This window comes from Rhinoderma darwinii, chromosome 2 (genome assembly GCF_050947455.1).
Source record: "Rhinoderma darwinii isolate aRhiDar2 chromosome 2, aRhiDar2.hap1, whole genome shotgun sequence".
Classification (NCBI taxonomy): domain Eukaryota; kingdom Metazoa; phylum Chordata; class Amphibia; order Anura; family Rhinodermatidae; genus Rhinoderma; species Rhinoderma darwinii.
The window spans coordinates 238,145,651-238,708,035 of record NC_134688.1 but is presented as its reverse complement, the minus strand read 5'-3'; the positions used below and the strand labels follow the sequence as shown (position 1 = coordinate 238,708,035).

The 562,385-nt window shown below is 41.1% G+C and overlaps 1 protein-coding gene across 4 annotated transcripts; it reads left to right on the top strand.

Moving 5' to 3' along the window:
- The first annotated feature begins 188,487 nt into the window (after nucleotides 1-188,487).
- SRRM3 (serine/arginine repetitive matrix 3) lies at nucleotides 188,488-559,563 on the top strand. Of its 4 annotated transcripts, none has more exons than XM_075852984.1 (15): nucleotides 188,488-188,713; nucleotides 303,122-303,210; nucleotides 343,023-343,285; nucleotides 441,210-441,311; nucleotides 451,158-451,292; nucleotides 472,881-472,961; nucleotides 488,723-488,791; nucleotides 491,234-491,269; nucleotides 521,925-521,975; nucleotides 524,623-524,727; nucleotides 530,966-531,149; nucleotides 550,597-550,928; nucleotides 551,162-551,383; nucleotides 555,086-555,223; nucleotides 558,454-559,563. In XM_075852984.1, exons 3-15 carry the CDS (start codon nucleotides 343,053-343,055, stop codon nucleotides 558,647-558,649), a joined length of 1,884 nt encoding a protein of 627 aa, XP_075709099.1. In that variant the 5' UTR covers nucleotides 188,488-188,713; nucleotides 303,122-303,210; nucleotides 343,023-343,052; the 3' UTR covers nucleotides 558,650-559,563. The 4 variants fall into 4 exon arrangements, with proteins under 4 accessions (XP_075709099.1, XP_075709098.1, XP_075709101.1 ...); XM_075852983.1 differs by having other exon boundaries at nucleotides 188,488-188,801; XM_075852986.1 differs by lacking the exon at nucleotides 451,158-451,292 and having other exon boundaries at nucleotides 188,488-188,801.
- Nucleotides 559,564-562,385: the final 2,822 nt, after the last annotated feature.

Below are 562,385 nucleotides of genomic sequence, written 5' to 3'. Positions count from 1 at the left end.
TGAAATGGGTCCACCAAAGTGGTAACTTGCTTTGAGCATTACGCTTTCTTTGTAGTCTCTTGTAGCATTCCTGCAATATCTTAGATATTTATAAACTGGAAACACTTATACAATAAATCACGTGCATTTATTTTAATCTTAAACCTCAATTTTATCCTTTATTTTATGCAACATGAAGACCTCATAAATCATCTGTTGCTCAGTAAATACATAGGAAATCGGATAGATTTGAATACTGGGAGTATGTCTCTTTGATAGGAATTTAAAAGTCTAGAAAACAATTTTTAATATAGGAGGCTTTAATTAAATACCAAAAAGGCCTAAAGATGTCAATTTATATCTGAATTTCACCTGAGACTTTAACTATAAGTCTTTATTTACTAAGTACTGACTTATCAGTCATAAACATTTAGTTTTCCTTACTACAGTAAGTTGTATTTTATTGTATGGTTTATTATGACCAATAGATAGAAGAATCCTTTATTAATTTATACTGATATTCATACATGTCAACCCTATTATAATTAAGGTATTAATATAAACACTTCTGGTTACACTGGGCTTGTACCCTGAATCTCAGCCTTAGAACTCAATATTCAGAACCAGGACAAAGCAGGTGCTTAGGATGCAGCAGGCTTGTCTAGATTAGTGATCCTGCCAGTTATTTGACAATTGCTCTGTTTCCCCTCCATCATTGCATGAAGAGAAAGCTGAACATATGAATCTACAATTTGAGTTCTTATCAGGGGGCTGGTCATTGCTTTACCAGGGATGGCCACTATGCCACTGATGATCATGGATTCTATTAGAACACAATTGTTAGAGGGTAAACCACTGACATGCAGTGCCAGGGATGGAGACCAAAAGCTAGAAGTGACTTTATTTACTGTACCTATCTATTTACCTTATTTTTACTAGATATATTCTATTAAGTCACTGCATATGTCAGGGGGATATTTTTATTTTTATACAACAATTTTAATAGTTCATCTAGTGTGTAGGATTCATCATAGCATGAGGTTCACTTTAGTTCACGGTTTAACATACTTTATATACAGTTAGGTCCAGCATTATTTGAACAGTGACACAAGTTTTGGCATTTTAGCTGTTTACCAAAACATATTGAATATACAGTTATATATACAATATGGGCTTAAAGTGCAGACTCTCAGCTTTAATTTCAGGGTATTTACATCCTAATTTGAGGAAGGGTTTAGGAATTACAGCTCTTTAATATGTAGCTGCCTCTTTTTCAACGGACCAAAGGTAATTGGACAATTATCTCAAAAGCTGTTTAATGGGCAGCATGCGCTATTCTCTCATTAATCCATCATCAATTAAAGGGAATGTGTTGCCAGAAAAACATGTTTTTTTTAAAAAAATTAAACATTTAGTGTGTGGGTGATTAAACATTGTTCAAATTTTTTTTATTTTTTTCACGAGTCAGGAAATAGTCAGGAAATATTATAAATTAATTCTAATTTATAATACTACCCATTTTTGGTCACTAGATGGAGCTATTCCCAAAATTGCAGCATTGCAACAATGGGTTAAAAGCCCTCGCTCTAGTGAGCTCTCAGCATCCCCCCCTCCTTTATCCTGGCTAGTGCCGGGATAAACGAGGGGTTTGAACGGTGTAACCTCCTACGCTGTGTGTCGCCATTTTTTGAGCTAACACACAGTGTAGTAGGTTTACATACAGTAGTAAACACACACAAACACGAACATACATTGAAATCTCTTACCTGCTCCTGCCGCCGCGGCTCCCTCCGGCCCGTCCGCTCCGTTTGCTGCCGCTGGTCCAAGTGCACAAATCCGGAAGCCGCGACCGGAAGTAGTAATATTACTGTCCGGCCGCGACTTCCGGTCCACAGGAAAATGGCGCCGGACGGCGCCAATTTCGAATTGGACTGTGTGGGAGCGGCGCATGCGCAGTTCCCACACAGACGCCGTACACTGAAGTCAATGGGACGGGAGCCGTTCGCAGTCCCTATGGGACTGTGGCTGCCGTATTCCATGTCTGTATGTGTCGTTAATCGACACAGACAGAAATGGAACAAAAAATGGCAGCCCCCATAGGGAAGAAAAAGTGTAAAAATAAGAAAAAGTAAAACACAAACACACAAATGAATATAAACGTTTTTAATAAAGCACTAACATCTTTAACATATAAAAAAATAATTTGTGATGACACTGTTCCTTTAAGCAGGTAAAGGGTCTGGAGGTGATTCCAGGTGTGGCATTTGCATTTGGAAGCAGTTGCTGTGAACCTACAACATGAGGTCAAAGGAGCTCTTAATGCAAGTGAAGAAGACCACCGTTAGGCTGAAAAAAATGAAGAAATCGATCAGAGATATACTTTCTGCTCAGATTCAAGTGCATGCAGCAAGGTTGATTGGACGTCGCTTCACAGTACAGATGGACAGTGACCAGAATCATACTACGAAAGCAACCCAGTAGTTTTTTAAGGGAAATAAGTGGAATATTCTGCAATGGTCAAGTCAATGACCAGATCTCAACCCGATCGAGCATGCATTTCACTTACTTAAGACAAAACTTAAGGCAGGAAGACCCACAAACAAGCAACAACTGAAGACAGCTGCAGTAAAGGCCTGGCAAAGCATCACAAAGGAGGAAACCCAGCGTTATGTGATGTCCATGGGTACCAGACTTCAGGCAGTCATTGCCTGCAAAGGAGTCTCTACAAAGTTTTAAAAAAAACTATTAAAATAAAAATAAACTATTTTAATTATGGTAATGTTAATTTGTCCAATTACTTTTGAGCCCCTGAAATGAGGGGGCTGGGTAGAATAATGGTTGCAATTCCTAAACGTTTCTCAGGATATTTTTGTTCAACCCCTTGAATTAAACCTGAAAGTCTACACTTCAATTGCATCTCAGTTGTTTAATTTCAAATCAAATGTAGTGGCATGCAGAGCCCAAATCATGAAGATTGTGTCACTGTCCAAATAATTCTGGACCTAACTGTATTAAAGCCTTAAAGCAGTTGTACCTGATAAGAAAAACTGGGCCTGTTTTCTTTCAGAAACATCACCACGCCTGTCCATGGGGGAATTAAGATGAGCTTCAATACCACTCACAACATGTGGACATCAGTGGCAATGTTTTTAGAAGAAAGAAGCCATATTTTTCTAAACATTTACAACCCCTTTAACTTCTTAAGGACACAGCCTGTTTTGGCCTTATGGACCAGGCCAATTATTTCAAATCTGACATGTACCATTTTAAGTGGTAATAACTTTGGAATGCTTTTTTTTTTTTTCAAGCGATTCTGATATTTTCTCATGACACATTATACTTTATGTTAGTGATAAAATTTAGTCGATACATTCAGTGTTTATTTTTGAGAAACACCAAACGTTAGAGAATTTTTTTTTTAATATAAATTTAAGTGTATCTGCTTGTAAGACAGATAGTAATACCACACAAAATAGTTACTAGTTAAGATTTCCAATATGTCTACTTTATGTTGACATCGTTTTTTGAACGTCCTTTTATTTTTCTAGGACGTTACAAGGCTTAGAACTATTTCAAGAAAATGTAAAAAGTCTTTTTTTAGGGGCCAGTTCAGTTCTGAAGTGGTTTACAGGGCCTTATATATTGGAAAGTCCCCATAAATCACCCATTTTTAAAACTGCACCCCGTCAAAGTATTAAAAACAGCATTCACAACGTTTCTTAACTCTTGAGGCGTTTCACAGGAATTAAAGTAATCTGAAGGTGAAATTTACAAATGTAATTTTTTTTTTGCAGAAAATCTGTTTTAATCCATTTTTTTTCTGTACCACAGAAGCTTTTTTACGAGGGAAACACAACTCAATATTTATCGCCCAGATTCTGCAGTTTCTAGAAATATCCAACATGTGGCCCTAGTGTGCTAATAGCCTGAAACACAGGCCTCAGAAGCAAAGGAGCACCAAAACAGTGGAAATACCCCCAAAAAGACACCATTTGGCAAACTACACCCCTCAAGGAATTTATTAAGGGGTATAGTGAGCATTTTCATCCTCAGGTTTTTTGCTGAATTTAGTGGAATTATGCTGTGAAAAGGAAAATCGAAATTTTTTCCAATAAAACGTAAAATGTTTTAAAACATTTGTAAACCAATTTCTCTCGATTATGGCAATACTCCATATGTGGTAATAAACTGCTATTTGGACACATGGCAGGGCTCAGAAGAGAAGGAGCACCATTTGGCTTTTGTAGCTCAAGTTTTGCTGGAATGGTTTGCGGGTGCCATGTCACATTTGCAAAGCCCTTGAGGGACCAAAACAGTAGACCCCCCCCAAAATTGACCCAATTTGGGAAACAACATTTCTCAAGGACTTTATTGTGGGATATAGTGAGCATTTTGACCCCACAGGTTTTATGCTGAATTTAATGGAATTAGGCCGTGAAAATGAAAATCAATGTTTTTTCTAATAAAATTTAGTTTTAGCTCAGATTTTTTCATTTTTACAATAGATATAGGAGAAAAAGCACCCCACGGGTCTTTTGCATAATTTATTGGAGTTAGACCGTGAAAAGGAATATCAACATTTTTTCCACTAAAATGTTGAAATTTTTCATTTTCACAATGGATAAAGGAGAAAAAGCATCCCAACATTTGTAAAGCAATTTGTCACAAATACGGCAATACTCCACATGTGATCATAAACGGCTGTTTAGACACACGACAGGGCTCAGAAAGGCAGGAGCGCTATATGGCATGCAGATTTTGGTGGATTGGTTTTTGGGCGCCATGTCGGGTTTGCAAAAACCCTCAGATACCAGAGTACAGTGGAAGCCCCCAAGAAGTGAGCGGATTTTAGAAACTACACTCCTCAAGGCATTTATAATTTGTCTGGACATATCACAGGGCTCAGAAGTGAAGAGCAACATGCGCATATTTGAGGCCTATTTTGGTGATTTTCACAACATTGGCTCATAAATGCAGGGCTCTGAGGTCAAATAGTAAAACAGACCCCCAAGTAGTGACCACTATTTTGGAAACTACATCTCTTAGGGCAATTTAAGGGGTGTAGAGAGCATTTTGACTCCTAGAAGTAGCCAGAATGCTGGCAAAATGCACGTCGGGCACATAGTTTTAATAATATTCAGGGTGCAGCAGTAGGGTCCACTATCTACAGTTAAGAGCCCAGTCCAGTGACTCACACAGTCTCCCGGATGTAAGCTGCCTAGTACTTAGCCTCTCATGGTATCACACCAAGCCGCGCAGGGCTTAGCAGAGTGGCATAGAGCGAACACTTCGCCTCTGCTACACTTTAGCCTCCCGTCCCTGCACTAGAGAGGAGGCTCTTTCTTACTAGTGTCTGACACCGGACACTGCCCCACCACAACTGCCTCAGGTAGTGGGGCGCCGCTGGAGATGGCTGCGTCCTTTTGTTTGATGGCCTAGCAACATGACAGCTGAGCAGGTGCACACACTCTCCCTATTGCACTCTGGTTTGGGTAACGGCTCCCTGCACCGCTGCCCTCTCTGGCCCCGCTGGAGATGGCTGGGTCCTCTCATCAAGTGCCACAGCTTCATTCTGTGATCAAGTGTTTGAATGTAATCAATAGAACCATTGTGCCTGTCCTTAACCTGACACACAGTAGATACTGCAGACATCCTTGCCCACCTTTGGGGTGTGAGTATAGAGGACACACACACCTGCATCAACAGAATTTTTTTTTTACTTATTTTGCTATTTTAGGAATTACTAATAAAAGTTATATGTTATTTCTACTTAGAGAGACCACATCCTTCCCTCTCTTCACTCCCCCTCAAAATATATACAGTACATTCAATTTAGGTGGTGTACACTGGTGTGGTCTACTCATTCACATAACTTTGTGTGTGATTGGTGGCTACCTTTTCATCACTAAGCATTTTGACCCCACAGGTGCTTTTTCATAAGAAATTAATGCGCAGCAGATGGTGCAAAGTGAAAATTGCAAGTTTTCACTGATATGCCATTTTAGTGCATAATATGTTGTGTCCAGTTTGTGCCACTGAAGACAAGCATCTCATAAACTGTTAAATGAGTTCTCCCAGGTACGGTAATAACATACATGTGGACTGCTGTTTGGGCACGCTGTAGGAATCTGAAAAGTGGGAGCGCCATTTGGCTTTTGGAGCGCGGATTTTGCTTGATAGTAGTTCTGTTTGGGGTTTTGCTGGTATTTCAGTTTATAATGAGGGGGTATATGTAAGCTCTGCGGAGTACAACAGGGCATTATAAAATGGTATAATAATGCGGTAAATAAATAATAATCCACAGATGTGTGGCCAGTGTCTCACTGATTAACGGTGCCCTAACTTTTTTCTTCAACAGAGCTGTGTGGGGGCTTATTTGTTGCGGGACAAACTGTAGTTTTCATTGGTACCATTTTGGGGTAAATGCTTTGTTTGATCGCTTTTTTCCATTTTTTGGCATGCAAGGTGACCAAAAATCAGCAATTCTGACAATGTTTTTATTCTTTTTTTTTTATAGTATTCACTGTAGGCCACGCATGTAAAACACAAGGCCCGCGGGCCACATAAAATGAGGTGGCAGGCCGGATTTGGCCCGTGGGCCTTGTGTTTGACATGTGTGGCCTACAGTGAACACTGTAAAAAAAAAAAGAATAAAAACATTGTCAGAATTGCTGCTTGTAAAAACCTGAATCAGGTCTTTACATACAGCACCACAACCGCAGGACTTTTAAGTCCGTAGTGTCCGGCAGACAATCTCAATCTGAAAATATGCAGGCCACGGCCAAGTGAGTAAGTCTAAGGGAGGTCAGGTTTCTACACTATACCTGGTTAGGCGCTTTCCATATGCATACAGTCATGTATTTTCATGTAGTAACTGAAGTATATAGAAAGTTAGACAATCCTTTATTGTGACATGTCAGCATGATTTTCAGTCCTGCGTTTAAATATTAATGATTTTTTACTTTAATCATGTTTATCTAATAAAAGAATCCTGTATTTATATTAATAACCTTAACCCTGATCGCAATAAGAAGTTAATTCTGAATATAAATCACGCACATGTAATACCATAATAGTATTGTACTTACTGCAGTCTGGTACCCTGTTTAACACTCGCCTAGAAGGCACCAGTATCACCAAAGGCAGACTACGGCATATGGTTGGCATTGTAGTGCAGCTCAGGGCAGAGTATTCCAAGTGAGATGTCTTCAGAGGAAATTTGAATGCAGCATACCGCTAGAGCGTCATTGCTGGATAGTTTGGGGGGCAAGAATGGATAAGTATGACTTTTTGGGTTTATTTATTTCCTTTCCAGGCCCTAAGAAAACATTTTCACATCCCGGATAACCCTTTTAAGCGGCATGGTACTCTAAAATATGTAATTTCTGGGATTGGTTTTGAAATTTTCAGAAATGTCTATTTCACTCACTTCTGCTTCTACATGGGCCATTTAGAGGTACATTTTTTTATTTTTTTTTCCCCCTAGAATAGTATATGCTCTTTGATTTTAAAGTAATTCTTTTTTTTGCTCCAAATTTCCTCACATTGCACTTATAAAATAAAAAATTATGCCAGATGCGTTCAGGACTTTCCCTGTTAAACACAGTTGTTTTCAAAGCCGTGTATCTGTTCATTCAAATATGCAGATTGGCTTCTTTATTGTTTTATAAAAATGGTAATATTGAGCAATGTAATTGAGTTAAAAATTCAGTAAAGGCAAATTAAATACATTCTCGAATGATCCAATCTGCAAGATAATTCAACTGTCAAAAGCAGTACATTTGACTATAAATCTTAGGCATTGTATTTCAAAAGTTTGGACTACACAGTTGGAAAGAGTTTATATACAGAACCCTGAGAGATTATTATCAGAGAGGAAATAGCTATTATAATATCTTTGCAGTTAAATGTTTTCATATACTCGCACATGAAGTGTTCTAACTTTCTAATGTACTTTCTCATGCAATTCTATTCTCAAGCACTGATCTTGGGGACTGTTGCTGCCTAGGGTGGCACAGTTTTAGTCCACTATATGGATGTAGTATATCTGAATTTGTCAATGCAGCAGAACTAAACTTGTCCTCTGAGTTAGCAGGGGGTTATGTATAAAGACTGCCGTACTGGCTATGTGGTACACTAGCCTAAAAGACCAGAGAATGCTGGTCTCATCTGGTTTTGTCCACCATCTTTTTTTTAAACTCGCTGGCACAAGGCTATGCCCCATGTCAGGTAAAGTAGTGGAGACCATTATACATATGGTATTCATGCTAAAACCATTTCTCCTATGCAATTACACTAGATAACTTAAATTGAAACATAATCACAGCAAATAGCAAATCTGTGCACAACGCTGTTGCCACATTTGTAGAACATTGGCATTAAAAACAAATAGTCAGTGGCGTATCTACCATAGTGCAGGTCACTCAACTCTTATGATGCCTTTGGTGAGGGGATACCAAGCCCTAAACTTCTCATTTGCCTTCACACGGTCATCGCGACTACCTAGCTCACTGCATCCATATATAGCTATAGCTGTATTCAGCCAGACTTTTATTATTTATCAAGTTACAATAACAGAGCTTCCCAATACAGATATATTATAAAATGAATCAGCACAGAATTTCTAAATGTTAAGGCAGAATAATGGACATTCACTGTAATAAAGGCATTGTATATTTGGTGGAGCTCTCAATGGGTATTGGAGCCCATGTTGAATTTTACTATGTGGCCCTATAATTTTTGTGTATAGGACTACATAGAGTACCAAGTGATACAAACATTTAATCGAATGTACCTTGCAAGCTATTAAAGCAGTAAATCCCCATCCTTTTTGGTTTCCGTTAATGAATAATTCGGAGATATATTCAAGGTCCTTTATGTAGACAATGACTACCCAAGATACTAATGCAGTAACATGCTATTATTTATCCGAAGACCGATATGAAAGTTTTGAGACACGGTGATGCTGAAACAAAATTGTACAAGAGATCTAGGTGCCATGGAAACTGTAATGGATTTCCTAGCTACAATGCTGTTTGTAGAGTCAAATAAAAAATTAAAGCACATTTAGCAAAAAAAATAAGTCTGAAGTGGTTACAAGGTGGTTACTATGCATGTTTGAAAAAGATGTATCAGCACGTAGCATAGATAGATATAAATGTATTTGGAACCTCTGGAACAGAACTTTATAGCATTGTTCATCCATCCATGAATCTTGCAAAACTATTTTCTGGAACATCATGGTAAATGCTTATCAACAGTGAATGGATTGCTGAAATTTCCTTTATTTCTATTTTAAGCCCATAATACCTAAGATATTTTAAACCTTAATGACCGAGCAATTAAGATTTTCCATCGTCGCATTCAAAGATCTATAACTTTTTTATTTTTGCGACGACATAGCTGTATAAGAACTTTTTTTGCGGGACAAGTTGTATTTTATAATAGCACCATTTTAGGATACATATAATTTATTGATTAACTTTTTAATAACTTTTTTAGTGGGGTACTACTGGTCCGATTTTATTCTTGCCCATTCAAGTCCATGGGTCAATGAAAAAATCGGGCGCTATCCAAGTGCAGTCCATTTTTCATGGATAGGTTGATAGGTGACGCTTAAAATAAATCAGAAACAGACGTAAAACACTGATGATCACTGATGCTGAATGATGGACATGAAAAACGGAAAATACTAGAACACAATGCTGATTCAAGTCGGATGTAAAATCTTACGTTTTTTCCTATTTTAGAAAACAACTGTTACTCTTAACCTGGGTTCATCCACCGCAGTGAGGAAGAATATAGCCTAGGAATAATAAGCAGATTAGATCAGTTGCCTCCAAGCCAAACCACACCGGTTTCCTAAACTAAAATGCCTCCTTTATTAAAGAAAAAGCATATAGGCGGGCATGAGGAATAAACTTGAGACCAATCACAGGATGTTAAAATCAATGTTTAATATACTCACAAACATCAGATCAAAAAGCATCTATAACAATTTATATCCAGGCTGTCTGCAGCTATTTCTCGCCCTACTCGAGTTTCGACTACACTGGCTTCTTCTGAGGCATGACCTTTGACATGTAAGGAGCTCCTTTATAGTCAGTGGAACAGAGGTAGTACATGCTTAACACCATAATAGCATAAATACATGCTAAAATATACATAATCATTATAAAAAGACACGGCACATAATATGTCGTTCATACATATTAGCCTGCTCATGAAACACATTAAAATTCAGATTAGAAAAAAAATGCAAATGTATACAGATGCTTGGATTTCATATCTTCAAAAGAGAAACAAGCACTATTAGGCTGTCATCATTCGTAGGTTATTAAATGTTATTCCCATTCCAATTTTCTTACTTATTTGTCATATAAGGAAGGGATATATAAATCTACATACGGAACTCATATTTTCTTTTTTTTTCCTAAAGAAAGGAGTGAAATAGACATTTCAGAGAATTTCAAAACCAATCCCAGAAAAAGGTAGCCACCAATCACACACAAAGTTATGTGAATGAGTAGACCACACCAGTGTACACCACCTAAATTGAATGTACTGTATATATTTTGAGGTGGAGTGAAGAGAGGGAAGGATGTGGTCTCTCTAAGTAGAAATAACATATAACTTTTATTAGTAATTCCTAAAATAGCAAAATAAGTAAAAAAATAATTGTGTTGATGCAGGTGTGTGTGTCCTCTATACTCACACCCCCAAGGTGGGCAAGGATGTCTGCAGTATCTACTGTGTGTCAGGTTAAGGACAGGCACAATGGTTCTATTGATTACATTCAAACACTTGATCACAGAATAAAGCTGTGGCACTTGATGAGAGGACCCAGCCATCTCCAGCGGGGCCAGAGAGGGCAGCGGTGCAGGGAGCCATTACCCAAACCAGAGTGCAATAGGGAGAGTGTGTGCACCTGCTCAGCTGTCATGTTGCTAGGCCATCAAACAAAAGGACGCAGCCGTCTCCAGCTGCGAATCCGAACTTCAGCCTGTTTTTAGCTGCAGAGGCCTCTGCAGCTTGTGATTAGCTGCAGCGGTCACATGGGCTGTAACGTCACCCAGGAACGTCGGGCCGGATGTCGAGAGGGACGCGTCACCAAGGCAACGGCCAGGAGACCGGACTGGAGGAAGCAGAAAGTTTGCGGTAAGTATGAACGTCTTTTTTTTTTGACAGGTTACTCTATATTCTGATCGGAATTCACTGTCCAGGGTGCTGAAACAGTTACTGCCGATCAGTTAACTCTTTCAGCACCCTGGACAGTGACTATTTACTGACGTCGCCTAGCAACTCTGCCGTAATGACGGGTGCACACACGTAGTCACCCGTCATTACGGGGCCTCATGCACACGACCGTAAAAACACCCGTTATTACGGGTCGTAATTATGACCCGAAATAGCGGGCCCATAGACTTCTGTTAGCCACGGGTACCTTCCCGTTTTCTCACGGGAAGGTGCCCATGCCGTTAAAAAGATAGAAGATGTTCTATTTTTTTATTTTACGGGCCGTGCTCCTATACTTTATAATGGGAGCACGGCTTGGAAAAACGACCGGCTGCCCGTGGCCGGCCGTGCTCATCTCCTGAAATACTCTGTGCTGCCTTAAACTCTGTGGACAGGTCAGGATCCTATTTCTTTTAAATGCTGCTGGGGAGCCCGCTCGATCCACTATTTAAGGCAGCACAGAGTATTTCAGGAGATGAGCGTGCAGATTCAGTGCTGCTGTGAACTCTGCTCTTACGATTACGTAGCTCTCAGTCTGTTACCTCCTGTCCTCAATAAGACCTTCACATGATTGGCAAGTCACCACCCCGCACAAGATCCGCACGCTCATCTCCTGAAATACTCTGTGCTGCTGTGAACTCTGAAATTACCTTTACGTGGTGACTTGCCAATCATGTGAAGGTGTTATTGAGGACAGGAGTGGAGGAGAGGTAACAGACTGAGAGCTACGTAATGGTAAGAGCAGAGTTCACAGCAGCACTGAATCTGCATGCTCGTCTCCTGAAATACTCTGTGCTGCCTTAAACTCTGTGGACAGGTCAGGATCCTGTTTCTTTTAAATGCTGCACTGTAGCGCAGCCTTATATAGTGGATCGAGCGGGTTCCCCAGCAGCATTTAAAAGAAACAGGATCCTGACCTGTCCACAGAGTTTAAGGCAACGCAGCACAGAGTATTTCAGGAGAGGAGCGTGTGATTGGCTGCAGAGGCCGGTGCAGCCTGTGATTGGCTGCAGAGGCCGCTGCAGCCTGTGATTGGCTGCAGAGGCGGTCACGTGGGATGAAGCGTCATCCCTGGAGGCCGGCCTTCTGACGTCATCCTGACGTGCGTGACTGCCACTACAGTCTGTGATTGGCTGCAGCGGCGACATGGATGAAACGTCATAGCTGGAGGCCGGACAGGAGGAATGTAAGTATGAACGTATTTTTTTAATTTTTTTATTACATTAAAATTGTATTTTCCGTGCGCCGAGCATGTACTGTCAAGGTTGCTGAAAGAGTTAGTGCAGCCCATTAACTCTTTCAGCACCCTGGACAGTACCATGCTCGGCGCACGGAAATTACAGGTTCGGTCAGAACTAGTTCGGTCCGAATCTAACTTTTTCGTGAAATTCGGCGAACTAGCCGAACCGAACTTTTCATAAGTTCGCTCATCTCTACTTGAGACCACATGACGTCATCTGCCATATCCATTATTATGGCTTGAAGGAGAATATTATTCAGAAAGCAGAACGAGATTGATTTTGATGGACCAAAATTACTCCTGTTTCGAGATTTGGCGAGACGTACGCTTCGGCAACGAGCGTTGATACGACCCCTCTTATCCATCTTGCAACAGCGTGGTATACCATATAGATGGGGCTTTCCCTTCGCCCTACATGTGCGAGTGGAGGACAAGGTTGTTTTGTAGTCTACTCATGCTGATTTTTTCAGATTTTCCAGTTTTCTTACGGGCTCTGGGTTTGCCTAACATCTCATTGCCGGACTGGGACTCCTTCCAAGTGGATCGTTTGCCTTTGCCTGGTACTGCACCCATCGGGTTGACCAGGTCTGGAAGGAGGGATAGATCCAGATCGCCGTTGCCGCAGAGACCACGTTGGAGACAAAGAGCGTCTCCTCCAGGGCATCGGGAGCATTGATTATTTCTTCTTCCCTCTTAATCCATTTATGCAACAGGTATTCATCAAGAAGGGGACTTTCTGTGTTTTCTTTCCCTAGAGTTTGTAGGTGAGTCACTTGCTGATCATTACTGGGTTGGAGTATGGGCCCTGTTTGTACTAAGTGCTGGACTCTTCATTGATAGCATGTGAAGGCTTTGATAAGGGCTTCTGCTAGGTTCATATTCTTCCCCTATATAGATAATCTCACTGTAATGAAGGTTTGTCCCTATGATTGTATTTTTATATCCCTTTTTTAGGTTGAGGTGATTAGATAGGCCAAGGAGTGTAGACCCATACACTTATCCTACTGTTATTGGTGGATTTTTTCTGTTTGACAGTAGTCTTCCTTGTTCCCCACATAGGAACTTCACTGAGAATTGTTTGGTTCTCAATAGTGATACAGGTGCTTAGTGGCATGAAATAGTAGCCTTTTCTCAACAGGATGTTTTGCTTGTCTTTATGGTTTTTTTTTTCATTTTCGTTATGCTGTTCTCTTTATCTGCAATGTATACATGGAGTATTCTGGGGAGAATTTATGTCATTTGTTTTTTTGTGGGCACCGCAGCGACAGATGTGAACTTATCTTGCTGTACAGCTAGTAGCTTCATTGGTTTTATCACGTTCTTGGATAATGGCTGATTTTACTATTACATCCCTGAACGTGAAGGGATTTAATGTTTCAGAGAAGAGGTCGCAGATCTTGTATTCCTCTCATAAACATAAAACCTAGGTTCTCTGTTTACAAGAAACCCATTTTCATACGGATCATGTCCCGCTGATTAAAAATAAATATTACCCTATAGGCTATCATTGTAGTAATCCGGGGTTTCTATATTTCTGCATAAATCATTCCAAGGTAGGGTGGTGGATTCCTTCCTGGATTCCGAGGCACAGTATATTTTTCTTAAATGTGAATTGGGTGATCGTACGATCGCAGTGGCCAACGTATATGCTCCTAATACTAACCAAGTCCCTTTTTTCCTCAAAATGTTGCATGATTTGGGCTCCTTTTCGTCGGGCACTCCTATTTTGTGTGGGGATTTTAATTTGGCCATTAACCCCTTAATTGATACATCTTCCGGTCGGACATCATTAGTATATAATAAGTTGAATAAACTGAGGAAGAGGCTCAGAGATATGCAACTCTGTGACGCGTGGCGATTAGCTCATCCAGATGATAGGGATTTCTCTTTTTTTTCTTTTGCACATAACTCATATAGTGGAATAGATTATATCTTGGTTCATCATAGCTTACTATCCTCTGTGGTTGATACCTCCATAGGTAAAGTGTTTCTCTCGGATCACGCTCCGGTGTATTGCACATTACGCTTATCCCCACAGCTGCGTAGAGAATTTACCTGGCGTCTCAACGAATCTTTATTGAAGGATTCCTTGTGTATGTTGGAGTTGAAGGGGACAGTTGAGAACTTTCATGCGGATCATGCACGGGATACGACTGCCCCAGCCATGAAATGGGAGGCCCTCAAGTGTGTTCTTAGGGGGTTCTTATTAAACATGGTTCTTGTATCAAGAGGCAGCAGGGTGAGCAGCTTAATACTCTTCTAGCACAGTTGCAGGCTCTAGAATCGCAACATAAACAGACGTTGTAAGAGCATACGCTGAGGGAACTTACTAGAACACGTCATGACATTCAGCTTCTCTTGGATAAGAAAAGCGCTCGGCTTCGTCTGGTCTGCTCTCGCTTTTATTATGAATGGGGTAATAAGGCTGGGAAGGTGTTGGCTAGGGTGATGCGGGATAGTGCTCCCCCTTTTTTTACCCTCCATAAGAACTGAGTCGTGGGAGTTAGCGTACAAGACGGCGGATATAGAATCATCCTTTTGCGCGTATTATTCCTCGCTTTACAATTTTCCCCCCTACAATTTCAGGTAACATCCCTCCCGAGCCGTTGCTATCCCTATCGGAGTATATTCAGGATACTGCGCTGCCTACACTGTCCCGGGATGAGGCTCTGTGTCTGGATTCGCCGTTCACTAAGGAGGAGATAGTTTGGGTTATTAAAGCCTTGCCAGCTGGGAAGAGTCCAGGGCCTGATGGGTATACGGCGGGTTTTTACAAGTCATTAGTGGAGGAGTTGGTGCCATCATTCCTGGAGTCGTTTAATTCGATATCTGAACATACTAAATTTCCTGATTCATTTTGCAGGCTCATATCACGGTCATACCAAAGGAGGGTAGGGATCCGCAACACTGTGCTAATTATCGATTGATCTCTCTCATCAATACTAATGCTAAGATGTATGCTAAGCTGATAGTAAATAGACTGGCCGGGTTATTGGGCTCGCTGGTTCACTCAGATCAAGTGGGTTTTGTACCAAGTCGTGAAGCAAGAGATAATACTCTAAAGACCTTCTCCTTGATTTACCATGTGAAGCAGCATAACATTCCTTGTATGCTCTTGTCTTTGGATGCTGAGAAGGCCTTTGATCGGGTGGACTGGGGGTTCCTGGAGGCGGCCTTAAGTCAGATGGGTGTTGGTCAGTTGATAAAGAAGCGTATACTGTCTCTTTATAATAGGCCTCAGGCGCGACTTAGGATCAATGGTTCACTGTCTACTCCATTTATGGTTGGAAATGGCACTAGGCAGGGATGCCCACTCTCACCCTTGTTATTTGCTGTGGTTATAGAACATCTCTTGGTAGCGGTGAGGAACAATGGTGACATACATGACATGACATTGTTGTTTTATATTACACAACCCCATTTATCTTTGCCGTCTCTGCTGACATCCATACGCACATATAGTTATTTTAGTAATTATAAGATGAATATCTCTAAGAGTGAGGCTATGAACATATCTTTGCCGGCTTCTGAAGTTGGACAGTTGCGCAGTAATTATTCTTTCTCATGGAAAGTTGGGTCTCTGAAATATCTGGGGGTAAAGATACCTGTTGACTTTGCAGATTCCTACTCCCTCAATTTCCTGCCTATTCTTCAAGCTCTTAGAGCTGATTTGGCCAAGGATTTTTCTTGGTTGGGAAGAATAAGTGCTGTAAAAATGAATGTCCCTCCTCGGCTGATGTATTTATTTCAGACGGTACTGTGTACACTCCCTAGACAGTTTTTTCTTTTGTTAAATAAAGCTCTGAACAAGTTCATTTGGCGATCTAGGCCACCCAGAATTGCGAAAGCTACGCTTGTTAAGAGAAAGCGATATGGGGGATTGGGTGTCCCTGACTTTCAAGCCTATTACTTTGCGACGTGAGTGCTAGAATATTGGACTGATTCCATCATAAAACCTCTAAGTTATGGGTGAAGCTGGAGGATTCTTTGGCGCCGGTTCCCCTTACTGCCCTTCCGTGGCTTGGAATGCGGTGTTACACAGCTAGTTACAACACTCAACTCCCTTTTGTAGCAGGACAGGTAGTTCTCACGTATAAATGGTTCCCTTCACCTAGCGATAGTGATACCTTCAGATGGTCCGCTGGTGTCGATATCCCACAATGTTGATTTTCCCCCGGGGTTGCGCCACAATTTTCTTTCTTATTCCTCTAGGCCTTCTCCTTTGACTTTCCATCATGTTTTGACGACTCAGGGTCTTAGGTATTTTGATGTACTTGTCCGGGAAATGGAGAGATCTATAACAAGACGCTGGGACTTTCTACGGGTACAACATTCTATAATGATAATAAGACGAAGCTGCGTCTGCATAGGGACCTGACACCGCTGGAGCAATTGTGTGTTGCATCTGTTCCTCCAGTTAAAACTATCTCTATCATGTACAATTTTCGCAGGATTTAAGTAATGATACACTTCCGTCCATAAATTCTCTATCTCTTGTAAAGCCCAGGAAACTAACTATAAGATATTATCTAGGTGGTATAGGGTCCCGACGTTGCTCCACTTATTTTATCCAGCTCTACCAGATGAATGTTGGCGGTGCAAAAGCACAGGTGGCACTATGTTGCATATTTGGTGGGGGTGACCATTAATACACACATTCTGGTCTACAGTAGTGGACCTGATTCACAAGATCAAAGGTAAGGTGCTTCCCAATACTCCGGAAGTGTTGCTTCTCTCCATGCTTCGTGGTGCGATTAAAAGATATATGAAAACCCTGATTAGTTTCCTATTAATTGCAGCTCGTACTGTTATCCCACGTCTTTGGAAGACCATTAGCGTTCCTACGATTACTGACTGGTTTCAGGAGATACTACATCTGCAGAGAATGGAGGAAGCAACACAGACCCATCATATGTCATCTGGGAATGTGAGTTTGGTTTGGCAGGAGTAGAGAGTGTTCTGTGAGTCTGACGACTACTTGTCGTATGCATAGGATTCATATGGGGCGGGAGAGGGGGGGTTCCTTGGAGTCCGAGTAATGTTTCCGTTAGCTGGGGGAATTTGGAGAGCGTGCCTTACACTGACATGTTCTCGGGGGTTGAGATGTAGGATCCGTTAGAGTTCTCTGGGTTTTCTTGTTTTGCTTCCATTTAATTTCCTCTCTCTGAGAAAGGCTGTGTATATTGGTGAACTGCGCTGCTGAGTGGTTTTGGTTCTGGTCGCCGTGGTGCCTACATTCTAGCCTACATTTCTATTAGTTCTGCTCATTTTGTAATGACATGTATCTGCTTTCTAATATCCATGCTTTCTGTTTCCATTATAACTTCTTCTTCTGCTGGGTCAGAGGACTGCTATACATTGTGTATTGGAACTTTGTATGCATAATAATATTCTATTATTTTGTTTTATTTTCTATGTACACTTTGTGCGAATATTTTATGTTTTGCTGTATACTTATTCAGACAAAAATATAAATAAAGGAATGTAAAAAAATAAAAATTAACATTTACTTCCAGTAACTTACATGTGACATCTTCACTGATTGGAGTCATCCTCTTTCAATTTTTCCTCCATTCAGCCAAGACCTCCATGATGACTTCTTCCAGTTACGTTTCAACACTGCAGAGTTTGCCACCTAGATGTCTTTGACTCCTCACTTTTGAAGCACATCTTCACCTTCTATAGTAACACAAACTCCTCATATTGTCACACACTGTGCCTATGAGTATAATTATGCCCCCTAAAAATAAAGTACCACATACACAGTGCATCCTAAAAAAAGTGCCACATAACATGCCCCTTGAATATAAAGCCTCCCCTCCCACGCACACACACACTGGGCCATGTGTAGATAGTGCCATACACTGTGCCCACTGTAACTTGTGCTATACATTGTGCCCTCTATACACCCAGTGCTCCCTAAAGATAGTGCCACTCCCTAAAGAGTATTTATAACTGCGGAGGGGGCACTGAGCTATGGGGTAGTAAGAGAATCTCCTCTTAGGTTAAGTGCTTTTATTGACTCAGAGGTCTGGAGGGCCGAAACACTGTGAGGGCTCCTCCAAGAGACATAATGTATGAAGTTGGATACATCCTGTATATATATTTTTTTTTTTCATTTCTCCTGTACTTTTTGTATATGTCAAATAAATAAATAAAAAAAGAAAAAAAAAAAAGTGTTATGGAATCACCAGTTGAGCAATTACCAGGGTAGAAGTTTAGCGAATTGCTGGGTAAGTGATACCCCAAAGGCTGCTGGAGACTGTTAGGAATGAGCATGCAAATAAATCCACAACCCCAAATCCGTCACAACTCTGATCAACACAATCTAAAGCTACGCTATGTTTTTCATTGGAGCCCACCGCAAGGCAGGTTGGACTTTGCAGCATAGCACCCAGGTTGTTTTAACAGAGTTCGGTGTTGGATAAGTGGTGCAATGCAGGCAATACCAGAGCAGATAACAAGACAGCCCGAGGATAAACAGAAAGTCCAAATCAAAAAGCTAGTGGATATCAGGGATTACAAAGGTCAAAACCAGCCGGGAGCAGAAAGTCCAAAACAGTAAGCAAAGGGTAATTCAGAGACAAGCTGAGGTCCAGTTCCAAAAAGTGCAAATAGTCAAAAGTACAGGGTATAGTCAGTAGCTTAATCAAACACATAGAGACAAGGAAAATCACAAGCAAAGAAGACAGAACCAAACCAGATTTAACCCCTTCCCGACATCCGCCGTATATATACGGCGCTGTCGGGAAGGTGTTCCCACAAACCGCAGTACAGTTACGTCGCAGTGATGGTGCGGGCTCAGAAGCAGAGCCGGCACCATCACCGTGGGGTGACAGCTGTATTATACAGCTGGCACCCTCCTGTAACTGCCAGGAACGGAGCTATTCTCTGATCCGGCTGATTAACCCCTCAGATGCTGCGCTCAATAGAGCACAGCATCTGATGGGTTTTAACCGGACCGGCAACCCAGCGACGCAATCGCTGGTTTGCTATGGCAATCGGAGGCCAAATAATGGCGTCTGAGTCTGCCTTGTACGGGAGCCGGCGGCGTGTCCTCATAGGCTTGCTGCCAGTGAATAACTGACAGCGCTAATACACTGCACTACATATGTAGTGCAGTGTATTAGAGTAGCGATCGGGGCATCAGGCCCTCAAGTGCCCTAGTGGGACAAGTCAAAAAACGCAATAAAAATGTCGTAAAACAATAAAAACACACAAGTTTCAAGTAAAAAACAATTTCAACTGCCTTTTATTTTTATTATGGGAAAAAACGTAAAAAATTATAAAAAACTATACATAATTGGTATCGCCGCGTCCGTAACAACCCAAACTACAAAACTCATATGTAATTTATCCCGCACGGTGAACGCCGTAACAAAAACATGAAAAACAACGCCAGAATTGTTGTTTTTAGGTCACATCTCCTCCCAAAAGATGCTATAAAAAGTGATCAAAAAGTCACATTTACTCCAAAATAGTACCAATAAAAATGACAATCCGTCCCGCACAAAATAATCCCTGACACCGCTTTGTCCACGCAAAAATAAAAACGTTATGGGTCTTAGAATATGGCGACACAGAAAACAAATGATTTTTATAAAAAAAAAAGTGATTTTATTGTGCAAAAGCTGCAATACATAAAAAAACTATATAAATTTGGTATCGTCGTAATCGTATCGACCCACAGAATAAAGTTAACATGTAATTTATGGCGCACTGTGGATGCCGAAAAAAAAATAAAAAATTCTTCCAGAATTGCTTGTTTTTGGTAATTTCCTTTACCAAAAAATGAAATAAAAAGTGATCAAAAAGTCATGTGTGTTCCAAAATGGTACCAATAAAATCTACAGCCCGTCTCGAAAAAAGCAAGACCGTACACCGCTCAATCAACTGAAAAATAAAAAAGTTATGGCACTAGTAATGCGGTGATGAAAAAACATCTCAATGCGCAGGCCGGAGGGGAACATTCCTTCAGTTTCAGGGCCCTAATATTTAGGAACTAGGAAAGGGAAGGGACATAGCACATCCGCTGGAAGCAATGGTGCCCGTATTATACCAGCACAAAACTTTCCAAGCAAAATTTCCCAAACTACAAAGGAGAAAAGTCCCTAAAAGGTGCAGAGTGTTACAAAAGGGGGATAAGAAAGAAAACTGTTTATCATTGCGACACCGGTCTGTGCATAACAGATTGCTTCACAGCGTACCACACATCTATGGATAATTGTATTATTCACCCCATTATTATACCCTCTTATTATGCCCTGATGTACTTGTCACAGATTACATATGCCCCCACATTATAAACTGAAATACCAGCAAAACTCAAACAAAACTACCAAGCAAAATCCATGCTCAAAATGGCGGTCTTTCCCTTCTTAGCCCTACAGCGTGCCCAAACAGCAATTTATGTCCACAAGTAAGGCATTACAATTCCCGGGAGAACCCGCTTAACAATTTATGGGGTAAGATTCTCTAGGGGCACAACATATTGTGCGATGAATAGGCAGATCAGTGGAAAAATTGCAATTTTCACTTTGCACCATCCACTGCGTATTCATTTCTGAAAAACACCTGTGGAGTCTAAATTCTCACTACACCCCTTGATAAATACCTTTAGGGGTGTAGTTTATAAAACGGGTCACTTTTGTTTGGTACATCAGGGGTTTTGCAAGTGCAACATGCTGTCCGCAAACCATTCCAGAAAAATCTACGCTCCAAAAAGATAAATACCACTCTTTTTCTTCTGAATGCTCCCATATATGTAAACAGCTGTTTATAACCACATAAGGGGTGTTACTGAACTTGGGAGAAATTGCTTTACAAATTTTGGGGTGCTTTTTCTTCTCTATTCCTTGTAAAAATGAAAAAATGTTGATCTAAAACTACATCTTATTGGAAAAAAATGTAATTTTTCATTTTCATGGCTTAATTCTAATTAATTCACCTTTGGGATCAAAATTTTCACTATACCCCTAAATGATTACTCAGAGGGTGCAGTTTCCAAATGGAGTCACTTTTGGGGTGTTTCCACTGTACTAGTACTATTGGGGCTCAGCAAATGTGACATGGCGCCCAGAAAACATTCCAAAATCCAAATGGTGCTCCTTCCGTTCTGAGCCCTACCGTGTGTCCAAACAGCTGTTTATGACCACTTGTGGGGTATTGTTTTACTCGGGAGAAATTGCTTTACAAATGTTGCGGTGCTTTTTCTCCTTCAGTCCTTGTGGAAATGAAAAAAAATTAGCTAAACCTATATTTTCTTTGAAAAAATGTAGATTTACATTTTTACAGCCTACTTCCAATAAGTTCTGTAAAACACCTGTGGGGTCAAAATGCTCACTGTACCTCTAGATAAAAAAAAGGGTCACTTGTTGGGGATTTCCACTGTTTTGTCCCCTCAGGGGCTTTGCAAATGCGACATGGCCTCTGCAAATCATTCCTGCTAAATTTGAGTTCCAAAAGCCAAACGGCGCTCTTTCTCTTCTCAGCCTCGCCGTGTGTCCAAACAGCCGTTTATTACCACATGTGGGGTACTGTTTTACTCGGGAGAAATTTCTTTACAAATATTATGGTGCTTTTTCTCTTTTAGTCCTTGTGGAAATGAAAAATTTGCTAAACCTACATTTTGTTTGAAAAAAATTAGATTTTCATTTTCACAGCCTACTTTCAAAAATGTCTACAAAAAACCTGTGGGGTCAAAATGCTCACTATACCCCTAGATAATTTCCTCAAGGGGTATAGTTTCCAATATGGGGTCACTTGTTGGGGGTTTCCACTGTCTTGTCAGGGGCTTTGCAAATGCGACATGGTCACCGCAAACCATTCCTGCTAAATTTGAGCTCCAAGAGCCAAATAGAGCTTTTTCCTTCTAAGCTCTGTCGTGTGTCCAAACAGCCGTTCATGACCACATGTGGGGTATTGTTTTACTCGGGAGAAATTGCTCTACAAATGTTGTAGTGCTTTTTCTACCTTAGTACTTTTGGAAAAAATGTCGATTTCAATTTTCATGGCCTAGTTCCAAACATTTTTTGCAAAAAAAAAACGGCACGTCAAATTGCTTGCTACACCCCTTAATAAATTCCTAGAGGGGTGTCGTTTTTTGCACTTTTGGGGGGGTTTCCACTGTTTTAGTACCACAAGACCTCTTCAAAGCTGACATGGTGCCTAAAATATATTCTAATAAAAAGGAGGACAAAAATCCACTAGGTGCTCCTTTGCTTCAGAGGCCTGTGTTTCAGTCCAGTAGCGCACTAGAGCCACATGTGGGTTATTTCCTAAAACTGCAGAACCTGGGCAAGTTGCATTTCTCTGGTAAAACCTTCTGTGGTACAAAAAAATTTGATTCAAAATGAATTTCTGGAGAAAAAAAAATGAACTTTATAAATTTCACCTATACTTTGCTTTAATTCCTGCGAAATGTCTAAAGGGTTAAGAAACTTTCTATATGCTGTTTTGAATACTTTGAGGGGTGCAGTTTTTAAAATGGGGTGACTTATTGGGGGTTTCTAATATCTAAGGACCTCAAAGCCACTTCGGAACTGAACTGGCCCCTGTAAAAATAGCCTTTTGAAATTTTCTTGAAAATGTGAGAAATTGCTGCTAAAGTTCTGAGCCTTGTAACGTCCTAGAAAAATAAAAGGATGTTCAAAAAATGGGGGATGTTAATTAGCAACAATTTTGTGTGGTATAACTGTCTGTCTTACAAGCAGATACGTTTAAATTGAGAAAAATGCTAATTTTTGCAATTTTTCGTTACATTTTGGTGTTTTTCACAATTAAATACTGAATGTATCTAGCAAATTTTGTCAGTAACATAAAGTCCAATGTGTCATGAGAAAACAATCTCAGAATGGCTTGGATAGGTACAAGCATTCCGAAGTTATTACCACATAAAGTGAAACATGTCAGATTTGAAAAATGAGGCTCTGTCAGGAAGGTCAAAAGTGGCCAAAGAGGGAAGGGGTTAAATACTCCATCCTTCAATCTGATAGGAAGAAAGACAGAGAAGTGGAATAGGCTCAACAACTAAAACCAGAACTGCCAAGAAGCTAGACTAGTAGTCATGGTCATAGTCATCTTAAAGGGATGGATGTTTCTTAACAAAGATAGTGCCACCCACTGAGCCCCTGAACATATTAGCACACACAGTACCCCCTGAAAATACAGCACCATGCACACAGTGCCACACACAGTACCCCTTGAAAATAAAGCTCTACACATAGTGCCCCTAAAAATGAAGTGCCACACAAACAGTCCCTCAAAAACAAGTAAAATATACTCACCTGTCCCCGTTCCCATGCTGTCATCCTGCAATTCAGACCTGGCCTCTTCTGGTCAGGCCTATCCCCGGCAGAACGACGCAAGTGGCACAATAATGTCATTGCGCAACCTGTATTATGGAAAAAGCACTGAATTGCATTGCAGAGAACCGATGGATCCCTTTGTCTCTCCAGTGCCAGTTATGCTGTCTAATTGAAGCCTAATGACGTGGAGACAAATTGAGTGCAAGGGGGACCAGATGGGAATTCCTCATCTCCCTGGTTCTGCGAACCGGATGTCATTTTAACAACCAGTTCAGAAGAACCATGAAGAATTGGCCGGATCTCACCCCTGGCTTTTCAATGATGGTTCCATTTTTAGTATAGACCAGTGTTTGCTCAATACAGATCTCATTATGTCCTACTGATAGAAATTAATCTAATTCTATTATCTCCTCCTGTATTAAATGTTGTTGGTGTTAAAAAAATGTAATAATAATAATACCAACCTAGCTTCTTTTCTTTCACAGCTCTTCTTCCAGTCTGCTGCTTCCAAATGGAGGGGGCAGGCCTATAATCTACCTGATTCATTTATTGACACTGTGCTGATGTCTATTACAGGTGTCACTGTCCTAGATTTCTGTTTCACCCCAGATTGCCATTGGAGAAATGCGGTAGTCTGAAAGTGGCAGCAACATCATTTTAGTATGAATATCACCACGATTGTGCTAGCAGCTCAAAGCCACCAATCCTAGCGATTCTAAAGAAAGTATGTCAGGGCAGAATGTATCTAATATCTATATTCATATCTAAAGTGACTGTCACACTAGACAGTTGCTGTCTCAGCTTCAGTGATTGCCCTGACTCTTACCTTTCCTGAGTACAGAACCACTGCCTGCATCAGTTTTGATTCCAATCATATTCTGGCACCCACCACTCAAACAAGATGAGTGTACAGATATGATAAAAAATGAATGAAATCTGGTTACAAAGAAAATTGTAAGTGTATGGCCAGTGGCGTAGCTATAGGGGTCGCAGCGGTCGGAGTTGCGGCTGGGCCCACAAGCCTGGGGGGCCACTGTGGAAGAGCCGATGCGGAAGAGCATGGTAGACTGCAGGTGAGGTGCAGAGGGGGCCCGTAATGTATGTGTGTTGTATTGTATTGTATTGTACTGTCTGTGTTTGCGGTGGAGAGAGGGGCTTTAAATTACAGGGGCTTTAAATCGCCACCGCAAACACAAACTGCACGACACAATATATTACAAACTGTGGGTCGCACTCCCCCTGGGGTGTCGTGTGAAGACCTCTGGGGGGTCTCGAACCACTCACCGTGGTCCTGCTTCCAAGTGTATTTGCGTCCTCAGGACGCAGATCCAGTTGAATTTAATCCTGGAGCAAGGAGCTGACGGCTCCTTCCTCCAGCATTCACTGCCGTGAGCTATTAGCGGCTCCGCGCAGACAGGCGCGATTTAGTGACGTCATCACGCCTGTCTGTGCCGAGTCACTCATAACACAGAGCAAAGGAGGAGAAGGATCTCCTCCACCCGTCGTGGGAACGGGGATAGATAAGTAACTTTATTATTTTTCTATTATGAACATATGGAGGAATTATACTGTATAAGGAGGGGGGCTGATATGGTGGCAGCTATGAGGGACATTACTGTATGGGAGGCTGATATGGTGGCAGCTATGAGGGACATTATACCGTATGGGGCATTATACTGTCGGGGGGGCTGATATGGTGGCAGCTATGGGGGCATTACACTGTAGGGAGACAGCTATGGGGGATTTATACTGTGTGGGTGTAAAGGATCTGCCAGGCACTACGTCTGGGTATACTCCCAGGATTAATCAGTCGACACCTGAGGCCAGACCTCTGAGACTGACACCTGCTCCCACCAATCAGGGTGGCAGGCTCAGGAGTGGGAGAGCCTATCGCGGCCTGGTCAGTCAGAGTTAGCTCCGCCCCCTGTCCATTTATACCTGCCGTTTTCTCTTCCTCCTTGCTTGTTATTCTTCTTGGATTCCTGGCCCCACTGCTGCCTTGCTCCAGCCTGCTTCTGCCGTGCTTCTGCCTTGCTTCAGTTCCGTTTATCCTGCGTTGCTCTGCCCCTGGCTTGCTTCTGCTCCATGCTCCCGTTTGTATACTCCACTACTGTATTCCCTTGCGTGTTCCCTGTTTGTACTCCCTTGCACTTAGACAGCGTAGGGACCGCCGCCAAGTTGTACCCCGTCGCCTAGGGCGGGTCGTTGCAAGTAGGCAGGGACAGGGCGGTGGGTAGATTAGGGGTCACTTGTTCCCTTCACCTCCTTCCTGACATTACATAATAACAAGCCCTTACCTAGTCTACCATTTCTTCTACGCTGACGCTATCATGGACCCCCTTGAGACCCTGACCCAGCAGATGCAGGGCCTCTCCCTACAGGTCCAGGCCCTGGCTCAGAGGGTCAATCAGTCTGACGCTGCCTTTGTAGTACCCCTCACCTCACCTTTAGAACCCAACCTCAAGTTACCTGACCGGTTCTCAGGGGACCGTAAGACTTTTCTCTCCTTCCGGGAGAGTTGCAGACTTTATTTCCGCCTAAGACCTCACTCCTCAGGTTCCGAGAACCAGCGGGTGGGTATCATTATATCCCGACTCCAGGAAGGGCCCCAAGAGTAGGCCTTCTCCTTGGCTCCTGACGCCCCTGAACTTTCCTCCGTTGATCGGTTTTTCTCTGCCCTCGGTCTCATTTACGACGAGACTGACAGGACTGCCTTAGCCGAGAGTCAGCTGGTGACCTTACGTCAGGGTAGGAGACCGGTTGAGGAATACTGTTCTGATTTTAGAAAGTGGTGCGTAGCTTCTCGGTGGAACGACCCGGCCCTAAAGTGCCAGTTTAGGTTAGGATTATCTGACGCCCTGAAGGATCTGCTGGTTAGCTACCCCCCTTCTGACTCCCTAGACCAGGTTATGGCCCTAGCAGTACGACTTGACCGACGTCTCAGGGAACGTCAGCTTGAACGTTTCAATGTTTTCCCCTCTGACTGCCCTGCGATTCCGCCCAAGGTCCCGTCTCCTCGCTCTTCCACGGAGGACTCGGAGGTACCTATGCAACTCGGGGCCTCCATGTCCCCTCGACAACGTAGAGAGTTTCGCAGGAAGAATGGTCTCTGCTTCTATTGTGGGGACGACAAGCATCTACTGAACACCTGTCCCAGGCGCAAGAATAAGCAGCCGGAAAACTTCCGCGCCTAAGTGATCATCGGGGAGGTCACTTGGGCGCACAGGTATTTCCCGTTAATACTAAACGCAATAAGATTTTGCTTCCCTTTCAGGTCTCGTTTGCTGGCCGGTCTGCCACTGGCAGTGCCTTCGTGGATTCGGGCTCATCTGCTAATATCATGTCTGTGGAATTTGCTATGTCTCTAAAAATGCCTTTTATTGATTTACCTTATCCTATCCCGGTAGTGGGTATCGACTCCACTCCTCTTGCTAATGGTTATTTTACTCAGCATACTCCTGTTTTTGAACTCCGTGTTGGCTCCATGCATTTGGAGCAGTGCTCTGTACTGGTGATGCAGGGATTATCGTCCGATCTGGTATTAGGTCTTCCCTGGTTGCAGCTGCATAATCCCACGTTTGATTGGAATACTGGGGATCTCACCAAATGGGGTAGTGATTGCCTGATGTCATGTCTTTCGGTTAACTCTATTTCTCCCCGGGAGGAGGTAAACACGCTTCCTGAGTTTGTTCAGGACTTCGCTGATGTGTTTTCTAAGGAGGCCTCCGAGGTGTTGCCCCCTCATAGAGATTACGATTGCGCCATCGATTTGGTGCCTGGTGCCAAGCTTCCTAAGGGGAGGATATTTAATCTTTCATGTCCTGAACGTAAAGCTATGAGGGAGTATATCCAAGAATGCCTGGCCAAGGGTTTCATTCGCCCCTCGACTTCTCCTGTAGGTGCTGGCTTCTTCTTCGTGGGGAAGAAGGATGGTGGTCTTAGGCCGTGCATTGATTATCGGAACTTGAATAAGGTCACAGTGAGGAACCAGTATCCCCTTCCTTTGATTCCGGATCTTTTTAATCAGGTTCAGGGGGCCCAATGGTTCTCTAAGTTCGATCTACGGGGGGCATATAACCTTATCCGCATCAAAGAGGGGGATGAGTGGAAAACTGCGTTCAACACGCCCGAAGGTCATTTCGAATACCTAGTCATGCCCTTTGGGTTGTGTAATGCCCCTGCCATCTTCCAGAATTTTATTAATGAAATTCTGAGAGATTACCTGGGTAATTTTCTTGTAGTGTACCTTGATGACATACTGGTGTTTTCCAAGCACTGGTCCTCGCACGTGGAGCATGTTAGGAAGGTGCTCCAGGTCCTTCGGGAAAATAATCTGTTTGCGAAGACCGAAAAATGTGTGTTTGGGGTACAGGAGATACCATTTTTAGGTCAAATCCTCACTCCTCATGAATTCCGCATGGACCCTGCCAAGGTTCAGGCTGTGGCGGAATGGGTCCAACCTGCCTCCCTGAAGGCGCTACAGTGTTTTTTGGGGTTCGCTAACTATTACAGGAGATTTATTGCCAACTTCTCGGTCGTCGCTAAGCCTCTTACGGACCTCACTCGCAAGGGTGCTGATGTCCTCCATTGGCCCCCTGAGGCCGTCCAGGCTTTTGAGACCCTCAAGAAGTGCTTTATCTCGGCCCCCGTGCTGGTTCAGCCCAACCAAAGGGAGCCATTTATTGTGGAGGTTGACGCGTCCGAGGTGGGAGTGAGGGCCGTCTTGTCCCAGGGTACCAGCTCCCTCACCCATCTCCGCCCCTGTGCTTACTTCTCTAGGAAGTTTTCGCCCACGGAGTGTAACTATGATATTGGCAACCGCAAACTTTTAGCCATTAAATGGGCTTTTGAAGAGTGGCGTCACTTCTTGGAGGGGGCCAGACACCAGGTAATGGTCCTTACTGACCACAAGAATCTGGTTTTCCTAGAATCTGCCCGGAGGCTTAATCCTAGACAAGCTCGTTGGGCACTATTCTTTACCAGATTTAATTTCTTGGTTACCTATAGGGCTGGGTCCAAAAATATTAAGGCTGATGCACTGTCACGTAGTTTCATGGCTAATCCTCCTTCTGAGAAGGATCCTGCTTGTATTTTACCCCCTGGTATAATTGTTTCTGCTACTGATTCTGACTTAGCCTCTGACATCGCGGCCGATCAAGGTTCAGCTCCCGGGAACCTCCCTGGGGACAAACTGTTTGTCCCCCTGCAATACCGGCTAAGGGTACTCAGGGAAAACCATGACTCCGCTCTATCTGGTCATCCTGGCATCTTGGGTACCAAACTCCTCATTACCAGAAACTATTGGTGGCCTGGGTTGCCTAAAGACGTTAGGGCTTACGTCGCCGCTTGTGAGGTCTGTGCTAGGTTCAAGACCCCTAGGTCCCGACCTGCGGGCTTACTACGTTCCTTGCCCATTCCCCAGAGACCTTGGACCCATATCTCCATGGATTTTATCACCGATTTTCCTCCATCTCAGGGCAAGTCGGTGGTGTGGGTGGTAGTAGACCGCTTCAGCAAGATGTGCCACTTTGTGCCCCTTAAGAAACTACCTAACGCCAAGACGTTAGCTTCTTTGTTTGTGAAACACATTCTGCGTCTCCATGGGGCCCCAGTCAATATTGTTTCGGACAGAGGGGTACAATTTGTTTCCTTATTTTGGAGAGCTTTTTGTAAAAAGTTGGAGATTGATCTATCCTTCTCCGCCTTCCATCCCGAAACTAATGGCCAAACGGAAAGGACTAACCAATCCCTGGAACAATATTTAAGGAGTTTCATTTCTGACTGTCAATTTGATTGGGTCTCATTCCTTCCCCTCGCCGAATTTTCCCTGAATAACCGGGTCAGTAACTCGTCAGGGGTCTCCCCGTTTTTCTGTAATTTCGGGTTTAATCCTAGGTTCTCCTCCGTTTCCCCTGGTTGTTCCAATAATCCCGAGGTAGAGGACGTTCATCGGGAACTGTGCACAGTCTGGGCCCAGGTTCAGAAAAACCTAGAGGCGTCCCAGAGCGTACAAAAGATTCAGGCTGATTGTAGACGTTCTGCTAACCCCCGGTTTGTCGTCGGGGATCTGGTGTGGTTGTCGTCGAGGAACTTGCGCCTTAAGGTCCCGTCCAGGAAGTTTGCTCCCCGATTTATTGCACCTTATAAGGTCATTGAAGTCCTCAACCCTGTATCCTTCCGTCTGAAGCTGCCCCCATCCTTTCGCATACACGACGTCTTCCATGCCTCCCTCCTGAAACGCTGCTCCCCGTCCTGGTCCCCCTCGAGGAAACCTCCTGTTCCCGTTCTCACCCCTGAGGGGGTGGAATTCGAGGTGGCCAAGATTGTGGACAGTAGGATGATCCAGGGCTCCCTCCAGTACCTGGTCCATTGGAGAGGATACGGGCCGGAGGAGAGGACTTGGGTACCTGCTCGAGATGTTCACGCTGGGGTATTGATCAGGAGGTTTCACCTTCTCTTCCCCACTAAATCAGGTCCTCTTAGTAAGGGTCCGGTGGCCCCTCATAAAAGGGGGAGTACTGTAAAGGATCTGCCAGGCACTACGTCTGGGTATACTCCCAGGATTAATCAGTCGACACCTGAGGCCAGACCTCTGAGACTGACACCTGCTCCCACCAATCAGGGTGGCAGGCTCAGGAGTGGGAGAGCCTATCGCGGCCTGGTCAGTCAGAGTTAGCTCCGCCCCCTGTCCATTTATACCTGCCGTTTTCTCTTCCTCCTTGCTTGTTATTCTTCTTGGATTCCTGGCCCCACTGCTGCCTTGCTCCAGCCTGCTTCTGCCGTGCTTCTGCCTTGCTTCAGTTCCGTTTATCCTGCGTTGCTCTGCCCCTGGCTTGCTTCTGCTCCGTGCTCCCGTTTGTATACTCCACTACTTCCTGATCCTGACTGGCTCATTCACCGCTCCGTTTCCTCGCGGCGTTCCGTGGGCTACTGTATTCCCTTGCGTGTTCCCTGTTTGTACTCCCTTGCACTTAGACAGCGTAGGGACCGCTGCCAAGTTGTACCCCGTCGCCTAGGGCGGGTCGTTGCAAGTAGGCAGGGACAGGGCGGTGGGTAGATTAGGGCTCACTTGTTCCCTTCACCTCCTTCCTGCCATTACAGTGGGGGCAGCTAAAGGGGGCATTATACTGTATGGGGCATTATACTGTGTGGGGCAGCTAAGGAGGGTATTATACTGTGTGGGGCAGCTATGAGGGACATTATGTTGTATGGGGCTGCTATGGGGGCATTATACTGTATGAGGGCATTTATTGGGGGCATTATACTGTATGGGGCATTATACTGTGTGAGGCAGCTAAGGAGGGCATTATACTGTGTGGGGGCAGCTATGAGGGGCATTATATTGTATGGGGCTGCTATGGGGGCATTATAATGTATGAGGGCATTTATGGGCAGCATTATACTGTATGGGGCAGTTACAGGGAGCATTATACTGTAGGGGGCAGCTACGGGGAGCATTATACTGTATGGGGCAGCTACGGGGGGCATTATACTGTGTGGGGGCGGCTATGGAGGGAAATATACTGGGGGGGCTGTTGGGCAAGGCAGCTGGCCATAGGCGCGGCTGGTGGGGCCCAAGCTGAATTCTTGCACCAGGGCCCATGAGCCTTTAGCTACGCCCCTGGGTATGGCTACACGTAGCAGCTGCCGTTCGGCTGAGATGCAGCCGATAACCACGCCAACATGCGGTTTTACCAGAAATGAGCACAGTTTTTAAATGCTTTTTAATGTCTGCACAGCTTTTGTGGGTAAAACTGCTACTTGCCCAAAAAAAAAAGTGCAGTCATTAATAGGCAATTGAAAACCGCAACGATTTGTGGTGAAACAAAATGTCTGCATGGTTTACGGTCACATATCGATCCAATGGTGTCTGCTACACTTTGTTTTATCTTAGTTTTAAGTGTGCAAATTGGTTCCTTAAAGAATACCTGTCAGCTCTACTTAAAGAGGCTCTGTCACCAGATTTTGCAACCCCTATCTGCTATTGCAGCAGATAGGCGCTGCAATGTAGATTACAGTAATGTTTTTATTTTTTAAAAACGAGCATTTTTGGCCAAGTTATGACCATTTTTGTATTTATGCAAATGAGGTTTGCAAAAGTACAACTGGGCGTGTTTAAAAGTAAAAGTACAACTGGGCGTGTATTATGTGTGTTACATCGGGGCGTTTTTACTACTTTTACTAGCTGGGCGTTCTGACGAGAAGTATCATCCACTTCTCTTCAGAACGCCCAGCTTCTGGCAGTGCAGACACAGCGTGTTCTCGAAAGATCACGCTGTGTCGTCACTCACAGGTCCTGCATCGTGTCAGACGAGCGAGGACACATCGGCACCAGAGGCTACAGTTGATTCTGCAGCAGCATCAGCGTTTGCAGGTAAGTAGCTACATCGACTTACCTGCAAATGCCGATGCTGCTGCAGAATCAAATGTAGCCTCTGGTGCCGATGTGTCCTCGCTCGTCTGACACGATGCAGGACCTGTGAGTGACGACACAGCGTGATCTCTCGAGAACATGGCTGTGTCTGCACTGCCAGAAGCTGGGCGTTCTGAAGAGAAGTGTATGATACTTCTCGTCAGAACGCCCAGCTAGTAAAAGTAGTAAAAACGCCCCGATGTACGCACATAATACATGCCCAGTTGTACTTTTACTTTTAAACACGCCCAGTTGTACTTTTGCAAACCTCATTTGCATAAATACAAAAATGGTCATAACTTGGCCAAAAATGCTCGTTTTTTAAAAATAAAAACGTTACTGTAATCTACATTGCAGCGCCGATCTGCTGCAATAGCAGATAGGGGTTGCAAAATCTGGTGACAGAGCCTCTTTAAGCGCCTGTCAATGGGGCATGACAAGGGAAATGGCAACACCCAGTTGTCAATTTACTGTATTTATAGATTTCCAGGAGCAATAATAGAAGAATGGTACAACACACTGTTCTAAGATAAACTTCTCTATGGGGAACACAAGAACTTCCTGAAATAGAGAAGTTCCCTTTAAATCTTGCATGTACTGGCATTAAAGATATAATACTGTATCTGTTTATTTTGTTAACATGAAATATATCTTGACTATTACAGTATCCCCAGGGAAAGGTAATTGCATTTTTAAAGTCATCAGTTTTAAATATAATTATATGCTCCTGGGTTAGATTTCATTCTATATTACATGTCAATGACACTATAAATTGAGTGTTTCTGTTATTTGTTTGTTTAAGCCAAAGGAAAAAAAATCGGTGTATTTTTGCATTATCATTAATGCATAACACATATCTGCATAACACTTGGTAAAAAATGCACTCTGACAAAGTATTACTGCACATTACAAGTCCCTTAGACATTAAATCATGTCTGAGAGATGTATTATGTTCCCCTGATATGATTTTATAATCCATTTTTAACCAGTATAAAGTTTTTTTGTCTATGTGCTTTCCCATAGGACGATTACCAAAATGTTTATAATATAATTGGGAAAAAATGTTTACATTTTAATTCTTCAAGCGGCCAAAACATCTCATCTGTAAGGGGTCTCGCCGTTTAGGAGGGGCAATCCCTGACTCTAGAGAAATGTTAGAAAGGGGTTAAAGTTGAGGGACAGGCCCATAGTTATGGTAGTCAGGTGCACCAGAGGTGCAAAATGGGGACATTTTCCTTTTTACTGAGGCGGAAGCTTTTTACGGGGTTCGGGCTAATTTAGGTTCCCATTTTTGTGCTAAGGCATGGTCCCACCTGGGGCAAGGGAGTAGTATCCTGATCATCGTTTGCAGGTTACTTTAGACTATTTGTTGTGCTTAAGCAGGTCGAGTGTATCTGGGGTTGTGGTGCAGCATCACATGTTAGGGGTAGCTTTCCATTTTCAGTTGAGGGGATGATTGGATGTTAGTAATCAATTCCTGGTCCAGATGGAAAAAAGAGTAAACCTGGACAGAATGTATGTCTCCTATTTCAGTTGACTTACTTATCAGCCTGCTTAGTGTGTTGCCAGCGATAGGTTCTTTCCCATTTGAAGTGGCTTTGCTTGGTGCAGCTTTTGGCCTGTCCTTTTTTGGGGCATTGCGGGTAGGCAAATTAGTTCCTCCCTTAAAAAATCAGCCCGGCGGTCTCTAGAGTGATGATCTAGTAGTGGGTAATGATTTTGCCAAACTTCATCTCCACTATTCTAAGACAGAGCAATTTGGGAGGAGTTCATTAATCTTGCTGCACTTAGTACAGAGAGTGGAATTCCCTTTTCGCTTTGTGTCCAAATTCTCTCGGCTACGGGCTGCTGGTCCCCAATTCTTGGCACATGGTGAAGGTTTCAGTTTTCTTCCATTTTTAAGAAATGTTTAGGTCTTGCCGGTGACCCTTCAGGAGAGTATGGGACATATTTGTTCCACAGTGGCATGGCTACAGAAACTGGTAGGGCAGGGGTACCAGAGGCAGATATAATGCGGTTTGGGTACAATAGTATGCTGGCTATGTACGTCCTGATTTGGTGGACTGATGATGTATGTTTTTGTTCTTCTTTACAGGAAGACCAGCAGTTTGGCTAGTTGGCCATTCTCTTTTGGGCAGGTCAATGGGCAGAATGTTGTCCCGGAGGAAGGGGTTTAGGCTTCCAAACGGCAGTCGTGCATTGGAGAGGCATAATATGTGGGAGACAAATTAAGAATGTACAATGCACACCAATAGGAGTGATTTTCAAAATTTAGATATTTATTTAGCCAGAATCAGTGAAACATTTCGGTCATATTCTTGACCTTCCTCAGGCACTATAAATTCATGAATGAACATACGTTAAGCTCTATGTACATTAAATCATGTTCAAAAATCATCAATTGAACAGTTTGTAATGTGAAATAACACAGTATATAATAAATCTCACATAACGAGGTAATATGTACACTGTAAAAGAGAGGTATGAACAGGTATGAAAAGGCAGTTTAAATTTCTCAATAGAAGGGTATACTTCCTGGAGGAGTGACCAGTGTTTTCTAATGATATGATGCACCTTGTATGAGCAGGGATGGAAGGTGTGGACAAACGGAATACGTTTTTCCTTTTCAATCCTAGTTCTATCTATATCTCTGGCCTGTGCTTCTTTTATGGCCCTATCAGGGTAGCCCCTATCTCTAAATTTAGTAGCCATTTCCTTTGTTCTAATTTTTCTGTTTTTAGGGTTGTCAACTATCCTGCAAAAGACTATTTCTGTCTGTCTTCTTGGTGTATAGATCTGTACTAAGGTTCCCTCCCTCGTCTTTGATGACCATGGTGTCAAGGAAATTGATAGATGTCAGACTATAGTTCAGAGAGAACTGTAGTTCCGGCCAGGTGGAGTTGATGTGGTTAGAGAATTCCTATAATGTGCTCAAAGGGCCGTTCCATAGACAGAAGACGTTGTCTATGTAGTGTTTCCATAGTAGTGAGTGTGTTTTAAAAAGCATAGCCTTCTATTGAGGAATTTAGCCTTTTTTACCCTGTGTAAAGAAACCCCTAAACTTAAAGGATAGATTAGTGCGGGCTGACATAGGATCTGCTAAAAAAATATCTAGGCAACAATTTCTAAGTACACCTAAGAAAGGAACTTTCCCCTGTCTTGCTTGACTCCAATGTTCACATATAACCAAGGGAGACAAGATCCACCACCCGCACATGGGATGAGGTATTCCGATACGTGATTTTTTTTACGTGTAACAGCAATTATGTAGTTTACGTCATCAGATGCCCGTGTGGACTAGTATATGTAGGAGAAACGACCCAAAGGATCAAACAACATAAGTCCACCATACGATGTGGCAATACCCTCCTCCCTATCCCCACCCATTTTTTGGAGAAAAAGCATAACATATCGCAATTACGTTTCCAAGTAATAGAGCATGTAGCGGCCTCAAGAAGAGGTGGCAATAGTATCCAAACACTAAAACGCAGAGAGGCTCATTGGATCCACACATTACAGACACTCCATCCAAAGGGTCTGAACAAAGAATATGAAATTAGCAGTTTCCTGTAATTATAGGATGCCATCTACATTGGAATCACATATAAAGTGATACATTGTAGCAATTTCCAGCACAAATACAATGAATATCTTTATGCCACTATATGCTGTTACTCTATTCTAATTATAGACTTTTTCATCAGGTTAATTTTGCTATTTTTCGTTACAGATATGATTTCCATATCTTTACTATGCTGGAACTGCGAATGGTTGGATTTACTACTATGTATCCTTCATTGGTATGGTCATCTAAGTAGGTTGTTTCTATATTTTCCTACTTTTATTCCCCTTTTCCTATAACACCCCACACATACATCCCCTTATGTAATACATTTCCCTGTCGTATCCCTGGACCACCTGGTAATAGGCACTATCCATTCTGCCACACACTCTGGTTAGCCCCCGACATGACGAAATACACAACAGTTAGTCATCCCTGACACTGACGATGTTAATGCATCTCTACAAATAATACCTTCATGTATGCCTACAACCCATATGCTAATTAGCCATGCTTTCAGGCATATATATTTACATTACGATGCTCCGTATAGTGACCACATCCGGTTCACTGTTGCATCCGGTCACGTGTTTCCTACACCTCTTTTGACTTCTTCCCATTCATTGTGTATCATTGTGCCACTCGCGGCGCTGTTGAGACACACCTCCTACTACGCATTGACGTCAGTATGCCATACGTGAACTACGCCCACAGTGATGTTTATAATGGCGGTAACCACAGACAAGCGGTCCCCGCCTCTCATTGCGGCCAGCCGTGTCTACTTAAAGAGGCTCTGTCACCAGATTATAAGTGCCCTATCTCCTACATAGTCTGATCAGCGCTGTAATGTAGATAACAACAGTGGTTTTTATTTTGAAAAAGGATAATTTTTGACCAAGTTATAAACAATTTTAGATTTATGCTAATTAGTTCTTAATGACCAACTGGGCGTGTTTTTACTTGTTACCAACTGGGCGCTGTGAAGAGAAGTGTATGACGCTGACGAATCAGTGACCAATCAGCGTCATACACTTTTCATTGTTCCAGCCCAGCTTCTTTCACGGCACAATCACGCTGTGCACAATCACGCTGTGCGGTGAAAGAAGTTGGGCTGGAACGATGAGAAGTGTATAACGCTGATTGGTCACTGATTGGACGGCGTCATACACTCCTCTTCACAACGCCCAGTTGGTAAAAAGTAAAAACACTTGCTGCTAAAGTTCTAAGCCTTGTGAGGTCATAGAAAAATAAAAGGATGTTCAAAAAACGATGCCAATCTAAAGTAGACATATGGGGGATGTTAATTAGCAACAATTTTGTGTGGTATTACTGCCTGTCTTACAAGCAGATACATTTAAATTGAGAAAAATGCTAATTTTTGCAATTTTTCACTATATTTTCGTGTTTTTCACAATTAAATACTGAATGTATCGACCAAATTTTACCACTATCTTAAAGTCCAATGTGTCACGAGAAAACAATCTCAGAATCGCCCGGATAGGTGAAAGCATTTCAACGTTATTACCACATAAAGTGAAACATGTCAGATTTGAAAAATGAGGCTCTGTCAGGAAGGTCAAAAGTGGCTAAAGAGGGAAGGGGTTAAGGAACTAATTAGCATACATCTAAAATTGTTCATAACTTTGTAAAAAATGATCGTTTTTCAAAATAAAAAACACTGCTATTATCTACATTACAGCGCCGATGAGATTATGTAGGAGATAGGGCACGTATAATGTGGTGAAAGAGCCTCTTTAACCCATTAATGACCAGCCTATTTTAAACATTAATCACCAAGCTATTTTTTAAGTTTTTCCATCGTTGCATTCCAAGAGCTATAACTTTTTTATTTTTGCGTCGACTTAACTGTATAAGTTCTTGTTTTTTGCAGGACAAGTTGTATTTTTTAATAGCGCAATTTTGGGGTACATGTCATTTATTGATTAACTTTTATTAACTTTTTTTGGTTGGGCGGAATAGAAAAAACCCAGAAATGTTGCCACTCTTTTTTATGTTCTAAATCTACGCCGTTTACCATGTGGTATAAATAAGACAATAACTTTATTCAGCGGGTCGTTACGATTGCAACGATACCAAATTTGTATAGCTTTTGTATGTTTTATTACTTTTACACAGTAAAAAATCTTTTTTCTAAATTATTTGTTTTTGTGTCTCCATATTTGAAGAGCCATAACTTTTTATTGTTCCACCGATGCAGTTGCATGAGGGTTTTTTTTTGCGGGACGACTTGTAGTTTTTTTTTGTACTATTTTGGAGTAGATGCAACTTTTTGATCACTTTTTATCACTGCGCCTCATGACCTCATGACCTACACACTATCCCTCCATGTTTCACACACTTTTAGATTTATGCTAATTAGTTCTTAATGACCAACTGGGCGTGTTTTTACTTGTTACCAACTGGGCGCTGTGAAGAGAAGTGTATGACGCTGACGAATCAGTGACCAATCAGCGTCATACACTTTTCATTGTTCCAGCCCAGCTTCTTTCACGGCACAATCACGCTGTGCACAATCACGCTGTGCGGTGAAAGAAGTTGGGCTGGAACGATGAGAAGTGTATAACGCTGATTGGTCACTGATTGGACGGCGTCATACACTCCTCTTCACAACGCCCAGTTGGTAAAAAGTAAAAACACGCCCAGTTGTCTATTAACCCCTTCCCGACATTTGACGTACATGTACGTCATGGAAAGCATTGACTTCCCGCAAAATGCCGTACATGTACGTCAAATGTTTGGCACCGGCTCAGAAACTGAGTCGGTGCCATCATCACCGGATCTCAGCTGTATCTTACAGCTGACATCCGACTGTAACGGCGGGGACCGAAATTAGCTTCGATCCCCGCCATTAACCCCTTAAGTGCAGCGCTCAAACGCGATCGCTGCACTTAAGGTGTTTGCAGCTCATCGGAGCCCCAGCAATGAAATTGCCGGGGTTCCGGTGGCTGCAATGACAACCGGAGGCCTAATACTGGCCTCCCGGTCTGCCTAGCACCGAAGCCGGTCAAGATCCGCCCGGCGGCGGAGCCTGATCGGCTTCCGTAGCTGCCGGCAAGATGGCGCCGGGTCAGGAGCTGATCCGGCGTCATCAGCGGTGGATGTCAGCTGTACTGTACAGCTGACATCTACCTGTAACGGCAGGAACCGGAGCTAGCTCCGATCCCTGCCATTAACCCCTTCGATGCAGCAATCGAAAGCGATTGCTGCATCGTAGCGGTTACTAGCAGATCGCCAGCCCTGACAGGCAATCGGGACTGGCGACTGCTGTTATGGCAACAGGAGACACAATGGTCTCCTGCTCTGCCATTATGGAAGCCTATTAGGGCCCGCCGGGAGGCGAAGCCTAATTGGCTTGCTGTCAGTGAATGACTGACAGATCTAATACATTGCACTACATAGGTAGTGCAATGCATTAGAAAAAAAAAAATCTGACCGTTGGACCTTCAAGTCCCCTAGTGGGACTTGAAGAAAAGTGTAAAAAAAGTATAAAAAAGTGTAAAAAAAAGTGCAAAAAATAAAAGTTTGAAAACAATAAAAGTTTCAAGTAATCAAATAAAACACAATCCCCCTTTTACTCTTATCAAGTCCTTTATTATTGAAAAATAATAATAAACCATATGTATTTGGTATCGCCACGACCGTAACGACCTGAGGTATCAAAATATTGTATTATTTATTGCACGCGGTGAACAGCGTAAAAAAAAACGTAAAAAACGTTACCAGAGTTTCTGTTTTTTAGTCACTTTGCCCTACAAATATTAGAATAAAAAGTGATCAAAAAGTCGCACGTATCCAAAAATGGTACCTATAAAAACTATAGCTCGTCCCGCAAAAAACAAGCCCTCATACAGCTCCGTCGACAAAAAAATTAAAACGTTATGGTTCTCACAACTTTGCGACAGAAAAAAAATACATTCTTTTTACAAAAGTAATTTTATTGTGAAAAAAGTTGTAAAACATAAAAAAATGCTATAAATTAGGTATCGCCGGAATCGTACTGACCCACAGAATAAAGTTAACATGTAGTTTATAACGCATGGTGAACGCTGTATAAAAAAACCGAAAAAAGCTGTGCCAGAATTGCATTTTTTTGTTTACCTGGCATCCCAAAAAATAGGATAAAAGGTGATCAAAAAGTCACATGTACCCCAAAATGGTACCAATAATAACTACAGCTCATCCCGCAACAAACCAGCCCTCATACCGCTACGTCTATGAAAAATAAAATTAGTTATGGCTCCAATAAGTCAGGAAATAAAAAAATATGCAGTTGTGCCCGAGGGGAACATTTCTTCTGTTTGAAGAGGCGATTTATCAAGGACCTAAAATTAGGGAACCAGGAAAGGGAGAGCCCAAACATATCCGCTGGAAGGGACGGTGCCCGTATTATACCAGGACAACACTTCCCAGCAAAATTCCTCAAACTACAAAGGTGCAGAGTGTGGACCAAAAGGGGGATAAGAAATTACACCATTTATCAGTGCGACACTGGCCTGTGCGGAAAGGATTGCTTCACAGCGTAACACACATCTATGGATTATTATTATTTTTTCATACCACCTGACTATGCCCCTTATATACTCCGCCCCGCTTACATGTACCCCCACATTATAAAACACCAGCAATACTCAAACAAATTTAGTACCAAGCAAAATCCGCTCTCCAAAAGCCAAATGGTGCTCCCTCGGCTCTGAACCCTACAGCGTGCCCAAACAGCAGTTTCCTTCAACATATATGGCATCGTCATACCCGGGAGAACCCTTTTAACAATTTTTGGGGTGTGTGTCTCCAGTGTCATAAGCTTGGCATGACATATTTGCCACTGAATGGCATATCTAGGGAAAAATATAAATTTTTAATTTGCACCATCCGCAGTGCATTCATTTATGGAAAAGACCTGTTGGGTGAAAATCCTCACTACACCTCTTAATAAATGCCTTGAGGGGTGCAGTTTCCATAATGGGGTCACTTCTCAGGGGTTTCTTTTTATTATTTCACATCTGAGCCTCTGCAGTTGTGAACCAATACTTTGCAAATCGCCAAATTAGGCCTCCTCTCCGCATGGTACTCTTCACTCCTGAGCCCTGTCATATGTCCAGGCAAAAGATTAGGGCCACATGTAGGGTGTTTCTAAAACCGGGAAACACCGCATAATAATTAGAGGGCTGTCTTGTTATGGTGGCACGAGCCGGGCACCACATATTGGCATATCTATGGAAGAAAATCCCATTTTCACTCTGCAACATCGAGTGAACACTAATTTCTACAAAACACTTGCAGGGTTAAAATGCTTACTACACCCCTTGGTAAATGCATTGAGGGGTGTCGTTTCCAAAATGGGGTCACTTCTGGGGGGTTTCCACTGTTTTGGGCCCACAGGCGCCCAGAAACCAATCCAGCAACATCTGCACTCCAAATGGCGGTCCTTTCCTTCTGAGCCCTGCCGTTTGCCCAAACAGCAGTTTATGACCACATATGGGGTATTGCCGTACTCGGGAGAAATTGCTTTACAAATTTTGGGTTCTTTTTTTCCTTTATTTGTTGAGAAAATGAAAAAATTTGCGCTAAAGCTACGTCTTATTGAAGAAAAAGGACTGTTTTTATTTTCACTACCTAATTCTAATAAATTCTATGAAACGTCTGTGGGGTCAAAATGCTTACTACACCCCTAGATGAATTCCTCAAGAGGTGTAGTTTCCTAAATGGAGTCCCTTTTTGGGCGTTTTCATTGTTTTGTCCCCTCAGGGGCTTTGCAAAAGTGACATGGCCTCCGCAAACCATTCCTGCTAAATGTGATCTCAAAAAGCCAAATAGTGCTGTTTCCCTTCTAAGCCCTGCCGTGTGTCCAAACAGCCGTTTATTACCACATGTGGGGTATTGTTTTACTCGGGAGAAATTGCTTTACAAATTTTGTGGTGCTTTTTCTCCTTCAGTCCTTCTGGAAATGAGAAAAAATTAGCTAAACCTAGATTTTTTTTGAAAAAATGTAGATTATTATTTTCAGGGCCTACTTCCAATATTTTCTGCAAAAAAACTGTGGGGTCAAATCGCTCACTATACCCCTAGATAATTTCCTCAATGGGTGTAGTCTCCAAAATTGGGTCACTTGTGGGGGGTTTCCACTGTTTTGTCCCCTCAGGGGCTTCGTAAATGTGACATGGCCTCCGCAAACCATTCCTGCTAAATGTGGACTCCAAAAGCCAAATGGCGCTCTTTCCCTTCTAAGCCCTGCCGTGTGTCCAAACAACCGTTTATTACCACATGTGGGGTATTGTTTTACTCGGGAGAAATTGCTTTACAAATTTTGTGGTGCTTTTTCTCCTTCAGTCCTTGTGGAAATGAGAATAAATTAGCTAAACCTACATTTTCTTTGAAAAAATTTAGATTATCATTTTCACAGCCTACTTCCAATAATTTATGCAAAAAACCTGTGGGGTCAAAACGCTCACTATACCCCTAGATAATTTCCTCAATGGGTGTAGTTTCCGAAATGGGGTCACTTGTGGGGGGTTTCCACTGTTTTGTCCCCTCAGGGGCTTTGTAAATGTGACATCGCCTCTCAAACCATTCCTGCTAAATTTGAGCTCCAAAAGCCAAACGGCGCTCTTTCCCTTCTAAGCCCTGCCGTGTGTCCAAATATCCATTTATTACCACATGTGGGGTAGTGTTTTACTCGGGAGAAATTGCTTTACAAATTTTGCGAGCTTTTTCTCCTTTAGTCCTTGTGGAAATGAGAAAAAAAATCGCTAAACCTACATTTTCTTTGAAGAAATGTTGATTTTAATTTTCACGGCCTACTTCCAATAATTTCTGTAAAAAACCTGTGCGGTCAAAATGCTCACTACACCCCTAGATAATTTCCTTGAGGTGTCTAGTTTCCCAGATGGGGTCACTTTTGGGGGATTTTCACTGTTTTGGCACCGCAAGAGCCCTTCAAACCTGACATGGTGCCTAAAATATATTCTAACAAAAATAAGGCCCCAAAATCCACTAGGTGCTCCTTTGCTTCTGAGGCCGGTGCTTCAGTCCAGTAGCACGCTACGACCATATGTCGGATATTTCCTAAAACTGCAGAAACTGGGCAACAAATATTGAGTTGCATTTCTCTGGTAAAACCTTCTGTGTTATAAAAAAAATTGTATTAAAAATGTATTTCTGCAAAAAAATATGAAATTTGTAAATTTCACCTCTACTTTGCTTTAATTCCTGTGAAATGTGTAAAGGGGTAAGACATTTTCTAAATGCTGTTTTGAATACTTTGAGGGGTGAAGTTTTTAAAATGGGGTGACTTTTTGGGGGTTTCTAATATGTAAGGCCCTCAAAACCACTTCACAACTGAACTGGCCCCTGTAAAAATAGCCTTTTGAAATTTTCTTGAAAATGTGAGAAATTGCTGCTAAAGTTCTAAGCCTTGTGAGGTCATAGAAAAATAAAAGGATGTTCAAAAAACGATGCCAATCTAAAGTAGACATATGGGGGATGTTAATTAGCAACAATTTTGTGTGGTATTACTGCCTGTCTTACAAGCAGATACATTTAAATTGAGAAAAATGCTAATTTTTGCAATTTTTCACTATATTTTCGTGTTTTTCACAATTAAATACTGAATGTATCGACCAAATTTTACCACTATCTTAAAGTCCAATGTGTCACGAGAAAACAATCTCAGAATCGCCCGGATAGGTGAAAGCATTTCAACGTTATTACCACATAAAGTGAAACATGTCAGATTTGAAAAATGAGGCTCTGTCAGGAAGGTCAAAAGTGGCTAAAGAGGGAAGGGGTTAAGGAACTAATTAGCATAAATCTAAAATTGTTCATAACTTTGTAAAAAATGATCGTTTTTCAAAATAAAAAACACTGCTATTATCTACATTACAGCGCCGATGAGATTATGTAGGAGATAGGGCACGTATAATGTGGTGAAAGAGCCTCTTTAACCCATTAATGACCAGCCTATTTTAAACATTAATCACCAAGCTATTTTTTAAGTTTTTCCATCGTTGCATTCCAAGAGCTATAACTTTTTTATTTTTGCGTCGACTTAACTGTATAAGTTCTTGTTTTTTGCAGGACAAGTTGTATTTTTTAATAGCGCAATTTTGGGGTACATGTCATTTATTGATTAACTTTTATTAACTTTTTTTGGTTGGGCGGAATAGAAAAAACCCAGAAATGTTGCCACTCTTTTTTATGTTCTAAATCTACGCCGTTTACCATGTGGTATAAATAAGACAATAACTTTATTCAGCGGGTCGTTACGATTGCAACGATACCAAATTTGTATAGCTTTTGTATGTTTTATTACTTTTACACAGTAAAAAATCTTTTTTCTAAATTATTTGTTTTTGTGTCTCCATATTTGAAGAGCCATAACTTTTTATTGTTCCACCGATGCAGTTGCATGAGGGTTTTTTTTTGCGGGACGACTTGTAGTTTTTTTTTGTACTATTTTGGAGTAGATGCAACTTTTTGATCACTTTTTATCACTGCGCCTCATGACCTCATGACCTACACACTATCCCTCCATGTTTCACACACTAGCACCCCATTATTCATCTATCTTTATTTATGCACTTTACTCATTACTGCCCCCTATATTTCACCCCTATTATCACTTGCACATACACTATTCATTTATTATTTTTTAGTACACATCCCATGCACCACACGCCACTCCCCTCAAGACTAGTGGGAGTGGTTACTATTATTTAAAGCACCTGCTCACTCCCCTTCATCAGCGTTTCTGACCTGGCTGTGTCCATTTGTAAGTATGTCCTTTTTTCTGTGTTTTTGTGTGATATTTCCCCTTGTTTTTATCTGTTTTGTTTGTGCATCAGGAACATTTAGTTCCATTTAGGGAGTTAGGGACTCGCAAGACTGGGGATCCTTGTCGTGGATTGCGAGCTTGCGTCCTTTTGGCCAAAATGATTACTAATACCCCAGGTATTTTTCATTATTACTTATATTTGCTTCTTTTGGACACATCCGGGTCTTTGATGCTGGGAGAGTATGGTGTGCTGTTGTTTGGCATAGTAAGCAGTGTAGCCCACTCTATGAATTATCAAGGCATCACAAATAGGCTTCTACCTGGATATACACGCTGCGCCTCATGACCTACACACTATCCCTCCATGTTTCACACACTGGCCCCCCATTATTCATTTATCTTTATTTATGCACTTTGCTCATTACTGCCCCCTATATTTCACCCCTATTATCACTTGCACATACACTATTCATTTATTATTTTTTACTACACATCCCATGCACCACACGCCACTCCCCTCAAGACTAGTGGGAGTGGTTACTATTATTTAAAGCACCTGCTCACTCCCCTTCATCAGCATTTCTGACCTGGCTGTGTCCATTTGTAAGTAAGGCCTTTTTTCTGTGTTTTTGTGTGATATGTCCCCTTGTTTTTAACTTTTTTTTAAGGCAAGATTCACAGAAAACAGCAATTTTTCCATTGTTTTTTATTTTATTTTTTACGATGTTCACCATGCGGGTTAAATAATGTAATAGCTTTATAGTTGGGGTCGTTACGGACGCGGCGATACCAAATATGTGTAACTTTTTTACTTTATTTAGGTTTTTTTTAATAATAAAGCATTTTGTAAGGGGAAAAAGTGGGTTTTTGATTTTTGTGTCACTTTTTTTTATTAACTTTATTAAACTATTTTTTACTTTTTTACTAGTCCCACTAGGGGACTTTACTATGCGATCATCCGATCGCTTTTATTATACGCTGCAATACTTTTGTATTGCAGTGTATTACTGTCTGTCCGTGTAAAACGGACAGGCATCTGCTAGGCCATGCCTCTGGCATGCAGCGTTCTTATTGAGCGCCGCATCTCAGGGGTTAAACGGGTGAGATCGATACGGATATCGACCTCACACGTTCGAGCCGGGATGCCCCCAGCCCTCAGCTACCTCTGGTAGCTGAGAGCAGGGAGATTTAACGGCTCCCTGCTCTGTTTATTTATTCTGATGCAGCGCCGTGAAAAGGCGTATGCATCAGAATGAAGCCCATTAGTGGCCGCCGTGAAAAGGCGTATTGGCGGTCACTAACAGGTTAAGCGCCATCTTACAGGAACCAGCATAATACAGGTAAGTAGTAGACTCCTCTTTCTACTACATCTTACTGCTAAATGACAGAAAACGTATTTTTATATTGAAATCTGAACTTCTATTGCAGTCCTTTTACTTAGACTAATAGGTCAGTCAGGTAATGCTAATAATTCTCCAACGTATTACTATACCTTTAGACATCTATCCATATATATACCCACTATTACACATGTATACATTTTAATGTATTTTTTCTACATGTTCCTCAACAATTATCTATAGATGTGACTAGAGATGAGCGAACCGGGACAACCAAACCCGGTTTCGGTCCGAACGTCCGGAAAAGTTCGGTTCGCAGCGAATCCGAACTTCACCGGGTTCGGCCGAACCCGTTTTGACCGAACCCGGTCAAAAATATTATACAAATCGGCAGCCACTTATCTCTATCAATCACTGATAGAGAAAAGAGGCTGCTGATTAAAAATAAAATAAAAAGTATTTCATACGTACCCGGTCGTTGTCTTGGTGACATGTGACCATTAGTCGATCGAAGGGTGATGTATCGCAATAGGGACATAATTACAGACTGTTGCTATTTTTTCTGTTGCTGTTTTTTCTGTTGTTGGGATCTTCCTCTGTACTGCGTATACTTTAGTATATATTGTTTTCTTGTTCATATGTATATATATATATATAGAAGAAAGAAAAACTTTGCGGCACTCCAATTTGAAAAAATGGTATTTTATTCAATCCAAATATAACAGCAACGTTTCAATCCTACATTAGGATCTTTCTCAAGCCTAGTGACACATCTAATACTCAAAATATATATAGGGTAGAGCCCATTTAACTTAATTGGTCTCATTATCATGAGTTACAGTGATACGTGTCTGAAAACATGTATTATAAATAATTTAAGGTATCAAAAATAAACAGTAAAATGATACATAAAGTGTATTAGTGCATATACAATAATGTGCATTAAAATAAATAATATAACCCTGGTTAAAAACAACTGATTAGGCCATAATCATTTATGCAAACAGAAGTGTTGAAATATATCGTCATATATCCACTCACCAATCAAAACTTCAGGAGTAACAATGGTATATAGAACCTTAGAGATACAGCGTGTTGTTCAGCTGTATCACTCGTGGCAATCAGGATGTAATGCCCAGAGGCGGAAGTGAAAAGTTGCTAAGCAGCAGGACGCATATGGAGCGCAATGATGATGTATTGCGTTCCAGTGCGTTCCACTGCTATGGTCATGTGAACGGCAGTATCTTAGGTTGCCAAGCAACCTATCCACAAATCCATGATCACAGAAACCAGTGACATTATCGTATTAATACCAAAGCTAGATATAGCCCAAAGAGGTCCAAGATATACCAGAAGCATATAAATGATATGCAACTAAGTGCTCCTACTAGTGGTAATGGAGATATCATATACTGGTAAAGTGTAACGTTTAAAACATTTTTCAACTTTATGGTGGCAGTTTAAAGATCCACACGTGGGTACAAAGGCCCCTGTCCACAATTACGTGTTCAGAGCGACCTTGTTCCCAAGGATTTCAGAACCCACTGGCAACGTTTTCACGTGCACAGGCAATCCCGATAACCCCTAACGTGTAACGGACCAATAATACCATATTAACGACATTAAATCTTCATAGTATAAATAATGTAATAATATCTCAACATCACCTGAAGCTAGAAAGGAGACTAGAAATAATTCATTTAGAATAATATTTATATATAAGTACTTTATTAGTACATCTCAGGACCAAAGAAGACACAATATAGCGATGAAAATTTTTTTTTTATTATATATTATTATTATTGGAAGCAAATATCCAAGATCCTGAAGTTCCGTTGGAAGTGGTGTTCTGATCTAAAGAAATACAAAAAAGGAATGAGAATCATAAAATTCATCAAACATTTCTTTACACAAAAAAGAATATTTAAAATAATGAACATACATGTGTCATTAGTATTGTCAGAGAAGAGAATGTCAGAGAAACTAAAAGTATAGAGCGGAGAATGTGTGTATCTCAGGTTACAATTCTATCTATACCAAATTCTATATTGAGACCAAACGGTCTCAGTGTGTTCAATAAGAATATCCATCTCAACTCTTTTTTATGTAGAACCCTATGTCGATCACCACCATATTGTAATGGCGGGATATGATCCAAGATCATGAATGTTAAATCCCTTTCATTATGGCCATGTTCTGAAAAATGTTTAGCGACTGGCAAATCCAGTTTCTTTTTACGAATTGAAAAGCGATGATTGTTTAAACGGGTTTTAAAAGCACAGGTAGTCTCCCCCACGTATAAAAGGCCACAGGGACACCATAGGGCATAAATGACCCAATCTGAGTCACAAGTGAGATTGTATCTAATCTTAAACTGTTGTCCAGTTAATGGATGGGTGAAAGTGTTACCCCTGCACATCAGGGAACAATTGACACACCTATGACAAGGGACATTACCAGGTTTCAATGGTTTAAGCATGGATTGTGATCCTTTTCTTCCACCTGACACCCTAGTTTTTACCAATCTGTCACGTAGATTCTGTGAGCGTCTATAGGACATTAAAGGATTGTTGTTTAATACGTCAATGTGACCAAAACTATTCCTAATAATTGGCCAATGTTTGTTCATAATCCTTGAAAGATCTCCACTTACATCATTATATGTCGAGATAAAAGGAATACGTTTCTGTTTTTTTATGTGACAGAGATTTGGTTGATTGAAACAAACTATCTCTTGCAGTATTTTGAATCTTATTCTTATGTGTCAACAATAATGATTTGGGGTAACCCCTTTGTAAAAAATTCCTAGTCATGATATCTAAGGATATGTCCAAATCTTCTTGTTTGTCAGTGTTTCGCTTAGCTCTGATCATTTGACTATATGGTAAAGATCTGACCATATTTTTTGGATGACAACTATCAAACCTTAATAAAGTGTTACGATCAGTCTCCTTGGTATACATTTTAGATATTAGTGTATTATTGTCTATCAATACTGTGACATCCAAAAATTGGATATTATCCATTGAATATGTCATGGTAAATTGGATATCAGCGTCCAATGAATTAAGGAATTGGTGAAATTCAGTCAATGCAGTACTGGAACCAGTCCAAATGAGGAAAATGTCGTCAATGTATCGCCACCACCTCAACACATGTGAGAAGTGGTGGGATACATATATCGACATCTCCTCAATGGTGTCCATAAAAATATTGGCGTAGGTTGGAGCCATGTTGGACCCCATGGCTGTTCCTTTTAATTGGATATAATAACTATCATTGAATAAAAAATAATTGGAAGTCAAAATAAGTTCCACCAGGGACATAATGAATTCACATGAAGTAGTGTCATAATTTGAAGTGATTAATTTGCGTCTTATAGCATCAAGCCCATTGTTATGACTGATTGATGTATAGAGAGAGGTAACATCGAAGGAGACCAAAATGGCTCCCTCTGGTAAAGTAATTGCTTTAATTTTTTGTAAAAAATCAGTGGTGTCTCTGATATAGGATTTAGCATTGATAGCAAAATCTCTCAAAACCTTATCAACAAAGATGGAAATGTTGCTCATCAATGAACCTCTACCGGAAACGATAGGGCGACCCGGAGGGTTAGTAAGATTTTTGTGTATCTTAGGCAATAAATACAAGCAAGGAGTGACAGGAAATTCTACAATAAGGAATTTATGTAGCATCTGATCTATAATGCCTTCATTCAATGCTGTATTAATGAGTGAAGTAATCCTGTTGTTGATATCCTGTCTAGGGTCACATTTTAACATTCTATACACATTGCTATCTGATAGTTGTCTGTTACATTCTGTCATATATAAGTCTGTATCCATAACCACGATTGCTCCGCCTTTATCAGCCGGTTTTATCGTGAGATCGTGGTTATGGATCAACTCATCTAATGCTGTAATGTCCGAAGTGGTCATATTAGGCTGCTTAAACGTATGTTCACCTGTCTGAGTCCTAAGTGTGTTAATGTCTTTCTGTACCAATTCTCTAAAAGTTTCTATTGCATGAGAAGTTATAGGTGGTTGAAACAAACTTTTATTAAATAAACCCAATTTTTTCAATGACAGCTCTGGACGAGTATCTTGATCTACCGTATTAGTTGGTTGTATCTCAAACCAAACCTTCAATTTGATGGCTCTAATGAACCTAAATACATCCAATTCTATCTGGAACCAATCAACATGTTGATTAGGGCAGAAAGATAACCCTTTGGACAATAATTGTAATTGCATATCAGACAATGGATAACTGGAAATATTTACCACTATTTGGGTAGTGTCCTTTTGTTGCTGTCCTGTACCGGTTTCTGTCCCTTCTGGTATGTCAATTTCTGGAAGCGGGTTCTTCCTTCCTCTGTTTCTCCTGCGCCCTGCTCGTCTGGTTTTCTTCTTTTTGACGCTTCCATCAGATTGCCATCTAAAAAATCTTGATCATTTCTTGATGAGTATTTTCTAGAATTCTCTTGAGTGTGTATATCGACCTTCTTATAACCTGGTTCTCGCGTATTTTTGTCACGCTTTAGAGCACCATCTGTATACGTAAAGGAATTGTCCCATGAATAGACACGACCTGATTGGTAGTCTGCTTGATCACGGAACCATTTCTTCTTTTTAGTCTCCTCAATATCCATCCTTACTTTGCTGAGTGTTGTACGTAACTTCTCCATATGTGTGTTGAAATCCTCCAACTGTATGAGCGTTTTTAGAGTGCTCTCTAGGTCATGTACCTTCTTTTTTAGACCTCCCAGGTCTCTAGATAGAAAGTCCATGTTGAGCAAAATAGTCTCCAAAGCGTAATTGCTGGCAAGTTGTTCATTCTTACTCCTGAACTCTTCGTGTTGCATATGCATAGTAGGTTTCAATTGTATTCTCATCCCACGTGGGATCATGTTGTTTCGATAATATTGTCCCAATGTAAGTAAATGGAGTTCCACATTGATCAATCGTCTTGATTCAAATTCCAAATTTCTTTTAATGTCGGTTACAGAAGGAACACTCAGAAATGACACATCACCCTCCGCTCCACTTAAGATTCTCGTAACATCCTCTTCAGTAAAAACAGTAGTATTGGCTGGAATAATCCCAACAGGTATATTCACCTGCTCCATGTTAAAACAATTTCAAGGTTGAAGCTGGTGGTGCAAGCTAATGGGATCCAAATATACAAAAGAGAAGACAGCAGCACTCACAGAATAAATGTGAATCGGGTGCCAGCAAAAAACGTCCCAATCCTCGGACGTGATGTGTATAGAAGAAAGAAAAACTTTGCGGCACTCCAATTTGAAAAAATGGTGGTTTATTCAATCCAAATATAACAGCAACGTTTCAATCCTACATTAGGATCTTTCTCAAGCCTAGTGACACATCTAATACTCAAAATATATATAGGGTAGAGCCCATTTAACTTAATTGGTCTCATTATCATGAGTTACAGTGATACGTGTCTGAAAACATGTATTATAAATAATTTAAGGTATCAAAAATAAACAGTAAAATGATACATAAAGTGTATTAGTGCATATACAATAATGTGCATCAAAATAAATAATATAACCCTGGTTAAAAACAACTGATTAGGCCATAATCATTTATGCAAACAGAAGTGTTGAAATATATCGTCATATATCCACTCACCAATCAAAACTTCAGGAGTAACAATGGTATATAGAACCTTAGAGATACAGCGTGTTGTTCAGCTGTATCACTCGTGGCAATCAGGATGTAATGCCCAGAGGCGGAAGTGAAAAGTTGCTAAGCAGCAGGACGCATATGGAGCGCAATGATGATGTATTGCGTTCCAGTGCGTTCCACTGCTATGGTCATGTGAACGGCAGTATCTTAGGTTGCCAAGCAACCTATCCACAAATCCATGATCACAGAAACCAGTGACATTATCGTATTAATACCAAAGCTAGATATAGCCCAAAGAGGTCCAAGATATACCAGAAGCATATAAATGATATGCAACTAAGTGCTCCTACTAGTGGTAATGGAGATATCATATACTGGTAAAGTGTAACGTTTAAAACATTTTTCAACTTTATGGTGGCAGTTTAAAGATCCACACGTGGGTACAAAGGCCCCTGTCCACAATTACGTGTTCAGAGCGACCTTGTTCCCAAGGATTTCAGAACCCACTGGCAACGTTTTCACGCGCACAGGCAATCCCGATAAGCCCTAACGTGTAACGGACCAATAATACCATATTAACGACATTAAATCTTCATAGTATAAATAATGTAATAATATCTCAACATCACCTGAAGCTAGAAAGGAGACTAGAAATAATTCATTTAGAATAATATTTATATATAAGTACTTTATTAGTACATCTCAGGACCAAAGAAGACACAATATAGCGATGAAAATTTTTTTTTTATTATATATTATTATTATTGGAAGCAAATATCCAAGATCCTGAAGTTCCGTTGGAAGTGGTGTTCTGATCTAAAGAAATACAAAAAAGGAATGAGAATCATAAAATTCATCAAACATTTCTTTACACAAAAAAGAATATTTAAAATAATGAACATACATGTGTCATTAGTATTGTCAGAGAAGAGAATGTCAGAGAAACTAAAAGTATAGAGCGGAGAATGTGTGTATCTCAGGTTACAATTCTATCTATACCAAATTCTATATTGAGACCAAACGGTCTCAGTGTGTTCAATAAGAATATCCATCTCAACTCTTTTTTATGTAGAACCCTATGTCGATCACCACCATATTGTAATGGCGGGATATGATCCAAGATCATGAATGTTAAATCCCTTTCATTATGGCCATGTTCTGAAAAATGTTTAGCGACTGGCAAATCCAGTTTCTTTTTACGAATTGAAAAGCGATGATTGTTTAAACGGGTTTTAAAAGCACAGGTAGTCTCCCCCACGTATAAAAGGCCACAGGGACACCATAGGGCATAAATGACCCAATCTGAGTCACAAGTGAGATTGTATCTAATCTTAAACTGTTGTCCAGTTAATGGATGGGTGAAAGTGTTACCCCTGCACATCAGGGAACAATTGACACACCTATGACAAGGGACATTACCAGGTTTCAATGGTTTAAGCATGGATTGTGATCCTTTTCTTCCACCTGACACCCTAGTTTTTACCAATCTGTCACGTAGATTCTGTGAGCGTCTATAGGACATTAAAGGATTGTTGTTTAATACGTCAATGTGACCAAAACTATTCCTAATAATTGGCCAATGTTTGTTCATAATCCTTGAAAGATCTCCACTTACATCATTATATGTCGAGATAAAAGGAATACGTTTCTGTTTTTTTATGTGACAGAGATTTGGTTGATTGAAACAAACTATCTCTTGCAGTATTTTGAATCTTATTCTTATGTGTCAACAATAATGATTTGGGGTAACCCCTTTGTAAAAAATTCCTAGTCATGATATCTAAGGATATGTCCAAATCTTCTTGTTTGTCAGTGTTTCGCTTAGCTCTGATCATTTGACTATATGGTAAAGATCTGACCATATTTTTTGGATGACAACTATCAAACCTTAATAAAGTGTTACGATCAGTCTCCTTGGTATACATTTTAGATATTAGTGTATTATTGTCTATCAATACTGTGACATCCAAAAATTGGATATTATCCATTGAATATGTCATGGTAAATTGGATATCAGCGTCCAATGAATTAAGGAATTGGTGAAATTCAGTCAATGCAGTACTGGAACCAGTCCAAATGAGGAAAATGTCGTCAATGTATCGCCACCACCTCAACACATGTGAGAAGTGGTGGGATACATATATCGACATCTCCTCAATGGTGTCCATAAAAATATTGGCGTAGGTTGGAGCCATGTTGGACCCCATGGCTGTTCCTTTTAATTGGATATAATAACTATCATTGAATAAAAAATAATTGGAAGTCAAAATAAGTTCCACCAGGGACATAATGAATTCACATGAAGTAGTGTCATAATTTGAAGTGATTAATTTGCGTCTTATAGCATCAAGCCCATTGTTATGACTGATTGATGTATAGAGAGAGGTAACATCGAAGGAGACCAAAATGGCTCCCTCTGGTAAAGTAATTGCTTTAATTTTTTGTAAAAAATCAGTGGTGTCTCTGATATAGGATTTAGCATTGATAGCAAAATCTCTCAAAACCTTATCAACAAAGATGGAAATGTTGCTCATCAATGAACCTCTACCGGAAACGATAGGGCGACCCGGAGGGTTAGTAAGATTTTTGTGTATCTTAGGCAATAAATACAAGCAAGGAGTGACAGGAAATTCTACAATAAGGAATTTATGTAGCATCTGATCTATAATGCCTTCATTCAATGCTGTATTAATGAGTGAAGTAATCCTGTTGTTGATATCCTGTCTAGGGTCACATTTTAACATTCTATACACATTGCTATCTGATAGTTGTCTGTTACATTCTGTCATATATAAGTCTGTATCCATAACCACGATTGCTCCGCCTTTATCAGCCGGTTTTATCGTGAGATCGTGGTTATGGATCAACTCATCTAATGCTGTAATGTCCGAAGTGGTCATATTAGGCTGCTTAAACGTATGTTCACCTGTCTGAGTCCTAAGTGTGTTAATGTCTTTCTGTACCAATTCTCTAAAAGTTTCTATTGCATGAGAAGTTATAGGTGGTTGAAACAAACTTTTATTAAATAAACCCAATTTTTTCAATGACAGCTCTGGACGAGTATCTTGATCTACCGTATTAGTTGGTTGTATCTCAAACCAAACCTTCAATTTGATGGCTCTAATGAACCTAAATACATCCAATTCTATCTGGAACCAATCAACATGTTGATTAGGGCAGAAAGATAACCCTTTGGACAATAATTGTAATTGCATATCAGACAATGGATAACTGGAAATATTTACCACTATTTGGGTAGTGTCCTTTTGTTGCTGTCCTGTACCGGTTTCTGTCCCTTCTGGTATGTCAATTTCTGGAAGCGGGTTCTTCCTTCCTCTGTTTCTCCTGCGCCCTGCTCGTCTGGTTTTCTTCTTTTTGACGCTTCCATCAGATTGCCATCTAAAAAATCTTGATCATTTCTTGATGAGTATTTTCTAGAATTCTCTTGAGTGTGTATATCGACCTTCTTATAACCTGGTTCTCGCGTATTTTTGTCACGCTTTAGAGCACCATCTGTATACGTAAAGGAATTGTCCCATGAATAGACACGACCTGATTGGTAGTCTGCTTGATCACGGAACCATTTCTTCTTTTTAGTCTCCTCAATATCCATCCTTACTTTGCTGAGTGTTGTACGTAACTTCTCCATATGTGTGTTGAAATCCTCCAACTGTATGAGCGTTTTTAGAGTGCTCTCTAGGTCATGTACCTTCTTTTTTAGACCTCCCAGGTCTCTAGATAGAAAGTCCATGTTGAGCAAAATAGTCTCCAAAGCGTAATTGCTGGCAAGTTGTTCATTCTTACTCCTGAACTCTTCGTGTTGCATATGCATAGTAGGTTTCAATTGTATTCTCATCCCACGTGGGATCATGTTGTTTCGATAATATTGTCCCAATGTAAGTAAATGGAGTTCCACATTGATCAATCGTCTTGATTCAAATTCCAAATTTCTTTTAATGTCGGTTACAGAAGGAACACTCAGAAATGACACATCACCCTCCGCTCCACTTAAGATTCTCGTAACATCTTCTTCAGTAAAAACAGTAGTATTGGCTGGAATAATCCCAACAGGTATATTCACCTGCTCCATGTTAAAACAATTTCAAGGTTGAAGCTGGTGGTGCAAGCTAATGGGATCCAAATATACAAAAGAGAAGACAGCAGCACTCACAGAATAAATGTGAATCGGGTGCCAGCAAAAAACGTCCCAATCCTCGGACGTGATGTGTATAGAAGAAAGAAAAACTTTGCGGCACTCCAATTTGAAAAAATGGTGGTTTATTCAATCCAAATATAACAGCAACGTTTCAATCCTACATTAGGATCTTTCTCAAGCCTAGTGACACATCTAATACTCAAAATATATATAGGGTAGAGCCCATTTAACTTAATTGGTCTCATTATCATGAGTTACAGTGATACGTGTCTGAAAACATGTATTATAAATAATTTAAGGTATCAAAAATAAACAGTAAAATGATACATAAAGTGTATTAGTGCATATACAATAATGTGCATCAAAATAAATAATATAACCCTGGTTAAAAACAACTGATTAGGCCATAATCATTTATGCAAACAGAAGTGTTGAAATATATCGTCATATATCCACTCACCAATCAAAACTTCAGGAGTAACAATGGTATATAGAACCTTAGAGATACAGCGTGTTGTTCAGCTGTATCACTCGTGGCAATCAGGATGTAATGCCCAGAGGCGGAAGTGAAAAGTTGCTAAGCAGCAGGACGCATATGGAGCGCAATGATGATGTATTGCGTTCCAGTGCGTTCCACTGCTATGGTCATGTGAACGGCAGTATCTTAGGTTGCCAAGCAACCTATCCACAAATCCATGATCACAGAAACCAGTGACATTATCGTATTAATACCAAAGCTAGATATAGCCCAAAGAGGTCCAAGATATACCAGAAGCATATAAATGATATGCAACTAAGTGCTCCTACTAGTGGTAATGGAGATATCATATACTGGTAAAGTGTAACGTTTAAAACATTTTTCAACTTTATGGTGGCAGTTTAAAGATCCACACGTGGGTACAAAGGCCCCTGTCCACAATTACGTGTTCAGAGCGACCTTGTTCCCAAGGATTTCAGAACCCACTGGCAACGTTTTCACGTGCACAGGCAATCCCGATAAGCCCTAACGTGTAACGGACCAATAATACCATATTAACGACATTAAATCTTCATAGTATAAATAATGTAATAATATCTCAACATCACCTGAAGCTAGAAAGGAGACTAGAAATAATTCATTTAGAATAATATTTATATATAAGTACTTTATTAGTACATCTCAGGACCAAAGAAGACACAATATAGCGATGAAAATTTTTTTTTTATTATATATTATTATTATTGGAAGCAAATATCCAAGATCCTGAAGTTCCGTTGGAAGTGGTGTTCTGATCTAAAGAAATACAAAATGTATGAAGATTTAATGTCGTTAATATGGTATTATTGGTCCGTTACACGTTAGGGGTTATCGGGATTGCCTGTGCACGTGAAAACGTTGCCAGTGGGTTCTGAAATCCTTGGGAACAAGGTCGCTCTGAACACGTAATTGTGGACAGGGGCCTTTGTACCCACGTGTGGATCTTTAAACTGCCACCATAAAGTTGAAAAATGTTTTAAACGTTACACTTTACCAGTATATGATATCTCCATTACCACTAGTAGGAGCACTTAGTTGCATATCATTTATATGCTTCTGGTATATCTTGGACCTCTTTGGGCTATATCTAGCTTTGGTATTAATACGATAATGTCACTGGTTTCTGTGATCATGGATTTGTGGATAGGTTGCTTGGCAACCTAAGATACTGCCGTTCACATGACCATAGCAGTGGAACGCACTGGAACGCAATACATCATCATTGCGCTCCATATGCGTCCTGCTGCTTAGCAACTTTTCACTTCCGCCTCTGGGCATTACATCCTGATTGCCACGAGTGATACAGCTGAACAACACGCTGTATCTCTAAGGTTCTATATACCATTGTTACTCCTGAAGTTTTGATTGGTGAGTGGATATATGACGATATATTTCAACACTTCTGTTTGCATAAATGATTATGGCCTAATCAGTTGTTTTTAACCAGGGTTATATTATTTATTTTGATGCACATTATTGTATATGCACTAATACACTTTATGTATCATTTTACTGTTTATTTTTGATACCTTAAATTATTTATAATACATGTTTTCAGACACGTATCACTGTAACTCATGATAATGAGACCAATTAAGTTAAATGGGCTCTACCCTATATATATTTTGAGTATTAGATGTGTCACTAGGCTTGAGAAAGATCCTAATGTAGGATTGAAACGTTGCTGTTATATTTGGATTGAATAAACCACCATTTTTTCAAATTGGAGTGCCGCAAAGTTTTTCTTTCTTCTATACACATCACGTCCGAGGATTGGGACGTTTTTTGCTGGCACCCGATTCACATTTATTCTGTGAGTGCTGCTGTCTTCTCTTTTGTATATTTGGATCCCATTAGCTTGCACCACCAGCTTCAACCTTGAAATTGTTTTAACATGGAGCAGGTGAATATACCTGTTGGGATTATTCCAGCCAATACTACTGTTTTTACTGAAGAGGATGTTACGAGAATCTTAAGTGGAGCGGAGGGTGATGTGTCATTTCTGAGTGTTCCTTCTGTAACCGACATTAAAAGAAATTTGGAATTTGAATCAAGACGATTGATCAATGTGGAACTCCATTTACTTACATTGGGACAATATTATCGAAACAACATGATCCCACGTGGGATGAGAATACAATTGAAACCTACTATGCATATGCAACACGAAGAGTTCAGGAGTAAGAATGAACAACTTGCCAGCAATTACGCTTTGGAGACTATTTTGCTCAACATGGACTTTCTATCTAGAGACCTGGGAGGTCTAAAAAAGAAGGTACATGACCTAGAGAGCACTCTAAAAACGCTCATACAGTTGGAGGATTTCAACACACATATGGAGAAGTTACGTACAACACTCAGCAAAGTAAGGATGGATATTGAGGAGACTAAAAAGAAGAAATGGTTCCGTGATCAAGCAGACTACCAATCAGGTCGTGTCTATTCATGGGACAATTCCTTTACGTATACAGATGGTGCTCTAAGGCGTGACAAAAATACGCGAGAACCAGGTTATAAGAAGGTCGATATACACACTCAAGAGAATTCTAGAAAATACTCATCAAGAAATGATCAAGATTTTTTAGATGGCAATCTGATGGGAGCGTCAAAAAGAAGAAAACCAGACGAGCAGGGCGCAGGAGAAACAGAGGAAGGAAGAACCCGCTTCCAGAAATTGACATACCAGAATGGACAGAAACCGGTACAGGACAGCAACAAAAGGACACTACCCAAATAGTGGTAAATATTTCCAGTTATCCATTGTCTGATATGCAATTACAATTATTGTCCAAAGGGTTATCTTTCTGCCCTAATCAACATGTTGATTGGTTCCAGATAGAATTGGATGTATTTAGGTTCATTAGAGCCATCAAATTGAAGGTTTGGTTTGAGATACAACCAACTAATACGGTAGATCAAGATACTCGTCCAGAGCTGTCATTGAAAAAATTGGGTTTATTTAATAAAAGTTTGTTTCAACCACCTATAACTTCTCATGCAATAGAAACTTTTAGAGAATTGGTACAGAAAGACATTAACACACTTAGGACTCAGACAGGTGAACATACGTTTAAGCAGCCTAATATGACCACTTCGGACATTACAGCATTAGATGAGTTGATCCATAACCACGATCTCACGATAAAACCGGCTGATAAAGGCGGAGCAATCGTGGTTATGGATACAGACTTATATATGACAGAATGTAACAGACAACTATCAGATAGCAATGTGTATAGAATGTTAAAATGTGACCCTAGACAGGATATCAACAACAGGATTACTTCACTCATTAATACAGCATTGAATGAAGGCATTATAGATCAGATGCTACATAAATTCCTTATTGTAGAATTTCCTGTCACTCCTTGCTTGTATTTATTGCCTAAGATACACAAAAATCTTACTAACCCTCCGGGTCGCCCTATCATTTCCGGTAGAGGTTCATTGATGAGCAACATTTCCATCTTTGTTGATAAGGTTTTGAGAGATTTTGCTATCAATGCTAAATCCTATATCAGAGACACCACTGATTTTTTACAAAAAATTAAAGCAATTACTTTACCAGAGGGAGCCATTTTGGTCTCCTTCGATGTTACCTCTCTCTATACATCAATCAGTCATAACAATGGGCTTGATGCTATAAGACGCAAATTAATCACTTCAAATTATGACACTACTTCATGTGAATTCATTATGTCCCTGGTGGAACTTATTTTGACTTCCAATTATTTTTTATTCAATGATAGTTATTATATCCAATTAAAAGGAACAGCCATGGGGTCCAACATGGCTCCAACCTACGCCAATATTTTTATGGACACCATTGAGGAGATGTCGATATATGTATCCCACCACTTCTCACATGTGTTGAGGTGGTGGCGATACATTGACAACATTTTCCTCATTTGGACTGGTTCCAGTACTGCATTGACTGAATTTCACCAATTCCTTAATTCATTGGACGCTGATATCCAATTTACCATGACATATTCAATGGATAATATCCAATTTTTGGATGTCACAGTATTGATAGACAATAATACACTAATATCTAAAATGTATACCAAGGAGACTGATCGTAACACTTTATTAAGGTTTGATAGTTGTCATCCAAAAAATATGGTCAGATCTTTACCATATAGTCAAATGATCAGAGCTAAGCGAAACACTGACAAACAAGAAGATTTGGACATATCCTTAGATATCATGACTAGGAATTTTTTACAAAGGGGTTACCCCAAATCATTATTGTTGACACATAAGAATAAGATTCAAAATACTGCAAGAGATAGTTTGTTTCAATCAACCAAATCTCTGTCACATAAAAAACAGAAACGTATTCCTTTTATCTCGACATATAATGATGTAAGTGGAGATCTTTCAAGGATTATGAACAAACATTGGCCAATTATTAGGAATAGTTTTGGTCACATTGACGTATTAAACAACAATCCTTTAATGTCCTATAGACGCTCACAGAATCTACGTGACAGATTGGTAAAAACTAGGGTGTCAGGTGGAAGAAAAGGATCACAATCAAACCATTGAAACCTGGTAATGTCCCTTGTCATAGGTGTGTCAATTGTTCCCTGATGTGCAGGGGTAACACTTTCACCCATCCATTAACTGGACAACAGTTTAAGATTAGATACAATCTCACTTGTGACTCAGATTGGGTCATTTATGCCCTATGGTGTCCCTGTGGCCTTTTATACGTGGGGGAGACTACCTGTGCTTTTAAAACCCGTTTAAACAATCATCGCTTTTCAATTCGTAAAAAGAAACTGGATTTGCCAGTCGCTAAACATTTTTCAGAACATGGCCATAATGAAAGGGATTTAACATTCATGATCTTGGATCATATCCCGCCATTACAATATGGTGGTGATCGACATAGGGTTCTACATAAAAAAGAGTTGAGATGGATATTCTTATTGAACACACTGAGACCGTTTGGTCTCAATATAGAATTTGGTATAGATAGAATTGTAACCTGAGATACCCACATTCTCCGCTCTATACTTTTAGTTTCTCTGACATTCTCTTCTCTGACAATACTAATGACACATGTATGTTCATTATTTTAAATATTCTTTTTTGTGTAAAGAAATGTTTGATGAATTTTATGATTCTCATTCCTTTTTTGTATTTCTTTAGATCAGAACACCACTTCCAACGGAACTTCAGGATCTTGGATATTTGCTTCCAATAATAATAATCTATAATAAAAAAAAATTTTTCATCGCTATATTGTGTCTTCTTTGGTCCTGAGATGTACTAATAAAGTACTTATATATAAATATTATTCTAAATGAATTATTTCTAGTCTCCTTTCTAGCTTCAGGTGATGTTGAGATATTATTACATTATTTATACTATGAAGATTTAATGTCGTTAATATGGTATTATTGGTCCGTTACACGTTAGGGGTTATCGGGATTGCCTGTGCACGTGAAAACGTTGCCAGTGGGTTCTGAAATCCTTGGGAACAAGGTCGCTCTGAACACGTAATTGTGGACAGGGGCCTTTGTACCCACGTGTGGATCTTTAAACTGCCACCATAAAGTTGAAAAATGTTTTAAACGTTACACTTTACCAGTATATGATATCTCCATTACCACTAGTAGGAGCACTTAGTTGCATATCATTTATATGCTTCTGGTATATCTTGGACCTCTTTGGGCTATATCTAGCTTTGGTATTAATACGATAATGTCACTGGTTTCTGTGATCATGGATTTGTGGATAGGTTGCTTGGCAACCTAAGATACTGCCGTTCACATGACCATAGCAGTGGAACGCACTGGAACGCAATACATCATCATTGCGCTCCATATGCGTCCTGCTGCTTAGCAACTTTTCACTTCCGCCTCTGGGCATTACATCCTGATTGCCACGAGTGATACAGCTGAACAGCACGCTGTATCTCTAAGGTTCTATATACCATTGTTACTCCTGAAGTTTTGATTGGTGAGTGGATATATGACGATATATTTCAACACTTCTGTTTGCATAAATGATTATGGCCTAATCAGTTGTTTTTAACCAGGGTTATATTATTTATTTTGATGCACATTATTGTATATGCACTAATACACTTTATCTATAATTTTACTGTTTATTTTTGATACCTTAAATTATTTATAATACATGTTTTCAGACACGTATCACTGTAACTCATGATAATGAGACCAATTAAGTTAAATGGGCTCTACCCTATATATATTTTGAGTATTAGATGTGTCACTAGGCTTGAGAAAGATCCTAATGTAGGATTGAAACGTTGCTGTTATATTTGGATTGAATAAACCACCATTTTTTCAAATTGGAGTGCCGCAAAGTTTTTCTTTCTTCTATACACATCACGTCCGAGGATTGGGACGTTTTTTGCTGGCACCCGATTCACATTTATTCTGTGAGTGCTGCTGTCTTCTCTTTTGTATATATATATATATATATATATATATATATATATATATATATATACTGTATATATTGTGAAAGGTGTATCTGTTCATACCTCTCTTTTACAGTGTACATATTACCTTGTTATGTGAGATTTATTATATACTGTGTTATTTCACATTGCAAACTGTTCAATTGATGATTTTTTTTTACATGATTTATTGTACATGGAGCTTAATGTATGTTTATTCATGAATTTATAGTGCTTGAGGAAGGTCAAGGATATGACCGAAATGTTGCACTAATACTGGCTAAATAAATATCAAAATTTTAAAAATCACTCCCATTGGTGTGCATTGTACATTCTTCATATCTTACTGGGTTGCGCCCCTACACATGCACCCACCTGAGGACTTGGTGTCAGCCAAACCTGGATAAACTATATATGTGGGAGACTAGTACTATAAATAATGCGTGATGGAGAGTCCAAGGAGCTTCAATTTACTCCTATGGTACAAAACAATTGATGAGTCCTAAAAACATATTTAAGAAGGGAAAATTGAAGAAATCTTTTCCAAACAAAAACGCTAAGCATAAAAACATACAAACTTTGTCCTTTTGTGTCGGTGTAGAGCAGCATCATAGGGATTAAAAACCAATGAGTTTTTAAAGTAATCCATAATTTTAGGATTTAGCTTTACAGCGAATCCTCTTTAGCCTATTGAATCAGATCATATATTGTATAAAAGGCATGCCAAGCAGAAACCATTATAACATACACTGCCTGAATTATCTCTAGATGTTTTCATATAAGATTCAATACATAATGAAATTAAAGTAAAATTAGGTCTACATTTGTATGAATTGCTATAAATGTCTTTGTAATGTTGCAATAATATAATGAATTCTCAAAATCCTTTCAAGCTGATAAAGTCAATGTGTGTAATGGCTTATAATAAATTTAACTCTACCCAACTATGACCTCAGTCTTTAATCCCTTTGATTTTTATGATATTTTGGAGATCATTGAATCATCAAAGGTTTTTTTTTGGGACTATACCTGTAATCCAATTATCAGCTCTTGAAGTTGCGGCTGGCCACACATTCCCCCTGCAGAGGCCAATGCAAGGGAAAAGTGATATTACATGCGCCCAAATTTGAGGATTTATTTTTTATTAAGTCAACTAGCTTTTCTAGGGGACTGGGAAAACAATGATTTTGCTGTATTTCTATTGATTTTTTTTCTCAATTCCAAGACGTATTTGAAATATTGAAATCTGAACAATTAACGAAAAATTCATTTTGGGCATATCCAATGACCATTCTTTTTAATAAAATCTGGAACAAAGCCGAAAATGTAGTCAGTGTGAGTGGTATAACAATTTAAAATTCTGATGTGGTATAATATGCATTATGTCTTTCCACTAGACTTTCACAGCAGGAGATATTGGATTAATGGATTCACCTGGTGTTTAAAATATTTGTAGATGTAAAGTTGAAAGAGTACAAAAATTTGAAAGAGGAATGTAATCTGGTGAGTTTTTATTGCACTGTTAGAAAATAAGAAGACGGGTTTTAACGGATATGGATGTAAACACGTTTTTGGTTAAACAATATCAGTTCATTCATTTACTGATTTCTAATTTACTGATTTCTAATACATCTATCCAACATGGCCTATGATCAAAACGGTATATATTTATGGTAGTGAAGCTCTTAAATGGCAGACCACTGCCAAGAGAGACAAATGAAGTGCAGACTTGGGGCATTTAGGGGGATATTCAATGGAAAATAATATACAAAATGGTTAAACAAGGATCAATGAATACGTCCGTCACAGAGAACCTCCCAATGGTATATCATAAACAGACTACATCTCTCTCCTATAAGTTTGTAAAGAATGGGTTTAAGGAACTCCTCTAACTGTCCAAAATGTTAGGAGGCTCAGCATTGAAGTGGCCTTAGGATTGCCTATTTTGACAACGGGTTATTTTGGATATTCAGGTGAATTCAGGTATTCAGGTACCATTAAATCTTGATCTAAGTTTGTTGGGAGATAAAAAAAAAAAAGACGTCCGTTTGAAGACTCCTGATATTAGCTAGATTACCATTAACGTCATCTTCTTCCCCTAGAATTTTGAATTTCACGTTTGGAAGGACAAAGTGAGCCATAATATACTTTTTGAACAAGGTTGGTACTGGTATAAAAAAGTTCTAAGGAGATAGGATAACATAGATGTTTGTCTCCGGTGTTTTTTGTTTTTCTCCACACCTTCTCTGGAGGGTGGGGGGAGGCAGAGGGAGATTTTTTATATACACTACCGTTCAAAAGTTTAGGGTCGCTTAGAAATTTCCTTATTTTTTAAAGAAAAGCACAGTTTTTTTCAATGAAGATAACATTAAATTAATCAGAAATACACTCAATACATTGTTAATGTGCTAAATGACTATTCTAGCTGCAAACGTCTGGTTTTTAATGCAATATCTACATACGTGTATAGAGGCCCATTTCCAGCAACCATCACTCCAGTGTTCTAATGGTACATTGTGTTTGCTAACTGTGTTAGAAGGCTAATGGATGATTAGAAAACACTTGAAAACCCTTGTACAATTATGTTAGCACCGCTGTAAACAGTTTGCTGTTTAGAGGAGCTATAAAACTGACCTTCCTTTGAGCTAGTTGAGAATCTGGAGTATTACATTTGTGGGTTCGATTAAACTCTCAAAATGGCTAGAAAAAGAGAGCTTTCATGTGAAACTCGACAGTCTATTCTTGTTCTTAGAAATTAAGGCTTTTCCATGCGAGAAATTGCTAAGAAACTGAAGATTTCCTACAACGGTGTGTACTACTCCCTTCAGAGGACAGCACAAACAGGCTCTAACCAGAGTAGAAAGAGAAGTGGGAGGCCCCACTGCACAACTGAGCAACAAGACATTAGAGTCTCTAGTTTGAGAAATAGAAGCCTCACAGGTCCTCAACTGGCAGCTTCATTAAATAGTACCCGCAAAACGCCAGTGTCAACGTCTACAGTGAAGAGGTGACTCCGGGATGCTGGCCTTCAGGGCAGAGTGGCAAAGAAAAAGCCATATCTGAGACTGGCTAATAAAAGGAAAAGATTAAATATGGGCAAAAGCACACAGACATTGGACAGAGGAAGATTGGAAAAAAGTGTTATGGACAGACAAATCGAAGTTTGAGGTGTTTGGATCACACAGAAAACATTTGTGAGGCGCAGAACAACTGAAAAGATGCTGGAAGAGTGCCTGACACCATCTGTCAAGCATGGTGGAGGTAATGTGATGGTCTGGGGTTGCTTTGGTGCTGGTAAAGTGGGAGATTTGTACAAGGTAAAAGGGATTTTGAATAAGGAAGGCTATCACTCCATTTTGCAACGCCATGCCATACCCTGTGGACAGCGCTTGATTGGAGCCAATTTCATCCTACAACAGGACAATGACCCAAAGCACAACTCCAAATTATGCAAGAACTATTTAGGGAAGAAGCAGGCAGCTGGTATTCTATCTGTAATGGAGTGGCCAGCGCAGTCACCAGATCTCAACCCCATAGAGCTGTTGTGGGAGCAGCTTGACCGTATGGTACGCAAGAAGTGCCCATCAAGCCAATCCAACTTGTGGGAGGGGCTTCTGGAAGCATGGGGTGAAATTTCTCCCGATTACCTCAGCAAATTAACAGCTAGAATTGCAAAGGTCTGCAATGCTGTAATTGCTGCAAATGGAGCATTCTTTCACGAAAGCAAAGTTTGAAGGAGAAAATTATTATTTCAAATAAAAATCATTATTTCTAACCTTGTCAATGTCTAGTTTACATTTTCTAGTCATTTTGCAACTCATTTGATAAATATAAGTGTGAGTTTTCATGGAAAACACAAAATTGTCTGGGTGACCCCAAACTTTTGAATGGTAATATATATATATATATATATTTATATAATATATAATTATATATTTATTTACATAAAAAGAATGTAATTTCTTGGTAGAGTGTATTTCTTTGTTATGATACTACACCGATATAAAGATAATGTCCATGCTGGTAAGGGGGGATTCACACGAGCGTGCATTCGGTCCGTGCGGGCCGCGTGGTTTTCACGCGGCACACATGGACCAATACAAGTCTATGGGGCAGTACAGACAGTCCGTGCTTTTTGCGCAGCGTTTGTCTGCTGCGCAAAAAGCGCGACAGGTTCAATAACTCTGCGTATTTCGCGCATCACGCACCCTTTGAAGTCAATGGGTGCGTGAAAACCACGCAGGTTGCACGGAAGCACTTCCGTGCGAACCGACTGAAACAGCGCACCAGCTGTCAAAAGGATGAATGTAAACAGAAAAGCACCACGTGCTTTTCTGTTTCCGACCATCCAAACGGAGTGTCTTTGCGATGAGCGAAGCCGGACAAGCGAACCGAACTTCACCGGGTTCGGCCGAACTCGTTTTGGCCGAACCCGGCAAAAAAATTATCGATACGCGACGTCAGGAGATAGTCACTGTCCATGGTGCTGAAAGAGTTAAACTGTTTCAGCACCATGGACAGTGACTTCCGATCCCAATATACATGAACCTGTAGAAAAAAAACCGAAGTTCTGACTTACCGCTAACTCCCGGCTTCTTCCTCCAGTCTGACCTCCCGGGATGACAATTCAGTCCAAGTGACAGCTCCAGCCAATCACAGGCCAAGCACAGGCTGCAGCAGTCACATGGACTGGCGCGTCATCCAGGGAGGTGGGGCACGATGTCGAGAGGCGCGTCACCAAGGACGCGTCACCAAGGACGCGTCACCAAGGCAACGGCCGGGAAGTTCTCGGTAAGTACGAACTTTTTCTTTTTTTTCAACAGGTTTTTCGATAGGATGTGTTCAGCATTCACTGTCGAGGGTGCTGAAAGAGTTAGCTCTTTCAGCACCTTGGACAGTGACGGCCGTCGACTAGCCTCATCTCTATGATGGCGGCTGCGCGAAAATCACGCAGCCGCGCATCAGACACGGATGACACACGCAGCTGTCAAATGGTTTTTGCGCGCGCAAAACGCAGTGTTGTTTGCGCGCGCAAAAACGCAACGTTCGTCTGTATCTCCCCTAACTGTAACGGCTCAGCTAACAATGCTCCAGTTAATTTTTTATTTTTTAATTACAATATATTCTGCAGGTTTTCTGCTTTTTTTATGTCTCTTTTTTTCTCCTCCTCTGGAGGTGGCCAGGAAATTATTTTTAAGGGCAATAATAGAGAGAAAAATACACGGTACAGTATAAAAGTAAAAAGTAAAAATGAGATTGGTTACGATGGAATAATATATTTTATAACTCTTGTGCTCATTTGTCATTAAAGCAGTGTTCTACTTTCCGCATCCCAATGAAATTAGCATTTTTCTACATTTAAACGTATCTGCTTGTAAAACAGATAGTAATACCACGCAAAATAACTACTAGTTAACATTTCCCATATGTCTACTTTATGTTTGCATCGTTTTTTGAACGTCCTTTTATTTTTCTAGGACGTTACAAGGCTTAGAACTTTAGCAGCAATTCCTCATATTTTAAAGAAAATTTCAAAAGGACATTTTTTCAGGGACCAGTTCAGTTCTGAAGTGGCTTTGAGGGCCTTATTTATTAGAAAATCCCCAGAAGTCACCCCATTTTGAAAACTGCACCCCTCAAGGTATTTGAATCAGCATTCACAAAGTGTTTTAACCCTTTAGGCGTTTCACAGGAATTAAAGCAAAGTAGAGGTGAAATTTCCACATTTTATTTTAATATTTACCTGAGAAATGCAACTCAATATTTTATTGCCCAGATTCTGCAGTTTTTAGAAATATCCCACATGTGGCCCTAGTGCGCTAATGGAATGAAACACAGGCCTCAGAAGCAAAGGAGCACCCAGTGGATTTTGGCCCTCCTTTTTTTTAGGCGCCTTGTCAGGTTTGAAGTGGTCTTGTGGTGCCAAAACAGTGGAAACACCCCAAAAGTTACCCCATTTTGGAAACGACACCCCTCAAGGAATTCATCTAGGGGTATAGTTAGCATTTTGACCACACAAGTTTTTCGCTAAATATATTGGAATTAGTGTGTAAAAATGAAAATCTACTTTTATTCTGAAAAAAAAAAGAAATGTTTAATATTTACAAGGTATAACGAAGTAAATGCACCCCAACATTTGTAAAGCAATGTCTCCCGATTACGACAATACCCCATATGTGGTAATAAACTGCTGATTGGACCCACAGCAGGGCTCAGAAGGGAAGGAGCGCCATTTGGATTTTGGAGCACAGATTTTGCTGGAATGGTTTTCGGTGCCATGACGCATTTGCAACGCCCTGGAGGGACCAAAGCAGTGGAAACACCACAAAAGTTACCCCATTTTGGAACTACACCTCTCAAGGAATTTATCTGGGGGTTTAGTTAGCATTTTGACCACACAGGTTTTCTACAGAATTTAGTGGAATTAGGCCGTGAAAATTAAAATCTACTTTTTTCTCAAATAACATAGAAATTTTAAATTTTTACAAGGAATAAAGAAAAAAAAGAACCACAAAATTTGTAAAGAATTTTCTCCTGATTGCGTCAATACCCCATATGTGATAATAAACTGCTGATTGGACCCACAGCAGGGCTCAGAAGGGAAGGAGCGCCATTTGGATTTTGGAGCACGGATTCTGCTGGATTGGTTTTCGGTGCCATGTCGCGTTTGCAACGCCCTGGAGGGACCAAAACAGTGGAAACCTCCCAAGTTACCCCATTTTGTAAACAGCCCTCAAGGAATTTTTCTAGGGGTATAGTAAGCATTTAGACCCCACGGGTCTTTTCCAGAATGTATTAGAATTAGGCCACGAAAATGAATATCACAATTTTTTGTCCACTAAAATGTCAAATTTTCTCATTTTCACAAGGGATAAAGGAGAAAAAAACAACCAATTTTTGTAAAGCAATTTCTCCCGAGTACGGAAATACCCCACATGGGGTCATACATTATTTTTTTTTCATTAGAAATGAATTAACCCTTTCAGGACTGATCAATTTTTTTGCTTTCTCATTTTCATTTTTCTCTCCCTGCTTTCCAAGAGCCATAACTTTTTTCTTTTTCCGTCAATAGAGTGATGTGAGGGCTTATTTCTTGCGGGAGGAATTGTAGTTTCTATTGACACTGATTAAAGTGCCATAAAATGTACTGGGAAACTGAAAAAAAATTATTTGCGGGCTGATATAGGAAAAAAATCTGATTCCATTTTTTTGGATTTTCATTTTTACAGCTTTCGCCGTGCGGTAAAAACGAAAACGTTACTTTATTCTGCGGCTCAATACAATTATGGTGATACCAAATTTATATTGTTTTTTTTTATATATTTTACTACTTTTACAAAAAAAAATCTGTTGGTCAAAATAAAAATTGTTTTCTTTCACCATATTCTGAGAGCCGTAACATTTTTCATTTTTCAGTTGATTGAGCGGTGGGAGGTTTTATTTTTTGCGGGACGAGCTGTAGTTTTTATTGGTACAATTCTTTAGTACATTAAAAAGTGATCAAAAAGTTGTACTACATTTTTTTTGAGAGCTAAGGTGACAAAAAAACAGCGATTTTGGCAGTTTAAATTATTTACGTTTTTTACGGTGTTCACCGTGCGAGTTAAATAATGGTATATTGTAATAGTTCGGCCTTTTTTTACGGACGTAGCGATACCAATTTTGTTAATTTTTTTACATTACTTTAGAAGAAAAATGCTAAAAGGTTTTATTTTAACTTTAAACTTTTTTCTTTCTCACTACTAATAACTTTAATTCTTCTACACATTTTATTAGTCCCCTTAGGGGACTTGAACCAGCGATCATTGGAGCTCTGGTGCAATATACTGCAATACTAATGTATTGCAGTATATTGTTATTTTTACAGGCTTCTGTAACCGCACAAGCGCTGTTCCTGTCGTTAGTCCTGGGTGTCAGCTGTAATACACAGCCGACACCCGCAGCGTATGGATCGGGCTCAGCACGTGAGGCGGCTCCATACATCAACCCCCGCACCATGACATGCTATTAAGTCATAGTGTGCAAAGGGGTTAATGCACAGCGGATCGTGTGAATATTGCAATTTTCCACTGGTATGCCATTTTAGTGCATAATATGTTGTGCCCAGTTTGTGCCACTGAAGACAAATACCTTATAAAACGTTAAGCGGGTTCTCTCGGGTATGGCGAGGCCATATATGTGGGTGCAAACTGCTGTTTGGGTACGCTGCAGGGGTCATAAGGGAGGGACGCCATTTGGGTTTTGGAGCGCAGATTTTGCTTGGTAGTAGTTCTGTTTGGGGTTTTGCTGGTATTTCAGTTTATAATGTGGAGGCATATATAAGCTGGGCAGAGTACATGAGGGCATAATAAGAGGGTATAATAATGCGGTAAATAAATAATAATTCATAGATATGTGGCCGATCTTATCCGATTTTGGAACACACTGCACATTTTGCATCGCCATATTCTAAGAGCCAGAACTTTTTAATTTTTTTTTACCACCGGAGCTGTGTGAGGGCTTATTTGTTGCGGGACAATCTGTACTTTTCATTGGTACCTTTCATTGGTACCTTTGTGGTACATGCGATTTTTTTGATCACTTCTTATTACATTTTTTTGCAAACCGGGTGACAAAAAACAAGCAATTCTGACAATGTTTTTTAGTTTATTTTTTGCGGCGTTCACCATGTACTATAGATGACAGTTTTATTTTATTTTGCGGGTCGGTACGATTACGGTGATACCATATGTATATAGGTTTTTTTATGTTTTGCAGCGTTTGCACTATAAAATCACTTTTTTTATAAAATAATTTATTTTCTGTGTCACCATATTCTGAGAGCCATAACCTTTTATTTTTTAGTCAAAAAAGCTGTGTAAGGGCTGTATAATGCCGTTATACCAAATATGTGTACTTTTTTTAACGTGCTAATTTTTTCCCTATAATGAAAGTCTTATTATAGGAAAAAATAACTTTTATTTTGACACTTTTTTTAAACCATTTTTATTACACTTTTTTTACATATCCCACTAGGGGACATTTAGACTTGCAGCTTTGATCGCTGCTAGAGTACATTAAACTACGTAAGTAGTGTAATGTATTCTAACTGTCATTGTGACGTCACAGTCACACTGACAGGAAGCACCGGAGGACCGGCCGGAGGCTGCTCCTCCGAGGCTTCCAAATATGCCACGACAAGCATCGGCAGCCCCCACAATCACTTCGTGGGGGCAGCCAATGTGCTTCAAACCCCTTAAATCGCATTTATGGGGTTAATTGCCGAAATCAGCGGTGATGGTCCGCTGACCAGCAAGACTGGAGTGTCAGCTGTCGGGGACAGCTGACCTCACGGTTCCCGGACACAGTCCGCTAACAGTGAGCGCCGGCAGCCGCTCCACAACTGTACGTCCTAGTGCGGCAAGCAAGCCTTCTGCAGGACGTACAGTTGCGGCGCAGCACGTGAAGACGTTAATGAGGTTATCCAGGGACCAAAAATTGCATTGCAATAATATATTCTTGTGAAACTAAGTAACTTACTAATATATTTTAATTTAAAATTCTGTACTAAATGGTGCAGTACAAACCTCGTGAATTGTTCCTGGAAGTGCTGGAGCTTTTCTAACAATGATGACGCTCCGACATGGCCCCACATAACTGAGGGCTTTCTTAATGTGCTGTTCATGAACATGACGACAAGGGGCTGTCGCATTGCCTATTGCTTGAGTCCCGAGCAGAGCATCAGTTAGCGCTTTTCTCGGGACTCCAGCACTGCTCCCGACATCCATATTTGGTCAGTTCATGGGTTTCCTATCGCTGGAGTTCCTGAGCAGAGCATCAGCTGATGCTCTGCCTGGGGACTACAGGACTTCTGCCAACGTCACTGTTGAGCAGTATTGCTATCTGTATTTGAGGCCATCTAGCTCTTCTTTATTCTATAGAAGTCTACATATACCATATTGCATTAAACATTGTTCTATTGTGTGGCTATGTGGACATGCGTAGCAGATAAAATGTGGGCTCATCATTATGTAATTATGAATACATGGAGACCTATTACCAATTAGGCATTTGTAGACGTTCCTGACGTAGCAAGGGCTGCATTGTAGTGGGACTACATCATTGCTAACTTTCTTTTGAATATATGCGGGAAACCCCACCCTTTTTTCTGGGTTTGGTTGTCGAAGACCGATGGTTTACTATGTTATGTATGGGAAGGTGACTGTCCTTGTAGGTGAGCCTATATAATGTTCTTTTTTCTTTAAATTTGTATTGGTGTGTAATTAGGTGTGCACTCTCTTTTTAAATTAAAGTTATTTTGTATTGTATAGTCTGATATGTTGGATGATGCCATAAAAAGAGCTAAGACTCCTTTCACACCACATTTATGGACATACAGTTGAGGCATACATTATGAAAACGTAGAATCAATGTATGGAAAAAAAAATGGAATTCTATGGCACTTCAGCAACTTTGTCCATGTTTCTGGTGTAGTCTTCTATTGAAGTCCAACAATGTACAGTTGGCAAGAAGTACAGTGGAACATTAGTTTCATGGTCCTAACTTCTGTTTACAGCTTAGTGCCATGACTTGGCATCCCTAATTAAAAAAAACCCTAAATGCTCATTCCTTTAGGCTTACACAATTGTAGTGCCTACTTGTTGTTTTAAGTTTTCCTGGTCATGATATTCTGATTAAATTGCTGTCAACTGCATTGTACAAATTACCTATTTACAGACTGGTGTATATCAATAGGCATTCTGTGGATACCGTTACTCTATGTGAATCAATTTCACTGACTTTGGTGTGAGTGAAAGTGACAACAGCTGCATTGGAGTTATCAGCAAAACAACCCCCAAAAACTGAATGGTTTTGAGGGGTGGCCAGAGACAATTCCTCTCCCTTTATTCTTCCTGACTGCTTGTTCTTTGTTTTACTAGTGTCCTTGTCACTACTGGTAGCATGAGGCTGTACCAGCAGCTCATTCAGGTTGCACAGGTAGTCCACCTCCTCCAGGATGGCATATCCATACTGGCCTTCGTAAAAAGGTTTTCTGTATCTCCCAGCACAGTCTCAAGTGCATAGAGCAGGTCAGTGATGGTCTGGAGAGACATATCCTTGTAGGATTGCACACACCTGCCATGTGCTAGCCAACGGTACCCTGAGTTAGGTACTGGCATATAATCCTCAGAGCCATTGTCAGAACTTGGTGCAACCTGGGTTCCTACTGGTGCAGCAAACTTCACGGCCCCATGTGGCCAGAGTGTGTAGGCAGTTCATGGATGACATGTCATTGCTGCCATTCTGGACCTCACGTTCTTCAGACCTAACTCCAATTGAGAACCTCTAAGACATTATGAATCAGTGCATTCAACGACGCCAAGTAGCGCCACAGACTGTCCAGGAGATCACTGATGCCCTGATCTAGGTCTGGGAGGAGATGCCCAGGACACCATCATCCGTCTCATTAGGTGCAAGCCCTGATGTTGTCGGAAATGCATACATGCATGTGGAGGCCATACACACTACTGAGTCACATTATAGGTTGCCATTATAAAATTCCGGCAAATACAATATGCTTGTGATTTTAATTTTTTTATTCCATTTGTGGGGTGATTTAGAATCCAGCCCTCAATTGGTTGATGATTTTGGCTTCCATTGACTGTTGATACGTCATTTTGTTTTCAACTAGTTACACAATTTCTATCAGTAAAGATTTTCAACTTGAATCTTTCATCGGGATATGATTTGTGATTTTATATATATATATATATATATATATATATATATATATATATATATATATATATATATATATATATATATATATATATATATATATATATACACACACACACAGATGTAGCTGTCTTTACCTTAACCTTTAACGCATTAAATAAACAGTGGCTAGATCTCTTAGGGTATGTGCACACGCTAGCTTCCTTTTACGTCTGAAAAGACAGACTGTTTTCAGGAGAAAACAGCTGCGTCATTTCAGACGTAAAAGCTCCTCCTCGCATTATGCGAGGCGTCAAATTACGTTGCAAAAAGTGTCCTGCACTTCTTTGCCGAGGCTGTCAAACGACGACGCGTAAATGACAGGTCGTCGGCACAGTACGTCGGCAAACCCATTCAAATGAATGGGCAGATGTTTGCCGACGTATTGTAGCCCTATTTTCAGGCGTAAATCGAGGCATAATACGCCTCGTTTACGCCTGAAAATAGGTTGTGTGAACCTAGCCTTATCTTTACTTTTTCAATGACTTTTCAATGGCTTTTGTTGTGTGATGTCACGCTGCAGCAAGTTATCAGAATCAGGTTAAGGATGGCTACATCCGTGTGAGTGTATATATATATATATATATATATATATATATATATATATATATACATTTATACTCATTATAAAATTATGATTGTTTGTTTTAAATGATAAATAAATATTTGGAAGCGTTCTCTTACATTCTTGCCTGTAGGTGAATTTAGGTGAAGGTGGCTGCTTCCACGCTCACGTTAACTCACATCTGTCAGGTTTTCCTAGGAGAATTCTGTGTGCTTTTGTGGGTGATTTTGAATATTATGTGTTTATGTGTTTAATTATGTCATTATTACATGTCAATATATTTTTTTGCAGATGTGATTATTCTTACCATTTGTGCGCTGTGCCAGTGAGATCACCTACCATAAACGAGGGAAATCATACAGCAGCACCTGCTTATTTTTGAGAAAATATAAAGGATGTGTAAATTAGGCTTCGTTCACATCTGCATTGGAGGCTCCGTTAGGGGCCTCCGTTGCAGATCCGGAAGGAATTACCAGAGATTGCCGGAGACAATAGCACAGCATGCTGCGCTATTGTATCCTGTAAAATCACAGACACCCCAAAATGAAAGCCGACGGAACCCATTAAAGTCAATGGGTTCTGTCGGCCGCCGACGGTGTCTGTGGTGCAACGGAATTATTGCTTCCATTACTCCCTTGTTCTGCTTCTCTGATGGAGCAGAACAATAGAATGTCACAACGCAGATGTGAACGTAGCCTTAACTGGTCAAGCAAGCTGAACAGAATCTAAACATAGAAGTTCTATTGTCCATGTAACATAAAGCAGGGTATGTATTATCACATATTTTGACATGATACAATGAAGAGGCTAATAACTGCACTAATATTGGAAAGTGAGCTGATGTTAGGTACTCTATTTTACTAAATCTTCTAACTACTATGCAAGTTTTTGTTTTTATCTAAAATAAAATGGAAAGGTTCAGACCCATGCTGTTTGAATTAGACATCTTTACAAGAGCTCATGTATAGCACAGTTATAATTAACTACGCATCTTGGAAATGTTAATTAAACTTGAGGTACATTTACGCAAGCATATGTTCGTATTAGCGATCTTTGATACAATTGCTGTAAGTGATCGAATAGTGATTACAGACAAGTATTTACACACAACAATATTGTCTTCATAAGGGTATGTTCACACGCTGAGCCAAAAACGTCTGAAAATACGGAGCTGTTTTCAAGGGAAAACAGCACCTGATTTTCAGACGTTTTTTGAGCAACTCACGTTTTTCACGGCGTTTTTCGCGCCGTTTTCGTGCCGTTTTTTCGGCCGTTTTTGGAGCTGTTTTCAATAGAGTCTATGAGAAAACGGCTCCAAAAACGTCCCAAGTAGTGTCCTGCACTTCTTTTGACGAGGCTGTAATTTTATGCGTCGTCTTTTGACAGCTGTCAAACGACGACGCGTAAATTACAGGTTGTCTGCACAGTACGTCGGCAAACCCATTCAAATGAATGGGCAGATGTTTGCCAACGTATTGAAGCCGTATTTTCAGACGTAAAACGAGGCATAATACGCCTCGTTTACGTCTGAAAATAGGTTGTGTAAACCCAGCCTCATAGTTAAAAATTTATAATTTGATCGCCTCTTTAATACCTTCTGGACGTATGACGTATACCTACGTCATAGAAGGGTAGGGGAATTATGGAGCGGGCTCACGGGCTCTTCCTATCCTCCTTTGAACTCTTTTAGTGAATTCACCATAAAAACTTCCTCTGGCACAGAGTTTCATAGTCTCACTGCTTTGACACTAAAGAATCCCCTTCTATGTTTGTTTAGAGACCTTATTTCCTCTAGATGTAGAGGATGTCCCCTTGTTACATAGTTATATAGTTAGTACGGTTGAAAAAAGACACATGTCCATCAAGTTCAACCAAGGGATGGGAAAAGGGAAGGGAAAAATGTCTACACATTGACATAGGAGCTGATATTTTTTCATTCTAGGAAATTATCTAAGCCTTTTTTAAAGCCATCCACTGTCCCTGCTGTGACCAGCTCCTGCGGTGTCTATTCCATAGATTCACAGTTCACACAGTATAGAAGGCTTGTCGCCTCTTCAGATTGAACCGTTTTTTTCTCCAGACGGAGGGAGTGCCCCCTTGTTTTTTAAGGGGGTTTTACATGGAACAGGATTTCACCATATGTTTTGTATGTGCCATTCATATATTTATATAAGTTAATCATGTCCCCCTTAGTCGTATCTTTTCAAGACTAAATAGGTTTAATTCTATAAATCTTTCCTCATAACTTAGATTCTCCATGCCCCTTATTAGTTTTGTTGCTTTTCTTTGTATTTTTTCCAACTCCAGGTTATCCTTTCTATGACCTGGAGCCCAAAATTGAACTGCATATTCTAGATGAGACTGCACTAATGCTTTGTAAAGTGGTAATATTATATCCCTGTCCCGCAAATCCATGCCTCTTTTAATACACGACAATATCTTGCTAGACTTTGAAGCAGCTGATTGACATTGCATGCTGTTATTTAGTTTATGATCTACAAGTACACCCAGATGCTTCTCAACAAGTGACTCTCCCAGTGTAGCTTCCTCTAGGACATATTATGCATGCAGATTGTTGGTACCCAGATGCATAACTTTACATTTATCTACATTAAACCTCATTTGCCAAGTGGATGGCCAAACACTCAGTGAGTCCAAATCAGCTTGCAATTTACTAACATCTTCTATAGACTGAACAATACTACATAGCTTGGTGTCATCTGCAAGAATAGAAATAGTTCTATTAATCCCATCTTCTATATCATTAATAAATAAGTGGAATAATAGTGGTCCCAGCACGGAACCCTCTGGTACACCACTTATAACCAGGGACCATTCATAATAGGAATCATTGACCACAACTCTCTGGATACGGTCCTTGAGCTAATTCTCAATCCAATTACAAACTGAACCTATAGTCTTTAATTTACCCATTAAACGTCTATGAGTGACAGTGTCAAATGCCTTTGCAAAGTCCAAAAATACTATAACCACAGTGGCCCCTCTGTCTAGGGTTCTACTCACCTCTTCATAAAAACAAATCAGGTTGGTTTGACAACTTCTGTCCTTAGTAAAACCGTGCTGGCTGCCGCTTATAATATAATTTTTTTGTCATATAATCCTGTATATAGTCCCTCAATAGCCCCTCAAACGTTTTTGTTTTGTTAAGCTAACTGGTCTATAGTTACCCGGGGAAGACCTAGAGCCCCGTTTTGAAATTAGGAACCACATTTGCCCTGCGCCAGTCCCTTGGCACTATACCAGTCACTAGAGAATCTCTAAATATTATGAAGAGGGGACAGAAATAACTGAACTAAGCGCTTTAAAAACTCTAGGGTGTAACCCATCTGGTCCCGGGGCCTTGTGCACATCTATTGTATTTAATTTAGCTTGGACCATATCTACATTCAGCCAATTTAGTATATTAATTGATGTAATAAAAGCACTGTCATTGGCTACATCAGCTGCTCTTTCTTCTGTTGTATATACAGAGCTAAAGAACCCATTTAGTAACTCTGCCTTCTCTTGATCCCCTGTGACCATCTCCCCATTACCAATATTTAGCGGTCATACATGATTAGACCTTGGGTTCTTTGCATTTACATACTTGGAGAATTTTTGGGGATTTGTTTTGTTATCTTTAGCCACCTGCCTTTCATTTTGTATTTTTAGTGATTTTATTACTTTTTTGCAGATTTTATTAAGCTCTATAGAACTTACAAAGGCTAGAGCTGTACCCTCAGATTTGTATTTTTCAAATGCCCCTTTTTTGTTCTATATTGCCCTTTTTACAGGCAATGTGGGGTTTGTGGGGTTTAATATTAGTAGTTTATACTTGTTACGTATAGGATCAAATATTGTACTTTGATTGAACAAAGTGGATTTTAAGATTTCCCATTTATAATTTGTACCATTATTTGACATAAGTTCTTCCCAGTCTGTGTCCTGAATTGCAGCCCTCATCCTGGGGAAATTGGCCTTCTTAAAATTAAGTGTTTTTTGCCCTCCCAGCCTGTGTTTGTTTTTTACAGTATAGGTAAAATATAACTATACTGTGATCACTGTTACCGAGGTTTTCACGAACATTGACATTCCCAACAAGCTCTGCATTATTAGAAATTACTAGATCCAACAGAGCTCCACTCTAGTCGGGTCTTCCACAAACAGGCTCATAAAAGTTTCCTGCAACAGGTTGAGGAAATTTCTCCCCTTCGCAGTTGAAGCCGAACCATGACACCAATTAATGTCCCGGTAATTAAAGTCTCCCATTATCACTACAGTACCCCCCTGTGCTGTCTGCTCCATCTGTTTATATAGCTGGCCTTCCATCTCTTCAGTTATATTCGGGGGTCTAAAGATTACACCAAAAGTAATTTTTTTCAGTGCTCACCTCTTTTTGTAATTCCACCCACAATGTTTCAACCTCCTCACAATCTTCACCCACTATTGTCTCTTTCACACTCACCTTCATATCACTTCTCACATACAGACATACACCATCGCCTTTCCTATTTGCTCTGTCTTTCCGAAATATTGTAAAACCCTGTAGAGTTGCAGCCCAGTCATGTGAATTTACAGCCCAGTCATGGTAAATTACAGTCCTGGGCATAAATAGATTTTGAGAGAGATCTCTGTATTGACTTTTGATATATTTATACATAGTTATTGGGTCACTCCTCAGCCGTCTTTTTTCTAAATTATATAACCCTAATTTTGATAATCTTTTTGGGTACTGTCGTCCACTCATTCCATGTATCAATTTAGTGGCACTCCCTTTGAACTCGTTCAAGTTCTACTATGTCTTTCCTGTGCACTGGTGCCCAAAATTGTACAAAATATTCTATGTGCGGTCTTACTAGAGATTTATAAAGTGGATGAAACATGTTCTCCTCATGTGCATATATGCCGCTTTTGATGCTCCCCCTGATCTTAGTTGCCTTGGCAGCAGCTGCCTGACACTGGTTGCTACAGTTAAAGGGGTTTTCCCACGAGAGACATTTATGGCACATCCACAGGATATGTGATAAATGTCAGATAGATGCGGGTCCCAGCTCTCAGGTTCTATCTCCAGAACGGGGCCCCCTAAACCCCATTCAGCCGATGTGTGTTGCGGCTGAATGAGGTGTTTTCCGACCATGAAAAACATTATATGGTCGTGAGTTACGTAAACAGTGTAACTCGCGGAGCTACGCTGTTTACGTAAGTCTCATAGAACTTAATGGTAGTTACGGAAACAATGTAGCTGGCATGCTACGCTGCTTCTGTAACTGCCATTCACTACTATTGGAGTTACGGTGGTTGAGTAGAATGTAAAAAATAAAAAAGTTTTATTGATAATTGTAATATTATTAAAAAAGGCTATGTTGAATAATTAATAATCAGTGTCAATGTCCCCTCACTCGGCACTGGAGACAAATTCATGTCTTATAATTAGCATACTAATTATTAAGATATTATTATACACCCGGCGTGCGTTTCACCGGCAATTCAGTTTTTTTCCAGGGGAAGTGCCGGCGAAAAGCGTGTCGGGTGTTTAATACTATCTTAGCAATGTTAATGTTCTAACACATACTCCATACATTGGCTAACAAGCCTGTATTCACTACTATATTAGTTAGTGGCAGAATGCTACATTCTGGTACATACCATCGCTTTCCTAATTCGAGCTGCACATGGCGTGTTCATCCCACAGCGGGATGTGATCATTGGTAGAAGAGCAACAGGAGCCGCACTGAGTTGCACTGAGAACACACTCAGTCAGTTAGTTACGGCTCATTTAGTTGTTACTCCCTATGCACATTTGATTCTATACGGCGTTGTTCACGATCACGCCGTGTTTGTTATCCATGACGGGTTGCTCCACTGCTGGGCTACATACAGTATTACAGCCCGGTGAAGGAACCCCAATGTAGGGAGGGAAACATAGGATTATGCCCTGTTGCACGAATATATTGGGCACAGTGCTTAATCCTCGATTGGTAATATAGGTATACTAACAGCCCACTTGGCATCAAAGGGATCATATTGACCCTTAACTATAAGGCATATACCTGATACGTGTAGTATCAATAGACATTATGTCAACAATTTCTTCCTGATCTGATTGTCTAGTACAATCATAGGTGGTCAGGATTTATCTACCGAGGACCTTTAGAAATTGTGCTCAGGAATTACCTACCGAGGACATTTAGAATTTGCAATACATCAGTTACAGGCATCCAATAATTATATATACAGAGTATGCTAATTCTAAGACATTAAATTGCCTCCAGTGCTGAGTGAGGGGACATTGGCACTGATTATTAATCATTGAACATTGCCTTTTTTAATAATATTAAAATTATCAATAAAACGTTTTTATTTTTACATTCTACTCAACCACACGACTTTCCTACTGTCCCTTCCCTACTGTCACGTTAGGTATGTGAACCCACTGGGCCGTACCACCTTGACGGTATGACAGCTGGCCAACAGGACACAGGTCACAGTCTATAGATCGTATAGTGTACCTGTGGTAGCTCAGACAGTAGCAAGACAGGCTCGGCTGGGATTAGGCAGCAGGCAGGCGCCAGGCATGGCACAGCAGTACAGGCGTGGTACACAGCACAGCAAGACTTCAGCTCAACACGGCACTTGACCAGGATAGCATGGGATACTGGTTACAGGTAGCAGGAACGGGGAACACTGGGAACTGGAAAACACTAGGAGACCATTTACATAGACATACTAGGATAACGACAACAAGGCTCCGGCAAGATAGGAAGGGGCAGAGCCCTTCTTATAGTCCAGGGTGCTCTGGAAGCAATCAGCTCAATCTCACACCAGTGTGCACTCCAAGGCTGACTGAGCTCGCGAGCGCACATTGTTGGTCACTGTGGAACAGGATTTGCTGCATGTGCAGACATCTCTGGAGAGAAGGGCGTCGACTGTATGGAAGGAATTCGTGGTCAGCGACCACAGACATTACACCTACTTTCTATATAGTGGCATACACTGGAGCCTTCTGTCGAAAATATATTTTGGAAAATACTACCAATGTATACCTCCAATGGAAGGCTCCAACACAATGTGAACAGAGCCTTAGAGATAAAGTTTCTGAACATGAACTAATAATAAGAAGTTATTTAAATATTGTTTGTCCAAGCGCAGTTCTAATTTAAATTCTAATTTAAAACAACTCGCTATTGAATGTGTCCTAAATCTGGAAAGCTTTTCATCTTTTAAATGGAATTTTCAAAAAAAATTCTCTATTTGCACATTGGTATTTATGGCCTAAGCATTTATGTTTTGTTAGTGAGATATACATTTTTTTCAATGCCACATTTGCTTTATCCTTTTTTCTGTCTTTGCTTCTCAGGTAAAATTTATCAAGGAGTGCTTTGTGGAAGACCACCTGATATGTTATGTCTCTATAACTTACAAATATTAGAACATTCCCAGTAGTGGTTCTCCTAAATGTTCAATGTAGACATTGTGTACCTGAAGTACAGAGAAGAGAACAAAACCTAAGGGGTAAAGATGCCTTTGAAGGGATGGCACAATTCTATCAGCACTGCTGTGTCTAACTTCAAATATAACCTTGTTCTTTGTAAGTAAGGTGTATTCATTTCAGAGATGACTTTAGTAAAAAAAAATACATCAACGAAGCAGATCTCAGAAAGGCTGATCTAAAATTACTGGAATCTGCAGTATGATGCAGTCTATACAATATATATTTTTTTATAATAAAGTTGTTGTTTTTTTTACTCTTTTTAGGTGTTCAAATATATGACAAGTAAATAATAAAATTAAAGTGTTCCACTGTATAGAGGTTGTCCATATTGGGGGTCACCATCTAAATTTCAAACTAATCTATCAGTATGTTTTTGGGAATGTGGGAGGAAACCCCCACAAACATAGTAAGAACGTACAAACTCCATGCAGATGTCCTTGCTCAGGTTCAAACCAAGGACCCCAGTACTGTAAGGCAACAGTGCTAACCACTGAGGCACTGCGCTGCGATGTATGGGATTTTGTTTATTAACAATATATCATATACCATACCTACTGAGAGAATGATTTTGTCTTCCGTCATATTATTCTTATGGTATGGATGATATATATAATATAGAAATATAGCACACAATGATTAATAAATACCTTTATGGCCAGATACCCTAGGCAGATAATTTCTGTCATTTATTGATCAATTAAATGAGCATTAAAATGTTCAATTTGTAATGACGGGGTAGGGAGACAGACAGGTGAGCCCTAATCTACCCGCCACTCAGTCCCTACCTACTTGCAACGACCCATCCTAGGTGACGGGGTTCAACTGGGCGACGGTCCCTACGCTCAGTAAGTGCACGACAGACAAACAGACAAGGGTACACAGAAGCTAGGGAAACGGGGCAGCTGCCCACGGAGACACCGTGAGCAACGAGAGTAGTGAACAAGCCGAGTCAAACCAGGCGTGCACGTGGTACAAAACGCTGAGCAGGAGCGTGGTCAGTAAGCCAAGGTCAATAACAAGCAGAGGATCAGTAGTTCAAGCAGCAGCAGCAGAGCCAGGAAACAAGCAAAGCAGAATCACAGGCAAAGGAGGAACAGGAAAGGCAGGTATAAATAGACAGTGGGAGGGAGCTAGCTCCGTCTGGCCAGGCTGTGATAGGCTCTCCCACTCCTAAGCCTGCCATCCTGAGTGGTGGAAGATGAAGTCAGTCTCACAGACATAGGAGCACGTGCAGACTGATTACACACGGGCGTCGACACAGAAGCTGTGTCTGGAAGATCCTTTACAAAATTAATGTAAGTTTCCTTTATGGCCCAAGATCTCAGAAGCCAAGAAGATATGACCATGGCATGTTTATTTGCACATGCAGACAGATAAAACAGACATTTTAACAAAACGTACCTTACAAAGGTTTGTCAATTTCCCTGTTTAGATAGTTGAACAATATTTAGTAATTATAGAACCCCTTTGAATTAGCTGTATATTTTTATTTAGTTTGATAATAATACCCCTTTAAATTAACTACCCCTTTTTTTAGTTGGACATTAGAATCCATTTAGATTAGCTGTACCCCTTTTTATGTTTTACATCAGAACCCCTTTACATAAGCTGTACCCCTTTATTTCGTTGTACATTAGAACCCCTTTACATTAGATGTACCCTTTTATTTCGTTTTACATTAGACTTTCTTTACATTAGCTGTACCCCTTAGTTTTACAATAGAACCCCATTACAATAGATGTACCCCTTTTTATGTTTTACATTAGAACCCCTTTACATAAGCTGTACCCCTTTATTTAGTTGTACATTAGAACCCATTTACATTAGATGTACCCTTTTATTTAGTTTTGCATTGGAACTTCTTTAAATGAACTGTACCTGTAATGATAGGGGTAGGGAAACAGACAAGTGAGCCCTAATCTACCCGCCACTCAGTCCCTGCCTACTTGCAACGACCCGCACTAGGCGACGGGGTACAACTGGGCGACGGTCCCTAGGCTCAATAAGTGCACGACAGAGAAACAGACAAGGGTACACAGAAGCTAAGGGAAATGGGGCAGTTGCCCACGGCAACACCGTGAGCAACAAGAGTGGTGAACGAGCCGAGTCAAACCAGGAGTGTACGAGGCACCAAACGCAGAGCAGGAGAGTAGTGAACAAGCCAAGTCAAACCAGGAGTGTACGAGGTACCAAACGCAGAGCAGGAGAGTAGTCAGTAAGCCAGAGTCAATATGAAGCAGGGTCAAATAGTTCAAAAGCTGCAGCAGGGCCAGGAAACCAAACGAGAAGAATCACAAGCAAGGAGGAACAGGAAAGGCAGGTATAAATAGACAGAGGGCGGGAGCTAGCTCCGTCTGGCCAGTCTGTGATAGGCTCTCCCACTCCTAAGCCTGCCATCCTGAGTGGTGGAAGATGGAGTCAGTCTCACAGACATAGAAGCAGGTGCAGACTGATTACCTATGGGCGTTGACACAGAAGCTGTGCCTGGCAGATCCTTTACAGTACCGCTTTATTTAGTTATACATTAGAAACCCTTTACATTAAATGTACCCTTTTAGTAGTTTAGTTTTAAAATAGAACCCCTTCACAATAGATGTACCCCTTATTTGTTTTACATTAGAACCCCTTGCTACATTAACTGTACCCCTTTTATTTAGTTTTGCATTAGAACCTCTTTACATTAGCTGTACCCCTTTATTTAGTTTTTTAAAAATTTTAAATAAATCCTATACCCTCCTAACTTGAGAAAACAAACACATGCATGCACAGGGAGAGAAACAGGCTCTACACACAGAGAGCAGAGGACAACTGTGCATGCTCATCTTTTGATCTAAAAAAACTACCGGAGGATGTGTCCATTAGCAAGAAGGCAAAAATAATCAATTAGCATGGGGTACTTGGAGGTTCCTGCCAGAAAAACTGTATATTTAGGCAAATTGATTATATTTGCTAATATTGTTTATTTTTCAAACAAGGGACAATGAGCCATGTTTTTAAGTCTGGGAATACCTTTTTAAATAATAGAGCACAAGTCCTCTTATGAGCAAATATACAGTATATAATCTTGGGGACTTCAGCTAAAGGAGCAGGGGCGTAGCTAAAGGCTCATGGGCCCAAGTGCAACATTTCAGCTTGGGCCCCCCCTGCGTGCAACTTCTCTTTACACAGCAGACCATAGCACGTACGTAACTTTCAGCTGCATCGCTGGGTATCTTAAGTGACCCAGCAATGCAGCACTAGCAGCACTTAAAAGGTTTTGCCCCCCACAAAAAAAAAAATATACACATCGGAGCTGGCATATATAGATGACATACATACTTTAATAACACTTAGTTACAGAGGCTCTGCTCTATGCATGAATGTATACATAAATAATGTAGCCACTTAATAACAGATACCAGTTCTACATAGAGAAAAGTGATTGGTTACATCCAGTGACTCACAGGTGACATCTAGCTGTTTACTTGCCCTTTACTTCTCTGGGCTAGACCACCAAGATGTATTTTTCCAGCCCCGACTCCTCTGCACACAAGCTACCTCCAATGCCCCTATGAGTGCCACCTACAAAGAAATGGTGCCTCTCTTTGTGCCCCACATACTTGTTCCCCTTTTGTGTCCCACGGTAATAGTGCCCCCCCCCCCAGTAATAATACCCTCTTTGTGCCGCCACAAACGGATAGATGCCATCTATGTGATCCTACACAGTACAAATTCCCTCTGGGTAGTTGATTATTTTATTAATTGCAAGCTATTCAAGAAAATGCTTCTGATAATAAATAATGTCTAATAAACCTGTAGGCCGCCTGTTTTATTTCTAGCTTGACATGGATATGTCCTCCAGCAGTGCTTCATATACACTGACACCTGGGACGTCCTGGTCCCCTGCAGTTTCCCTCCACCTTGCTGAGTAGGGCTGGGTCACATACTCTAGTCAGTGCTGGTCAGAAGTCGTCCTGTAATGTGCCATGTAATGACCCTCAGTGACCTCTAGCCCCTTATCAGTATGTTGTCCCTACCTTGCCGAGAGCTGTAAATGATGACACCTGTTATCACAGAGTCCGGTCTGCACCGCTAGTTCTATCTTGTAAGTAAACTCTCGTTTACTTACAGAACTAGGAGATGATTTATGGCAGCTACTACCTTGCTGTGGATACTTGGGGGAGAAGCTCTGCCTGCAGTCACATGGAAGCAGGATGTAAGACTTCCTCCCCCCCCAGAAATATAGAGAAAGCAAGCTGTAAAGCCAGGCTAGATAAGAGCGAAAAACAACATTTAACTGTGTGAAACAGGCTCGTCCGGCACTTACACCTAGGGGAAAATAAGCTGTGACGTGCTCGAGCTCCTACGTTACACAGCGCGATGTGCTGCAGCGTGTGTATCTAGCATCCTCCTCCCCTGCCTCCTCCAATCAAGTGCCTCAGAGAACAAGAGGGGAGGAGACAGGAGAGGATTCTAGATACACACGCTGCAGCACATCGCGCTGTTTAAAGAAGGAGTTCATTAAAGGAAGGGTGTCGCAAATTATTTTTTTTTATATCAATTTGCTTTTAGTGTTTTATTAAAATAAATGTTATTTATTTGTGTGTTTGTGTTTTACTTTTTTTTTTTTTCTAACCTTTTCTTCACTATGAGGGCTGCCATTTTTTTTCTCATCTCTGTATGTGTCGATTAACGACACATACAGAGATGGAATATGGCAAATACATCCCCATAGAGAATGCGAACAGGAGCCGTTCCATTCACTATAGCATACGCCGTCTGTTTGGGAACGGCGCATGCGCCGCTCCCACACAGTCCAAATGGAAGGTCTTCGGCCGAGCGACATCCGGCGCCATTTTCTTGTGAACCGGAAGCCGCGGCTGGACAGTAAGATGACTACTTCCGGTCGCGGCTTCCGGACATGTGATTAGAAACAAGCACTAGGAGCGGATGGATCGGAGGGAGCGGCGGCAGCGGCGGCGGCAGGAGCAGGTAAGTTATGTTTGTATATGTTCCTGTTTTAGTGTGTGATTACCACTGTATGTAAGCCTACTACACTGTGTGTTAGCTCAAAAAATGGCGGCACACAGTGTAGGAGGTTTGAACATTCAATCCCCTCCTTTCTCCTGGCACTAGCCAGGATAAAGGAGGGGGGATTGTTTGAGGACGCTAGAGCGAGTGTGTCTTCTCAAATTTTGCAGCATAAAGCAATGTGGTTGCTTTACCACATGCCAATGCTGCAATTTTGGGAATTGCTCCCTCTAGTGACCAGCACAGGGAAATGTTATAAATTAGAATCTAATTTATAATATTTCCTGACTTGTGAAAAAATTAAAAAAATTAAAACAATGTCTAATCATGTATATAATAACTGTTTAACTAAAAAAAAAAATAATAATTTTCTAGTGACACATTCCCTTTAAAGAATTAATTGTATGGCTAGTCTTAGAGTGGTGACGGGGGCCTGTGGGCCCCTTGGCTTACGGGCCCGGTCGCAATTGCGACCGCTGCGACCCCTATAGCTACGCCACTGTAAAGGAGTATTGTATACATGTATGTAATCTTGTCAGTTATGGCAGCTATATGGATGTGCTGCAATTATAACCAGAATAATAATGTAACTTTTTTTGAAATGTAAAAATTATACAGTTATTTAAACACAAAGTATAAATATATAATTATATAGTATAAAGTGATATAATGTATTGAAAACTCAAACATTACTGCAGTTTTCTCTAGTTATTCCAACTTCGGACAATTAGGTCATATCAACAAGATATGCCATAAATATCCAATAGTCGGGTCTCCTGACCTTTGTTTTGTGAATCAAGGCTGGTGGCGGTTACTGTATGTAAGGGATGTGGCTCCCTATTAAAGTCTAAGGGGGGAATTTATTAAACCTTTATACGTCAGTGTTCTATCATAGAAAAGTCGCAAAAAGCCCAAAAGTCGCAATTTACATTGAAAATTTTAACTTTGGGGTCATTTATGCTGCCCTTGCAACTTTTTGAAAAAGGGCTTAGAAAAAAGCTTACAAAGGGGGCAGGGCCACCATGGGTAGACAAGTTTATTATAATTTATACCAGGAAACTGGCATAGATTATAACGGCTCCTAGTTGGCGTAGATTTAACTCTGTGGGGAATAAAAAAGGTAGGGGCCCACGACGGGCCCCATACCTTACCCCCCCAGATCGGACTACACCCTCCATCGGACAATAAAAAAATATGTATACCAAGCACTTCTTAGGCTCTCACTACCGGTCGTGACTGATACAAAGTACTGATGCCAGGCAGCATCAGAACGTGGTATCTGATGCAGCACTGATGACGTTGATTACTGCATTGCATATAAGGCCCCGATACTGCTTGGCATCAGGACCTTATGAGAGCAGCATACATGGATCCGGAGGGGAGAAGCGAAGAGGAGCAGTGAGATGAGCATCCATTTATTATCTTGTGTCCGATAAAGGGGGAATGGATGGATTCCCTTGAATGGGAAAGTGATGCAATACCGTGCACGGCCACAACAAATGTAACAGTGCGTGCAAATACGAACGAGAAGGAGAACCATGTAAACAATGAAGAGGATGCAACACTCATAGGAGCGCCGCAGCCCCTTCAAACAGCTGATTGGCGGGGGTGACGAGAGTCGGATCCCAGTCGATCTAATATTGATGGCGTATCCTAAGGATAGGCCGTCAAATTTAAAAAACCTGGATAACCCCTTTAACTTGCTAGAAGAGCTTTTAATTGCATCATAAACTTTGTTGTTATCATTGAACACACAGAACATATCATCAATAAGGTCTAATAAGTTAAAAGGTTTTTAAGCGCATCACTGAAGGTACACCTCACATATCAGATAATACGCTGGAGACATCTAGAGGTTTAGTTTACTTTTGGTATGGCTTTACACTGTAGTTGATTTGCAACTTTGTTTGTGTGGAGACATCAAATTTTGGTGGCATAGCCAGACATCAATGCATGATCTTGCTCCTAATTTCTCCTGTTTTTATGGTTCATCATATTGTTTTATGTGTGTGTCTTTTCAAATTTATTGTACAGTTTATACAATAAAAATCAGACAAACCTCCAGACTAAGGGAGCGCCGATCAACGATACAGCTCATTGATTGGCGTTACTATGATCAGTAATGTATGGGGACGAGCGGTCGTTACTATGATCGCTCATCCTCATACATTTCTATCATATCGGCAGCACATCTCCCAGTTTACACAGGGAGATGTGCTGCTGACAAAAATAATATTTCATGCTGCATAAACGATACAATCAGCTGATGAATGACCGTATTCTCGTACATTGACTGATTGTTGCCCTGTTTACACAGGGCAATGATTGGGTACGCTCGTTTGTCCGATAATTGGCCCGTGTGAAAGGGCCTTAAGTGAAACACATTGAAAAGTTTTGAGCATTTTTGCAATAATTTTGTTGCACCAAGTGCATTAAAATTAAATAATAAAGCAACTTAGCAAATATCCTTGGCTACAAATATCCTATGTTTTTATGTATACAGCTCCTACGCAGACTTATGCGTCTTCGTGCTTACATACTACAAACAAACCCTGTGTCATCTGATCCTGTAGTAGTCATGTGTTGCTCTACTCCCTCTGCTGCTTCTTCTTCTTGCTAACTTACAGACCAAAGTTCCATGTAACACATTTTGCTAGAATACAGCTTCTTCGGGGACATATAAAAATGCTGTCACTTGTAGCTGTTATTTATTCTGACAATAATATGTCAATTTAGGTAAAATTACATTAATGTATTTTACTATTACGGTTATGATTTTCAAAATAAGAGATTATTACGTCTATCTGCACAACTTATGTGAATTATATTGATTACTTGGAGCATAAATACACTCACTGCAATACTTTATAACTGTAAATTAGGAGAAAATCTTATTAGACTGACTTACATATCTCAATAGAAGTCAAACCAGACTTAAAACAATGATTTATATGATTGCTTTAGCTCTCCCTTGGCGTGCTTATTAAAGGAAGCAGAGTACATGAAAAATCACCGTTGGAAGGAGATATACTCAGATCCAGGTTTAACAAGCTTTATATTTACTATTATTAAAAGGAATAAATGACAAACACATTATTAAAATAAAATAAAATGAAATAGCTGCAATAAACATAGATTTCATGATATTCCTTATTTGGTGAATCAAGCAGAATGGTAATGTTAAATGATTGCTATTAATTCTGTGTGTATATAATATATATGTATATATACAATATGGACAATAGTATTGGGACACCTACACATTACACCTACAGGAGCTTTCATGACATCCCATTCTAAATCCATAGGCATTATTATAGAGTTGTTCCCCCCATTTGTAATTAAAACACCTTCCACTCTTTTGGGAAGGCTTTCTACAAGATTTTGAAGTGTCTGCGGGATTTTTTTTGCCCATTCATCCAGAAAAGCATGTGTGAGCTCAGACACTGATGTTGGATGAGGACCTGGCTCACAAACTTCATTCTAGTTCATCCCAACGGTGTTTGATGGGGTTGAGGTCAGGGCTCTGTGCGGGCCAGTCCAGTTCTACCACACCAAACTCACCCAGCCGGGCAGTTATGTACCTTGCTTTGTGCACTGGGGTACAGTCTTGCTAGAACAGAAAAAGGCCTTCCCCAAACTGTTCCCACAATGTTATAAGCATACAGTTGTCCAAATGTCTTGGTATGCTGAAGGATTAAGATTTTCCTCCACTGGAACTAAGGGGCCCAAGCTAACCCCAGAAAAACAACCTCACAACATTATATTCTTTACCAAACTTTACAGTTGACACAATGCAGTCAGGCAGGTAACGTTCTCTTGGCATTTGTCAAACCTAGACTCGTCCATCAGACTGCCAGATAAAGAAGGGTGATTTCTCACTCCACAGAACACGTTTCCATTGCTCCAGATTCCAGTGGCGGTGTGCTGTATACCACTCCATCCTACGCTTGGCATTGTGGTTGGTGATGTAAGCCTGACATGCATCTGCTCGGCCATGGAAAACCCATGCCATGAAGCTACCGGCGCACAGTTTTTGTGCTGATGTTAATGACAGAGGAGGTTCGTAGCTCTTCAGTTATTGAGTCATCAGAGAGTTGGCGACTTTTATGTACTATGCGCCTCAGCACTCGGCGACTCAGCTCTGTAACTTTAAGTGTCTGCCCCATCGTGATTGAGTGGCTGTGGTTCCTAAACGCTTCTACTTTGCAATAATAGCACTCACAGTTGACAGTGGAATATCTAGGAAGGAAGAAATATCACAAACTGACTTGTTCATCCTAAGGGCATGACCACACGTGGTGGATTTCGTCCGCAACTGTCCGCATCAATGCCGCACAGAATCTGCGTTGCAGATTCTGCTGCGGATCTGCACAAAATGTGCAGAAAATTGATGCGGACTAGCTGCTGCGGACTGCGGGAAAAGTGCTTCCCTTCTCTCTATCAGTGCAGGATAGAGAGAAGGGACAGCACTTTCCCTAGTGAAAGTAAACGATTTTCATACTTACCGGCCGTTGTCTTGGTGACGCGTCCCTCTTTCGGCATCCAGCCCGACCTCCCTGGATGACGCGCCAGTCCATGTGACCGCTGCAGCCTGTGCTTGGCCTGTGATTGGCTGCAGCCGTCACTTAGCCTGAAACGTCATCCTGGGAGGCCGGACTGGAGACAGAAGCAGGGAGTTCTCGGTAAGTATGAACTTCTATTTTTTTGACAGGTTGCTCTATATTGTGATCGGTAGTCACTGTCCCGGGTGCAGAAACAGTTACTGCCGATCGCTTAACTCTTTCAGCACCCTGGACAGTGACTATTTACAGACGTCTCCTAGCAACGCTCCCGTCATTACGGGAGCCCCATTGACTTCCTCAGTCTGGCTGTAGACCTAGAAATACATAGGTCCAGCCAGAATGAAGAAATGTCAAGTTAAAAAAGCAAGACGCATCCGCAGCACACATAACATGTGCATGACAGCTGCGGACTTCATTGCGGAAATTAGAATCTCCATTGAAGTCAATGGAGAAATTCCGCCATGAGTCCGCCACTGCTCCGCAACAGACAGAGCATGCTGCGGACACCAAATTCCGCTCCGCAGCCTATGCTCCGCAGCGGAATTGTACGCATCGTCTAAACGAACACTGCTAAATTAAAGTGAAAGTCAATGGACAAATGGCTCCGCTGCGGATTACAGTACCACACTGGAATTCAGTGAGCTCTTTAGAGTGACCCATTCTTTCACAAATATTTGTAGAGGAAGACTGCATGGCTAGGTGCTGGATTTTATACACCTGTGGCAATGGGACTGAATGAAACACCTAAATTCAATGATTAAGAATTGTGTCACAATACTTTTGTCCATGTAGGCTATATATTTTCATGGTAATAGCTTTAAATCTGTGTTTAGACCGTTACCTAAAAAATATACAGATATTAAATGCGGTCGAGGTAAGCAGTTGGAAAAATTGTCTACTTTATAAAGTAAATCTACTAGGACAATCTATTCCATAGTCTGAACACCAGTCACAGAAACTATACCATTGTAATTAGCAGCCTATACTCTGTAAGTAGATGGTAAGAAAAACCACTGGAACTATGAATCTCTACAGCAACCCTCGGCCATTTTAATTTCAAGTGTAACCTCAAGGCTGAATAACATTTATTGTTCAGGCCCGACATTCTTTGCTGATTATTTTCATAATTTATCTTTATATCTATAACTGATTTAAAGTATCAGTAGAAATCCCTTACATCCCTACGACCATAGAGTTAAGTGAAACATTTCTCTGCATTAGGCTTCTAAGCTACACCACTGCCTTGTGATGGCTGAAGGCAATCAGAATTCTATTATTTAGCTCTAACTTTGTCATTTCACTTTTAGGTATTCTGCATCGATTAATTATATAATATACCTTTACAGTGCTCACAGCACAGTTTCTCTGTTACAAAGCTCCAATTCTACAATTTTTGTTTAAACAGTCATAAACTTAAAAACTAAAATTCTTGTGGCCTGCAGTCACCACTAGGTGGAGCTTAGTATTCATAGATTTATACAGCCGATATTAAAATCCAAATGTAGTAAGCTTCTAAGCTCACCCTGGTGTGAAGGGAAGCAGATGATTGGTAGTTATGTATCAGCGCTATTGCCCTGTAAATATATATTCTGAAATTATTCAGTACAGAATTTTGGCCCTAAGAACAGATGGATATTTAAAATTAGCGATTTGTTGATCCAAAATGAGTTTTTCCTGGCGCGGCTTTTGAGCCCCTCCCAGTTTTCCAAACACAGTATTATGGGTCAGAAATGCATTTTTAAATATTCACAAGAAAAAACAGAAATACATTGATTCATCTTCAGGTAATATCTGAAATACAAAATCTTAGTTTATAACTACCTCAATTCACATCGTCTTAAAAAGTCCTTTAAACGTTATAAGCAAAAAGAGAAACAAAATGCCAGAAAGACATTAAAAGTCCAGTCTTGTACTAAAATAGACATGTTAGATTTATTTCTTGTGTTCCACAATAGCCTCTAATTAAATATCACTCTTCACAAATTTCCCAATACAAGTCTTAAAGGTCATGTCACCACTCATCTGAGCAAAGTTCTTATTCATGAGAAGTATCTGCTTTCCACATTTTACAAAAGCACAATCTTTATAAACGTTTCGATTGATATAAGTTTTTCTTAAAATGCAGTTCTGAACTGCAATGTGATTCTCTAGAACACATAAATTTTTCCAAGGTTATTAATTTCATTAAATGATGATCCTTGTATTGTAACATACATGTAGACGTTTCATTTTTTTCAGCTACTGGGCTTTTTCCCCTTCATTATTATAGTTTAGCAGCACTTAAAGTCAAGCTCCAGTTTTAGATAAAATTTATCTTGCCGGTGTATATCTGCCATACACTCATAAGCTTTTTGTTCCCACAGTTTATCACAAAGATCCTCCTGGCCTCGTCCTGCAGTCTGTATAAATCTTTACACAGCATCCTTTCTGGCTCCTGTGTTGTTGTTTTTTACTTACTGCGACCACTTTCCACAACGGTCAACCTATTAGAGTTAATAGGTGACATAAATCTAGTAACTGTGAATACTGATACTAGAGGATTTGCTAACTATCCAAACAGCAGTGCATAGATTAAAGTAGTTGCCCTATTAGGGTACATCGACATGATAGTGGTGGGTCATCTGTCCAGGGCTCCCCTCTCTATAAGCAAGAGTGGAAAGACGTTAAATAAGAGCAGCCCCACTAAGACGGACACAGAAACTGGAGTATGGCAGCATTGTTTAAATACACTCCTCTCCTGGAGAAGCCCCTGATGTCACTGTCCATATATGGACAGTGATGTCAGGGGCCACCTCTAGGAGTGGAGCCCCCAGCCAGAGCGTCAGCAATGCTCTCGCCGGGGATTCCTCGCCTGGAGGAGCCCTTGATGTCACTGTCCATATATGGACAGTGACGTCAGGAGCCATCTCTAGGAGCGGGAACTCCCAGCCAGGGTATTGGAAGAGCCTGGAAGAGCCTGTGATGTCACTGTTCTGTCAGGGGCTCGTCCTAGACTGGTATTTCCGGCTAGAGCAGTGCCGACGCTCTGGCCGGGGATTCCGCTCCTAGAGATGGCCCCTGACATCACAGTCCATATATGGACAGTGACGTCAGGGGCTCCTCCAGGAGAGGAATCCCTGGCCAGAGCGCTGGCGCTGTGTGTGTGTGTGTGTGTGCCCCGCTCTATCTATCTATCTATCTATCTATCTATCTATCTATCTATCTATCTATCTATCTATCTATCTATCTATCTATCTAGTAGAAAAAAAGATCAGCACATATAAATGCAAAGTATGCGTAGTTGTGTGTGCACAAGCCTCAGGACCTCAGACTCCAGTCCCACATATGTATTTCCAAACGAATAGGCAGCACAACACAGGATAGATAGATGATAGATAGATAGATAGATAGATAGATAGATAGATAGATAGATAGATAGATAGATAGATAGATAGATAGATAGATAGATAGATAGATGATAGATTTATATATCTATAAGGTAATATGGTATATATTTAGATGTGTGGTATATTCGCTGCTGGTATATATTTATATGTGTGATATATTCACTGCTGGTATATATTTATATGTGTGGTATATTCGCTGCTGGTATATATTTATATGTGCGATATATTCACTGCTGGTATATATTTATATGTGCGGTATATTCACTGCTGGTATATATTTATATGTGCGTTACTATACTGACTGTAAAGTGCAGCATGCGTTACTATACTGACTGTAAAGTTCAACGTGCGTTACTATACTGACTGTAAAGTGCAGCGTGAGTTACTATACTGACTGTAAAGAGCAGCGTGCGTTACTATACTGACTGTAAAGTGCCGCATGCGTTACTATACTGACTGTAAAGTGCAGCATGCGTTACTATACTGACTGTAAGGTGCAGCATGCGTTACTATACTGACTGTAAAGTGCAGCATGTGTCACTATTGTGACTGTAAAGTGCAGTATGCGTTACTATACTGACTGTAAAGTGCAGCATGCGTTACTATACTGACTGTAAAGTGCAGCATGCGTTACTATACTGACTGTAAAGTGCAGTATGCGTTACTATACTGACTGTAAAGTGCAGCATGCGTTACTATACTGACTGTAAAGTGCAGTATGCGTTACTATACTGACTGTAAAGTGCAGCATGCGTTACTATACTGAATGTAAAGTGCAGTATGCGTTACTATACTGACTGTAAAGTGCAGCATGCGTTACTATACTGACTGTAAAGAGCCATTAAAGGGGCCCTGACACAAGTTTGAACGCTGACATTGTTGTTTCATTTTTGTGTTTACATTTTGTATATACTTTGCCCTGGTTATTTTACTAGTACTTATAGCTGGGGTAACATAGGGATATTTACTACACAATTGCCCGTAGCATCATGAGACCTTGCAGCTTAAAGGAATGTTCAATAATGTATTTTTAAAAAATAGTTTTCATTTTTAGTTTTAAGTTGTTTCTTACTTATGATAATTTTTTTTTTGCGAATGGGGGGGGGGGGGCGCCATTTCAATTTTCGCCTCAGGCAGCAGAAAAGCTAGAATCGGCCCTGCTTCCCGGTATCCCTGGTGGCAGTGGGTACTGAGATAATAATCCGGGGTTAATGTTAGGGTATGTTCACACTCAGTATTTTCGGGCGTTTCATGGCTCGAATTATGCCTGAAAAAATGCCCCTAATACGCCTACAAGCATCTGCCCATTGGGTTTTATGGTGTTCTGTTCCCACGAGCCTTAATTTTACGTGTCGCTGTCAAAATACGGCGCGTAAAAAGACGCCCGTGAAAAAGAAGTGCATGTCACTTCTTGGGAAGTTTCTGGAGCCGTTTTTCATTGACTCCATTGAAAAACAGCTCCAATAACGGTCGTAAAATATGCCGCGAAAAACGCGAGTTGCTACAAAAACGTCTGAAAATCAGGAGCTGTTTTGCCTGAAAACAGCTCCATATTTTAAGACGTTTTTGGTTACTGCGTGTGAACATACCCTTAGCCTTTCACCTGCTAACATTATGCCTTCCCCCAGTAATGGATGCTGTCAATCAGACAGCGGCCTTTACTAAGGCAGTAGTAATAAAGCTAAAAAAAAAAAGAGACATAGAAAAAATATTTAATTGAAATAAAAAACCCTCACAGCACCCTTGCTAACCATTATATTGAAAATAAAAAAAAACGCCGTCATCAAAGTAGTCCTCGATTCCAAAGTAGTCCAGCAACCAAACCTGTAAAAAAACAAACACAATTAAAAACATTAGTAACACAAAAAAGCATAGCAATTGTAATACTTAGTTTCCTGGATCCAGCGCTGGAGCCGCAATGTCAGCGAACTATGCTCTTTCCGTTACTTCAGCAGTTATAGGCGCCATCAGCACTAAAAGTGCCTAGGGCAGCTTCAACTCTAAGGGTATGTGCACACGAGAACTGTCTTTTACGTCTGAAAAGACAGACTGTTTTCAGGAGAAAACAGCTGCGTCGTTTCAGACGTAAAAGCTCCTCCTCGGATTATGCGAGGCGTCTTTGACGCCCGTAATCTTGAGCTGCTCTTCATTGACTTCAATGAAGAACGGATCAAATTACGTTGCAAAGAAGTGTCCTGCACTTCTTTGCCGAGGCAGTCAATTTACGCGTCGTCGTTTGACAGCTGTCAAACGACGACCCGTAAATGACAGGTCGTCGGCACAGTACGTCGGCAAACCCATTCAAATGAATGGGCAGATGTTTGCCGACGTATTGGAACCCTATTTTCATAATAAGCCTCGTTTACGTCTGAAAATAGGTCGTGTGAACCCAGCCTCAAAAATGCCTGAAAATCAGATGCTGTTTTCTCTGAAATCAGCTCCGTATTTTCAGAAGTTTTTTGTTAAGCGTGTGAACATACCCTAACAAGAAAACTCCCTCAAGTGTGTTACTTCCTTGTCAGGCTACAGATGGTGGCCCTGCTGGATCTAGCTGCGGCTCTCCTCTTCACCACGGCTAGTAGCAGCGGTTTGCTGTCGCAACCAGCACCCACTGGTGATTTCAGGCCCGGTGGCCTATTTAAAGATGAATCAACCTGCCATGCCTTGCCTGCAGATCAAGGTGCAACTTTTGTTTAGCTATTGTTCCTATTGCTCTGTTTCTGACTGATCCTGACCCTGACTTTGACCTCTGACTTGTGCTTGAATTGCACTCCTGTCTGCAGGGCCATATTAAGGCTGGGTTCACACTACCTATTTTAAGACGCAAACGAGGCTTATTATGCCTCGTTTTACGTCTGAAAATAGGGCTACAATACGTCGGCAAACATCTGCCCATTCATTTGAATGGGTTTGCCAACGTACTGTGCAGACGACCTGTCATTTACGCGTCGTCGTTTGACAGCTGTCAAACGACGACGCGTAAAAATACAGCCTCGTCAAAAGAAGTGCAGGACACTTCTTTGGACGTTTTTGGAGCTGTTTTCTCATAGACTCCAATGAAAACAGCTCCAAAAACGGACGTAAAAAACGCAGCGAAAACGCCGCGAAAAACGCGAGTTGCTCAAAAAACTTCTGAAAATCAGGGGCTGTTTTCCCTTGAAAACAGCTCTGTATTTTCAGACGTTTTTGGTCGCTACGTGTGCACATACCCTCAGGCGTTTTTTGAGGCTTTTTTGGAGCTGTTTTCAATAGAGTCAATGAAAAACGGCCCCAATTACGTCCCAAGAAGTGTCCTGCACTTCTTTTGACGAGGCTGTATTTTTACGTGCCGTCTTTTGACAGCGACGCGTAAAATGACAGGTCGTCGGCACAGTACATCGTAAAGCCCATTGAAAGTAATGGGCAGATGTTTGCCGACGTATTGGAGCCGTTTTTTCAGACGTAATTCGAGGCGTAAAACGCCTTCATTACGTCTGAAAATAGGTTGTGTGAACCCAGCTTAAGGGGTACTGTGGTGCAAATCAAGCTGTTACATGCAACATAGTGCAAGTGGTAATTAACAAATTTAAAAAAAGACATGGTCGGCACATACAATTTTTACAGTTGTCTATTGCTGCTAAACAAAGCTATCAAAAATATTAAAAGGAGGTATAAGCCCACTTGCAACTTCATGGCGTTATCTTTTAAGTGTGTCCCTACTTTATTAAGTGCAGTACTGCATAACATCCAATGCCGCCACAATACAGCACCTGCAGGGGGAGCAGCCGATCGGCCCAACAGAACTTCTGCTGTCAGGCCAAGTCATATCTCTACAAGAACAGCATCACAGCAACAGAGACCACGACAAAGCACAACAATCATGTAAGCAGATCTAAAAATAAAAATGTTACCTTTCCATGTGGTTTGAGTGGACAAACGGAGAGCAAATAGGTAGAAACTTTTTGCTAAATTGTGGCAAAAAACACAAATTGACTGCAACATGTAAATCCAGCCATTTGCAGTCTCCTGCAAATGAAAAACACTGGGGTTAAATAGGTGGAGTGCTGGTAGCTAGGCAAAACAAAAAAAGAGACAGGCTAAGCCCCTTTGACTCTGGGCAACATCCCCAGACAGCAACGGTCCCCAACTTTTTATACCTTGTGAACCATATTTAATTTTGAGGTATGGCCAGGAGCCACATTTAAGTAGAATATGAAATTTCAAGTTGCAGGAAAATATTTCAGTTTGAAATTTAACACACTAGTATTTCAGCGCCCAAATTGCCACTTTTCTGGGGAAAGGATATGTCTGTAACATTGTTAATGTGGATATCATATAGTAGCAAGAGCATATCGTTATAACTCAGGATTCCTATGGAGAGCCACATGTGGCTCCCGAGCCACTTGTTGAGGACCAGTGCCCTGCAGGTATAGCACAACAGCCAGGGGCGTAACTAGGAAAGACTGGGCCCCATAGCAAACTTTTGACTGGGGCCCCCCCCCTCTGCTGGGTATCACACAACCCCCCCCCCTTGTAGATAGTGCCTCCCTATAGATTCCACCACACAGCGCCCCCCTATAGATAGCACCATACACAGCCCCCTGTAGATAACGCCATACAGACCCCCTCTGTAGATAACGCCATACAGCCCCCTCTGTAGATTACGCCATACAGACCCCCCCCCCCCAAAAAAAAAACGGCCTATAGTTTGTCCTACAAAAGACATGCATCCCCTATCCACAGGATAGGGGATACATGTGTGATCGCTGGGAGCGATAAGGAGAACGGGGGACAGAAAGTCCCCCGAAGATCTCCATGACTAACCTCGGACTTCCGGCGTCTGCGCAGTTCAATAAAAATGAAAGGAGCGCTGGTCACGCATGCGCACAAGCGCGACCGGTGCGCAAGTCATTTCCATGGAGCTGCAGACAGACTACGGAAGTCCGAGGTTTGTCATGGAGAACTTAGGGGGGACTTTCGGTCCCCCGTTCTCCTCATCGCTGGGCGTCCCAGCGATCCCACATGTATCCCCTATCCTGTGGTTAGGGGATGCATGTCTTTTGTAGGAACAACCCCTTCAGTGGCGTCGCGCTGTAGCAGCCATAGCGGCTGCTAGCGGAGCCTGCGGCCATGGGAGGGGCCGTGCCGGCGGGTGGCACGGGCCCCCTCATGCTGCAGGCCCCGTAGAAGTCGCTACGGCTGCTATAGCGGTAGTTACGCCACTGCGCATAGGTTTGTACGGCGTAAAACTACAGCTCCCAGCATGGCCGAAACAATGATAAGGATATGCTGGGAGATGTGGTTTCACAAAAAAAAAATCATACCACCAACATCTCGCTGCAGATCATACAGTGACTACAATACTGATTAGAGGCAGAATAAACATTTACATTAAGTGACTCACCGGTGACGTCTCAGATTCTAGTTCTTTTCTTCTCCCTCCGGTTCAGACATCTATGATGGATTTCTCCCGACCATGACCCATTTCTGCAGTTTTCCGTTTAGATGTCTTCAGCTTCTCACTTTTAAAACATTTCTGCACCTGTAAACAAAGTTAAAATTCTCAACACATCTAAATATAACTGTCACACACACACACACACACACACACACACACACACACACACACACACACACACACACACACACACACACACACCGTGCCCCCTGTAGATAGTGCCCCCTGTAGATAGTGACCTACATAGAAGCCCCTGTAGATAGTGCCCACATATGGACTCCAGAGCTGCAAGGCAATAGTGCTAACCACTGAGCCACCGTGCTGCCCTACATATAGCTTCCCCTATAGTTAGTGCTCCACGTATAGCCCACCTCTGTAGATATTGTCCCACATATAGCCCACCCCTGTAGACTGTGCACTACATATAGCCACCCTGTTGCTAGTGCCCCACAGGTAACCCACCCCTGTATATAGTGTCCCACACATAGCCCACCCCTATAGAAAGTACCCTAAAAAATAGCTCCCCTATAGATAGTGCTCTACATATAGCCCACCCCTGTATAGTGTCTCACATATACTGCCCCACATATAGACCCCCCTGTAGATAGTGGCCCACATACAGACCTCCCCTGTAGCTAGTGCCCCACATATAGACCCCCCCTGTATATAGTGGCCCACATATAGACCCCCCTGTAGCTACTGCCCCACATATAGACCCCCCTGTAGCTACTGCCCCACATATAGACCCCTCCTATATATAATAGCCCACATAAAGATGACCCCCCCCTGTAGATAGACCCCCCACTATAGATAATGCCATTCACATTTTTATGAGGAAAAAAATAAATAAAGTTGACATACTCACATTCTCCGGTTCCCACGCTGTTCACTGGCGATGAAGACATGCTCTCTTCTGAGCATGTCTGCAGGAGCTGAATGAGCGTCCTTCAATGACGCTGATTGGCGGGGCAGAATGACTTGCCCCGCCAATCAGCACCTTCCAAGCATGGAAGCGGCGCGATGATGTCATCGCGCCGCTAGCCAATCAGTGTCATTGTAAGGCACTGGATGGTCAGGCACGGAACATGCCCGGCCATTCTGTGCTAATACATGTATTTGGCTGCCGCTAGCACCGGGGCCCCCTCCGGTGCTAGCGACACCTACAGGCATGAGAGTGCCTGTGTAAGGCTCGGTGGCGCGGGCCCCACAGTAGCGGTGCTACCCCTGTAAGTAGCGGTGCTACCCCTGTAGCAGCCATAACGGCTGATAGCGGCGCCACCGGGCATTTGGGAGGGCGTGTCGGCTGGCGGCACGGTCCCCCTCAAGCCCCGGGCCCCGTAGCAGCCGCTACTACTGCTACCGCGGTAGTTACGCCACTGACAACAGCAACAGCACCACAGCCATGTGATCAGATCAAAAAAGCTCATCTTGTCATGTGGTTTCAGTGGACAAACCGAGAGCAAATAGGTAGAAACCCTCAGGGTATGTTCACACGGCCTATTTTCAGCCATTTTTCAGGCGGTAAGCTTCCCGAAAAACGGCTTAAAATACGGGGGTTGAACGCCTCCAAACATCTGCCCATTAATTTCAATGGAAAAATCAGCGTTTCATTCCCACAGGACAGTATTTTACGCGACCGTTTGTAAAAACGGAGCGTAAAAAAACACCCGTCAAAAAGAAGTGCATGTTAGTTCTTGAGCAGTTTTTGGAGCCGAAAAACGGCCATAAAAAACACATAAAAAAACGCTTGATGCATAAAAAACGGCTGAAAATCAGGCTGTTTGCCCTTGAAAACAGCTCCGTATTTTACAGTCGTTTTCTGTTAAGCGTGTGAACATAGCCTAAGGCTGGGTGATTGTTAATGACTATGCAGAACTGTGGGTAAAACTGCTGTTTACTTGCAAAACCATGCTTTCCTCCAGATCCAGTGACATTTAAACCCTCAGCACCTCTTTTGCCGGGGCCAGTGATTAAGGGTCCCGATACCTCGCCCTCAGGAGTCATTGGCATTTTTTTAACAGCAGCTGTTCTGCCTTTGGCCAGATAATAGCCTGGCAGTCCCAGCTAAATGTCCTAGTTGTTCACAATTGTTTAGCCGTTTGAGTGGAGGACGTGCTGGAGTGTGGTCTGTTGGAAGCAGCTGATGTCACACAACTTAGTTGAGGAATTTCTTTCTGTAGCTCACGTATGGACTCCAGTATATCCCTGGAAAAGCTCTTGAGTCCTGACCCAGCTTTTCCACTGGCAGTGAAGGGGTTTCCTTTATGGTGGGAGACCGACCTGGGAGGCCACACAAGCATGGTTTTCATCCTCCCTTATATCTTGATGGCTTCTCGTAGAATGTCAAAGAGGGAAGGCTCTATCTCCATTTTTACTTAGTCCCACATTGTACGTTTCAGTGAGCGTCTGTGAAAGCCCAATATGAATAAATCCCTTAACATCTTTGCAGGTTTCATTACCACAGCACATCCCTCTCTGTCCTACTTGGATAGCCTTTTCCATAGACTCTGCAGACCAATCACAACCGCTGTACTGTCTCATGCGGGTGTAGAGCTTCTTTCTAAAAGTTCAATAACAGAGGTGGTGTCTCCAAACAGGACCTCTGGATGGGCAATAATATCAGCTAGTGTGGCTATCTGTGTCTGTGTTATCACCAGCACTGCCTGCCATGCATCACCCTCCGGGAGTGGAGAGCAAGGTCTGCTTGGTAGGAAGCTGGCACCTGGTACAATCGTTCTACTGTGTTTAGTCGCTCAACCCAGTCCGTCAGTGTCATTGACTAGCTATCAAATTTAGGGACATTAGTCATAATGACACCTTTGCCTAGGACTGGTACTGGGAAAGGCATTTTGATAGATGAATCTATTGTGGACCTGCCAAAACTTATCCTGCCGACTACGCCAAGATGTAGGGTGTACTTTGGTGCAAATCAAGCAGATCCGGGGCAAAGTAGTGCAAATGGTTTCAACTTTATTTAAATAATACTACCTTTCATTCGATTCTATTCCGAGGTTGGTGACCTCAACCGCTGTGGGAGGAGCTGGCTTGCGCTACTGCACCTTCGCGGCTCCTAGTGGCTGCTACAACATTACATGCAAAGACTAGTAAAAGGTTCCACCTTATGCTTCCCTGAGGGCGGCAATTTATCAATTTACATAATGCCCAGTCCTGTATACAATAAACGTAGTCCTTGTGGCCTAGTGTATTTGATTGGTTAAGGTACACCGTACCGTTTGGCATCTGTGGGTGAGCACAAGCGGGTGGCATGCCTCATTAAAGAGGCTCTGTCACCAGATTTTGCAACCCCTATCTGCTATTGCAGCAGATAGGCGCTGCAATGTAGCTTACAGTAACGTTTTTATTTTTAAAAAACGAGCATTTTTGGCCAAGTTATGACTATTTTTGTAGTTATGCAAATGAGGCTTGCAAAAGTCCAAGTGGGTGTGTTTAAAAGTAAAAGTCCAAGTGGGCGTGTATTATGTGCGTACATCGGGGCGTTTTTAATACTTTTACTAGCTGGGCATTGTGTATAGAAGTATCATCCACTTCTCTTCAGAACGCCCAGCTTCTGGCAGTGCAGACACAGCGTGTTCTCGAGAGATCACGCTGTGTCGTCACTCACAGGTCCTGCATCGTGTCAGACGAGCGAGGACACCGGCACCAGAGGCTTCAGTTGATTCTGCAGCAGCATCGGCGTTAGCAGGTAAGTCGATGTAGCTACTTACCTGCAAACGCTGATGCTGCTGCAGAATCAACTGTAGCCTCTGGTGCCGGTGTCCTCGCTCGTCTGACACGATGCAGGACCTGTGAGTGACGTCACAGCGTGATCTCTCGAGAACACGCTGTGTCTGCACAGCCAGAAGCTGGGCGTTGTGAAGAGAAGTGGATGATACTTCTCATCAGAGCGCCCAGCTAGTAAAAGTATTAAAAACGCCCCGATGTACGCACCTAATACACGCCCACTTGGACTTTTACTTTTAAACACACCCACTTGGACTTTTGCAAGCCTCATTTGCATAAATACAAAAATGGTCATAACTTGGCCAAAAATGCTCGTTTTTTTAAAATAAAAACGTTACTGTAATCTACATTGCAGCGCCGATCTGCTGCAATAGCAGATAGGGGTTGCAAAATCTGGTGACAGAGCCTCTTTAAAGTCAGTAGAAACTGTATGAATACATATGCAGTGAGTTTATCTATTGACAGCTGTAATCACATAAAGGTGTGACTGAGGAGTGAAGGAGTTTAACCCTGTAAACCCCCCTTTGTGTACACAGTTAGACTTCACTGAAAATTACACACCATACAGTATATTAATGGTCAACGTCTGGTTACACTTTGTGGTTACATGTTTTTATTAATTTCCTCTACCTGTTGTAATTGCGTACACTTGAAACACAACAAAACCTAAAACACTTCCTTTTTTTTTTTATTACCAATTCATGTGTAACATATGCTAATAAATACATTGTACTGTACTCCATTTTACTATGCAGAGATTTTTGGGGTATTTGCTTGCACATGATTTGACACACAGTAACAGCCATGAATGATAGAGATGTCCACTTAATCCAGCTACTCAAGCCTTCTGCACTGCATGTACAGCAACAAGAAAATATTTGGGACATCTTGGAAAAAATATCAAAGCTGTTTACCACAAAAACAATCATTGTTAACCATAGCAACCAATCAGAGTGCAGCTTTATTTTATCCAGAGTTAAAGCTGAACTCTAAATGGTTACTATGGGCAACAAGGCCATTATTTCTATTACAGAGTTTTGATGAATAAGGCCCAAATTGTCTCTAAAATTAGCAGTGAATGAAATATCTAAACATCTTAACACCTTTATTTGGAAAATCGGTGCAATTCAGAGATGACGGCCTATTTGACTTGTCATAAAATGAGAAGGGAAAGAATTTTATAGAGACAGTCATTACTCTTGGCAATAATGTGCTCATTACAGTAGTAAAAACTATTAGCATCACACTAAGGGTAATAAACTGGGCAATAGTCTTTGAAAAATGAAGGCACAACAATAAAACACTTTTTTTTTAATTGCTCCGTGTAGCAATTACAGCAAACTCAGGAAAGAAAAGTGTTTTCAGTGGATCTCAGAATTAATTAAAGCAGAAGAAAGCCTTGCTTGGCAAACCCATGCTGCTCCCTCTTCTGTTTTATGAAGCCCAACGGGTGTCTTTCAATGCAAACATTGGCTTTGGTTGTCCTGGCTGTTTTAAAAGCCCACTTCAGTAAGCCTGTCTATTAAAGCCCTGTTTATTCTACTTTGTTTACTTACTGTAGTCTACGGACAGCGAGAATTTGAATGAGTTTTTTTTTTAGGTGGCACAGCTTTAATTGGACCTGCTTGTCTTGTATTGTGCTTTCTTAATGGGGACAGAGAGCACGTCAAAGAAGAAGGACGCTGTGAAACTGTGAAACATCATGGAGCAAAAGGCTTCTAAAACTCTTTTTTGCTAAATAGTTTACAGCAAGTGCCTACAGAAAATATGTTTTAGCTTATAAAATAGTAGCAAAAGCTATGAAATGGTGTAGAATATGCAGGAGATAGTACTAGATAAAATCTATGTGAAGAAATGGAATTTCCTTAAGGTGAAGATTATAATTTGGTATACTATGGACCCCTAGGCAATCTATGTGCCACCTTATGGTGGCTCTTAACTGTACCACATTCGTCCTAAAGTATACCGCTATAATAAAGAATATGTGTAGCCCTACAGGTTAACAAGTCTGGAATTCAAGCACGCAGCCATGCAATCTTCATATAGAAACATTAGTAGTAGTATGGTCACTGTGAAAGCTAATATTGTGAAGTACAGTAGAAGCCTATGATCCCCATGCGCAATAGCAATCGTTGACTGAAGTGTAAGGCACGCCACCACTGGACTCTGGAGTAGTGGAAATGTGTTCTCTATAGTGTTGAACCATGTTTCACTATATGGTGGCTCAAAGTGGACTATCCGGTCTGATAGACAATGAATGATAATGGTCTTAGGCTGTTTTTCAAGGTTTGGCTATGTCTCTTATTTTTAGTGAAGGTTAATGTTAATGCTACAGCATACAAAAAAACATTTTAGACAATTGTATGTTTAAAACTTTGTAGCAACACTTTGGGAAGGGCTATTTTTGTTCCAGTATGACTGTGCTGCCGTTCACGAAGCGAGGTCCATTAAAACATTGTTTGGTGTGGTGGAACTTGAGCAGTCCGCACAGAGCCATGACCTCAACTCCATCAAACATCTTTTGGATGAATAGGAATACTAATTGGAAGTCAGATCTTCTCATCCAACACCAGTGCCTGACCTCACAAATGCTCTTTTGCCTGATTGGGCACAAATTCCCATGGACACACTCCAAAATCTTCTGGAAAGCCTTCCCAGAAGAGTGGAGGCTGTAATAGTCGCGAAAGGGGGCCCAACTCCAGATTAATGCCAATAGTTTTGGATTGGTATATCCAGCATGAAATAGGTGTGATGGTCAGGCGTCCAGATAGTGTATATACCCACAGATTGAAATATATGAAGTTTATCAAAGCCTATATAATGGTAAGCCAATGACAATTGTTCTTCTTATTCTGTTTGTTGGCTAGGCAGCACATTTGATATAAAATGATTTTCGAGCCATTGCCTAGAAATATGTGTAGCAGGAATAACATGACTACTTGACTCCAATGAACCATCGTTGTCACCCTTTAGCCTGCAGAAGTGTTGGTAGCATATATTGATGATGCACAATCAGCACTTTCGTTACCAGGATTTCTCCAGGAAAGATAATTCCAAGTATCCAGCAATAAAGTGAATAATGAAAGGTAGGCAGAGAACATTTTGTCTTGCTGCAGGAACTTTATCTTAAGTGGGTTGTCCAGGTTTTGAAAAAAGGTAGCAAATAAGTTCTGTATGGCGGTATTGATTTGATTGGCGCTGTTATTTGGACATTTTTTCTTTCCAGTATTACATGGTGCTGCATGTCACTGTTATTGGCGCACTCTGTAACACTATTAAGTGCATTATGGTGGCATTGATCACTGTATGACTCAATGTGTTGACATTGTATGGGCGGTGTTATTTTGCATTGAAAGGAATCTGTGTATGCATGCACGCCATGATTATGGGCCTTGTATGAAAGAGTGTTATCTTCTAGTCCGCATGTATCCATACCTTTAATGCACAATGTATAAACAAATTTTTTTGGTAGCTGTATGTTCTTTTTATCTGTCTACCATATGAACTATTTATCTAAAATGCTCTTTGACACTATTTCTGTCATTGCTCTATATACTATGCAGATGTAATGAATTATAAAATTCTTCGCTTGCTCTGAAAGCCCTTACTAAAATGGGTTCTTCTTGGCAGGTAGATTCCACATGGTATCAGATACCCAGCGGCAAAATTATGCTGCGTATTCATCAACAGAGCGTTTTTCTTTGCTGCAGATTATGCAATTTGCACAACAATTAGGATAAAAAATTTGATTTATAGCAGCGATAAAGTCATCTAATTTATTCCGATTACTATTCTTTTTTAAATAAGGAGAGGCCCACATAAGAGCTTTATCTGTCAGAAGATTGATAATAAAAAATAACTTTTCTTTTCACTGGTAAAATGGAGCAGGTTGCATTTGAAATTATATATGGCATTGATTAAGGAAACCTCGGTAAATGTGATGATCACCGTTAAACTTTGAGGCTAGTGGCATATGTGATCTTGAATCTGCAGAAGAGCCATACAATTTAATAAACTCTCTATGTGGATTTTCTTGTTGTTTCTTAGGCATATAAGTGGCATTAAGATGTAGCGTGATGCAGAGACGTAAATCAGGAAATAATCGGTGTCTGGTACACTAATAGGCAGCAACTGGTTTTAGCATAAGGCAGAGACGTGGTTAGGAAACAGTCCAAGTTGAGTACACAAATGAGCAGCAACAGTTTCTAGAGTAAGGCAGACTTGTAGACAGCAGTAGTATATACTCAGCATGTTTATCATTACCTGTATATAAATTTACTGTACAGGGTGGGCCATTTATATGGATACACCTAAATAAAATGGGAATGGTTGGTGATATTAACTTCCTGTTTGTGGCACATTAGTATATGGGAGGGGGGAAACTTTTCAAGCTGGGTGTTGACCATGGTGGCCATTTTGAATCCAACTTTAGTTTTTTCAATGGGAAGAGGGTCATGTGACACATCAAACTTATCGAGAATTTCACAAGAAAAACAATGGTGTGCTTGGTTTTAACGTTACTTTATTCTTGCATGAGTTATTTACAAGTTTCTGACCACTTATAAAATGTGTTCAAAGTGCTGCCCATTGTGTTGGATTGTCAATGCAACCCTCTTCTCCCACTCTTCACACACTGATAGCAACACCAGAGAAGAAATGCTAGCACCGGCTTCCAGTATCCGTAGTTTCAGTTGCTGCACATCTCGTATCTTCACAGCATAGACAATTGCCTTCAGATGACCCCAAAGATAAAAGTCTAAGGGGGTCAGATCGGGAGACGTAGGGGGAGGAGGAGGAGTTTAGGAGAAGGGATAACGGCAATTAACTTTTTATAGCAGCGGCCAGTGAGGGATAAGTAAAGCTCAATAGGTGAAATGCTGGTGACAGGTTCCCTTTAAATGCAAAAGCATCTATATCAAGAAGCACGGTGCCTCATTGGTTAGAATTGTTGCCTTGTAGCACTGTGGTCCTGGGTCCTATTTTTTTTATTTTTTTTAGTAATGTCGGAGTATAAAAAGGGAAACTTTTACACCATATTTTTAAATGTTTAGGATAAAGAAACTACTTTTCCCATATATTGTTCTGTCAGGTATGTGCAACATGTACTCTATAGACCAGAGGTCTCCAACCTTTTATAGCTGGTGAGTCACTTTCAAATATTAGAGGTAGTATTGAGCCACACTTGATAAAGATATGACGTAAGGATGCTATGACATCTCAGGTAGCACAAGGCACAATAGTACCATCAGCTGCCCAGAGAGCACTATGCAGAGGTTCTCAGAGCTTTATGTGGCTCCCACAACCAGTTGGGAAACACTGATATAGTCTGTTGTATCTTAAATTATCTAAGCTAGTAATTTCAGCTATGATTCCCAAAGCTGCCATAAATCAAAATTACTCAGCTGACAGTATATTTTACTTTCATTTTATCTAATATTGCTGTGCTGCTTATATTTTATGTATTAAGTGATGCCATTGACTTTATAATTGTTTAAAAATGCTTAGCCACAACAAAAAAAGTTGTGAGGGTAAGAGGGAATGAGTGCACAGCTAACAACTTTTAAAGATTAGAATGATAAATATATACAGTATGCAGTGAACAGACTTTTCAGGTGCCGCAGTGCCTCTGTAACAGCGCTTTAGCGTTTATTGGGTGCCTATAAGATTGTCAGCTGCAGTAACCTCATAACAGTGCCAGCAGCAAAGCCTAATCATTTTGACAATCTTAGTACTCCATAGCATCATGTGCTCCCATAACAATTAAAATTCACAGTGCCTCCATAACTTGTAGCCATAATGCCTCCATAGGAAGGCTAGCCATTATGTCCCCATAGCAGTGACAAGCAATGTTTTCCCATAGTAGTTTCAGACAAGGTAATATAAACTACCGTGGCAACCATACTTCTCCAATGACATTGTCAGTCATTGTTTCCTCATAACTTTACCAGCCACAAGCCCTTATAGAAATGCCAACTACAGAGCCCTCATAGCTAAATGAAACAGTTCCCCAATTACAGTGCCAGCTACAGTGCTAACCATCAACCCCCGATAACAGTCAGCCATTGTATGTCAATAGCAGTGCCCCAGTTCTTATACTGTAGTGCCATTTATTGTGCTAGCATTCGCCCAGAGTTGTAATTCCCTCTTGTAGTTCAAGAGATTATCACAAAAAGAAGTCTGGACAGAATGGGCAATCTGACATTCCTCCCAGTGTAGTATGTGATGTGTTAGGAACCATTTGTACAGACTAGTATTCATTCTGCCTACTAGTATATTTACTGTCTGTTCAAGAAGAAATGAAACAAGAAATCTTTTTGCAAAATGTTTTCTGGGTTAGGAGTAAGAATTAACCTATGAAACAATATAGAGCAGATCTGCGAAAGAGAATGTTCAGAACAAGAATTTACATCAATGTCTTTTCATGATTTTCATCAAGGGACTTATTTTTTTTCTGAAACCCCGTAATGATAGCTTGAGGGTATCGGTATGTTCATACATACAAAAAGAAATGGCTCACAATTACGAGCCTCTTTTCAAGGGAAAACAGCCTCTGATTTCAAGGCATTTTTTCCACTAAAAAAAGTCCTTTATTATTTGAAGAAAAAACCAAACTTCACATACTTGGTATCTCCGCACCCATATAAACCAATACTATAAAGCAAATGCATTATTTATCCCACGCGGTGTAAGCCATAAAAAAAATAATATTTTCAAACAAAGCCAGAATTGCTGTTATGTGGTCACCTCGTCTCCAAAATAAAAGTCTTCAAAATGTTGTATGTACCAATAAAAACTACAACACGCCCTGAAAGGAACAAGTCCTCACACAGCTGTGTTGATGGAAAAATAAAAAAGTTAAGACTCAGAATATGACATAAAAACATGAGTAGCATAGTATAAAAATAACTATATAAATTTGGTATCTCTGTAATCATACTGACCCACAGAATTAAGTTTAAATGTCATTTATCTCATACGGCAAATGGCGAAAAAAACAAAACCCCAAAAAATAAAACCCAAAAATTGAAGAATTAATTATTTTTTTTCCATTGCTCCCTTAAAAAAAATTCAATACACAGACTTTTCTACAGTATATGTACCCTAAAATGGTGCCATTAAAAAAAAATACAGCTTGTCTATCAAAGAACAAATCCTTATGTCTTGAACAAATACACAGTAAACAGTGAGGTCCATGTTCTTCCCAAACCTCTGTCCCTACCTACTTGCACGACCCGTCCTAAACGACAGCGCACAACTGGGCAGCGTTCCCTATACTGGTACAAGTGCAACTGACAAACGGATAAGACATAGACAGTACGAAATAACAAAGGGTCACCTGGGAAGTACACGGGGGGAGAGGCAGGGCAATTGCGCCGCAGACAAGTTCGGGTGCAAAAGGCGGAGTCAGGCAGGCAGGGTCAAACTGGGAGAGTGCGGAAAAAACAAAAATCAGAAGGCAAAGAAAAGTCAGGAGTCCAGCCGAGGTCAGGTCACAAGAAGTCAAAAAGCAAGTCGCTCAGGGGAGTCTGAAACAAGGGAAAGCACCAGGCAAGGAAACTCTAATTACAGACAAAGGCCAACTATCCCAGGCTGAACTAAATTAGGAGAGGGCGGGAGCTCAGGAACATCAGCCAGGCTTTCATTGGCCTGATGCTCCTGAGCTCCTATTGGCTGCAGACTGCCTCACTCTGCCAGGCCGGGCAATGCCCGAGCGAGTAACTCTCGATATCCTGGAGACCGAGGGAGCCGCAGGCAGAGAGTACGTGACAGTACCCCCTTTTACGAGGGGCCACTGGACCCTCAACCCCCGAACCAGGTTTATTCTGAAACTTTTTATGAACGTTTTTTATAACGATCCAAGCGTGGATATCTCGGAATGGGACCCAAGTCCTCTCCTCTGGGCCATATCCTTTCCAATGGACCAGGTACTGTATAAACCCCTGAACCTTTCTACTGTCCAGAAACCTGGCCACCTCAAACTCCTGTCCCTCGGGTGTCAATACTGGGACGGGGGGTTTCCCTATTGGAAGGATGGGGGGAACAAATATTTTCAGAAGGGAGGAATGAAACACATCGTGGATGCGGAAGCAGGGGTGCAATTTTAAGCAGAAGGAGACAGGGTTGATCCCCTCCATGATTTCATAAGGACCGATGTACCTGGGGGCGAGCTTTCTGGAGGGTACCCTCAGGCGGAGGTTCTTGGAAGATAACCAAACCCGATCTCCCACCAAGAAATCAGGATTAGCCGATCGCCTTTTATTGACTTGAAGCCGCTGGTGGTCTTGGGCTGCCCTGAGATGACTCCGGACCTGGTCCCAGATGACCTTAAAATTCCCAGTGAGAAGCTCCACTTCAGGGAAAATGAATAAAACCGGGGACTAAAACCATAATTAGCAAAGAATTGAGACACTCCTGACGATGTGCTGATGTGATTATTGAGGGCAAATTCCGCAAGCGCCAAAAACCTGAACCATTTATCCTGAAATTCGGCCACGAAACATCTGAGATACTGTTCCAGAGACTGATTGGTCCTCTCAGTCTGGCCATTAGTTTCTGGATGGAAGGCCGATGAAAAGGACAAGTCTAATCCTAACTGCTTGCAGAACACCCCCCAAAACAACGATACAAATTGGACCCCCTGTCAGAGACGATGTTAACAGGTACCCCATGCAAACGTAAAATATGTTTAATAATAAGGTTAACTAGCTCTTTAGCTTGGGCAATTTCTTCAGGGGAATGAAGTGGGCCATTTTACTAAACCGGTCTACCACCACCCAGATCACTGACCTGCCCTGGGAAGAAGGGAGATCGGTGATAAAATCCATGGCTAGATGGGTCCAGGTTCCTTGGGGCACCGGCAAAGGACACAGCAAGCCTGCAGGTAGGGATCTGGGAGTTTTAGACCGGGCGCAGGTCTCACATGAGACCACGTAGGCTCGGACATCCCGTAGCAACCCTGGCCACCAGAAACCACGGATGACATGGTCCCTGGTACCAGAGATGCCTGGGTGACCTGACAGGACTGAGTCATTACACTTCTGGGGGAGCCTCAGCCGGAGGTGTAGGGGTACAAACAATCTGCCCTCTGGAAGGGCTTGAGGGGCCGAGTCCTGGCTGGCTGTGATCTCTGTTGTCAGGTCAGAGTCTACGGTTGCCACTACCGCACAAGGAAGCAATACTCCTTCGGGCTTGGTCTCAGGCGGAGGGGTGGCCAAAAAACTGCATCCGCTTTAATATTCTTTGAACCAGGCCTGTAGGTAACAACAAAATTGAACCTGGTAAAAAATAGAGCCCATCTAGCCTGTCTAGGGTTGAGTCTCTTGGCTGATTCTAGAAATACCAAATTTTTATGGTCAGTGAGGACCGTGACCCGATGTCTTGCCCCTTCGAGAAAATGGCGCCGTTCCTCCAAAGGGCATTTGATGGCCAGCAGTTCCCAATTACCCACATTGTAATTTTGCTTTGTGGGACAGAACTTATGGGCAAAGAAGGCACAGGGTCGGAGGTGAGTGTGAGAAGTAGGACCCTGATACAATACTGCTCCCACACCCACCTCGGAAGTATCCACCTCCACAATAAAGGGTTGAGTTTGATCCGGTTGGATTAGTACCGGGGCGGAGGAAAAGCACCCCTTAAGGAACTCGAAGACTCGGACCGCCACTAGAGACCAGTGGAGGAGATCCGCACCTTTACGGGTGAGGTCGGTAAGGGGTTTGGCGATTACTGAAAAATTTTGGATAAAACGTCTGTAATAATTTGCAACCCTAAAAACCTTTGGAGGGCTTTCAGGGAAGCAGGCCGAACCCAGTCAGATACCGCCTGGACCTTGGCAGGATCCATGCGGAAATCTTCAGGGGTAAGGATGTGTTCCAAGAAGGGCATCTCTTGAGTACCAAAACTACATTTTTCAAATTTAGCGAAGAAATTATTCTCCCTGAGAATGTGGAGGACAGTCCTGACATGTTTGACGTGCGAGTCTCAGTCTTTGGAAAACACCAAAATGTCATCTAAGTATACCACCAAGAAGAAAAATATAATTTATGAAAGTCTGGAACACAGCTGGCGCATTATATAGACAGAAGGGCATCACCAGGTACTCAAAGTGCCCTTCGGGGGTGTTAAAGGCAGTCTTCCACTCATCCCCCTTACGAACTCTAATCAGGTTATAGGCCCCACGCAGGTCAAACTTAGAGAAACATTGGGCCCCCTGAACCTGATTAAAGAGATCGGAGGTGGGTGTTGGTTCTTTATGGTAATATTGTTAAGCTAACAGTAGTCGATACAGGAAAAACAACCTAAACAACAACCTCACACCAAAGATGGCGTGTACTGGGGTCCCTTATAATGTATAGACCTAAAACCGAACCAAAATGGGACATTAACCCTAAAGCAAGTAAAGCAAGTAATTTACTCCAAAAATAAAAGTACAAAAAATTCTTTATTAAATATAATAACAATGACAAGTAATGAGAAAAGAGATATGATACAATTAACACGGAGAAATATGCAACAGGGTCAGATGGAATCGACCAAAACCAACAGAATCAACCGTCCACTAGAGACCTAACACACGCTCAAGTATAGATCAATAATTAATAAGCCCGGGAGAATGGGGTGGTGAGTCCCATACATAGTGTCATATAATCAGCTAGATTTAACAGCGTGTAAAGTATGTCAATATGCGTAGCCTGCACAGTATAAAGTGCATGTAGTAGTAAGTGCAAAATCTATACAGTATAAAAGTACATGAAAAGTATAACTGAAAACGTATGCAGATAGTATAAAGGCTCAAATAGCCAAGAGGAATAAGACTGCCATGAATAACTAAAATAGCACAATGTTGTGGAGGCTACAAAAAGCTGAAAAAAACTATGCACATACCCAGAGACATGGTAGTCGATACAGGGTCAGAGCCTGTCTTTCTTCCCCACAAAGAAGAATCCAGCACCTACAGGTGATGAGGAGGGGTGGATGTACTCCTGGCCAGGCTCTTCTGAATATACTCCCTCATCGCTTCATGTTCAGGGCAAGATAGATTAAAGATTCTACCTTTGGGGAGATTGGCTCCAGGTACCAGGTCGATTGCGCAATCATGTACTCTATGAGGAGGTAACTCTTCAGAGGCTTTTTTGGAAAAGACGTCACTGAAGTCCTGAATAAATTCAGGAAGAGTGTTACCCTCCTCAACGAGGACATACAAGATGACAAACACTTCTTACCCCAAGTAACAAGTTCCCCCGTCACCCAATCTTAGATGGGGTTATGCTTTCGCAACCAGGGGAGACCTAATAAAATCTCGGTGGATAGCTCCTTAAGGAAAAACATAGTACATTCCTCCAAGTGAATTTAACCAATCTTTAAATAAAACACTGGGGTAGCGGGAAAACGTGCCCGCAAGCTAACGGGGAGGAGTATACTCCTACCAGGGGAATAGAAACAGACAAATCAATAAGGGGTAAACCCATTGACAAAGCAAAACTGTGGGAAATAAAATTGGCAACGGACCCTGAGTCTACAAACGCAGAACCTATCCCAGTCTTGCCCAAAAATGACACCTGGGCTGGCAACAAGACCTTATTAAAACAAATGGGAGATACCTGTGCGCCCAAATGACCTCCCCGATTACCAATTAGGCTCGGAAGTTTTCCAGAGTCTTCTTTTTTGCGTTTGGGACTGGTGCTGAGTAGATGGTCCGCGTCTCCACAGTAGAAGCATAAGGCATTTTTGCGGCGGAACTCCCTGCGAACTTTTGGATCCCCTGTGATCCCTATCTCCATCTGTTCCTCCTGGTAGTCAGCTGAAGAAGAAAGCACTGGGACAGCTTGAGACCTAGGAGGATCGACTGGAGTAGGAGGACCGGACCGTTCCTGCCGACGCTTCCGGATGCATCGGTCGAGATGGACAGTGAGATTCATGAGCTGATCTAGGGAGTTGGGGTGGGTAACCTACTAGCAGGTCTTTCAGGGCGTCAGTCAGTCCTAGCCTAAAGTGGTACTTCAGGGCTGAGACACCACAGGTGGATTCCACAGACCACTTCCTAAACTCAGAATAGAACTCCTCTACTGGCCTCTTACCCTGACGATGTCCCCCTAACTGAGTTTCAGCAAACGCTGTCCTGTCGGGTTCATCATAGAGATGTCCCAGGGTGGAAAAGAAAGCATCGACAGAGGAGCGTTGGGGACTAGTGGGAGATAAGGAAAATGCCCAATCCTGGGGGTTCCCCAGTAGACAGGATATGATGATCCCCACACGTTGAGACTCAGAGCCAGAAGAATGGGGCCATATCTGAAAATAAAGCATGCAGCTCACATGAAAAGATGAAAAAAATATTTTATCGCCAGAGAAACGATCGGGTAACTGGATTTGGGGTTCCAGCACAGGTGCGAGAGGGTAGGCTGCCACGGATAACACAGTGGCGATCACCTCCGGGGCATGCTCCTGCTGGTAGACTCTCTGGGCCAATCCTGCACCAATTGGGTGAAACCCTGCATTTGCTCTGTTAACACTACCAAAGGGTCCATGGCAAACAAAGCCAGACAAACAGGGAAGAGCAGGTAAAAGGTCTGTAATTCTGTCATGAACAAATACACAGTAAACAGTGAGGTCCCTGTTCTTCCCAAACCTCTGTTCCTACCTACTTGTACGACCCGACCTAAACGACGGCGCACAACTGGGCGGCGTTCCCTATACTGGTACAAGTAAAACGGACAAACGGATAAGACAGAGACAGTATGAAATAACAAAGGGTCACCTGGGAAGTACACGGAGGGAGAGGCAGGGCAATTGCGCAGCGGACAAGTCCGGGCACAAAAGGCGGAGTCAGGCAGGCAGGGTCAAACCGAGAGAGTGCGGAAAAAACAAAAGTGAGAAGGCAAAGAGAAGTCAGGAGTGCAGCCGAGGTCAAGTCACAAGAAGTCAAAAAGCAAGTTTCTCAGGGGAGTCTGAAACAAGGGAAAGCACCAGTCAAGGAAACTCTAATTACAGACAAAGGCCAACTATTCCAGGCTGAACTAAATAAGGAGAGGGGGCGGGAGCTCAGGGACATCAGCCAGGCTTTGATTGGCCTGACGCTCCTGAACTCCTATTGGCTGCAGACTGCCTCACTCTGCCAGGCCGGGCAATGCCCGAGCGAGTAACTCTTGATGTCCTGGAGACAGAGGGAGCCGCAGGCACAGAGTACGTGACACCTTATATGGCTATGTTGACAGAAAAATATCTAATAAATTTATGGCTCTCTGTACACAGTAATGCAAAAAATAATAATTGATGCATCCTTAATGGGGATTCTAAAAAATATGCTAAAATATCGGGTGGAAACTGGGAACACCGTCTTAGAAATTCCAAATTGAATTGAACAATTTTCAACATGAGTACAGTATGTGCAGATCCTAGTATTATAGGGTCTGAAACCCAGGGAGTTAAAATTGCAACCAAACCCTTTATTCCCCACAATCAAATTAATGACATTGTAAAGGATCTGCCAGGCACAGCTTCAGGGTTAACTTCCTTAGGTAATCAGTCTTCACCTGAGTCTATCTCTCTGAGACTGACTCCAGCTTCCACCACTCAGGATCGCAGCCTGGCCAGACTCAGCTAGCTCCCGCCCTCTGTCTATTTATACCTGCCTTTCCTTTTCCTCCTTGCTTGTGATTCTTTCCGTGTGGTTTCCTGGCCCAGCTACAGCTCCTAACAATTTGATCCTGCTGCATTCTGACCCTGGCTTTCTGACTACTCTTCTGCTCTGCGTTTGGTACCTCATGCTCTCCTGGTTTGACTTGGCTCGTTCACCACTCTGTTGCTCACGGGGCCGTGGGCAACTGCCCCTTTCCCTTTGCTTTATATTCCCTTGTATGTTTTGTCTCGTGCACTTACTGAGCGTAGGGACCGCCGCCCAGTTGTACCCCGTCGCCTAGGGCGGGTCGTTGCAAGTAGGCAGGGACAGAGTGGCGGGTAGATTAGGGCTCACTTGTCCGTTTCCCTACCCCTATCATTACATAATCACAAGCCCATATACCTAGTCTACCCTGGTCCCTGACACTACTATGGACCCCCTTGAGACCCTGGCTCAGCAAATGCAGGGTCTCTCCCTACAGGTCCAGGCCCTGGCTCAGAAGGTCAACCAGCCTGAGGCTACCTTGGTGGTTCCCCTCACCTCAACTCCTGAACCCCACCTCAAGTTGCCCGACCGGTTCTCAGGGGACCGCAGGGCTTTTCTCTCCTTTCGGGAGAGTTGTAGGCTTTACTTTCGCTTAAAGCCTCACTCCTCAGGTTCTGAGAACCAGCGAGTGGGTATAATTATGTCCCGGCTCCAGGACGGCCCCCAAGAATGGGCCTTCTCCTTGGCTCCTGACGCCCCTGAACTTTCCTCCGTTGATCTTTTCTTTTCTGCTCTCGGACTCATTTATGACGAGACTGACAAGACTGCCTTTGCCGAGAGTCAGCTGGTGACCTTACGTCAGGGTAAGAGACCTGTTGAGGAGTATTGTTCTGACTTTAGGAAGTGGTGCGTAGCTTCTCGGTGGAATGACCCTGCCTTAAGGTGCCAGTTTAGGTTGGGTCTGTCGAATGCCCTGAAAGACCTGCTAGTTAGCTATCCCTCTTCTGACTCCCTAGACCAGGTTATAGCTTTAGCGGTACGACTTGACCGACGTCTCAGGGAACGACAACGCGAACGTTTATGTGTTTTCTCCTCCGACTCCCCCATGATGCCTCCCGAGGTTCCGTTGCTTCGTTCTTCCCCGGAAGACTCAGAAGTACCTATGCAACTCGGGGCCTTCCTGTCCCCCCAACAACGTAGAGATTTCCGCAGGAAGAATGGTCTCTGCTTCTACTGTGGGGATGACAAGCATCAAGTGAACAACTGTCCTAAGCTTAAGAATGCAGCCGGAGAACTTCTGCGCCTAAGTGATCATCGGGGAGGTCACTTGGGCGCACAGGTATTTCCCGTAAATATGAAACGTAATAAGATCGTGCTTCCCTTTCAGGTCTCTTTTGGTGGTAAGTCTGCTACCGGCAGCGCCTTCGTGGATTCAGGGTCCTCTGCTAATATCATGTCTGTGGAATTTGCTATGTCTCTTGCTATGCCTTTGATTGATTTGCCTAAACCTGTCCCAGTAGTGGGTATCGACTCCACTCCTCTTGCTAATGGTTATTTTACACAGCATACCCCTGTTTTTGAACCCTTGTTGGCTCCATGCATTTGGAGCAGTGCTCTGTACTGTTGATGCAGGGATTATCGTCCGATTTGGTTTTAGGCCTTCCCTGGTTGCAGTTGCATAATCCCACGTTTGACTGGAATACTGGGGAGCTTACCAAATGGGGTAATGAATGTTTGACGTCATGTTTTTCTGTTAATTCTATTTCTCCCCCTGAGGAGGTGAACACGCTACCTGAGTTTGTTCGGGACTTCGCTGATGTTTTCTCTAAGGAGGTCTCCGAAGTGTTACCTCCTCATAGAGAATACGATTACGCTATCAATTGGTACCAGGAGCTAAGCTTCCTAAGGGTAGGATATTTAATCTTTCTTGTCCCGAACGTGAAGCCATGAGAGAGTATATCCAGGAATGCCTGGCCAAGGGTTACATTCGCCCCTCTACTTCTCCGGTAGGTGCTGGCTTCTTCTTCGTAGGGAAGAAGGATGGTGGTCTTAGGCCATGCATTGACTACCGTAACCTGAATAAGGTCACTGTAAGGAACCAGTATCCCCTTCCTTTGATTCCTGATCTCTTTAATCAGGTTCAGGGGGCCCAATGGTTCTCTAAGTTTGATCTACGGGGGGCGTATAAAGAGGGGGATGAGTGGAAGACTGCGTTTAACACGCCCGAAGGTCATTTAGAATACCTCGTCATGCCCTTTGGGTTGTGTAATGCGCCGGCGGTCTTCCAGAATTTCATAAATTAGATTTTGAGAGATTACCTGGGGATATTTCTTGTAGTGTACCTTGATGACATACTGGTGTTTTCCAAGGACTGGCCCTCCCACATTGAGCATGTCAGGAAGGTGCTCCAGGTCCTTCGGGAAAACAAACTGTTTGCAAAAACCGAAAAATGTGTGTTTGGGGTACAGGAGATACCATTTTTGGGTCAAATCCTCACTCCTCATGAATTCCGCATGGACCCCGCCAAGGTTCAGGCTGTGGCAGAATGGGTCCAACCTGCCTCCCTGAAGGCGTTACAGTGTTTTTTGGGGTTCGCTAATTATTACAGGAGATTCATTGCTAACTTCTCGGTCATCGCTAAGCCTCTTACTGACCTCACTCGCAAAGGTGCTGATCTCCTCCACTGGTCTCCAGAGGCTGTCCAGGCTTTTGAGGTCCTTAAGAAGTGCTTTATCTCGGCCCCGGTGCTGGTTCAGCCCAACCAAATGGAGCCATTTATCGTGGAAGTTGACGCATCCGAGGTGGGAGTGGGGGCTGTCTTGTCCCAGGGTACCAGGTCCCTCACCCATCTCCGCCCCAGTGCCTACTTCTCCAGGAAGTTTTCACCCACTGAGAGTAACTATGATATTGGCAACCGCGAACTCTTAGCCATTAAATGGGCATTTGAAGAGTGGCGCCACTTCCTGGAGGGGGCTAGGCACCAGGTAACGGTCCTTACCGACCACAAGAATCTGGTTTTCCTAGAATCTGCCCGGAGGCTAAACCCGAGACAAGCTCGATGGGCGCTATTTTTTACCAGATTCAACTTTTTGGTTACCTATAGGGCTGGGTCTAAAAATATTAAGGCCGATGCACTGTCGCGTAGCTTCATGGCCAGCCCTCCTTCGGAGGAAGATCCTGCTTGTATTTTGCCTCCCGGTATAATCATTTCTTCTATTGATTCTGATTTAGTCTCTGAAATTGCAGCTGATCAAGGTTCAGCCCCCGGGAGCCTTCCTCAGGACAAGCTGTTTGTTCCCCTGCAATACCGGCTAAGGGTACTTAGGGAAAATCATGACTCCGCACTATCTGGTCATCCAGGCATCCTGGGTACCAAACACCTCATTGCCAGAAACTATTGGTGGCCTGGCTTGCCTAAAGACATTAAGGCCTACGTCGCCGCTTGTGAGGTTTGTGCTAGGTCCAAGACTCCCAGGTCCCGACCAGCGGGCTTACTACGTTCGTTGCCCATTCCCCAGAGACCTTGGACACATATCTCCATGGATTTTATCACCGATTTGCCTCCATCCCAGGGCAAGTCGGTGGTGTGGGTGGTAGTAGACCGCTTCAGTAAGATGTGCCACTTTGTGCCCCTCAAGAAACTACCCAACGCCAAGACGTTAGCTACCTTGTTTGTCAAACACATCCTGCGTCTCCATGGGGTCCCTGTCAATATTGTTTCGGACAGAGGGGTACAATTTGTTTCTTTGTTTTGGAGAGCCTTCTGTAAGAAGTTGGAGATTGATCTGTCCTTCTCCTCTGCTTTCCATCCTGAAACCAATGGCCAAACTGAGAGGACTAATCAATCTCTAGAACAATATTTAAGGTGTTTTATCTCTGACTGTCAATATGATTGGGTCTCATTCATTCCCCTCGCTGAATTTTCCCTTAATAACCGTGTCAGTAACTCGTCAGGGGTCTCCCCCTTTTTCTGTAATTTTGGGTTTAATCCACGGTTCTCCTCCGTTTCACCTGGTAGTTCCAACAATCCCGAGGTAGAGGTTGTTCATCGGGAACTGTGCACAGTCTGGGTCCAGGTTCCGAAGAACCTAGAGGCGTCCCAGAGCGTACAAAAAACTCAGGCTGATAGAAAACGTTCTGCTAACCCCTTGTTTATGGTCGGGGATCTGGTGTGGTTATCATCTAGGAACTTGCGTCTTAAGGTCCCGTCCAAGAAGTTTGCTCCCCGGTTTATTGGGCCGTATAAGGTCATTGAAGTCCTCAATCCTGTCTCCTTCCGGCTGGAGTTACCCCCATCTTTTCGTATACACGACGTGTTTCATGCCTCCCTCCTTAAACGCTGCTCCCCGTCCTTGGCTCCCTCAAAGAATCCTCCTGTTCCCGTTCTCACCCCTGAGGGGGTGGAATTCGAGGTGGCCAAGATTGTGGACAGCAAGATGGTCCAAGGCTCCCCCCAGTACCTGGTCCATTGGAGAGGATACGGGCCTGAGGAGAGGACTTGGGTACCTGCCCGGGATGTTCACGCTGGGGTATTGGTCAGGAAGTTCCACCTTCGTTTCCCCAGTAAACCAGGTCCGCTTAGAAAGGGTCCGGTGGCCCCTCATAAAAGGGGGGGTACTGTAAAGGATCTGCCAGGCACAGCTTCAGGGTTAACTTCCTTAGGTAATCAGTCTTCACCTGAGTCTATCTCTCTGAGACTGACTCCAGCTTCCACCACTCAGGCTGGCAGGCTTAGGAGTGGGAGAGCCTATCGCAGCCTGGCCAGACTCAGCTAGCTCCCGTCCTCTGTCTATTTATACCTGCCTTTCCTTTTCCTCCTTGCTTGTGATTCTTTCCGTGTGGTTTCCTGGCCCAGCTACAGCTCCTAACAATTTGATCCTGCTCCATTCTGACCCTGGCTTTCTGACTACTCTTCTGCTCTGCGTTTGGTACCTCGTGCTCTCCTGGTTTGACTTGGCTCGTTCACCACTCTGTTGCTCACGGTGTTGCCGTGGGCAACTGCCCCTTTCCCTTTGCTTTATATTCCCTTGTATGTTTTGTCTCGTGCACTTACTGAGCGTAGGGACCGCCGCCCAGTTGTACCCCGTCGCCTAGGGCGGGTCGTTGCAAGTAGGCAGGGACAGAGTTTCCCTACCCCTATCATTACAGACATGTACAACAATTAAAAATATGAATCTTTAAAGACATAAAGACAAAATACAAAATTCAAAATGTATTTCCAACAGCAACCCACATGCAAAAGGTTAACACTAAATAACAATAAAAATGAACAACAAATTTCAAGTGAGAAAAATTCAGCACATACCACTGCACTATATGCTTGACTCCCTTTGGGACAGACCACACTAATCTAGAGACGCAAAAGTGACAACTAAGGTTCCAACCACTGTATAGCGGCCGCTCGTGTCTACTGTAGCTCTGCTCCTATTCACTTGAATAGGAGTAGAGTTGCAGTACTGCAGCACGGCCGCTATACAGTGGTCGGAGTCATCTGCTTCCGGCACCGACCCCTGCATAGCTTCTGGTGCCCGGAGGCAGCCAGAGCAGCTGATCAGTGCAGGGTCTGGGTGTTGGAGCCCCATGAATCATATACTGATGACCTATCCTGTGGATATGTTATCAGTATAAAAAAACAGCCCCCCAAACTGGACAACCCCTTTAAGCACTACATGGTGGTATTTGCATTGTATGACAGTATGGTATGGTGGTATTGGCAGTGTATAAAACTGTTATTTAGGCAACTGTATAGAATTATAGACATTATTTGGCCATATATGGCGCTTTTATACATAATGTATGTTGCATATAATTAGATACTGTTTTTACATCTGCGACAAAATGGCATTAGGACACTTTTTTATTTTAGTCTTTATGCTGTATTTATTTGTTTTTTCATCCTATAAATACCATTTAAAATAAATGCTCCATGATTGCTACCTTGGAATTGTGCCAGTGCATGTCCAAAATGGAAATACAGATTACATATTTTTTTTTTAAAACATAAGCACTAAATATAGATAAATTCATAAATAATAAATGAGTTCTGATTTGGGGACAATAGCATTGGGACATATTTATCATTTAGCCCGAGTGCTGGATTTATATTATTTTTTGCACACTATAAATACTTTTTGGATATAAATGCTCCTTGTTGGCTTCCTTTGAAATGGAGCCACAATGTCCCCAAAATAGAAAAACAGATTGAAATCCACTGAATAAATACCAGTTACTAAATAGTCACAATTGAAACTTCCAAAAGAATGAATCAATATAGAATAAAGAGAGAAAGGGTGAAAAATGTATGTAGCTGTAAAGATAAAATGTAACTTTTTTATTTACTTAAAAAAGGATCATAAAATAGAGTATCAATAGTCTGGTCTTAATGTCTTAAAGGCTATGTAAACCATTGAAAGGCAAAACAAATTTTTCATAAAAAGTTGTTTCAGTGTGTTTTGTGTAACTGTGTAAATACTTTTTATTAAAAATTTGTTTTACTTTTTTAGATACAGCTGCTCTGTATTCTCTATACAGAGCTGCTATTCACTGAATCCATCAGTCCCGCGAACCTGACATGTATAACTTACATGTGATAGTTTACAGGTGGATCCTGCGTGTCTCCCGCCGACACTCAGGGCCGTATTTGCCACTAGGCACTGGGGGTGCAGCGCCTAGAGCGTCCAGCAGGGGGAGGGGGGCGGATGCAGAATCGTGTTTTTTTGTTTTTTGTTCCTGAGTTGAACTTGTGGTTACTTACAGGGCAGGGGGAGGGTTGTGCTTCACCAGCACTCCTCAGACTGTAATACATGCTCTCTGTTATTGGATTGGCCAGAGCTGCTCACGTGAGCAGCTGTGGCCAATCCGGGAACAGTGGGCGTGTCTTAGACTCATAGTCTAAGAAGCGCTGTGGAGAACGGATGGAAGAGCAGGAGGGCGCCGCACCAGGTCCAGGGCAGCTATGTATAAATCATGTACTGCCTAATGCAGTGGTTCCCAACCGGGGTGCCGTGAGAACCATAAATTAAATTTTGGTGTTTTTCACAAATAAGCTATGAATTTATTGGCAAATTTTTCCACTAACATAAAGTACAATATGTCATGAGAAAACAATCTCTGAATCGCTTGGATAGGCAAAAGCATTCCAGAGTTATTACCACATAAAATGACACGTCAGATTTGAAAAAAATGGGGCTGGTCATTGAGGCATCGATGACCCTTGGGCCTGAAAGGGTTAACTATAAATTAGTGGTCTGCATATTACTAAATTATATATTATATAAGGATACAATCTGATTTGCATTAGCAAAACAGTTTAAAATTATTATTAAGACTTCAGTGTGTCAAGGCTTGGCAAGAATCATAAATACATCTAAAAAGCTTTTACACTATTTCCATATTTTCTAAGCATTTAAAATCTGACCCCTACTGTTAAATGACATAAGGAACAGCAAGTAGGGTTATAATTACGGCTATATCGCTTTTTGGCTACTATTTGAAATTAATACTTTGTGGCTACAATTTATTCTAATTTACTGATTTTTTTGAGTAATCTTCTAGCATAACATTTGGGATTATTATTTTATTGTGTGGTCATTATCTGATTAAACTAATAACAGAAACTCTATAACTAATGAACTGATAGGTCAGTCCTATCAGAACTTAGTGTACCTATCGTTTTCATCTTCATGCTATTTGGACATGCATATTTTTCTTTCTCTGTGCCTGCCTAGGGTGCAGACTAATCCTGGTGTGAGGAAGAGCCAATCAGATGCCCCCCTGCTGCTCCCCTCCCTTCTGCCCCTTGTACTATTTTATTTAAAAACCTTTGCGCAGATTCATGCTTACCGGGCTGCATGAAATACAGACAGGCTCTCTCATTACAAAAAACTAAGTTTTACTCTGAAATGCTGCGGTATTTATGGAAAAAAAACATAGTGAATATTTTATTATTCCTTCTATGCCAGTTTTCTGGCGTAGAAATGTCGCAAGTGGCTCAAAAGTTGCAATTTGCGCAAAATTCTTTTTACTTTAAAGGCATTTGGACCACAATTTTACTAAAAGATGGGTGGGGCTTAGAGGAAAGGCATGTCCTACCACGGCCCAACAAATTTACTATACTTTATGCTATTGGCGTAATTTATAGTGCAAAGCTACTCCAGCTTGAAGCTGGAATAAATTTGACTTTCTGTCGAATTGATGCCCAGAGATGCACCTAATTTATTAAGAGTCATGTGCCTTTTAATAAATTAGGTACATCTTACTCCAGTGCTCTTCAGATTACGAATGGTGCAGTTTTAAAAAGAGTTGGGCATGGAAAGAAGTGTCCACTGGGCACCTCCACTATGGCTTCTTCCTGCCTGGCTCAGCTTTATTGACAGGTCTCTCGTTTGGACCTCTAGGGATCAACTGTAATCTGTAGGGTAACCTGGCAGTAAGCATTTTATTTTCCTGCATCGCTTCCACAGGGGAAATGAAGCATTACACAGTTCTCATTTAAATCAATGGGCTATCTGTGTAATGCAGGACATGTTGGATCCTTTAGAGAGAGAGAGAGAGAGAGAAAGAGAGAGAGGAACTCTCTTCGTAGATACTTTCCGCTATGGTTAATATATAAGAGTTCTGAACACATCCCCTTAACATCATTTTAAATAGATTTTTACTACCACTGCTAATCTTTATGCCCCCACTGTTAGAAAGTCCAAAGACCAGCTGAGCCTCAATGTTTATGAATATTTTCTCAGGGAAACAGAGCATGGAGCACATTAGTACAGTTGTATGAAATTTGTCTGTGAAAGGACAGCAAAAGTGAAAAATGTATCTACCTACCTACCGACTCTCATTATATTAAACTCACCCATTACGTATAGACCTATATGTGCACATTCAATATCCTAAGTGTGCTCAGCCCATTTAGGTAGGCTGTGGACTGTGAGAAGGATGAAGAACAGTGTGGCGTGCACAGTAAGCCGCGACAACTCTCCCGGCTAATGCACAGATATGGTGCAGGAGCAAGCTCAGTACATATATACAGCCCCAGAACAAAGCCAAGTACATACATACAACACCAGACCCAAGCTCATGCATATATACAGCACCAGAACCAACCTCAGGACATATATACAGCACCAGAACCAAGCCAAGTACATAAATACAACACCAGAGCCAAGCCCATACATATATACATCACCAGAACAAAGCTCAGTATAAATATACGGCCCCAAAACCAAGGTCAGTACATATATACAACACCAGAACCAAGGTCAGTACATATATACAGTCCCAGAACCAAGCTCAGTACATATATACAACACCAGGACAAAGCTCAGTACATATAAAGTGCACCAGAACCAAGCTCAGCATATAAATACTGCACCAGAACCAAGCTCAGTACATATATACAGCCCCAGAACCAAGCTCAGTACATATGTACAGTAGCATAACAAAGCTCAGCATATAAATTCGGCACAAGAACTAAGCTCAGTACATATATACAGTACCCGAGCCAAGTTCAGCATATAAATAAAGCACCAGAACTAAGCTTAGTACATATATAGAGCACAACAACAAAGCTCAGTGCATATATACAGCACCAGAACCAAGCCAAGTACATAAATACAACACCAGAACCAAGCTGCTAGCTTGGTTCTGGTGTTTTATATATGTATTGAGCTTTGTTCTGGTGTTGTATATATGTACTGAGCTTGGTTCTGGGGCTGTATTTATGTACTGAGCTTGGTTCTGATTATGTATATATGCACTGAGCTTGGTTCTAATGCTGTATATATGTACTGAGCTTAGTTCTGATGCTGTATATGTCAGATCATATATGTACTGAGCTTAGTTGTGGTGTTGTATATATGTATGAGCTTGGTTCTGGTGTTGTATATATATATATATATATATATATATATACTGAGCTTTGTTCTGGTGACATATATGTATGAGCTTAGTTCTGGTGTTGCATTTATGTAATGAGCTTTGTTCTGGTGATGTATATGTACTGAGCTTTGTTCTGATGCTATATTTATGTACTGAGCTTGGTTCTGGTGCTGCAGATCTTAGCTCTGGTGTTGTATTTATGTACTGAGCTTTGCTCTGGTACTGTATATATGCTTAGTTCTGGTGTTGTATTTATGTACTGAGCTTTGTTCTGGTACTGTATATATGTACTGAGCTTGGTTCTGGTGTTGTATATATGTACTGAGCTTGGTTCTGATGCTGTATATATTGACTGAGCTTGGTTCTTGTGTTGTATATATGTAATGAGCTTGCTTCTGATGCTGTATATATGTATTGAGCTTTGTTCTGGTGCTGTATTTATGTACTGAGCTTTGTTCTGGTGCTGTATATATGTACTGAGCTTTGTTCTGGTGCTGTATATATGTACTGATCTTGGTTCTGGAGTTGTATATATGTTCTGAGCTTCTCTTTGGTGCTGTATATATGTATTGAGCTTGGTTGTTATGATGTATAAAACTCCAGAACCAAGCTCAGTACATATATACAGCAGCAGAAGAAAGTTCAGTACATAAATATAGCACAAGCACAAATGCAGCTCAGTACAGAGATCATTTGCAAATTCAGTTTAATCCCTGCCATATAAGTTTGTACAGCATAAAACTACAGCTCGCAGTATAGCCAGAACGATAAGTTATGGTAAGGATATGCTGGGAGTTGTTGTTTTCCAAAAAAAGAACGACACACCCATAATCTCGCTGCAGATCATACAGTGACTATAGTACTGATCAGTCACAGGGAGAATAAATATTTATATTTAGTGACTCACCGGTGACAACTTGAGATTGAAGTCTTTCTTTTTCGCTTTTTTTTTGTTCTCTATTATGACTTCTCCTGGCCACGACCCATTTCTGCAGAGTTTGCCGCTTAGATGTCTTCAGCTCCTCACTTTTACAACATTTCGGCACCTATAAATGAAGATAAAATTCTAATGGTGCCGCACGTCTATGCTCCTAAATATAATAGTATCATACACTCTGCCCCCGAATTTAACAGTATCATACACTGTGCCCCCAAATATAATAGTACCATACACTGTGCCCCCGAACATAATAATGCCACACACTGTGCTGAATATAATAGTACTATACACTGAGCTCCTGAATATAATAGTACCATACACTATGTCCATGAATAAAATTGTGTCAAACTCTGTAAAGTAATGCACCACACACAGTACCCCTTGTAGTTAGTGCCCCTCATAGAGCCCCCTGTATATAAGGGCCTTTTACACTTGCCGATATTCGGCCAGTGCAGCGAGCACCGATCAACGATAATATCTTAATTTTTTAAAATTATACGACCAGCAGATGATCGTTTGCTCGTTCATCTGCTGATCGCTAACCTTTTTACACAGGTCATTTATCCGCAACGAGCGTTCTTTGAACGCTTGTCTGCACAATAGTTGCCCCTTGTTAAACCCACTATAGTGCCTCTCATATAGCCCCCTGTATATAGTGCTCCCCATAGAGCCCTTTGTAGATAGTGCTCTCTATAGTGCCCTCTGAAGATTGTAGCGTTGCCTGTAGACAGGACCCCCTGTGGCGTTATAATTATTAATGTTCCCTTTAGAATATATAGATAGTGCCCCCTGTGGCATCCCCTGTAGATAGTGCCCCATGTGGCGTCCCCTGTAGATAGCGCCCCCTGTGGCGTTACCTGTAGATAGTGCCCCCTGATGCGTTCCCTGCAGATAGGGGCCCCTATATAGTCCTCCCCTGTAGTTACTTAGTATGGGAGAACAGTCCGAAAATGCAGGCTGCGGCCCGCGGCCGTGCCCGCATTCGCGGGCTGTGATTACGGGCATGGCTGTGTGCATGAGGCCTTATGCTCAATGCACACGATGCGTATTACATGCGGTTTTGTCGTACGGATTTTTGTGCGCAAATCCGCAGCATAATAAGTACCGTATAGTCAATGACATTTCAGGAAATCTCATGTACACGCTGCAGTATTTTTCTGGACGGAAATTGACCTGCAGTGCATATTATAGAATCCGCAGCATGTCAATTTATCTTTCCGCTTGCGAATCGTATCTGCCTAGTGCTGTGAAAAATCGCACTAAAACCCGCAGCCTGAAAACGCCCCAAAAAACGCATCAAACCGTAAAAATGCACCAAAAAACGCATTAAAAAAATGCATGATTAGGTGTGTTTTTTACCTGAGAATTTCATGCTTATTGCTGCGGTTTTGGTGCATATTTTCTGCAGCAAAATACGCAGCGTGTGCATGTAGCCTAATGGTTTTGATAAATCTCCCCATTACTATTATTAGCATGAGCTATTCACAAGCAACCTAAGCAGATTCGAAGGGCCCTGAATGTTAGAGTGGCTTTATATACAGTACCCACCAAAAGTTCTAGAACACCCTCATAACTTTTGAACGGCTTGAGGTAGAGGATTGAAATTTGGTGGGATTTAATGGGGGTCATAAAATCTACCAGTCAACACCTTGGGGTGGGCGGGAGCAGCACATGATTTCATGTGTACACATTTCGGTAGTCGCTTGTTGTGCTCCACTCGAGACAGATGTATGAGGATTATCATGTACAGTGAGCAGAACATCTAAATCTTTTTCATCATTACTAGCATGTTTGGGTCTTTTGGATCTTTGTGTGTCTTTAATTGAACCGGTTATTTCAAAACAATGAACAGTTCTTTTAACAGTTGACAATGAAATTGGATCACGGATAGGATAAGTGGCGTTGAATAAAGCCGCTACTTCTCGATAGGATCTTATTTTTTTTTCTTCGCCATACCCTATCATCATCAATAAAGTGATCCTTTCGGTTTTGGTCAAATTCATTTTGTGATATGACAATAGAAATGTACAAAAATGAAAATTACTCTTCGAATTAGCGGTCTCTGAAATTCACAAGCATCATGTTACAATCGTAGACAAGGTCCATTTTGTATCGCCGAGGCCGATTGTAATAATACGTAATTTAAAGTCACCTTGATGTGACATTCCCAAGCTCACACACACATGCCCACGCGCCCACACACATTTAGGATTTTACCTCCGCGGTACATTTTGGGTAATGCTAACACCGGCGGTAGCCGATAACGAAGATGATAACTTTAAAGTTACATTTCTCAGCGAAAAAATCGATTTCGGCATTGTTTTCATATTGAAAAGAGCTTTCAAATGAGACCCCACTCGACCCCCCGTGCCATTTAAGATTTTGTTGCTCGTGCCCACCCCACTGCCCCCAAGGGGGTGGGGGTGGTTTTTTTTTGGCGTTATCTGGTAGATTTTATGACCCCATTACATCCCACCAAATTTCAACCCTCTACCTTAAGCCATTCAAAAGTTATGAGGGTGTTCCGGAACTTTTGGTGTGCACTGTATAACACTGAGTACATACTTTCTGAAATCATAGGTAGAATAACCCTAGTGAGATTTCAGAAATCCTCCCCACAATGAAAGGAGAATGTTAGGCCAACTCTGTGGAGTAATGTTGCTCCTGTGGCATAATGGATCATCAATGCTCTTTGTTTTCTAATTTAAACAGAAACCACAATGCAAGTGTAATGAAGGGGGTAAGGAAACAGACAAGTGAGCCCTAATCTACCCGCCACTCAGTCCCTGCCTACTTGCAACGACCCGCCCTAGGCGACGGGGTACAACTGGGCGATGGTCCCTACGCTCAATAAGTGCACGACAGACAAACAGACAAGGGTACACAGAAGCTAAGGGAAAAGGGGCAGTTGCCCACGGCAATACCGTAAGCAACAAGAGTGGTGAACGAGCCGAGTCAAACCAGGAGTGTACGAGGTACCAAACGCAGAGCAGGAGAGTAGTGAACAAGCCGAGTCAAACCAGGAGTGTACGAGGTACCAAACCCAGAGCAGGAGAGTAGTCAGTAAGCCAGGGTCAATATGAAACAGGGTTAAATGGTACAAGAAGCTGCAGCAGGGCCAGGAAACAAAACGAGAAGAATCACAAGCAAGGAGGAACATGAAAGGCAGGTATAAATAGACAGAGGGCGGGAGCTAGCTCCGTCTGGCCAGGCTGTGATAGGCTCTCCCACTCCTAAGCCTGCCATCCTGAGTGGTGGAAGATGGAGTCAGTCTCACAGACATAGAAGCAGGTGGAGACTGATTACCTATGGGCGTGGATACAGAAGCTGTGCCTGGCAGATCCTTAACAGCAAGTGTGAACAGAGCCTTAAGGGGGTTTTATACAGGATGATTATCGGGCAGATGAGCGTTCATAGAACACTCGTTGCTGACAATTGCCCTGTGTAAACAGGGAAACGATCAGCAGATGAACGCGCAAACGCTCGATCATCTGCTGGTCGTATAGTTTAAAAAAAGTTAAATATTATCATTGTCGGCAGCACATCTCCCTGTGTAAACAAGAAGAGTAACGACCGCTCGTCCCCATCCATAGCTCTGTCTGACAGGAGCAAACAAACGCCGACCAACGATGTCTCGTTGATCGGCACTCGCTGCACCAGCCGAGTGGCTGCTGGTGTAAAAGGGCCTTAACCCATTCACTTACATAAACCACCAGAGATGTTCCCTTAATCCCTTCACTACAAAGGACCCAATCACTACCTTTGTGTATTAATTCTATGGCGGTGTTGTGGGTGGGTGCAATTTGCCTTATTTTCCTAGGGCACCAAAATCCTTTGTCTTGGTCCGGATATGAATGGATGGAAAAAGAGTATTGTAAGATCAAGTATAAATCTGTTTTGCGGTCTATAATTTACTTTTAATATAATATATATCTGTCAGTTCTCAAAGTATTACATTGAGATCTGCACAACAATATAGTCACTAACCCCATGAAATGAAGAAGCCATAAATATACTCAAGCTATTTAAAGAAAGGAACATCATCTAAAAAGTAGCTGCTTTCCATAATACTCATTCCAAGTCATGAAATACAAAAGTGATTTTCTCAGTATATCTGTAAGGAGTCCAGATCTTCTTCCCACTGTCTTATCCACATTCTTAATTAGGCTCCATCAGACATTAAGTGCAGTAGTTGGCAGCTCCAGGGAATTAAACTGAAATATTGGTTGAAAGAGCTAAATCTCAAGTTTTAGACTGAACTTTTCTGTTGCCTATCATGAAATTCAGTGTCAAATAATGGTAATTTAGAGCCTGGGGCGTAGTAAAAAAAAAAAAGCTGAGTTATTTTTATGGGATGCTTGTAGAGCTGTCCGCTGACTGACAGATAGTGCCATAAATACATTGCCTCCCTCATTCCCTGTGTCCCCTGAGATGCTGTGTGCAGCTTATTGCTGTAATGCTCTAAGCTGCTTTTCCTGGTCTTTACACAGAAATAAATGGTGGATTCCCAGGACCAGTATAACCTTTTCACATCAGAAAACAAATGTGACCCATTCTAAATGAAGGGACTCATCTAATTAGTTAAACACTTTATACAATATTATTTATCACAGTGTACACATAGACTTAAAAAAAAGAGTAACTTTGTAATTGTATTGCATTACGTACCTTGTACTGAGTTACAATCTGTTTTGTAGCTACAGCTGCATTCACAATTATGTAGGCTTTAGAGCTGAAATCTGCCAGCTTTTCATTGTTCGCTCAATGTCTGCACAAAACTTGATTTGCATTCTAGGAGGTGTAATTTTTAATCTTGCACTATACATTATTTTGATGAAGAAAACAATTTAATCTTTAATTGCATTGTAGGAACTCAGCTAAGCTATTAGGAATATATTTGTTAACAAACTTTAAACAGTTTTCAATGACAACCAGTAGAATTGTGAATGCGAGTTTGGGGCATTATATAGGCTGTAACTCAGGATCAGTGCAATGTGTTTATAAAGTTTCTCAACTTTTTATGGATTACATTTAATTCTAAACCGTAAAAGGGTGTTCAAAGGTAAATATACCCTTGAAGGTTCCCTTGGTGTTTTTCCATTTTCTTGAATTTAACTACTTGGTAGAAAGTGTACACAAATTCACCAAGACTTCAGTGAAAATGTTCTTGTTTTATATATTCTATTGGATACAGTATACAAATGATAAAATATTGCATTTTGGCCATGGGGTCTTCTCAAGCCAATGTACTGTACAGTGAGGCATTAAATGTAGACTTCTATGACCTGCGCGTCAATCTTTGTATGAAAAATGTATTTCTCTTGCTTGACTTTGTTAATGCTGTCTTATTTTTGGAATATTAATAAAAACTATTTTTTTTAAAATGTATACTTTTATTGAGCTAACCATAAAGCATAGGCCTTTCCTGGGTGCAGATGATATCAACTGTTTCCCTGAGCTATTTGTTTGTACACGGATTCTCATAGGGCCACACAGCACACAGAAGAGATTTTGTTAGAGGTCTCCCATGCATTCTCCTGGTGAAGTCAATGGGTTCCTTAACAATTAACATATAAATGAAAAAGTTGATAAAGAATGTGATAATTCTATTTTCCAGTCTATTGTTGGCATTGTCAAGAAGTTATCAATTACATTTAAAAAGTTGCTATGTAAAATACATGACAATGTCTATAAGTGACATTTCTATAGATGCCAACTGTTAGAACAGTCCCTCCTGAAAAATGCAAAAGCAGTTAATAACTGTATCTGCGTTATCCATAATAATGGTTAAAAAAAAAAGGTTATGAATATTCAAATCTATCACGCAAAAACAAAATTACCTTGACATCCAGATAAAGAAAAGTAAATGTATCTATTAAACCATTGCATTCCTACAATAGGTTTACAGTGTATTGTCATTGAAATCCAAAAATACCCCAGTCATGAGGTGTTTAGAGTTGTTTTTCCGTATGGACTACATTGGAACAATTGCTGTTGGACTAAGAAGAAGAAGAAGATATTCTGTATTTGGTGTCATTAATATCCTTTGAGTTATAAGGTTACATTTTAAGTTTTCTTTTATGGAGCTCATAAATGTCAGTTGTCAGTAAATGCAGAGCAAACCTGCATATGAGGAAAAACTCATATAAGCAATTTTTGAAACTGTCACTCATGAGTCCTAGTCATAATCACTGTGCAAGGAATTGGGCACATTGCTAAATATTGGCTTACAGCAGTCTATTAAAAGAACGTATACTTATATTTAACATCCCTTAGGAAATACTCCTACAATGGCAAATTGGAAAAGAAGTGTTTTGGGCAGTAGCTCAAAGCCATTTGCAATTATCGGCCTGCAATCAGTGAAGAGTCAGTAACTTAAAATGAAAGGATGTGTACAACTTTAAAACGTTTTTTTGTTTTTTTTTTAATAAAAATGTCTATCAGTGTGTTTGGTGCAACTTCCTAATTAGTTTTTATTAAAAAATATTTTTACTTTTTGAGATACCGCTGCATTGTATCCTGTATAAAGAGCAGCTGTATCTAGAGCTGAGAACTGTATCCGTCAGGTTAGTGACACTGACACGCAGGATCGAGCTGTTAGCAATCACATCTAAGTTCAGTGACCTGCTTTCACTGAACCCGTCAGTCCCATGGACCTTAGCGCACGATTCAGCTGCTCTGTATACAGAATGCAAAGCAGCTGTATCTCAAAAAGTTAAAATAATTTTTAATGATAACTAATTAGAAAGTTGCAGCAACCACACTGATAAACATTTTTATTTAAAATAAAAACAAGTTTTCAAAGGTGCACATAGCAAAAAATGTAAATAAACCTAGTCTCAATTCCATAACGCAGAGTTTCCCAACCTTTTCAGGCTCGAGGCACCCCAGGAAAAAATAAATTCTCAGGGCACCCCTACCAAAAATTGTTTACAAAACGACAAAAAATTGCTAAAAACAAGCACTACACTCTTGGGGTATGTTCACACAATGTTTTTTTGTAAGGCAGAAACTAAAAATCTGCCTCCAAATTCATTTAGGAATTTTGAGGCAGATTTTGAATTGACAGCATTGTTTGACTTTTTTTCTCTCTGTGTTTTTTGCCCACATTTTTTTTAAGCCGTTGAAGCGAATGCAAAAACTGCAGACAAAAAAGCACCAAAGTTTTTTCTGCCTCCAATTAATTTCAATGGGACGTCAAAGGCGGAAACCACTCAAAGACCATCAGCCCCCCACTCACAGTAATGACCATCAGCCCCCCACTCACAGTAAAATGACCATCAGCCCCCAACTCACAGTAAAATGACCATCAGACCCCCACTTACAGTAATGACCATCAGCCCCCCACTCACAGTAATGACCATTAGCCCCCCCACTCACAGTAAAATGACCATCAGCCCCCAACTCACAGTAATATGACCATCAGCCCCCCACTCACTGTAATGACAATCAGCCCCCCACTCACAGTAAAATGACCATCAGCCCCCAACTCACAGTAAAATGACCATCAGCCCCCCACTCACAGTAATGACCATCAGCCCCCCACTCACAGTAATGACCATTAGCCCCCCACTCACAGTAAAATTACCATCAGCCCCCCACTCACAGTATAATGAGCCCTCAGTAAAGAGACCATAAGCCCCCTCCAGTAAAGTGACCATCAGCCTCAGCCCCCCCAGTAAAGTCACCATCAGCCTCTGACCCCGCCAGTAAAATGACCATCAGCCCCCTCCAGTAAAGCCACCATCAGCCTCAGCCGTCGTCCCCCCCCCCCCCCCCCCCGCCGATAAAATTACCATCTGCCCCTCTAGTAAAGTGACCATCACAGAGAGAAAGTGTGCTTACTCCTGGGGAAGGAGGTATAAGAACTACAACTCCCATCATGTCCATGCTATTATTATGTGATATCAATGGACATTACAGGGAGGAGATATAAGAGGAGAGAACTACAACTCCCAGCATGTCCAGGATGTTATGTGATATCAGAGAAAGTTTACAGGAGGAGGAGGTAGAAGAGGAGAGAACTACAACTTCCAGCATGTCCAGGCTGTTATGAGATATCAGAGGACAATACAGGGAGGAGGTATAAGAGGCGAGAACTACAATTCCCAGCATGTCCAGACTGTTATTATGGGATATCAGAGGACATTACAGGGAGGAAGTATAAGAGGAGAGGACTACAACTACCAGCATGTCCAGACTGTTATTATGGGATATCAGAGGTCATTACAGGGAGGAGGTATAAGAGGAGAGAACTACAACTTCCAGCATGCCCAGGCTGTTATGAGATATCAGAGGACAATACAGGGAGGAGGTATAAGAGGCGAGAACTACAACTCCCAGCATGTCCAGACTGTTATTATGGGATATCAGAGGACATTACAGGGAGGAAGTATAAGAGGAGAGGACTACAACTACCAGCATGTCCAGACTGTTATTATGGGATATCAGAGGACATTACAGGGAGGAGGTATAAGAGGAGAGAACTATAACTTCCAGCATGTCCAGGCTGTTATGAGATATCAGAGGACATTACAGGGAGGAGGTATAAGAGGAGAGAACTACAACTACCAGCATGTCCAGGACGTTATTATGGGATATCAGAGGACATTACAGGGAGGAGGTATAAGAGGAGAGAACTACAACTCCCAGCATGTCCAGGACATTATTATGGGATATCAGAGGACATTACAGGGAGGAGGTATAAGAGGAGAGAACTAAAACTACCAGCATGTCCAGGCTGTTATTATGGGATATCAGAGGACATTACAGGGAGGAGGTATAAGAGGAGAGAACTAAAAGTACCAGCATTTCCAGGCTGTTATTATGGGATATCAGAGGACATTACAGAGAGGAGGTATAAGAGGAGAGGACTACAACTACCAGCATGTCCAGGCTGTTATTATGGGATATCAGAGGAAATTACAGAGAGGAGGTATAAGAGGAGAGAACTACAACTACCAGCATGTCCAGGCTGTTATTATGGGATATCAGAGGACATTACAGAGAGGAGGTATAAGAGGAGAAGACTACAACTCCCAGCATGTCCAGGATGTTATTATGGGATATCAGAGGACATTACAGAGAGGAGGTTTAAGAGGAGAGTACTACAACTACCAGCATGTCCAGGATATTATTATGGGATATCAGAGGACATTACAGAGAGGAGGTATAAGAGGAGAGGACTACAACTTCTGGCATTCCCCTGGCTCCATTTCTCGCACAACTGCTAACAAACGAAAGAAAAAAAATACTTACCCTGCCCAGTGTTAATGGCTCCTGTCCCTCCATCAGGCTTCTAGTGGGAAGTGGTGGGCGGTACTCGTAACAGACGTCCGCGCGTCACGTCTGCTACAACGTCGGGGGCGGAGCTTGTAGCAGTGGATGAGTAGAGTGCCACGGCACCCCGGAACCACTGCCATAATGTCTAACCGCACCTCAACCGCAACGTCTGAATTCACCCTTGGTGAACACAAATGATCTGTAAATGAAGGAAAAAGTTATCCAACACTTATATCAATCATGTAAAAATGTATGCACCCCCTTAACTTAAAGGGGTTTCCCCATAAGAGATATTTATGACATATCCATATCCGCAGGATATGTCATAAATGTCAGATAGATGCTGGTCCCCCCTCTGGGACCCACACCTATCTCTAGAATGGGGCCCCCTAAAACCTGTTCTACTTCTCTTTGTAGCAGCTGAAGCAGGAGATTTCCAACCATGAAGAAGAAATCAGCGTAGCTCGCTGAGCTACACTGTTTCTGTAAGTCCCATAGAACTGAATGGTAGTTACGGAAACAATGTAGCTTGCATCCTACTCTACTTCCGTAACTGCCATTCACTACTATAGGAGTTACGTAAACAGCATAGCTCAGCGAGCTATGCTGTTTCTGTAATTCATGGTTGGGTATCACACTCATCAGCCTGATTTGTGCTCTGCGATTGTCACATACACCGTTCAGTTGTAACATTAAGCCCTTTAGGACGCAGCCCGTTTTGGCCCTGTGGCACAGCTGATTTTTTCAAATCTGACATGTGTCACTTTATGTGGTAATAACTCCAGAATGCTTTTACCTATCCAAGCGATTCTGAGATTGTTTTCTCGTGACATATTGTACTTTATGAAAAATTTGGTCGATAAATTCAATATTTATTCGTGAAAAACACCAACATTTTGAGAAAATTTGCAAAAATGTGCATTTATCTAAATTTAAATGTATCTGCTTGTAAAACAGATAGTAATACCACACAAAATAGTCACTAGTTACCATTTTCCATATGTGTACTTTATATTTGCATCGTTTTTTGAACATCCTTTTATTTTTCTAGGACGTTACAAGGCTTAGAACTTTAGCAGCGATTTCTCACATTTTCAAGAAAAATTCAAAAGGCTATTTTTACAGGGACCAGTTTAGATCTGAAGTGCTTTTGAGGGCCTTATATATTAGAATCCCCCAATAAATCACCCCATTTTAAAAACTGCACCCCTCAAAGTATTCAAAACAGCATTCAGAAAGTGTCAACTCTTTAGGCGTTTCACAGGAAATAAAGCAAAGTAGAGGGGAAATTTACAAATTTCTCTTTTTTTTGCCGAAATTCATTTGTAATAAAAAAAATTGTGTAACACAGAAGGTTTTACCAGAGAAATACAACTCTATACTTATTGCCCAGATTCTGCAGTTTTCAGGAATATCCTACATGTGGCCGGAGTGCCCTAATAGACTGAAACACCGGCCTCAGAAGCAAATGAGCACCTAGTGGATTTAGGCACCATGTCGGGTTTGAAGAGGTCTTGTGGTGCCAAAACAGTGGAAACTCCCCAAAAGTGACCCCATTTTGGAAACTAGACCCCTAAAGGAATTTATCTAGGGGTATAGTTAGCACTTTGACCCCACAGGTATTTTGCTATATTTATTGGAGATAGTCTGTGAAAATGAAAATCTACATTTTTTTTTAAAATAACATAGACATTTTTAATATTTACAAGGAATAAAGAAGAAAATGCACCCCAACATTTGTAAAGCATCTTCTCCCGATTACGGAAATACCCAATATGTTGTAATAAACTGCTGTTTGGACCCACGGTAGCGCTCAGAAGGGAAGAAGCGCCATTTGGATTTTGGAGCGCAGATTTTGCTGGATTGGTTTTTAGTGCCATGTCGCGATTGCAACGCCCTGGAGGGAACAAAACAGTGGAAACACCCCAAAAGTGACCCCATTTAGGAAACTACACCCCTCAAGGAATTTTTCTAGGGGTATAGTGAGCATTTATACGACACAGGTTTTTTGCAGAATTTAGTAGAATTAGGCCGTGAAAATGAATATAAACATTTTTGTCCACTAAAATGTAGAATATTTTCATTTTCACAAGGGATAAAGGAGAAAAAGTCGCCCTAAATTTGTAACGCAATCTCTCCCGAGTATGACAATACCCCACATGTGGTAATAATTTTTTTTTTTAATAGAAATGAATTAACCTTTGCAGGACTGATGCTTTTTTGATTTTCCATTTTCGTTTTTCACTCCCCGCCTTCCAAACGCCATAACTTTTTTAATTTTCCATGAATTGAGCGGTGTGAGGGCTTATTTTTGGCGGGACGAGCTGTGGTTTTTATTGGTACCATTTTTTGGTACATGCAACTTTTTGATCACTTTTTATTACATTTTATTTAGAGCTTTGGTGGCCAAAAACTGTGATTTTGGTGTTTTAAATTCTTTATTTCTTACGGCGTTCATAATGCGCTATAAATTACAATTTTAATTTATTCTGCGGGTCAGTACAATTACGGCGATACCATATGTATATAGTTTTTTTTATCTTTTGCAGCGTTTGCACAATAAAATCACTTCTTTAGAAAATAATTTATTTTCTGTGTCACCATATTCTGAGAGCCGTAACTTTTTTATTTTTCAGTCAAAAAAGCTGTGTAAGGGCTTGTTTTTTTGCGGGAGGGGTTGTAGTTTTTATTGGTACTATTTTCGGGTACATGCGACTCTTTGATCCCTTTTTATTCTATATTTTGGGAGGCGTGGTGACCAAAAAATAGTGATTCTGGCATTGTTTTTAGTTTGTTTTTTTTGCGGAGTTCACCATGCGGTAAAAATAACATTATAGTTTTATAGATTGGGTCGTTCCGAACGCGGTGATACCAAATATGTGTACTGTTTTTTAACGGTTTCATTATTTCCCTATTATAAGTGACTTATTATAGGAAAAAAAAATCTTTTATTTTTACACTTGTGTAAAACATTTTTATTAACTTTTTTTTACTTTTTCTTTACTTTTTACACTTTCTTGTTTACCTGCAGCTTTGATCGCTGCTAGAATACATTACACAGACAGACAAACAGACAAGGGTACACAAAGCTAAGGGAAATGGGGCAGTTGCCCACGGCAACACCGTGAGCAACAAGAGTAGTGAACAAGCCGAGTCAAACCAGGAGTATACGAGGTACCAAATGCAGAGCAGGAGAGTAGTCAGTAAGCCAGGGTCAGTATGAAGCAGGGTCAAATAGTTCAGAAGCTGCAGAAGGGCCAGGAAACCAAATGAGAAGAATCACAAGCAAGGAGGAACAGGAAAGGCAGGTATAAATAGACAGAGGGCGGGAGCTAGCTCCGTCTGGCCAGGCTGTGATAGGCTCTCCCACTCCTAAGCCTGCCATCCTGAGTGGTGGAAGATGGAGTCAGTCTCACAGACATAGAAGCAGGTGCAGACTGATTACCTATGGGCGTTGACACAGAAGCTGTGCCTGGCAGATCCTTTACACCAACTGTCAGTGTGACGTCACAGTCACTCTGGCAGTTAGTCTACGAGGACCAACCAGAGGCTGGTCCTCATAGGCTTCCATACATGGCAGACCCGGAGGCCGTTGTCTGGCCCCATCACAAGCATCAGCAGCCCTCACAATTGCAAGGGGGCTGCTGATGTACTACAAACCCCCTACATGCGGAGATCGCAATCGTGCACCCGCATGTAAGGGGTTAATTACCGAAATCAGTGGCAATGATCCACTGATCGGAAACAGTGGAGTGTCAGCTGTCAGGGACAGCTGACCTCCCAGTTCCCGATGCACACTGTCGCCGACACTGTCACAGAATGGCAGTGACGTCCTGTCACTCTGACATGAAGTCTATCAGGAGGCTGGTCCTGATAGGCTTCCGTACATGGAAGACACGGAGGCCATTACTTGGCCTCCGATCTCCATGCTAGCCATCTGCAAACCTCACGATTTCATTGTGAGGTCTGCCGATGTGCTAGAAACCCCTGAATGCGGTGATTGCAATTGATCACCGCAATTAAGGGGTTAATTGCCGAAATCAGCGGAAATAAGCCGCTGATCGGCATACAGGGACAGCTGGCCACCTGGTTCCCGGTGCACACTGTCGCTGACAGTGTGCACCGGGAACCACGCAGTAACTGTACGTCCCTGTGCGCTAAGACACTGGCCACATGGACGTACAATTGCGTCGTGGTGCACCTAGGGGTTAAAACCCCTAAAAATTGTGTAGGTCCTCTTGAGCAACCAAAACAGTTCTGATCCATCGAGATATGGACTCCACGAGAACTCGAAAGGTGTTCTGTGGTATCTGGCACCAAGACGTTAGCAGCAAATCCTTTAAGTCCTATAAGTTGCAAAGTGAGGCCTCCATGGACTTGTTTTTCCAGAACATCCCACAGATGCTCGATCAGATTGAGATCTGGGGAATTTTAAGGCAAAATCTACACCTTAAACTCTTTTTTATGTTCCTCAAACCATTCCTGAACAATGTTTGCTGTGTAATAGAGTGCATTATACTGCTGAAAGAGGCCACTGCCATTAAAGAATACTGTTGCCATGGGTGTACTTTGTCTGCAACAGTGTTTATGTAGATGGAACATGTCAAAGCAGCATTTACATGAATGTTAGTACCCAAGATTTCCGAGCAGAACATTGCCCAAAGCATCACACTGCCTCCGCCGGCTTGCCTTCCTCCCAAAGTGCATCCTGGTGTCATCTCAACCACAGTCAAGCAGCGCACATGCACCCCGGCCGTCCACATGATGTAATAGAAAATGTGAATTATCACACTAGGCCACCTTCTTACATTGCTCCAGGGCCGAGTTTTGATGCTAATATGCTTATTGTAAGTGCTTTGGTATCAGCATGGGTTTTCTTACAGAACAATAAATCAAGTATATCAGAATGTAATCTAATATGAATGGAATCACTTTATTGTGACATTACATAATACAAAAAAGACACAGACAGAATGAAGAACATTTAAAAATGAACAACCATGTGCTGGAGCCTAGTCCTGCACACCGGTCAGGCACAAAGACAAATTACTCATGTGAAAAACAGGTTATAGCAAGTCATGCACCATGGACCACAAAAAGTATGGATACATTTATTTGAATGATATAGATATCTGAAAGCTATCCCCTTGAATAAACCAACCTATAAGGTCAAAACAATATGAATATCCCTACAATACAAGCAGAGCATATAGAGATGAATATGACAATGTATGTAATCTTAAAAAGGTCATCAAGAAACAGTGGATTGGGTTTACCTATGGCTTCTTGAGGGAACAAAGACCTCATGCGTATAACCGTGTTAACTCCTTCCTCACTAACCTTTTCTCTTTTTTTTTTTCTAAGTTTACATAGTTAGTATGGTTGAAAAAAAGACACAAGTCCATCAAGTTCAACCAGGGAATGGGAAAAGGGAAGGGAAACATTTCTACACATTGACATAGGAGCTGATATTTTTTCATTCTAGGAAATTATCTAAGCCTTTTTTAAAACCATTTACTGTCCCTGCTGTGACCAGCTCCTGCGGTAGGCTATTCCATAGATCAGTTCTCACAGTAAGGAAGGCTTGTCGTCTCTGGAGATTGAACCTTTTTTTCTCCAGATGGAGGGAGTGCCCCCTTGTTTTTTGAGGGGGTTTTACATGGAACAGGATTTCGCCATATTTTTTGTATGTGCCATTAATATATTTATATAAGTTAATCATGTCCCCCCTTAGTCGTCTCTTTTCAAGGCTAAATAGGTTTAATCTTTTAATCTTTCCTCATAACTTAGATGCTCCATGTCCCTTATTAGCTTCGTTGCTCTTCTTTTATTTTTTCCAACTCCAGGGCATCCTTCCAATGAACAGGAGCCCAGAACTGAACTGCATATTCTAGATGAGGCCGCACTAATGCTTTGTAAAGTGGTAATATTATATCCCTGTCCCGGGAGTCCATGCCTCTTTTAATACACGACAATATCATGCTGGCCTTAGAAATAGCTGATTGACACTGCATGCTGTTATTTAGTTTATGATCTACAAGTACAACCAGATCCTTCTCAACAAGTGACTCTCCTAGTAAGCCACCCCCTAAGACATATGATGCATGCAGGTTGTTGGCACCCAGATGCATAACTTTTATCTACATTAAACCTCATTTGCCAAGTGGATGCCCAAACACATAGTGTGTTCAAATCAGCTTGCAATTTACGAACATCTTCCATAGATTGAACAATACTGCATAGCTTGGTGTCATCTGCAAAAATAGAAATAGTGCTATTAATCCCACCCTCTATATCATTAATAAATAAGTTGAATACTAGTGGTCTGAGCACGGAACCCTGGGGTACTCCACTTATAAACGGGGATCATTCAGAGTAGGAATCATTGACCACAACTCTCTGGATACGGTCCTTGAGCCAATTCTCAATCCAATTACAAACTATACTTTCTAAACCTATAGTCCTTAATTTACCCATTGGATGTTTATGAGGGACAGTGTTAAATGCTGTTGCAAAGTCCAAAAACACTATATCCACAGCGGCCCCTCTGTCTAGGCTTATGCTCACCTCTTGATAAAAATAAATCAGGTTGGTTTGACAACTTCTGTCCTTAGTAAAACCGTGCTGGTTGTCACTTATAATACAATTCTGTGTCACATAATCCTGTATATAGTCCCTCAATAGCCCTCAAACATTTTCCCCACGATGGATGTTAAGCTTACTGGTCTATAATTACCCAGGGAAGACCTAGAGCTGTTTTTAAAATAGGCACCACATTTGCCCGGCACCAGTCCTTGGAACTATATCAGTCACTAGAGAATCACTGAATATTATGAAGAGGGGGACATAAATAACTGAACTAAAGTCTTTAAGAACTCTAGGGTGTAACCCATCTGGTCCCAGGGCCTTGTGCACATGTATTTTATTTAACTTAGCTTGGACCATATCTACATTTAGCCAATTCAATATATTAATTGATGTATTAACAGCAATGGCTCCGGCTACATCAGCTGCTCTTTCCTCTGTTGTATATACAGAGCTAAAGAACCCATTTAGTAACTGCCTTCGCTTGATCCCCTGTGACCAACTCCCCATTACCACTACCTAGGGGTCCTACATGTTCAGACCTTGGGTTTTTTTGCATTTACATGCTTAAAGAATTTTTGGGGATTTGTTTTACTATCCTTGGACACCTGTATTTCATTTTGTATTTTTGCTGATTTTATTACTTTTTTACAGAATTTATTAAGCTCTTTATAATTGACAAAGGCTAGAGCTGTCCCCTCAGATTTGTATCTTTCAAATGCTCTTTTTTTTGTCATGTATTGTTCTTTTTACAGAAGGTGTAAGCCATGTGGGGATTAATTTTAGTCGTTTATACTTGTTACCCATAGGAATAAATTTTGCACTATAATTATACAAAGTAGATTTTAAGATCTCCCATTTATCATTTGTACCATTATTTGACATTAGTTCTTCCTAGTCTACGTCCTGAATTGTAGCCCTCATCCTGGGGAAATTGGCCCTCTTAAAATTAAGTGTTTTACCCTCCCAGCCTATATTTGTTTTTAACAGTATAGGTAAAATATAACTATATTGTGATCAATGTTACCGAGGTTTTCACGAACATTGAGATTGCCAACAAGCTCTGCATTATTAGAAATGACCAGATCCAACAGAGCTTCACCTCTAGTCGGGTCTTCCACAAACTGGCCCATAAAATTTTCCTGCAACAGGTTGAGGAAATTTCTCCCCTTCGCAGTTGAATCCGAACCATGACACCAATTAATATCCCGGTAATTCAGATCTCCTATTATCACTACTGTACCCCCTTGTGCTGCCCGCTCCATCTGTTTATATAGTTGATCTTCCCTCTCCTCAGTTATATTGGGGGGGTCTATAGATTACACTAAAAGTAATTTTTTTCAGTGTTTACCTCCCTTTGTAATTCCACCCACATGTTTCAACCTCCTCACAATCTTCACCCTCTATTGTCTCTTTCACACTCACCTTCATATCACTTCTCACATACAGACATACACCACTGCCTTTCCTATTTGTCCTGTCTTTCCAAAACAGTGTAAAACCCTGTAGATTTACAGCCTAGTCATGTGAAGAGTCTAGCCATGTTTCAGCAACACCAACTATTTCTATATGTTCCTCCAGTACCAAGGCCTCCAGCTCCCCCATTTTGCTTGCTAGACTTCTGGCATTTGTGAAGATACACTTTAAGTTTCATTTCAAATTGCCACGTTTGGTATCAGAAATGTGATTATTTGACATTATTTGTTTTTGGTTTTTTTTCATTGCTTTTGTAACAAAAGGATATCTCTTATCCTGTTGTGTAGTCCTCTCCCCACAGACTTTTTCGCCCTCCACCAATATAGTCTGACCTCTCTCTAACCTAACTACCCCTTTATTTTCTACATTGACCTCCCTCCTCAGCCCTAATTTAAATACTCTGCCACCCCAGATAGAATTCTCTCCCCCAGCACAGCGGACCCCCTTCCATTTAGGTACAAATCATCTGCAGAATACAGTTTGTACCCCAATGAGAAGTCAGCCCAGTGCTCTAGGAACCCAAAGCCTTCTCCTCTATACCAAGACTTAAGCCATGCATTTAACTCCGTGCTCCCGCTGTCTTTCCTGTGATGCGCATGGCACAGGCAGTATTCCTGAGAATACTACCTTGGAGGTCCTTCCCTTCAGCTTGTAGCCTAGTTCTTTAAAATTATTCTTAAGGCTCCTCCACTTACCATGTATTCTTTCGGTGGTACCCACATGGACCACGACAGCTGGATCATTGCCAGCCCCTCCCAGTAATTTATTCACCCGTTTCACCACATGCCGAACCCTGGCACGAGAGCAAACTGTTCGGTTAAGGCGATCTTGGCGACAATTTTTTTTTATCTGTCTTCCTGATTATAGAATCGCCTACAACTACTAATTGTCTAGCCTTATCTGTATTACCATCCCACCAACTACTAGCTGGGCTGTTCTCCTGGCTGTTAGGGAGGTCAGTATCCACTAGGGCTGCCATTTCTGAGAAGGACACCTTGCATCATCACCCAAATTTTGATTGGAATAGCAGAAACAGGATTGGCAGTCATTTTCTTGGACCCCTTTCTACTGATTCTAACTACATTAACCAAGCTACTTGCCTGGTCCTGCTGACCCATGTCTTCACCCTCCAGGTCTACCCCACTAACTGCTTGCTCAGTAAGCTGCATGCTCCACTCAAGATTGTCTATTGCCCTCAGTGTTGCATTTTGCTCCTCCAGATCTCTAATGTGAGCTTCTAGGTGAACAACATGCTCATATCTGCCACAGAGGTATTCACCCTGAAACTCCTGCTCCAGTTGTGCATACATACTGTAATGCCCAAGGTCGCTGACCACGAACTCCTTCCATCCAGTTGACGCCCTTCTCTAAAGAGATGTCTGCATATACAGCCGTCCTGCTCCACAGTGACCACCAGGGTTGCGCTCACGAGCTCAGTCCAGACTTAAGAAGCCAGAGCGCACGCATGTTGGAGATTGAGCTAATTGCTACCAGAGCACCCTGGGCTATAAGAAGGTCCCAGCCCCATCCTCCCACGCCTGAGCGTTGTTGTCATATTCCAAGTTTGTTTTGCAAATGGTCCCCTAGCGTTCCCTGCTCCCAGTGTTCCCTGTTCCTGTATCCTGTAACCATTATTCTGATCTAGTGCCGTGCTGAGCTGTAGCCGTGCTGTATAACACGCCTGTCCTGCTTCTCAACGCCTGACGTCTACCTGCTGCCTAGTTCCTGCCTAGCCTGCCTTGCTACTTTCCGAGCTGCCACAGGTACCCTATTTGAACTATAGACTCTGACCTGTGCCCTGTTGGCCAGTTGCCATACCGCCAAGGTGGTTCGGCCCAGTGGGTCCATGAACCTTTCGTGACAGTATGCTCAGGCCATGGACCCCGCTGGTCTATCCAAGACCATGACGACGTCACAAGAGATGCAGGCGGATATGCTAGACCTCCGGTCTCGACAGGATCAACTCCTACAGGCCTTGAACATTCTCGCACGTCGGCAGGAGGCTACTACATCTCCTGGCTGTGTTGATCCTCAGACTACACCACCTAGCAGTGTTGACCTGCGTTTTTCTTTGCCACTTCCGGACCGCTATGATGGAGACGCAGGTACCTGTCGTGGATTTTTGAATCAGTGCCAGATCCACTTCAGCCTGTATACTAAGACATTTTTGTCTGACGGTGCAAGGGTCGCTTTAACCTCTTCCCACGCTGCTCCGCAATAGTACGTCCTGCAGAGGGGTTAGTTCCCGCATCCAGACGTACTATTGCGGAGTAGTTCCCGGTAGACACTCCAGCCTTGCCGGTCAGCGGACCATCGCCGCTGATTTCGGAAATTTACCCCATAAATGCGGCAACGGATTGCCGTCGCCGCATTTAAGTGGTTTGAAGCACATCGGCAGCCCCCACGAAGTGATCGTGGGGGCTACCGATGCTTGTCGTGGCAATCGGAGGTCAGACAATGACCTCCGGGTTGCCATGTACGGAAGCCTCGGAGGAGCAGCCTCCTGCCGCTCCTCCGAGACTAACTGTCAGTGTGACTGTCACGTCACAATGACAGTTGGAGTGCATTACACTACGTGTGTAGTGTAATGTACTCTAGCAGCGATCAAAGCTGCAAGTCTAAGTGTCCCCTAGTAGGACAAGTGAAAAAAATAAAAAAAAAATAATAAAATGTTTACAAAATGTTTAAAAGTGTAAAGATAAAAGTTATAAGTTATATAAACAAACACGTTAAAAAAAGTACACATATCTGGTATCACCGCGTTTGTAACGACCCCAACTATAAAACTATAATGTTATTTTTCCCGCACGATGAACACCCCAAAAAAAATCAATAAAAACGACACCAGAATCGTTATTTTTGGTTAACACCCCTCCCAAAATAGAGAATAAAAAGTGATCAAAAAGTCGCATGTACCCGAGAATAATACCGATAAAAACTACAACTCGTCCCGCAAAAAACAAGCCCTTAGGCTGGATTCACACGAGTGTTGCGTTTTTGCGCGCGCAAACAACGCGGCGTTTTGCGCGCGCAAACACCATTTGACAGCTGCGTGTGTCATCCGTGTCTGATGCGCGGCTGCGTGATTTTCGCGCAGCCGCCATCATAGAGATGAGTCTAGTCGACGCCCGTCACTGTCCAAGGTGCTGAAAGAGCTAACTCTTTCAGCACCCTCGACAGTGAATGCCGTGAAAAAAAGAAAAAGTTCGTACTTACCGAGAACTTCCCGGCCGTTGCCTTGGTGACGCGTCCTTGGTGACGCGCCTCTCGACATCGGGCCCCACCTCCCTGGATGACGCGCCAGTCCATGTGACCGCTGCAGGCTGTGCTTGGCCTGTGATTGGCTGGAGCTGTCACTTGGCCTGAATTGTCATCCCGGGAGGTCAGACTGGAGGAAGACGCCGGGAGTTATCGGTAAGTCAGAACTTCTTTTTTTTTTTTTACAGGTTCATGTTTATTGGGATCGGTAGTCACTGTCCATGGTGCTGAAACAGTTTAACTCTTTCTGCACCATGGACAGTGACTATCTCCTGACGTCGCGTACCGATAGTTTTTTTGCCGGGTTCGGCCAAATCGAGTTTGGCCGAACCCGGTGAAGTTCGGTTCGCTTGTCCGGCTTCGCTAATCGCAAAGACACTCCGTTTGGATGTTCGGAAACAGAAAAGCACGTGGTGCTTTTCTGTTTACATTCATCCTTTTGACAGCTGTTGCGCAAACACGCAGTTCGCACGGAAGTGCTTCCGTGCGACATGCGTGGTTTTCACGCACCCATTGACTTCAATGGGTGCGTGATGCGTTGAAAACGCTGAATCAACGGACATGTCGTGAGTTTTTTGCAACGGAGCAACGCTGCGCAAAAAACGCTGCCATGTCTGCATGGCCCCATTGACTAATATAGCTACGGGCAACGCACGTGAAAATCACGCGCGTTGCACGTGCGTATTTTACGTTCGTCTGAATAAGCCCTTACACCGCTTTTTTAACTGAAAAATAAAAAAGTTACGGCTCTCAGAATATGGTGACAGAAAATAAATTATTTTATAAAAAAAGAGATTTTATTGCGCAAACGCTAGAAAACATAAAAAAAACCTATATACATATGGTATCGCCGTAATCGTACCGACCTGCAGAATAAAATATAATGGTCATTTATAGTGCACGGTGAACGCCGCAAAAAATAAACTAAAAAACATTGTCAGAATTGCTTGTTTTTGGTCACCCGGCTTGCAAAAAACTTTAATAAAAAGTGATAAAAAAAATCGCATGTATCCCAAAATGGTACCAATGAAAAGTACAGATTGTCCCGCAACAAATAAGCCCTCACGCAGCTCCGGTGGTGAAAAAATAAAGACGTTCTGGCTCCCAGGAATATGGCGATGCAAAATGTGCATTGTTTTCTAAAAGCGGATAACATCCGACACCATTTATCAGTGCGACGCTGGCCACACATCTATGAGTTATTATTTATTTACCGCATTATTATACCCTCTTATTATGCCCTGATGTTCTCCGCACAGATTACACATGCCCCCCACATTATAAACTGAAATACCAGCGAAACCCAAAACAGAAAAACTACCAAGCAAAATCTGCCCTCCAAAAGCAAAATGGCGCTCCCTCCCTTCTGAGCCTTGCAGCGTCCCCAAACAGCAGTTTGCGCCCACATATATGGCATCGCCATAACCAGGAGAACCCGCTTAACGTTTTATGAGGTATTTGTCTTCAGTGGCACAAACTGGGCACAACATATTATGCACTAAAATGACACATCAGTGCAAAATTTCAATATTCACACCATCCGCTGTGCATTAACCCCTTTGAGCACTAGGACTTAATAGCACATCATGGTGCGGGGGTGATGTATGGAGCGGGCTCACGTGCTGAGCCCGCTCCATATGCTGCGGGTGTCAGCTGTGTATTACAGCTGACACCCGGGACTAACGGACAGGAACAGCGATCGTACGGTTACAGAAGCCTGTAAGAATAACAATATACTGCAATACATTAGTATTGCAGCATATTGTACCCGCGATCCAATGATCGCTGGTACAAGTCCCCTAAGGGGACTAATAAAATGTGTAGAAGAATTAAAGTTATTAGTAGTGAGAAAGAAAAAAAAAGTTAAATACAAACCTTTTCCCATTTTTCTTCAAAAGTCAAAAAATAAACAGAATTGATATCGCTACGTCCGTAAAAGGCCGAACTATTACAATATACCATTATTTAACTCGCACGGTGAACACCGTAAAAAACGTAAATAATTTAAACCGCCAAAATCGCTGTAGTTTTTGTTTTTACCGCACGGCGAAAGCTGTAAAAACTAAAACCCCAAAAAATGGAATCAGATTTTTTTCCTATATTACTATATTTTCCTATTTTTTTTCAGTTTCCTAGTACTTTTTATGGCTCTTTAAATGGTATCAATAGAAACTACAATTCCTCCCACAAGAAATAAGCCCTCACATCACTCTACTGACGGAAAAAGAAAAAAGTTATGGCTCTTGAAAGGCGGGTAGTGAAAAACGAAAATAAGAAAGCAAAAAATGGATCAGTCCTGAAAGGGTTAATTCATTTCTAATGAAAAAAAATTATGACCCCATGTGGGGTATTTCCGTACTCGGGAGAAATTGCTTTATAAAAATTGGTTGTTTATTTCTCCTTTATCCCTTGTGAAAATGAGAAAATTAAACATATTAGTGGAAAAAAATTGTGATATTAATTTTCTCTGCCTAATTCTAATAAATTCTGCAAAAGACCCGTGGAGTCTAAATGCTCACTATACCCCTAGAAAAATTCCTTTAGGGGGGTTTCCAAAATGGGGTAACTTTGCGTTGCAAAGGCGGCATGGCACCGAAAAACAATCCATCAAAATTCGTGCTCCAAAATCCAAATGGCGCTACTTCCCTTCTGAGCGGTGCCATGGGTCCAATCAGCAGTTTATTACCACATATGGGATAGTGCCGTAATCAGGAGAAAATGCTTTACAAATGTTGTGGTTCTTTTTTTCCTTTATTCCTTGTAAAAATTAAAAATTTCTATGCTTTTTCTGAAAAAAAGTTGATTTTCATTTTCACTGCCTAATTCCACTAAATTCTGCAAAAAACCTGTGTGGTCAAAATGCTAACTATACCCCTAGATAAATTCCTTGAGAGGTGTCGTTTCCAAAATGGGGTCACTTTTGGGGGGTTTCCCCTGTTTTGGTCTCTCCATGGCGTTGCAAACGCAACATGGAACCGAAAACCAATCCAGCAAAATCCATGCTCCAAAATCCAAATGGCGCTCCTTCCCTTCTGAGGCTTGATGTGGGTCCAATCAGTAGTTTATTACCACATATGGGATATTACCGTAATCGGGAGACATTGCTTTACATATGTTGGGGTGCATTTTCTTTTTTTTTATTATTTCTTGTAAATATTAAAAATTTCTATGTTTTTTCAGAAAAAAGTAGATTTTCATTTTTACAGACTAATTCTAATAAATTTAGCGAAAAACCTGTGCGGTCAAAATGCTAACTATACACCTAGATAAATTCCTTGAGGGGTGTAGTTTCCAAAATGGGGTAACTTTTGGGGTGTTTCCACTATTTTGACACCACAAGACCTCTTCAAACCTGACAAGGTGCCTAAAATATATTTAAAAAAAAACGGAGGCCCAAAATCCACTAGGTGCTCCTTTGCTTCTGAGGCCGGTGCTTCAGTCCATTACCGCACTAGGGCCACATGTCGGATATTTCTAAAAACTGCAGTATCTGGGCAATAAATATTGAGTTGCATTTCTCTGGTAAAACCTTCTGTGTTACAAAAAAAAAATGTATTAGAAATTAATTTCTGCAAAAAAAATAAAATTTGTACATTTCACCTCTACTTTGCTTTAATTCCTGTGAAACGCCTAAAGGGTTAAAACACTTTGTGAATACTGATTCGAATACCTTGAGGGGTGCAGTTTTCAAAATGGGGTGACTTCTGGGGATTTTCTAATATATAAGGCCCTCAAAGCCACCTCAGACTGAACTGGTCCCTGAAAAAATAGCCTTTTGAAATTTTCTTTAAAATAAGAGAAATTGCTGCTAAAGTTCTAAGCCTTGTAACGTCCTAGAAAAATAAAAGGACGTTCAAAAAACGATGCAAACATAAAGTAGACCTATGGGAAATGTTAACTAGTAACTATTTTGTGTGGTATTACTATCTGTTTTACAAGCAGATACGTTTACATTTAGAAAAATGCTAATTTTTGCTAATTTTTTCTAAATTGTGGTGTTTTTCAGAAATAAATACCAAAATTATCGACAACATTTTTTCACTAACATAAAGTACAATATGTCACGAGAAAACAATCTCAGAATCGCTTGGATTGGTAAAAGCATTGCAACGTTATTACGACATAAAGTAACACATGTCAGATTTTAAAAAATCGGCTGGGTCCTGAAGGCCAAAACAGGCTGGGTCCTGAAGGGGTTAATCATCTCTCTCCTCACTGGCAAGGCTCTTGCATGGGCGAACCCTATCTGGGAGAGACAAGGACCAGAGACCCGTGACTTCCAGGGCTTCCTCCGGACATTTCACATGGTGTTTGAGGAGCCTGGACGGGTCTCATCTGCAGCGGCTTCCTTGATTAACCTACGCCAAGGAGACACCTCCGTGAGCGAGTATGCCATCCACTTCCGCACCCTGGCGAGAGAACTGTTATGGAACAATGAGGCCCTGGTGTCTGCATTCTGGCATGGACTGTCTCCTAAAATTAAGGACGAACTTGCCGCTCGAGACCTGCCATCTACCCTGGATTACCTCATCCTTCTGTCCATCCGGATTAATATGTGGATCCGAGAACGCCTCCAAGAGGTTCGTCGGGAGGGAGGGAGGCCTTCCTAGTCTGGTCCCTACTTTGCAGCAACCCCTGCTGTCCTCAGATGTCGATCCTCCTAAGGAGTCTCTGCCTAGTTCCTGCCAAGCCTGCCTTGCTACTGTCCGAGCTGCCACAGGTACCCTCTATTAACTATAGACTCTGACCTGCGCCCTGTTGGCCAGCTGCCATACCGCCAAGGCGGTACGGCCCAGTGCGTCCACGAACCCTACACGACACATACGTCAAACTGTGCACTGAAGAAAACCTCCAATCTTGCTATCCATTATGCCAGTTACAAAAAACAGCGAACAATTCAAACAGTAAAGTGCGGGTATGTGCACACGGCTTATTTTAGGTCGTTTTTCGGGCCGTAAATGGCCGAAAAATGGCCGACGAATTGGAAGCAGAACACCTCCAATCTACAAACATCTACTCACTGATTTCGATCGGAAAAACGGCGTTCTGTTTCGACGGGCCATTTCTTTACGTGCCCATTTTGAAAAACGGCCGTGTAAAAAAACACCCGCGAAAAAAGTGTATGTCACTTTCAGCCGTTTTTGGAGCCATTTTTCATTGACTCTATAGAAAAACAGCTCCAAAACGGCCGAATAAAACGCTGTGAAAAACAAGAGTTTGCTTAAAAACGTCTGAAAATCAGGAGCTGTTTTCCCTTGAAAACAGCTCCGTATTTTCAGACGTTTTTTGCTAAGCGTGTGAACTTACCCTAAAGAAGAAGAGTACTTACAGGGACTTTAACTCTTCTTTTCAATTCCGGTTTAATAACTCCACTTGTTACACAATCCACCAAGCCCAAATGAGAGCAAGCCTCTCTTCTTGTCTATCCATCCCTGGAGAGGGGGGTTGGTTTAGGGGTAGAAAGTAGAGATATTTATTCGTTTTTTGGGGATTCTATATTGCACTTTTGTTTGACGTCAATTTTTTACTGGGGCAGTATTAGATTTGGCCATCTTGGGAATCTTAACTTAAAACGTCTTTCATGGGGGTATGAACTTTATGCAGAGAATTCCCCAGTCGCGTCCCTGGAGTAGTCTCCAATAGCAACCGTGACGGCGTGCAGATATTATTTCCAAAGTGAGGTACCAAAATTCATAAACAGAAACACAGGTCAGGCAGACAGCAGTTCCAAGGCAGAGCCAGAAAATAATCCGGGTCAAATTCAAAATAGCAAACAACAAACACTTTCACAAATGGACAGGATCCAAAAGGTCTTGTTGCTCAGGCGAGGTGTGACAGTTCTGGGAAGATTTAAATAATCAGGAAATCATTCCCAGTCTGAGCACTGACCAGCTTATATAGGCCCTTGAAGATGTCGCACAGTTTGCCCGCACACCTCTATGCAGAGACCAGCGCCGGCGGTGAGACTAGGAAAGTATCGTCGGCTGCACAGGTATGCACAGATCCCGGTGAACCATTATTATATTTTTTGCATAAGGGGTCTGCCTGAATAAGCATTTTTTTCCAGATTTTAATTTTCCAGGACTTTTTAGTTGCAGGAAAGTGGTCATAAGTTTGAACTATTGAAACAATGTTCATAGGGTCTGTTTTTAGCGGACACCATACCGATTAAGGAAGGTGCCTTGGACTGTAGGAAATGGGTGGGGGGATAGAAAGGGCTAAGGTTGATAGGCCCAGGGCGTAAGGAATAGCTTCACCACTCCTCCTTCCTTTTTTTGTATTTATTTTCCCCTTACTCTCTTTTTTCTTATAGCTTTGTACTTGTACATGCTGTTATTTTGTGCATAGATTTGTGATGTCACAGCTGGCGGGTAAGTGCTTGCCCAGCAAGTCGGTCAGCTGTCATTAAGGAAGCACTACCACAAAATTTTTTATTTTCTAGTTCATTGGAAAGGCACATTATATAAATTGTGGTGAAGGTAATCTGCTTACCAGTGGCTGTATTTGTGGGTTATCTACGCCCTTCTGGCCCTCAGCTATGTCATGTGACCAGCAATAGGACTCTCCAACTACCGCAGCGTCTCGTGTGGACAGGATGTCAGTTTCTCCATTCATTCCTATAAGACTGACATGGAGGCTGTGATAGTAATGAATAGAAAAACGGACTTCCTGTCCACACATGAGACGCTGTGGCAGCTGGAGAATCCTATTGCTGGTCACATGACACAGCTGAGGACCAGAAGGGAGTGGATAACTCCGAAATACAGTCATCGGTAAGAAGATTACCTTCACTACAATTTACATAATGTGCCTCTCTAATGGGCCAGAGAATCCAAAAAATGTTGTGGGATTGCTCCTGTAAGGAAGTTTGTGTTTGCCAATGTTAAGTTATCGATTAAAGCTGTGGCCTTCCACTTTAACCAAGAAGAGCATCTCGTGTCTTATTCCATATATTTAATGCTATAATTATATTATACAGGTTAACATTGAAGGTAGATGAAAACTTAATTTGTCTGTAATCATTCATTTTCCTGCAGTCCAAAAAATATGTTGGTTATGTTTCACATTGCTAACTACTGTCTGAAGTGATTACAGCGCAATAATGTGACATAACAGGATCTAAGAGCAGAGCTGTCAATCACACTGCAGCAGTCCCACCCATATTCAGCTGATCAGCTTGTAAATACTGGGCAAAACACAGTGGCGGCCAGTAAAGAAAATTTATGGAGTTTTTGTTTGCAAAGTTGTCTTGTAGCTGCTATTATACTGTAGTAATAAGGGTATGTTCACATGCAGTGAGCAAAAACGTCTGAAAATACGGAGCTGTTTTCAGGCGAAAACAGCTCCTGATTTTCAGATGTTTTTTTAACAACTTGCGTTTTTCGTGGCGTTTTTTACGGCCGTTTTTGGAGCTGTTTTACAATGGAGTCAATGAAAAACGCCTCCAAAAACGTCCCAAGAAGTGTCCTTCACTTCTTTTGACAAGCCGTCATTTTACGCGCCATATTTTGACAGCGTCGCGTAAAATAAAGGCTCGTGGGAACAGAACATCGGAATTCCCATTGAAAGCAATGGGCAGATGTTTGTAGGCGTACTAGGGGCGTTTTTTCATGGGCGTAATTCGAGGTGTAAAACGCCCGAATTACATCTGAAAACACTGCATGTGAACATACCCTAATAATAGTTGTAGTAATAATTTTAACAATAGTTATTGTTTATTAATCTCTTTAATTATTTTTGTTGCTTATATTCTTTTCAGCATCTAATGGTATTTTCCAAGTAGAATAGAAGAAATCCACATCATAGGACCAAGTTGCCAGGACCCCAAATTTCATTGTATATGAGTCCACAATATTTGTTATAAAGCCCTGTCCACTCTATAGCCCAAGGCACATTAGCCATAAATTCATGCAAAACTCTTATGAAGGTAGTTTTTTTAAGTGATAGAAATTTGTGTTTTACAAAGTTCATGTAAAATAGCAAATACATGTTCTTGAAGCAGCAGACACTTCATATTAGAGTTAATGAAATATTTTATGCTTTTTTTTCAGACTGTTGTAATAGGAAATTAGATTCATTTTATGAATATCACAGAAAGTTCTGCACTATTGATGGGTTTCTTTTAAATCCATGAAGAATACTTAAAGTCATATAGAAGTCACAAATGCTATCACAGAATAGGCCCCTAATCAGGGTGACAAATTGCTGTGACTAGGAGCACCCGGCAGGCCGATGTGTTTCAATAAGATTATTCTGATTGATTTCATTTGTCCACTACAACCTTGAACAAAGTTGATCTGTAGATTGCAATACAAATAAGACTTTTTGGAATGACACCTGAGAGTACAAAATTATTCTGCAAAGTAGTCTGACAAACAAAGATGGTTATCAGTATACAGCTAAATAAGATGCAGGACACATTGATTTGTTCAGAATTAGAGACACAATGAACACGCTACATATTCTAATAAGTGACAAGCTGGATAATTGATTGCTGGATATGAATGATTCTTGTAAGGAAGCCTATTGTCACTTGTACAGAGATGGCAGACTCTTATCTTGAGTGAGCAAAGCAAGTAGAACTCCTAGAGTTTCCTATATTAATTTACTTTTGCATTTGGACCTTTACCCATCGCATTCACAAGATCTGTTCTCCCTTGCCGTCTTTTCTGATCAATATGAGGTCTGGATACACAGATACAAAATCAAAATGACTACATTTTTGGACGATCCCATCGCCCAAAAATGTAGTCAACTTGATTTTGTATCTGTGAACATGACCAAGTTCTGAGAAGAACAAAAAGCTGCTAGGTTGTGTGTCTCACAGACATTGATGGCACAGGACCAGAGAAATGGGGTCTGTGCTCTGGGGTTCTCTTCACCGGTGGCGGAGTATCATATGGGCGAACCGCACATAGCCTTATAAAACTTTGCAGCGCGCTAGCGCTGCTAACTGCCGCTGCAGAGATGGAGAGAAGGAGCAGGGAATTCAAGGCGGGCTTGGCCAGGATAGTGAAAGCTAGAAGACGCTAAGCACGTCTGCTAGTGTTTAGGACAGGCCTCTCTGACACTGCGGGCACCGCCAGAGAGGAACAGCAGAAAGAGAAGAGCAGGGCGGTCACCGGCGGTGAGGTTAGTGGTACTGGCTGCCAGTTTCTCCTCCTGCCCCAACTAACATTAAAGTCATTGGCCGACGCTAGGTGGGGGATTATGCAGTAAGGGGGGGGGTCTAACCATCTAACTGACTGCAGCTGGCTATATGGGAGGATAATAATTTCAACGTCATCCCAGGAGGCCGGACTGCAGGAAGAAGAAGAGCGTTCTGTGTAAGTATGTTTGTTTGTTTTCCAGACGTTGCGATTTTTGCGGGATAAACGCTGCGAATACGCCGCAAAAGTCACAACACTTGGCTTTATGTTGCGGGTTTTGCATCCCCATTGAATTCAATGGAGAAAACCCACAGCAGTAAATCAATGAAAACGCAGCATAAATGGACATGCTGTGGAAATAAATTCTGCACCGCAGGTAAATTTATTAACGTTTACACTGCGGGTTTATTTCTGTGGCGTGGGCATGAGATTTACTAAATCTCACCTACTTTGCTGCTACTGTAAAAGCTGCGGAATTTCCCCACAGAATTCCATTGTGGAAATTCCGCAGTGTTCACGCTACGCGGGAACCCGTCCTAATAGTTCTTTTTTCTTACGTTTCTAGGTGTGGCTTTTCAATTTTGTTGTGGAAATAGGTGCAGGTTTTATGCTGTAGATTTATTTTTATTTTTTTAAACTAGTCAGAAACCATTTGCAAGCGGAAACGCAAGGTAAATTGACATGTAGAATATTTTCAAATACGCACTGCAGGTAAATTTATGTGGTACTGTATTACACTGCGGATTTGCTGCATGAAAATACCCGTGTCAAATTCGCACGTAATAAGCATTGTGTGCGTTTGGCCTAACAGAGTTTTTTGTTTAACTCCCCCTAAGGCCTCGTTCACACATGTTGGATTTGATACAGATTCCGATGATATGCCGATGATTCTGCATCCCATGCATATGAGGTTTCCGCAACCCAGTTCACATGCTACGAAAAATTTTCCACGTGTATTTTTGTCCACCACAGCAATAAGTAGCATGCTACTCATATTACATGGAAAAGCAGAGGATAAACCTCTTTGAATGACAATGGGACTAATTCTCGTGCGGATCTGCTACACGCTTGTGGCACATCTGCGGCAGAAATCCAAGGGTAAGCCTCAGATTTTTGCCGTGGAAAAACACATTGATCTTTAATGGCAACGTAAGAACGGAGCATTAGTGCTCCTTACATCCTCACAAGCACTCCCCCCTCCCTTAAGGCTCCCTTTACATCGTGTTGTTGCCCTAAGTTTATCATGTACGTCAGGAAATCTCCTAAACAAAGTAGACGATCATTCATAGGTCTCCATTATATCCTTTTAGCATACATCGGGCTGGTATACGTCGGTATACCTTATTTTTGAAGGATGGAATAGCGTAGTAGACTTTGCTATTCCATACTGAGAAATACCACAAAAAAAGTATACTGCTCCTGACATCACTATATAGACAGTGATGTCAAAAGCTTCCCAATGCTGGAGTCCCCAGACAGAGCATCACAAGCGCTCTGCGCAGGGACTTTGTCTCTGGGAAAGCTCCTGACATTATCAGAGGCGTAGCTAGGTTCTCCAGCACCCGGGGTAAAGATTCAGTTTGGCGCCCACCCAACCCCCACCTCTTTCCCGACATCTCCTTCCCCCTCGCCGTGTTTGTTTTCTCTACCAATCAATGACGTGTCATTTCGGCTGGGTTCACACGAGCATGTTACGTCCGTAAAGGACGGAACGTATTTCGACCGCAAGTCCCGCACCGAACACACTGCAGGGAGCCGGGCTCCTAGCATCATAGTTATGTGCGATGCTAGGAGTCCCTGCCTCGCTGCAGGACAACTGTCCCGTACTGTAATCATGTTTTCCGTACGGGACAGTAGTTCCACGCAGAGGCAGGGACTCCTAGCGTCGTACAAAACTATGATGCTAGGAGCTCGGCTCCCCTGCAGTGTGTTCGGTCCGGGACTTGCGGCCGAAATACGTTCCGTCCTTTACGGACGTGACATGCTCTTGTGAACCCAGCCTTCTTTTCCACATTTCTTTTTATGTAACTCTAGCATAAAAACATTTGTACATTTTTACAAGCAATATAGTTCTATAAACAACACCAAAACCAAACTCAGTACATAAATACAACACCAGCACAAATACAACTCAATTTAGTGCAACCCCTTCCAGCATGGCCCGAACAATGATAAGGATATGCTGGGAGTTGCTGTTTCACAAAAAATAAATCATATCATAATCATCTCGCTGCAGATCATACAGTGACTACAGTGCTGATTAGAGACAGAATAAACATTTACATTAAGTGACTCACCGGTGACGTTTGAGATTCTAGTTATTTTTCTCCATCCGGTCCAGACCTCTATGACGACTTCTCCCGGTCACAGCCCATTTCTGCAGTTTGCCACTCAGATGTCTTCAGCTTCTCACTTTTCCAACACACTACGCTCCTAAATATAATAGCGCCATACACTGCACCTCTAATTATAATAGCACCATACACCGTGTCACACACACACACACACACACACACACACACGCACACACACACACACACACACACACACTGTGCCCCCTATAGATAGTGCCCCCATAGAGCCTCCTGTAGATAGTGCCCCCCCCATCGATAGTGCCCCCATATAGCCCACCCCTGTATATAGTGTCCCACAAATAGCTCCCCCTATAGTGCTCCACAGATAGCCCACCCTTTTATATAGCCCCCCTGTAGATATAGCCCACCCCTGTATATAGTGCTCCACATATAGTCCACCCTTGTATGTAGTGCTCCACAGATAGCCCACCCCTGTATATAGCCCCCCGGTAGATATAGCCCACCCCTGTATATAGTGCTCCATAGAGAGCGCACCCCTGTATATAGCCCCCCTATAGATATAGCCCACCCTTGTATATAGTGCTCCATAGATAGCCCACCCCTGTATATAACCCCCCTGTAGATATAGCCCACCCCTGTATATGGTGCTCCATAGATAGCCCTCCCCAGTATATAGCCCCCCTGTAGATAGAGCCACCCCCGTAGATAAAGCCCCCATGTAGATAAAGCCCCCCCGTAGATAAAGCCCCCCCCGTAGATAAAGCCCCCCTGTAGATAAAGCTCCCCCTGTAGATAAAGCCCACCTGTAGATAAAGCCACCCCCATAGATAAAGTCACACACTTTTTTATTACAATAAAATAACAAACAATTCAAACTCACCTTAATCCCGCTCCCACGCTGGCCGGCAGCAATGGAGACCTGCTCTCTTCTGCGCAGGTCTCCTGGGGGTTGAACGAGGCGTCTATGAAAGGCGCTGATTGGCTGGGCAGGATGACTTTCCCTGTCAGTCAGTCAGCGCCTTTCATCGACGGAAGCTTCACTGGTACAAAAGGTACAAGTCGCTTCACTGGTACAAAAGCGCTGAATAGCCGGGCACGGAACGTACCCGGCCATTCATTGCTTCTAATTGTATTTGTGTCCTATAGACACAGGTACAATTATAGTGCAGGAGGTGGCGCTGGCGCCCCCCTCTAAGTTGCGCCCGGGGCACATGCCCCGCCTGCCCCCCCTAGCTACGCCCCTGGACATTACTGTCCATATATGTAAAGTGACGTCAGGGGATTCTCCAAGGCCTGGAATTTCCGGCCAGAGCGTTGCCGAAGCTCTGGCTGTGGACTCAGGCTTTGCAAAGCTTCGGACGTCACTTTACGTTTATGGACATCAGGAACAGCGCCATAGTCCCTGGGCAGAGCGCTAGTAGAAGGCTCCAGCCCTGTTCATGGACAGTGACTTCAGGAGTTTCCCCTGGGCCATTCCCCCGGGCAATGTATCCTACTTTATGCCATAGAGTGGGATAAGTTTTGGCTAAATAGATCAAAATCCAGAGCATTAACTGGTCACTGCCTGCTCCATGGTTTCATTCACTGTAATTTGCATCAGCACCAAAATCAGTTAATGCGTATAACGTACAAACATGAGTGCCACTTTCCATTGCCCACCTCCGGTAATGAAGGGGAGAGGGTCCAGACATCTTGGCTGTATGGGGCCCAGAAATTCCTGATGGCGTGCCAGTACGCAGTGGATTATTTACTATTTTTCTTTACATACTGCACAATAGTGGCACTTTTCATTCCATTTGCTTTGCATATGCCTGTAATCTGATATATCCATGACCTATAGTTTTTCTAGATTCATTGGGGTTATTCTGTTTTTCTTTTTAACTGCATTTATATAGTTCAAAATATTAAGTAAGGTGAAATTCTTTCCATTAAATAATTGTGCTACCTTTCAAATCCCATTTTGCTTCCATTTGAAAAAAACTTGCAGTAAAAGAATATGTGAATAATTCAAATTACTACACAGTGGTGTCATATCCAAAAATATTTACAAAATGCAGGTAAGAGGGTTGGCAGAATGTCCGAACTGTAGGATGAATGAAGCAGATCTAATATATCTACTATGGGATGCCCAGAACGGCAAATTTTTGTCAAAAAAAGTAGTTGTAAAGTGCATGAAAATAGGTGAACATACCGCTGGGACACAGGATTTGTATCCTGGGTGACTTGATGCTACAGTAACTCCCGTACATAATGCTCAAATGTTAGTTTTGCCCAGAGGATTATTAATAGCAAGACGAATCATAACAAACCTATTTATGAAGCATGGTGGGCATCAATTAATATAAATATTCAATATGAAAAAATAATATATTACAGAAGAGGTGATTCATAAGAAAAGAAAACAGGAATCTCCACAATCTGCATTATTTTTTAATGCCAGTAGTTACCCAGAAGTAGAGCAAATGGTTAGCTGCAATCTATGTAAGTATAATGGAGTCACGTAAAGGAGGAGTTTTCAAGATCTCTGCTTGTTGTTATTCAATAGGAACATTACCTGGCGTTTAAATAAACAACATAGACCCATGATTATGGCTACTGTGAACATTATGTGAGTACTACACTACTCCATTACATTCTTATCAGGTAACTAACCAAAATTTAGGGCAATTTAATGCAAAGGTATATGTGAGAAATTTTCAAGATGACCCTAAAAAATAAACTATGTAAGCATATAACACAAGATTACATTTTATTTTCAAAACTCAGACTACTCTTTCTAAATAAAAACCTGTTTCATTTTATTGTACAATTGACACATGTAAGACCAGGATCACACACACAGTTTTGATGCAGTTTTTGCTGCAGCTTTTTGCTATTTTTTTTTAACCAAAGTCAGAAGTGTATCCAAAAGGAAGGAAGAGAATACAGAAAAGACTGATGCATCTCCTTTCTTTTGTCTCCAATCCTGTATTTGACTAAAAAAAACTATACCAAAAACTACATAAAAAAGGGTGTGTGATCCTGAGGCCTATATAAAATGCACACAGATCGAGAGTAAGGGCACGGCCAGACGTGGCAGAGTTTTTCCGCTGCAAATGTTGGTGCAGATTTGGGGCATTTACGCAACGAATCTGCACCAACATTTGCATATTTGACAGGTAATTCAGACATTGCAGAAAAGACAGCGGACTTGCCACAGATTTCAGTTTTTGCATTGCAAAGGCTGAAATACGCAGTGAAATTCTGCTTCTTCTCCGCAATGTAATGGGCATGCTGCGGAGGGAAAATTCCGCACCGCAGCCTATGGTCCGCAGCGGAGTTTTCCGCAACGTCTGAACTAACTTGCATAAAAATGTATTGAAACAACTGTAAAAAACAGCCGCTGGAGAATTCCACTGCGGACTGTCCGCAGCGGAATTCCACAGCAATTCCGCCACATCTGGCCGTGCCCTAAATGTTACCCATAAGTACATGTTCAGATGTGTCAAGACAATTTCCGCCGCAAGATCATGGAAAATCCACAACTAATCTGCGGCAAAGTCTGTATATGTTACCTGTAGGTTTTCTTAAAAATTTAGCAGTGGATTTGAGACAGGCTTCATCCTATGTATTCCAAAGGCGGAAATCCGCAGTGAAAATCTGCTGCTTCTCTGCTACAGAAAGGACATGCTGCGGATTTAAAAATAAGCTGTTTTTTCCCGCTACATGTGGATGGGGTTTTGAAAACTCATTCCACCTGTATTGTACTGTAAATTGCTGTGGATTTGCTATGTGGAATCCGCACAGCAAATCCGCAGCAAATCTGCCACATCTGAAAGAATGGAATCATACATGCAGTTTTTTGCCAAAAATTGTGCCAAAAATGACATTAAAAAAAATGGGCCAAAACTGCACCAAAAGGATCAGTTTTGTGTGCGTCATCCCGGCTTTTTGTGGCATATTTTGTCCTGGTGGTTTTTTTTTTCCTGTGTTTTTTTGGCCAAAAACACTTCAGCTGAAAGTTTATATTGAAATATAAAATCCGTAGTGTGAAATATAAAATCCGTAGATGCTCAACAAACTTTTTTATCTTATTGTTTCTCAATAAAAAATCGGTATAATTTATTCTGGGTCTGTGTGTTTTTTAGGTTTTGCTTCCTGTTGCTTGACTGCACAGTGCTTATGTAGTGGTTCAGAGCGCACAAGATCCGGTAGGTGCACGAATAGGGTCCTAACCAAATTACGTAGTAAAGAAATATTCGCCACACAAGGTGATGATTTTAGCGAATCTTTCGGTTTTATTTTATCAAAAATTGATGCCAGAGGTTTAGTGCGACGTTTCGTTGGTATATTAGACCTTTATCAGGCACTTGTACCTCCTGGTGTCTGGTTCATCCAGTCGTTGGCGCTGCGTATATTAGTAAAGCGCCATAACAAAGCGGTAAACCGCTACTAATATACGCAGCGCCAATGCCTGCATGAACCAGACACCAGGAGGTACAAGTGCCTGATGAAGGTCTAATATACGACCGAAACATTGCACTAAACCTCTGGCATCAATTTTTGATAAATTAAAACCGAAAGATTTGCTAAAATCATCACCTTATGTGCCGAATATTTCTTTACTGCACAGTGCTTATATCTGCATCGTCCATTTTTAGGGTGTGTTACCACGGGCCAGATACGCTGCGAAATTTCCCATTTCCAGAGCAAATCTCATCCACTCACTGCGTTAAAATTCCACATGAAATACGTGCATAAACTGACCTGCGGTGCAGATTATAAATCTGCAGCATGTCAATTTATATTGCAGAAAGGCTGCGCATTTGTTGCAGAATTCCACCATTGAATTCAATGGGGGCATTCTGCAACAAATATCAATAGGAATTTGCTGTGATGATGCTGCGTATTCGCAGCAAATTACACAGGTTAAAAAAAAAAAAAAAAGCCTATACTCACCTTTCCTGGCGCTCCAAAGGCAATTCTTAGGGTATGTTCACACGGCGGGGGTCCGTAACGGCTGAAATTACGGGGATGTTTCAGCCTGAAAACATCCCCGTAATTTCAGCCGTACCGGCATGTGCAGGCGCTTGAACGCCGCGTCAATTACGGCCGTAATTAGCGCTGCTATTCATTGGAGTCAATGAATAGCGGCTCCAATTACGGCCAAAGAAGTGACAGGTCACTTCTTCTACGCGGGCGTCTATTTACGCGCCGTTATTTGACAGCGGCGCGTAAATATACGCCTCGTGTGAACAGACAAACGTCATTGCTTTCAATGGGCAGATGTTTGTCAGCGCTATTGAGGCGCTATTTTCAGACGTAATTCGGGGCAAAAACGCCCGAATTACGTCCGTAAATAGGCCGTGTGAACATACCCTTACATGCTTATACAGCTGCTCGTGTACATTTAGCCTCCTGTGACGACATTTCATTATCTATGACTCCTGCAGGCAGCCACAGGCTGTCCCATGTGATATAACATCATCACAGGAGGCCAGCTGTTCGTGTTGCTATTGCAGTCGGCAGTTTTCTGCAGCGTTCAATCTGGCCAAATGTCAGCACTAAATTAAAACACTATTTGGTGCAAATATTCAACCAGATTTCCCTGAATTCTGGATAGGCTGGGTCGGATACGCTGCAGACATTTCCATGGCGTATCCGACCCATCAGAATATACCCTTATAAGTTAATTAAAAAATTCATGCATGGGACTGAAATGATGTATAGGGTTAGTTCAGTCATTTCTGTATACCTCTTGAATACAAATTAAATCTTTCAGATTGATTTTTGTTGACTTTAACAATTACCAGAATTTGTGCTTTTGCAAAGCTTCTGTCCTAAAGTTACCATCTACAATCGCCAACAAACCACACTGTCCCAGTACTGTCTACAGCTTCAGTAATTGGCTTATTAAAGGGATGATTGATGAACTGAAGGCCAGCAGAATCTTACAGATTTTATCTCAGATGCTCACTGAGGATGAAAAGCCGGAAACTAGACCAAAAAAAGCCAAACAACATAGACAGTACAGACCATCTGGACAGGAAAGTCATTTATTGGTGATTTCAATTAGGGTCACGTACATAGATATTGGGGTGGAGTGCAGTACATACTATATAGAGTATATGTGATATCTAAATGAAAATGTCATAATATATTTGGAGAAGAGGTGCTTCATTGCACGGCTGCCAAATATTTTGGAATTTATATCTGTATATTTTAATTAGTCAGTAGAAGGCAATCTGCAGGGAGTATCATGTCCAGAATGCTCAGTGTATTATGTATGTTCTTTGTATTGGGAATCTGTTAATAGAATGCTGGTGAATATTTTATTGAAAGCCAGAAGAGGGATAACTGGGATCCATAGCAATTAGAGATGAGCAGCTCAGATTCAGAATAATCATCCGAGTTGGGACTTGGATATAGTTGGATCATTACAATTTTACTTTATAACCCAAGTCGATGTGGGACTGTCTGGATATTTGTTCCAGAAGCATGTGAGCAATACTTCTAGCTAGATAAGAAAGCAGAAATGTCTGATGGGGTCAGAAAACATGTGCTACCAAGGAAGGCTGGGAGCAATGTGAACCACAAAGGAAGGGAACCAGTGTTACCTGAAAAGGGGTGGATTTGGGTGGAATGTCCTGCAAGAGATGGAATAGGAGAAGGTAAAGAAGAAGGGGGTTAAGAGAGTAAAAATGTGCACTAGAGTGTATAAGGAGAGAGGGAGAGAGCGTGCAACAGCGGCATCCAACTGGGCCTCTTCGAGGAAAGAGCGCAGTTTTGTGACTATAAATTGATGGGCCCCATAGCAAATGTCCCCCCTAAACATTTACCCGATCCGTGTGAAAGTTAGGGTGAGAACACACTTGCCAGCCGAGTCGCAGTAAAAAGAAATACAATTCCCAGCACAATCTGATAATTGATCATCATCAGACTACTGTGTCCCAGAGATACACTGTACCACACATGTGCCCTCGGAGATGTACTGTGCCAATATATGTTGCCCCAAAGTTATAGTATATTACCATATGTGGCCAAATTATTGTGCAGACAAGACCCCAAAATAAATTAAGACCCCTAAATAAATTTAAACTCAAGAACAGACGCCAAAATTAATTAAGATCCCTAAATAAATTTAGATCCCAGAAAAGACCGCAACATTATTCCAGACCACAGACCAGAACCCAAAAATATTCCAGACCCTATTGCAGATCCCTAAATAAATTCAGATCAGATGCCAAAATTTATCAATACCTAAGACCAGATGGCAAAATTAATTCAGACCCTTCTTTCTAAAGAAATCCTTATTCACCATTCTGTCCTTTTTCTCTTGTCTATTTACTTCACTTAAAGGAGTTGTCTCCCTAAAATAACCCCTTTTTAAATTGAAGGCGACTTACCTTAACTGTCGGCGATCAACTGTTAGCGTGGAGTTATATTATATTATATTACATGCCGGCCTTTCAAAAAAAATGGCTAAACATGTATTGCATGGATAGGCTAGGTATGCAAGAGCAGCTCTCTGTTTTGGCCTAACAGGTCATATGGACATGGGTTTCTTCTAAAAGTGAAAAATGTAGAAGTCAATGCATAGCAGTATCTCTCATAAATACTGTTATCTTTCCAGTAGGAAAGTATAATTTGTATGGTTAGAAATAAATAAAACACAAATTCAAGCACCAACGGAAAACAAGGTGATTCAATGAGTTAAGTCACATGATGAAGGACATTAGCATAACTGCAAATGATATATGTAGAGATACCTTGTGATATTTATAAGTGTTATATTGTGTCACACTCTTTTAGATAATGAATAAAATATGTGGCATTTATCACTATTATTCGTACCATACACTTCATCATTTTGTCATGGTAGCTTCCAGCGATGAATATTGAATTTATGTTTTGCTGTTCACCATGACATTGAGTTTATCGCATGTGTTCTCTGTATGAAAAAAAACCTTTTTTTTTTTTCCAGAATTGTCATCATCCTCATCATTATCACATCCAGCATATAAACTGTAGATACAGGTTAAAAATTTATATTTTCTCTTCTTTCTCCCTCCTTCCTAGACTTTCCTGTCTATCTCTCTACTTTCCTTCTTTCCTCCTTGCCTCTTTCTATCCTTTTTTCGGTATTGTTGTCTTGATTTTTTGCTTATTATTTCTCAGTGGCATTATTTTTTGCTCGCCTTCCTTGTTCTCCTTTTGAGTTTCGACCTTCCTACTGCTGAGCATGAGGGCCGTTTATCTTATCCTTAGATTTTTTTTTCCACCTTTGAACCGCCCTCTTTTGGTTTCGCTACGGGATATCATAGGCTTCAGGGATCCTATATTGTTGTAGACTTTCTCCAGAAGTTGGATTTGCTACACTGTTTTACCACTCTTTTATTGAATAATATATCCAGAGTTATGTACTGTATCACTAATTTATTGATTGAAATCCCTGCTAGCTCTGGGCTTAGGAGTCCAGTGGGTGGTCCCACTCAGTGACACAATTACTGAATAAGGCCACCCACTGGACTCACCCAGAGTGTGCATGGATTTAAAGGCTAAGGACACCTTTTTTATATATATTATTAGATGTATGTTTTAGGTGTTAAGCGTTTTTAAAAGGTTATGTACACCTTTGAGTTGTTGTTTTTTTTATAAGAAGGTCAATCAGTGTGTTTAGTGCAACTTTCAAATGAGCTTTTATTAAAAATTATTTTTACTTTTTGAGATACAGCTGCTTTGTATCCTGTATATAGAGCAGCTGTATCTATCTCTGAAACCTGTATCCGTCAGGTCAGTTATTAACTTAGATGTGATCGGTAACATGCAGGACCCGCTGACACTGAACTTGTCACTCACGTTGACCAGATGGATGCAGGATTCAGCGCTAGATACAGCTGTATACAGGATACAAAGCAGCTGTATCTCAAAAAGTTAAAATAATTTTTAATAAAAACTAATTAGAATGTTGCACCAAACACATTGATACACATTTTAATAAAAACAAAACCCCAAAAAATGTTATCAAAGGTGTACATAGCCTTTAAATTGACTTTTATTAGAAATGCACAACTGTTTTTCAGATGCAGCTTCTATGTATTCTCTATACATAGAAGCTGCATCAAGTGCTATCAGCCGAATCCATCACTCAGCTGAACTGATGGCTCAGCTGAGAGTGGGTCTTGTGTGTCACGAGAGGCCCCTTTACAAGGGCCAATTATCGGGCAAATGCTCGTTCATAGAACACTCGCTGCTGATAATTGTCCTGTGAAAACAGGGTAGCATTCAGCAGATGAACGAGCAAATGGCTGTTAATCTGCTGATCGTATTGTTTTTAAAATATTATCTTTGTTGGCAGCACATCTCCCTGTGTCGAGTGATCATCCCCATACATTGCTCCTTGTGAAAGGAGTAAACGAGCGCCAATCAACAAGCTGTCTCGTTAATCGGCGCTCGTTTACACGGCCCAGGACGGGCTGTGTAAGAGGACCTTAACACATAGCATCGCCATAGTATCGATCACATCTAATCAACTTGGATGTTATTGATATTGTGGTGATCCTGTGTATCAGAGACACAAAGGACCCGCTCTCAGCCAGGCCATCAGTTCAGTTCACTCATGGAATTGACTGAAAGCAAATGTTGCAGCTTCTATGTATGAAGTATACATAGAAGCTGCATCTCCAAAACGACTGAAAATGTTTAATAAAAGTCAATTTAAAAAAACGTTTAATAACACCTAAAAAATATATTTAACCCGTTAGTGACCGGCCCATAGTCTTTTTACGTCAGTCACTAACGGGCCTTTTCCGATGCCATCGACTTTTTACGTCGCGGCATCGGAATAAGTAAACAGAGCAGGGAGCTGTCAAATCTCCCTGCTCTCAGCTGCCAGAGGCAGCTGAGGGCTGGGAGCGTCCCTGCTCTGCCGGGTGAGATCGATATCAGTATCGATCTCACCCGTTTAACCCCTCAGATGCGGTGCTCAATAGCGAGCACCGCATCTGAGTGGTTTTGGAGAGAGGGAGGGAGCTCCCTCTCATCCCACTGACACCCGGCGATAAGATCGCCGAGTGTCTGTGTCTCCCATGGCAGCCGGGGGCCTAATAAAGGCCCCCAGGTCTGCCAGTAATGAATGCCTGCTAGATCATGCCGCAGGCATGACCTAGCAGATGCCTGTCCGTTTTAAACGGCAGGCAGTAATACACTGCAAGACAAAAGTATTGCAGTGTATTATAATAGCGATCGGAGAATCGCATAGTGAAGTCCCCTAGTGGGACTAGTAAAAAAGTAAAAAAAAAAGTTTAATAAAGTTAATAGAAAAAAAATGTGAAAAAAATGAAAAACCCACTTTTTCCCCTTACAAACTGCTTTACTATTAAAAAAACAAAATACAGTTAAAAAGTTACACATATTTGGTATCGCCGCGTCCGTAACAACCCCGACTATAAATCTATTATATTACTTAACCCGCACGGTGTACGTCGTAAAAAATTAAATAAAAAACGACGGAAAAATAGCTGTTTTCCATGAATCCTGACTTTAAAAAAAAGTGATTAAAAAGTGATCAAAAAGTCGCATCTACTCCAAAATGGTACAAATAAAAACTACAAGTCTTCCCGCAAAAAAAAAGCCCTCATACAACTGCATCAGCGAAAAAATAAAAACGTTACGGCTCTTCAAATATGGAGGCACAAAAACAAATAATTTTGAAAAAAAAGCGTTTTTACTGTGTAAAAGTAGTAAAACATACAAAAACTATACAAATTTGGTATCGTTGCAATCGTAACAACCCGCTGAATAAACGTATTGTGTTATTTATACTACACGGTAAACGGCGTAGATTTAGGATGCAAAAAAGGGTGGCGACATTTCAGATTTTTTTCTATTCCCCCCCCAAAAAAAGTCAATAAAAGTTAATCAATAAATAATATGTCCCCCAAAATGGTGCTATTAAAAAATACAACTTGTCCCGCAAAAAACAAGACCTTATACAGCTATGTCGACGCAAAAATAAAAACGTTATAGCTCTTGGAATGCGACGATTCAAAAACTTAAAAAATAGCTTGGTCATTAAGGTCTAAAATAGGTTGGTCATTAAGGGGTTAATAGCAAAAAAAAACAAAAAACTGCAAAGTTGTTTACAGCCTTCAAGTCAATATATGATAAGTTATACTGAATCTTAACTATATATCAATCTGCTCAGCTCATTCAGTTTCATACCATGATAGGATTCAGTCATGCTATCAATGGCAGATAGGGCTTTTTTACTCTGCTACTAAATTACAACTGCGCCAATTTTTATAAATGTGCCCCAATGTCTTTTATTCTCACTTTAAACAGTGACATTGAGCTCCTATTAATTATCCCCTAAAGCAGGGGTCAGGAACCTTTTTGGCTAAGAGAGCCGTAAACGCCACATATTTTGAAATATAATTCCGCGAGAGCCGTACAATATGTTTAAAGGGCCATTGACAGATCAATCGCTCCAATGTTCACTTAGTACAGCAAGGAATGCTCCTCCCTGCTGTATAAAGCCACAACTGGACTGAAACAATGGTAATTAGCAGTAAAAAAATTAAATAAATAACTTACATTGTGAGCTTGCGATGCATGACATCAGTCCAGCAGTCTGGCTTCTTCTTTTTCCTGCGCATGACTGGAAGCTGGCATTCTTCCCACCTGATGTTGAGAGAATGCCAGCTTTGAGGCATTCGCAGAAGAAAGAAGCTGGAATGTTGGACATGTCACACAACGCATTGTCAGTTATGTCAATTATCTATTTTATTATTTTACAGCGAATTATTGTTTAGGTCCAGCGGTGGCTTAGTGCAGCAGAGAGGAACACTCCTTTGTGTACTAAGTGACCGCTGGAGCAATTGTATCTGTCAGTGGCCCTTTTAAAAGTGTTGGTCTTACAGAAAATGAACAAAAAAAGAGAGGCTCAGACCCATCTGGGAGACCTCCAGAGCTGTAATAAAGCGCTCAGAACAGATTTTTGCCCTGATAGTGGTCCTTTAAATCAGTTTCTTATGCCCACAAGAGATTAATTTAAAGCCCCCAAGAGTGTAATATGGGTGGCAGATGTTTTTTAAGGCCATATTTTTATTTTTTTTGGGGGGGGGGGGGCTATATTATGGATTATGTGGGATTATTTTCAGGGGTGAAGTGGGAAGGGGGGGTTGGTGGGACACACTGTATTACACAGCCCCTTTATTGATGCAGCTCACTGCTGCTGACCATGAGGCTGTGTAACAATTTCCATGTTATAATGTTCACCTTCAAAGCAGCAGCACAGCCAGGGGTTTCTGGAACGTCCAAGGGAGACACAAGGGAGGAGGCAGATGCCGCTTCACTAGGGGACGCAGGTGCGTGCTTGCAGACGGCGCGGCTATGCAGGGAGTTATGGGAAATGTAGTCCATGCTCCCTGCCGCTCACCACTGCCGCCAATGCTTATCAGGCCATCAAAGAACTACCGTATATGTCGGCGTATAAGACGACTGGGCGTATAAGACGACCCCCAACTTTTACCCTTAAAATATAGAATTTAAGATATACTCACCATTTCGTGCAGGAGCGCTTCACTATGGCCATCGGCGGCAGGACCCAGGACTCTCTGTCTCTTTGAACTCGCGCATGCGCAGATAGGCGAGGTACATGATGGGGTTAATTACTATTAATGTGAGGAACATGGAGGGTAAATTCATCGCACCTCGCGCCTCACATTAATAAGTGAATGAAAGCCGTGTTTATTTCATTTTTTTACAGCGTACACATCATAAATGATGCAAAAACATTGTTGTCCGCGCCATTACTGAATGTGTGTATTTTATGTATTATGTAAGACTTATTTTAATGTTTATTGTAAAAAAGGTGAAGGTGTATATTTTTTTAAAAATGTAACCATACTTTGTTTTTACTTTATTTTTAAACTTTAATGTACTGACATATATCAGATATGTGCCAGTACATTAGCCTGTGGACAGAGAGCACACAGGCTGTTGTTAGGACATACTTGGGTATATCCTAACAACAAGAGATATGGTCAGACAGCCCTGGGGTCCGTCAATAGACCCTGGGCTGTCTGCCCATATATGGTATGGCCCTCGATCGCGTCACAGGAATTCCCTGTGACGCGATCCAGGGGCATCCCCCCTTCTCACTTTCCCCTGAATGCTGCAGTCAGCTGTGATCGCAGCATTCACGGGAATAACGGCGGAGATGAGAGGTTCTCTGATCTCCGGCGTTATAGAGCGGGGCTGCGGCTGTGTAATACAGCCATTGCCCCGCTCCTGACAGGAAGTGCGCGCGCGGTCAGCATGAGGAGATGCGGCCGGCGCTGCACTAATGAGCGGCAGTTCAGGCACTGAAGACAACATGGGGGTGCTTTGTAGCGCGCCCGCCATGTTCTGTCTTCAATGCCGCAGATCATTAGTGCAGCGCCGGCCGCATCACATGATGCTGACCCCGCGCGCATATGTCAGGACTCAGGAGCGGGGCTGTGGCTGAATTACACAGCCGCAGCCCCGCTCTCATAGTCATGTGTACTATACTGAGCTGTGCGGCTGCAACGTGCATCCCTCCCATAGACAGGTAGGCGCCCTGTCTGCGAGCCAGATACGGCCATCAAAAGAGCCATATCTGGCTCGCGAGCCATAGGTTCCCGACCCCTGCCCTAAAGGCATGTTTTTGTTAAATTTAAGTCTGAAAGAATTACCGTACTTTAGATGAACATGTAAAAAACAATTGCCTGCAGATTCTATAGAGCATAGACATATATAAAGATGTGTTCCTGGAGTCTAGATGAGTGAAAATATCTTCATCTGTCATCAAATTGACTTCTCTGTAAGGTCTTGTTCACACAGGGCGGATACGCCCTGGACGCTGCAGGATATTCCAGCCGAAAAAGCGCACCAAATTGTGGTGCAGTTTTTTCGTCTGGAATGCTCGCTGCGGAAAATAGCAGGTAAAATAAAAAAGCTCATACTTACCCGTAGCCATGGCTGCAGCAGTCGCATGGAATTAAATGTCATCCCTAGAGGCCGGGCTGGACGCAGGAGCAGAGAGATCTGGGTAAGTATAAGATTTGTTGCAGATTTTACTTCAACATTAAATTCAATGGGGAAAACAGAAAAGCAACAATTCTGCAACATAAATTGACATGATGAAGATTGAAAAACCACACTGCAGGTAAATTTATGAACGATTTTTTTGGCATGTAGTGTGTGGCTGAGATTTGTTCAAACCTCATTCACTTTGCTGCTACTGCAATACGCTGCAGATTTTCTGCAATGAAATATGTTGTAGAAAATCTGCAGTATTTACGCTACGTGTTGACTGCGTGAGCATATGATCCTTTTTGAAGCTATTAGGTTGGTGTAATATTATATTCTAATAGAGGGGATGATTAAAGGGGTTGTGTCATCACAGACATTTATGGCATGTTCTCTGGAACCTGCACTAATTTTCCAAACGGAGGTCCCCGTGGAAACACCGCATTCAGGTGTACTCGCTGGGCTACGCTGTTTCCATAATGCCCAAGTTTTCAGAAACCTGTTATTCTGTGCACTGACACCCCTCAAGAATGCGGTGGCCGCCTCACCAAGCGAGACAGGGAACCCCAGTTCAGGAGAAGGGTTTAGGTCCCAGAGCTGGGACTTGCATCTATCAGACATTTATGGATGTGCCATAAATGTCTGTGATGCCATAATCCCTTTAAGCTAAAGACTATTGAATGTTAGTGGGCACCCTAACATGAGTAATAGGGATAACATTGTAGATATGAAGAATAGTGTCTTCCTCCAGACCACAATGCCAACAGAGAGAGGACAACTCTGGGAACATTTTTCCTAACACGTGGGGCATGTGGTACTATCGCAACAGGATCTTCTAAGTTGTTTCATATTAACAGATGCCTTATGAGCACATAAGAGCGTTTTATCTCTCTGTTGGAAAGAAAGAGACAGGGTAAGAGTTCTCTCCTACTTAAGAAGTAACGGTGGTGCCTCATCTTCGGTGTGGGGTAAAATGGTTTTATAAATTATGGAGAGAGTATTTCTGCTATGGCCAGAGCCTACACAAAGCGACTAAGAAAAATGGCGGGGATGGCGAAGTTCCTTAGTTTGAGGCAACATACATACCAAATTGGATAACTGTTGTGTTTGGCCACTAAGAGCGGTAAGCCGCCATTACTAATACAGCGCCAGCAAAATCGCTAAACCAGTCCCCAGTTCGGCTCAGTGCCTGACGAAGGTCTCACGACCGAAATGCTGCACATGTAGCCACTGGCATTACGAAAAAAAATTAAAAAAATTGAAATAAATTTACGTTAAATATTCCAAGAGTGTGCCGAATACAATTCTTTCTATCTACAACTGGGTTGGGACCCTATTTCAAGCACCTGAGAAAAACTAGTGCTTTCTGAACAAAACCACATGTGTTTGGCAACATGTCAGGGATGGAAGGTCAACAGGGTTTGAGAGGGTTTGTACCCTTGTCCACTCCATGCCCTCCAGGAAATGATAAGTTCTAAAGCGGTTACCTCAGAGCTAAGGTAAGGACTGTTCAATGGATTGGTAAAAAAGTTTTTGTACCATTTAAAAGGTAGGGCACTGGGTCAGGATTGCTCACCTCTGATATTTTAATGCTTCCACTGCCAGATATACATTGCGTTAAATTTTTGTTCCCATGCAGTAATCTTATTATACAATCCAGATTTGAATAAGCAGTTGGGACGTAAACACTTCTAAAGAAGATTTTTGACTCAACATAATCAGGGGTGGACAATTGCAGGCCTCTGTGCAAAAACAGTGTGTTGGCCCTTTTCTGCCAGCATACCCACATAATTTCATATTTAAAATAAATGACTGTAAAAATGGCCAAATGTCTAAATTTCCTCTACAATAGTGGGTAACATTCCTGGCGGGCTAGGGCTCTGAACTAATGGTAATATCCATGGTAGCCTAGGGAAGTGTAGGGGTTATTAAAAACATCCATGGGGGGCTAGGGCAGTGAATAGGGTTAATGGTAACATCTTTGGTAGGCTAAGGCAGTTAATGGCTTAATAAAAACATCCCTGGTGGGATAAGATAGTATAGTATATTTTCCACTACCAGACACACGGACCTTGCACCGATCAGCTGCTTCAGCTGCCTGCGGGCACCAGATGTCATTACACACTATGCAGTATACGGTTGCAGTTGGCTCCGTACATTGCATAGAGGCTGTGCTGCAGCTCTGCTCTTATTCATTTGAATAGGAGCAGAGCTGCAGTACTGCAGCTCGGCCGCTATTCTGTGAATGGAGCCAACTGCTTCCGGCATGGACGTCCGGTGCCCCGAGGCAGCCAGAGCAGCTGATCGGTACAGGGTCCGGGTGTCGGACCCCCACCAATCATATACTGATGATCTATCCGGTGGATAGGTCATCAGTTGTCCAGTAGTGGAAAACCCCTTTAACTCTATGAAAGGTTTAATAGACTGTACTGAAGGCTGCAAGACTCCCACCTCTCGGTTTGCCATCTGTGGCTCAAGACTGCTCAAACATACAGATACAGCACCATCAGCTATCAGCCAATCATAGAGCAGCTCAGACAACCATAGGGGCTCTGTGAGTGATATGATGCAATGTCTATGTAATCTATGAGAGAGCCGTAGAGAATGTGAGCTGGGGACAAGAGAAGGAGGATACTGTGGTCAGATTGGGCTACCCCCCCCCCCTTAGCCCCTATGCAGCTGAACAGGCTGCACAGGTGATACGTCCACCCCTGCACATAACGTGAACAACCCTGTGAAAACACAAAACCATCAGATCAATTTATAGCTTGCTCCACAGAAAGAAGGGTCTACATAGATTTTCTTTATTGCAACCTTAAAGGGGTTTTACATCTAGAAAACCCCTTATTCAATCCTAATCAGCTGATCACCAAGGTTGCGGATTCTGTGACTGGCCCCACGTTTCTTCTGCAGTGGTCACTGCAGGGGAAATGTATTATTTCATGATGGCCATGTAACACATGGACGTGCTGGATCCACCAGAGCGAAAGTGAGCTTCTCCTTGTTGGATGCTCTCTGCTCTGGGTAAGAGAGGATATGTTCCAAGCTGCCCCACCCCCATAATGCCCATATAACCTTGTAGGGTATGTAGAAAGAGGTTCTCATTGAAATACCTCCTTTAATATCTCCCCTATAACAAAAATGTAAGAAATTGACCACAAAGTCACTAGCACTGTAGTTCAAATCTGGTAATGTGTACGCACAGGATTGTCCTGCGAAAGGCCTGCAATAGCAGAAAAACAGAAACATTTTGTAAGTATTTGTTCCACACTATTGAACCATAGATTGCAATACTTTTTGTGAAAGTTCTCAATGTACATATATACTGTGATTCAATACATCCAGATCTACACACATCGGCTACAAGCCTATAATGCTGTTATTAATCACTATATTAATGTCATGACAGCAGCACACATTTCTTAAGAACAGAGGCAGTAGCAGCGAGGGGAGTGACAAGTCCTTATTAAGATCCATTCATCAAAGTCTCCCTTCTGTAAAAGTAGAGGCAACATTACAATGAGTTTCAGTAAAATTGACTTACTTTGTGATCTTGGAACTCACATACAAAACCACCAAACATAGTACTGATTCCTGCAATGCCTATCATTTGTCATAATAAAATGTTGTCATTCTCTAAGTTATTTATTCATATATATGTATATACACACTATATCGTGAAAAGTATGTGCATACCCCTTTAATTCTTGAGTTAAGGTGTTTATTGCAAGTAGGGTGCATAAAGAGTGCAGAATGATGGTGGAAAATGTGACTTTTTTTATTTTAGCACAAGGCCTCAACATAACAAAATGTGAAAAAAGTAAAAGGGTCGGAACACTTTCCAAATGTACTGTATATAGGTTTACAAAGGCAATCTTCTTTATACCTGAGTTTATATGCACGGGATAGGTGATGAATTACTTATCATCTTTTGGATGCATTTTTATTTTTACCAATTTATCCATGGAGAAAGTGTGTCTGTCTATGATGTTTGGCTAAGAAAAGAAAAAAAGGAGACTGACAACAGAGATCAAGAATATTTTTTATGTTTTGTATGACTGATGAAGGAGAAGGAATGCTATGTATGAGGTGACTGATGTGTGGAAGGATGGTCTATATGAGGAGGACTGATGTTATGGGGTTATATATGGAGGAACTAATGTAGGATTGGTGAGGTTTACTGTTGTTGATGGACATTATTATGTATGAGGGGGCTGAGGTGGTAGGTTTTATGCATGAATATACTTTTTTGGGGGCTTAAGGATGAGGGAATTGACATGGGTATGAGGGGACAGTTGAGAGGGGTGTTATATATGAGATGACTAATGTTGAGGGTGATCTGTATGAGGTGGACTGATATAGAGAGATTTTATGTATCAAAAGGATTGATATCAGGAGGTGTTTTACATAAGGGAACTAATAGGGGCAATGCTATTTATAGGAGACTGATGCTATGATATTGTGTTTGAAGGTCTAATGTGTATGAAGGCATTTGAGGTGGGAGGATGTTCTGTAGAAGACTAATAAGAAGGGGATTTTTGTAAAAGGGCTGGTATACTGGCCGGGTTCCACCTACTTGTGTCAACCACCATTACTACCGCCTTTATAATCAGGGTCACTAGGGTTATGCCTAGTTCCCCTACCTTTTCCGTATACTAACGCTTTGCTGCTACGTAAGTGTATACTACTCAGTAAATACAATTGTATAGTAAATAAAGGGTAATATTTATTACTACCGTGTTTCCCCGAAAGTAAGACAGTGTCTTACTTTCTTTTTATCCCCAAAAGCCCCACTATGTCTTACTTTCGGAGTATGTCTTACATTGGCAAAAAAATTATTTTTTTATTTTTTTATTTTTTTCACAAACTTTATTTAACTGTTTTACATTTTTTTTTTTAGTCCCACCAGGGGACTTCACTATGCGATGTGCCGATCGCATATATAATGCTTTGGTATACTTAGTATACCGAAGCATTATTGCCTGTCAGTGTAAAACTGACAGGCAACCTATTAGGTCATGCCTCCGGCATCGCCTAACAGGCAGATGCTGAAGGCAGACCTGGGGGTCTTTGTTAGACCCCCGGCTGTCATGGAAACCCGACGGCGACCCGCGATTTGTTTGCGGGGGCGCCGATCGGGTGACAGAGGGAGCTCCCCCCTCTGTCAAACACATTAAATGCCGCTGTCACTATTGACAGCGGCATTTAATGGGTTAAACTGCCGGAATCGGCGCGCGCTTCGATTCCGGCAGTTGCAGCAGGAGCCAGGCTGTGTATAACAGCCGTGCTCCTGCCGCTGATCGCGTGGGTACAGTCTCAGTACCCGCGCTATCACAGGACGGATATATCCGTCCTCCGGCGCGAACTAGCAGCTGCTGAGGACGGATATATCCGTCCTTCGGCGTTAAGTGGGAGTGGAAGTGGGCAGGAGGCGGCAATACCCCCGTGTTTCCCCGAAAGTAAGACATATGTCTTACTTTCGGGGTACGGCTTATATTAGCCGACCCCCCTGAAACCCCCGATACGTCTTACAATCGGGGGTGTCTTACTATCGGGGAAACACGGTAGCAATAATGACACTTACATATCAAATACACCAAACACAGAACACAATAACTGATCACAGTATAGTATCAGTATACCCCAATACATATAACAAGTTAATATATACTGAGTATACTCACACTATATGTAGTACAGTACAAACACGGTATCACAATCCTACGTGATACCACCACCCACTTACCTAAACATACATATGAATACAGTTACATTTCAATACAATACACATGCACATGCTCACTGTTTCTGTCCCACTCCCACCTAGCAATAAGTATCCCTGTACACTACGGGTTAATCAGGTAACAGGGACAGCAAGGGTTAACTTAGGAACTCAGGAGGAAAAAGGGTTAACAAGGGGAATGGGTTGATGTATGCCAGGGGATAGCAGGTAAATGGTAGGAAAGGGTTAAACAGGTACCAGGGGATGTATAGGTACCAGGGGATATGCAGGTAAAGGGTTGAAGTAAGGAGGGGGGTGAGCATAACTTGTAGCTGCTGCTGCACGTGGATACTTAGCGGTTCATGTGGTCCAAGTTGGTGAGTTGGTGTGTCTTGAAAGAGGCAGGAAACAAGAGGCAAGAGACAGAACTGTGGGACAGTTTGTCCTTTTAAACCCTCCCGTGCACATCTGTGTGACATCAGATGCTCATGCACGTGCAAGCAGTGGAGGGCATGGGCTTATGGCTCCCTCATAGAATCTCATTACCTGACGAGGGGGGGCAAGCAGTTGGAACTTCCTGCTTCCTGGAAATACAGGATTTGTGCTTATGGCTTTCACCTCCCAGGGTGTCTCATTACCTGGTGAGGCGGATGGAAGGTCAGGCAGTGTGAATGCATTGGATGTGTCCAATGTCTTCTCCCTTCTCTCTCTACACCTTTCTGGATGGACAAATATATATATCTACACTCACATGTACATAGATAGAAATATATAAAACACTTTCCTTTACAATTTTGTTTGAGGAGACTAAAGTAGGATGGAATATTCTAACTCTGATACAGTGAATCGCAAGGAGAAAATTCAAGTACACATTCATATATTTGTGTTTGGCCTCGTTCACATGAGTGCCGGGTTCCGTTCGTGGGTTCCGTTAGACCTTTCTATCAAAGGAACCCATGAACAGAAAGGCAAACGGAAACCACAGCTTCAGTTTGCATTACCATTGATTTCAATGGTAATGCTTCCGTTGCTAATGGTTTCCGTTTGTCTCCATTCCATAAGGTTTCTGTTTTTATGGTGGAATCAATAGTGCAGTCGACTAAGCTATTATTTCCGCTAAAGAAATGGAAATCTTATGTGCCAAATTTGCCAGAACTGTCCCAAATTTACAGAGACGGTGACGGCAAATTTACTGCCCCGGTACTTGTCCCAGCAACTGCTACATTCAATTGTATCTGCATCCTCAGGATGGCAGAAACTATCCACTTCCTGCTCTGTCATTCCCTCCTCCTGGAGCGGAATTCCCTGGTCGTGGATTCCACTCATAAAGGGTGACCCACTGACATCACTGTCCATATAAGTACAGTGACATCAGGGGCACCTCATGCAGCGGAATCCTGCCGACATCACTGTCCATATATGGACAGTGATGTCAGGGGCTCCTCCTAGAGCACCTGAATCCCCAGCGATTCCGCCCATAGAGGGATCCCCTGCTTTCACTGTCCATATAAGGGCAGTGACGTTAGGGGTACCTCGTGCAGCGGAATCCCCGGCCAGAGCATTGCCGACACTCTGGCCAGGGATTCCGCTCATAGAGGAAGCCACTGACTATGTCACTGACCATATATGGACAGTGAAGTCAGGGGCTCCTCCAGGAGTGCCGGAATCCCTAGTCAGACTTTTGCCGATGCTCTGGCTGGAGATTTCGCTACTGGAGGAGACGTTACCGTCACTGTCCCTTTATGGACAGTGTTATCAGGGACTCCTCCAGGACAGGAATCCCCGACCAGAGCATCGGTAATGCTCTGGCTTGGAATTCCCCTCCGAGAGGGAGCCACAATGGCTCTATCTACAGGGAGAGGGGTGGGTGTGGCGCTATCTACAATGGTGTGTGTGGCACAATCTACAGGGGGAGTGTGTGGCACAATCTACAGGGGGAGTGTGTGGCACTATCTATAAGGGTGTGTGTGTGTGGCATCATCTACAAGGGGGCTGTGTGGCATCATCTGCAGGGGGCGTGGCATTATCTACAGGGGGCTGTGTGGCTATATCTACAGGGGGGCTGTGTGGCATTATCTACAAGGGGCTGTGTGGCACTATCTACAGGGGTGGTGTGTGGCACTATCTACAGGGGGCTGTGTAGCACTATCTACAGGGGGGCTGTGTGGCACTATCTAAAGAGGCCATTGTGTCATAAGCTAAAAAGGGGATGTTTGGCATTATCTACAGGGGGGCCATGTGGAACTATCTACAAGGGGCACTGTGGCATTATCTACAGGAAACGGTGCATGGCAATATCTACAGTGAGCAGTGTGTGGCAATATCTACCGGGAGCAGTGTGTGGCAATATCTACAGGGGGGCTGTGTGGCAATATCTACAGGGAGCAGTGCGTGGCAATATCTACTGGGGGCAGTGTGGTGCACCATCTACAAGGGGCACTCAGTGTAGCACTACCTACAGGGAGCAGTGTGGAGCACCATCTACAAGGGGCACTGAGTGTGGCACTATCTACGTTGGTTTTTATGCTACCAGTAGTGGTCAGCACATATCGCCTAGCCCTAGTCATAAAGTGAGACATCACCTGCCTGTAAACAATCAGATAACCAGAGAGATATTGTCCACCATAGTAGTTGTCAGACAAACTAGTGCAGATATTTTTGTTTGTTTATTTGTATGCAGAAATTCTGGAAAGAAAGCCATGCCCACTAGTCACACCCACCATATAAGCCTCGCCCTATAAGACACCCCCACCAAAGATGCCACACCCTAAGTGTCCCTGGAATAAAATTCAATTGTTGGTATCTATGGACACCCTGATGGAAAGGCAATGAAACCTATTAAAGTCAATAGGTTCCGTCGGCAACAGGTGGTGTGCATTGTGCAATGGAACCGTTGGTTCCGTTACTCCCTTGTTCTGCTCCTGACTGAGCAGAACAACAGATCAACATAACGCATGTATCACCATAGCCTAAATCAGATTTGTAGCACTTAACTTCAAAGCTTATATACAGTAAAGAGCACATATTAATAATTTCTAGAGATAAATGATCATGTATACTTGTTTGTAATATAGTTCTATTGCATTTTGCTTGACTATGTAATTTATACGCAATTTGAAAAACATCAGATATTGACAGCTACTGTACCATATCCTTCACAGCAGATCAGTTCTTCAGTTATTAATTCAACTTTGTTTATACCTTCCAAAAGAATGAACTTAAAATAATACTTTGTGTACAAATCAGGCAAAAAAGATCAAAAGGACACTGGGTTATGTAAAAAAAAAAAACATTTATATGTGCTAAATAGTAGGTGTTTTCTGCTTGTTCAGCTCTAAAATGAAATAAATAAATAAAATCAGGATTGGTAACGTGTATAAATACACTTGTTAAATCACCATGCTGTGCATGTCAGTAGATATCTTTATTGTGCTCCATTTCATACAGCAGTCACTACTTCATTCTGTATGTACAGGTCCTTCTCAATTAATTAGAATATCATAAAGAAGTTCATTTATTTCAGTAATTCAATTCAAAAAGTGAAACTCATATATTATATAGATTCATTACACACAGAGTGATCTATATCCAGTAATTGTTTTCTTTTAATGTTGATGATTATGGCTAACAGTTAATGAAAACCCAAAATTTAGTCTCTCAGAAAATGTGAATATTATATAAGCCCAATTTGAAAAATTATTTTTAATACAGAAATGTTGGCCTACTGAAAAGTATGTACAGTATATGCACTGAATACTTGGTCGGGGCTCTGACTCTGCATGAATTACTGCATCAATGCGGCGTGGCATGAAGGCGATGAGCCTGTGGCACTGCTGAGGTGCTATGGAAGCCCAAGTTGCATTGTTGGGTCTGGCGTCTCTCATCTTCCTGTTGACAATACCCCATAGATTCTCTATGGGGTTTAGGTCAGGCGAGTTTGCTGGCCAATCTAGCAGTGATACTGTGGTTATTAAACCAGGTATTGGTACTTTTAGCAGTGTGGGCAGGTGCCAAGTACCGCTGGAAAATGAAGTCAGCGTCTCCATAAAGCTTGTCAGCAGAGGTATGCATAAAGTGCTATAAAATTTCCTGGTAGATGGCTGCGTTGACTCTGGACTTGATATAACACAGTGGAGCAACACCAGCAGATGACATGTCTCCCCAAACCATCACTGACTGTGGAAACTTCACACTGGACCGCAAGCAACTTGGATTGAGCCTCTCCACTCTTCCTCCAGACTCTGGGACCTTGAATTCCAAATGAAATGCAAAATTTACTTTCATCTGAAAACAGGACTTTGGACACTGAGCAACAGACCAGTTCTTTTTCTCCATAGCCCAGATAAGACGCTTCTGACGTTGTCTCTGGGTCATGAGTGGCTTGACAGGAGGAATGAGACACTTGTAGCCCATGTCCTGGATACTTCTGCGTGTGGTGGCTCTTGAAGCACTGACTCCATCCGCTGTCCACGCCTAGTGAATCGCCTCCAGATTCTTGAATGGCTTTTTCTGGACAATCCTTTCAAGGCTGCGGTTATCCCTGTTGCTTGTGCACCTTTTTCTGCCACACTTTTTCCTTCCGCTCAACCTTCCATTCATATGCTTGGATAAAGCACTCTGTGAACAGCCAGCTTCTTTAGCAATGTCCCTTTGGGGCTTACCCTCCTTGTGGAGGGTGTTAATGACTGTCTTCTGGACAACTGTCAAGTCAGTAGTATTCTCCATGATTGTGTAGCCTACTGAACAAGACTGTTCGATCATTTAAAGGTTTCAGAAACCTTTGCAGGTGTTTTGTGTTGATTAACTGATTAGAGTGTGACACCCTGAATATACAATCTTGAACTTTTACCCAATATTCTAATTTTCTGAGAGACTAAATTTTGGGTTTTCATTAATTGTTAATTAAATAGTGTGATGTCATAATAATGCCATAATTATCAACATTAAAAGAAAAAAATTCTGGAAATAGATCACTCTGTGTGTAATGAATCTATACTATATATGAGTTTCACTTTTTGAATTGAATTACTGAAATAAATTAACTTTTTGATGATATTCTAATTAATTGAGAAGAACCTGTACACGTATAGCCAAATAGGGGATTAATCCATTTCCTTGAAATGAGGGCCTGTGTTAGTGAAAGTTTTACCCAGAAAGGGTGGCACTTATGCTTAGTTAAAACTAGCGCTGGTCTTTTTTATAACATATACAAAAATACAACATAGAACCTCAGCAACAGGATCCCAAAGCCTGGCTGAAAAATGTGCTCAAGCTGGTATCAATTTATGTAAATTCTTATGGTTTGATTTAATTTACTTATTGCTAGTTGGATTTCTGCAAGGAGAATCAGTACCTTCAAAGACAGGCAGGAGCTAAAACACCAGGAGCATGGCTATGTGACTACATGTTAGACTGGTTTACAGAGGCATTTCAGCTACAGACAGTTCATTAGTAAGTTATAGATCATGCTGCTGTTAAATCATCTGCACACAATTTTTAAAGATCAGAAAATACCTTTAATGAAAGTTGGTTGCCTGAAACTACAATGAACAACCAGAGATCATTCAATATAAGTATTAGGGTATGTTCACACGCAGTTTCAGACGTTTTTGTAGCAACTCGCGTTTTCGCTGCGTATTTTACGGACGTTATTGGAGCTGTTTTTGAATGGAGTCAATGAAAAACAGCTCCAAAAACGTCCCAAGAAGTGACATGCACTTCTTTTTTGTGGGCGTCTTTTTACGCCCCGTATTTTGACAGTGACGCGTAAAATAACACCTCATGGGAACAGAACATCGTAAAACCCATTGAAAGCAATGGGGAGATGTTTGTAGGCATAATGGAGCCGTTTTTTCAGGCGTAATTCGAGGCGTAAAATGCTGTTTTGCAGTCATTGAAACAAAACTGTGTTAGGGCGGATTTACATGAACGTGATTTTCTGTTTACAAACATCCAAACGGAGTGTCATAATGATGGCGGCTGCGTGAAAAGCACGCAGCCGCGCACCATATGAACATGACACACAGAGCTGTCACTTCTTGAGCCATTTTTGGAGCCTTTTTTCATTGACTCTATAGAAAAACAGCTCCAAAAACGGCTGTTAAAAACGCTGCAAAAAACGCTAGTTAATTAAAAAACATCTGAAAATCAGGAGCTGTTTTCCCTTGAAAACAGCTCCGTATTTTCCGACATTTTTTGCTAAGCGTGTGAACATACCCTTATACACACTGCTGCTGCTGCTGAAGAACTATATTTTAGCCAATCAGTGGTTGACAAAAGGAGAAGTACCTTTGTGTAACAAACTCCTTCTGGAGGAAGCTTAGGTAGCGCATCTCAGTATTATGGTCAGGTTCTGACATCAGAATGTAATGATTATACAATCATTGTCCGTTGTTTTAAAGGAATCAACAGCGCAGTCAACTGCGCAATTGATTACGTCAAAAACAACGGAACCCTATCACAATGGTGACAAACGGACTTTTGCAAGCCTCATTTGCATAACTACAAAAATGGTCATAACTTGGCCAAAAATGCTAGTTTTTTAAAAATAAAAACGTTACTGTAATCTACATTGCAGCGCCTATCTGCTGCAATAGCAGATAGGGGTTGCAGAATCTGGTGACAGAGCCTCTTTAAGGGGCTTTGTATAGGATGCTGCTCTCATGGACAAAGGGAGGGGGCTGCAAAATCAAGGCAACGGTGATGTATTTACTGAAATAATAAAGTTTGTGTCATTTTGGATAGTTAATAATGTTAAAATGATACAAATACTAATGGCTGTTATTAGATAATACAAAAAAACAACAAAAAACAAATCAGTTGAATTGTATTTATCAACAGGACTAAATCTCGATGGTGATCCATAGCCCATATCTAATCTACACATCCTATATCTTCTCAGTAAGATGCATGTCTCATTTTGCAAGATTTGAGAACTAATATCCATTTGTGTCATTTCATAAAGAGTAATCTAGAAACAGTCCACCTTTTACCACAATGTCCTAACTGCAGGGCACCTGTGTAGAACTATATGGTCACAGTATGGTTTCATTCAGTAACAGAATGGTGGTATAATTCAGTCACTGTGGTGGTGATATGCGGTCATGGTGTAATGGTTTTACTGGTAATATTGCTCTTTGTATAGGGTGTTTTGTTCAGCAACCGTATAGTGGTAATATTTATTCACTATATGGCGGTATTATTTGACACATGTATAGCGGTATTACTGGTAATATTGTCCTTTATATAGTGGGTTTTGTTCAGTAACAGTATATTGGTAATATTTAATCACTGTATAGTGGTAATATTTGGACCTGGTGTAGTATATTATTTAGTAACTGTATCATTTAGAAGTATACTATCACACGTAGACTAGTGCTTTCGAATAGGCAAATTATGTGGAGGCAAAGCATTTATGGATATAGGTATATAGGTACCAGGCTTCAAAGATTTTCGTTATAAAGCATACTTCTAGATTGGTGTATGTAAGTTTATATTTTGCAGTTTGCATGCCTCTGTACATCGCTCATTTCACCAGTATACAGTATTTGTGGCGATGAAATGCAGTACTCGGCTGCTTGGCCACTCCTTCATTCTAGGTGGCGCTGTGGGGAAGAGAAATGCTTGAGGCGCTCGGTTTCGCTCGAGTGTGTCTATGGTAATGAGCTGTCCAGCACTTCAGCAGCGACAAGGGCTTTTCTAGAGCTTTGGAGAAGACGGGTCCAGTTATAGCTGCACATTGACTTCCATACTTTCCCATCCTCGAAGCGCTGACCTGCACCTGCGCCGTAACACCAATAGCAGCACAGCCAGCAGCCGGCAGCCAGAGCAGCAGCGCTGACAATAACACTGCTGAGCATCCTGAGGCTGCAGCCAAGACACGGGATCCTGATCCGAGGTGAGACCCAAGAGCCTAATGGCCCTCTGAAGACATGGGAAGGGGAGGGCTGCCACTGTTTACATAACGTTAAACGCTGCAATCACCGGTGAGTACCCAGGCTATTGTACCCCGACTGCTGCAGCCTTAACACAAAGGGCTGGGGAGAAGACATAGCGGATGGATGGGCAGGGTGTTCGCCTCACCTCCTGGGGAGATTCCAAGTGCTGTATACCCACATGCCAGTGTCATCTCTTACATGAGGGGAGTGGGCTTCTTGACCTTATGGATGTAGGGGGAGAACAGATGGCTGGAGCCGCGGAGGGGATCATATATCATCCTAAATAATTTACACATTTATTTTACTGGGAGGTGAAGGATGGGGGCTGGTAAATAATAATGCTGCGAATGCAGGAAAACTTCCGTCTCACAATGACATGAAGAAGTGGGGTCCACAGTGTTGTACTACTGACTCATATAGTACTTTATACTTTACTGCCCAGCTCTGAGCCCACAGAGGGCACTGGTCTAAGGAGGGGCTGCGCCATGGGTCACTCAAGTAGTCACTGCTGGCTGCTGCTCATCGAGAGGGACAATATATATTACATCTATCTATCTATCTATCTATCTATCTATCTATCTATCTATCTATCTATCTATCTATCTATCTATCTATCTATCTATCTATCTATCTATCTATCTAATATCTATCTATCTCATATCTATCTATCTATCTCATATCTATCTATCTATCTATCTATCTATCTATCTATCTATCTATCTATCTATCTATCTATCTATCTATCTATCTATCTATCTATCTATCTATCTATCTATCTATCTATCCTATAATCTTATATCTAATTTAGCATTACATTATTAACCCTTGGTCATATCAACCAGTAGCACCAATTCATAAACAATTAGTGAATACATATTAGGGTTATATATTAAACTCTTTTCTGGACATCTTTATCTGGTGAAAATGTCTTTGCTGTATGACATGTAGCACAATATTGGAGGAACATACAGCTATATATTGTTGTACACAAATGAACGTACTTGAACAGGCCAGAAAGCGTTACCTGCCTATATCGCACAATGGCCGTCACGTCATGAAAAGTTTTCATCACAAGTGTAAGAGCAGCAGAAATGTCTCAGCAGCGTCTATGCATATGGTGCCGGCATCTGCTCCATTTTGTAAGGCTTCATTCACCGGTGACCTTTCTATACATAAGCCCCAATGCGTTTTGGAATCTAGTGAATCGCAGGTAGGAATTGCTATTAGCAGCACAGTATTCGTTTAGCTATAATTAGAATGAGAGATTAATACAGTCCATCATAGTGTTAATCTTAACCCCTGGCAAACCTACACGCCAGATATTGCTTATTTACCGCATAGATACATGTTATTATGGATGTTTAGTGACCATGTAAATAACATATAATGTCCTATCCCTGGTTTAATATCTCAGTAAGAACAGTCAGTGTTTGGAACAATATATTAAACCATCATTATTTATAGGATTATTCACTTTTGGGAAAATGGTCATATTGTTTATGATTTTCATGTTAGGAATCTGTGCATTTTAAGTGATTCCTATGTGGCTTGTCAGTGTAGCAAAGATGAGTTTCACACTTGGCACAACTCAGTGGGATATTATCTGTTATGGTGGTTTTCTATCATCTGTCTTCACTCGGTGAACATTCCTATGGTGCTCAAAATAATGGTGATATTACAAATTCAGCTCTGCTACACCCGTTCACATGCTATTTATGTACATCGCAAGGATTTCATGGTGCAGTTTTGTTTGTGGATGTGACTATTGTCTTTATTCTGTATAACGACATTTCTACAATCATGATGGTTGGTACTGTGTAGTAAACGGATATAGAAACTCCACTTTCATTGCCCACATAAATGTTTATTAGAAAAAAAATCTCTGTCTTTCCATATCTGGCTGAGTGGGAAAATGACTCTTTATTGTGACTAATACAGACACATAGCAACTAAATGCTTTCTATCAACAGATTCACATATGTCTACACAGGGCTGCATGTCTTTATTTTACTGAGATCTAGAGGTTGTTCTGAGGAACATTCTGCGGTGTCCAGGTGTGCGGCAGGAGGTAATAGCAGCTGAAGATACTGCACTTGTACAACGGCCATTTAATACTGGCTATAGATATGTGACAGGTCAACAATTATTAATTATAATTCATATCATCACAATTTCCCTATGCATTTTTATTCATTATAATAATATCAAATTTATCTTTCTTTCTTTTTTCTTTCACAATTTCCCTATGCATTAAGAATGAGCTCTACATTAGTCTATCTATCTATCTATCTCTCTCTCTCTCTCTCTCTCTCTCTCTCTCTCTCTATCTATCTCTCTCTCTATCTCTCTATCACTGTCTGTTTAAATCCAGTTTAGTTTTTCCTATCTGCTTCCTTTTGTCATAAAAATGAAGCATTTTGCATGTTTAATGATCTTATAAATAATAAAAGACAGGTATTGCGAGGTGTAGTGGTTTTCACCCTCAATGTTTGTCCTTCATATTTTTGCAGATATTGAGCTTGATATTAGTTTACAATTAAAGTGAATCTGTCAGCAGACTTATTTGCTTTGTTTACAGGGTATTATGCATTGCAAACAATGGGGTTCAGTGCCAGGAGAGAGTATTCTGTCTAGAGCATATTACTCCCCTCTGCTTGTCCTTGCAGCTGCCTGGGATTGAGCATAACTAATAGTTGCTTTACCACACACTTGGTGACACATCTCCATAAATAAAACATCAGCATTGTCTGTAGGTCCATCAGTAATCACATGTTCTCCACCTCCATATGTTATCACAGTGAATAGGGATGAGGGCACATTTTTTAAAATCCCCAGGAAATTTAAGAAAACAGTCATGGATTTTTTTGTTTTACCCAACATCATGATAAAAGAGGCGACACACAAAATATAGAGCAGTTACTCATAGCTACCAATCAGATCAAATATTTCATTTTCTAACCTGCAATGGCAAAAAGCTGGGTTTTTATTGGTTGCTATGGGTAGCTGTTCCAGTATTTGCCTGCTTTCGTTATTGCATGATGCCCGATATAGTTTGTCTGCCACTTAGACTTTTAACTTGATCCTCAGTGATGTATAAAGTGATGTATATCTGGCATAAAGGCCACATGCACACAGAATACCTCCGTAATAAGGCATACGGCGGAACATGGCACTATTTCTTTTTCTCATGGATTCCATATTAATCTGTAAGAAAAAAACCCTCTGTTAAAACATCAGAGACAAGTATTTGCCCATGTGCATAAGCCCTTAAGCTTATAAAGCAGCTAAACAACCTTTGAGCTGGGGTAACCATATGTTTCTGTCCTAAAAGTGCAAAAAGTATTCAATGAAATCTGTGATACATTACAAAACCCTGAACTGCTTTGTTATTATTATATACCACATATCTGGAGTATTATTATAGCTCAGTTGTGTGGTGCTGATATAGTTCACATCCATATTATAAATGTATCTGGAGGGGCTAGAACTGGATGTACGTGAGACAATAAAAAAAATACAAGCAAAAAAAGTGATATGTATCCACATGTCACTGTACCAGGAGGCATGGACTTATGGCTCCAGACCTTGTAGGACAATCTGGCAGATAACCCTGAGCAGCACTTCTGCTTTGCCTTGTGATCTACAATGAAGCGGGCACCATTCCATCATGGCTGCCAATAGTCATAGGGCCCCCGCGCCTAGAGGAACTCCAGATCCGCTTCAGAATGATATGACGGCTTGCAGAGAATAATAGCTGCATTTCACTGCATAGCAAGTGTAGATAAGATTCGACTTTAGGGTAGACCAGGGTTAGAGCCTTATTAAAAAAAAAAACACTAGGATTTTTTTCCTCTTAAATAATGATCGTTGACCTGCTTACTATATGTTTCATTTTATGTCACATATTAAATATTGTCGCAGGATACAGAGAATTTAGCTAAAACGGAAGCTGAGAGATTCACTATTCATATCTTCAATTGTCTTCCAGTTGTATGAATTGACAGATTTGCATAATGTAATGTAATGATGGTTTATTTCTGCTCCTCGTAAAACGTGAATGTCCATATCTGTTTTTTACTGCCCGAGGTAGTAGACAAGGTACAAATTGTTAATGAAATAAAAGGCTTATTACTGATTCAGTTACAGGTAAGGAGATGTGTGTGCAGATGAATGGGAAATAAGACTTTGACTTTGTTCAGGGCTGAATTAGCTGTGACAGGCAATTTGACAGTAGGTTGTTATGATTATGGAGAATTGGCAGAACCTTTTTCTGATCTATTAAGGTGATACAGTTAGACTATTGTGGATTTGCAAAACTTCATATACCTTCATAACTTCTACTACCAGGACATCTAGAACTTACATGTTCTGTATTAAAGGTTTATATATATATATATATATATATATATATATATACACTACCGTTCAAAAGTTTAGGGTCACTTAGAAATTTCCTTATTTTTGAAAGAAAAGCACAGTTCTTTTCAATGAAGATAACATTAAATTAATCAGAAATGCACTCTATACATTGTTAATGTGCTAAATGACTATTCTAGCTGCAAACGTCTGGTTTTTAATGCAATATCTACATAGGTGTATAGAGGCCCATTTCCAGCAACCATCACTCCAGTGTTCTAATGGTACATTGTGTTTGCTAACTGTGTTAGAAGGCTAATGGATGATTAGAAAACACTTGAAAACCCTTGTGCAATTATGTTAGCACCGCTGTAAACAGTTTTGCTGTTTAGAGGAACTATAAAACTGACCTTCCTTTGAGCTAGTTAAGAATCTGGAGCATTACATTTGTGGGTTCGATTAAACTCTCAAAATGGCTAGAAAAAGACAGCTTTCATGTGAAACTCGACAATCTATTCTTGTTCTTAGAAATGAAGGCTATTCCATGTGAGAAATTGCCAAGAAACTGAAGATTTCCTACAACGGTGTCTACTACTCCCTTCAGAGGACAGCACAAACAGGCTCTAACCAGAGTAGAAAGAGAAGTGGGAGGCCCCGCTGCACAACTGAGCAACAAGACAAGTACATTAGAGCCTCTAGTTTGAGAGATAGACGCCTCACAGGTCCTCAACTGGCAGCTTCATTAAATAGTACCAGCAAAACGCCAGTGTTAACGTCTACAGTGAAGAGGCGACTCCGGGATGCTGGCCTTCAGGGCAGAGTGGCAAAGAAAAAGCCATATCTGAGACTGGCTAATAAAAGGAAAAGATTAATATGGGCAAAAGCACACAGACATTGGACAGAGGAAGATTGGAAAAAAGTGTTATTGACAGACGAATCGAAGTTTGAGGTGTTTGGATCACACAGAAGAACATTTGTGAGACGCAGAACAACTGAAAAGATGCTGGAAGAGTGCCTGACGCCATCTGTCAAGCATGGTGGAGGTAATGTTATGGTCTGGGGTTGCTTTGGTGCTGGTAAAGTGGGAGATTTGTACAAGGTAAAAGGGATTTTGACTAAGGAAGGCTATCACTCCATTTTGCAACGCCATGCCATACCCTGTGGACAGCGCTTGATTGGAGCCAATTTCATCCAACAACAAGACAATGACAAAAAGCACACCTCCAAATTATGCAAAAACTATTTAGGGAAGAAGCAGGCAGCTGGTATTCTATCTGTAATGGAGTGGCCAGCGCAGTCACCAGATCTCAACCCCATAGAGCTGTTGTGGGAGCAGCTTGACCGTATGGTACGCTAGAAGTGCCCATCAAGCCAATCCTACTTGTGGGAGGGGCTTCTGGAAGCATGGGGTGAAAGTTTTCCCGATTACCTCAGCAAATTAACAGCTAGAATGCCAAAGGTCTGCAATGCTGTAATTGCTGCAAATGGAGAATTCTTTGATGAAAGCAAAGTTTGAAGGAGAAAATTATTATTTGAAATAAAAATCATTATTTCTAACCTTGTCAATGTCTTGACTATATTTTCTAGTCATTTTGCAACTCATTTGATAAATATAAGTGTGAGTTTTTATGGAAAACACAAAATTGTCCGGTGGACCCCAAACTTTTGAACGGTAGTGTGTGTATATATATATATATATATATATATATACTTTCTGTGCAGGATATATATTATTTACATGTTCTACCGAGAGTGTAGAGGTTACAGCTGTCATCTACAGTAGACCTTTGGTATAGTAGATTCTCTACAGTATACATCTGGTACAGTATAGTATCTACAGTATATATTAAGTCTCTAAAGTATATATCTGGTGCAGTATAGTATCTATAGTATTTATCTAGTCTCTACAGTATGTATCTGGTACAGTATAGTATCTACAGTATATATCTAGTCTCCGCAGTATATATCTGGTGCAGTACATTCTCTACAGTATATATTTGATATAGTACAGTCTCCAAAGTATATATCTAGTCTCTAGAGCAGTGGTTCCCAAACTTTCTGAGGCCGGAACCCACTTTTGGCTGAGACTTTTGTTTGGGACTCCACACTACCGTAATTAACCCCATTTTGTCTGATGTATGTCATCATCATTCGTAGTTAGATGCTGGTACTTAGCTCAATTCGAAAAATAAGTTCCTACAACATTGAAAACAACATGCGGGCAGGGAATGGGGTGAGTTCAAGTTATCCTACTGCTGTTCGTCGCTGAGGCCCAGCTATCCCTGCTGATTTTAGGTCATGTGACCAGACCTGTTCATCAGTGGCCATCATATACGAAGCTTGGGGTTTTGCACTTGGGGGTGAAACACTCTGAGTGAGCCCCAACCCAACGGGCCCCCCACACAGTATAATGACCTCTTATTTTACCCCACACAGTATAATACCTTTATAGTGCCTACCTACACAGAATATTGCCCCTAAAGCTGCCCCCATAGCTGCCTTTATTCAGTATATTGCCCCATAGCTGTCCGCCATACTCAGTATAATGCCTCCATACTGCCTAATAAAAAATAATCAAATAATTACTCACCTATTCCCGTTCCCACGACAAGTGGTGGAGATCCTTCTGCTCCTCTGGAATGTGCAGTGTGTGGCTTGGCACAGACAGGCGTGATGACGTCACTACATCACACCTGTCTGTGGCGAGCCGCTCTCGGCATAGTGAATGCTGGAGCAGTGAGCCGTCTGCTCCTTGCTCCAACATTGAATTCAACTGTAACTGACGCAGATACAGTAGAAACCAGGACATTGGTTCGTGGCTCGCAAACTCCCAGAGGTCTTCGTCTTCACACGACCTCCGCAGAGGGTCGCGACCCACAGTTTGGGAATTGCTGCTCTAGTGTATATATCTGGTACGGTATATTCTTTACAGCATACATCAAAATACGAGACAGCACTCCTCAACTAGTGAAAAAAGTGGGTTTATTCACCACATGTGACATTTTAGCCCTACTCCATGGGGCCTTTCTCAAGACTGAGGGAGTGCTGTCTTGTATTTTGGAGTTTTTGACTAAGTATCTAGGGACACTGGTAATGTGTCCACACAGGAATATTGCACCCTGATTACACGGATTTTAGAAAAGGAGCTTCTTTTTTACTTCTTTTTTATATATTTTTATATATATATATATATATATATATATATATATATACCAGTCCTTCTCAATAAATTAGAATATCATAAAAAAGTTAATTTATTTCAGTAATTCGATTCAAAAAGTGAAACTCATATATTATATAGATTCATTACACCCAGTGTGATCTATTTCCAGCAGTTTTTTCTTTTACTGTTGATGATTATGGCTAACAGTTAGGGCCATTTCAGATGTTGCGTAAATACTGCGGATTTTCCGCGACGGAATCCGTTGCGGAAAATCCGCAGCAAATACAGTAGCAGCAAAGTGGATGAGATTGAACATTGACCAGTACCGCTCAGAAATTGACCTGTGACGCGGAAATTCATTTCGCAGCATGTCAATTGTCTTTACGTAAAAGCTGAATTCAATGGGGATGTAAATCAATATTAAATAGCAGTTGTTCCATTTTTTGCAGCGGATTCGCGGAACTCAGAAAAAAACCTATTAAACTTACCTTGTAATCTGTATTTCATCCTCCTGGGATAACGCTTCATCTCATGTGACTGCCGCTGCAGCCAATCACAGGCTGTAGCGGTGGTCACATGGATGAAACGTCATCCCAGGAGGCTGGCCTGGATGACGTCAGAGCGCCGGCCTCCTGGGATGACGCTTCATCCCAATCACAGGCTGCAGCGGTCTCCTGGGATGAGACATCATCTCAGGAGGCCGGTCTGCTAGCTTGCCGGTTAAGTGCTGCAGTTTTTCGCAGCGGATAGGTGTCAGCATGGGCAGTCTCACCAGCGCTGCGGCTACGCAGCCCCAAACGCAGCAAGCTGAGATGCACTGTGCATTCTGACAAATTTCTATCATCGCGTTAACATTTTCAGCAATTAATGAGCATTAATGAGCCTTGAGCACCCATCACCTAATTGCTGGTTCACTGTTTGTCCTTCCTTGGACCACTTTTGTTAGGTATTAATCACTGCATACTAGGAATACCCCACCAGACCTGCCATTTGGAGATACTCTGACGTAGTCGTCTAGCCATCATAATTTGGTCCCTGTCAAAGTGGCTCAGATCCTTTTGCTTGTCCAATTTTCCTGCTTCCAACACATCAACTTCAAGAATTGACTGTTTACTTGTTGCCTAATATATCCCACACCTTGTCAGGCGCCATTGTAACAAGATAATCAATGTTATTCACTTCACCTGTTAGTGGTGGTAATCTTTTGGCTAATCGGTGTATATCTCGTCGAATACAGTATAATATCGTATATATTTGGTACATTAGAGTCCCTACATTACGTATCTGAGAACTGGGTGACATTGAATTCGAGCCTTGGGAGTAGATTTATTGTTTATTTAATTAGAACCAGTGATAAAGGAACTTAGTCTATGTATTGTTTTATATTTATATACATCTAGAAAAATTACCCAGCGCTGCCTGGGTATAAAGTGTGGGTCTGACTGTTTGTTCACTGGATTGGTTCCAAGGGTTCCCAAGAAGCCAATTCATGTCCCAATTTTTTTGTTTATGGGGAAATCGCTAGTAGCCCTATACACCCTGGCAATTACACACTGTTCACTTCATTTTACCCTCCTAAATACCTAACAGCTAAACTGGTAGGAGATGGACTTATAAGACATTATGACAGTGCCTGTTGATAAACATTGGCAGTTTTAATGCCAGGTGCATAGACATTAAGATTTTTACCTGATCGAACTCCGGAGCAGGCAACATACAATTGTCCATGCGAGAAACATGCAGAGTCCATATTTATGCCAGCCAACTGCAATGATTGGCCTTGGACCTTATTTATCGGGATTTCAAACGATAGCTTAACTGGAAACTGTAATAGTTTAAAAGGCATTGTGTCATCTGAGTTATTCTGTGGAATTCATGAAATAAAAACTTCTGCTCCAGCAGCACATCCAGTGGATGGTTACTTCAAGCGCGTGGGGATGGCAAGTTTTAATGCAAATCCTGCTTCCATTACAGTCTTGGTGCATCCAGATTTCTCAAGAGAATAACTGGAACACCAACCTTTAGATCCAAGTGATGAGGAGGCATGCCAGTTGGATCTTTAAAAACTCAACTGGGTACAGCACTATCTGTTCTGAATCTATTGTGGTGTCAATGAAGTTGCAAGAATAAACTAATCCTGGCAACTCATTAAGAATTTGCAAGTTGATTGTGTTTACCGCATCATTACTTGGAGCCAAAATACCTCTCTTACATATCCAATCATGGTAAAGAGTCCCTCCTTTGTTAAACTGAATGCCAATGTTAGGAAACACTGCTCTTTTGAGGTGCTCTGGTGACTTTACAGTCCTGCAGAAATCAGTAATAAGTGGTATATTGCCACCTGCATCTTGTTGGAATACACCATTGCCAAGCATGAGAAGAAATTGGGAGAATTGATGAGCAGATTCATCTCCAAAAATATTTGATCTCATGTTGGTTGTCAGAGTAGGCCTCTAAACCTGATGTCAGAGCGCAGATGCCTTAAGGCATGCATTCAGCTAATCAGCCATGGTTCCCTTTGGTATTATAGGCAAGGTCTGCCTGAAGTCACCTGCAAGCGAGAACAAAGCCCCACCCATTAGTTGGATTTTATCTCTTAAGTCTCTCAGTTTTCGGTCTAAGGGTATGTGCACACGATAGCAGGCATTTACGTCTGAAAAGACAGATTGTTTTCAGGAGAAAACAGCTGCCCCGTTTCAGCCGTAAAAGCTCTTCCTCGTATTTTGCGAGGCTTGTCTGACAGCCTTAAATTTTGAGCTGTGCTTCATTGAGTTCAATGAAGTACGGCTCAAATTACGTCTGAAAGAAGTGTCCTGCACTTCTTTTTACGAGGCTGTATTTTTACGCGTCGCCGTTTGACAGCTGTCAAACGACGACGCGTAAATGACAGGTCGTCTGCACAGTACGTCGGCAAACCCATTCAAATGATTGGGCAGATGTTTGCCGACGTATTGTAGCCCTATTTTCAGACGTAAAACGAGGCATAATACGCCTCGTTTACGTCTGAAAATAGGTCGTGTGAACCCAGCCTTATGGTTCCATAGCACGTAAAGTGAACAAAACCTCTATTTTGCCAATCACAACCAATCTATGTTGGCCATAGGATATGGTTGGATCATAATTGAAGGCAGCATCATGCATGAAAGCCCATTCATTAGCACGCTGAACATGATGTGCTCTATCAGTTTGCTTTCTGGCCTGGGTTTGGGCAGGAGTCTCTGCGCTTCTGAGAGCCACCTGTCTGATCTGTTTCTGAGAGAAAGCCGGGTCTGAGTTTGCTGAGGAGTTTCAGCAGCTCGAGCAGCTAGGATTATCTAGTAAAGTGCACTAATTCAGTGCTTATCTTTTCAAGGTCCCTTTTTGAAAATGAAAGTAGTAACCTGATTGGTTGCTATGGGCAACCGTTCCACTGTACCTCCCCATCTAGGATAATCTAGTAAAGTGCACTACCTGCTACTGCCAGATAAAAATATCTATACTATAAAAGAGAATGTCTGCATTCGCTTTTATAGTATTGGATCGTGATCCTGTGATAATAGCTCATAACAGAGAACAACCATAAGGTCGGGACCTTTACGAAAAACTTCCTGGACACCCAATGTACCTACTTGCCAAATTTGGCGTCAAATGATTCAGGCATTTTGTTGCCTATAGAGTACAGACAAACAGACATGACTGATAACAGATAACAACGGCAAGGTTGAGACCTTTACGAAAACCTTCCTGGACATCAGATGTACCTATATGCCAAATTTGAGGTCAAATGATTCAGGTGTTTGGATGCCTATAGAGGACAGACAAATAGACATTTCACTTTTATAGTATAGATAGGTTGAAAAGAGGGAGACAAAGGTAAACTTCATACTGAACAAGGTCATATGGATGACTAGTGTGCGTAGATGTTACACTTACTCTAAAATAAAGGTTGGGTTACACCTCGGTATCAATTGCGCATACCATACATCCTTAGAATTACATTGCGTGGCACCTTTCTGTAAACAGTTACAGTGCAGAAGGACATTGACAAGCGGTTGTCCTTTTTAGGATAGGAAGCTGATGTAGCCATAACCTGAAGGTCACCAGGACTTCTGTAGCCACAGGTGTGTTGCAAATGGACAAGTAACAGAATTGTATGGTAGATAATTCCTTACATAGCAAGCAAACAAACACAGTTTTGAGTATAGATTTCATGTCTTCAGCACAGTTTAAAAAGGTCCAAACACATAGAATTGATTACAATCAAATTTGCATATTTTTATAATCAAATATTGTAAGTTTTTATATTCATTTTATATATTGTAAACTTCATACCCAGCTGAATCTTATATTACCTTAATCATGTTAATGCCTTAGCTGACCGCCATGTATAGATCTGTCCGTCCGTCCGCCTGCCTGTCTGTCTATCTGATCGGTTTATATCCCTCACGATACAATGGATGGAAAATCTAGACAAAAAATCTGCTACAATAGATAGAGCGCATGCACTGAAATCCACACAGTTTTTTTCTACTACATGTGAATAGGGTTTTACAAAACTTTCAATGTACTGTGCTTTGTTGGGGAATATCAGTGCAGAATTCACACCAAAAATTTGCTCCATCCGCGTGTGGATCCACTGGCCAATCTGCCGCAGATATCCAAGATTTTCAGCTGTGGATTACTGCCGCTAATTTTCGAAACAATGTGTAAACATAGTCCAAATGTGAACAAGTCATATTACCTTCTTAAATGCCTTAAAATACTCCTATAATTTACAGCATGCTATGCTATACTACCAGTTTGATATGTATAATCGGGGTCACTAATTTTCAGTTTTTGGGACACTGCTTTTGCTACGGTTTTTGTCTTTTGTTGATGTTTTTTTAAATCAGTATTTATTGTATGCTTCAGTAAGAGAGTGAATAGCATTTCTGTACTGGCATTGGTAGTTTTGTTGCACGGTGCTCTGTGCTCTCCACATGCAGTCCTTTTTGTTTAGTACAAGTTCTTCTTGTACTAAATCCACTTATATCAGTCATATGAAAAACAAGAATAAGAATATTTTAGCTGAGCGTTTATTTCTTTATCAAAGCTAAAATGTACCCTTAGCATGCGTTATGTGAAGAATATTCACATATATTTACATTGGCATTGAGAACAAATGTCACTGGTATTGTTGTCCCTATACTATCATGATAGGGTGGACCTTACAGTAAACATTGTCTCACTGTGCAAATTGTTTCTGCGAGTTCCTTATAGTTGTTTTTTATATGAACTCTTCTTATCCATACCTGAGTATTACAGTACAGTCAATAAATCCCGTTATGGGGCTATGTAAGTATAGATGTCCCTTTCTTAAAGGGTAACTAAACGTTCAACAAACTTCTGACATGTCATAGTGACATGTCAGAAGTTTTGATTGGTGGGGGTCCGAGCACTGAGACCAAGACCGATCGCTAAAACGAAGCTGCAGAAAAGCTCGTAAGAGCGCTGAGCCGCTTCGTTTCTGATTGGCTTTTTCCGTAAAGCCGATGCACCGGTGTACGGGCTCATAGAGTCCGTACACCGCTACATCGATTTACAGAAAAAGCCAAACAGAAACGTAGCCACTCAGTGCTCACCCGAGCGCTCACTGCCGCTTCATTTTAGCGATCGGTCTGGGTCTCAGTGCTCGGACCCCCACCAATCAAAACTTCTGACATGTCACTATGACATATCAGAAGTTTGTTGAACTTTTAGTTAAACGAGCCTGTCCTGATGACATAAGAAGAACTACCAGCATTTATTCATGCACTGTGTTATACATAGTATGCATTAGCCACAATGCCTGGAGCCTCCCTTGAAGATGTTTTTTTAGTTAGAGACAATACTAACACATTACATAAGTGTAGTGCTAACTTTTTTTTTATACAGCAGCCCCATTTGGAACTGTTTGTGCCCATGTCATCCCCGGCAAACAAACATGTTCAGTTGTCTTTGGTCTTTACTGGCTAGAGATCCAGCAGGATCCGTTGCAAGACCTTTCCATCATATTTGCCATGGCTTGTTTTAAAATAGACAGAGCCTTAGGGTTCACGCACACGGAAAAGTATTGTGCATAGAGTTTTGGGGTCCCTATGGTTATATTTTAGAGAGACATAGATACTTGATGTGCTGCTGTATGGAGCCTCCGTGATTCACCGTCTTCTCTACTAGAAGCGATGTGCCTAGGGGAGAATACCTTCAGAATACTGCATGCATTGGAGCATGCCACGATTTGTTTTCTCACAGATTTTGTATCAATTTGTAAGAAAAAAAACCATCTGTGTACCAGACCATGGTATAAAATTGGAGGCACACAGAGTTACAATATAGTCTCATCGCAGTCTATAGGTGCGAGTATGAGTATTACGAGTTCATACATGTTTGTGTGTGTGAGGCCTTAGTCGGTTACCCCATGCTATTAAAAGAATAGCATGTATGTATAACTTATGTTTATAAATCTTCTTTAAGAAAAGTATTATGAATTTCAGGTGCCTATATTTGGCTTCCTGTCTTTTCTTATAAATAGGAGTTTATTTATAATGACATTTAATGTGTGGATACAGTTTGCAATAAATCATATTACAATTAACTCCCCAGCGTGTAATAGTTGACAGTTTAACCTTTAGTTGATGTTTCATCAGTAATTTTCCAGCAAAAATGACATTTTTCTTGTTGTTCGATAGAACTTTTAGACATACAATGCTCGGAGCTGATAGTACTGGTAGTCAAGATGCAGAATGAGAGCAGCACAGTGAATCCTTTCCCTGCATCAATGCATTGGTCACATATGAAACGTGGCAAATAGCAGGGAGTTCATAATGATACTGAGCGATCCTTCTCAAGCTTTATGATGTATCTGTGAAATTGCGTTTTTGATAGAGGACTTTATGATCCAAAGCAGAGCACATATTTGCCTCCTTTTGTTGCACAGCAGTTCTGTCATTTTCCCTGCCTTAGATGTGTGTTGTTCCTGCAGTAGTAATTGGTGGAAGAACAGATGGTGAATGTTAAGCCTCTGACGGTGTTTCTATTAAAGAAGCAGCACAGAATTTTTAAGGAGGCTGCAAGAGATGATAATATAGCGATCTCTCAACTGTAATATATTGCCAGTCAAAGCCACTGCCATATTATGCACTTTTTATTGTAGAAGTAATTAAAACTATGGGGCTATGAATTACCTGCAGCATTGTCCTATTTGTCATTTTTCTATGGTGTCTATTATTTATACAGTGATTCAGTGCAGCAGCTGGTTCCGGGACTCGAATGGTAGAAGAACAACTTTCCAGTGCCATTGTTAGCTGCTGTATCTTGTTCCATCTATACTAATAAGTAAGAATAGGAGTAAAAGAGATATTACTAGACTTTACACAAGAGGACAATTCTAATATATAGGGACAATTTTGTTATATATAGTAATTATATATAGGGTTAATAGTAATTCAAAGAACTATGAGAGGATGAAACAAGCTACAGTTCTAAACAAGTATCAAAACTGCTTGGTTAGGGGTCTGTAATGTTCTCCTAAAACATCATGACTGATCTGAATGATTTTAGACATGTAGAAGCATTAACGTTATCAATGGGCAAGTAAAAGAGGTCCAACAGGATTTTATATTTGCGGATAATAGAGCTGAAACCTTGTAATATCCACTCAGCCGAGAATTGGTTAGGTACACCATTCTAGTTGTGGATAGAACCTCCTTTGCCTTCAGAACAACCTGAATTGACGTGGATTCTACAATGTGTTAGAATCATTCATTAGAGATTTTGGTCTATGTTGATATGCTGCACTTGTTTGCCGTAAATCACCCATTCCATCACATCCTAGAGGTGCTCTGTTATCTTGAGATATGGTGACTCTGCAGGCCACTAGAATACTGAACTTTTTGTCATGTTAATAGTACTAACTTGAGATGATGTGCGCTCTGTAACAAGGTGCATTATAATGCTGGAAGCTATTAGAAGATGGATAGACTTTGGCCAAAAAAAGAGTCTACATGGCTTTTGCTTTTAATTCAGATTTGTATTAAGCGGTCTAATGTCTGCCAAGAATACATTCCCCATGCCACTGCACCACCACCAGCCGTTACTGTTAACTTAGGGCAAAGCATGAGGGATCCATGAATTTATGTTGTCTACTCTAAATTATAACACTTTTGTCCACATGGACAGAAACTGAGATTCAATATACCTCAACATCTTCTGTAAATCTTTAACTTTCTATTTTTTGCAAAACCGTGCCCGCTGTAGCCAAGGTTTGACATGCCGTGTGTTTGCTGATATTCTTCTGTATACCATTATTGTAATGCTTGTCGTCGTGAACCAGTCTGGCCATTCTCTATTCCCCGAATCCGCATTTACAGCCCATCAAATTGGAATTTATTGGAGTATTTGTTTTTTTCTTTGTAATTATACTTTTGTTCATGAAAGTCCCAGGACATCAGCCATGGTCAAAGTCACTGACATCACTTTATCTTCTTACTATCATTTAATTGTCTGATTAGATATATATCCTGGTGGATACAGCAGTGTACCTAACAGGAAAGTGGCCCCTAAGTGAACATGCTTCTGCAGCTCGGTCTTAGAACTCATAACATATTATTTGTACATATAATTGATGGAAAATGCCTTTAAAGCCCCTTGTATGCAAAGTACCTTGTAGGCCTACTTTCAGATACCCCTATAATATCAGAAGTCTGGCTTTTGTTACTTTTCGTACTGTATATACACTGAAAATTTACCAACAAAATGTAGATGGGCAATACAGAGTAGCTAGGCAATTAGCTTTCACCTAGAAGTAAGGGCATGAAAATAAATGTCTGATTATCTTGTTTTCTATGGGCTGCTGAACATTTGTTTTCTAAGTAAATAGCCCCCAGAGACTTTTGTAGCTGTCAAGAAACCCTGATGCTTAAAAGAAAAAAAAGAAAGAAATTTCGAACAAACTATTTATTTTCCAAAAAGAATCTCTAGAGAAGAAGACTGAACAAATTAGAAATCCTCAAAGCTGGAGGAATATCCGAGAAGAAAGCAATGTACAGGAACATATAATTTCTCTTAGACTCTATTCAGATGACAGGGAAACTCGGGTGTGTGACGGCCGTCACGCGGCTGCATTGAAATCAATGCATATCTATGGGGTTATTCACACGGCCAGTTCTTTAACAGACCATGTAAACGGGCCGGGAAAAATTTATAACGTGCTATTTTTGCCTGTTTTCCCTGATCCCTCAATAGACTCAAGTCTATGAGGGATCCGTGAAAATGGGTCCCGCACTGGTGCAGATCGGTCATGAAAAACGTATGTTTTTCACGGCCGAATTGACACCCGATCGTATGAATAAAGCCTTAGCCACTTTACGATTTTGCAGTTAATTTGTAAATAATTCAGCAGGAGGCACATGAATGACCATGTTCTGGTTGGTGAGCCCAAGTAGAAAAAGATTGAATAGATCCTTTGGATAGGTGATAAGGTTCAATCTGGGTTAAAACCCATGTATATAAAAACATCCATTTGAAATATTCGATGCAGTATCTAATGCAGTATCTTTGTATCCATCTTGTTTTTTGTTATTATTTGTTTCTGATTTATACATATAAAAATATTCTGCCAACATGATACTACATATCTAATGGCAGGTTTGTGTCCTCCTCTAATTTTGATGTATAGCCAAATGAAACGTCAGTGACAAAGCACACAAAGTTACACCTGCTTAAAAATTCATACTGACTCATGTTAACGAATTCAGAAGAAAATTGTAACCAAATGGAAAACAAATCCGCTTGCTTAGATGTGAATTACATATATTAGGTTGGTTTCACAGCTCTGATACAGCCTCATCTAAGTTCTGTTTAGTAAAACCGTGGTAGGTGAAGGAGTTGCACCACAGTAGGAACGTTGAAATTCGGCCGTATTATGGCTGTATGAAGCCAGTATTTCTCCGCAAACATTTATAATAAAAGCCAATTTGTGGACTACTATTAGGAATCTGTGTAAGTGATGACCATACATATTATTGCCCAATTTAAGGGTCTAACTGGAATACTAGAGTACTAGGGTCTCCTCTTGTGGGCCCAGGCTCTGACACAATAATGGGCCCCAAAGGTCCAGCATTGTTATCCAGTATCAACATTCATTGTTTACTTCCAGTGGATACAATTCTGTCCAAGGTCATGTGATGGACACACAGGTGCCGGGATAGTTAGAAGACACAGTTCTAAAACACATACTGTAACTAACAAGCCGTGCACCTGTGAGTTCATCACATGACCATGGACATAATCTTATTCACTGGAAGTAAAAAGTGAATGTTCCCACTGAATGACGACCGTGAGGAATAAATACATAAAGTATATTTGAAAATTGCATAACTTTTAATTATACAAAAAAATTAGAAACCGGACAACTCCTTTAATATTGTTATGTAGGCTCTAGGAATGTATAATCTGTGTTTTCTGTTTAAAATCTTCCCTTCTACGGTTCTGGGTTTCTTTTAAAGAGTTTATGAAACATGTTCAACCTTTTTTTTTTTTATCCGTGGTGATTTCCTATTTACTAAAGGGACACTAAAACTCAGCCGCATCAGTGTAATGCTTGACTTGGCAACAAAGAGTGTAGCTTTCTTACAAGGCATCTGAGGGCACATTAAAGCCTCATTAGGTTGGCTAAAAACATTTGTTGGAATGATCTCATTGGCATAGTCCTTGGTATAGTCCCCTGGCGTGGTCATAGCTATACAACTACTTTCAATTGAGCAGCACGAGGAAGGGGGGGGGGGGGGGGGAGTTGTCTATATAAATAAAATCAAAGAAATGTAAAATAGTGTGTTTTTTCTTATAGGATTTTGAACCATTTGAATATGTTTCCAGATAAACATGAAATGACTGTATATAATATAATTGCTTCTTTTTTTTAATATGATTTACGGAAAAAACTTGTGGTATCTAACTAGTTACTGTTAGAAGCGTTAAATTTTCAGTGTTCACATAAATATATGAGAGAGAATCTGTGGCAAAGGTGTTTCATTTCACCATCTGTCTTTTGCAGGTTGTTCTATCACTTAAAGGGAATGTGCCATCAGAAAATAAACTATTTAAATAACATTTTTATGTTAACTATATATTTTAAGAATTTTTGGTGATTTGTTTTTAATTGTTTTTATTTGTCATTATCTATATTTATAAATAATCCAAAAATCTTGCAGTTTTCATTCTGGCCACTGAGCCTTACAATAGATTGACACTTCCTGTTCTGTAGAGATCACTTCTCAGGAGCCCTCTCATTATCATCACAGGCAGGATTACAATGAAATAAAACATCTATATCTCTATATATAACACACGATCCACCATTGACAATAGGTGGTGGACACATCTCCCCTCCGATCCCTTATTGTACTATGACCTCTGCACAGGTCACAAAGCATGTCTAGGAAACTCTCCCACAGAAGTCATTGGGTCAGCTTCAGACTATTTGTTTCCTATGGTCTATCTGACATTCCCTTTATATATTATAAAGTCTCAACCTACGGGCTCAAACACATTACCGTATTATGAACCTGTACTAGTCCAGTGCTAGTCCGCGCTAATGTTATTCCAGGGAGGTTTCTACCACTGCATGAAAAACAAGCTGTGGCATGCTCCATTGAATGCCATGCTGTTTTTCCACTCTACAAGTTAATAGAGACTAAAAAAATCTACCGTGCGAAAAGAGTGTACGATTTCGATCCCTACAATAATTGTAGTCGAAGTGTAATAAGTGCATCGATGGGTCAAACAGCTAGGGAAAAAATAGTTTTATATTTTGTTACAGTACCGATGTGGAACTCATACCAAACCCATACACATCCATACAGAGTGCGGTATGGCACCATATTTTTTATGTCTACTATGCACAGTAGTTGCTATATTATAAAAGAGGTATAAATATTTTTAGTTTTGACATTTCACACATCCTAATAAAATTCACATAATAAACATAGCTATTAGAAAAGGGAAGAGGCAAAATAAAAATAGATATACTGAATACTTGAATTGAAATTCATGTTGATGTTATTTGCAGAAATCAATAGGTTTTTTTGTTCGGATAAACACTAGGTTGGAGGTCAAATAAGGAATAGTATACTGAATTTCATATAGCAGACATGTGTAGTAAAGCTTTTGTCAATCATCAGAGCATAAATAATGTAACCTGTGAAAACATTGCAGAAGATGAGTGGCTTCTACAGTTCTCAGATATAGTAAATAAACGGGACGTATGTGACATTGAGATTTGTTGAGTGCTTTGTGGAATTTTTATTTGCAGCTTGTTTCAGTGCTGCTCCAGTATATAGATTGTAAAGAATATTTACTGAGAGATGGGTTTTAGTAAACCCGCCTTAAAATATTACAAGTATAGGAGACAAGTGTACATATATTACCAGCGTTCTACCAACAAAGTGTTCACCTCCATTGTGAGTTTCTGTCGGAGGTTTCATGACTTTTGATGGCAAGAATAGCACAGCATGCAGTGCTATTCTTGCCATCAAAATTACGGAAACCTTGACGGAACCTCAGACTGACCCCATTATAAGTCAATAGGGTCTGTCAGGCAGCACTTAGATCCTTTTTATGACGAATCTGGCACATTGTCATGGCTTCCATTATAAACGATAGCCATGATACCTGTATTATCAGAGCCATAAGGTTAATAAACAGGAAAACATAAAATCAGTATACAGGAATACAGAGTGATGCAGGAATTATTATATATTGCTAGAAAAAGTACCAGGCGCTGCCCGGGCATAACGTGTCTGTCTGTCTGTTTGTGTGTTCATTGGATTTGTTCCGAGGGTGCCCAGGAGGCCAATCCATGCCCTCATATATTCTTGGTTTACGGGGAAATTGCTAGTAGCCCTATATACCACGACAGTTACACACTGTTTATTTCAATTTTAACTTAATGCATCAGCCGGGCTCATATTTAGGACAACCGCTACACCAACGCCTCTAATCTTTGCCAGTCACTGCACTGGTTTCCCATCCCCTTCAGAATAAAATTCAAACGTATTACTCTTACCCACAAAGCTCTCCACAGTGCTGCACCTCCTTACATCTCCTCCATCATCTCTGTCTACCACCCTACTCGGGCTCTACGTTATGCTAACGACCTTAGATTAAAATCCTCCATAATCCGAACCTCCCACTCCCATCTCCAAGATTTTTCTCGTGCTGCACCAGTCCTCTGGAATGTGCTACCCCAGACAATAAGATTAATTCCCAATATCCCCAGTTTTAAACGTGCCCTGAAAAAACATCTTTATAGACAGGCATATAACATTCCCTAATCTGACTCCTTTCCATGGGCCCCCTTTTAGATTAGTAATCAGAATAAGATTCCCTCACACTCCTTCATTTCATGTCCGTCATACAAGGATACTGGCTAGTGACCGGCTCATTCAGCTTTGTGTACCACCCCATGTGTATATAAAATGGCTGGACTATTGTACAGAGCAAACACTGTTACACTTTGTGTCTCCCTTATTTCCTCATAGATTGTAAACTCTTGCGGGCAGGGTCCTCATTCCTCAGGTTTGAATTGTAAATTAACTTTGTCACTATGTAATGTCTGATATTGTCTGCTTCATGTTCCCTCTAAATTGTAAAGGGCTGCATAATATGTTGACACTATATTAATAAAGATTATTATTATTAACTTCCTAAATACCTAACCGCTAAACTGGTAGGAAATAGTCATAACTATGACAGAGCCTGTTGATTAACAACATTGGCAGTTTTATTACCAGTTGGCCATAGACTATGGTTGGATCATAATTGAAAACAGCTTCATGCCCACTCATTAGCACGCTGAACATGATGTGCTGACTGGCCTGGGTTCGGGCAGGAGTCTGAGTCTGTTGCTGAGAGAGCCTGAGTTTGCTGAGACGTTTCAGCAGCTCGAGCAGCAGTATGACGCATTTGATCAGCTTGCAGTTTTGCAAGAGGAGTCTCTACGCTAGTAAGGCTATGTTCACACTGAGTATTTTGCCGAGTTTTTTGACGCGGAAACCGCGTCGCAAAACTCGGCAAAAACGGCCCGAGAACGCCTCCCATTGATTTCAATGGGAGGCGTCGGCGTCTTTTTCCCGCGAGCAGTAAAACTGCCTTGCGGGAAAAAGAAGCGACATGCCCTATCTTCGGGCGCTTCCGCCTCTGACCTCCCATTGACTTCAATGGGAGGCAGAGAAAGCGTATTTCGCGCTGTTTTATGCCCGCGGCGCTCAATGGCCGCGGGTGAAAAACGGCGCGAAAATCGGCGTGCAGGGAGAGGAAAATCTGCCTCAAAGTTCCAAACTGAATTTTGAGGCAGATATTCCTCCCCCAAAATACTCCGTGTGAACATAGCCTAATGCAGCTTTCCTCCTGGCCATCAGTAATCTGGTTGGTTGCTTTGGGTAACCGCTCCCCTGTACCTTCCCATCTGGGATTATCTTGTAAAGTGCACTACCTGCTACTGCCAGATAAAAACATATTTGCTATAAAAGCGAATGTCTGTATTCGCTTTTATAGTATTGGATCATTATCATGTGATAATGGCTGATAACAGAGAACAACAGCAAGGTCGGGACTTTTACGAAAATCTTCCTGAACACCTGATGTACCTATGCGCCAAATTTGGGGTCAAATAGTTCAGGTGTTTGGATGCCTATAGAGGACGACAAACAGACATTCGCTATAATGGCTCGTAACAGAAAACAAATGCAAGGTTGGGACATTTACGAAGACCTTCCCAGACACCCGATGTACCTATGTGCCAAATTTGTGGTCAAATGGTTGAGGCGTTTGGATGCCTATAGAGGACAGACGAACAGACATTCACTTTTATAATATAGAAAAGCAGAGTTCCCCAGCTTCACACTGGTCCATTTGTTTGTTGTTTGTGTGTGTGGTTAACTACTTGCCTACACAGGACGAGCATTCTCATCCTGTGTGACAGCTGTGTCCGTGCACGATCAGGGGTGGGGCAACGACTGTAATACCCAGCCCTGCTCTAATGGCGGAGAGAAGAGAAACCTCTCTCCACCGTTAACCCCTTGAATGCCACAATCAAAACTGATTGCGGCATTTCAAAGTAAAGAGGAGGGGGGACTTCCCTTTGATCGCGTCACTGAATATCCCTGTGACGCAATCAAAGCCCATAACTTGTATGGCCAGACAAACTAGGGTCCTTTTGGAGGACCCCAGGGCTGTCTGACCATATTTCCTGTTAGGCCATACTGAGGTATGCCCTAACAACTGCCTGTGTAGAATCAGTACACAAGCTAATGTACTGGCATATAGATATATGCCAGTACAATACAGTTAAAAAACTGGCCTTAAGGGATTAAAAACTTAATTTCCTCCTTATATGAAGCCAACATTGCCAATAAAGTCCAAGTTCACGGTTGCTTTTTGGAGGCATGACTGGTCTGAAAGGGGCTCAATTTATGAGAATGCTGAAATCCACGTTCTTGGTTCTGTTGAGAGATTTCAGAAGCTCGGGCAGCAGCCTTGCGCTTTGCCACAGGAGTCTTTCGTCTAAGTGCAGGGTTTTTGGAGGCATGACTGGTATGAAAGGGTTTCAATTCATGAGAATGCTCAAATCCAGTATAGGTACATTTCGTCTACGTCGATTAAAGAAAAATTGCTTGGTTGTTATGGAAACCTGGTCTAAAACTGTGTATGTGAGTGAGGCTAATAATAAAGGACCTGCAAGCTTTTATTGGCTAGTTCGGGTCATGTATACAAATATATATATATATATATATATATATATATATATATAGGGATATATGTTCATATGTGTAGTGCTTTTCACAGACTCATAACTTTTTAATATATTTTTTTTAGGGCACTGATATGTGGATGTACCCTGTATGGGGTCCTGTATGGTGCCTCTAGGGTAGAATCAAGCCCTTCTGCTGCCTGAGGTGAACAGTGAAACGGCACACCACATGCCCTATAGGGTGATAGTGGACAGATAGCAAAGAAAAAAAAACAATCTAAGTTTTATGTTCACATGTTATGGAAATCATCTTAATACAAGTATATGGAATTTATAAAAATCCTGATCACATGCTGCACAAAATCTGCAGTGTATACATTTAGATAAATGATATACCTATATACCTGCACTCACTATATTGCACTCATCCATTGTGCACATTCATCATCATAGGCATGACTATTGACCAAGAAGCACAGTAATATATAGGGTACCAGAACCCAGCTCAGTACATAAATACAGCACCAGAACCAAGCTCAGTACATATATACAGCACAAAAACCAAGGTCAGTACATATATACAACAACAGGACCAAGCTCAGTTCATAAATACAATACCATAACCAAGCTCAGTTCATAAATACAATACCAGAACCAAGCTCAGTACATAAATACAATACCAGAACCAAGCTCAGTACACAAATACAGCACCAGAACCAAGCTCAGTACATATATGGAGTACCAGAACCAAGCTCAGTACATACATACAGTACCCGAACCAAACTCAGTACATAAATACAGCACCAGAACAAAGCTTAGTGCAAATATACAGTACCAGAACCAAGATCAGTACATAAATACAGCACCAGAACTAAGCTAATTACATATATACAATATCACATCCAAAATCAGTACATATATACAGTACTAGAACCAAGCTCAGTACATATATACAGTACCAGAACCACGCTCGTACATATATAAACTATCAGAACCAAGCTCAGTACATAAATACAGCGCCAGAACTACGAATACAGCTCGGTACAGAGATAATTTGCAAATTCAGTGTAACCGCTGCCATATAGGTTCGTACGTCGTAAAACTGCAGCTTCCAGCATGGCCTGAACAATGGTAAGGATATGCTGGGAGTTGCAGTTTCTCCAAAAAATCATACCACCTATCTTCTCGCTGCAGATCATACAGTAACTACTCATTAATTAGTTAGAGGCAGAATAAACATTTACATTGAGTGACACACAAGTGACGTCTTCTCAGATTCTAGTCGCTCTTTTTCTCTTTTCTTCTCCATCCAGTCCAGACCTATATGATGACTTCTCCTAGCCACGGCCCATTTCTGCAGTTTGCCACTCAGATGTCTTCAGCTTCTCACTTTTCAAACATTTCAGCACCTATAAACGAAGATAAAAATTTCATGGTGCCATGCACTATGCCACTAAATATAATAACACCATACACTGCACCTCTAATTTTAATCGCACCATACACTATCTACACACCGACACACACACAATTCCCCTTACAGTTTGTGCCCCATAGAGCCCCCTTTAGATAGTGCCCCTCATAGACTCGCCTGTAGATAGTGCCAATCATAGAGTGTCCTGTAGATAGTGCCCCTCAAAGAGCCCCTGTAGATAGTGCCACCCATACATACAGCTCATCATAGAGTCCCCTGTAGATAGGGCCCCTCAAAGAGCCCCCTGTAGATAGTTTCCGGTATAGAACCTCCTGTAGTTTGTGTCCCCCATAGAGCTTCCTGTAGATATTGCTCCCCATAGAGCCTCTTTGAGATAGTGCCCCCATAGAGGCCACCTAATGTTCCTTGCTCTGCCAGTGCTAGTGATTCATTGAATTGTATCTGCGTCCTATAGATGCAGATACAATTGTAACGCAGGTTGGAGGCTCACCTCACCTCATGGATGGTGTGGCCCTGGCTAGAATACCTCCATAATATGACATGCAATACTGCATTCCATGATTTTTTTTTTCTCATGGATGTGCGTGAAATCTTTGAGAAAAGAAAAATCTGTTTCTCTCTATATAAAATTCAGAGGCACCCAGAGGTACAGCAAGATCCCATTGCAGACTATGAGACAATTCAGGATCTGTCAACAGATGTGTGCACATCATGAGGCTAAATTAATTATGTTCCCCCTGTGACTAAAGGTCCTGCTCCCACCGCTGATATTGATGCTTTGGATTCAGACCTATTTTCACAAGGAATATACAAATGAATGACCTCTTATGTCAGTACTGTAAGATGCTATTCAGATACTTGAGGGCACATTCCTGCAGGCTTGTTTACAGCCACATTGGATCCAATGAACTGACAATTTACAAGGACTTAGGATATTCTAAGTTAATAGAGCGGCTAAAAAAAATAGTTCTCGCTCTTGGAGACAAGTCATGTCCATGCATTACATAGATAGCCCATTGATTTTAATAAGCGCTATGTAATGCTTCATTTCCCCTGTGGCGGCACTGCAGAAGAATTAAACATTTACTGAATGTTCCATAGCAAATTATAGATGTCCCAGCAGCAGGCCACTCTGTAATCAGTTTATTGTTGGAAGACCCTCCTAACAAAAAGTCATTGTTAAAAGCAGATTACCCCTTACACGGAGAAAGAATAGGGACGTTTCCTGAACCCTTCCATCGGGACGTTTCTCCTTTTTCTCATTAAAAAGGAACTAAAAAATAAGTGAAAAGAGCAAAAAAGTTATAAAGTTTTATTACTAAGATACTAATCAAAGTTTATCAAAGGTAGAAAGAACTTCACTTTAAAGAGAACAGGTTTATTTGTCCCGCTAGGGGAATGATATTGTGATGCGATGAGACCTTTTAGTATTACAATCTACAGCATTATAGTGCAGAATTTAATTTCCCTGTTCTATTTAAGAGTGCTTATTATCTGAGGCGTCATCATTTCCAAAACAGGCATATTGTATGTGGGTTGTACATCACTAAAACTGTGTCGGAATTCTGCTTTGTCAGACAATTGATATTGCCAGTGACATTAAATACCAAAACTTTTAAAGCACATATGATTTCCAGCCATGCATACAGCATCTGCTAAGTAATTGTTCCCTCTAGTTTGTAATAAAATTGATCTCATATCTTGTAAAGCTTCTGCAGACTCATTTTACATGGTCTTTACAAATCATTTCTATGAAATGCTCTCAGTGGGTAAATATGGAAGAAAAACTTCCATTGACCTTTATAGAGAAATCCATGAAATTGAAAGATGGATGAATGAGTATAACTAGTGTAGAATTTTACACAAAGTTTAAGATCAGTAATGTTTAGAGTAAAGAGTTAAAAGGTCAGTATAATAAAGACTCCAATCTAATAGGCTACTTTGGCAGTATCCAGGATTTTACTTCCACTTTGCTGCGTTTACTGGTGTCAATAATCTTTACGGTAACATAAACGAAGGAATACATATGTATGTCAGAAAATATGGTCTCTCTGCAGAATCAGTGGGAACCTCACAAGCACATATCCAATAGCTTGGGGTAGCCAAAACCGGTGGTGCAACTAGGGGTTGTAGCCTAAACTTATCTTCCTGGTCATAGTATCTTCCTCAGTGATTCCGTTTGTCAGGACAGTTTTCCCTTGTTCATATGTATGATTTGTTGGTCTAAGACTGCCCTGGGCTCTCAGGCCAAGACTTGTGACATCACCGCTCAACAGCACATTGACATCTCTTAATATGAGAGGACCATTAAAATTAGTGACAACAGCTCTATAGACTATAACATCCACAGCACTGATAGCTTACGGTAGGGGTCCACCATTGGGCACCGCAGTCTTCATTATGTGGTAGGAGGGATTTGGTTCCCATCAACCATTGAGCACTGCATAGTGTCCCGACCTCTCACTCCACCGCACTGTCAGGTATACACGGTATAATTCTATATCAATACAGTGATGTTTTTTCTTTTAAATTATAGAAAAGTGTTGGTTGATATGCTGGCAGACGTTGTGTGGGCAGCTGTTGAATAAGTTTCTCTTCTCCTACACATGTGAAGCTATCAGTAGTATTTTCATAGTATGTTGGTATGCCAGAAATAATAATGGATACCAAATTTAAGGATTAAATCATTTACATTTATTAAGTTAAATATCACAACTGAAACTAAGTAACTATGACTCAACTTGTTCATTTTTATCATAACATGCTATGCTGTGGTGCAAAAGTCGCAATCAAACTAGTTGTTGATGGGGAAAAAATCAAATATGTATTCATGTAAATTAAATCAATAAATGTGTCTAAAAGTGACCTATTGTTTGGAGCATATAAGAGGAGAGGCTTTGCTTAATTTGGGCCCTATGTTTTAGTTGGAAAATTAGAAAGAATAATCACAGGAAAGTTCTGATACAGAACTTCTAAGTATACTTCTACAAAGTATGATGCATCCATATTGCCCACACAAAGTATGATGCTCCTATAGTGCCCCCACACGATATGATGCCCCCATAGAGCCGTTCACACACAGTATTATACCCCCACACTGTCTCGACACACAGTATCAAGCACGCACATTGCCCCCACACAGTGTCATGCCCCAATTTTGCCCCACACACAGTATAATGCCTACTTTGGCCCACACACAGTATAATGCCCCAATAGTGCCCCCACACAATTATGCCCCTTTAGTGCCCCCACATTATCATGCCCCCATAGTGCCCCCACAATGTATCATGCCCCTATAGTCTCCTCCACACAGTATCATGCCCCCATAGTGCCCCACACAACAGAAATAGTTCACCTAAAATTAACAAAAACAATACTCACCCAGCCCTGTTCCCACAACGAATAAAGGAGATCTCTCTCTGTAGGTTTCCTCCAGTCTCTGCTGTATGTTGCTTGACACAGGCATCCAATCTGCCTGTGTTAAGCTGCTTACAGCAGATGTCACAGTGTAAATGGGGGAGCAGGGAGCTGACTACTCCCTGCTCCACCATGGCTTTAAACTGTATCTGGTGAAAATCTGCAGCATTTACATAAAATGAGTATGCTCCAGATTTGAAAATTTGCAGAGTGCTTATATTTCCGTGCAGAATTTTTCCACTGCGTGTAAATTGGGTTTTGAAGACCACATCTTGATATATTGTACTTTACATTACTGCGGATTTGCTGCCTGCTGCTACCACTAGGGGAAGCTTGATGCACATGAATTTATACAGCTATAATTTAACACAATGAAGCTGTAAAAATCATCATGGGCCCATAGCAGTGGTGTGGTTGGCTTCTATTTGAGTACACCACTGCTAGAGCATTACCCTCTGCAAGCCATGGCCACCTGTCCTTATCCTATGTTTAGAATGGCGGCAGAGGTCTAGCTTTGGGCATAATATAGAGAATTATGCCATACTTTTGACCCTTCTGAAAATCTGTGAAAAATCAATAAACCGCTCCATCGCCAGACATTATCTGTTTCTGTTTTCTGCTAAATCTTTGACCAGAGACATGGGCAAGGGGATGTCCTAGTGAAAACGTAGCAATATATATTTATTTTTTACAATGCAGCATTGGAGCTGTGAAGTTTTGCGTTCTGAATGCTGTCTATTCTTATTACCTTTTCATCAGGGAAATAATCTAGTAAAAATAAAAGGTAACGTATTTTACCTGGGGAACACACTAAAATAGTCCTTGAAGTTGCTAGTAGAGTTTTAAATACATCAGCCTTCATGCTATTTCTAACCTTCCCGTATGTAATTGTCTAGATACAAAACACAAGTCTCCAAGGCTTTGCAGCCTCCTCCGTCTGCACGTAGCTTTCCACCTCGCACGTGGTATGAGCGTTCACCGTACCTCATGCTGTGTTTCTCAAATTAAAATCTGCTCGCGTTTACAATTAACACGATAGCAGCAAAAAGACAAAATGGATAATTTAAAGAAAAGCGACCTGTAAGAACAGTGTTATATGTATCTGACAAACACCACAATCGTCTGTAGGAGAACCTAGGGTGGAAACTTACAGAATTAATGAATGGCGCACATGGGCATTGTCAGTGTTGGAAGCATTTCATTTATTTTATAAAGCAAACAATGCCTTTATATCATTTATTATCCATACTATTTCTGAGATATAGATCACTCACATACACATAGCTGCATATTGCCTTTATTCATTTGTAACTACATAGTTTGTTTTTTTTCCTACATTTGGACCCGACATATGCAACGGTATGCCATACGTCACCCCATGATTCCCATTATATAAAAATGGATACCTCGCAGTATACAGTTTTTTGTTTTTTTGTAAAAAACACCTCTATTGAAGAATGTTGGGTGTTTCCCTTCAACCCCTTACCAAGACTTTTTTTTCTTTTTTAGTTTTTCCCTCCCCGTCTTTCAAGAGCCATAACTTTTTTATTTTTCCATTGAACTTAGCCATCTGAGGGCTTGTTTTTGTGCAGGATGGGTTTTATTTTCTAATGGCACCATTTAACGTACAACGTACCATGTAATGTACTGAGAAATTGAAGAAAAAAAAATTTGGGGTGGAATTTTTTTTTTTTTTGGGGGGGGGGGGGGTTCTGATTTTACAGTGTTCACCGTACACCAATAATGACAGGTTAGGTTTATTTTCCACATCAATACAAATACGACAATAACAAATTCATATATTTTTTTATGTTTTACTACTTTTACAATGAAAAACAATTTGTTATAAAACGTTGTAAAAAAATTGTTTTATGTTGCCATCATTTTATGTCGATAGAGCTGTGTGAGGGCTTATTATTTGCAGGGTGACATTTTGATCACTTTTTTTCAATTTTTTTGTGGGATGTGAGGTGACCAAAAAACATCAGTTCTGATGTTTTTAGTTTTTATTGTTTACAGCATTCACCATGTTGGATAAATTATGTTATATTTTGATAGTTTAGACTTTCACAGAAGCCGCGATACCACTTATGTTTATTTCATTTTTTTGTTTACATTATTTTATTAAAAAAAATAATTATTTCTAACTTTTTTTTTATACCATTCAAAACTTTATACAAATGTATTTTTTTTAGTCACCCTATTGGGCTTAAACATGCGATTGTTATATTGCTGGTACCATACACTGCAATTCTTATGTATTGCAGTATATGGAACTGTTAATGGTCTCCTATGAGCAGGAGAAACAAGGCAGACCTGGGGGCCTTCATTAGGCCATGACAACCCATCGACTACCCAGGATTGCATCACGGGGGGGGGGGGAGGGGGAGTTGATGGGATGACAAAGAGGACACCTATTTCTAAAAGCATTAGATGGATCGGTCGCTATTGACCTCAGCATCTGAGTGGTTAAACATCCAGGAATGGAGTTCTCTAATCCCGGGCCTTAGATCATGGTGTCAGGTGTCAGCCTATGAGCCCTCTCCTGATGTACAGTATATACAGCTAACTATATTGACTTGTATATGTACTTTTTAACTTTAGCTTTGTACTTCACCTTGAATTTTATTTCTTTTTTTCGTTCTGTACATTTCATCCATTTATTTGTATTTATTTGACTTATAATGGGGTCAGTCCGGGCTCTAAGTATAGTGTGCATGCTGCTCTATTCTTGCCATCCACAGAGAAGCTGGCCATATTGTCTGATGATATAAATAAATGCCTGAGTTCCCGCATAAAGCTCCACTCTACAGCTCCACTGCATACACAAGTATGACATACTTTTGCAGAATCAATGTCTATTTATCTTTTTGCATTTTCCCTTTAGTAAATTCCATTTGATACTTCAGGTTGTCTAGCAACCCAATGACTTTATTCTGCATGACTGCCACTTCAATACACGTTTCCACATGTACAGAAGTAGTCACTAGAAGTTCTAGATCTATTACAATATGCAGTTACTTTCTGATAAACCGGCCTGTTAAGGCTCTTCTCAGACAACAGTAAGGCTATGTTCACAGGTGTCGGATTTGCATATTGAAGATCCGACATGAATTTCTACATTTCTGCTGCCGATGTCTAGCAGATCTGTACGAGGATCAGCCACATTGTCATTCAATGGAGCTAATCCTCTGATTTTCTGTTCGGAATCTTTTCCGTGGTTGTTTTTTCCCCGCATTGTAGAATGGGACCTAAAGGGAGCATTATAAAACGTGTAGCTTTAGAATGAAAACGTACAAGGAAAGGTGGAAAATGTGCAAGAAAACGTCAAATTGACGAGATCTCTGTATACTTAGAGGGGGACTGGGGAAAATAGAAAGCTTTTAATAATGTTTATCTTAAATTAGGTTCATTAACTAATGTAAAGTTAGGAGAGTCTGAGTCCCTTGCTTGTAACCGTCAATAGACATGTTTGAATATATGCTAAATAGTTATCATAGAACTAATAAAGCATATCAAGCATCTGTGAGGTGTTTTTTTTTTAAGAATTTGCAGCCTGATTAATCCCATAGGGAGGGGTATTGGAAATGGCTAATTATATGGTTGAAACTCAAGTTTCACACCACAACAAGGGTGTCCTTTACTTTCTAGATGAGCATATTATACGCTCAATTTCCTATGACTGAAGAATTTATTGGCTTATTCCATCTTAGTTACTTAGTGCAAATCAGTCAATGACAGGAAACTATAAGGCCCCATGCATTTTCGGGCCGTTCTCTCATACAAAGTATGGGAGCACAGCCCGTAAAATGCAAAAAAACTGACATGTTCCATAATTTTCTGAACATTTTTACGTCACAGACACCCATCCGTAGCGATACGGAAAGGTGTCCACGGCCAATAGAACTGAATGGATCCGTAATTGCGGACCGTATTACCGTCCGCAATTACGGAGAGTTTTTGCGGTCGTGTGTATGGGGCCTAAGATGTTATTCTAGTTTACAGGCTGTTGACTGGCACTGGTAACAGGTTCTGCTTTTCCTATTATTTTCAAAGTCTAGAAATTAATGGAAGTGCCTCATTTTAAATTACATTTTCTTTATTAAGTTTTCTTTAAATACAATCATTCTTATAAGTTATAATATATATCCAACAACATTTATCAGAACTTTCATTTCCCTTACTCTAAGTCCATTTCGAGAGGGGAGAGGAGGAGAGGGAAAATAAGGTTTACTATTTTAGTTTTTTTAATAATGAAATTCTAGATTGTGAGATCCTTATATCCTCTATGGCAGATATACCCTTGCATGCATACACATATACAATGACTATACAAAACACCAATGCCCGTAGTGAATGTAACCTCATTTCTTATACGCTCCATTCATTAAAGGGGTATTCCCTTCTCAGACATTTATGGCATATTCACAGGATATGCCATAAATGTCTAATAGATGCGGGTGACAGCTCTGAGACTGGCACCTATATTAGGAATGGGGATTCTACGATCCCTGTCCTGCCAGTTAAGGTGACTGGTGGCCGCTGATTTCAAGCAGAGACTAAGTGGAGAGGTGGTCCAGGAGAGGTGCGTGTGTAACGGGGGCCTTGGGACGAGCGCCTGTCCCAGGGCAACAGGGGACCAGGCCACACACAGGGGAGTGCTTGGTTAGCAGCAGTTATAGTAGTCCACAACTGGAGAACTTTTCAACTCCTGTTTACCAAGCTATAAATGTCGCAACAAATCTCGGGTGATGCAACAAAACTAATCTTTGCTCGAAATTGACAGCTCTTGGAGAGGCAAAATTCTTACAATGTTACACATGCATTAACACAGTCTTTGTCAACTGAAACTTTTGACTCTGGTTGGCGGTGATGACTTCCTCGTTTCTAACTCTTGCATACATAGAAGACCTGGCAGCGCCTCCCGCTCCGCAGCTTTGGCTTTCTGGATAACAGTAGTGGTCTCACAAACACAAATCCTTTTTGAAATGAAGCCAGCCTGGTAATCAGTTGGTCTCTGTGGGTCCGGCTTCTGTAACCTGCGACTGTCTGTTGTTATTGCTGGGGAAAGTTGCGGCCAAATGTGGCTGGTGCAAGGGAAATCTAGTACTACATGGCAGCCGTCTGAATGAATGGCTAACAATGTAATACATGGACAGGGCAGGTCCTCCATAGTGGGATCCACTGATACTTAGGGCATATGGCATGTGAGAGGGGTTGTCTTAGTAAGCCAGCCACTTTAATTCCGTGAGTTCATTGACCGTAAATGCTGAAATCTATTGACGCTGAATTTGATCTAAGTAGACAAGGAAAAACGACAGTGTTCGGAAATAAAATGAACGGTATTTTATTGAAATGATGTTTTATAAAATTGTACTTTATTCATGTATTTATTCTAAATTCTTTATGTACTTGGCTACAAGAAGAGTCTATTTTTCCTCAGGGGTCCATAGCTCTGGTATAAATCCCTGTGGAGGGTGATCATTGCTGTATTGCAATATGTCTTTATTGTTACGTTAGAGAAAGCCGAGCATTTCCCAGCATAGAGTCGGCTGTTGCTACCGCCGCTGAGAATGCCCTTTCAGAAGTTGCGGCTCACAGCTTGTCTGCAGGATATCTTTGTACCTTGAAAATCCAGGTGCAGGGACCAGTCATGCTGTTTCAATCATGGCAGGGCCTGGGAATTCAACGCCATCATAAATAATCTTGAAAAGAAAATATCTGAGATTTCTTTGTTGAGAGTTGGCCCAGTGCTGATTTTCCATGGTAACTTACAAATCAGATGTACGGTATTTCTTCAGATTTCTAAAAGACTTTCAATAAGGGATTAAAACATTTTCATTTCATATTTGTTTTTAAGCTTGTTGTTAGCATTTCATACATTTCTTTCCTCTGTGGTATTATCCCACCGGTCATTTCAGTCTTCTTGTCAGTGCTTTATTGATCCTTGCATTTTTATTTGGCATTTCTACTGTTTGAATTCTGATAAGTCTCCGATTCCTGGTGCCAATCAATGATTTCTTCAATGGGTACAATGAGAGCCCTACATTTATTATTCCGGCACATCATAACAAAGAATAAGTTAATGGCTGAATGTTAATGTCATAAAATAGATGTAAGCTTATAAAAAGAGTGATTAATCATCTCGGGCCCGAGTCTATGGATTTGTTCAAGTGCAGCTTCTAAGAACAGCAATCCGGAGACCCTTATCTTTCTGATTGTCCTTTCTACTGTCTAGCAAAATGTGTGTTACCTTTTTTTCTTGTGATCATCGAGGTTCCAAGACCTGTCTCATGTTTACAAAGCTTTAGTTGAAAAGAATCTGAATATATTATCTACAGTAAATCTGGTAATATATGTCTCACTGAGGATGGAAAGACTACATAATTGCCTGGAGATGTTGGGAAAATACCCTAATTTAATATTAAGTACTTCTGTCTGACCATGACATCAGGCGATAATACCACTGTGTATGGGGAGCTTTATATTGGCCACCACACTGCAGCAGAAGAGGGCTTGTCCACACGTTACAGAATTGCTGCAGAAAATGTCTGTCGTATTTCCGTTAAAACTAGCGGAAAAACCGCAGCATTTCCTGTGTTTTTTACTGCAGAAAATGGTGCGTATTTTGCTGCGTTTTTTTCAATGCTGGGAGTTGGTGACATCATCTCCTCTGAAAACGCAGCAATTCAGTTCACTTTCCGCAGCAGGAATTGACATGCTGCGGTAGGAAAAATACGCACCGCAGGTGAATTTCTGGTCGGAATTTTTACGCAGCGTGTGGATGAGATTTATTATGCTACTGTTTACTGCTGCGTATTTTCCGTACATTTTAAATATTCATATTGTCATCGGAGTAGGGTGGACACATTAGTTGGACATTCTGTGAAGGGAACCAAAATATCAACAGGGGTTCCATGTAACAGGAATATCTAGACGGGAACATTTAAAAAAAAGTATTCCAATTCTAATTTAAAAATTGTTGTTTTGCGTGATCTAACAGACAAATGTCATATTTAATTATGGGATAACTCCTTTAAGAAAATAATATTATATTAGGCATTTGTTCATAATACAAACATTTTTATATAGTGATCTAAAACTCTGAACTGGACCTTTACATTTAAGGGGAAAATATATGTACGGGTCCTTTGACATGCGAATATAACTTTGTAAAAACAAGCACAGATCAGCAGAATAGCGAGCTGGAAGGTTTGGAAGACATTAATTTATATGTTACAATAATCTTATATATTTTTGTAATTTCGATCGCTAGTGTTTCCTCCTTTGAGCATTCACCTTTTCATTTCCACACCTGGTTTTCACTGGCTACAACTCGCAGGTGCATGTTTACATCAGAGGATATACACCCAACAAGCGATCATTTTTGGGTCATCATAAAGGATTGGATCAATGACAAACAAAGAATTTCTTGCTGATCGTGCAATCGCTGCACATCTTTTACAATGATTTTGAACGTTTGCTCGATATTACGATATTTTTACACGATAATCGCTCTGTATAAAAGACCTTTAAAAAGAGGACTTTACCAATTTGGAGAATGAACGATAACCTTCGGAAACTGGACAAAAGTACAACATTCTCTAAAAAGAAATACATACGTTGTAGTACTTTCGTCCAGCTTTCAACGGTCAAGGTTCATTATTTAAGCTCGCTGGCATCAACACTCTGTCTTTTCAGCCGCAGCTTTTATTTATATTGTTTTCTAGCAGTCAGGTATAATTGCTAGCAACAGTCTTCCCTTTGTTCCAATTAGGTTTCTATCCTGTGTTCTTTCTGCTCAATGATGATGGCTCAGCCAAAAGTCACCTGACCAAAGTGAATGGGGAATTGAAAAGTAGTAAAATCAAGAATGCATTCTTCCTATTTTTGTTAGAGCACCAATGAGCGAGTTCATAGATATTTGTATGCTTTCTTCTGCTTTACCCATTTGTTTTAATACAGCTGCAGCAGAAGACAAAACAATATTTATCTATCAGGGAATTATATTGGATTGATGTTCTTCGTCTTCCTACCGATCTATGTGGGATATAATAGAACATGCCATTTAGAAAAAAGCTTTGTAGAGTGTATTGGTAAGTCTCTTAAAGGAGATCTGAAATTCTTTTGTTACACAGGCCAAATACTAATGGTATGCTACATATTATACCTTAATAATAATAATAATAATAATAATAAAAACAGTAGCATATTGCTATTTATTTCCAGCATAGTGTAAGCATATTCTGCAGCATTATACAGAGGTTGTGATTACTCACAGCCTGCATTGACTTCATCACTGGAGACATGCCTCTCCCAAGTGCCAATAGATTCCAAAAACAGCAATCGTGTTTATGTTGGATGCCACTGCTGCCTCCATCCCAAGATGGGCAGCACTGCATGTTTTTGTACATACATTTTAAATTTCGTCAAATTTGAAATGATGGAAAATGACACAGAATTGTTTTAATTTTGGGCAGTATTGCATAAGCAATATGTTGCATATGACAGATTTGCTGTGACTAAATGTCCTAGCCATACATGTGAGTGAGTTTTTTTGCATGGATTTTTACAAACCCCATTCAGATCTTTGGGACAGTCAAAGAAATTTCTGTCTGCAAAAAATTTGCCGGATGTGAACATACCCTATGGCAAAGTTCACACTATTGTTGTCTCCCATTTAGGTCTCTTCTGTCAGAGGAAGAAATGAGCCAAAATTCAAATGGAAAGCATCACTTCCGTTTGAATTACCATTGATTTCAATGATAATTCTTTTGTTTCAGTTGGATTCTGTTTGCCGAAGTTTTCTAGGTTTCCATTTTTTTTCATGGAAGCAAAAGTGCGTCAGACTGCAAAAAACAAAAGCCTAGCAAACGAAGGCAAAAGGAATCCAACTGAAACAAAATAATTACTATTGAAATCAATGGTAATTCAAATGGAACTGCTGCTTTCCATTTCGATTTTCTGGAATCTCTTCCCTTGAAGGAAGAGACCTAAACGGGAGACAACAGTAGTGTGAACTTAGCCTAAGAATTGCTGATTGAGTTCATTGCCTACATTTGTACCACTTTTATTCTTCAAAATGTTTGTGTCCCTGTTTGTACATATAAGAAGTGTTGTTTGCGTTTGAATCAGCTTAAAATTGTTGGTTATTCACCCTATAAAATTGATGCACCTCTTGGCTCCATTTTTACAGTTTACATGCTGCCCATTCACATCAGTGGTAACTTTATACCCCACTACAGTGAAATATCTTGACATTACATTAAAGGCAATGAATACAAACGTATGATTTACACTTCTTCCACAAACTGAAAATATCAGTTTATTTATGATCTTATTCGAAGCGTTATTTTTGGTGATGTTCATCTGATTGAAAAGCCAGCTTTTACTGCCAATTATTTCACGGATAATTTATGTTTATGTGAATGAAAAGAAAAATGTTAAAAATTGATGGCGAGCTGCAAAATTATCGTGCATTTTTTGTGTATTACAGTTCATTGAATTTAAAGTGCTGGAAGTAGACTCAAAATATTAACTCTTTGTATTGAGAATGTGCTGCTTACTTATCCTTTTGCATGTGTAATCGTGTCCAATAATTTCTTCTTTGCTCTAGTTATATTTCATCATTTATTATGACATCATACAGAGACAGTCTGGCTAGACACTCTATTCCATTATTGGAGCCTCAAAGAGATTTTGGAAAAACTCCTTAACTGCTTCTGTTTGATAAATTACCCCTTAAATCAAAAGACAGATTCAGTCTGATTCCTTCCTTTAACCAGGAGGGATTAAGGGTATGTGCACACACACTAATTACGTCCGTAATCGACGGACGTATTTCGGCCGCAAGTCCCGGACCGAACACCGTGCAGGGAGCCGGGCTCCTAGCATCATACTTATGTACGATGCTAGGAGTCCCTGCCTCGCTGCAGGACAACTGTCCCGTACTGAAAACATGATTACAGTACGGGACAGTTGTCCTGCAGCGAGGTAGGGACTCCTAGCATCGTACATAAGTATGATGCTAGGAGCCCGGCTCCCTGCACGGTGTTCGGTCCGGGACTTGCGGCCAAATTACGTCCGTCAATTACGGACGTAATTAGTGTGTGTGCACATACCCTAATGGTAACAGATATGGCAGTCAGCAGTTTTCCCAGTGCTCAATTATCTTGAAAAAATTGGATCATATCAATAGTATCTATGTTAGGGCACATTCATATACTTTAGGTCCATGCAATGTATGTCGATTTCTTGCCAAATATGGATTGGATCCCATGAGTCGAAAGAAGGAATACCTTGGATGAAATCTAACCCTGTTTCTGACACAAAATATATGGCCATAACGGGGAGGTTTTCCTGCTTTCTTTTAAGGGATCTGCTCACGGATGTGTCACAGACCTAAAATATGACCATATGAATAATGATAAGACAGAAGCGCTCCTGTACATTGAGTACTATGCACAGACATGTGAAAAGTTAAGCTGTTATCCTCTGTTTTCTCATCTGTTATGGGAGCACGGTCGCATCTTACCCATCTTGTACCCGTTAGTAACCGGCCCATCTTGTTTCTACGTCGGTCACTAACGTGCCTTATTCTGATGCCATAGACTTTTTACGTCGCCGCATCGGAATAAGTAAACAGAGCAGGGAGCTGTCAAATCTCCCTGCTCTCAGCTGCTAGAGGCAGCTGAGGGCTGGGAGCGTCCCTGCTCTGCCGTGTGAGATCGATATTAGTATCGATCTCACACGTTTAACCCCTCAGATGCGGTGCTCAATAGCGAGCACCGCATCTGAGTGGTTTTGGAGAGAGGGAGGGAGCTCCCTCTCTCCCCCACCAACACCCGGCGAGACGATCGCTGAGTGTCTGTGTCTCTAATGGCAGCCGGGGGTCTAATAAAGGCCCCCAGGTCTGCCTGGAGTGAATGCCTGCTAGATCATGCCGCAGGCATGACCTAGCAGATGCCTGTCCGTGTTAAACGGACAGGCAGTAATACACTGCAATACAAAAGTATTGCAGTGTATTAGAAATGCGATCTCAGAATCGCATATTATAGTCCCCTAATGGGACTAGTAAAAAAGTGAAAAAAAAGTTTAATAAAGTTAATTAAAAAAAAAATTTGAAAAAAATGAAAAACCCAGCTTTTCCCCTTACAAAATGCTTTACTATTAAAAAAACAAAATAAAGTTAAAAAGTTACACATATTTGGTATCGCCGCGTCCGTAACGACCCCGACTATAAATCTATTACATTATTTAACCCGCACGGTGAACGCCGTAAAAAATTTAATAAAAAACTATGGAAAAATTGCTGTTTTCTGTGAATACTGACTTTAAAAAAATGTGATAAAAAGTGATCAAAAAGTCGCATCTACTCCAAAATGGTACCAATAAAAACTACAAGTCTTCCCGCAAAAAAAAAGCCCTCATACGACCGCATCGGCGAAAAAATAAAAACGTTACGGCTCTTCAAATATGGAGACACAAAAACAAGTCATTTTGAAAAAAAACGTTTTTACTGTGTAAAAGTAGTAAAACATACAAAAACGATACAAATTTGGTATCGTTGCAATCGTAACAACCCGCTGAATAAAGTTATAGTGTTATTTATACCACACGGTAAACGGCGTAGATTTAGGACGCAAAAAAGAGTGGCGAAATTTCAGATTTTTTTCTATCCCCCCCAAAAAAAAGTTAATAAAAGTTAATCAATAAATAATATGTACCTAAAAATGGTGCTATTAAAAAAAAAAACTTGTCCCGCAAAAAACAAGACCTTATACAGCTATGTCGACGCAAAAATAAAAAGGTTATAGCTCTTGGAATGCGACGATTGAAAAACGTAAAAAATAGCTTGGTCATTAAGGTCCAAAATAGGCTGGTCATTAAGGGGTTAAAAGTTCCAATATTTGTGTATATTTATTACGCATGTTAATGCTTATGTATGTCGATCTACAATGACTTGTGAAAATATACACCCCCTTGGGGATCTTCCTGTTTTGTTGCATTACAATCTTGAATCAAAATGGATTTTTGGGGGTTTTGTACCATTTGACTTAGGGCTTATTCAGACGAACGGGATATACGTCCGTGCAACGCGCGTGATTTTCACGCGCGTCGCGCGGACCTATATTAGTCTATGGGGCAGTGCAGACAGTTGCTTGATTTTTACGCAGCGTGAGTCCGCTGAAAAAAAGTCACGACATGTCCGTTCTTTGGGCGTATTTCGCGCATCACGCACCCATTGTCTATGGGTGTGTGAAAATCACGTGCACCACACGGAAGCACTTCCGTGGGACGCGCGTGATTCGCGCAACAGCTGTCAAACTATAAATGAAAACAGAAGAGCACCACGTGCTTTTCTGTTTACAAACATCCAAACAGAGTGTCATAATGATGGCGGCTGCGCGAAAATCACGCAGCCGCACATCATACGGGGCTGACACACGGAGGTGTTAAGTGCCTTTTGCGCACGCAAAACACCGCGTTTTTTGCATGCGCAAAACACACACGCTCGTGTGAATCTGGCCTCAGTCTGAGATTTGAGACTAGGATGGAGGTTCACCTTCCAGTAGGACAATGACCCTAAACATATTGCTAAAGCTACACTGGAGGGGTTTAACCTCTTAACGCCGAAGGACGGATATATCCGTCCTCTGCAGCTGCTAGTTCGCGCAGGAGGACGGATTTATCCGTCCTGTGATGGCGCGGGTACTGTCACTGTACCCACACGATCAGTGGCAGGAGCACGGCTGTTATACACAGCCTGGCTCCTGCTGCAACTGCCAGAATCGAAGCGCGCTCCGATTCCGGCAGTTTAACCCATTAAATGCTGCTGTCAATAGTGACAGCGACATCTAATGTGTTTGACAGAGGGAGGGAGCTCCCTCTGTCACCCGATCGGCGCTCCCGCAAACAAATCGCGGGTCGCCGTCGGGTTTCCATGACAGCCGGGGGCCTAATAAAGACCCCCAGGTCTGTCATCAGCAAATGCCTGTTAGGCGATGCCAGAGGCATGACCTAACAGGTTGCCTGTCAGTTTTAGGCCTCATTTACACGAGCGTGTGCGTTTTGCGCACGCCAAAAAACGCAGCGTTTGGCGTGCGCAAAAGGAACTTGACAGCTCCATGTGTCATCCGTGTATGATGCGCGGCTGCGTGATTTTCGCGCAGCCGCCATCATAGAGATGAGGCTAGTCGACGTCCGTCACTGTCCAGGGTGCTGAAAGAGCTAACTTATCGGCAGTAACTCTTTCAGCACCCTCGACAGTGAATTCCGATCACAATATACACCAACCTGTGAATAAAAAAAAGACGTTCATACTTACCATGAACTTCCTGCTTTCTCCAGTCCGGTCTCCCGGCCGTTGCCTTGGTGACGCATCCCTCTCTTGTCATCCGGCCCCACCTCCCAGGATGACGCGGCAGTCCATGTGACCGCTGCAGCCTGTGATTGGCTGCAGCCTGTGCTTGGCCTGTGATTGGCTGCAGCTGTCACTTGGACTGAATTGTCATCCTGGGAGGTCAGACTGGAGGAAGAAGCCGGGAGTTATCGGTAAGTCAGAACTTCTGTTTTTTTTTTACACGTACATGTATATTGTGATCGGAAGTCACTGTTCAGGGTGCTGAACCAGTTTAACTCTTTCAGCACCGTGGACAGTGACTGTCTCCTGACGTGGCGTACCGAAAAATTTTTTGCCGGGTTCGGTCAAAACGAGTTCGGCCGAACCCGGTGAAGTTCGGTGCGCTCATCTCTAATTTGACACTCCGTTTGGATGTTTGTAAACAGAAAAGCACGTGGTGCTTTTCTGTTTACATTCATCCTTTTGACAGCTCTTGCGCGAATCACGCAGTTCGCACGGAAGTGCTTCCATGCGGCATGCGTGGTTTTCACGCACCCATTGACTTCAATGGGTGCGTGATGCGCGAAAAACGCACGATTATAGAACATGTCGTGAGTTTTACGCAACGCACTCGCGCTGCGCAAAATTCACGCATTGTATGCACTGCCCCATAGAGTAATATAGGTGCGTACGACACGCGTGAAAAGCACGCGCGTCGCACGCGCGTATATTACGCTCGTGTAAATGAGGCCTTACACTGACAGGCAATAATGCTTTGGTATACTAAGTATACCAAAGCATTATATATGCGATCAACAGATCGCATAGTGAAGTCCCCTGGTGGGACTAAAAAAAAAATGTAAATCAGTTAGGCCTCATGCACACGACCGTGTTTTTGCGTCCGCAATTCAACCGCAAATCCACGGGTAAATTGCGGACCCATTCATTTCTATGGGCCCATACACACTATCCGTGTTTTCACGGCTCTCCGCATGTCCGCACATCCGTGCCGCAGAAACTACGGACATGTCCTATTATGGGCCGCAAATGCGGTGCGGACATGCCAATAGAAGTCAATGGGCCCGTGGAAATTGCGGATACACCGCCGTGTGTCATCCGCAGTTTTGCGGATTTGCGGAAGTGTTGCTAGGCGACGACCGGGAATGAGTTCTGTCGTCATCATGTTTTACCTAGGCTTTTTATTTTTCATCCGCATTTTGCGGATTACATACGGATGAACTGCGGAGGACATACGGATGAACTGCGGATGACATTTCACGGAACACGGTCCTGGAATTTGCGGACCAGAAAAACACTACGGTCGTGTGCATGAGGCCTAAAATAAAGTTTGTGAAAAAAATAAATAAAATTACAGTCAAAATCAAATAAAACTTTTTTTTGCCCAAAAAGTGGTTTTATTTAGTAAAAGTGTCAAAACAAATAACACATACACATATATGGTATCCCCGCGATCGTAACGACTTGACCAATAAAATGAACACATTAATTAAACCGCCGGATGAACAGCGTCCAAAAAAAACGCTAAAAACAGCGGAAAAATTCTCTCTTTTCTCCCATTCCCCCATAAAAAATAAAATAAAAGTTAATCTATAAGTCCTATGTACCCCAAAATAGTACTAATGAAAACTACACATTGGCCCGCAAAAATCTAGCCCACATACGGCCACATCGACGGAAAAATAAAAATATTACGGCTCTTGGAATGCGGCGATGCAAAAACATGTAATTTTTTTCTAAAAGGCTTTTTATTGTGCAATCGTAGGAAAATATATAAGGCTGGGTTCACACAACCATGTTACGTCCGTAATGTACATCACTATGATGCTAGGAGCCCGGCTCCCTGCACTGTGTTCGGTCCGGGTCTTCCGGCCGAAATACGTTCCGTACTTTACGGACGTAACATGGTCGTGTGAACCCAGCCTAAAACCTTTACATATTTGGTATCCCCGTAATCGTGCCGACCCATAGAATAAAGATAACATGTTATTTACGCTGCATAGTAAACGGCGTAAATTTATAACGTGAAAATTAATGCTGGAATAGCTGCTTATTTTCAATTCTCTCCTAAAATAAAGTTAATAAAACTTAATCAATATATTATAAGCGTCTAAAAATGGTACAATTACAAAATACAACTCGTCCCGCAATAAACAAGCCCTTATATGGCTATGTCGACGGAATAAAAAAAAAGTTACGACTCTTGGAAAAAGTAATAATCCTTGGTCATTAACGTGCAAAATGGCCCGGTCATTAAGGGGTTAAGGGGAAACTTTTATATTTCTTGAAATGTCCCAGTGAAAGCCCAGACGTCAATACCATTGAGAATCTGTGGCATGACTTGTAGACTGCTGTTCACCAACATAACCCTTTTAACCCGTTAGTGACCGGACCGCCCCATAGTGTTTTTACGGCGGCCACTAACGGGCTTTATTCTGATGCATAAGCCTTTTTACAGCACTGCATCGGAATAAATAAACAGAGCAGGGAGCCGTTAAATCTTCCTTCTCTCAGCTACCAGAGGTAGCTGAGGGCAGCCCTGCTGTAACGGGTGAGATCGATATCAGTATCGATCTCACCCGTTTAACCCCTCAGATGCGGCACTCAATAGCAAGCGCCGCATCAGAGTGGTTTTGGAGAGAGGGAGGGAGCTCCCTCTCTCTCCCACCGGCACCCGGTGATCTTATCGCTGTGTGTCTGTGTCTCCGATTGCAGCCGGGGGCCTAATAAAGGCCCCCAGGTCTGCCTGTAGTGTTTGCCTGCTAGGTCATGCCAGAGGCAGTAATACACTGCAATACAGAAGTATTGCAGTGTATTATAAATGCGATCAGATAATCGCATAGTGAAGTCCCCTGTTGGGACTAGTAAAAACGTAAAAAAAAAAAGTTTAATAAAAAGTGAAAAAAAAAAATGAAAAACCCACTTTTTCCCCTTACAAAATGCTTTATTATTATAAAACAAAATAAAGTAAAAAAGTTACACATATTTTGTATCGCCGCGTCTGTAAGTACCCCAACTATAAAGGTATTACATAATTTAACCTGCACGGTGAACGTCATAAAAAAATAAAATAAAAAACAATGCATTAAATTGCTGTTTTCTTTGAATCCTGCCTTTAATTTTTTTTGCATCTACTCCAAAATGGTACCAACAAAAACTACAAGACGTCCTGCAAATAAAAAGCCCTCATACAACCGCATAGGCGGTTCAAATATGGAGACACAAAAACAAGTCATTTAAAAAAAAATAAAAGTGTTTTTACTGTGTAAGGCCCCATGCCCACTTCAGTTTTTTCCTTCAGGGTGCTAGCCGTTTTTCTGACGGCTAGCACACTGACCCATTCATTTCAATGGGGCCATGCACAGTTCAGTTTTTCTGACGGTCCCGTTGCTCCGTTCCGTTCCAAAGTAGAGCATGTCCTACTTTGGTCCGGGATTCAGTGACCGTGAGGCCCATGCAAGTCAATGGGGCCGTCAAAAAAACTGAAGGCACACGAAAGGCATCCATGTGTCATCCTTGTGCCGTCCGTATGTGACGGAGCCGTTGCCTAGCAACGGCCGGGCGGGCAGAAAAACATAACAGAAATATTACACTAATCGGCAGCCACTTGTCTATATCAATCACTGATTGAGAAAAGAGGCTGCTGATTAAAAATAAAATAAAAATCAGTTCATACGTACCCGGTCGTTGTCTTGTTGACGAGTCCCTCTTCTTCCTCCAGTCCGGCCTTCCTTTCTGACGTGGCAGCCTGTAATTGGCTGCAGAGGCCACTGCAGCCTGTGATTGGCTGCAGAGGCCACTGCAGCCTGTGATTGGCTGCAGAGGCGGTCACGTGGGATGAAGCGTCATCCCTGGAGGCCGACCTTCTGACGTCATCCTGACGTGCGTGACCGCCACTACAGCCTGTGATTGGCTGCAGCGGCGACATGGATGAAACGTCATCGCTGGAGGCCGGACAGGAGGAAAGTAAGTATGAAATATATATTTTTTTTATTACATTAAAATTGTATTTTCCGAGCGCCGAGCATGGTACTGTCCAGGGTGCTGAAAGAGTTACCGCCGATCAGTGCAGCCCATTAACTCTTTCAGCACCCTGGACAGTACCATGCTCGGCGCACGGAAACACGGAGTGCACACGGGAGTGCACACGGCCGCTAAAACGGACACACGGATCCATCAAAAACGGCCGTGAAAACCGTGTCGGAAGTGTGCACGAAGCCTAAAAGTAGTAAAACATACAAAATCTATATAAATTTGGTATCGTTGCAATCGCAACAACCCGCTGAATAAAGTTATTGTGTTATTCATATCACATGGTAAATGGCGTAAATTTAGGACGCAAAAAAGTGTGGCGAAATTGCCGTTTTTTTTTCTATTCCCCCCCCAAAAAGTTAATAAAAGTTAATCAATAAATTCTATGTACCCCAAAATGGTGCTATTAAAAATTACAACTTGTCCCGCAATAAAACAAGACCTTATACAGCTATGTCGACGCAAAAATGAAAAAGTTATAGCTCTTGAATGAGACGATGGAAAAACGTAACAAATGGCTTGGTCATTAAGGGGTTAAATTGAAGGAGTTGGAGCAGTTTTGCCTGGAAGAATGGGCACAGATCCAGTGTCTAGATGTGGTAAGCTAATAGAGACAAACCTCAAGAGACTGACATCTGTAATTGCAGCAAAAGGTGGCGCCACTAAGTAAGAACTTTCAGGGGGTGAATACTTATGCACATTAAAGTTCAGTTTTTTATCTTAATTATTGTTTGTGTCACTGTAAAAAATATTTTGCACCTTCAAAGCGGTAGACATATTGGGCAAATCAAGAGGTACAAATACCCAAAAATCCATTTTAATTCAAGGTTGTAATGCAACAAAACTGTAAAAACAATAAGTGGGTGAACGCTTTCACAATACACTACATACAGGCTTGTTAATATGAAAGTATTTCTGGCCTATGGTCACTGCAATGACCGTATAGTTTGACAAACAATAGTTCTTAGAAGATACATTTTTGAAAAGGCTTTGTTTTTTTATTTCTGCTAAGCCCAAATCCTTTTTTTTTAATAAAAAATAAATATATGTGAAAAATGGAGGCCATACATGCAATGTGAGTGAGCTTTGTGTGCATACAGGTCCGGCACCGTTGTATACTATCCCAAAAGAACACTCTTTTGGCATACGTTTGGCTAATATTTTTGGCAATATTAGACATATACTTTCGGAAAATGTCCTGGAATATATGCCAGACAGAGCCCAAACGTGGTGCGAACCTAGTCTAACATAAATGTAGAGATTGTTGGCAGCAGTCGCCATGTACATAAGGATCGGTAGAAATCTTCACACCTCCAAAAGTGAAGCACTGTTGTTTTGTAAGGTGTGTGAGGTCTGAAATAAAATTTTTGTATTTGGTTGAAAAGAAATGTTGCTGTATGAATGACTGTAGGGCTACGTCTTTGGCTGGGTTCACACGACCTATTTTCAGACGTAAACAAGGCGTATTATGCCTCGTTTTACGTCTGAAAATACGGCTCCAATACGTCGGCAAACATCTGTCCATTCATTTGAATGGGTTTGCCGACGTACTGTGCAGACGACCTGTCATTTACGCGTCGTCGTTTGACAGCTGTCAAACGACGACGCGTAAATTGACTGCCTCGTCAAAAGAAGTGCAGGGCACTTCTTTGCAACGTAATTTGAGCTGTTCTTCATTCAAGTCAATGAAGAGCAGCTCAAGATTTACGAGCGTCACACACGCCTTGCATAATACGAGGAGCAGCATTTACGTCTGAAACGACGCAGCTGTTTTCTCCTGAAAACAGTCTGTCTTTTCAGACGTAAAAGCAAGCTAGCGTGTGCACATACCCTTTAAAAGGTTTTCATTAGGTATCACCATGGTAAGTTTGACTACATATTTCTAACCTATATCTGTGCCTGCATAGTCCTTGTAATAATAGTAGAGTAGGGATGTGGAAGTGTTCTTAGCATAATCACATGTATTGTAATGTATAGTGTAGTCTTATTATATGTATGGTGCACAAACTCAAAAACAAAATTGCCAATATTCCCTGCATCCCTGTATAATTTCTTAAAGGGTTGAAACTCTCTTTAAAGGAGTCGTTGAGGATTAGAAAATCATGGCTCCATGGGGCTCTCGATTTTCTTGAGCGGCAGCTAGCCCCACCTACTTGCTGCTAGCCTCGCCCAGCCAACACTGATTGAGAGCCTTCTCCCTATCACAGTATGGGAATAAAGCTGTCAATCAGCAGTCGGTGGGTGGAGCTAACCTCCGTTTATGAATATGCGCTGCATGAGAAAAAGTGTTTTTTTTAAAAAAAAAAACGACTTCATTGATAAGCGAGTAATACAGCGTTGGAATCAGGGCACTACTTTATGCCGCCCTCAGCTAGGACAGCATAAACCTGGCGACAGATTACCCTTAAGAACAGCATTAACACGATTGTTCGCTGCATCTTTTAATTGACACTTCTACCTGTTGCCACTGCCATTTATAAAGCTGCAAACAATGTAATGTGAACATAAAGGCGACAAGAAATGAGTGTTGATGGTAAAGTGAGAAAAGCTGCAGGTGATCAGATAAAGTATATGTTGATTTACAGCAAAAGCTGAAAATGAATCTATATTTTTATGGTACAAGGTGTGATATGTAAAGTAAAAAGAGAGAGCGAGAAAACTTAGATTAATTACTGCCATTTTACAGTCACTAACAGAAACATTTTGTGACACTTTCACCTTCAAATGACCTTCATGTGCATTTTGCTAGCACAGGAGAACATTCATATCCCAAGTGGTATCATCCTGCTATCCAAACTAATGCATTGATATCAATAATTTGGCCAATATGACAAATGACAAACATTCGTGACAATAATTTATAATTCCATGACAACAAAACATTATCGCTGTAGCCTTACAATATGAAGGCAGAAAATGTTCTGTGTGAGTAGCTAGGGTGCAGTCACGTGCGGCAGGTTTTGGCGCAGAAATGTATGTGAATGCTGCAGAAACAACTGAATTCAAATGAATGGAACTGATTTTCAGTTGCAAAAATTTCTGCAACAAAATCTGCCGCATGTGAATCCACCCTTAAAACAATAGATTAGGTTACATGCTAATTGTCATTACTTGTCCATTTTTCCACTCCATTGCGGAAGAAAGAAGGGACATGCCCTATCTTCGGGCGTTTACGCCTCTGACCTCCCATTGACATCAATGGGAGGCAGAGAAAGCGTATTTCGCAGAGTTTTATGCCCGCAGCGCTCAATGGCCGTGGGCGAAAAATGCAGCGAAAATCGGCGTGCAGGCAGAAGAAAATCTGGCTCAAACTTCCAAACGGGATTTTGAGGCAGAAATTCCGCCTGCAAAATACTCTGTGTGAACATAGCCTAAGGAATTCTGCTAAATGACTAGAAAAAAATACTTCTCTGCTCTAGATATTACGCAACTAACCTAAATTACGAAGTTATTCACAAAAAAACATTGATAGTGTAAGCAAAGTTCATACGTTTAGTATTCCGTTTGACCTGATGATATGTATGTTTGGAGATACTGTTAGTCAAGTAAACCGTTTTTTTTATGGTGACTAAAATAGCGATTCTCACGAAGGCCCATATTTATATGCCTCGTGTAGGAAAATTTTTCAGACAACTACATTTGATTGGTTTATTACAATAGGAAGCTAAAGTCTAAGGGTGTATACACATGGTGCGGTTTTGGCGCTTGGTTCAAAATCATGCATTTTTACCGTGAGCAGTTTTGCAGTTAGCATGGAAACTGCTGCAAATTGCGGCAATACCCGCACCATGTGAATACACCCTTAGGGCATGGCCAGATGTGGCGTATTTCTGCCGACACTGTCCGCATCAATGCCGCACATAATCTGCGTTGCAGATTCTGTTGCGGTTTTGCCTAAAATGTGCAGTAAATTGCTGCGGATTAGTCGTTGCGTATTCAGGTGAAGAGTACATCCTGCTCTCTTTGAAAACATTCCATCTCAGTCTGGCTATAGACCTCGAAACACATAGGTCCAGCCAGAATGAAGAAATATCCTGTTCACGAAAGCAATCCGCAACGCAACACACATAACATCTGCGGGTTTCATTGCGTAATTTTGCAACTCCATTGAAGTCAATGGAGAAATTCCGCCACAAGTACGCATCAAGTCCGCAACAGCCAGTGTATGCTGCGGACACCAAATTCCTCACCGCAGCCTATGTTCCGCATGCGGAGTTGTCCACAATGTCTGCACGAAGATACCTAAAAAGGTGTGGAAACCAATGGACAGTCTGCTGCGGATTTCCAGTGCGGACTGTCCGCAGCGGAATTCCACAGCAATTCCGCCACATGTGAACATGCCCTAAATCTCATGGTATGGGAAACCTCATTGAATGAATTTCTTATTTATTTAACCCCTTAGTGACCAGCAATTTTTTTTGTTTTTCCATCGTCGCATTTAAAGAGCTATAACTATTTTATTTTTGCGGGATTAGTTGTATTTTTTAATGCCACCACTTTGTGATATATATATATAATATTTTGACTAACTTTTATAAAAAAAAAATTGCAGGGAATAGAAAAAAAAAACAATTCCGCCATTGCTCCATGCATTTTAAATTTACGCCGTTCACCGTAAATAACATGTTACTTTATTCTATGGGTTGGGTTCGATTACGACAATACCACATATGTATAGGATTTTTATGTTTTACGACTTTTGCACGATAAAAACACATTTGAACTGGAATTATTTGTTTTTGCATCGTTGCTTTCGAAGAGCCGTAACTTGGTTATTTTTTCGTCATTTTAGTTATATCTGGGCTTGTTTTTTTGTGGGAGGAGACGTATTTCATTGGTACTCTTTGGGGGAGCATAGAACTTATTGATTAACTTTTATTATTACTTTTTTTGAGGGCAATAGAAAAAAATAGCAATTCTACCGTTGTTTTTTTGCATTTTTTTTTTAGGGTGATCACCTTGCGGTTTAAATTACATGTTAACTTTATTCTTTGGGTCATTATGGTTGCAGCGATAACATATGGGTGTACTTTTATTTTTCTTTCAGACTTTTACTAAATAAAATCACTTTTTAATGGAAAAAATGTTGTTTTTCTTTGTTTTTTTTACCGTAATCTTTCTTAATAATTTTTATTTAACAGTAATAACTTATTTTTTCAGTCCCACTAAGGGACTTCACTGTGCGATCTTTTGATTGTTGATATAATGCTTTGGTATACTTAGTATACAAAAGCATTATTGCCTGTTAGTGTAAATCTGACAGGCAATCTATTAGGCCATGCTTCTGGCACGGCCTAATAGTTATATAGCCAGAGCAGGCCTGGGGACCTAGGCCCCCGGCTGCCATGGCACCCATCGGAGGCCCACGATTGCATTTACGGGCCACTCATGGGTGAGAGGGGGAGCTCCCTCCCTCTGTAAACAAATTAAATGTCGCGGTCGCTATTCACTGCAGCATTTAACGTCTTAAACGGCCACGATCGAGGTAATCTTCGATTGCTACCATTGGAGCAGGAGTCCAGCTGTCATCAGACAGCCGAGCACCCGCTCCAGCCTGCACGGGACACCCGTACAGGACTTAGTCTAGACTTATACTAGGCTGCCGTGAAGAGGCGGTGGCCTAGCCTAAAGCCCCTTAGTGACCACCGTATTGGTGGTCACTAAGGGGTTAAAGTGCAGTTTGGTCTTCAAAATATAATAATTGTATAATGTAAGAAAACTGTATTTATAAGACATTTTCAACCCAAGTTTTAGATTGTGCGTTGCTTTTCCTCTTTAGCTTATAAATACAAACTCAATAAGGCGTAAAGCTGAAATATATGTTTGATGGACTTTTATGCTTTGTAAGCAATTCCGCCTGAATGTCCTCCAACCCATTGTGTCACTGTCTTGGAGAAAATATTACTAGACTGACTTAGTTGTGCAGTCAGAATTCATTTACTGTGTATTGATTTTAGCTGCTGATAGGTAAGGATCAAGCTGTTCACTTGCTGTCACCCTGAATGAAGATACTGATCATTAGTGGAGGCACAGCGGTGAATACACATTATATTCACACCTATTTATATTGTTTGCTATATGCTGAAATTCAATGTTATATATTTACTGAGGTTAAAGCAATCCTCCGGTCCCAGGACAAAATTATAAATGTGATGGGGTATATGGAGTAATTTTACCTGGTGCCCTCCAGTTGTGCCCCTCTTCTGTGGATTCGTGGTTTTAGGATACCCTCTATGTTGTCTCAAAATGGTCACAGTGCTTCTCAGACTGAGTCTAAGACACTACATCTGTTCACGGATTGGACAGAACTGCACACGTGAGCAGCTCTGGCCAATCCGAGAACAGTGGGAGTGTTTCAGACTCATAAGAACCACTGCATGTAATTTGGGACAGCACAGAGGGGACCCTGAAGTGTTGGATCCAAAGCAGAGGGGCACAACTGATGGGCACCAGGTAATATTACTCCATATACACCATCATATTTAAAATGTTATCCCGGGACCGGAAGGTCGCTTTAAATAACCCTGCAGTCCTATGCAAGCATAGATAACACATTATCATATGCTGAAGCCTTGTGCCACTGTACATCTGTACAGTGCTGTTAAAGACTAATTCTGAACGGTAGCCTTATACATGTATTTAATATAATCCTCCGTGAACAAAGCAGAGCTGTGTGAATGAAGTGTATGGCTCAGTACTGCCATACTGGTGCCTACGTATGGCACGGTATTAGGGTGGATTCACACACAGTGTTTTGCTGTGTCTTGCAGCGTTTTTGATGCCGTTTTCAATGGTGTTTTTAGTGGTGCTTTTTTCGTGTGGCCAGCTGCCAATTTTAGTTTTTTCATTTTCGTTCTTTGGCTGTCAGCCATTTTGAGTTTTTTCATTGTCGTTCTTTACTCCCCGGATTCCAAAAGCCATAACTTTTTTTATTTCTTCGTCGACAAAGCCATATGAGAGCTTGTTTTTTGCGGGTTAAGTTGTAGTTTTTCATGGCGCCATTTATTGTACCGCATAATGCAGGGGCGGATTAAAGAGGCTCTGTCACCACATTATAAGTGCCCTGTCTCCTACATAAGGAGATCGGTGCTATAATGTAGGTGACAGCAGTGCTTTTTATTTAATAAAACGATCTATTTTCACCACTTTATTAGCGATTTTAGATTTATGCTAATGAGTTGCTTAATGCCCAAGTGGTCGTATTTTTACTTTAGACCAAGTGGGCGTTGTACAGAGGAGTGTATAATGCTGACCAATCAGCGTCATGCACTCCTCTCCATTCATTTACTCAGCGCATAGGGATCCTGCTAGATCCTTATGTGCTATCTTATACTAACACATTAACAATACTGAAGTGTTTAGAGAGTGAATAGACATTCCACGGGATGTCTATTCACAATCTCTGCCATTCCCCGTTGCGGAAAGCCACTTCCCCCCTCGCACTAAGCTGCATCCCCCCGCTCGTTGCAACACTTCCCCCCCTCCACTTGTAATAAGTGTAGTCGCGGCACAGGTCCGGCATCAGCACCTGGCGAACCATAAAAATAATTAAAAAAAACTCACCTAACACGTTCCCACGAAGAGCTGAACGGTCTCGTTACTTTCCTTCTTACTGCTACTTGGCGCCGCATGTCTAACATGCAGTACCTGGAGCCGACCGCTGATGTGTCCTCACGAATGGTGGCCGGTCCGGCATCTGATGTGCATGCGCCGATATGTGCGTTTATGAGAGAAATTACATCCTCTCCTAAGACACCGCTAAAGGTAAATAGTGGTGGCCGGATCCCTAAACAACAAGCTACAAACAAAGAGGGACTGAAAGAGACAAGAAGAACGAATATCAAGAAAACGGCATCACTGGGATAAAGGAAGGTAATTACAAAAATTTATATCTTTAGAAGGGTGAGCTTAATAGCTATATTTATGTAGATGGGAATAACCCTTTAACATTGCTTTAGGGGGAAAAAGTTTTTTTGACATTTAAATGTTTTTTTTTGGAACATTCTAAAACATGTTATTTAACAGTTTTTACCTTTTTTTTTATTAGCGCCCCTAGGGGACTTGAACCAGCGATCGTTGGATCGCTTGCATGATGTACTGCAATTCTAATGTATTGCAGTATATCATGATACTGACAGCCTCCTTTGATGCCCTGCCAGAGACAGGGATTCAAAGGAGTACAAAGATGGCAGACCTGGGGGCCTTCATTAGGACCCCAGGCTGCCGTAATTAGCATTGTCACCCACCGATCGCATTGTGGGGGGTGATGGCGTGTTGCAAGGGGATGCCCCCCTGATTCTAACAATTTTACTGCGGCATTTAAGGTGTTAAACGGGCGGAATCAAAGTGATCCTGGATTCCGCCGATTACAGTGAGGTGACAGCTGTATAACACAGCTGTCACCCGCCGAGTATGGAGCGCGCTCAGCCCGTGAGCCCGCTCCATACTTCCCCTTAACGGCTGTCATGTACTAACTAGTACGTGACATGTGGTTAAGGGGTTAAAGTCTTTAGTAAAATATCAAATGCACTACATACAACTGGTTGTGGTTTGTGGCGTTTTTGAAGCAATTTTGTGGTCAGTAGCATTTCTTTCCAAAGGCAGGATGTGCTCTGGATGTGGTGTTTTTTGCAGGCGTTTTTCCCATATATTTGAAAACTGCTAGCGTTTTTTTGGAAGCGGTTTTTGATGCAGTCCCAGGCTATGTTCACACAGAGTATTTTGGGGGAGGAATATCTGCCTCAAAATTCCGTTTGGAACTTTGAGGCAGATATTCCTCTCCCTGCACGCCGATTTTCGCGGCAATTATCGCACCGTTTTTCGCCCGCGGCCATTGAGCGCCGCGGGCATAAGGCTATGTTCACACGGGGTATTTTGCCGAGTTTTTTGACGCGGAAACCGCGTCGCAAAACTCGGCAAAAACGGCCCGAGAACGCCTCCCATTGATTTCAATGGGAGGCGTCGGCGTCTTTTTCCCGCGAGCAGTAAAACTGCCTCGCGGGAAAAAGAAGCGACATGCCCTATCTTCGGGCGCTTCCGCCTCTGACCTCCCATTGACTTCAATGGGAGGCAGGAGAAAGCGTATTTCTCGCTGTTTTATGCCCGCGGCGCTCAATGGCCGCGGGCGAAAAACGGCGCGATAATTGCCGCGAAAATCGGCATGCAGCGAGAGGAATATCTGCCTCAAAGTTCCAAACGGAATTTTGAGGCAAATATTCCTCCCCCAAAATACTCTGTGTGAACATAGCCTAAGGGTAGGAACACACACAGCATATTCAGGGAGGATACATTACGTCAAGCTGCGCAGCGTATCCACCCTGAACACCGCAAGGAATGCCGTCTGAAAACCCGCACCGCACTGTGATTGGCTGCAGCGGTCACATGGTCTGCAACGTCATCCAGGGAGGCCGGACTGGAGAAGAAGCAGGTAAATCTAGGTAAGTATAACTTTATTTTCATTTTCTCTTACTTGTGATTTTTGCGGCGGAATCACCGCAAATATTGCAACACACACCACTCTGTTACGGGTTTCAGCACCCCATTGAATTCAATGGGAAAACCCGCAACAGAAGAGCTGCGATTCCGCAGCATTAATTGACATGGCATTTCTCCACAGTGTGGGGACGAGATTTGTTGAAATCCCACCCACACTTCTGCTATTGTAAAGCGCTGCGAATTTTCTGCAATTACTCCGTTGCGGAACATCCGCAATTATTTTTCTGCCAGATTCATACAGAATCAAACAGAAAGAAACCCTCAGAAAGAGGTGCAGTACTGCGCCATAGAATGCTGCCATAAATATGTAGGCGTACATGAATTCTACATTTATAGGCGTAATCATCAATAGAAATGTAATATATATAGCACACTCATTTCATAAACATAATACCCAATAATATGCAATATAGAATGTAGTGAAATACTGTTACTACATGAAAGGAAATGCTATGCTTTTAATCTTTGTTTTTCCACTGAGACTGGTAGCTTATTTCTGCATTTGCTGATAATTTGAAGGAGTTTTCAAATCTGTTTCAAAGAGATACAATTTCTAGAAAACTTAATTGAACAAAGCATTTATAAATTATTTCTAGTCATGCACTTTTATAGAAAAGTAATAAACCAAGCTCAACCCCAAAATATAGTTAGAATAGGATGTCATGAGTAAATGAAAATACAGACGTTTACAGAGAAAGCCTTCCTATTCGTCCTCAACATGTCAGTTTATCTTGCGTTTCCGTATTACGCAACGTATGCATGTAGCCTCAGAGTAAGGGGTAGTCTAGTTACTTTAAGATGTGATCTAAGCATCTAACTCTTGGAAGTCAACACAGGTCACCATATGTAGGCCACTCTGTCTTCTACATTATATTCACAAAGTTGTTCGTTCTTTCAATAGGATTGCAAAGATGTTTCATGTAGCCATAAATTATTAAGATCATAATTGCTGGAGAAAGTACGCCATCATATATTAAAGCAAAGGGAACCAGCACTTCACTGACTGGCAATTCATGGTTAACAGCATGCGTTTTTTGTCTCAGGGTTCTTGGCTGCACCAGCACCAGTACTACCTGTAGGAGCAGTTGTACATCAAAGCATTATTTGGCATGGTAGGGAGAAGATGTTGGCGGTTAATCAGGCATAACCGGAGTGTTTTTTGTTTTACTTCTGCCATAAATCAACATTAGTAAGAATTGTTGGAGGAATTCTTAGGGCTCGTCCACACGTACCGAAATTGCTGCGTATTTTCCGTCCGGAAACAAATCTCATCCACACGCTGCTTATTTAGAGAAGAAATTGACCCGCGGTGCGTATTTTTCAGACCACAGCATGTCAATTCCTGCTGTGGAACGGTCAAGTCATCGAATTTCTCCTCCTATGAAAGTGGACAGTCTTGCCTAAACATTTTCAGAGTGCAGTTCCAAACACAGTCACTGGCACAGGTACTGCCTCTAATTCTTAGCCTCAGAAAAATAACAAGCAGTGAAACAATCCATTTCTAAAAATGAGTTATAATTTCATCCTTACAAAATGAGTAAAAAACCTGCTCATGACACCATTGTCGTAAAGTCATAGGCATGGTTATATTGTCATTACAATTTAATGTATTCTAGGACAGTGGCCAAACTATTGCCATAAACTGGAGCTAAGCATTAAAACAATTAGGTGGCAGGGAATGGAAATTTTGTAGGATTTTCTTTGGAGGAGATCAGATCACTCTATTAGAATAAATAATTCAGACAGATCGCTCTATATCTCCCCTCCCATTTCGTTAGCTAATGGCAATCATACATGTCAGCTGAGCCATCTGCCCGCTGGATTCATTTTAACTATTTGTCACCCTGTGTACTTTATATGATTATAATAGGCTTACACTGAAACGTAATCTGGGGTGACCTGCTGCTGCGTAATATTACAATATATTAAAAAGCAAACACTGTGTTTCATTAACATACTTACAATAGCACTTCAGCGTATTTCAGCATAATCTGACCACAGTGCTGTTAAACCGTGCCAAGCCTCAGGGCATTCGGAGTGGAACACGACTGACAGACCTCAGCCCCCCCCTCCCTGTTAATGCTTGGCAACCTATGCCAGGGCTGGACCGATCCCAGGAGCCAGGTGGCCAATGCACCTAGAAATTGGCAGCTGGCGCCTAACATTTATTGATGTCTATGTGAGTTCTTATTATCTATCTACTAAAAAAAATAAAAAATTAAACTGGCTCCAGAAGTCTCCAATAATTTGTCCACTCCCGGCAATGCACCACATTATCTAGCAATGTCAGGAGGGCGTTCTTGGATCTGGCAGAACATCTTTCCTCATTCCCTTTAAAAGTTACGAAGAGGGGTGAAGATCACTAAATATTCATAAAAAAATATTACTTTTTTCACATGTTGGGTTAGACTACTTTAAATTTAGAAAATAATTTGTGAGTAAAATGCTTTTATGGTTAAGTATAAATGATTTATTTTTAATAATCGGATGTTTATGCCAAAGCATTCTAGAATTCCTATATTATAATCATGCGCCAAAATACCTCTTTTCAAATTGTGAATCCAAGAATCTTTCAATTTTGGTGAATTGTATAGAGACAGCAGCTACGAATAACATTTACAGCCATGGGAAATCAGCTGTTTGTGTGAATGCCGGGTCAATGATCTTTATGGCAGCGACATTTTGTGGTTTTCGTAAGATGTTTATGAGTCATACTGAGTCATAGTAACATAGTTAGTATAATTGATAAAGGAGATATTCCAATAAAGTACAACCATGAGAAGGGAGGGTGGCATGGGGAATAATAAGGAACCCTGGTTTACCCAACTTAAGTCAGCAGAAGATGAAAAACTCCTGTGGGGCCAATCTACGCTAAAATGGGAATTTTTTTTTTTTAGCTGAGCCCATGTGAGATTCAGACTAGATTAACCGTTAAGCAGTACATAAGTATTGCCTAAGTATTTATGTTATTTTGCTTTAGAAAAGCATCTAAGCCCCTCTTAGGCTGGAATAACACACAATGTTTTTAGTGCAATTTGAGGCGCAGATTTTTATTCCGTTTTTTTAGCTATGGCCAAGAGTGGATTCAATAAGAAGGGCAAGTACTTTTCCTTCCTGTTAAATTCATTTCGGGGCTTTGGCTCAAAAAACTGCATCAAAAACTGCACCACAAACTGTGTGATTCCAGCTTTAAATTGAACAACACTTCAAGAACAAGTCGAAATCAAAGTGTTTTTGCCGCGACCGAGAGCAATGTTGGCAAAAGCTGTTTTATGAGCATCTGTAAGAACCACTCCTATGGGAAACAGTGGTATAGCACAGAATTGAGTTTTACATGTGTTTTCTAATGCTGCAGTTTTCCCCATTTAGGGCAAAAAACCATGGCAAACCTGTGACGAAACTGCACCAGATAGAGCACGTGTTGTGTGAACGAGATTGTTAAATTCAAATTTACTATGATCAAATATTTGGCTTCGGCAGTAAATTACAATGGTGGCCAATAATAATAAAATGTACGTCTAAATGCACTGCATTTTAAGCGCTCACATAAACTATTAGGTGTTTGTGAACAGGCTTATCAATTATTTGCTGTACAAAATTGCTGCAGAAGCATAAACGCACCAAATCCTGTATATTTGATTGTAATCTACGAGTCCTTTTCTTTGTTTACATATAGTTCTCTAGATACTTTATTTGGTTGCAGTTTTTATGAGTTTTTATATCACTTGATTTTTTACCTTACATTGTGTTTTAGGTATTTATGCCATTACCAGTTATACCAGAATAGACTGTTTCAGAGTAAAATACAATAAGCAGCACATACTCATACCCTCTAAGCAATTTTTTTTCTTCACAATCTTCCTTTATTGCTTGCGCTACCCAGATCATATGTTACTTGTTGGTATTTCTTCACAGAAAGCTGACGCCAGCAACTTGCATTGTGATTAATACTTTATATCTGAAATTTTTGGGCACGTAAAGGACATTTAAAAAAAAAAAAGGAAGAAAAACCTAACAAATATGTGATTGTTAAGAGACTGATCAAATATGTATGAGCTTGATATTGGAAATGTGTACTGCATTTCAACATTTGTTAAACAGAATATAATATTTCCTTAATTATTTAAATGCCTATTTTTTTTTTTTCAAAGGCAGTGGCAGAGGGGGAAAAAGAAGAAGGTAATAGCAGAACAGCTGTACAATATTCAGTTTAGGGATTTATAAGGTAATATGGTATAGTATTTACATTTATTCCTTATTTTAGGTAATTCTAAGGGAAGATTCGCTTATACTTTAATATTTACTTTAATAAAAAATATGTGTGCTGTGTGCAAGAGTGTTATTACAGCTTAAAAATAAGAAATACTTTGAATTTGTGTAGAGATTAACAGAACGAAGGGTCCACAGCAATCCAGTTGGCATCAGGATTTCAACCCAGAAACTCCTGTTTCCCAGGCAGCAGCTCTTCTCACTGAGCTAACAGGTACTGCTGGACAGCTCCAATGACAAATCTGTTCTCTAGTTTGTCGCAACTTTTGACTCTCTGGGTTCCTTGCATTGATTGCCTGATGGGGTTCATCCTTTTGGCATTCTATAAAGGTGTGGTCTGATTGCCAGATTTTTGAGCTTCCTGCTTGCAGTCTGGTTCCTCTCTCCCTCACGCTACAACCTATTGCTGTTCATCTGTTGACCAAACTTGGATAATTTCCTTACCACGTCTCTGCCTCACGCTACAATCTGTTGCTGCTTATCTGTGTGCCGAACTCGATTGTTTTCTGACAACATTTCTGCCTTACGCTTTAATCTATTGATGCTTATCCGTGTACTGAACTTGGATCGGTTCCTTACCACGTCTCAGCCACACACTACAACCTGTTGCCATTAATCTGTGTACCGAACCTGGACTGTTACTTGACTACCCTTGCTATTTTCACCCCCCGGCCAATCATTTCAGCCACTGGACTCCGAATCTGTCGTAGACCATGAGACTCATTCAGTGTTTACGAAGGCAATGTGGCTCGTCTGTACATGTGGCTGTGCTGGATTGTATAGTGTTCACAGTCCAATGAAAGTGAGCAAAATAAATGTTTCTTTTTGTCCTTTATTTTGCTCCCAATTTTATCAATCTGTGTTAGCGTACTCTGGAATTTATTGTCAAATTCTGGACTGCTTTTATGTTCCTCCAATGTGGCAACTGTCTTTTTCATGTCTTGTTCGATATTATCTAGAATATAATCTTCATCATCTATTAGAATGTTCATTAGAGTTTTAGAACACTCTGTCAAACTGTTTTCCCATTTTTCCTTGAGACCGGGTTTCGTCAATGCATTGGTAGGAAAAAGAGTAATTCTCAGGCCTATTGTTATCAAGTTTTGCGCTAGATATTGTTGTAATTTAACTTTTGTTCACCACGCTTGTGATTGTTTAACCGTCAAAATCTTGAATTGTCACAATAATATTGTCATTCCTATAATGGAATCTGCATTGGTTGTTTCTCCTTCCTTCTCATGTGAAAAAAGGGATGACACTTCTTTCTTTTGGTTTTTGTGTCTTTCTTTTAATTTCTCGGTTATGCTACAATTTGCCATTTATATCGTCTTTGTTTTTCTTTGTTTATGCTTCTCTACTAAAAGATACAGAAATGTGTCCAAGCAGGACACTATGATAACTTAGATGGAATTATATCCACAGAGATATTTTTAACTTTTACATCATGTGTACACCACCACAAGAATCAATATTAGTTATAAGGGGAAATGGAATAGTAAATAGGGAATAACGATGTAATATAAAACTTTACTTTTATTGAATACACTTAAAATGTTTGCATCTTCATTCTTTTTAAGCTTTGTTTTTGTGTTTTAAATACATTTAGAGTATGTTTCATTGTATGTACCGGATAAAAAGATTGAGTCAACCTCGAAACATGTATTACAGTTTCCATGAAACTTTTAACATATATTTTTTGTTTTGACAATCCTATTTTTATCTAGGGTGGCATTGCCCTGCAAATCTCGTTTGTTTTTTAATTGCTTTCTGATGTGATATTGTACTAGTTCCCTGTTTTGAATATACATGAGGGTTAGAGCAGCAGCCACGTGTTCTAAAGAAAACAGCAGGTAAAAAAAATAAGAAAAAAATTCCCATAGTTTTTTGTTGTGCCTGCTCTTTGCACGAATACTATAATTCTGGTGAGCATATTGATCCACTTGTATATCATTTGTGATATTTAACATACTGTAAAGCACCTCTTGTGAATTCTTTGTCATTGGAAACCAAGACATTTCTCTATAACAATGTCATATGTTGCTTCATGGAGTATATTTGCACTGTGTATAAGGGTATGTTCACACGAGGGCGTCCGTTACGGCTGAAATTACGGGGATGTTTCAGCCTGAAAACATCCCCGTAATTTCAGCCGTAACGGCATGTGTAGGCGCTTGAATGCCGCGTCAATTACGGACGTAATTGGCGCTGCTATTCATTGGAGTCAATGAATAACGGCTCCAATTACGGCCAAAGAAGTGACAGGTCACTTCTTTGACGTGGGCGTCTATTTACGCGCCGTAATTTGACAGCGGCACGTAAATTACGCCTCGTGTGAACAGACAAACGTCTGCCCATTGCTTTCAATGGGCAGATGTTTGCCAGCGCTATTGAGGCGCTATTTTCGGACATAATTCGTGGCAAAAACGCCCGAATTACGTCCGTAAATAAGCCGTGTGAACATACCCTAAGAGGTAGGAGTTTGCTTAAATATATGTCTGGCTACAGCTACTGTCTGGTTTTAATAAAGTAAGTGTTGTAAATGGCTTCAAATGAAAAACTTACGTCCACTGATTTGGACAAGACGATGATTCAGATAATTTCATCTTCTGGACCAGTAAGACTTAACGGTTCAGACTTTAATAGGTAAAATTTTGAGTTGAAAAACTTGAACACATGAATATTTCATAAAACTTGTAGCATTAAAAAAGGGCATCTGTGTTCTTTGCACCCTTCTGTGGGTTTCTTTCCGTAACTATACTTTTCCAATCTCCAGAAAGATACTAAAAGGATATTTGGCTTGCTATGAATTTGTCCCTAGACTATATACATCATATATAGATACACATATCTTATATCATATATCATACACAAATATACATTGGCATGTGAGTACACCTCAGATTGTAAAGTCCACAGATGGGTATTTTCACCTGAATTAAACTATATTAGGGACATTAGAAAGTAGAGCCACTCGTAACATGTCGTTGTATTGTGGCCAACTAATATTTGCCTATAGGCGTCAGTGAATACATTCTGTGCACAGAATATGTTCGTTGATAGCAGAGAATAAATAGTGTTTTATATATACGGTATATATTTCTGTATGGTTTTTTTTAATTTTCTAATCCTCTTAGTTCCTACTCAATCAGTTTTATATTACAGGTTATAAATATATTTTCCTTTTACAACTACATTAAATACAAATCACAGTCTCGCAGGAAACATTTCACAGAGAGATTGACCAAGATAAATACAGAACCATCTCTGAAGGTTTGTAACTGTAGGGAATCAACCTGTAAACACTGTGAATTTGCCTTTGCGTACTGGATTTCATTGAAAGAAATGACCTGAAACTACGTGTACTTGTCTACCCTGTTGTCGTTGTTCTTTTTTCCTATGTACTTTAGAATGTCATGTCCCTTAATAAAATATTAATAGAAAGTCAATTATAATGTGCGACTATGTTCCTATTAATAAGTAAATCAAATGGGACAAGACTGGAATTAGCAGTTTCAACTTCTGTAGCTAAATCTATTCTCGCACATTTTAGGAATTGTTAAAAGCTATGGACACTTATGTGCATTTATTTTGCGTTTAAATACCTTTGTAATTTACTTTTATTAAGAAAAAAAATGAACCGTTTCACTTCTGCAGCTTCTATGTGTCACATGTGTACATAGAAGCTGCAGAATCCCGTTCACAGCCGAATTCGACAGTGAGCTGCCCTCACGGCTCGGTCTTCTGTATGCTCCTGATCGTTTTTATTTGATCAGTTCTGATCAAGTCAAAGTGGATCAACTTTGATCAGAACTGAGCTTAAAAGACACAAAAAATGTGTAAAGGCTTTGTTGGTAGCCTGCAATGTTAGTAGTGGTAACCATAGTTTGCAGACAATAGGCTGCTTTCTTATCTGTATCTATCTTTTGATACCTTCACTGTTTCTGAAGGGAAAACCAGTATCTGCTGTATATTAACTATTAGCAAGAAAGATAGACAGGCAAGGAAAGATAATGAACATATGTTGCCGACAGACTGTGGTGCAAGACCACAAATTCCCAGATGTACGTGTGGATTAAGTAATTTTAGAAAACCTATCAATCATAAATTATCGAACTTTTTAATAACTATATAAACTACGTTCCTTGATTCCTTCTTTCCAATGTAATAGTGCAGTACTGTCCCAATCTGTGGGTGAGTGGACCCACTGGGCCGCACCACCATAGCGGGATGGCAGCTGGCCAAACTACAGTGTGCCAAGTTTATATGTATATAGTCCAAGCACAAGGGTACCTGTGATAGTCCAGACAGTATCAACGGCTATGCATGGGATGGGATGTTGACGGCAGGTGATTCATGCGAAACAGATGACACCAGACATAGTGTAACACAGTAGACTTTGCCGAACTTGTCTTCAAACACTATAGCGGGCACAGGAACATCTACAACACGGGATACAGGTAGCGGGGCATGGGAACAACTGGAACAGGATAACACTAAGGGACCATTTGCAAGACTAACAGAGGAATACGAACAATGCTCAGGCAATGAGCAAAGGGGCAGGGTCCTTCATATAGTCCAGAGTGATCATGGACTAATCAATGCTGTTTTACATGTGTGCGCACTGGCCCTTTAAGGCCAAGTGCGAGCGTGCGCACGCACTCTACGGGACACAGCAGGGAGAAGATGCGGGCCAGCGCTCACCAGACCATGGCTGCAGCCGTCGAGGGGTGAGTAATCCCGACGGTCCGCGGTCATGGACGTTACAAGTACTTTCTATGTTGTGAGGACATTGTCTGACAGTTAGCTTCAGCCTATAGAGCAAGGGTTTCCAACCTGTGGCTCTTCAGTTGTTGTAAAAACTACACATACACTGTGCAAAAATAAGATCTCTAATTTAGATAATTTGAATTAGGGCTCACACACTTGGCCGTATTATGTCTCCATTTTGTATAAGGCAGTAGAGGAGCATTAGCTTTCTACTGTGCCTCCATTTTCCTCTGATTTCATACGGAGGCACACAGAGGTTTTTTTCTGGATTTCAAACAAATCCAACAGAAAAGAAAATGCGGCATGCTCCATCGAACTCCGTACGTGTGGTGGTATTCTCCCCTAGAAGCTCTACTTCAAGGGGAGAATACCTCTGTACATACAGGGGCAGATTTACTAATACTGGTGTTCATACTACAGTCTTAGTATATAGCAAACAGGAGTAAGAGGCAGACCATTTATTAACAGGTGCGCGGCTCTTAATTCATTTGTTGCTGGCGTAGATCTCTCCTTTTTTGTATGCCAGATTCTGACGTAAATTATAGTAAATGGGTCGGCCCATGGGTGGCAATGCCCCTTCCGCTAAGCTTTGCCCTCTTTTTTGATAAAGTAGCGCGAGTGCCATAAATCCAACAAAAGTCGCAAGTTTTTTGCGCTGACTTCTGTGACTTTCTACGCCAGAAAATTGACGTAGAACATTTCATAAATTCCTCGCATAGAGATCAACAGAGCCTGTACAGGAGTCCACAGAAGATGTATGGCTCCATAATATAGTAGCCATACAGCCGTACAAGTAAACACTATGTGTGAATCCAACCTTTTGGCTGAAAAAAAACCACATAAAAAACTGCCTTATGTGCACAAGGCATGAGTGTCCGGTTTGGTAACTGATGGCATAACTATAGGACTTAGACATTGCAATTACACTTATACGAAAGGGACGCTGGTATAGCGTTGCACCCATACTTAGAAGCTTTAAGCTTCTTGGAATGCTCCATCTGAAACAAGAATTAACTGAAGGAAACAAAATGAGTAAGTACTGCTGATATAATATACATTAGAATATTGCTGTTTAGAAGGAAACTTCGTAAAGGCATTGTCTCATCAAGAAAAACTATTGGAAAAACCATATTTAAAAAAAGTTACATACAATGCATTCGGAAAGTCTTCACATTTTGTTATGTTGAGGCCTTGTGCTAAAATAAAAAAATAAAACGTTTTTCCCAATCATTCTGCACTCAATAACCCATAATGACAAAGTGAAAACAGAAATGTAGAAATTTTTGGAAATTTATTAAAAACGATTTAGACCCTTTACTCAGTTTGCACACCTGGATTTTGGGATTTTCTGCCATTCTTCTCTGCAGATTCTCTCAAGCTCTGTCAGGTTGGATGGGTACCATTGGTGGACAGCCGTTTTCAGGTCTCTCCAGAGATGTTCGATTGGGTTAAATTTAGGGTTATGGCTGGGCCACTCAAGGACAAGGACAGAGTTGTCCCTAAGCCACTCCTGTGTTGTCTTGGCTGTGTGCTGTCTTGTTAGAAGGTGAACCTTCGTCTCAGTCTGAGGTACAGAGCACCCTGGATCAGGATTTAATTAAGAATATCTCTGTACTTTACTCCATTCATCTTTCCCTCAAACCTGAGCAGTCTCCCTGTCCCAGCCGCTGAAAAACACTGTATACAGTACTTTTATAATATACTTGTATTTTTGGAACTTTTCTATTTGTGAGCAGGATTGAGCAGACAAAAGAGCAAGAAAACACTGAGTTTATGTTCACATATGGAATATTTCAGTTGCGGAAAATTCCCCATACATCTACATGGGGTTTGTAGAAATCCCATTCACATGTTGTAGAAACAATCCCATTCATATGTATTAGAACAAATTTCTGCCACAGAAATTTCTGCCAGTTGTGAACACACCCTAACACCACTTTCACACGGCAGTATTTCGGCCAGGTGTTCGATGGGGTTGAGGTCAGGGCCAGTCAAGGTCTTCCACACCAAACTCACCCAACAATGCCATTATGGACCTTGCTTTGTGCATTGGGGCTCAATCATGATGGAACAGAAAAGGATCTTCCCCGAACTATTCCGACAAAGTTGGAAGCATACAATTATCCAAAATGTCTTGGTATGCTGAAGCAGGAAGATTTCTCTTCACTGGAACTAAGGGGATTAGGCCAACCTCTGAAATGCCAACCCATAGCATTATCCCTCCTCTACCAAACTTTACAGTTGGCACACTGCAGTCAGGCAAGTAACGTTCTCCTGGCACGTTACCAGTCCAGTGGCGGCGTGTTTAACATCACACCATAAAACGCTTGGCATTGTGCTTGGTGTTGTACGCCTTGCATGCATCTTCTTGGCCATGAAAACTCTTGCCATCAACATCCTGGGGCACAGTATTTGTTCTAAAGTTAATGCCAGAGGAGGTTTGAAACTCTGCAGTTAATGAGTCAGCAGAGCGTTTGCGACTTTTATGCACTATGCGCCTCAGCACTCGGCGACCCTGCTCTGTAACTTTACGTGGTCTGCGACTTTGTGGCTGAGTTGCTGGGGAATATCTGGGAGGGAAGAAATATCACAATCTGACTTGTTGCAATGGTGGCATCCTATTACAGTACCCTGCTCAAAATCAGTGATCTCTGTAGAACGACCCATTCTTTCACTAATGTTTGTAAAGGCAACTGCATGGCTAGGGCTTGTTTTTTTACATCTGTGGCAAAGGGACTGAACAAAACACCTGAATTCAGTGATTAAGGCCCCATGTACACGACCGTGCCCATAATCATGGGCCGCGATTGCAGGCAGGGCCGGCCGACGATGGCCGCGGACAGCTGCCCGCATTTTCGGCCCATGCTCCCATACCAAGTATGGGATCACGACCCGTAGAAAGCAAAAGATAAGACATGTCCTATCTTTTGCGGTACACTTCTACGGCCCGGACACCTTCCCATAAATAAACAGGTAGATGTCTGTGGACAATAGAAGTGAAGGGGTACGTAATTGCGGACAGTAATTGCAGTCCGCAATTACGGACGATTTTTACGGTCGTGTGCATGGGGCCTAAGAGGTGTGTCCCAATATTTTTGTCTAAATATTGCATATTGTGCAATTTGCTTTACCTTAATGTGCAGTATATTCTTTTTTTTTTTAATGACTAAATTAGATGTCGTATGTGTGCAGGAAATATCACACCCTTATTTAAAACATCCTCAAATATTGACATATATGTTTTAGTTTTATTTTTAAATAATTATGGTTTCTCATATCCTAAGTTAGGTTTAAGTTTAGTGATTTTTTTTAAGATATTTGTATTTCTATATTTTTATGGTTAATTTTCCTGTTTTCTCTATGCAGTTTATGTTGTGAAATTGGTTAAGTACATGCTTATTCTCACAGTTTAGGAAGGAAATGGCCTTGTCTAAGGAGCACCTCCCTCCTCCTTTTTAATGTTCTGACTCCTTCCCTTTTCCGCAGAGTAGAAAAAAATCAATAGATTAGACTCTTCACTTTTCTGAAGATGCTGGGCAGGTGTAATTAATCTCTAAACATCAGATTAGACATGTCTGAAGCACTCAGGATGTGGAAAAGAGGCTCCAGAGAAACTGTGTACTGAAGTAGTCAAGGAGAGGTCACTGATGACAGTTTGGGTCTGAATTAGATATAGTCTAGGTTGCTTCTCTTGAAGTTGTTAAGGAAGGCTTAGTGTTTGGCGGTTGACACGTCAAGTATTTTTTAAACGAGGTTAAGACATTCATATGTGTATCCAGGAACGTATGCAGGATTTTTCCAAAAGGGGGAGTGGGGGTTACAGCTATGAGCATGGACACACCGGCATAGTAGATGTATCCATACAGAAAAACAACCACATATATTCATACACACCTATACGCTGTATACAGTATACACACCGATAGGCTAAAACGTTGAAACCACTAACAGGTGATGTGAATAACATTGATTATATAATAACAATGGTGCCTGTCAAAGGGTGGCATATATTAGGCAGCAAGTGAACGGTCAGTTCTTGAAATTGATTTGTTGGAAGAAGGAAAAATGGTAAGCGTAAAGAACTGAGAGATTTTGACAACAGCCAAATTGTGATGGCTAGATGACTGGGTCAGATTCATTTCCAAAATGCAGGTATTTCCGGTATGCAGTGATTAGTACCTTCCAATAGTGGTTCAAGGAAGGACAACTGGTGAACCAGTGACAGGGTCATGGATGCCCAAACTTTATTGATGTGCATGGGAGCAAAGGCTAGCCCGTCTAGTCACAAAATAGCTATTGTATCACAAAATTGATGCAAAAGTTAATGCAGAACATACAATACTGTGCAAAAGTTTTAGGCAGTTGTGGAAAAATGCTGTAGAATATGAATTCTTTCAAAAATGGAAGTGTTAATAGCTTTTTTTTTTTAATTAGCAAAATGCAAAGTGAATGAACAGAAGAGAAATCTAAATTTAAATCAATATTTGGTGTGACCACCCATTGCCTTCAAATTTTACTGCCAATTTGTTGCATGTCCCTGTTTGCGACCGTGTTCATGCCATAAACTGGTATAAACTGCTTTGCGAATATGGGCCAAATTTATATCTCTATATCAACAAATTGGCTTTCAGAAAACAAAATAACATGTATATTATTAAGAGTTTTAATGCCACACTACTATGAAACATAGTTTCCTCTAGAAGCTTTAATACTCTGAAATATGAAAGGTTTGCATTCCATTATTCATGTATATAATTTTTTCGAACAAGGCCAGTATATATCCAATGGGGTCCATCAGGCGTCACTGGTATCCGTCGTGCAGCTAAGCTGCCACTGCGTCTTGGCTTCCGTTATAAATGAAAGCCACGACCCAGATGTGAATAGAGCCTAATTTTCTAGCGTTCCACTTCCTTTCTTCCATTTGATCAAGTGATTAAATTAATTGTACAACATAACAAAATAAAGCGCAGAGAGGAGAGAGCAGGATTTGCATTTCTATAAAGCCTGGGTGTCTCTGTGACAAAAATATTGATTCATAGCAAATTAAAATGGCTACTGTAACTTAGCTTTCCCTGACCAAGCTATAAGAGAAATCAGGTTTATGAGGAATAACTATCACAGAAAGAAAAACAAAATGTTTTCTGCACACGGATACATTTTGAGTAAAGAATCGGTTCAATTATATTTTAAAATGCAATCGCTTCATATTTGTGTAGATGATAGACAGAGCCCATGTTGGTTTTGATCTTTTAGGAGAGTGTAAAGTCTTGAGAATTGATTAAATAATCAACAGTTTCAAGTACAGGAAATATGTTCAAGGTCACAAATGTCTGAAGGTTTTATTTTATGGGAGATAAATGGGACTATGGTTTGAATTACCTGCCTTGCTTCTATAAGAAACATCATAGTGTGTCGTTTATTTACCGGTAGATGCAGCCATGTTGCAGCCATTTATAAAAAGGATCAGGCATTGATATCCATAAAGCTGATTTTATTATAGAATCACCGTTGATATTACCTATAGTAGAACATTCTCATTCTTGCACATTTAATGAAAGTTAAACCTCAAAATAAAACCATAAGTCTACACCGTAGAAATTTTCACTATAGAAATAGATTGCAATCTGCAGCCAAATCTTCATACGTATGTTGCATATGGATTTTGCGGCAGATTTTGCTTTGAATTTCACCCTATGCATTGCAATAGGTTAAATCCACTGTGAATATCAGAAGTAATCATGATAAATAGAGCATTTCCATATCCACAGGGTGCTCATAAATCTGCATGGACTTTTTTCGCATTGCATGAATGGGGTTTTGTAAAACTCAATTTACAAGCATTGTACTGTATAGGGTGTCGGAAAATCTGCAGCAATGACGACTTGAATGTGACGACGTGAATGTGACCTTACTTTTCCCGGTGTCTGCACAGAGCATGCTCTGCATTCTAGGAGATGTCATTTTTACGCTGGGCACTGCACAGTAATATGATGTTGGAAAAAACGAATTCCCAAAATTCAGACAGCTATGTGAGTCTGTCAACAAGATGACTGGTTTCACTAATAACCAGAAGAATTGTGAATGAAGCTCTGGGCTATGATACAGGTTGTAACTCAGGATCAGTACAAGTAAAGCTAAGGCTCAAATCACACCATGTTTGTCCACGTAAAATATATGACATATGCAACGATGTGTCCATTAACTTTAATAGGTAAATGAATGCAAAAAAAGTTAGGCATATAATTGTCCACAATATGTCGGGATGCTAATTGTATTGAGAAACGCAACTGACTGCCCTTTTCAATGCAACTATATATATATATATATATATATATATATATATATATATATATATAAAAGCATTGTAAAGTAATGGTGAATCAATGCTAAAAAGTTAAGATATTAATATCTATTCGTAGCTATCATATATATATGCTAATTCTCTAAACCAACCAAGCAATTCCTCTCCTTGTATATGGCTTGTGACACATTGAACTGTTGTATGGCTTATTAGTAAAACGTACCCTATTATTGAGAGCCAGTCTGCCCCATTGAACAATACCCATGTACAGATGTAGCAATCTTTAGAGAGTTTGTCCAGGCACGGGGTGGCTTTTCATACCGATGATCCACAGGATAGGTCTTCAGTATATGATCAGTGGGGGTCAGACACCCAGACTTCTCACCGATCAGCTGTTTCGGCTTCCTGTGGGCACGGATTTCCGTGCCGGTAGCAGATGGCTTTGTTCATAGTTTAGTGGCCTTGTTGCATCCTGTGAATAGGTCATCAGTATGAAAAACCACCTTGTGCCCGGACAACCCCTTTAACTTGACTTTTTAACGCGTTAAATACACAGTGCCAAGAAACTTTTACTTGACTTTTTCAATGGCTTAAGTTATCACACTGCAACAAGTTATCAGAGTCAAAATAAGGATTGCTATATCTGTATAGTGGGAAACAAATACAGCTGAATTTCTATGAAAGCATTACTCAGAAAATAGGATTGTGCTTCTATAAAAGCAAAAATCAACATTATAGTTCTACAATATACGCTGAATAAAGTTTTAAGAAGAAAAAAGTTTAACAATGAATTGAATGCAATGATTCAAATCAGTGAACGTAGATAGATCTCCATGGTTTTTTTAAGGTTAAGGTTTTCTTTTTTTCATTACATTCAACAATTTGACTATAAATGTGGATATATGATGGCAAAATAACAAAGGGTTGCGTATAGTTTTTTATTATTATCATTATTATTATTATTATTTTTATCATTATTAGTATTTTGTATATTTATGCTGTTGGTTTTGGAGTATATAGATAAATGCAAATCTTTGTGTCCATATCGGATTATGAACTGTGGAGGCCTCTTGGAAAACATTCATATAGTAGAATCTACATTGTTTTGGGAAGGAATGGCAGGGATTCTTAAGGCAATGTTCACACAGAGTTTTTTGCAGGTGGAATTTCTGCCTCAAAATTCCGTTTGGAAGTTTGAGGCAGATTTTCCTCTCCCTGCACGCCGATTTTCGTGGCATTTTTCGCCCATGGCCATTGAGCGCCGCAGGCATAAAACGCCTCGAAATACAATTTCTCTGCCTCCCATTGATGTCAATGGGAGGTCAGAGGCGTAAACGCCCGAAGATAGGGCATGACGCTTCTTTTTCCCACGAGGCGGTTTTACCACTCGCAGGAGAAAACCTCCCCCGCCTCCCATTGAAATCAATGGAAGGCATTTTAGGGCCGTTTTTGACGAGTTTTGCAGGGCGATTTCCGCGTCAAAAAACTCGTAAAAAAACTCCATAGCCTAACTGAGAATAAAAACAAGAGAAACATTTTAATTATACAGCTAAAATATATTAAAAGATTACAAAAAGTAGCAGAATCCCAACAATAATATTTAAAAAAACTTAGAGCACATAAATTAAGCAGTGCCCAAATAATAATTTTCTATAGGACGGTGGTGGAGACCTGTAGAGGATGGAAGCCTCGTTTCCCGTTTGCTATCACAATGGCTTTTACTTGTGGAGTTAGATAATCCTATGGTCCGTGGTGAAGAACTGAATGCTAAATAATGATTCTGTGACTTGTGTATTAGCAGTTTATACTCCATTAAGAACTGATAGTATTTCGAGATAATTTATAATATGTCTATTGAGGCAATATATTTCATCATTACTTTACTTACTATATGTGTAATTTAATAAACTAAATGTTAATACAGAATTGAGTTTAAGCATGGAAATGAAAGCGGGAATATGTCAACCTCTAGAATTCCTCTTATTTATCAACCAAAACCAGCAGATAATATGTGGAATAAACTATTATATTCTGCATTGGAGATAATAAAGTTATTTCATTTACCATGGATCTCCGAGAAGATGTTACACATACATATATAATTGTTATATTTTGTATGGTCGTCTACATTCTTGCCATGGTATAAAACATTCTCAACAGCCTCATTAAAACAACCTAGTGAGAGAAAATCATGTAAAGGTCTCTATGACCTTCATTGATGAGCTGTACTTCTGCTGGTGACCATGACAAATGTGGGTGAGATAGCCGACCATAGAAATATACTGTATACTTTGTCTTCCTCATAGTACAGTGAAGGAAAGCGACAACTTAACTCATTCAGCTTAGATGCAAATATACTGTACAACTTAGAAGATTGCAAGGTTCTTCTCTTCCCTTGTGGTCTTAGTGGATATGTAAAATGGTCCAAGAACTCTTTATAATGGTGAAAACACATGCGGGGTGGAATGGCTGAAACATGATACTGGTAAAACTGAGTTATTACCGGCAAAACCGCCATTTGCCACCGCGTGTGCGCACGGTTTTGTCCATACTAGACAAAATAAGTCACATTTAGCATTGTACATAACAATTTTATATAAATGCTATAAATCCAGCAATGTGTTCTGTCTACATGTCTTCTGTATCAATCTCGCCCTGCTTATGGAGTGTAGACCTCTTTCCACGTTAAGTTCAGTGCTGTTGTAGTGATGATGAATGGGCATTATAATACAGTGGGTCATGTGGAAAGAACGAGTAATGTTGCCTATGACGAATAATTACGTGCCTGTTTTATACATTTACATAGTTGTACTTTAACAGGTTGCCATAAGCAAGTGCACAGTTTTTATTCACATTTCTCTTCCATACATGCATACCCAATTCATTTGTCATCTTCTCTACTTTAGGTGTTCCTGTTCTAATAAGGCTCACAGTCAATTGTCATATGTTCTATTAGGGCATTCTTATCATATAGCAAAGGGGTCGGCAACCTTCGGGCACTCCTGCTGTTATGTAACTACAATTCCCAGAATGCCCTGACAATAATACAGCCTTTGGCTGTCAGAGCATCCTGGGAGTTGTAGTTTACACACACACCATGTGTGATCCTGTCTGATGGGCCCTGTATCTAAGCATACCACATGTTAGGCTTAGATACAGAGCCCCAGCAGAGAGTAATCTTATACAGTATAAGATTACTGTATGCTGGTGCCCTGTATCTAAGCCTACTATGCGGTAGGCTTAGATACAGGGCTCATTGGACAGTATCATACACGGTCATGTATCTAAGTCTACGATGTGATAGGCTTAGATACAGGGCCCATGTGTGATACTGTCTGTTAGACCCTGTATCTAAGGCCTCATTCACACGGCAGGGTTTCCCTGCCGGGTGCCGGCCGTTCATAAATCGGCCGGCACCCGGCTGCATTAGGAATGATAGACCCCTAATGGGGCTATTCACACGACCGATTTCTTGACGGCCGGGAAATCCGGCCGTCAAAAAATAGGACATGCTCTATCTTCGCCCGGGCACCCGGCCGCCCGGCTCCCATAGAAGCCTATGGGGCCGGGTATTACACGGCCATCACCGGAATGTGTTCCCCGGCGCTTGCGCTCTATCTCCTCCTCCTCACAGTGCAGAGTGCATGTGAGGAGGAGGAGTTGATGCCATTCTGACGAATGGCATCGCTGTACACTGTGTTGCAGGGCTGGGGTGTACAGCAGGTGGAGGGAGCGCTGCGCTGGCTCCCTTCCCCTGCTTGTTAAAAGCACCCTGGCTCGGCGACACCTTCGATGGCGCCACTAGTAGCAGCAGCTGCGGCTGCGGCTGCTACTACTGTAGCGACGCCACTATAGCAGAGCGGGGAGGTATCTCCCCGCTCTGCTATGTGCTAGCCGCACTTTAGCTCCTTGAAGGAGCGGAATCCCCGTGTTTTCGGGGATTCCGCTCCTGGACAGAGCGCTTGATGTCTCTGTCCATATCTGGGCAGTGACATCAGGGGAAACTCCTGAAGCGGAATCCCCGAACACATGGGGATTCCCCTTCAAGAGCTGCCGCTGATGTCACTGTCCGGATCTGCCCGGCCCGGCACGGATGCATAACTTTATGCAAACCGGCCGGGCAAAATGGCCGATTTTACCGGCCGACACTCGGGCTCGGGAACGACCCGGTCGTGTGAATCCCGCCTAAGCCTAAGGTAGGCTTATATAATTTAACAAATCAATTGAAGAGCGTAGCTATGCAGGTCATAGGTTTTGACTAGGTTTCTTCCAAGTGCTTATGAAATCCTAGCTGTATCAATGATTATTTTATTTTTTATTATTTTTGTTTTTTTTGCATATAGGGTCTCTCCTTAGTTCCACAGAGTGCATGAATAGCTATTTGTAAGCCTTCTCTGCGGTTGGAGAAAGATGTACCCAGCTAAATAGCATTATATTAATACTGGATTCAAGAATCTGGAGATAAACTTATTATTTTCTGTATATATCAATCTGGCTTTGTTTAAAATACATGTGCTTGAAGAATAATAGTAAACCCTAGGACTGAAATATAGCAAAGAACATTTTAATAATATTTCTGAATTCTGAAATATTACATTATAATGTAATTGCTGAAGCCACATTTTCTACATGTATATACAATGTACACATTGCTTTGTGATTCCACATGAACCACCAGTATAGGAAGAAAAATCTATTTAACTCTACCTGTACTCGATTTTCTTTGGCTACTGTAATGTTTATACTGTATGGATATTGGCGGCTGCATAGCTGCTCATCGCGGCATTCCGCCAATAACAAAAAATAAAGTAAAACGCATAAGCCATGCTATGCCTCTTAATTAAAACAAAAAAGAAGGCACTAACGTATTAGGAAAAGGCTTTATAATGAAACTGACTTTCTTTGTAATTTGCTTTATTGTTAAAGACCGCTATTAAGGTTAAAGTGGGAATAGAAGATAATTATTGGTGCCTTCTTCCCGCTGAGATCCGAGAGGATTTTCTGAGCTATTTTGTGACCCTTCTCAGCAGCAGATCGTACTGGTGGTAGCAAATGCCAGGGAACGATAATAACTGTGGTTGATGCAGATTAGCTAAAGAGGTCAATCACAAATGCACAAAGAGAGTAAGAACTTTCCTAGCAGAATAATCTCATGCACTCACACATGCATGCTTAGGTACTTTTAGGAGATTTTACATTTTCAGCTGGGAGCAAGATGGATTTATGCTCCTCACATAGATACTTTGTTTTTGAGCAGCCTTTCAAATAAGATGTTCTGAAAGGCTGCGCCATTTGTGTTTTTATTCTTAGATAACTATAAATGAAAAAAAAAAAAATCAATGATTTCATTTCTTCTTGTTTGCATTGGGATATCTTTTAAAAGTTCTTATAAATTTAGAATTTTAGAATTCTCTATATGTAAATAACCATCTTTAACCATGTACACAACCATCTCTAATGTACAAAAATATGCAAAAAAAGATAAAACTAAAATTGTATTTTACTTGTATGATCAACCCCAAAAAAAGTTCAATGCAGAACTTTTATAAAGGATATGCTGCCACTGACTGATAGCCTTTCCTAAATGAGTGTACATACTATATGTAGGATTCTGTACATGGGAGACTGGGATTGTATTCTTTTATGGAGAAAAGAGAACTATAACGCTGGAATCACACATGCGTTTTTGGTGCAGTCTTTAAGGCAGTTTGCTTTTAGCCAAAGCCAGGAGTGGATCAGGAACTAATAGTATAAGTCCTTCTTTTATACTTGTTTCACCACTTAAATCCATTACTGGCTTTGACTCAAAAAAACTGCACCAAAAACTGTATGTGATGCCAGCCTTAAAAAGTAAAGTTTTTCTTACATCCTACTGATAAGAATTAGTGTTGAACAATATACTGTATATGAAGGGAATACAGACCTTACTTCTGAGTAAACAAATACATACACAAATACATGTACGCACACGCATATGTGTACATAAACACATATCTGAACACACACCACAAATAGCCAGACAGACAGATTAGATAGATAGATAGATAGATAGATAGATAGATAGTTAGATACAGTAGATAGATGGATAGATAGACATGGGACAGGGGGATAGGTATATACAACCACATTTTTCACATGTCACGGTTCCCCTATAAGCCTTTATAAAGTAAAGTTTTTCTTAAATCCTTCTGACAACAATTAATGTTGGACGATATTCTGTATAGGAGAGAAATACAGACCACACACAAATACACGTACTCATTCATAAGCACATATCTACCACATAGCACCAGGGTGCGTTCACGAGCTCAGTCCAAACTTAAGAAGCCAGAGCGCACGCATGTTGGTGATTGAGCTAATTGCTCCAGAGCACTGTGGGCTATAAGAAGGTCCCAGGCCCATCCAACGCCTGAGCTTTGTTGTTGTCTTTCAAGTCTGTCTTGCAAATGGTCACCTAGTGTTTCCTGCTCCCAGTGTTTCCTGTATCCTGTAACTTGTATCCTGATCTAGTGCCGTGCTTAGCTGTAGCTGTGCTGTATACCACGCCTGTCCTGCTTCTCTACGCCTGACGTCTACCTGCTGCCTAGTTCCTGCCAAGCCTGCCTTGCTACTGTCCGAGCTGCCACAGGTACCCTATATAAACTATAGACTCTGACCTGCGCCCTGTTGGCCTACTGCCATACCGCCAAGGCGGTACGGCCCAGTGGGTCCACGAACCCTATGTGACACATATGCGATGGTTAGATAGATAGATATGAGATGGTTAGAGAGATAGAAAGATATGAGATGGTTAGAGAGACAGATATGAGATGGTTAGAGAGATAAATATGAGATGGTTAGAGAGATAGAAAGATATTAGGTGGTTAGAGAGATAGACATGAGATGGTTAGATAGATAGATAGATAGATAGATAGATAGATAGATAGATAGATAGATAGATAGATATGAGATGGTTAGAGAGATAGAAAGATATGTGATGGTTAGAGAGATAGATAGATAGATAGATAGATAGATAGATAGATAGATAGATAGATAGATAGATAGATAGATATGAAATAGATAGAAAGATAGATACATATTTCATAGATATGGTAGATAGATAGATAGATAGATAGATAGATAGATAGATAGATATGAGATGGTTAGAGAGATAGAAAGATATGAGATGGTTAGATAGATAGATAGATAGATATGAGATGGTTAGATAGATAGATAGATAGATATGAGATAGATAGATAGATAGATAGATAGATAGATAGATAGATAGATAGATATGAGATAGATAGATAGATAGATAGATAGATATGAGATAGATAGATAGATAGATAGATAGATAGATAGATAGATAGATAGATAGATAGATAGATAGATAGATAGATAGATAGATAGATAGATAGATAGATAGATAGATAGATAGATATGGTAGACACATGTAACCACTATAGCAGAGGTTCAGCTGACGGCTGTCGTTCAGTGCTATTCTGTACAATCAAGCCCAGATGAATAGTGAATATTGATAGGACGAGTAACATCATTTTTTTCTAGAAATGTGTCCAACACAAATGATTCTCGAAGGGAAGGATAACATAACTAACATCATTATAGCTAACAGACTTATAAAATATTGTGTATGAGGAGGCGTAATGTTCACTTAGATTTGCCTAATCCTCTTTGCAGCTCATCCTTGGATGCCTGTGCTCAGTTTTGCTGCATTTGCTTCTTGTTATATTACCTAAATTCCATTTAGACTTAGACAGCATTTCCTGCAGGAAGGGTCATTAAATACACTGTCCAATATGGGTTATTGCTGTGATAAGCTAAACTGTGTTTGTTTAAGGAGGTTTTTTTCTATCATTACAAGTTCTACAATATATATCTCCTTGGGGAGGTGGATATTATTTGGGAAATCAATGGCCACAATTTAAGGTGTTTTGTGCAATAGTGTAAAAGACTTTCACTTAGGCTACATCTATTTGTAATTCCGTGATAGCTGTACTAAGTGCAAAGCACTGTAGATTGTTGTTAATCTTTACTCAGAAATTTAGAAAAGGTACAGATTTTTCTAGCTGACATTTACTTTTCATTGAAATAATGTATTTTAATCGTCAATGTGTAGCTCCAATTTGAAATAAAGAAAAATGATTGCCTGTCAATAGCGGCCTATTTTTGCCCTATTTTCAGGGAGGATAAGCTAAATAATTCTATATAAGTCAGTATCTATAGGTACTGTGATTTACTTTTCTCAGTGCTTGGCTTCTATTTAGCTTAAAGAGGCTCTGTCACCACATTATAAGTGTCCTATCTCCTACATAAGGAGATGGGCGCTATAATGTAGGTGACAGTAATGCTTTTTATTTAAAAAAACGATCTTTTTTCACAACGTTAGGAGCGATTTTGGTTTATGCTAATGAGTTTCTTAATGCCCAAGTGGGTGTATTTTTACTTTCGACCAAGTGGGCGTTGTACAGAGGAGTGTATGACGCTGACCAGTCGGCATCATGCACTCCTCTCCATTCATTTACACAGCAGAATCGCGTTCTTACTAGAACATGATCTGCAGCCACATACACAGCGATTCTGCTTGATTAACGTTAATCCAGTGTCCTGATAATAAATACACATGATCTCCAGACTGGACGTCATGTGTATTCAGAATCCTGACACTTCTGAATCTTTTCTGTGAGATTTACAGCAAGGGAAACGAAATCTCGTTTACCTCCGTAATCTCGCGAGATTTCGTTTCCGTTGCTGGAATCTCACAGAAAAGAGTCAAGTGTCAAGATTCTGAATACACATGACGTCCAGGCTGGATGGTCATGTGTATTCATTATCAGGACACTAGCTTAACGTTAATCAAGCAGAATCGCTGTGTATGTGGCTGCAGATCATGTTCTAGTAAGAACGCATTTATGGTGTGTAAATGAATGGAGAGGAGTGCATGATGCCGATTGGTCAGCATCATACACTCCTCTGTACAACGCCCATTTGGTCGAAAGTAAAAATACGCCCACTTGGGCATTAAGAAACTCATTAGCATAAACCAAAATCGCTCCTAACGTTGTGAAAATAGATCGTTTTTTTAAATAAAAAGCATTACTTTCACCTACATTATAGCGCCCATCTCCTTATGTAGGAGATAGGACACTTATAATGTGGTGACAGAGCCTCTTTAACTTCATTAGGGAAGAGCTGTCATCATTGACTACAGTTTATTTACAATGCCTAAAGGGAGTCTGAGGCAGTCTGAGACACACCTCCTGCCTCATCATTGGTCTCTCTACTACTCTCTTCCTCCTTGCTACAGCCCTGCCTCTTCAGATTGGCTGCTGTGTATAAACATAAGTCGATCACAGGCTCACCAGGAACCAAGTGAGTATAGAGCTGATTTCCATTACATTAAGGGCAGAATTTATAACATACGGCTTACTAATCCTGTAAAAGTCTGGCAGAAACCACACTCAGGCTTTAATAAATAAACAGCTTTATTAAATAACAGTAACAGTATTTGGCACCAACCACAGATGCTGTATGAACCAAGGATGGGGACCCGGCTCCACAGGAGCACTCCTTGTATTAAAGTCCCACGTATGACTGGGTGGTCATTTTGATGTCGCCCAATAGCAGAGTGGTTTCTCAGGAAAAGTACCAAAGTCTGTATAATTCTCACGGGGGAACACTTTCAGGGCTGTACTTTTAGCCCACCTCCTCCTTTTCTACAGGACATGGTATAAAATAACTCTGAGCATGTGTCTCAAGGCTCTCTGCTCAGGGCCACATTATGCAGGATGTCGGTAGGTCTATCCTCCCTGCTCCAAACTCTCATTCTTCTCGCCAAACTGCCGTTCCCCCCTTACTCAGCCCACCTGTCTCTTATCCTCTGACTGAGTCTTGACGCCCTATTAGTCATCAGCTCAGCCCTCCTCTTCTCTATGTATCTATTGGTGCATAGCTTTATCCAGAGCCTTTGCCCAGCAACGGTGACGCCTGCAGCTCGGAGCAACAGAGGTTCCCTTCTACTGTCCGTGTATTCCTTGGCAGCAAGCATACGCCACTTCTCCACCAACGTCCAGTGCTCAGCAGAGGGGGGATTTGCCTAAGACAAACCCTCCTTACAAACCACCAGTGAAAATAAGATGAACATCATGTAATTGCCATAAATACTAAGGCAAATGTATCTTTGAATTGGGCTACAAAGCCAACCAATAACTGTTCCTCTTTCTATATCCATAGTCATCAGCACTTTTTGATGATTATTTCTGTTTAAGAACCAGCCAATTGTGGTTTTCAGTCACAAGATCGAAGGGTGCTGACAGCTAAACATAATAAAGGAATTTTTGAAATACATATATATTGCAGATGTGTTCATTTTTATGTGCCAATAAATGGACAATATGTGCCCAAAAGCAGAGCTTCAATTTATGTTCAGTTTGTATACCAGAAGCAGGAAATCCCAAACTTTATAACATGTAGGAATCTCTGAAAAAAGTTTCACTCCTGGGAACCCCTACAACTACCCGATGCCTAACTAAGAGTGACAACTGTTGTCTCCTGACTTGGAACCCTGGTTTGGCTTAGAGGAATAAATAAATTTAGGTGTTTTACCGCACCCTTATATTTGCTTTTTTTTAAACTTTCATTTTTATTTGCCTTTTTCCAATTTTACATCATAACAATTCAATACAGCATTCAACACTGAACATTGAACATTGAAAAACAAATGAACATTTGCCAAAATGTATCTACATTATCATTCACAAAATAGCACACAAAAGAACGCCTATACAGGTAAGATTTTACAGTTAGTTCCGTCACATAGCCAACCATCCAATTCCACCTGGGGTATTCCGTCCCATTCAACCCTTCTAACCTAATCCAGAGTAATCTAGAGAGCAGCCCGAGGTTACTTGTCCATATCCTTTCTTGACTTTGCACACCCTCTCCCTATTCCCTCTATTTCCCCCCATACCATAAAGAACCTGTTCAAGTAGTCTAACAACACCTGGTATGGTCCTGATATCTTTCTCCCTGATATATCTAGGATATATCTAATGCTCCCAAGGAACCACTAAGATGTTCTTTTGCGTACCACGCTGTATGTCTAAACGAGGACATCAATTCTCTGATCATCGAATTGAGTAACAATAAATCTTTTCCATTTGGCGAAAAAGTGGGTTGTTTCCTTTTCTTTATGTCTTTCTGTTTCTAGGCCTCAAAAGCTTCTTCAGCTGTATAATCACCTCCGATAGTGTTGGGGCTTCCCTAATCAACCAGTTCTGCAATAGACATCTTTTTGCTATCATGAGAACAGTATGTATTATTGAGGGCACCCGTCCAGAAATCGCCGTATCCTCCTCCTCAGGAGAACTCACCTGATGGAATAGCAAACATTGTGGAGACATTGGTAGGGATGTTGCCCAGAATGTTGTTGCAAACCTGCACATTTCCCCCCAAAAGTCTTGGGTAGCTTGACATCTCCAAATCCCGTGGTACATATCAGATTTGGCCAATTGGCATTTAGGACACGCAGTTATCCTATCAGGATTAGAGGCAGAAGCTGGGATGATGAAACCATAAATAGCATTATGCATAATTTTGAAATATGACTCCCTCCATCTCTCATTTATAATTTCCTTTCGGACTGTCTTCCACCCTTTCATTATAACTTCAGCTATATCCGATTCTCCTGTCACTCTCTCCCACATTTTATAGCAATCCTTAGGATTCTGATTAATGATATATTTGCTTTTGAAGGCACCAACATGTAGGCGTAAACTTGGGTCTGGAAGTATCCTGTGAAAAATTATTGATGTTTGCCATGAGCCTTGTCGCGGGAAGCACAACTTAAAGAGGCTCTGTCACCTGATTTTCAAACCCCTATCTCCTATTGCAGCAGTTCGGCGCTGCAATGTAGATAACAAAAACGAGCATTTTTGGCCAAGTTATGACCATTTTTATATTTATGCAAATGAGCCTTTCTTAAGTACAACTGGGCGTGTTTAAAGTTAAGTCCAAGTGGGCGTGTATTGTGTTTATACATCTGGGCGTTTTTACTTGTTTTACTAGCTGGGCGTTGTGAATGGAAGTGTATGATGCTGACGAATCAGCATCATCCACTTCTCTTCGTTACCACCCAGCTTCTGGCAGTTCAGACACACAGCGTGTCCTCGCTCATCCGACACGATGAAGTTCCTGTGGGAGGAAGTTAGCAGAGTTGACAGAATAGAATGACAGCCCCAGTGAGAAAATGATATGACATTTTCTAACTTTGGGGAAATAATAAATATGTTTGGATCTAATTTTTAATATCTTATCTACTGAGAGGTTGAAAATAATTTCTTTCCAAAATCCTCTTGTTTATCCTTAGGCAATGCACTTGGCTGGGCTTTGAGCTGGCTGTTATTGCTATTTTAGAAATAAAATAAAGGTAGTCTTTTAGACTCATCGGCTTTATTTTGTTCTGTATTGTCTAGAAAAAGAAGAGCATGAAAAATAAGGCTTTATCAATCTATTGTATTAAAAATATAAGCTGTTTAGTGACTTCACTGTGTGTGATGCTCTGGAATAATGGGGCATCACATTGTCAACCCTTTTAGATTCTTTATCATATATCATACTGGACCACGGCATTAATAAATTCACCAATATGCTTATTGTCTGGCTCTCAAAGGAAGTTTTTATCCAAATCTGAATGTCCAGTTAAGGTTGGATGTTAAAATGGGCAGCATGGTGGTCCTGGGTACAAATCCAATCAAGAACAACATCTGAATGGAGTTTATATGTTCTCCAGTTTTCTTCCACACTACCAAAGCATACAAATAGACATTTTAGATTGTGAGCCCCACTGAGTACAGTGAGTGATGACCATTTCTGTACAGCGCTGTGTATTATGTTGGCACTATATAAATTAAATAAATTAATAAAATAATTAACTGGGCATTGGTATAACTCTCAGTATTAGAGCTTGGCACCCAAAGTCTATAGGGCCATACTGTGCTGCTAAATACCTATGATTTCATTTGGAAGCATACTGAGTTTATTTGTCAGATTCATTCTGAATCCCTTTCATTTCTGCAATCTTTGCCTATCAGGCCAAGATAGAATTGGGGATTTAATTGGGGTGCCAATAGTGTGGCACTATTTACAGGAAAGCTTTGCCGGGTCCATTTTATGAAAATAACTGACTGGGCTAAGTGCCCTGATTTGGAGTGCTGGCTATTCACATTCTGCAAATATCAATCACGGTCTGTGGCAGCTGACGCTAGTTTACTTTTAAATATCAGAATAAAAGTGAGTTTTTGTATATTTACTGTCCACAATTGCCCGTGATAAGTTATATTGCCATGTAGCCTTAGGGCACGTTCAGACGTGGCGGAATTGTTGTGGAATTACGCTGCGGACAATCCGCAGTGGAATTCTGCTGCGGCCATTTTTTTCATTTAGTTCTATACATTTTTAGGAAACTTAGTTCAGACGTTGCAGAAAATTACTTTGCGGAAATTAGGCTGTGGTGCAGATTTTTCCCTCTGCAGCATGCACTTTCCATTACGGAGAAGAAGCGGAATTTCACTGCGGATTTCAGCCTTTGCAATGCAAAAACAGAAATCTATGGCAAGTCCGCTGTGATATCTGCAACGTCTGAATTACCTGTCAAATATGCAAATGTTGGTGCAGAGTCGTTGCGTAATTGCCACAAATTTGCACCAATATTTGCAGCGGAACAATTCCGCCACGTCTGAACGTGCCCTTATGCTAACATTAGTCTCTGTTTGCCAAGTTGCAGGATCCAGTAGCCTCTGCAGAGCTATGTATACTTATTTCCAATGGGTGTAATTTCTGGATGTAATATAAGATTATTGTCCAATATTATTACAATTATTAATATTAATACAAGCTTCATCCTCAGACAGTAACATTGGAGTCACATTGACTATACAAGAAGAGTCCAAGGCACCTGCTTTATTTGGACACATAAGCCAGTCCCATTGAGTCACACTTAGATAAAAGACAATACCTCAGCATGTGTTGGTTGCCATGTAGTACTATTTCTATTGTTAAATAAACAAATTAGTCAAGTAGAACCTTTTATTTTAATTAGAAATCTTTTATCTCTATCAAGGATCTTTTTTTTCTTTTTTTTTTTCTTTTCATTTGTACCATGTGACGATAAAATGTCCATTTCCTGGTAAAAAGGAGAATCACAAGTCCGTCTGTGGCTACACAATGCTGTTCATTTGCAGTGGACCAGGTTTATTTCACAGTTTTTCTTCTTTTTTTTTTTTCCTTTTTTGTAAGGTCTTTTTTTATGAGACATTTTTGGCCCTCTGAAGTTGGTATTGTGCCAGCCGCTGACAGCTTGCCGACACATTTAGCTTAAACTACTACCATTGCAGAGAGAAGACGATAGCTCTCTGCAAACAAATTGTTTCTCTTCATGTCTAAAAATTAGGACTCAGGCGCATCAACTAAATTAGTTTCTGGAAAACAACTTCATGTACAAAGCAATAATGTAGAGATAGATTCTGCTTTATTCCTTTATTTGTGACAGGCTTATCAGTATATCCAAATACATTGGGCTAGTCCACTGGTCATCTATCTTCAGATTGGCGGAATAAAAATAGTGATTGTAATTGACGATTCTGTGACCCTTTTTGCTTAAAGGCTATGCACACCATTCTGCAACTATTTTCTTTATTCTTTCAATACAGCAGAGGAGGGGTCGGATAGAGAGGAGTAACGTCCGGATGCAGGACCAGACTGCAGAGGGTTTGTTTGTGGTCTGTAACTATAAAAAGACATAGGTCTGCAGTCCGCATAGGACCTGTGGACACGAAAGCAGGGCCGTGGCTTCAGAGACGTGAAGTCACGTATGGAAGAGTTACATATAGAAAGTTAGTTGCAAAAGTGTACATACCCAAGATGGTAGGTTTACACTTTCATTAGACACTTTTTTTATTAACATATCCATATGGATTAAACAAATAACACAAAAACATTTATTTATTTTTCAATACATTTTTCACTCCATATAAAAAGCTTGTAGCTGTTTTGTAATTCTAAAATAACAGTACTACCTATCAAAACATAAAAAAACACATATACAGGGTGGGCCATTTATATGGATACACCTAAATAAAATGGGAATGGTTGGTGATATTAACTTCCTGTTTGTGGCACATTAGTATATGGGAGGGGGGAAACTTTTCAAGCTGGGTGTTGACCATGGTGGCCTTTTTGAAGTCGGCCATTTTGTATCCAACTTTAGTTTTTTCAATGAGAAGAGGGTCATGTGACACATCAAACTTATCGAGAATTTCACAAGAAAAACAATGGTGTGCTTGGTTTTAACGTTACTTTATTCTTTCATGAGTTATTTACAAGTTTCTGACCACTTATAAAATGTGTTCAAAGTGCTGCCCATTGTGTTGGATTGTCAATGCAACCCTCTTCTCCCACTCTTCACACACTGATAGCAACACCGCAGAAGAAATGCTAGCACAGGCTTCCAGTATACGTAGTTTCAGTTGCTGCACATCTCGTATCTTCACAGCATAGACAATTGCCTTCAGATGACCCCAAAGATAAAAGTCTAAGGGGGTCAGATCGGGAGGCATTCATGATGTGTCACATGACCCTCTTCCCATTGAAAAAACTAAAGTTGGATACAAAATGGCCGACTTCAAAATGGCCACCATGGTCAACACCCAGCTTGAAAAGTTTCCCCCCTCCCATATACTAATGTGCCACAAACAGGAAGTTAATATCACCAACCATTCCCATTTTATTTAGGTGTATCCATATAAATGGCCCACCCTGTATATATTTCAAAAAGTTTCTTCTTAAAACTTGATAAATGAGAATCTGCTACCAGGACAAGCAACTTTAGCTATCCCCCAGTATCACTAAATTGCCAGTTTGGCAAATTATCATAGGTGATGGCTTCTGTTAAGCCTACTGTTTAACATATCATGAGAATCTTCTCAGCACCTCTAAATGGGCAAGAGAGATCAGTAAGAAGGGAGAAGCCACCAGATATTTTCATTCAAGTGTCTAACAGATGCCCTAATATATAGGGTCCTGGTCCCAATGACTAGTCTACTTTAACATTTTAATCCAAGGGCTAGTTCCCTGGATTTCTTTGTGGCCTGGAATACAGAGATTCACATGATCGCTTGTTATGTCATGGATTTTCAGAACATCTGATTCCTAAAGGAAAGCCCAGTGTCCTCCGAGCTCTTTCCCCTGCTATCCTACTTGGAGTAAAAACGTGATTACGTGTCCAAACCAATTACAGAGCAGTTATGCAATTGCTGCTGTTCTAATCTTGCTAGGGCTAATACGGTATGACTCGTAGACTAATATATGGAAATATTCTGGCAGCTGGACTTTGGAGCATGTTAGGTAATATATCTTCTGTCACGCAAGAGGTTGTGACCTTATGGTTCTATTACTGCTTGCATCAGAAAAAATGACCTACTACATTATAGTAGTATGTTTTTTGTTTGTTTGTTTTTTTGTCTTTTACGGAAAACTCATATTCCGTGCAGAAGTCTCCATTAGAGGTATTGCTTTAATTAGTATAGTAAATTAGTCCCTTGTTACCCCTATGTATCCCATTATGTCAAAGCAGTTGTCTAGGAAATGTCATTAAACCTTTCAAGAGTGAGCTAAGACCTGCTCTCCGTAAGCACAGGGGGCTGTTCATCAAAGATTACCGCCTTCGACTTTCTTTCACATGTCCTAAATGATTCCATAATGACTTCTTAATCATTACGGATTCGGTTTGTAAGGGAAAGAAGGGTGATTTACATGCACGCTCCATGTACGTAGTGTGGTTCCCTTCTCATTACTCATTCTGACGTCTCAGTGAACTGATTGAAATGAGATTCTAGCTCTACATCTTTTACTTTTAATACCTCATAAAGGAATTGGAGGTGAATGCTCACAAATTCCTGCTACATTATTACATCTTATAAGAAATATTAAAAACAGTAAGTAATCCAGAATTAAACACAATTATTATACATGGGATGAAAACATGGGGTTGCTGACTAAGCAGGTTGTAAAAGATGTATGAGCTATCCACACCTAGGTGTGACTAGTTATACAGCAGTAGTACTTGCATTATAGCCAGAGCTGTGCTCACAATTCTGCTGATTGTTGTTGGAAGAACTTACCGTAAACTCTACACTATATAGCCAAAAGTAAGTGGACACCCTTCCTAAGTATTGAGTTGAGGTATTTCAGCCACACCCATTGCAAACCGGTATACAAAATGTCTCTGATGTGCATTTGCTGTTGTATTGTCCTGGAATGCTCCTTGTTTCCCCTTATCTGTATATACATGTTCTTAATTACAGTAGGATCCTGTAATTTTCCCTTTCCTTCTCCTCTGTATATCATTGCTCTTGGTATTTAAGACAGTGATCAGTGGCTTGTTCTGCATCCTCTTCTCTTTATACATGACTTGGACATTATTCATTTTGTCCATGCCATTAGCATGTCAAGAAGCAAGTCTAGCATATTATGTGAGATGAGCTAAAAATACTTGTGCTGGCCAGGGACGCATGAAGACGTCACTATTCTGCTCAAAGCAGCGGTTTGCACTGACCTTTAAAATAAGAAATTGAGTCTAGGTTCTCAAGAGTTGTGAGCAAATGATTAGAGTAAACCCTTTTGGAGACGAGCTCATGTATCGGATCACAGCAAAGTGCAGGGAAGGTTGATTCCTACCATCAGTTATTGCAGCAGCACACACTCTACTGAGCCTCACTCCTCCTCTGGGTACTAAGCTGCTCCTTGTACACTTACTTAGCTCCATTTTAACTGTTGTGTTTATACAAAACATAAACATATGGCAAAGTGTGAACATACCCTTAGAGTAGTGGTGAATCTTCTCAGGAGTAACTCAGGATAAAACAAAAGTAAAAAAACATCGAAAAAACTATAGGTCTCTAATCTCTACTAAAGTTATCGTTCACTCCACAAGAAGAAAACACTGCACAAAAATAGGATTATTGGCAAATAAGCAACACGTAAACTACTCCTATCTAGGATAACAAGCCATTACTGATAAGGGCATGGCCCCACATGGCGGTTTTCCTCCGCAGCTGACCGCATCAATGCCGCACAGAATCTGCGTTGCAGATTCTGCGGCGGATCTGCCCAAAATGTGCAGTAAATTGATGCGGACTAGCTGCTGCGTACTGCGGTAAAAGTGCTTCCCTTCTCTCTATCAGTGCAGGATAGAGAGAAGGGACAGCACTTTCCCTAGTGAAAGTAAACGAATTTCATACTTACCGGCCGTTGTCTTGGTGACGCTTCCCTCTTTCGGCATCCAGCCCGACCTCCCTAGATGACGCGGCAGTCCATGTGACCGCTGCAGCCTGTGATTGGCTGCAGCCGTCACTTAGACTGAAACGTCATCCTGGGAAGCCGGACTGGAGACAGAAGCAGGGAGTTCTCGGTAAGTATGAACTTCTATTTTTTTTACAGGTTGCTGTATATTGTGATCGGTAGTCACTGTCCAGGGTGCAGAAACAGTTACTGCCGATCGCTTAACTCTTTCAGCACCCTGGACAGTGACTATTTACTGACGTCTCCTAGCAACGCTCCCGTAATTACGGGAGCCCCATTGACTTCCTAAGTCTGGCTGTAGACCTAGAAATACATAGGTCCAGCCAGAATGAAGAAATGTCATGTCAAAAAAGCAAGACGTATCCGCAGCACACATAACATGTGCATGACAGCTGCGGACTTCATTGCGGAATTTAGAATCTCCATTGAAGTCAATGGAGAACTTCCGCAATGAGTCTGCAACCAGTCCGCCACTGGTCCGCAACATCCATTGTATGCTGCGGACACCAAATTCCGCACCGCAGCCTATGCTCCGCAGCGGAATTTTCAGCCTCGTCTAAAGGAAGCCTACTAAAAAGAAGTGGAAGGCAATGGAGAAACGGCTCCGCTGCGGATTAACGCTGCGGAGTGTCTGCAGCGGAATTCAAGAGCAATTCCGCCACGTGTGGCTTTGCCCTTACAGGGACATAGTTATATGGGGTGCAGAGGTGGCAGATGCACCTGGGTCCTGGTGCCCAAGTGGGCCCACAAAAGTAGACAGCACTATTATAAATGCTGTATAATAGGTGGGGGGCCCTGTTACAGAATTTGCATTGGGGACAAGCAGCTTCATGTTACACCTCTGTACAAAATGTTACTATTTAGAGACACAACACTTTGGGCCTCATGAATTTACCACTACCAAGTTTGACTGTTGAGATGATGTTTTTATTGTGGCACCCTGTATTTCTTTACACCAGAATGAGCCTCATACATAAAAACTGTTTTCCACAGCAACCTATCATATCAGCATGTCGACTGTTTCCATAATTTCCATAGAACATAATGGAGAGAGACGTGCGCATGCGTGGCCACCTCTCCACATAGTCCTCGTCTGGAATCAGCGGCCAGTGGCCGCCTCACCAGGTGGTTCGTGAGTTCTGTGACCCTCGTACTTTATATAGATGCTGGGGATATGCCGATGGACGTACGTCTTTTTTCGACCGTACTAACTATGTAACTAAGTGTTTTCCTATGTGTAAAGTTAGCCAATGATCATGTACACAAGATAATATAAAAAAGATTAAAAAGAGAATATCTAGTAACAAATCTCAACAATAAAACCAAAATAGGATTCCTATTAATATAACAATGTATCAATATCTAAGATCACAAAAAAATATATATAATTTCCACAAGAGACGATAAACAATGTCTACAGAAGGGCCCTCGTGGTAAAGACTTAAATTGCGACTAGGAGTCACTGACTTTATTGAATTGTCTTCGGTAGTTATTTATAAATGTTTAAAATAGAACACATGTTGAATAGCCTCACTAATGCATTAAAGTCACTGACAAAATTAAGATCTCCACATACAGATAGATATCATCACATGGTTAATAGTATATTGATACGGTTTCGTGTATTAGAGCTTCTCACCACTCCTGGAGATCTTGCATAGTACTCCAGATGAAGTGGCTGAAGGTTAAAAGGATAACACCACTTTGTTAAACAGTAGAGCAGTGTCACATTGGCACGACTGCGCAGTGTGAGTTACAGGATGCCAAGTGTCTCGCTCAGCTGGTGTGTTGCTCGGATACAATTTGGACGCTTAGTCTCCCGCACAGCTGGTGTGTTGCTCGGATACAATTTGGACGCTTAGTCTCCCGCACAGCTGGTGTGTTGCTGAGATACAATTTGGACGCTTAGTCTCCCGCACAGCTGGTGTGTTGCTCGGATACAATTTGGACGCTTAGTCTCCCGCACAGCTGGTGTGTTGCTCGGATACAATTTGAACGCTTAGTCTCCCGCACAGCTGGTGTGTTGCTGAGATACAATTTGGACGCTTAGTCTCCCGCACAGCTGGTGTGTTGCTCGGATACAATTTGAACGCTTAGTCTCCCGCACAGCTGGTGTGTTGCTGAGATACAATTTGGACGCTTAGTCTCCCGCACAGCTGGTGTGTTGCTGAGATACAATTTGGACGCTTAGTCTCCCGCACAGCTGGTGTGTTGCTGAGATACAATTTGGACGCTTAGTCTCCCGCACAGCTGGTGTGTTGCTGAGATACAATTTGGACGCTTAGTCTCCCGCACATCTAGTGTGTTGCTGAGATACAATTTGGACGCTTAGTCTCCTGCACATCTAGTGTGTTGCTGAGATACAATTTGGACGCTTAGTCTCCCGCACAGCTGGTGTGTTGCTGAGATACAATTTGGACGCTTAGTCTCCCGCACATCTAGTGTGTTGCTGAGATACAATTTGGACGCTTAGTCTCCTGCACATCTAGTGTGTTGCTGAGATACAATTTGGACGCTTAGTCTCCCGCACAGCTGGTGTGTTGCTTGGCAATAGTTTGGTAGCTACTTGGTAGGCAGAACAATGTAATATCAGTGTGTCTGAGCGGTAGTACTTTCGGACAAGATTTCTCACTCAGCTAGTAGCTGTATGAGGGCTTGTCTTTGCAATACTATTTTTAAATGAGCGAGAGGATCCCAACAATTCCACCATTGTTTGTGGGAATTGTTTTTACAGTGTTTACCATGCGGTATAAATAATGTTTTTTTTTTGTATTTTATTACTTTTCCACAATAAAAACACTATATATTTTTTTGTGTCAATTTAGTCCGAGAGCCATAACATTGTTTATTTCTCTGTCTCCGTCAACGTAGCTTTATTGGTACCATTTTGGGGTACACTCAAAATTTTATGACTTTTTATTCCTTTTTTGGGAGGCAAGATGAACAAAAGGCATCTATTCTGGCATTATTTTTTAAAGGGTTTTTAAACGTGTTCACTTTGCGTAATAATTTTATAGTACGGGTCATCATGGATGCATAATTTTTGTATAGTTTAAAGAAAAAAATAAATAAATAAAAAATAAAAATAAATATATATATATATATATATATATATATATATATATATATATATATTTCACACACTAAAGCCTTATGTAAGGTTTTTTTAATATATATTTTATTTTAGTCACATAACTAGGGGGTTGGAAAATGAAATCATTTGATTGGTCACATAATACACTGCACTTTTTTTTTTGTATTCCAGTGTACTATGCCTGACAGTGTTATTTATACTGGCATTCAGCCTATTAGAGCCTAGTAGGCACACATCCATGGAACAGTAGACCTCGGGCCTTTGTTAGGCCCCCGGCTGCCATGGCAACTCATCGGCACCCCACATTTACATTGTGGGGTACCGATAGATTTACTGAGGGAGCCCCTTCCCTTTGTAAAACCACTTAGGTGTTGCGGTCACTATTGATTGTGGCAACTAAGGGGTTTAATAGCCAAGATCGGCATTAGCTCCAATTCCGGCCATTGCAGCAGTGTGTCAGCTGTATGTTATGTGGCGTACATTTATGGTGCTGTGTGGGAACTACCCTCTATGAGTGCCGTAAATGTATGGAGCAGTGTGTGAAGTGGTTAGGGTGTTTTGCTATTTTTCTCCTTCGTAAGGAACAATATTCTGGAAGCATGTTGGTGTTATGTCATGCAGACATGTCATCAATAATTACAAGGGAGATTTATGAATAAGGGACACAGTCGTAGTTGTGGCAGAAAGAAGGTTATAGTTGTCTTGTTACCAGCACCTGACTGTGAGAATTACAATGAAAAAGAATTATAAGCAATAACATATAGCATGTAATAAATAATATGTAATAAGCAATATATTTGAAATAAATATTTTGTCTACATAACACATACAACGTATATTTTCATGGGGAAATAAGTAAAACGCAAAGAACGGGAAAAGTTCTCTGTATACTGTCAAGGAAGATGATAGGGAACCTTTTTTGGTTTCTCCTGATCAGCGAGTAGGCGAGTATATGCAGCAATAACAAGACTAAACTTGGAAAAGGGTAATGGATAGGATAAGTGGGCTGATCCAGTGCTGACTGTGGGAAGTCACATTAATTAGGGTCAGGAAGTTCATGGATGACTGCAAGCTGCTGTAATTGAAAACAGAGTGACGGTACTGTACAGAGAAGAGATGAATGCTCACCGATATCTGGACCGTCAGCCATCAAGACTAAACATCGTAATAATTGCTGATTTCCTATTTCTGACTGGAAAATCGATGGATAAGATTTAAAGTTTTTGAATTATCTACGTTTAGGATTTTTTTTTTTTTACTTTTCTTATTTATTCCACTGTCCAGGAATGTTTAACCCTGTTTATTGGTTTCCATATTTTCCGCAGTTCAGGACAATAGCTATATCTGTATACAGTCCAACCTCTACAAAAGACCACCTCTTTGAGTTGACCACCCCTTTATCTAGACCAGATTTCCTGTAACAGATTTCTCTTCTATCATATACTTATGTATACTGGTCATCTTCTTTGAGAAGACCACCCCTCTAAAAGACTATTTATCAATGTAATCTTGAGCGGTCGTCTGAAACATCTGTTTTATTATTATTTAGTCTCAAGCTCAGGCCACTCCACCTTTATGAACTGGCATAATAAAAAGCTATTTTATTTTTACATATATGCCCCATTTAATTTTTTTTACATTCAAACTAAGTTTTGTATATAACAAAGACAATCTGAGTAAACACAAAATACAGTTTTCAATTAAATAGTCGTTCATTGAAAGGAAAAAGTTATGCAACAACAATAGGCTGTGTGAAAATGAATTGTCCAGGATTTAAAAAAAAAAAAAAGTTCTGCTGTATACGCCATTCTTGCCTGTGTATGATATTGCATCTCATTCGTATTCCATTGCGTGGTTTGCTGGTAGACAGCAAAATGAATGATTTTGGCAAGTCGGCAAGCTTTTCTTTGTGATTTACTTACATTTTTGGAATACCTGAAACAATTAGGCTAGGGATACATGGCAACTTTTGGCTGCCTATAACGGAAAAGTATCTGGCGGCTTGTGGTCATGTAAGAATTCTTACCACTGTTGTGCAACCTTTTTGCCGCACCGCCATTGTCACATGACCAAAAGATGCCATGGAGCCGTAGCCTAAAGTGTGATATATATATATATATACAGTATATACACCGCGTTCCAAATTATTATGTAAATGCTATTTTTCGCTGATTTTCCTAAATAGTCGATGCAAATGACAGTAAGTATAATCTTCAAGCCATCAACCGTTGGAGTATAATGCAAATTTTATTAAACAAATCTCCTAATGATAACAGATTATTTTTTAGAAGTAAAAAACTCAAAATGCACTGTTTCAAATTATTATGCACAACAGAGATGAAATCATTTTAAAGCTTGTAAAGAGAACTAAAATGGTAATTTGTTGAATTTGCAGCATCAGGAGGTCATAGTTACAGAAATCAAAAGCTCTTTCAATCAAAAAAAACTTAGCAGGCAAAGTTACATGTTAACATAGGACCCCTTCTTTGATATCACTTTCACAATTCTTGCATCCATTGAATTTGTGAGTATTTGGACAGTTTCTGCTTTGCAGGATGTCAGAATAGCCTCCCAGAGCTTCTGTTTTGATGTGAACTGCCTCCCACCCTCATAGATATTTTGCTTGAGGATGCTCCAAAGGTTCTCAATAGGGTTGAGGTCAGGGGAACATGGGGGTCACACCATGAGTTTCTCTCCCTTTATGCCCATAGCAGCCAATCACACAGAGGTATTCTTTGCAGCATGAGATTGTGCATTGTCATGCATGAAGATAATTTTGCTGCGGAAGGCACGGTTCTTCTTTTTGTACCACGGAAGAAAGTAGTCAGTCATAAACTCTACGTACTTTGCAGAGGTCATTTTCACACTGTCAGGGACCCTAAAGGGGCCTACCAGCTCTCTCCCCATGATTCCAGCCCAAAACATGGCTCCGCCACCTCCTTGCTGACATCGCAGCCTTGTTGGGACATGGTGGCCATTCACCAACCATCCACTACTCCATCCATCTGGACCATCCAGGGTTGCACGGCACTCATCAGTAAACAACACAGTTTGAAAATTAGTCTTCATGTATTTCTGAGCCCACTGCAACCATTTCTGCTTGTGAGCATTGTTTAGAGGTGGCCGAATAATAGCTTTATGCACACTTGCAAACCTCTGGCGGATCCTACACCTTGAGGTTCGCGGGACTCCAGAGGCACCAACGGCTTCAAATACCTGTTTGTTGCTTTGCAATGGCATTTTGTCAGCTGCTCTCCTAATCCTATTAATTTGTCTGGCAGAAACCTTCCTCATTATGCCTTTATCTGAACGAACCCGTCTGTGCTCTGAATCAGCCACAAATCTTTTCACAGTACGATGATCACGCTTACGTTTCTTGAAATATCCAATGTTTTCATACCTTGTCCAAGGTATTGCACTATTTCACGCTTTTCGGCAGCAGAGAGATCCTTTTTCTTTCCCATATTGCTTGAAACCTGTGGCCTGCTTAATAATGTGGAATGTCCTTCTTAAGTAGTTTTACTTTGATTGGGCACACCTGGCAAACTAATTATCACAGGTGTCTGAGATTGATTACAATGATCCAAAGAGCCCTAAGACACAATACCATCCATGAGTTTCATTGAAAAACTAATAATTAAATGTTTATGACACTTAAATCCAAGGTGCATAATAATTTGGAACACGGTGTATATATAATTAAATATGCATTGCTGCTGTTATATATAAATTCAGAAAGGTGTATACTTTTTTAAAGTGTCTGTTGTCTCTCATTTTTTTGCACCAAAATTGCAAAGGACGCAGAGGAGCACATATATGTGCTGCTCAAGGACAAGTTCCTATCCTTAACCCTGCTAGTTAAATTGTTAGGGCACATTCAGACGTGGCGGAATTTTTCTACTGCAAATGTTGGTGCAGATTTGGGGCAATTACGCAACGAATCTGCAGCAACATTTTCATATTTGACAGGTAATTCAGACGTTGCAGAAAAGAAAGCGGACTTGCCACAGATTTCAGTTTTTGCAATGCAAAGGCTGAAATCTGCAGTGAAATTCCGCCTCTTCTCCGCAATGGCAAGAGCATGCTGCGGAGGGAAAATTCTGCACCTCAGCCTAATTTCCGCACAGTTATTTTCTGCAACGTCTGAACTAAGTTTCCTCAAAATGTTTAGAAAGAAATGGAAAAAAACGGCTGCTGCAGAATTCCACTGCGGACTGTCCGCAGCGGAATTCAACAGCAATTCCGCCACGTGTGAATGTGCCCTTAGAGATCATACATTTGAGTGTAGCAGGTTTAAAAGGGGTTCTCCAGGATATATATTTATTTAATTTTGTAACTAATGTATTATTAAAAAAAACCTGCTTTCCTCTCTTCTTACGGCGCCCAATAAACTGAGTGTCACTGCATGTAAAAATTGCAGCTACGTTCAATTCCAATGTATGAAAACAGAGAGGCTTTCCCCGCTATGTGACACAGCTGCTACAGGGAAGGCCTCGTCTAAATAAAAAATATATATATCTTGGCGAAACCCTTTAAGGGGCTGCTTCATCATGTAATGACGGGCCTACTTTCACTTCTCAAATTATAGCTACAAGTGGTGTGGCCAGATAATATTACATATGACTCTTTACATTTCACCCTTAGGGCTCGTTCACATGCTGCGGAATTGCGGCGTTTTTTCCAGCCGGAATTTCGGACTGGAAAAAACGTAGCAGAATACAGTAGCAGCATAGTGGATGAGATTTAACAAATCTCATCCACATGCTGCGTAAAAATTCCGGGCAGAAATTGACCGGCGGTGCTTATTTTTCGGACCGCAGCATGTCAATTCCTTCTGCGGAAAGTGGACAGAATTGCTGCGTTTTTCAGAGGAGATGTCTCCATCTCCTAACATTGTGAAAAACGCCGCAAAATACGCACCATTTTCTGCCGTATACACTGTATACATTTCCATTGCATTTCCGTTGTGTGTGGACAAGCCCTTAGAATTATTAAACTAAATATTGTAGAAAATTTTAAATCAGTGAATACATTAATTTGTGTTAGAAATTTGTGTTATTTAGCATAGAATTTATGCAATTTTATTTATTTTCAAAATAATTGACCAACTGGGCACAAACTGTCACACCCACATACCGCACAGCAGCAGATCTGAGGATTTATCAACTACATTGATTTTTGCTGCAGCAAGAGAAAGCCGAAGAACAAAACTATGATACATCACCACACCAAGTGCCAAATACTTTGCTGCAGTGACAAAAGTTGGCTAGTTAGTTCATGCCAAAGTATAAATACTAGTTTCTCACAACTCTGCCATTCCTCTCCATTTGCGTGAAGTTCTGTAAACGTAATTTCACAACAAGGCGGATTTGATGTTAATATGTACAAACATATTGTGAAGAAATCGACATAGTATGAAGCAGTCATTTTTGTTGGCATTCAGACGTAGAAGAAGTTATGGCCTTCTCCATACTTGCAGAAGCTTGCTGATAATTTAGCCTCTACTTCTAAAGTTCAAAATGTCACATTAGGCCAGGTAAGACAGAGCTCCCAACTCAAGTATTGTAAAGAGGGACAACTCAAGCAATTGTTTTTTACATTAAGCCTTTAACCCAGCCCAAATCCCAGGACTGTCCCACTGGATCCTGGACGATTCGGAGGTATGGGTAAAGAGTGAATTGAATAGGCTTATTTTAGGGAAAGAATATGATTGTGGTCTTTACTAAACTATACTAAGTTAAGGGCAGCATGGTGGCTCATCGTTTAGCATGCACCGTTGCTTTGTAGCACTGTTGCTTTGTAGTCTTTTTTTATATTCATATTGCTTTTTCCACTAAAAGTCACGTGTTGAGACTACATCAGAATAGTCAAAACACATATATTTCCAGGTAGTGTAATCTTCAATATGACATTTATATGTGTGGATCCTCTACAACTAATAGATAAGAACAGACTCCATTGAGACACAAGATTATGCGGATAGAGGAATTGACAATAGTTTTCTGCCATCTGTAGATACGGGTCCTCAGATTCACCTACTGATTGAGGAGGCAAAATGGACACTCGGGTAGCTAGTAACCCATTACAAAGTCAACATTACCTTTCCAATAATTAAATAAGGCAATTATATATTTACAGTCTAAACCCATCGTATAAAATCCATAAAATAGTTAAAAAAGTTTATTAGGAGCAGTTTATATGTAGGCGTTATGAGGCCATACCATTGTCTTCATCAGGATTATACACAACGATAACCAATGTACACTGGTAAGTATAAATTGTCTTAAAGGCAGAAAAAAACATTCTTGAAACAATTTACAAATGGACCTTCTGGTCCAGTGAAGGCAGGATGCTGCTGAACCACTCTACATGCCCTAAAATATGTTGTGCCCTTAACAAAGCCCAGGTCCCCCTAGAGCAAGAGACGCTCTTTTTGACTCCTCTCCACTTTGGCTAAGAGATGAGGATCCAGAAAATAGGATCCCCTCTATTAACTCCCTAATTAATTAATTCCCTAATATTGTATATGAAAATGAGTTTTCTAAATTATAAAATCCATTTTCTGCATGTTCTGAAGCCTACTGTACTTCTGTCAATGACTTATAGTACTGGTGACCACACTGTCTATACATATAATAAACTGAAGCATCAGAACCAGCAGTGATTCTCTGCAACTCTACTAATATTGCGGACAAGCAATAGCAAGTTGGTCTCCTGTCAATGGAAGGTTCAGGTGGAATTATAATACAGGTATGTGGAATATAGCAAGGGCATGTTTTATCAAGGTCATTTTGAATTAATATCTAAAACACAGAAGGAGATTTACTAAGCGAAATTAGTACTTTACTAAGTAAAATTATGCCAGTATTGGTGTCCACATTTATTATGCGTTTAAGACACTTTTTGAACCTTCCTAGCCAGTTTTGAAAAGTGTCTAGAAAAAGGGGAATGGCTAAGAGGAGTCATAAAATGCACCAAATTTATTTACAGAATGAGCTATTTTTTTTACATAAAATACTGTGGTGAAGTATGTCATCCATAAGGTTGTGTAAGAAGAAGAAAAGGGTCGAAGGGTCTGTTCACATCAGCATTGGCTTTCCGTTCCGGGGTTCTGTCTGAGATTTCCATCGGATGAACCCCGCAACGGAAAGTAAAACTGAAACCACAGCTCCGTTCCACGGAGAGGCAGGGACTCCTAGTGTCGTACATAACTATGATGCTAGGAGCCCGGCTCCCTGCAGTGTGTTCGGTCCGGGACTTGCGGCCGAAATACGTTCCATCCATTACGGACCGAACATGCTCGTGTGAATCCAGCCTCATGGTTTCCGTTCGTCACCATTCCGGAAGGTTTCAATTTTAATGACAGAATCAATAGCGCAGTCGATGGTCGACCGCCATCGCGCCACCTTCGAACATTCCGTGAAGACGAGAGACCGCACCTGAATAAGACGGCGCTGCATCGGTGAGTGTGTAGGGCATTCAGCCGAAAGTTAAATGTCGGGCTTTGTGGCATCATATAAAGGGTGGCTGTGTGGCATCATCTATAGTGAGGCTGTGTGGCATCATCTACAGTGAGGCTGTGTGGCATCATCTACATCGAGGCTGTGTGGCATAATCTACAGGGAGGCTTTGTGGCATCATCTACAGGGAGGCTGTGTGGCATCATCTACAGGGAGGCTGTGTGGCATCATCTACAGGGAGGTGTGTGGCATCATCTACAGGGAGGTGTGCGGCATCATCTACAGGGAGGCAGTGTGGCATTTACAGGGAGGTGTGGCATCATCTACAGGGAGGCTTTGTGGCATCATCTACAGGGAAGTGTTTGGCATCATCTACAGGGAGGTGTGTGGCATCATCTACAGGGAGGCTGTGTGGCATCATCTACAGGGAGGCTGTGTGGCATTATCTACAGGGGGGCTGTGTGGCTTCATCTACAGGCAGGCTGTGTGGCATCATCTACAGGGAGGCTGTGTAGCATCATTTAGGGCACGTTCAGACGTGGCGGAATTTTTCCGCTGCAAATGTTGCTGCAGATTTGGGGCAATTACGCAACGAATCTGCACCAACATTTGCATATTTGACAGGTAATTCAGACGTTGCAGATATCACAGTGGACTTGCCACATATTTCAGTTTTTGCATTGCAAAGGCTGAAATACGCAGTGAAATTCCGCTTCTTCTCAGCAACAGACAGTGCATGCTGCGGACTGAAAATTCCGCACCATAGCCTATGGTCCGCAGCAGAGTTTTCTGCAACGTCTAAACTAACTTGCCTAAAAATGTATTGAAACAAATGTAAAAAACGGTCGCCACAGCAATTCCGCCACGTCTGAAAGTGCCCTTAGAGTGGGGCTGTAAATAGTTTCCAGGTGAACATGTGACCTTCCTTTGGTTATTTTTAGGGGGTTGGGACATTCACTGTCGTGTGAATGTAGCCTAATTCTATGTTTTCTCTGAGCTAGTGGGGGAGCCTAAATGCTATCATGTCTTCTATACACTGCACACAGAGAAGAGGAGAATCCTGTTCTCATTATCTCTATGAGAGAGAGAGAGAAACTGGAGCAGTATGGAGGAGATTTTACAGCAGTACAGAGCAGTGTAGCTGAGAATCCAGCACTGGGGTGAGGTATAAATCTTACCAGAAGCTTCAGCACGTGTGTTTGTCTTTCTTACCCTGCTCCTGCACCCCCTCCTCTCCGTAGAGTTGTATGGGTAGCGTGTCTATGTCTCTCTCTCTCTCACTTCTCCTGTTCCCCTCCCCTCACCACACTCCTTAGCTTGTTTTTATAAGTTTATATGTTTTTGAAAAACAGCAGCATTTTTCCACCACAATATTGAAAAAGTAGCAGCAAAGAAAAACTGCAACAAAACCGGCACATGTGACACCTTTCAACAGATTAATTAATCTATTAACTTGATTATAGGCTCCTGCTGTTTTTTTTTTTTTTCCTTACTACTACATATTATGCATTACATACAGGCATCTGGATTTAAAAAGAATGTCAAAATTGTGAGTCTGAATCCTTTATATGGGATGATTTTCTCATGGAGGCTCTATTTTCCATTTTAGTTGTACAATATGCGTTAGGCTGAACAGGATCTATCCATGTATTGCAGTACTGAGATAATTTAATAGATGTTCCTGGCCTCACTTGGCACATAGTGTGCTTCTTTGCTGCAGCATCAGCGTACACCTTGATGGTTATTCAAAGTTGTCCATCTGACAGAAATAATTTAATGTCCTGCAGCCTGGCACATAACATTTCCATCTGCAAATCCATCAATGTCAAGAAAACATTGCTAGCAAAACAAACAGTTGGAAAATGCAAGATATTCCTTATAGGAATTTTAGAAGCAATTTTAGTTACTTTTCCAAACCATTAGGATAGGATTTTTATGCAGAGATTGCTTGAAGGTAAATGCAGGATCTAGCGACTGTAGGTGGATTAATAAAACGCGTAGAGAATTGAAGCACTCAGTGGCAGATCACTTTGCTGGGACTCCATAGCTATTTCAGCTAACATATGACCATGTACAGATCCCCTTTTATAAGGCCAAGGCTGCTATTTCAATCAGGTACAAAAGTAGTTAGTTCCCATAGATAACACCTATACAAATATGCAGGTCAACGCAGCTGCTCGTCATACTATAGAAGACCACTGGAAGAAGCCGGAAATGCCGGAGAAACGTGTCAGCTATTTTTGTTTTAATAAGTCTAATGTCAGGGTTCTAGTTCTACCCCTAACAGTACAATTACCAATTGTAAAAAACTTCCCTTAGGTTTGTGCACTGCAGCACTGTCTCTTCCCGCATACTGCACGAGCGGAGTGAGCGTTCAGCAGGAGAGCAGTGCTTGCCGCTTTGTTACGGCTGAGAGTGGTCACACAGCCAGGAGCGGATCACACAAATCAGAGCGGCTCTCTGGCCAGTGCTGCAAATAGTGTCATTCTCATTTGAGATTGCAGGCACCGTACATATACTGTCATTGTCATTTATTGATACAGAGAACGCACGCATCATAGACAGATGCACTGATTGATGCTGGTGCTTGCAGCGTTGTCTCACCGCAAGGCTTTTCAAATTGTAGCTAGGTGGGCGTAGGCTGTAGGCACAGCCCATAAATTCCAAGGAGCGCATAGATCTTTGTTATTTATTTTTAGCCATTACAGGCAATATTTCTCTGAGCTAACAGCACACTTTCATTGCTGCCCAGTGATCAATACGTTACGGAGTAGGGATTGTGAAATTACGTTTAAGCCAGTCATAATTATAGCGCTCTCATTCAAACTACGTATTACCTCCTGCATATGCTCCTAGACTAAATGGCAGATATATCAATATAGGTGCAATTGCAGATATCAGTGATTTCATGACCTCACTGTAACTTATATTTACAATTGTAATGTTAGATTATAGAGAGTTGGCTGTATTTTAGTACAGTTAGGATCAAATTATTCATTATGGCTCATTTCTTGTTTGAAAGGGTGCAGAACAAGGGGTCTTCTGCACTCATTCCAGATTTACCTACATTAGACATTTATTTTTTGTTATATTAATTCATAAAATAAAGGTTATTTTTTATTTAATCACATCAGAAAACCACACGCTAGCCTCCTTTACTCTTCCCCATTATCACTTATTGCATATTAGACTGGTGGTGTACACCATGTGTGGTTCTTTCTTTCTTGACTGAATTTTAAAATTGAGGGGGCAATTGCAAACCCCCATTGTACGTCATACTATATACACACATAGATTAGCCAACAACTCCATAGATCTTACCTGTACCCTGAAAAGTCATGTTCTTGGCAGGTGGAATAAAATAATGCCCTATAGAATTCTTAATTTAAAGAGGTTCTATACTGTGATAAAAATAATTCTCAAGGGCACATATATTGCTCACATTCTGTTAATATTCAATACCTAAACCTGACCTTAGGAACTGAAATGACAGCATTGTTAGAGAAGTATTACCAACTCACACATTTATGGCAAAGCCATAGGATATGCTATATATGTGTGATATAGATGCGTTCTCTCTTAACTTATCAATAAACCCGCCATATCGCGAGATGTGTGCTGTGCGATGTTAAACAAACATTTTAAAAAAACTTAAACCCCTGATGGATGCCTCTGATGAATACCACCAATTAGCCATCTGTCGCCTATAGACTCCCATGCTAAAAAAAAAAACTATACTTTTAACATATACAGCTGTGGAGAGCTGTAGAAATTCCATTGACCGGCCATCCCTCGACCATAGACTACCATGTTTAAAAAAGTATACTTTGACGTATATGGTATTTTTACTGGATGGGGCAAGATTGTATTGAATTGCTATCATGAAAAGTTAAAGGTGGACATATCTGTAGGTGTGGGACCTACACCTCTGTGGAGAACGCACATCTTTATTCAGTACTATGAAAGTTATTGAAATAGTTATAGGTAGGCAGGTCCACGGCTCTAACATATCTTGTCTATAGCAACTACCTATATGTCTGCGTGGAATTTAAATTTAAAATCATTCCCCTCATCATAAAATCATAGTATCATACTAGCAACTGTAAGCGCTGCATTTGCCTTTTGTATTTGGGCTGTGTTTAAGAAAACTTAGAACCTTTTTGTTGTTCATAAAAAATTTAGCAAACATGCAGATAACTCTAAGCATTTCATTATTTAATTACTTGTGATATCTAGTATTGTTGCTGTCTGTATTGCTTAATTATTCAGTATTTTTGCCTCATGGATTCTCATAGAGATTGTTAGTTAAAGGGGTTTTCCGGGCACGGACAACTGTCCACAGGATAGGTCATCAGTATATGATCGTGGGAGTCCGTCACCCGGACCCCGCACCGATCAGCTGCCTCCAGGCAGCGGATGTCCATGCCGAAACCTAATGGCTCCGTACACAGAATAGCGGCCGAGGTGCAGTACTGGGAATAGGAGCAGTGTTGCAATTCTGCAGCACAGCCGTTATTCTGTGTACGGAGCCATCTGCTTCTGTCTCCAAACAGTGCATAACCTGCATGACATCCGGCGCCCGGATGTAGCTGTAGCAGCTGATTTAGCAGCCGGGTGTCGGACCCCCACCAATCACATACTGATGACCTATCTTATGGATAGGTCTTCAGTTGTCTGTGCCCGGCCAACCTCTTTAATTAATGATAATGAAATAGAGAAAAATAATTGACCACTATCTGATCCAAGTATTGTTTATTGGGGTTATTAACACAGTTATCTCCTGGATGAAAAGGCCAGAAAGAGCTAATGGTTAAATTGTACTATAATTTGTATAATAAATTGTGGAATTTTGTAAATACAATATTTATGAATTTTGTGCTGATCCAGAGTTACAGCCTCTACTATAGTCTAGAGCTGCATCCACGGTTCTGCTGGTTGCTACTTGAACCAGTCAACAGTTGTTTGAAAGAAACAGCATAGCTGAGCTCCTATAATGCAGTGCAGCTTGTGGACCTCTTTGGTGCAGCTCCTGACTCCCCAATCCCATGACAAACAACATCTTAGGATTCAGTGGGACAATCCTGGATGTCCCTGGACATTATGCAACTGCTCTGAAAGAAGAGTTAAGTCATTGGTCTCTTCTACCCAATGGGATTCTTCAGTGCTGATCTGACAAAATGAGCTACATTCGAGTGGCTCCTGATTTACCGCTCAAATGTAAGTACCTGTAAGAGCGGACAAGGAGGAGACAAATATGTTATTACAGTAAATGTTATAAATCAAAAACAAGGACCTGGACTGCCCAGGATAAACGTGATGAATTAGGGCAATGTTGATCCAACTTCACTACTCAACTCCTCCAATCTCACTTTAATTCCACTAAAGCACTTTGCACATCATAAATCACAATTGCTATGCGTTGCCGCACTATGGTATTTGGCAATTCTGAGTGTATGTGGAAATTAAGTTTAATATAAAGTAAAAGGTTATATAATTAGTTCAGGGACTTGGAAAGGACTTAGGGGCATTAGTGGATTGCATAATTTACTTTAAAATAAGCATCAGGCAGCTGCTGACAAGGCAACTAAAATAATAGAATGCATCAAAAGGGATTTTCACGCACATGATGAGAACATAGTTTACTCTTTTACAATGACTGGTCAGAACACAGATGGAATACTTTGTACAGTTTTTAACACCTGTGTATAAGAAAGATATAACAGTGCTGGAGATGGTTCAGAGGCAGGCGATAAAAGTAATATAGGAAATGGGCGGATTATGTTTAGTTTGTAGAAAATTTTGGCTTAATGATGACTTAATTACTATGTACAAATATATAAATGCCAATCCAGAGATTTATCTAATGATCTTCTCATACCTGGGTTTTTAATCATGACAATGGGACATACATTTTAATGGAATTTCCTTACTGACAAGTTGCATTGGTTGATTCATTAAATTAATATAAATAAGGCCTGAATATCTTTCTTGAAAGATATAATACCACTAACAAATCTTTGAGCTCTACACCCTGGACACTCATTTATAGCAGCAGCTAGCAAATGTGTAAAACACCCAGTTACCCACAATACCCCACATATAGGGCTTGCAATAAACTGAAATATATACCAATTTGTATCCAAAATCAAGGACAATTTATTATATTTAAACACTTATCAAATATACTATATAATATATAAAATGACAACAAAACAATAAAAAAAATTGTTTTCAATAATTTTTCTTTTTTTGGGGGGTAATGTTTAACAAAGTCCCTACTATGTAGCGTTAGTGCAGAGTATGGAGTGTCTGCTTATGAACACCAGAGTTTTAATTAATTTAGGGGGCATCATTGGCATCGCTAGGTCTGGATGGATACAAATGAAAGCATAACAGACCCTCTTGGATCTCATTAAGAAATAGGATCCATTTGATTTTTTGTTGGGGGGGGGGGGGGGTAAAATAGTGTGATAGCCTAGAGAACAACCAAAACAGTATCTGTTGTCAGAAAAAGCCCCTCTAAATTAATGGGGATGATAACAGAAATGTTTTTCTACATCTGTCTGTAAAACTGATTAAACAGAATAACATAGGGAAAAACACCAGTGCGAATAGCGTATTTGTAAACATGCGTAATACGGATCTGCAATATGGATGTGTTATGGATCATATTGCATTATTATGTCATTAATATTGATTTAGTATTACAGTAATACTGATGGGCTGTCATCTAGGGAGGAAATTGAATAGCACAGGAGAGCTCCTTTGAAAAATAGATGCAATACAGATGATATACAGTTGCATTTATATTTTGAACACTCTCCACAGACTTTAAGGGCATGGCCAGACGTGGCAGAATTGCTCTGGAATTCCGCTGCGGACAGTCTGCAGCGGAAATCCGCAGCGGACCCGTTTCTCCATTGCCTTCCACAGCTTTTTAGTAGGGTTCGTTTGCACGTTGCAAACAATTCCGCTGCGGAGCATAGGCTGCGGTGCGGAATTTGGTGTCCGCAGCATACAATGGTTGTTGCGGACTCATTGCGGAATTTCTCCATTGACTTCAATGGAGATTCAAAATTCCGCAATGAAGTCCGCAGATGTAATGTAGATGTTATGTGTGCTGCGGAGCATATTGGTTTTTTAACATGACATTTCTTCATTCTGGCTGGACCTATGTGTATTTCTAGGTCTACAGCCAGACTGAGGAAGTCAATGGGGCTCCCATAATTACGGGTGACTACGTGTGTTGATTACGGGAGCGTTGCTAGGCGACGTCAGTAAATAGTCACTGTCCAGGGCGCTGAAAGAGTTAAGCGATCGGCAGTAACTGTTTCTGCACCCTGGACAGTGACTACCGATCACAATATACATCAACCTGTAAAAAAAATAGAAGTTCATACTTACCGAGAACTCCCTGCTTCTTCCTCCAGTCCGGTTTCCCAGGATGACGTTTCAGTCTAAGTGACGGCTGCAGCCAATCACAGGCTGCAGCGGTCACATGGACTGCCGCGTCATCCAGGGAGGTCGGGCTGGATGCCGAAAGAGGGAAGCGTCACCAAGACAACGGCCGGTAAGTATGAAATTCTTTTACTTTCACTAGGGAAAGTGCTGTCCCTTCTCTCTATCCTGCACTGATAGAGAGAAGGGAAGTACTTTCACCTCAATACGCAACGGCTAGTCCGCATCAATTTAATGCCCATTTTGGGCAGATCCGCAACAGAATCTGCAACGCAGATTCTGTGCGGCATTGATGCGGACAGTTGTGGAAGAATTCCGCCACGTCTGGGCATGCCCTAATGGGTGTTTTTCATCCACAAAATGGATTAAACTAGCGCACCCTGTGTTTTTAAAACATGCATAATGTGTTTTTTTTTTCACTTATATTAATATCCCCATAGATTAACATTAGCTCAGTTTTTCGGACGTGATACTGATGATAAATAAGCTTGTGTGAGAGCAGAAGGCCAGTTTCAAACTAACATAATCCAAAAATAGGTCTCTGGATCTGTATTATGCCCATCTGAAGCCATCCTCACTCATATTTGCTAATAAACATGTGGCATCCAGTGCTGGGGCCCCCACACAAGCATTTTCCAGCTGAGGTTAGGGCACACTTGCCGGCCGAGTAGCAGTCAAAGACAACTTCTGTGGTAACTCCGAGCATAACCAGACAAATCATCAGAGGATGTTTGGACAATGGTACCACATACATTATCAGCCACATACGTAGAAAATACAGCATGGGACAGGGGAGGAAACAAACCCTAGACCAAACACCAAAATGTATTCAGACCCAGCACATCAGACACTACAATTAATTCAGACCCCAAAACGGATCCCAAAATATATTCAGACCGTAGAGCAGACCCCTAAATTAATTAGACCCCAGCCCAGCCAACTAATTATATTCAGACCCTTAAATGAATCAGTCAGAGCCTTGTTTGCACTGGGGGCCCCCTGGGTTAGAATGGCAAGTCGCAACTGCGAACTCTACGATCCGTGTATCTAAGCTACTGGTGGTATCTTTTGTTACGTTCTAATATTATACATGCCTGCACAAGCCTAGCTATTCTCTATTGAAGTGAACGGGAGATATGGAAACCTTTCCATAACAACTATTCACGTTCGTAGAGAGCGACAGCGCATATAGGAGAAGAGCATCTCCCTTCTCTTGATCACTAGGGACCCCACTGCCCATATTTATTTAATCATGCTTTTATGAAATTTCTGGCTAATGTTAATTTATGGAAACCTGCCTCTAACAAATATACATTTAATCTAATAAATCTCTAAATGAACTATATGCATCCACTACAGCAGAAAAATATGGCTTTTGACTGCACAGGCCATACGCTGTCTGCTTTATGCTTCTTTTTAGCAGTGTGTTGCATATCCACATTTGATTGACATGTAAGTAGTCATGCATATGAATTGCTACCAGACATCTGAAAGTGCGATCACATCTTACACCCCTTTATCTGCAAAGCTCAGTGGCGAAATCAGAAATCAGTCAAAGTAGACAAGGCATTTAGAAAAGCTGTAGTGTTCCTTCTGTCATCAGTATACTGGTGTCATACTAGAGGAAATAGATTGAAGAAGAACACTGCAAACTTTCTGAGATTAGACAGCAACCTGCTGAACTCATTTTTAGAATCTGACAACCCTAGACACATATAACATGCTGGTAATGATGAGCAGAATCTGGGATGTTCGCCAGCTCATATCTAAATTCCTTGTCACGAAAATATGTTTTCTAAATATATTCCAGCTTATCAATTCTAACATTTAGTTAATATGCAATTACATTGATCCTGACAACTCACACACAACAATCCACCCAAATAATTACTGTACAAAGTTTGTTAAAGCTGAACAATAACTATTTCAGTAGTTATTTACAATGGTTTTTTAATGGTCTCTCCGTCACAGAATCGTTGGATGTATATAGATAGATAGATAGATAGATAGATAGATAGATAGATAGATAGATAGATAGATAGATAGATAGATAGATATTTCCAAAAAACAGGCAGCACTCCAGTAGTTATAGCAAAAGTAGAAAAGGTGCTTTATTCCATCAATCCAAATAGCAACGTTTCAGCTCTTCAATAAAGCCTTTCTCAAGCTAGTGATCACATACTCCAACAGAATATATAAAGGGGAAATGCAAATGGGAGGTGCTTGCATTAAATGGTAATTTACCATAAAAACACAAATATAATAAATAACAAATGAGCACTCAAAGCGGAGTTACAAAAGACACATGCAATGTTATGACCTGCATATATGCAGGTTTCAATTCATAAACAGCACAGTGGTATTCAGTGAATCATTGTGACTATACATAATTAATTACAAACATCACCTGTGGAGACAGTACATAATTACATAAGGAAAACACTCACCATAATGATACCGGCCATAATGATTCAAAAGCTGCCGCGCTAATCACGGCACCCCTCGTGCGCTACTGCACATGTCCGGGAAATAAAATATGTCAGGAGTGTATCATCCCAATGCGCATGTCCGCGCATGCGCGGTCACACTGACTGCGTCAAGATCGCCGTCCATATCATTAGATATTAGCCAGTAAAGAGCCACAAAGGTACATCAGGCAAAAATGTGGCATAAAATATATTTGCATAGTGTATACAACACTTTAGACTGAGGTTCCTGTATTGGACCAAGATAATAGTGCCACTACCCCCAATGCTAAACCCATGTATATATAATTATATAATGTAGGAAGACAACCTATCCTTTTGTTATGCGTACACGCAACCAAGGTTATACCTCTTGGGAACAGAGTAAATAAGAGAACCCACAGGAGCGCACTCAAGGCTCAACCACCAATTAAGGTGGAAAGATCAATAAATGCACGGGTATGGAAAACGCAAACTAACCGCATTTGTAGTGCGAATAGGTGTCGTTATACACATCAATCCAACATGAGCGTGGCCTGAGAGCAGTTGAGATGATGCTGACCAAATCGGAATACACGACTGATTGTAATTTGTTGTTGCTATCATTACTGAGAGTTCTATTAACTAACAATTACTTTTTATTTCGTGATCAATTTTATGTCCAGTGTCAGGGGACCGCAATGGGCTCGCATATGGCACCAACGTATGCAAACATTTACATGCGTAATCTTGAGGAGGGCCTTATCTATGTATCCCACCACTTCAAGCATGTACTGAGGTGGTAGCGGTACATAGATGATGTCTTCCTCATCTGGACTGGGGGGTCATCAGAACTGATTGATTTTCATAACTTTTTAAATACTATAGACCAAACCGTGAAATTAACTTTAGTTAGCTCACGGACGACACTACAATTTTTGGATGTCCTGGTGGAGTTTGATGGTACAGCCTTCACAACAGACCTTTTTGTAAAACCGACTGACCGGAACAACTTGTTACGATACGAGAGCTCTCACTCAAGGGGTCTAATTAAATCTTTACCAGTCAGCCAATTTTTGCGAACAAAAAGGATTGTAGATAAACCAGATAGACTAGCCTCTGGTCTTGATAAAATGGCTGAGAAGTTTAAAGATAGGGGCTATCCCAGTAGATTATTGGACCAGCATAGACAAAGGGTAGAACTGACTCCTAGAATAGATCTTTTAAGAAATAAAAATGACAAGCCTCATGCTAAACGCATTCCTTTCATCTCAACATTTTCTGAGATGAGTTGTCAGGTTAATAACATAGTTCGTAGACACTGGCCTATGTTGGGCAAGTGCCTACAAATGGTGGCAGAGTTTCAAAATATGCCTATGTTCTCCTATCGGAGACCGCCGAACCTCAAAGATAGACTAGTGAAATTGGATATGGGTCCCACTAGAGCTGGTCAACAAATGTACATGCACCCCCCCCCCCCCAAAAGGTTGTTTTCCATGTCTTAACAGCATGAATTGTACACTTATCCTGAAGGGCCACTCTTTCAAGCATCCAGATACGGGTCGAGAATTTCTGATTAAACATTTCCTTACATGTGATACGACCGTTGTTATTTACGTACTCCAATGTCCATGTCACCTGCTATATGTGGGGGAAACATCGTTGGATGTTAAAATCCGTCTAAATCAACACAGGTACACAATACATAAAAAGAGACTGGATCTCCCGGTTTCAAAGCACTTCACGGAATTGAGACACAATGAACGAGACCTTAAATTTTATATTATAGATCACATTCCCCCGCATAGACGGGGTGGTAATCGTATCAAACTATTGAAGACGCGGGAATTACAGTGGATACATAGACTTAAGACCTTAAAACCATTTGGGCTGAATATTGACTTCCCTTTGGGTAATGCTATATGAATTGCCTTTTCCTCTTATAACACTCTGAAACCGTACTGGTGTCAGCCTCTTTGGAAGTATCTTGATTTTATAGTGTTTGTCTGATTTGAATGCACTTTTCTACTTATTCACAGATCATGCTTTTTTGTGAAATGGAAGAACTCACCAGAAGTGTAACCGGCTATTAATTTGCTACTAATTAATTTTTTGTACTTACAATAAAAGTTACTATTTACTGTATCATATTCTTGTCTATATGTCAGTAATGTATGCACCAAGCATTACCAGTACTGTGTCTATCCCAGGATTATGTGGGTGGAGCTTATAAATCTTCAGCAGGAATACATAGTGTCCCTTACTTTTCCCGTAAGTAATTTGTGACTATCTTTGTCCAATATTAAGTGTAGAGTGACAACCATTTCCTAGAATAATCACTATTTATAGTGTGGGACTGAATAATTAGTCCTTTTGAGATACCCTATACAGGATTGAGTGGGGAGGCTTGTAGGCACCTATTCACACTACAAATGCGGTTAGTGTGCGTTTTCCATACCCGTGCATTTATTGATCTTTCCGCCTTAATTGGTGGTTGATCCTTGAGTGCGCGCCTGTGGGTGCTCTTATTTACTCTGTTCCGAAGAGGTATAACTTTGGTTGCATGTACGCATAACAAAAGGATAGGTTGTCTTCCTACATTATATAATTATATATACATGGGTTTAGCATTGGGGGTAGTGGCACTATTATCTTGGTCCAATAGTGGACCCTCAGTCTAAAGTGTTGTATACACATTCTTGCCTGCTGTACCATTGTGGCTCTTTGCTGGCTAATATCTAATGATATGGACGGCGATCTCCTGTTTCCCACAACTAATATGGCGATCTTGACGCAGTCAGTGTGACCGCGCATGCGCGGACATGCGCATTGGGATGATACACTCCTGACATATTTTATTTCCCGGACATGCGCAGTAGCGCACGAGGGGTGCCGTGATTAGCGCGGCAGCTTTTGAATCATTATGGCCGGTATCATTATGGTGAGTGTTTTCCTTATGTAATTATGTACTGTCTCCACAGGTGATGTTTGTAATTAATTATGTATAGTCACAATGATTCACTGAATACCACTGTGCTGTTTATGAATTGAAACCTGCATATATGCAGGTCATAACATTGCATGTGTCTTTTGTAACTCCGTTTTGAGTGCTCATTTGTTATTTATTATATTTGTGTTTTTTATGGTAAATTACCATTTAATGCAAGCACCTCCCATTTGCATTTCCCCTTTATATATTCTGTTGGAGTATGTGATCACTAGCTTGAGAAAGGCTTTATTGAAGAGCTGAAACGTTGCTATTTGGATTGATGGAATAAAGCACCTTTTCTACTTCTGCTATAACTACTGGAGTGCTGCCTGTTTTTTGGAAATATATATTTTGGGAGACCTTGGCCGTATCCCTGGCGGGCTTGCACCTTCATTTTTATGAAACCTGGACTGTGCGGTTGACATTTTCTTGTGTAGATAGATAGATAGATAGATAGATAGATAGATAGATAGATAGATAGATAGATAGATAGATAGATAGATAGATAGATAGATCAGAAAATCACTAGTAAGTTTATGTCCTGGAGTGGTCAAATTGTAAAAAAAAAAAATTGTTTAGCTGCTTTATAGTTACTGTATATCTGTTTCTGGGAAAGTTGGGTGACAATCGATGTACCATACTTTTCATCTCCCGATAGCGATAGATTCCCTGCTCATATTCTGCTGCATAGCTAGACACAATGACTGTTCTAAGAAAGCTGGTGTAGTTTTAGTGACACAAACTTCGTTGTCACCCAGCTTTTCCCAGGAACTAATAAACTGTTACAGCTGATAAGGCTTTTTAACAAGATTACAGAAGCCAACAACTCAAGGATGTGTATTTACTGGTGACTTTTTGTATCCTAGCGTACAAGGTCCTTTATGTCGGCTTTTGCTCTCTTGGTTATTTTGCAGAGGAGCTCATTTATCCTTTTTGCAGTCATAGCTTTGGGGTTATGCTACAATCTTTCTTTGCTATGTCCTCTTTACTTTACTTTTCACTAATGTTTCTGGCAGTAGCAGAAGTAGTAACTTGGTGATAGTATTTACAAATGGGCAGCAATGAGATTATGACAATTGTAATTTGAGTCTGAGGCCTAACTCACACGACCGTGTTTGGTCCGTAATATACGGTCCGTTTGTCGGCCGCATTTCCCGGACCGAATACACTGCAGGGAGCCGGGCTCCTAGCATCATAGTTATGTACGATGCTAGGTGTCACTGTCCAGTACTGTAATCATGTTTTCAGTACGGGACAGTAGTTCAAGAGGGAGGCAGGGACTCCTAGCATCGTACATAAGTATGATGCTAGGAGCCCGGCTCCCTACAGTGTGTTCGGTCCGGGAAATGCGGTCGACACACGGACCGTATATCACGGACCGAACACGCTCGTGTGAATTAGGCCTAACTGATGTAAATGAGAATTCTCTGCCGCCCCATCAGTTCCTGTACATAGAAGAATAAATATAATACAACACAACCTAGCATTCCGCAATTCAGTCCTGGGGCCTCCTTCCTTTTACTGCCAGTCAGGATGGGAACAGTTGTAGGCCGAGCTTCCAGCTCTTCCCTCTGTTGGTGACACTAAACATGCATATTCGGGGTTGTCACTTGGTGGCTGCATTCTTAGTTGCTAAGCGATGGGCTTTTTTGGCTTCTGCTTATTAAACTGCGTTACCCAGAGATTATTCTTTACTGTGAAATAGTAGTAACATAAATATATGCTTTACGCTTTGTACAAAAAATTCTGATCTAGTTTATTCACATTATAATATTTTTACGTTTAATCCGTTAATAAAGAAAAAAAATGGTCTATTTTTCAGCAAAAACATCATAAATTATTAACACATATAATTTATTTTCTTCACTATTGAAGTAATTTATACACTTGAGAACATTGAGTCGTTTTCCATTGTGTATTTTATTAATGGCATTCTGTACAGTCCCAAACCTATCCCGTCTGATGTGTATGTAGTGCAGTTAAGTGCGTGACGAGAGATACAATTATTATTGCTGCTATATTGCAAGATAGGATTTATGAGGGTTTATAATAATAACAAGTATGTTTTTTTATGATGATGTCATAATGAAAATAACATTTTGGCATCCTAGAATCATCATGGGAAAAACATTTTTCATTGCCGGCTGTAATTTTAAATTGCTGTTACATATTGATCATAGCCTTACAAGTTTGCTGAACCTTGAAAATGTCAATTTATTTTCTCTGCAGATATTCCAAGACTATGAGGAATCCATCACATGGCATGAACTGACCTCTGAAATTCAGTATAAATATTCTTCATCCACCACAATTGACAGGTAATTCTACACTAAGCTTATATAATCTTTACCTGTAGCCTAGTTATCCAATGTGTTAATAGGCAGGGGCACACTTAGGGGGCAATTTCCTAGCACCTGGAAACCCCTCTTGGCCATTCATGAGAACCTGATTTAAATTATAAAATTCCTTTTACCATCACTAGGGAAGCTCACTGCATATGAATTTATTATAGATTTCAATGAAAACTGTATAAATCCCTATGCAGTGAGCTCCCCCTACTGGTAGTTTAAGGCAAACAGAATATCATCATGTAACTATGGCTTTTTGAAGTAAACCAGGGAATTTCGAGCTTTGTATCAGAAAAACAGAATTCTGGATCTATTGATGTTGAATATAATTACATTTTAGGTACGTTTCCTGCCCTAAACCACCTCTACTAACTTCTGCACCATCCCAAACCACCATAAATATTAGGCGTTGAAAAGGGTTACCAATTTCCCGTAAATTCCCAGACATTTGGTATAATTCAGGGAGAACATTGTGACATCACCAACGTGGGCACCAATGGGCCTGGAAACCCCCCATTAAAAAATGCTGCATTTGTCCCTGATGGGGTTCATTTGGATAGGGTGCAAATATTTATTTATAAAATGGTCCACATGTTTCACATGATAGCCAAGAGATGGAAAGGGTCCCCTCTGTAGCGATCCACTGGATCCCTCACTGATCTAACATATATCACTTATCCAGTGGATAGGTGATACATTTTTTTCTGGCGGGAATGCCCCTTTATCTTTACATGCAGAAGTAAATCTACCACAGGTATGCAGTCTACCATGAATATATGAACTGTTTCTGTTTGTCTCTTATACTTGGTTGCAGGCTTTTTTCCTTTAAATCTGTAGCTTCAGTACCTTAATCTGAGTGTCCAGAGAATAATTAAATAGAATAGAGTAAGATGTCCAGAAGAATTATCCCCCCCCCCCGTCTAATACAGACATTCAAATCATGATTGAAACAGAATTCTGCTTCTATTTTTTTATTTTATTTTTGCAATATTTTGTTAGCCTATAAATCCACATTTGGAAATAATTTATTTTAAGCCATAGCGTAGTGCATTAAGAGGCTTAGACTATACATAAGCTGGTTGACCAAGCATGGCTTCTTAAAAATAGACAGCCGGCAGACTTACACAATAAATTAAGGAAGAACTGAATGTTAGACCATGAGTACCGAAAGGTTGATTGTGTTCATGAAACCAAAAAGCTAAAGGTATGTAAACGTTCCTCTAAACTTTGGGTTTGTATGTGTAGTTAAAAAGCAATAAAATGTTAACATATATACCTTTTTACGTATCCATGGAATATACCATGCATGGATATAGCATTTCCTTCATGTTTACCTTCTGGCAACACGATAAATTAAAGATAAAAAGTAAGAATAGAGAATAGGTTATCCACAAGAAAACCGGGACCACACATCCACTTGCTATACTTGAGATCTATTGCGGCTTAGCAAAATAAAAATGTACGAACATGAGGTTCAAGTATAGCAAGTGGATGTGCGGTCTAGGTTTTCTTTCTCCCCTTGGATATATACATCGTCTGTCTTTTTCTTCTGGTACCAGCACTCCACCCTCATTTGGTCCAGGTGTTTTTATTTGCAGGAAACTGCATAAAAAAAAGTGTTCTTACCGAAGTGTTTTCAGTTGGCCCCTGAGACTACAAGGAAATTGAGCTTTTTCCATCTGTTGATTTTTTGTGTTGTTGTGTGGTAATCTTTTGTTGCTGTGGTGCTGTGGCTGTGGGGGGACGTGGTCCAGAGCCAAGGTGGCTTAGACCGGCAGCATGGGTGCTGTTGGTCTCCTGGGTTGCTCCCTCTGCGGCATTGGTTGCCATGGGATACCACACTTCGTAGAGCAGGGATCCACTAGAAAAAGAGGTGACCGTGAATTGACAAGTGGGCTTATACAGTTTGATGAAAATGTTCACTAAGAACCTCATGTTCGTACATTTTTATTTTGCTGAGCCGCAATAGATCAAGTATAGCAAGTGGATGTGCGGTCCAGGTTTTCTTTTCTCCCTAGAGAAAGGTTATGCCCATCTTATAAAATAAATTTATAAAAAAAATATTTTGCTTCAATGCATCTAAAATGGAAAAGTGAAGCAACTTTGCAAAGGTCTTGTTTAAAAAATCTTTCACTATGTTGTGTTTACATCTCCTATGCAGACCTCTGTGTTTCATGGTTACAGATTAGAAAAAAAACACTATTCCATCTGTCCCCAACTGTCCCCTATTAGGCTGGGTTCACACGAGCATGTTCGGTCCGTAAAGGACGGAACGTATTTCGGTCACAAGTCCTGGACCGAACACAGTGCAGGGAGCCGGGCTCCTAGCATCATAGTTATGTACGATGCTAGGAGTCCCTGCCTCGCTGCGAGACAACTGTCCCGTACTGTAATCATGTTTTCAGTACGGGACAGTAGTTCCACAGGGAGGCAGGGACTCCTAGCGTCGTACATAACTATGATGCTAGGAGCCCAGCTCCCTGCAGTGTGTTCGGTCCGAGACTTGCGGCCGAAATACGTTCCTTCTTTTACGGACCGAACATGCTCGTGTGAATCCAGACTTCGGGGGAGTTCACACAGAGTTTTTTGCCGAGTCTTTTTGATGCGGAAACCGCGTCAGAAAACGCGCCAAAAAACGGCCGAAAATGCCTTCCATTGATTTCAATGGGAGGCGGAGGCGTTTTTTTCCCGTGAGCGGAAAAACCGTCTCGCGGGAAAAAGAAGGGACATGCTCTATCTTCGGGCGTTTACGCCTCTGACCTCCCAATTACATCAATGGGAGGCAAAGTAAGCATATTTCACTGCGTTTTTTGCCCGCGGCGCTCAATTGCCACGGGCGAAAAACGCCATGAAAATCGGCGTGCAGGCAGAGCAAAATCTGCCTTAAAATTCCAAACTGAATTTTGAGGCAGATTTTCCACCTGCAAAAAAACTCAGTGTGAACCCAGCCTTAGGGCATGACCACACGTGGCGGATTTCCTCCGCAACTGTCCGCATCAATGCCGCACAGAATCTGCGTTGCAGATTCTGCTGCGGATCTGCACAAAATGTGCAGAAAATTGATGCGGACTAGCTGCTGCGGACTGCGGGAAAAGTGCTTCCCTTCTCCCTATCAGTGCAGGATAGAGAGAAGGGACAGCACTTTCCCTAGTGAAAGTAAACGAATTTCATACTTACCGGCCGTTGTCTTGGTGACGCGTCCCTCTTTCGGCATCCAGCCCGACCTCCCTGGATGACGCGCCAGTCCATGTGACCGCTGCAGCCTGTGCTTGGCCTGTGATTGGCTGCAGCCGTCACTTAGACTGAAACGTCATCCTGGGAGGCCGGACTGGAGACAGAAGCAGGGAGTTCTCGGTAAGTATGAACTTCTATTTTTTTGACAGGTTGCTGTATATTGGGATCGGTAGTCACTGTCCCGGGTGCAGTAACAGTTACTGCCGATCGCTTAACTCTTTCAGCACCCTGGACAGTGACTATTTACAGACGTCTCCTAGTCATTACGGGAGCCCCATTGACTTCCTCAGTCTGGCTGTAGACCTAGAAATACATAGGTCCAGCCAGAATGAAGAAATGTCAAGTTAAAAAAGCAAGACGCATCCGCAGCACACATAACATGTGCATGACATCTGCGGACTTCATTGCGGAATTTAGAATCTCCATTGAAGTCAATGGAGAAATTCCGCCATGAGTCCGCCACTGCTCCGCAACAGACAGAGCATGCTGCGGACACCAAATTCCGCTCCGCAGCCTATGCTCCGCAGCGGAATTTTACGCATCGTCTAAACGAACACTGCTAAATTAAAGTGAAAGTCAATGGACAAACGGCTCCGCTGCGGATTAACGCTGCGGAGTGTCCGCAGCGGAATTTAAGTGAAATTCCGCCACGTGTGAACCCAGCCTTACTTGATAACTTAGACTTCCTTCACTTCTGGTTCAGGACTCCGTTCATGGGTTCTGTCTGAGCTTTCCGTCAGGGGAACCCATGAATGGAATCATGACTGAAACAAACGGAAACCATAGGTTCCCATTTGCATCACAATTGATTTCAATGGTGACGGATCTGGTGCAAATGGTTTCCGTTTGTCATCGTTGTGTCAGAGTATGTTCACACACAGAATCAAAAACGAATAAAAATTATGGAGCTGTTTTCAGCGAAAACAGCCTCTGATTTTCAGCCATTTTTGAAGCTGAAAAAGTTTTTTGAGGCATTTTTTGAGCCATTTTTTAAGCTGTTTTTCTATAGACACAATGAAAAACAGTTCCAAAAATGTCTCAAGAAGTGACATGCTTCTTCTTTTTAAGGGGCGTTTTTTTACGTGTCGTTTTTTAAAATGCCAGCGTCAAAAAGCGCCCTGTCTGAACGAAATGCTGTTTTTCACATTTAAATCAACGGGTCAGCAGCCTTCGACACGTCTGCTGTTGTGAAACTACAATTCCCAGCATGCGCTGACAGCGTTTGGTTGAAATAATAAAGCCTTTGGCTAAAAGGGCATGCTGGGAGTTGTAGTTTCACAACAGCTAGAGTGCCGATGGTTGCTGACCCCTGCGACATCATGGTTTGGTGTGTGGTAGTGTAAAGGATCTGCCAGACACAACTTTTGTGTCGACGCCCATAGGTAATCAGTCTGCACCTGCTTCTATGTCTGTGAGACTGACTCCATCTTCCACCACCCAGGATGGCAGGCTTAGGAGTGGGAGAGCCTATCACAGCCTGGCCAGACGGAGCTAGCTCCCGCCCTCTGTCTATTTATGCCTGCCTTTCCTGTTCCTCCTTTGCTTGTGATTCTTCTCTGTTGGTTTCCTGGCCCTGCTGCAGCTTCTTGAACTACTGATCCTCTGCTTGTGATTGACCTTGGCTTTACTGACCACTCTTCTGCTCTGCGTTTTTGTACCTCGCTCATCTCCTGGTTTGACTCGGCTCGTTCACCTCGCTTGTTGCTCACGGTGTTCCCGTGGGCAACTTCCCCATTTCCCTGGCTTCTTTGTACCCTTGTCTGTTTGTCTGTCGTGCACCTATTGAGTGTAGGGACCGTCGCCCAGTTGTACCCCGTCGCCTAGGGCGGGTCGTTACAAGTAGGCAGGCACTGAGTGGCGGCTAGATTAGGGCTCACTTGTCTGTTTCCCTACCCCGACATTACAGGTAGTCTTGCAAAATCACTGCCAATCTCAATCGCAGCACATTCACCCATGTCTAGTACTGTAAAAAAAAAGTATTCTAGTTGGAAGTAATAAGTACTGGAAATGCCCTATAAGTGGATAGGCCATGGAAATGGTGTGCCACCTCATCCAGCTCAGTATACAACGTATTAATGGCAAATGCTTGTCTTTATATGGAAAGTCCTCCTCTGGCAATGTGGAGTGATTCTGCCCATATGAGCTGAGTAATCTGGGGCTGTGGAGAGATATTGCAGTTAAGAAGATTGCGGTTAAGCTCTCGCTGGTATCAAAATGGTAACAGTTCTAATGAATTTTATAGCTGCTTGGCATGTAATCTAGTCATTTCATTGTTGGATCTAAAAAGAACGGGGGAGCTTTATTCTTTTGCATTTTATAGCAAAAGTTTTCATTTTTCAGCCATTATTTTTATATGATGCTCATTAAAGTGGTTCTCAACCATAAATAGTTAAAATAACTAACCTCCTCCCTTGTAAATAATAGCAATGGGGCAGTCTATATAGGGTAACAGTCTTCACCTATAGCTAGGATTCCTGATAAATGTGCCCAATGCTATTTGGCTGCCTCATTAGGGGAACCCAGCCCGCTGCAATATGATGTAGAATTTTATGCTTCTCTTCTGGTTTACTACATTGTAAAACTTATATTTTTATACTTGACTGCAGTGATATTTCCCAAGCCATAGTTTGTTTAGTTCATATAAATCCAACATTGCTGAAATCATTTATGGGTATTGTCAGCAAGATTGAGTCGTTACACCTCCTTCTAATTCATACTTATAGATTTTTCAATAATGCTTATGCAGTAGTTTTTTTTAAGCTGCAGTAGAATAGTATCACTGCCTGTATGAACGATTAAAAACTGAATTTTATTTAGGTAATTCAAAACACTAAAAAAAATGGCTAAATAGCCAGAATACTAAACAGATGTAAGCAAGGTGACCAGACCGGGGGGCTACATATGAGGTATGACACTTCCATGTATAACCCCAACACCGACATGTAACGCGGCCTTCTTATTAGATAACACTCTGATCAGTATTGCCACTAAGTTTGCGTCCCTACGCGTTTCTGCATCCCTCTTATTTAGAGTGCATCATCAGGGGTCACGTTTATTAATTTGTTCAACACCTAATAGACGGTGAGCACCTATTGCGTGCTCTCGTATGCATGACACTAGTCAGTTGGCCGTGCACGCGCCGGACATAAGTAAGTAATGTCCCTCCCACTAAGCGATGACGCGTCGTCCGGCCGGCCAATCCCCACCCATCCCATTTAGTCCGTTTGACAACCATGTTGCCTGTACTTGTGGTTGCAGATGGCTGTGCACCACTCTATCTCTAATGTTCCTCCCCCTCCTATATGTCAGAGAAGGCATATCTCCAACAAGACCCCCAATGTCACGGTCCGCCTTCAAGATCCCCCAATACGCCTGTAGAATTATTTTGACCTCCTTATTGGCCGAATCATAGGTCCCTATGATCCGAATTTGTTCATCAGTATTACGTTTCTTTGGGCTCGTTTTACTGTTTATCTTGTTGTCACTGTGCTCCTACAGTGCAAGTATTTGGCCGCTTATAGATCCCTAGTTTACCAGGGATGCATGTCGTTGCTGCTTGGTGATTGGCTGCTTGTCAGGGGGCACGTCCATGCCCGTGATGTCAGATCTTGGCAGGATGTCCTTGTAGGGACATGAGTTACTTATGTCCGGCGTTCACCCGGCGCATGTATGACCAGCTGACTAGTGTCGTGCAGACGCTGGGAGACTGTAGAGCACGCAATAGGTGCTCACCGGCTATTAGGTGTTGAACAAATTAATAAATGTGACTGCTGATGATGCACTCTAAAAACAAGGGGTGCAGAAATGCGTAGGGATGCAAACTTAGTGGCAATAGTGACCAGAGTGTTATCTAATAAGAAGGGAGTGTTACATGTTGGTGCTGGAGGTATACATGGAAGTGCGATACCTCCTATGTACCCCCCCCCCCCCCGTCTGGTCACTTTGCTTACGCCTGTGTGGTATTCTGGCTATTTTGCCATTTTTTTTAGTGTTTTCAATTACCTAAATAAAATTCAGTTTTTAATCGTTCGTACAGGCAGTGATACTATTTTATAGATTTTTTAACTAAAATTCTTTCACATCTAGTTGGATAGTGTAAGATTTCTGCAGTAGAATAGGAAATGTATTGTGTGTCTTCTTCCCACATCTATTGCCATTGTTGTCTGTTAATATTCTCTAATGATAACTCATTTATTACTCTGCGAGAGAATTGTGAATAACATTGGAACTTTGTAAAGCCAAGCTTATTATTTCTTAATAATGAATAGTGTAATTCTGGCTCAGTTTTGATTAAAGCGGATTTGTTATATATACATATTGCCCTATATGACAGCACCATGTGTTATAAATGCAGTTCTGCCGCATACAATTGTAATTTGTGCTGAATGTTGGTAATTATAGAAGAAATCCTCATGAACACACTAGGTTACTGCGCGCACTATGAGAACAATTAGGAGCCAGGATGTTTCTCTGCCATTGTTGACAGCTTATCTCCTGTGAGCGAGGCTTCCCGTCCCCAGATCCGTTTTAAAGTCTAACCTCACTACAGTGACTGCATACTCATAGTTTAATTTGTATATTGCTGTAGAATCTATCTATCTGTATTATGGAAATGGTTATAATACAGGTTTCCAGTGTAGGCGACCACCACATTTCAGTAATTCTACAGTAGGGGTTGTCCAGTTTGAGAAACCAATGGCTTCTTTCTTCCAAGAACAGCCCCACTCCTGTTTGTTTTGAAGTGCTCTCCCCTCAAGCAGATGGATGCATACAAAAATTGTTTCTTCAGGATATAGACAGTGGGACAAAGTGCAGGAACAAGAGAGTTTGTAAGTTATTTGCCTACATGGGCAGACTGAAATGTGACTTACTCCATATTGGTCAGACAACATAGTCACTATTCAAAGCTGCTTAAAAATAATGTTGTGGGGGGGGGGCGTCTTTTTTGTCACAGTTGTATAGCAAATTGATCAAAGTAGACAGGTAAGACCTGGCATAAAGCTTGCACATGTTTTATAACTGAATTCTACAATAGAGACAATTATCATGTTAGTTATAGACTCTGTCAAATAAATTAATTTTTTTTACTAGTACCAAAATTTGTTGTTACACCAGTATAAAAAGTGTTAGACCTTATTCATACGACAGGGTTTCTTGGCCGGGTGACGGCCGTTCATAAATCGTCCGTCACCCGGCTGCATTAGGAACAATAGACCCCTAATGGGGCTATTCACACGACCGATTTTTTGACGGCCCGGGAAACCTGGCCGTCAAAAAATGGGACATGCCCTATTTTCAGCCGTTTACCCGGCCGCCCGGCTCCCATAGAAGTCTATGGGGCCGGGTAATATACGACCATCACCGGAATGTGTCCCGAGTGATGGCCATGTATTCCGTCGCTCGCGCTCTCTCTCCTCCTCCTCCTCCTCCTCCTCCTCACAGTGCAGAGTGCATGGGAGGAGGAGGAGGGTCTTTTTTTGCTCCCTGTAGAAGTCAGAATCTACAATCCCCGGCCGGGGATTGGGGATTCCGCTACAGGAGAAGTGAGTGACTACACTGTCCATATATGGACACAGCGACGTCACTCACTTCTGTAGCGAAATCCCCGACACCTCGGCCGGGGATTCCGCTACAGGAGAAGTGAGTGACTACGCTGTCCATATATGGAGACAGCGACGTCACTCACTTCTGAAGCAGAATCCCCGACCCAGTGGTTGGGGATTCCGCTACAGGAGAAGTGAGTAACTACACTGTCCATATATGGACACAGCGACGTCACTCACTTCTGTAGCGGAATCCCCGACCCTGTGGCAGGGAATTCCGCTACAGGAGAAGTGAGTGACTACACTGTCCATATATGGACACAGTGACTTCACTCACTTCAGAAGCGGAATTCCCGACCCTGTGGCAGGGAATTCCGCTACAGGAGAAGTGAGTGGCTACACAGTCCATATATGGACACAGTGACGTCACTCACTTCAGAAGCGGAATCCCCGACCCTGTGGCCGGGGATTCCTCTCCAGGAGAAGTCAGTGACTAAACTGTCCATATATGGACATTGAAGTCAGTGACTTCTCCTGGAAGGGGTGGGGATGGGTGCAACCTACAGGGGGCTGTGTGGCATTACCTACAGGGGACTTGGTGGCATCACCTACAGGGGACTTGGTGGCATTTCATAAAGGGAGCTGGGTGGCATTACCTACAGGGGGCTGGGTGGCATTACCTACAGGGGCCTGGGTGGCATTACCTACAGGGGCCTGGGTGGCATTACCTACAGGGGGCTGGGTGGCATTACCTGCAGGGGGATGGGTGGCATTACCTACAGGGGACTTGGTGGCATTACATACAGGGAGCTGTGTGACATTACCTACAGGGGGCAGGGTGGCATTGCCTGCAGGGGGCTGGGTGGAATTACCAACAGGGGGCTGGGTGAAATTACCAACAGGGGGCTTGGTGGCATTACCTACAGGGGACTTGGTGGCATTACCTATAGGGGACTTGGTGGCATTACATGCAGGAGGCTGGGTGGCATTACATGCAGGGGGCTGGGTGGCATTACATGCAGGGGGCTGGGTGACATTACCTGCAGGGAGCTGGGTGGCATTACCTGCAGGGAGCTGGGTGGCATTACCAACAGCGGGCTTGGTGGCATTACCTACAGGGGGCTGTGTGGCATTATCTACAGAGGGCTGTGTGTGGCAACAAATTTAAATGATATTCATCCGATTTTAAAATGGACAGGGAAAAAAACGGATGCAAAACGGGTCAAAATCGGCCGTTAATAAACGGCAACACGGCCCGTAACGGAATCGGAACGGATGCAAAACGGATGCAAACCGGCCGGGAAAAACGGCCCAAAACGGCCGATTTTATCGTCCGACACTCGGACCCTGTCATGTGAATGAGGCCTTACTCACTAAGAGTAGCATGTGTCATCTTATATAGAATCAACAGTATGTGAATACATTAAACTTTACAATATACCTTCCGGCAACATTTCCTGCAGCGAATTCTCTGTAAATGTTCTCAAACCACCGTGATCAATAAAAAGTTCATCTTTAGGCGGGATTCACACGACCGGGTCGTTCCCGAGCCCGAGTGTCGGCCGCTAAAATCGGCCATTTTGCCCGGCCGGTTTGCATTAAGTTTTGCATCCGTGCCGGGCCGGGCAGATCCGGACAGTGACATCAGCGGCAACTCCTGAAGGGGAATCCCCATGTGTTCGGAGATTCCGCTTCAGGAGTTTCCCCTGATGTCACTGCCCAGATATGGACAGAGACATCAAGCGCTCTGTCCAGGAGCGGAATCCCCGAAAACACGGGGATTCCGCTCCTTCAAGGAGCTAAAGTGCGGCTAGCACATAGCAGAGCGGGGAGATACCTCCCCGCTCTGCTATAGTGGCGTTGCTACAGTAGTAGCAGCCGCAGCAGCAGCAGCTACAGCTGCTAGCGGCGCCATCGAAGGTGTCGCCGGGCCAGGGTGCTTTTCAAGCAGGGGAAGGGAGCCAGCGCAGCGCTCCCTTCCACCTGCTGTACACCCCGGCCCTGCCACACAGTGTACAGCGATGCCATTCGTCAGAATGGCATCAACTCCTCCTCCTCACATGCACTCTGCGCTGTGAGGAGGAGGAGATAGAGCGCAAGCTCCGGAAAACCCAGCCATCACTCGGGACACATCCCGGTGATGGCCGTGTATTACCCGGCCCCATAGACTTCTATGGGAGCTGGGCGGCCGGGTACCCGGGCGAAGATAGAGCATGTCCTATTTTTTGACGGCCGGTTTTCCCGGCCGTCAAAAAATCGGTCGTGTGAATAGCCCCATTAGGGGTCTATTATTCCTAATGCAGCCGGGTGCCGGCCGATTTATGAACGGCCGGCACCCGGCCGGGAAACCCTGCCGTGTGAATGAGGCCTTAGTAACACAGTAACTTAAGGCAGGGAGGAGAGGAGAAGGAGGAACAGATGGGGGATGAAGCTGCAGTCTCTCTGTCTCACAATATTTGGTTTTATTGTGGGGACTAGGCCTTAGTCCAAAAACATGTACAATTTTTATCTTCTATTGCAAAACTATAACATTGAACCTAAGGTCACTTAAAAATGTCTACCTTTCCTATCTTTTTATAACCCACCCCGACCTAGTCCATGCTGTTATGAAAATTGGCTAAAGACCTAGTAGCAGTAGGGCTGAAAAAGTATTAGTGACTCGTGGTGTGGGGGTGTGTGTCGGGGGGGGGGGGGGGGGTCTGGTGTGAACTGTATGAAAATCTGAAAAAGCTTCCATTAAAGAAACGTGAACCAATTTGCTCATCTCTAGGAAGGAGATGAATTCACTTGACAGTTATTTCGTTGACTTTCAGCGCATTATTAATAGCGAGATATGACACATTTGATTAAGTTGTGAGCGATTGCTGCCGTCTCCGGATAGAACTATCTATCAGGCACTCTCTTACTTCATTCAAAGCAGAACATATTGTATATACAGCTGTTTCGCTCTCCCTGCTGGCAGTTCTTTCTGGGTCTTGCTCATTATAGCAGAAAAGACAATGGTGAATGATTTCCCCATAATAAGTAATGAAATCCCTCTAATTAAGTAAGCATCCGCTCGGAAGGAAGTCGGACCATTATCCAAGGGCGAGCGTCAGCTGTGGAGGCCACACGTACGCAGAGCTTCTTACATGGAGCGTCATTCCTCCTGAAGGCTTCTTGGTGAAGAATTAGTAAGGAGATTTAAAAAGGGCATTAAATCCATTTATGGAGCTATTATTAGTTTCTTTATAATGATTAGTAAAATTTAGTTTTGTTAACTAAACTATCGGGTATATAAATCGTATTGATTTAGGATTGTTATACGATGTATTTAGCTATAGGGATCAATATTACGCTAATTAGCATTTATGTCGTTTTGCTATTGGATATTTTTTCATGTTGGCAAGGTTCTACTTCAATTTATCTATACAAACATAAATTATTTTAAGCTTTAACTTTGCTCCCCTTTCATATAAAGTTTTCAGCAAATTGCAAATCTGCCATATGCTTCATTAGTATTTTGTGCCTTGTTGCTTTTTTACTGCTGGCCACTTTTTCAGCTCCCCATCTGCAAGCCAATTTAGGTAAAAAGGACAGTGGCATTTAGCTAAAAAACAGCCACGTGTGAATCTACCCTATGTGTTCATATTCACTATAACCTCTCCTTATAATAGATAACTTATTGGAGCCAAAAGTTACCAAAAATGAAGAAAGCCCTGAAAGTGAATAGGGAAACGTGAGGCAGAAGGCAAACTCTGTGAAGATTTACACGGACTCCAGGTGGAGGCCAAGAGGATCTTCTGCTTAGGCTTCCTTCATACCTGCGTCAGGTTTTTCCGTTGCCCTGCTCTGTCAGAGGAGCAGAACTAGGGAATAACGGAAGCAATGGTTCCGATGCACAATGGACGCCACCAGCGGCTGTCGGAACCCATTGACTTTAATGGGTTCAGTTAGGGTCTCCGTGATTGTACCGGAGATAATAGCACAGCACAACTTGTATTATTTCAGTTTTCACAATGGTTACTAGAACAGTCACAATAGGCTGAAAATTCCTGTCTTCAGTAGCTCACGTCAGCTTTGCTGTGTAGACTGAGAAAGTATGAGCAAAGTCATCTAATTATCATTAGATGGTGAGTGAGTTAATGATATATGTATTGTACCACTGGAAGCCTAGATAAGGCAATAGTAACACCATACACTGTATACACATGTAAGGCTCTGTCTGCATCTCCTCTGTTAAGGCCCTTTTTCACGGGCCAATTATCAGGCGAACGAGTGTTCACAGAACGCTTGTTCCTGATCAACTGCTCTGTGTAGACAGGGCGACCATCAGACGATGAATGAACAATTGTTCGTCCATCAGCTGATCGAATAGTTTCTGCAGCACTAAATATAGTTGTCGGCAGCACAACTCCCTGTGTAAACATGGAGATGCGCTGCCGACATAAAGGAAATGTATGGGGACGAGCGATCGTAATAGCTATCACTCACCCCCATACATTACGAATTGTAGCTCCTTGTGAAAGTTGCAAATGAGCGCCGATCAACGAGCTGTCTCGCTGATCGGCGCTCGATGTTTCGGCCAAAATGGGCCAGTTTAAAAGGACCCTTTTTAGTCAGGGGTGGGGGGTGTATTGTACTCCATGACTTTGTGAAGACGATAATAATTTATAACCTATCTTTGTCAATTGACCCCCATTAAGCTCAGATACCATGACACACAAGTGTGTGCATCCCATAAAGCCACCCCAGGAAAGTTTTTTTTTAAAACAATAAATAAATAGCTACAACATTTAAAAAAATAAAAAACCTTATTTATTTCTACAGACTTACATTTAGTTAATAATTCTAGAATGAAATAAATGACACATTCCTATGTTAATATAGGATGACATTGATTCCTAGTGAGGGAAAGCGGTATTTGGTGGCTGTAGTCTAAGCGTATAGTTGTCATGAATGAACGGCACATTAATTCTCATAAAGGAAACACAAGAAAATCGATGAGACTGCAGACGTCTTTTCCTGGAAATAGTAAAAGCTGTCATCCTAATGGCATGCTGATATATTTCTACGCTCACTTTTATTTTCATGCACAAGCACATGTAGTTCTGTCTGTTGTGTGGAAGTAATGGCTATGGATAATGCGCTTTTGTCTGGAAGTATCACAGTAAAGAGCACATTTTGTAGCGACTTGATTCTTTATCTGCTGACAGAATGAATTGGCAGGCATTTTCTTGGCTGAACTTATAATATGACATAAGATTTGGTTCTATTGTTAAAAACAGGGACAACATATGGAGATTGATATTAATACCCAGGTATTGTGTTAACAAGACACTATCATTATTTCCAAACATTATTGATGTTTTGTATCACTTAGACTTAGTTCACATTACAGCTAAAATAAAGCATACACTTTCCATCTGAACGGAAGGCGTTAACTGATGTTGGTTACCGATTATACATTCTTTCCTCCAAAACATAAGAACCACAAGCAATCCGTATTATAGCAGTAAACAACCCGCCGGAGTGTCAGTGAAGGGGCTGGAGGATATCCTTCCATATATGAGTCCAAAGGGGTTACACGTCACCTATCCCTAAAGCTCAGACAGTCTACAATCAGGCCGGAGGGTGCAGCATTTCTTCTTGGTACCCAGTGGGCTAATGCCCTAATGTAAGAGCAGCTCATCTTGTTTTCTTAAGTTAGTATTTTTTTTTCTTATTCTATTACATTAGGAAATAATGTGTTATGTGAGAAAAATGTTAAAAAATCAATAGAAGTACTACCACCAAAATGGCACCTTAAAGAAAATCTACAACTTGTCCTGCAAAAAAGGTTCATACAGCTACGCTAAAGTAAACATATATTGATCTGTAGGGTCTCCTGACATGCCTGTTTTTAGTAAATACCTGTATTCTCCGTGAGGTTTTTTTTTGGAACTCTGTTGTACTGTTCCTCTGTTATTCCTCCTGGAAATGTAGGAATGAAATGTCAACTGGGCGTATATATTTTCACTAAACAGTCTGAATCTGGTTGGACATTGTCAGAGTGTGAAGAAAAACACCCCTTTGTAAACACTCAATTATAAATGTATTCATATATTTTCAAAAGAAATAACAGAGGAATGGCATAGCATAAAAATATGCTTCAGAATTGTTATTTTATGGGGAATACAAGTATTCACTACCACAGACATGTCAGAAGAAGTGACAGGTCCTTTCTAAGGCGTTAATATAGCATCAGTGTAAACATAACCAGCTTCACTGTGACTGATTCTCCAATTCAAAGGGCATGTGGCATGTTTACACGGCCTATTTTACCAGGTATTTCGGAGCATAAAATGGTTGCGTTACCCTCCGAAATACACCTGCAAACAAGTTCCAATTGTAAAAATTTGTGTCGTTCATAAGAGGCATAATTTTACATTACTGTCGTTTGTGAAGCCGATTTTCAACATTTTCAATGGATAACGCTTTGAAAAAACCACTCGGTAAATCTGCTTCAAAAATGCGTAGTTATCCGAGGCTGATATCTCTAGAAATCAGCCGCGTATTTTTTTGCCTCACACATATGCCGTGTGAACCTGCCCAATCTCTACCTCTTCCTTTTGACGTTAGCCTCACTTCATGGTGTCGTTCTGCCAGGCAGGACATACAATTGTATTTATTATATAGGCATATGAAGATAGTTGCCTGTTCCTAAGCAACTGTAAAACTAAAAGTCATTAAATAGGAAACGCGTAGTGAAAATGTACAAAGAAATGAATATAATTTCTATAAAGAGTGCCGTCACCTGTGTCCTTAGAACTTGTTGAGATAGTTTTACTTACCATAGTGTATTATATTAACTCTTCAGAGCCCTGAATACACACACCTTCTTATAGGCTATGTACACACTTGAAGTTTTTTTAATTTATTTTTTCAATAAGAATGTGTATCAGTGTGTTTGGTGAACTTTTGTAATTACTTTTTGATAAAAAAAATTTTTACTCTTTGAGATACAGCTGCTTTGTATCCTGTATACAGAGCAGCTGTATCTTGTGCTGAGACCTGAATCTATCAGGTCAGCGGCACTGATGGGTTCAGTGTCAGCGTATCATGTGTGTCTCTGGATCAAGCTGGTACCGATCACATCTAAGTTCATAACCCACTGACACTTAAACCGTCAGTGCCACTGACCTGACAGATTCAGGTCTCGGGACAAGATACAGCTGCTCTGTATATAAAATACAAAGCAGCTGCATCTATTAATAATGAAAAAAATAAACATTTTCAAAGGTGTACATATCCTTTAAACTCTTGGCTATGCCTAGGCTTTTTGTCAGCAATAAAGGGGTTGTTCACAACCGGACAACTAATGACCTTTCCAACGGATTGGTCATCAGTATACAATCGGTGGGGGTCTCACACCCGGACCCCGCACCGATCAACTGCTTCGGCTGCCTGCGGGCAACGGATGTCATTGCACAGTATGAAATGTACGGACCGGAAGCACTTGGCTCCGTACGTTGCATAGCAGCCGTGCTGCAGAACTGCAGCTCTGCTCCTATTCACTTGAATAGGTGCAGAGCTACAGTACTGCAGCACGGCCGCTATTCCATGACCGGAGCCACCGGCTTCCGGCATGGACATCAGATGCCGGGAAGCAGCTGGAGCAGCTGATCTGTCGGGGGTTCGGGTGTCTGGCCCCCACCGATCGTATACTGATGACCTATCCGGTGGATAGGTCATCAGTTGTCCGGTAGTGGACAAGCCCTTTAAGAATAAAGGATTTTATATGCCTTAATATATGCTTAAGTCATTTAAAAAGAACAGGGATTTTGAGAAGGGATTTGGTAAGTACACTTAATAATTATTATGAAGGTCTATTAAAATCACGACTGGCTTGTTTTATAGCTCCACGTATATGACTTCACCTTGATTTATGAGGTGGGAGCTCTAACAAAGAACTGTGATGTGATATTACTTTCATACCCCATGAGATTCTGTCATTAGCCGCTATGCCTGATAATCTCATATACAACTCCTTTTCTTTGAGTATAAATTACAATATTACCATCAGTCGACAATAGCTGCTTTTGCACTTTTTCGCACTAGACAGCACATAATAGGCACACTCCATTGATTCTGAAAGGAGGAGTCCAATTACCCAACATATATAGTAGTAACTTCCTCCGACATTGATGTTAACACTGAACCACAGTCCCCAGCATGCATTACTGTAAAGTAATTCACTGGGCAGCTATTAATGCTTGTCTATATATTGGAAAAAAAAGGTCAAAATAAGTAGAAGAACACACACTTTGCATGGTGGATTATTGAAACAAATAGTAGGCATAGAAGAGAAGAATACACAGTATGTGAGGTGTAGATTAATCAAAGGATGCTGAAGAAGTTCTTGATTCCCAATATCAATACAGAATTGTTTTTTATATATATATATATATATATATATATATATATATATATATATATATATATATATATATATATATATATATATTTATACAGTAGTCTTATTAACCTTAGAAAAGAATGTTTGTTCTACGTCCAGAAAACGCAGTGGTAAATTGCCATATTTTCATCCGTATTGAGTTTCGTGTTACGGCCGATTGTCCATATTAGCTTTGTGTTGGATCTGTTTTTGACATCCGTACATGTTCTTAGAAATCATTAAAAATACAAACCTTTATTGTCCCAACCGTAATATGGATCCAGTTTTTAAGATCCATGTAACAGATGTGATTATTTTGGTCTCCATTAACTTCAGTAGGGATTTCTCAGCCTTAAATTGGCAACCAATGATGCATTCATCATTTTTATGGCGCGTGTGTGTGCACAAAAAATTATTTTGATAAGTCAGTGTACAGACTGGAGTAGACTAGAATACTGCACGGAGATCCAAAACGTTTTTGTGAATTAGGCCTAATGAATATATTCTTAATTTAGAACTACTTATATGAATATAGACATTGTGCTAACCCAGTGGGCATTTAATAAGCCTCCACTCTTCTGTGCTGGTACCTAGTCGGAAATGAGAGTAAGCAATCTCTTCATTTATATAGTCCTTTCTGAGGGTTCACACGCAAACTCAAAAACTTCTCAAAATACGGAGCTGTTTTCGTGGCCTTAATTTTACGCGACGTCTTTTGACAGCGACGCGTAAAATGACAGCTCGTCTGCACAGAACATCGTAAGACCCATTGCAAGCAATGGGCAGATGTTTGCCGACGTATTGGAGCTGTCTTTTCAGGCGGAATTCGAGGCGTAAAACGCCTCCATTACGTCAGAAAAGAGGTCGTGTGCACATACCCTTACAGCTAGGTAAGCCACAAATTCAACAGTAGCAGCGCTGCTTGCTTTTAACTGGCTTGTTGTAGACAGGCGCTATTGTCAATCCCTGTGCTGTATATTTATCAGTTCACCAGTGACAACTATTTTCATCTCTTTATGTAGCTGCTATCCCTTTTTATGCCGTTTGTTCTGCAGCATGATTTTTTTTAGTAAGGCTTCGTTCACATCTGCGTCAGGGCTCCGTTCATGGGTTTCGTCAGGGGAACCCATGAATGGAACCCTGACTGAAACAGATGATTGTTTTGAATAGTGACAAATTTGGTGCAAATGGTTTTCGTTTGCCACCGTTGTTTAAGGGTTCTGTCGTTTTGCCTGAATCAATACCATAGTTGACTGCGCTATTTACTCCGTCAAAACGACGGAACCCTTAAACAATGGTGACAAACGGAAACCATTTGCGCCGGATCCGTCACCATTGAAATCAATGGTGATGCAAACGGAAACCTTTGGTTTCCGTTTGTTTCAGTCAGGGTTCCGTTCATGGGTTCCCCTGACGGAAAGCTCGGACGGAATCCATGAACGTAGCCCTGACGCAGATGTGAACGAAATTTTAGAGATGCACATTAAAACAAGTCTCCAAGACTCGGCGCTCATTGTACCGGCCAAAATGGGCCAGTGTAAAAGGACCTTTACTAAGTCTCCTCCTTACTGTATACCATGACTTTATGGGAAGCACAGTAGTCAATCTGAATAGGCAGAGCTGCAGCATACAACATAGGGGATACAGAGCAGCAGCCTGAGCCTCTGATAAGGCAGAAAGTGGATCTTAGGGTATGTTCACACAGCCTATTTTCATACGTTTTTTGGGCCGTAAACGCCCCAAAAAACGTCTAAAATTACGGAGGCTGAACGCCCCCAAACATCTGCCCATTGATTTCAATGGGAAAAATGGCATTCCATTCCCACGGGGCGTTTTTACGCGCCAGTTTAAAGCTGTGTAAAAAAACGCCCCGTAAAAACGAAGTGCGTGTCATTGACTCAATAGAAAAACAGCTCCAAACACGGCCGTAAAAAATGCCGCAAAAAACGATTGATGCTTAAAAACGGCTGAAAATCAGGGGCTGTTTTCCCTTCAAAACAGCTCTGTATATATGGCCCTTTTTGGTTTGCCGTATGAACATTGTCATGCACAGTGACATGCACTTCTTTTTAAGCGGACGTTTTTAAAAACGGCCGTGTAAAAAACGACGTGTGGGAGTGGAACGCCGTTTTTCCCATTGAAATCAATGGGCAGATGTTTGGCATTTTTAGCCATATTTCAGGGCGTTTACGGACCGAAAAACGGCTGAAAATAGGCCGTGAACATACCCTCCCTGTGCACTAATAGAGCAGAGCTAAAAATCTATCAACACTGGAGCAGGCAGGTATGTTCACACGGCCTATTTTCGGATGTTTTTCGGGCCATAAACGCCCGAAAAACAGCCGAAAAATCGGAAGCAGAACGCCTCCAAACATCTGCCCATTGGGAAAAAAGGCTTTCTGTTCCGATGGGCCATTTTTTTACACGCCTGTTTTGAAAAAGGCCGTGTAAAAAAAACGGCTGCGAAAAAGAAGTGCAGGACACTTCTTGGGACGTTTTTGGAGCTGTTTTTCAAAGGAGTCAAAGAAAAACGGCTCCAAAAACGTCCCAAGAAGTGACATGCACTTCTTTTTCACGGGCGTCTTTTTACTCGCCGTATTTTGACAGCGAAGAATAAAATTAAGGCTCGTGGGAACAGAACACCGTAAAACCCATTGAAAGCAATGGGCAGATGTTTGTAGGCATATTAGGGGCGTTTTTTCATGCGTAATTCGAGGCGTAAAATGCCCGTATTACGTCTGAAAACACTGCGTGTGAACATACCCTGACTCCAAAAATGGCTGTAAAAACTCTGCGAAAATTGCGAGTGGTTTAAAAAACCTCTGAAAATCAGGAGCTGTTTTCCCTTGAAAACAGCTCCGTATTTTGAGACGTTTTTGCTCACTGCGTGTGAACATAGTTACATAGTTACATAGTTAGTACGGCTGAAAAAAGACACATGTCCATCAAGTTCAACCAAGGGAAGGGAAAAGGGAAGGAAAAATTTCTACACATAGGAGCTAATATTTTTTTGTTCTAGGAAATTATCTAACCCTTTTTTAAAGCCATCTACTGTCCCTGCTGTGACCAGCTCCTGCGGTAGGCTATTCCATAAATTCACCGTTCTTACTGTAAAGAAGCCTTGTCGCCTCTGCAGCTTGAACCTTTTTTTCTCCAGACGGAGGGAGTGCCCCCTTGTTTTTTGAGCGGGTTTTAAAAGGAACAGGATATCACCATATTTTTTGTATGTGCCATTAATATATTTATATAAGTTAATCATGTCCCCCCTTAGTCGTCTTTTTTCAAGGCTAAATAGGTTTAATTCTTTCAATCTTTCCTCATAACTTAAATTCTCCATGCCCCTTATTAGCTTCGTTGCTCTTCTTTGTATTTTTTCCAACTCCAGGGCATCCTTTCTATGAACTGGAGCCCAGAACTGAACTGCATATTCTAGATGAGGCCTCACTAATGCTTTGTAAAGTGGCATTATTACATCCCTGTCCCGCGAGTCCATGCCTCTTTTAATACACGACAATATCCTGCTGGCCTTTGAAGCAGCTGATTGACACTGCATGCTGTTATTGAGTTTATGATTTACAAGTACACCCAGATCCTTCTCAACAAGTGAATCCGCCAGTGTAGCGCCCCCTAGGACATATGATGCATGCAGGTTGTTGGTACCCAGATGCATAACTTTACATTTATCTACATTAAACTTCATTTGCCAAGTGGACGCCCAAACACTTAGTTTGTTTAAATCTGCCTGTAATTCATGAACATCTTCCATAGTCTGAACTATATTACATAGCTTGGTGTCATCTGCAAAAATAGAAATAGTGCTATTAATCCCTTCCTCTATATCATTAATAAATAAGTTGAATAATAGTGGTCCCAGCACTGAACCCTGGGGTACACCACTTATAACCGGTGACCATTCAGAGAAGGAATCATTGACCACAACTCTCTGGATACGGTCCTTGAGCCAATTCTCAATCCAATTACAAACTATATTTTCTAAACCTATAGTCCTTAATTTACCCATTAGGCGTCTATGGGGGACAGTGTCAAATGCCTTTGCAAAGTCCAAAAACACTAAATCCACAGCGGCCCCTCTGTCTAGACTTCTGCTCACCTCTTCATAAAAACAGATTAGGTTAGTTTGACAACTTCTGTCCTTAGTAAAACCGTGCTGGCTGTCACTTATAATGCTATTTATTGTCACATAATCCTGTATATAGTCCCTCAATAGCCCCTCAAACATTTTCCCCACGATGGATGTTAAGCTTACTGGTCTATAATTACCCGGGGAAGACCTAGAGCCCTTTTTGAAAATAGGCACCACATTTGCCCTGCGCCAGTCCCTTGGCACTATACCAGTCACTAGAGATTCTCTGAATATTATGAAAAGGGGGACACAAATAACTGAACTAAGCTCTTTAAGAATTCTAGGGTGTAACCCATCTGGTCCCGGAGCCTTGTGCACATTTATTTTATTTAATTTAGCTTGGACCATCTCTACATTCATCCAATTCAGTATATCAACTGATATATTAACAGCACTGGCACCGGCTACATCAGCTGCTCTTTCTTCTGTTGTATATACAGAGCTAAAGAACCCATTTAGTAACTCTGCCTTCTCTTGATCCCCTGTGATCAACTCCCCATTACCATTATCTAGGGGTCCTACATGTTCAGACCTTGGCTTTTTTGCATTTATATGCTTGAAGAATTTTTTAGGATTTGTTTTACTATCCTTGGCCACCTGCCTTTCATTTTGTATTTTTGCTAATTTTATTACATTTTTACAGATTTTATTAAGCTCTTTATATTTTACAAAGGCTACAGCTGTACCCTCAGATTTGTATTTTTTAAATGCCCTTTTTTTGTCATGTATTGCCCCTTTCACAGAAGGTGTAAGCCATGTGGGGTTTAAATTGAGTCGTTTATACTTATTACCTGTAGGAATAAATTTTGCACTATAATAACTCAAAGTAGATTTGAAAATCTCCCATTTATCATTTGTTCCATTATTTGACATTAGTTCTTCCCAGTCTATATCCTGAATTGCAGCCCTAATCCTGGGGAAATTGGCTTTCTTAAAATTAAATGTTTTTGCCCTCCCAGCCTGCGTTTGTTTTTTACAGTATAGGTAAAATGTAACTATATTGTGATCACTGTTACCGAGGTTTTCACGAACATTGACATTCCCAACAAGATCTGCATTATTAGAAATGACCAGATCCAACAGAGCTTCACCTCTAGTCGGGTCTTCCACAAACTGGCCCATAAAATTTTCCTGCAACAGGTTGAGGAAATGTCTCCCCTTTGCAGTTGAAGCCGAACCATGACACCAATTAATATCCCGGAAATTAAAATCTCCCATTATCACTACAGTACCCGCCTGTGCAGCCCGCTCCATCTGTTTATATATCTGACCTTCCATCTCCTCAGTTATATTGGGGGGTCTATAGATTACACCAAAAGTAATTTTTTCAGTGTTTACCTCCCTTTCTAGTTCCACCCACAAGGTTTCAACCTCCTCACAGTCTTCACCCACTATTGTCTCTTTCACACTCGCCTTCATATCACTTCTCACATACAGACATACACCACCACCTTTCCTATTTGTCCTGTCTTTACGAAAAAGTGTAAAACCCTGTAGATTTACAGCCCAGTCATGTGAAGAGTCCAGCCATGTTTCAGCAACACCAACTATATCTATATTTTCTTCCAGTATCAAGGCCTCCAGCTCCCCCATTTTGCTTGCTAGACTTATGGCATTTGTGAACAATACACTTTAACTTGCCTGTCAGTTTTTCACTTTTATTATCAGAAATGTGATTTGACATTAATCGTTCCTTTTTATTTACACTGATGTTTTGTAACGAAAGGATCTCCTTATCTTGTTGTCTAGTCCTCTCCCCACATTCTGTTTCTCCCCCCACCAATATAGTCTGACCCCTCTCTAACCTGGCTACCCCTTTTTTTTCTACATTGACCTCCCTCCTCAGCCCTAGTTTAAATACTCCGCCACCCCAGCTAGAATTCTCTCCCTCAGCACAGCGGACCCCCTTCCATTTAGGTGCAAATCATCTGCAGAATACAGTTTGTACCCCAATGAAAAGTCAGCCCAGTGCTCTAGGAACCCAAGTCCTTCTCCTCTACACCAAGACTTCAGCCATGCATTTAACTCCCTGAGGTCCCGCTGTCTTTCCTGTGATGCGCATGGCACAGGCAGTATTCCTGAGAATACAACCTTGGAGGTCCTTCCCTTCAGCTTGTAGCCTAGTTCTTTAAAATTATTCTTAAGGCTCCTCCACCTACCATTTATTCTGTCGTTGGTACCGACATGGACCACGACAGCTGGATCATCACCAGCCCCTCCCAGCAATTTGTCCACCCGTTCCACCACATGCCGAACCCTGGCACCAGGGAGACAGCAAACCATTCGGTTGAGGTGGTCTTGGCGACAAATAATTCTATCCGTCTTCCTGATTATAGAATCCCCTACGACTATCAATTGTCTTGGCTTACCTGCATTACCATCCCGCCGACTACTAGCTGGGCTGTTCTCCCGGCTGTTAGGGAGATCAGTATCCACTAGGGCTGCCATTTCTGAGACTGACACCCTTGCATCATCACCCAACTTGGCAATTTTGCCTGGAATGTCATACCCTTACTCATATGTAGTGACTTGTCATTTTTAGGAAATAAGTAGACCTCCACTACTCATTAGACATAAGCATTTCTAGACATATCAGATTATTGATTACATTTTACACAATGCTGATATCTAGATAGAGATGTTTAAAGCAATTAGAAAAGTACTGAGACTGGTTGTTCCAAATTTTGTATCTGGCACCGCATTCTGTGCTTCAATGTTTTATTCATTGTTTTTGACATCTAGAGTCACAGCTTTTAAGCAAAGCATTCCTAAAAATAGAATTAAATATTCTGCTTTCACCGACATCATTGAAATTGTCAATACATACGTCTCAGAGCAAACTTCAGCACAGCCAGTCTACATTTTTCACGTGCCAATAATTTAATTTCGAGAATTTCTATTCTGAACCTTGAAGGATGTTCTCAGGAATTCAGGACGCCTTAGGAGAGCATTTGGAACAAATGACAGTTGGGGTTTTTTTTGGTTATTTTTTGACGTTCAGTAAAATTGATTGCCAGTACTTACCAACTTAGTATAGTGTGCGTACGCCCTGGAGTTAACGGCAATATTTCCCATTACCATTATGTTAACCCACAATACATTTAAGTGCTATTTAAAAAGGTATTTCGTTATTGTTTTGAACATAACAAATTAAAAAACGAGTCCAATAACAAGAAAGGGACACCATCCAGGGATCATGTTACATCATCCTAGGAAGTTCATAGAGGACAATCCCTCACATAGGCAATGCAAAAGTAATAAAGTGGATAGATTACATATCAGAGAGTGTCTATATCAAATGTGGGACAGGTCACAACAATGTATCAATACATTATCAACCCATATTGCAAGACCACACTGTCCGCGGACACTATCCAGTGTGGTCTTGCAATATGGGTTGGTAACGTGTTGAAACATTGTTGTGATCGGTCCCTCATTTGATATAGACACTCTCTGATGTGTAATCTATCCACTTTATTACTTTTGCATTGCCTATGTGAGGGATTGTCCTCTATGAACTCCCTAGGATGATGTAACATGATCCCTGGATGGTGTCCCTTTCTTGTTGTGGGACTTATTTTTTTATTTATTATGTCCACATTTATATCAAGTATGCTAACAGAACCAAACAAATATAGCGGCTCTGGCTGGCCAAAAATATATTGTCAGTGATTATGTAGTCATAAAGGAAATTACAGAAAAAATCAGCTGATGAAAAAAATTACACAGTAAAACGTAACCTTTAATTAATATATTCTGATAAAAAAGCTAAAATGATTATCCCTCCAAATAATGATGCAAAAAATAATAAGGGTGAGGGGAGAGGGGTTCTTTCTTTTGTTCATTAAGTTGACCACGTACACTATCATCATGGTTCGCAATGAGGGATTCAAGGACTGAACTAGCCTTTAAAATTTTTATCAATAAAGATATACCTTTTTAAATAGTCGATCTTGCACTTTAAGTTATTGTAAATTATACAATGATCCAGCTTATGAACTAGAATATGTAAAATAGTGAGACCATTGATTCCTGTAGAAATAATGAAATATTAGCTGTAAGTTTTTACACACTAATGTATCCATAATGTTCCTGTGATATGCTCGGATACTATGAAAACACAATTGATGTCTGCCTGACTTACAATAGACGTTTCTAATTCTAATGTATTAGACTTCGAATTTGGCCATCTTCTCTATTTTTACAAATTCATAAATATATTGTACAATTTGCGACGAGCTATACCCCTGCCACAGCTATTTTGAAATCAAAACCCAAAATGGCAAATTTATCTACATGTTGCTGCTGTGTGATTTTACTTAAAGAGGCTCTGTCACCACATTATAAGTGTCCTATTTCCTACATAAGGAGATCGGCGCTGTAATGTAGGTGACAGCAGTGCTTTTTATTTAGAAAAACGATCTATTTTTACCACGTTATTAGCGATTTTAGCTTTATGCTAATGACTTTCTTAATGCCCAACTGGGCGTGTTTTTACTTTAGACCAAGTGGGCGTTGTACAGAGGAGTGTATGATGCTGACCAATCAGTGACCAATCAGCGTCATACACTTCTCTCCATTCATTTACTCTGCACATAGTGATCCTGCTAGATCAGTATGTGCAGTCACATACTCACACGTTAACGTTACTGAAGTGTCTTGACAGTAAATAGACATCGCGTCCAACCAGTACGGGATGTCTATTCACAATCTCGACACTTCGGTAAAGTTTGTGTGTGACTTACAGCACAGCAAGCGTAATCTCGCGAGATAACGCAGTAAATGACAGCACAACGTGATCTCGATGTGCTGTGCTGTAAGTCACACACAAACGTTACCGAAGTGTCGGGATTGTGAATAGACATTGCGTCCTGGCTGGAAGCGATGTCTATTCACTGTCAAGACACTTCAGTAACGTTAATGTGTGTGTATGTGAGTGCACAGCGTGATCTAGCAGGATCACTACATGCCGTGTAAATGAATGGAGAGAAGTGCATGACGCTGATTGGTCACTGATTGGTCAGCATCATACACTTCTCTTTACAACGCCCACTTGGTCAAAAGTAAAAACACGCCCAGTTGGGCACTAAGAAAGGCATTAGCATAAAGTTAATATAGGTTATAACTTGGTGAAAATAGATCGTTTTTCTTAATAAAAAAACACTGCTGTAATCTACGTTACAGCGCCGATCATATTATGTACAATATAGGCCACTTATAATGTGGTGAAAGAGACTCTTTAATATGTCTTAGACTTTGTTCAAAATGAATGCCCATTTTTATACATGTCCATGTAGTATTGACAATGGTCATTGCTGTATTATGTATTCGTATTTTATAGAACTATTTAAATCTATGGGCTTATACTGTACCTCCATGTGCTTCCGATTTCATGCAAAGGCATAGAGTTTTTTTCTCATGGATTCATATGGAATGTTCCATCACATGCCATAGTATGGAGGTGCTCTCCCCTAGGAGTAATGTTGCTAGGGGAGAATACAGTGCCGTAGGATGCATCATATATCCACACACAAAATAAGGAACTGTAGGTTCAGACTCCGTGTGATCGAGGCCTAAATATGCTGAATATTCAATTACACACGTTTTAAAGCTACAACACACTGATTCATATACCCTCTTGTACTATATGGGTGAGCAACCTGAATCATGGTATAAAATACAGAAAAATATACTATATACCCTCAATTCTGTATTTGATGAGTAAAATTTGATGTTGATATCAATCAGGAATGCATTTGTTTGTGACACCGAGTTACTTGGGACACTAACTAAAGCGTAGGCACTTTTCGACCAAGTGGTTGGGTCTTTTTCAAGCTAAAAAGTTGTTGTTTTTTGAGCTTGAAAAAGACCCAACCACTGTAAAGGGTTGAAACGTTACTTCTATTTTTTGTACGATTATGATGGGTACAATAAAATAAAAACGTATGCTGCTTTCTCATCTACTACTTCGAACATCTTTTGGAAGGGGAGACCCTCCCATAATGAGTACGTGCACCCTCACAATGTATCAAGTCTGTTGCTGTGTCAATTGGATATGTATTCACTCCAACATTGCAATGCAAGGGGGAGTATAGAATAGAAGTAGAGGGGCAGGGGCCAGTTGATAGAAGTTGAAGTTCAGCAGTGTTCATAATGCTTCCAAATGCAGAAAAGTATCATTTAGTCTATTTATCATATATATCACACAATCTTAATATTGTGGTTAACTCCTGATGTGAGTTTCTCCTCTCATATAGCACGTTGTGTCCATATTGTCTCTACTATTTCTGCAGTCCTGGGGGAACAAGATGAGTGATTATTGCAACATTTTCTCTTCATGTGTAATTTATGTTCATATACTTTTTAATGCCTAGAGCTGCCAAGACCTCCAAACGATATAATTTATTTCATGTATAAATAGAATAGTGCCCCAGATAAGGACCGGAGGGGTCAGGAGAACGAGAACACTGATTTCCGTTTGTACAATTGGTTTTTTAAGCAATATTGGCTATTGACTGTTTAGTACATGGGTAAGGTCCTCCTTCTATTCCACTTACCTGAGCTCTTCAATGACTGAGAGTAGAGTCACTTTTATTGCTACTTCTGTATAAAGAATTATCTTGTCTGCAGAATGCAGGAGAGCCGCCAGGTATGCTCTTGAGTATAACGTATAATGTATTACACCTACAGTATCCGCTTATACCCTTTTTAGGCATTTTGGCATATCACCCTGTGTCGGGCAGAGCTATCTGTTTTCTTGCCTTCTGACAGATGCACCTCAGCACGATTAGTAGAATGATTCATTTTGTTCTATGTTCCAAGGAAGGGAAAAGTGACAAGAAGATTATTCATAGTAGATAAAAAACATATGAAAAGGACCATAGTAAGCAATGTCTACCTTTTATACGTAGTCATTCTGAACATATTAGAATAATAGCGGAATGATGATTTTTCTGTATAGAGATACTCTGTTAACTTGGCTGATCTGAGCAGTCAGCCTGGTACTCACTGCATTTCTAGTCACAAAACAATGTGTTTTATCTGCCACAAAAATGTACTGGACCCGCTTCAGAAATTATTCTCGGTCTACAGTTAGCAATAGTCTGCTAAGAATTTATCATTAGGGCAAAACAGATGTTAAAAGGGTTATGTGGGGACCAAAAATTATTAGCAGTGTACTCACTGCAGTATGTGAGTACACTCGCTAATATAGATTCCGGTCCCCCGTCGCACTGATGCTGCGATTTTCATAGATTTTTATAGCGCTGCCAGGGGACCGGAAGTCTTCTTTAATGACGATACCACTCTTCGTCATGTGACCCCCGCTGTACTCCATGTACAAGAAGAAGCAGAAGTACAGCGAGTACAGCGGAGTCGGTCACGAAACGAAGAGCCGTATCGTCATCAATCAAGACCGTGCAACTAGACTTCCGGTCCTTCAGCAGCGCTATAAAAATATATGAAAATCTCAGCATCAGTGCGACGGGGGATCGGAATGTATATTAGCGAGTGTACTCACATACTGCAGTGAGTACACTGCTAATACTTTTTGATCCCCGTGTAATCCCTTTAAATTGTAACATCTTTACTAGGATTGGAACAATTGTTTGTATGAATGTATGTTCTCCATGTTACGTCTACATTTTTTGTAGCATTACCCTTTTCAGCGTAATTTATTTCATTATTCTGCATCTTACATTTATAGACCATAAACAGTAGGAGCTCAAATGTAACAATGAGATCCCTCTGGATGTGGTGTTCTCTGTATGACTTTATGGATGTGAAAATTAAACTATAAAGAATTGAAACAGTAGTGAGGCACTGTGGTGTTGGTAACTTTAAGAATACCATGGATGATAAGGAATTGCAGGGTAAGAACTTGTCCAGGACATCCTTGTCCAGGAATGTTCAGAGTAATCTTTGTTCTAGGATAGGCGCTCCTGTGCATGGAGGCAGAATCACGACATGGGGCTGATTTATTATTGCTGTCTCAAAGTTAGACAGGATAAAACTAGACCATACAGGCAGAAACGGTGCCAAATTTATCACAATGGCACATGCTGTATGATACGTTTCGCACAACTCGCCAGACATGTTAGACACTTCTTACGCCATCTTTTGGCTGGTGTAGTATACTTCAGTATTTTGCACCAAAAAAAGCACATGCTGTTAATAAATCGGAAACATGTTACGACTCCACTTAGCCACTCCTTTTTTTCTAGATACTTTTCAAAACTGTCGAAGAAGGTGTAAAAGTGTCTAAAACACATAATAAATTTGGCACACGCCATGTATGCTTCAATTTTTCCCTGCAATTGTGGCCAGAATTCTGGCCCATTGGGACAGATTTACAGTACTTATATTGTGTTAAATTTAGACAGCTCAGAATTAAACTAGATGCGCCAAATTTATCACAGTGACTCATGCTGGATGATAAGTTTGACTGACTTCTGTCTAACTTTATGCCAACTATTGGTTAACTTATTTTAGTCCACTTTTTTGTGCCAACATTTTGGTGCAATTTGACGCATCTTTAACCACACACACTTTCCTGCTAAGCCACGCATCATTGACAAACAAAGTAGCAAACATCTGTTCTTTTTGACGCATTTTATTGATAAATGTGTCTAAAATGATATGCGACAAAAAAGAAGGTGCAAATTTTTGCCATATATCTGGCGCAACACCATTAGTAAATCTGCCCCATTTTGCTTTGTAAATCTCCTCCACGGTATTTTAGAAAGTTCTGTTCAATTCCAGTCTCTATATACAGAGTATTAATAGCATAGGACCCCTTTAAGCCTGTTTGTCCCTTTATATATATTATAAATACTTGGTGATGTCTGTAAACAGGGTCCGCCACTGATATCTAGAGTTAGGCCTCTATAGAGTGCTTTAACAACTTTGATATCGCGGATACAACTTGGTTACTAAAAATCTGACACAGCATTATAAGCAAGAATTTGTTTGATTGGTGGGACACCCAGTGATCAGCAATATAAAGGGACTCACTGGACCGCCACAGCAACTCATTGTGCACAGGCACATCACCCGTACAATGAAAGGAAAACATTTTTATTAAAAAAAAATAAAAAAAAATGGGGTACATTACTACATTAGTAAAAAGAATAAAAAGTTTGACAACCTAATTTTCCAAGATTTGTAGGAAAAATCCCAGATTTGATTTGATCGGTTTCTATGGAAAACGTCACTGTTCGAATAAATTTGTGTCCGTGTACTGTACTTACAATTTCTTCATTTGTCCTTAGTTTGTTTTATTATAGGTATTATGCTCCTAGTGATCTCCGATACCTTAGTGGACTGGAGAATGTAACTTGTGGCATGCGGAGACTCTCCGCTCTTTTACTTAATGACTATTCTCTTTTAGTAGGTTAAGAATTTTAAGGAAGGGAAGAGCACAGATATGGTTATCCCTAGGGAACGTTGCTAGTATTGAATCTGACATCACAGCCTGAGGTTTAGGTCAGTTAGAGACTGTTTCCATAGGAACGGTAATTGCGTTTTTCAACGAGCATCATTTGGGAACACTTGAATTGCTTTCTCCTGCCCATGTACCAGGGAGGAGAAAAGTCTGAGCAGCAATTTATGTGCGTCCATCTAATGATCTTTTGTACTATAGGGGCAAAATACCTTCATGAGATTCAGGTTTATTTGTCAGAAATTGTTTATTTCATTACACTGGATTTTTTTTTAGTTGCTTAAAATGTTCTCTAGTAGACTAAATATAAATTATACACATTGCAGTTCTAGATAATATGTCTTTAATTTCTGTATTCCTAGTTTACCCATCACCGCTGAGCCAGATCTCTCATGATTTTTCTTTGTAACCATTACAGACATTTTGTGATGTAGGAAATATCTAATTTGCTCCTCCAACAGAACAGTCTGATATATATATATATATGGAGAGGGAGAGAGAGGGGCACTGTTTATTGGCGCCAGTTTCATCCATTTATTCTGTACACATAAGGTCCATGATGGACAGACTTCTTCCGTACACTGCATGCTGTAAGAAGGTCATGTACCTGGAGTTATATGATAGAGCCACCTTATTTCTGGAGTGACAGTTCTGCAGGAATGGATAATTATCTCAGAGTACTTACGAGAAAGTATTATTTTTTATTGATGATCAGGGAAATTAAAACAGTACTCTCCGCTGGTAATGAAGGTGTTCCGGTACAAGGGAAGCGTGCCAGGGGGTGCTCCTGGAACCCTGCATCGCAAGAACTCATGTTAGATTACATGATTACATGTTACGGATGATTACAGTTTTTGACCACCGGCCATACAAATGTCTATTTGACCCCTATTCAACCTGCTCTATGCAGCGTTTAATCCATAATGTCAAATAATGGTACAAATGATAAATGGGAGATATTAAAATCTACTTTAGGTAATTATAGTGCAAAATGTATTCCTATAGGTAACAAGTATAAACAACTAAAATTAAACTCCACATGGCTTACACCTTCTGTAAAATGGGAAATATATGACAAAAATGGGCATACGAAAAATATAAATGTGAAGGTTCAGCTTTAGCATTTGAAAATTACAAAGAGCTTAATAAAATTTGCAAAAAAGTAATCAAATCTGTAAAAATACGAATTTAAAGGCAGATGGCCAAAGATAGCAAAATAAATCCTCAAACATTCTTCAAGTATATAAATGCAAGGAAGCCAAGGTCTGAACATGTAGGACCCCTAAATATTGGTAATGGGGAGTTGTTCACAGGGGATCAAGAGAAGGCAGAGTTAGGGCTTATTTACACGAGTGTAGTTCACATCCGTGATACGCGCGTGAACATCACGCGCGTCGCTAGGACCTATGTAACTCAATGGGGCCGTTCAGTCAGTCCGTGATTTTCACGCAGAGTGTGTCTGCTGCGTAAAACTCACGACATGTCCTATACTTGCGGTTTTCACGCATCACACACCCATTGAAGTCAATTGGTGCGTGAAAATCACGCGCGGCACCTGGACGCACTTCCGTGTGCTGCTCGTGATTCGCGCTACAGTTGTTAAATAAATGGAGGGGAAAAAAAAGCACCACATTCATTGCAGTTTCTAAGCATTGAAACCGCGTGTCATAAGGATGGCATATGAGTGTAAATCACGCAGCCATGCACCAAACACTTATGACACACGGAACTGCAACGCGCAAAAAAACGCTGCGTTTTTTGCCCGCGCAAAACGCACACGTTCGTGTGAATTTCACCTTCCTAAATGGGTTCTTTAGCTCTGTATATAAAACAGAAGAAAGAGCAGCTGATGTAGCCAGTGCTGTTAATACATCAATTAATATACTGAATTGGCTGAATGTAGATATGGTCCAAGCTAAGTTAAGTGAAATAAATGTGAACAAGTCTACGGGACCAGACGGGTTACACCCAAGAGTTCTTAAAGAGCTTAATTCACTTATTTCTGTCCCACCGTTCATAATATTCATAAATTCTCTGGTGACTGGTAAAGTGCCAAGGGACTGACGAAGGGCAAATGTGGTGCCTATTTTGAAAAAGAGCTTTAGGTCTTCCCCGGATAATTATAGACCAGTAAACTTAACATCCATTGTAGGAAAAACATTTTGACCGGCTCTTATATGACTGTATACAGGAGTTAATGACAAAAAATAGTATTATTTGTGACAGCCAGCACGGTTTTACTAAGGACAGAATTTGTCAAACCAACCTGATTTGTTTTTATGAAGAGGTAAACAGAAGTCTAGACACAGGGGTCGCTGTGGATATAGAGTTTTTGGACTTTGCAAAGGCATTTGACACTGTCCCTAATAGACATCTAATGGGTACATTTAGAACTATAGGTTTAGAAAGTATCGTTTGTAATTTGATTGCAAATTGGCTCAAGGACCGTATCCAGAGAGTTGTGGTCAATGATTCCTACTCTAAATGGTCCCCGGTTATAAGTGGTGTACCCCAGGGTTCAGTGCTGGGACCACTATTATTTAACTTATTTATTAATGATATAGAGGATGGGATTAATAGTACTATTTCTATTCTTGCAGATGACACCAGGCTATGCAGTAATGTTCAGTCTATGGAAGATATTCATAAATAACAAGCCGACTTGGACACACTAAGTGTTTGGGCGCCCAATTGGCAAATGAGGTTTAATGTAGATAAATGTAAATTTATGCATCTGGGTACCAACAATCTGCATGCATCATATGTCTTAAGGCCCTTTTACACCAGCCGACACTTATATTAACGCTCGTCTGCCCGATAATCGTCCTGTGTAAAACCCCCTTAAGAGGGAGCTACACTAGGAGAGTCACTTGTTGAGAAGGATCTGGGTGTACTTATAGATCATAAACGAAATAACAGCATGCAATGTCAATCAGCTGCTTCAAAGGCCAGCAAGATATTGTCGTGTATTAAAAGAGGCATGGACTCCCGGGACAGGGATGTAATATTACCACTTTACAAAGCATTTGTGCGGCTTTATCTAGAATATGCAGTTCAGTTCTGGGCTCCAGTTCATAGAAAAGATACCCTGTAGTTGGTAAAAATACAAAGAAGGGTAAAGCAGGTTTTACACTGGAAGAATATTGGGCAGACAATAATTGCCCAGTGTAAACAGGGGAACGATCAGCAGATGACCGAGCAAACGCTCTATCATCTGCTGGTGGTATCGTTTTAAAAAAGTGAAATATTATCGTTTTCGGCTGGACATCTCCCAGTGTAAACCGACATGATAATAATGTATGGAGACGAGCAATTGGAGTAACGACTGCTCATCCCCATCCATAGCTCCGTGTGACTGGAGCAAACGAGCGCCGATCAACGATGTTTTGTTGATTGGCGCTCGCTGCACTGGCCGCTTATTGGCTGGTGTAAAAGGGCCTTAACTAAACTAATAAAGGGCAAGGAGACTTTTAGATATGAGGATAGATTAAAAGAATTTAACCTATTTAGCCTTAAAAAGAGATGACTAAGGGGGGACGTGACTAACTTGTATAAATATATGAATGGCCCATACAGAAAATATGGTGAAAACCTGTTCCATGTAAAATCTCCTTAAAAGACAAAGGGGCAGTCTCTCCGTCTGGAGAAAAAGGGTTCAATCCCCAGAGACAACAAGCCTTTATCATAAGAACTGTGAATCTGTGGAATAGCCTACCGCAGGAGCTGGTCACAGTAGGAACAGTCGGAGCAGTAGATGGCTTTGATTATTTCTTAGAACAAAAAAATATCAGCTCCTATATAAATGTGTAAAATTCCTCTTTGAATGTTGATCCAGTTTCATTGCCACTTGGAATCAGGAGGGAATTTTTCCTTTTTAGGGAGATTGTTTAATGTCTCCTGGGTAATTTTTATATTTATTTACTTATTTTAGATATAGTTACATCTATCTCTCTCTCTCTCTCTCTCTCTCTCTCTCTCTCTCTCTCTCTCTCTCTATATATATATATATATATATATATATATATATATATATATATATATATATATATATATATATAAATGAATGTCTGATGTTTGTGCTTTATGCATGGCCAAACGACTGGAACAATCTGCACCAAGTTTGGCACATAAGTAAATCACACGGTTCCGAAGGGTTTCAGCTCTCTAGGACCTACCGTTCTCTACATATTTACAAAAGCAAATATGACACCACTGGCTTCCACAGCATGGACTTTCCTCCATATCGCATGACATGTATTAGCCAATAGAAGCTCGCAGGTCCTTCATTCTTAGCCTCACTCACATACGCACAGTTTTAGACCAGGTTTCCATAACAACCAAGTCATTTTTCTTTACTCTACGTGTTACTCACCGTTAACGAACTGTACCTATACTGGATTTGAGCATTCTCATGAGTTGAAACCCTTTCAGACCAGTCATGCTTCCAAAAAGGAACCCTGCCCATAGACGAAAAACTTCTGTGGCAAAGCGCAAGGCGGCTACCCGAGCTGCTGAAATCTCTCAACAGAACCAAGCCTGTGGATTTCAGCATTCTCAAAAATGTAACCCCTTTCAGACCAGTCATGCCTCCAAGAAGGTACCATGGACTTGGACTTTATTGAATATGGTGGCTTCATATCAGTAGGAAATGGAGTTTCTTACCACACACACAAATATCAAACAAATGGACCAGTGTGAAGCCGGGTAACTCTGCTATTCTATATTATAAAAGTCTATGTCTGATTGTCTGTCCTCTGCCATCCAAATGCCTGAACCATTTGACCCCAAATTTGGCACATAGGTACATCGGGTGTCCGGGAAGATTTTCGTAAAGGTCCCGACCTTGCTGTTGTCCTCTGTTATCAGCCATTATCACATGATCACGATCCAATACTATAAAAGCGAATACAGACATTCGCTTTTATATGTCCCAACCTTGCCGTTATTCTCTTTTATCAGCCATTATAGCGAATGTCTGTTTGGCGTCCACTATAGGCATCCTAACACCTGAACTATTTGACCCCAAATTTGGCACATATGTACATTGGGTGTTCAGGAAGGTTTCCGTAAATGTCCCAACCTTGCTGTTGTTCTCTGTTATCAGCCATCATTACATGATCACGATCCAATTCTATAAAAGCGAATACAGACATTAGCTTTTATAGTAAAGATGCTTTTATCTGGCAGTAGCAGGTAGTGCACTTTACAAGATAATCCCAGATGGGAAGGTACAGGGGAGCGGTTACCTATTGCAGCCAATCAGATTACTGATTGCCAGGAGGAAAGCTGTATTACTAGCTGCAGAGACTCCTCTTGCCCAGCTACAAGCTGATCAAATGCGTCATACTGCTGCTCGAGCTGCTGAAACGCCTCAGCAAACTCAGGCTTTCTCAGTAACAGCTCAGACAAGTGGCTCTCAGAAGAGCAGAAACTCCTGCCCGAACCCAGGTCAGAAGGCAAGCTGATACAGCACATCATGTTCAGCGTGCTAATGAGTGGGCTTTCATGCATGATGCTGTTTCCAATTATGATTCAACCACAGTCTATGCCCAACTGGTAATAAAACTGCCAATGTTGTTAATATACCGGTTCTGTCACAATCTTATGACTCCATTTCCTACCAGTTTAGCTTTAAGCAATTTAGGAAGTTAAAATTGAACTTAACAGTGTGTAACTGCCGATTTATGGGCTACCAGCGATTTCCCTGTAAACCAAGAAAATACGAGGGCATGGATTGGCCTCCTGGGCACCCTGGGAACAAATCCAATGAACACACAAACAGACAGACCGACACGTTATACACGGGCAGCGTCGGGTACTTTTTCTAGTATACATATATATATATATATATGTATGATATATATATATATATATATGTGTATGTATATATATATATATATATATATGTGTGTATATATATATACTATATATATATATATATATATATATATATATATATAATTATATATATTTTTTTAAAACAAACAAACCTTCCTCTGGTTTAATAGGGGTAAAACAAAGTTCTATAATTTCTCCATCCCTTTGTTGAACTTGATGGGCATATGTCGTTTTTTCAACCATACTAACTGTGTAACAACCAAGAAAAATGTTAAGCAATTTCATAATCTGTTACATCTGCAGCACCCAGAAGCAATAATTTTGTTATCATTCACATAAAAATAATTGCTAATTATCTACTTAATTATCGTTTTGTGTTAGGGCCTCTTTGTAGGGGTGGTCCCATCATGCTAAAATTATCTCTGCCAGTAAAGGGCTGATCGTAGTGTGGGTCCAGCTACTGTAACCCCCTGGTGATCAGCTTGTAATGCCAGAGAAAGTTGTGGTAAATGTGTCTGTAACATTTAAATTAATTGTCTTTCAGAGCAGTAGGCCATTTTGTGCTGCAACTCTTTGCTCTGGCTTATAGAGAAGGGTCAAGGGTGGGACACCCCCATCTATGACGTCCAATTCCCCTAATAGGATAACCAAAAAGGGGTTGTCATAGTGAGACAACACCATTTAGGATACATTTACCTGCACCAAAAATGTAGTGCAGTGTAAAAAACAGTCTTACAGTGTTTTTCTCTTAAGCACTTAGAGTATGTATTCAATCGCGTTTTGTCAATTGGACAAAATATACACAAAAAATATTTAAATGTCCTCTAATATATTTATATCTTTTTTAGTGTATCACTTGAATTTTTCTGGGAGTATACATTAATGTCATATCCTTAGTATAGGCCAGCAGTGTACTATCAGAAGTTCCAAGTCATCAGCAAAATGAGGCTAAGGTAAAGTACCAGAAACAACTGTAATTAAAGAGGTTGTCCCACATAACAAATGTATCCCCTATCCACAGGAAATAAATGGAGCGCCGTCCACGCTTGTGCGCATGCGTGATCCTGTGGATAGGGGATACATGTGTTTTGTGAGACAACCCCTTTAAGGTCTAGCAGCCATTACCCCTTCATCCCACAGATTGGTAGGAGTTCCAGGGGTCGGAATCGGAAATCCCACATTGATGGCCTTTCCTAAGGATAGACCATCAATGTATACTCCCAGAAATCCCCTTTAAGCGAGACTGTAAAATTAAAAAATGTTTGTTTATTAGCTCGCTTGTGCACAAACTCTTACTGAATATATAAGCTAATACATCTTCACATAGCTGTTGTAGTTCTTATGTGTGAACAAGTATGAATAGGCTTCTGCCTAATTTGAGACAATGGTCGTGGACGACTCGTGGTCATTGTAAGATCACTTCTTGCTTATGACCAAACAAAAAACTGTAAATTTCTATAACAATAAGAAACAACAAAATCAATTGTATTGTCAGATCATACAGCATGGTTTAATGATAATTCATGTCAGACTAGAGTAATAACATATTTAAAAAAATCCTATTTCCAAAAGGATTAAAGATATTTCCCTAAAGTGAAAAGAAAAATATCTGATCAATATTGACCCTTGCGTCATGCCAAGTTGTTAAAAATTGAATTTATCCATTTTCTAGTTACAAGTATTTTTTATCAAGGCCAGGGTAACAACCAATATGGCTTCTCACACAGGGTATTTACCAAGCTTTCCCAGACTCTTAAATAGCAAATTTATCTCCTTATGCATTACTGTTTCCCTACTCCCATATAATAATATACTAGGCATATTTATCAATTAATACTCAACTAATGTTCGTTACAACCTATATGGTGGCCATATTGGTTATCACCCAGCTTTTACATAAACAGCTATAGCTAAGAAGACAGTTTAATAGAATTTTTAACGACTTGACTAAGGTTCTACTTTTTTGTATTTTGGATTAACCATTATTTGTCTTTTATCTTAATGAACTTCATAAATAAATGATACATTTTCTAAATTATTCTATATTTCTAGCTTGAGTGCTTGATATATATAGCCCAATCGGTGTGTTGTCTTTTTTTATGTTTATTTCCTTTTTGGGGATCTGCTCTTTGTGCATTTTTAGTCCACCTATCAAAGTTTGGTTTATCACACATGTTTATAACACACAAAAATAGAGTAGACGCAAAATAAAAATTGATGTTTGATTGTTTTTGTTGTTCTGAGGTGCCTTTACGTGCAGCTTTATTTACTTACATGTTTATTTAGCATGTGCACCAATGTTACCAGAAACTTTTGACATGGCAATGTTCATATACAAATAGGATATCGCCTTATTGTGGGTGATAATCCGACCACCGTTTTTATATAGTTGTGTTCCTCTAATAAGGATGAACTTGTATTGGTACATTATTTTGTTCTGTGTCTCCTCTATTTTTGGCTCTTGTTTTTTTTCTATTTAAGTTTTTATGTATGGTACATTTATTTTTACCTCCTATAACCTAGAAATCAGTAGCAAAACAGTAACATAATACAAATGATACTCTACGTCTCAGTTGGATAAATGTGTTTACCATGTATTTTCCAGTTCAAAATAATTTTTGTTATCATCGTAGTACTCCAGCTGTTTCATTGCTTGGTAATCTCATTTTTGTTTAAATTTTGCTTATGCTCAGCAAAGAAAATGAATTCTGGCTGCACTGTTTAATAATACATCTAATAGCAGCTTACCATCCACAATACTCCTAAGGTGTGTCTGTAATTACATTACAATGTGCATAATAGTTTCTTATGCAGCCAGTGCTTTTTTTCCAATTAGCTATTACAATTTGTTCCCATTGGGGTGCACGACAATTCTCTGTGTTTTTTACGCATGATCAGCTCTCCCAAATCCTTAATATATGAGAATTGACTTCTCTGTCTGCAATTGAAGCTTTCATAATGTAGCTTGTAACTGCTTGGTTGGCAGTGTTGGCCCTGCCTCGCAGAAAAGCAGATTAGTACAGCTCTTCCTCCATTAAGCCGTCAGTTTTAATTTAACAGAGCGCCTCAGAGCATGCAGACTATTTCCTTTTGCCATTCTTGTTTCAAAGGTGTGTGAAAGATAAAGAATAAACGTTAGCTTAAATGAATCTGTTTGAATTTTCACAGGAAGAATAAGAGCTGAAAGGAACTATTGCAATGTCGGTTTGCAACAATGGTGCCAGGATTCCATCTCCACAAGATGCTGCCAATGGTTTTACCCAGCCCAGTGCCTCTGGCAACTGGCATAAATCAGAAGAAGAAGAAGAAGAAGCAAGAGCTGCAGAACCCAACATTGTTAAGAAGGCCCACAGAGAAATTTTGGACCATGAGCGGAAAAGAAGGGTAGAACTAAAGTGCATGGAGCTGCAGGAAATGATGGAAGAACAGGGGTAAGTCCTTATCCATTGCCAGCATTATGAAAATCCAATTATAAACGTGTAGGACACATTCTGTAACTCTCATAGACACAGGTTATGGAGTGATAAGTTATAAGTTATCAAAGTCTAGACTGAGCTGGGGAATAAGGTTCCATTATGCACATACAGTTAATACTTTTCAGAATAAGTAATGTTATGGGATACAGCATACATCCATGGTCCAGGCATTTTTCTGCAAGATTTCAAAATCTAAAATAAAACTAAATTGTATTTTGTTCTAATAGGGACAAAACAATATTTTAGCTTTTGATAACCTACAATATATTCACATGCTTGTCCAATCATATGAAGTACTGACTTGGCATTTACTACAAAACCCTACCATGAAGCAACTTTGAAAAAAGTATTGTTTAGGAAAATTCTACTATATTGTGTATACAGCTCCAATGCAGACCTATGTGTCTCCATGGTTGCCCACTACAGACAAACCTTGTGCATTGTGACCCTGTAGCCATGTATTTTTCCACTCCCTTTACCCCTGCTAGCTAACCTACAGACAGAAGAAGAGGGGACAAATGAAAAGGAATTATACATAACTGCAGAATCTGACTACATGTAATGCTTGTTTTTAGTCTTTTACAATGGAGACACATGACGTGATAGCTGTGGATACTTAGAATTAAGATTATTTGACTTGTAAAACACCTCATTTAACCTTTTCATTGCAAGACGTGTCTGATAGGCTTTACACCTTTGATGGCTGAGGCATTTTATATGCTTTTGAGATGACTGATTAAAAAGAAACAATTTGGATTTCGATTTGGATTATTTTGTTCAGGTTTTAGTGGTTGAATATTAAATGTAAAATCTTATTAGACGTGACATTTCCTAAGAGATAATAAATGAACAAGAAAGTCCTCGAGGATACTATGTGCACTTAGGCTTTCATACAAGATCGCTAGAGTGTTCAAAATTGCCCTCCATGTACAGAACATCTACATCTAAACTAAATCTACAAAAGTAAGAAAGTAGTTGCCATCTGAATTGCATTTTTGTATGGTGTCACACAAATAATTGAAGGAGCTTGTCAACAACTGCATTATTCCAAAGGCTCAATTAAATAAATAAAAGATAGCAGGACTCCTGAGTAAGTCATTATCTCATTCAAAGCTCAGCTATCAAACTGCAATTACACAGACTAGCAAGTCCCCAAACTCTCTATACCACGCAAGAAGGATTTCTAAGCATAATTTCATTTTCATTGACTATATATTAGTCCTAAGCCTCAGAACATAACTAAATGAGTTTTATAACTATGTATAGAATACATATATCACATACAAGGAACAGCAACCCCTACCTTAGATAAAGAGGAGAATAAATATAGTTCGTACAGGAAGGTAAAGGCAGTTCAACACTTATACATATAATACACTGTACAGTAGATAGATAGATAGATAGATAGATGACAGATAGATAGATAGATGACAGATAGATAGATAGATGACAGATAGATAGATAGATAGATAGATAGATAGATAGATAGATAGATAGATAGATTATGAGATAGATTGATATGAGATAGATTGATATGAGATAGATTGATATGAGATAGATTGATATGAGATAGATTGATATGAGATAGATTGATATGAGATAGATTGATATGAGATAGATTGATATGAGATAGATTGATATGAGATAGATAGATAGATAGATAGATATGAGATAGATAGTGTCACGTTGGGTATGTGGACCCACTGGGCCGTACCGTATAGTTCGTATAGTTCGTATAGTGTACCTGTGGTAGCTCAGACAGTAGCAAGACAGGCTCAGCTGGGACTAGGCAGCAGGCAGGCACCAGGCGTGGCATAGCAGGACAGGCGTGGTACACAGCACAGCACGACTTCAGCTTAACACGGCACTTGACCAGGATAGCACGGGATACAGGTTAAAGGTAGCAGGTACGGGGAACACTGGGAACTGGAAAACACTTAGGAGACCATTTGCATAGACATACTAGGATAACGACAACAAGGCTCAGGCATTGCAGGGAGGGGCACAGCCCTTCTTATAGTCCAGAGTGCTCTGGGAGCAATCAGCTCAGAGGACACTGTGGAGCTCCCACAGAATATCATTGACCCTTCCTGTATCATCTCGTCAACCCTCTGCAAGTTAGACACATTCTTCCGAGAAGGACCTTTGTACACCTGGCAGACAAAGGAAGAATCCTTCGCTGGGGACACAGTTCCAAGCTGGCAGGTCACGCGGGTGCCCGTAAGACCCGAGACCTATTTGCCCGTCTCCTCCTGTACGGTGTGTGCAGCAAATAAAGTTGCCCACTCCAGACCAGCTGGTCTGCTTCAAGAGGTCATAGGGTAAGTCAGAACAACGGTCCGCCGCCATAGACGTTACAGCATGTTTGAGAGAGATGCTCTACCAGCCGCTGCCTGTGCCTGATGCTCCCTGGCGACTTATTGCAATGGACTTTATCACAGATCTGCCTCTCTCTGCTGGGTGCAGTGTGGTCTGGGTGGTGGTGGATCAATTTTCCAAGATGGCTCATTTTGTTCCACTGACTGGTCTTCCTTCTGCTTCCCGACTGGCCGATCTCTTCGTACAAAAAAAACATCTTCCGTCTGCACGGCTTGCCTCTGCATATTGTCTCGAATCAAGGGGTCCAGTTCACCTCGAAGTTATGGAGAGCACTATGCGGTCTCCTCGGTGTAAAGTTGGACTTCTCCTCGGCCTACCATCCCCAGTCCAATGGTCAAGTCGAGAGGATTAACCAGATTATGGAGAACTATCTGCGGCATTTTGTCTCCAGGCGGCATGATGACTGGGTGCAGTTGCTCCTGTGGGCTAAGTTCTCCTATAATAACCATACTAGTGAGTCCACCACCTCCAGTCCGTTCTTCACCGTCTACTGCCAACATCCACGAATACCTCTTCCTGTCTCTACTATGTCCCAGGTGCCTGCAGCTGACTTTACCTTCAGGGACTTTCTGCAGATATGGCAACTGCTGGTGGTGGACCACATGAAGAGACAGGCAGACACTAGAAGATGAGAGCCTCCTCGGTTTCTTCCAGGTACGAAGGTCTGGCTGTCCTCCAGGAATATCCGGCTGAGGGTGCGGTCTTGCAAATTTGCCCCCAGGTTCCTCGGACCCTTCGAGATTCGGCTCCAAATTAATCCTGTGTTTTACAAGCTTCGACTGCCTCCTACCCTCAAGATCCCTAACTCCTTCCATGTCTCCCTGCTGAAGCCCGTGGTTCTGAACCGCTACTCCAGGACACCTAGTTCTGCAGCGGCTCCTGGCGGCTAGTCAAGGACTTTCGAAGTGAGGGAGATCCTGGCCACCAAGAAAGTGGGAGGAAGGACTTTTTGTTTGGTGGATTGGAGGGGATTTGGTCCAGAGGAGAGGTCTTGGGAGCCAGAGGAGAACATCGATGCCCCTGTCCTCGTGAAGAAGTTTCTCTCCCGCTCTGGCACCAAGAAGAGGGGCGTTAGAGGGGGGGGGGGATACTGTAACGTCTATGGCCGCGGACCGTCATTCTGACTTACCCTCTGAAGGCCGTGGCCATGGACGTGTGAGTTCTCGGCGGCATCTCCCTCCTGAGAGACGCCGGCACTCACTTCCTGGTTTAGAGACTGTCTCCCGCAGGGCGTGCGCACGGCCTTAAAGGGCCAGTGCGCGCACAGTTGCAGAATATCTGTAATCAGCCCAGAATGCTGCTGGACTATAAAAGGGGCTCTGCCCTCTTGGACATTGCCTGAGTGTTGTTGTGTTACCTAAAGTTTGTCTTTAAAAATGGTCTCCTAGTGTTTTCCAGTTCCCAGTGTTACCCGTTCCTGCTGCTTGTACCCTGTATCCCGTGCTACCATGCCCCTGTGCCGTCAAGAGTTGGAGTCGTGTTGTATCCTCAGCTGCATCTAGTGTATCGCACCCCGTCGTGTGTCTGTCTACTATCGGAGCCTCATCTTAGCCTAAATCCATCACTACTGTCTACATTGCCTCAGGTACCCCTTCTGAACTATTGACATTGCATTGTACCTCTTTGGCCAGCTGCTATCCCGCTACGTGGTACGGCCCAGTGGGTTCACACCCCACACTGTGACACATGCACTTTTCCAACTTGGCGTATAGACGATTCTCCCTTAACCGTAGCAAAACCTGACGGACATGTCCCCGATGAGTCATTGGATCTGGAGAGAAAATCAAGCTGTCATTAAGATAGACCACAACGCAAACATAGAGGAGGTCATGGAAGATGTCATTAACAAACTCCTGGAAGACCGTGGCAGCATTACACAGACCGAAGAGCATTACTAGATATTCATAGTGTTCGTCACTGGTGTTAAATGCCATCTTCCATTCATCACCCCAACGAATCCGGATTAGGTTGTAAGCCCCATGCAGGTCTAGTTTTGAATCTTGGCTCCACGTATGCGATCAAACAGTTCAGAAATCAATGGCAATGGATACCTATTTTTTACCATGACCCCGGTAGTCGATGCAAGGACACAGAGAATCATCCTTTTTCTTGATGAAGAAGAACCTGGCTCCTGCCGGGGAGGAAGACTTCCGTATGAATCCCCTCTCCAAGTTCTCCTTAACATAGGGGGACATGGACAGAGTCTCTTGAACGGAGGGAGGATATACCCTACCACGGGGAAGGGATGCACCAGGAACTATAACAGTCATACGCTCGCTGTGGGGGCAGCGACTCCGCCTATTTCTTGCTGAAGAAATCCAAGAATGCAGAATAATGACTAGGCAATCCTGCCAAGGACTGAGGCAGAGGAGGCTGAGCCGAACAAATCTGTACCAGGCAATGGTTGAGACACTCGGGACCCCACTGGAGAACCTCTCCGGAACTCCACTCCAGGACTGGGACATGTAGTCAAAGCCAGGGCAGACCCAGCAGCACAGGATTGACAGCTTTAGCTAGGACAAGGAACGAAAGGAGTTCGGGATGGAGGGCTCCCACTTGAAGCCTCAGCGGCTTGGTCACAGCTACAATTGGGTCTGGCAGAGGTAGTCCATTCACAGATACAACCATCAACGGCCTCTCCAGAAGGGTTGTGGGCAATTGGAGATGATCCACTATGAATGAAATTAGCAGCGGATCCAGAGCCCAGATACGCAGAGACCCAATGTGTTTGCTCGCCAGACACTATGGTCATGAGGATGGAGAATTTAGACGAAAGTCCTTCTTTACCCAGGGTTGTCTCTCCCACCAACACTAGGCTCTGGGGCTTTTGGGGACAAAGATGCACAAGATGGCCTCCGAGGCCGCAATATAGACAGAGTCCCAAGGTGCGTCTACGTTGTCTCTCCTGGGTAGACACCTTAAACTGGTCTGTCCTCACAGACTCTATAGGAGGATCAGCATCTGAGGACAGCAGGGGTTGCTGCAAAGAAGGAACCGGACTAGGGAGTCCTCTCTCCCGACAAGCTTCTTGGAATTGGTCTCCAGGGTAGATGGTAGATCTCGGGCAGCCAGCTCGTACTTAATCCTAGGAGACAGTCCCTGCCGGAATGTAGCCACCAGGGCCTCATTGTTCCACAACAGTTCTCCCGCCAGGGTGCGGAAGTGGATGGCGTACTCACCCTCGGAGGTATCTCCCTAGCGTATGTTCAGCAAGGAGGCGGCTGCAGACGAGACTCGTCCAGTCTCCTCAAACACTGTGCGAAATGTCCGTAGGAACCCCTGGAAGTCACGGGTCTCTGGTCCTTGTCTCTCCCAGATAGGGTTTGCCCATGCAAGGGCCCTGCCAGTGAGGAGAGAGACAATGAACGTGACCCTTGTGCCATCAGACGAGAATGCCCTTGCGTACAGGCTAAAGTGGATCTGGCACTGGTTCAAAAATCCACAGCAGGTCCTCGCGTTTCCATCATAGCGGTCAGGAAGCGGCAAAGAAAATCTGGGATCAGCACTGCCAGGAGGTGTAGTCGGAGGATCAGTACTGCCAGGAGGTGTAGTAGGAGGAACGGCAGCTTGCAACTCCAGCCGATGTGCAATAATGTTCAATGCCTGGAGGAGTTGGTCCTGTCGAGACTGGAGGTCTAGAGCAGGGTCCATGGCCTGAGCCTACTGTCACATTGGGTAGGTGGACCCACTGGGCTGTACCACTTTGATGGTATGGCAGCTGGCCAACAGGACGCAGGTAACAGTCTATAGTTCGTATGTGGTAGCTCAGACAGTAGCAAGACAGGCTCGGCTGGGACTAGGCAGCAGGCAGGCGCCAGGCGTGGCATAGCAGAACAGGCGTGGTACACAGCACAGCACGACTTCAGCTCGAACGGGGAACACTGGGAACTGGAAAACACTTAGGAGACCATTTGCATAGACATACTAGGATAACGACAACAAGGCTCAGGCATTGCAGGGAGGGTTACAGCCCTTCTTATAGTCCAGGGTGCTCTGAGAGCAATCAGCTCAATCTCCTACCTGTGTGCGCTTTGGCTCCTTAAGTCTGTCTGGACTGAGCTCGCGAGCGCACCCTGGTGGCCACTGTGGAACAGGACAGCCGTATGTACAGACATCCCTGGAGAGAAGAGCGTCGACAGGATGGAGGGAGTTTGTTTTATTACTCTGGCACACTTTGCTTTCATATTTCTTTGAAGTACTTTAAGTGATATTTTGATATTTTTTGGTGCTTTTGGCAGTCTGACCTCTTCCTATCTGTATTTTAGAAATTCTCCAGTTTCATCTCTTTTATGATAAATAGTCTAACTTGCTGTTTGACATAAGATATATTTGCTTAAAAATGCAGAGGTTGACATTATATGCACATGAAAAGCAGTTAAACATTGTCTCAGTTGTAGCAGAATAAATTCCTGTGTATTGCATTTTGTAGAAATGGTTGAGATGCAGTAAGAACCTTAAAGAATATCTATTGTTGCAAAAAAATAACTCACAGTCACTCAATAGCAAGCTGTAGACGGTTATTAGATGTAAAATCCAACCAGAAATGTGGTGTATAGCCTGCATATTTTTCTTCTGTGTGTTAGTTTCTGTAAATGGACATGCTTGCTGAGCTGGCGGGCTCCTCCTGGTTTGATGTAAGAGCTGGTATATGCTCTATGAACAAATCAGATATCTCCCCCTACTCTCCTCTCCCCGGACCCCTATTCCTTAATTCTATTTACTGCACTACTACTGTAGATGGTTTTTTGGTGCATGCGGAGGGTCCTTAACATTTACAGAGAGCCTTCAGGAAGGCAAAAGGAAAACGACAGATTGCTGGATGGTAAGGAAGATGTAACTTTCCTCCTAGTAAGATATAAGGCTCATATAGTAACAAGTTCTACTGATTTATGGAAAAAAATAATTTTGTAGCTGTGACATAAAATGGCAGATTTTTCTTTTTAAAATCTTTTTATAAATTTTATCATCAATACACAACAGCTAGTCAAGTCTTAATCAGAGGACATATATATATATATAGTAATAAGGCACAATACTGTACAGTACATGAAATGATAAGTATATAAGCAGCGCAGTGCAGGAACGCAATCCTCAAGTGAAAACATTCATGTTAAAGTGAATCAGGTACTGACACGACAGATAAATGTAATAAGTAGGCGTAAGGTAAAAGGTAAAACTAGTAGGGGAGTGTAGAGGAAAGGGAAAGGGGGAAAACAATAGGAATGTCAAAACATACATAGTTACATAGTTCGTACGGTTGAAAAAAGACACATGTCCATCGAGTTCAACCAAGGGATGGGAAAAGGGAAGTAAAAAATTTCTACACATTGACAAAGGAGCTGATATTTTTTTGTCCTAGGAATTTATCTAAGCCTTTTTTAAAGCCATCTACTGTCCCTGCTGTGACCAGCTCCTGCGGTAGGCTATTCCATAGATTCACAGTTCTCACGGTAAAGAAGGCTTGTCGCCTCTGCAGGTTGAACCTTTTTTTCTCCAGACGGAGGGAGTGCCCCCTTGTTTTTGGAGGGGGTTTTACATAAAAAAAATCTCTGGGAAATAAAGCCAGCAGAGCAACTTGAGGCAACGCCTGAAGTTTGGTGCCACAGACAGTATTAATATGTTGGAAGATCTGTTGGCAGAATTTTAAAATCTCTGGGCACTCCCACCAAATGTGTAGGAAGGTACCCCTGTTACTATTACATATCCAATAAATGTCTGAATTAAAACCATACATCTGCTTTAGTCTGACTGGAGTAAGATACCACCTAGAGAGAACCGTATAAGCATTTTCTTGAAATTTGACGCAACGAGAGGTTGCTTTAGGGGCCCGCAAAATCATGGAAATGTCCACGGTGGTGAATGTGATGCTCAGTCATCTTTCCCAGTCTCTTATGAAATACGGAACAAAATGGCAGATTTTTAATCAAGGCTATTTGCAAAGTTACTTTGTTTTTATTTTAGATGCATTGAAGCAATTGAAAAAATTGTTTGTGATGGTGTACATACCCTTTAAGTCATAAAACGGCCCGTAGTCTCTTGACTGGTGGCAGTGAAATTGATCTCCCTCAGGAACAGATTTGTATAGAATCAGGCCCTGGGCAACAGGCAAATAAGGCCACTCCAGTTGCTATATTTAGCTTTTAGAACGCAGATATATATGCACTTTTTGCCCAAATATTTAAACCCGAACACCATGCAATACAAAAAAATACTTCCATGCAGTGCCCTCACAGTACTACTATATGGTGACCACATAAGTCCTACTTAATACTGCCATTTAATTTCTAAATATTACTAGCAATCAGTGTCCAAATAATACCACCATACAGTGCACTACATAATACTGGATATAAAGACCACATAATATTGCCATATAGTTAGAGTATAATACTACCATATACAGTCAACATACCACCATAAAGTGTTCAGGCTTAACATTAAAACCACTGACAGGTGAAGTGAATAACATTGATTATCTTGTTACAATAAAACCTATCAAAGAGTTGGATAGATTAGGCAGCAAGTGCTGAGTAGCAGCAGAACAATGCCCATGCTATCCTCTGTCCATCGTCGAAAACGCCTGCAATGGGCATGTGGGCATCAGAACTGGATCAGCACGTGGCCAGGCCTGATGAATCACATTTTTTGAACAATATGTAGAAGGTCGGTTGAGTGTGTATCGCTTACCTTAGGAAGAGATTGTACCAGGATGCACTATGGGAAGAAGACAAGCCAGCTGAGGTACTGTAATGCTCTGACTAATGTTCTGCTGGGAAACCTTAAGTCCTGACATTCTTGTGGATGTTACTTTGACATGTACCACCTACCTAAACATTGTTGCAGATCAAGTACACCCCTTCATGGCAGCGGAATTCCCTAATGGCAGCGACCACCTTCAGCAGAATAATGTGCCCTGCCACACTAAAAATTATTCAGGAATTGTTTGACAAACATGAATAAAAGTTCAAGGTGTTGAATTGGCTCCCAAGTGCCAATCTGATTGATCATCTGTGGGATCTGCTGGAAAACATGACACATCTATGGAGACCCCACCTCGCAACTTACAGAATCTGCTGCTAACCTCTTTGTGCCAGATACCACAGTACACATTCAGAGGTCTTGGGTGAGGTCATGTCTCCAATGATCAGAACTATTTTGGCGGCACATGGGGCACCTACCCAATATTAAGGCAGGTGGTTTTAATGCTATGTTTGAATGGTGTGTAGTGCCTCAATGCAGTATCTAAACAATAACGTTCGAAAATACCCCCTAAAACCGGCCATGCAGCTTCAATCCTCCAACGCTAGATCAGTTCTGTTTGCACCAGTAGTCATTCTGCGAACAAAAGTATATGAGAGATTTGCAGATAATTTGATTTTCTAATATATTATTACAATTTTCAGTACTATGCCAATATACTGTAAATTCTCTTGATGATTTGCATTTCCAATGACTAATTAAAATAATTCCTAAACCATATCCTCTCCACTGCATTTGTTAAAAACTTGTTGGTGAGTGCTTGTTAAGTAGAGACCTAGCCACTTTTTGATTATTTACTAAATTTGCTTAAGTGCCATCCACTGAAGCACCATACAGTGCCAGTGTGTACAGAGACTCTAATGATTTGTAGATTAATAATACATTGAACGTAATTAAACTATTCTGACTCAATCTGTGAATTTTATCTAACCCAGGTACATTGATCAGTCATTTTATTACGTCTGTTGTTAGTAGTTTCCTCTGTAATTGCGACTAAATTAACTATAGCATTACTATACAATTTTCAGTTCTATATATTTTATTTTAATATTTTAGGGACTGATGTGCTCAGTTGGATATGTGGGATAGTAAATACCTTTAGAATGTTTTCATTTTGAAAATTTTGTATTTTTCAGTTGGTTTTCCATTGTTTACTGAAAGGGAAGGTGTCATGAAATGTATTTATTTTTTATAATATTGCTTTTAGTATGATATTAAAATAAATTTTATTTATTTGTGTTCTTGTGTTCTACTTTTTACTTTTTTCTTACTTTTACTTCTCTATGGGGCTGCCATTTTTTTTTCATCTCTGTATGTGTCGATTAACGACACATACAGAGATGGAATACGGCACATACATCCCCATAGAGAATGCGAACGGGAGCCCTTCCATTCACTGCAGCGTACGCCGTCTGTGTGGGAACGGCGCATGCGCCGCTCCCACACAGACCAAAACGAAGCGCGTCAGCAGAGCGAAATCCGGCGCCATTTTCATGTGGACCGGAAGCCGATGCCGGACAGTAAGATGACGACTTCCGGCCATATGTTCAAGGAAGCGAAGGCGCAAGCAATAGGAGCGGAGGCGGCAGCGGCGGCAGGAGCAGGTAATTTATGTTTATGTATGGGATGTGTGTATTATGTTCGTGTATGTTCGTGTTATACTGTCTGCTTAGCACTGTATCTAATCCTCCTACACTGTGCAGTCGCTCAGAAAATGGCGGCACACAGTGTAGGAGGTTTGAAGATTCAAACCTCTCCTTCTCCTGACACTAGCCAGAATAAGGGAGGGGGGATTGTGTGAGGGCACTAGAGCGAGTGTGTCTACCCCAAATTTGCAGCATAAAGCAATGAGGTTGCTTTACCACATTGACCATGCTGCAATTTTGGGAACTGCTCCTTCTAGTGACCAGCACATGGAAATGTTATAAATTATAATCTAATTTATAATATTTCCTGACTTGTGAAAAAATTAAAAAAATGTGTAATCATTGAAATAATAATTGTTTAACTAAAAAAAAAAATAATTTCTAGCGACACATTCCCTTTAAAGGGGTTTTCCAGGGACACAACATTTATGAACTAATACTCTATATAAATATTTAATAAAGTTCCTAATATTAGAGTCTGTATTAAATCTGAACACTTTCCTTCCTATTCTCCCTACCTCTGCCCTGCCGGAAGTTCTGCTTTTCATCTGTGTCTTTTTTTCTCTCGACACAGGCTCGTGCACTAGAGTTAGCATACACACAGTCCTGTGTCGATACCTCAATGACCTACATAACAACACAGGGCTGTACTTTACTAATTATTCCCTCCCCACTAGATCTCACTTACCTTTTAGTTTATCCTGCCCACCTGCTTTATCACGTGACCGCACCTCATATATCTAATGTGATCCCCATCATCCCTGTTACCATTTACTGACTAGTATGACTTACTGTCCGCAATCTTTTACTGACTGGTACCATTGAGGAATAGCATGCACTGATGAAAATGGTGCCGCTATTAAAGCAGAAACAAAGAATGAACGGAGCGTACATTCAGCAGGATGTGGACCAATAGGATGCCTCAAACACGGGTGTACGGATGTAGCCATCTTTATCTTGACTTGCCACTGTGTATTTAATGCATTAAAAGTCAAAGTAAATATGGCTACATCTGTACGTCAGAAGTCCCGGATTTGAGGCATCCTATTGGTCCACAGCCTCCTCAATGTCCGCCCTGTTCATTCTTTGCTTCTACTTCAATAGTAGCACGATTTTCTTTGTGTGCATGCTATTCCTCAATTTTCGGGGCGGGCAGCACACGAGCATTGAGGAATAGCATGCACGCAAAGAAAATCAGGCTGCTATTGAAGTAGAAGCAAAGAATGAACGGAGCGGACATTGAAAACGCTGTGGACCAATAGGATGCCTCAAACCCGGGTATACGTCACAAGTAAATATTGATATATTAGCAGAAATGTAAGGGTCAGTTCACACAGAGTTTTTTGGTGCTGCTTTTGACGTGGAAACCACATCCAAATCAGCCCCAAAAATCGTACGAAATTGACTGTCCATTGATTTCAATGGGAGATGTGTTTATTTTCCCAGGCAACTTTTGGTCAGAGTTTTCCGCCTCTGACCTCCCATTGAAATCAATGGGAGGCAGAAAAAAACCTGCGGCGCTCGTTTCTGAGCATTTTTCTCAGCGTTTTTTGCCCACGGTTCTTGCATTAGCTTCAATGGTCGCGGGCGAAAAGCGCTGCAAAAAAATATGTGAATGCAGTTCAAAATCTGACTCAAAATTCCTGAAGGAATTCTGAGGCAAAAAACTGAAGTCTGAACAGGGCCTTCTATGGATTCCTGTGTATTATGGAGCAGCTAAAAGAGGAGGAAGCTGTGGAGTGTGAAGTCTCTCAGTAGAAGCAGCAGAAGGTAAATCCTGTTATAGGTTTTCAACCAGAAGTAGCAATTCTTAGCTTGACATTGAGGCCAGGATCACACAAGCAGTTTTTGGCTCAGTTTTTTTAGTAAAACATAAAAAAAACTTGGTATCACCGTAATCGTATTAACAAACAGAATAAAGTTAACATGTCGTTTTTACCACACGGTGAACACCTGTAAAAATGAAACCCAAAAACAATGGAGAAATTGCTGTTTATTTCTTTCCTACCCCACATAGAATTTATTTTCAGTTTTTCAGTACATTAAATGGTGACTATTAAAACTAAAATTCATCATGCAAAACAAGCCCTCATATGGATACATCGAAAGAAATATAAAAAAGTTATGGCTCTGGATAGGTGGGGATGGGAAAATTTTAAAAATGAAAAATAGCCTTGCCCTGAAAGGGTTAAAGGAGAAGATAGGGGTAAAAAAGGTCTGCACCACTCTTATCCACGGGCTGATGCAGATAATTTTTCCTAATCTCATAGCACCCATTTAAATCAGACCGATTATCTGAATATGCTATGTAAGGGAACATATTATGGGGTAGGTCTTTTCTACTATGAGACCAAATGGCGCAAAACATATTGTGCTGTTTGACTAGCATATTCTGGTGATAGGTGCTCTTTAGTAAAATAACTCAAAAACTAATTTTAATAGCTTCATGTAGTATTAATTTCGAGATATAGCATTAAAGCGAACCTCCAGTCCCCACAAAAAAAACAACTAACAATAGTAGAATGAATTTTAACTTATCTAGTGTGCATACGGTTGGTTCTTTTGTCTCAGTTGCCTCGTTCTCAGTCCCCGTTGTCTTCCATCCATCATGGCCGTCGTTGTCTCAGACTTGCACAGGGAGTCTTCAAGTCTGAAACCTGCCGCCTTCTCCTCCTTTACTGCCCTCTAGTAGACCAGCACTGATGACGTCAGCACTAGTCCATCACTACTGACACTTCAGAGGGCAGTAAAGAAGGAGGAGGCGTGTCTCAGACATGTAGTCTGCACTCCTTGTGCTGTCTGAGACAGCGGCGGCCATGATGGATGGAAGATAATGGGGACTGGGAACGAGGCAACGGAGACAGAAGAACCGACCGGATGCACATTATGTAAGTTCAAATTTATTCTACTATTGTTATGTTTTTTTTATGTGGACTGGAGAGTTGCTTTAAAGGGAATGTGTCGCTAGAAAATATATATATATTTTTTCAGTTAAACAATTATTATTTAAGTGATTACACATTGTTTTAATTTTTTAAATTTTTTCACAAGTCAGGAAATATTATAAATTAGATTCTAATTTATAACATTTCCATGTGCTGGGCACTAGATGGAGCAGTTGCCAAAATTGCAGCACTCTCTCTAGTGTCCTCACACAATCCCCCCTCCCTTCTTCTGGCTAGTGCCAGGAGAAGGAAGGGTTTGAATCGTCAAACCTTCTACACTGTGTGGCGCCATATTCTGAGCGACTGCACAGTGTAGGAGGATTAGATACAGGGCTCAGCAGACAGTATCACACGAACATAATACACACATCACATACACGAACATAAATTACCTGCCAACGCCGCCTCCACATATGCATACGCATGCGCCGTTCCCACACAGACGGCGTATACTTCTGAGGATGGAACGGCTCCCGTTCGCATTCTCTATGGGGTTGTATGTGCCGTATAGCATCTCTGTTTGTGTCGTTAATCGACACATACAGAGATGAAAAAAAAATCACAGCCCCCATAGAGAAGTAAAAGTAAGTACACAGTAAAAAGTAGAACATGAGTACACAAATAAATAAAATTTATGTTAATATCATATTAAAAGCAATATGATAAAAAAAATGTCATGACACCTTCCCTTTAAATTATTTTCTCTTTGTTATATATATACAAATACTCTCATTACTTCCCTCCAACAAAGTAAACTGACTAAATAACAGAAATTCACAAAAACGCATGCAGTTCTTGTGGCTTCAGATCAAACCTTTTTTTCCCTACCAATGAAAGAGGAGAAAAATAAATTACTATAGATTAAAATGAAATTACTATAGATGATACATTACTTTAATCTGGGAGAACCTATAAAAACTTGTTAAACCTTTGCTATTTAATATTAGATTTTCTACGAGGCTTAAACTTCAAAGAAGAAAAGTTACCATGTCTTTTGAAACCGTTACAGTATATGCTTATAGAGATCTTTTTTAATGTGGGACTTATAACAGGAACTTACTGTGCCTATGGAGCCATTGGCGTAATGTGAACATTGTTATACCACTTTATTTTGTTAATTAATGTTATTTTTGGACTTAAAGTACTGTAGGCCACCCATCATTTAAAAGGAGTGGTCTATACTATAGGCTATGGTAAAGTCAAGAATTATAAATTATAAACTACAATTGTACAATGTCAAATTATGACTTATTTTAAGGTTACATTAAATCTAGAGAGCAATAGTTTAAAGGGGTTTTCCAGTCATAAGATAGGCCTCAGGATAGGCCATCAATATGTGATCGGGGTCCGACTCCCAGCACCCCAACGATCAGCTGTTTTGTAGGGGCAGCAGCGCTTGTACGAGCGCGTCTTCTCCCTTCTTTCCTTAATTGCTCGTACTGTGAATTTCTGACACTTGTAGCGGCGGTTCACATTATTACAGCCTTCTCCTATTCAAGTGAACCTGGATCAATCACAACTTCTGACATATCTCAGAAGTTTTAGTGCAAGAATAGGGACCTCTGTATCAGAGAAGGATGAGGTTTGTCTTTCCCAGTAATTGCCAGCAGATGTAGTGGACTCGCAGATCTAGTAATTCAGTTAACTTGTAGTTGAAATCCAGCAGATAATTTGGCTGATTTTGACAATTAAACACTTATTGCCTGTCAGATTTATATTGGTAGAAAAATTTGATTTCACGCTACACTTATCTGGTATATAATTTTTGTTGAAAATGTTTTTTTCTTCCAATAATGAGAATTAACAAGATGGAAAAAGATATTTGTCCAGTCTATGAAGACTTTTACATTAATGAATTCATAAGTTTATGAAAAATAGCTGAACCTCAGGGTCGTAGCTAGGGGGAAGGCGGGGCATGTGCTATGCAGTCTCCCTGACTCCAGCACTGTCTTTTTTTTCTTCCTGGACCCCCCTGTTCCAGAGATATGGCCCACTGTGTTGTTGGCTCTCTCTATGCTATTTTGCTGTAGTTACCAGGGCATGAACTACCCTCATGCTGCCTTGCACTGATTGGTCAGCATTAGAGACAGGCATGCCAGCTCCACCCTGTTAGCTAACTACAGCAAATTAGCATATAGGGAGACAATACGACAGTGGGCCATATCTCTGGAGCGGGGGGGGGGGGTTTCGGGAAAAGAAAATAAAACATCGCTGGAATCAGGGAGACATCGCTATTCAGGTCAGTTAACCAGTTTAACTTATGTGACCTAGTGACAGGTCCTCTTTAAATAGCAGATTGGCATTGCATACTTTATTTTCTTTTTACAGATTTCTGTAATTTAAAGAATGAAAATGACCCTTCAGATTGAAATTGTCAAATGTTCTTTTCTTGTCACTTATTGCCTTTTTAACAATAGATATATGTCATGCAAAGTTTAATTTTTGACTATTATACTTACTGCCCATAGGAATAGATTTTGCATTGTATTATCCAGGATTGTATATCATTCACTCCCATTTATTTTCTATACTTTATCTTGACACTAGTCTTTGCCAGTGTGGAAATTTACCCTATTTAACATCAGTGTTTATGTATTTTCTTCTTTGTATTTTATCTTCTTATTATCAAATATCTCTTTTTGTTGTGTGTAATCAACCCACAGTGTTTTGTGATACACAAGGAACCAATTCTATTTGGTAGAAATATAAACATTCTTGATAATTGTTTTCACTTTTTAGGTGATATTACATGGCGCGACATAGGCCATGCAAACGAGCTCCGATCACCGACACAGCTCCTTGATCAGCACTCGTTTGCTCCGTCCACAAGGAGCTATGTATGGGGACAAGCGCTCATTACTCTGAACGCTCGTCCCCATACATTTTTATCGAGGTGACAACGATAATATTTCCAGCATTTAAAACGATACAATCAGCCGATGAACGAACTAGTAGTAACATCTGACTGGAGGATCAGACTACGCAAGGCGTTTATTAGTAGTCTATAACCATGGAGACGCTTAGATTTACATAGGAGTTCTAGACACAATATAGTAGGAGATTTTTTAATTAAGACTGTTTGCAAAGTTGCTTTAATTTTTATAACCGCAACGGAGCAATAAAAAGTGTACACAGCCTTAAACTTAATGCTAAATGCTCCCATGTTGTTAGAGCAACACTATGCATATAAGGCATGGCCTCCTGAAACAACAATCTATATATTGGGCTTTTAATTCTACTATAGTGTCTTATTCCAAGCCTGATTTAACAGAAAAAAGCTTTGGCTGCCTCTCATGCTGCCCACAAATATTGAGCGCCAATGTGTTTGACCTTTTCTCAGAGGACTATTGTGTTCAGGTTACTGAAGCTTCTTTCTTTTAACAGCCCATTGGTGGCTTCCGCTTAAATGCATTAGGCCTGTTTACGTTTGCTTTTATCGATCAAGCATTTATTCTTTTTTTTTTTATTCTCCAATCTCCTTGACTCAATGAATAGCAAAGGAATTTGTTTGATTTTTTTCTACCTACTATTGGTAGCTGTTTTTTCCATTGTATAGTTCTACAATCCATAGAATTTCAAGTGTGTATAATGTAATTTTTAACATACATATTAAAATGTACGCATGACATTACATAATTACATCAATAGACCCACCACTACTAGTACTTTTGCTCACAGCAACTCATCAACCATTTACAGTACTTGGATCAATTTAGTACGAGTTAGGCATGGGCTACATGGCGATTTTGTCTGCTGCACAGGTCGCACGGCCACAGATCACTGTGTTGCGCTGCCTACATGGCAAGTAATGAAAGTCAAAGTGGTCCCAAGTTGCTGCGACCGCCACACCACAGTCTTAAGGCGTCCAGTGGACTTGGATTCTCAGTGACTCTGGTGTAGTGGTCATGGCAACTTGCGGGACCACATTGACTTTCATTACCTTCGATACAGGCAGTGTGACCCAGTGATCTTTGGCTGCGGCATAGGGCCAAAGTCTCTGTGTAGCACTAGCCTATCCTTAGCCCTAGCTTATGAAGGGAATTGTTATATTGGTTGCTTTGGCTTAAAGCTGCATGATTGTACCATGGTGGGAAATTTATATTTGTGTAATGATGGGGGTGGGGAAACAGACAAGTGAGCCCTAATCTACCCGCCACTCAGTCCCTGCCTACTTGCAACGACCCGCCCTAGGCGACGGGGTACAACTGGGCGACAGTCCCTACGCTCAATAAGTGCACGACAGACAAATAGACAAGGGTACACAGAAGCAAAGGGAAATGGGGCAGTTGCCCATGGCAACACCGTGAGCAACAAGAGTGGTGAACGAGCCGAGTCAAACCAGGAGTGTACGAGGTACCAAACGCAAAGCAGGAGAGTAGTGAACAAGCCGAGTCAAACCAGGAGTGTACGAGGTACCAAACGCAGAGCAGGAGAGTAGTCAGTAAGCCAGGGTCAGTATGAAGCAGGGACAAATAGATCAAGAAGCTGCAGCAGGGCCAGGAAACCAAATGAGAAGAATCACAAGCAAGGAGGAACAGGAAAGGCAGGTATAAATAGTCAGAGGGCGGGAGCTAGCTCCGTCTGGCCAGGCTGTGATAGGCTCTCCCACTCCTAAGCCTGCCATCCTGAGTGGTGGAAGATGGAGTCAGTCTCACAGACATAGAAGCAGGTGCAGACTGATTACCTATGGGCGTTGACACAGAAGCTATGCCTGGCAGATCCTTTACAGTACCCCCCCTTTTTTTGAGGGGCCACCGGACCCTTTCTAGGTGGACCTGGTTTATTGGGGAACCGAAGGTGGAACCTCCTGACCAATACCCCAGCGTGAACATCCCGGGCGGGTACCCAAGTCCTCTCCTCAGGCCCGTATCCTCTCCAATGGACCAGGTACTGGAGGGAGCCTTGGACCATCTTGCTATCCACAGTCTTGGCCACCTCGAATTCTACCCCCTCAGGGGTGAGAACGGGGACAGGAGGTTTCCTCGAGGGAGCCAAGGACGGGGAGCAGCGTTTAAGGAGGGAGGCATGAAACACGTCGTGTACTCGAAAAGATGGGGGCAACTCCAGTCGGAAGGAGACAGGATTGAGGACTTCAATGACCTTGTACGGCCCTATAAACCAGGGAGCAAACTTCTTGGACGGGACTTTAAAGCGCAAGTTCTTAGACGATAGCCACACCAGATCCCCGGCCATAAACAAGGGGTTAGCAGAACGTCCTCTATCTGCCTGAGTTTTTTGTATGCTCTGGGACGCCTCTAGGTTCTTCTGAACTTGGGCCCAGACTGTGCACAGTTCCCGATGAACGACCTCTACCTCGGGATTGTTGGAACTACCAGGTGAAACGGAGGAGAACCGTGGATTAAACCCAAAATTACAGAAAAAGGGGGAGACCCCTGACGAGTTACTGACCCGGTTATTAAGGGAAAATTCGGAGAGGGGAATGAATGAGACCCAATCATATTGACAGTCAGAGATAAAACACCTTAAATATTGTTCTAGAGACTGATTAGTCCTCTCAGTTTGGCCATTAGTTTCAGGATGGAAGGCAGAGGAGAAGGACAGAGCAATCTCCAACTTTTTACAGAAGGCTCTCCAAAACAATGAAACAAATTGTATCCCTCTGTCAGAAACAATATTGACAGGGACCCCATGGAGATGCAGGATGTGTTTGACAAACAAGGTAGCTAACGTCTTAGCATTGGGTAGTTTCTTGAGGGGCACAAAGTGGCACATCTTACTGAAGCGGTCTACTACAACCCACACCACCGACTTGCCTTGAGATGGAGGCAAATCGGTGATAAAATCCATGGAGATATGGGTCCAAGTTCTCTGGGGAATGGGCAAAGAACGTAGTAAGCCCGCTGGTCGGGACCTGGGAGTCTTGTACCTAGCACAAACTTCACAAGCAGCGACGTAGGCCTTAACGTCTTTAGGCAACCCAGGCCACCAATAGTTTCTGGCAATGAGGTGCTTGGTACCCAGGATGCCTGGATGACCAGATAGTGCGGAGTCATGATTTTCCCTAAGTACCCTTAGCCGGTATTGCAGGGGAACAAACAGCTTGTTCTCAGGAAGGTTCCCGGGAGCTGAACCTTGATCAGCCGCAATTTCAGAGACTAAATCAGAATCAATAGAGGAAATGATTATACCTGGAGGCAAAATACAAGCAGGATCTTCCTCCAAAGGAGGGCTGACCATGAAGCTACGCGACAGTGCATCAGACTTAATATTTTTAGACCCAGCCCTATAGGTAACCAAAAAGTTGAATCTGGTAAAAAATAACGCCCATCGAGCTTGTCTCGGGTTTAGCCTCCCTGCAGATTCTAGGAAAACCAGATTCTTGTGGTCGGTAAGGACCGTTACCTGGTGCCTAGCCCCCTCCAGGAAGTGGCGCCACTCTTCAAATGCCCATTTAATGGCTAAGAGTTCGCGGTTGCCAATATCATAGTTACTCTCAGTGGGCAAAAACTTCCTGGAGAAGTAGGCACAGGGACGGAGATGGGTGAGGGACCTGGTACCCTGGGACAAGACAGCCCCCACTCCCACCTCGGACGCGTCAACCTCCACGATAAATGGCTCCATTTGGTTGGGCTGAACCAGCACTGGGGGCGAGATAAAGCTCTTTTTAAGGATCTCAAAAGCCTGGACAGCCTCAGGAGGCCAGTGGAGGAGATCAGCACCTTTGCGAGTGAGATCCGTAAGAGGCTTAGCGATGACCGAGAAGTTAGCGATAAATCTCCTGTAATAATTAGCGAACCCCAGGAAGCACTGTAACGCCTTCAGGGAGGCAGGTTGGACCCATTCCGCCACAGCCTGGACCTTGGCGGGGCCCATTCGGAATTCATGAGGAGTGAGGATTTGACCCAAAAATGGTATCTCCTGCACCCCAAACACACATTTTTCGGTCTTCGCAAACAGTTTGTTTTCCCGAAGGACCTGGAGCACCTTCCTGACATGCTCAATGTGGGAGGACCAGTCCTTGGAAAACACAAGTATGTCATCAAGGTACACTACAAGAAATACCCCCAGGTAATCTCTTAAAATCTCATTTATGAAATTCTGGAAGACCGCGGGAGCATTACACAACCCAAAGGGCATGACGAGGTATTCGAAATGACCTTCGGGCGTGTTAAACGTAGTCTTCCACTCATCCCCCTCTTTGATGCGGATAAGGTTATACGCCCCCCGTAGATAAAACTTAGAGAACCAATGGGCCCCCTGAACCTGATTAAAGAGATCAGGAATCAAAGGAAGGGGATACTGGTTCCTTACAGTGACCTTATTCAAGTTACGGTAGTCAATGCATGGCCTAAGACCACCATCCTTCTTCCCTACGAAGAAGAAGCCAGCACCTACCGGAGAAGTAGAGGGGCGAATGTAACCCTTGGCCAGGCATTCCTGGATATACTCTCTCATGGCTTCACGCTCGGGACAAGAGAGATTAAATATCCTACCCTTAGGGAGTTTAGCTCCTGGTACCAAATCTATAGCGCAATCGTATTCTCTATGAGGAGGTAACACTTCGGAGGCCTCCTTAGAGAAAACATCAGCGAAGTCCTGAACAAACTCAGGTAGCGTGTTCACCTCCTCAGGGGGAGAAATAGAATTAACAGAAAAACATGATTTCAAGCATGCATTACCCCATTTGGTAAGATCCCCTGTATTCCAGTCAAACGTGGGATTATGCAACTGCAACCACGGAAGGCCTAAAACCAAATCGGACGATAATCCCTGCATCAACAGTACAGAGCACTGCTCCAAATGCATGGAGCCAACAAGGAGTTCAAAAACAGGGGTATGCTGTGTAAAATAACCATTAGCAAGAGGAGTGGAGTCGATACCCACAGGTTTAGGCAAATCAATCAAAGGCATAGCTAGAGACATAGCAAATTCCACAGACATGATATTAGCAGAAGACCCTGAATCCACGAAGGCACTGCCGGTAGCAGACCTACCACCAAAAGAGACCTGAAAGGGATGCAAGATTTTATTACGTTTCATATTTACGGGAAATACCTGTGCGCCCAAGTGACCTCCCCGATGATCACTTAGGCGCGGAAGTTTTCCGGCTGCTTATTCCTACGCCTGGGACAGTTGTTCACTTGATGCTTGTCATCCCCACAATTGAAGCAGAGACCATTCTTCCTGCGGAACTCTCTACGTTGTTGGGGGGACACGGAGGCCCCGAGTTGCATAGGTACCTCCGAATCTTCCGTGGAAGAACGAAGCAACGGAATCTCGGGAGGCATCATGTGGGAGTCAGAGGAGAAAACACAAAAACGTTCAAGTTGTCGTTCCCTGAGACGTCGGTCAAGTCGTACCGCTAAAGCCATAACCTTGTCTAGGGAGTCAGAAGAGGGATAGCTAACTAGCAGGTCTTTCAGGGCGTTCGACAGACCCAACCTAAACTGGCACCTTAAGGCAGGGTCATTCCACCGAGAAGCTACGCACCACTTCCTAAAGTCAGAACAATACTCCTCAACAGGTCTCTTACCCTGACGTAAGGTCACCAGCTGACTCTCGGCAAAGGCAGTCTTGTCAGTCTCGTCATAAATGAGTCCGAGAGCAGAAAAGAAAAGATCAACGAAGGAAAGTTCAGGGGCGTCAGGAGCCAAGGAGAAGGCCCATTCTTGGGGCCCTTCCTGGAGCCGGGACATAATTATACCCACCCGCTGGCTCTCAGAACCTGAGGAGTGGGGCTTTAAGCGAAAATAGAGCCTACAACTCTCCCGAAAGGAGAGAAAAGTCTTCCGGTCTCCTGAGAACCGGTCAGGCAACTTGAGGTGGGGTTCAAGAGGTGAGCTGAGGGGCACTACCATGGTAGCATCAGGCTGGTTGACCCTCTGAGCCAGGGCCTGGACCTGTAGGGAGAGACCCTGCATTTGCTGAGCCAGGGTCTCAAGGGGGTCCATAGTAGTGTCAGGGACCAGGGTAGACTAGGTATATGGGCTTGTGATTATGTAATGATGGGGGTGGGGAAACAGACAAGTGAGCCCTAATCTACCCGCCACTCAGTCCCTGCCTACTTGCAACGACCCGCCCTAGGCGACGGGGTACAACTGGGCGACAGTCCCTACGCTCAATAAGTGCACGACAGACAAACAGACAAGGGTACACAGAAGCAAAGGGAAATGGGGCAGTTGCCCACGGCAACACCATGAGCAACAAGAGTGGTGAACGAGCCGAGTCAAACCAGGAGTGTACGAGGTACCAAACGCAAAGCAGGAGAGTAGTGAACAAGTCGAGTCAAACCAGGAGTATACGAGGTACCAAATGCAGAGCAGGAGAGTAGTCAGTAAGCCAGGGTCAGTATGAAGCAGGGACAAATAGATCAAGAAGCTGCAGCAGGGCCAGGAAACCAAACGAGAAGAATCACAAGCAAGGAGGATCAGCTAAGGCAGGTATAAATAGACAGAGGGCGGGAGCTAGCTTCGTCTGGCCAGGCTGTGATAGGCTCTCCCACTCCTAAGCCTGCCATCCTGAGTGGTGGAAGATGGAGTCAGTCTCACAGACATAGAAGCAGGTGCAGACTGATTACCTATGGGCGTTGACACAGAAGCTGTGCCTGGCAGATCCTTTACAATTTGCAATGATATTTCTCTATCCGCCTGCTCATGTTCTATGTTTAGATTAAAGAGTAAGCTGTCTGTATGGGTTAATTATGTAGTTCCATTAAAGTGTAAAATATTATATATGCAAGTAAAAAATACAATAATACATTAAAATATGTGTCCAAATAACTGTAAATAAATTGTTAATCTTACCTTGAAGTGTTAAAGTAACATGTTTAGTATAGGACAAGCTTAAGGGATCAGACTCCTGAAATGCGGCACGTCAATATAGACTGCATCTTCAGGGTTCATTGCTCCTTGCTGGTTATTATATAGAGCAAAGCAGCCACTGACCCTTACATTTATATCCATTTTCTTTTTTTTTTTTTTCATGTTATCATGTGCCTATTTTTCATTTAAAATGTCAGAGAATCTTCGCCTATGTCTTTGTTCAACATCGTATAAAAGAGACTACCGTGTAAAATTGTGATTTGTTTTCTTGAGCCATACATAAGGGACGTCATATATCCGTTAACAATATTATTAATAGTTTCATGCTGTCTCTGGATGCTGGACATTGGAACTGTTAGGATTTACAGTACAGCACCAATATAAGGTTATTCTTTGCCTACATAAAGTCTTGATGTGCCTTAATAGTGGCAAACAGTGCTCAGAGTGCCATACTTAAATGCTCAGTGATACAGTACCTACATAGGGCCATACTGAGCCTGCATAGAACCAAATAGTGCCATACTTTTCCCATATACTGCCATACAGTACCCACATAGTGCCATACTTTGTCTAGAATGACATGTCTTCCCACATAGCCATACCGTATTTACATAGTGCAATACAATGCAACAAAGAGCACTACAGTTTCCAGAGTGCTTCCAGAGTGCTATACAGTGCCCCAATAGTTATTCAATGTCTAAATAGTGCCACACTGTGCACATAAAGTGTCATAGAATGGCCACATAGCGCCATACAGTCCCATATCTTGAATTGTGTATAGTGTCTTGTACTGATACTAAGGCTGCATTAATTATTACATATACACAGTTCTGCTTGGTTAACATTGTTGATAAATAACAATCTAGTCATTAGACACGTAGGAAGGCTGTAAAGTGACTCCCCCTGCCCCCCCCCCGCTTCCTGCAGTTTGTCTCCTCTGCTCTGTAACTAGGTATGAATGAAGCAATGGAAGAAGAAAAGGGATCTTTCCGAGGCACTGAATCGTTTCCCATCAAATAATTTCTTAACTGTGGCAGTTCCTATGTGATTTATTTATTGGAATGTTCCTGTCACCTACAGTATATAGGCAGGACAACACAATGCCTGCGTACTAGAATAAATAAACACCGATTCAATGTAAATACCGACTTTTTGAAACATAGCGTTTCCCATCATTGTGCACATGCACACAACTGTCAATTTGACAAAATTAACATTACCCCCATCGAAGATATACCATCTGATGTTCCCAACAGGTTTAGTAAATTAAAACAGAGAGAAAACTACTGGATCTTTCGGCTCCAAACACTAAACTCAGGGGGCCTAAACGATATTTCAGAGTCATTGCTGGATTAACGTACACCTTGATAATATTCTTCCATCCATTTAGGTCTTGGTAGACACTAGTGTAAATTTTATCTTCTTATAAACAAGAGAGAAAGAAGCAGTCCATAAACACATATATATATTTCCCATATATACTGTACGCATAAGTGCCCACTGATTATATCTAAATACCAATAACAATTTTTATGCCCAAATATTATCATTTCACTTGTGTCCATTGATCACATTAAAATACTAACACCAATTCTTACGCGCAAATATTGTCATTCAATTATCTAAATACATTCATTAAAATATCGCATACATATGTGCTGATGAATATATATATATACATATATATATTCATCCTCTTGTAACTCACCCACCTGCGGTCCTCATGACACGTCACGTTTCTTCGTTTTGCTGTTTCTATATGATCATTCTCGGCTTCCGTAACTTTAAATTGGTTGTCTAGGTCACAGGAGTGCGTTCAAGCGTCCTCTATGTAATCTAGCAACCAACGGCAACTTTGCTTTTAAAGTTTCAATGTTTTATCATACTAATTTTGTCATACCTTCATGTTTTTAACATGCAAATAAGCTTCTTATTACCTTCTATTGAGCTATATTGCATGTATACAATATTTGTCTTTTGTATACATTTTTTATCGATCCGCTAATTTATGCATTATTTTATATGTATTCTTTTTATGTATTATTACTACTAAGTTTTAATGTTTCTCAAACATCTTACAATTGTATCTACCTCTAGCAATGTCATTTTTTTCCCTTTTGTTCAAATGCCTTTTTAAATTGTAAGGCCCGCTGAAAAAAACCGGTTGTGACGTCACGATCGCACTTTGACCCTTCCAGTCTTGGCGGTTTTTTTGAGAATCCAAATACATCATGATATATAAAGAGTTGAATTGTAATTTGTACATGGCCTGAGGAAGACGCTAGTGCAGTGTCGAAATGCGTAGCCACTCATTGTTCGAATAAAACAGATTTCATTTCAGAATACCCTGTTTGCTATTTCTCTGATCGTAACCACGCAGCAGCGCCTCGGAAAGATCCCTTTTCTTCTTCCATTGCTTCATTCATTCCGTTAAGCGGTTACCTTTGTGGTAACCGCTCTGGATCTTGGCAGCAGCACCTGTGGATTATCCCTGCGACCAACCTTTTGTCCTTAGGTGAGCACGATACATCTTTACTTTCAACTCGCCTCAACTCATTGACCCGCACTATGTGGCGCCGTGTTTTATGCTTTTATTTCCACTGTAACTAGGTAGGAATTTTGCTTTAGGAAGGTGGCAGTAACTTCACATACTCTTTGCATGAATTCGAGAACTAAATGTTAACAATAATTAAACTACAAACCTGATATATATCAAGTATACTGTTAGATTAGCATAAGTTGTTTAAATAGTGTCCATTTAACAGAAAATAAACACATTTTTCAAGACAGTCTGTGTATACATTGTATATAGCCTGACTTATTATAATTTTCCTTCATATTCAATTCATGGGAGGGTCTTATCAATATGGTAGGTACCTCTTGCTTATAAATAAACCATTAAAATAATTTTCTTCCATTAATAGAAATACATTGGGACACATCTGCAAAAACGTTAGTTTTGCTTGCAGTTCTTTGTCTGTGAAAATGGGACAAATTGGATCGATCTTTGAGGTGTAGAACACAGATCCCTGCAATAACGGGCAGTAGTAAGGCTTCGTTCACATCTGCGTCAGGGAACCATTCTGATGTCCCGTCGGAGCTTTCCATCAGAACGGAACCCTGACTGAAACAAATGGAAACCATAGGTTTCCGTTTGCATCACCGTTTATTTGAATGGTGACGGATGCGGTGCAAATGGTTTCCGTTTGTCTCAGTTGTGCAAGGGTTCAATCGTTTTGACGGAATGAAAAGCGCAGTCGACTACGGTATTGATTCCGTCAAAGCGACGGAACCCTTGCACAACTGAGACAAACAGGAACCATTTGCATTGCATCGGTCACCTTTGAAGTCAATGGTGAATCAAACAGAAATCTATGGTTTCCGTTTGTTTCAGTCAGAATTCCGTTCTGACAGAAAGCTCAGACGTCACATCAGAACGGAGCCCTGACGCAGATGTGAATGAAGTCTTACATGTAAAGCTTGTTTGCTTTTTCATTACTTCTGTCTAGAATGATCTATTTAGACATGGTGAATTTAAGCATATCATTAAAAAGTCAGTTAGAGAAATGATTATGAACGAGCAGTGGATGGAAAGATCACTTCCAATATTTAATGGATGTATAAATCTATAATACATGTGCACTATCTATATTTGATGCTTTTCTGAACCAAATGGATCCAGAAGGGCTTGTGAGTTGTAAAATGCACATGATTTGCAGCTCTCATCAATTTTCAAGGACAGGAAAACAAATTATTTTTTTTAGCTCTTTTTTTTGTTCATGTTCCATATTACATATAATAAAACAGATTCTAGCTTACAATGAAAGATAATATTGCCTCAATGTTAGTAAACCCATTTAGGCCAAGAAATCATAATCTTTCATCAGAATATAAAAATGTGGGTGTAAGCGTGTAAACAAATAGAGGAAGTATTGCTGTCACTTTGTTCACTATTAATACATTTAAAATCTTAATGACTAAATTGGTACTGAAAATACATAACAAACTTTTTGCATTTTTAGTTATTTATTTATTTGGTGGAGTGATTGTGTTTATTATCCACTACATGATTTATGTAAAAGGTTAGGCTAGTTATGCAACTAGCTTCTTGAATAGGCAGCTCCATCCCTCCTGTTGTCCTTCTATTGTACATCAATGCTGTGAGTACAGTTTACAGCCTAGAACCACACCGCGCTGCGTTTCTCACGACTGGTTTAAGGTCTCTGGAGACCTACAGGCACTATTCCAGGAATAAGACAAACAGAGAATAATGTAAAAAAAATCAGTCTATTAACACTGCTATACTGGGCTAAAATAATATTGGTGCCATACAGTACCTGAATCAATTCCCAGTTTCTTCTTAGATATACCTGTATTGATGATCGACATAACAGGGCAAGCGAACACAGTGAGAAGTCACAGCACTGAATCTGATCCAGTTAATCTTCTACCTGTCCTGGAACCAAAATCCAAAATAAATCTATGGCTCTTTATAACCTCCAATATTGCAGAAGCCCTAGTAATAGTATGCAGATAGCATGTTGGAGGAAAGATAAGATGTTGTCTTTTTTTTTACAGGAAAGAAGCTTCCTATCTTCTATCAAAAAAACAAAAATAACTCCCAGCCTGCCCTGACAGCCAAATGATTTATTATTCCACACAAAGGCTTGCTGGGCATGCTGGGAATTGTAGTTTTACAACAGCTGGAGTGCCGAAGGTGGCTGACTCCTGGTCTAGTGCCCCCTAATATTGCATTTTCTCACTTTGTTTACAGCTCCCATAATAGTGAGTGTTTAGAGTACACTTTATGATGAAGGAAGAGGAACGACGGAGCTTCCCCATGTAGAGCGATTCGTTTATGAATATATAACTTGCGTGGACACTGGGTGGCATAACATTTTATGTAGTGCTGTTAATTCTGTGAATTGTCATGTGTTTAACCAAGCATTTATTCTGTGTGTACAAAGACAACATTTGTCTAATATACTCAACACAACCAACAACTAGAAATGACACCCACTCACATTTCTAGGCATCAGAAGCTGATATAATGTTGTGAGCAAACAAATCAGACGTTTTGTTTGTTTGAGGGGAAAACAACAGAGGAAGCATATTTATATTTAGAAGAACAATCTGCTGAAATGAGTATGGTAAAAATATGTGACAGCTTCGTCATGATTCATGACCTTGCCTAAATTTGCAATATTTCAGTGTATCAAAGTGCATAGTTGTTAACTGCAGTGGTAGACAGAGGCGCCTGCTTAGCTTGCAGCTGTCTTCCATAGGGAAGTGCATCATAATATCCCCATAGTGCAGTACAAGATAATACAGTTCTAATCAGACGCAAAGACATTCAGAATAAACAACAGTTAAATCCAGTGACTAACAGGGGATGTTTTCTCTGATTGTAGTCATTCACTTTTTTATTTTTTTCTCCATCTGGCCCAGACCCCTGTGATAACTTCTTCTGCAGCGTTTACTGTCCAGACACCCTTAACCAGGGATGTAGCTATAGCGGTGCAGAGGTAGCAGACGTACTCGGGCCCTGGTGTCCGAGTAAACCCAAAGGCCCCTTTGCCACATAAGAAGAGACCAGTATTATAAATGAGACATAATAGTTAGGGTGGGTCCTGTTACAGATTTTACTTTGATGTCCAGGAGATTCATGTAACACCTCTGACTTTGGCCCATTGCTTCTAGAGCCATCCACAACCTCTATTACAACACAAACCCCCATCCTTCTGCAACACCAATAATCTGTCTGCTGCTGCCCAATTTGCGCCATTGCTGTACCTACAGTGCTTCCCAATGCCTTTAAATACTATACTGCCATAACAAAACTACCTGAGGATGTGTACACAGATGAAAGCCGGGGCATAACTTGCTGGGCCCTAAAGCAAACTTGTAATTCTAGAAAATGGAGGATGTGGCCTGGGAGGCATCAAACTCCAGACCAGACCCCAAAATTAAAGGATTATTTTCATCATAGAAAGGCATATCAATAGTATTTGACATCACTTACTGATTTGGAAGACTGTGAACACCACGATCCTGATAACGAAGGGGGCACAGCACTAGTTTAGAGCTACATCCCCATCAAGGTTATTTCCTGCACATCGGTACTCCAGGCCACCAGTTCTGCAGGGCTCAGCATACACATGTATCTCAAAATTGGGTTTAACATTTTTTATTTTTTGTCGCTGTTGACACAACTTTAAAAACTTATGGCTGTGGGAATGTGAGGTGTCTAAAATGAAAAAATCTCCCAATTATCTGGGCAAATACCACATCCAGATTTCTGGCAGTGAAAGATTAAAATAAAAATATCAGGTAAAACTGCTCTTAGATGACTGTATTTATGGAAAATTACTTGAATAACACTACATTGTGAAAAAGTTTACTGAATTCCATTCTTATTACCTGACCGAGTGTTCTAAAAAAATTTTTTTAAGTGAAGCACACACATGGACTGATGCAAAAAATCTTCAAAGGCTACTTAATTCTATGCTTCCCCTACAGAGTATATCTCACACAAATCCAAATGGTTTTATGTGGCCATAAGATGGTTGAGAAAGGCTTTATGCAGCGTAATTGGGTCACCAGAGGGAGCTTGCTTCTAAAGGAAGGCTTCTCTATATTCTAGACATGCTTCCTTTTACCCAGTGCATCCATGCTGACAGATTAACAGGAAAAGAATTTACGGAACTGACTGTAAAATAAAAAGGAAACTTTGAAGGCATGTTTAAATAAATCATAAAGTCTGTAAGCAAAATGAAAGTCAGCCTATGCATCCTTTGTACAAATTCATGTCTAAAAGGGCTCTTTTTTCAAAGGAACCCGGCCTTTTTTCTCTTTTGGGGATTGACCAAGCAATAACTGGTGGAAAAGATAATATATTCTAGGTCTCTAAATATAAAAGTAGCTATTCATAATAAGTTTATGAACATGGAATAAAAAATTCTCAGTTCGGCATCTCATTAAAGCTATTGAAAAAATGAAATAATTTTTTTTAGAATTCAAAAGTAATTGCAGTTGCAAGTTCAAGCCGTTTTAAGGACTGTTTGATTATTTTTCAAGCATCCTTTGGTATTTATCTTCTGCTTATCTACTTTCAATTTTAACTTAAATCCTTCATAGAAAATGCAGTAAGACATTGGAAAATCCAATAATAACACATGTAGACAATCACAAATATATGAGGCCCCATTTTCCTCTCAACCTAAAGAAACCTAAAGAAAAAAAAAAACCTTAATTAATACGAATTTAGAGAAACTGCAATGTTGCTTGAGCTCAAACTATTTCAGCAGTTAGTTCTCTGGTCATGCGTTGTCTAGTTGTGTTAGTAGGAGAGGAATATTGGAACTCATGAAACTTTTGAGATATAGACAGTTGCGAAAATTAGTTCCCAAAAGTAATATTAGGGCTCCGTTGTGCAACCAAACGTCACCAAAGATCCCTACCCTTAAAATGTGGTTGTGAAAGGGAAAAGATTCATTAGTCTTTTATTAATCAAAAGGGAATTCTGTTGATCCCCAGAAAGAGATTTATCTGCCAGTTTAACTTCATAAATATGGACGCCATCTTTGTGTGTTAGCACCTCTCAGTCAGACTAGTAGCCTGGACTTATATTGAGATGAAAAGTTGTACAACATAGAGATGCAAAGTAGGAAACTGTTCATATGAGGCCACAAAAGCACACCCACGCTCTGCATTTTCTCTAAATGAGCTTAGCTTTAAAGTCAAATTGAGTTCCTTGGATGCTACAGTATATAATGAACAGGTTTGGGGCTGGTGGTATGGCAGGGAGGTTTTGGTTGTGACTTGATGTCCTAGGGCATAGGATACGCCGTAAATGTCTAATAGGTGGGAGTTCTACCTCTGAAACCTCCTCCTATCATGGAAACGAGGTTCCCCGGACCCCTGACCTGCCTGGTAAGACGGCTGCTGGATCCTGCCAAAGATTGAATGGATAGATAGCCATACATGTCTACAGCTCTTTCATTCTAATTTATAGGTTTTTACTTTAAATCTGTGTAAGCATGACTAAACATCAGTGAGTGTGAGTAAGAGTAAGTGAGCAGAAGTGGGAGTGATGGCGAATAAGTGCAAGTGTATGAGTGATGTTTCTGTGATCGACTTCATATAAGCTGGGTAATAAAATAAATAAAACCAATGAAGAAACAGAAGCAATAGTTATTGCTATGGGAAGTAAAATGGTTACTATTAATTTATTAATATGACCATATATTATAATTACATTTTGCACTGTGTGTTGTGAACATTATGTTACTGTGAAGTTATTAAGGAATATAAAGAAATAAATCTAAATCAGTCTGTAGATGTAAAAAATTCACAGTTTTGTATTTTTCCTCAGATCTATTATCTTACATTTGTTGAAAGATTTTCTCTGGATACGCCAATTGATTTATGCCTCAATGACATGCCAGGATACTTGTGTGACAAGATGTCCGTTCTGTATTTCATATAGACTAATAATATGAGCTGTGATAGCACTTCGCAGTGAAATTTCAGGAAATTTGCTATTCAAGTCAATGGCACTTTTCTTCGGCTCATGCTGCGTTCAGCACTTTTGTCAGCCTAATAAGCAAGGCCTTCAGTGTTTTTCAGTGGGGTGTACTATTTTATGTGTAATTTGTATAAGCAGAATTACACTTAGCTTATCAGAAACTGTGAGTGAATCTTGTGACTGCTATGTCTGTTTTCAGTAGGAAACTTTTTTCTACGTCTACTATAAAATAAAGATTGTGATAAGAAGTACATCATTTGTACCTGTTACATAAAAATAATAAATTTAAATTTCCTATATTGTTCTTGTTAAGATTGTTATGATTAGAAGAAAAGTTGTGTCATTAATAAATCTATTAAGTCTTGCGATCACAATGCCATATTAAAGTAAAATTGTTTCTACATACATAAACAATAGTATTTCTGTTATAAGCGTCCACAGATGGTCAGTCAATGAGGCATAACCCCAATGGATCAATACTTTGTAGGGTGTCGCTTTGTAGCTCTTTTATGCTAAGCAGAAATTCTAAATGAAGAAACAATTAAAATTCCAAAAAGGAGGAAAAAACTTGCTTGCGAGACATCTTCAGAGTGTGGTCCTCGGAACATGCCGGCTAGCAACATGCAGATTGCGGTCCTTAGAACATGCTGGCTAGCCACCGGCAGTTTGTGGTCCTCAGAACATGCTGGCTAGCCATCTGCAGATTGTGGCCATCAGAGCATGCTGGCTATACACCTGCAGATTGGGGCCCTCAGAACATGCTGATTAGGCACCTGCAGATTGTGGTCCTCAGAACATGCTGGCTAGCCACCTGCAGATTGTGGCCCACAGAACATTGTGACTAGTCTCCTGAAGATTGTGGCTCTCAGAACAGGTTGACTAGCCACCTGCAGATTGTGGTCCTCAGTCTACCTCCATTAGGGTTTTAAGCCTAAACAATTTTGTTCAAGATAGAGCACTAGTATCAGAAGTAACTGGTGAAGAGAATAATCTCCTGGAAAAATTGACAAGCTAAAGTGTATGATTTTTTTGCCAGAACTTAGATGTGAACTCAGATATGATCTATATTATCTGGATCCTGTATGTCAGAGACACGAACAACATGCTGGCAGCCAAGCCGTTAGTTCAGCTGAACTGACGGATTTGTCTGAGAGAACAATACAGCTACTATCTATACAGGATGTATATAAGCAGTATTGTAAAAAGGAAACATAAAAATTAATACAAGTCAATTTGAAAGTTGCATAAAAACACAACATACATTAATTAGATTTTAAAAAATAAAATTAAATGCTTCCAAAAGGTGTACATTGCCTTTAAACTTACAAAACATGTTACCATATGTTAGGGCCATAAGGGCACCCATGACTGTCCCCTTGACTTGATGATAGAATTCAAAAAGGTTCATAGCTAATGCAAAGAATTTGGAAAAATAATAAATGCCTTTATAACACCAAATGTAATTGATTAAATACTCAAAAGCAAGTTCTTTTTGCTCTTTGAGTCATCAGTAAGTTGGTAATTCAAACTATAAATTCTACTTGGAATTCAACATGTTTTTATGGATTTTCGGTAATTTTAAAAATCTTGTTCCATTATATCTGACAGTTTTAGAATAAGATCGGTTTATACTTGTAACCAATAGTCAAGTCACCCATTTTGGATTTTGAGTAAAATGTCTAAGATTCTTTAACCCCCTTAATACCGAAGGTATTTTAAACCTTAATGACCAAGCAATTTTTTCCATCGTCGCATTCAAAGAGCTATAACTTTTTTCTTTTTCTGTCGACTTTTCTTTTTGCGGGACAAGTTGTATCATTGTATAGCACGATTTTGGGGTACATATAATTTATTTATTAACTTTTTATTTACTTTTTTGGTGAGATAGTGTAAAAAAAATGGAAATTTCACCATTCTTTTTTACATCTTAAATGTACCGTTTACCGTGTGGTATAAATAACATAATAACTTTATTCAGCGGGTCGTTACAATTGCAGCAATACCATATTTCTATAGGTTTTTTATGTTTTACAACCTTTACACACTAATTTTTCTGCCGATGCAGCTGTATGAGGGCTTTTTTTCTGCGGGACGACTTGTAGTTTTTATTTGGACCATTTTGTAGTACATGCGACTTTTTGATCACTTATTATAAAAAAAAATTTGAAGGCAGGATGAACCGAAAATAGCAATTCTGGCATTTGTTTTTTATTTTATTTTTTTACGGCGTTCGTCCATGAGGTTTAAATAATGTAATTGTTTTATAGTTGGGGTCCTTACGGACGCGGCAATTCCAAATATGTGTAACTTTTTACTTTTTTTCATGATAAGAGTATTTTGTAAGGGGAAAAATTGTTTTTACTTGGGACTTTTAATTATTTATTTCAAACTTTATTAAACTTTTTTAACTTTATTTTTAGTCCCACTAGGGGACTTTACTGTGCGATCATTTGATCGCTTTTATATTGCACTGCAATACTCCTGTATTGCCTTTTATTATTGCCTGTTAGTGTAAAATGAACAGTCATCTGTTAGGCCTGCCCCTGCCATGGCCTAACATGCAATTACTAGAGGCAGACCTGAGGGCCTTTGTTAGGCCCCCTGGCTGCCATAGAAACCATTGACACCCAGCGATTGTATTGCGGGATGCCAGTGGAGTGAGAGGGAGCCCCCTCCTTTAAAACCACTCAGATGCGGCCCTCGTCATTGAGCGCCGCATCTGAGGGGTTAAATATCATCGTAAACCACCACTAGTGGTCTCCGATAGTTTACTTGAAGCCAGAGGCTGTTTGCAACAGCCCGGGTTTAAGGAGCTCCCCGCCCGATACGGGAAAAGTTCTTCTGAAGTGCCAACATGAAAAGGCAGGGCTTCAGAGGAACTACCCCGAACGGCCGCCGTAAAAAGGCTATACAGCGGTCGTTAAGGGGTTAAGTGGGTTAGGTAACATTAAAACCAGTCTAATTTTTACATGTCATGCATTTGTATGACACATAACAAATAAAGCATTCTAATTATGTCAGGAAATAGGATTAAAAATGTAGCGACTTTTTCATTTTTATGCCTCAAGGCACTTTTCAGAGTAGTGGGTGGGGCTTCAATGGGGGAGGTAGGAGGGCCCGAAAAATGTGCTGTAATTAACACCAGAAATTGCCGTAAATTACCCAATCTTATTGCTGGCGTAGATATGACATTCTGGCGCACAGGTGTCCAGAGCTGCACTTTACTCAAGTACTTTATGGATTAAGACTGGCGTATAAAACGCCAATCTCAATAAATAAATTCCCCCCAAACTGTTCTCACAGATATGGTATTATAAGTCCCCACCATTATATATGGTTAAATGATGTAGTGTGTTTTGAGCCCGACTTATAGAGAACAAATACATTATATTAAAAAAGTTACTCTATAGTAAAAAAAATTGATACTACACGTTACTGGAGTCGCTCCTAGTACCATACTAGTTCAAGCCTTGATCTCATTTAAAAGATATTTAACAGTTATCATCATTTAAGTTCTCTGCGCTAGTTACCTTACTTCCACGGATAGAGATTTTGCTAAGGAGTCTGCGTTACAGTCAAAGAGCAGCGAATGTGTATTTTTCAACAGGAAATGTCAGACAGAAGCCCCCGGGTTATTGCAGTACAGTATGCTGTATTATAAGGAAAGATCACTTTTGAATGGAGCTATCATTTGACAACCAGCGCATACAACAGCTTTGGCCAGACTGCTGAGTGTTCACAATGCTCTAGACAAGAAATGTAGATTTTCACTATAGACAAGGCTGATCAGCTGTACATTCCTTCCTAAGGTTGACTAAGCTTCGTAAATGTAAATCCGGTGTAATCTCTAAAGAGACAAGTCAAAAATTCTCAGAAGGTTCACCGAAGAATCACGTCAAGAGAGAAAAAACTGTTAAATGTTTCTGCCAATAGAAGAGGGTCATAGCTGTTATTATACTAATGCCTGGGTTAATTGCTTTAGTAAGTTGGAAAGACTTAAAATAATACAACTATTTGTCACAAAGATCTATGACTAAATATTGGGAGATGAGCCAGGTCATGCTTTCAGCCCACTATTTAGGATTCCATTGTAAAGCTTGGGGCTTCCAAATATGCTGAGACACTGGAAAGCTTCGAAATTGTATTAGTGCTTTCCAATAAGAATCATTACAGCAGCTAGGTCAGATAAATGGTCGGCAGGAATAGTATCGGGATTCTGCCATCTAGAAATGATTTAAACTCAGTGTAGACCTTAGGAAGGCATATTGAGCATCACTTCAATACATATATCATGGTGGTTCAATGTACATTTATAATCAAGCTTCAGTTTATAGAAAATTAACATTATATTACATTAGAAGTGCATTAATCCAAATGACTAGCGTTATGCTGAACAGTAAGTTGATGGTTATAGCATTTTTTTATGAGTAACGGACCCAATTGAGCAAATCTACTTGAGTTTGGTTTTGGTTGTTTGATTTTCTTTCATAAGAGTAATACTTTTTGGCATAGTATTATTGGTATAACATCCTTAAAGGGGACCCGTGACCTCTTCTGCCATGTCTATTTTAGTAAATACTTATATTCCCCATAAAATAACTATTCTGAAATTGTGCCATTCCGCTGTTATTCCTCTTAGAAATTTACAAATAAATAATTGACAACTGGGTGTTACTATTCCGCTTGTCAAAGGTACATGTCCCTACACAGTCTCACTCTGTCAGGACAGGAGCTATTGGACATGTCAGTCTGTAGAGGGGCTGTAATGATGGGGGTAAGGAAACAGACAAGTGAGCCCTAATCTACCCGCCACTCAGTCCCTGCCTACTTGCAACGACCCGCCCTAGGCGACGGGGTACAACTGGGCGACGGTCCCTACGCTCAATAAGTGCGCGACAGACAAACAGACAAGAGTACACAGAATCAAGGGAAAAGGGGAGTTGCCCACGGCAACACCGTGAGCAACAAGAGAGGTGAACGAGCCGAGTCAAACCAGGAGTGTACGAGGTACCAAACGCAGAGCAGGAGAGTAGTCAGTAAGCCAGGGTCAATATGAAGCAGGGTCAAATGGTACAAGAAGCTGCAGCAGGGCCAGGAAACAAAACGAGAAGAATCAGAAGCAAGGAGGAACAGGAAAGGCAGGTATAAATAGACAGAGGGCGGGAGCTAGCTCCGTCTGGCCAGGCTGTGATAGGCTCTCCCACTCCTCAGCCTGCCATCCTGAGTGGTGGAAGATGGAGTCAGTCTCACAGACATAGAAGCAGGTGCAGACTGATTACCTATGGGCGTGGATACAAAAGCTGTGCCTGGCAGATCCTTAACAGTACCCCCCCTTTTATGAGGGGCCACCGGACCCTTTCTAGATGGACCTGGTTTATTGGGGAAACGAAGGTGGAACCTCCTGACCAATACCCCAGCGTGAACATCCCGGGCGGGTACCCAAGTCCTCTCCTCAGGCCCGTATCCTCTCCAATGGACCAGGTACTGGAGGGAGCCTTGGACCATCTTGCTGTCCACAATCTTGGCCACCTCTAATTCTACCCCCTCAGGGGTGAGAACGGGGACAGGAGGTTTCCTCGAGGGAGCTAAGGACGGGGAGCAGCGTTTAAGGAGGGAGGCATGAAACACGTTGTGTACTCGAAAAGATGGGGGCAACTCCAGTCGCAAGGAGACAGGATTGAGGACTTCAATGACCTTGTACGGCCCTCTAAACCGGGGAGCAAAATTTTGGACTGGACTTTAAGGCGCAAGTTCTTTGACGATAGCCACACCAGATCCCCGACCATAAACAAGGGGTTAGCAGAACGTCTTCTATCTGCCTGAGTTCTTTGTATGCTCTGGGACGCCTCTAGGTTCTTCTGAACCTGGGCCCAAACTGTGCACAGTTCCCGATGAACGACCTCTACCTCGGGATTGTTGGAACTACCAGGTGAAACAGAGGAGAACCGTGGATTAAACCCAAAATTACAGAAAAAGGGGAGACCCCTGACGAGTTACTGACCCGGTTATTAAGGGAAAATTCGGCGAGGGGAATGAATGAGACCCAATCATATTGACAGTCAGAGATAAAACACCTTAAATATTGTTCTAGAGACTGATTAGTCCTCTCAGTTTGGCCATTAGTTTCAGGATGGAAGGCAGAGGAGACGGACAGATCAATCTCCAACTTTGTACAGAAGGCTCTCGAAAACAAAGAAACAAATTGTACCCCTCTGTCAGAAACAATATTGACAGGGACCCCATGGAGACGCAGGATGTGTTTGACAAACAAGGTAGCTAACGTCTTAGCATTGGGTAGTTTTTTGAGGGGCACAAAGTGGCACATCTTACTGAAGCGGTCTACTACAACCCACACCACCGACTTGCCTTGAGATGGAGGCAAATCGGTGATAAAATCCATGGAGATATGGGTCCAAGGTCTCTGGGGAATGGGCAAAGAACGTAGTAAGCACGCTGGTCGGGACCTGGGAGTCTTGGACCTAGCACAAACCTCACAAGCAGCAACGTAGGCCTTAACGTCTTTAGGCAACCCAGGCCACCAATAGTTTCTGGCAATGAGGTGCTTGGTACCCAGGATGCCTGGATGACCAGATAGTGCGGAGTCATGATTTTCCCTAAGTACCCTCAGCTGGAATTGCAGGGGAACAAACAGCTTGTTCTCAGGAAGGTTCCCGGGGGCTGAACCTTGATCAGCCGCAATTTCGGAGACTAAATCAGAATCAATAGAGGAAATGATTATACCTGGAGGCAAAATACAAGCAGGATCTTCCTCCGAAGGAGGGCTGGCCATGAAGCTACGCGACAGTGCATCAGCCTTAATATTTTTAGACCCAGCCCTATAGGCAACCAAAAAATTGAATCTGGTAAAAAATAACGCCCATCGAGCTTGTCTCGGGTTTAGCCTCCGGGCAGATTCTAGGAAAACCAGATTCTTGTGGTCGGTAAGGATCGTTACCTGGTGCCTAGCCCCCTCCAGGAAGTGGCGCCACTCTTCAAATGCCCATTTAATGGCTAAGAGTTCGCGGTTGCCAATATCATAGTTACTCTCAGTGGGAGAAAGCTTTCTGGAGAAGTAGGCACAGGGACGGAGATGGGTGAGGGACCTGGTACCCTGGAACAAGACAGCCCCCACTCCCACCTCGGACGCGTCAACCTTCACGATAAATGGCTCCATTTGGTTGGGCTGAACCAACACCGGGGCCGAGATAAAGCACTTCTTAAGGACCTCAAAAGCCTGGACAGCCTCAGGAGGCCAGCGGAGGAGATCAGTACCCTTGCGAGTGAGGTCCGTAAGAGGCTTAGCGATGACCGAGAAGTTAGCAATAAATCTCCTGTAATAATTAGCGAACCCCAAGAAGCACTGTAACACCTTCAGGGAGGCAGGTTGGACCCATTCCGCCACAGCTTGGACCTTGGCGGGGTCCATGCGGAATTCATGAGGAGTGAGGATTTAACCCAAAAATGGTATCTCCTGCACCCCAAACACACATTTTTCGGTCTTCGCAAACAGTGTGTTTTCCCGAAGGACCTGGAGCACCTTCCTGACATGCTCAATGTGGGAGGACCAGTCCTTGGAAAACACAAGTATATCATCAAGGTACACTACAAGAAATACCCCCAGGTAATCTCTTAAAATCTCATTTATGAAATTCTGGAAGACCTCGGGAGCATTACACAACCCAAAGGGCATGACGAGGTATTCGAAATGACCTTCGGCGTGTTAAACGCAGTCTTCCACTCATCCCCCTCTTTGATGCGGATAAGGTTATACGCCCCGCGTAGATCAAACTTAGAGAACCATTGGGCCCCCTGAACCTGATTAAAGAGATCAGGAATCAAAGGAAGGGGATACTGGTTCCTTACAGTGACCTTATTCAAGTTACAGTAGTCAATGCATGGCCTAAGACCACCATCCTTCTTCCCTACGAAGAAGAAGCCAGCACCTACCGGAGAAGTAGAGGGGCGAATGTAACCCTTGGCCAGTCATTCCTGGATATACTCTCTCATGGCTTCACGTTCGGGACAAGAGAGATTAAATATCCTACCCTTAGGGAGCTTAGCTCCTGGTACCAAATCGATAGCGCAATCGTATTCTCTATGAGGAGGTAACACTTCGGAGGCCTCCTTAGAGAAAACATCAGCGAAGTCCTGAACAAACTCAGGTAGCGTGTTCACCTCCTCAGGGGGAGAAATAGAATTAACAGAAAAACATGACGTCAAGCATTCATTACCCCATTTGGTAAGATCCCCAGTATTCCAGTCAAACGTGGGATTATGCAACTGCAACCAGGGAAGGCCTAAAACCAAATCAGACGATAATCCCTGCATCACCAGTACAGAGCACTGCTCCAAATGCATGGAGCCAACAAGGAGTTCAAAAACAGGGGTATGCTGTGTAAAATAACCATTAGCAAGAGGAGTGGAGTCGATACCCACTACCGGGACAGGTTTAGGCAAATCAATCAAAGGCATAGCTAGAGACATAGCAAATTCCACAGACATGATATTAGCAGACGACCCTGAATCCACGAAGGCACTGCCGGTAGCAGACCTACCACCAAAAGAGACCTGAAAGGGAAGCAAGATTTTATTACGTTTCATATTTACGGGAAATACCTGTGCGCCCAAGTGACCTCCCCGATTATCACTTAGGCGCGGAAGTTTTCCGGCTGCTTATTCTTAAGCCTAGGACAGGTGTTCACTTGATGCTTGTCATCCCCACAGAAGAAGCAGAGACCATTCTTCCTGCGGAACTCTCTACGTTGTTGGGGGGACACGGAGGCCCCGAGTTGCATAGGTACCTCCGAGTCTTCCGTGGAATAACGAAGCAACGGAACCTCGGGAGGCATCATGGGGGAGTCAGAGGAGAAAACACAAAAACGTTCACGTTGTCGTTCCCTGAGACGTCGGTCAAGTCGTACCGCTAAAGCCATAACCTGGTCTAAGGAGTCAGAAGAGGGATAGCTAACTAGCAGGTCTTTCAGGGCGTTCGACAGACCCAACCTAAACTGGCACCTTAAGGCAGGGTCATTCCACCGAGAAGCTATGCACCACTTCCTAAAGTCAGAGCAATACTCCTCAACAGGTCTCTTACCCTGACGTAAGGTCACCAGCTGACTCTCGGCAAAGGCAGTCCTGTCAGTCTCGTCATAAATGAGTCCGAGAGCAGAAAAGAAAAGATCAACGGAGGAAAGTTCAGGGGCGTCAGGAGCCAAGGAGAAGGCCCATTCTTGGGGCCCTTCCTGGAGCCGGGACATAATTATACCCACCCGCTGGCTCTCAGAACCTGAGGAGTGGGGCTTTAAACGAAAATAGATCCTACAACTCTCCCGAAAGGAGAGAAAAGTCTTCCGGTCCCCTGATAACCGGTCAGGCAACTTGAGGTGGGGTTCAAGAGGTGAGGTGAGGGGCACTACCATGGTAGCATCAGGCTGGTTGACCCTCTGAGCCAGGGCCTGGACCTGTAGGGAGAGACCCTGCATTTGCTGAACCAGGGTCTCAAGGGGGTCCATTGTAGTGTGAGGGACCAGGGTAGAGTAGGTATATGGGCTTGTGATTATGTAATGATGGGGGTAAGGAAACAGACAAGTGAGCCCTAATCTACCCACCACTCAGCCCCTGCCTACTTGCAACGACCCGCCCTAGGCGACAGGGTACAACTGGGCGACGGTCCCTATGCTCAATAAGTGCACGACAGACAAACAGACAAGGGTACACAGAAGCAAGGCTAAAGGGGAGTTGCCCACGGCAACACCGTGAGCAACAAGAGAGGTGAACGAGCCGAGTCAAACCAGGAGTGTACGAGGTACCAAATGCAGAGCAGGAGAGTAGTCAGTAAGCCAGGGTCAATATGAAGCAGGGTCAAATGGTACAAGAAGCTACAGCAGGGCCAGGAAACAAAACGAGAAGAATCACAAGCAAGGAGGAACAGGAAAGGCAGGTATAAATAGACAGAGGGCGGGAGCTAGCTCCGTCTGGCCAGGCTGTGATAGGCTCTCCCACTCCTCAGCCTGCCATCCTGAGTGGTGGAAGATGGAGTCAGTCTCACAGACATAGAAGCAGGTGCAGACTGATTACCTATGGACGTGGATACAGACGCTGTGCCTGGCAGATCCTTAACAGGGGCACACCACAACACCCATTTGTCAATTTATTCATACATTTCTAGGCGGAATAACAGAGGACAGTACAATGCAGAATTATAAGAAAATATGCTTCAGAATTGTGATTTAATCGAGAAAACAATTATTTCCTAAAACAGATTTATCTGTAGCATTGTAGTGATGTTAACCTGATAAAAACCTCAGCCGTCTGATAATCTCTGTTCTGTTGTTTTCTATAGTATTCTATATAAAAAAAAATCTTCATAAACATAGAATTAATAAAAATCTGTTCAATTCTAAAGTTGGCATAATACTAATTTGTCATTTGGACATAAAAGCCTCTATGGCATAGCCTAAAGATATATTGTTTTTAAAAAAGGTGTATTTCACTTTATCGTTTGGCCAATATGATCCCATGGTTGCCAGCGTAAAGTGATTGAACCTTTCTTATTATTTGCTTAAATCTCACCTGTAAGGCTATTTTCACATTTATGGCTTCCATTTATGAGGGCACGGCCAGACGTGGCGGAATTGCTGTGGAATTCCGCTGCGGACAGTCCGCAATGGAATTCTCCTGCGGCCGTTTTTTACAGTTGTTTCAATACATTTTTAGGCAACTTAGTTCAGACGTTGCGGAAATCTCCGCTGTGGACCATAGGCTGCGGTGCAGAATTTCCCCTCCGCAGCATGCACTGTCTGTTGCGGAGAAGAAGCGGAATTTCACTGCGTATTTCAGCCTTTGCAATGCAAAAACTGAAATCTGTGGCAAGTCCGCTGTCTTTTCGGCAACGTCTGAACTACCTGTCAAATATGCAAATGTTGGTGCAGATTTGTTGCGTAAATGCCCCAAATCTGCACCAACATTTGCAGCGGAAAAACGCTGCCACGTCTGGCTGTGCCCTAACAGTACCCGACGCGTCCATTGGGTTTCTATAGTTTTGACAGCAGGAAAAGCACTTCATATTGCATTTTGTGACGGTAAACAGACAGGACTGCCAAAGGAAACCCCCTAACAGCAGTGTGAACAGAGCCTAAGTTTGATTTGCCAAAACATATTTTTCTCTAAACAACCATATACATAACACTGTGTTATTATTATTTTAAAGGCGCTGTCTAATGAAGACGACCCTGTCCATATACCCTATTATGATCACTGCTGCAGCTCCCATCTACAAGGGATTATCTCGGATAAGGCAACCACTATAAATGCTAATACAATTATATAAATATTTTTTTAAGGATATTGGATATTTTCTCATGGAAAATACTTTTGATGGAAAGAAGTTTGTGAGGGAACAGAAATGAGGGAGGTTCTTGAAACAGAAATTAAACAAGGTGGTTTTCAGAAAGAAGACAGATAACAATGAACAAGTTGGGCAGAGACAATCCTGATGTCTCTGTTTACTTATGGGATTATGTGGTCTAGTTTTATTGTGGAAGCAAAACCCCCAGCAATGAAGAAGATATAGTGTTCTATTCACGGATGCTAGTGACTTGGTCAGGACTAGGAAGGCCTCTTACTATTTTTTATAGAAAATGTCTTAAATTGCACGAAAGTATGTACTCCAGTGTACAACTTGTGTGTGTACTGTACATGGTAGACACCAACAAATAAAGTAATAGAGGAATTATATTGTGTATGTTTTATCACTTTTAATCAAAGTCCTAACAGATTTTTCTGTTCAGGTTTAGTGATGCCAGTTACATTGTAAGTCGCAAAAGAAAGACAATATTATTTGTGACCTTTTCTGTTTAGACATTAAACTTTCTGCATTTTGATAAACTCGATTCCTCTTCCAGATGGGACACTCATTAAGAATTCAAGACAAAAATTTGTAATTTGCCACTCTATGTTAATTATTGTTTTACTATTCAATCCGATTGCAAGAATATTAAAATGGGTTACACAATGGAACCAATTGGGCCTAAAATGTTTTCACTTATTTCTTTCCAACCCAAAAAAAAAACTAAAAACCCTTACAATATATAATAATGTTTAATTAAAGATCATTTCTATTCAAAATAAATAAAACAGAACAGTGTTAGTATCTGAGTTATAGATTTATGTCCCTTATCTGTATCATGAATTTTTGTTTTTCCAAATTGTTGCTGTCTGATATGTTGTTAAAAAAAGGTTGACAACCAGTCTCGCTGCATATTATGCAGATTTTGTTGCAGTATTTTCTGCAACTGAAAATCAGTTCCAATCATCTGAATGGGGTTGTTTCTGCAGCAAGCACAAAATCTGCAACAAGTTGTGCAGCTCGTGCAGTGGCCTAAGGCCATGTTCAGACGTGGCAGAATTTTTCCGCTGTAAATGTTGGTGCAGATTTGGGGCAATTACGCAACGAATCTGCAGCAACATTTGCATATTTGACAGGTAATTCAAACGTTGCAGATATCACAGCGGACTTGACACAGATTTCAGTTTTTGCATTGCAAAGGCTGAAATCCGCAGTGAAATTACGCTTCCTCTCCGCAACATAATGAGCATGCCGCGGAGCGAAAATTCTGCACCGCAGCCTGAATTCCACAGTTATTTTCCGCAACGTCTGAACTAAGTTTCTTAAAAATGTATAGAAACAAATGTAAAAAACGGCTGCTGCAGAATTCCACCGCGGACTGTCCGCAGCAAAATTCAACACCAATTTCGCCACGTCTGAATGTGCCCTAAGAGTAGGTTCACATGCAACAGATTTGTTGCAGACTTTACTGCGACTGTCCCAATCATCTGAATAATGCTTGTAAAAATCTATACAAATGCTGCAGAGTCAACCCTTTACACACTGTTCTTCTTCACTACCTTGTGAGAGAACATAAGAGACAGCAGTTCTGAGCATCAGATAATTGTCACTTGGCCCTTTACTTGTATAAAGGTAGCTGCCCAATATTAGGATGCCTATTATGTTTGGAATCTTGAAATCCTTAATATTCTATTTTTATTTAAATCCTCAAATTAATGTTATAGAGTGGGCTTGTACATAAGGATCAGATTTGATCAGGCAAAGTCTTCCATTATTACTGAAGACTTATGAAGCCTCTTATCATATTTGCTTTTTATATCATATGTGAAGTGGAAATATATGTCATAAAATAGGACCAAGCGGAAAGAAAGAGTGAGAACAATCTTAATAAGAGCATGGCGCATTAAAGTCATAAATTGTGATAAGCGCTATTTAAGTTGTCTGTCAGGAAGGCATTGTAGGCTTTTGACATAATAAATATAGCTAATGCAGAGCACACTGGACCAGAATTCACATAGAGCATCAGTGTAAACTAAGCCATAACTTACACAGTTCAAATGATTTGCTGTTTCTGCTCTGAGCACTTCAATGGGGAGATAAATCCTTCACTTGTTATGTTCTTATCTTATTTTTTATATTATCAACGCTTCTATTGTACAGGAAATGTGAGAATATATTGTTCGATTTTATGCCTATCCATTGCAGAACTCATGTATAGTTTTCATCACTTTAATGCATATAAATAACATACTTAATGTTCAATGTGTTAATAAATTGAACATAGGATTTTACAGGGAGCAGATTGACATCTATTGGGACAGATTTTTATAGTCACTGTGCTTCTATGCAAATGTATTCATTACCTATTAATGCACATTAAGCTCTTTGTGATTAAGGGAATTACTATGAAGAGCAAGTTTTTCATGGAAAATGTCCATATGCCTGGGGTATTATAGACAGCACTGAAGAACATGAACACTAATTCATAGTTGCTGGAGCATCATGAACAATATACTTAAGATATCTACTTATATCTACACCTTTGGATGTACCAAGCTCATATATTAGGAATCTGTATTATAAGTGTTTCCTTAAAGTAGTTGTCCGGGCACGGACAACTGATGACCTATCCACAGGTCATCAGTATACTAGTCCTTCTCAATAAATCAGAATATCATCAAAAAGTTAATTTATTTCAGTAATTCAATTCAAAAAGTGAAACTCATTATATTATATAGATTCATTACACAGTGATCTATTACCAGCATTTTTTTCTTTTAATGTTGAAGATTATGGCTCACCGTTAATGAAAACCCAAAATTTAGCATCTCAGAAAATTAGAATATTATATAATCCCAATTTTAAAAATGATTTTTAATACCGAAATGTTGGCCTACTGAAAAGCATGTACAGTATATGCACTCAATACTTGGTCGGGGCTCCTTTTGCATGAATTACTGCATCAATGCAGCGTGGCATGGAGGCGATCAGCCTGTGGCACTGCTGAGGTGTTATGGAAGCCCAGGTTGTATGATAGCGGCCTTCAGCTCGTCTGCATTGTTGGGTCTGGGGTCTCTCTTCTTCCTCTTGACAATACCCCATAGATTCTCTATGGGGTTTAGGTCAGGCGAGTTTGCTGGCCAATCAAGCACAGTGATATTGTGACTATTAAACCAGGTATTGTCACTTTTGGCAGTGTGGGCAGGTGCGAAGTCCTGCTGGAAAATGAAATCAGCATCTCCATAAAGCTTGTCAGCAGAGGGAAGCATGAAGTGCTCTAAAATTTCCTGCTAGACGGCTGCGTTGACTCTGGACTTGATATAACACAGTGGACCAACACCAGCAGATGACATAGCTACCCAAACCATCACTGACTGTGGAAACTTCACACTGGACCGCAAGCAACTTGGATTAACGCCTCTCCACTCTTCCTCCAGACTGTGGGACCTTGATTTCCAAATGAAATGCTAAATTAACTTTCATCTGAAAACAGGACTTTGGACCACTGAGCAACAGTGTTGGTCCACTGTGTTATATCAAGTCCAGAGTCAGCGCAGCCGTCTACCAGGAAATTTCATTTTCCAGCAGGAGTTGGCACCTGCCCACACTGCCAAACGTACCAATACCTAGTTTAATAACCACAGTATCACTGTACTTGATTGGCCAGCAAACTCACCTGACCTAAACCCCATAGAGGATCTATGGGATATTGTCAAGAGGAAGATGAGACACCAGACTCAACAATGCAGATGAGCTGAAGGCTGCTATCAAAGCAACCTGAGCTTCCATAACACCTCCACAGTGCCACCGGCTGATCGCCTCCACGCCACGCCGTGTTGATGCAGTAATTCATGAAAAAAGAGCCCCGACCAAGTATTGAGGTCATACACTGTACATACTTTTCAGTAGGCCTACATTTTGTTATTAAATATCATTTTTGAAATTGGGCTTATATAATATTCTAATTTTCTGAGACACTAAATTTTGGGTTTTCATTAACTGTTAGCCATAATCATCAACATTAAAATGCTGGAAATAAATCACTCTGTGTGTAATGAATCTATATAATATATGAGTTTCCCTTTTTGAATTGAATTACTGAAATAAATAAACTTTTTGATGATATTCTATTTAATTGAGAAGGACTAGTATAATCGGTCCGGGTCCGACACCTGGACCCTGCACCGCTAAGCTGCTCCGGATGCCTCTGGGCGCCGGATGTCATTCAGGGTATGCAGTGTTCGGAACTGGAAGCAGATGGCTCTGTACATTGCATAATGGCCCTGCTGCAGAACAGCAGTTCTGCTCCTATTCACTTGAATAGAAGTAGAGCTGCAATTCTGCAGCTTGGACACTATTTTGGACCGAAGCCATCTGCTGCCGGCATGGTTATCCGGTGCCCAGACCGGAGCAGTTGATTGGTGGGGGTCCGGGTGTCGGACTTCCACTGATCATATACTGATGACCTTTTCTGTGGATAGGTCATCAGTTCTCCATGCCTGGACAACCCCTTCAATATGTTTTATAAGTTTATTTGATTACTTGTAAATAGAAATCACAAGGAAAAGAAAATCGCTGAAGTTTCCCCTGGTCCCTGAAGACAAATGATATACCACTGGCTACAAACTGTTACACAATAGACATAGAGTAGTCTGTTGATGGGCTACAGGGAAGTTGTTGGGTTTTGTGTAATTTCAATATGATCTGAAAGTAGGCTTGTCTATTCTGAACCTCATTGGCAGAGTAACTGTGAGAAAGCCTTGACTTGCTACATTATCCTCTGGTCCTCGTATAGGGCCATACTAATCCTTTAAGAAGGTTTTGATATAATAAAAAAGGCTTAATGAGTTAGTTGTAACAGTCATATCATGTTGGCGATTATGTTGCCCTATGTGTAGTATAGCTGTATTGAATTGCAGTAAGGAGGCTTTATAAAAAAGAGTTTAATCATTAGTCATTTTCCCTTTACCATATGTATCACAAAAATACTTTCCTTATATTTTGCTCAGAATACTAGAAGAAATAAAAAAGAAGTGATATATAAGCAATCAACACTTGTAGCTGCTTAATAAAATTCCCATGTTCTTAAAGTGCCTTTATCCCCCTCTATATCCATCAATCTCTTTGGCCTTTTCTCATTTTGTCATTTAATGATTGATTGCACACCTGAGAAGTCTATGAGATCCAGCCGGAGAAAATGAAGGGGATCGGTCACAAATAGGGACTGCAAATATTATTGATTCTGTGCAGCTTTATTTCTTTGTAATAGTGTATGAATTAGATGGTGTGAGTATAGAGAAATCACCTTCTTACAATCTACAAACAATAACAAGTATATTCTCATAGAATCTGATTGAGCAGCTGTATTCTGCGACTTGCATAGTACATCATTTTAAACTCAACTGACAACTTAGACTCATATCATACACTGTTCTGTGCATTAACAATAACATTAAAGAGAACCTGTCACCTTCAAAATGCTCTCCAATCGACAGGAGCATGGTATAGAGCAGGAGGAGCTCAGCAGATTGATATATATTAGCAATCTAGTGGGTGGTATCACTCAATGATTGATAGACATACCCATATGAATTTGCATATAGCGATAGCTGTCAGTCTGATCAAAGAAAATAACTGTTTGTATGTATGTCATAGAAGTGGGTCTCGCTTGGGACTCACTTCTATGAGCTATGAGCCAGAATAGAAATAGTGACTCTCACTCTTGCAGACTCAAGCCATCCATGTATTACATGCTACATATCCCCAGGAGTGATCACTGTAGAGGAGTTTACAGCTAAAGGCAACGCAGCGCCATAAGCAGCCTGTGATGGATGGTTTATTTTCTTCTATTCTCTGTATTAAATTAGATTATGAATTATCGAGCAGGACGCCAGGTTATGTGACTACAATGTGTAGTCACATTGATGCAAAGGTTTCTCCACCGCTGGGCTTAATCTACAGCCCGTTGGAGAAACCCTTCGTTTCAAATGTAATCTGACTGTTTCCTTACTATCAACCATAGGTGACAATTATAAAGAATTCTTTGATACAAACATACACTACCGTTCAAAAGTTTGGGGTCATCCAGACAATTTTGTGTTTTCCATGAAAACTCACACTTATATTTATCAAATGAGTTGCAAAATGACAAGGTTAGAAACAATGATTTTTATTTGAAATAATAATTTTCTCCTTCAAACTTTGCTTTCGTCAAAGAATGCTCCATTTGCAGCAATTACAGCATTGCAGACCTTTGTCATTCTAGCTGTTAATTTGCTCAGGTAATCGGGAGAAATTTCACCCCATGCTTCCAGAAGCCCCTCCCACAAGTTGGATTGGCTAGATGGGCACTTCTTGCGTACCATACGGTCAAGCTGCTCCCACAACAGCTCTATGGGGTTGAGATCTGGTGACTGCGCAGGCCACTCCATTACAGATAGAATACCAGCTGCCTGCTTCTTCCCTAAATAGTTCTTGCATAATTTGGAGGTGTGCTTTGGGTCATTGTCCTGTTGTAGGATGAAATTGGCTCCAATCAAGCGCTGTCCACAGGGTATGGCATGGCGTTGCAAAATGGAGTGATAGCCTTCCTTATTCAAAATCCCTTTTACCTTGTACAAATCTCCCACTTTACCAGTACCAAAGCAACCCCAGACCATCACATTACCTCCACCATGCTTGACAGATGGCGTCAGGCACTCTTCCAGCATCTTTTCAGTTGTTCTGCGTCTCACAAATGTTCTTCTGTGTGATCCAAACACTTCAAACTTCGATTCGTCTGTCCATAACACTTTTTTCCAATCTTCCTCTGTCCAATGTCTGTGTGCTTTTGCCCATATTAATCTTTTCCTTTTATTAGCCAGTCTCAGATATGGCTTTTTCTTTGCCACTCTGCCCTGAAGGCCAGCATCCCGGAGTCGCCTCTTCACTGTAGACATTGACACTGGCGTTTTGCGGGTACTATTTAATGAAGCTGCCAGTTGAGGACATGTGAGGCGTCTATTTCTCAAACTAGAGACTCTAATGTACTTGTCTTGTTGCTCAGTTGTGCAGCGGGGCCTCCCACTTCTCTTTCTACTCTGGTTAGAGCCTGTGTATGCTGTCCTCTGAAGGGAGTAGTACACACCGTTGTAGGAAATCTTCAGTTTCTTGGCAATTTCTCGCATGGAATAGCCTTCATTTCTAAGAACAAGAATAGACTGTCGAGTTTCACATGAAAGCTCTCTTTTCCAAGCCATTTTGAGAGTTTAATCGAACCCACAAATGTAATGCTCCAGATTCTCAACTAGCTCAAAGGAAGGTCAGTTTTATAGCTCCTCTAAACAGCAAAACTGTTTACAATGGTGCTAACATAATTGCACAAGTGTTTTCAAGTGTTTTCTAATCATCCATTAGCCTTCTAACACAGTTAGCAAACACAATGTACCATTAGAACACTGGAGCAATGGTTGCTGGAAATGGGCCTCTATACACCTATGTAGATATTGCATTAAAAACCAGACGTTTGTAGCTAGAACAGTCATTTAGCACATTAACAATGTATAGAGTGTATTTCTGATTAATTTAATGTTATCTTCATTGAAAAAAACTGTGCTTTTCTTTCAAAAATAAGGAAATTTCTAAGTGACCCTAAACTTTTGAACGGTAGTGTATTTTCGGAACCACTGCAGGGATCATTTTAGATGTACTACTATTATATCATAAGTGGAGGCCAGGTCACTCAACTCTAATAATCCGGAGCATGTTCATTCCAGACAAAATTTGTCTTGGGGTATGAGTGGCTTTTACGTCTGAAAAGACAGACTGTTTTCAGGAGAAAACAGCTGCCTCGTTTCAGACGTAAAAGCTCCTCCTCGCATTACGCGAGGCGACTGTGACGCTTGTAAATCTTGAGCTGTTCTTCATTTACTTCAATGAAGAACGGCTCAAATTACGTTGCAAAGAAGTGCCCTGCACTTCTTTTCCGAGGCAGTCAATTTACGCTTCGTTGTTTGACAGCTGTCAAACGACGACGCGTAAATGACAGGTCGTCTGCACAGTACGTCGGCAAACCCATTCAAATGAATGGGCAGATGTTTGCCGACGTTTTGTAGCCCTATTTTCAGGCGTAAGTCGAGGCATAATACGCCTCGTTTACGCCTGAAAATAGGTTGTGTGAACCCAGCCTTAGTGTGCCAATTCAGGGGATCTTGGCGCAATACTATTTCCATCTAACATTGTTGTTTTTAACATTGTTTCAAAAATAAAGTATTTCTTTTTTTCTATTTTGGTAATACACACTACTTTTCCTACTCCCCGTTCCTGTATTTATATATTACGGTATATTAGGAGACTTCGCACAGAAGAATAACTAAGGGACCTACAGTATGTTTCCTAATATTTTTAATTTCAGATGGAAATGTATCTACCTGCACTTTATTTCTCTGATCCAGTTTCTTATTTTGGTAGTTAATAATATTTAAAAAAATATCTCTCAAAATACAGATCCGGTAATGTGCAGTAATATGAAATATATTTAAAATGCAAATGTTTCACAGCATGAACCATTATCTTCTTAGACAAATGCTTCCCTTAATGTAATAACTGTTAATAATGGAGACTTTTGCTCTTTTCGCATATTACACAACAAGCCTGTACATTTTCTGGAAAAATTAGATTATTAAAATGCAGCCGCTTTAGAGGGGGGTGTGTGTGTGTGTAAAACTAGGTCTCTAAGTTGACTTTTTGTAGTACGGCTTTCTTATGTTAACTATAGAGCTTCAGGTGCCTTTCAGAGAAATACTTTGCGTTCTATTCAACTTAGCGGGATCCTGTGGACTGCAGTTGGAATCCATTGCTAAACCATAAGGGTTGCACAGAAAAAAGGCGCAGTAGAGTAACAGCTTATGTGTGTGCTAGGTTTACTTTAAACTCAATTAATATTTTTACAATTTGTAATAATATTTTCACATTTTGACTTCAATGGGTTCCGTTGGCTTTCCGTTGGGGTGTCCGTGGTTTTACCGGACACAATAGCGCAGCATGCTCCGCTGTTGTCTCTGGTAATCCCTGCCTGATCTGCGACGTAGGCCCATAATGGAGCCTCAAACGCAGATGTGAACAAAGCCTAAAACATCCAAAGAAATATACATCCCACATATACAGTATAAAGACTGCTGTATCCTGATATACACTACATGGCCATTACTATGTGTTGACTCTGTTCATATCATGTTTTTTGGCCTACGTTTAGCGTATATGCCAGTAAAAGCTCCCGATGTATATGTTAAACTTAGGCTGGGACCGATGCCAGACAGTGGCATCAGTGACCCATACAGTAGACTATTATGGCATCCGTTTAACGTATATGTCATGAACAGTTACTGACATATACATTTAACAGATGCCTGTGACATATGCCATACAGTGGCATATGTCACCCATAGGCTAATATGGTAAAAAAAACAAAAAACATATATTGTGCGGTATGTTTATTTATTGGGAACCTATTTTTTAAATCTTTTATTTTTGACCAAGTTCTGATCATTTTTATTTTTATGTTAATTTGTTCTAAACGTCCAACTGGGCGTTTTTTCTTTTCAACAAATTTTATTGAACATTTTTACATTTAGGTAAAAGACATATATCAAAAACAGATTAAAATAAAATTAAATATAAACCATTTCACTCAATGAATTATAATGTTGTTATAAAAAACAAAATGACAAGCATTCGTGAATGCAATGACAGTAAATGCAGGATCAATATATGAAAAGGAAACATCCTATACAACAAGAGACAGAGAAGGGGGGAATAGAAGGGTTGGGAAGAATATAGCGGAAAACTGGGATTGGTAAGGGGGGAGGAGCCGGTCAGAAATCTAGAATGAAAAGAAAAGTCACTGGACTTAATAAGCAGTGATCATATTGGCAGGTAAGTGAGGGTATGCGTAGCTAATCCAGGGCGACCAAAGCGACTCAAACCCGGCAACCCTATCTAGTAAGATTCCTGTGAGTTTTTCGTTCACAAACATCTGGTCCATTCTAGTTTTAACCCCTGCAAAAGTTACTGTATGTTTTTTCCAAGAGTGGGCTATAGTTATTTTTGCAGCCAAAAGGATATAAGAGAATAACCGAAATTGTGCGTTCGTAAGCTCTGGGGGTTTGTGGTGGAGAAGGCCTATCTTCGGATCTCTTCTTATAATAATGCCAAACAGACTTTGGGCGAGACCAAATACCCTACTCCAGAATCGGATAAGCTTAGGGCAGGACCACCAAATATGGAGCATGTCACCGGGAGAGTGGCAACCACGAAAGCAAGAGGCAGGGTAGGTGGGAAAGGCACGTGCAAGTCTGCTAGGAACCAAATACCACCTCATCATGACTTTATAAGCCGATTCTAAAATATTTGTGTTAATGGAGCAGTGTGATACTATACTCCAGATATTATGCCAATCTGCTGGTTCGAGCGTCACCCCCAGATCCCGGTGCCATCTATCCACGTATGTGTGGGGAACAGGTGTGGGGTTGTTAAGGAGCCATTTATACAAGACTGATATGATCCCTTTAGTGTTAGGGTTGTTTTCGCAGATTCGCTCGAACTGTGAGTAAGAGTCTGAAGCAGTCTTGTTGTGGAGAAGAGAAGTAATCCAGTTCTTAAGTTGTAGATATCGGAACACTTCGCCGTTGGGAATCTGCTGAGAGGTCTGAAGCTCACAGAACGAGAGAATCCGGGAATGGGTGGGCGTTAGAAGATGATGGACTCTGAGTATACCACTAGTCCACCACCATTTAAAGGCTTGGTAATTGTCTGTACCTGGGGAGAATAAAGGGTTATGCCACAGGGAAAGGAGGGGAAGATGCGGCGAGATCAATCTGCTAGAATATTTAACTGAGTCCCATACCGATAAAATGTGCATGAGTGGGGGTGATAGGTGGGAGGAGCGGAGAGAGGGAGGTAACCAGGGCACTGATTGGATCGGGGTTGGCGACATCTCCGGAATATCCAGGTACACCCATAGAGGCATATTTGCAGAAGCATGCAATTTAGTTAAGGATGCTATCATAGCTGCATGGTAATATTTGGAGACATTCGGAACCCCCAGTCCCCCATCTGCCTTTGGTGCACAGAGGGTGGACCTGGATACTCTAGGGCGTGCTCCCTTCCAAATAAAAGATGAGATCCGATTCTGGATGAGGCGCAGAATGTGTGCTGGGATTTTGATTGGCAGGGTTTGAAACAAATAAAGAAGCTTTGGAAGGATGGTCATTTTGACTGCAGAAATACGGCCTATCCAAGATAAATAGGTGGATTGCCAGGATGTCATCAAAGATGTTATTGAGCGAATAAGGGAGGGGTAATTAGCGGAATACAGCTGCTCATAGGAGGGAGTCAACTGGATACCCAGGTAGTTCAATGAGTGTCCGGCCCACTGGAAGGGGAAATGGCTTTGTAGTGAGTGCAGGGTTTGTTGTGATAGATTAACATTTAAAGCGATAGATTTTGCGGGGTTTATAGTAAGTCCAGAAATAGCAGCGAAATCTGATAGAGTTTGCATTAAGTTAGGAAGGGAAATAAGGGGTTGGGAGAGCATGAGTAGCATATCATCTGCAAAGAGGGACAATTTATGTTGCACTCCCCCTAACTCCAGTCCCCTAATGTTCTGATTCTGGCGAATCATCATGGCTAGGGGTTCAAGTGCTAGGATAAATAGAATAGGGGATAGAGGGCATCCTTGTCTGGTGCCCCGTTCAATAGGAAAAGAAGCAGACTGGTAGCCCGCGTAACAGACTTTAGCAGTAGGGTTGGAGTAGAGGGCGTGCACCCATGACATAAAGTGGCTACCAAAACCCCACTTCCCCAAGGCAAAATCCATGTAAGACCAAGATACTGTATCGAAGGCTTTTTGAATGTCGAGCGAGAGAAGCATTGACGCCACATTTCTCTTGCGTGCTAGGTGAACCAAGGATATAACTCTCTTGGTACAGTCGCTTGTTTGTCTTCCAGGGACAAAGCCTGCTTGGTCTCCATGTATAATCCCGTCAAGGAAGCGGTTTACTCTACCCGCCAGGATTTTAGCTAAAATTTTTATGTCAGTGTTCAGGAGGGATATTGGCCTATAATTGGTAATTTGAAGAGCATCCTTTTGAGGTTTGGGGATCATTGCAATATGGGCTGTCAGGGTTGGTGTCCGAAGGGTTGTGCCAGTTCTGATAGTGTTAAAGAGTTGGGTCAAATATGGGCTTAGGAGCGGAGAAAGTTTTTTGTAATATAATGGGGAGAAACCGTCTGGGCCAGGAGATTTGGAAGGTTTTAATTCCTTGATAGCTGCCTGAACTTCAGTCTCAGAAATCTCAGCTTCCAATGCTTCGAGATTAGAGGAGGTAATATCTGGAAAAACCAAATTAGCTAACAAGCCTTCAGCCTTCAAGGGATCAAAAGGTGGGGGGGATGAGTATAATTTGGAAAGGAAAGTTTGAAATTGGGAAACAATCTTATTAGGGTCTGCTGTTATTGTGCCGGAGGCTGTCCGCAATCTAATTGGTTCTTTTGGCGCAGCGGGAACTCGCAGCTGACGTGCTAAAAGTTTACCCGGTTTATTGCTTTGCGAGTAATAGCGCTGCTTGGACCATCGTAGCTTACGTTCAGCCTGTTCCGTCAATAAAAGGTCAAGCTCTAATCTGGTAGCCTCAACTGACGCTTTATTAGCATGCGAAGGCGTCTGTTTCCAAGCATTTTCTTTTTGTGCTAGTGTTTGGTATAAATCTGTTATCCTCTTTTCTCTGTTTTTTTTTTTAATAGACCCCAACCTAATGAGAGTCCCCCGCAGGGTGGCTTTATGGGCTTCCCATAGTATGATCGGCGAAGACGTGGAACCTACATTTAAGTTAAAGTATTCCTTAACCGCTTCTTCAATCTGTGCGAATGAGTCTTTGGATGTCAAAAGGGAGTCGTTTAGTCGCCAATTAAAGGATAGCCCCCGTGGGATTAGAGAAGAGAAGGAGACCTCAACCGGGTTGTGGTCAGACCAGGGTGTGCTAAGTATCTTTGCGGCGGAGCATAGTGGTAATGAACGCTGAGACGTGAATATGTGATCAATGCGACTAAAAGAGGAGTGGGGGTTGGAGTAAAACGTAAAATCTTTTGTATTGGGATGTAATTCCCTCCACAGGTCATGTAGATCGTGAGCCTGTAGCATGTCACTAAACATAGACGAGGAAGTTTGAGGTGTGGATGATGTCAGGGTCGGGGATTTATCTAAAGCTGGATTAATTACCAGGTTTGAGTCGCCCATGACCACTAGCAAGCCCTTTCGATTGGCATCTATCTGTTTAAATAAGTGAGAAAAAAACTCTGTTTGAAACTCATTTGGTCCGTAATATCCCACTAGGGTCACCTCTACATCAAATAGAGTACCGACCAGAATCACATATCGACCAGTAGGGTCAAGAATTTCCTTGTTACAAAGAAAAGGGAGATTCTTTCTGAAGGCAATAACTACCCCGCGTCGCTTTTCATGGGCATAAGAACAATGGAAAACAGGAAAGTGTGCACTAAGATGTTGTGGTTTGGAGGCAACAGAGAACCTGGTTTCCTGGAGGCAGACAATGTCCGCATGACAGGCTTTGTAGAAATGAAATGCCTTCGATCGTTTATGTGGCGAATTGAAGCCTTGGACATTATGAGAGATTATTTTCAAGGCAGAAGTAGCCATATGTATGATCTGATGATTTTATAATGAGTTCTGACCGGCAGGGGGAAAGGGAAAGAAGGGCTGGAAAGAGAGGGGAGGGAGAAACAGAATAGGTAAAAAGGGGTGTAGAGACAAATATGCATTTGGAAAACTGAAGAGGGAAATTCGTCCGAAAATCGACCGAAAAGGGTGGACAGTAGCACAGGGGATACTACTGATAGAGTTCGGGTTCGCCAACACCTGGGCACAAAGGTGTGGTAACGGCAATCTGTTGAGGTGAACCTAAACACCATGTCATGACATATAGGGGAAAGCAATGACAGAGAGGGGAAAACTAGCAAGGGAGTATGGGCCAGGGGGAGAGAACATTAATTTCCAGAACATTCTGCCCCAAGTAAGATGGCGGACCAGGCACGCCGAGTCGCGTTCAATCATATAACCAAAATTAAACATTGCCATCAATCAAGGCAACAATTACTTGGAATTATCTTGCCGGTTGACCTCCTGCAGGCCATACACACAGTGCCGCCTAAAGGCAAGGCAAAGTATGTCTAGCCGGCAGGACAGCAAAGCGACAACCACGTTAATAGAAAAAATAAAAATAAAAATAAATGGTTAGTGCCAAGTTAATAAGCATTGCATCTAGTTAAACAGCAAACTTATTCCAGATACAGAATTTCCAGAACATTCTGCCCCAAGTAAGATGGCGGACCAGGCACGCCGAGTCGCGTTCAGTCATATAACCAAAATTAAACATAGCCATCAATCAAGGCAACAATTACTTGGAATTATCTTGCCGGTTGACCCCCTGCAGGCCATACACACAGCGCCGCCAAAAGGCAAGGCAAAGTATGTCTAGCCGGCAGGACAGCAAAACGACAACCACATTAATAGAAAAAATAAAAATAAATGGTTAGTGCCAAGTTAATAAACCTTGCATCTAGTTAAACAGCAAACTTATTCCAGATACAGCAAAACATGGCCTCCACTACCGCCCGCCACCCAGCAAATAGATCAGTCCCCGCCGCAAGAGAACCAATATACAGGGTGGAAACATGTTAAAAGTACTCATCCATCAGTCGGGGTCATCTCGGATATCATAAACGGATCCAGATCTCCCGGGTGGTCTGCGGGGGGGGACCCTGTTCCAAATAGGACGTAGCGGCGGCCCATCACGACGTTCCTGAGAAAGTTGACTTGATCGGGCGGCGTCTGTCGGTAGAAGCTGTAGGGTGACCAAAATTTGCCGAAGCTCATCTGCCGTGCTGGCCGAATAATATTTGTTGGCTAGGGAGAATTGGAGCTTGAAAGGATATCCCCATCGATATTTGATATGGCGGCTTTGTAGAACAGCCAGTAGGTTTCTCATATTTCGCCTTTTCTGTATAGTTATCGGAGAAAGGTCCGCAAATATTTGGTACTCGTGGCCCTGAAACTTTAGGGACGATGTGGCTCTAGCCTTTTGAGACAGGGTTTCTTTGGTGGCATAATAAGTGAGCTTCACCACTATGTCTCGTGGCTTGCCATCTTGTCGTTTAGGGCCTAGCGACCTATGAACCCGGTCCATCTCCAGCCTATCCACCGGGAGATCCGGTGCCAGCTCTTGGAATAGGGCCGTAATGGAGGAGTTAAGGTCCTCGTATGTCTCGGGCAGACCTCTTATCCGGAGATTCCCCCGTCGTGCACGGTTCTCGAAGTCCTCCAGGCGTAGCATCGTTGAATCCAGGTCTGCTCTCAGTGAATCAAATTCGGCATCGTGCGCATTCAAAACTTCAATGGTGTCGTCCATCTTAGTTTCCAAGACGTTTGTCCTGGCTCCCAGTTCACGTATCTCTTTGGTAAGATCTCTCGACAGCTTAGAAGCGGTGAGCTGCAATTCTTGCTGCAGGAGCTGTTTAAATTTCTGCAGCAAAGAAGCGTCCCTGGTGGTGAACTGGGGTTCAGGTATCTGCGAGCCGTCTTCTTGGGAGCCTGCAATAAGTTCAGGCGAGGCCTGTATATCGTCGTCCGAAACAGCCGACATGGCGGGCGAAGTTGCAGTCTCAGGCTGGGGGGCAGGGACGGAGGACTCCGGTTTCGAGTCCTTTCGGCCCACTGCGCTCTTCCGAACCATGAACAATCCGGGCAGAAGATCTTCCGGAGGGAGAAGAAGGGTAAAAGGGCGAGTGAATTCACCTCAAATGTTTGCTTTATATAGCTGTTGTGCCCAGGAGTCGCGGAGCTACCTCAGCATGCGGCCATCTTGGTTAACAGCTCGCGAGCGCCCCCCATTGGGAACCTATTTTAAAGAATAGTGTCATTTACTACACTATTCCATATATAAGAAAGCTCTACCGACGTATACCAGTCCGACGGAGGCCAAAAGGACACTCTTTTGACCACCATCGAGGTAATGGAGCCTTATGACACATTTAGCATGCACTTCGGGATCTTTCCTGGCGTACACGCTAATCTTAGGGCAAAAATGTGATGGGAACAGGGCCAAATTAATGGGTCCAGCTACTTCCACCCAAAGTATTGCTCAAAGGCTCATACAATCAAGTATACAGTCATTCAATCTCCATAGGTAACCATTGTCTGTAAAAAGGGTTATGCTGAAGAAACCAGGAACATCATCATTATTATCATCATAGGAAGCCGCATTTCTGACATGTAAGTTTGTCAAGTTTCAGCACTACTAGAGCTACCCCAGTCAACTGTGTTTTTGTGAAAGAGAAAGAACAGATCAGGGTAGACCACAAAAGCTAAGGGGACGGTTTAGAACAGAAGCTTGTATTATTACTCATTACTTGGGAGTGCAGCATCAGCACAAGACATTTTTGTCATGGACACGAGCCTGAGATCACCATGTGCAGTGCCAGGCATTGCCTGGACATGTGCTAAGCATGCCACCATCAGACTTCAGTTTTGGTAAGGCAGTGTCTTAAAAAGGTCCATAAAAATGTTTTGCCATCTTTGGTGTCCAAAACCTTGACTGACTTCACAGCTCTGACCCCCCGTTGAAGAAACAAAGACAGACATCGCTAGTCTCCATGTAATTTTTTCTCCTACAACCTTCGTCATTGATATTTACTTCATTCAGAATGTATTTGAGCCGATATAATCACTTCAGGGTAATACCTGAAAAGCAAGATTATTCTCAAATATCCAGAAATAGAAGCTTAAAATCTGTTGGGTAACTTTCATTTGATTTTTTGAAAACTAATAGTTGAAAGGCAAGTCCTCTCTATTATTATTTTTACATTTTGTCTGTGGAACAGTAACATTTCCCCAGAATAATAATGTACTGTGAGAGATCACATCTAGGATGCCAACCAAGCTGTTCAGACTTGTGCTATGTCCTTATTGACCAGCTGTTTTTTTTTCCCTGATGGAAATTCAGTTTTTATCTTCGTTCAGATATAACAAAATAGTATATTATGTTACTTTAGTGACTCCTAGCATATTGTATATACAGGAGCATAATGGTATTTCTGGGATTCTCACATCCACTGATAATACAGTAGACCAAATACAAGATAATAAACAATTGCAAAAGATAATGCAGTTGAATATCTGCAAAATATCAAATATTCTTCATGTACTCTACCACTTTGTTGATATTAATTGATCAATTTGTAAAAGAGTTAGGCAACTAATTTCAAGGAATACTCAAAAGTGATACACTGTGTTATGCCTATTGTAGAGCCTAGGGGGCAGTACATGACACACGGTTCTTTGAATCCCTGTGTCACACTTGTCCACTGCAGGCCCAGCTCTAGGAATAATATAGTGTATCAGTTGTGCCTTTAAACACATGTTAAATCTTAAATTATACCCTCACTATACAGATAATATTACTGACCTGCTTTCATATCAATCTCCTATTTTACACTCTTAGGCCTCATTTACACGAGCGTGTGCGTTTTGCGCGCGCAAAAAACGCTGCGTTTTGCGCGCGCAAAAGGCACTTGGCAGCTCCGTGTGTCATCCGTGTATGATGCGCGGCTGCGTGATTTTCGCGCAGCCGCCATCATAGAGATGAGGCTAGTCGACGCCCGTCACTGTCCAAGGTGCTGAAAGAGCTAACTGATCGGCAGTAACTCTTTCAGCACCCTCGACAGTGAATGCCGAACACAATATACACCAACCTGTGAATAAAAAAAGACTTTCATACTTACCAAGAACTTCCTGCTTCCCCCAGTCCGGGCTCCCGGCCGTTGCCTTGGTGACGCGTCCCTCTCTTGTCATCCGGCCCCACCTCCCAGGATGGCGCCGCAGTCCATGAGACCGCTGCAGCCTGTGATTGGCTGCAGCCTGTGCTTGGCCTGTGATTGGCTGCAGCTGTCACTTTGACTGAACTGTCATCCCGGGAGGTCGGACCGGAGTTATCGGTAAGTCAGAACGTCTTTTTTTTTTTACAGGTTCATGGATTTTCGGAGCGGAAGTCACTGTCCATGGTGCTGAACCAGTTTAACGCTTTCAGCACCGTGGACAGTGACTGTCTCCTGACGTCGCGTACCCGAACATTTTTTACCGGTTTCGGTCAAAACGAGTTTGGCCGAACCCGGTGAAGTTCGGGGCGCTCATCTCGAATTTGACACTCCGTTTGGATGTTTGTAAACAGAAAAGCACGTGGTGCTTTTCTGTTTACATTCAGGAGTTTGACAGCTCTTGCGCGAATCACGCAGTTCGCACGGAAGTGCTTCCGTGCGGCATGCGTGGTTTTCACGCACCCATTGACTTCAATGGGTGCGTGAGTGCGCGAAAAACGCACGATTATAGAACATGTCGTGAGTTTTTTTCTGCGCACACGCGCTGAGCGCAATTCACGCATCGTCTAAACTGCCCCATTGACTAATATAGGTGCGTACGACATGCGTGCAAAGCACGCGCGTCGCACGCGCGTATAATACGTTCGTGTAAATGAGGCCTTAGTGGCAGAAAGAAAGTGAAAATGACTGACTAAACAATTCTGGAAATACAATGTGAATGGTAAAAAGTCAACTTTAGAACAGGAAAAGGTTAATACAACCTTTTCCCTATCCAACTACAGATGTAGCCAAGTTTATCTGAACTCTGATAACTTGCTGGAGCGTGATATCACACAACAAAAGCCTTTGAAAAGTCATTAAAAAAGTCAAGTCAAAGTTTCTTGCCACAGTGTGTTAATGCGTTGAGTCAATATAAAGATGGCTACATCTGTACACTGTACTTGGATATCTACAGTGTTTTTTTCTAAAAATATGAAGCATTCCTGTCCACTTGGCAGTAAACTGGTTAAAGTTGGACACAAAATTTTAGTATTTTCCAAAACCCATCAAAAAGCTGTAGACTTTCTTACAGTCCACACTCACTTTATTATTCCTTTCATCTAACTGCGCAAAGCAGAACATCAAGCCAGGGAGCGTTTCTATTCTCCTCACGTCGTTCAGTCATGCTGATCTTCAAAGAGAGCTTTAAAATTTTACCTTCAGGCCATATTTATGCGAGCATAAATCAGAGCTCTACCAAATGAAATAATCCGTTCCTCCAAGTTACTTGTCACCATACTATACTGGAGAGCGTTTATTCCAATTTTTCAGAAAAGTTCATGTACCGTGGGAATACTCATCAGACCTTGATGGTTTGTCTGTTGTCGGATGGATGCTCTATATTGGCTTCACCTGAAAGTTCCAACCTCCATTGCTATATCAAAAGAAACAATAGCAGGGTTCTCTGTGGTATTAATTTAACTTACATGTAAAGGGAAAAATATATTACTCCCTGTCCTTTCCAAAGTTATATGTGGATATAAGAATGTTTTCTGCTCTTATGAAATCCAACTGTTTGCTACCACTAGTTTTAAAATGCAGAAACTTTTGGCTTGTGTGCCTAAGATTCCTTGTGGTGCTTGTTAAAGGGGTTGTCTCATTGTGACCCTATAAATTCACTACCACCATAACTTAACTTTTAATAAATACATGATAAAAAATAAATTTGATTGTAAACCCTATTGAGAGTGATTTAAAAACATGATCCTCTATAGAGCTGCTCTATTGAAATAAAGTAATACAAAGCTCTATATCTGTTGCAGATCCGCATGCGGATTAGCCCCATTCAATGAGATTAATCCACAGGTGGCTACACAATGTGGTTTCTGCATGGATTTCCCCATAGACCACAATAAACTGTAATTCACGTGGATTCCGGAGAGGGAACCACATCTGTGTACAAATTCTGTTATGTTCACATCGCCATAGAATGCATTAGAACGTTTGAGACTCCCTGTACTGGGGGAGTTCAGACATTTTTTTTCTAAAGTGCATGTTCACCTTATATTTTTTGGAAATATTTAAATGAAAAAGGGAATTTAAATGAAAGAGCTTTGGTTTTACCCACCTTTAGGTAGGTGTTATCATTACATAAATAGTTATTGACTCTTAATGTCCCTGAAGCTGGAATGCTGGGAGAATTCAGCTCTGAAGCCTGCAGAATCGTGAATACAATTTTGGATTTTGTATATATATATATATATATATATATATATATATATATATATATATATATAGATATACATATATATATATATATATATATATACATATATATATATAAGTATATACACACACACACACACACACACACACAAACACACACACACACACACACACACACACAGAGATATGTGCATATACACTGTAATTGAAGTAGTTGATATCATATAATATTTTTCATGTTAGGCTTAGTAGCACCAAACCACAATTTTCCTAAAGTGTTAAGCTATCAAGTGTGCAATCCTCCATGCCAGTGGGGAATGTTATAGTATGATGGTTATTCCTTCCCCCTATGGAGGACAAGCAATGGCTGATGTGTCTGCTATAAAATCATGAGATAAGTTTTGCTGCAACTCATCATTCTGCTCAGAGCATTCATTGTGTTTTGTCCTCAATTTAAGCTCGGCAATCATAGCAATGTCAAGTGCTGTCCTTTCTCTGAAGTAAGGTATACCCTAATGTAATTGCCATATAATTGACTTGAAATTTGAAACCTTGGCAGGTATTTAAACTCTCAATTTACGTTTTATTTGAAGAGAAGCACTTCACAGTTATAGAAGTAATGAGAGAAAGTGATTTGCTATAGAGCTTTTACTAGATGCTTTGGCCTTTACGGAAAAGTCTGCATTTTACATCTTTTCTTTTTAGTAGTTTAGACCTTTATTCTACACACATACATTAAAGTGAACGTATCAGGTTCAATATTCTGTTCTATCTGTGGATAGTATTTTATAGAGCTGGAGGAGCTGAGCAGATTGATCTATGGCTTCTGTCCAGAGGGTGGTCCTACTCAGTGATTGACAGCTAACTTTCTATGCGTGCTCTTACAAGGGAGACTGTCAATCACTGATTCACCGGACTCATAAGCTCACAATAATCAATAAATTCCAATTTGTATTGAATCTTTTCATACAGAGTGCATATACTTATATACTTCACTGCTGAGACGCTTCCTGGACATGAGACACAGATGGGTCCGTGTGTACACGGGGAAACTGGACAACATTTGCCTCGATGGAGTAGATGCAGCAGATGGAATACAACTTTGTGTGTACAATCTTCTGCAGAAGGTATTCTGAGCCCAGTGGTTCTCTGTGCACAATGCAAATAAATATATATCATTTGGACTATGTGATTTTCAGTTTTTTTTTTTTTAGATAATCTATCTCTCACTGGTAAAATTAACCTAGCCTAAAAATTCTAGACTGTTCATGTCTTTGACAGTGGGCAAACTTACAAAATCAGCAAGGGATCAAATACTTATTTCCTTCACTGTAGGTAGTGCAGTGTATTGTACTGGGTATCAGATCAGGTCTTCCAGTCAGCTAGTATGTGTAAACAAAAAAGTGAAAAAAAAGTAAAAAAAATGTTTTAGATAAATAAATAAATAAAAGTTGTATGTAATAAAAACAATAATCGCCCTGTTTCCTTGATCAAGCGCTTTATAATTAGAAAAAAATGAAAATATAAAAAAAACGATACATAATAAGTATCGCCGTGTTCGCATCGGCCTGACCTATAAAAATATAATATTATTTATAACGCACGGTGAACACCGTAAAAAATAAAATAAAAAAACGATGGGCAAATTTCTGTTTTTGGTCACGTTGTTTCCAAATAAATTGAATAAAAAGTGATCAAAAAGTCGCACATACCCCAACATGGTACCAATAAAAACTACAGTTTGTCACGCAAAAAACAAGCCCTCACACAGCTCCCTTGACAAAAAAATAAATGCGGGAAGAACCACAGCCGAGATCCACCCCAACGCGCGTTTCAGCGCAAATGCCTTCGCCCTACGCCGAAACGCACGTTAGTGTGGATCTCAGCAATGGTTCTTCCCGGATTCATTATGGGTATGTCATATCCCTACGATATGCTTCATTAACTTCTTCATTATTTTTTCTCTTCCTTCAATGTATATTTGATCAATTGCATGTGCATTGTGCTCATGTTGCTTACTGTTACGCTTGCGTACTTATAAGGCGTTGCCTATAGATATGGCCTACTAAGTATTGTCTTTTATTGAGTGCATACATGTTCTTACAACATTTCTTGCATACACTAACTGTGTTTATATAGCCCAAGTGCTACATTTACATGTGGTGTTTATACCATGATTATACTACTCTGATGGGCCATATTTGTTTGTGAAAATTCACTATTTGATGACTATTAACATATTTCATACAACTATGGTGCTTATGTAACTTACTGTTACATCCATACATGGTTATCTTACCATTTATACATATATTCTCTTCTGAAGGGTAAACATATATTTAAACTTGTAATTTGTGATTATTTGGTAGACACACAGCCGAGTGTTCCTTTTTAACTGTTGGTCTATGGATTTTTCAATTTTTACTATTGTATTGTATCATGTATGTTATTAAAGCATTTTTCTATTTTTCATTATTTTCTTGTTTCTCAGCATCCATTTCTTCTCCGTTTAATAAAGTGAACATGTTGTTTATAGTGCACAGAGAACGCCGTTAAAAAATTATAAAAAACAGTGAGAGAATTTCTGTTTTTTGTCTCCTCACTTCCAAAAAAATTGAATAAAAACTGATCAAAAAAATCGCATGTACCCCAAAATGATACTAATAAAAACTCCAGCTCGTTCCATGAAAATCAAGCACTCACACAGTTCATCAACGGAAAAATAAAAAGTTATGACTCTGGGAACTCAATAATGCAAAACGATGGCCCAGACTAATTTATATGTTCAGCAGTTCTTCACCTAAAACCCCACGTCATCATTTGCAACCCCCACTGGAAAACCCTGTAAATGCAGCGGAAACTATGACATTTTGGGGTCTGTGCTACATATGGGGCTAGTGAAGAAGTCAAAGATTAGGCAATGCTGGAGTGCGGATATTTTGTACAATACCATGGACACCCTTTAGAAGTGCGACTCCTGCACCCAAAAATCTGGCCTGTGCATAAAGGATTGGTTTAAAGCGTACGTCACTATCCATGGATAATTAATTTTATTATTCATTTACCCCATTATTACATCATCCTATTATGACCTGATGCACATCGCCCAGCTTATATATACCCTGATGCACTCCGCACATCTTACATATGCCCCCACATTATAAACTGAAACACCAGTAAAACACTAAACAATACTACTATCAAGCAAAATCTGCACTCCAAAAGCCAAATGGTGGTCTTTTCGGGCCTGGCAGTGTGCCCAAACATCCGTTTATAACCACATATGGGGTATTACTGTATTCTGGAGAACCGCTTAACAATTTATGGAGTGTGTGTCTCCAGTGGTACAAGCTGGGCCCAACACATTGGGCACTGAAATAGCATATCTGTTGAAAATGTCAATTTTCAATCTGCAACATCCACTGTACACTCTTTTCTGCAAAACATTTGGGGTCAAAATGTTCACTACACTTCTAGATTAATTCCTTGAGGGGTGTAGTTTCCTAAATGGGGTCACTTCTCGGGGGTTTTCATTGTACTGGTACCTCAGCGCAATGCAACTTTGCGCCAAAAATAAATTTTGTCAAATCTCCACTCCAAAAACTAAAATGCGCTTTTTCCCTTCAGACCCTTGCGGTGTGTCCAAATAGCAGATTACAACCACATATGGGGTATTTCCCTACTCAGGAGAAATTGTGTAACACATTTTGGGGTGTCTTTTCTCCTGTATTCCTTGTGGAAATGAAAAATTTTGAGCTAAATCTACAGGTTATTGGAAAAAAAATATTTTTTCATTTTCACGGCCCAATTCTGATAAAATCTATAAACCGTCTGAGGGATCAAAATGATCACTACACCTCTAATTTAATTCTTTGAGGGGTATAGTCTCCAAAATTGGTTCACACCTGTGGAATTTGTACTGTACTGGTCCCACAGGGGCTTTGCAAATCCGACATAGCGCCCAGAAACCATTCCAGCAAAATGTGTACTCCAAAAGCCAAATGGCGCTCCTTCCCTTTTGAGCCCTGCCGTGGGTCCAAACAGCAGTTTATTACCACATATGGGGTATTTCCGTAATCAGGAGAAATTGCCTTACAAATGTTGAGGTGCTTTTTCTCCTTTATTCCTTATAAAAATTAGAAAATTCTATGTTTTTTCCTAAAAAAAGTAGATTTTCATCTTCGCAGACTAATTCAAATACATTTAGCAAAAAACCTGTGGGGTCAAAATGCTAACTTTACCCCTAGATAAATTCCCTGAGGGGTGTAGTTTCAAAAGGTTTCCACTGAGGGTTTGACACCACAAGACCTCTTCAAACCTGACATGGTGCCTAAAATATATTCTAATATAAAGGAGGCCCCAAAATCCTCTAGGTGCTCCATTGCTTCTGAGGCCTGTGTTTCAGTCCATAAGCACACTAGGGCCACGTGGGATGAAAACTGCAGAATCTGGGCTATACATATTGCGATGCATTTCTCGGGTAAAACCTTCTGTGTTACAGGAAAAATGTATTACAAATGAATTTTGCCCAAAAAAAATGGAATGTGTAAATTTCACCTCTACTTTGCTTCAATTACTGTAAAACGCTTAAAGGGTTAAAACACTTTCTGAAGGCTGTTTTGAATACTTTGAGGGGTGCAGTTTTCAAAATGGGTTGTTTTGGGGGGTTTCTAACCACTTCTAACCCCAAAACCACTTCAGAACTGAACTCGTCCCTGAAAATATTGCCTTTTTAAATTTTTGAGAAATTGCTGGTAAACTTCTAAGGGTATGTTCACACGGCCTATTTTCAGACGTAATTCGGGCGTTTTACGCCTTGAATTATGCCTGAAAAAACGCCCCTAATATGCCTACGAACATCTGCCCATTGCTTTCAATGGGTTTTACGGTGTTCTGTTCCCACGAGCCTTAATTTTACGCGTCGCTGTCAAAATACGGTGCGTAAAATGACGGCTCATCAAAAGAAGTGCAGGACACTTCTTGGGACGCTTTTGGAGTAGTTTTTCATAGACTCTATTGAAAACAGCTCCAACATCGGCCGCTAAAAACGCGAGTTGCTCAAAAAATTTCTGAAAATCAGGAGCTGTTTTCCCCTTTAAAACAGCTCCGTATTTTCAGATGTTTTTTGTTAAGCGTGTGAACATACCCTAAGCCTTGTAACGTCCTAAAAAAATAAAAGGATGTTAAAAAAAATATGCAAACTTAAAGTAGACATATGGGGGATGTTAATTAGTAACTATTTTGTGTGGTATTAATATCTGTTTTACAAGCAGATACATTTAAAATTAGAAAAATCATAATTTCTTCACATTTTCTCAAAATTTTGGTGTTTTTCACAAATAAGCAATGAATTTATCAACCAAATTTTTCCACTATCATAAAGTACAATATGTCACGAGAAAACTATTTCATAATCGCTTGGATAGGTAAAAGCATTCCAAAGTTATTACCACATAAAGTGACACATGTGAGATTTGAAAAAATGGGGCAGGTCCTGAAGGCCAAAATGAGCTTGGTCCTGAAGGGGTTAGGGTTTAAATACCTTCGGTATTAAAGGGTTAAACCTGGGGGCCTATGCATAAACAAACAAAACAACTTACAATGCTTAGACAAGCCAAAATGCACCCACCAAATGATTGAAGTTTAAGAAATTAGTACATGATCTTTATTGAGAATTCATTAATTAAAAAAACATTGAAAACATTGAAAATAACAGAATGAATCATAACTGCAGAAAAGATGGAGAAATTCATGTATGGTATCCACAGCTATAAATTACTTATCATGATCATCAAGAAGAGGGAGGTTCAACAACTCAGTGATATAACTAGACCCAAATGTTACACATGATCTACCACTGAGTTGTTGAGCTTCCCTCTTCTTGATGATCATGATAAGTAATTTATAGCTGTGAATACTATACTTGAATTTCTCCAATATTTCTGCAGTCTGACTAGCAGTTCCTGTGGTTTGATTTGAATCATCCTGTTGATTTATAATGCTTTTTTTCCATTGATTGAATTCTCAATAAAGATCATGTATAGCCATTGTAGGTTGTTTCACTCCAAAAGTAAGTTTTAAAACATTCCATACATTTATAAAGGTTTGATAAATATATAAATAGAAGCATGCATGCATAAAACTCTTGATCGATCAATGTCAAAATAAATAGTTTAAAAATAAAATGTATATAGCATATGACATAAGTATCCCATTTTATTTGTAATTTATTTATTTATTCTTTCATGGATTGATCAAGAGTTTTATACATGTATGCTTCTATTTATTTATCAAACGTTTAGAAATGTATCGAATGTTTTAATCTGTTATTTTTGGGGATTGTTTACTCCCCTTGTGAGAGGACCAGTACCAGCCGAAGGCTTTGTTTTGGCCCATTTTACTTGAATGTGGAGGCCTACCGTTATATACCCCAACTCCCCCCATAACTTCAGATCGGTCTAGTGCATGTTCATTTCAATAGGGTATGGAGGCTGCCACTACACACATTATAGAGTGTGGGATCCATCAAGAATTATCTCATGTGTATGTCAAGCTTTACTCTACATCATATCTACATATTGCAGAAACAAATAAACAGATCTCTCCTACATACCTGAATTTTTTAAATTTTTTATTATCTAATGACAAAATTGAAAGGTCAACAAATTGGAATTGGGATCTATGCATTAGGGTCCCATTACGCAGCCAGACGTGGGGCGTGTAAACGAGTGCCGATCAACGAGGCTCGTTTCTACATACATTTCTATCATGTCAGCACATGTTTACACAGGGAGATGTGTTGCCAACAACGATAATATTTCTTGTAGCATAAACAATATGATCAGCCGATGAAAGATCGTTTGCTCGTTCACTGGCTGATCGGTCCCCTGTTTACCGTGAAAGAGTTTGCCCGATAATTGGCCCGTATAAAAGGGCCCTTACATTATCTAATCTGTTATCAGTAATGCTGTACCGCTTTGTAAACAGAGCATAAGCAAATAGAATTGTCTAATCTTAGGCCTCATGCACACGACCGTGTTTTTGCGGCCGCAATTCCCCCGAAAATCCACGGGAGAAATGCGGCCCCATTCTTTTCTATGGGGCCGTGCACACGACCGTAGTTTTTGCGGTCCGTGCACGGCCCGGGAGCCCGGACCGCAGAAAGAACGGGCATGTCTTATTACGGCCCGGTTCTGCGGTCCGGGCTCATTGAAAACAATGGCCGCGGCCATGTGCATGTCCCAAGATTTGCGGGCGGCCTGCGGCTGACAGTCCGCTGACAGTCCGCTGACAGTCCGCAGCCGGCCGACCCGAAAATCACGGCCGTGCACACGGCTACGGTCGTGTGCATGAGGCCTTAGTAGTCAACCATCACAAAAAGTATTTAAACATTCAGTCCTGGAAGTCCGCATTGAATAAAATGTGCTGTGTAAATAAAATAATTATTATTATATTATACTACTATTGACCTTCGTTTTGTACATCTTATTGGAGATTGCTAATGTCACTTAGATTTTTAATTAAGTTTAATGTACTTTCTGAGTAAATATAGATTATAGGGAAAGGAGTAAAACACCTGACAACTCAGTGATTTTATTGTTACAGCAGTGTAAACTAAATTTCAGCTAATGTTGTAAAATGTGACCAGTGCTGCTTGCAGGAAATTATTAACTTGTATGAAAGAATATGGCTGAATGTTGACAGTAAATCAATGTTTTCAACTTGGAAAGTAATTTCCTTTTTTGGTGTGTATTGATGACTAGCTTTACACCAAACCACTTGCTTGTTGTAGATATTTGACCAACATTTATGACACTTTTTGTTTCACCTTCAATTTTATTTTAAAGTTTATATATAGATATAATCTATAAAAAAAAGTTGAACATCTGTGCAAGTACATTGCCTTACTTTTTTGCATTTACAGTACTGATTCTAAATTACAGCCTGTATTCTGTCTGCTGATTCATATTATAAAGACTTACCCAGTTTAGCTCCGTTTCTATGATAGAATTCTTTGTGCTGCGATGCTTTCTGTTAGTGTAGGTCAGAATACTGTACAGAAAAATAAGAGGAAAGACAAATGCTACTAGAGAGTCGCACATCAGAAACAATTTAAATTACTTTATTACAATAAACATGAAAAAGTACAAACAATAAGAACAACCGTACTCAAAAGGGAAAAAACATCAAAAAAACAATTAAAATCGCAGAAAAAAAGAGAGTACATGTCCTGGCCTGAATAAATACCAAAGGCACCTCCACTTTTGCCCTATAAGAGTTTGAACAGGAAAATGTCACTTAAAAGAAAGGACACCTGGAAAAATCTGGATTTTAATAAATGAAAATATAATATCTAATATAGAATGCAAAGACAATGCAAATGAATAAAGACAGTGTAATAGGAAAAGATGTGATTACCGCACCATGCTGGTGGAATTAAAGACCGGGTCCTGTGAGGGCAAGACTGGGGCTGAGACCCCATGCCTATCGCCGTTGGTATGCCTTCATCAGGGGGTAACTCTCTTTGGACAGAATGCTGTATTTTATATCCCTAATGGTTCAATATAATCAATGGATACAGAGAATTGGCAAAGGAATGGAACTAGTGGTGGCTGTGATGTACGTTGACAAGACTCCCCTCATCACAAAGGACTCCATGCCTAGTTTACAAAAAACACTCCATCCCACACACAGTTTAGGTGCCAAAACCAAACAGGAACCAGGAAGTTAAAGACAGTCACATGACACACACTGCCCCACTTTCTGTTTCAGTATTTTTTTTTCCATATAGTTTCGTGCCCACCCTTTTTCTTTATTTCCACTGATTACTTTACAGAGTCTGATGTGAAGTGTAAACAATTAGGTAATGATTTTAAATTTAGCTCAGAAGATTTATGAATGCATTTCTTAATAAACGGGACTAGAAATATATTTATATACAGGGTGATTCAAAGAGGATGGTACAAAAATAAAGGCCTGTAGTTAAAGTAACATCAGTGGTAAATGGCCAGTGACTGAAAATCAACGAAAAACTGGCTTAGTTGCCCATAGCAACCAATCACAGCACAGCTTTCATTTTCAAGAGCCAAATTAGAAATGTACTTATATAGTGTGACATAAGATGGCGACATCGAAGCAAGAAAAGGCTTTTTGTGAGTTGGAATTTGCAAGAACAGGGTCTGTTGTGACAGTACAGTGAAACTTTCAGAATAAATTTGGTAAATGTTCTCCGCATAGAAACTACATTCCACTTTGGGTGAAGCAATTCGATACCAATGGGTGTTTATGTCATGGGACAAGTCAGGGCCACCCAAAGGCTTCGTAAGGGACCATAAACAGGATTCGAGCCGTGTACGAGCGTAGTCCACCAGGCTGACTAGTATGGAACTACAGGTGTCACAAACCACGGTGTGGCGTATCTTACGAAAACGTCTGCGTTGTAAACCATACAGATTACATCTTCTTTAGGAGCTGAAACCAAACAACATAACAAAACACTGTGACTTTTGAATTGATGTGCAGGGCCGATTGGAAGAGGTGTATTCGGTGACAGGCTGGTGTTCAGAGATGAGGCTACCTTTCACCTCAGTGGGAAGGTCAATCGCCACAACGTTAGAATTTGTGGCTCAGAAAAACCATGTGCCCTTATCGAGCACATGAGGGACTCACTCAAAGTAAATGTGTTCTGTGCAATGAGTCTACGGTCTCTTCTTTTTTGCCGAGGATACTGTCACTGGCCACTCCTGCCTGGACATGTTAAAGGAATGACTTATGCCACAGATAGAGGCAGATCTGCCAAACGTAGTCTATTAGCAGAATGGTTCCCATTCCACATTTCCATTTGGATGTTCGCCAATACCTGAATGAAACTCTACCGGAATGTTGAATCGGCCACGCTTCACCAATTCCCCAATGTTGCACTGGCCTCCATGATCGCCGGATCTAACACCCTGCAACGTCTTTCTGTGGGGCTACATCAAGGACTCAGTGTATATGCCCCCCAGCCACAGGATCTGAACGCCCTTAGACAACGCATCACTGGCACAGTGAAGTCCATATCCGAGGATATGCTGGCACACGTCTGGACAGAATTAGATATCTGCCTTGTCACCAATGAAAATCACTTTGAATATTTGTAGTGTATAGATAAAACTTGGATAGATAATGTGTCTTTTCTTGTTAATAAATTTGTGTTATGTTCTCTCGGTTCTGAATACCAAGGCTATCATTTTTTACCATCCTTTTTGAATCATCCTGTAGCATTTGCAAACTTTCTAAATTTTTATGTTTACGCATCTATCTATCTATCTATCTATCTCATATCTATCTCATATCTATCTATCTATCTATCTATCTATCTATCTATCTATCTATCTATCTATCTATCTATCTATCTATCTATCTATCTATCTATCTATCTATCTATCTATCTATCTATCTATCTATCTCATATCTATCTATCTCATATCTATCTATCTATCTATCTATCTATCTATCTATCTATCTATCTATCTATCTATCTATCTATCTGTCTGTCTGTCTGTCTGTCTGTCTGTCTATCTGTCATCTATCTGTTAATCTTTCTGTCTATCTATCTATCTATCTATCTATCTATCTATCTATCTATCTATCTATCTATCTATCTATCTATCTATCTATCTGTCAATCTATATCTATCTATCTATCTATCTATCTATCTATCTATCTATCTATCTATCTATCTATCTATCTATCTATCTATCTATCTATCTATCTATCTATCTATCTCATATCTATCTATCTATCTATCTATCTATCTATCTATCTATCTATCTATCTATCTATCTATCTATCTATCTATCTATCTATCTATCTCATATCTATCTATCTATCTATCTATCTATCTATCTATCTATCTATCTATCTATCTATCTATCTATCTATCTATCTATCTATCTATCTGTCTGTCTGTCTGTCATCTATCTATCTATCTATCTATCTATCTATCTATCTATCTATCTATCTATCTATCTATCTGTCTGTCTGTCTGTCTGTCTGTCTGTCTGTCTGTCTATCTGTCATCTATCTGTTAATCTATCTATCTATCTATCTATCTATCTATCTATCTATCTATCTATCTATCTATCTATCTATCTATCTATCTATCTATCTATTATGTGTAGTTGCATTTATATTGCAGGTACACCTACATTGATTTGATAATTTCTTCCTTCTGCATACACTTTGTAAAGTACCTCACTATAATGCAGTGTAAATGGCAAGGACAGCAGTAATTTGGCAAGGTGCCACAGTGACAGAATGTGAATGTCTCTCGTGGATGCTCATTAAAATAACTAATTACATGACAGTGAGTGAGTATCTTATGCATCATTCTTCTTCTACAGAACAGCAGGCGTGAGAATGACCCTTTGTCTATCTAAATACTATATAAATTGGCTAACCGACTTGTCTTCACCATATTATTTTATATGAAAGGAAATTTCCATTTGTATTTTTGTGGCCAGTGTAAATTAAGATTTGTTGTCATGACAACTGTTTAATGACTAGAACGATGACAAAAGATTTAACATTCTCACATGTTGCATTTATAAGTTGGTCATAAACATATACAGTAAGCAATTCCATCTTGTCCAAGAATTTAAAATTATTTTCTCAAAAAAACTGTGACTGAAGCTTTTTGTATCACAACTACCTCAAGCTGACGGATTGTCACACCAGTTAACCTAGATGAATGTTCTGGGAACATGCCGAGCTGAAATATTACAAAATGATTGTATCTGATTACAAAAATAATATAAACATAACAAATCATTGGAATATAATTTTGCCCTGTAAATAATGGGGAGCGACTCTTTGGAATGCTGGGATATTAATTACTCTATTCTCAGTCACCGGCATAGAAGGTTAATAATCAAAACCAAAGGTATGGCTGATGAGAGATGCCGCCTCCTGGCGCGGTAAGCGCTGCACATTCAGAGAACGCTGCAGTAATATGCTTTCATTAAACTCTGCTCTTCAGAGAGCACCTTTTTAATCCCAGACTCAGTTATCTCCAGTCAGGAGTAAATGACTTTTTTGCTGTGGCATGCTGGGAGAATAATTGAATATATGTCATATCAATCAATTTCAGAGGGAGATTTAGGCAGTTATCAACCTTAAATCACTTGTCCATAAATGATGGGAGGTGTCAGCATACCAGGGATTATGCCAAATGAAAGAACCCCATGGTTATTCAGTTAGTCTGGGAAAATGAGACATGGGATAAAAGATTTAGTACCTCAATAACAAATCACTGAAATAAATGTGCTGAAAATTTGGAAACAAAACACTGAAAAAGTTGGGAACATATCTGGGAATTTGGGATATTTTGATCATAAGGTGGACTACTCCACAGCTCTTACAGTAATGAAGCATTTTCTAAGGTGACCTTACCGAGAGTAGTGACTCACAGTATTTTTTTATATTTGCCAATAACATATTTGTAGTCGATCATGTCCCCCTTAAGGCCTCTTCTCACGACTAAATAAATGTATAAATTTTGTTGCCCTCCTTTGTATATTTTTCATCTTTTTTCCAGGACTGAAGAACTTATTTCTGACTTGGCTGCAGGAAGATTTTGTCCCTATACCTTTAATTTATACTTAACCTATAATCTAACACTACACTCAAATCCTTTTGCGCTATTTACAGCCTTTTAGTGAAGTCAATATTTCATATGTTGACATTTATTTAACCCCTTTTTGACCGCCGATAGGCCTTTTCACGGCGGTCATTAGTGGGCTATATTCTGATGCATCAGAATAAATAAACAGAGCAGGGAGCCGTTAAATCTCCCTGCTCTCAGCTGCCAGAGGTAGCTGAGGGCTGGGGGCGTCCCTGCTCGAACGTGTGAGATCGATATTAGTATCGATCTCACCTGTTTAACCCCTCAGATGTGGTGCTCAATAGCGTGCACCGCATCTGAGTGGTTTTGGAGAGAGGGAGAGAGCTCCCTCTCATCCCACTCATCCCACTGACACCCGGCGATAAGATCACTGAGTGTCTGTGTCTTCGATGGCAGCCGGGGGCCTAATAAAGGCCCCCACGCCTGCCCCAGTAAATGCCTGCTAGGTCATGCCGGAGGCATGTCCTAGCAGATGCCTGTCCGTTTTAAACGAACAGGCAGTAATACACTGCCATACAAAAGTATGGCAGTGTATTATAATAGCGATTGGATGATCGCATATTAAAGTCCCCTAGTGGGACTAGTAAAAAAGTACAAAAAAAGTTGAATAAAGTTAATTAAAAAAATGTGAAGAAAAAAATGAAAAACCCTCTATTTCCCATTACAAAATGCTTTACTATTAAGAAAAAACACAATAAAGCAAAAAAGTTACACATATTTAGTATCACCGCGACCGTAACGACCCCGACTATAAAGCTGTTACATTATTTAACCCGCACGGTGAACGCTGTAAAAAATAAAATAAAAAACAATGGAAAAATAAAAAGTGATCAAAAAGTCACATCTACTCCAAAATGGTACCAATAAAAACTACAAGTTGTCCCTCAAAAAAAAGCCCTCATACAACTGCATCGGCGGAACAATAAAAAAGTTATGGCTCTTCAAATAAGAAGACACAAAAACAAATAATTTTGAAAAAAAAAAGTGTTTTTACTGTGTAAGTAGTAAAACATACAAAATCTATACAAATGTGGTATCTTTGCAATCGTAACAACCCATTGAATAAAGTTATTGTGTTATTTATACAACACGGCAAACGACGTCGATTTAGGATGCAAAAAAAGAGTGGCGGAATTTCAGGTTTTCTTCTACCCCCTCCCCAAAAAAAGTTAATAAAAGTTAATGAATAAATTATATGTACCCCAAAAAGGTGCTATTAAAAAGTACAACTTGTCCCACAAAAAACAAGATCTTATACAGCTATGTCGACGCAAAAATAAAAAAGTTATAGCTCTTCGAATGTGGCGATGGAAAAACGTAAAAAATGTCTTGGTCATTAGGGCCCAGAATACAAGCAGGGGGAAGGGGTTAACACCTACAATCGCCCACTGTCTTTTGACTGTGGGTCACGCAGGTGCTTAGTCTGCAACAACATCTTTTGGTGTGGTTGTAGAAGAGGCTAATAAGTGATTGAGTGATCACTGGTGCGATCAGAATAAGCTGTTACTCACAGCTTCTGTTCAAAGAGCAGTCTCTTTATTATGGTCGGGATCGGAGAGCCCACTATGAGACCACTGTGGTCCATGAACGCGGCATGATCAAAGGGGACTCCCCATTTAATTGGGTTACCTGGAAACCCGATCAGAGACCACCATCCTTTCTGCAGTCAACCCAGGGGACCTAGAAAGGACCCCATGGCTGTTTGTTCAGGGTTCCTGCAGTTAGGGCACACTTATCGCTTTTCCACACGTAACGGAATTGCTGCAAAAAAATTCTGCAGCATTTCTGTTGAAACTAGCAGACAATCCTGAGCGGAAAACCGCAGCATTTACTGCGTTTGTTACTGCAGAAAATGGTGTGTTTTTTCAAGTCTGTGAGATTGTGACATCTCCTGAAAAACACAGCAATTCAGACCACTTTCCACTGCAGGAATTGACATGCTGCGGAATTTTTAAAATAAGCACCGCAGGTGAATTTCAGAATGGAAATTTTATTTAACGTTTGGATGAGATTTGTAAAATCGTACCCACTTTGCTGTTACTGTATTCCATTGTGTATTTTCCGTCCGCAATTCCGGATGGAAAACACGCAGCAATTCTGTTACGTGTGGACAAGCCCTAAGTGATGCACTGCCAAACAACTGGACCAATCTGCACCAAATTTGCCACTTAAGTAAATAACACGCTTCCGAAGGTTTAAACCGGGTTTCAGCTCTCTCGGACCTACCGTTCAACATATTCACAAAAGCAAATATGACACCTGGCTTCCACATCAAGGACCTTTCTCTATATCACATGACATGTATTAGCCAATAGAAGCTCGCAGGTCCTTTATTCTTAGCCTCACTCACATACACACAGTTTTAGATTTTTCTTTACTCTGCTTGTTACTCGCTGTAAACAAACTGTATCAATACTGGATTTGAGCATTCTCATGAATTGAAACCCTTTCATACCAGTCATGCCTCCAAAAAGCTGACACTTAGATGAAAGACCCTGCACATAGACACAAGCGTGCACTACGACATAGTTACCCTCCGGGTCCACAAGTGACCTAGTCGCTTCCCATCGTACTGAACGATGAATCAATTGTGAAACTATTGACTCCACGAGAATAGGAGACGTGGCATGAGTGTCTGACCCACCTCACCCACGGTTTCTGTAGTCTATTAACGGAATTAGCTGTTAAATGAGTCTCTTGGGAAAGAACATGGCTGCTGCCCAAGCTGCTCCAAAAAGGAACCTTGCACTTGGACTTTATTGGATATGTTGGCTTCATATCAGTAGGAAATGAAGTTTTAACGACACACACAAACAAATGGACAAGTGTGAAGCCGGGCTATTCTATGTTATAAAAGTGAATGTTTGTCTGTCCTCTATAGGCATCCAAACGCCTGAACCATTTGACCCCAAATTTGGCACATGGGTGCATCAGGTGTACAGACATTCACTTTTATAGTAAAGACGTTTTTATCTGGCAGTAGCAGGTAGTGCGCTTTACAAGATAACCCTAGATGGGAAGGTACAGGGGAACGCTTACCCATAGCAACCAATCAGATTACTGATGGCCAGGAGGAAAGCTGCATTACTAGCTGCAGAGAGCCCTCCTGCCCAACTGCAAGCTGATCAAATGTGTCATACTGCTGCTCGAGCCGCTGAAACTCCTCAGCAAACTCTGGCTTTCTCAGCAACAGATCAGACAGGTGGCTCTCAGCGCAGAGACTCCTGCCCGAACCCAGGCCAGTCAGCAAGCTGATAGAGCATATTATGTTCAGCGTACTAATGAGTGGGCTATCATGCATGATGCTGTTTTCAATTATGATCTAACCATAATCTATGCCCAACTGGTAATAGAACTGCCAATGTTGTTAATTAACAGGCTCTGTCACAATCTTATGACTCCATTTCCTACCAGTTTAGCTGTTAGGAATTTAGGAAGTTAAAATTGAAATAAACAGTGTGTAACTACCGGGGTATATAGGGCTACTAGCGATTTTCCCATAAACCTAGAAAATACGAAGGCATGGATTGGCCTCCTGGGAACCCTTGGAACAAATGCAATGAACACACAAACAGACAGACCGACACGTTATTCCCGGGCAGCGTCGGGTACTTTTTCTAGTATATATATATATATATATATATATATATATATACATATATACACTACTGTTTAAAAGTTTAGGGTCACTTAGAAATTTCCTTATTTTTGAAAGAAAAGCACAGTTTTTTTCAATGAAGATAACATTAAATTAATCAGAAATACACTCTATACATTGTTAATGTGCTAAATGACTATTCTAGCTGCAAACGTCTGGTTTTTAATGCAATATCTACATAGGTGTATAGAGGCCCATTTCCAGCAACCATCATTCCAGTGTTCTAATGGTACATTGTGTTTGCTAACTGTGTTAGAAGGCTAATGGATGATTAGAAAACACTTGAAAACCCTTGTGCAATTATGTTAGCACCGCTGTAAACAGTTTTGCTGTTTAGAGGAGCTATAAAACTGACCTTCCTTTGAGCTAGTTGAGAATCTGGAGCATTACATTTGTGGGTTCGATTAAACTCTCAAAATGGCTAGAAAAAGAGAGCTTTCATGTGAAACTCGACAGTCTATTCTTGTTCTTAGAAATGAAGACTAGTCCATGCGAGAAATTGCCAAGAAACTGAAGATTTCCTACAACGGTGTGTACTACTCCCTTCAGAGGACAGCACAAACAGGCTCTAACCAGAGTAGAAAGAGAAGTGGGAGGCCCCGCTGCAAAACTGAGCAACAAGACAGGTACATTAGAGTCTCTAGTTTGAGAAATAGACGCCTCACAGGTCCTCAACTGGCAGCTTCATTAAATAGTACCCGCAAAACGCCAGTGTCAACATCTACAGTGAAGAGGCGACTTCGGGATGCTGGCCTTCAGGGCAGAGTGGCAAAGAAAAAGCCATATCTGAGACTGGCTAATAAAAGGAAAAGATTAATATGGGCAAAAGCACACAGACATTGGACAGAGGAAGATTGGAAAAAAGTGTTATGGACAGACGAATCGAAGTTTGAGGTGTTTGTATCACACAGAAGAACATTTGTGAGACGCAGAACAACTGAAAAGATGCTGGAAGAGTGCCTGACGCCATCTGTCAAGCATGGTGGAGGTAATGTGATGGTCTGGGGTTGCTTTGGTGCTGGTAAAGTGGGAGATTTGTACAAGGTAAAAGGGATTTTGAATAAGGAAGGCTATCACTCCATTTTGCAACGCCATGCCATACCCTGTGGACAGCGCTTGGTTGGAGCCAATTTCATCCTACAACAGGACAATGACCCAAAGCACACATCCAAATTATGCAAGAACTATTTAGGGAAGAAGCAGGCAGCTGGTATTCTATCTGTAATGGAGTGGCCAGCTCAGTCACCAGATCTCCACCCCATAGAGCTGTTGTGGGAGCGGCTTGACCGTATGTTACGCAAGAAGTGCCCATCAAGCCAATCCAACTTGTGGGAGGGGCTTCTGGAAGCATGGGGTGAAATTTCTCCCGATTACCTCAGCAAATGAACAGCTAGAATGCCAAAGGTCTGCAATGCTGTAATTGCTGCAAATGGAGCATTCTTTGACGAAAGCAAAGTTTGAAGGAGAAAATTATTATTTGAAATAAAAATCATTATTTCTAACCTTGTCAATGTCTTGACTATATTTTCTAGTCATTTTGCAACTCATTTGATAAATATAAGTGTGAGTTTTCATGGAAAACACAAAATTATCTGGGTGACCCTAAACTTTTGAACGGTAGTGTATATATATATATATATATATATATATATATATATATATATATACAGTATATATATATATATATATATATATATATACATACACCAGCAAAAAGAAGCAGCAGCACTCTGGTTCCAAACAGAAGTAATCCAGTAATAGACGGGTGCCAGCTGATAGTCCTGATCAAAAGACCGTATAGATATTCCAAAAGTAAATCCAGCAGCACTCCGATATTCAAAAGTGAAAAAAGGGGTTTATTGTGCCAGCATGGCAGGTACAATGCAACGTTTCCGTCCCACCTTGGGACCTTTTTCAACCTTAGGTTTTACACCTGGTTTCAGCTCTCCAGGGCCTACCGTTCTTTACAAATTCACAAAAAATTGCAATACAAAAGCAAATATTGCACCACTGGCTTCCACATCAAGGGTCCTCCACCATATCACATCAGATGACCCGTATTAGCCTATGAAAGCTTGCAGGTACTTCAATCTTAGCCTCACTGACATACACACAGTTTTACACCAGGTTCCCATAACCACCAAGTCATTTTTGTTTTACACCGGGTTTCCGTAACAGTCCAGCCATCTTTCTTTACTCGCCATGAAGGGACTGTACCTGTACTACACAGTAACACAGTAGCTATACTGTATTTCAGCAATCTCGTAAATTTAACCCCTTTCAGACCAGTCATGACTTCAAAAAGGAACCCTGCACTTGGACGATAGACTCCTGTGGCAAACGCATGGCTGCTTGCCCGAGCTGCTGAAACCCCTCAACAGACCCATATATATATATATATATATATATATATATATATATATATATATATATATATATATATATATATATATATATATATATAAAATAGAAAGAGATAGGAGAGCAGCCCTCCCCTTATGTCTGTGCAGTGTAAAGATGACATAATAGCAGTTAGGCTCCCCCTACTAGCTCAAAGAACACTGAGAATTGACATGTATAAATACCTAATTTTTCTGTCAGGCTCAATGATGCATGGTTTATAACTACAGTTTTACATTTTCCCAGGCTGGGAGAGACTTAGTTGTGTGCACCTGCCAACTGATATCTATGTAAGGAGAGTAAATTAATCCCTTAATGACACAGCCAGTTTTCGTTTTTTCATTTTCGTTTTTTCTCCCCACCTCCCAAATGCCATAACTATTTTATTTTTTTGTAGATATAGCCGTATGAGGGCTTGTTTTTTGAGGGACAAGTTATTGTTTTTGATGGCATTATTTAATGTACTGTACCACATAATGTACTGGGAAACGGGAAAAAAATATTTTTGGGGTTTAAAGGGGAAAAACAATTTTTTGGGGGGGTTTCATTTTTACAGCGTCAATCAGACGGTAAAAATGACATGTTCACTTTATTCTACGGGTTGATACGATTAGGGTGATACCAAATTTATGTTTTATTTTTTACCACTTTTATTAAAAAAATTAACTATTTGTTAAAAAAAATTGTTTTGTGTCGCCGTATTCCGAGAACCATAACTTTTTTATTGTTCCAACGAATGAGCGATGTGAGAACTTATTGTTTGCAGAAGAGCCGTAGTTTTTGTTGGTACCATTTTGGGGTGCATGCGACTTTTTTGATCACTTTTTATTCAATTTTTTGGGCAGTTAAAGGTGACCAAAAACTAGCAATTTGGGTGTTTTAATTTTTTTTTTGTTCACCTGCGTTTATCTAGAGGATTAAATAATATTATATTGTAATAGTTTGGACTTTTATGGATTCGGCAATACCAGTTATGTTAACTTACTTTATGTAAAAAATAGGAAAAGGGTTTATTTTTTAACTTACATTTTTTTTTGGAACATTAAAATTTGTTTTATTTAACTGTTTTTTTTGTTTTTTTAAATTATTAGTCTCCCTAGGGGACTTGAACCTGCGATCGTTGGATCGCTTATATGATATACTGCAATACTAATGTATTGCACTATATCGTGTGTCTTACAGTGTCCTGCCAAGCCATGCCAGAGGCAGGGCTCCATAGGAGGACAAAGATTGCAGACCTAAGAGCCTATTAGGCCCCCAGGCTGCCGTGATGACCATCAGCAACCCACGATCTCTTTGCGGAGGGGCCGACGGCATGTTGGAAGGGCCCCCCCTCTTTCCAATGCTTTAGATGCCGCTGTCGTGATTGACCGCAGCATCTAAGAGGATAAACGGGCGGAATCAAAGTGATCTTTGATTCCACCCTTTGCAGTGAGGTGTCGGCTGTATTACACAGCCATTACCTGCTAAGTATGTACGTGGCATGTCGTAAGGGGTTAACATGCAGCTGACTCAGTTGTCATGAAGTAATGGAGATAGCGGCCTCTTGATGCTGCAATGTAGAAAATATGTAGTAACGGTAAATAACAGGAAAAAGCCTATCTAATGTAAAAAGTGAGGTACACATATAAATACAATGTGCTGGCTGATTTTTCATTTTTGTCCGGCGTGTTCCGTTATATCATATCAAAACCAGAAAAATAAATTGTGTTTTTGCCAATTAGCTACTATGCGTAGGAGGTTTTTGCTCATACTTAAAAGAGTGCCCTTTTAAAAGTTTTATTCCATAAACATTATGCTATTCTGGGGAATTTTCGACTTTTTAATTAATGTTTATTAATAAATTAAACTGGCAAATGATGTAGTTTATCTTTAGTACAAATTCTCTTTTGGCGAAATAAATTTTGAAAAAATTAAAATTTTTACAAATTTTTATAATTTAGTACAAGATTTCCTAAAATCTTACTGTTATTTATTTATTACTGCAGTAATAAAAATTAGCCCGCTGTTATAAAGTGTGAAACAGTACTGTAACCTAAGGCATTATATCATAAATGTAGGAATAAAAATATTTGAAATGGCTGTGGAACTTTAATGGATACAGAACAGACAAAACATGAACTATAGAACCATGCGGCTCTTCCTCCCATTTAAAGTGAAGCTCCACCTAAAGTTGGAATGATTTTTTTTTTCCTTAAAGGGGTTTTCTCATGAAAACCACGAAACAGGTATCTCTCAGCCTCGGCGAACAGCTGTTGTCGCCGGGGGAAGAGACGGCCAGCTATGCATTTTTCTTTTTTTTCTCTCTCTGTGTTAACTATGGGGAAAAAAATAGAAAATTACCCATTATTTGTTCTTAGAGAATGTACATAACATACTATTCTTCAATAAGTCATCAGTAAAAAATAATAAATAAATTATAACAATATAATTAAAACAATAAACCACTAATGAAACAACGCAGAAGACACACTATGACGCTTAAAAATTAAATATTTTCTACATCCATATTAAATTCAAGTTTTCTTGCAGTAAAGGGTGACTGGATAAGATGCGATTGGTTGTTATCTATACCGATGTTACTATTCTATACTAATAGTATCTGGTATAACACAGCACATTCATACACGTTAGTCATTACTTCTGGTGAGGTACGCAGTCATTTTTCTTGTTAGTGCTGCACGGTTTCTATGGCAGCATCAACCATCCATTTCTATCCATCATTTTAAAAGGCTTTGCGACTGATATTGCAAAGAACAGAAAATTACACATTTACCAAAAGTGTAGTCAATATATTTTTGAATTGCATTTGAGAGGTTTGTTATTTGCTTTACACATGAATAATTTTTATTTTATGTTTATAGAAATTACATTTTTCCAGTAACGATAAGCATATACATTATTTTTTTTTACATCTGTGCTTATCATATAAAATTGAAAGCATGGTAAAAGAAAAAGTAAAAGAGGATAGAAAGAAATTTAAAATATTCAAATAATTGGAGGCCATAGAGCTGAAATGTTTGTGAAAATATAGCTTATCATAGTGTGAATTCAAATATATGGCAGATATGGTTACCAATGTTTTTTATATGAAATGCTTAGAACTTTCAGTGTATCCTACAACCAAGTCCTAACTGGAAGATCAGAAAATTGTCATAATGGTATTTAAAGGGGTTGTCTGGTTTCAGCAAATTTTTTGTATATTTCAAAGTTATACAACTCTCCCTGATACTTTTTGTTAGTTATTTCTAACGGTTTTCAAGATCTCTGCTTGTTGTCACTTGTTGGAAATATATTGTTTGTTTCCAGTGGATACAATTCTGTCATGGTCACGTGATAGACACACAGGTGCTGGGATCCTTAGAAGACACAGCTCTAATACACGTACTGCGACTGTAACAAGCCGTGCACCTGTGTGTACATCACATGACCATCGACAGATTTATATCCACTGGAAGTAAATGATGAATGTTCCTACTAAGTGACAGCAAGCACAATTCTTTAAACCCATAAGAAATGAATACAGAAATTATATTGGAAAATTTTATAACTTTCAAACATACAAAAGATACCGGACATCCCCTTTAACCTGCAGGTATGGACTAGTTGGAAAGAGCCTGATATACAACACTAGATATAAACTGCTAAAGAGAACCTGTCACCTCTACTGACATGTATATTTTAGTAAACACTTGTATTCCCCATGAATGAACAATTTTGGTATTTATTTCTGAAAAACACCAAAATTTTGAAAAAATGTGAAAAAATTAGCATTTTTCTAAATTTAAACATATCTGCTTGTAAAACAGATAGTAATACCACGCAAAATAGTTACTAGTTAACATTTCCCATATGTCTACTTAATGTTTGCATCATTTTTTGAACGTCCTTTTATTTTTCTAGGACGTTACAAGGTTTAGAACTTTAGCAGCAATTTCTCATATTTTAAAGAAAGTTTCAAAAGGCCATTTTTTCAGGGACCAGTTCAGTTCTGAAGTGGCTTTAAGGGCCTTATATATTAGGAAATCCCCAGAAGTCATCCCATTTTGAAAATTGCACCCCTCAAGGTATTCGAATCAGCCTTCACAAAGTGTTTTAACCCTTTAAGCGTTTCACAGGAATTAAAGCAAAGTAGAGGTGAAATTGACAAATTTCATTTTTTTTTTACAAAATTCATTTGTAATACATTTTTTTCTATACCACTGAAAGTTTTACCCGAGAAATGTAACTTATTATTTATTGCCCAGATTCTGTAGTTTTTAGAAATATCCCACATGGGGCCCTAGTGCGCTAATTTACTGAAACACAGGCCTCAGAATCAAAGGAGCACCCAGTGGATTTTGGGCCTCCTTTTTTTTTAGAATATATTTTAGGCACCTTGTCAGGTTTGAAGAGGTCTTGTGGTGCCAAAAATGTGGAAACACCCCAATAGTTACCCTGTTTTGGAAACTACACCCCTCAAGAAATTTATCTAGGGGTATAGTTAGCATTTTGACCACACAGGTTTTTCGCTAAATATATTGGAATTAGTCTGTAAAAATGAAAATCTACGGTTTTTCTGATAAAACATAGACATTTTTAATATATACAAGGAATAACGAAGAAAATGCACCCCAACATTTGTAAAGCAATGTCTCCCGATTACGGCAATACCCCATATGTTGTAATAAACTGCTGCTTTAGACCCACAGCAGGGCTCAGAAGGGAAGGAGCGCCATTTGGATTTTGGAGCACAGATTTTGCTGGAATGGCTTCTGGGTGCCATGTCGCATTTGCAACGCCCTGGAGGGACCAAAACAGTGGAAACACCCCAAAAGTTACCCCATTTTGGAAATTACACCTCTCAAGGAATTTATCTAGGGGTTTAGTTAGCATTTTGACCACACAGGTTTTTTGCAGAATTTAGTGGAATTAGGCCGTGAAAATGAAAATGTACTTTTTTTCTGAAAAAGCATAGAAATCTTCAATTTTTACAAGGAATAAAGGAAAAAAGGAACCATAACATTTGTACAGCATTTTCTCCTGATTATGGCAATACCCCATATGTGGTAATAAACTGTTGATTGGACCCATGGCAGCACTCAGAAGGGAAGGAGTGCCATTTTGATTTTGGAGCACGGATTTTGCTGGATAGGTTTTCGGTGCCATGTCGCGTTTGCAACGCCCTGGAGGGACCAAAACAGTGGAAACCCCCCAAATGTGACCCCATTTTGGAAACACCCCTCAAGGAATTTTTCTAGGGGTCTAGTGAGCATTTAGACCCCACGGGTCTTTTGCAGAATTTATTAGAATTAGGCCGCGAAAATTAATATCAAAATTTGTGCCCACTAAAATGTTGAATTTTCTCATTTTCACAAGGGATAAAGGAGAAAAAAACAACCAATTTTTGTAAAGCAATTTTTCCCATGTACGGAAATACCCCAGATACATAATTTTTTTTTCATTAGAAATGAATTAACACTTTCAGAACTGATCCATTTTTTGCTTTCTTATTTTCGTTTTTCAGTCCCCGCCTTCCAAGAGCCATAACTTTTTTCTTTTTCCATCAATAGACCAGTGTGGGTGCTTATTTCTTGAGGGAGGAATTGTACTTTCAATTGACATCATTTAAAGTGCCATAAAATGTACTGGGAAACGGAAAAAAAAATATTTGCGGGTTGATATAGGAAAAAAAATCAGATTCCATTTTTTGGGGTTTTCGTTTTAACAGCTTTCGCCGTGCGGTGAAAACGACTTTATTCTGCGACTCAGTACAATTGCGGTGATACCAAATTTATATAGTTTTTTATATTATACTACTTTTACAAAGAAAAATCTATTTGCTAAAATAAAAATTGTTTTGTTTCACCACATTCTGAGAGCCGTAACTTTTTTATTTTTCGGTTGATTGAGCAGTGGGAGGTCTTATTTTTTGCGGAACGAGCTGTAGTTTTTATTGGTACAATTTTTTGGTACATAAAAAGTGATCAAAAAGTTGCATTACATTTTTTTTTGAGGGCTAAGTTGACAAAAAAACAGCGATTTTGGCAGTTTAAATTATTTACGTTTTTTACGGTGTTCACCGTGCGAGTTAAATAATGGTATATTGTAATAGTTCGGCCTTTTACGGACGTAGCGATACCAATTTTGTTTATTCTTTTTACATTACTTTAGAAGAAAAATGGGAAAAGGTTTTTTTTTAACTTGTAACCTTTTTCTTTCTCACTACTAATTAATTCTTCTACACATTTTATTAGTCCCATTAGGGGACTTGAACCAGCGATCTTTGGATACTAATGTATTGCAGTATATTGTTATTTTTACAGGCTTCTGTAACCGCACGATCGCTGTTCCTGTCCGTTAGTCCTGGGTGTCAGCTGTAATACACAGCTGACACACGCAGCGTATGGAGCGGGCTCAGCACAACCCCCGCACCATGACGTGATATTAGGTCATAGTGCGCAAAGGGGTTAATGCACAGCGGATGGTGTGAATATTGCAATTTTCCACTGGTATGCCATTTTAGTGCATAATATGTTGTGCCCAGTTTGTGCCACTGAAGACAAATACCTCATAAAACGTTAAGCGGGTTCTCCCGAGTATAGTGATGTCATATATGTGGGCGCAAACTGCTGTTTGGGCACGCTGCAGGGCTCAGAAGGGAGGGACGCCATTTTGCTTTTGGAGCGCAGATTTTGCTTGGTAGTTTTTCTGTTTTGGGTTTCGCTGGTATTTCAGTTTATAATGTTGGGACATATGTAATCTGTGCGGAGTACATCACGGCATAATAAGAGGGTATAATAATGCGGTAAATAAATAATAATTCATAGATATGTGGCCGGTGTCGCACTGATAAATGGCGCCCGATCGTATCCGATTTTGGAACACACTGCACATTCTGCATCGCCATATTCTGAGAGCTAGAACTTTTACACTTTTTCACCACCGGAGCTGTGTGAGGGCTTATTTGTTGCGTGACAATCTGTACTTTTCATTGGTACCATTTTGGGGTACATGCGATTTTTTTTTTGATAATTATTTATTACATTTTTTCGCAAGCGAGGTGACCAGAAACAAGCAATTCTGACAATGTTTTTTAGTTTATTTTTGCGGCGTTCACCGTGTGCTATAAATGACAGTTTTACTTTATTTTACGGGTCGGTACGATTACGGCGATACCATATGTATATAGTTTTTTTTTATGTTTTGCAGCGTTTGCGCAATAAAATCACTTTTTTATAAAACTTATTTTCTGTGTCACCATATTCTGAGAGCCATAACTTTTTTATTTTTTAGTCAAAAAAGCTGTGTAAGGGCTTGTTTGTTGCGGGACGGGTTGTAGTTTTTAGTGGTACTATTTTCGGGTACATGCGACTTTTTGATCACTTTTTATTCTGTATTTTGGGAGGGGTGGTGACCAAATAATAGCAATTCTGGTGTCGTTCTTTATTGATTTTTTTGGGGTGTTCATCGTGCGGAAAAAATAACATTATAGTTTTATAGCTGGGGTCGTTACGAACGTGGCTATACCAAATATGTGTACTTTTTTTTAACATGTTAATTTTTTTCCTATAATGAAAGTCTTATAAGAAAAAAAACATTTTTTGTTTATATAACTTATAACTTTTATTTTTACACTTTTTTTTAAAACATTTTTATTACTTTTTTTACTTGTCCCATTAGGAGACATTTAGACTTGCAGCTTTGATCGCTGCTAGAGTTTATTACACTACCTACGTAGTGTAATGTATTATAACGGTCATTGTGACATGACAGTCACACTGACAGGAAGCCTCGGAGGACTGGCCGGAGGCTGCTCCTCCGAGGCTTCCGTACATGGCAAACCGGAGGTCATTGTTTGGCCTCCGATTGCCACGACAGGCATTGGCAGCCCCCACAATCACTTCGTGGGGGCTGCCAATGTGCCTCAAACCCCTTAAATGCGGCGATCGCAATCGGTCGCCGCATTTATGGGGTTAATTGCCTAAATCAGTGACGATGGTCCGCTGACCGGCAAGACTGGAGTGTCAGCTGTCGGGGACAACTGACCTCCCGGTTCCCAGACACTGTCCGTTAGGACAGTGTGCGCCGGGAACCGCTCCACAACTGTAAGTCCTGGTGCAGGAAGCAAGCCCTCTGCAGGACGTACAGTTGCGGCGCAGCGCGTGAAGAGGTTAAAGGCTATGTACACTTTTGAAATAGTTATTTTTTTTGCTTTTAAATAAAAATGTCTATCAGTGTGACTGGTGCAACTTTCGAAATACTTTTTATTATTAATTATTTTAACTTTTGGAGCTACAGCTGCTTTGTGTTCAGAATACACAGCAGCTGTATCGTGCTCTAAGACCTGAACCCCTCAGGTCCGCGGGACTGACGTGTTCAGTGAAAGCAGGTCCTGCAGGATCCACGTGTAATCGATCGATAGCTCGATCCCGCTCTCATTAAACCCGCGGACCTTACAGATACAGGTTTCAGTGCTAGATACAGCTGCTCTGTATACAGAATCTCAAAAAGTATTTTGAAAGTTGCATAAATCACACTGATGAGAGTCAATAGAAGTCCTAATTGCGTGCCAAAAAACAAACAAAAAGCGTGCACGAAACGCGTAAAAAAATGTAGAAAATGCCTAAAAAATGCCTAGCGTATTTGACACATTTACACGTCGGTTGTTTTTGAGCACCATGTGAACATGCCCTTACACAGTCTTGCTCTGTCAGCACTGATTGCACATTGTCACTCTGTATAGGGAAAAACCCCCAACTGATAACACCCAGTTGTTAATTTATTCTAAAATTTCCTGGCGGAATAACAGAGGAATGAGATAACATAGATTTTTAAGAAAAGATGCTCCAGAATTGTTATTTTATAGGGAATACAATTATATACTAAAACAGACCTCTTTAAGGGAGTTGAGGTGCTCTTTAGCTGTATCTCCACTTGTTCTAACTTCATACAGGATGTATATGAAGCCCCCCTGTTATTTCTCCATAGTTTTTTCTTGTAATGGTGAGAGTCTCCTGTTCTATAGTTTATTATTGGGCAGGAAGAAGAAATGGCATTACCAGGGGAGAGTATGGTGCAGGCGCCACAGGCTTCACACAAATGCCAGTCCATGCACCTCCACACAGCTCCATGCACCTCCACGCACCTCCACACAGCTCCATGCACCTCCACGCACCTCCACACAGCTTCATGCACATGGAAACCCCAAAGAAATTAATAAAATCTAAAGACATTTCTGATTTCCTTTACCTAAAAACGTATTAAAAATGAAAATGTTTTTACAAAAAAAAAAAGCATATCCAGAACATGCATTGAAAAACTGAGCTTTCATACACTACTCTGTGCTCTTAGTATATTATTAAGTCTATACTATGTTTTTGTATGTTTTCATTGCAATGTTTTTAGCTTTTTCTCATGTGTTTTCCCAAATAAATGAAACTTGCTATCGTAGCTCCATTGCTACCAACATAACAGAGCACAAGATCAATCTTGTATAAAGCATGTCAGGCCTTGAAAACTGCACAGCGTAACTAGGAGTATATTGGAGCAATTTTTTCTTTTAATTTGTTTTTCCCTCCGGAGATTGATTGCTATTATTGCTCACAAGAAAGGCTTCTTTAGTGGGAGTATCATTATAGCCTTCATGTGTAATCACCCACCCAAGAAGAAAACATAGCGGATTGTTCTCTTCATGTCCAAACTATTTTCATGTTACGGTATTGGGTGTGGTAGTAGTAACAAAAATGAAATGAGTGACCAGACAGTTCCAACAATGAATCCAAAAAAGTCTATTTTACTTAAAGAGGCTCTGTCACCAGATTTTGCAACCCCTATCTCCTATTGCAGCAGATCGGCGCTGCAATGTAGATAAGAGTAACGTTTTTTTTTTTTTAAAAACGAGCATTTTTGGCCACGTTATGACCATTTTTATATTTATGCAAATGAGGCTTTCTAAAGTACAACTGGGCGTGTTTAAAGTTATGTACAAGTGGGCGTGTATTGTGTGTGTACATCTGGACGTTTTTACTTCTTTTACTAGCTGGGCGTTGTGAATAGAACTGTATGATGCTGACGAATCGGCATCATCCACTTCTCTTCACAACGCCCAGCTTCTGGCAGTGCACAGACACACAGACACACATTCAGCAGCAGCATCAGCGTTTGCAGGTAAGTAGCTACATCGACTTACCTGCAAACGCCGATGCTGCTGCAGAATCAAATGTAGCCTCTGGTGCCGATGTGTCCTGGCTTGTCCGACACGATGCAGGACCTGGGGCAGGAAGTGACGTCACAGAGTGATCTCTCGAGAACACGCTGTGTGTCTGTGCACTGCCAGAAGCTGGGTGGTAACGAAGAGAAGTGGATGATGCTGATTCGTCAGCATCATACACTTCTAGTCACAACGCCCAGCTAGTAAAAGAAGTAAAAACGCCCAGATGTATAAACACAATACACGCCCACTTGTACATAACTTTAAACACGCCCAGTTGTACTTTAGAAAGCCTCATTTGCATACATATAAAAATGGTCATAACTTGGCCAAAAATGCTCGTTTTTAAAAAAAAATAAACGTTGCTCTTATCTACATTGCAGCGCCGATCTGCTGCAATAGGAGATAGGGGTTGCAAAATCTGGTGACAGAGCCTCTTTAAGTGTGGTTTATTTATCCATCTATTTCAACAAATACAGTTAGGTCCAGAATTATTTGGCAGTGACAGAAGTTTTGGCATTTAAGCTGTTTACCAAAACATATTGAATATACAGTTATATATACAATATGGGCTTAAAGTGCAGACTCTCAGCTTTAATTTGAGTGTATTCACATCCTAATTTGAGGAAGGGTTTAGGAATTACAGCTCTTTAATATGTAGCTGCCTCTTTTTCAAGGGACCAAAGGTAATTGGACAATTATCTCAAAAGCTATTTAATGGGCGGCATGCGCTATTCCCTCGTTAATCCATCATCAATTAACCCCTTCCCGACATTTGACGTATCCATACGCCAAAGTCGGGTAGGGGAAGTATGGAGCGGGCTCACGGAGTGAATCCGCTCCATACGATGCGGGTGTTGGCTGTTTGTTACAGCCGACACTTCAGAGTAACGAGCTTGTTTAACTGCTGCAGTCAATAGCGACCGCAGCATTTAAATCGTTAGAAAGAGGGGGCGACCCCCTCTAACAGCTCATCGCGCCCCCCACAACGCAATTGCGGGGGGGGGGGGCAATGGTTGCTATGGCTGCCTGGGGTCTAATGAAGGCCCCCAGATCCGCCATCTTTGTGCACCTATTAAGGCCTGCCACCGGCACGGCTTAATAGATGCCTGTCAGAATCACGATATACTACAATACATTAGTATTGTAGTATATCGTGCAAGCGATCTAACGATCGCTGGTTGAAGTCCCCTAGGGGGATTAATAAAAAAAGTAAAAATTTGTTAAATAAAGGGGTTTTTTTGTGTCAAAAAAAATACAATATTAAAAGTTAAAAAAAAAACCCTTTTCCCATTTTCCCCCTAGAGCATAGTAAAAAAATAAAATAAATAAACATAATTGGTATCGCCGCGTCCGTAAAAGTCTGAACTATTACAATATATCATTATTTAAACCACACAGTGAAAGCCGTAAAAAAAAATTGTAAACGCCAGAATCTAAATTTTTTGGTCACCTAATCTCCCACAAAAAAATTAAATATAAAGTGATCAAACTGTCGCATGTACACCAAAATGGTATTATTATAAACTACAGCTTATCCGCAAAAAATAAGCCCTCATACCACTCAATCGACGGAAAAATAAAAAGTTATGGCTCTCGGAATTTGGCGACACTAAATAAATTTTATTTTTTACACTTAGGTTTTTACTTGTAAAAGTAGTAAAATATAGAAAAAACTATATATATTTGGTATCGACGTAATCGTATTGACCCACAGAATAAAGTTAACATGTTGCTTTAATTGCACAGTGAATTTCGTAAAAACGGCGCGCAAAAAAACATGGAGGAATCGCTGTTTTTTTCATTTTCTACCCCACAAATATTTTCTTTCCCGTTTCCTAGTACATTATTTGGCAAAATAAATGGTGCTACGAAAAACTACAACTCGTCCCGCAAAAATCAAGCCCTCATTGGACTATATCGACTGAAAAATAAAGATGTTATGGCTTTTGGAAGGTGGGGAGGAGAAAACGAAAATCAAAATCAAAATCTGAAAAAGGGCTGCGGCGGGAAGGGGTTAAGCAGGTAAAAGGTCTGGAGTTGATTCCAGGTGGGGCATTTGCATTTTGGAAGCTGTTGATGTGAACCCACAACATGAGGTCAAAGTGAAAACAAACCACCGTTAGGCTGAAAAAAATGAAAAAATCCATCAGAGAGATAGCACAAATGTTAGGAGTGGCCAAATCAACAGTTTGGTACATTCTTGAAAAAAAAGAGCGCATTGGTGATCTCGTGAACTCCAAAAGGCCTGGATGTCCATGGAAGACAACAGTGGTGGATGATCACAGAACCCTTTCCATGGTGAGGAAAAACCACTTCACTTCATCTACCCAAGTGAAGAGCACTCTCCTGGAAGTAGGTGTATCAGTATCTAAGTCTACCATAAAGAGAAGACTTCATGAGAGCAAATACAGAGTGTTCACCAATAGGTGCAAACCATTAATCAGCCTCAAAAATAGAAAGGCCAGATTAGACTTTGCCAAACAACATCTAAAGAAGCCAGCCCAGTTCTGGAACAGCATTCTTTGGACAGATGAACCGAAGATCAACCCGTACCAGAATGATGGGAGGAAAAAAGTATGGAGAAGGCTTGGAACGGCTCATGATCCAAAGCAGACCACATCCAAAGGCACTGGGTCACTAGTGTTCATTGATGATGTGACTGAAGACTGAAGCAGCCGGATGAATTCTGTATTGTTCAGGGATATACTTTCTGCTCAGATTCAACGAAATCCAGCAAGGTTGATTGGACGTCGCTTCACGTACAGATGGACAATGACTCAAAACATACTGCGAAAGCAATCCAAAGCATCACAAAGGAGGAAACCCAGCGTTTGGGAATGTCCACGGGTTCCAGACTTCAGGCAGTCATTGCCTGCAAAGGATTCTCTACAAAGTATTAAACAAAAAACATTTTATTTATGGTAATGTAATTTGTCCAATTACTGTTGAGCCCCTGAAATGAGGAGGCTGTGTAGAAAAATGGTTTCAATTGCTAAACGTTTCACAGGATATTTTTGTTCAACCCCTTGAATTAAACCTGAAAGTCTACACTTCAATTTCATCTAAGTTGTTTCATTTCAAATCCAATATGGTGGCATGCAGAGCCCAAACCATGAGGATTGTGTCACTGTCCAAATAATACTGGACATAACTGTAGATGTATTGTAGCTATAGGAATATCTTAGATGGACATTAAGTCACCTTTTTTTCTCATACTGTGTTGGGTAGCTGACATTTTGGATCATGAGTATGACAGAGTATCATAATGTATTTATAGAATTTGTGGACCTGTGGTTTTATTGGTTATAACCAAAAATATGGACAGATATGTGTTTCTGTTAGTGCTCCAAGTGCTACTGCGAATAGTACTGCTAGAATTAGTTACCCACTATTTTTAGACTGCTGCTCGTCTCTGCCAGTATCTTCACTGTCTTCCTATAAACATGAGAGTAGAATTGCTGTTGTATACCTTCAAATATATTTGCTTATATTTTGGAACGTAATGATAGCCAAAGGGCCACTATAAACAGAGTCAGCCAGAGAATGCCCTCAATAACAGTGCAGATAGAGAGTGTCCCCATAAACATTGTTAACCATAGAGTGCCTTCATTAACAGTACCAGCCAGAGAGCAGCCACATTAACAGTCCCAGCAAGAAAGTGCTCCCATAAAGAATGCAGCCAGGGAGTATCCCCATAAACATTGTTAACCATAGAGTGCCTTCATTAACAGTACCAGCCAGAGAGCAGCCACATTAACAGTGCCAGCAAGAAACTGCTCCCATAAAGAATGCAGCCAGGGAGTATCCCCATAAACATTGCCAGATTAAGCATTCTACCCAAGAGTGTTCCCTCACACAGTGCCAGCTAGAAAGAATCCCAATTAATAGAACCAGCTAGAAACTGCTCCTAAAGCATTGTTAACCAGAGAGTGCTTCATAGTACCAGGCAGAGAGAGCCCCCTTATGCAGTGCCAGCCACAGAGTGCACCAAAATAATTATTAGGTGTTATATTTCTATAAATATAAAAAAAAATCATTAACCCCCTCCTCACTTCATCTTCACTGCAGGATGTGGTTTGTACGCTGCCACACAGCAGCTCCCCACTTGTCACTTTATCTTTTGGAGATGATCCCCAACATCAGAGATAGGTGCTGAGAAAGTATATAGATTATTGTCTTTCCGGGGGTCCATGAGATCTCCTCCATTTTTGTGAGACTCCCAGACAATCTGTGAGTGTTGGCAAGTATGCTGCAAATAATTCAGGACAGTTCCCCTCAGTTTTGTCTTCATATTTATAGTATTCTAACAGTCCATTAACATCCACCTCTTAGAAAAGCTAGATCAATATGTAATTTTGATGTTAAATATTGACCACAGAATCTCATAAGCCACTGTGTTTCCTATTGCACAGACTGTGTCTTGTCTTTGCGATGATGTAAGTACATTGATGTATAATATGTCGGTACTTTATAAGTTAAGAATAAGTTTTATATACAATATATATTAAAAACAGAACTCTAAATTTGGCACTATTGTAGTCCCTACTTCTATTGGGCTTAAAGGCTATGTAAACCCTTGAATGGCATTTTTTTTTTAAATAAAAATGTCAATCACTGTGATTGGTGCAACTTTATAAATAGTTGTTTTAAAAAAAATATTTTACTTTTTGAGATACAGCTGCTTTGTATCCTGTATACAGAACAGCTGTATCTTTCGCTATGACCTGAATCCAACAGTCCCGCAGACCTGACGGGTTCAGTGTCAGTGGGTCCTCTGTGTCTCAGGATCCACCTGTGATCTCTCCCATCTAAGTTATGAACTTAGATGTGATTGATTGATTGATTGATTGATAACAGGTGGATCCTGCATGTCAGAGACACGCAGGACCCACTTTTGGGAGCAGGATTTAGGGAATGATTCAGCTGCTCTGTATACAGAATACAAAGCAGATGTATCTCAAAAGGTAAAAATAATTTTTAATAAAAACTATTCATAAAATGGCACCAATCACACTGACTGATCTTTTTATTAGAAAAAAAAATGCCATTCAAAGGTTTACATAGCCTTTGAGTGACTGATTTACAAAACTTTCAGAATGGTTTAGATTAGATCTGGAGGTAAATACATTCACAGATTCCCATGATGTTGATATATTTACACTGCTGGCATAATTCTCACTGAAACCTGACATAACATCTATTTACTGCTTATAGTGTACACCAGAGGGCCATGCTTCAGTGTCAGTGAGCACAGTAAAAACATCCCACAGTGCCAAGTACAGTATATTGAATCAGAACTTATCATAACTTGTATCAGTCATAAACTAAAGTGTTATATGTGGATTCCTTAATCCAAGCTTGAGTACATGTTTTTAAGCAAATGCCATGTAAATAATTTAATATAGAATAGCAGATGTAGTAATAATTGTCATTTCTTTTTACTCTAGGTATTCGGAGGAGGAAATAAGCCAAAAAGTAGGTACTTTTCGGCAAATGCTCATGGAGAAAGAAGGCGTAGTGACAAGAGAAGATCAACATGGTCGTCAGATGTAAGCAATTATGTACTTTTACATTTTAACCAACTTCATAGTTAAAAGTACAAATACTACCAGACATATGCTTTACACAAGGTGGGCCACAAAAAACAGAACCTTGTTTCCCTTGTGTGGTTTGTACAGGATAATGGGTAATGGACGAATGACGTCCTTACCCGTTACAGGAGATGCTGGAAGTGGTTTCCACCAGCAGCTAATCAAAGTTGTGCCAGTCTTATCATGTTCCGGGAACACCTGCAAAACCATACATTCTATATTCGGCACATGAATTTCATTTTGCTGTTTCAGTTCAGAAACTGTCTGGTGATTAGTTTCAGAAACTCTTCTCTTCAGGTAACCCTACAGATAAAAGTCACACATCATTAGGTCTGGTGACTGTGGAGGCCTCAACCCTTTGCTCACCATATGTTCTTCTAATGCCACATGAATTCGGCATAGGGACGCATTTCTGCCGTTTGGCAAGTTGCCCCGTTTTGTTGAAAGAAACAATACTCATATTCTTATGCCTCAGTTAACTGGGCATAAAATTGCTGAATATGTTCATGTACAGGGCTGTTTTCACATTTTCATCAGAAAGTATTGCACCCACAATCTGTCCAAGGACAGTTTTATTGTAAGAATATTTTGATGAATGAGGCCTGATAAGAATTATTCTGTACAAACTACGCAACGGGAACAGGCTTCTGTTTTCGTGGCCCACCCTGTGGTAGTGGATGTAGGTGGCTTACCTTTAGTACAATGCAATGCTAAGAGGCCGAGTTCACTGGTTGAATTAAATACCCCCAAAAAATTCTGATAGATATACCATATATATAACCGTCACTCTAGGGGCCCTCTTAGTTTGTTAGATATGCCATGAACAGCAAATATCATTCATGGCATATCCAACAATCTAAGAGGACGACTAGAGAGCTGGTTATTTATATTGTTTAACTAGCGACATATATAAATGACACTTTATTTTTTATAATAATTGGTACAATAATTTTCATGAAATGTAATGATCTTTTTTCTAATGTGGTTAATGCCTGGTCTGAGAACAGGCCGATGTCTAAGGGTATGTTCACAGGCCTATTTTTGGCTGTTTTTCGGGCCCGGCCGAAAAATCGGAAGCAGAACGCCTCCAAACATCTGCCCATTGATTTCAATTGGAAAACGGCGTTCTGTTCCTACGGAGCGTTTTTCGCTGCGTTTTTTTACTTGTAAAAAACCGGCCGCGAAAAAGAAGTGCAGGACACTTCTTGGGACATTTTTGGAGCTGTTTTCCATAGACTCTATTGAAAACAGCTCCAAAAACGGCCGTAAAAAAACGCTGCGAAAAACGCTGCGAAAACGCGAGTTGCTCTAAAAACGTCTGAAAATCAGGAGCTGTTTTCCCTTGAAAACAGCTCCGTATTTTCAGACGTTTTTGGTCACTATGTGTGAACATAACCTAACTCTTTCCTTTTTCGTTGAAATATCTGCCCGGTATGACTTTATTGACCTTAAGTAGTTAACTCTGAGGAAGTTTCTTATAAATAGGAAATTATTAATTATAACACCCAAAGAGACCAGCAGGTAGACACAAACAGAAACCAATATTCACTATCAATGTCCAACTTCCACCTTTATTTGTTTTGTAGATGTCCATGAAGTATATCTTATTGCCATAAGATACTACTAATCTATTAGTGAAACAGTAGCCCTTTCTAGTTTCCCCAGATGGTAAAATAATTATAGCGCTAAGGCTATGTTCACATCTGCGTTCTTCATTTCCATAGTTCTGTTCGAACATAGGAGCAGAACAATAAAAGTGACGGCAGTGATGGATTCGTCGCACGAAGGACCTAATTGACTAGAATGGGGTCCGTCAGGTTTCCATTATGGTGTCCATCATTTTACTGGACAAAATAGCGCTGCATGCTGTGCTAATATGTCCAGAACTTTTGTCGGAATCTGCAATGGCGGCTCCGTAGCCTCTAACACACCCTTCACATATTATCCTGAATCATCATCACCTCACAACAGAGCCTCACAGCAGGGTATATTTTATTAATGAACTTAGATTGTACCCACTGAATGTTTCCCATAGCGTTTATTGGATCATAACATAGAATACTACAATACATACGCTAATCAACATATGGGACGGTTTACTTCCCTTCCAGAAGATTCTTATTACAGAACAATTACAGGACTTATGTATCATCGTTTCACTCCCCAGGGACCCTTTCTGTTTTCATTTTTAAAAAAATCAGGGGATAAACTCCATAACAAAGACCCCATTTTTTGGGGGTTGTAGTTCCTACTGTCTAAGTTATTCCATGTTTTCTTATGCATTTACTTGAACACTTTTTTGATGAACCTTGTTTTATAAGGGTCTTTGTGAGCCAATATCTTAAAATAGCTTCCTAGAAAAGTTTCTTTCAGATGTACGTATATCATTTTATCATTCATATGTAATTACAGTTATATTTGAGAATTATCATAATGCGTTTTAGTCTGGGGGGGTCTTAAAGACCCTCTCATAACATAACATAACATAAAATTGATGTATTTGTCAATTACAAGCATCACAACCTACAGACTGTTCTAGGACAAATTTAGCTACAAAAGCTTTCAAGCAAAATCAAATGGTTTGAATCGCAATCTTTATTTCACATAGCTAAAGGCTATTTTACTAAAATGTTCCATTATACCTTTTCCACAGTACTTATTTTACTTTACAATGGCATTGAAATTGCTAAATTCACTTAGCCGTGCATTTGCTGGGCTAGCATTGAATTGAAAGATATTTTGGGAAATATTTGGTTGTTTTCCTGCTTTTTGCATGTATTTGGCAGACCATTCTAACAAGTGTAGAATAAAAGTCCAGATGAAACCAAGATCATAGGCACAAGTAGCATATCTTTCAAGGAAACCCATCATGTAGAACATGATGTCCTATCTACAGGCAACATGTTATAAAGAAGGACGGGATTAGCAATTTATTATAACGTTTTGTGCAAAAAGATTCAGGATAACGTAATTTATTCACTTAAATTCCAGCTCACTAGAGGCTAAAGAGTCCAGTGGGTGGTATCAATGATTGATTGACAGCCTTCCATGTATGAGTGTGAATACAGAAAGAGGTTTCAATCACTGAGTAGCATCGCCTACTGGACTCTTAAGACCAGAATTGGCAGAGATAAATGACAGGTTATCTTGCATCTTTCTCATACAACTATATATCAATCTGCTCAGTTTATCCTGCTCTATAACATACTGCCTGCAGATTAGACCTCATGTTTGACGTGACAGGCTACCTTTAATTGTTTTACCGACTTGAAAAAAACTGGCCTTGTTGCCTATAGCAACCAACCACAGTGTAGCTTTCATTTGTCCACATCAGTATAAAAAATGAAAGCTGAGCTCTGATTGGTTACTATGGGCAACAGGACTAGTTTTCCTCTTGCACTGTTTTGATAGATCACAGTGATTGACATAAGGAACCTGTCTCAGAATTGTGCGGGGCTCAGTTATGTGATCCCCCAGCAGTCCCACTTTTATACTTCTAGTTGAAATGCTGTATACATTTTCTGTGGGGGAAACACCATTAAGTACTTGAAAACTCAAGTAGTAACCTGCACTTCCGATGTACTGTAGCTGTATAGTAAATGTAGTGCATGTTGTTTGTCTAACCTGCATATCTATTCCTTCTCTCTGCATCATTTCTATAAATGTTAATTTCTTTTATCTCCATGCTTGCTGAGTGGGCAGGCTCTTCCTGGTATGATGTGCTCTGACATATCAGATGTCTTCCTCTGCTGCTCCTTCTACCCTCTCACATATAATACATAGTCGAGTCACATTATTATGACCACCTCCTACTTTCGACATCGGCAGCGCGTAGCCCATAAAGGAAGTGATGTGTCGTGGGCTGACTTGGTGGGTATATAAGGTGTGTGACCACGTGCCATTGATGTGAGAGGTGAACGTCGGCTACAAAGGTGCATGAGGGCCAAACAACACACTACAGTGGAGCAGCTCACCATGAAAATTAACCAGGGGGTTACCAGACATATGTCTAAAACAGCAGTTCAGCGAACCCTACTGCGTATGGGGCTCCGAAGCAGACGGATGGTCACTGCTCCTTTGCAAACATAGGTGCATCGGAAAAAAAGGCTTCAATTTAAACGGCAGTATCGGAATTGGACCACCAATGATTGGCAAAGAGTCACGTTTTCTGCTTTATCTAACGGATGGATGTTGACGTGTCAGGCGAGAAACATCAGAGAACAAACACCCTGCAACCATTGCTGAAAGAACACAAGCTGGGGGCGAAAGCACTATAGTCTGGGGAATTTTTTCATGCCATGCTCTGGGCCCACTCATCCATGTGGAAGGCACTCTGAACCGATTTGGGTATGAATGCATCATTGCAGATCACGTCCACCCATACATGCGGTTTGTCTTTCCGGGGGCAGATGGAATCTTCCAGCAAGACAATGCGACATGTCACATGGCTAGAAATGTCCAACAGTGGTTGAAGGAGCACGACCAAGACTTCCAAGGCCCCCTAATTTGCCAGACTTGAACCCAATTGAGCATCTGTGCGACCACCTCAATCATCTTGTTCACTCCATGGATCCTCCCCCACGCACCCTCCAGCAAATGTGGGATGCACTGCAGTCAGCACAGCTCCAGATACCTGAGACAACCTACCAGCACCTTATTGATTCACCACCAGGTCGTCTAGTTGCGGTCCATGCTGCACACGGGGGTTACTCTGGATATTAGCTGGTGGTCATAATAATGTGACTCAACTGTGTATATCACACTGAGGAAGAGAAACTGCTGCTGCATAGCCCTCCTACCCCCCTCCCTGTCTAGTCATTACCGTGTTACATTAGCCAGAGGTTTTTGGTGACAGCAGGAAGAGAAAGGGGAACTTCAGGCTGCTGAAATGTGATGAAGATGACATTTGCCCCCTATAGAAAACAATATAAAGTTTCATGTATTCGCATGTACTGCTGAAACTTCAATAGTTTGTCACTGTATATGTTAAAACCACTCTCTGTTTAAGAGAATCAAGCTTGCAACCTGTTGACCTGTGTGTTTGTATGGTATGGAAATCCAGAGTCCTGTCATATCAATATAAATGACATTTCAGTACATAAATAAATATATGGTACAAAGTGTATTATATATTGTTGTATGTCAGAAGGCATTGTATAGACAGCTGAGATTCATCAGTAGGATAAGTGGTTAAAGTCAGAAAGTGACAGTAACGTACAAATTGATTTATCGCACCACATCACTTGCTATGTATGTATAATTTCTTCCAATATCCAGTTATCACACTTACACCATCTCTAATATAGTCCTATTTAGTGAATGCTGTTTGTATAACGTTCTTCTTATTACATTTATACATGTATGTGAATCATAAAACACTACTGAGCAGATTTAGTTAGGCTGGTGTTTAATACGCCAGTCTAAATCCAGTCTTCGCTGGAGTAAAATACACCAAATTTATTAAAAGGGGCACGCCTCTTAATATATTGGGTGTATCTTTGGCTGTCTGGGCACCAGAAGTTGAAATCAACAGCCTGCTATGAGCAGACGTAAACTTGCCCTATAATTTACCTCAATTTCTGGCGTAGATTATAGTAAATTTGTTGGTGCGTTGACACCAACAAATGTATTTGTTGGCCCCCTCTTGACTAAGTATGCCCACTTTTCATGCCACTTTTGAAAAGGGATGAGAAGAATTAAAAGTCACCAAATTTTTGACGCCACAAAAATGCTGTTAATGCATTCTCCCCCTTTTTTTTCCATTTATCATATTTTGCTATGTACAGCATTAATCTTCCAGTGGCCCCAATCACCTCAAACATGTCATAAGAAGATTTCCAAATGATAACACAAGAACCACTTTATAAATCCTGCTTCTTTTTAAAGACTACTCTTGAGCTAGAAGATTATACTTTGCAGGTGATCTTTTCTGTATTCAGAGAATTGTTATGTGTTGCTACAAAAAAAGAAATTAATATTAATCTGCTCAATAGATGAGTAAAACCTCTAATTATCAAGATCCTTATTCTATTTATATTTAGGCCTACATCCTGTAATATGACTTTTCCTTTGTATTAATATAATAAAGTACATTAACATATTTTTTTATTATTTTAATTTATAACAATATCTTGGTTGGTTGTTAGGTAACACGTTTCCTAACAGCTATGAGTGCAATGTCCATGTATTTTGGTGTCACATATCCAAAATCAGGAGTGAGTCCAAAAAAGGTACAAATCTTTACATTACACTTTTTGCCTATTTTCCATTCCTGATTTTGGCTTCCAAATATTGATGCAAAGTACAGACTTTGCAATTTTGAAAAGAGTTGGTCTCTTGTATTTTATGACTGGGTGGTTCCCTACAATTCTTTGCTTTTGTCACAGTTATCCACATTCAAGCTGTCCCCTCTGTGTTCATATTATATATATATATATATATATATATATATATATATATATATATATATATATATATATACAGTCATACAGAGTTATTTGTGACACAAGTGACAGTGACACAAGTTTTGGCATTTTAGCTGTTTAACAAACATATTGAATATACAGTTACAGTGAAGGAAATAAGTATTTGATCCCTTGCTGATTTTGTAAGTTTGCCCACTGTCAAAGACATGAACAGTCTAGAATTTTTAGGCTAGGTTAATTTTACCAGTGAGAGATAGATTATATAAAAGAAAAAAAAAGAAAATCACATTGTCAAAATGATATCTATTTATTTGCATTGTGCACAGAGAAATAAGTATTTGATCCCCTACCAACCATTAAGAGTTCAGCCTCCTCCAGACCAGTTACACACTCCAAATCAACTTGGTGCCTGCATTAAAGACAGCTCTTACATGGTCACCTGTATAAAAGACTCCTGTCCACAGACTCAATTAATCAGTCTGACTCTAACCTCTACAACATGGGCAAGACCAAAGAGCTTTCTAAGGATGTCAGGGACAAGATCATAGACCTGCACAAGGCTGGAATGGGCTACAAAACCATAAGTAAGACGCTGGGTGAGAAGGAGACAACTGTTGGTGCAATAGTAAGAAAATGGAAGACATACAAAATGACTGTCAATCGACATCGATCGGGGGCTCCACGCAAAATCTCATCTCGTGGGGTATCCTTGATCCTGAGGAAGGTGACAGCTCAGCCGAAAACTACACGGGGAAACTTGTTAATGATCTCAAGGCAGCTAGGACCACAGTCACCAAGAAAACCATTGGTAACACATTACGCCGTAATGGATTAAAATCCTGCAGTGCCCGCAAGGTCCCCCTGCTCAAGAAGGCACATGTACAGGCCCGTCTGAAGTTTGAACATCTGGATGATTCTGACAGTGATTGGGAGAATGTGCTGTGGTCAGATGAGACTAAAATTGAGCTCTTTGGCATTAACTCAACTCGCCGTGTTTGGAGGAAGAGAAATGCTGCCTATGACCCAAAGAACACCGTCCCCATTGTCAAGCATGGAGGTGGAAACATTATGTGTTGGGGGTGTTTCTCTGCTAAGGGCACAGGACTACTTCACCGCATCAATGGGAGAATGGATGGAGCCATGTACCGTCAAATCCTGAGTGACAACCTCCTTCCCTCCACCAGGACATTAAAAATGGCTCGTGGCTGGGTCTTCCAGCACTACAATGACCCGAAACATACAGCCAAGGCAACAAAGGAGTGGCTCAAAAAGAAGCACATTAAGGTCATGGAGTGGCCTAGCCAGTCTCCAGACCTTAATCCCATCGAAAACTTAAGGAGGGAGCTGAAGATCCGAGTTGCCAAGCGACAGCCTCGAAATCTTAATGATTTACAGATGATCTGCAAAGAGGAGTGGGCCAAAATTCTATCTAATATGTGTGCAAACCTCATCATCAACAAGGTTTTTGCCACCAAGTATTAAGTCTTGTTTGCCAAAGGGATCAAATACTTATTTCTCTGTGCACAATGCAAATAAATATATATAATTTTGACAATGTGATTTTCTTTTTTTTTTAAATATATAATCTATCTCTCACTGGTAAAATTAAGACTGTTCATGTCTTTGACAGTGGGCAAACTTACAAAATCAGCAAGGGATCAAATACTTATTTCCTTCACTGTATATAATAATAAATATTGGCTTAAAGTGCAGACTCTCAGCTTTAATTTGAGGGTATTCACGGCTCTTTAATATGTAGCTGCCTCTCTTTCAAGGGACTAAAGTTAATTGGACAATTATGTCAAAAGCTATTTAATAGTTTGCATGGGTTATTCCCTCGTTAATCCATCATCAATTAAGCAAGTAAAAGGTCTGGAGTGGATTCCAGGTGTGGCATTTGCATTTGGAAGCTGTTGCTGTGAACCCACAACATGAGGTCAAATGAGCTCTCAATACAAGTGTAACGGACCATCGTTAGGCTGAAAAAAATGAAGAAATCCATCAGAGAGATAGCACAAATTTTAGGAGTGGCCAAATCAACAATTTTGTATATTCTTGAAAAAAAAAAGCGCACTGGTGATATCGTGAACTCCAAAAGGCCTGGACATCCACAGAAGACAACAGTGGTGGATGATCGCAGAATCCTTTCCATGGTGAAGAAAAACCCCTTCACAACATCTACCCAAGTGAAGAGCACTCTCCTGGAAGTAGGTGTATCAGTATCTAAGTCTACCATAAAGAGAAGACTTCATGCGACCAAATACAGATGGTTCACCACAAGGTGCAAACCATTAATCAGCCTCAAAAATAGAAAGGCCAGATTAGACTTTGCCAAACAACATCTAAAGAAGCCAGCCGAGTCCTGGAACAGCATTCTTTGGACAGATGAAACTAAGATCAACCTGTGCCAGAATGATGGGTGGAAGTATGGAGAAGGCTTGGAACGGCTCATGATCCAAAGCAGACTACATCCTCTGTAAAACATGGTGGAGGCAGTGTGATGGCATGGGCATTCATGGTTGGCTGCCAAAGGCACTGGGCCGCTAGTGTTTATTAATTATGTGACTGAAGACAGAAGCAGCCGGATGAATTCTGAAGTGTTCAGGGATATATTTTCTGCTCAGATTCAACCAAATCCAGCAAGGTTGATTGGACGTCACTTCACAGTACAGATGGACAATGACCCAAAACATACTGTGGAAGCAACCCAGGTGTTTTTTTTAAGGCAAAGAAGTTGAATATTCTGCAATGGCCAAGTCAATCATCAGATCTCATCCCTATCGAGCATGCATTTCACTTGCTTAAGCGAAAACTTCAGGCAGAAAGACCCACAAACAGGCAACAACTGAAGACCGCTGCAGTAAAGGCCTGGCAAAGCATCACAAAGGAGGAAACCCAGCGTTTGGTGATGTCTATGGGTTCCAGACTTCAGGCAATCATTGCCTGCAAAGGATTCTTTACAAAGTATTAAAAAAATTTTTTTTGATTTATAGTAATGTTCATTTGTCCAATTACTTTTGAGCCCCTGAAATGAGGAGGCTGTGTTAGAAAAATGGTTGCAATTGCTAAACGTTTCACAGGATATTTTTGTTCATCACCTTGAATTAAGCCTGAAAGTCTACACTACAATTGCATCTCAGTTGTTTCATTTCAAATGCAATGTGGTGGCATGTTGAGCGCAAATCATGAAGATTGCATCACTATCCAAATAATTCTGGACCTAACTGTATATATGAAGAGCATACAGGTTTACGGGTATAATACTATTTCTTTTGGATTTGTATATTATGTGTATAGGGTTTTGTTTTTTTTAAATAAATGGTTAATTTTTTTTTATTTTATTTTAAAAGGAAGTATTTTCTGCTTGTCTTTTTACCAGAATAATTGAAAACCATTATGTGGTTCCTGGTGAAGAAAATGTCACAGAGTATTCAATGTATGGGGAAGGCTACACCCTGGAATGTGATTGTCACAGTGATTGGTATCGAGATGACAGTGGCAACAGGGACTACAGGTAGTGGCCATTCAGACAAAATCAATATTTAATCTGATTCATAAAATAATAATTTACTAATAATATATGCAATAATTACTTAATCCCCGCAGTGAAATGCCATATGTTGGTAATTAGAATGTCATTCCTTAATAGACTTTTCTAACCAAAAACAACCTTTAATCCACTTGTGTCCCATAAAATATTGCAGTCAATAGTATTAATGGGCACTATATACAGTATAATAATTTCCTGATATATTGTGTTATATATGACCTATCAGTTTTGAGAAAAAATGAGCAATCAATAACCCAGCTAATTTTACCATTCTAAAGTTCCTTTCAGGGGCGTAACAAGTAAGCAATGGGCCCCTAGCAAAACTTGGAAAGGGACCCCACTTTTATGGCCACCTTCAACAGCATGCTCACAACATGAAAAATGTGTCTTTCCCTAATGCACAGATATATTGCACCCAGTTATGTCACATCATAGATATATTTTACATAGTGATGTCACAGAGCAAGGATAATCTACCCAGTGAAGTTGCAGCAGTGGAATTATAAAAACAATGATGTCACATCACAGGGATAATGCACACAGTGATAACACAGTAGCACAGGAATGACACACACACAAATGTGACCTCATAGTTATATCACAGCACAAGAAAGAACACAGACTGATGTTGCCATGACAGATAATGCAAACACTGACATCACAGTACAGGAATAATCAAAAAATAATGCTGGAGCAGTTAGATAATGCACTCATCAGGGGTGCAACATGTTTTCCATTTCCCGCTTCATCATCCGTAGGCATCACTAACTGCACCTGAGTGGAGATGGGCCGCCTTAGTTGCTGGGCCCCATAGCAGCTGCTATTCCTGCTACCCTGGTAGTTATGCCCTCGGTTCCTTTTAAGGGGTATTCCTATATCAGACATTTCTAGCATATCCACAGGATATGCCATACAGTAAATATCTGATAGATGCAAGTCCTAGCTCTGAGACCCGCATCTATCTCTTGAAGATGGCTCCTGACGCCTGTCCTACCTTCTCCTGCTGTCAATGGACTCCAGCCACTGAGTTACCAGGTGGCCGGGAGTACGGAAACAGATGAGCTTGCTGAGCTATGCTGTTTCCGTAACTACCTTTGCAGTGATTGGGAGTTACAGAAACAGCATAGCACAGAGGACTATGCTGTTTCAGTAGCTCCTGAGTTCTGGACTTTGTTGCGGGGAATTTCCCAGGTCACTACCCCAGGAGAAGTCTCCGTTAGCAACAGCTGACCAGTGGTGTGGAATTAACCAATGATGTGGGACCAAGTCAGGGGGCAGAGTGTAGCAAGATAGGCAAAAGGTGCGGGCAGGCAGCAGACAAGTTAAGTGGTCAGGAGCAAGCCGGGTCAATAACAATAGCAGGGTCAAAGGGGGGATGGGATGAAAAAAGAATACATATACGAAATGTTAGAGGATAGGTCACAATTTCCTACAATACTTCTAGCGGTATGAAAAGCAACATGATGTATAATACTTTATTAACGCACAGAAAAAAATCATGTATTACAGGGGGTGTCTAATGATGGGGGTAGGGAAACGGACAAGTGAGCCCTAATCTACTCGCCACTCTGTCCCTGCCTACTTGCAACGACCCGCCCTAGGCGACGGGGTACAACTGGGCGGCGGTCCCTACGCTCAGTAAGTGCACGAGACAAACAGACAAGGGTACACAAAGCTAAGGGGAAAGGGGAAGTTGCCCACGGCAACACCGAGAGCAACAAGAGTGGTGAACGAGCCGAGTCAAACCAGGAGTGTACGAGGTACCAAACGCAGAGCAGGAGAGTAGTCAGTAAGCCAGGGTCAGTATGGAGCAGGATCAAATAGATAGAAGCTGTAGTTGGGCCAGGAAACCACACGAGAAGAATCACAAGCAAAGGAGGAACAGGAAATGCAGGTATAAATAGACAGAGGGCGGGAGCTAGCTCCATCTGGCCAGGCTGCGATAGGCTCTCCCACTCCTAAGCCTGGCAGCGTGAGTGGTGGAAGCTGGAGTCAGTCTCAGAGACATAGACTCAGGTGCAGACTGATTATCTATGGGCGTATCCACAGAAGTTGTGCCTGGCAGATCCTTTACAGTACCCCCCCTTTTATGAGGGGCCACCGGACCCTTTCTAAGTGGACCTGGTTTATTGGGGAAACGAAGGTGGAACTTCCTGACCAATACCCCAGCGTGAACATCCCGGGCGGGTACCCAAGTCCTCTCCTCAGGCCCGTATCCTCTCCAATGGACCAGGTACTGGAGGGAGCCTTGGACCATCTTGCTGTCCACAATCTTGGCCACCTCGAATTCCAACCCCTCAGGGGTGAGAACGGGAACAGGAGGTTTCCTCGAGGGAGCCAAGGACGGGGAGCAGCGTTTAAGGAGGGAGGCATGAAACACGTCGTGTATTCGAAAAGATGGGGGCACCTCCAGTCGGAAGGAGACAGGATTGAGGACTTCAATGACCTTATACGGCCCAATAAACCGGGGAGCAAACTTCTTGGACGGGACTTTAAGGCGCAAGTTCTTTGACGAAAGCCACACCAGATCCCCGACCACAAACAAGGGGTTAGCAGAACGTCTTCTATCTGCCTGAGTTTTTTGTACGTTCTGGGACGCCTCTAGGTTCTTCTGAACCTGGGCCCAGACTGTGCACAGTTCCCGATGAACGACCTCTACCTCGGGATTGTTGGAACTACCAGGTGAAACGGAGGAGAACCGTGGATTAAACCCAAAATTACAGAAAAAGGGGGAGACCCCTGACGAGTTACTGACCCGGTTATTAAGGGAAAATTCGGCGAGGGGAATGAATGAGACCCAATCATATTGACAGTCAGAGATAAAACACCTTAAATATTGTTCTAGAGATTGATTAATCCTCTCAGTTTGGCCATTAGTTTCAGGATGGAAGGCAGAGGAGAAGGACAGATCAATCTCCAATTTTTTACAGAAGGCTCTCCAAAACAATGAAACAAATTGTACCCCTCTGTCAGATACAATATTGACAGGGATCCCATGGAGACGCAAGATGTGTTTGATAAACAAGGTAGCTAACGTCTTAGCATTGGGTAGTTTCTTGAGGGGCACAAAGTGGCACATCTTACTGAAGCGGTCTACTACCACCCACACCACCGACTTGCCTTGAGATGGAGGCAAATCGGTGATAAAATCCATGGAGATATGGGTCCAAGGTCTCTGGGGAATGGGCAAAGAACGTAATAAGCCCGCTGGTCGGGACCTGGGAGTCTTGGACCTAGCACAAACCTCACAAGCGGCGACGTAGGCCTTAACGTCTTTAGGCAACCCAGGCCACCAATAGTTTCTGGCAATGAGGTGTTTGGTACCCAGGACGCCTGGATGACCAGATAGTGCGGAGTCATGATTTTCCCTAAGTACCCTTAGCCGGAATTGCAGGGGAACAAACAGCTTGTCCTCAGGAAGGTTCCCGGGATCTGAACCTTGATCAGCCGCAATTTCAGAGACTAAATCAGAATCAATAGAAGAAATGATTATACCAGGAGGCAAAATACAAGCAGGATCTTCCTCCGAAGGAGGGCTGGCCTTGAAGCTACGCGACAGTACATCGTCCTTAATATTTTTAGACCCAGCCCTATAGGTAACCAAAAAGTTGAATCTGGTAAAAAAATAGCGCCCATCGAGCTTGTCTCGGGTTTAGCCTCCGGGCAGATTCTAGGAAAACCAGATTCTTGTGGTCGGTAAGGACCGTTACCTGGTGCCTAGCCCCCTCCAGGAAGTGGCGCCACTCTTCAAATGCCCATTTAATGGCTAAGAGTTCGCGGTTGCCAATATCATAGTTACTCTCAGTGGGCGAAAACTTCCTGGAGAAGTAGGCACAGGGACGGAGATTGGTGAGGGACCTGGTACCCTGGGACAAGACAGCCCCCACTCCCACCTCGGATGCGTCAACTTCCACGATAAATGGCTCCATTTGGTTGGGCTGAACCAGCAACGTTGCCGAGATAAAGCACTTCTTAAGGACCTCAAAAGCCTGGACAGCCTCAGGAGGCCAGTGGAGGAGATCAGCACCTTTGCGAGTGAGGTCCGTAAGAGGCTTAGCGATGACCGAGAAGTTAGCAATAAATCTCCTGTAATAATTAGCGAAGCCCAAGAAACACTGTAACGCCTTCAGGGAGGCAGGTTGGACCCATTCCGCCACAGCCTGGACCTTGACGGGGTCCATGCGGAATTCATGAGGAGTGAGGATTTGACCCAAAAATGGTATCTCCTGCACCCCAAACACACATTTTTCGGTTTTCGCAAACAGTTTGTTTTCCCAAAGGACCTGGAGCACCTTCCTGACATGCTCAATGTGGGAGGACAAGTCCTTGGAAAACACCAGTATGTCATCAAGGTACACTACAAGAAATACCCCCAGGTAAGCTCTTAAAATCTCATTTATGAAATTCTGGAAGACCGCAGGAGCATTACACAACCCAAAGGGCATGACGAGGTATTCGAAATGACCTTCGGGCGTGTTAAACGCAGTCTTCCACACATCCCCCTCTTTGATGTGAATAAGGTTATTCGCCCCCCGTAGATCAAACTTAGGGAACCACTGGGCCCCCTGAACCTGATTAAAGAGATCAGGAATCAAAGGAAGGGGATACTGGTTCCTTACAGTGACCTTATTCAAGTTACGGTAGTCAATGCATGGCCTAAGACCACCATCCTTCTTCCCTACGAAGAAGAAGCCAGCACCTACCGGAGAAGTAGAGGGGCGAATGTAACCCTTGGCCAGGCATTCCTGGATATACTCTCTCATGGCTTCACGTTCGGGACAAGAAAGATTAAATATCCTACCCTTAGGGAGCTTAGCTCCTGGTACCAATTCGATAGCGCAATCGTATTCTCTATGAGGAGGTAACACTTCAGAGGCCTCCTTAGAGAAAACATCAGCGAAGTCCTGAACAAACTCAGGTAGCGTGTTCACCTGCTCAGGGGGAGAAATAGAATTAACAGCAAAACATGACGTCAAGCATTCATTACCCCATTTGGTAAGCTCCGCAGTATTCCAGTTAAACGTGGGATTATGCAACTGCAACCAGGGAAGGCCTAAAACCAAATCGGACGATAATCCCTGCATCAACAGTACAGAGCACTGCTCCAAATGCATGGAGCCAACAAGGAGTTCAAAAACAGGGGTATGCTGTGTAAAATAACCATTAGCAAGAGGAGTGGAGTCGATACCCACTACCGGGACAGGTTTAGGCAAATCAATCAAAGGCATAGCTAGAGACATAGCAAATTCCACAGACATGATATTAGCAAAAGACCCTGAATCCACGAAGGCACTGCCGGTAGCAGACTTACCACCAAAAGAGACCTGAAAGGGAAGCAAGATTTTATTACGTTTCATATTTACGGGAAATACCTGTGCGCCCAAGTGACCTCCCCGATGATCACTTAGGCGCGGAAGTTTTCCGGCTGCTTATTCTTATGCCTAGGACAGGTGTTCACTTGATGCTTGTCATCCCCACAGTAGAAGCAGAGACCATTCTTCCTGCGGAACTCTCTACGTTGTTGGGGGAACACGGAGGCCCCGAGTTGCATAGGTACCTCCGAGTCTTCCGTGGAAGAACGAAGCAACGGAATCTCGGGAGGCATCATGGGGGAGTCAGAGGAGAAAACACAAAAACGTTCACGTTGTCGTTCCCTAAGACGTCGGTCAAGTCGTACCGCTAAAGCCATAACCTGGTCTAAGGAGTCAGAAGAGGGATAGCTAACTAGCAGGTCTTTCAGGGCGTTCGACAGACCCAACCTAAACTGGCAACTTAAGGCAGGGTCATTCCACCGAGAAGCTACGCACCACTTCCTAAAGTCAGAGCAATACTCCTCAACAGGTCTCTTACCCTGACGTAAGGTCACCAGCTGACTCTCGGCAAAGGCAGTCCTGTCAGTCTCGTCATAAATGAGTCCGAGAGCAGAAAAGAAAAGATCAACGGAGGAAAGTTCAGGGGCGTCAGGAGCCAAGGAGAAGGCCCATTCTTGGGGCCCTTCCTGGAGCCGGGACATAATTATACCCACCCGCTGGCTCTCAGAACCTGAGGAGTGCGGCTTTAAGCGAAAGTAGAGCGTACAACTCTCCCGAAAGGAGAAAAAAGTCCTCCAGTCCCCTGAGAACCGGTCAGGCAACTTGAGGTGGGGTTCAAGAGGTGAGGTGAGGGGCACTACCATGGTAGCGTCAGGCTTGTTGACCCTCTGAGCCAGGGCCTGGACCTGTAGGGAGAGACCCTGCATTTGCTGGGCCAGGGTCTCAAGGGGGTCCATAGTAGTGTCAGGGACCAGGGTAGACTAGGTATATGGGCTTGTGATTATGTAATGATGGGGGTAGGGAAACGGACAAGTGAGCCCTAATCTACCCGCCACTCTGTCCCTGCCTACTTGCAACGACCCGCCCTAGGCGACGGGGTACAACTGGGCGGCGGTCCCTATGCTCAGTAAGTGCACGAGACAAACAGACAAGGGTACACAAAGCTAAGGGAAAAGGGGCAGTTGCCCACGGCAACACCGTGAGCAACAAGAGTGGTGAACGAGCCGAGTCAAACCAGGAGTGTACGAGGTACCAAACGCAGAGCAGGAGAGTAGTCAGTAAGCCAGGGTCAGTATGGAGCAGGATCAAATAGATAGAAGCTGTAGCTGGGCCAGGAAACCACATGAGAAGAATCACAAGCAAAGGAGGAACAGGAAATGCAGGTATAAATAGACAGAGGGCGGGAGCTAGCTCCGTCTGGCCAGGCTGCGATAGGCTCTCCCACTCCTAAGCCTGCCAGCCTGAGTGGTGGAAGCTGGAGTCAGTCTCAGAGACATAGACTCAGGTGCAGACTGATTATCTATGGGCGTATCCACAGAAGTTGTGCCTGGCAGATCCTTTACAGGGTGTTGAAAGATAGAATGATTTCTATATGACTTGATTCAAGGACAGTTTAGACAGTACATGGTAAAGTTTATGTTCTTTGCTGGAATGACCTAAAACCGTATGTAGGTGGTAATTCTTCAGATCACCATCTATCGCTTTCACTCATCCTGCTAAAAGTTCAACATGACTAAGTTTATTGTGTTAGAATGATAGATGCATGGATTTAGTCAGATGGCATTACATAAAGCTTGACATGGTATATTCACAATGCGTTCATAGGGTCCATAGACTCCTACGTGCTAAACTAGTATATGTGAGTATACCTTTTTTTCTGATACAAAGAAAATCGCAACCAGCAGCACTTCTCCATACAGTTGGGCACCACAAAGAAATGTATACTGTGTGGTATCAGTTTTTCTGCAATTCGGTCTATGGCTGACATATGCAACTACAGTTTATGGCATGCAGTTGCATATGTGAGAGGCATCCGTTGGATGTGTACCCCAGTTGTCATGATAGGTGTGGGTACCAGACATGGGTAGAACAAGCTCTTTTGTCAAAATGCACCCTACCACCCTTGGGCCCTGAAGTTCTGCATGATACCTGTCAGATGGACTATTGTTCAGCCCACAGATATAAGCCATGATTCACACAGTAACTTTGACATTTAGCTCTGCTGAACTTGCATGTTATGTTTTTATGTGTTTTGTCCATATATGTATGTACAGTTGTGTCATAAGGCATTATAAGCCACTTAAACACAACATACAGTTGGCTGTATAAAGAAATTTAAAGGCACAATGCATTTTTTTAATCTAGAAATTTTGCCGCCTCCCTCAATGGTGCATTGGGCGGTTGCCTACTAATCCTACCCATCGACCCAGCTGTGGTCTAAGAGTGAGTAAACCCCTTTAATGAGCAGGACTGCAGGGATAATAGTGAGTATTAATTCAGCATTATCTGTCCATAACAGTACATCATTATGCTTTATTACTAAATAGAGACAATATATGAATAGATATTGTCACGATGGGTGCGTGGACCCACTGGGCCGTACCGCCGTAGCAGGATAGCAGCTGGCCAACAGCATACTAAGTCACAGTCCATAGTTTGAATAAGGGTACCTGTGGTAACTTCAGACAGTAGCGATGTGACCCAACGGGACACCGGAGAATGAAGCGGAAGTGAGCGCTGGCGTCTCCTGAGGAGGAGATGCGGGCCAACGCTCACAGATCCATGGCTGCGGCCGTTGGGAGGTGAGTAATCCCGACGGCCACAGCCATGGGTGTAAGGCTGGGTTCACACTACCTATTTTCAGACGTAAACGAGGCATATTATGCCTCGTTTTACGTCTGAAAATAGGGCTACAATACGTCGGCAAACATCTGCCCATTCATCTGAATGGGTTTGCCGACGTACTGTGCAGACAACCTGTCATTTACGCGTCGTCGTTTGACAGCTGTCAAACGACGACGCGTAAAAATACAGCCTCGGCAAAAGAAGTGCAGGACACTTCTTTCAGACGTAATTTGAGCCATTCTTCATTGAACTCAATGAAGCACAGCTCAAAATTTACGGCTGTCATAGAAGCCTCGCAAAATTCGAGGAGGAGCATTTACGTCTGAAACGAGGCAGCTGTTTTCTCCTGGAAACAGTCTGTCTTTTCAGACGTAAATGCCTGCTATCGTGTGAACATACCCTTACAGATATGTCAACAGCAGCTTGTTGATGGTTTTCAGAAAGCTATTGAGACTTTTTCTACACATCACTGAGTAAAAATTATTTAAAAGATATCTGGAAACTAGTAGGTAATAAAGGAATATTACAAAATATTTAAAATGTTATGACTAAGAAGCCAGTATTAATAAATTGTGTAGCTTTACCAAATGTAAAAATTACACATTATCGTCCTTCAAATTATACTTTCAAATATTGCAGTTAACTGTAAGAAATATATCAAGAATTCTGGGTAATGTAGGGGAATTGAAAATTTGCTGCCGATTTCCTGCAAAATACTAGGTAACAGCTTATCATCAAGGGACCCTTCTTACAAAAAGGGATTCTACAAAGTGGAAAACCCCTCAAAGTGATATCTCTCTCCTTTCCACAATTTTTTTATTGTGCAAACTGGAAAACTTTAATGCGCTAGGTACGCTGTACGAGGTCTTTTATTCCATCTGAAAAAAAGCATGCAAGGTCGACCAGTTCAGTTAATATTTAGAACTGGGACAGAAAATAATAAAATCTAGGAAGCCTTCGTACAAAGAAAAATTGATGCATTGCAAGGGGAGAACATTGTTAATCAGTCTTTTCTAGTATTTGTATCTCATAAATTCCTTTTTTCCCTTTCTTTTTTTTTTTTCAAAATGTACTTAGATTCCACAAAATGACACTTTCTGAAAGCAGCTAAATTGCCTATCAGCTCCTTCACACTTCAGAAAATGTGACCCTAAGCACCATGTCAATCGCAATGTACCTCATACTTTGATAATACACTGAAGGATCAAATAGGCTGTTCAGTAGAGGTACCTTTAAGATGCCTGGCATGAGTAAACATTATCAGTCAAAGCCTCTCCCTTATCTCTGGTGCTTTTATTCCATCATTTATACTGCATCTGGAAAGTTGTCTCTGACAGCTCTTCAGAAAAAATTAAATTAATTCTAGGAGAAATAACTGGGGCGCAGAAAGGCCATCTCTTCTGATCCTGTACTGATTGGTTCTTTCTAGAAGTTATTTCAAATCATTAACTCTTAATCTGTAAGAGTATGTACTGCATGAATGGTACAGGCATTAGATGGCTGTGCACAGCACTGCATGGGTTAAGAAGCAGTGTTTTATTTTTCTCTGCAGCTACAAGTCACACACTACACATTAGCCATCCAGCTATTGATATAAAGACTTTGAATCTATAAGATGATAAAACTATTCATCTACTCAAGAGGATTATAGTAAACTGAAGAGTCGTCTCAAGCATCCATCTAAATACTGTACATAACCATAGGATGCACAATAGCAATGTTTAGATAAATAACTATCTATATTGTATTTATTATAGTAAATTGGCTTTCAAACCTAGCTAATAGGAGGGGGACACTTTATGGCATTTGCAAAATGTTTGTCTGTCAAAGAATCATATATATATATATATATATATATATATATATATATATATATATATATATATATACAGTACTGTGCAAAAGTTTTATGCAGTTGTGGAAAAATGCTGCAAAAATAAGAATGCTTTCAGAAATAGAAGTGTTAATAGTTTTTTTTTATCAATTAACAAAATACAAAATGAATTAACTGAATAGAGATCTAAATTAAATAAATATTTGGTGTGACCACTCTTTGACTTCAAAACAGCCTGAATTCCTCTAGGTACACTTGCCCAAAGGCATGGATTTTGTAGGATTATAGTCAGGTGTATGATTAACCAATTATACCAAACAGGTTTTCATATGTAGGTTAAAACACAGTCATTATCTGTAACAATAACAGCTGTGTAGGAGGCTTAGAACTGGTGAGGAACAGTCAAACTCTGCTACAAAGGTGTGGTTGTGGAAGACAGTTTCATGTCACAGCTCCACCATGGCAAGACTGATCACAGCAACAAGAGACAAGGTAGTTATACTGCATCAGCAAGGTCTCTCCCAGGCAAAGATTTCAAAGCAGATTGAGGTTTCAAGCTGTGCTGTTCAAGGTCTTTTGAAGAAGCACAAAGAAATGAACAGCGTTGAGGACCGTAGACGCAGTGGTTGGCTAAGGAAACTTAGTGCAGCAGATGAAAGACACTTCATGCTTACTTCCCTTCGAAGTTGGAAGATGTCCAGCAGTGCTATCAGCTCAGAACTGGCAGAAACCAGTGGGACCCACGTACACCCATCTACTCTTCGGAGAAGTCTGGCCAAAAGTGGTCTTCATGGAAGAATTGCGGCCAAAAAAAACATACCTTCAACATGGAAACAAGACCAAGCGACTCAACTATGTATGAAAACATAGGAACTGGGGTGCAGAAAAATGCGAGTCGTGCTCTGGACTGATGAGTCAAAATGTGAAATATTTGGCTGTAACAGATGCAGTTTTTTCGATGTAGAGCTGGAAAGTGGTACAATACTGAGTGTCTGCAGGCAACAGTGAAGCAAGGTTCCTTGCAAATTTGGGGCTGCATTTCAGCAAATGGAGTTGTGGATTTGATCAGGATTAATGGTGTCCTTAATGCTGAGAAATACAGGCAGCTACTTATCCATCATGCAATACCATCAGGAAGGTGTCAGATTGGCTCCAAATTTATTCTGTAACAGGACATTGACCACAAACATACAGCCAATATCATTAAGAACTACCTTCAGCGTAAAGAAGAACAAAGAGCCCTGGAAGTGATGATATGGCCCCCACAGAACCCTGATCTCAACATCATCGAGTCTGTCTGGGATTACATGTGGAGACAGAAGGATTTGAGGATGCCTGCACCCACAGAAGCTCTGTGGTTAGTTTTCCAAGATGTTTGGAACAACCTCCTTGCCGAATTCCTTCAAAAACTGTGTGCAAGTTCACCTAGAAGAATTGATGCTGTTTTAACGGCAAAGGGTGGTCACACCAAATCTTGATTTAATTTAGATTTCTCTTCTATTCATTCACTTTGTATTCTATTAATTAAAAAAAACAAAAAAAAATACTATTAACACTTCTATTTTTAAAAGCATTGTTACTGTGCAATAGTTCACCACCACTGCCTAATACTTTTGCACACTACTATATATATATATATATATATATATATATACATATATATATATAAATATATATATATATACATATTGTGTGTGTGTATATATATATATATATATATATATATATATATATACATATATATATATATAAATGCACTGTATAAATATAAATATATATATATATATATATATATATATATATATATATATAGTTCATTCTGAAAGTCTTCAGACCCTTTCACTTTATTCACATTTTGCTATGTTTAGCCTCGTTCTAAAATTAAAAAAAATTACGTTTTTCCACATGATTTTGCACTCTATACCCTATAATGACAAAGTGAAAACCGAATTTTAGAAATCTTTGCAAATTTATTAAAAATGAAACATTTCAATTTTGCATGGACATAAGTATTTAGACCCTTTGCTAGGACACTTGAAATTCAGCTCTGGGGACCACTAATTTCTCTAGATCATCTTTGACATGTTTCTACACATTGATTGGTGTCCACCTGAGGTAAATTAATTTGATTGGACATGATTTGCAAAGACACACCCCTGTCTACATAAGGTTTTACAGCTGACATGGCATATCAGAGCAAAAAACAAGCTATGAGGAGGAAAGAACTGCCTGTAGAGCTCATAGACAGGATTGTGTGGAGGCACAGATCTGGAGAAGGGTACAAAAAAATATCTGCTGCAGTGAAAATTCCCAAGAGCACAATGGCCTCCATAATTCTTAAATGGAAGAAGTTTGGAACAACCAGGACTCTTCCTAGATCTGGCCGCCTCACCAAATGGTGACCCAAAGGTCTTTCTGGTTTTACCTCCAAGGATCCTGTGTGCAGATAGGAAAAACTTCCAGAAGGTCAACCATCACTGCAGCACTCCAACAATATGGGCTTTGTGTGGAGTTTGAAAATGGCACCTAAAGGACTCTCAGACCATGAGAAACAAGATTCTGTGGTCTGATGAAACCAAGATTGAATTTTTTTGGCCTCAATTCTAAGCATCATGTCTGGAGGAAATGAGACACTGCCCATGACATGCCCAATATCATCCTTACAGTGAAGCATGGTGGTGGCAGCATCCTGCTGTGGGGATGTTTTTCAGCGGCTGGGACAGGGAGACTGGTCAGGGTTGAAGGAATGATGAATGGAGTAAAATACAGAGATATTCTTAATGAAAACCTGATCCAGAGTGCTCTGGACCTCAGACTGTGCCGAAGGTTTACCTTCTAACAAGACAATGACCCTAAGCACACAGCCAAAACAACACAAGGGTGGCTAGGGCACAACTCTGTGAATGTCCTTGAGTTACCCAATCAGAGCCCTGACTTGAACCCAATCAAACATCTCTGGAGAGACCTGAAATAGGCTGTCCACCGACGGTCCCCATCCAACCTGACAGAGCTTGAGAGGATCTGCAGAGAAGAATGGCAGAAAATCCCCAAATCCATGTGTGCAAACCTTGTGGCATCATACCTAAAAAGACTTTGGGTTTTTCCTTTTCAGAAAATTTGGAAAGGTTACTGACATTATGTTTTCAGTTTGTCATTGTGGGATATTTGAGTGCAGAATGATAGGGAAAAACTGGCATTTTTTATTTTATTTTAGCACAAGGCCTGAACATAACAAAATGTAAAAAAAATAAGAGAGATCTCAAGACTATCCGAATGCATTGTATATACACATTTTGACACCTAACCTTCACACCTAAATGAGCTTGTTGGACATCCAATTCCAAAAGCATGTAAAATGGACCATTTTGCGGCTATAACAGCCTTCACTCTTTTAGAAAGGCTTCCCATAGAGTATGTCTGTGTGAATTTGTGCCTATTCACCCAAATAGCATTTGTGAGGTCAGACAATGATGTTTTCTGACTTGCAATAGGCTTTCCAGTTCATCCCAAAGGTGTTTTATGGGGGTAAGGTCGAGGTTCCGTGGAGGCAACTTAAGTTCTTTCACACAAAACTCGTTAAATCATATCTTTATGGACCTTGTTTTGTGCACTGGGGCACAGTATTGCTGGAACAGAAAAGGGCCTTCCCCAAACTGTTCCCACAAATTTGGAAGCATACAATTGTCCAAAATGTCTTGGTATTCTGTAGCATTTACACTCCCCATTTACTGGAACTAAGGGGCCTAGGCATACCCCTGAAAAACAACCCCAGACAATTATGCCTCCTCCACCAAATTTTACAGTAGGCACAATGCATTACAGTTCTCCTGACATCCACCAAACCTAGATTCGTCCATTAGGCTGCCAGAATGTAAAATGCAATTCATCACTCCAGAGAACATGTTTCCACTGCTCTAGAGTCCAGTGGTGGCATGCTTTACAACACTCCAGCCAATGCTTGTTAGGCGAAATTCACACGACCGTGTGCGTTTTGCGCGCGCAAAAAAAATGCTGCGTTTTGCGCGCGTTGCAGTTCCGTGTGTCATCGGTGAATGGTGCGTTGCTGCGTGATTTTCACGCATATGCCATCCTTATGACACGCGGTTTCGATGCTTAGAAACTGCAATGAATGTGGTGCTTTTTTTTTCTCCTTCATTTATTTAACAACTGTAGCGCGAATCACGCGCGACACATGGAAGTGCTTCCGTGTGCTGTGCGCGATTTTCACGCACCCATTGACTTCAATGGGTGCGTGATGCGCGAAAAATGCCCAAGTATAGGACATGTCGTGAGCTTTACGCAGCGGACAAATGCTGCGTGAAAATCATGGAATGTCTGAACGGCCCTATTGACTAACATAGGTCCGTGCGACTGGGCGTGTTTTTACTTTTTACCAACTGGGCCTTGTGAAGAGAAGTGTATGATGCTGACCGATCAGTGACCAACCAGCGTCATACACTTCTCATGTTCCAGCCCATTGTTACTGTGTGATTGTGCAGTGAAAACAGCTGGGCTGGAACAATGAGAAGTGTATAACGCTGATTGGTCAGCGTCATACACTCCTCTGTACAACGCCCACTTGGTAAAAAGTAAAAACACGCCCAGTTGTCTATTAAGAAACTAATTAGCATAAATCTAAAATTGTTTATAACTTGCTCAAAAATGATTGTTTTTCCAAATAAAAACCACTGTTGTTATCTACATTATAGCGCCGATCACATTATGTAGGAGATAGGGCACTTATAATCTGGTGACAGAGCCTCTTTAAGTCACTGAGCTCTTCAGTATGACCCGTACTACCACCAATGTTTGGCTATAAAGATTGCTTGAGCGTGCGCTTGATTTTATGTACCTGTTTGCAACATATGTGGCTGAAACACATCAGCTCAATAATTCAGGTGTCCACATACCTTTGGCCATATAGTGTTTATATACTTATTATATAGCAGTTATAGCGGCTCCCATGGGTAATCACCGGCATTATTGCTATTCCCGTGCAATCACAGCCACATATATGGTGTTGTTAGTTCAGTTCAGTACAATCCAGGTATTACATCCGAATTATGGAAATTTAAACACAGGTACATCCATCTAAATGAGGCCCAAGTTAAGGTTGAATAAATGGTAAAGAAGGAATGCTTATTATATATAAGACCTGTTGCCTCCAAACAGTTTGTAATTTATTGTAATATAATTTGGCGCAAATTAACCAACCAAATTCTGACATATTCAAGCACAGTTTCGAAAATGAACTGAAATGAAGCGCCTATCATAAATACTACGTTTTGACGTTAACATCATTTTGGACTACGACTAATTACCTTTTCGTTTACAATGAGCAGATGAACTGTGAATATTTATAGGCTATAATTCTAAATATTCTATTTATTAGTAATAAAGCATTACGTTATGATTTTCATATTTGTAGTTTCTGTGGGTTAATTAATCTTTACATTTTAGTGTTTCCAAATGAACATTAATAGCTAAAAAGTGATATATGGTAATTGTAGTAATTATCTTGTTACATTTAAACTTCTTGTCTTGAAATATCTTACCTAGAAAATTTATTTTACTCATACGTAATGAGAAACTAAGCAAATGTAATAAAATTGCTGAAATCAGTTTTGCCATTTCTGCGCAATTCTGATATATGCTTGTGTGACAAACCTGGCCTAATTTCCAAGCTGCAGTGTTGCAACATTTTTGCCCTTTCACATACACCTGTCAGGCAATGTATTCCAAGCACACATCCTCTCATCATTGAGTAATATCTAGGTCATGTCATACCACGTTCCATTTGGTAATCCCAGCACATTTCACATTTTGTGTAACTTTCAGCAGCTTGATATACCCCAACTGCCTCACTGTTTTTCACACTAACCATAAAAAATATAACAATAAGCTTAAAGAAGTACTCCAGCAATATTTATTTTTGCCTATATATTGCAGCATAGGTAATTATTAAAGAATAATGTAGATGCTCCTGTGTATGCCTTGTCTATATCTGTTTTAGTTTATGTGCCATTTATGAATTGTCTGCCATCTTGGATCCTTCTTTAGCTATCAAATGATTCCCCTAATGCAGCCTACATTTCCCATGAAGCTTCTGGCTTTGGCAGAAGCAGAGGGGGCGGAGTCTCATGACACTGTACTTGCTCTGCTCTGAATCCTATCTAAGTACAGCAAGTGATAAATCAGTGATATAAAGCTATATTTTTGTCCTCACACTGCAGAATCTCAGTGTCTCCTTCTATAGCTTCATCCGGTCTCCTCTGCATTCTGCTTGTGATAGATTTCTCCATATCAGTTTTTACACAGGAAGCAGTGTGAAGTTGCATCTCATAGAAATACTCCGGACTTTCTGCACACAGCACTCACCGATAGTATAGGCAGTTAGTATGAGTTTTATAACTATGCAGCTAATCATTGTATGAACGTAACTATTATATCACTGCACTCCTGCTACCTTAGCTAGGGCAGAAATGATCTCTTCATCAGCACTATATGCATGGAGGGACATACAGAGGGACAAGGAGGGTGGAGCTGGGTGGAGAGAGGAGGTGTCTCAGAGCTGCCAGGAGGGATTTGATTTGTGATGATGTAATCCTGTCATTCACAGGAAGTCAGTCACACAGGAGAAAATTACCTCCAGTCTATACATGAGGGCATAGTCTATTTTGGTGGTCAGACTGAGATCAAATGACACAGCCGCCCATAATGAAACGGTTCAAAATGTATAGATGCAACTGTGCTGGAAAGTAACAAATGACAATGCTAGAATACTGTTGGTGAGTTAGCATTAAATGGACAAAAAAAATAAATTGCCGAAGGGCTTGTTTAACGCCTTCACGCACCTGTAAGTGCCATTACGTCCAGGTGTAGTGGGTGATGTTTGGAGCGTGCTCACAGCTGTATTTTACAGCGGACACCCGTGACTAACTGCCAGGAGCAGCGATCGCGCTGTTCCTGGCTGTTTAACCCCTCAAATGCTTCGGTCAATCGCGACTGCAGAATCTAACGCGTTGAAAAGATGGGGGCAGCCCCCTCTGACAGCTCATCGTCCCCCTGCAGTGAGTTCGGGTGGTGACAAAGGTTGTTATGGCAGCCCAGGGGCCCAGGGGACTGCCTTCACTCTGCCTCTGTTAAGCCCTGCCCGTGGCAGGGCTTAATAGAAGCCTTTAAAAATGACGATACACTGCAATACATTAGAGCATTTTAAAAAAAACGGAATAAAAGCGTTTAAAAAAAGCGTTTAAAAAAAACTGAAAAAAATGTTTTAGTAGTGAAAAAAAAATAACAAATTTAATGTTAAAAAAAAAAAAACTTTTCCCATTTTCTCCCTAAAGTAATGTAAAAAATAAAAAAAGTAAACAAAATTGGTATCGCTGCGTCCGTAAAAGTCTGAATATTACAATATAGCCTTATTTAATGTGCACGGTGAACACCGTAAAAAATAAAAACTGTAAAACGCCAAGATCACAGTTTTTTAGTCAACTTAGCTCCTAAAAATGTTTTAATAAAAAGTGATCAAAAAGTTCTACATGACAAAAAATGGTACCGATAAAAACGACAGCTCTTCCCGCAAAAAATAAGCCCACACACCGCTCAATCGGTGAAAAAATAAAAAAGTTATGGCTCTCAGAATGTGGCGACACAAAGCATTTTTTTCTTAACAAAAAGTTTATTATCAATAAAAGTAGTAAAATATAAAAAAAACTATATAAATTTGTTATCACCGTAATCGGATTGAGCCACAGAATAAAGATAAGTTGTTGTTTTTACCGCACGGTGAAAGCCGTAAAAACTAAAACCCAAAAAACAATTGAGGAATCGCAGTATTTTCCAACTTCAGCCCGCAAAGATTTTTTTTTCAGTTTCCCAGTACATTATATGGAACTATAAATGGTGCCAAAAGAAACTACAACTCCTCCTACAAACAATAAGCCCTCACACCACTCTATTGGCTGAAAAATAAAACAAGTTATGACTCTTGGAATGCGGGGAGTGAAAAACGAAATTGAAAAATCAATCGTCCCGAAGGGGTTAAGTAGGGCGGTCTCACTCCTGGGAAAAATGTTTCCCTTAAGCCTTTGCAGCTAGTGATTGGAGCAGCTAGGGACCTGGGTATTGTTCCCGCTAAGCTGCAATACCACTAGATGAATTGTGCATGCATGTAGTGCTAAGTTAAAATAATACTCATTGTGTCCCAAATGTCTAAAAATAAAAAAAAGTAATGTTCTCTTCAAATTACGTGCTGTTCACGTTGTGTTTTTGTTTTGTTTTTTTAACCAATATAGACCCGAAATTCTGTTTTGATTCATTTCATAATATATCTTTAATATCTGAGCTTAGTTTTTCATATACAGAGCCGTGCATCCCATGCTTCGCCTCACATAGTCATAGAGGTTAATGATAAAATTACTGTAGACACATTTATACAGCTTCCACTGAACTCAATAATAAATCAGTCTACTGTAAGCTCCCTTTAGTAACTGCATACAGACAGATTTTTTTATTTTATTTCAGTGTACCTATGTGTAAGCATGCCTCTTTGAGACAACCACCCAAAATTGCAGTAAAAATGGTCTTCATGCTCTCAAACAAGCAGCCAATATACATAGAATATAAGGGGATTCAAAATCCATCAAATAAAACTCTACTCAAGATTAGGGGTGGTCTTCTAAGAGGGATGATCCAAAGTGATAGTATAGCCTATGTATTAAAAAAATAAAATAAAATATATATATATATATGATCAAGAAGTTCATGAAAATTAAATTGCACATACAGTTGTCACGGATTAATGTATTCCCTTTAAAATCACAGTTTACAGCCTTGCTGATACATTTTACTAGCTGTGGGCACTGCTATGAAAAGTTAGCAACAGTTTTTTTGGCCAAATACATTATGTCAATTCAAAAGCTATTCTTGAGAAAGACTTTGGAAGGTTGTAATTGTAACGCTCCGCAGAGCTGACATTTTAGAAGTGCAATAATAGCTGAAAATGTTAACACTTTAAAATAATGTTGCTTGTAGCAATGACAAGGTGATCATTTGGTAATGTACATACTCTGAATAGCATGGTATAAAACAATTTGTACGTTAGACTGAACTCCTTTCAAAGCAAGATCATCTTTTCCTGCAGTTTTTCTACGTGAGCACAGCAGCCAAAACGACTTTTCTGCAAGGCCTTTGAAAAGAGGGACTGGGGTGAATAGGTCACAAGGACAAGTTACCCACTGTCTGACCATTAATGATGGCTGTTTTAATGTCTGCATGTAAGATGCAGGAATTCAAGCAGCAAATTGCTGGTCACAGGGGAGATGAGATAAATCCGCTCACTATGTGCCACTGAAGATGATTGATTTTTAACGGCTCCTGATTAAATACTTTAAATGCTGAAAAATGTCTACCCTCTGCCGTGTAATAACTTTCATTATTAATGCGGCTCGTAAAAGGATAAGCGGAATAGAAAGGAGGGCTGGACTGGGAGTGAAGGAATTAGACTTTTGAAAAATAGTCATTGAGCAAAGGTGGTGAATAGACAATGCGGTGAAAAAGATAGAATAAAATGGAGATGTGTCATTTATGTTCCTTACAGGTTGGCAGAACAAAAATTTGTCAGATTTGAAATATCTTAAGCTTTGCTGGCAACTAAGGGCAAATAAATTTAATAGCAAACCATTGTATCTCACAAAGAATAAAAGAAGGACAAACCAATGAAGACAAGGATGGTTTTATTTTTAATGATCATTATTATTTTGTACCAGAATGTTGGTTTTGACTCTTGGCCATCATTAAAAAGTGATTTTCCATAATGTTAACATAATTGAATTAGTTTTACGGCAAAATCTAGAATTCAAGTGAAATAAGAGTTTTATTTGCATTTTTGACATGCAGGGTCATGAGGAACTGATGCAGTATGATGTAATGGGAGCAGGAGAAGGGAGCAGAGAGAGAAAGACACGGACTCGCTGCCCATAGAAAGAGGGAGCAGGAGCAGAGAGGGAGAGATAGAGAGACAGCTGCTGCCTATAGAAGTCTATGGAGAGGGGAGGGGGAATAAGAGCAGAGTAAGGGTATGTTCACACGGCAGCGTCCGTTACGGCTGATATTACGGGGCTGTTTTCAGGAGAAAACAGCTCCATAATTTCAGCCGTAATGGCATGTTGAGGCGCTGCGTCCATTACGGACGTAAATGGAGCTGTTTTTCCATGGAGTCAATGGAAAACGGCTCCATTTACGTCTGAAGAAGTGACAGGTACTTCTTTGACTCGGGCGTCTTTTTTACTCCCCGTCTTTTGACAGCGGGGCGTAAAAAAAATGACCGTCAGAACAGAACATCGTAAGACCCATGCAAATGAATGGGCAGATGTTTGCCGACGCTATTGAGCCGCATTTTCGGACGGAATTCGGGGCTAAAACGCCCGAATTACGTCCGTAAATAGTGTGTGTGAACCCAGCCTTAGTGAGAGACACAGACACTCTGCCCATAGAAGTCTATGGAGAGGGGAGAAGAGCAGGAGGAAGCAGGGGCAGAGTGAGAAAGACAAAGATAGACGCTGCAGCAGCTTCTGGTAAGAGATATATGTGCTCAATTCCAAGCTACACTACACATCACTGCTGTATAATCTCCCCCATGCTGCTGCAGCATCTATATATATATAGACAGAGATTGGAGAGGAGGATTCTCCTTTTGTATATGTGCTGTGTAAAGAAGACATGATAGCAGTTAGGCTCTGCCCACTAGCTAAGGTAAAACTGAGAATTAGAGAGAGCCTGCAGAGGGAATAATTGCTAACAAAAATGCCATATACATGTCATGTATTGGCCAGAAATAGTGTTATACCTCATGTACACACATATGACGGTTTATTCTGAAAAGTCACCTGTAAATTTAGATACGCATTAATTTATTAATACAGAGTTTAAAAAAATAACTAAAGTTTAAATAGTAACTAAGTCGTTTTTCACACTGGTGTCATGGTTCCTTCAGATAAGTGTCATTGTCCCCTCATGGGCAGACTAGAAAATGCTTTAGTCTAGAAAAAAAATAATAATAATGTGATTGACCCATTATAAGTCAGTAGGATTATAGATCCTTTAGAAAAAATTAAACCCATGATGCCAGTGTGTACAGAACATGGCATCATACTCCCAGAGGCCACTTCGGGCCAATTATAAATGAGCAGGGGTGTAAATATAGAGGGTGCAGTAGTAGCAATTGCACCAGGCCCAGGAGCCTGAGGGTGCCCAAAGGTCACTATGCCACATTAGTAGACCCTCATATTACATTCGGCACATGGTAAGTGGGGGGCCCAGTTACAAATTTAACATTGGGGCCCAGAAGCTTCAACTTACACCAGTATATTGAATAATTTGTTTTACAGCTTGATATTAAACTTTTGTCATAGCTGAGATTATTCTTTAAATGAATCATTAAAGTAAGAAAATAAAGCATAAGTTTCAAAAGTGAGTTCTATTTTTGTTACTTGTTTACTAACATTGAACTGTTTTGAAAACATTTGCAGGTTCCTAATTTTTTTACTCTGACTCCCTTAGGACGCACCAAAGACTAAGCCGTTCAGTTTCACCTCCCCCAAAAAAAAGAAAAAAGAAGAAATCCGGACATAAAAGAAGCCGGTGAGTGGACTTGTTATCCATCTCCCAGTGTTTGCTATGTGCCAGACTAACCTGCTTGGCCAGAGCCACCAGTAGAAGCTAATGATAAATTGGCAACATTTAGAAGCTATTGCTGCTCCTCTGCAATGCGGTAGCTGGATTCTTTCTAATTAGTTTTTTAGACAAATGGAAAGATACTATCTCTAGGCATGAATAAATAGTGCAGTATCCGGGATGTCAGTCAATAAATAGTCCTGAACATAAATTCTGCCATGAAATATAAAGCAGTAGGTGAAGCTCTGTGCTTGTTCAGCTTTGACCTAGCAGAAAACTGCACAGGCTCATTACAGTATAATAAGAATCTGTCTCTAAGTGCCAATGGTTATATATATTCCCTGAATTCAATTAAAATATTTTCAAAAAAAAAAAGTATTTTGCTTCTGAAGTTAGTTTAGATAATTGATGTAAGAAATAGGTGAATTTGAATACATATTTAAATCTTTCGTCCTTGCCACGTTAAAGGGGATATCCTAGAAGTCAGAAAATGAAATGGACATGTGTCTTTTTTCAGCCGTACTAACTATGTAACTATGTAACTATGTAACTATGAAATTGGTGAAGTCTGTGATCTCGAACCACTACTGATTTCCAGAAGGAAAGGGTGTTTCAGAGTGCAGTTACCTCTTGGTCACAACTCACAACTTAGTTATTTTTGTTAAGAAAAAGCTGACACAACATTCTAAGCAAACCACTTTGTTTTAAATGGGCCTTTGCTTAGAATGCAGTGTCATATTGTCCAGGATTAGAAAAAAGGGTACGCATTTTTTCCAGAAGCTTATCTTGTCAATGGATCGAGTCTTGTATTTCATCTCGGCTTCATTGACTCAAATGGGGATAAGCTGCAATACCAGACACAGCCAATGGACAAGAGTGGTGCTGTTTCTGGGGAAAAAAGCAGACAGATTGTTTCATGAGGAACAACTCCTTTCTATATGCCATATAAGGGCATGTAGATGTCATAAAGTGGGGTCCCTACTCAGGACTCTTCTTTCTTAGGCTTCGTTCACATCTGCATCAGGCTTCCATTCATGTGTTCCATCAGACCTTTTCGTCAGGGGAACCCATGAACGGAAACCAAACGGAACCATAGCTTTCCGTTTGCATTAACATTGATTTCAATGGTAATGCTTCCATTGCAATTGGTTTCCATTTGTTTCCGTTCTATAAGGTTTCAGTTTTTTTGGCAGAATCAATAGCGTAGTCAACTGCACTGTTGTTTCTGGCCAAAAAATGTAAACCTTACAAAACGGAAACAAACGGAAACCATTTGCAATGGAAGCATTACCATTGAAATCAATGGTAATGCAAACGGAAAGCTATGCTTTCCAGTTGGTTTTCGTTCATGGGTTCCCGTGACGGAAAGGTCTGACGGAACACATGAACAGAAGCTTGATGCAAATGTGAACGAAGCCTTATATAGAGCAGACATCCACCAACAAAGAGTGTCTTCAACTGGCAGACCTGGCTGTCTATGCTGTATGGCTGCAGCAGCTTCCCTCAGTGATAACATTTAGGCCAGGGCTACTTGGCCACTTTGACCATGACGCAGGTCGCATGGTCAAAGATCGTTGTGTTGCACTGCCTGCATCGCAGGTAATAAAAGTTAATGTGATCGATTTGCGAACCACCGTGTGTTGCGATCGTAACACGACTGTTGTAAGAAATCCGAATCTGCTTTTTTGCAACTATCAGGTCAAAAAGAGGCTACATTCACTTTCATTAACTGCAATGCAGGCAGGGCAACACATCCATTTTTGTGTCGCGGCCATAGTCGTCCTGTAGCCCTAGCCATAATTGTTGAAGTTTCCAGAAGCCGCTCTATGGTAATAACAGATTGTTGCCCGACTGGCTTCAATTTTAAAATTGCAATTTTCCTATAAAAGGTATCATATAGAAAATAAAATGTGCTTTTTTCTATTGCATTTTTATGCATTTTTCTGCATTTTTATCCATTGCATTGGATAAAGATCCACATAAACACTGACATATACCATGCTGCTGTTTAAAAACAATTGCAGCGTGTGAACATAAATTCATAAATTCCCATATACTAATGCTATAGATACATTAAATACAATGGGGGGAAAAAAACACAAAATTGCCTTTTGTGAGCCTGTCCTAAATTGGGTTTCCAAAGATTTATTCTTGTGCCCTACTGGGGGTTATTGTTCATAGAGTGTGAGCAGAGCGTTTGTTAGCAATTCTCATCCTTATAGACATATTCTGTTTACTATATCACTTTAATTTAGTTTATTGGAATCCTTCTACAAATATCCAGCTTTAGTGCTAACGAACATTTTTTTTAAATGACTAAAACACTTTGCTTTTGGCTGCCACAGTATCTTATGTTATATTATCCGTCTTACAAGACTGTAATGCAGGGTATGAGCTCATGCTGCAGTCATTACAGATCACTGGACAGAGAGAAGGAGCTCCCACATCCAATATCCCATACTCCTACTGTCATAGACATGAACATAGCAATAATATTAATATTTAGTGCTCAGTCTTCTTGCTACACAGGGAACATTATTCATGGCTAAGCCACAAGCATTTTGGAAGCGACTGATAAACGCTCCAGACAATCTAATATTCAATCCTTTTATGTACAGTATAATGATTCATTTCTTGTGTGTGGGCAAAATCAATATGAATTAGGTAGCAAAATGTCTAATATAAAAGCTTAGGACGTCCTTCTAATTGAGAGCCTAAGGGATGTATCTTAGGCTAGGCAGAGACTCAGTGATATACAAGTATTTATTACAGTAATCCACTAATAGGTTAATTAACAATAGAGTGCTTCAAAATGTTGTAGCAAAAAGCTTTAGAATTGCCCATTGTAACAAATCAAATTATTGCTTTCATTTTGAAACTTCCTCGGAACAAAAAATAGCTGGAATCGGATTGGCTACATCATGGAATTGTGGAAAGGTTTGAAGAAGACCTGTGTGCTTTCCTGACATGTCTGTTTTAGTAAATACTTGTATTCCACAAAAAATAGCAATGTTCGAGCATTTTTTTTTTTTTTAGAACTCTGCATTGCACCATTCTATTATTCCTCCATATTGGAATAAACTTACAACTGGGTGTTACCACTCCTTTTGTCAATTGTGCATGTTCCACGTGGTCAGCAGTGGTTGGACAGTGGACAGTTACCAGTAGTTTGAAGATTAATTTTTGTTTTTTATACATTGAAATAATCTATTTTTTAGCTTTTTATTGGTCAGGTGGATCCAAACGTACACTGTGCATAAGTATTTAAACATTTACCCTTATGTTTGGATATTTCTGCTATGGACTTCTATTCTAAAAACCATATACTTTATCATACACATTTTGAAAAGCCCTGCACTATATGCTAAAAAAAAAAGTAATCTTTACATTTTGCACAGGAATGCATGCCAGTCCTAATAGAAAGCCACCACACTTATATGTTTGAATATGTATTTATTTATTTTTTTGCACAATTGTTTTTTACCCCTTTAGGACGCAGCCTGTTTTGGCCTTGTGGCACAGCTGATTTTTTCAAATCTGACATGTGTTACTTTATGTGGTAATAGCTTGGGAATGCTTTTACCTATCCAAAGGATTCTGAGATTGTTTTCTCGTGACATATTGTACTTTATGATAGTGGAAAAATGTGGTCGATAAATTCAATATTTATTCGTGAAAAACACCAAAATTGAGAGAAAATTTGCAAAAATTTGCATTTTTCGAAATTTAAATGTATCTGCTTGTAAAACAGATAGTAATACCACACAAAATAGTCAGTAGTTACCATTTCCCATATGTCTACTTTATGTTGGCATCATTTTTTGAACGTCCTTTGATTTTTCTAGGACGTTACAAGGCTTACAACTTTAGCAGCAATTTCTCACATTTTCAAGAAAATTTCAAAAGGCTATTTTTACAGGTACCAGTTTAGTTCTGAAGTGGTTTTGAGGGCCTTATAAATTAGAATCCCCCAATAAATCACCCCATTCTAAAGACTGCACCCCTCAAAGTATTCAAAACAGTATTCAGAAAGTTTCTTAACCCTTTAGGCGTTTCACAGGAAATAAAGCAAAGTAGAGGAGAAATGTACAAATTTCTTTTTATTTTTTTTCCGAAATTAATTTGTAATAAAAAAAAATCTGTAACACAGAAGGTTTTACCAGGGAAACGCAACTCAATATTTATTGCCCAGGTCCTGCAGTTTTTAGCAATATCCCTGTAATGACGGGGGTGGGGAGACAGACAAGTGAGCCCTAATCTACCCGCCACTCAGTCCCTGCCTACTTGCAACGACCCGCCCTAGGCGACGGGGTACAACTGGGCGACGGCCCTACGCTCAATAAGTGCACGACGGACAAACAGACAAGGGTACGCTAGGGGGAGAAAGGAGAAGTTGCCCACGGCAACACCGTGAGCAACAGAGAAGTGAACAAGCCGAGTCAAACCAGGAGTGTACGAGGTACCAAACGCAGAGCAGGAGAGTAGTCAGCAAGCCGGGGTCAATACGAAGCAAGGACAATAGTACAAGAAGCTGCAGCAGGGCCAGGAAACCAAACGAGAAGAAATCACAAGCAAGGAGGAACAGGAAAGGCAGGTATAAATAGACAGAGGGCGGGAGCTAGCTCCGTCTGGCCAGGCTGTGATAGGTTCTCCCACTCCTAAACCTGCCACCCTGAGTGGTGGAAGATGGAGTCAGTCTCACAGACATAGAAGCAGGTGCAGACTGATTATCTATGGGCGTTAACCCCGAAGCTGTGCCTGGCAGATCCTTTACAGTACCCCACCTTTTATGAGGGGCCACCGGACTCTTTCTAAGTGGACCTGGTTTACTGGGGAAACGAAGGTGAAATCTCCTGACCAATATCCCAGCGTGAACATCCCGAGCGGGTACCCAAGTCCTCTCCTCAGGCCTGTATCCTCTCCAATGGACCAGGTACTGGAGGGAGCCTTGGACCATCCTGCTGTCCACAATCTTGGCCACCTAGAATTCTGCCCCCTCAGGGGTGAGAACAGGGACCGGAGGTTTCCTCAAGGGAGCCAAGGACGGGGAGCAGCGTTTAAGGAGGGAGGCATGGAACACGTCGTGTACTCGAAAAGATGGGGGCAACTCCAGTCGGAAGGAGACAGGATTGAGGACTTCAATGACCTTGTACGGCCCTATAAACCGGGGAGCAAACTTCTTGGACGGGACCTTAAGGCGCAAATTTTTAGATGATAGCCACACCAGATCCCCGACCATAAACAAGGGGTTAGCAGAACGTTTTCTATCTGCCTGAGTTTTTTGTATGCTCTGGGACGCCTCTAGGTTCTTCTGAACCTGAGCCCAGACTGTGCACAGTTCCCGACCTCTACCTCGGGATTGTTGTAACTACCAGGTGAAACGGAAGAGAACCGTGGATTAAACCCAAAATACAGAAAAAGGGGGAGACCCCTGACGAGTTACTGACCCGGTTATTAAGGGAAAATTCGGCGAGGGGAATGAATGAGACCCAATCATATTGACAGTCAGAGATAAAACACCTTAAATATTGTTCTAGAGACTGATTAGTCCTCTCAGTTTGGCCATTAGTTTCAGGATGGAAGGCAGAGGAGAAGGACAGATCAATCTCCAACTTTTTACAGAACGCTCTCCAAAACAATGAAACAAATTGTACCCCTCTATCAGAAACAATATTGACAGGGACCCCATGGAAACGCAGGATGTGTTTGACAAAGAAGGTAGCTAACGTCTTAGCATTGGGTAGTTTCTTGAGGGGCACAAAATGGCACATCTTACTGAAGCGGTCTACTACAACCCACACCACCGACTTGCCTTGAGATGGAGGCAAATCGGTGATAAAATCCATGGAGATATGGGTCCAAGGTCTCTGGGGAATGGGCAAAGAACATAGTAAGCCCGCTGGTCGGGACCTGGGAGTCTTGGACCTAGCACAAACTTCACAAGCGGTGACGTAGGCCTTAACGTATTTAGGCAACCCAGGCCACCAATAGTTTCTGGCAATGAGGTGCTTGGTACCCAGGATGCCTGGATGGCCAGATAGTGCAGAGTCATGATTTTCCCTAAGTACTCTTAGCCGGAACTGCAGGGGAACAAACAGCTTGTTCTCAGGAAGGCTCCTGGGAGCTGAACCTTGATCAGACGCAATTTCAGAGACTAAATCAGAATCAATAGCGGAAATGATTATACCTGGAGGCAAAATACAAGCAGGATCTTCCTCCGAAGGAGGGCTGGCCATGAAGCTACGTGACAGTGCATCAGCCTTAACATTTTTAGACCCAGCTCTATAGGTAATCACAAAGTTGAATCTGGTAAAAAATAACGCCCAACGAGCTTGTCTCGGGTTAAGCCTCCGGGCATATTCTAGGAAAACCAGATTCTTGTGGTCGGTAAGGACCGTTACCTGGTGCCTAGCCCCCTCCAGGAAGTGGCGCCACTCTTCAAATGCCCATTTAATGGCTAAGAGTTTGCGGTTGCCAATATCATAGTTACTCTCAGTGGGTGAAAACTTCCTGGAGAAGTAGGCACAGGGACGGAGATGGGTGAGGGACCTGGTACCCTGGGACAAGACAGCCCCCACTCCCACCTCGGACGCGTCAACCTCCACGATAAATGGCTCCATTTGGATGGGCTGAACCAGCACCGGGGCCGAGATAAAGCACTTCTTAAGGACCTCAAAAGCCTGGACAGCCTCAGGAGGCCAGTGGAGGAGATCAGCACCTTTGCGAGTGAGATCCGTAAGAGGCTTAGCGATGACCGAGAAGTTAGCAATAAACCTCCTGTAATAATTAGCGAACCCCAGGAAGCACTGTAACGCCTTCAGGTTGGACCCATTCCGCCACAGCCTGGACCTTGGCAGGGTCCATGCGGAATTCATGAGGAGTGAGGATTTGGCCCAAAAATGGTATCTCCTGCACCCCAAACACACATTTTTCGGTCTTCGCAAACAGTTTGTTTTCTCGAAGGACCTGGAGCACCTTCCTGACATGCTCAATGTGGGAGGACCAGTCCTTGGAAAACACAAGTATGTCATCAAGGTACACTACAAGAAATACCCCCAGGTAATCTCTTAAAATCTCATTTATGAAATTCTGGAAGACCGCGGGAGCATTACACAACCCAAAGGGCATGACAAGGTATTCGAAATGACCTTCGGGCGTGTTAAACGCAGTCTTCCACTCATCCCCCTCTTTGATGCGGATAAGGTTATAAGCCCCCCGTAGATCAAACTTAGAGAACCATTGGGCCCCCTGAACCTGATTAAAGAGATCAGGAATCAGAGGAAGGGGATACTGGTTCCTTACAGTGACCTTATTCAAGCTTCGGTAGTCAATGCATGGCCTAAGACCACCATCCTTCTTCCCTACGAAGAAGAAGCCAGCACCTACCGGAGAAGTAGAGGGGCGAATGTAACCCTTGGCCAGGCATTCCTGGATATACTCTCTCATGGCTTCACGTTCGGGACAAGAGAGATTAAATATCCTACCCTTAGGGAGCTTAGCTCCTGGTACCAAATTGATTGCGCAATCATATTCTCTATGAGGAGGTAACACTTCGGAGGCCTCCTTAGAGAAAACATCGGCGAAGTCCTGAACAAACTCAGGTAGCGTGTTCACCTCCTCAGGGGGAGAAATAGAATTAACAGAAAAACATGACGTCAAGCATTCATTACCCCACTTGGTAAGGTCCCCAGTATTCCAGTCAAACGTGAGATTATGCAACTGCAACCAGGGAAGGCCTAAAACCAAATCGGACGATAATCCCTGCATTAACAGTACAGAGCACTGGTCCAAATGCATGGAGCCAACAAGGAGTTCAAAAACAGGGGTATGCTGTGTAAAATAACCATTATCAAGAGGAGTGGAGTCGATACCCACTACCGGGACAAGTTTAGGCAAATCAATCAAAGGCATAGCTAGAGACATAGCAAATTCCACAGACATGATATTAGCAGAAGACCCTGAATCCACGAAGGCACTGCCGGTAGCAGACCTACCACCAAAAGAGACCTGAAAGGGAAGCAAGATTTTATTACATTTCATATTTACGGGAAATACCTGTGCGCCCAAGTGACCTCCCCGATGATCACTTAGGCGCGGAAGTTCCCCGGCTGCATTCTTACGCTTAGGACAGTTGTTCACTTGATGCTTGTCATCCCCACAGTAGAAGCAGAGACCATTCTTCCTGCTGAAATCTCTACGTTGTTGGGGGGACACGGAGGCCCCGAGTTGCATAGGTACCTCCGAGTCTTCCGGGGAGGAACGAAGCAACGGAACCTCGGGAGGCATCATGGGGGAGTCAGAGGAGAAAACATCAAGACGTTCAAGTCGTCGTTCCCTGAGACGTCGGTCAAGTCGTACCGCTAAAGCCATAACCTGGTCTAGGGAGTCAGAAGAGGGATAACTAACTAGCAGGTCTTTCAGGGCGTTCGACAGACGCAACCTAAACTGGCACCTTAAGGCAGGGTCATTCCACCGAGAAACTACGCACCACTTCCTAAAGTCAGAGCAATACTCCTCAACAGGTCTCTTACCCTGACGTAAGGTCACCAGCTGACTCTCGGCAAAAGCAGTTTTGTCAGTCTCGTCATAGATGAGTCCGAGAGCAGAAAAGAAAAGTTCAACGGAGGAAAGTTCAGGGGTGTCAGGAGCCAAGGAGAAGGCCCATTCTTGGAGCCCTTCCTGGAGCCGGGAAATAATTATACCCACCCGCTGGCTCTCAGAACCTGAGGAGTGGGGCTTTAAACGAAAATAGAGCCTACAACTCTCCCGAAAGGAGAGAAAAGTCTTCCGGTCCCCTGAGAACCGGTCGGGCAACTTGTGGTGGGGTTCAAGAGGTGAGGTGAGGGGGACTACCATGGTAGCATCAGGCTGGTTGACCCTCTGAGCCAGGGCCTGGACCTGTAGGGAGAGACCCTGCATTTGCTGAGCCAGGGTCTCAAGGGGGTCCATAGTGGTGTCAGGGACCAGGGTAGACTAGGTATAGGCTTGTGATTATGTAATGACGGGGGTGGGGAGACAGACAAGTGAGCCCTAATCTACCCGCCACTCAGTCCCTGCCTACTTGCAACGACCCGCCCTAGGCGACGGGGTACAACTGGGCGACGGTCCCTACGCTCAATAAGTGCACGACGGACAAACAGACAAGGGTACACAGAGCTAGGGGGAGAAAGGAGAAGTTGCCCACGGCAACACCGTGAGCAACAGAGAAGTGAACAAGCCGAGTCAAACCAGGAGTGTACGAGGTACCAAACGCAGAGCAGGAGAGTAGTCAGCAAGCCGGGGTCAATACGAAGCAAGGACAATAGTACAAGAAGCTGCAGCAGGGCCAGGAAACCAAACGAGAAGAAATCACAAGCAAGGAGGAACAGGAAAGGCAGGTATAAATAGACAGATGGCGGGAGCTAGCTCCGTCTGGCCAGGCTGTGATAGGTTCTCCCACTCCTAAGCCTGCCACCCTGAGTGGTGGAAGATGGAGCCAGTCTCACAGACATAGAAGCAGGTGCAGACTGATTATGTATGGGCGTTAACCCCCGAAGCTGTGCCTGGCAGATTCTTTACAATCCCACATGTAGCCCTAATGTGCTAATGGACCGAAACACCGGCTTCAGAAGCAAAAGAGCACCTATAGGATTTTGGGTCCTGCTTATTTTTAGATTATATTTTAGGCACCATATCGGGTTTGAAGACGTCTTGTGGTGCCAAAACAGTGGAAACTCCCCAAAAGTGACCCCATTTTGGAAACTAGACCCCTCAAGGAATTTATCTAGGGGTATAGTTAGCACTTTGACCCCTCAGGTATTTTGCTATATTTATTGGAGTTAGTCTGTGAAAATGAAAATCTACTTTTTTTTCTGAAAAAACATAGAAATTTGTAATATTTACAAGGAATAAAGAAGAAAATGCACCCCAACATTTGTAAAGCATCTTCTCCCGATTACAGAAATACCCCATATGTGCTAATAAACTGATGTTTGGACTCACAGCAGGGCTCAGAAGGGAAGAAGCGCCATTAGGATTTTGGAGCACAGATTTTGCTGGATTGGTTTTTAGTGCCATGTCACGTTTGCAACGCCCTGGAGGGACCAAAACAGTGGAAACACCCCAAAACTGACCCCATTTGGGAAACTGCACCCCACAAGGAATTTTTCTAGGAGTACAGTGAGCATTTATACCACACAGGTTTAGTAAAATTAGGCCGTGAAAATGAATATAAACATTTTTGTCCACTAAAATGTTGAATTTTTTCATTTTCACAAGGGATAAAGGAGAAAAAGTCGCCCTAAATTTGTAACGTAATGATTTATTTTTTGTAATATAAATTAATTAACCTTTTTGCTTTTCCATTTTAGTTTTTCACTCCACGCCTTCCAAACGCCATAACTTTTTTATTTTTCCATGAATAGAGGGCTTATTTAAAGTACCATATAATGTACTGGGAAACTGAAAATAAAATTCTTTGCGGGATGAAATTGAAAAAAACTGTGATTCCACCATTGCTTTTTGGGTTTCGTTTTTATCACTTTCACGTGCGGTAAAAACAACAACTTAACTTTATTCTGCGGGTCAATACAATTACGGTGATACCAAATGTAGATATTTTTTTTTATATTTTACTACTTTTACAAAGAAAAAACTATTTGTTAAAAAAAAATTGTTTTGTATCAACACATTCTGAGAGCCATAACTTTTATATTTTTTGGTCGATTGAGCGGTGTGAGGGCTTATTTTTGGCGGGACAAGCTGTTGTTTTTATTGGTATCATTTTTTGGTACATACAACTTTTTGATCACTTTTTATTACATTTTATTTAGAGCTTTGGTCACCAAAAACAGTGATTTTGGCGTTTTAAATTCTTTATTTCTTACGGCGTTCATAATGTGCTATAAATTACAATTTACTGTATTCTGCGGGTCGGTACGATTACGGCGATACCATATGTATATAGTTTTTTTATGTTTTGCAGCGTTTGCACAATAAAATCACTTCTTTATAAAATAATTTATTTTCTGTGTCACCATATTGTGAGAGCCGTAACTTTTTTATTTTTCAGTCAAAATAGCTGTGTAAGGGCTTGTTTTATGCAGGACGGGTTGTAGTTTTTATTGTTACTATTTTGGGGTACATGCGACCTTTTGATCACTTTTTATTCTATATTTTGGGAGGGGTGTGACCAAAAAATAGTGATACTGGCATAGTTTTTAGGCCTCATGCACACGAACGTATTTTTGTCCTCCCGTAAATACTGCCGTAAATACGGGTCCGGTGTCACCCGTATTCCACCCGTATTTACGGGCACGTTTTCGCTGCAACATTACACTGCAGTAATCGGCAGCCCTTCTCTCTATCAGTGCAGGATAGAGAGAAGGGACAGCCCTTTCCGTAATAAAAGTAAAAGAAATTCATACTTACCCGGCCGTTGTCTTGGTGACGCGTCCCTCTCTTGACATCTAGTCCGACCTCCCTGGATGACGCGGCAGTCCATGTGACCGCTGCAGTCAGTGATTGACCTGTGATTGGCTGCAGCGGTCACGTGGGCTGTAACGTCATGCCGGGAGGCCGGACTGGAGGAAGAAGCAGGGAGTTCTCGGTAAGTAGGAAATTCTATTTTTTTCACAGGTTGATCTATATTGTGATTGGAAGTCACTGTCCCTGGTGCTGAAAGAGTTTCTGCCGATCGTTTAACTCTTTCAGCACCCTGGACAGTGACTATTTACTGACGTCGCCTAGCAATGCTCCCGTAATTACGGGTGCACACACGTAGTCACCCGTAATTACGGGAGCCCCATAGACTTCTATGGGCCTGCCCGTGCCGAAATTACGGCCTGCAATAGGACGTGTTCCATATTTTTCAATGGCACGGTCACATTCCCGTAAGCACACTGGGAGGTACCCGTGGCCAATAGAAGTCTATGGGCCCGTAATTACGGCCCGTGATTACGGGCGTTTTTTACGTTCGTGTGCATGGGGCCTTAGTTGTTTTTTGCGGCGTTCACCGTGCGGTAAAAATAAAATTATAGTTTTATAAATTGAGTCGTTACAAACTCGGTCAGACCAAATATGTGTACTGCTTTTTAACGTTTTCATTTTTTTCCTATAATAAGAGACTTATTATAGGAAAAAAAAATCTTTTATTTTTACACTTTTGTAAAACATTTTTATTAACTTTTTTTACTTTTTTCATAACTTTTTATACTTTCATTTTTTTTACCTGCAGCTCTGATCGCTGCTAAAATACATTACACTACCTAGTAGTGTAATGTATTCCAACCGTCAAGCTAGTGGCTGGTCCTCATAGGCTTCCATACATTACAGACCCGGAGGCCGTTTTCTGGCCCCCAGGTGCCATCACAAGCATCAGCAGCCCCCACAATTGCATGGGGGCTGCTGATGTGCTACAAATCCCCTGACGTCCCATTCCCGATGCACAAGGTCACAGACACTGTCACCGACCGTGTGCATCGCGAACAGCAGGCTGGTCCTGATAGGCTTTCGTACATGGCAGACACGGAGGCCATCACGATTTCATTGCGGGGTCTGCCGATGTGCTGGAAACCCCTAAAATGTGGCCATTGCAATAGATCACCGCATTTAAGGGGTTAATTGCCTAAATCAGCGGAAATAAGCCGCTGATCGGCAACAGTGGAGTATCAGCTGTCAGGGACAGCTGGCCTCCTGGTTCCCGGTGCACACTATCACCGACAGTGTGCATCGGGAACTGCGCAGTAACTGTACGTCCCCGTGCGCTAAGACACTGGCCACCCAGACGTACAGTTGCGTCGTGGTGCGCCTAGGGGTTAAACAAAGCAAAGAAAAGTCATGCAAAGTTATCACAGCAAACTGCGAGTGCAAAAAGTCAGGGAACAGCTGGAATCGGTGTAGAAATCCAAAATTCTGATACATATCCTATCAGAATATTAAAGGCAATAAACCCCACCCCCAAAGAATAAAACAATAAATGATAATGGAAGGCACCAATACAAAATATATAGTGATAATAGAATTACCTCACATGAAACCTAATGGGGTTGCCTCATGAAAGATATTTATGACATCCACAGAATATGGAATAAATATCTGATAGATGGCTGATAGATGCAGGACCCATCTCTGGGACCTGCACTTATCTATCAAACTGGGGTCCCTGACCACATTTCCTGTGGTGAGACAGCCACTTGCTGCCTAAACCAGGTGTGGAGTCAGTGCAGAGCAGGACAGGATTTCGGATACAGCCCGTCTTACACTGCACTGAATCTACACAGGGATGCGATGGCCAGCAGCCGCCTCGACAGGTAGGACAGAGTTGGGGAACCCCCATTTGGTAGATAGGTGCAGGTCCCAGAGGTGGAACCTGCATCCTTAAGACTATCTGGTCCATTTTATTAAATAAGGCTAAGCTGCAATACCAGACACGACTAACAGCAGACCATGAACCACCCCTGGCCTGAAGGCGTACATATTACGTTAGATAACCACCCTAATACAACAAAGACAGGAAACTTATATTGTGGATAAAAGTGGGGGGTCGGACACAGCATTATTTAACAAAATGCATATGGAGAACTTTGCCCGTATATAGTTTGTTATTTTTCTAATCACCTAGCATGCCAACGCAGTGGGCATGTCATGGTTGTTTAGTCAGGTGACATGTACGATTCCTTCTGGTCTCAATAGGTAATCTAAAAAACACATGCAATCACTCACAGCACAAAGCAATTTGAAGGCACCTAACGTAGAAACCTAACAAACCAGCAAAATAGGAGGGCGGACAGGAGACGTCTACACTAAGATGTGGAGGTGTCCCAAGAGACCGGTTTCCCTCTGCAGCAAACTTTTATGTAGTTAAAGGTGGACGCCCACCAAGGCTAAGGGCCAATAGTAACAGCAGGTCATAGGGGAACATGACCCTCCTCTTCTTGAAGCGACTGCTGCCAGTCAACAGCTCCCTAGCTTAAAGGGGTTTTTCAGTCCCTAAAAATTGATGGCCTATCCTTAGGATAGGCCATCAATAGCTGATCGCTTGGGGTCTGACTGGTGAGACCAACGCCGATTAGGTATTTTGAAGGGGCCGCAGCGCTGCTTCCCCTTCATTCCAGTCACTGCTCGTATTGTGTATACCCGACATAGCAGTAATGGCGATTCACGGTATAACAACCTTCTCCTATTGCAGTGAATGGGAGAAGGCTGTAGTACTGTGAACCGCCGCTACTGCTGTGACAGCGATTCACAGTACGAGCAGTGACCGGAATAAAGGGAGAGCAGCACTCGTACGAGCGCTGCAGCCCCTTCAAAATAGCTGATCGGCGGGGGTCCCGGCAGTCGAACCCAGAGCGATCAGCTATTGATGGCCTATTCTGAGGATAGCCCATACATTTTTACTGGCTGGAAAACTTCTTTAAAGAGCCGTGGAGTCGAGCAATCCCTGATCACTCAAAGGGTTTTTCAGCTGTTTCTTTTAACATCAGGCTAGTGGGGGAGTTTATGTAATTTAAAATGAAGATAAAAGACAGAGAGAAAAGCATAAATATGTCGTTTTAAGCACGTTACAAATGATGTGCTGCTCCTAATTTCAGAATTTTATGTAGTTTAGTACCTACCTAGAGATGCATTGTGTGAATTATTTTTTACTACCTCTTTAATAGCAGAAATGGTCATGAATCATATTATTGCTCTCCAAAGCCAAGTTTAAGCTCTTTAGTCTTGTCCCTTATAGTGCCCATAAAAAGTATTTACCCCCCTAGGACTTTTCAATATTTTATTGTGTAACTACTTTGAATCACATTGGCGTTAAAGGAGTATTTCAATTTATATTATATCTCAAAAGGGTTGAATGAAAAAGTTCTTTAACTTAGTATGATATGATATATTTTGTTAATATCACACTGCTTTAGCAACTATGCAATGAAAATAGTTGACAAGGGAAATAATGATCTTTAAATATTGAATAAATCACATTTTACGCATCATGCTGCATTTTTATTGCTCTAAAAACAATTACCGTATGTCAGTGTTTATAGGTCAGATCCAAGTGACCAGTTTATAAGTTAATAGCCGACCATGAGATAAAAGCCAAAGAGAGCTGACAGGAGCCAAACTGGCTAGCATCTTTCCTAGCACCACTACCATTTTAGCCTACGGATCGGTAGAGGTCTGACCAATGTGACCCCCACTGATTGAACATTGATGGCATATCCTAACGATATGCCATCAGCTAAAATTTCATTGATCCTACATTGTAGCATAAACTATATATGTAGCATATAGATTATAGTAAATAATGAATATAGCTATCTAATAGTTATATTGATAGATTTATTTTTTATACCTATTTTATCTATTCTGATATTTTTCTAACTGACCTTTTGCATACAATATGATAATCATTACTGATGAGCGACATTTATTCTACACTGATTCTTCCATATGCAAATCCCACTAAATTTGCTGCAAGACGCAAACTTAGGCTCTGTACAAATATGCGTTGTGGCTTCCATTCATAACAGAAGTCACGATGCTCTGCCGAATACGATGTACAACGTATACCAATGCTGCCCGATGGATCCCATTGACTTATAATGAGGTCTGCTGGGATTCCATTGTGGTATGTATGTTAGCATGTCTCTTGTATATGTTTATTTACACGTGTTATCAATGGTGTGGGGGCTTAATTGTCACTGTATGATAAATGTACCATTGGTCTGCTGAAAGTAAGGATCTGTTCTTGTTCCTAGATGCGATAGTTCATCACCAGTTCGGAAAGAAAAAAAGAAGAAAAGTAGCAAAAAGCACAAAAGGGACAGGTAATGTCAGAGTAAACTTGTCTACTAGTTCACACTAATAATTGTTTTAGGCTCTGTCTTTGTAAATGACATTCAGTGGTGACAGTAAACACTTTGTAGTTATTATTTCTTGTGAAATTGTCATGGTCCGTTAGCTTTTACTAACATATGATCATTTAATTTGAAAGAAATTTTTTACTATTAGGTTTCAAGTAAAGCCGTGTAACTGATGAAAAATAACAGACCTATTTTACCTTGATGCTAATCCATTACTAGAAGAACAATGTGCCCAACCCCTGCTACCTTGTTATTGGCATCAGTCTGGTCCATTGAATCCCCTGCTACCTGCTGCCAAATAGGGAATTGAAAGCAAAAAGCTACAGAATTAGACTTCATGTTTTTACTCTCCACATGATGGTGTGTCTTCTGAATTTGTTGGGCATCATCATCATCATCATCATCATCATCATCAAAGGAGTACATATCTTTAGAGAATAATATATAATTGTTCAATAACCCTCTATTCATTTCGTCCTTACCATAACTACAATTGTTTTGCCCATTTACTTCTGCATTTTAAAGTGTAACTAAACGTTCAGCAAACTTCTGACGTGTCATTGTGATATGTCAGAAGTTTTGATTGGTGGGGGTCTGAGCACTGAGCACTAAAATGAAGTGGCAGAAGCGCTCGTGTCAGCGCTTCGCCGCTTTGTTTCTGTTCGGCTTTTTCCGGAAATCAATGTAGCGGTGTACGGACTCAATAGAAAGTCTATGAGCCCGTGCACCGCTACATCGGCTTTCCAGGAAAAGCCAAACAAACGAAGCAGCGAAGCGCTCACACGAGTCCTCTTGCCGCTTCGTTTTAGCGATTAGTGGGAGTCTCAGTGCTCGGACTCGCACCAATCAAAACTTCTGACATGTCACTATGACATGTCAGAAGTTTGTTGAACGTTTAGTTACCCCTTAATCACATAAGCCATCTTCACCTAAACTTTCTACCATGATGACTTTTCAGTATCATTGCGCTGTTTTGGAAGGTTTTTTTAGCTTTTTTTTTCCACTATTTTCTTTGTCACTCCTACGCATGAATAAGATCTATTTGTTATTTTTCGCTATAATTTACAACTTTTCACACTTCCCGCTACTTTTCAAATGTGTCAAGAATAGTGGGCAGGGTTTAGTGGGAAGGGAAATGGCTTCCCATATGCTGACTCATTTATCATCACTTATGCCAGAAATATCGCTGGAGTAGATTTCAATTTCTAACACACAGTCAAAGATGTGCTAAATTTATGAAGAGACCTTCACGTCTTAATAAATTTGGCACACTACTCCAAGACAGTTAAGTTTAAAACTGGTATATGAAATGCCAGTCTTAGTAAATTCCCCCCATAATGTTTTGCACAATGAATATTCATGTATTCATGTATAGTCTGAAATACAGTAGCGGAGTTACATCTCAGGAGCCGTCAGGCTCAGATTATATGGCGCCTTAGATTCCACCCAGTAAGTAGGCCACACCTATATGACTTTAATATGTTTTGCTGCTTTTACAAAACAAAGCAGAACATTGCCGTGCACTTCTCACAACATCTTGCACCCCTGCATTTCTTGTTCGTTCCTGGGTATCTTTAGTGCCATACGTTTTTAAGATATTAATACACATGGGCCTAATTTAACAAAACAGTCTAGAAGAAAAACTGGCCTTGTTACCCATATCAAGCAATCACAGTGCAGCTTTCATTTTTAAAAAGCACTATAACAAATGAAAGCTGTGCTGTGATTGGTTACTATAAGCAACAAAGACAGTTCATCTGTTAGAGAGTTTTTATACATATCAATACATATTTTTCAGTGAATTCATATGTAAATTGTACATTCACAAGTTGACATTCCCCAAAGGTCGCCTTTAGGCACACACTTACCAGCCTTGTTTAGATATAACATTATACTGTTTCTTTATTTTTGGTGCCTCATTTGTCAAAACTGTCTGACAGAAAAGCTGGCCTAGTTACCCAAATCTACCAATCAGAGCTCAGCTTTTATTTCTAATACTTCTCTGGAAAACTCAAAGCTGCATGATAATTGCTTGCTATGAGCAACAGGGACATTTTTGTTTGGAAAGACAGTTTTCATAAATTAAGACTTTAGTACCTACATGTGCAAATCAAAAGGAAGGTTCTTACAGAAAATTCACAATGAGGCGCTTTTCCACCTTCATTTCCCTTTTCCCCTCTTCACATGCTTTGTAGGAAGGAAGGAAGGGTGTCAAGACCTTTATGCCAGTCTCCCATCTTCATTTAATCATTTTCATTGAGGCTTACAGACATGTTACATAGTGATATTTTTTTTGTCTGAAACTATATATGTATATATGAAAAATAAATCAATAAATATGGGCACTCACACTGCCCATTGAGAAAGACAAGTTGTTTTTAAACACCGTTCTATGTTTTTTTTTAGGTCAAATTCAGGGACCAGGAAGAAGAGAAGACACAGGTGAGAGACTTGATATATAATTATAATATTGTCATTATTACATTCATAATATATTTAACTAGCTGTGACTCTTTATAAGGGTATATTCACACTGAGTTTTTTGCAGGCAGAAAAGTCCGCCTCAAAATACCTGCACTTTCTTTGCCGCTTTTATTACGGCGACTTTCGCTGCGTTTTTCGGCCGCGGCCACGAAAACCACTTTCTCTGATTCCCATTGATGTCAATGGGAGGTCAGAGACGGAAACGCGGGAGGACAAAGCATGATGCTTTTTTTCTCCTGCAAACGCGTGTTTTTCTGCTGGCGGGGAAAAAACGCCTCCGTATCCCATTGAAATCAATGGAAGGCTATTTTGGCCGGTTTTTGGCGCGGTTTCTGACGCGGTTTCCACTTGAAAAACAGCGCCAAAAACTGTTTAAACTGGCCCTAACAGGGAAAGCCATTATTAGGAAACACTGTTTAGTATACAATAAAAATGGATCTTGTGATGCATGTCCGGAATCGAGAATGTATGTCACATGAGCCTTTTCACAGCTGCTGACTGGCTGAGAGGGATTCATGTGATGCAATTTTTAGCCCCCCCTGTTTGGCACTTTGAGGGACTGTTTAATGGATGCAATTACATGCACTAGTATAGCAGCGTATCACACCAATTCTCCAATTTAAAGAGGTAAGTATCTTCAAAGCCGGAAACGAAATACTGATGACATTTCCTCCTTTGATTGCTCTCATTTGATTGCTCTCAATTACAGTGTTGTCATGAAGATAATGGGGAGAATTTATTAAGACTGGCGTTTGATACGCCTGTCTTAAGCTAAAAAACACTGGAGTAAGATACGCCCAATTTAGTTAAAAGTGCCAGGAAATCAACTCTACGCCAACTGGGGGCTTGTAAAATTGTATTTGTCTATTCATCTTGTGGATGCAAAGTATATATTATACTTTGGCAATGTGGAAATATCATACAAGACATATAGAGGAAGTATTCAAGGGCGAAAAAAGATAAAGTGTTGGACTCCTAGGCTACTCAACATGTATAGATTCAGTATTAAAGGGGTCCTCTGGTTTTTGCAAATTAATGTTATTTTTTTTTTGTAGAATTAAAAGCCATATAATTTTCTAATATACATTAATTTTTCACAGTTTTCAAGATTTCTGCTTGTTATTATTCCGTAGGAACATTGTCCGGTTCCTGCAAATTAAGTTATTTTTATGTAGAATTAAAAGTTATATAACTTTGCAATATATTTTCTGCATTCATTTCTCAAGGTTTTTAAGATCTTTGCTTGTTGTCATTCATTAGGAACATTAATAATAATAATAATAATAATCTTTATTTATATAGCGCCAACATATTACGCAGCACTTTACAATTTAGAGGGAACATGAAACAAACAATATCAGACATTACATTTCATTTACAATTCAAACCTGGGGAGTGAGGACCCTGCTCGCAAGAGCTTACAATCTATGAGGACATAAGGGAGACACAAAGTGTAATAGTGTTTGTTCTGTACAATGGTCCGGCCATTTTTATACACATGCGGTGGTAACATAAAGCTGAATGAGCCGGTCACCAGCCAGTATCCGTGTATGACGGACATGAAGAGAAGGAGTGTGAGGGAATCTTATTCTGATGACTAATCTAAATGGAGGGCCATGGAAAGGAGTCAGATTAGGGAATGTTATAGGCCTGTCTAAATATATGTGTTTTCAGGGCACGTTTAAAACTGTGGATATTGGGAATTAATCTGATTGTCTGGGGTAGCACATTCCAGAGGACGGGTGCAGCACGAGAGAAATCCTGGAGACGGTAGTGGGAGGTTCGGATTATGGAGGATTTTAATCTAAGGTCGTTGGCAGAACGTAGAGCCCGAGTAGGGTGGTAGACAGAGATGAGGGAGGAGATGTAAGGAGGTGCAGCACTGTGGAGAGCTTTGTTTACAACCAGTGGATGCAAATCTGTCCATGGTCATGTGATGGACACACAGGTGCTGGGATCATTAGAAGACACAGCTTTGATACACTTACTGTAAATGCAACGAGCCGTGCACCTATGTGTCCATCACATGACCATGGACAGAATTTTATTCACTGGAAGTAAACAATAAATGTTCCTACTGAATGACAACAAGTAGTGATCTTGAAAACCAAAAGAAATGAATTCAGAAAGTATATTTCAAAATTATATAACATTTAATTCTACATAAACATAATGTTAATTTGCAGAAACCGGAAAACCCCTTTAATTCTACAATAAAAAGGAGCTTGATCTAAGTATTTATTTAAACGTGTTACAATGAAAGAAAGATGCTGTATAAATCCCACAATGTAAAGGTAAACCAGTCACACTATTGTCCAGCTTTCACTTCTTTTGGAATTGCTAACAATCCAATATTTCTGATCCACAGTTATAGCCTCTACTACTATGATTCATTATTATTAGCTTTATTGCCCTTATTTCTTACGTTCATTATGTCATATTTCTGGCTGCTGAGAAGTATATGATCCCTAAGGTTGTGTTCAAAACTCCCTGCCAAGGAAGACATACAGGAAAATGTAATAAATTGCAATTTGTATGCAGTGTCTGTTTACTGAATAGTGAAATAGTGCTAAGAAATAAACATAGACGGGATAGTGATCAGTTGTAAATAGTTGAAAATGTCGTAGATAAAGAGTTTTTCACAAAAAACAGGCATTATTTGCAAACCGAATATATATTTTAAGGTGGAAATTTCAGATCTCCTGTTCTACTTTTTCTGAGGTCAGTATAGGATGGGGGGGGGGGGGGGGAGAGATACCGAGCCTGAGATATACATATTTTCTCTGATTTAACGTGTTTCCGAGTAAAAGCCATTTAATTGCCTCTAAGAGTCATAGAGAAAGACTGTTCTGTTTTTCCCTGCCCACATAGAGTGATTGGAATGTGTGTTAGGGTATGTTCACACGACAACGCAAAATACGTCTAAAATTACATAGCTGTTTTCAGGCGAAAACAGCGCCTGAATTTCAGACGTTTTTACAAGTGCACGCGTTTTTCGCGGCGTCCATTACGGACGTAATTGGAGCTGTTTTTCAATAGAGTCAATGAAAAACTGCTCCAATTACGTCCCAAGAAGTGTCCTGCCCTTCTTTGACTCGGGCGTAATTTTACGCGCCGTCTTTTGACAGTGATGCGTAAAATTACAGCTCGTCTGCACAGAACATCGTAAGACCCATTGCAAGCAATGGGCAGATGTTTGCCGACGTATTGGAGCCGTCTTTTCAGGCGTAATTCGAAGCGTAAAACGCCTCCATTACGTCTGAAAATAGGTCGTGTACACATACCCTTAAACTTAAACACCATTTTATAGTTTGCAAATAGAATTAATCTTCAAAAAAAGTTGAGACATGTTGCAAATACATTCCATTACTTATATTGAACTGATCCTCATTTACAGTTTGTATTAAATTCCAGAGCTGCATTTAACATTTTACAGGCTTCAGAGCCGAAATCTCTTAGCATTCCCTGACAGCCTAATATCTGGTGATTTGCATTCTAAGAAGTGTAGTCATTACATCAGGCAGTGTACAGTAATATGCAGAGGAAAAACTAATAGTCCTACTGCATTATAGCAGCCTAACAGAGCTGTTAGGTATGTGTCTGTCGACTGAGATGGAAAAAACATTTATAGTCCAGGGACATATATGGTTTATACTGCTGGATGCTGAAAAATAATACATAATAGATATACATTACACCACCCCCTTTGGGGTTATCACCATCACAAGGAGTAATGGCATATCGCTAGGATATGCCATCACTTTCTGATCGGTGGTAGTTTGACTGTCGGGACCCACGCCCATCTTGAGAATGAATGGGCTGTAGTGTTAGTTTAGTACTGGGAACCCTTCACATTTTTTCCCTGCACATTGGCGCTCCCGGCCACCGGCTGTGCAGGGGGTTACAGCAAGTACTGCGGCCCTTTTATTCTCATGATCTGTGGCACTCCTAGCGATATGTCATTACTTTCTGTCATGGGAATATCCCTTTAAGCATATAGAGACTTTTCTTAGTAGTTAGTTGATAAGTATATGTGGAAGTCTAATAATTGTTAACAGTATTTATTAATTGTGTAATCGCACAAATATACGCAATATTTTGTTTGCTGGCAGGCATCAGGGGTAACTACAGGGTCGTGTGCATGGGGCCTTAGGAATTGCAGTTATCGGTATTTTAACCATAATAACGTTATGCTTTAACTCATTGGTGGTCAACTTACCACTTTATTGGGGCCTTAGGTTCAGCCCTTAATTCCATCCAAGGGCCGCACATTACATTTAATGCTCATTGTCGTCGTCCTCGTCCCGTTTGCAATGGACAATCGGTTTTGCATGTGTAACAAGCCTAAAAAATATATAAGTCAATCCAGTTCAGCCTATTATCTGGCATTGTTGATCAATAGGAAGGTAAAAACCCTCATGAGGCAAAAGACAATTGTTGTCATCTTAGGGAAAAATTCTTGCCCGACTCCAGTATGGCAATCAGAATAAATCCCTGGATCAACAGAAATATGAGAAATTAATTGGCAGATTTTCTAAAACTAAGGCACCTGACACACTCCTTTATAACATGAGCAGCTTGTAGAGTTCCTCTTGTTATCCATATGGTCTATGCCTCATTGAACTAATAGATGGGTTCTACAATTGCAAGTGTAGCTGTTCATTTTATAGTACCAAGGTCATTGGACGTTTTATTGCCTGCAGTTTTCAGCACTTACCGAAGAACCACACAGAGATAGGAAGGTAGCACACATATAACAGCTAAACAATGGTCTACAAAGGAAAGGGTAGGAGCAAATGACAGAGGAGATGATAACAAGTTTAACAGAAAATTGCCTCTAATTGGAAAATAGTGCACCTGCAAAGTGGAACAAATAGCACTATTCATTTGAAGAGTGGACTAAGAAAGAAATGTGCTGTTAACTGCTTAGCTATTTTGCTGTCAAGTACGACCCTTTTCTCCTGCTGTACACTGACATTTACACAGTCTACCTGGATGTAGCATCCTTTTGCTTTGGAAGTTAGGGTTTGAATCCTCTGATCTTCCCTTTCTATATATAATACACGATATGGATAAAAGTATTGGGACACCTACACATTACACCTGCAGGAGCTTTTCTGACATCCCATTCTAAATCCATTGGCATTAATATGGCGTTGGTTCCTCCTTTGCAGCTAAACCAGCTATCACTCTTCTGGTAAATCTTTCCACAAGATTTTGGAGTGCGTCTGTGGGAATTTGATTCCATTAATCCAAAAGAGCATTTGTGAGGTCAGACACTGATGTTGGACAAGAGGGGTGTCTTGCAATCTCTCTTCTGGTTTATCCCAAAGATGTTCGATGGGGTTGAGGTCGAGGCACTGGGCGGGCCAGTCAAGTTTTTCCACACCAAACTCACCCAACCATGTCTTTATGGACCTTGCTTTGTGTACTGGGGCTCAGTCATGCTGGAACAGAAAAGGGTCTTCTCCAAACTTTTCCCACAAAGTTGGAAGCATAAAATTGTCCCAAATGTCTTGGTATGCTGAAGCAGTAAGATTTCCTTTCACTGGAACTAAGGGGCCTAGGTTAACCCTGAAAAACAACCCATAGCATTATCCCTCTTCCATTAAACTTTACAGTTGGCACAATGCAGTCAGGCAGGTAACACTCTCCTGGCATTTAACAAACCCAGACTCGTCTATCAGACTAGCAGATAGAGAAGCTTGATTCATCAGTCCACAGAACACGTTTCCACTGCTTCAGAGTCCTGTGGCGGTGTGCTTTACAATATTCAATCTGACACTTGGCATTGTATTTGTAAGGCTTGCATGCAGCTGCGCGGCCATGGAAACCGATGTCATGAATTCCCAGGCACAGTTTTTGTCTGGATGTTAATACCAGAGGAGGTTTGGAACTCTGCAGTTATTGAGTCAGCAGAGTGTTGGCGACTTTTATGCATTATGCGCCTCAGCACTCAGCGACCCCACTCTGTAACTTTATGTGGTCTGCCACTTCATGGTTGAGTTGGTGTGGTTCTTAAATGCTTCCACTTTGCAATAATATCACTCACAGTTGATTGTGGAATATCTAGGAGAAAATAAATTTCATAAAATACAGTACCACGTTGGAATTCAGTGGGATCTGTAGAACGACCCATTCTTTCATAAATATTAGTAAAGGAGTCTGCATGGTTAGGTGCTGGATTTTCTATACCCGTAGTAATGGGACTGAATGAAACACCTAATGTAAAGGATCTGCCAGACAGCTTCTGTGTCGACGCCCGTGTTTAATCAGTCTGCACCTGCTCCTAAGTCTGATAGAGTTACTCGATCTGCTACCACTCAGGCTGGTAGGCTCAGGAGTGGGAGAACCTATCACAGCCTGCGAAGACGGTTCTAGCTCCCACCCTCGGTCTATTTATACCTTCATTTCCTGCTTGTCTCTAGGCCTGTGATTCTTTCCTGTTTCCTGGCTCTGCTGCTCCTGCTATCATTATTGACCTTGCTTCATTTTGACCCTGGCTTTACTGACTATGCTCCTGCTCTGCGTTTGGTACCTCGTACACTCCTGGTTTGACTCGGCTCGTTCACTACTCTTGTTGCTCACGGTCTTGCCGTGGGCAACTGCCCCATTTCCCTTAGCTTCTGTTTACCCTTGTCTGTTTGTCTGTCGTGCACATATTGAGCGTAGGGACCGTCGCCCAGTTGTACGCCGTCGCCTAGGATGGGTCGTGCAAGTAGGCAGGGACTGAGTGGCGGGTAGATTAGAGCTCACCTGTCTTCTCCTTACCCCGTCATTACATAATCACAGGCCCATATACCTTTTCTACCCTGGTCCCTGACACAACTATGGACCCCCTTGAGACCCTGGCTCAGCAAATGCAGGGCCTCTCCCTACAGGTCCAAGCCCTGGCTCAGAGGGGCAACCAGCGTGATGCTACCCTGGTAGTGCCCCCCACCTCACCTCTTGAACCCCACCTCAAGTTGCCTGACCGGTTCTCAGGGGACCGAAAGACTTTTTTCTCCTTTCGGGAGAGTTGTAGGCTCTATTTCCGTCTAAGGCCCCACTCCTCAGGTTCTGAGAGCCAGCGAGTGGGTATAATTATGTCCCGGCTCCAGGACGGGCCCCAAGAATGGGCCTTCTCCTTGGCTCCTGACGCCCCTGAACTTTCCTCTGTTGATTTTTTTTTTTCTGCTCTCGGGCTCATATATGACGAGACTGACAAGACTGCCTTTGCTGAGATTCAGCTGGTGACCTTACGTCAGGGTAAGAGACCCGTTGAGTAGTACTGTTCTGACTTTAGGAAGTGGTGTGTAGCTTCTCGGTGGAATGACCCTGCCTTGAGGTGCCAGTTTAGATTGGGTCTGTCGAACGCCCTGAAAGACCTGTTAGTTAGCTATCCCTCTTCTGACTCTCTAGATCAGGTTAGGACTTTAGCGGTACGTCTTGACCGACGTCTCAGGGAACGACGACTTGAACGTTTTTGTGCTTTCTCCTCTGGCTCCCCCATGATGGCTCCCGAGGTTCCGTTGCTTTGTTCTTGCACTGAAAACTCGGATGAACCAATGCAACTCGGGGCCTCCGTGTCTCCCCAACAACGTAGAGAGCGCCGCAGGAAGAATGGTCTCTGCTTCTACTGTGGGGATGACAAGCATCAAGTGAACAACTGCCCTAGGCGTAAGAATAAGCAGCCGGAAGAACTTCCGCACCTAAGTGACCATCGGGGAGGTCACTTGGACGCACAGGTATTTCCCGTAAATATGAAACCTATTAAGATCTTGCTTTCCTTTCAGGTCTCTTTTGAGGGTAGGTCTGCTACCGGCAGTGCCTTCATGGATTCAGGGTCTTCTGCTAATATTATGTCTGTGGAATTTGCTATGTCTCTAGCTATGCCATTGATTGATATGCCTAAACCTGTCCCGGTAGTGGGTATCGACTCCACTCCACTTGCTAATGGTTATTTTACGCAGCATAACCCTGTTTTTGAACTCCTTGTTGGCTCCATGCATTTGGAGCAGTGCTCTGTACTGGTGATGCAGGGATTATCGTCCGATTTGGTTTTAGGCCTTCCCTGGTTGCAGATGCATAATCCCACGTTTAACTGGAATACTGGGGATCTTACCAAATGGGGTAATGAATGCATGACGTCATGTTTTTCTGTTAATTTTATTTCTCTCCCTGAGGAGGTGAACACTACCTGAGTTTATTCAGGACTTCGCTAATGTTTTTTCTAAAAAGGCCTCCGAAGTGTTACCTCCTCATAGAGAATATGATTGCGCTATCGATTTGGTACCAGGTGCTAAGCTCCCTAAGGGTAGGATATTTAATCTCTCTTGTCCGGAACGTGAAGCCATGAGAGAATATATCCAGGAATGCCTGGCCAAGGGTTACATTCGCCCCTTTACTTCTATGGTAGGTGCTGGCTTCTTCTTCGTAGGGAAGAAGGATGGTGGTCTTAGGCCGTGCATCGATTACCGAAATTTGAATAAGGTCACTGTAAGGAACCAGTATCCCCTTCCTTTGATTCCTGATCTCTTCAATCAGGTTCAGGGGGCCCAATGGTTTTCTAAGTTTGATCTTCGGGGGGCTTATAACCTTATCCGCATCAGAGAGGGGGATGAGTGGAAGACTGCGTTTAACACGCCCGAAGGTCATTTCGAATACCTCGTCATGCCCTTTGGGTTGTGTAATGCTCCCGCGGTCTTCCAGAATTTCATAAATGAGATTTTAAGAGACTACCTGGGGTTATTTCTTGTAGTGTACCTTGATGACATACTTGTGTTTTCCAAGGACTGGTCCTCCCACATTGAGCATGTCAGGAAGGTGCTCCAGGCCCTTCGGGAAAACAAACTCTTTGCTAAAACCGAAAAATGTGTGTTTGGGGTGCAGGAGATACCATTTTTGTGTCTAATCCTCACTCCTCATGAATTCCGCTTGGACCCTGCCAAGGTTCAGGCTGTGGCTGAATGGGTCCAACCTGCCTCCCTGCAGGCATTACAGTGCTTCCCGGGGTTTGCTAATTATTACAGGAGATTTATTGCTAACTTCTCTGTCATCGCTAAGCCTCTTACGGATCTTACTCGCAAAGGTGCTGATCTCCTCCACTGGCCTCCAGACGCGGTCCAGGCTTTTGAGGTCCTTAAGAAGTGCTTTATCTTGGCCCCAGTGCTGATTCAGCCTAACCAAATGGAGCCATTCATTGTGGAGGTTGATGCCTCCGACGTGGGAGTGGGCGCTGTCTTGTCCCAGGGTACCAGGTCCCTCACCCATCTCCGTCCCTGTGCCTACTTCTCCAGGAAGTTCTCGCCCACTGAGAGTAACTATGACATTGGCAACCGTGAACTCTTAGCCATTAAATGGGCATTTGAAGAGTTGCGCCACTTCCTGGAGGGGGCTAGGCACCAGGGAACGGTCCTTACCGACCACAAGAATCTGGTTTTCCTAGAATCTGCCCGGAGGCTAAACCCGAGACAAGCTCGATGGGCATTGTTTTTTACTAGATTCAACTTTTTGGTCACCTATAAATATTAAAGCTGATGCACTGTCGCGTAGCTTCATGGCCAGCCCTCCTTCGGAGGAAAATCCTGCCTGTGTTTTGCCCCCAGGTATAATAATTTCCTCTGTTGATTCTGACTTAGTCTCTGAAATTGCGGCTGATCAAGGTTCAGCTCCCGGAACCTTCCTGAGAACAAGCTGTTTGTTCCGCTGCAATTCCGGCTAAGGGTACTCAGGGAAAATTATGACTCTGCACTATCTGGCCATCCAGGCATCCTGGGTACCAAGCACCTCATTACCAGAAACTATTGGTGGCCTGGGTTGCCTAAAGACGTTAAGGCCTACGTCGCCGCTTGTGAAATTTGTGCTAGGTCCAAGACTCCCAGGTCCCGACCAGCGGGCTTACTATTTTTTTTGCCCATTCCCCAGAGACCTTGGACCCATATCTCCATGGATTTTATCACCGATCTGCCTCCATCTCAAGGCAAGTCGGTGGTGTGGGTATTAGTAGACCGCTTCAGTAAGATGTGCCACTTTGTGCCCCTCAAGAAACTACCCAATGCTAAGACGTTAGCTACCTTGTTTGTCAAACACATCCTGCGTCTCCATGGGGTTCCTGTCAATATAGTTTCTGACAGAGGGGTACAATTTGTTTCATTGTTTTGGAGAGCTTTCTGTAAAAAGTTGGAGATTGATCTGTCCTTCTCCTCGGCCTTCCATCCTGAAACTAATGGCCAAACTGAGAGGACTAATGAGTCTCTAGAACAATATTTAAGGTGTTTTATCTCTGACTGTCAATATGATTGAGTCTCCTTCATTTCCCCCGCCGAATTTTCCCTTAATAACCGGGTCAGTAACTCGTCAGGGGTCTCCCCCTTTTTCTGTAATTTTGGGTTTAATCCACGGTTCTCCTCCATTTTACCTGGTGGTTCCAACAATCCAGAGATAGATTTCGTTCATCGGGAACCTAGAGGCGTCCCAGAGCATACAAAAGGCAGATAGAAGACGTTCTGCTAAACCCTTGTTTGTGGTCGGGGATCTGGTGTGGCTGTCTTCAAAAAATTTGCGCCTTAAAGTCCCATCCAAAAAATTTGCTCCCCGGTATATAGGGCCGTACAAGGTCATTGAGGTCCTTAACCCTGTCTCCTTCCTACTGGAGTTACCCCCGTCTTTTTGACTATACGACATGTTTCATGCCTCCCTCCTGAAACGCTGCTCCCCGTCCTTGGCTACCTCGAGGAAACCTCCGATCCCTGTTCTCACTGAAGGGGTAGAATTCGAGGTGGCCAAGATTGTGGACAGCAGGATGGTCCAAGGCTACCTCCAGTACCTGGTCCATTGGAGAGGATACGGGCCGTAGGAGAGGACTTGGGTACCCGCCCGGGATGTTCACGCTGGGGTATTGCTCAGGAGGTTCCATCTTTGGTTCCCCAATAAGCCAGGTCCACCTAGAAAGGGTCCAGTGGCCCCTCATAAAAGGGGGGTACTGTAAAGGATCTGCCAGACACAGCTTCTGTGTCGACGCCCGTGGTTAATCAGTCTGCTCCTGCTCCTAAGTCTGATAGAGTAACTTGATATGCTACCACTCAGGCTGGTAGGCTCAGGAGTGGGAGAACCTATCACAGCCTGGCCGGACGGTTTTATCTCCCGCCCTCGGTCTATTTATACCTCCTGCTTGTCTCTGCCTGTGATTCTTTCCTGTTTCCTGGCTCTGCTGCTCCTGCTATCATTATTGACCTTGCTTCATTTTGACCCTGGCTTTACTGACTACGCTCCTGCTCTGCGTTTGGTACCTCGTACACTCCTGGTGTGACTCGGCTCATTCACTACTCTTGTTGCTCACGGTCTTGCTGTGGGCAACTGCCCCATTTCCCTTAGCTTCTGTTTACCCTTGTCTGTTTGTCTGTCGTGCACATATTGAGCGTAGGGACCGTCGCAAAGTTGTACGCTGTCGCCTAGGACGGGCCGTGCAAGTAGGTAGGGACTGAGTGGCGGGTAGATTAGGGCTCACCTGTCGTCTCCCTACTTCGTCATTACACCTAAATTCAATGATTAAGAGGTATGTCCCATAACTAAATATGGGACACACATATACTGTATATATATATATATATATATACTACCGTTCAAAAGTTTGTGGTCACCCAGACAATTTTGTGTTTTCCATGAAAACTCACACTTATATTTATCAAATGAGTTGCAAAATGACTAGAAAATATAGTCAAGACATTGACAAGGTTAGAAATAATGATTTTTATTTGAAATAATAATTTTCTCCTTCAAACTTTGCTTTCGTCAAAGGATGCTCCATTTGCAGCAATTACAGCATTGCAGACCTTTTGCATTCTAGCTGTTAATTTGCTGAGGTAATCGGGAGAAATTTCACCCCATGCTTCCAGAAGCCCCTCCCACAAGTTGGATTGGCTTGATGGGCACTTCTTGCGTACCATACGGTCAAGCTGCTCCCACAACAGCTCTATGGGGTTGAGATCTGGTGACTGCGCAGGCCACTCCATTACAGATAGAATACCAGCTGCCTGCTTCTTCCCTAAATAGTTCTTGCATAATTTGGAGGTGTGCTTTGGGTCATTGTCCTGTTGTAGGATGAAATTGGCTCCAATCAAGCGCTGTCCACAGGGTATGGCATGGCGCTGCAAAATAGGGTGATAGCCTTTCTTATTCAAAATCCCTTTTACCTTGTACAAATCTCCCACTTTACCAGCACCAAAGCAACCCCAGAACAAGAATAGACTGTCGAGTTTCACATGAAAGCTCTCTTTTTCTAGCCAATTTGAGAGTTTAATCGAACCCACAAATGTAATGCTCCAGATTCTCAACTAGCTCAAAGGAAGGTCAGTTTTATAGCTCCTCTAAACAGCAAAACTTTTTACAGCGGTGCTAACATAATTGCACAAGGGTTTTCAAGTGTTTTCTAATCATCCATTAGCCTTCTAACACAGTTCGCAAACACAATGTACCATTAGAACACTGGAGTGATGGTTGCTGGAAATGGGCCTCTATACACCTATGTAGATATTGCATTAAAAACCAGACGTTTGCAGCTAGAATAGTCATTTAGCACATTAACAATGTATAGAGTGTATTTCTGATTAATTTAAGGTTATCTTCATTGAAAAAAACTGTGCTTTTCTTGCAAAAATAAGGAAATTTTTAAGTGACTCTAAACTTTTGAACGGTAGTGTATATATTTCTTCTTCAGAAAATAAAAAGACTGTATAAATAAGCTGAACATATTTTCTAACCACATCACCTACAAAAAAGGTACACAGACTAACAAGTTGAATATTATAAATAAATCACCTTTATTGAAAAACATCAACACATTATAAAATTCCAGTAAAATTTTTTAGAAAATGTCATTGACAATAAAGCGATCACTCATTCCATTACATAATTTGCTAAATTTAGCAGTTTTGAGGGCTCAAAACTGCTGACAGGGAGATATAAGGGAGGGGAAGGGCATTCTAAACTTATCTTTTTCTTCGGTCATGCAAGTTGCATGACTAAGAAACCGACCGCGGTGGTCGCAAGTGCAATTCTTTGCTCTGAGTGACGGCTTGAGCAGCCAATCAAAGCTGTCGCTCAGAGGAGAGGGGCGGGGCTTGTAATGTGCAGCGCATCAAGTACTTTCACAACATGCTTGTACATTTAAAATGGCCTATATCACCCTCCCAACAGTTTTAAGGCCTCAAAAATACTGACAGGTTCAGCTATAAATGGGGCTGAGTTGCAGTACCAGGCCCATCAATATGTATGGATGAGCTGTTTCCCTACATAAGCATTAAAGGGGCCACAGTTCTCGCTGGACTGCTCTAGTTCCTTCCTTCGATCTCACATTGATGGACTATCTTAAGAATAGGCCATACATTTTTTCCCCAGAAAAACCCTTTAACTGCAAAATATATGTAATATGTATTGGTCATTTTCTGTGCAAAATTGACAACGACTTTGAGGAATATTGCACAGGACCAACAGCTACAACAGCCACATTATACCATGGCTTTCAGACTTATCCTAGTTGTAGTGGTTGTTAAAAAATTATTTTTGTTACTCATTTATTTATGCAACTCATTATGGGACTATTTGTTTATCATATACTGTATATCTCATCCATATGAAAAACTAAACATTTTTCATATTAAGGTAGACTTTGTTCACAGCAGCTAATGGACAACATTTGAGTAAATAAACATTATTCCCCAGGAACTGTGATCCCCAATAGCGGAAAAAAAACAAAACTCTATAATTGGAATTTTGAAACTTTTAGCCCTCGTGAATTTTTGTGGATAAATTGTGGACCTATTCACTTCTATGGCTCCGTGCACACGACCATGGTTTGAACGTATCCGTTTGGGAGCTACAAATCCGGACCGCAAAAACTCAGGACAAGTAATTTTAAGGTCCAGATTTGCGGATTCACCAATACTGGTGAATTGTTGTGGAGCCGTGTGCCCTAATGATACACGGATGCACAACAAAAGTATTTTGCGGACTGATGGACCGCAACGGACCAGTGGTCTTGCAAACTGCAAAACCAATGCGGTCGTGTGCATGAGGCCTAAGGGTCTGTTCATACTAAGTTTTTTGTAGGCCGAAAATTCTGCCTCAAAATTCCATCTGGAATTTTGAGGCAGATTTTGATCTGCCTGCACGTCAATTGCCGCGTTTTTCACAGCGTTTTTTGCTGCATTTTTCGCCCGCGGCCATTGAGCGCCACGGGCAAAAACGCTGCGAGAGCCGCTTTCTCTGCTTCCCGTTGATGTCAGTGGGAGGTCAGAGACGTAAATGCCCGAAGAAAGGGCATGTCGCTTCTTTTTGAATGGGAGGCGTTTTCGGAAGTTTTTTGGCACATTTTCCAACGTGGTTTCCGTAAAAAAACCTCAGTGTGAACAGGACCTTAGTGTTATTTTTGTTGTGTTTAGATATTTCTCGAGAATTCCTTAAATATTTTTATTAGCACACATTATAAAAACGACATTAGTGTCTAAATAATCCAGCAGTACTTAGTTCAAAACTAAGGGTTGTCCCTCTAAGGCTATGTTCACACGGAGTATTTTGGGGGAGGAATATCTGCCTCAAAATTCAGTTTGGAACTTTGAGGCAGATATTCCTCTCCCTGCACGCCGATTTTCGCGGCAATTATCGCGCCGTTTTTCGCCCGGGGCCATTGAGCGGCGCGGGCATAAAACAGCGAGAAATACGCTTTCTCCTGCCTCCCATTGAAGTCAATGGGAGGTCGGAGGCGGAAGCGCCCGAAGATAGTGCATGTCGCTTCTTTTTCCCGCGAGGCAGTTTTACTGCTCGCGGGAAAAAGACGCCGACGCCTCCCATTGAAATCAATGGGAGGCGTTCTCGGGCCGTTTCTGCCGAGTTTTGCGACGCGGTTTCCGCATCAAAAAACTCGGCAAAATACCCCTATGGCTGGGTTCACACTGAATTTTTTGACGCAAAACTCACCAGAAATGCCTCCCATTGATTTCAATGGGAGGCGGAGGTGGTGGTATTACCTTCGCGCGATTACGCCTCTAACCACCCATTGACATCAATGGGAGGCAGAGAAAGCGTAATTTGCAGTGTTTTATGCCCGCGGCGCTCAATGGCCGCGGGTGAAAAACGGCGTTCAGGCAGAGGAAAATCTGCTTCAAACTTCCAAACAGAATTTTGAGGCAGATTTTCCGCCTGCAAAAAACTCTGTGTGAACCCAGCCTTAGGGGGAGTTCACACAGAGTTTTTTGACGCAGAAACCGCATCGTAAAACGCGCCAAAAAACGGCCAAAAATGCCTCCCATTGATTTCAATAGAAGGCGGAGGCGTTTTTTCCCGCGGGTGGAAAAAACGGCTCGCGGGAAGAAGGGACATGCTTTATCTTCGGGCGTTTACGCCTCTGACCTCCCATTGACATCAATGGGGGGCAGAGAAAGCGTATTTCGCAGCGTTGTTTGGCCGCGGGCGAAAAACGCAGTGAAAATCGGCGTGCAGGCAGAGCTAAATCTGCCTCAAAATTCCAAACTGAATTTTGAGGCAAATTTTCTGCCTGCAAAAAACTCTGTGTGAACGCAGCCAAAGGACTCATGCACACGAACGTATTTTTTTCCTCCCTTAAATACTGGCGTAAATACGGGTCCTTGGTCACACGTATTCGACCTGTATTGCACCAGTATTTACGGACCCGTGCCCGTAAATACGGGTCCGGTGTCACCAGTATTCCACCCGTATTTATGGGCGCATTTTCGATGCAAAATTGCACTACACTAATCGGTAGCTCTTCTCTCCATGAGTGCAGGATAGAGAGAAGGGGCAGCCCTTTCCGCAGTAACAGTAAAAGAAATTCATGCTTACCCGGCCGTTGTCTTGGTGACGCGTCCCTCTTTCGACATCCAGCCAGACCTCCCTGGATGACGCGGCCGTCCATGTGACCGCTGCAGCCTGTGATTGGCTGCAGCGATCACATAGGCTGAAACGTCATCCCAGGAGGCCGGGCTGGAGGAAGAAGCAGGGAGTTCTGATTAAGTATGAACGTCTTTTTTTTTTTTACAGGTTGATCTATATTGTGATCGGTAGTTTCTGTCCAGGGTGCTGAAAGAGTTACTGCTGATAGTTTAACTCTTTCAGCACCCTGGACAGTGACTATCCCCTGGCGTCGCCTAGCAACGCTCCCGTAATTACGGGTGCACACACGTAGTCATCCGTAATTACGGGAGCCCCATAGACTTCTATGGGCCTGCCCGTGCCGTAATTACGGCCTAAAATAGGACATGCTCTATATTTTTCAACGGCACGGGCACCTTCCCGTAAGCATATGGGTAGGTACCCGTGGCCAATAGAACTCTATGGGCCCGTAATCACGGGCCGTAATTACGGCCCGTAATTACGGGCGTTTTTACGTTCGTGTGCATGAGGCCTAAAATAGGGATATTTGGGAGGATTGGCATTGCATGAGCAGCCATAGACTTTTAATAATAAACATGTTCAGTTGTAACAATTTTTTGTCTTCAACTTGGTAACAACATACTCGGAAACATCTTACTATATGTAAATGCTAAAATGTTCTCATGCTGCTCAATCACATACAATCACTAACAGGTTCCATCTATGCAAAAACAAGAGAACATTTTTGAATTACAATATAATTTAGCTTCTTATGAAAATATGAAATGGTACACTGCTACACTGTGCAGTCATTGTATTGCGCGGCCTAACTAGTAATAGTGTCATTCCTCTACACATATGATTTTTTCATTTTGTACAAAATCTCATGATGAATTCAGCAGATATTATAAAGGCTATTAGGCTAATGTGCTCTCGATGTTTCTTCTACAAAATACCTTAATTTGAGAATCAAGTGTAACTTGGGCATTACATAGTAATAAAAACAATATGATTGTTTGGTTAGTTCTTCTCCAGGAACGAAAATGTTTGTTTATTTTTATTGCAAGACAGATGTATTATCTTTTTATTTCCAATGTTTTTATTGCCCATGTAGTGTGTAGCATATGTGAAATGCATTGACCACTCATTTAACACACTAGGGCATGGGCGTAACTAGGAAAGACTGGGCCCCATAGCAAACTCTTAACCGGGCCCCCCCCGGGTGCCACAAGCAGCCCCCCTTATAAATAGTGCCCCTGTAGAATGTGCCATACAGCCCCCCTGTAGACAGTGCTATATAGCCCCGCCTATAGACAGTGTAACACCTCCCCCTTGTAGATAGTGCCATACAGCCCCCCTGTAGATATCACCATAAAGCCCCCACTGTATATAGCGCTGTACAGCTCCCACTGTATATAGTGTCACACAGCCCCACTCCCTTGTATACAGTGCCACACAGCCCCCCCTTAGTAGAAAGTGCAGCACACAGACCCCTGTAGATTGCGCCACACTCTGCCCCCTGTAGATAGAGCTGCAGCCCTCCCCTTGTAAATAGTGCCATACAGTTCCCCCATGTGTATAGTGCCACACAGCTCCCCCTTGTGTATAGTGCCACGTAGCTCCCCCTTGTGTATAGTGCCACACAGCCCCCCTTTGTGTATAGAGCCACACAGCCCCCCCTTGTGTATAGTGCCACAAGGCAATGGCGCATCCGAGAAAGTTGTATAAGCCAGTGAGATGTCACTCAAACATGGAAAGTTGGGTTTGGAGTCCGGACTGTGTGACTCTTTAGGATAGCGGCACCGCCCCATGACCCTCTAATGAGTAATTAGCATATAGTGTGCGCCGTTTTAAAAGTGGATTTTAAGAAGTTTGCTGCATCTGAAAAAAACATACAAGGGAATGTTTGGAAATATTGTCAGGTCTTGTATTACCGCATGGTGGTGATTCAAGGGGTTAAAACTACTTGACAGATTCCCATTAAATATACAATGAATTGAGAACAATTCCATCTGCCCTACAATTTTGTTATTATAAATATATCCTATATAATTACAGCAGCAGGACCAAGCTCTGACATGTATACAGTACCAGAACCAAGCTCAGTACATATATACAGCACCAGAACAAAGCTTTGACATATATACAGTACCAGAACCAAGCTCAGTAAATAAACACAGCACTAGAACCAAACTCTGACATATATACAGCACAAGAACAAAGCTCAGTACATATATACAGCACTAGAACCAAGCCCATACATATATACAGCACCAGAACAAACCTCAGTACATAAATAAGGCACCAGAACCAAGCTCAGTACATAAATACAGCACCAGAACCAAGATCAGTACATATATACAGCACCAGAACAAAACTCATTACATATATACACAGCACCAAAACCAATCTCATACGTATATACAGCACCAGAACCAAGCTCAGTACTTACATACAGCATCAGAACCAAGATCAGTAAATATATACAACTCCAGAACAAATACAGCTCAATTTAGTGCAACACCTGCCATATAACTTTGTATGGCGTAAAACTACAGCTCCCAGCATGGCCTGAACAATAGTAAGGATATGCTGGGAGATGCTGTTTCCCCCAAAAAATCATACCACCATCGTCTCGCTGCAGATCACACAGTGACTACAATACTGATTAGAGGCAGAATAAACATTTACATTAAGTGACTCACCGGTGACGTCTCAGATTCTAGTTCTTTTCTTCTCCCTCCAGTCCAGACATCTATGATGGATTTCTACCGGCCATGACCCATTTCTGCAATTTTCCGCTCAAATGTTTTCAGCTTCTCACTTTTAAAACATTTCTGCACCTATAAATGAAGTTAAAGTTCTCAACACCTCTAAATTTAATAAAGCACCATATGCTGCACCTCTAACTATAATAGCGCCATACACTGTGTCCCTGATTATAATAGAACCATACACTGTCACACACACACACACACACACACACCGTGCCACCTGTAGATAGTGCCCCCATAGCCCCCTGTAGACAGTGACCCCCATAGAGCCTCTGTAGATAGTGACCTACATAGAAGCCCCTGTAGATAGTGTCCTACATAGAAGCCCCTGTAGATAGTGCCAACATATGGACTCCAGAGCTGCAAAGCAATAGTGCCAACCACTGAGCCACCGTGCTGCCCTACATATATCTTCCCCTATAGATAGTGCTACACGTATAGCCCACCTCTGTAGATAGTGTCTCACATATAGCTCCCCCTGTATATAGTGTCCCACATATAGCCCACCCCTGTAGACTGTGCACTACATATAGCCACCCTGTTGCTAGTGTCCCACGGGTAACCCACCCCTGTATATAGTGTCCCACAAATAGCCCACCCCTATAGAAAGTACCCTAAAAAAATAGCTCCCCTATAGATAGTGCTCTACATATAGCCCACCCCTGTATAGAGTCTAATATATAGTGCACCACATATAGACCCCCTGTAGATAGTGCCCCACATCCCCGCATATAGACCCCCCCTGTAGATAGCGGCCCACATATAGAGACCCCTGTATAGAGTGGCCCACATATAGAGCCCCCTGTATACAGTGGCCCACATATAGAGCCCCCTGTATATAGTGGCCCACATCCCCACATATAGACCCCCCCTCTAGATTGTGCCCCACATATAAACCGCCCCTGTAGCTAGTGCCCCACATATAGACCCCCCTGTATATAGTGGCCCACATATAGACAACCCCCCTGTAGATAGAGCCCCCACTATAGATAATGCCACTCACAGTTTTATGAGAAAAAATATATAAACTTGACATGATCCCGTTCCCACGCTGTTCACTGGCGATGCAGACATGCTCTCGCCTGAGCAGGTCTGCTGGAGCTGAACGAGCGTCGTCCAATGACGCTGATTGGCGGGGCAGAATGACTTGCCCCGTCAATCAGCGTCATTGTAAGGCACTCGAATATGCAACTCAGCTCTCTACTCACTGAAATATCTCAACAAGGAGATGAACAACCGGAGCAGGTAAAAAAGAGGTGAAATCCTCAACACCAGAAAAAACAGAGACAAAATGATAGTTTTTTACCGCTCAGACGATTGTAGATGTAAAGTCTGAAGTGTCCATCAAGGGTTTGACCTTCCCCCAGCTAGCATGCAGAAAGAACGATCCAAATTTCCACTGGTGTGTATATCTCGCTGGTACTTGTGGTTCCACACAGAAATGAAACTGCAGAAATGCAACTGCTTGCTGTGTATATCCTCGTACTTGATGTTCTAAATCTCCAAGAAGGGAGAAAAAGGAGATAGTGCACTACCTTTTGGAAACTACAAATTCCACGAGTTTATTCCATACTTACAAAAATAGATATAGATAAAAGCATAAGATAAGCTCTTGTAACACGCTAAATAATGCAACCCGACCCTGGGTTTCGCCCTTCTGGCTTCCCCAGGAGAACACTATCATTTTGTCATTGTAAGGCACTGGATGCTCGGGCACGGAACATGCTAATGCATGTATTTGGCTGTCGTTAGCACCGGGGCCCCCTCCGGTGCTAGCGACACCTACAGGCATGAGAGGGCCTGTGTCGTCTGGCCCATACTTGTTGGAGGCTCGGCGGCGCGGGCCCCATAGTAGTGGCGCTACCGCTGTTGCAGCCATACCGGCTGCTAGCGGCGCCACCGGGCATATGGGGGGCGTGTCGGCTGGTGGCACGGGCCCCCTCAAGCCCCGGGCCCCGTAGCAGCCGCTACGCCTGCTATCGCTGTAGTTACACCACTGCACTACGGTGTCCTTACCAATATTTATTTTTGCACACTACAATATGCTGGGGTATGCTTTGTGTCAGCACTACTGCTACTTAAGTTATGGGGCATTGTGATGAGCCTCCCTAAGCATGGGAAGCAGCTGTACCCTAGGTGGCTGCCGACCCTTTTTCTTAACCCTCATTTCAATAGTGAGTACTTTCTTCCAATGTCCTGTTTTTTCATAATACTAACATACATAGACACATAGAACACTAGAACCAGCCGAGCTGTGAGAAAAACAGGGAAGGCTGTCAGTCATCATGTGTGGTGGTTGGGGGCTCAGATTCACAGAGTATGTCCAAGCAGGATTTTCCTGGCACTTTACAATAATATATAGCAGTAAATAAAATTAAACTATACATCTCCAAGCTCTGCATTTCCAAGTCTATCCTATGCTGCCCTCTGATTGGGCATAGATAAGGTGGCAGATCTCCTTTAATAACATACATGATGTAGTCTTCCAACTTAAAGTACCTGTAAACCCGACGTTAACAGTTTATAAAATGTATAAAAAAGGCTACTAATGTAATTCACAAACATGCATATTTTTTTCTAAAGAGTTTCACTAATCGGTACTGGATTTTCCAATAAGCCCTTGACTATAGGTACCATATAAAGGTATCAGGTCCAGGCTCTGCCAAATCACTTACAGCCAGAAAATGACCAAGCAATGACAATGCCACTATTAGCATGAAAGCACATTAGAGTGACTACCTACCGTATTGTATACATGGTGACTAATGTGCTCCTCCTTTTTGGAACACTTTGTGCAGGCAGCAGATTATTCTCACTTTCATTACCTGCTCAAGGGTGATGTGAAACTTTGGACTTTATATCAGCTGCATGGAGCGACAAATAATGGACGGAGCTATTGATGATGTACTGCCATAGACAAGTGCACTATGGCAATATGCTTGTGGGTAAAAAAGGGCTAACATCACTCTAAAAGCTGGCACTAATCGTATATAACCACTACTATGAATGGCATGCATTGTATTTTATGGGCACTACAAAGGCAGTACAGTTCTATGTACACTATTAATAAGTACTGCAAATGTAAACACTATTGTATGGGCATTGTCAAAGCTGGAACATTTGCATTGCACTGCAAAAGCTGACACTTTAAAATGGATGCAACAAAAGCAGGCACTTCTTTATAAACACTTCAGATGTTCTACTGATCTTTAACTTGACTCTTAGGGCGGATTTACACGAGCGTGTGCGTTTTTGCGCACGCAAAAAACACGGCGTTTTGCGTGCACAAAAGGCACTTAACAGCTCCGTGAGTCATCACATAGGATGCGCAGCCGCCATCATTATGACACTCTGTTTGGATGTTTGTAAACAGAAAAGCACGTGGTGCTTTTCTGTTTGCAAACATACTTTTGACTGCTGTTGCGCGAATTACGCGCGTCCCACAGAAGTGCTTCCGTGTGGTGCACGTGATTTTCACGCACACATTGACTTCAATGGGTGCGTGATGCGCGAAAAACGCAGAAATATAGGACCTGTCGTGAGTTTTACGTAGCGGACTCACGCTGCGCAAAAATCACTTAAAGTCTGCACTGCCCCATAGACTAGCATAGGTCTGTGCAACGCACGTGAAAAACACGCGCGTTGCACGGACGTATTAAGCGTTCGTGTAAATCTGCCCTTAACGTGTTAAATACATTGTGGCAAGAAACTCCAACTTGACTTTTAAACTTTTCTACATCTGTACGTAGGCTAGCAGTATTGCACTGGCGCTACTCTGGTAAACACTATTGTTTGTTTTGGCTTGCACAGTTATTTAGGCCACACAGTGTGGCTGCCATTTCTGTAAAGGCACGAATAACTGCTAGGTTATACTGTTACACTGTTTAGACACTGCTGTTTGGGCACTACTATGAGAAAACGCCACAATGTGACACCAGCGTGTGAAGTTTCTACAGTTGGAACATTTCATTTAGGACAGCCACCAATTTGTGGCACAGTTTAGAGGTGTCAAGGAGTCTAAGGGTATGTTCACACGGCTTATTTACGGACGTAATTCGGGCGTTTTCCGCCTCGATTTACATCCGAAAATGCGGCTCGATAGCGTCGGCAAACATCTGCCCATTTATTTGAATGGGTCTAATGATGTTCTGTTCCGACGGTCATTTTTTTTACGCCCCGCTGTCAAAAGGCGGAGCGTAAATAGACGCTCGCGTCAAAGAAGTGCCTGTCCCTTCTTCAGACGTAAATGGAGCCGTTTTCCATTGACTCCATGGAAAACCAGCTCCATTTACTTCCGTAATTGACGCAGCGAAAAAGCGCCTCAACATGCCATTATGCCTGAAATTATGGAGCTGTTTTCTCCTGAAAACAGCCCCGTAATTTCAGCTGTAACGGACGCTGCCGTGTGAACATACCCTTAGCATCTGTCTGCCACGGCAGTATCCATTTGCCTTCATACAAAAAGTTATGACAAATGCAGTTTGTACTGATGAATGAAATTAAAAATGGCATGGCTTGCTCATGACTTGTCTGCTACGAGGTAATCCCAATTGGGATGATACAAAGATTGTCACTTGCTAGTTAAGTTTAGTTTGTTGCATTGTGTTCTCTTAAAATGTTGGAGAAGATTCTCACAAAGTGAAAACTTCCCACATGGTAAACTGTTGTGTGTTCTACAAAAGTAGCAAGAAAAAGCCTGTGTCTCTTAGAAGTGAATTGTGTGTGAATTGTTGAGTAAATGTTCCAGAATTTCAAAATAATGGGCATGGCATTTTAAATAGCCATATTGTTGGGAGAGACCTACAGACCTCAGCAATTTTGTGTCTAGAGGCTGAGGAAATGTAAATAGGATACTGTCACAAATCAAACTACACTCCTCTACATTGAAATTAAAACACCAAAAAGGGCAAGCCGTAAGGTAATGCAAATCGAGGAAGCAGTAGATGTCGCTAAGATCTGCAAATGATCACATATTCAAGCTCTGAGCTCCAATCTGTGGCATGTGGGAGGGGCATAAAAGCCAGATTGAAAGCAATGTTTTTTAGCCAATGAAACCTCAAAAATCGCAACAAGTGGTGTCGGATGATTGTGTGATGCCTCCTGGTTCATCGACATGCCAGCTACCGCCAATTGTCACAAACCGAGAGGGACAGAATCCTTGAACTGAGAGACCTTGGTTTGTCACCCCAGCAGATCACTACGCGTCTAGGCCGAGATGTCAGAACTGTTCAATGTTGCTTGTCCCTGAGGTTGGGAGAACAACAACGAACCAGAATGACAAAAAGAGGTGCGCGGAGGCGAACCTCTGCACGGACGGATCAACTGATTGGATGAATGGCACATAGTGATCCATTCTGTACCAGAAGGGAAATAGAACGTCATATCCCAAGCCTAGGTCAACCAGTGTCAACACAAACCATCAGGAGGCGTTTGCACGACATTGGGCTATCGGCCAGACATCCAGCTACAGGTGTTCCATTGACCACAAGCCACAGCTTTCAAAGGCTATCATGGTGTACAGCAAGATGACAATGGAGGCTGGAATGGAAGTCTATCCTCTTCAGCGATGAGACCCACTTTTGTCCCGGATGCAATGATAGCTAGAGATTGGTCTGGAGACCACATTGGCAACGCCGTGAAGATGTAACGTCACACCTGTCGTACTCCTGGGATCATGGTGTGGGGTGGCATAATGTACAGTTGTTAGGGATCTGCCAGGTACTTCATCTAGCTATACTCCTGGGATTAATCAATCCACACCTGAGGCCAGACCTGTTCGACGGACACCATCTCCCACCAACCAGGGTGGCAGGCTCAGGAGTGGGAGAGCCTATCGCGGCCTGGTCTCTCGGAGTTAGCTCCGCCCCCTGCCCTTTATTACCTGCCCTGTGCTCTCCCTCAGTGCTTGTAATTCTTTTGGATTCCTGGCCCCACTGCTGCTTGCTCCAGCCTGCTTCTGCCGTGCTTCTGCCTTGCTGCAGTTCTGCTTGACCTGCTTGCTTGCCCTGGCTTGCTTCTGTCTCCGTGCCCGCTCGGGTGTACTCACTTCGTCCTGGTCCTGACTGTTCGTTCGCCGCCCCGTTTCCTCGTGGCGTTCCGTGGCTACTGCCCCTTCCCTTGCGTGTTCCCTGTTTGTCTTCCTGTGCACTTAGCCAGCGTAGGGACCGCCGCCCAGTTGTACCTCGTCGCCTAGGGCGGGTCGTTGCAAGTAGGCAGGGACAGGGCGGTGGGTAGATTAGGGCTCACTTTCCCTTCACCTCCTTCCTGCCATTACATAATTACAAGCCCCTTACCTAGTCTACCATTTCTCCTACGCTGACGCTATCATGGACCCCCTTGAGACCCTGACCCAGCAGATGCAGGGCCTCTCCCTACAGGTCCAGGCCCTGGCCCAAAGGGTCAATCAGGGTGACGCTGCTTTAGTGGTACCCCTCACCTCACCTCTAGAACCCGACCTCAAGTTACCTGACCGGTTTTTAGGGGACCGTAAGACGTTTCTCTCCTTCCGGGAGAGTTGCAGACTGTATTTCCGCCTAAAGCCCCACTCCTCAGGTTCCGAGAACCAGCGGGTGGGTATCATCATATCCCGTCTCCAGGAAGGGCCCCAAGAGTGGGCCTTCTCCTTGGCTCCTGACGCCCCTGAACTTTCCTCTGTTGATCGTTTTTTCTCTGCCCTCGGACTCATTTACGACGAGACTGACAGGACTGCTTTAGCCGAGAGTCAGCTGGTGACCTTACGTCAGGGTAGGAGACCGGTTGAGGAATACTGTTCTGATTTTAGGAAGTGGTGCGTAGCTTCTCAGTGGAACGATCCGGCCCTAAGGTGCCAGTTTAGGTTAGGATTATCTGACGCCCTGAAGGATCTGCTGGTTAGCTACCCCTCGCCTGACTCCCTTGACCAGGTTATGGCCCTAGCAGTACGACTTGACCGACGTCTCAGGGAACGTCAGCTAGAACGCTTCAGTGTGCTCCCCTCTGACTTTTCTGCGATCCCCCCCGAGGTCCCGTCTCCTCGCCCCTCCACGGAGGACTCGGAGGTACCTATGCAACTCGGGGCCTCCATGTCCCCTCGACAACGTAGGGAGTTTCGCAGAATGAATGGTCTCTGCTTCTACTGTGGGGACGACAAGCATCTACTGAACACCTGTCCCAGGCGCAAGAATAAGAAGCCGGAAAACTTCCGCGCCTAAGTGATCATCGGGGAGGTCACTTGGGCGCACAGGTATTTCCCGTTAATGTGAAACGCAATAAAATTTTGCTTCCCTTTCAGGTCTCGTTTGCTGGCCGGTCTGCCACGGGCAGTGCTTTCGTGGATTCGGGCTCATCTGCTAATATCATGTCTGTGGAATTTGCTATGTCTCTAAAGATGCCTTGTATTGATTTACCTTATCCTATCCCTGTAGTAGGAATCGACTCAACCCCCCTTGCTAATGGTTATTTTACTCAGCATACTCCTGTTTTTGAACTCCTTGTTGGCTCCATGCATTTGGAGCAGTGCTCTGTACTGGTGATGCAGGGATTATCGTCTGATCTGGTTTTAGGCCTTCCCTGGTTGCAGTTGCATAATCCCACATTTGATTGGAATACTGGGGATCTCACCAAATGGGGTAATGAATGTCTTATGTCATGTCTTTCTGTTAACTCTATTTCTCCCCGGGAGGAGGTAAACACGCTTCCTGAGTTTGTTCAGGACTTCGCCGATGTGTTTTCTAAGGAGGCCTCCGAGGTGTTGCCCCCCCATAGAGATTACGATTGCGCTATCGATTTGGTGCCTGGTGCCAAGCTTCCTAAGGGTAGGATATTTAATCTTTCATGTCCTGAACGTGAAGCGATGAGGGTGTATATCCAAGAATGCCTGGCCAAGGGTTTCATTCGCCCCTCGACTTCTCCTGTAGGTGCTGGCTTCTTCTTCGTGGGGAAGAAGGATGGTGGTCTTAGGCCGTGCATTGATTATCGTAACCTGAATAAGGTCACCGTAAGGAACCAGTACCCACTTCCTTTGATTCCGGATCTTTTTAATCAGGTTCAGGGAGCCCAATGGTTTTCTAAGTTCGATCTACGGGGGGCATATAACCTTATCCGCATCAAAGAGGGGGATGAGTGGAAAACTGCGTTCAACACACCCGAGGGTCATTTCGAATACCTGGTCATGCCCTTTGGGTTGTGTAATGCCCCTGCTGTCTTCCAGAATTTTATTAATGAAATCCTGAGAGAGTACCTAGGTAATTTTCTTGTTGTGTACCTTGATGACATACTGGTGTTTTCCAAGGACTGGTCCTCCCACGTGGAGCATGTCAGGAAGGTGCTCCAGGTCCTTCGGGAGAATAATCTGTTTGCTAAGACTGAAAAATGTGTCTTTGGGGTACAGGAGATACCATTTTTAGGGCAAATCCTCACTCCTCATGAATTCCGCATGGACCCTGCCAAGGTTCAAGCTGTGGCGGAATGGGTCCAACCTGCCTCCCTTAAGGCGTTACAGTGTTTTTTAGGGTTCGCCAACTATTACAGGAGATTTATTGCCAACTTCTCGGTCGTCGCTAAGCCTCTTACGGACCTTACCCGCAAGGGTGCCGATGTCCTCCATTGGCCCCCTGAGGCCGTCCAGGCCTTTGAGACTCTCAAGAAGTGCTTTATCTCGGCCCCCGTGCTGATTCAGCCCAACCAAGAGGAGCCATTTATTGTGGAGGTTGACGCTTCCGAGGTGGGAGTGGGGGCCGTCTTGTCCCAGGGTACCAGCTCCCTCACCCATCTCCGCCCCTGTGCTTACTTCTCTAGGAAGTTTTCGCCCACGGAGAGTAACTATGATATTGGCAACCGCGAACTTCTAGCCATTAAATGGGCTTTTGAGGAGTGGCGGCATTTCCTGGAGGGGGCCAGACACCAGGTAACGGTCCTTACGGATCACAAGAATCTGGTTTTCCTAGAATCGGCCCGGAGGCTTAATCCTAGACAAGCTCGGTGGGCACTATTCTTTACCAGATTTAATTTCTTGGTTACCTATAGGGCTGGGTCCAAGAATATTAAGGCTGACGCTCTGTCACGTAGTTTCATGGCCAATCCTCCTTCCGAGAAGGATCCCGCTTGTATTTTACCCCCTGGTATAATCGTCTCTGCCACGGATTCTGATTTAGCTTCTGATATCGCGGCTGATCAGGGTGCAGCTCCCGGGAACGTCCCTGGGGACAAACTGTTTGTTCCCCTGCAATACCGGCTGAGGGTACTCAGGGAAAACCATGACTCCGCTCTATCTGGTCATCCTGGCATCTTGGGCACCAAACACCTCATTACCAGAAACTATTGGTGGCCTGGGTTGCCTAAAGATGTTAGGGCTTACGTCGCCGCCTGTGAGGTTTGCGCTAGGTCCAAAACCCCTAGGTCCCGACCTGCGGGCCTACTACGTTCCTTGCCCATTCCCCAGAGACCTTGGACCCATATCTCCATGGATTTTATCACCGATTTGCCTCCATCTCAGGGCAAGTCGGTGGTGTGGGTGGTAGTCGACCGCTTCAGCAAGATGTGCCACTTTGTGCCCCTTAAGAAGCTACCTAACGCCAAGACGTTAGCTTCTTTGTTTGTGAAACACATCCTGCGTCTCCATGGGGCCCCAGTCAATATCGTTTCTGACAGAGGGGTACAATTTGTTTCCTTATTTTGGAGAGCTTTTTGTAAAAAGTTGGAGATTGATCTGTCCTTCTCCTCCGCCTTCCATCCCGAAACTAATGGCCAAACGGAAAGGACCAACCAATCCCTGGAACAATATTTAAGGTGTTTCATCTCTGACTGTCAATTCGATTGGGTCTCATTCCTTCCCCTTGCTGAATTTTCCCTGAATAACCGGGTCAGTAACTCGTCAGGGGTCTCCCCGTTTTTCTGTAATTTCGGGTTTAACCCAAGGTTCTCCTCCGTCTCCCCTGGTTGTTCCAATAATCCTGAGGTAGAGGAGGTTCATCGGGAACTGTGCACTGTCTGGGCCCAGGTTCAGAAGAACCTAGAGGCGTCCCAGAGCGCACAAAAGATTCAGGCGGATAGTAGACGTTCTGCTAACCCCCGGTTTGTCGTCGGGGATTTGGTCTGGTTGTCGTCCAGGAACTTGCGCCTTAAGGTCCCGTCCAGGAAGTTTGCTCCCCGATTTATTGGACCTTATAAGATCATTGAAGTCCTCAACCCTGTATCCTTCCGTCTGGAGCTCCCCCCATCCTTTCGCATACATGACGTCTTCCATGCCTCCCTCCTTAAACGCTGCTCCCCGTCCTGGTCCCCCTCGAGGATACCTCCTGTTCCCGTTCTCACCCCTGAGGGGGTGGAATTCGAGGTGGCCAAGATTATGGACAGTAGGATGGTCCAGGGCTCCCTCCAGTACCTGGTCCATTGGAGAGGATACGGGCCGGAGGAGAGGACTTGGGTACCTGCCCGTGATGTTCACGCTGGGGTATTGATCAGGAGGTTCCACCTCCTCTTCCCCACTAAACCGGGTCCCCTTAGTAAGGGTCCGGTGGCCCCTCATAAAAGGGGGAGTACTGTTAGGGATCTGCCAGGTACTTCATCTAGCAATACTCCTGGAATTAATCAATCCACACCTGAGGCCAGACCTGTTCGACGGACACCATCTCCCACCAACCAGGGTGGCAGGCTCAGGAGTGGGAGAGCCTATCGCGGCCTGGTCTCTCGGAGTTAGCTCCGCCCCCTGCCCTTTATTACCTGCCCTGTGCTCTCCCTCAGTGCTTGTAATTCTTTTGGATTCCTGGCCCCACTGCTGCTTGCTCCAGCCTGCTTCTGCCGTGCTTCTGCCTTGCTGCAGTTCTGCTTGACCTGCTTGCTTGCCCTGGCTTGCTTCTGTCTCCGTGCCCGCTCGGGTGTACTCACTTCGTCCTGGTCCTGACTGTTCGTTCGCCGCCCCGTTTCCTCGTGGCGTTCCGTGGCTACTGCCCCTTCCCTTGCGTGTTCCCTGTTTGTCTTCCTGTGCACTTAGCCAGCGTAGGGACCGCCGCCCAGTTGTACCTCGTCGCCTAGGGCGGGTCGTTGCAAGTAGGCAGGGACAGGGCGGTGGGTAGATTAGGGCTCACTTTCCCTTCACCTCCTTCCTGCCATTACAACAGTAGCCAGACCCCTCTAGTCTTCATTTCACGTACACTAACAGCTCTGCGTTACATTGATTTGATTGTGGAACCAGCGGTACCATTTATCCAAAGTGCCCCAGTACTCGTTTTTAAACAGAACGCCAAGCTGCATGTTGCTGGATTACTGTGAGTAACCTGCGTGGCCTAAATGTGCTACCATGGCCTGCCGCGTCTCCGTACTTGTCTGCTATCGGGCACATCTGGGACGTCATTGGTCGGAAATTGCAAAGGGAGCTGCCAGCAGCCAATCTTGATGATTTGCATGCCCAAGTGTATTCAGCGTGGCATTCCTCAGACAACCATTAATAACTTCATTGCTAGCATGCCAAGGCGTGTAAGTGGGTGTATTTTTGCGCGTGGCGCTCATACTGGATACTTAGAATATTTTGTTTCCATTTTTTTATCGTTTGCATATCATGTCTAACGATCCTGTTATTTCCACAATTCCAAATTTTTTCCTTCTTGGTTTTGCAATTTTAATGTTGAAGAGTGTATTTGCGAATATAATAAAGATGAAGAGAGTCATATTTCTGGGTGTCCAGTCAGTTTGGTCAGTCCCTCTTCCACAAATAAGGACAAGATAAAATTGACATTCAGCGCACCATTAACAAAATTACATTATATTAATAGGTCTCTATAAATATAATAAATTAACTTTTCTGTCTTACTGTTAATACAGTTTTCATTGAGATATTTTTTTTATAACTGGAGCCTTCTATAATTAGATATGTTTCTTCTCATCTTAATAATATATAGTAAGTTTTTTTCTATTTTAACTATTATTATCTATTTTCTGTATCACTCACTTACTTGCTAACTAAAATATCTTATTTTGCATTCTTAAAATTCCCATAGATCTAGAAGCCTTAAGAACAAAAGGAAAGATAAATCTAAGGACAGAAAGAGGTACGGATATTTCTGTTCTTTCACATGTGTGAAAATAAATCATGTTAACCCAATATTACAAGCTTATGTATGGATCCCCACCAATTATGCATTGATGGCAGATCCAATATAATTTATCTCTATTTTCAAAGCAATAAGATATTTTCACTTCTTGAGATTATTACATATTTTTGAGAATGGAAAGTTATGACATGGCTATAATGTAGTCTATAGATCTCTTTCCAGAGTTTTTTTTTTTAAATTTATGCATGTTTTTTCACAATGCAATAGCTTAATTTGTGTTACAGAGTCATTCTATTTGTATGTTGTAGACTATATATGTGGTATAGGCCCCTATTAAGGTCATATAACATGCAAAAATAAAGAAAAAGAACACATGTACAAGCCATGTACTGACTTAATTTAAAAACATAGTGAAATAAAACTGTTCTTAAGTTAGATCAGGAACCCGACGCGCGTTTCGCCAGAATTCTGGCTTCTTCTAGAAACGCGCGTCGGGTGCTTAGCAACAACTTTTAACTAATCCTCGGGTGCACTACTTGGCCCCAGCTGTCTAGGCTACACCATTCGCTCAACGATCCTCTCATGTGCGTTCACGGCTGCTAGCTGCTTGCTGGTCGTCCGTGCTCGAGGCTGAAGTGCGCCCTGCTGTTGCTTACAATCAGCTGGGTGAATTCTGTCTGGCTCAGTGCCGGCTCCCGGTGGTGCTTCATATTCACCTGCGGGTACTGACAGCAGCCCCGCCGCACACATACAGTCGCTCTCGGGGTGAGGTTCGGTCTCGGACCTCAGCCCTTGCCGCTCTGCTCTTGCCCTGATTTGTGCTGAGGCATACTCTGCTTTAGCACATAGGCAACTTGCAGGCGGTCAATGTGACACTGCCTCTCGGCTGACAGCTGAGGACGGCGACTGTCACAAAGCAGAGTCACCATTGTGAATGACTCATTGCCTCTTAGCTGACAGCTGAGAGTATTCTTATCTACACACACGGCCGTTCCCCACGCTGCTGCTCTGACTCGCAGGGACACCAGCGTGAGGGTGCGGTTAAGTGACTGTTCACATTGTTACACCAACACTAACGCAGGGTTGCGGGGCCTTACCTCGCTTACTACATTATATAACTAATTTCCTTTCCATTACGCAGCAGGGCATTTCAACACCAGCCTAGCTGCGCTAATCGCTGCATAGTGCAACAGACACAACTTCAATCTAAGTAACACAGTCAGTCTCAATTTCAAGACAGAGTGATCGGCACAATTTATAGCTCAATAGCTTCATTCATCTGCATTGCAATTTGTGGCAGTTACAGTCTAATCACCAAGTACTGCTAACGGAGCATACTGACAGCCATATTATATACTACCTTATCATTAATTCATAGCCAAGGGTGTGTGAACTGAGGGGTCACTCACACATACCATTTTGCACCACTGGACCTTTTAATCAATTGTTCCTTTTAATGTAAAAACAATAAAAGTTATTTATTAATTTATTCACAGACCACATGCTTTTTTCCCCCTTTTCCTTTCCTGATCTAACTCAAATTAACTTGGTGGTGTACACCAATGTGGTCTCTTGGACACGATATAATATTGTGTAACAGGTGATCCACACCAATCTTTAAAACTGTTCTTAAAAATGCTCTAGTCATAATTTAATTCAGAATACAGAATAAAGGCTTGTACCACTTTAAAACTCAATTCCCAATGATATATAACAGAGCTTAAAGGGGTTGTCCTACGAAAAACATTTATCACCTATTCACAGGATAGCGTTGTACTCAATTGTTTCCGTCAGCCCCATAGACTGTGAATGGAGCGGCAGGGCGCATGCATGACTCGTGCAGTGAGAATGAAGGGGGTACTCTGGACACCTGTTCTAGTGATCTTGAGGGTCCCAATGGTGGGGTCCTCAGCGCTCAAACATTATCACCTATCCTATGGATAGGTAATAAATGTCCTTTGTGGGACAACTCCTTTAAACTAACTGCTAAATACAACTTTTGTACTGTATGTCTGATTAATCTCTGATATAATATTGTATTCAGCATATGTTGGCAAAAAAAAAGAAAAAGATCTCTAGTTACTAGGTTTATTGAGTAGATGGCTCATTTAGAATGTAAAGAAGAACATGCATGGCCATATCCTTAGTTATATGGCTGAGTACCCAGGTAAATATGCAAGGTAAATATATTGACAGTCCACAAACAAATTAAAGAGATTACAATATGTGTTGGTGTGATGTTAATAGATTGCAATGAAATGAACACATCTAATGTACATTTTGTCTAAAAAAGGATGAAAAGAAAGAAAACAAGAAAATATTTATATTATGAGGCTTTCCTTTACACATAAATCAGGATTATATCTTGTGTTGAGTCATTACTGTAGCAGAGTAAATCACAGCCTGTTCTATAAAGCTTACTGGACAGATACATACTGTATAACAGAGCTTCAATTAAAATAGGTTATTGTGTCACTTTCTGTCCCCCACTGGAATATCACAACAAAACATCCAATCTATCACGGACTCATTGCATGTATTTTATTGCTTATTAAGCTATTGTTGCTTAACCTATCAAGTGTATAGATTTGGTGATTTAAAATAGTGTCTATAATTCCTTTCATTATTTAATTATTTTTGGCAGATCACATAGTGGATCAACTGTCCATAGAACCCACAGGCACAGCAGTTGCAGTTCTCACAGTGCTTCTCCGTCTTCTGATTACAGCACCTCTAAGTCAACATGCAGGTAATTAGATTTTTCTTTTCTATTTTTATGTACAATCGTTTTTATTCTCAAAAGAACTTGGCAATTTAATGCAGGTGTCAAGGTGAAGGTTCACATAAAGATGTACAAGTATTCAGGCAAACAGACATGTATACACTTGCCATTTACAATCAATGCCCTCATAATAAAGCCCCCATAAAAGTAGCAGCCACAGTGCCCACACATTAGATTCAGCCAATATGCTGTCTATGCTCACAGGGGACATTCCTCAAATGTTTGTTAGAGAGAAAAATGGAACAGCCAATTTCTACGCTCTGCCGAAGTGACACCTAAATATACAGCCACGAAGAGAGCATTGCAGTTTCCAGATAGTGCTGTACCTTACCCATTGCATATTGCACTTATAATGCTTAGTGTTCACTTTCAGTGCCAGATAGTGTCCAGATAGTGTCATGCAGTGCATAAATCCTAACAAATACGTACATAGTGTCATACTTTGCCCACATAGAGCCTTATATTTTGCCAACATAGAGACATAGTGTAGGACCATATCCAGGTAAACAGTGTGTAGATACTGCTATTCTGTGCCCATAAAGCACCATACAGTGCCATACTATGTTGACATAGTGCCAAACAGCAGCCAGAGAGTGCCGTTGCCAACATCAAACTAATGACAAAGTGCAATAATGTGTCCACAAAGAGTCAAATTGTGCTATTCTGTCCCACAAAAAACACATAGTGACAAAGAGCACCCAGTCAGCTAGTCACTGCTATACTGTGTACACATAGAGCCATACAGAGCCCATATTGTTCAGAACAGTGCCCAAAAATGGGCTATATATCATTCAGATAAATAGTGTATGATTATACCTAGGGAGTACCATACATTGCCCAGATAAATGGTAAATTATATCAAATTATATTACCCATTGAGTTCCTACAGTACACACATAGTACCTGCAGTCCCACAGCACCCCATCACATAGAAGACTCCACTTGCCTCCTCCTTCTTCCCTACCTGACTGAACAAACTCTCCTGCACTTACTTTTCATTTTGTAAGAATTATCAAATAAATAATGGACAGAAATCTGAAATAAAATGTTTGCATTATGCATTTTCCCTTTTATCCTTTGCAGTCTCATAGTTCATTGGTTAAAAAAAGACAAAGGTCCATCAAGTTCAACCCCTCTCAATATATTAAACATCATTAATTTCTAGATAATTATCTAGCCCTTTTTAAATGCTGACATAGTTTCCATACTTTGACTACTCTAACTGTAATTCAGGCGAGCGTAATACTCGTCCGTGTGTTGTGCATTGAAATAACGCACAGCACACGGACCCGTTGATTTCAATGGGGCTATTAAGACATGCGGAGTTTTCACGCAGCGGGTGTCCGTTGCGTGAAACTCACTGCATGTCCTATATTGGTGCGTTTTCATGCACCTAGTCACCCATTGAAGTCTATGGGTGTGTGGAAACAACGGACAGCTCACAGACAATATATGTGTGCTGTCTGTGTTTCACGCATCAAATACATAGAAAAGCAGAGAAATAAACGTTAAAAAAAATTAAGTGCTTGCACGGCTTGTGATAAACGCATGCCACACGCAAAGAACACTGATGCCAATACGCAACGCACACGGACAAGAAATCTAGGAAAAACGCTGCGTTTTTTACGCACGCAAATCGGACTCGCTCCTCCGAAAGTAGCCTTATATTGATGTATGAATCGCCTTTCCCCCCACACGACATGAATGCCCCATGACCTTTTGTAAAGTCCTTGAAAATAATAAAACGTGTGCCGGTTCTTTGTATTGACCACACATATAATTATACATGTTAATAAGATCACCTTTAAAGAGAACCTTTCACCTCCCCAAACATGTGCAGCTGAGTGCAGCATGTTATATAGGAAAGGCTTCACAAACCCAGTCTCACGTAAAATTATTTTTCTAACTTCCTCCGTTATTTACATATTGGTGCTGTTATATTTGGCGCCCTATATGTATATAAGCCCGTGAACTGTCAATGGGGCGTTTCTAACTAACTAACGAACTAACTAACTAACTAACAGGCAAGGGGGCGTGATGTATTCGCTCTGACACTGTCCAATCAGCTGCGGATAGTGTCAGGGCGGCTTGCGCTGTGTTCTCTCCCGCAAGAACTCACACAGACTTGGTGGTTGTGCTGCAGATAGCGTGGGCGCGCACATCGACGGATGTAAGTAGATCTCCTCCTCGTCATCTCTGCTTCTTATCCTCGTCTCTGTGTCTGCTCCTCTTCTCTTCTCTTCTCATTCAGTGGTGGCGGGAGTGGTAACGTCTATGTGCGAGCGAACGGCCGTGCTCGCATGCGTGAGGGCTGTCGCGCACACGCTATCTTCAGCACAACCACCAAGTCTGTGTGTGTTCTCGCGGGAGGGAACACAGCGCAAGCCGCCCTGACAGTGTCCGCAGCTGATTGGACAGTGTCAGAGCGAAGACATCACGCCAGCTTGCCTGTCAGTTAGAAACACCCCATTGACAGTTCAGGGGCTTATTTACATATCGGGCGCCAAATATAACGGCACCGATATGTAAATAACGGAGGGAATTAGAAAAATTATTTTACGTGGCACCGTGTTTGTGAAGCCTTTCCTATAACATGCTGCACTCAGCTGCCCATGTTTGGGGAGGTGAAAGCTTCTCTTTAAGGCATCTGTTTTTTTAAAGATGAGCAAGCTAAATTTTTTAGCCTCATTTAATAATCTAGTCGCCTGCCTTTGAACCTTCTCCAGCACTCATTTACCTTTTTTTACCATGTGGAGCCTAAAACTGAATCCGATATTAAAAATGTGGCCTTACAAGGAATTTAGAGAGGGGGAATATTACATTTGGATCACAGGTTTTCATCTCTCCTGTTATACACCCTAAAATCGTATTTGCTTTTGATGCTGCTGCTTGACATTGAGTACTGCTGCTTAGCTTACTTGTAACAAGAATACCCAGGTCGTTTTCTTATCCCCAGGTTTTTCCATTTAATTTATATGCATTGATATTATTGCAGCGGCTTAAGTGTATGACTTTACATTTATCAACTTTAAAATTCATCTTCCATGTCTTTGTCCATGCTGCCGGCTTATTGACAAACTTCTGACATGTTATAGTGACATGTCAGAAGTTTGGATTGGTGGGGGTCCGCGCACTGAGACCCCCACCAGTCGCTAGAATGAAGCAGCTGAAGCGCACGTGTGACCGCTCAGCCACTTCGTGTCTGTTCGTTTTTTTCCGGAAATAAATGTATCGGTGTTCGGACTCAATAGAAAGTCTATGAGCCCGTACTCCGATACATCGGCTTTCCGGAAAATGACAAACAGACACGAAGTGGCTGAGCTCTCACGTGAATGGTTAGGCTGCTTTGTTCTAGCAATTGGTGGGGGTCTCAGTGCTCGGACCCCACCAATCCAAACTTCTGACATGTCACTATGACATTTCAGAAGTTTGTCAAATGTTTAGCTACACTTTAAGTTATTTCTGTAATATTTTACAATAAAGCTGAGTTTTAAAGAGACTCTGTCACCAGATTCTCTAATCCCTATCTCCTATTGCATGTGATCGGCGCTGCAATGTAGATAACAGTAACGTTTTGTTTTGTTTTTAAAAACGTTCATTTTTGGCCAAGTTATGAGCTATTTTATATATATGCAAATGAGGTTTGAAATGGACAACTGAGCGTTTTTTTTTGTTATGTCCAACTGGGCGTGTATTGTGTTTTTAACTGGGTGTGTTTACGTGTATGACGCTGACCAATCAGTGACCAGTCAGCATCATACACTCATCTCCATTGATTTACACAGCAGCGATGTGCAGCCACATAAACAGAGATTAACGTTAATCAAGTGTCCTGATAATGAATACACATGATCATCCAGCCTGGACGTCATGTGTATTCAGAATCCTGACACTTCTGACTCTTTTCTGTGAGATTCCCGCAAGCCACTCGTAATCTCGCGAGATTACGGAGGTAAACGAGATTTCGTTTCCCTTGCTGCAAATCTCACAGAAAAGATTCATAAGTGTCCTGATAATGAATACACATGATCATCCAGCCTGGACGTCATGTGTATTCAGAATCCTGACACTTCTGAATCTTTTCTGTGAGATTTGCAGCAAGGGAAACGAATCTCGTTTACCTCCGTAATCTCGCGAGATTTAGTTTCCGCTGCTAGAAATCTCAAAGAAAAGAGTCAGAAGTGTCAGGATTCTGAATACACATGACGTCCAGGCTGGATGATCATGTGTATTCATTATCAGGACACTTGATTAACGTTAATCTCTGTTTATGTGGCTGTACATCGCTGCTGTGTAAATCAATGGAGATGAGTGTATGATGCTGACTGGTCACTGATTGGTCAGCGTCATACACGTAAACACGCCCAGTTAAAAACACAATACACGCCCAGTTGGACATAACGAAAAAAAAAACGCCCAGTTGTCCATTTCAAACCTCATTTGCATATATATAAAATAGCTCATAACTTGGCCAAAAATTACCGTTTAAAAAAAACCAAAAAAAACCTTACTGTTATCTACATTGCAGCGCCAATCACATGCAATAGGAGATAGGGATTTGAGAATCTGGTGACAGAGCCTCTTTAAGTATCCTACAAAGTTTTGTATCGCCAGCAAAAACTATCACCTTACTATCAATCCCAACTATAAGGTCATTAATAAAGAAATTAATAAAAATTGGGCCTAACACAGATCCTTGTAGTACCACACTGCTGACTTTTGAGTATTCATAATTATTCTTTGTTTTATGTACTTTAACCAATTCTTTATCCAAACGCATTGTCCCCCAGTCCCTGCCTCTGTAGCTTTAGTACGAGGCTGTTGTGTGGTACAGTATCAAATGCTTTTTCAAAATCCAAATGTATCACATGAGCCCCATGACCAGCATCCAGATTTGCACTTCCCTCCTCATCGTTAGTTCAACCATTGAAATTTAGCTCATAAAATCAATCCTGATTCTGCTGTATGTAGCAATTCTAATTTTGTAGATTAATATCTGATCAACTTGTAACACATAAATTTAACCATTTCAGTTTAAGATGTATATTTCTCGGCCCCTGCTGGTACGTTGCACCTGCACATAGTCAAAGCACTTCCCCATATAAAATTCACTAGATCGCTATTGCTAGTGATCGGTGTACAGGGATATTATACGTTTTCCCAGCATCCTCTTTACCCTTCTTTTCCATAGAAATTATGTGACAGATTTTCATGGTAACTGCCCTTATTTAAAAGTAACTGGTTCCAGGCATTGTACACTAATATGATGTAGGAATAACCAACTGTCCCACTGCATTTTAGCACAGCTTATTTGTTAGGCCCCATTCACATCGTGTTTATGCCATTCGTTTATCTAGTACATCGGGAAGCTCCTGACATACCTGTTAAATGTGTCCACAGGGCTCCATTAGCCTGACAAAGGGCAAAAGAGTGTCCTTTTGGCCCCTGTCGGGCTGGTATATGTTGGTATACTTTTTTTTGAAGGGTGGAATAGAGCAGTAGACTACCCTATTCTAATCTTGAGTGATTCCACAGTGTTTTTTTTTTTTTAACATGGAAGCCTATGTGTGATGGATGCCCCTGATGGAGGGAAAAACGCAATCTGAATGGGGCCTTAGGACACATTAAAGTCACTTCATGATATTTATTAATATATGGCTCCACACAACCTGGATACATATTGAAAGTTCTTTATTTTAACTAATCTTGACTGCTGAATATAACACTTTGTCTACTTTATGTGATTTTGTCATAAAATTATGTGCTGTAGTGGTAGTTTGTTCTTATTCATTAATATCGACAAACTATTCTGACTTTACTTTGTGTACTTTAATACCCACTGATTGTACTTTAAAGCTGACCATACATAGTCCATAGGCCTCCATGTTAAAAACTGTATACCGCATGTTATAAATCTTTTTGCTTTGGCCCACTATGTTGGAAAGCACAGCAGACTACGCTTTCCTATACAGTAAAAAAAAAAATATATGTATTGATGTATACCTCCTCGACACATATCCATAAAGCCCTATTGACCTAGCAGATGCCAAAAGAGTGTCCTTTTGGCATCTGCTGGTTTAATAGGACTCTATGGATACGTGTTAGAAAGTGTTCTGAACCATTGGGGATTTCAAATTTCTGAATTGATATACAGTCCATCCTGTTTCATAACCTTAAATCATATATCCTTTCTATTTTCTTATAGAGAAAGCCCCAAACATAGGCAGGATGACCAGAAACCTTCTAGTCATCGATCCAGCCGTAGTCTGTCCTCTTCCTGCACTGCTAACAGCCGATCTGCCACGCCTCACCAGAATGGGCACAAGAGTGGCAGTCACAATGGTCACCACAGTCAAGGACATGGCGTCATTCTAGAGAAGCATTTGGATGTATGTACTCATTTGTGGTTTTCCATCTACATAAGTATCCACTGTGTATGTTCTACCTCTAGACTCCCTTTCTGTCGATCTTTATCTTCTCTACCAGTAAGTAATGTATCAGTCCCCTGCACTGAGACTTCATACTGAAAAGCTTTAACTCTGGTACATCTTTATCTGCCAAATACTGTTGAATTAGGGGCACACACTTTACAGTCTACTGTATTTCTAAAAATTACCAAAAAAAAAAAAAAACACTCATCGAGACACATTATTGTATGTCTGAAGATACTTAAATGTACACACTTAAATTCTAGTCCAATCAATAAGAATAAAATTAGTAAAAAATAGAATTGAAGAGTAAGTATGAAAGGTGTTAGGTACCGTCTCATAGTCTTTTTGTGTGTGGCATAGGAAAAATATATATTTTTAAACAGTACTTGTCTGGATGTACTGTACCTATCTATTTACGGTAAGTGCAGGTACATCCCTTTAAATATACCTAGATTATATGATACCTATCTCTATAAGAAAATATTTGAATAATTTCAGCCACTTACATAAAATTATGATTTCTGGATGACACTGTAAAAAAAATGTAATCCCATTTTTAAAGGAATGAAGTGCATATGACTCAATAATATGTGTGCACTGTGTAAGGTTTTCATATATATGATATGTGACCTTTATGGTGACAATGATTACAAGACTATTCACTTTCATGCATACATTTCACTTGCGTATATTCTGCAGAGATTAACAATGATCTTCCCTAAATCCCTTCTTCAATGCAAATTCACATTCTATTGAGCAGCCATTGAACATGTACTTGAAGGGTCACTCCAGTCAAAACCTAAAAATTCAGCTTTTGGTTAGAGTCATAGCTCTACAAGCTCGCAAAATGTAATTTGCCTGAATAGTGTCATTACCGAGATCCACTCGTGTCCCCTACTAGGCCGCAGCTGAAGCCTGTTCTGGCCATAACAATAGAGCAGTGCTGTCCTGAGCTGCTTAGAAGTCAGTATAGGAAATGTACACACGCACCATCACCACATAATTTTACAATGATGACTGCCCCCATGTAAGACACCAGTGATTCTAACGCTTGGATGATGTTAACATGTATAAATATCAAATGTTTCTGTCAGTCAGGCTCCATGATGCATCGTTTCTAACTACTTTCCCAGGCTGGGAGAGGCTTAGTTGTGTGTACCTGTCCACTGATATATATGTAAGGTAGGGGAATTACCATGCAGCTGACTCAATTGTCATGTAGATAGCAGCCTGTTGACCCTTCAATGTAGAAAATATGTAGTAACAGCAAATAAGCACAAAGACTATACAATGTAAAAGTAAGGTACACATATAAACATCATGTGCAGACTGATTTTTTTTATTTTTGACCGAAGGGTTACTTTAATGCTTATTTATGCTTCATTATAACTTTGTAGAAATTTCACAAGTAGATTAATCATAGGAATTAGTACTTAGTTTGTACTTTGAAAATCGACATGTTTAAATGGAGCCATCCTCACCTGGTAGGAAAAAGGAGAAGTTCTTCCTCGATCATGAATCAGTAAAGTACATGTAGTACAGTTAGATAACAGTACAGCACATGCATCACAGGTATATTGCAGTACAGTACATGTGGCATAGGTAAAAAGCAAAATCAGTACAGTACATGCAGTACAGTGGGTGTAGTACAGGTAGAGAGCAGTACAGTACATGTAATACAAGAAGAGAACAGTACAGTACATGTAGCCCAGGTGGATCACAGTACAGTAGATGTAGTACAGGTAGATAAGAAGCACATGTAGAATAAGTAGATAGAAGTGCATTACATGTAGTACAGATAGAGAGCAGTACAGTAAATGTAGTACTGGTAGATAGCAGTACAGTACATGTAGTATAGGTAGAAAACAGTGAAGTACATGTAGTACAGATAGAGAGTAGTACAGTAAATGTAGTACTGGTAGATAACAGTGCAGTACAGGTAGTGAGTAGTACAGTAAATGTAGTACAGGTAGAGAGCAGTACAGTACATGTAGCACAGGTAGATAACAGTGCAGTACATTTAGTACAGATAGAGAGCAGTACAGTAAATGTAATACTGGTAGATAACAGTATAGGTAGAGAACAGTACAGTACATGTAGTACTGGTAGATAACAGTGCAGTACATGTAGTACAGATAGAGAGCAGTACAGGTAGAGAGCAGTAGAGTACATGTAGCACAGGCAGATAACAGTGCAGTACAGGTAGTGAGGATTACAGTACATGTAGTACAGGTAGAGAGCAGTACAGTACATGTAGTACAGGTAGATAACAGTACAGTACAGATCATATAGATATCAGTACAGTACATGTAGCGTTGTACTATACTGTTAATATAGACCACTAAAATGCATATACTGATTGGCAGGATCTTCCAGCCAGTTATTTGCGTAGCAGATCATAACTATCTGTGCCATCGTAAGGTTAATGTTGTTTCATTTTATGATGGCCCAGGAATTACCATTGTAAGTTGAAAATGTTGTATGGTTAGGAATCATATAAAATATTGAATACATATCATTTTAAGGCAAGATTTAATACATTTCAGTTTCTTCAAAGAATAGACCCACAAAGGCAAATTTATCATAACTAATACAAAGGAAAAGTGGAGCAGTTGCCCATAACAGCCTATCAGGTTGTGGCTTTAATTTTTTCAAAATGTCTCTAAAAAATGAGAGCTGATATCTAATTGGTTGGCAACTGCTGCAATTTTGTGTTGCATTTGTTCTGATAAATCTTCCGCCACAGTGTTTAAATATATAGAAGACACACACTATTAATTAGGCCCCTTTCACTGCATTTTCCCTGTACATTTGACATATACGTTGGGAAATCTCCCGGCGCATATGGCAAATGCACCCATAATCCCCTATTATACAGAGGGTGCCCGAAATAATATTCTTATGGCCTCTGTTGGGTGGTATACGTTGGGTACTTTCATGACCCTTTTCATGACGTATCTATTAAACACATACAATTATAGCTTATGGGAGACAGATCTGTTAAACCGATGCCTAACAGTGGATTCTGTCACCCATAGGCTATAATGGTATCCGTTTAACAGATAAGTAATGAAAAGAGAAAGTTCATGATGTATCCATTGAACTAATACCATTATAGTCTATGGTGATGTATGCCAATGTTAGGCATCTGTCACAGCCTCCGTTTAATGTATACGTTGGGAGCTTTTCCTGATGTATACGTCAAACTAAGACTATACTCAGTGTGAAATGTGCCTTATACACACATGCAATTAACTTAAAATAGAATAGTACAATTTTTTTCTTTTGTTAGCTCAATCCATTTTCTGTAGGAAAATAAAAATGTTTGTTATTATTTTAAATGGAATTCTACAAATGAACACATTTAGAAATATAATTTGCGGTACTTTAATTGATGTTTATAAGATGAAGCCATAAGCTAAGTTTTAACGCCAAATAAGTCCCATAGTAGTGAATGGCAGTTATGGAAACAGTGTAGCATGCATTAACTAAAATCTACATTTATAATTTTCATATTATAGAGTATTATATTTTTTCACATTTTTTTTCAGAAGTTATTTTAGAATTTATATTTCATAGAAATTCTGAAAATTGTTCCTGTCAGTTACTTCTTAAGGCTGGGTTCACACGAGCACATTAACGTCCGTAATGGACGGACGTATTTCGGGCGGAAGTCCCGGACCGAACTCAGTGCAGGGAGCCGGGCTCCTAGCATCATAGTTATGTACGATGCTAGGAGTACCTGCCTCTCTGCAGGACAACTGTCCCGTACTGTAATCATGTTTTCAGTACGGGACAGTAGTTCCACGGAGAGGCAGGGACTCCTAGCATCGTACATAACTATGATGCTAGGAGCCCGGCTCCCTTCACTGAGTTCGGTCCGGGACTTCCGCCCGAAATACGTCCGTCCATTACGGACGTTAATGTGCTCGTGTGAACCCAGCCTATAACTCTGAAAATACATTTTCTTAATTCCGGAATTATTGTTGTGAGATAAGTTTTTGTACTTTGGAGTTTTATGATGATAGCCCTTTTACTGGACACTGAAGTGGCTAATTTAACTTGATGAAACAATACAGAAAAAAAAATAATGTATACTGAAAAATTCATGGCCCACTGCTGGGAACAAGCTGCAAGTTATGGCCTGGTGGTATGTATCAGTATGTACCATCAGCCCTTCTGCAAAATGGAGAGTAGCACTGCCCGGTCTGCACAAGAGCATGGAGGTCAGGCATGTCACTTGCTAAACAATCAGCTGCAGAAAACTGAGTTTCCCTTCCTGTTAATATCTTTCTAGTCTGTTTTGCTTTAATTATTTATACAATTTGTTCATTTAAATTTTTATCAACTATTCTCTATTGCACTATATATAATACTGGAAGACTTTCGTGCCAAAACTAATTTCTAAATGCCAGTTTAACATTATGCATATTCATGTTCTTAACAAACACTAAAGCTACCCATACACATGGAGGCAGCACGACTGTCCCCTGATCTCATACCTCAGGGGCAACAATGATGGTGCATTTTGGATTTTAACATATCCGATCCTTTATTCTGCCAGGGCATTAGATGGTGACAGAGGTGTCTGGTGTTGATTTGCCTCCCTCTCTCCAAATGTACATGTTTGTGGGGAGGTTGGCGGAGATAGTTGCTAATGAGTTGACAGCTATGGCCAGCTTTAGCTTTAAACACACATCACTTATCAAAAGATGTACATAAAATAATATTTCCTTCAAGTGGTCATCTTGATTCTGTTCAGAATTTTAATAGATATTTGATGTCGTATAAACAGCATGGTTACTTTAACACCATATGTAAATTATCCAGAGCCCTTTTTTTATTTCATACTTAGGCCTAATTCACACAACCGCATGTTGGCTGCATTTCCAGGACCGAACACAGTGCAGGGAGCCGGCTATGAGGCTAGGCTGTCTCGTGCTGAAAAGATGATTACAGTGCAGGACAGTTTTCCCGCTACGAGGCAGTGACTCCTGGCATTGTACATAACCATGATGCTAGTAGCGTTCCTCCCTGCACTGTCTTCGGTCCGGGACATGCGGACCGTGTATCACGGACAGAACACGTTCATGTGAATTAGGCCTAAGGCCTATGGCCTCTTTACAACTAAGATGACAGAGCACAGGGGCAAGACATCTTGGACATAAATACTTCTGACAACCTGCTATTTCAAAGCGCTAAAGGTGCCCATACACATTAGAAAAAACTCATCTAAACCCACTGCTTATCGGGATCGATGACCTGCTGTGTATGGGGTCCGCCTAACTATCATGACAGTAGATGTCATTCCCCTTTACGCATTAAAATAAACATGCAGGCATGCATGTTTATGGTGGTCTTGGGAAAAAAAAGTTGTTAGTTTACCTGATAGCTATTTAAAGAGGACCTGAGACTAGGTCATATATGTTGAACTGGGTAACTGACTTGAATAGCACTGTCTCCTTGATTCCAGCGCTGTTTATTTTTTCCTGGACCCCCCATTCTAGAGATATGACCCGATGTTGTGTTGGCTCCCTATATGCTCATTTACTGTAGTTAGCAAACAGGACGTGAACTATGCCCAAGCTGCCTTGCGCTGATTGGGCAGCGTCGGAGGCAGAGAAGCTAGCTCCACCCCATTAGCTAATTACAGCAAATTCGCATATAGGGAGCAAACACAACAGTGGGCTCATATCTCTGGAGCGGGGGTCCAGGAAAAGAAAACAAAAAACAGCACTGGAATCAGAGAGACAGCGCTATTCAGGTCAGTCACTCAGTTCAACTTATATGACCTAGTGACAGGCCTCTTTAATGTGTATGTAATGTGTATCTTAAAGGGTCGTTTTTCATGTAGAACTTGTACTAACACAGCCCATGTACAAGAGTGGTGCTGTTTCTATAAAACAAAAAAGATTTTCTTACTAATCTCAGATTACCTCTTTAATACCTGGTCCAGCTATGTGAGTTTTAAACCTATGGTTCCTCCTGTCGAACTTTAATTATAAATTTGTGTTCTAAATGATGTACTAATTGTTGATTAACATATTACCAGTTTATGCAATGGTAAATCTGACAACTGAATGTTATGTGTTTCTTAGAGCAAAGTTGCTGGGAATTATACTTAAAGTGGCAAGATTCCATATAAAATAATGTTAATGTGTTGATTTTTTTTGTTATGGGGTATAGGTATTACTATAGTTTTGGCATAACTCTTGTATCTTGGAAATGCAGAACAAAAGTATGACTAAGTAGATTATGATAATGTTAAAGAACTTTTGTCTCTTTCTCAATCATTGTTTCTTTATAACTTCTTTTATTTTCTGTTTCTCTATTTTTTATGTTACACTTTTCTGATTCACGCCTTCACTTGGGTATAAAAAAAAAAAGTTGTATCTTCACATTTTCACACGTTTAGCCCTTTTCTCTCTTCTACCTACTCACTAACTTATTAGATATGCTTAGCTGTCTTGTTTTACCAACACTAAAAGCTGAACGGGTAGGATCCAAACAATAATTTTTTTTGCTATTTTGAAGAGTTAGGTCTTACATATTTAAAACTGAATGCTTTCTTAGTTGACGTAGAAAAGTATATCTTAGATTAATTTATTTAATTTTTTTTTAATCTCATCTGTGTTTTTCTTTAGCCTCTCATTTGAAAAGCGGTAATACTTTGACTTTATTTTAGGGAGCAGTGGTCTCATTAGTGTATTTTCACTCATTTCTTCATTTTCTTTCCCATAACAGAAGTGCAATTTTCCTTTTTTTTTTTCCTGTGATGTTTTAGAGTTTTGTTTTTTGTGTGTCTGTCATTGTGGGCATTTTAGTAGTTATGGAGATTTTTTTTCTTATAACTATACATATTTCTATTTTTGTAGCTAATTTAAAAGGGAAGATAACTGATTATTTTAAATAGTTTTTTTCTTTGATAGTCCTGTAGATAAAGATGGATGAAATGTTATATGAATTTGTAGTCCGATTTACACAATAGCCAGCGAAAAAAAATAATCTTAATTTGTTTTAGCAAAATAATATAGTGACTAACATGGGTAACAAGCCTCAAGACTTGGTCCCTGAATTTGATCTATTATAACTCCTAAAGTATATATATATATATATATATATATATATATATATATATATAGTCTTTATGTGTATTATATGTTAACATAGCATGCCTATACCTTTTCATAGGTCAAAAAAATTAACATTTTAAAATGGAGATTTAGAGTTTGGTAGTATCCTCCTAGCATTATATGGTTTATTAGGTATGTAGGTTAATTTCTGCATCAAGTCTAAATTTTAAATCATGAAAAACATTTCATGAACTGCACATTTCAGGGCAAGCAGGTTTAACATGCTGATTGTTAATTTGCATTTCAATATTGTAAATATATGTCATAAGGGGGATAAAAAAAATTCATACAGCACATTTTATCATGTGTCAGTTTAAAATATAGCTTCACAGAACACTGCAAAGTCTATTACATTAGGCACAGTTTGACGGGTTATTTTTATAGAAAGGGTGTAAACTTTTTTGAAGCTATAATATGAAGGACTAAATGTTAGCATCATTGCAGCCTTCACAGAGAAAACTATGAAGTTATCATTAATGGCGTAGCCTATCTGTGTTCTACAATACACGGAATACAGTAAAATTCCTTTAATCCGACATTAACAGAACCTGGCAGCTGCTGGATTATTAAATATCCTGTTATTAAAAAAAATTATATTTAACTATTAAAACTTTTGGAAAGATATCATAAAATACAAAGGCTACTATTACTGTTTTTTTTTTTTAAATATATATATATATTCAGAGAACCGTAATGAGTTTGTCTGAGATTAGAAAAGAACTTTGCTTTTTTCCAGAAACAGCATCACCCTTGTCAATGCCTGGTATTGAAGCTCAGGCTCATTCACCTGGAGGCGACTGAACTGCAATTTCAGACAGATCCCATGGGCAAGAGTGGCGCTGGTTCTATTTCTGGAAAAAGAAACCTTTTTTTTTTTTTTTTACTAATCCCAGACTACCCCTCTAATACTTGATTATCTCAGCTCAGTCTTCTGCCGTTAGCTTTACAAGACTCCTAATTTTCTCATGCTGGAGTAAAGGAATTTTACTGGACTTGCTTGTTTGACATGTTATTAGTGTATGGAGGGTAAAAACAGCAAGTATTTTCAACACCAGGAACTAGTTGACTTCCCTTTTAAATAGAAATTCAAGTTTCCATTTCATACTGGTTGGCTTCCACTTCTGCTACTTTCTCACTTCTTGACTTTCCTCTGAGGGCCTCCAGGTTGGTGGGGGGCCCTTGAGTTGTTACATATTTGTTTTGCTGGTGACACTGCATGCCCATAATGTTTAATGAAACCAGATAAAAGTTTCATACCTGTTTCTTTTCACCTCCTCTTCCCTCCCTTAAAATTAAATACCAAATTTTAAAGATGGTTTAGCACATTAGCTGATGTATATAATTGGAAAAAGAAAACTATTTCTAGTGAAGGGATGTGAAACACATTACTAAAAGAGTCATTGTCTTTTTCCTCCATTCTGCACTCCAAATGTGGAGATTATTCTTTTCTGTTATTGTTCCATTCCTGTTTCTGACAATTAAAGAAGGTAGGTATTTGTCTACCTCTGCACGTTCACATCTGAAGATGAGCCTGTTGAAGCACAATAGCTTTTTTCAATGTTAATGTTTGATTTCTTTCAATTTTTTTTACATTATTTCAGTTCAGTATCTAGCGTGCAAACTATTAAAACCTTTTAGAAAATCAAAACTTGTTATCTAGTTATGCCATGTAATATCCAACTATGCATTAATACAATACATGCTGATTGAGATTATATATATATTTATATATATTATATATATATATATATATATATATATACACACACACACACACACACACACACACACACACACACGCACACACACATATAGCTATAGAATGACCTATCTATGTGTGTACTTGGATGTTGGTATGATGCTTTAGCTATAAAATATATACTGTACAGTTTTTTTCTTAATAGGATGTAGCACCGTATTCAGGTTATCTTACTGATCTTGACACATTACCTAAGCTTTTAAAGTCAGTGCTTACAGTGAAGGAAATAAGTATTTGACCCCTTGCTGATTTTGTAAGTTTGCCCACTGTCAAAGACATAAACAGTCTAGAATTTTTAGGCTAGGTTAATTTTACCAGTGAGAGATAGATTATATATAAAAAAAAAAAAAAAACAGAAAATCACATAGTCAAAATTATATATATTTATTTGCATTGTGCACAGAGAAATAAGTATTTGATCCCTTTGGCAAACAAGACTTAATACTTGGTGGCAAAACCCTTGTTGGCAAGCACAGCAGTCAGACGTTTTTTGTAGTTGATGATGAGGTTTGCACACATGTTAGATGGAATTTTGGCCCACTCCTCTTTGCAGATCATCTGTAAATCATTAAGAATTTGAGGCTGTCGCTTGGCAACTCGGATCTTCAGCTCCCTCAAAAAGTTTTTGATGGTATTAAGGTCTGGAGACTGGCTAGGCCACTCCATGACCTTAATGTGCTTCTTTTTGAGCCACTCCTTTGTTGCCTTGGCTGTATGTTTCGGGTCATTGTCGTGCTGGAAGACCCAGCCACGAGCCATTTTTAATGTCCTGGTGGAGGGAAGGAGGTTGTCACTCAGGATTTGACGGTAAATGGCTCCATCCATTCTCCCATTGATGCGGTGAAGTAGTCCTGTGCCCTTAGCAGAGAAACACCCCCAAAACATAATGTTTCCACCTCCATGCTTGACAGTGGGGACGGTGTTCTTTGGGTCATAGGTCATAGGTCTTTCTCCAAACACGGTGAGTTGAGTTAATGCCAAAGAGCTCAATTTTAGTCTCATCTGACCACAGCACCTTCTCCCAATCACTCTCAGAATCATCCAGATGTTCATTTGCAAACATCAGACGGGCCTGTACATGTGCCTTCTTGAGCAGGGGGACCTTGCGGGCACTGCAGGATTTTAATCCATTACGGCGTAATGTGTTACCAATGGTTTTCTTGGTGACTGTGGTCCCAGCTGCCTTGAGATTATTAACAAGTTCCCCACGTGTAGTTTTCGGCTGAGCTCTCACCTTTCTCAGGACCAAGGATACCCCACGAGGTGAGATTTTGCATGGAGCCCCAGATCGATGTCGATTGACAGTCATTTTGTATGTCTTCCATTTTCTTACTATTGCACCAACAGTTGTCTCCTTCTCACCCAGCGTCTTACTTATGGTTTTGTAGCCCATTCCAGCCTTGTGCATGTCTATGATCTTGTCCCTGACATCCTTAGAAAGCTCTTTGGTCTTGCCCATGTTGTAGAGGTTAGAGTCAGACTGATTAATTGAGTCTGTGGACAGGAGTCTTTTATACAGGTGACCATTTAAGACAGCTATCTTTAATGCAGGCACCAAGTTGATTTGGAGCGTGTAACTGGTCTGGAGGAGGCTGAAGTCTTAATGGTTGGTAGGGGATCAAATTCTTATTTCTCTGTGCACAATGCAAATAAATATATATAATTTTGACTATGTGATTTTCTGTTTTTTTTTTTTTATATAATCTATCTCTCACTGGTAAAATTAACCTAGCCTAAAAATTCTAGACTGTTCATGACTTTGACAGTGGGCAAACTTACAAAATCAGCAAGGGATCAAATACTTATTTCCTTCACTGTATATCTTCCCTACTGTGGATGATCAAAAGTCCAGCAGGTCACCATGTTTTGTTTCAAATCCTGGCATGGAATCGAGGGCTTCATGAACAGTAGGAGTGCGCATAACCCTGTATTTATATACCAAAGTTTTCATGTTTTTTACTTGTTGTTGGCAAAGTTTTCTATTAATTTGGTCCTAAAGACAATACTATCCAAGTTTGTTGTGGGCTTGAAAAAATATAAGTAATATCTGTGTAGTGACAGTATCACCATTTATTTCTTAGACAATAGATTAGTGAATATTTTTAAACATTTCTTTTTTATATTTTTTTATTTGTTACTATGTTTTCTGGATGCACAGTATTGTACAAAACTGTGACGTTGTCTATTATATAGTTTTTATTTGCATTTACTGCAATGCCTAAATAATTTATAGTTAGGAGCAATTATCATAAGTTGCATAAAAACCACTGCAAAATCATATTCCCTCGGATGCCATGCAGCCTGCGACTAGACAGGGGAGCACAAGTGCACATATATACACATGACATTTATTAAAGTGCATTGTAAATACACAGTGCCTCAACTGAATGACAGGTCTCAGGTGTCATACATATGTGTCTTCGAGGCTGCAAATTGTGTTTTACAACATGAGGCCACATTTATTAAAACTGTCTAATAGAAAAACTGCCCTTGTTGCCTATATCAACCAATCAGAGACACGTTTACATTTCTAAACTGCTCTGGAAAACGGAAAACTGCACTATGATTGGTTGAACTAGGCAAGAAGGAAAGTTTTACCATTTGACAGTTTTTCAAAACAATCTTTACAATTTCTATTTTCTCCGGTTGATTCTCCAGCTACACTGACAGTTTGCAGGATTGATTATTTTACACCACTGCCGCAGACTGTCTTACAACATCCTTAGCCAGCTATACTGTAGACAGAATACTGACTGCTGAAATGTATTCAAAATGCACTCCCCACATCCCAGGGACAGCTGCTATTGATGTGAAAAGCGCTGGTAAACTATAAAGAGGCTGCCGCATTCGTCGTCGCTGCCCCTTCAGCCAGCTGATGGATTGGGTGCCGGGATTCCGACCCCCACCGATCTGATATTGATGACCTATCCGAAGGATAGGCCATCAATAGAATAGTCCTGGAACACCCCTTTAATACACGACCCACAGAAGTGTTCAGGGCCATACTGTTCCTATGTATACCTCTGAGTCATGCGGAAGGTTTTTCTCTTGTATTCTATATGAATCTCACAGAAAAAAAAGGTGGTATCCGATATTGGACTCTGTTTTGTAGAAGTATACTCCTATAGTTTGGTGCTATTTATATACACCATATGGCAGCACAAGGAGAGCTTACAGCTTCGTAGTATAGACCGCAGGGCCCCTGTGTTCCTCAACGCGGCTTTGCCATGTACATAACGCCTAATATATAGTTTCGGATCATTTACATAATACAAAGGCAGAGCTGTGGTCATATTCCCATTACCCAGGAAATTCATCAACGGGCTTCTTGCTTCTATTCAGTTACCTGTAGGCTATATAAGGGACAAAGGCCATATGCTGTCGTTGAACATGCTGTTGTGTGCTGAATTGTGCCTTCACTATTTTATTATTGCAATGCTTCTGCTTGTAAAGGATTCTGAAAGAATATATTAGGCAACTTCTTTGCATGCAGTTTTCTAATGTTCACCAAGACTGAGCCTAAAATGTAATTGACAATAGAAAGGATTATTTAATGTGTCTGTGATGATAGTACGCTACATTAAAGAAAAAAATGGTTAAAGAGGTTGTCTGGTTTAATAAAAACCATTTTAAAATACCTTTTTATTGTATTCTGAGTTGATAAAGGGGGCCCCCTGTTTAGGACCCTCATATATTAGCTAGAGTGGAGAATGGCTACAAAGAGCATCTCTCACTCTGGAGAACTTGGCATGTCAAAGCATTACATGGGCAACCCATTGATTTAAATGGGAACGTTAATGTTTAATTTCCCCTGCAGTGGCACTAAAGGGAAACTAAACATTGCCTCTGGGTTCCACCACAGATTACAGAGATCAATGGATGTCACAGTGGGGCACCATTTGATCAACTTATCGTTAAGGGAACTTTTTAGGATAAAAGGAATGTTCAAATTGGAAAATGACTTTAAGCACTGGATCTGTTTTGACCACCTGGCCAACATCTATACACTTTAACGTCTTTTGAATTTGCCTTCTTTTTTCACCTAAACTGCTCTTATCATAAAATTACAAATAGTGATAGTAACCAACTGCACATTTTTTACATTGTAGGAATTTTTGTATGCCCCAAAGGATAAAAAATTAAAGGTCAGTCTTGTTATAAAATGGCAGATTTTTTATTTTTATTTTACAATTCTAGATTTTCAAAAAATGTGATATCTTTTTACGATTTGCTAGTACTGTAGATAATAAAGTGAAATACTTAACTGTCAATAGGTCTTACATATTCATTAGAAAGTCCCTAATAAAGAGTGGCATTTATCATATTAAGTATATATGAAATTATTCCTTTTATTTCAACAAAGTGAACAAAGGAAATGTACAGATTTACATAATCTAGTGAGATGGTAGATGACGGGGGTAGACAAAGTGCAGAATCTGAAGCTTCTCTGAACCTACCTGTTAATTTCCTGATATACCACTTAAAAAGGACGTCAAGAAAGAGAAAGAGTGAAGCAGCACTCAAAAATAATTGGGTTTATTCATCCAACATCCACTACAACCTTTCACCTTCTCTATGAAGGCATTTTTATTGTTTGAAGCATAGCACCGGCCTTACCAGGTGTGGAACCACAGTGCTGCTCCTATCTTCAATTCTTTCTGTATACCAATTAAAAAGGAGATGTAAACCTTTTAAAGGGATTTTTATTTTTTTAAATAAAAAGGTCAATTAGTGTGATTGGTGCAATTTTATAATTCGTTTTTATATTATTATATATGTATTCAAAATTTGTTTTACTTTTTGACATACAGCTGCTCTGTATTCTCTATACAGAGCAGCTGTATCGTTCGCTAAATCCTGCGAGACTGAAAGGTTCAGTAAAAGGGGGTCCTGCGTCTGACACGTAGGATCCACCTGTAAACTATCACATCCAAGTTCATAACTTAGATGTGATAGATAACAGGTGGATCCTGCATGTCAGAAACACACAGGACCCACTTTTTCCTAAACCCGTCAGGTCCGCGGGATTCAGGCCTTATCGAATGATATCTGCTCTGTATAGAGAAAACAGAGCAGCTGTATCTCAAAAAGTAAAACAAATTTTTAATATAAACTAATTATAAAGTTTTACCAAACACACTCATTAACCTTTTTATTAAAATAAAAAAATCCCTTTCAAAGGTGTACATAGCCTTTAAGTTTCCGAGAGCCTCAAATTACGGTGAAGCACTTAGAACAGTGAGCAGCACTATTTTTAGAGATATTTACAACTGTAAAAATGCAACACGGATACAATATTAAGTTGTTATGGACAGTGCATAAGTAATTTTGTGTTACTGGCAATATATACTGGGGGGTTGAACACTACACTGTTGATATAAAAAACATTTCAACAAGTTCACATATTGGGCACTCTGTTCCCCTGAGACCTGGTTTCAGCCATGGACCCTACAGCTCTCATTCCTATGCTGTTGAAACTAGGCTGTTTAACTTACTAAAATACAGAATGTTCTGTACAAGAATTGTGGCTAGTGACTGAAGTGAGTGTCCCAGGTTGCATGCATATCAGGCTCATATTTACTGCAATTCCTGCTACGTTATTTGCATTATTTTAGTACTAAGACATCCCACCTTTATATAGGCATGTATTTGCAACCAATCAAAATTTTACATTAAGGCCCCATGGTTCAGAAATCCTACGTGGGATTTGCACATTGTCGATTTTAAATGTTACAATCTGCTAGGTATACTACGAAAGACTGCCCAGTATATGAACCAGAAAATCTAATTTTGGTAAGTCAGATTCCAGGAAGCAGAAAACGGGCATCAGCCACAATGATGAGTTCCATGACTTATTCAGCATAGTGTTGCCTGTTTACTATTATTTTCTCGTCTATTTAAAAGAGCAGGTATCTTAAACTGGGGCTGTTAAAGAAGCACTCACACAAAATGTTTTATTCTTTGGCCCGTTAGAAAGGCACATTATATAAATTGTGGTGAAAGTAATCTGCTTACCAGTGGCTGTATTTGTGGGTTATCTACACCCTTCTGGTCCTCAGCTATGTCATGTGACCAGCAATAGGACTCTCCAACTGCCACAGCGTCTCGTGTGGACAGGATGTCAGTTTCTCCATTCATTCCTATAAGACTGACATGGAGGCTGTGATAGTAATGAATAGAAAAACTGACTTCCTGTCCACGCATGAGACGCTGTGGCAGCTGGAGAGTCCTATTGCTGGTCACATGACACAGCTGAGGACCAGAAGGGAGTGGATAACTCAGAAATACAGTCACCGGTAAGAAGATTACCTTCACTACAATTTACTTAATGTGCCTCTAATGGGCCAGAGAATCCAAAAAAATTGTGGGAGTGCTTCTTTAAGAGAGTTCATTTAGATTGTATGCTGTTTTCTGCGTTGTAGTTTTGAAACAAGTTTCCGTTTCCAGCCCATCATTCACTTAGGGTATGTGCACACACACTAATTACGTCCGTAATTGACGGACGTATTTCGGCCGCAAGTCCCGGACCGAACACAGTGCAGGGAGCCGGGCTCCTAGCATCATAGTTATGTACGATGCTAGGAGTCCCTGCCTCGCTGCAAGACAACTGTCTCGTACTGAAAACATGATTACAGTACGGGACAGTTGTCCTGCAGCGAGGCAGGGACTCCTAGCATCGTACATAAGTATGATGCTAAGAGCCCGGCTCCCTGCACTGTGTTCGGTCCGGGACTTGCGGCCGAAATACGTCCGTCAATTACGGACGTAATTAGTGTGTGTGCACATACCCTTAAAGTGTAGCTAAACGTTTGACAAACTTCTGACACGTGATAGTGACATGTTAGAAGTTTGGATTGGTGGGGGTCCGAGCACTGAGACCCCCACCAATCGCTAGAAGGAAGCAGCTGAAGCGCTCGTGTGAGCGCTCAGCCACTTCGTGTCTGTTCGGCTTTTTCCGGAAAGCCGATGTATTGGAGTATGGGCTCATAGACTTTCTATTGAGTCCGTACACCGATACATTTATTCAAGGAAAAAGCCGAACAGACACGAAGCAGCTGAGCGCTCACACGGGCGCTTCAGCTGCTTCGTTCTAGCGATTGGTTAGACATTGGTTAGACATGGCTATGACATGTTAGAAGTTTGTCAAACGTTTAGCTACACTTTAAATAGATTGGGCCTTTATAGTAGTTAATACAAAGTTACAGTATGATGCAGTACAGATGTGCAAATGTTGCACGTCCCAATTGGAACTAATGATTATAGTTAAAATTTAGACTTTATCCCAAATTAGAGTTTCGTTGACACTTTAGCTGTAGGGAAAAGTACCGGATTGTAATATCATCCTATTATATGGTATTCAATAGATTACACTGGGATCAGTGGTAAAACAATTTCCAGGACTACAGATCTTGAACCAACAATTAAATATTAGTTTACCAATGCTAAAGTGTAAGATTATTATTTGTTGGTATTTTTTCATTACTTATATAGCACCACTATATTCCGCAGTGTTGTAGTGAATGTCTATATTCACATCAGCCCTAGTCCTCAATGGAACTATTTATCTTCATAAGATTACATTAAAACATGAGGATCAACTAATTTTTTTAAGGATAATAAATAGGGACAGTAAAATATAGGCATATTGGCATTTTTCTTTGTAATCAAGTGTATTTAAGTAGTATTTAAGTTGATGCCCAACATGTATCTCCTGTTATGTAGAATCATAAGCTACAACTTCAGGTACTTGATAATTAATATCTAGAATTTGGTACCATAAAAAGATTTGCTTTGTTATCTCATTTGGCATAAGCAGTTGATTTTTTGCATAACTAGCACTGAAACGTCTGGATATTTAATTGTCACTTTGGCATCAGTACTGACAGCCAAAACGAATTCATAGGAGAATATACTTCCATATAAACCTTAGACATTGCTGAACCCCTGTTCAGGGGTAGCAGTCACCTAAGAAGATACTAGTATCATCAATGGTGCATGGTCAGTCTATTACAGATTTGCTTTGGGGCCCAGGAGCTTCAAGTTATGCCTCTGATATAAACTGAAGTTATTCTTACACTGAAGAGCAAGATGGTGTCTAGTGTCTAGAGGTAAGAGGCACAAGAGAAGTATTGTAGGCAAGAGTGGGACGATGGAAAGAGAAGAGAACTTCACATGGATCACCTGGGATATATGGAGAAGCAAGGTTTGAGAAAGCTTTGTGTGTTAGGTTCTAAGGTGTCCTAGGCAGATAAGATAAATTGTACTCCATTACCCACTATACGTGGTCTAGGACAGCATCTCAATTTATAAGTGCCATCCCCTTTGCACACTATACTGGTTTAGAGTGCCGCAGGTTTGAAAAGCCGAGAGTGTCCTGTAGAAAGGACCTATAGAGAAGACGAGAGGAACAGGAGAGGTACTATACTGTAGGTGAGAGTGGGATGGTGGAAAGAGAAGAGAATATTACACAGAGCTAAGGTATTGTTTTACTTTTAATAGACTGCACAGTAGAAGTATAGCTATCATATCTAAACTACTACAAAACTAGACCAATAAATGATTGTAGAGGGTAAATATAACAACTGATTTACATAAAGGCTAGTAGGTTACAATGGGATAAATGGAGCCTTGCAAAATATGTACCATACCATGTCTTCATATTAATGGTCACAGTAATAGAGCTGTTACAACCAACAGTCCCTTGCTTCAATAATATCTTTCATGCTTTTAGTTTATTTTTATCCTTCGTTACATTGAGATTATTTATGTAGAAAACCTAATCTATATTAGCCTACATTACCCAAAAGTGAACAAAAATATTCAATGACAAATACAATTCAGTATATTTTACGTAGTTTGAAATGTATATTCTAACAATTTATAACAATTTAAAATAATAAACACTTTTAGATGTAGCAAATGGCTATAATTAATTTGAATTACATCTAGTACTATAGCTTTGTGGTTAGCTATACAAGTCATTTCTTAGATCTTCTATTCCCTTAGATATCAATTTTGATGTTAGTGCTACATCAATAAAGTAGTGTTGTTTCCTTTTCCTGTATAAAGTAAGATACAGTTGATCATCTATTCAAATTGACACATGACCCCGAAAAAGCAACTTTACATCCAGCCATTGACCAGTTCTTCTTACATTTTATCTATTTGAGCCTAAGCTAGTTGTGTTTGCTACAGTAGATCAACTTGCTTGATATAGTGAATGTTTGGCGACATAAGCATTTGGGAATTCGAAATTATACATATATATATATATATATATATATATATATATATATATATATATATGTATTTCGATTTATTGTTGTATTAAAACTAATATTGTTTTGAATATTCATAGACCTTGCTCAATATTATTTTGGGCATGAAATACACTTTTCTATCAAAATAATGCCCAGACATGAATAGCACATTTTTTTCTTGCTTTTTTTTTTTTGCCTCTATATTTCTATCCATGACATACACAATTGTATTCACTATTTTTTTTACATTTATAAAATATTCAAATTTTAGATATTGATGTATAATCCAGTGCAAAAATATCAGTAGTCAAGCCTACAATACAGTACACATTGTAGGATCAAATTTAGTTGAGCACAACACCGTCACTGAAAGTGCTGAAAGGTCACTCAAACCTCATGATTGGCCTATACAACCACTCTCAAAATACAAGGCCAGGAAAGTGGGTTTGTGTGTTTTTTTTCTTTATTATTTTTTTTCTCTCTCTCTATCTCTCTTGCATTTTTGTGAATCTAATGATGCACTTATGTTGCCCCACTTTTCCCTTCTCTTCATACCTTACCTACTAAAGGAGGAAATGCCACTTTCTTGGTAAGTGGATGTTAACCAAGAGGGACTTAAATCAAAAAAAGATCACAGTGTGACAAAACTAAGAACATAGGGTGCTGATGAAAGCTCAACAGTACTCGGACGGAAATAAAAGGAATTCAGACAAACTAAAATGAAAAAAGACAATTTATTTTTTTCCAGTAACATTTGTGAATTTAATTTCATTTTTATTTTTTTATTTTTTACTTTCCCTTGTTCCCTCCTCAATCTCTACCAGTTTTTGTGCTGTTTTGTCCAGATGTGTATCTCACTCTCACTATTCTAGTTATTTTACTTTATTTTACTTTTGTCCTATCTTTTGTTTATTTAAAATCATTTTTTTTTAAATCTACATGACTTTAAAATTTCTTATTTTTTTTTCTTTATTTATGTGAGGTCCTAATCTTAGAGTTCTCTCTTCCCCACCTGCTCTTTACAATTATTTTCTGTTATCAACTTTTTGTTACGTTTTGCATGCAAAGTTGCATGAGCTGCATTGTTGGGGTCGGAAGGCTAAGCAGAAAGAATAGTCTCAGTGTAGAATCTCTGTGTTAACGTGCTGTATGCAACTGTGAGTTGATTTTTTTTGCTAATTTTTGATGAACTCATGTTAAAGCATCTCTCCGTTTTTCTCTTTCCCCCTTTTCTACTTTCTTTTTCTTCACAGCGGTTGAATTCAGTATCTCCATCTTCAAAGACAAATTCAAAAGTGGAGACATCACCTAACCGTCACAAGGCTAATAACCGTAATGATATTAGGAGTCCAAGGTCTATTTCATCAAGTAAAGGTGGCCGATGTTCATCAGATGATAAACGAAGGCGCCACTCCAGGTCACCATCATCAGAGAGACACCATGGACGATCTAGAGGACGAAATAGAGTACACAAGGAGTCTTCTGTGAACTCAGGAAGTCATACAGGCTATAGCAGTGATTCTGGAGAATCTGTATTTTCACATACACCTGGAGTAGAAAAGATCCATGGTGCTTCAACGAAAAAGTAAGGCCATATTATTGTGATTTAATCAATCACTTAAAATTTTATTTTGCATGAATAAAGCGTATTAGATATCGAAGGAGTTTACTATGTTCGAATACTGTCCAATTTATAGCTACACCTATAAAAACAATCATGAGCTAACCATAACATAAATATGTTAAAAATTGAATTAGTCTTTGCTAAAAAACAAAAAATAATGAATGAACGCAATCAATATTTATTGTATGTCCTAGGCCAACAGTTAAGCATCGTCACGGCAGACAAATTAGTTGTTCTGAGTCTTCAGTGAAGCGTACTCGACCAAACATTGATAAAAAGAAGAGTCCAGCTCGAAGCACTGGCAACAGAGGTAGTTCTTGGAGTTCTAGTTGTTCACCTTCCCGTTCAAGGTCCCGAGACAAGAGAAATGCAAGAAGCAGATCTCGATCTCTTTCTCCAAAGAAGAATTTAAACAGGTAAAACTATTTAGTTATCAACTGCAATAAACATTTGTTATAGCAGCTTTTTGTTTGCATGCTAAAATTGAGGTGTAACAGATTTGTCTTTTATATTTGTCTATTAGCAGCTTTATAGGTGTCCAAATCGTTACACTATGCTATTGAATAGTTTATTCGCTTACTACATGGCATTGCTGAAATTGAAGCTCAGGGTCAGTAGACTGTTGTCATTTCTGGAGTATTCTACTGGATTTCTGAAAACCTGCTCATCACTATTTTTGAGTTTTATGAGTTACTGTAAGAATATGCAGGAGGTGATCACAGGGTATGTTCACACGGCAAACGAAAAACGGCTGTAAAATACAGAGCTGTTTTCAAGGGAAAACAGCCTCTGATTTTCAGCCGTTTTTCCTGCATCAAACGTTTTTTAATGTGTTTTTTTACGTCTGTTTTTGGAGCTCTTTTTCTATTGAGTCATTGAAAAACGGCTCCAAAAACAGCTAAGGAAGTGACATGCACTTCTTTTTTACGGGGCTTTTTTTTTATGCGCCATTTTTACAAACGGCCGCGTAAAAAGAAAACACTTGGGAACGAAACGCAGTTTTTTTCCCATTAAAATGAATTGGCAGATGTTTGGAGGCGTTCAGCCCCGAAAAAACGGCTGAAAATAAGCCATGTGAACTCCGTTTTCGACGTGCGTTGTTTTTTTGTTTAATTAACTTTTAATGAGATACATGAAAGTTTACCTACCGAAACACAAAAACCCATTCTAAAAATGCAACAAAAATGCACAGTTTGATACAGTTTAACTGGTTGCCGACACAGGACGAGAATGCTCGTCCTGAGCGGCGGGTACTTCGCGCATTAGGACATGCATTCTCGTCCTGTGTGACAGCCAGTGTCTGCGCACGATCGAGAGCCGGGCAATGGCTGTAATACACAGCCACGGCCCCGCTCTAACAGCAGAGAGAAGAGAAACCTCTTCTCTCCGCCATTAACCCCTTGAATGCCATGATAGAAGCTGATCGCGGCATTCAAGGAGGGGGAATTGCACATTGATCGCGTCACAGAAAATAACTGTGACGCGATCAAAGCCCATAACTTGTATGGCAGACAGCCCAGGGTCCATTGAAGGACCCCAGGGCTGTCTGAATATATTTCCTGTTGTTAGGGCATACTGAGGTATGCCCTAACAACTGCCTGTGTACAATAAGTACACAGGCTAATGTACTGGCCTATAGATCTTTGCCAGCACATTACCGTTAAAAAATCAAAATGATAAATCCCTTTATGGGATTAAATTTTTTTTTAGATGAATGTAAAAAAAATGTCATGATAAATAAATAAATAAAAAGTAAAAAAAATACACAGAAACACACATTTTTTTATAATAAATAAACTTTTTAAAATATAAGTCCCAAAACATGAAATAATATAGACATATTTGGTATCGCCATGACCGTAACAACCTGTACAACAAATGGATAACATTATTTATGATGATCGGTGTATGGTATAAAAAAAAAAATATTAAGACTTCAGCGGAACTGCTTTTTTTCTGCATTTTCGCCAAAGTAAAAATTTATATAAATTGAACGATTATGTATTTGTACCAAAAAATGGTACCTACATAAAGTACAACTCGTCCCGCAAAAAACAAAGTCTCATACAACTACGTCGTACAAAAAATAAGAGTTATGAGTGTCGGGATGCAAAGAGGGAAATATAAAAAAATTGTTCTGTCCTCAAGGCCATGATGAGATGAATGAGTGAGATGGCATAAAAATAATCTCCTCCATCATATTCAGCACCACAATGTTAATAATCATATATTTTATCAAAATTACAATACACAGCAAAATAGACAACTATAAATTGATCTTGAAAATCTAAATTTTTTTGCCGCAACCATTTTTTCAAATATGGTAATGGAATATACTTCTTGGTTGTCACCTTTAAATTAGCGTTTCAAAACAGCTGATGGTAAAACTGTCATTATGTCCTCATTTTCAATAACTACCAAACAATTTTACCATTAGTTGCTAAGAAATGTGTCAATTTTGATTAACTATCTGTTGTAATGTAAATATCTCCGTAAGTAAATAAAATATAAAACTCCTCTAACTTCTAATATGTGACTAATTTAATGGTTTGGGTGGAAATCCTCAATACGAGTTTAATCAGCAACCCAAGTGTGTCAAAAAACAAAACTTGAAATGTAAGGCCTCATTCAGATGAGTATGTCCGATTAAAAAAACGTGTTTCATGCATATCACTGTCTGTATGGCGTTGGTGTTGTTTCTGTGTGGCATACGTTTTTCTCGTCTGTGTTTCTCCTCTGCAAGAATTTTATGGTTTTACTTTTTTTTCCCCTCTGTATTTCTTTAGCAAACGATGCGTGAAACAACACAAATGTGTGAATAGCCTTATTGAATTGCATTGGTCAGTTTGCTGTCCGTTATTTCAACGGTCAGCACACCGACGTGAAACACGCTCGTCTGAATGAGGCGTAATACTCATTTAAAAAGTAATTTCATTTTTCATTAAAATTATGTATATATGACTGAACTCAGAAGCTCCGTTTGAAGGTCCATCGAGGGAAGGTGGTTGTCGTCGTATGATTGATCCAGCAGAGCATTGTGACTTCCGTTATGAACGGAAGCCCCAACTCAAAAGTGAACAGAGCCTTTTAAGTAATTTGTAAAATCTACATAAAACTAAACTAATTTGAACTCATTTGAACGTCATTTGAGTGTATCTTTTAAAAACCTAAAGCAGATTAAATTGCACAAAATGTACATAAAATCCCAACAATAATAAAACTATAGTATTGGACTTCACCTGATAAAATTCCAAATGATATTTTCTACCAAATTCCCTTTATACGCAATGTGGGGAATTTATAAACCTTTGTATGACAATTTTCTGGTGTAGCTAAATCGCAAAAGTCCCAATTGCAAATTGCGTTTTTTGCCCTTTTTAAGCCACCCTCGCCACTTTGTGGAAACGGGGCATACCTTCCCAAAATCGGCGGGGCAACACAGCCCAGCAAATTTATTATAGTTTACACCAGAGTACTGGCATTGTATTTGCCGCAGAATTCTGGAGGAGCCTGCGGCACAATTGTGGTGCACGGCTGTCTGAAAGAACACATTTATTAAGAGGCGTTCGTCTCCTAATAAATGTCACATTTTACTCCAACTTACTTTATATTGAGACTGGTGAATGAAATACCAGTCTTAATAAATTCCCCCCACTAACTGTAGAACTGGAAATGAGGTGATTCCGCAGTTTACAAAAAAAGACAGCAAATAAGATTCTCACCATCAGCATCATCGTCTTCATTGTACTTGTCCTCTTCAAAGTACTGTTTAGGGCAAACTATAGGTATGTGCAATTTGTGTGGGCCCATCATCTTCATTAATAAAAGGGGCACCACAGGCATTGATTGCTTGTGCATTTGGGGCTTGTACTCCCAATCCGAGACTTGCCTCCTCAACCTTTGGAAAGCCACCCACACAGGACACAGCTTCATTCCTTAGTTTCATTGATACTAACTAATACATTGAATATGTAATATGTGCTTTTCTTTATAATACTCCAGTCCTGATGTTACTTTGAAATTTAAGCATTTAACATTAGATGCTTTTCTTATGAGTCTATCCCTTGTATGTGACAAGTTGAATTGATTCCTTACCCCAGTGTATATAATTCTCTTAGGGAAAAAGACAACGAGACACGAGCGCGACATAACGACACAGAAGCAACTAGACCTAGACGACGCTCTAGAAGTTACTCTCCTATTCGGAAGAGAAGGAGGGACTCACCAAGCTTTATGGAGCCAAGAAGAATTACAAGGTAAATGTTACAAACGCAGTTACAGGAATAAGGCACAGACCTTTAATTATAAAGCCCAAATGTATACCTTGGTTTCCATGTATGATATACTAAGAATAATCATAAACATTGGGTATATATAAAAACAGTTGTATATGGCTACTATTCAGGTCTATATACATATAAGCCAATACAGATTGGATTTCTTAATAAAGTGGCCAATGATATAAAGATAAATAAAAGTGCAGGAGACCAGAGTATCAGTGGTCCACAGAACAGGAACAGATGATCAAAGACGGATTAAGTGTATTGAGAAGATGCTGCTGATGACATGTATTACTGCTTTCTTTAATGTTATTTATAAGTGGATGTAGACTTTAAAGTGAATCTTGACCTTTTAACATGTAATTTATTTTTTGAACTTACTATGCTGATTGATTTCTTAATCTATCCTTATAGAGGTTGGTTTTCCTGATACAAAGCTCCAAACCCCCTGTATAGCCATAGAATTAAATTATACAATTCTGCCACCACTAAAAAAAGACTCAGGAGCTTTCTGCATACTATGTTATCATTGAGTTCAATGTCTTAACAGTATGCAATAAGCTCCCCCTAGTGGTAGCAGAATTTTTTCTTTTTATTCTGTAGCTATTTAGGGGATTTGGAGCAGTGTAAGAGAAAAATAAAGCTGAGTGATAAATAATTAGCACAAATTTATTAAGATTTGAAAAAATAAATTGTTTTGCTCCACCCCCTTTGCCCCCCTTTACTGTCTATAGGTTAACAGGAGGAAGGTAGTCTGTAGTGGTACAATATTTTTTAATCAAGTCCATTTGCAAAGTTGCTTTTTTTAATTTTATTTTAGATGCTTCGGAGCAATACTAATAATAACAAAATGGTTGAATAAGTGTACATATCCTTTAATGTTCCTCTGGTATCCTGAACCTTCCTCTTGTATTATTTGATATTTTACCATCCAGTCTTGACAAAGTACAAGGCAAGTGACCACATTTCTGGATCAGAGCAGCGGTTACCACTTTTACAGATCACACGCTGTGGTATCAAAGAAGGGGGTCTTTATTCATACCACAACTTCAAACATAAAACACTTGTTTTGGTAAACTGAAATGTTTATTTGTATCATGTAAATTGATACTGTTCCATCCCATGTTAAGGTTCCTTGTGATGACCTGCGGCCAGTGACGTCCATTACAGCAAGTATACTAGATTACTAGGGTAATCCTGTCACGCCAACCTTTCCAGATGAAGCTGAGCACTCTGTGAAATATACTAACCGCTTACAGGATGTTTCTGTCTTAATGCAGTCTGTTCTACATGGGGATCTGACCTTTTCAGCTTTTTCTTTTTAACACTCTGCTATATGTGCAGCACAACTTTTACCGGATGTGGACATCTTTCTAGAGGCAAAAAGCTATTGCATTCCATTCATGTAAATCACGTAATCCATGTTCTTACAAGTCCAATACAAGGAAGCACGGTGTGTGTATGCCCATTGTGGGAAATTCCATAGGCCCTGCTTTATTATCTGGAAGCTTATAAAGTCTTAAATAGGTTATTATTAATTTTTCAGTTCTTGAAGTGTCCAGTGTATGTTGAAAGAACACAAATAAATGTGTCAAAAGGCATACAGTCAAAGGGTGCTGAAATCTGAAGGTGCCATTTATTGCATCTTTTCATTCATGCTTGGCTGGGCTCTGTCACAGAAACAAGTTTGAGAGATGAGCAAAAAGCTTTCATGTTTTTGACTTATCTTTGCATCATCAGTCAGTCTGTTGTATTGTATAACACATTAGCATGCAGTGTTAACACCGAAGATATATTTTCTAGTCCAACACTGTCTTTCCTTCCTTTTATAAGTATTTTATATCAGTGTTTTATATGGGAATGTAATATACAAAAACATTGTTTCTCTTTGGCCTCATGCACACGACCGTGCTTTTGCGGACACAATTTATATGCATTTTTATGGATGAACTGCGGTCCCATTCATTTCTATGGCCCGATGAACATGATCATGGTTTACACGGATCCATGTGGTAGCCACAAATCCAGACCGCAAAAACTCAGGACATGTCATTTTATGGTCCAGATTTGTGGATTTACACATACTCGTGAATTGTTGTGGATCTGTGAGTCCGAAAGACACACGGATGCACAACAAAGGTTTTATGCAGTCCGATGGACTACAACGGACCCGTGGTTTTGTAGACTGCAAAACCAATGCGGTCGCGTGCATGAGGCCTTATTATTAACTATATATAGGCTAATGATATATAAAGCACCGATGGGCCAGATAGGACTTTTCCCCCAAACAACCTGTGCTCATTTTGGACATTGGTCAGGACTGTGGTGCTTTGATGGAAAGGAGTGCAATTCCTTTTTGCTTGACACTAACACTTTATCATGCTTTCAGGTTCACTTATTTACTAACCCCCTGTTTCTACGTTTTCAGAGTCTGAGGTGTGGATTATGTGGGGCCAATGAAGTACACGTTGCAAAATGTGCACTAGATCAGGCTTAAACATTATTTTTCCAGCTGTTTTTGAGCTATAAGGCTGTTGAACTCATTTTCAGCCTGAGGGATCAACATAGGGTGGAAATGAAAAATGTTTGATTTAGACACAATTATATTTTTAGCTTATTTTGCAGCGTTAAGCATGTCGTTTTGTCCACAAATTTTCTAATACAGACTGAGAAATGGACATCAAGAATAAGCTGCAATTTATTTTGACTCTATATAAGAAATAGGTAATAGATACTGTTACTTTTACATACAGAATTAGCAGAGCTGAGTTTCCATTTATTGCAGTGCAGTGTTATCAATGTGTCATCTGTGATTTTTCATAGAACTGCAGATAACTCTACAGAATTATGTAAACTCATTGAGTCATCAGGAAACAACTAAGATGCAGCCCCAAAGGGTGATATTTATTTTTATTGCAGTACCGTATTATATGTTTGATATAATGTGCACCAAACTGTATTAGTTATTTTATTGGCTTAGATTGGCCCCCTTACCACTACGCTGTTCCTAATAACAATCAACAAATTTACTTCTGTTATTTATGGCTAAATGTCCAAATCTAATATGTCTGTTTCTCAAATAACCTCTTAACCAAGCAATGTAACTAAGCTGATAGTGGACTACAACTGTCTATAGTATATTAATATTCTAATAACTGAATGCTCTGTACTTGCTGATATACCTAATTTATTGTTTCCATTTGCAGTGCCCGGAAGCGTCCTATTCCGTACTACAGACCAAGCCCATCTTCCAGCTCCTTGAGTAGCTACTCTCACAGTCGTAGCCGAAGTAGGAGCTATGACAGTTATAGCAGCTACAGCCGTAGCCGGACTCGGAGCCGTTCACCCAGCCATAGTAGGAGCCCTAGTTACAGGAGCAGCTCGGAGAGTGCTGGATTTTAATCCTCTGTGCATCAAATTAACCGTCTACTAATCACATTTGCTTCCTAAAGTAGATTGTGTGTTCGCCCAAGAAAACTCACAGGGTTGAAATGTGATATAGAATAATGTATGTATATATATATATATATATATATATGTATATATATATATGTATATATATATATATATATAGCAGAAGAAAATTTGCAGCACTCCAACATGAAAAAAATGGTGGTTTATTCAATCCAAAATAACAGCAACGTTTCAATCCTACAATAGGATCTTTATCAAGCCTCTTGTGTGCTATATATATATATATATATATATATGTATATATATAATTAATCACTGTATTTAGCATCAATGACATCACATTAATATAAATATATCCTAGGAAAGATCTTACAATGCAAACAAGTCACAAAAATATAAATTATGTTCTTCATTCGGTCTACATCTTGAGTTTTCCCATGTGTTCTGTAAATAGAGAGCTAAATGCTGCAAAGCACAGAAGTCACAGCCATTCCACCCCCTGCATAGAATGGTGGCACATCATGAACAGAATTACAGCATCAATCTTGGTTACTTGACTGCACTGTTATATAGTCCTTAGTAAGGATGTGGTTTTTCAGTATTCTAACAACTACTATTCTTGACTTATACAATACATATGCGTCATCTCCGCACGGATTATGTTTGCCAGTTATGGACAGACCACAACTGAAAGATAACGAAAAAATGTTTTTATTTATTTATTTACTAAAAATAGTGCTGACATAAATTATCTTTACCAGAAATAAGGCGTGTGAAATGCAGTTCATGAATTCTGAAAATGATCTACTTATCTTCTATCTGTCTGTTCCTATGTGTTATTTTTAGGCTCCCCTTGTTTCTATTCCTACATGGCTGCATGTTTGGCGGCTGGCTTATTAAAAGCTTTCTGTCAACCCAGGATTTCCTGAGAATGACCATGATGGGTTTTTCAGCTAGAGCCCATACATAAAAGAGTTCGATGATGCTATTCTATTGTTTTCCTTTGAAATATTCTAACTGATCAAAACTGGATATTTAAAAACAAGCAGAAATAAACCAACAAGCTACAGTTATTTAGAGCTGCGTACTCGGGTTCAAGACTGTTTAGTGCATTTACACTACACTTAGGGTATGTTCACACGAGGTCATTACGTCCATAATTAAACAGACGTATTTCGGCCGCAAGTACCAGACCGAACACAGTGCAGGGAGCTGGGCTCCTAGCATCATAGTTATGTACGATGCTAGGAGTCCCTGCCTCGCTGCTGGACAACTGTCCCGTACTGTAATCATGTTTTCAGTACGAGACAGTTGTCCGTCCGGCAACGAGGCAGGGACTCCTAGCGTCGTACATAAGTATGATGCTAGGAGCCCGGCTCCCTGCACTGTGTTCGGTCCGATAATTGCGGCCGAAATACGTCTGTTTAATTATGGACGTAATGACCTCGTGTGAACATACCCTAAGTGTAGTGTAAATGCACTAAACAGTCTTGAACCCGAGTAAGCAGCTCTAAATAACTGTAGCTTGTTGGTTTATTTCTGCTTGTTTTTAAATATCCAGTTTTGATCAGTTAGAATATTTCAAAGGAAAACAATAGAATAGCATCATCGAACTCTTTTATGTATGGGCTCTAGCTGAAAAACCCATCATGGTCATTCTCAGGAAATCCTGGGTTGACAGAAAGCTTTTAATAAGCCAGCCGCCAACCATGCACTGTGTTCGGTCCGGTACTTGCGGCCGAAATACGTCCGTCAATTATGGACGTAATGACCTCGTGTGAACATACCCTTAGGGTTGGGAATTGAATTAAAAGTAGTCAACCATAACTCACCACAAAAAGATACAAAACAATATGTGTATAGAAATACACTCCTCAACATTGAAATTGCCACACCAAGAAGGGCAAGCTGTAAGGTTATGCAAATTGAGGAAGTAGCGGGTGTCGCTAAGATCTGCAAATGATCAAATTTTCAAGCACCGAGCTTCAATCTGTGGCATGTGGGAGAGGCATAAAAGCCAGATTGAAAGCAAGGTTTTTTAGACACATGAAACCTCAAAAATCGGATCAAGTGGTGTGGAATGATTATGCGATGCCTCCTGTTCGTCGGCGTGCCACTTATCATAACTTGTTGCAAACTGAGAGGGACAGAATCCTTGAACTGAGACCTTGCTTTATCACTCTGGCAGATCGCTACGCGCCTAGGCCGAGATGTCAAAACTATTCAACTCTGCGTGTCTCGGAGTTCAGGAGAACAACAACGAACGGGAATGACAGCAAGAGGAGTGTGGAGGCGAATCTCTGCACGGACACGTCGTCTGATTGGAAAAATGGTGTGTAGTGATCCATTCTGTACTGCAAGTGAAATTGGATGTCAAATCCCAAGTCTAGGGCAGCAACCAGTGTCGACACAATTCATCAGAACACGTTTGCACGACATTGGGCTACGAGACAGACATCCAGCTACAGGTGTTCCACTGACTACATGAAACCGCTCTCAAGGGCTATCATGGTGCACAGCAAGATGGCAATGGGGGCTGGAATAGAGGTCTTTCTTTAGCGACGGGTCCTGCTTTTGTCTCGGACACAATGCTAGCAAGAGATATGTCTGGAGACCAAGTGGGCAATGCGATGAAGGGGCCTTCACAAGAGAACGTCACACTGGTCCTACTCCCGGAATTATGGTGTGAGGTGGCATAATCTATGGTAGGCAGACCCCTCTAGCCTTCATTGCAGGTACACTAGCAGCTCAGAGTTACATTGATTTGGTAATGCAACCAGTGGTATGGACATTTCTCTAAAGTGTCCCAGTAGTCATTTTTCAACAGGACAATGCCAGGCTGCATGTGGCTCGTGCTACTGTGAAGTAGCCTGCATTGCCTAAACCTTCTACTATGGCTTGCAGCATCTCCAGACTTGTCTCCCATGGAGCACATCTGGGAGGTCATTGGTCGGTAATTGCAAAGGGAGCTGCCAGCAGCCAATCATGATGATTTGCGTGACCAAGTGCAGTCAGCATGGCATTCCTCAGACAACCATTAATAACCTCATTGATAGCATGCCAAGGCGTGTAAGTGCGTGTATTTCTGCGTGTGGCGCTCATACTCGATACTGAAGAAATCAAGATGTTTGGAATATTTTGTTTCCATATTTTCATCATCTGCATATCATTAACATGTCTATCGATCCTGCGATTTCCACAATTCCAAAACTATTCCTCCTTGGTGTTGCAATTTAAATGTTGAAGAGTGTGATACATATATATATATATATATATATATATATATATATATATATATATATATATATATATATATATATACACACACACACACACACACACACACACACACACACACACACACACACACATATAGACATACTGTACAATATGCTAGTAAATGACTAATTTCACGATACAGCCATTCATCTAGCTCTTCATTTTTCTGGCAGTATACGATGCAAGTGGACACTAACCATCAGCACAAATCTTCTATTTTATGATTTATGAAAGTATTAATTCTAAGAATTACTACTACTATCTCCACCAAAAAAACATTCCACACACAGCATTTAACTATTGAAACTTTAAGGCACTTTTTAATTCATAGTTTACCTTCTTAAAAAACACTTATTAACTTATTTATTTATTTATTCATTTATTTATTTATTTATTTATTGTGATTAAATTATTTCTGTTTACTGGCTTTAAGAACAAGTGTTGA

Coding starts and splice junctions, on each gene's coding strand:
- SRRM3 (XM_075852984.1), top strand. CDS start 343,053: ATGTCGGTTTGCAACAATGGTGCCAGGATTCCATCTCCACAAGATGCT. Junction 441,312..451,157: donor GATCAACATGGTCGTCAGAT/GTAAGCAATTAT, acceptor TCTTTTTACCAG/AATAATTGAAAACCATTATG. Junction 472,962..488,722: donor TCCGGACATAAAAGAAGCCG/GTGAGTGGACTT, acceptor TCTTGTTCCTAG/ATGCGATAGTTCATCACCAG.